Here is a 576,716-nt window from a genome sequence, read left to right as displayed (position 1 = left end):
TGAATACTTTATGACACTATGCGTGCAGCCAAATATTTCACTGGTGTTCAAGAGATGAAATCTGTCACTGAAAACTCTCTTTCTAGGAGCCGGGCAGTGAGTGTTTCATAATGCTGAGATTGATAAGAAAATACAAATCCATCATGACTGGAAAGGCACCACTCGACAGCAAGCTCTAGCAGTCTAACCAGTGATTAACTATCTCTGCACCACCAGAAAATCTCACCAGGAGGAGAGATAGCTGAGAAGCAGAAACCAGATGCAGAAGTTTGGAAACTAGCTAGCATTTTTCCAAAAGACTAGATTCTACGGTGATTCCGAATATACTTCATCATGTGATGAGGTTGTTGATAGTTTTTCTTGCATACAAAGGCTGAATAACTTTTTAAAACAAATTCCTCAAAATATCTATTTCCCAGGAAAGACACAGGTTAAGATATATGATAGCAAGCAGAATTGAGAATAATTCAGAGAAACTTATTTTATGCATGTGAAATGGTAAAAACAGCAATGAAACCATTTTACCCAAAATTCAGGTAAAAGGCAAAGTATGAGAAAAGGCCAGTGGGAATTAGGAGTTAGTAGGAACACAGAGTTCTGGAGGAAAAGGAAAAAAGTGACTCAGCAGAACCTAAGAAACATCTGGCAGGGTATAGTTAGTCATGGAAAAATTGGCAGTCATGATTATGCATTTTGTGAAAATAGCGATATACTAGTCCAACAGTTCATTTAGATAAAAATTAAATAGTTGAAAGTCAGTATGATAAAATCTATTATCCTGGTCATTCAAAATACTTCTATCAACTGTCCAGAATAGCTTACAGTAAGCTTTACTAAATGAGTTATCACATAGCACCAGTATTCTGAAAAATATAACTTTAGAGAAAAACTTTCCAATTCAAGTCTTAGACTGGGATTGGTATTTTCAGCAGACATCTATTTTTATAAACTGAAAGCTTATCAAACTTCCTGTCAACTTTTGTTTTGATGAACAGTAAATATTATTTTTATTATCTACATAGAATCGTGACAAAATAGATAAATCATAAATATGAATTGTATTTAGTAGCAAAAAGTCATTTAAAATGAAAACCCTTAACCTATGTTCTTATTAGTATAGTATTTATGTTACTTAAAATTGTGTATATGGTATCATTTACTTAGGCATCTCTTAATTCCTCATTTCTGTAACTCTTTATACCTGACAAATGCACTAAATTTGATGAACAGAAATTCATTCATTCAACAATTGCTTGAATGTCCACCAGATACTGGGTTCTTTGCTAGATTCTGGATGTATGGAGTAAAACAAAGAAGTCCCTTTCCTGTTAAACATATCCTCATTCCTACTTATGTCCAGATTTTATGTTTGTTTGTTTGCTTTTTGAGATGAAATTTCGCTCTTGTTGCCCAGGCTGGAGTGCAATGGTGCAATCTCGGCTCACTGCAACTCCACCTCCCGGGTTCAAGTGATTCTCTGGCCTCAGTCTCCCGAGTAGCTAGGATTACAGGCACGCACCACCATGCCTGGCTAATTTTGTATTTTTAGTCCAGACGGGTTTCTCCATGTTGGTCAGGCTGGTCTCAAATTCCCGACCTCAGGTGATCCGCCTGCCTATGCCTCCCAAAGTGCCGGGATTACAGGTGTGAACCACCACGCCCGGCAGATTTTATGGTTTGAATGATTTTCTGTCAGTATTTGAATTGGATATAAAAAATCTTAACAGTGTTGTTTATTTACAAATTTCATTCTGTCCTCCCCCCAAAAAGATGTGTCATGATCAGTTCATCAAATAGGTATCTTTAACTCAAAAAATGACTTACAGGTTTAAAATATACATTCTCTGTCAGTTTGAATATGTTGATGAACTCTCAAAGTTTTGAATATGGAAAAAACATGAAGCTCAACAAGAAAGACAACTTTATAAAAGGACAAGTCTAGCAGAAAAAGATAACCAACTAGGAGATTCCTCCGGTGAAGAAAAAAATACATAAAATAATCAGCTTAAAAGCATGTGTGCAAGGTATTTCATTGTTATTTTTATGTTTGTTTGTTGACATTTTATAGCCTAGTTAACAGATGCTCCAAATTTTGAGCCTGTAACCCTTCCAATCCCTTGCTGCCTTTGATGGTGATGTTCCATCCTATTATTCCAACTCCACATTCAAGCAGAGCTCTCAAGACACAGGTAATTCGTTAGTAAGCAAAGTTATTTTCACACTGGAAACATGTTTATAACGTTTGACTAGGTGTAATTGTCATCCTAAACCATCATTACTCTTTATGTTACAACATTTTAGCATCTCACAGTTCTAAATCAACTACTTCTATTCTCACGGTTATAAATCAAATACTTGTATTCCCTGCCATAAGGGGAATAACAGGTTGCTTTAGGCTCATTGTTTGTGTCCCCTCACACCCCCCCAAACAAATCCGTATGTTGAAATCCTAACCTCCAATGTGATGGTGTTAGGAGGTGGAGCCATAAGTAGGTGATTTGGTTGAGGATGGAGCCTTTGTGAATGGGGTTAGTGACTTTATAAAAGAGCTTCGTCTTCCTTTCCTCCGTGTGAGGACATAGCAAGAAGATGATTCAGGAAGCTGAACCAAATCTGCTGGAAACTTGATCTTGGACTTCTCAGCCTCCAGAACTGTGAGAAATAAATCTATGTTTGTTTAAGCCAGTTGGACTATGGTATTTTTTGTTATGGCAGCCTGAATGGACTAAGATACAAGACATATACTATGGAGACAGCTATTAAAATGATCAAATTAAAATGATTGATCTTAGACCTGAACCTTATTTTAAGAATAGTGTTTACTTTGCATCTCCAATCATAATGGATTTGTTAACCAAGATCTTGCCTTATATGGGTTAATCAATACTTATTGAGGGATTACTATGTACAGGACAGTGTATCAGGAACTATGAGTCCCTTTGGTAAAATGTCTTGCACCTAGTCGGGGAGAGGAGACAAATACATAAGCTTCCACAGGGGAAAGTGGTGTGAGTGATGTGGGATATAGTGCCACATCTCTTGCTAGTAGATTGGGAGCCCTGCGCTGGAAGAGAATGCTTTATCATTAGAGGTATCTACAGTGCTAGGAACAGTGCCTGGCACACAGTAGTTCCTCTGTATTCATAAAGCTTTGTTTAAAGATATAGAAGATGTTCAGGACCTCTACAGAGAGAGTTTGGTTCTCACTGGGGTGATGAGAGAAGGCTCCCTAGAGGAAAGTAGTATTTAAGCTGTGTCTTAGTCCATTTAGTCTGCTCTAACAAAATAGACTGGGTAATTTATAAGTAACAGAAATAACAGTTCTGGCAACTGGAAAGTCCAAGATGAAGGCACTGGAAGATTTGGTGTCTGGCAAGGGCTCACTCTTTGATTTATAGCTGGAAACTTGTTGTTGTATCCCCACGGTAGAAGGGACAAGGCAGCTCCCTTTAACTTCCTTTATAAGGGCACAAATCCCATGCATGAGAGCAGGGCCCCATGCATCACTGCATAAAAGGCCCCACCTCTTAATACGACCACATTGGGCATTAGGTTCCAACGTATGGATTTTAGGAGGAAACCAACATCAGACCATAGCAAACTGGACCACGAGGAACTACAGAGAGGAGGAGGAGAGATTTAGTAAGAAAGAGGAGGTCATGGCCACTAAGAGTGAGCAGAAAACCAGTTATAGGCAGACTCTGGAGATAATGAAGATTCAATTCCAGACCATGGCAATAAGCCAAGTATCACAAGAAAGCAACTCACACAAACTTTTTAGTTTCCTAGCACATGTAAAAGTTATGTTTATACTACAGCATAGTCTACAAAGTATATAATAGCATTATGTCTGAAAAAGTACAGACCTTAATTTAACAATACTTTATTGCTAAAAAAAAAAATACTAAGAATCACCTGAGCCTTCAGCGAGCTGTACTTTCTTTGGTGGTGAAGGGTCTTGTCTTGATGTCGTTATCTGCTGACTGATCAGGGTGGTGATTGCTGAAAATTAGGGTGGCCATGGCAATTTCTTAAAATAAGATGACATGAAGTTTGCCACATTGATTTTTCCTTTCACAAAAGTTTTCATCACCCTATACTGAGGTTACACACAATTTCTGTGTCTTCTGCTCTAGCCTATCATCATGCAGGCCGGAATGTGTCTGCCTTGGTTTTCCACCAAAGGCCAGTACCTCCACATGCTTAGATGCTACAATCAAGCACTTTCCCCCCCACCCCCCAAAAAATGGATGCTAACAAAGACATAGACCTGACATGGTTCTGACAGGTTATGTCATGGTTATGGTTATGACAAAACCTTTCTGAGAATTCAGAAAATCTGCAAAATGGCTTTGTTCTGTCTTTTATTTCTTCTTAGCTGATGTCATGATGTCAACGGAAAAGCAAATGATCATTTGGGAATATCCAGTGATCTCATTACCAGTCTATTACTTGCTGCCAGTGAAATGGCCAAAAAATATTGTTCTAGCATCTTAGCATCTTATAGGTATTAACTTACTTAATGCTCACAACAGCCTTATGAGAGGTAGGTAGAACTATACATTTTACAGATAGGCTACCTGAAGCCCAGAGAGGTTGAATAACTTGCCCAAAGTTGCACAGCTGGGAAATGGCTGAACTGGGATTTGAACACAAATAGTGGAGCTGCAAGGTGCACATCCACAACCTGTGACGCTATGTGGCCTCTCCTCAGTCATGACACTAACACATGCACACTTCCCATGAAAGTTCAGTGAAAACCACTGCACTGATTCAAGTCCCTTTTTCCTCTTTCCCCTGTATTCTCTACCTGGTGAAGTTGACCCTCTATGACGCACCTGGCTTCAAAATATGGGGACTTTCCGAAAGAAAACTAAGCCAAAACCTGGCCCAAGTCAAGAACAAAGGGATCTTTCTTTTGCTTTGTTTCCAACTCATTTCATTCACATCTAGATTGCTTTCCTCTCCAAAATAGGAAAAAGGAAGCTATCTCTGAAAATGGCTTATTTACCCTGACAACATGAGATAAATGCTCCTCAGCATCTTATTATTTATTAAGAAACATGGGTCATGATTACAACTCATAAATGTTAGGAAAGCCTTTTCTGACCTACTTCTTGCTTACGGCATCATTGAACTGATGAGTTAGATTAGTCCATAATCACTTTCGCTTATCTATCAGCCATTCCACGGCCCTTTGTTCGCCTATGAATTAATGTCGTATTTATCATCGTGATACAGACATCCAGGCTCAGGCTGGAATTTGTTGTGCAGTCACTTCTATTTCCCTGGACTATTTGTGCAGTGATTTCTCCCTACTTGAGAGTCCCATAGGGAGCCTCTGCAGATGAGCTCCCTCCTGTGGGATGTAGGGTGGTCTCCACTACGACCTGACTCCTCTGTGATCAGTCACTTCCCCAAATCTGATCTAGGTTGCCTGGTACCAGCTTCAGAGCCTGCCTCTGGGACGAGGTTAGGTGATACCAGTGCCTGGGTGTCACCTAGAAAAATGTTGGCGTCTGCAGAACCCACGACTGAGGCTGATCCCGGGAAAAATCACCTTGTCCCCTTTTCTTCCCTCCCATCAGAAACATCTTTATCATTTGGCAATCAGGTTATAATAATCATTACAAGCAGCCATTAAGGAAAATGGTAGCCATGGGCGCAATGGTAGCTGATTGAGACGGCGCTTGTGTGTGTGTGTGTGTGTGGTGTGTGTGTGTGTTAGGGAGCTGTTGGGGAAGGTGGAGATAATTTTATTTTTATAATGAAGAGGGTTTGGAATTGATTGTGTAGGCATGAACCACAAACACCCACCAGCTCTCTGCGAATATCCCACGAATGGTAAAGGAGAGCTTTGGACCCATATGTGAGAAAGTCATTTTGCCTCTGTCTTTATAGGGCAGAAAGGTCATGCTGTAACTGGAGATATTACCCCAGTGATAACAAGCAATACCAATAGATTCTGAGTCCCAGCTACTTTTTAGCTGAGTGGGGTAGGAATGGTTTCTCACAGTCTCATACAGGGATGAGTTACAATAACAATAGGTGTGCCAGAGCTGCTATCTCTGTGGTTCTGTTTCACAGAGAATTCCACCCACTCTAAATTACCAAAGAGAACTTCTTCCTTCATTGCAGTTTCAGCTCCAGCTGCTGCATTCTTTCTTGATAGTATCTGATGTCTGGCCCTGCTTTGGTCTCTGCCTTTTGTATGCTGTATCCAATGTGGGCCTCCTGAAAATCTGATCCCCAGATATCTGATCCAGGCCTTTTCTGTTGCTTGAGAAGTGTGCATGCTGGCTCTTGGCTTTCTTATGTGCTCGTGACCTGTTGGGCAGAGCACTAAATAAATATTCTCCAGTCAGCATTTCAAAGAGAAGATTAGGAACAAGTTAAGCCTTTAGTTAAATGGTTCAGTTAATCCAGGAGCAAAGCACACTGAGGTTTGGGGCCATGTGAAATAGCTGACGTCTTAAAATGAAATATAAGCATGGAAAAGTGGCACACACGCCTTCCACGAAGGGAAGGAAATGTGAATGCATGCTGCCCATATGTGTCTAGCCATTTGTTTTTCCTGGGGTTTAGCTGTACTATCTGTAAAAATGGGGCAATGGGCCTGTGGTCTGGATCTCATATTTTATGATTTGCTACTTAAAGACTTGAACATTTGGGCCAGAGTTGATTATCATAGCTGACCTATGCCAGTTATATTGAATAATTACTATTTCTAATTTTATTTTAAAGTTTTAATTGACATTTATCTGCTTCTAATAATTGTAGTTCATAGTTTCTGTGAACCTACTTTCCAAACTGACGTTGTTCAAAGCATCCAGTATTTCCAGATATAAACTGGTTGTGAGAGTTTAACACCAAAACCAGACTGATTGTTTCTTTTCACAGGAATTGACTCAGATATTAGAGGCCATTTGCTTGTGGGTCTGTTTGCTTTAGTTCAGCATTGACACATGCAGTAATTATGGTTACTGCAGTCTTAGCATTGTCCATCATTACTAAGACTCGGCCATACAGTCGGCACCCAGTGAATGCTCAGCTCTCAGGGGTGGATAATCTCACCAGGCACACGGGTAGGGCAATCACACACCCAGACAGGGTAGGTGATGCCCAAAGGAGATGACTGGGTGAAAATGGGTTGCATGACAGGCTCTGCACCTGCTATCAGCGTTCATCACTTTCCGTACTCAGCAGGGATGTGCTGTTCTGGGAAGGGCTTCGGGGAGGAGACAACTAAATAGGGACAGGTGAGAGAGTAAGGCACGAAGCAATTTTCTGGGATTCTTCTATCGCCTATAATATCCCCCCAGACAAACTCACTGAATTTTCCCCCAGACAAACTCACTGAATTTCCCCTTCAACTAATAGCTTCTGACCTCTCGATTCTTCAAAGCCTTCTTGATGATAATGGACAAGTATTGGTGGTTTCCCTCAGCACCCACTTTCTAATCCTCCCACCTTCCCTAAGCACCTGCCTCAATGAGTAGATTTCCCTTTGCCTGAACACTTCACAAAGAAACCATTGTTTTACCAGCATTGATGAGTATTCTACCTAGGGTATTATTGTTTAGTCACTGATAACATCCTGAATATTTTGAGTGCTTGTCATGCACTAGGCTTCTCTAATTTACTGCTCGTGAAAACCCTGGGAAGCAGACGCCATAACCTTCCCCATTTTACCCTTGAGAAAGCTGGGGCTAAAAGTGGCTAATGTAATTTGCTCAAGATCACACATTGGGGTGTGGTAGAGCTGGGGCCCAAAGCAGGTTGTTTGGCTCCAGAGTGTGTGCACTTGACGACGACCCAGCCGGTGAGCGCACCCTACCCAGCACTCACTCTACGTCGGCACAGAGTGAGATTCTGTGACGGCGTCAGAAGAACAAGCTGTTCCTCTTGCCCTAGAGGGGACCTATGGACGGGAAGGCAGAAATCCGCACTACAAAAGGACACAGTGCCAGGTCCATGACACAGGCAGAACAAGAGTGCTGCAGGGGCCTGAGAAAAGAGTCGACAATTCTGGGTTTGAATTATTTTCTCTTTCAATTCACCTGGTTAACATGAATTATTATATATTAAAACAATGACTCAGACTGAAAACTGGGGAAAAAGTGCCTTTTACACCCACACAAAATGGATGTATGGCTTCAAAGAAAATTTGAGAGTCGTTTTCTCATTTGCATTCCCCGAATATTTGGATGCCTCTCTGTTCACTTTTGTTTTTTCTCTTACTGTCAATTCTCTTCAAGGGTGAATTTAGCTTTTTTTAGCAGTTTACTTCATTCCTTCCCAAGGTGTTAATGTTGATGTAAAATCTTTTGATTAACTCTGAGGAGGAAGAACAGTCCCTTAAGTTGATCTGCCCCTCCCACACCTGTTAAACTGATCTAGCTTAATGAAACCAGTCAAATAATCAGGCAAACCCCACATCCACCCAGCCCTCAAGTTCACGCCCTGGACAGTTGTTTGATTGATGGGTAATGTTTTGACTTGGCTGCTCAAGCCAATGACAATAATGACAGTGTTTGATCTTGTAAACAAAGCCTAAAACTTCGCTGATGTCGTTAGGTGTTGAAAGGAATAAAAACTTCAGATTAGTGTAATGATCAAAATGCTACTGAAGATCAGATCCAGGTAGAATTTGTTTTTTCTGTGTAAATTCACTCAGAGTGAGGCAGCAGGAAACTCTGGGGTGCGGTGGGTGAGGAGGCTGGAATGAACAAGACCTGAGGTGGTGGAAGGGTGGCTGCCCAACAGCCCTGCTGAGCCCCAGGCTGCAAGCCCCGCTGGGGATGGAGGGTGGGAATGTCTCAGCAAGACTCCAGCAGACTTTGTCCTTTCTTGAAAACACAAACAGATAGAGAGCTCTGCACAAATTGCCACATGAGACCCAACATCCTGTGGCTGAGTAAACGGAGACACTTGGCTACCTAAGTCCTTGCTTATGTTTAAAAATTTAGTATTCCAGGAAGCAGAGATTTGACACCAAGGATGTCCAGGTTTGGACATGATTTTTTTCCTCTTATGAAACAGAAACATATCTGCACTCTTAAGATACAACAATATCATCCCAGGAATGCAATTCTGAGCGTATTGCCGGAAAGAAATGAATATCTTGAAAAACAAAGACAGTCTTCTTTTTCCTTATCAACCAGATAAACCCGTTTTTAAAGAAAAGTTTGCTATGCAAGAAATTTATTCAGATGTATTTTTTTCCTAAGTATTAATCAACCAGAAAGTAAGTTATACCATTGAATTAGTTTACTTACCTAGGCACTTTTTGAAAAGCATTAATCTAAGAGGAGAAAAATCAGACTTAGAAGTAAATAAAATATGTTTTTTCCACTCCCTGCCCCCTTCCAGATGGGGAGGGATGGATGGGCTGTGAAGCCCCCCGGCCAAGAAGCTGGAAGAACATTCTCCAATCCTGCAGAGCTGCTCAAGGGTCTGCCTTGTATCTGCCTGGCTGTTCGGGTAGGTTGGAGGATAAACTGTAAAGGCTTTCCATGGCTGAGCATCAGCCCTCAGAAGTACTGGCTGGAGGCTCCCAAGCTGGCTCGGATCAGCTTCACATTGTCCCGAACAGTATCATCACCGCTTTGCCCTGGTAGGGAAACTACTCTTCACCCTCTGTGTGAACCTATGAAGCATGCGGGTCCCTGAAACAATTTCTGAGTTTGAAGTTGCTTGGATTTACTGCTGCTGCTATGTGGAGGGCAATGCTTTTGAAGGGAATGCTTTTGAAGAAAATGTTCATCTCTGGTTCCAGTAATAGGCATGGAATTGACACATAATAGGTGCTTGTTGAATTGAGCTGAATAAATTAGAATCTGGGGCAAAATATAGTTGTTCTTTATAGTCTTATGTCTATTAATAAAGCAGATATGTCCTTATTACATGTTTTACTGCCATAAATGTGTCTACCAGAACTAGGAATAACGACAGAGGGAAGGGTTGAGGATCCTTTCTGATAATACCCTGCCAGGACACCCGCTTTCTCCCTCCTTCTCCGGATGGGGTGGACTACAGTGCTCTGGCTCACACCAGGGGCAGAGGAATTCCCATTATTTGTCTGTTTTGTTCTCTGCAGTGCTTAGTTAGAATACTGCCTGACACATTGCAGGGGTTCAATGACTTTCTGTGGAATGAATGAAGAGACAGATGATCACTTACCCCGGGGACATAAGGGCCTCACATAGCTGCAGCATGAGCAGTGCCCTCTGCAGTCCTGGACCCAGACGCATAGAGGCCGAGAGGTTCAGCCTTCCAGCCCATGGCCATCCCGGAGCCTGGGGCTGACTCTCTTCTGGTTTGGCTGCTTCTCTTCAGACAGTTGTCAAGCTCTGTCTTTTCTCAAATAGCTTTATTAAAATGAGTTATAACTACAAGAAGTTAGTTCTATAGTTATCTTTTATTTTGCAAATTGAACATGCATTCATTATTCTTTGATACTTCCTTGGAATTTACATTTCCTGGATTTTAGTCCATCTTTAGGGCCCTCTTTCTCACTTTCTTAAAAATGCTTTAATATATTTGATAATGTGTTGAGGAGAACATCCTTTTTGCCAGGGATGAGCAGAGAAAGTCCTTGCATATTACCTACTCATCCTTGATCAGTGGCCTCCGGCAATACCTCCAATCCTTCTTTCCCCGCCCCGCCCCACCTCTTGCCATATTTGCAACCGATTCTCCGCTACATTGTTGATTTCAGCATAGTGCCAGTTATTCACCTGTTCGCCCTTAGATTCATAACTGACCTCTTTCTGTCCAGCCCTATATGTCAGGGAAGTCCACTTCCCAGGCTCCTCTTCCCTCCAGCCTCAGGTAAGTTCAGTCATTGGGAGGAGCTGTCAGAAGCCTGGAGGGCAAGAGAAAGGGAGATGCCTGGGCATTTCTCCCCACTCTCAGGTCCTGTGCTAGTCAGCGTGTCCATTGCTGGCTGTGCCTCTTTCTTGGACCCAGCTGGGCAGCCCTCCACCTGGGATCTGGTAGCACCACCTCTTACGGTTGTCCCCTGTCCCTGGGGATGGTAGCAGGTGTCAGCTCTTGTTCTTCTTGAGACTGCCTCCTGTGCCCTTTCTGGTTTCTCAGCTCTTCCATGACTTTTGTAACCAATTCTGTGTAACAAATCCACTCTGTGTGAGAAACATGGAGTGGCTTCTGACATCAGATACGACTCTAATGGACACAGCGCAAAAATACCACTGCTGACTTCATGTGAGCCCCCCACTTTCCTTTTGACTGGAATGGGTGCCCTCACCAGATACCCTGATAATCAGTTCTCTATGGAAAATCTCTGAAATCCTTGAATGGCTAAAAGTAAGTACTTATTTCATTCATTAGCATTCATCCAAATATTCACTGCATGCTGAAAACAATTTTAATTTCTATTTCTTTTGGAGCAACCATTTGAAAGATTGCTGGTTGAAAAGAAAGAGCACTAACTCGGCAATGATTTTGCTTGCCTTCCAAGCCTGGAGACAGCTGGGGTACCTGACTTGTCACTCACTCAATGTCAGGCCACCTTTCACTTCTGCCAAAGCCATTTGTCCAGTGTGCTTTGGATGCCAGTGACAACCCAAAGCTAGATCCAGTGTAGCTGTCCCAAGGAAGCCGGCAGATGACTCAGGGCTGCAGGTCTGGGTTGGTGAGGTTCAGTGGGAAAGGAGTTGTCATCAGAGCCAGACACGCCTACTTTGGAGTCCCAGCTTTGGATCTCCCAAGCTGTGTAAGTTTGGGATAGTTTCTTAAATTATTTAAGTCTTTTTTTGTTTTTTAATATCATTCTTCAAATGAGGAGAAGAAAGCCTGTTTTGAAGGGTTGTGAGGATTGCAGATGGTGGGTGCTGGCACCTCAAAGGGCGCTCTGAAGATTACAACAGCAGTTATTAGTAACAGATGCCTGTCTAGGATAATCCTGTATATATGAAGTTGGTGGTCACTTCTCAGTTGTAGCAAGTGTGGCTTTGGCTGGCAGTTCTTAGCTCTCTGCTAAGTCACGAAGAAACCCAAGAAAACAGAGTTATGTTTGCTTTGTAAAACAAAGTGTTACTAGAACATTCTGCTCAACTATGTACTGGTAGCATTTATAAACAATTTATTCTAACTTTTTTCAAAATACCGTTGCAAAAAAGTCTTGTTTTTTTTTCCTCTTTGCACAGTCATTAAATTTCAGCAGTTCTAAATCAGAATCGCATCTAACAGAGTGCATATGAAATGTGTTTGCTATATTCGAATATTTTCTGGCATATTCATTAATTAGTACTCAATATTTTATTTATTTATTTATTTATTTATTTATTTATTTATTTATTGAGACAGAGTTTCGCTCTTGTTGCCCAGGTTGGAGTACAATGGTATGATCTCAGCTTACTACAACCTCCGCCTCCTGGGTTCAAGTGATTCTCATGTTTCTGCCTCCCGAGTAGGTGGGATTACAGGCACGCACCACCAAGCCCAGCTAATTTTTCTATTTTTAGTAGAGACGGGGTTTCACCATGTTGGCCAGGCTGGTCTTGAATTCCTGACCTCATGATCCACCCCGCTAGGCCTCCCAAAGTGCTGAGAATTACAAGCGTGAGCCGCCGCGCCCGGCCTAGGTATTTATTTATAACATCATGTTACTCTGTTCAATAACTAAAAGAAATTGGCAAATATGCATCTGTATCTTATTTTTTTTAGCAGAAGAATTCTGTCCTATATTGCTCTTTTCTTTTGGGTGTTGGTCAAATTTAAGTAACATATACGAAAGTGTTATGCTATCTGTTACTGGAAATAAAAGCTCTTTAATTAGTTAACTGAGATAGGTGAAATAGGATACTAATATACAAAGTTTTAATAGTCCCAAGATTGGCCCAATAGCTATATGGACCATTATACTGTGTATTTAAATTAATTTTAATTTTAAAAACAATAAATATATTATTATTATATAATCTTCAGTAAATAAAGAATATATAGAAAAAGTGAACCTCTCCCCCTCATCGTCCCCCAGTTCTACTCTTCTCTCCAAAAGACTGTTATGAATTTGACATCTATCTTTGAAGATCTCCTTCTGTGTACATATACACACATATATGGGGCCTCTGCAGATACTCTATTTTTGTTTATTCCATAAATGGGGTTATACAGAATGTATTCTGCAGGTGGGTTTTTGTTCTTTTTTACAATGTTTTGGAGGGCACTGTACATTGATTGCTATTCTTTTTTTTATTTTTATTTTTTTTCAAAGAAAGCCTCGAGGCCCCCTGCTATAGGTTCAGAGTGGCTCCTCCCAGGCAGTTAGACTCCCTGTCTATTGAGCTTGGGGAGGATGTGCCAGGCAACTCCCAAGGTTCAGAGGCACCTTAGGCTTTACCTTCAATGGGCTTTATATTAGGGTGTAGACACCAGGGCTTTCTACCTGGCTTTACATTAGGGTGGTTGCCTTAGAGACAAAGACCTGCCTCCTAGGAAGACCCAGTGAGCAGTAAGGCCACAGTCAGCAACTGTAACTCTAAGACTTGGTTTCTGAGAGCTGGTTCTGCTCCTTTACCATCGACACAGTATATAAGGTCAGCTCATGCCCCATACCTGAAGTCAGCTGCTATCTGTTTCCAGATATGCTCAGAGGTAACCCAGACCTAAGGCCTTTTAAAGAACTCAATACCTTTGTTTCTACTAAAAAATTGGCTTCCTTAGTTGATTTCTTTTCTGTGTTTATTAATCCTGCCTGTTTATTAAACACATGTTTGCTTAGTCTTTGTGAGCAGGATTAAAAAATGAAGAGATTCAGAATGTTTAACTTTGTATAGCCCTGGTAAATACTGGATGGTGTTGATAAACATGCAGGTCCTGAATATATGACCTTGTGGGGCCAGACAGGTGTCTTTCCTTATGAGACATCGGCTAAATGCTGGCTTCACCAAACTCTAAGCTGGAGGGCATGATACCAAGGTTTTGCTTTTGATTTGAGCTCCTTTGAAAGGGACTGATTGATGCTGTTCAGAAACTAGGTAAACTGCACGGTTAATTTTATTCAATAACTCTGTTGAATGTTTTGAGCCATTGCTTTTTTTTTACTCAAAAGGAAAAAGCCAGTGATAGCTTACATTATGATCTTTTAAGAAGTAAAAAATAAAACACCCAGGTAGATTGATAGGAGACGGGAAGAAGGAAGAACCTTGCACCCCAAACCATCCTATTAAATTCTGACTGGCACTGATTTCAAAAGCATGGGGTGAGAATAGTCTGCAGCATAGCTTTGTCAATGAGCACTCCAAGGTCCAAAGACTGAGATGTGCTGAGAGTAAGTGCCAGCACTTCAACCCTCATCAAACAGAGGGACTTTTGCTATGGAAGGTGATCAAGGGACTTGTTTGGAGGCTGAAGGGAGCCTTTCTCCCTTCCTGCCCTTTGAGAAGAGGAAGGGGAAAAGAGTGGGCGATAGGTTTGGGGAGCCTTGCTGGCTGGTCAGAATTGATAAACATGTCAGACTTAGTACTTCTGACTCTTAAACAACAGTTCAGGGCTGGATGTGGTGGCTCACACTTACAATCCTAGTGCTCTGGGAGGCCAAAGCAGGAGGATCCCTTGAGGCCAGAAATTTGAAACCAGCCTGGGCAACATAGTGAAACCCTATCTCTACAAATTTTTTAAAAGATATATAGCCAAGCATGGTGGCAGACACCTGTACTCTCAGCTACTCAGGAAACTGAGGCAGGAGGATCTCTTGAGCACAGGAATTAGAGGCTGCAATGAGCTACAATTTTGCCACTCTCTTCTAGCCTGGGCAATAGAGTGAGACATTGCCTCTAAAAAGCAAAATAAAAAAAAATTTTAAAAACACAGCAATTCAGTAAGCAGCACGTGGTGGGGTGGGATTTGCCTAAAGCGGCTCCTAAAGAGAACGTAATGAGGGCCCGGTGAAATGGTCCTTATTTAGAATAGATGTCATTAGCATACTTCTCTTTTCAGTTTTTCTCCCTGGTCTGTAGGTTTTTTATATTAGCCCTTAAAAAGCACGTGCAGTTACCTGTTTGCTTTCCTGTGCCTGTGCTGAAAGTGGAAATAAGCCAGACAGAGCCCACTGCAGCCTTTTAGTTCTGCAATCTGCTTGTCAAGCACCTCCAATTCTCTTTACTCAATTTTGTTTTTATTTTAAGTAACACTTACCTCTTACCAAAATGCTATATAGTAGTTTTTAAGAAAATCATGTTGATTTTCTCTTCCTTGCCTACCTCCCGGACTATAAATTCCTTGAGAGTAGATATCTTTGGGTATTTTATTCAGTTACATTTGTCCCCAGCACTTAGAACAGGGCTTAAAATATAGCAGATGTTCAATAAACATTTCTTGAATGCATGAATGAACAAACCACAATCCTGGTTTTATATTTTTATATGCCAAAAGGCTGATAATAGACATATTTTAAAAAAATTTTCAGAGCTGTCTTTGGGAAAGCAAAAATTCACCTCACCATCTTTCCTCCCTCCATATCTATAGTCTACACAGCTGTGCAAAGTATAGGGTTGCGGTCAGCTGACTGGACAGGCAGATTCCAAGCAGGGCATAGTAGCCAGACTGGAACATGACTCATTGTGCTCACTGCTGAAGACTTTACTGAAAGGCAGTGGGATTTAGTAACACAGGGGGGATTTCAAAAGAAGGGATACAGTGGCTCAACTTAGTGAATGTGCCACCTGAGTAAGTCTTGTGGACTTGGAAATGCAATTCATTCATGTGCTTCATTATGTGAATGAACTCCAGGCTTAAACAGTCATAAGAGACTGCTGTCTTCAACCAGAAATCCAATTAGTATGGCACAATGGAAAGATGTAACTCTTAGGCAGACTGGATTAAACTGAGCTCTCTAGTATAGTTTCTCCCATTGAAAAGCTGCACAGAAAACCCAGTTACCAGCTTAGTAATGCTGGAATTGGAACCAGGGAATATAGTTCTAGGACTTAGATGCTGGATAGCCCAGGCTCTGACAGCTGGATGTGTCCTCCACAGCTGGGATCCTTATGCTCATATTGGCCTCCAGAGGCTGCTCTGGGACACCTGCCTCCAGGCAGGACACCCCCTAGTCTCTTGGGATGGAGCAAATGGCCAAAATTTGTGTCTGAAACTCCCCCTTGTTTATGCTTCTGTGGGTGATGAATACAGTCCATGAAATATGTTAATACTTCAGTCAAGTCTTGCTCTGGCCTGGGAATCGTTTTGTCTACTGACTCTTAGATTAGAGATGCATCAAGGCAATAGATAGTTCTTGAGTATTCTCTCCAAGTTAACGAACACAAATGGCTCTTCTCTGACCCACTGGGTGACTTGACTTTATAGTGTAACTCTTCAGAAGGTGCCCATTTCTCTTTGAAATGTTTGGAATGCCCTTTGAAAACTGGTGCAAGACAAGGATGTCCTCTCTCACCACTCCTATTCAACATAGTTTTGGAAGTTCTTGCCAGGGCAATCAGGCAAGAGAAAGAAATAAAGGATAACCAATTAGGAAAAGAGGAAGTCAAATTGTCCCTGTTTGTAGATGACATTATTGTATATTTAGAAAACCCCATCGTCTCGGCCCAAAATCTCCTTAAGCTAATAAGCAACTTCAGCAGTCTCAGGATACAAAATCAATATGCAAAATCACAAGCATTCCTATACACCAATAACAGATAAACAGAGAGCCAAATCATGAGTGAACTCCCATTCACAATTGCTACAAAGAGAATAAAATACTTGGGAATCCAACTTACAAGGGATGTGAAGGACCTCTTTAAGGAGAACTACAAACCACTGCTCAAGGAAATAAAAGAGGACACAAACAAATGGAAGAACATTCCATGCTCATGGATAGGAAGAATCAATATTGTGAAAATGGCCATACTGCCTAAGGTAATTTATAGATTCAGTGCCATCCCCATCAAGCTACCAATGACTTTCTTCACAGAATTGGAAAAAACTACTTTAAAGTTCATATGGAACCAAAAAAGAGCCCTCATTGCCAAGACAATCCTAAGCCAAAAGAACAAAGCTGGAGGCATCACGCTACCTGACTTCAAACTACACCACAAGGCTACAGTAACCAAAACAGCATGGTACTGGTACCAAAATAGATATATAGACCAATAGAACAGAACAGAGGCTTCAGAAATAATACCACACATCTGCAACCATCTGATCTTTGACAAACCTGACAAAGACAAGAAATGGGGAAATGATTCCCTATTTAATAAATGGTGCTGGGAAAACTGCATATGTAGAAAGCTGAAACTGGATCCCTTCCTTATGCCTTATACAAAAATTAATTCAAGATGGATTAAAGACTTAAACATTAGACCTAAAACCATAAAAACCCTAGAAGAAAACCTAGGCAATACCATTCAGGACATAGGCATAGGAAAAACACTACATGACTAAAACACCAAAAGCAATGGCAACAAAAGCCAAAATTGAGAAATGGGATCTAATTAAACTAAAGAGTTTCTGCACAGCAAAAGAAACTACCATCGGATTGAACAGACAACCTACAGAATGGGAGAAAATTTTTGCAATCTACCCATCTGACAAAGGACTAATATCCAGAATCTACAAAGAACTTAAACAAATTTACAAGAAAAAAACAACCCCATCAAAAAGTGGGCAAAGCATATGAACAGACACTTCTTTAAAGAAGACATTTATGCAGCCAACAGACACATGAAAAAATGCTCATCATCACTGGTCATCAGAGAAATGCAAATCAAAACCACAATGAGATGCCATCTCATACCAGTTAGAATGGCGATCATTAAAAAGTCAGGAAACAACAGATGCTGGAGGGGATGTGGAGAAATAGGATCACTTTTACATTTTGGTGGGAGGGTAAATTAGTTCAACCATTGTGGAAGACAGTGTGGTCATTCCTCAAGGATCTGGAACTAGAAATACCATTTGACCCAGCCATCCCATTACTGGGTATATACCCAAAGGATTATAACTCATGCTACCATAAAGACACATGCACACATATGTTTATTGTGGCACTATTCATAATAGCAAAGACTTGGAATCAACCCAAATGTCCATCAATGATAGACTGGATTAAGAAAATGTGACACATCTACACCATGGGATACTATGCAGCCATATAAAAGATGAGTTCATGTCCTTTGTAGGGACATGGATAAAGCTGAAAACCATCATTCTGAGCAAACTATCGCAAGGACAGAAAACCAAACACCACATGTTGTCACTCATAGATGGGAATTGAACAACGAGAACACTTGGGCACAGGGCGGGGAACATCACACACTGGGGCCTGTCGTAGGGTGGGGGCTGGAGGAGGAATAGCATTAGGAGAAATATCTAATGTAAATGACGGGTTAATGGATGCAGCAAACCAACATGACACATGTATACCTATGTTATAAACCTGCATGTTGTGCACATGTACCCTAGAACTTAAAGTATAATAAAAAAAAAAAAAAGAAAAAAAGAAAAATCATGAGATGTTAAGGGGTTTTGGTGGCTACAGCCATTAAGAAGTTGCTGGTGGTCGAATTACTGAAAGGACCAACAATGCATTTTAAAGCGCTTTTTGAAGACATAGAAGTAGCCGACAAACATGAAAAAATGCTTAACATCACTGACCATCAAAGACATGAAAATCAAAATCACAATGAGGTATCACCTCACACCAGTCAAAATGGCTACTAAAAAGTCAAAAAAATAACAAGGGCAGCAAGGCCGTGAAGAAAAGGGAATGCTTATACACTGTTGGTGGGAATGTAAATTAGTTCAGCTACTGTGGAAAGCAGTATGGAGATTTCTCAAAGGACTTAGAACTACTATTAAGTCCAGTAAGCCCATGAATGAGTATATACTCAAAGGAAAATAAATCGTTATATCAAAAAGACACATGCACTCATATGTTCATCGAAGCACTATTCACAATAGCAGATACATGGAATCAACCTAGGTGTTCATCAATAGTGGATTGGATAAAGAAAATGAGGTACATATACACCATGAAATACTACACAGCCATAAAGGAGAATAAAATTGTTTCCTTCGCAACAGCATAGATGCAGCCGGAGGCCATTATCCCAGTTGAACAAATGCAGGAACAGAAAACCAAATACTGCATGTTCTCATTTATAAATGGGAGCTAAACATTGGGTAGACATGAACATAAAGATGGGAATCACAGACTGTGGGGAATATTAGAGCCAGGAGAGAGGGAGTGGATAAGGGTTGAAAAACTACCTATTGGGTACTATGCTTACTACCTGTGTGATGGGATCATTTGTACTCCAGACCTGTGTCACACAATATACTCATGTAAAAAAAACCTGCACATGTATCCCCTGAATCTAAAATAAAAGTTGAAATTATAAAAATATATTTAAAAAATGTTGCACATATACACCATGGAATACTATGCTGCCATAAAAAAGGATGAGTTCATGTCCTTTGCAGGGACATGGATGAAGCTGGAAACAATCATTCTAAGCAAACTATCACAGGGATAGAAAACCAAACACTGCATGTTCTCACTTATAGGTGGGTGAACAATGAGAACACTTGGACACAGGGTGGGGAACATCACACACTGGGGCCTATTGGGGGAGGGAGCTAGGGAAGGGATAGCATTAGGAGAAATACTTAATGTAAATGATGAGTTGATGGGTACAGCAAACCAACATGGCACATGTATACCTTTGTAACAAACCTGCACATTGTGCACATGTACCCTAGAACTTAAAGTATAATAAAAAAATTAAAAATAAATAATTATGCCTTTAAATGTCCACTTTAAATATGCCAATTATGTTTCAATAAAAATATTTTAAAGAAAAAAAGAGAAATGTTTGGAATACCATTCTATCTTCCCCATCCACCGCCTTTGCCTGTCAAGCAGTCTCCTTATGTGGATGGATTTGCTCTCCTAAGCAGCCTCTCCCACAGAGAGATGAGTGAAGTTGTTTTTTGATCCAAACGCTCCGATCTCTAGCAATTTGTTTCCTCCTCTAAATTAGTGAAATTAGTGAATTGCCTTTGGAATGTGTATGACCATCTTTAATGAACTTGAACCATTCAACTTGTCCCTCTACAGCTTGCTTATTGTGGGTAAGGAGAAGTGGGAAAGTCACTACGGGATTGAGAGAGATGCCACCTAAGATAGATTTACTCTGCATCTCTGTGAGGGCCCCTCAGGCCATTCCAAACACCACAGCTGCTCTTGTGTGAGGTCATTGACCTTTAGAGTCTCTTGGCCTCTTGTGCTCTCCACTCAGTAGCTTTCATTGCCCTGGCTGGGTTTGGGGCCCAACCCATGACATAGATACCTTTGGGAGGCGAAAAGCTGAATTAGATAGAGGCCAGACAGAATGACACAGGCAAGCCTGTCTTTATGGAAAGCCATTGTTCTCATGTTAACTCTCGAGAAATGTGTCTCTAAGATTTCAGCCAGGAAACTTACAAAGCCCATGCTCTGAACATGTGGGGCAGAAGATCCCAGGTCAGGGGCTCCTTCGAGGACAGGACCAGCATGGAAAAGCCACTGTTACTATCTTCAAGACAACGGGGCCACTGAGAAATGTTTAGAGCAAAGCTTTGGTGATGCAGAATCATTCACACTTCCAGCACATTAATAAAAGGAAACTCAATTACATTAGCTATGCTTTGTACCACTTTGTTTATTAAAACCCGGACATGAGCAATGTGTTTTAGAAAATTTTTCAGTAAGTCTTGAAATAACAAAGGATTTCTTTGTTTAACTCAGTTTGTAATACCAGTGCTATCCAACAGAAATATGTGAGCCACATATGTGACTTAAAGTTTTTAGTAGCCATGTTTTTAAAAATAGAAACAGGTAAAACGAGTTTTGAGCTTGTTTTACTGATCCCAGTATATCCCAAGCATTATCATTTCAACATGTAATCAGTATAAAAATTATTAATGAGCTATTTTGCATTCTGGTTTTTTTTTGTGGGGGGGGGATACTAAGTCAAAACTCAATGTATCTTTTTTTGTTTTTTCTTTTTTGAAATGGAGTCTTGCTCTGTCCCCCAGGCTGGAGTGCAGTGGCGTGATCTCGGCTCACTGCAAGCTCCACCTCCCGGGTTCATGCCATTCTCCTGCCTCAGCCTCCCGAGTAGCTGGGACTACAGGTGCCCGCCACCACACCCGACTAATTTTGTTTTTGTATTTTCAATAGAGACGGGGTTTCACTGTGTTAGCCGGGACGGTCTCAATCTCCTGACCTCGTGATCCACCCGCCTCGGCCGCCCAAAGTGCTGGGGTTACAGACGTGAGCCACCACGCCTGGCCCAGTGTATCATTTTTAAGGAGCATCTCAATTAGAACTAGCTGTGCTTCAAGTTCTCAGTAGCCACAGGTAGCAAGGGGGTGGCTACTATATTAGAAAGGAGTGTAGTCCTAAGACTTTTCTATACCATGGATTTTCTGCAGTTTTGAATTCTAATGCAAGGAACTCATCATTAACGCAACTTGACCTGAGGTTCTCAGTATGGATGGCAAAGTTCATGTTAATGTGCTAATAATCTGCCACCCTAGTCTCCTTCTGGGCTATTCCTGCTTCCACTGTGTTTTGTATACACAATTAGGATGATCCCTATAAAGTTGAAGTTAGATACCATCACTTCTCTGCTCAAAACTTTTCCGTGGCTTTATATCCCAGTCATTACCGTGGCTTACAAGGCTCCACAGTCTGATCCCTGCCTACAGCGTTGATCTCATTTCCTACAATTCTCTCCCTCATTTGCTCCACTTACTCATCTCAGCCACATGGTGCTGTTGCTGCTCCTTGACTGTGCCAAGCACACTCCTGCCCCATTCGTTTCTCCCCTTGTGCTAGAGCTCTTTCCCCAGCATCTTCCCACGGTTTACCTTGGACTTCCTGCACAATGTCACTTCTCAGAGAGGCGTCCCTGGAGCACTCTATATGAAATAGCCCTCAAAGAGTGCTTCTCTTAAGGCCCCTTCTCATGACCCTACAGTTTCACCGTCTTCTTACCTGCTTTATTGCTTTTCATAGCACTTGCTGGTTAGCTAGTTTATTTTCTACCTCCCTCAGCCCCACACCACAGAAGGTGAGCTCCATGAAAGGAGGGACTTCCTCTGTTTCATTTGGAGGCACTGGGGACCCAGCAATAGTATCTAGAACACAGTAGGTGCTCAACAAATATTGGTAAGTGAAAGAATAAAGGAATGAGCCGGGCGCGGTGGCTCAAGCCTGTAATCCCAGCACTTTGGGAGGCCGAGGCGGGCGGATCACAAGGTCAGGAGATCGAGACCACAGTGAAACCCCGTCTCTACTAAAAATACAAAAAATTAGCCGGGCGCGGTGGCGGGCGCCTGTAGTCCCAGCTACTCAGGAGGCTGAGGCAGGAGAATGGCGGGAACCCGGGAGGCGGAGCTGGCAGTGAGCCGAGATCGCGCCACTGCACTCCAGCCTGGGCAACAGCGTGAGACTCCGTCTCAAAAAAAAAAAAAAAAAAGAATAAAGGAATGAATCCAATTTTGGTGAGAGATGCTTCTGGGCATTATGGGTTCCCACAACAATAATAGATTTATGTCTAAGATCCTTATTTGAGCTTAGTTCTCAAGCCAAGCAACTGTTTCCCCAGTGGTAAATACTCCCCTGAGCAGAAACGCAATGGCTATATGCATTCATCCAGGTCATTCAGCCCTGCTTGGTGTCTTGCTTCCTGACCCCCCTTATTGCACTTCTTATTAGTGCAGCCATTATCTCACCTTTTGCAGGCTAGATTAGACATGCTTTCTTTTATTTGATGAATTGTAAATCGATAGTCATCTCACACAGCAGTTCCCAACCTTTTTGGCACCAGGGACTGGTTTCATGTAAGACAACTTTTCCACAGACTGGGGTTGGTGGGGCGATGTTTTCAGGATGATTCAAGTTCATTGGGTTTATTGTGCACTTTATTTCTATTATTATTACATTGTAATATATAATGAAATAATTATACAACTCACCATAATGTAGTATCAGTGGTACCCCAGTCCCATCTGGGGGTGATGGGAGACAGTGACAGATCATCAGGCGTTAGATTCTCATAAGGAGTGGACAACCTAGATCCTGTGCATGCACAGTTCACAACAAGGTTCGCGCTCCATGAGAATCTAATGTGGCAACTGATCTGACAGGAGGCGGCGCTCATGCAGTAATGCAAGTGATGGGAAGTGGCTGTAAACACAGAAGCTTTGCTCGCTCACCCACCACTCTCCTCCTGCTGTGTAGCCCAGTTCCTAACAGGCCATGGACTGGAATCAGTTCATGGTCCAGGGGTGGGGGACCCTGTTCTAACAATCCTACATGTGTTGCTTTGCTCATGGCTCCTGCTTACAACACCTTGAGTTGCTTAAGACTAGATCAATAATCTCTGTTAAAGAAGTCCAACCTCGTGACTCTCTGGTTGTCCTTCTCTTTAATAGTATGCACACATTCCCTTCAGAAACTCAGGGAGGATCCCTGGCATTTGTGTTTGGGCATTGGAATTCACACGAATTTCCCTGTCCAGGTTGGGTGCTTACAGCCTTGAGGAGTTGTTAAGTAAACATCTGCTCTCAGCAGAGCCCTCTGAGGTCAGCAGTGGCTGCATGCCTTTCATGCTTCTAAGTTACCTTTGACCTGCTTCTGAGATCAGTGGAGCCACTTCAGAATGAACCAATTAATACAATCGCTAGGTGCCCTCCTGTAGTACCTCTGTGAGGTTGTGAAGGACTTGCCCTGATGAACCTCCATGTCCCTGTAATTCCTTATAAGATCTGCAGCACAAAGCTGTGAAGGTGCTGGTCAGGGGTGGAATGCAACTGGTGCTGTCACCAGACTCTAATCCCAATATCTCCCAGATATTCCACAGATACCACATTCTAACCAGAATAATCTGCCTAATCTAAAGGGTTTATGATATGTGGCTGTGGGACTGGACCAATATGAGCCCACAGAAGCCTGCATACTTGGAACCACTCGGTGAGATCAATGTCATTAGGAGACACAACTATAAATGGTGTCATTCAACCCAGCTTGAATGAATAACAAAGAACATGCTCCAGGAGGATAAAGAACAGAGCATCTCCTTGGTAAGTATTCTAAATATAATGTACTATAAGTATCATGAATTCTGATTAGTTGTAAGATAAAGCTAAAAAGTCTTGTTTATATGAACATAGAAAAGTATAATGGTCGTTGTGAACTATCTGTCAGAATTACGCAAATTATTTAGTATTTATTAAAGGCTGTGTGACTTTTTTTTTTTTTTTTTTTGCATGGCAGAGTCTAGGCTTAAATGTCACTTCTTCAGAGAGGCTTTCCCTCACCATCCTAGACAAAGGTCTTCCCTGTTATTTTCTGTCCTGTACACCGTTTGTCTTTAATAGCATGTATTGTAAGCTATAACTATACATTTGTTTTCTGGTTTCTTACCTGTGTTCCTGACAAGATTAGAAACTCCACAGAGGCAACAGAACATTTTTATTTTATTCACCCTTATATACTCAGGAACAGGTTCTATACTTGGCCCATGAAGTACCTTAAAATATTAATTGAATGAATGATTTAGTGACAGTCTTTCAACAAACCTCCTTAAACAAAAACGACTAAATCAAGATAAAGTATCACCATTATCAACAGTGAAGTTGATATCACTGTTGTCAATATCAGTTTCAAAGTCTAAATTATTTTGAAAGAGGCAGTTGACTAGTGCAATCTAGGAGTTAAAATAGGTTAATTCTTGAAAGGTCAGTTATTTTAACTGGGCAAATAATAATTTGTGTTCTAGAATTTTACATTCATGTAATACTGATTTATTAAAGTTTGTAAACTTTGCCAAGTTTTACCCAGAGAGGACGAGAGCAGTGAGGATATTGGCTTAACTAGATCCAGGAGTGTGAGCTAATGTTAGATTAGAGGTCAATTAATGAATGACTCTACCTGCCAGATTAGGACACCAAGCTTCAATTCAGTTCCACAAAATTTTATCAGTGACTCCAGATGACATGAATTAAATAGGGTTCTATAGTCAGCAAACTCAGTCTATCAGAGAGAGACAAACTTGACAATTTTTATAATCACTCGAATAGAAGCATGGACACCGTGATTTTGTCACTCAGAAGAGAGGCAGCTTGCTTCCCTGATATGCTGAGGAAGACTTGCCAAATGATATGAATTCCACTTTAGGGCCTTGGCACCTGCTGTTCCCGCTCCTAAAACATATTTTGGCCCCAGATTTTCCAGATCACCTCATAACACTTCAGGTTACCTCCTCCATCACTATTTATCTATCTGGTTTCTTCTTGGCACTTACCATTATCTGCAATTATCTAGATATTTACCTGTTTACTTGTTTATTGTCTGTCTTATCCCTCAAGATCATAAGCTCTGTGAGAGCAGAGACCTGGTCTTTGTGCATTAGGGGCTTATGCATGGTGCCCAGAAATGTGACTGAGACATGGTAGGAAACGGAGATGCCTATAGAGTTACCAAGGGGCTCACAGCAATAGGGAGTCATTGGAACTTCTCGATTGCAAAATGATATGATAGAATTGCTTTGGAAAAATCATCCTGGCAATGAGGTTTGCCAGGATTGAATGGGGAGACAGCCAATGAATGGGGAGACACAGAACTGGGGTAAGAGAAACATTTAGAAGATACCTGTAGTAACTTAGATGTGAGTGATACAAGTAAGGATATGAGTTGCGGTAGGAAGCATGAAGAGGCAGGCTGAATTCAAGACGTAAGTTGAAAGAAGAAACTGCACTCACACTGGCCTTCTTATGAATCCTAAGGCAGGCCTAGCCCCGTCCTTCTCAGCTTTTATAGTTGTTCCTTCTTCCTGGACCCTTTTTCCCCAGATCTTTGCATTTATTTAAATATCTGCTCATGTGTCACCTTATTAAAAAGTTTTTTCCTGACCACCTTATGTTAAAAGCGTCCTCCCCCACCCATGCCCTGATTTTGCTTTTCTTCCTGGCACATTCACCTCCTGCCATTACATTGTTTACACTGCATTATATTATACATTACATGTAAGCTCCCTGAAGCCAGGAGGGCAAAAACTCATTCTATCTTGTTTACCACTCTATTTTCAATGAATGGGATATAACAGAAGCTCAACACATATTTGTTGAACTAAATAATACACAAATTAGATTAGACATAAATATGGTTAATAAGAGAAACTCTCAAGGGAGACCTCGGGTCATTAGGAAATTAAAGTAACAGAAATAGGGAGCTTGGTAGGAATTATAGGTCCATGAGAAAAGCTCTTCCTTAGGACAGATTCAGCTAAGCCTCTATTTTGCAGCATCAGTGTCTGAAACATAGCAGGCTCTCAATTAATCTAAAGTAAATAAAAGAATACCTTATTTGCCCTTCCAATTACTGTATGTTGGGAAATTAATAAAAATTACATCCTCAGTGAGTAATTTTCCTTCTTCGGATGTTTTACTAATGCATATTGGTTTTACTAGTGAGGCTTTGCTAGATTTAACTAAGCCATCTGTACCACAGATTCTTTTAAACTACTTCCTTTAGGGTTTCCTTGGGGAATACAATTAGCATCTTAACTTGTAACAATCTAGTTTGGATTAATAATGCCCTGATTTCAATAGTACATAAAAGCTTTGCTTCTCTGGAGTGTCATTCCCTCATTCTCTTTTGTGCTGTTATTGTCATGCAAATTACATCTTATATATTGTATGCCCATCACATAGATTTTAATTATTGTTTTTTGCAGTTGTCTTTTAAATCAGATAGGAGAAAAAGGAGTTACAACCATAAAATACTATCTTTCATATTTACTATGTGCTTATCTTTACCAGTGCACTCTATTTATGTAGATTTGAGTTACTGTCCAGCGTCCTTCCATTTCAGTCTGAAGGACTTCATTCAGGATTTATTTTCTGTATGACATATTTGCTAGTTTTCACTCGCGTCCATGTGAAGAGACCACCAAACAGGCTTTGTGTGAGCAACAAGGCTGTTTATTTCACCTGGGTGCAGGTGGGTTGAGTCCGAAAAGAGAGTCAGCAAAGGGAGATAGGGGTGGGGCTGTTTTATAGGATTTGGGTAGGTAAAGGAAAATTAGTCAAAGGGGGTTGTTCTTTGGTGGGCAGGGGTGGGGGTCACAAGGTGCTCAGTGGGGGGGCTTTTGAGCCAGGATGAGCCAGGAGAAGGAATTTCACAAGGTAATGTCATCAGTTAAGGCAGGAACAGGTCATTTTCACTTCTTTTGTGGATCTTCAGTTACTTCAGGCCATCTGGATGTATATGTGCAAGTCACAGGGGATATGATGGCTTAGCGTGGGCTCAGAGGCCTGACATTCCTGTCTTCTTATATTAATAAGAAAAATAAAATAAAATAGTGGTAAAGTGCTGGGGTGGCAAAAATTTTGGGGGAGTGGCATGGAGAGACAATGGGTGATGTTTCTCAGGGCTTCTTTGAATGGGATTAGGGGCGGCATGGGAACCTAGAGTGGGAGATGTCAAGGTGAAAGAGGATTTGTGGTAAGGGGTGATATTGTGGGGTTGTTAGAAGGAGCATTTGTCATATAGAATGATTGATGATGGCCTGGATATGGTTTTGGATGAATTGAGAAACTAAACAGAAGACACAAGGTCCGAATTAAAAGAAGGAGAAAAACAGGTATTAAAGGACTAAGAATTGGGAGGACCCAGGACATCCAGTTAGAGAGTGCCCAAGGGGGTTCAGCTTAATTACTTGCTTGGTTGGTGAGTTTTTGGGCCCTATCCAAGTTTTTGGGGTGCAGTTCAAGTTGGGCCAGTGTCTGGAATGAGACTGGGGCCTAATAAAGAGGAGTGTCCACACAGGAGCTCAAATGGGCTGTAACCTGTAGCATTCCGAGGACAGGTTCGAATTCTGAGAAGGGAAAGTGGTAAAAGTATTGTCCAGTCCTTTTTAAGTTGGTGGCTGAGCTTGGTGAGGTGTTTTTTAAAAAGACCATTAGTTCACTGAATACCAAGAGCCTGAGAAACTGTTTGGGTGATTTGACTAATAGAAGCTGGTCCATTATTGGACTGTATAGAGGTGGGAAGGCCAAACCAAGGAATTATGTCTGACAGAAGGGAAGAAATGACTACTGTGGCCTTCTCAGACCCTGTTGGAAAGACCTCTATCCATCCAGTGAAAGTGTCTACCTAGACCAAGAGGTATTTTAGTTTCCTGACCCAAGGCATGTGAGTAAAGCCAATTTGCCAGTCCTGGGTGGGGGCAAATCCCGAGCTTGATGTGTAGGAAAGGGAGGGGGGCCTGAGAAATTCCTGAGGAGTAATAGTATAGCAGCTGGAATACTAAGAAGTGATTTCCTTGAGGATAGATTTCCACAATGGAAAGGAAATGAGAGGTTCTAAGACCCAGGCTAGCGGCTTGTAACCCACAAGGAAGAGGTTATGAAATGATGACAGAATAGAATGGTCCTGTGAGGCTGGAAGGAGGTATTTTCCTTGGTCTAAGAACCATGTGTGTTGGGTGGGAAGAGATTGATAGGTGGAAGTTTTAGTGGGGGAGTAGGTGGGAGTGGCCAGATGAGAAGGAGAAAACGTGCCTTGAGGGATAGAAGTTTTGACGCTAGCTGCTCTTTTAGCTACCTTATTAGCATAAACATTGTCCTGAGCAGTGGGATCTGATGCCTTTTGATGGCTGCTTTTTTAGCTACCTTAAGAGCATAAGCGTCCTGTCCTGAGTGATGGATCTGATGCCTTTTGATGGCCTTTGCAGTGAATGACTCCAGCTTCCTTTGGAAGTAAAGCAGCTTTGAGAAGCGTTTTCATTAAAGAGGCATTAATGATGGAGGACCCTTACGTAGTGAGGAAACCTCTTTCAGCCCATATAACAGCATGGTGGTGCAGGATATGGAAGGTGTATCTAGAGTCAGTATAAATATTGATGTATAGTACCTTTGCAAGAGTGAGGGCCCAAGTTAAGGCAATGAGTTGAGCTTGCTGAGAGGTAGTGGAGGGAGGCAGAGTGGTAGCCTCAATGATAGATGTGGAAGATACTATAGCGTAGCCTGCCTTTGCTGGTGAGTGGCGATTAGGCCTGGTGGAACTGCCATCAATAAACCAAGTATGTTAAGGGTGAGGAACAGGAAAGAATATGGGGAAATGGAGTGAATGTCAGATGGATCAGAGAGATACAGTCATGGGGGTCAGGTGTGGTATCAGGAAAAATGTGGGAGGCAGGATTGAAGTCTGGGCCAGGAACAATGGTAATTGTGGGAGACTCAACAAAGAGTGAGTATAGCTGAAGGAGCCGGGGAACAGAAAGTATATGTGTCAAGTGGGAGGAAGAAAATAGATTTTGGAAGTTATGAGAACTGTAGAGAGTGAGTTGAGCACAGTTTGTGATTTTTAGGGCCTCTAAAAGTATTAAAGCAGCGGCAGCCACTGCACGCAGACATGAGACCTAGGCTAAAACAGTAAGGTCAAGTTGTTTGGACAGAAAGGCTACAGGACACAGTCCTGGCTCTTGTGTAAGAATTCTGACCCCACTAACCATGCCTAGGAAGGAAAGGAGTTGTTTTGTAGAAGGGATTGGGGTTTGGGAGATTAGCCAGACACAATCAGCAGGGAGAGCACGTGTGTTTTTATGAGAATTATGCCGAGATAGGTAACAGATGAGGAAGAAATTTAGGCTTGACTGAAGTAATGGGGGCTGTCTGTGAAGCCTTGCAGCAGTTCAGCCCAGGTAATTTGCTGAGCCTGATGGGTGTCAGGGTCAGTCCAGGTGAAAGTGAAGAGAGGCTGGGATGAAGGGTGCAAAGGAATAGTAAAGAAAGCGTGTTTGAGATCTAGAACAGAATAATGGGTTGTGGAGGGAGGTATTGAGGATATATATATATATACAGCTGCAAGGCTTCACAGAGAGCCCCCATTCAGTCAAGCCCAAATTTCTTCCTCATCTGTTACCTATCTCAGCATAATTCTCATAAAAACACACGTGCTCTCCCTGCTGATTGTGTCTGGCTAATCTCCCAAACCCCAATCCCTTCTACAAAACAACAACTCCTTTCCTTCCTAGGCATGGTTAGTGTGGTCAGAATTCTTACACAAGAGCCAGGACTGCGTCCTGTAGCCTTTCTGTCCAAACAACTTGACCTTACTGTTTTAGCCTAGCCCTCATGTCTACGTGCAGTGGCTGCCACTGCTTTAATACTTTTAGAGGCCCTAAAAATCACAAACTGTGCTCAACTCACTCTACAGTTTATAGGAGAGTTTATAGGCTTTAAAAGGCCATGCTGTAACAGGTGAGTGATAACAGGCTTTAATCCTTTTAAAGCATGCTGTGGGATGGGATATTGGCATTGAACAGGGTAAGGGTGATTAGGTTTTAATGGGATGGTAAGGGGTGCATCACCTGTTGCCAAGGAGGAGTAGAGGTGCCCTATACTTGTTGGTTAAGGTTGGGGGATACAAGAGGAGGATGCGAAGGAGGCTTTGGGTTAGGAAGAAGGGTCACAATGAGCTGTGGCTGTAGTTCAGGAATAATCAGGGAAGCAGATAATTTGGTTAAAAGGTCTTGGCTGAATCAGGGAACTGGGCAGGTGGGGATAAATAAAAAGGAGTACATAAAAGAATGTTGTCTAAGTTGGCACCAGAGTTGGGGAGTTTTAAGAGGTTTAGAAACCTGGCCATCAATACCCACAACAGTTATGGGGGCAAGGGAAACAGGCCCTTGAAAAGAAGGTAATGTGAAGTTGGTAGCCTCCATATTGATTAAGAAGGGGACGGACTTACCCTCCACTGTAAAAGTTACCCAAAGCATCTGTGATGGTCCTGTTGGCTTCCGAGGCCATTGGGCAGCGTCAGTCTTCAGCTGCAAAGCCGAGAAGATCTGGGAAAGAGTCAGTCAGAGAGCCTTGGGTCAGAGTTCCAAGGGCTCTGGGAGTGGTTGCCAGGTGAGTTGAACAGTCCGATTTTCAGTGGGGTCCCACACAAATGGGACATGGCTTAGGAGGAATCCCAGGCTGTGGACATTCCTTGGCCCAGGGACCAGAGTTCCAGCACTTGTAGAAACTTCTAGGGGAGGAGGTTCTGGAGGAACCTCTGGCAACTGCGGTTCAGGCGTTTGGAGTTCTTGTGTGCTGGAGATGTGGCTGGGGTTTGTCTCACAGTGGAGGCAAGGAATTGCAACTCAGAAATACGTTGCTACTCAGCTGCCTCTACTTTATTATTGTACACCTTGAAGGCGAGGTTAATTAAGTCCTGTTGTGGGGTTTGAGGGCTGGAATCTAATTTTTGGAGCTTTTTCTAATGTCAGGAGTGGGTTGGGTAATAAAATGCATGTTGAGAATAAGACAGCCTTCTGGTCCTTCTGGGTCTAGGGCGGTAAAGCATCTAAGGGTTGTTGCCAAATGGGCCATGGACTGGGCTGGGCTTTTATATTTGATGAAAAAGAGCCTAAACGCTATCTGATTTGGGAGAGGTCGGATAAAGAAAAAAAAGCATTAACCTTGACTATGCCTTCAGCTCCAGCCACCTTTTTTTTTTTTTTGAGACCGAGTCTCGCTCTGCCATTCTGGCTGAAGTGCAGTGGTACGATCTCGGCTCACTGCAAGCTCCACCTCCTGGGTTCACACCATTCTTCTGCCTCAGCCTCCTGAGTAGCTGGGACTACAGGCGCCTGCCACCACGCCTGGCTGTTTTTGTCTTTTTAGTAGAGATGGAGTTTCGCCATGTTAGTCAGGATGGTCTCGATCTCCTGACCTCGTGATCTGCTCGCCTTGGCCTTCCAAAGTGCTGGGATTACAGGTGTAATCACCAACAGTGTAAAAATGTTCCTTTTTCTCCACACGTTGCCAGCATCTGTTGCTTTTTGACTTTTTAATAATATCCATTCTGACTGGTGTGAGATGATTCTCACTGTGATTTTGATTTGCATTTCTCTAATGATCAATGATGTTGAGCTTTTTTTCATATGTTTGTTGGCTGCATGTATGCCTTCTTTTGAAAAGTGTTCATGTCCTTTGCACACTTTTTAATGGGGTTTTTTCTTGTAAATTTGTTTAAATTCTTTATAGATGCTGGATATGAGACCTTTGCCAGATAGACAGATTGCAGAATTTTTCTCCCACTCTGTATGTTACCTGTTTATTCTGTTGATAGTTTCTTTTGCTGTGCAGAAGCTTTTTAGTTTAAACAGATTCCGTTTGTCAATTTTTGCTTTTGTTGCAATTGCTTTTGGTGCCTTCATCATGAAATCTTTGTCTGTGCTTATGTCCTGAATGGTATTGCCTAGGTTTTCTTCTAGGGTTTTTATAGTTTTGGGTTTTATATTTAAGTCTTCAGTCTATCCTGCATGGATTTTTGTATATGGTCTAAGAGAGGTATCCAATTTCAATTTTCTGCAAATAGCCAACTAATTCTCCCAGCACCATTTATTAAATAGGGACTCCTTTCTCCATTGCTTGTTTTTGTCAGGCTTGTCAAAGATCAGATGATTGTAGGTGTGCAGTCTTATTTCTGTGTTCTCTATTCTGTTCCATTGGTCTATGCATCTGTTTTTGTACTGGTATCTGCTGCTTTGGTTACTGTAGCCTTGTAGTATAGTTTGAAGTCAGGTAACGTGATGCCTCCAGCTTTGTTCTTTTGCTTAGGATTGCCTTGGCTATTTGGGCTCATTTTTGTTTCCATATAAGTTTTTTAAATAGTTTTTTCTAATTCTGTGAGGAATGTGAAATGGTAGTTTAATGTGAATAGCATTGAATTTATAAATTGCTTTGGGCAGTGTGCTCATTTTCACGATATTGATTCTTCCTATCCATGGGCATGGAATGTTTTTCCATTTATTTGTGTCATCTCTGATTTCTTTGAGCAGTGATTTATAGTTCTCCTTGAAGAAGTCCTTCACTTCCCTTGTTGGCTGTATTCCTAGGTTTTTTATTCTTTTTGTGGCAATTGTGAATGGGAGTTCATTCGTGATTTGACTCTTGGCATATAGGAACGCTAGCAATTTTTGCACATTGATTTTGTATTCTGAGATTTTGCTGAAGTTGCTTATCAGCTTAAGAAGCTTGTGGGCTGAGATGAGGTGTTTTCTAGATATAAGATCATGCCATCTGCAAACAAAGATAGCTAGACTTCCTGTCTTCCTATATGAATACACTTTGTTTCTTTCTCTCACTTAATTGCCCTGGCCAGAACTTCCAATACTTTGTTGAATAGGAGTGGTGAGAGAGGGCAAACTTACCTTGTGCTGGTTTTCAAATGGACTGCTTCTGGCTTTTGTCCATTCAGCATGATATTGGCTGTGGGTTTGTCATATATAGCTCTTATTTTGATGTATGTTCCTTCAATACCTAATATGTTTTTAACATGAAGCGATGTTGAATTTTATTGAAAGTCTTTTCTGCATCTATGGAGATAATCATGTGGTTTTTGTCTTAGTTCTGTTTATGTGATGAGTTACATTTATTGATTTGTGTATGTTGAACCAGGCTTGCATCCCAGGCATGAAGCCTACTTCATTGTGGTGGATAAGCTTTTTGATGTGCTGTTGGATTCAGTTTGCCAGTATTTTGTTGAGGATTTTTGCATCGATGTTCCTCAAGGATATTAGTTGGAAGTTTTCTTTTTTTGTTGTTGTATCTCTGCTACATTTTGGTATCAGGATGATGCTGGCCTCAGCATGAGTTAGGGAGGAGTCCCTCCTTTTCAATTTTTTTGAATAGTTTCAGTAGGAATGGTATGAGCTCTTCTTTGTACCTCTGGTAGAATTCAGCTGTGAATCCATCTGGTCCTGGGCTTTCATTTGTTGGTAGGCTATTTATTACTGTTTCAATTTTGGAATTCATTATTGGTCTATTTAGGGATTTAATTTCTTCCTGGTTCAGTCTTGGGAGGGTGTATGTATCCAGGAATTTATCCATTTCTTCTTGATTTTCTAGTTTCTGTGCATAGAGGTTTTTATAGTACTGTCTGATGGTTGTTTGTATTTCTGTGGGGTCACTGCTAATATTCCCCTTATCATTTATGATTGTTTTTATTTGAATCTTCTCTCTTTTCTTCTTTATTAGTCTAGCTAGTAGTCTATTTTATTAATTTTTTCAAAAAACCAGCTCCTGGATTCACTGATTTTTTTTGAAGGGTTTTTTTGTCTCCATTTCCTTCAGTTTAGCTCTGATATTGGTTATTTCTTGTCTTCTGCTAGCTTTGGGGTTTGTTTGCTCTTTGTTCTCTAGCTTTTTAATTGTGATATTAGGTTGTTAATTTGAGATCTTTCTAGCTTTTTGATGTGGGCATTTAGTGCTATAAATTTCCCTCTTAATGCTGCTTTAGCTGTGTCCCAAAGATGCTGGTACATTGTATCTTTGTTCTCATTAGTTTCAAAAAAATTTCTGCCTTAATTTCATTATTTACCCAAATGTCCCTCAGGAGCAGGTTGTTCAATTTCCATGTAGTTGTACAGTTTTGAGTGAATTTCTTTTTTTTTCTTTCTTTTTTTTTTTTTTGAGTTGGAGTTTCGCTCTTGTTGCCCAGGCTGGAGTGCAATGGTGCAATCTTGGCTCACTGCAACCTCCGCCTCCCAGGTTCAAGTGTTTTGCCTGCCTCAGCCTCTCTAAGTAACTGGAATTACAGGCATGTGCCACCACGCCCATCTAATTTTGTATTTTTAGTAGAGACGGGATTTCTCCATGTTGGACAGGCTGGCCTTGAACTCCCAGCCTCAGGTGATCCACCCGCATTGGCCTCCCAAAGTGCTGGGATTACAGGCATGAGCCGCCATGCCCAGCCTGTGAATTTCATAATCTTGAGTTCTAATTTGATTGTGCTGTCATCTGAGAGACTGTTTGTTATGATTTCAGTACTTTTGCCTTAGCTGAGGAGTGTTTTACTTCTGATTATGTGATCAATTTTAGAGTAAGTGCCATGTGGCAATAAAGAGAATGTATATTCTGTTGGTTTTGGGTGGAGAGTTCTATAGATATCTATGAGGTCCACTTGATCTGGAGCTGAGTTCAGTTCCTGAATATCTTTGTCAGTTTTCTCTCCTGATGATCTGTCTAGTATTGTCAATGGGTTGTTGAATTCTCCCACTATTATTTTGTGAGAGTCTAAGTCTCTTTGAAGATCTCTAAGAACTTGCTTTATGAATCTGGGTGCTTCTATTGGAGATATATATATACACACCCCCCCCCACACACATATGTATATATATGTATATGTATATGTATATATGTGTATATTTATTAGCTCTTCTTGTTGAATTGAACTGTTTACCATATGTAATGCCCTTCTTTGTCTTTTTTGATCTTTGTTGTTTTAAAGTCTGTTTTATTAGAAACTAGAATTGCGATCCCTACTTTTTTTCTGTTTTCCATTTGCTTGGTAAATTTTCCTCCATCCTTTTATTTTGAGCCTATATGTGTCTTTGCATGTGGTATGGGTCTCTTGAAAATAGCATACCAGTGAATCTTGGTTCTTCATCCTGCTTGGCATTCTGTGTCTTTTAATTAGGATATTTAGTCCACTTACATTTAAGACTAGTATTGTTATGTGTGGCTTTAATCCTGACATCATAATGCTTTGTAGACTTGTTTATGTAATTGCTTCAGAGTGTCACTGGTCTGTGTACCTCAGTGTGTTTTTGTAGGGGCTGATAACGGTTTTTCCTTTCCATATTCAGTGCTTTCTTCAGGAGCTCTTGTAAGGCAGGTCTGTTGGTAACAAATTCCCACAGCATTTGCTTGTCTGAAAAATATCTTATTTCTCCTTCACTTATGAAGCTTAGTTTGGCTACATATGAAATTCTGTGTTGGAAATTCTTTATGTTAAGAATGTTGAATATTACCCCCCAATCTCTTCTGGCTTGTAGGGTTTCTGCTGAGAGGTCTACTGTTAGTCTGATGGTCTTCCCTTTGTAGGTGACCTGGCCCTTCTCTCTGGCTGCCCTTAACATTTTTTATTTCATTTCAACCTTGGAGAATTTGATGATTATGAGTCTTAGGGATGATCTTCTTGTGGAGAATTTTCCTGGGGTTCTCTGCATTTCCTGAACGTGAATTTTGGCCTGTCTTGCTCAGTTGGGGAAGTTCTCCTGGATGATATCCTGAAGTATGCTTTTCAAGTTGATTCCATTCTCCCTCTTTCAGGTACCCCAGTCAGTCGTAGATTAGGTCTCTTTACATAATCCATACTTCTCGGAGGTTTTCTCCTTTCATTCTTTTTTTTATCTATTCTTGTCTGCTTGTCTTATTTCAGAAAGATAGTCTTTAAGCTCTGAGATTCTTTCCTCCACTTAGTCTGTTATCTATTAATACTTGTGATTGCATTGTTAAGTTTTTATAGTGTGTTTTTCAACTCCATCCGGTCAGTTATGTTTCTCTATATACTGGATATTTTGGCTCCTGCCACTTCCTACAGGCACATTCAGGCTGGCAACAGGTCAGCTCCTGCATTGTTTTATCATGATTCTTAGCTCCTTTGCATTGAGTTACAACATGCTTCTTTAGCTCAGTGAGGTTCATTTTTATCTACATTCTAAAGCCTACTTCTGTCATTTCAGCCATACCAGCCTCAGCCCAGTTCTGACTCCTTGCTGAGGTGCTGCACTCATTTGGAGGAAAAGGGACACTCTGGCTTTTTGAGTTTTCAGCATTTTGGTGTTGATTCTTTCTTATCTTTGTGGGCTTATCTACTTTTGATCTTTGGAGTTGCTGACCTTTTGATGGGGTTTTCGTGGGCCTTTTTGCTTTTGTTGTTTGTTTGTTTGTTTGTTTCCCTTTCAACAATCTAGCCACTCTTTCATAGGCTGCTGCAGTTTTCTGGGGGTCCACTCCGGACCCTAGTCACCTTGGTTTTTCCCCTACCTGGAGGTATCACCAGTGAAGGCTGCAAAAAAGCAAAGATGGCAGCCTGCCCCTTCCCCTGGAAGCTCCTCCATCCCAGAGGATAGTGACCTGTTGTCAGCCCGAATGTACCTGTAGGAAGTGGCTGGAGATCCCGGTCTCTCAGTCAGGAGAAATGGCATCAGGGATCTGCTTAAAGTAGCAGTTTGGCTGCTTTTTGATACAGCAGATGTGCTGTGTTGGGGATCCCTTCAGCCCCCAGTTGGTTTGGGTTCTGTAATACCCTCAGGCTGGACCAGCTGAGATGTCAAACAGCCAAGGTGTTGGCCTGCCCCACCCCCCAGACGCTTCATCCCAGGGAGAAATTAGAACTCCGTCAGCCATAGAACATGGGCAGGAATGACCGAGACCCCTGCTGGGAGGACCAATGCCTTAGGAGAAGTGGATCAGGGTCCTGCTTGAAGAAGCCATGCCTCAACAGAACAGCCATGTTGTGCTGGGAAGCTGCCTCTGCCCCTGTAGACTTGGACTGTCCAAAGCCTGCAGGCTAGAATGACTGAGTCATCCAAGTAACCAAGGTAGTGGCCCACCCTTCCTCCTCAGGCACTCCATCCCTGGGAGAGATCAGGGTCCTGCTTAAAGAAGCATTCCAGCCAGGTTCTGGCAAAGGAGCTATGCTGGGGAGACCCCTCCTCATCTGGACTGTCTGTTCTCTCCAAAGCCCACAGTTTGGAATGGCCAAGTAGACCAAACAGCAAAGATGGCACCCGCCCTTCCCCCTAGGGGTCCAATCTTGTATCAGGCAGGCTCCACCCTGTTGCTGGTGGCTTGCTGGAATTCCAAGCCAGCAGGTTTTCTCTTGTGAGGTTCCGTGAAAGTGGGGCCCACAGACTGATGCTGCTCAGCCCCCTAGATTCAGCCCCCTTCCTTGGGGTATGCACAGACCTCCTGATTTGCCTCAGTTGCATACACCTTTATTAGAGATCCTGAGGCCAGAATATGCAAAGCTCCTGGGTCTCTGTGTCTGCCTGAGCAGGTGCTCTGCCAAGACTCCATACAGCTCTGTGTGTTGAACCTAAGGCTTTGATGGTGTGGGCTTGCAAAAGGATCCCCTAATCTGTGGGTTGCAAAGATCTGTGGGAAAAGCATGGTTTCCCAGGGTTGCACATTCACTCACCACTTCCCTTGGCTGGAGGTGGGGGCTCCCTTGACTCTGTATCGCTCCTAGGTGGGCTGTCACCCCGCCCTACTTTTCTTTATTCTCCATGGGTTGAGTTGTTTCCCTGATCAGTCCCAATGCGAGCACCTGGATATTTCAGTTAAAGGTGCTGTATTCACTCATCCCTTTCATTCCTCTCTGTGAATGCCACAGACTGCGGCTGCCTCTCATCAGCCATCTTGGCCCCTTTATTGTACTTTTCAACTCCAGACTTTCTATTTGTTTTCTTAAAAATAATTTTAATCTCTTTATCTGGTGAGACATTCTTATCATACTTTCCTTTAGTTTAGACATAGTTTTCTTTAGTTCTTTGAACATATTTAAAATAGCTGACATTGTCTAGTAGTACAGGATCTGGCTTTCCAGGGATAGTTTTTATTGGCTGCTTTTTCCCCCTGAGCATAGGCCATATATTCTTGTTTCTTTGCATGTTTCATAATTTTTACAGACATTTCTAAAAACTAGACTTTTAAAAATATAATATGGCAACTTTGGAAATCAGATTCCCATCCCCAGGATTTGTTGTTGCTGGTTTGTTTCTGAACTAATTCTGTAAAATTTGCATTCTTTTTCATATGCAGTTATTGATGTCTCTGCTCAGTTATCTTAGTGGTCAGGTAATGATTACACAGAAATTTATCAAATGTCTAGGACCAATAGGTGTCACAGTGTTTGGTCAGGGGGTCTGTGTGAATGTTTGAGAAACATCTTCAAAATTCAGCCAGACAGTTTCCAACTCCACCTTAGCCTTCACTTCCTGCTTGGGCAGAACCTCAATATCAATCAGAGGTGAGAGTGTAGGCCTTCTTACTTCTTTCCTGAGCATGAGCATAGGCCTGGGCATGCAGGTAATCTTCTAGATTACCAGGAATATATCAAAGCTTTCCAAAGCTCCCTATAGACATTTCACTTCCCTGATTTTCTTTTTAAGATTTTTGATTATCTTGTTGTTTGGCCCATCTGCTATCTACCACTTTGGGCAGCTGTATTGTTTTCAACCAATGCTTCTAGGAAACGACTCTCCACGGTAGGTAGGTACTTTCCAAGTCGGTTCAAATAAAGACATCCTTGCAAGTGGAGCCTCCCAGGAACCACCAGACAGATAAAATAATGACAGTTCTCTAGTAATGGGGCTTTGAAGCAGATCTAATCCCACTTAACCCCTCCAGTGTCTTCTGGATGCTGATTTTCACTGTACTTGGGGGCTGTTGGTTTTCGAGGCTATTGTTGAGTTGTGGAGGGGAAAATGGGGATAGAGGAAGTTAAAATGTCACAAATATTGCTACCCTTACTGAGACTGAGCCATTTTTCCTTGAATAAACTTTCCTTGTATTGCTGCAAGCCTTTGCTTAATTTCCAATGTTCTGAAAAAGTTGACTCTGACCATTTTTGTCAGTGTTCTCACTGCTTGTATAGAGATGATTTTCCACAATCCTCACTTATCCTTTTCACTGGTATCCCTCCACAGATTCTTTCAATGGCATTTATCTTTTCCTTGACATCAACTCTTATTTTTCCAAACATTGAAAAATCGAAAGCCCCAAATAGTTTATATGTGCTGTGTTTTCAAGAAGTGAGTTTTCTGAGGTAAATGTTTATTCTTATAAAAACCACCAGTAAAACAAGGCCATTAATGGATGTACAAACAGACAAGCCACAGAAAAAGATAAATTGTTTGTGACTGTCTTCAACTTTCATCATTTGTTAATGTCTTTTTTTCTTGTGTGTCTTAGTGCAGACCTGGTGAACCTGAAAATTCCTGGTTAGATTTTGACTGTGTGGGTTAGCTCCTCATCTGCCTGGGCCTGAGCAATCCTGGAAGAGAAAGAGACTGAGGTAGAGCTGGTCTTCAGCAGCCCCTTCGCTGTTGGCCGTCAGTGCTGTAATAGTCAGCTTGAGCTGCCATCACAGATTGCCACAGACAGGGTGGCTTAAACGACAGAAATTTATTTTCTCACGGTTCTGGAATTCTGAGATCAACTTGCTGGCAGGCTTGGTTTCTCCTGAGGCTCCCCTCTTTTGTTGTTGGTGGCTTCTTTCTTCCTGTTTCCTCACAAAACCTTTCTTCTGTGTGTGCATGCTCCTGGTGTCTCTTCCTCTTCTTATAAGGACAACAGTTCTATTGGATTATAGCCCCACCCTTATGAACTCATGTAAGTTTTTTTTGTTTGTTTTTTGAGACAGAGTCTCGCTCTGTTGCCAGGCTGGAGTGAAGTGGCACGTTCTCGGCTCACTGCAACCTTCTCCTCCCTGGTTCAAGTGATTCTCCTACCTCAACCTCCCTAGTAGCTGGGACTACAGGCGCACACCACCACGCCCAGCTAATTTTTGTATTTTTAGTAGAGACAGGGTTTCACGATGTTGGCCTCAATCTTTTGACCTCGTGATCCACCCACCTCAGTCCCCGAAAGTGCTGGGATTACAGGTGTGAGCTACCACGCCCGGCCTGAACTCATGTAATGTTAATTACCTCCTTAAAGGCCCAATTTCCAAATACAGTCACTTTGGGGGTTAGAGCTTCGACATATGAATTTGGGGGGAGGGACACAATTTAATTCATAAGAAATGTCTAATACATAGCGAGTAAGTTCTCCATAAACACTCATTGATCATATGCATCCTCTTTGGCTCCTTGACCTTTACATTTCTGCACCATCCTTTTTTCTTTTTTTTCTTTTTTCTTTTTTTTTTTGAGATAGAGGCTTGCTCTGTCACCCAGGCTGGCATGCAATGGCGTGATATCCACTCACTGCATCCTCTGCCTCCTGGGTTCAAGCAATTCTCCTGCTTCAGCCTCTTGAGTAGCTGGAATTACAGGTGCATGCCACCATGCCCAGCTAATTTTTGTATTTTTTTGTAGTAGATGGGGTTTCACCATGTTGATCACGCTGGTCTCGAACTCCCGACCTCAGGTGATCCACCCACCTCAGCCTCCCAACGTGCTGGGATTACAGGCGTGAGCCATCACACCCAGCCCATTTCTGCACCATCCTTATCCCGCTACAAGCACCTCCCAAACTAGGCACTATGGCTTCTGGTCTGCTGTGAGAGCAGCATTATGTAGAGTTGCCAGACTAGGAATCCTGACACGAGAGTTCAAATTCCCCCTCTGGTGTCAAAGAGCTGTATTGCCTTGGGCAAATCAGTTAATCCACCAATTTTCTCTAGTTTTTGCATTTTTGAGTGGTTTGGCCCAATTATCTCACTGCTCTCTATTCCCTAGGCTCTTGAGTTGTCACCAACCCCTACTACTAAAACATCCTTGCTTCATCCTCTGTGTAGCATATCTAGGGGTCAACTAGCAAAATATATCCTGATAATGCACTGACTAAATAGCTCTCCAGGGTAGTCTTCGTCTCTGCCCAGACGTATTTCTGGAAATACTGTCCCTGTTGCTGCTGCTCAGGTAAGAGTTGCATTAGCATTGCTGGGTAGTTAAGCTCAGGAAGGGAACATGCAGTGAGAGAAAGGGCTGGTACGGGAGGTAAGTAGGGGTAGAGTAGAAGCTGGGAACTCATTCAAGTATATTTGCTCTATCAACTTTTGCTAGGAATCTACTTTTTCCAAGCATTGTGCAAAGTGATGACCCACAGCTCACATCAGGGGCATCTCTGACCATAGGATTTGTACTTGGCATGAACTATAGTTGTAGAAAATGAAAAACGACCTGAGTTCAAGTTTCGAATTTGTTGTTTATTTCTCCGGGACAACAGGCAAGCCACTTATCTCTTCAAAGTTTTGGTTATTCCATTTTAAAAAGAAGGGATGGATCAAGTGTTTTTATGGTCAGTTCTACCACTTTGGCTCTCACCTCCTAGAATTCTGTTTCATTGGGAGTTGGGTGTGAATCCCGCCCAAAGAAAAATCTGTATTTTTGAGCTTGTTTTCTGCATAAGGCTGCTCTGCAAAGAAGATGGAAGGAGAGAAGTGTACAAGTGGCAAACGTTTGGAGGTGGTGGAATTAACCCCACAGTTCACTCAGAAAACTTGGAAAGGAACCCTTAAGGGAACCAAGCTCATTTTAGTAGTGTAGACCAAGAAGGTGTCCACTGTGGGTTATTAACCCTAAGGAGATTAGCCAGGTGTTAATAGTAAATGTAGACTTAAGGGACAAAACTATCATTTGCCCAGTGAAATAGACGCTTTAGTCACATGTTTATGTGTTTTGGTGCAAGGACCATGTTTTGTTAACTTCTCTGTTCCTCATACCTAGCAACACAGAGTAGAAACTAAATGGACATGTAGAAACTCAGTGGACATAATAGTCCTTGTTCTCCAAATGAAATTTTCTTCATGTCACCTGCTTAAAAAGAGAGACAAAACCAAAATCAAATTTCAATACTGACAGTGTTCCCTAAATTGTTGAAGAACTAGATTTCATTATTTTCAACAAATTCAATAGAAGTTGTCCATACCTTTGGAATTAGCAATTTAAGCCTTTGCCTCTCCAGGGCCCAGTGGTACCTCTATGTTCAGGCTAACTGGGTCTCAGTGTCAGCCTTCAAGGGCAGCTTGGATGATACAGGAAAGGTGGTAAATCACAGTGGGTAAGGCTTGGGCTTCAGGCCAGGGCTAGATTTGAGTTCTGACTCTGCCACTCACAACCTTGTAACTTTGGCAAGGTGCTAACCTCTCTAAGTCCAGTTTCCAAGTCTATGAAATGAGGATGATACTATTACCTACCTTATAGAGTCATTGTGAAGAATAATTTTCAAAATGCATTAAACTATACAGTGACTGGCATAAAATTTAAAGGCACAGAAAACGTGAGCTTTTTGAAGAACTGACAGTTTGAAGAACTCATAGTCATGGGGAGGAAGGAGAGCTTTCTATTTCTTTTATTTTTTTCGGGATCCATATAGCATAGCTATATTATTATTATTGTGATTATTGTACTCTAAACCTATATATTAACTTTATCAGGAGACTAGGACACATCTGAACCATAGCATGGGTACTTGCTCAACCTGAGATGTCATTAACTGGTTTTCCAGATGTCCTTTCAGAAAATTCCCATAAACCACTGTCCTGGGCTCACAAAGTTTAGAAGAAATCAGGTTAAAAAAAAATGCAGGCCAAGAGATGCAGCAAAAATAAAACAAAATTGAAAGTCATCTCATACATTTGTGTTTATAAATAGATATTCTCTATGAAATAATACTTAAAATCTTTGAGGATATACATGTAACTGCTTCAAAGCCACGACAAGAAATAAAACATACACAAATCCTCAATACTGATATAAATATTTTTAAAGTCTTTCCAAACTGATGAATCTAAACACTACACTTCCTCCTATTTTTCCCACCCTCCCTCCTTCAAATGAACTCTCTTGTTTTCTTTAGGTCTCAAAGGCACCTGAATTCATATACTGGTCATCAGAGACTAAAGTTTCAAGAGCTCTTCCTCCCAAGTACTTAGAAATATTTGAAATAATTGCACCCAGATAGACTGTCTGGAAGTTAGCTTTCCCTCGAGTAATTGGAAACAGTGAGTAGTTGGTATTTTAGAGTTTTTCGAAAGAGACCTTAATCAGGGCAATTGTTGTATTCTTAGAGAAGGAAAACATGAGCTGTGTGGTAGATAAATATTTTGGCCACAGTTATATCTAAAATAGGAAGATGACACTCCCAGGACTTGATGAAGCTTAATTGGATCAAATACGCAGCCCATGATCTCACTTTTTTCTTGAGGATTTGAGGTTGAGAAGTGGCTGGATATCCATATTTGTTGAGATACTAAAGATTGAAGTCACAATGATGAGAATGAATTAGGCATCTGGGGATAATGAGGCATCCCAGCTGCTCTGAGATATTTACAGGGATTTTTGAGAGACCAGAGAGCTTCTCTGAAGTTTCTATACCTGTTCAACTTCCTGTGTGTATTTCTTGAAGATCATTTATGCTCCAGATGCAAGACTCTCTTATTTTTCTGGAACTCTCGATCTCACCCTCCTTGTAACAGTTAGTGCTCCTGCAAGCATTACTCTAAAGTTTTCCTGAGGCTGGGGGATAAAAGCAAAACAGAATAAAGTTAGAGGCCTGAACAAATGAAATGGTCCTTCTATTTTCTTTCTCTATGTCAGCATAAAAATTCCCTGTGTGTCTCTTTCAAATATGTGACTTTTTAAAAAAGCTTCCAAATCCAGACAATAAATTTTGGTTCTCCGTACTTGGACCAAATGCCTAATAGAATGGGTAACTTGAGGGCATAATCACCACAGTGGAATACATTATAACAATTAGAATTAACAACCTGCTACGAATGCAGCAATACCAGTGACTCTCATAAGCAGAATGTTGAGTGAAAGAAGCCAGACACAAAGGGTGCACACTATGTGATTTATTTTATGTGAAATATAGAAACAGGAAAACTAATTGGGATAGGGATTGTCCTTTGTGGGAGGAGGTGTCAGTGTGTCTTCTGGGGTGTTTGTGACATTGTTTTTTGTGCTGAGTGCTGGTTACACAGCTGTGTTGTTTGCAAAAATTCCTTAGATTGTACACTCATCATATATAACCTTTCTGTATGTTTCACTTCATTAAAAAACTTTTTAAAAAATGATTTACGAAAGCAAGTGATCCTCAAGCCATTGGCCAAAACCTTTTCTGACTTCAGTCTGATATCCCTCACTTATCTTTTCGCCCTTTCTGCATTTTATAATTTACCTTGGAAGAAAATCCTTTAAGACTTTTCAAAATTTTCCATGATGGCATCCCTAGTAAACATAATCAAGCATTTATGATTTTGGGCGGCCTAATGATTTCCAGATTTCTCTATGAGGGATTTTGTACAGTGTTGTCTAACATGTTGTTATGAACTTCTCAGGTTGTTCTTGTTGGGGTCATATGAGCTGTCAACTAAACTATTCCTTTTGTTTGCAAAGATTTCAGGAAACTACATGTTCTTTTATGGCAAGATCACAGTGGTGATTACGAGCTGGCATGGGTTTGTGTATTTTATTGAGTGATTTCTCACAGTCACCTGATGATAGAGGGCAACTGGAATAACTCAGATGCAAGGATGATGGAACACAGCCTACAAAAAGACATTTTTTTTTCTGAGCGTTACTAATGTTTTCGATTTATTCATTAATAAAAAGTGCACAGTATAAACCTTTTATCCCAATCCAAGTACTCAGTAAAAGATTAACAATAAACCCTGGATGGCACAGACAGGATTTGTTTGGCATGATTTAAACATGAAAACAACAATTAACATTTAATATACCACATGACTACTTTTGCTTTTAACAAAGTAATCATCATACATGGTAACAAATACGTATGATTTTTCATTTAGAAATATTATAAGAAAACCACACTTAATATTGCAACGGCAAAAATTTAACCCATTACCTATAAACTCTCTTCAGTTTTCCTCCTTCAAGTTGCTGTTTTGTGTCTTAAACTGAGCTGGTCATACTTGAGCACATATTTATTTAGAGTGATAGACTCATTTAGAGTGACAGACTTCCAAGGTTCCCTTGAAAAGTGAAGATATTGTTAATTATATAAACACTATCACATCACATACCACAAAGACACTAAAAGTACCCATAAAATAGCTATATCCAGAATTATTTTGGAAAGTCGAAAGCTGTAAAATATGACTTACTGACTATGCGATAGTGCTTGGATAGATAACAAGAACTTTTAAGTTGAGAAATGCTAGCAGTTTTCAAAGTGTTCTATTTGTTCTTTATTTTTATATTGATTGGTTGATATTAGGGTTTTCCCAGATATTATTAATAAGCAAGAAAGGAAAGCAGTCAAATTAATTAATTCACCTTTATATTTAACAGAAGAACCAAAATTTGGTTTTAAAAAAGGTGTTTTATGCCAGTAAAGATGTGGAAATCTGCAGGTACCTTAAGCTCATCAGAAGGAATATCTTAAGATAATTTTTAAATGCTTGGGTCCTGAAAATAAATGTCAAATGTAGTGAGATCATAGCTCACTGCAGCCTTGAACTCTTGGGCTCAAGCAATCCTCCTGCCTCAGCCTCCTGAGCAACTAAGACTACAGGCATGTGCCACTACACTGGGATCATTACTTTTTAATTTTATTTTATTTTATAGAGATGGGGTCTCACTGTCTTGCTAAGCTGGTCTCGAACTCCTGGCCTCAAGTGATCCTCCTGCATAAGCCTCCCAAAGTGCTGGGATAACAGGCTTGAGTCACTGTGCCAGGCCCTGACTATTATTTTTTAAACACTGGGTTTAAAAGTTGTCACTGATTATTTAAAATAATGTAACAAAGAGGCTCAGCGCAGTGACTCATGCCTGTAATCCCAGCACCTTGGGAGACCGAGGTGGATGGATCACCTGAGGGGTCAGGAGTTCGCGACTAGCCTGGCCAACCTGGTGAACCCTGTCTCTACTGAAAATACAAAAACTAGCTGGGTGTGGTGGCTGGCACCTGTAATCCCAGCGATCCTCAGGTGGCTGAGGTAGGATAATTGCTTGAACCTGGAAGGCAGAGGTTGCAGTGAGCCGAGATCACACCACTGCACTCCAGCCTGGGTGACAGAGCGAGATTTCCATCACCAAAAAAAAAAAAAAAAAAAAAAAGTGACAAAGAATAATAAAATAGGTAGGAACTATTCCTAAATGGAAGGCCCTTCAGTTTCAAACGAGTTGCCTTTTCAAGGCATCTAGTTAATTAGTTTTCCCCAGCAAAGAATCACTTTCCTCTCTCAAGCAAGCTTGAACGTGACACCACTGCTTTCATCCCATGCAGGATGGTCACTGCAGTTTCTGGAACTCTCAGTCCCCCATCAGTGATGGCCTATTACAAAGATCTTTCTCTTCTCCTAGGAAACACAAAGATCCTCCTTCCTGGTTTGGGCTGAGGTTCTTGAGAGCATAACTGTTACAAGGAAGTGGAGACTTAAAGTGCCCAAATGTGATTTTTCTGCCAGAACAAACGATCGTAGTCAAACCTCCCTTTTTTCAGGAACAGATGAAATAATCTGAGGAAGGTGCATGGCCTGCATGAGTGGGAAGAGTGGTGAGGTGGAGGGGCCTCAAGCCCGTGTCTCAGCCAGTCCACAGCTCTCCAGCACAGCAGAGTGATGGAGACAGGGAGAAGTTCTCGTATAGTCAGACCCTTGGCTTTGACAAGGCTACAGTCCCTCTCCCTGGATCCTGACCCAGAGATCTTCTTAGTACCCTGAATTTCCTTGTATTTAAAGCAGACATAAAGAGTTCCACCCTGTAGGACCAGGACTTTTGGGTCAAAAGCTAAACACCCTGCTAAGCCTATTAATTTCTGTGTGATTTCACATACCCAGCACCTTGCTTAGATCTGGTCCTTCACAAACACCTGAAATTCACTGATTATTGAAAGTACTTCACAGTTCATCTATGTCTGTCACCTTGAGTATGAAACAGATTTCACGCAAAATATTAATAAAAGAGTTTCTCAGTAAGTCTGCCTCTCCAATAGAGATTGCCAAACACTGGGGCTGTCTCGGTCAGCCAGAGCCAAGGGGTGACCCTACACTAAACACCATACCTCAGGCACTTCTGCTGAAGGGTCCCCCTTTCAGCATCTCTGCTACATGGATCCTCTTTTCCGCCCTCCCTCCCTCCCCAGGGCCCTTCTCCAGCCATAAGAAATGACCTGGGATGTGCTGTTGACCTAGGGTGATATATAGGCCATCCAGTAACTTATGACATGACCTAGTTCAAAATGATAAACTTGTCTAGGAATGCAACTAAAAATATCAAGAGGATAAAATTACTAGGAACCAACTCAAAAGAGGGGACATTCAGAAGCAGATAAAGCTGGGACCATGCCAGGTCCATGTTCCTGGCATCAAAAGTTACAGGGAAGTGAAACCCTAAGCAAGCATCAGCGAAGAGGCACAAATAAGACTGAGCAGAGGGAAAGAACACGGCAAAAGGTAGAAGGGCAGAAAAAGAATAGCTGAGAACGTTTTCTGAATTTTAGTTTCTTTTCCTGGGTTTCTGTGCAGTCCTCATAATAAACCTCCATACTTTTTGAGTCACTGTGATCTGTGTGTTGCACCCAAAAGAGCAAAACCAGAACAGTTAGACGCATGCGGTCTTCCCTTGCTTCCACAGAGGGATTCAAGCCCGTGGAGGGAGAATCTCAGACGACTGGAGTTGTGGATGGTCCATGCTAATGGGGTTCCCTAACAGATCAATAATACTACAAACATAGCAGGCCTCAGGTCTCTAAACTACCGGACTGAAGTAATGACTCACTCTCCTCATTTCCGACTCTGGCCCACAGTTTGTAGAAGAGGGCTTTCCTTTCTTGCTGTGGGCTGTCGAGGTCATTGACACCTGGCAGCGATCTTATTTCTCCCTGACGCTGTTTTTCTCCCTGGCATTTGTAAGAATGGAGTAGAGGGGAATTCCTCAAGAAGGCATTTTAGATTTCTGGATAGTAGGAGAAGGAAACTAGAAAAGGCTCAACACTCCTACAAATTATTCTTTGATTTTTGCATGGCTAGCCATTGAGCATTTAACAACAACAACAACAACAACAACAACAACAAAGGGCTTACACAGCAGCTGTGACTTCAGGAGAGTTCACCTCACGTGGTACTGACCGATAGACTGGCTACCAGGGCTGAGTGTAAATTCTGTTCCTGTATGGGAGGAGGCAGAGGTGCCCGATCCAGGCTTGCTGGAGGGCAGCACTGTTGTGGCCAGAACCACCACCGGAACGTCTCCCAGTGCTCTTTCCATCTATCTTCAAAGCAGGATTTCACTGCACAATTGAATGCTTTTCACTCTGTTGCCCAGGCTGGAATGCAGTGATGCTATCTTGGTTCACTGCAATCTCTGGCTCCCAGGCTCAAACAATTTTCCTGTCTCAGCCTTCCGAGTAGCTGGGACTTCAGGCATGTGCCACCAAGCCTGGCTAAGTTTTGAATTTTTTGTAGAGGTGGGTTTCGCCATGTTGACCAGGCTGGTCTTGAACCCCTGGGCTCAAGCAATTCGCCTGCCTTGGTCTCCCCAAGTGCTGGGATTATAGGCGTGAACCACCCGCACCCGGTCTGAACAATTTATGGTTGTTGTTTTTTAATGAGTTCACGGAAAGTTGCTTTCTTCTGTTTGTCAATCTTAAAAAGAGTTCTCCTCTTACTGGAACCCTGTGCTGTGAGATGAATTTGAAAGGAGCAGACTCATGTGACTAGCTCTGCTTCTTTCATTGTTTTCCACCTTGAAAAGCATGTGAAGCTGCTTAGTGAGGAAATAATATTTTCTTGAAATGTCATAGCTCATGCCTTTCCATCTTTTAATGGAAAATCTGACCATCAGGGCCTCACTGCTCAGTGCTTTCCACCTGCAAAAGCAATTGGAATCTAGGTTGTAGGCTGAAGAAATAAGCAGTATGTCCCCTTCGGAGAGTGCGGGAGCCCATCCATCTTTGGGAGGCCAGAGCAGCCAGCTCACTGGGAACAGTCCAGAAATTCCGACCTCCCAGGGCACTGCAATGCCATTGTAATTTAGGGTGCTCTGACTCACCTCTTTCACCTTCAGTTCTGAGAGGCTCGGGAGCCTAGTTCCCATTATGGTGTCAGCACAATGGCTCGGGCTTAGAAAGACTTAAAAGGAGAAAAGAGGTCACAGCTCTCCCTGCCAAGCATAAAACAGAGGCCCCATTTGTGCAGCCCCTCTTTGGTCATCCTGCCTCTGTTCTGAATAATCAGCTTCATGAAAAGAGTGGGCAGGAGCCCCAGATTGTAGCTCCCATCCACCCCGCCCCCAGCCCCACGTCTCATAGCTCTTCTTTCATCTCGGCAAAAATTACCATCCGAGAAAGGTCTCCAATTTACCTCCTTTAGAATAAAATCCCTTTCAGGAAAAATGACCCAAATACTCTTCAGAAACAAGAGCTCTGATTGGCTTGGTAGCATTTCCTCCCTGATGGGAAGGGGCAGTCCTGGGCCTGTCCATCCCTCAGATGAATGAATACTGTCGCTAAGCAACCATCTCTAACCCCAGTCTAGAGCTAGCAAGAAGAGAAAGAATGAGGCCACTTATTTCCCAGTCTCCGCTCATTACTGGCTCATGGCTTTGTCTGGAAAGACTATGAGAACAGAAAAGTGTCCTCAGGCTCACACTGACTGTAATGATATATTTCAAGAAAGAGTGGCAGAGAGCAACAGTGACCTTAAAGCAGGTTGAAGTCATTTCCTACAGTTCTAGTGAGTTGCCCAAGGCAGCAAATTGGTAGCAGGGACCCAGTATATACAGTGGAGTTGTATATATGCTCTTTCATTTGAGTCTCACAAGCACCCTGGGAAGTGTCAGCTGTTTTACGTTTGAGAGACTGAAGTTTGAAGACAGCTGAAGTGACTGGGCCAAGATCACACAGAAAATGAGCAGCTGAGTCAGGCCTGGGTTCTGGGTCTGTTTAATTTAAAGCACTTGCCCTTTCCTCCACACGCACTGCAGCCTCCAGACTTCTGGGAAGGAAGTCAGGGAGCCAGACAGGCAGGTGCTGGTGTTTATTAACAACTAAATATTTGCCAATTTAAAACTCCTATTGAGTTGCTCACCAGCTGATCATAATTGGATTTATTTCTGGCCACATCAGTTGACTAAATGTTTATCCACACCGTTATGCTCATCGAGTATTTCGGGAACATGCCGAGGCTTCCTGGATTCAGGAAAGGGGATGGAGTCAAGTCTTCATGGTGGACACCGCTGTGTCTGCAGTGCAGCCAGTGTATGGCGGGGTGAGGAATGAATTGTGTTCTTTTACTTGCCCCTCAGGATGCCACTCTTCGCCCACCAGGCGACGGTAGTCCATATGCACCTTAGCTCAAATTTACTTCCCTCTTTTCCTGCCTGGAAAGCTCTTCTCATCCTCTAAGATGCTTCATGAGTCTTCGCAGCAGCTGATTGCTTCTCCTTCTCTAGGGCACTTCGCCTGGCAGGTGGGCCCTGCACTGCACCACCTGAATCCTCCTTCATTGCAGAACTTGTTGCCCCCGTTGCTAGAAGTGCTGTTGGTAGATGGCCTTTGGCTGTCAGCTCCTCAAGGATGCCCCCAGCTGCCCACGTCAGGCTCCTGTCTGGTGGCCCACATCCAGTGATGAATCAGTGTAGCATGCAAAGGCTATCTGTGTCTAACCCAGCACAATCCTGAAGGGACGGAGCTCCTGTGGGGTTGCCTTCATCAAGCCTGTATCACAGCTTAGCATTTCTACCCACCCTGCTTCCTCCTCCTTCCTTCCACAGATGTTGACCCCAAGGGCAGGCTGGATGCCCAATTCTGTCTCAGAGACAGTTTTCTGGGGAGCCCAGTGTGCTACATTCTCTTGCAGACCTTCTCTGTACACAACCGTCTGGCCCATTAGATTGTGAGCAACTCAGTGCAGGGGTCCGGTCCGTGGCCTGTTAGGAACTGGGACACACAGCAGGCAGTGAGTGGCAGGCAAGACAGCAAGCATTACCACCTGAGCTCCACCTCCTGTCAAATCAACAGTGACAGTAGATTCTCACAGGAGCAAACCCTACTGTGAACTGCGCATGCGGGGGATCTGGGTTGCCCGCTCCTTGTGAGAATCTAACTCACGCGTAATGATCTGAGGTGGAACAGTTTTCATCCCAAAACATCCCCCCATCCCACCTTGCTATCCGTGAAAAAATTTGGAAAATTATCTTTCACAAAACCCGTCCCTGGTGCCAAAAAGTTTGGGGACCACTGCCTTAGAGGCAAAAGCTGTGCCTTATTTATTTCCAGACCTACAGTGCCTAACCCAGCCTGGCCAGCAGGTGCTCGGTAGATGTCTGTTGAATGAATAAACGTAGTCACTTAAAATGATGAGACAGACTGAAAGACTGATACTTGTGGATGGACATCTCAGTTAGAGTCTTTTCTCTACTTTAAAAATACTGCCTTCCCAGAAGAGTATGCAAGCAACTCTATTATCTAAACTGGGAGGGGCGTGGACTCGTTCCTCCTTTCCCAAACTCTGTCCTGCTGGACTAAAAACTGGGCTTGGGGTGGGGTCCTTCAGGATTATTGAAATACAGCGAGGAGCCAGGTCCAGGAGCTGTGGCTGCAGTGCAGTCAATGTATGACCAGAGGCTGGTGATTGCCGCAAAACAGCCCTGTGCTCTGAAGCTCCTTCCGTGGGTAGATTGTTTTCTCCCAGTTTATTTCCATTTTATTTTAACCTAACATTTAGAAGATTCTCTGTTTCAGGTGAGCTAAATGTGTTGCTCACACCTGTCCAGATGCCCTGTCCAAATGAGTCCCAGGAGCCACCTGATGGTGGGAGTCATAGTGGCAGCCCAGATGGAAGTGTTTCATGTATAACAGAGACAACGAGACAGCTACAAGTCAAGGCATTTGGGAAGAACAGTGATTCCTTTTATGATCCTTCCCTGAATGCAATTCAGAGGCATAGGGTTCCTCTCTCCAAGGAAAGGATGGATTTATCCCCGACAGAGAAAGAAGGAATATGCAGTCCTCCAAGGGGGGAAACTCTGGTAAGCGCTACAGGAGGGACCTCAGTGAACACTTTGCAGTTCCCAGGTCATAACCTCGAATGCTCTCAGGACTATTATGTCAGTGACTTCAAGATTATTGGCCCAGGTCTGCTTCTTTTTTCTTTTTTTGAGACAGACTCTCGCTGTGTCGCCCAGGCTGGAGTGCAGTGGTGCAATCTCGGCTCACTGCAACCTCTGGATTCTGGGTTCAAGCGATTATCCTGCCTCAGCCTCCGAGTAGCTGGGATTACCGGTGAGTGCCACCTTGCCTGGCTAATGTTTTATGTTTTGGGTAGAGACGGGGTTTCACCATGTTGGCCAGGCTGGTCTCAAACTCCTGATCTCTACTGATCCACCCGCCTCTGCCTCCCAAAGTGCTGGGATTACAAGGTGTGAACCTCCGCCCCCAGGTCTGCTTCTGAAGGAGCCTGGGTATAGCCACCAGCAGCTACAGAGGCTCCTTGCCGGACCTCCTTGTGTCTTGGAACAAACTTGGCCCAAAGGAAAAATGGACAAAAGAGGATCCTCTCCCCTTACAGAGGATCTACCTCCTCTCCTGACTTGGGCAGGCACATTCCTCCTGTCATCTCAAACTCAAAGTGGCTCCCTCTGATGTGACACTGGAGGCTCTCCTGATTTACTGCCATGCTGCTGTGTTTGTGCAAGAATCCACATATAAACAAGAGTTGCTGGCATGTTGCACAAGCAGAGTCCTAAAGTCATCAACTCCTGTCTTTATTTGCAGTCTCCCACCGTGCCTTCATGTTCCTTAATGTCGTGTTTACTATTGGTGATCTCTCCCTGCTGTTGGATGAGAACTCCAAGCAGGCCCCAAGATGTTTTGCTTACTCTTAGGTAAGGGACAATTCCAGGGCTTTTTAAAGCAGCAAATACTGACTTAATTCAGCAATTAGAAAGTCCAGCCTAAGAGAGCAATCAAAACTCGGATCCCGATAAGATGTCAAACCCTGCAGAGGGCCTGCAGAGGGCTGGGAGCTGACTGTGGAGGACTGGGTGGTGGTCTGATTGGCTTCTCCCAAGTGGGGCTGGCCTGTGGGGAGGGAAGAGGGGAAAAGTCTCACTTCAACGGGGATTGTCATTAGCTGGCCTCACCTTTTACTGCCTCTGGTCCTCCATCTCTTGGGGCACTTTCATGAGCAATTCTCAGGTTCCCCACCAGGGGAACAGAACCGCCCTCAGCAGCGCTGTTGGACCCAAGTCAGGGCATCTCTGTTTTGAGGGGTTGCTGGCATTCCTTCTTTAGTCCCAAGCATTTACCTCCAACTTCTTGCTGTGGGGATCTCTCAGCCACTGCAGGAGGCCCTTAGGACAACATTTATGATGACCCAAGCCAGGGTATCTTTCCTTATAGTCCATCTTTACAACACTGCACAGCCCTCACCCCAACAAACCAGGGGTGCTGGCTGGCCCTGCCAAAACAGCAATCTGCTGACCCGGCTTCCAAAGCGGGAGGTCGGTCCAGCTCTCATCCTGTGGGATCCCAGGTGGGAGTCAGGCCTTTCTCCCCCATTATAGGGGTAGTATATGAAGCTCTTTGGGGGCCAAGGAAGCAGGCAATCTTCCGTGCCTCAGGGAATAGAGGGGATGGGCCCATAGCACAGCGTTCTCCAGATAAATCCTCTTCATGGAATCCTCTCTCCTTGCCACCCTCTTGGCCTTTTTTTTTTTTTTTTTTTTTTTTTTTTTTGAGACAGAGTCTCACTTCATCACGCAGGCTGGAGTGCAGTGGTGTGAGCTCAGCTCACTGCAACCTCTGCCTCCTGGGTTCAAGTGATTCTTGTGCCTCAGCCTCCCAAGTAGTTGGGATTACTGGCATATGCGACGATGCCCAGCTAATTTTTGTGTTTTTAGTAGAGCTAGGACTTTGCCATGTTGGCCCAGCTGGTCTCGAACTCCTGACCTCAAGTGATCCACCCACCCTGGCCACCCAAATTGCTGGGATTACAGGTCTGAGCCACCACACCTGGCGCTCTTGGCCCTTTTTTATTCTCTGAGTGGTGAGAAGATTGAACAGTTATGGAGCAGGTTCTCTGAATTTTCCTTTGAAGCAAACATGGAGATTTGACTCCTTAGTCTGGGATTATAAACATACTGTGTTTTGTGCCTCATCAAAGCTTCAATTTAATATCCTGTTACATAAACTTTCCAAATGCTGATTCTTTATTTTTTTCCAGTTTTTAAAAGGAAGATTTATTTAACAAGTTTCACTTAGTACAACGCATCTAAATGGAAATCACAATACAAGGAAAGATTTAAACCAAAGCCTCAGAATTTCATATAAACTACATGACAACACTTCTGAAGTATTGGTATTACATCTTAAAATTGTCCCGTATCCTTAAAAAAAAAAGAAAAAGAAAGTGTACACTCACGTGCCTTACAGGATATTAAACCAAAAAGCTAGAATTAACAAACATGCCAAATGTTTTCACTTTGAATCGTAGACACAGCTCCTATATTTGAGTTTTACAGAAAAGCATGTTTCTCAACATGCATCCGAAGTTTTCAGTGTATTTGGGGTATAACAGCAACATTTAATATAAGTGAAACTGCATTAACCTAAATATGCTTACTGCTTAGGTACACTCCTACAACATAACTAACTTGAGGAAAGCTAAACATTTTTTTTTTTTTTTTTGAGACGGAGTCTCGCTCTGTCGCCCAGGCTGGAGTGCAGTGGCCGGATCTCAGCTCAATGCAAGCTCCGCCTCCCGGGTTCACGCCATTCTCCTGCCTCAGCCTCCCGAGTAGCTGGGACTACAGGCGCCAGCCACCTCGCCCGGCTAGTTTTTTGTATTTTTTAGTAGAGACGGGGTTTCACCGTGTTAGCCAGGATGGTCTCGAACTCCTGACCTCGTGATCCGCCCGTCTCGGCCTCCCAAAGTGCTGGGATTACAGGCTTGAGCCACCGCGCCCGGCCGCTAAAAATTGTTTTAACAGTTATGGTCAATACTGAACTTTGTTATTATGTCCCAGATGAATGTTTCAGTGTTCAAAATTGCTGAGCTTGAAGTTTTACAATAATCTCAACTTCCACTTTACATTAAGCATGAATCATAAGCCTGTAATGCAAAACTGTTAAACTTAACTCTTGTTTTCTTAAAAAAGGAAAAAGATAAAGAAAGAGAAGCTGACCAAGAGTGATCAGAATCAATTATCTTTCCCATTTACCAATCATACTGGATATACTAGACATCCCTCCCATTCTATTCAACTCCCACAAATGTACAGCTTTTATATATGGAGTAGCTGTTTGGTGCTCCTTCTCTACCTAAGCAAGGTTTGACTGATAGTCACTGGAGTTTTCCTGCAGAACTTGGTCATTTCCACTCATACTGCTCTGACCACCATAACCACCTCCATAACCACCACTCAACTGCTGGCTAGCAGGACCTCCATAACTAGACTGGTTGGATAAGCGCATCCCTCCCATCATTTGGCTACCATAAGCTCTACCACTTGCCTCTGCTGTAGAATTTAAAACAAGTTCTACATAGCTGTGATCATAAGCACCCCCACTTGTTCCTGCAGTAGAATTTAAGAAGAGTTCCACATATCTATGTTGCATATTAGCTTTGTCTTTTGCCATAGCTGCCACAGCATCTTCATGAGTAGCAAATTCAACATCTGCCTCACCAGTAACTCTGCCATCGGGTCCAATTTCAATATGTACTCTCATGGGATGAAGAGGTGAGAAGAAATTATAAATATCATTCTCAGTGGCTCTGTAAGGTAACCCCCTCATGTGTACACAGTGCCCTGTGGTGCTCTGGAAACTGGACCCACCATCTCCATATCTATGATCAGACATTCCTCAAAAAAAAATTGAGGTCTCTTCCAAATCTATCAGACCCAAAGCCATATCCATAATTATAGCCACCATAGTCATCATAGCCTCCACGCCCTCCACCATAGGCACCACACCTCATCCTTTCAAAACCAGCTCCCCTGCCAATGCTATTATACCCTCTGCCAGCCCCCAGCCTATCATAGGGACCTGGCCGCTGCATAGCCATGAACTTTCGAGGGGGGATCATAGTGGGTTTGAACTTCAGCTCGGCTACTCTTGAAGATCTCAATGTACCTGTGCCCTATTCTTTCCTTGTGTTTCTTTAAGGCCTTCTCAGCTATCTCCTGCGAAGCAAACTGCACAAAGGCTTCCCCTGTGCTTCGCCCCTGAAAGTCCACTGGCAGTGTCATCCCATTTGGCACAATTTCCAACCCTGAAAAGAACTGAACAATCTCTTCGTTGCTACAGCCAAATGGGAGTCCTCTAAGCCGGACGAAGCCATTGTTGGCAATATCAGGGCTATTCAGACCTGTATGCTTTAACACCTAGTCCATTTCAACACTGTTAGACTTGAATACTTCAGCGTATCTGTGTCCCATGGTTTCTCTGTCCTTCTTCAAAGCCAAGTTCACTTCCTCTTCAGATTCAAGTTCAACAAATGCTTCACCACTCGGTCTGCCTCCTCTGGCGTAGATGAAACGAATACCTGATGTGCCATTTTGGATCTTGCGATCAGAGAAGAAGCGCATCACTTCATCGGCTGAGCAGGACCAGGGTAGGGCACTGACCTTCACCACGAACCCCTCCCTGCCTTCCGTGCTCAGCATCATGGTGACTGTTGGGCTCTTGGTGGCAAGTTTGACTCAATGCAAACTCACAGGTATGTTCACGCAGTGGCGCAAGTGGCATCAAAATCACTAGGAAAAGGACAAAGCCTCAGACTCAGCCACGAGTGAAAGCATTTTTCTGCAACACTTCTTACAAAATTCAAGGGCCTGAGGAGAGCAGATTCATGAACACACCTCTGCCCTCTGTGGAGAAAGGGGGAGAAGGAGGGGCTGGAAGAGGGTCCTGAGGTCAGTTTAGGTGATTGCGGAGGTGGAAGCGGGGTGAGCAGCAGGGAAATCTTCCTGCTTCCCCAAATCTTCTGCCCTTCAGCAGAGGCAGCCATGTGGTCAAAGGCATGGATTCCAGGGCTGACCAGACCTAGATTTGAATCCCAGCACCGCTGATGATGAGCTGTGTAACCTTGGGCAAGTATTTCACTCCCTGGAATCTCAGGTTCTGCTTCAGCAAAATGACGGTGTTGTTCACCTCACACTGCGCAGTCACAGTAACGAGGTAAGATCTTCCGTGTAAAGTGACTGTATGGTCCAGCGTGTGGCAAGCTCTCCGTGAGTAACAGCTGTTGCTATTTCAGCTCCACCAGATGCTGTGTCTTATAGTCAACCAGGAGAAGAATTTTGGAGAGAACATGCATGTTAAACCCCCCTGGAAAAAGTCACAGCAAAATCTCTCAAGCCTGAGCTGGAAAAGAAAAGAGTTAGATAAAAGATACTTACTGATCACATCCCAGGTGTCAAGCTGCAACTTTACAAGTCTTTCATTTATTTATTTATTTATTTATGTTTGCTTTTATTTTTTATTGAGACAAGTTCTCACTCTGTCACCCAGGCTGGAGTACAGTGGCAGTCTTGGCTCACTGCAGCCTCGAATTCCCAGGCTCCGGTGATCTTCCCACCTCAGCATCTTGAGAAGCTGGAACCACAGGTGTGTGCCACCATGCCTGGCTAATTATTGTATTTTTTGTATGGTTTTTCCACGTTGCCCAGGCTGGTCTCAAACTCCTAGGCTCAAGTGATTCACCCACTTTGCCCTCCCAAAGTGCTGGAATTACAGGCTTGAGCCACCATGCCTGTGTGTCAAGCTAAAATTTTAGGAGTCTGTTTAAAGAGCACTTTAAAAGAGATTTTTCATTTAACATTTGGAGTAACTCTATGACACTGGAAATTTCACAGGAAGAAATCAGAGCACAGGAATGTTTCCGTTTGGTTTAGGTTTGGATGCCTATGGCAGAAAAACCTAAGGTAATAATAACTAAAATAGGATAGAACTATATTTCTCTTTCATGTGAAAGAAGTTTATGAATAAACAATTCAGAGCTTACACAATTTTATGTAGTGGAAGGACCCGAGCCCTTTTTGCTTTGTCGATCTCAGCTTTAGCTTCTATCTTTTTTTTTTTTTTTTTTTTTTTTTTTGAGACTGAGTCGTGCTCTGTCACCAGGCTGGAGTGCAGTGGCATGATCTCGGCTCACTGCAACTTCTGCCTCTCAGGTTCAAGCGATTCTCCTGCCTCAGCCTCCTGAGTAGCTGGTACTACAGGCACATGCCACTACACCCAGCTAATTTTTTTGTAATTTTAGTAGAGATGGGATTTCACCATGTTGGCCAGGATGGTCTTGATCTCCTGACCTCGTGATCCGCCAGCCTCAGCCTCCCAAAGTGCTGGGATTACAAGCGTGAGCCACCATGCCCGGCCTTTAGCTTCTACTTTATGGTCCAATTTCTGCAATCCCCTCCACCTTCCAGCCAGCAGGCAAGAGGAAGGGGCAAAAAAGAGTGCACTCGCTTTTTTCAAGAACAATTCCTGAAAGTCACATACATTGCTTTCACTTATAACTCATCAGCTAAAACTTAGTCACATGGCTAGACCTAGTTGCAAGGGAGGTTGGAAAATGTAGTGTTTATTGTGGGAGGCCATTTACCCCACTAAAAATCAGGGCTTTTGATATCAAGGAAGTAAAGAATGGCTTTGGGACCAAACAACCAGCACTTTCTTTCTTTCTTTCTTTTTTTTTTTTTTTTTTTTTGAGACGGAGTCTCGCTCTGCCACCCAGGCTGGAGTGCAGTGGCCGGATCTCAGCTCACTGCAAGCTCCGCCTCCCAGGTTCACGCCATTCTCCTGCCTCAGCCTCCCAAGTAGCTGGGACTACAGGCGCCCGCCACCTCGCCCGGCTAGTTTTCTGTATTTTTTAGTAGAGACGGGGTTTCACCGTGTCTGCCAGGATGGTCTCAATCTCCTGACCTCGTGATCCGCCCATCTCGGCCTCCCAAAGTGCTGGGATTACAGGCTTGAGCCACCGCGCCCGGCCACAACCAGCACTTTCTGCTTTAGGGGTGAAATAGTGTGCCCAGAGTTTCTCAGTTGTGCCCTGTCTGCAGAAGGCACTGCCTACCCCCGAGGGAAGCAGTAAGCACAGGGTGGTGGGCCGGAAGGGTGGGATCTCAGAAGAACGTCCACTCTCAAATTTGGGAGGCGGCTCTAGGGTTCCCTGCTGGCTTTACCGCAATTCCAGTTACTTTGCCAGGAGCCTGGAGGACTCAGCTAACTGTCTGAATCTTCACTGCCACCTGGCTTTAGCCAGTGGTCACTGGTAGTGAAGCCTGTCGCAGTCTGCAAGCCAGAGCAGAGAGGAAGAATTTCAAAGTCAGTGTTGAAATCATCAGGAGGAGTAAAAAGTAGAGCCATTTTTGTTTCTTCCCGGGTCCCTGACCCCAGTTTCTCTTTGAGAATGGTGGACTTGTGGTTCAGCTATTTAGTGTGTATCTACTTCATGGAAGACCCCAGACAGGCCCGGGGGAATACAGACTTGAGTGGACAGGGTCCTACCTTTCCGCAGCACAGATGTGTACACAGATAACTCTAAGGCAAGGCCCTGGAAAAGGTAAACTGAGGTGGGCATTCAGCATAGGGGGTTGAGGGAACATTCAGGAAACAGAAGGCATTTGAGCTTGGCTTGGAGGAGCAGTTGGAACAGTGCTTAGAGTAACTTAGGGAAATGGTCAAAGGGTACCCCAAAGAAAGAAAAGAAGAGCAGAAAGGGCCTGAGAAAAAGTAATTAATGTAGAACCATTGGAGTTTCTGGAGGCTGTGTGGTGTGTGTGTGTGGTGTGTATGTGCATGTCTTTAGGATGGACGTGGGCATGGAGATGGAGTGGAATGAGATGAGAGAAAAAACTGGGAAAGTGGTTTGAAGTAGCTCGCAGCAGGCTTTACCTATTAGAATAAGAACCCCAGGCTTTATTATGTAGAAAGGAGAAAGTCATCAAAAAATTTTAGAAGGAGGTGACATAATAGGCTTCCCTTTCTGTCCCATATGTGTGTGTGTGTGTGTGTATATATATATATATATATATATATATATATATATAAAGCAGCAGGCATTCTCTAAGAGGGCCGAACACCAATACCAATACAAGTCACAATAGAGAGGGCTTACTATTAGCATTTTCAGTTTTCCATTTACAGACATTCTATAGTTAGATGATGACAAATTTCCATGGGAAAAGCTCAAAGTGTGGAATGAGCACAGTTCTGTTCCCGTCTGAATAGGTTGTCACCAGCCAAGGTCACTGGGGAGGAGTCTCTAGAGACTTGTCCAGATACAGCTTCTCTCTCTGTGGGTTAGACTTAGCCTGGCTCCCCAGGAGCAGGGCAGCCTCACCTGAATGGTAGCTGAGCAGGGCAGTGAGCAGGGAGGGACAAGAGCTTCCTTTGCCCAAGCCCAGGGCACTGGAAAGCCAGCCTCCTCTCCTGGAGGAAATGAGGAGGTTGAGAGGCGAGAGGGTGGCCCTGGGTGGCGGACAACTGCATCCCTCATGTTCTCTGCCATTTCCACCTACACTGTTCCAGTATCTGAGAAACTTACCAGAACAAGTTCTCCTGTCCATTAAATCACATTTAATCCTCTGAGGAGCCTTAAGAATTGGGAATATGCTACATTTTACTCTGGAAAATACGTTTAGTTTTTTGGTACTCACTGAAAACCTGGTGCATGGGAGACTGAAAAAAAGAAAGTGATGTTTTATGCACATGAAAGCAGCAAGTTATGTCAGTTATTTCGTCTGTTACCAAGGATTTAGGAATTTTAGAGGCTCACTGGGTAAAAGAAGACTTTATTTTCATTTTCCTAGACTGAAACAATGTAGGGTTGTGAGAAGTTTAACTATAAATTTTTTCCATTGTTTAAAGCTGGGACTTTAAACATTGTGCTGAAACTTAGATTTGAGAGATGAGCAGATCCATACAGTAGCATCCCATTTGTCAGGGATCATGAGGGCATGAGGCATTTCAGAGAAATAAAATATTCCAGTATTTAAATCATATCTCTTGAGGGTCTTAATGTTTGTGTCATACATTCTTTGATGTAAGAGTTTCCCAAATCTCCAGCTAACTCACTGCCTTGTGAAACAAGAATGCCGTATCAGATCCCATTCGCCCTGCTGATGTAAGAGCATTTTTATGAAAGCCAGTTATCAGATCATGCCGACGCACTGCCCTCTGAGGCTCCCAAAGCTTGTCGGGTGTTTACCCCTGTCCTCAGCGGACCCATTTGTCATCATCCTATAATTCTGTTAGCCGTAAGAACTCCGGTATATTTTCCTGGGCAAGAATGTTCTGTAAAGTGTGGTATTTCTGTCTGGTGTTGGCATTAGAGGGCCTCCATCCCACTGAGAGCTGGGTTTGCTTAGGCTTGCTTTCATGAGTCTTGCTTGCTTGTAATGTGAAGTCCAAAGATCAGAATTCAAGTTCCATTTCTTTCTCTTCTCCTTGTATGATCTTGGACAAGTTATCAGCCCCTCTGTACCTGGGTTTGCCCACTAACCAACATGGTCATAATAATGCCTAGCCCAGGGCTGAGGATGAAGCCGTACCATAAATACAATGTGTTATACAAATGGTAGTTCATTTCACTGCAAAATACCTGCTCGTGCCCAGCCTCACCTTAGGCATATAGTTGATCAGGAGTGAGTTGTGGAGAGCACTTCTAAGTTTTAAATGACACGGAGGGGGCTGTTTATGTGAAGGGATGACTGTGGCAGATGCAGCAGCCAGGCTCTAAGGGGAAAGGGTCTCCCCTAAATGTCCTATTATGAAACTTGGTGCCCAGGACACTGTGGCGGTTGAGAATCAGGGTTCAGCAGAATACGCAAATTGCCTTTCTCTTCATCAGGACACAAAGAAAGAAATGAGCCCCCAAAATATCTCTCAGAAGTGATAAACACAGGTTTATCATTTCCATTATCCTTGACATTTTTCAGGGGTTAAATGTCTCTGGCTGGGGCATGTTATTATTTGAGTATTACTAGCCCTTTAAGAGCCCCGACACCTCTGGAAAGCAGCCCATGGAGCTGCTTCAGCGCCGAGTAGGTCTGAGCTACAAGAGGGTGACCGCTAATCCTAATTCTAACCTCAACCTGAATTTATGAGGTCCTGCTGGCACGCAGAGGGAGGACCGGAGGGGCCAGTCAGGTTCGTCAGCTGGCCCAGTGGTATAAGGAGCCGTTGGATTGGGGTTTGTCGCATCGACTGGGACCCTGACCAAAGTCGAGACTTTGCAAGATTCCCCTGTTTTGCACCACCCTGTGGTAGTAGCCACATCCTTACTGTGTAAATTCAGGTTTAACCACAGAACAACCAGCGTATGCCTTGTTAGATGAGGAGGAGCTTAGACCACTGAAGAGTACTTTCTTTCAATAAGGAGAGACAACTTCAAAAAAATTGTTTTTCGGAGTCCCCAAAATTTCAGACGAGGACACTTTGAAGATTTTGAGTCTTGCAAGCTGTGTGATTAAAATGATCAAGTGATTAAAATGCTGTTTTAATGCTATTATAAAACGGTATTTTAGTTTGGACACATTCTTAGAAAAACTCAGACTCCTTCCGCAGAAAAACTGACACAGCAATTTGTAGAGGGCAGTCACAGGTGTTCCATGAACTGAATCACTACGTGGGGGATTTTTAAAAGCTGGATTGAGGGAACAGCGGATGGTAGAATGAATCCTTTATCTTGAAGATATAGCAAAAGTAAATACAAATTATATAGCCTGCAAGATTAATGCTTTTGAATCATAAAAAATAAACACAAAATTCTTGTGGCTTGAGTTGCATAAAGATAAGCAATTCAAAGTCCATATCTTTAATGATAGCCTTTTTTCTGTCATAAGTAGAGACTGTGTCAAGGAATTAATGCAAACACATTTCTGCCCACCATCCTTATATTTCCCCTTTCTTGCTAAAATTACCTACTTCACAGGATGTGAGAATTAAATGAGATATGTGTCACTGTGTCTAGCACCAAAGAAACACTAAATAAGTAGTGTCAAGTTAAAATCTGAATAATGCTTTTCTTCTTCTCCCTGTCTTCCTTATCCTTTCCCCATCGTTGCCTGCTTTCTTGGTGCTTACTGAGAACTGACTGTGTCCCCTGGACTGGCGCAGAGGTGGCCTGGCTCTCCAGGAGCTTTGCTTATTCACTTACTCAACCAGTATTTATTGAACTCCAACTTGTACCAGACTGTCTTCCAGCCTTGAAGACTCAGTGATGAGGATGAAAAACTCCCTGTTTACATCCAAGGGTTAATACACCAATACATTAATCAATCCATAGTGTAACTTTGAGTACTATTAAGTGCTTCAAAGAAAGACAAAGAAGCCTAAAGGGATGGAGAATGGTGGGAGTGAGTTGGAGGCTATTTCATATGGAAACATCAAGAAAGCCTCTCTGGAGAAGGTGGCATTTGGGCAGAGTCCTGTATGAGGTGAGGAGGAGGCCCACGGGAGGATTCAGGCAGAGGATGGGGCAGGAGCAGAGGAAACAGCATGTGCAAAGGCCCTGAGGTGAGCGCAAGCTTGACATGGTCTCAGGAAAACAAAAAGATCAGGAGGGTGTGGTCTCAGGAAAACAAAAAGATCAGGAGGGTATGGTCTCAGGAAAACAAAAAGATACTGAGCTGGGAGAAGGTTATCACACAGGAGCCTGGAGGCATGGGGTCGGGGAAGATCACATAGAGCCTCATGGGGCATGCTGTGAAATTTGTTCAGATTGTATTCTAGGATTGATGGGAAGCTATTGGAGGGTTTTGAGTCATTACATTGTTTATGTGCTTTGAAAGGATCACTTTAGCCACTGGAGAATACAGAAGGGCAAGAGCAGAGGCCCCAACCAGGAGGCTAGTATAGCGATGGAGAAGCAGTGTAACAGTGGGGAAGGCTCCAGGGCCAGACTGCCAGGGTTTGAAGCATGTCTCTGCCATTGATGAGCAGCATGAGCATGGACAAGTTAAATAACTCCCCTGCACTTTACTTCTCTCATCTATAAAATGGAGATGATAACAGGGTTACCACACTGTACAACTCCAGAATCTCCCCCTGCAGTCCAACGAGTACAGCATGAACAGTGCCACTCAGAGCTGTGCAATGCAGCGGTCTCCATCATGAGCCCTACCTTGTGTTACCGTGAAGATTAAGGCATAACACACATGTAAAGTGTTTAGAACAATGCCTGGTACCCAAGAATAGCTCAAAAATATTTGTTATTGTTTGTAGCTGAGGTGAGAGATGATGGTAAGTGGATTAAAATTGTTACAGTGGGGGTGGTGAAAACTGATAAAATTTGAAATGAAATTTGAAGAAGGAGCCTGTGCTGCATCCCAGGGCGCAACCACGAACTCAGGAACACATCCTTGCCAGGACTTCTAGGTGGGTTTCCTAGTATGATTCTATTTTGGAGCTGAATTTCTCAGAATCTTCCTTACCAGGATGTTTTCCACCTAAAACGATGAGTGGATGTATGTAGTACATATGTTATAGAGTGATTATGAGAGTTAAACAAGATCTTACATGTAAACACCCTACTTAGTGCCTAGGACGTCATAAGCTTCAGTGACAGTTAGCTATCATCATCATCATCATCTGAGCAGCTCAACATTTCTGCTTAATGCAGGCACATACCTACAACTCCACAGAAGAGAGATCGCAGCAGTTTCCCCTTGTGAGGAGAGCTAAAGAGAACAGAAGCATTTGGGAATGAAGGTCCTGAGGCCACAGTGTCCCTAAGGAGGCCCATTGTTGTGCCCTCAGACACCCTCCATGGCCCTCAAAAGGCTTGGATAAGAACGAGCCCAACCAGGAAGAGAAGCACGGGAACCTAAATGAAGGCATAAGATTTAAAAGGCATGATTCACCTTTATTTCATTGGGTTTACCACATATAGAGCCCAAGTCAACCATTTAAAGTTATGAAATTTATGTTCTGTTCCTTTTCCTTACTCGCTTGGCCCTAATGAACCTCAAACACGAGTACTGGAGGTGGTAAGGGGACCCTGGCAGGCCCAAGAGATGCAGACACCCAACTCCTCCCAGGCCTTCCTCAACACCACCCCTCTCTGCTCTGCCCCCCCGAAGCCATAGGTACTGGTCACATTGCTGTCTGACTACTCACAACACCACGAGGTAGCATCCCTGTTTTATTTGTTCTTGGATGTATGAGTCATATAATTCCTTCTTCAAAAGTCGTGAAGGTGAGACTCCAGCAAATAACTCCACATAAAAAGAGAGCGCCATTTTCTCAGCCTCAGGCTTGGTAATGATTCCTGCTGTGAACCAGTCATTATGGAAATGACTCAGTCTTTCTCTCCTATGTTAATAAGATTTTACTGTCTTTGGTCCTGACACAAACTGGCTGAGAGCAATAAAGTTGTACCAGAGTGTGTCACTATGTAACTTTTCTTAACTTACCCAAATACCATGTGGACAGGAGCCATTCCAGCCCATCGCCTTCCTTCCGAGTTGGCTGTATTCTTAGGCCGGTTCTCACAATGGATATCTGCTAATCTCTTTCCTTACCTGCCAGGAAGTTGAGGCCAAAGTTCTCTTTTCTCTCTAAAGGCTAATCAAGCTGTAAAGATGGTTAGTGGGCTGAGCTCAAAATAGGGCACCTGAGCTCGCTTTGCATCTCTAACATCCATATCACTAAGCTTCTTCCTGGGGGTCCCAGTGTGAGAGCTGACCCAGGCCCAGATGGCAAACAAAAGCTATTAGGGTGACTGTGGGAGCTTCTGTGTCTTTTTCTTGGTTGAAATTATCCTTCTGGAGTACATCTGGAGATCCTGGCCATTTAGAAGCCATGCAGGAGCTATTCATTTATTTGACAGACATTATTGATCGCCCACCTAGTGCTAAACAGCACTAGGTATTGAGGACAGAGAGACAAAAGGCACAGCTCCTAGTGTCAGTGACCTCAAGGTGTCGTGTAGGGGACTGATGAGAAAATGAACAATGTGAGTAGTTTGATTAGTGCTATAAAATATTTTGGGAGCTACAGAGGGATTCAAGGAGTACTGATCACACTGGTGGTCAAGAAAGATTTCCTAAAGGAAAACACACTTACATGACCCAAAGGATGCACCAGCACCCTCTAATCAGAGAAGGGCGAGGAAGGAAGCAGAGGGACATTTCTAAAGAAAGAAGGAACAGCACATGCAACAAAGCTGGCTAGCTGTTACCACTAACATCCATTTCCTCCTTCCTGGTCAAATAGCTAGATGATACCTCCCAACCTCCCTTTCAGTTGAGGATGCTACGAGACTGCGTTCTGGCCAATGGGAGGTGTGCAGAGATGCTGGGTGTTCTGGCCCACAGGATCCTCTCATGTGTTCTCCATGTGCTTCCCTACCTCAGGTAATTGGGAACAGATAGAAATCAGATCACAAAGGGCTTGTGTGCTGCCTGAAGGAACTCCATATTACAGTGCAGGTAAGAAGCAAACGAACATAGCAAAGTGACCATACTCAGTGTTTAGAAAAATGGAGGTGGCAGGATATTAGGGACAAGGCTAAGCTTTACCTGAGCTTAAGAAGTCCCCTACCTTTTTGTTTTCCAAAACACCCCCATCCTTTTTTGTTCCATGGCAAAATCGCAAAGGACCATCCTGCCCTCCAATATGTCAAGTAAGACCTGCCTCCATCCTTTCTAGAGATTCCTGTGAGACTCCCTGGTTTACCTGCCTGTATAAAGCCCCAGGGCCCCTTCATTTTCTTTGAGACATTCCCCTTTCATGAACATTCTCCCTATTGCAATACCCTGAACAAAACCATCTCCTTGATGGCCTGGTGCATTTTGTCTTTCACATGAGCACTGGATGAGGAGTCAAATCTTCTAAGTGAAGCTCTGCTTCTACTTGAGAGTAGACTTCCACCTTGCTTTATTTAGCTTTGTTCTTTTTGGGACAAGGTCTTGCTCTGTCACCCAGGCTGGAGTGCAGTTTCGTGATCATGACTCACTGAAGCCTCAGGCTCAGGTGATCCTCCCACCTCAGCCTCCTGAGTAGCTGGGACTACAGGCACGTACCACCATGCCTGGCTAATAATTTTTTTAAAAAAATTTTCATAGAGACAGGGTCTCGCTATGTTGCCCAGGCTGATCTTGAACTCTTGGGCTCAAGCAATTTGCCCGTCTTATCCTCCCAAAGTGCTGGGATTACAGGTGTGACCCCCAACATCCTTAGCCTCTGCTTTATTTTTCTTCAACATATCTTATTGCATATTAGTTATCATCAGTCCTCCATTAGAATATAAACTCCCTGAGAAACAGGCTTGTCTTCCTGACCACTGTATGTCCAGGGCCCAGCACAACTCCTGGCACGTAGCAGGTGGTCAATTATTAGGACAAATCATGGCTCGGTGACCTGATCCCAGACCATCTGAGCTTTCTACCACCCTCCCTCGACACCTCTGACCTTTCTTGCTCTCTACTGTTTCTCTCCCTCTTTCTCCATGCCCCTCTCTGTCTCTTTTGCTCTAATCTCTCTCTGTCTTCCTCTTTGTGGATCTCTTTCTTAATCCCTCCCTTCTTGCTTTCCCCTCTCTCCTCCTTGGGCGTTGGGCCTACTGTTCTCTCGTAGCCCTTCAGCTCCTACTTTTCAGCCAGATTGTTTATTGGGAGGATATGGACCCAGGTGACAGAGCACCAGCTGTGGAATTAGGAATGACCCAACCACGTCTGTGTTTGTGTCTGTTGAGTCATACAACTTTAGCAGCTTCGGACATTCGTCTGCTCACAGGCTCCTTGAAAGTTAAAGATTTACCCAGAACTGGCCAAGTCCATGTTTTGGTAACAATCAACAAAGTGATCTATAAGCCTTGCTCCAAGCAGATTGCTGAGTGCTGAGAAGGAAAACAGAACCCAGGTGAGGCCCCTGCCTTCCAGGAGCTTCCAGTCTAGTTAGCCAAGGATGTGAGGCCCACACACAGTCCTACAGGAAACAGAGAACAAAGACAGGTAGAATTCGGGGTGTAGGCTGTGTAAACCAATGAGGTCTGGAAAGGACTGGCCATTGCTAACTTTGGAACTTTGAGACAAGTGGTCTATGTGTGAATGATGAAGCAGGGATCAGGGGTTCGACCGCAGACAGGAAAGCAAGAAGTGAGGATCAGTGAGTTGCAGTGTCCTGTTGGTAACTCCTTCGGCCACTGTGCCCCAAGCTTGCCTCAGGGGGCTCCTCTCTTATCAAGGCCCCACACTGTGTCCTTCTCATCCCATCATCAGACTGAGTTAAGGTGCAGGACTCAGTGAATGGAGATTTCCTCAGAACACAGAGTTAGAGCTGATGAGCTGGGCAGCCAGGCGTGGCTGCACCGAGGGGCACCAGCAGTTGCGTCCTGCAGCGGCAGGCCTGCTCTGAGTTTCTTCACGTGGAGACTGCATCTCAGTGCACCTGGAGTGAACTCTCTAGTTTCTCAATAGCTATCCGCTGAATTGATTGAGATACTAGGAAACTGTCTGAAAATCGTGATGAATAAACCCTGCAGTATGGCTGATGCCTTGTCCTCTGCAGGCTCAGAAAGTTGCCCACAAGGAAGTACAGCTCTGAGACACACTGGGGGGTGGGCGGCCAAGTTGAGCTGAGAGCAGAAAACAGAGGGGAGTGACTTCGTGCTGGTTGTGGAAACTCCGGGCTGATGGCAATCCATCCAGTGTGAAACTTGTTTATACTGACACAGAGCTGAAGGGCACTTGGCATTCCTTTAGTTGCTGCTTTTATAAACAGAGGGGCCTGAAACTTCCTGGGAAAAGCTGGGAGCGTCGTATGGCCCTAAGGTGGCTCTTTGTGGTGCTATGACTCTGGGGAGGCAGAGAAGGGAATGCATATTTTCTTGAGCACTGGCTCATTTATAAATGTGGTGGGGGAGGTGGCAGTAATGAGTAAACTGAGTAAATGTTCTCCCCAGAGGATGATTCTTGGAGCGGAAAAAGGATTTGAGGGAGGAAGGAAGCGATTAGCAGAAAGGGGCGTGGGAGTGCGTACCGGGCATCTCCCAAGTTCCTTCAGGAGGCAAGCTCTCATCTTACAGTCTTGTTGACTCCTGTCTTTGCTCCCATCTAACCTGGCCCAAAATACACACCGAAAATCAAATCCCGCCAGGAAGGCCGATTCGTTTAGTCACCCCTTCCTTATCGCTGACGGTCTCCTTGCTCACATTTCACTCCCATTGCTGACTCACAGGTTTGTCTCAAAAACTGTAGTTTTTGCACCTTGGGAAGATAATTTTGTAACCCTCTACCTGCTGTCTAGGTCTGGCCTGTGTGCTGTTTGAATTGGTGTGTCTATGACAGAGATACCAACAACATTTGAAGCCAAAGTTCATGGCCCGGGTTAATGGATATTTAGGGCAAAGGCCCCAGTTCCATTTTCAGATCGCCCTCCCCCACCAATTAGGATATTTAGGAAATATTTAAATGGCAACACAGCAATGATTAACTCGATTTACTTCTGTTTCTTTATTTTAAAAAATAGTATTATCCAGGTTTCACATTTCAGTATTAAGATGCCTTAAGTTATTGAAATTTCAATGGTAATAAAGCAATAAAATAAGTCCTGGAGGCACGGGAGTGAGAAAGGGCTAATATCTCTAATGTTTGTTGACCATTCATCTGCGCTGCCGGGCCTCATGAGTGCTTTGCACATGACATCTTAATCCACCTAGAAATGGGGTGTCAAGAAAGTGTGATTTACTCACATTTCAGCTGAAGGAAATGCAGCTAAGTGGCATGTGCAAGTTCACACAGCCAATAAAAAAACGCAGTCAGGACCAGAAGCCACATTTGCAGGACTTCAAAGCCAAGGTTCTTCCCACCACAAAACCAGGATGCCTTCCTCTGCCACTGGAGTCCGCTGGACCAACCAGCAGCACAGGCAATGGCTATTGCTTTTGGTTATAGCATCAATGCAATATATCTAAGTCTGTTTGTTTGTTTGTTTGTTTGTTTGTTTTTGAGACAGAGTCTCACTCTGTTGCCCAGGCTGGAGTGCAGTGGTGCGATCTTGGCTCACTGCAACCTCCACCTCCCAGGTTCAAGAAATTTTCCTGCCTCAGCCTCTGCAGAAGCTGGGACTACAGTTGTGCGCCACCACATCCAGCTAATTTTTTTTTCTATTTTTTAGTGGAGACGAAGTTTCACCATGTTGACCAGGCTGGTGTCAAACTCCTGACCTCGTGATCTGCCCACCTCAGCCTCCCAAAGTGCTGGGATTACAGGTGTGAGCCACCATGCCTGGCCCAATCTATCTAAGTTTTTCTGTGGAAAAGTAGAATTATCTGCTTAACAATAAAATACCTTTTAGATAAAATTGCATTATGGTTTTCAAACTTCTTGAATCCATATTATTTATTTCTTACCACAATCCTACAGTGTAGGTATCATTATTAGGGATTACAGGGAGCATCTGCTATTTTTACCAGCCCAGCGTCCACTTCCTTTTCTTCTGGCACCAACAGATCTCCACCCTTAGAGGATCACTCTTCCTCCATCCTCAGTCCATGTGACTTGCCTAGGGCTGATCCCAGTGACTGGCTCTAGGAGTCTAGACCCAAACCTGGCCAGCGAGGGCACTGATCTCTGATTGGTTTAGGGGTGAGCATGGCCATGTTGACCAATCAGAGGAAATGAGCATCAGCCCCCAACCTTTTGCAGAAACAATAGGACATGGAGCTTTCCTCCTGGTGGTGGTGCAAAGCTGGCAGGAAGTGCTGGTCATTGTCTTTGCCTAACTTGGGGAGAGCCAGTCTGAGAATGGAGGTAATCCAGAGGAGAGCTGAGCTAAAGAGAGGGAGGAGACAGGTCCCCGATGACATTGTCTGGCACCCAAATCCAGCAGTGCTCCAAGTCCAGGCTCTCCTGGACTTCTTAGTTCATTAAACTAAGAAAATTTGCCTTTGTTTAAGCTGGTTAGAGTTGAATTTCTGTCACTTTGTTATATGCTATTCAAATTATTGCCCTCTACCGGCAAAGGAAATTTGGTTGAGATCACTGTTTTTCTTAACTAAAACATCACAAATGTATAAATTTGGAAAGGAGACTTTATTTCTTATAAAGGGTTACAGCCTGCAAAGTGGCCATCTGCAGGCTGGGAAGCGTAGCCTCTGGCAAAGACCAAAGACAGGCACTTTGAAGGAGGAGGGTCTGGGCAGGAATTTACGCTGAATGGGTTGGTCAAGTACACATATTCAACAGGTTGTAAGAGGAACTGTGAATATTCACGAAGGTGGTCCTGACACACGCATATTGAACAAACACGCATGTAACATACAACCTGTGTTCACCTAGGGGTGAAGACTTAACATTTAAATGTGTTACAATTAGGCCCTAAATGTCAAAAGGTCTTTTTAGAATGTGAAGGCACTCAAGTGTGCATCCTCTGTAAACTGGCCAGAGTCAGTCCATGGTTGGTGGTCTTCTTATCAGGAGAAAGTTACTGAAATCAGTCTCTTGTCCAATCAAAGCTGTAGTGATGGCTTGTGGAACGGGAGGTCAGTTAGTGCATGGCAATGGCTGCAAATTATTTTACTATTGTTTATCTCGAGGCCAGTGCTTGTTTAGCTGCTAGAGAAAAAGGTAAACCTTGTGGCAGAGAACACAGTTTATTCTTTAAGTGTAGAGGTGAGTGACTCAACCCTTGTCTGGCATGGCCCTAGGTCCTGTTTGTAATTTGATATTTTATTGCCATGAAGAGTCTGTTCTGTCAGTCTTATGAGCTCAATTTTAACATTAATGCTGCTCGATTCCTTCTAACCCATAAAAGGGAGGGGGCATAATGAGGCGTATCTGATCTCCTGTCAAGGCTCGGTTTTTAACATTTTCTGAGGCCTCCTTGGACAAGAGGGAGTCCATTCCATCAGCTGGGGAGCTTAGGATTTTATTTTTAGTTTATAGTTTCATCCTTCCCAACCTTCTTAGTCATATATGAATTGTGGATTCTGGGGATACAAGAAGCATCTAGCCCCAGAGATGTTTCTTATTTTGTCATAGAGTGGTGGAGTGGGTTGCTGATAACACAAGGTATTATGAGCTAAAGTTGAAATCCACTTTCACTTTCCCTGTCTTCTCAATTTTGCTTTCATTTGAAAGGGTGTGAGACAGCCGGAGAAACTGAAAGAATTAGGAAGAAGAGGGGAGAGGTGGTGTCTGGGGACACTGTTGGAAGGGAGACATAACCTGCATGTGAAATGCACATTAGGCAATATTAAATGTGACTCTAGGCATGTGTTGAGAGGTCAGAAATGAAAATGCAGTTTTAGACAACCTAGATAAAGGTGAGAGGTGAAAGGTCAAGTTTCAGGAGTCTACATGTCAGAGGCATGTGAACCAGAGCAACTCTATCTTAAATAGGAGCTGGGTAAAATGAGGCTGAAACCTACTGGATTGCATTCCCAGATGGTTAAGGCATTTTAAGTCACAGGATGAGATAGGAGGTCAGCGCAAAATAGAGGTCATAAAGACCTTGCTGTTAAAACAGGTCACGGTAAAGGAGCCGGCCAAAACCCATCAAAACCGAAATGGTGATGAGAGTGACCTCTGGTTGTCCTCACTGCTGTTCTCCCACCAGCACCATGACAGTTTGCAAATGCCATGGCAACATCAGGAGGGTATTCCTATATGGTCTAAAAAGGGGAGGTGTAAATAATCCACCCCTTGTTTAGCATATCATCAAAAAATAACCATAAAAATGGGCAACCAGCAGCCCTTGGGGCTGCTCTGTCTATGGAGTAGCCATTCTTTTATTCCTTTACTTTTGTAACAGACTTGCTTTCATTTTGCACTGCAGACTCACCCTGAATTATTTCTTGTGTGAGATCCAAGAACCCTCTCTTGGGGTCTGGATCGGGACCACTTTCCTGTAACATATGCAAGGAAAGGAATGCAGAGGAATGGAACTGAGCCATGGAACAGACATATGGGGTTGGGGAGGAGGAGTTAGCAGAGAGATCTGCGTAACTCTTATCCTACTTAGCACTAGTGCTGTTGAAGGTAGAACTCACAGCATAAGAATTCACTCTGGAACATAGAATAGGGTGTCTTTAGGTGTATATATATATACATCAATGTTCAGAAAACGCAGAATCTTGTTAAAATTATAAAATCTGCTATTCTTCCATAATTTATTCATTTCTTTTGCAGTTGAAGAAAATGTGTTTAGGGCGAGTTACCTTTGGCATGTTTGACCATAATAAATAGTTTGGGTTTTTAAAACAATTTCAGAATGTCTAAGAATTAAATTTTTTTTCTGTGTAATTTTGTACATGTGAAATTTAGAGTCAAAATGTCACAAAACGCCCTCCAAATGATAAGACCAAAATATTATTTTAGATCAGAGCCTTGTCAGCCTTTTGTGTACACTAGAGTCTTTTGATTATTTTGAGAAGTCTGTAGTCTTGAAAGCATATCATATGAGAAGATAGATACTGATATGGAACTGCTAATGGAAACTTGTATGTAAGAATTTTGTTTTTTCTGGCTTCATAGAGCAAATCCTTGTTCACACAGAATAAGAGAGAAGAAAGAGGCAAGGGGATACATTACCTTTCTAAGTTAAGTGCAAGCATCCTGGATATTGTAACAGACTGGGAGTTGTGTTAGAGTTCATTTGATTCTCAAAGCATTTTGCGGCCTTTTGTTAGGCAGCACCCTGCCTTCCACATCACAGGCTGTCACACACACTTGTTGAGGATGATGCTGGTGATGTCATCAGTCCTTTTTCAGCAAAGTCTCCTGAAAATAAAGCTCAGATTGACTGTGCAGAGCTCCGGACCTAGTCCAGAATCAAGCACCACTTTGAGGGCAGGGACCTGCCCAGGGGTGCTGCTGACGTTTGAGATGGAGTGGTTCTTCACAGCACAGAAGTGTTCTATCACTGCGGGACACTTAATATCCCTGCCCTCTTCACTAGATGTTTGCAACACTCCCCAATCATTGCGATAACCATGACACCATGGACACCCCTACATTACCAAATACCCTCTGAGAGATACTGCCCCCTCTTCTTAGTCGGTAACCGATAGAAGATTGCCCCTTTGGTTCTGAAGATGTTAGCTTTGGGAACCTCAAAGGCTTAGGAAACTGCCAACACCCAAGATCTACTAACTTAACCCACCATTAAGCCACCATCTATTTCTGCCATGACCATGCTACTTTCATCCTTTATAATTGCCAGGCAGAAATAACAAATACTTTGGGATATTGTTGTTCATGACCACTATCCACCCCAGACTTTCCTATTAAATCACATGCAAGTGCTTTCAACCTGCTGCATTAGAATTAAGGCTTTGAGTTATTCACCGGGAAGGAAAAGTTCCAGAGGTTCAGAAACTTAGGAAGCAGTGTGGAGCCCAAGAGACCCAGAGAGGAGCAGCTCCTCTTTAGAGCACATGCAGCTTCTGAAATTCTTCTTCTGGGTGTGCATGTTGAAGAAAAGATGATCCCTCGGCTTCTGCAACCGCCTTTGCACTTCCTCCTTCCTCTGAAGAGCTCACCAGGAAGTCTCTCCGGGCGCCTTCTCCACACTCCAGACTTCCCACACTCAGCAGCACCTCCACCCTGACCCTGTCTGCTTCCAACTAAGTCGTTTCACTTCCTGTTGTCTGGGGCAATCAACACATGTAAACTTTCAGAGCTGAGGTTTTTTTTTTTGGAGGGAAAATATTTTGAGGAATTTTTAGGGGGATTTCAGTAGAAGACCCGGGGATTCCCAGCACTGTTCTGCTATGCTAAGAATATTAAGCTGTAGTCCCCTAGATATTTGCAAAGTCACATTGTCCTTTCCCTTGTTTCTGAAAAGAACAAAACCGTGCAGCCAAGAGCTGATCATTCCATTTTCAAGTTCACCTAGGTCAGAAAACCACTGTGGGCAGTTGCTTCAAGGCAGCTTGTAACTGCTTCCATGGAAGTCATTGTTTATTTTTATTTTTTAAATTAATTAATTAATTAATTAATATATTTTTTTTTTGAGACAGAGCCTCACTGTCGCCCAGGCTGGAGTGCAGTGGTGCCATCTTGGCTCATTGCAACCTCCGCCTCCCAGGTTCCAGCAATTCTCCTGCCTTAGCCTCCCGAGTAGCTGGGACTACAGGTGCGCACCACCACACCCGGCTAATTTTTGCATTTTTTAGTAGAGACGGGGTTTCACTGTGTGAGCCAGGTTAACTCCTGACCTCGTGATCTGCCCACCTCAGCCTCCCAAAGTGCTGGGATTCCAGGTGTGAGCCACTGCGCCCGGCCGCAATTGTTTATTAAGAACAGCTACTTGGCCTTCGGGAATATAAATATTTAGACTACCAAAAAAAAAAAACCATGCAAAGAATTCATGAAGGTCTCTAGAAATTTGAAAAAAGTAGTGTAATGGTGAAGAAGAGAACAGTCGTTGGTGTTCTGGATTAAAGTCCTAACTCTACCCACCGACTACACTGGACAAATCACTCCACCTCTCTTAGCCTCAGGAGTCTCAGCTATAAAGTAGGAATAATAATATTACTTATGACAGGGGGTTTTGGAAAGGATTATGTAAAATAAAACAAGTGAAGAATGGAGCTAATTCCTGGCATATAGTAGTCACTTAACATATTGTAATTATGATGATGGTGGTTTTCCTACAGAAAGAACGGACACTGGAGAAAAGAAAGGTTTTTTCAGAGAGGGGAAGCAGAAAGGGAGGAAAAGTGAGGCTAAAGAAGTAAAAACAGTTTTTCCAATTACAAATTTATTAACCCCTAAAATAATGCTACAGTTTCAGAGAAAATTAGGAGCATAGAAAACAAACAAAAAAAAGCTAAAGACTGTGGTGACATATATGTAATTAACTGAACAAGAAGTAAGAATTTGAAAGCATTTGAATTAAGATCCTAGAATTCATAGCAGGTCTCCCTTCCCACCAAGAAGGCATGTTAATCTGGATTCTTTAGAGATAATAGAGATGTCTTAAATTCCTCTGGGTGCAGTAAAATGGCCCTAGCTTGCACCAGCCCCATTGAAGGGTAGAGATTAAATTGAAGATAACCAAGCACCTGTGATTCTTCCCACTGCCTTCTGGATCACCACAAAGAAATAAGGATTTGTCTTTTCAAAGAGGAGAGCAGTAGCTCATGAGGCAGTGTTGATTGACAGTTCATGCTTGAAGAAAGGTATGAGTGCTGTACTCAATTTTAACTTAAAAAAAATCTGAGACTTGTATTTCCTGTTAGAAAGCCCTGCAGAAGGGTGTGTCCAAGGATTCTGAAGAATTAATGACAGACATATGGGTAGCTTCTTAGCGACACAGGAGGAGATGAGGTGCACGTATGCCGTGTGTTGGGGGGGTAATGCGTGCTTGGATTGAAACTTGTCTGCTGTTTGCTGAGCCCCACTCCTCCTTCACAGTCCCTTTCAGGTCTCCATTTCTCCATGAAGCACTTTTAACACTGATCCACACTAAAAATAATGACAATAGCATATTAATAACAATAGTAATTACCATTTATTTAATGCCTACCAGTTGCTAGGCACTATGCTAGCAGTTTAGCATATAATATCTATTTCTTAACAACAATCCAATCCTAAAAACAATCCAACAAGCTTTATGCATATTACCTCTGATTTGTATAACGAGGAAGATAAGTTTTATTATCCTTGCTTCACAGACGAGGAAATAGGCTTAGAGAGGCTGTAGTGTGCTGAAGGCCTCATAGCCTGTTGCAGACACAGCTGGCATTTGGACACTTTCCTGAGGGCAAGGGTCTGGATGTGCACATCTTCTGTAGCCCTCACAGCACAGCCCTCAGTCCCCCTTGTTCTGCAAAAGGTCCTCAGCAAATGTTATTTGATTATGTGATTCTGTCAAAGGCATTCAAATGAGAGTGACTCCATCTTGAATAGGGGCTGGGTGAGATAAGGCTGAGACCTACTGGGCTGCATTCCCAGGTGGTTAGGCATTCTTAGTCACAGAATGAGATAGGAGGTCGGCACAAGATACAGGTCACAAAGACCTTGCTGATTAAGCAGGATGTGGTAAAGAAGCCGGCCAAAACCTGCCAAAACCAAGAGGGCGATGAAAGTGACCTCTGCTCATCTTCACTGCTCATTATACACTGATTATAATTCATTAGCATGCTAAAAGACGCTCCCACCAGTGCCAAGAAGTTTCAAATGACATGGCAACATCAGGAAGTTACCCTATTTGATCTAAAAGGGAGAGGAACCCTCAGTTTCAAGAATTGCCCACTTCTTTCCTGGAAAACTCATGAATAATCCACTCTTTGTTGCATATAATCAGGAAATAACCGTAAGTATACTCTGCGGAGCAGCCCGTGCCACTGCTCTGCCTATGGAGTAGCCATTCTTTATTCCTTTACTTTTCTAATAAACTTGCTTTCACTTTGTGGACATGCCCCAAATTCTTTCTTGCACAAGGTCCAGGTGCCCTCTCTTGGGGTCTCAATCAGGATCCCTTTCTGGTAACACTTCAAATGGATATTTGCCATCTACACATAGGGGTGGTACTATGGTGTGTGTACATCCTGGGGCTGGTATACAGGTAGAACCTGGATGTGATCTCTGAGAGAGCTCCAGGCACTGGCATCCACTAGCCACGTGCTGCCAGCAGCTGGGCTGCCTGCCTCTTGCTGAACTCATCCACATCCCAGAAAATGCCAGGATTTAGAGCCGGAACTGACCACTCACACCATCTGGACCATCCCCATCTATAAATCTACACATATAGGGTCTTTCTGAGTGAGACTCAGAGAGCATGAGTCAACCAAGTTCACATAGCTAAAAGTGGCAGGGCTGGGACATGAATGCAGGTCACTTCCTAAACCTTCATCCTGCCCTTTTCCATGATACAACAGCAAGCTTGCGTGAGGGAATGTCAGAGCAGAAGAGGGCCTCTCCTGGCTGAGCTGTCCATGGTGGCGGTCAGTCTGGCCATTGGGCTGGGGTGGAGTGACACACATCACAAGCCTGTCGGTCATGCCCCACCCAGAACCACTCTGCAACAGCCCCAGGTGCACATGCAGGGCAGGCACGGAACCAGCCTGTGGAGACCATTTTGTCTGCCTGGAGTTAAGCCTTGTCGGTGATTCACAATGTGGACCAAGGGAGGTCTATTTTCTGAAAGTTTCATTCTGCATACTCCCTTAAAAACCTATTGTAATGTTCATCCAAGCAAACTACATGTTTGTGGCAGATTTCTCTAGATTATATTTGGCTTATTTTACTTACTTCAGATTTTATCTGTTATACCGGTCTAAATATTCTAGAATAAACTACAGGTATCAAAATCTTGGTTAACTATTTAAAAATAGGGATACATGCAGTTGAAAATACTTTCATTTTACAAAGAGATTTTTTAAAAAAAATCCATACCAAGTTTCACAGATTCACTGTTTTGTTCTTTCCTGGAGGAAATTACCCTACACAATAAAACTATGTTCCCCTCGTGTTGCCCCTTCCCTCAGAGTAGAGCAGCAAACCCTTGGGCACATGTTATGTGAAAGGTTCTGTGGCAGGTAACAAAGAGCTATGAACACTCGTCTCTGTCCTCAAGGGGCTTACACTTCATTTGCAGAAAAACAACAACAGCTGGCAGGTATTGAATACCTTCCGTGTGCCAGGCACTATACCAGGCACTTTGCGTAGGCTATCGCATTGACTCCTCCTAACATGCTTAGCGAGATGCTACTAGTGGGTGAGAAACTGAGAGGCTCAGGGAGGTTTTGTGTTTTGCCCAAGATCACAGCTACTGTGAGTGGTCGGGCTGGTCTGTGTATGTGGCAGTCTGACTCCATGCACACCTACCTATTAAGTGCTACAGCCAGCAGGTGCCACCACTTAACAGTTGCTGCCGTGTATGGATTGGCTCCCCCACAAGGGTACAGACGCCTGGTAGATTCCCAATATCTTGCCTCTTTTGAATGCCCAACAGCCCCAGCAGTGCTGTGCTCCCAGTTGAGGTTGACTAAATGCTCTTTGACTGATGGCACAGGAGAGGGGAGACACGTTGTCTTGTGGTGCCCTAAGAATTGAGATGGACCTTATAAGGAATAAACTCTCTCAACAGTGAGGGTGAAATCAAGCCCAGGAACATTTCCTAGGACAGGCCTTGCCAAGCCTTGGCGAGGACCTGATCATCCAATGCTGCCAAGAAGCAATAGCTTAGACGTCATTATGTCCCATGCTCTCAAACAAGTTTACCTGTTGTACTGGAGAGTCGACTTTCAGTTCAGCGATCAGGAGCCCCCACATGCGGGTCCTTGCTTATGAACCTGGGGCAGCATTGAGGGGAGAGAAGCTCGGAGCCCAGCCTGCCCTCAAATGCTGAAGGTGGAGCTCTGAGCTGTAATAAGGCCTTGGTCCTGGCACCAGATAAAATGTATGTGTGTATGTATATTTATGCATCTATCTAGCCTTTATTCATTTATATAATTAAATTTTACATTTTGATGATGAAGCCGTAGACCCCACTGTACTTGTCTAGGAGCTGTGTTCTGAGCTCCACCTGCAGCTATCCCCATGTAGATGTTATGCTGCTCAGGGCTGAGGATGGGGAAAGGCAGGAATCAAAATAGAGGGGCCAAGTCCATTGGAGGCTGGATCCACCCTGGAATATGTCATCTGTGACATTTAAAGCCACTAAAGGCATTTTGCAAAAACCTTTAACATGCGGGTAGAGGGGCCTGGAAAAAAGTTATTGTGTTCCTTCCTTTAACCTCCCTTTCCACCTGGTGCTTCCTTTTCCAAGAGGAAAAAGGGTGCTACCTGTGTGAGTCGGCCAGGCCACTCTGCAGCCAAAGAATCCGGGGGCTGGTTCAGTGCCAGGCAGCACCACACCCAGGTCTGCTCTCCTGCACATTTATCTGCAGAGGCCCCGCACGCTGCTGGGGAGAAGAGGTGGGCTTTCTTGGCTGACTCATGCCGAGGAAGTGAAAAGCCCAGACACATTTGGTTCATCAGTTCCTCCCAGGTCGCAGCCTGTGCTTACTAACCCGGGCAGTGTGTTCTGACACCGAGAAACCAGGCGTCTCTGGGAATCAGCGATTTCAGATCTGTGGGTGACATACAGGACTTGATGATTTGATCTTCATTTCAAGTGCCAGCTGCTTTTTTCTCTTCTTTTACTTTGTTTTTCTTTAACTCATTAGGGAATTTTTCAGTAGGATTAAGTAAAATAGATTCCTCAAACTTGTTCCCAAATTCAGATCCAACGAGGAATTTTCAACATCCTCTTGCTTCCTTGCCACATACAATAAATAAATACTATGGTCAAATATTATTACATCATGAGATTAACGTCTAAGGTGAGCCTTGTAGAAACAGCATTGAAAGAAGCCCCAGATATCCTGGTCCTGGTTCTGGAGACAGGGAGGCCTTCAGTCCAGGACTGGACTTTCTGCCCTTAAGGCAGGCCCAGCTCCAGGCTTCTCCCGCCTGAATACTACACAGAGCTCCTAAGCCAGGAGCCCTATGTTGGCTCACGTACCCGGAACTTAAAGCAGACTTCTCCAGTGCTAGAGACAAATGGGAGGTAGCAATGCCTGAACAACTGACCCTTGATAGCTTTGGATGGACAGAGGTCTTCAACAAAGTCACTCTTTCTCATCTCAGTGGTCTTTGAAGAACCCCTTCCAGCTGAGCTACTGTGGAGTGAACTCAGCATGGTTGAGCATTTATCGGAGCCTACCAAGTGCTGTGAGGCGCCAGGCCCTGCCAGGCCCTGCAAAAGTAAGGAAAAATGTGCCCAGTTCCTGTCCTGCGTGGACTCAAAGGGTGGGCAAGCCTTGGGTTGACGATTTAGCCCAGGACAATGATCAGAGCACACTACTGATAAATGATTCACCAGAGCCCACTTTTCTCAGGGATGTAGACTTGACGAAATCCTAAAGAAGTTCCCTTATCTCTAGCATGTTCTCTTGCTTTCTGACATTTCCTACCCACTGTGGGGTTTAAGGGGGCTGATGAGGGAGGGACACAGATACACAGGTGTTGAATGAGCAGGATGTTACCTTGTGGACAACTGTGCTCGTCCTCCTAGGACCTGGGAAGGATGGTGTAGAACTTTCCTGGCACCGTCCCACCTGCAGGAGAGGAATCTGGGGGATGTGTCTTACCAGTTCCCTCCGCCACTGGCAGAGAGCCTTCGCTCCCCAGAAAGCCTGGCCTGACCTGCCTGTGGCCCCAGCACATTCCTGAGGACAAAGAAATCCAGAGAAATCGCTGAGGCAGAGAGTCACAGAGGCTAAGGCCTGCGGAAGGGTGAAGGCCAATGGACCTCGGCAAGGCATTGGCAGGAGGCGTCGTGCTCCCAGGCCTGGCGGAGCTGCCTGCACCTCAGAGACCAGCCCTCCTGAGGACGAGGGGAAACAGCAGGTCACGTGGGAATGGCAGCATGAATACCCCACCCGGGGCAGAGGAACTTGGACCAGTGATGTCAGCCTCTCCTCCCTACACCAGCAGGAGAAAGTGGGAGGGCAGGCAGAGGTGCTGTTTCCGGCAGCTCTCCTGACAGAACTTTCCTTATGAAAATATGTAAGCACTCGGGGAAATAGGTTTGAATTAACTTCACACACACACAGTGAGGTTTCCTCAGTCCAACATGGCCTCAGCACAGGCTCAGAGTATTGCCTGTACAATTCCTGCACTGATGGACACAGGTTTAGGCGGTAGCAGGGACAGGTGCTGGATGGGAAGCTCTCGGTTCCTGCTTTTCACCCCCACCTAAGTGTTCTCTGAGACCAGGCACTGATCCTGGCCCGCCTGGAGCCTGCTCCACACTCTGAGGATCTGGGAGAGTTTCCGTGTTCGTGCCTGTCTGGCAGGCGGAGGTTTCTGTGACCTAGAAGCTGTCTGGGAGCCTGTCTGGCTCTGGTGAGCCTGCTTCCTGGGAGCAGCCCCAGCCTCCCCGCGTGTCTCATGCCCCCGGACTCAACAGGGGCTTGGAAAATCCTGAGACTGCATCAGGGTCCTTGGCCCAAATTCACACTGGAAGTTATTCTGCCTGGCTCCTAGGTGCCAAGGAGCCTATTAACACTTATGAGCTGCTCATTAGCATTGGGAGAAACCAGCCCAAACTCTGGCGGGAAGGGAGGGTGTGTGTTGCTCTAAATAGTTTGGTGCTTGGTCAGCCATCCTCCTGTTTGTGAAATCTGTCAGGCCCCTCACCAACAGCCTGGGGCTGGAAGCAGGCCTCCAATCGAGCTGGCAGCAACCCCAGCCCCCTAGGTACTGGCCACAGTGAAGACAACACTCGGGTTCGAGCCCCCTTCATCCTCAGGCCAGGAGGAGATTGAAGTCTCTGACCTGTCTTTGCAACCCCCTCCATTTAATTGTTAATGAGGAGAGAGCAGAGGGAGGAAGGAAAGGTAAGTGTTTCCCTTCTTGTCAAAGCAATCACTCTGCAGCTCAGCCACAGTTCTCTGACCAGTGAGGAGCCCAGGTGGGTCCCATCGGCTCAGAAACGGTGAGCAGTTCTTTCCAGCGCTGGCCTCCTGAGCCCAGGAAGCCTTCTTGCTTTTCTTCTTCAGGTGAATGTAGCCCTTTCGAGTTGAGAAAAGAGGAGGAGATGGCCAGGCACAAAAAGCCATTCTCTAAAGATCTTGCCTAAGAAGAGAGAAATCAAAGCTAAACCCAGGCTCTGTATCAGATCAGGGACCACCTCTCATCTCAGCTGTCAACACTGCTGCGGTTCCAGGCCTCTTGGGTGAACTGGTTGGGCTGCCTGAGCAGTTTATTTCCAAAGGGTATAGGAGCCTCTGGGATAGAACTCACTCCAGAGGGAGAGCGAGGCATAGTGGGCCTCGCCAAGAGTGAAGCGTCAGGTGTCGGAGGCAAGTTGTGATCCTGACTTCTGTGTGGTTGCATCTGTTCTCCATCTGGTCCCTTGAAGACCTCATCTGGGTCACAGGAGAGAAAGGGCTGCCAGCAAAATACAGACACACACACACACACACACACACACACACACACACACACACACACACATATATATATATATGATAAAATATTATTTAAAAATCTCAGCTTCGTCCTGCCACCCACCAACTGTGTGACTGTGGGCAGGTTACCTCACCTTTCTGTGCCTCAGCCTCCTCATCATTAACTGGTGATGCCCGAAGTGCCTGAGAGGGCTGCTCTGAAGTCATCGGAGTTTGTGTTTGTAAACTGTTTAGAACGTTGTAAATGCTAAATGTTACATACACGAAACCCAAAGCACCTGTAAGACAGGGCACAAGAAGCTCTAGTTTGAGACCATTTGACAGCGCCCAAGGAGGCAAGTGAAGCAGGCCTCACGCCTCTCCGCAGACCCTGAGAGGCTCCAGCACATCAGAGAGTAGCACCAGCTCAGCTCCTGCAGCACCCAGGGGTTCCTCCGCCAGCAGGGAATGCTTTGGGGACGCCGAGACAGCTGGGGCTGGAGTGCACATTGGAGAAGGGCCTGTGTGGGTGGGTAAGAGGTAGCTGCAGGTGGGCCGCTACTGTGAATGTAGCCTCGTCCACACCTGCTGGCTATGAGGCCAAAGAGGCTGGGTCACAGATAGAAGCCCCAGCACAGCTCCATTCAGAGTCAAAGTCCATTTCCCTATAGCCCCTAGGTAGCTCAGAGAAAGGTGAGGGTGGTCTCCTGGGAGGGGCCTGAAGCGCAGCAGTTCTCCTCACCTCATCTGTTATTCTGTTAAATTTAGTAGCCGAGTCCACTTAGGCCACTATAACAAAATGCCACAAGCTGGGTGGCTTGTCAATAACAGAAATGTATTCCTCACAGTTCTGGAGGCTGAGAAATCCAAGATCGACGCACCGGCAGGTTTGACGTCCTGAGGGCCCACCTTCTGGTTCACAAACGGCACCTCGCTGTGTCCTCACACAGTGGGAGGGGCACGTGAGCTCCCGGCGCGTTTCCTAAGGGCCCTCATGACCTAATCACCTCCCCAGAGGCCCCACCTCCTAACACGATCACCTTGGTGGTTAGAATTTCACCATAAGAATTTGGGATGGACACAAATATTCAGACCATAGCATTTAGTAAAACTCCTCCGTTCTTTTGTGTTTCACTTCTGTGGGGCTGGGCTTCTTCCTGTTCATGAATACGAATCCCAATCCTTATGGACTGTGCTCACAGGAAACCTTCCTTCCAATCCTTTGGCTCACTTACGAGGATGGCTGTTACAACTGACAGGCGGAGTCTATGAAAAGTCAACACGGAAAGGTGGGCCCTTTGAAAAGCAGCTGGAACAGGTGGAACAGGAATGGGAGGCCAGGCTGCATTTGAAAGGAAGGGTGATAATTAGGAACCCCTCATTTTAAAGAGGGGCTAGACCCCTTGCTGAAGACTTAACAAGAGGCTTCAGAACTGGTCCTGCTGGCTCCCCCCAGCCTTCACCCCAGCTCCCCTCTGTAATATAAGCAGAAAGCTAGGGAAAGAAGGAGAAAGAGGACAAGTGTTAGTCAATGTGGCATTCACAGGGAAAGGTGACTTCCTCCCCAAGCTAGGTGGAGACTTGGACGTGCTCTGAGACTGGGGGTTCCCTCTGAGTAGAGCAGAACGTGGTGACACTGGGAGAGCTCTTGAAGAACCTGACTTGTGTGCTGGGAGTTTGGAGGCACCCGTGAACTTTGAGGCCAAAACCTGGAGATTTCTGAAGGCAGAAGGCCCGTGGGAGTGGCCTGGGCAGAGGAATGAGGTTACTGTCTGTCAGTTGCTTGGCAGTAAGCTAATTGGCCAAGTGAGGCAATGCCCTGCCCAGAGAGGAAGTTAAAGGCACAGGCCACAATGCTGGTCAAAGGGAGATATGGCTGCCCTGAGGGGGACTCAGAACAGGGGTATATCTGGATACAGCTTCCAAAAAACCTTGCCCATCATTTATGATAAGATCAGTGTACCATCAAAACTTCCAGGATCATATAGACCCTGACTGAGCCAGGGTGACACTGGAAACATCTCCCCACACAGACAGGTGGCTGGCCATGTTAGGTGGTCCCTGTCCCCCTCCAACCTAGAGACACTTAACCCATGAAAGGGAAAGTGAAGAATAAGAGGACTGACCACACATTCTACCTCCCTCAAATCCCTCGCTGAGGGCTGACTTTCCCAAGGAGAGGGAAGAAATGAGATTTAAATTAGATCCAAGGTTGGCATTTTGAACCAGACTGGACTGGACACCGAATGAATGTGATTGTTAGATTGTGGAATATACTTTAGACAGTCATTACAGGATGGGCAAAAGTGGTGACTGAAGAAAGAGAAAACCTTATCATACTTGTTTCCCACCTACTTGAGACTCCTCAAGCCATTTTTGCAGCCATGAACACTAGAAACTTTAAGAATATGTCTTTCTTTTGAAACACAAAATGTGGAGAAACTTAAAAATGGAGCAAGAGTGGCTGCCTTGTTTGGAGCAAAGATCTGAAAACTCTGAAACATTCTTCAAGCCTGGGGAGCTGCTTCTGAAGATTTGTTGATGCACGGTTTATACGTTTTCTAAGGCTGCTGTAACAAATCACCACACAGTGGCTGAAAACAACACGACTTTATCATCTTACAGCTCTATAGGTTAGAAGTCCAACATGGGACTCACTAAGCTACAATCAAGATCTTAGGCCTTTCTGGAGTCATAGAGGTGAATCTGTTTGCTCGCCATTTTCAGGTTCTAGAGGTAGCCAACATTCCCACCTTCCTCGGTCTGCGGCCCATTCTTCCATCTTCGAAATCAGCAATGGAAGGTTGAGACCTTCTCCCTGCACCACTCTGACTTCTCTTCTGCCTTCCACTTCCACTTTTAAGGACACTTGTGATTACATTGGGCCCACCCAGATAATCCAGGATAATCTTTAGATCTTCAAGTCAGTTGGTTGGCAACCTCAATTTCACCTGCAAGTGTAATTCCCCTTTTCCATGCAACCTCACATATTTGCAGGTTCTGGAGATTAGGATATGGACAATTTTGGGGAGCCATTATTCACCTACCACATGTGGCTTACATATTATTGAATTCAACTTAATTTAACACAAATGCATATGATCCTCACAATACACCAGCCAAGATTCAATCACAAGCCATCACCTTGCCTCACAGGAGTAAGGAGAAGCCCGGCTTACTGTGAACCATGAAATGAAGCAGCCAAAAGACTACTGGACACTGATCGTGTCCACAGGGCCAAATGAAAGCTATTCAATCCCACTTATGCCCCGAGCAGGAGAGCCCACAGGACACACGCCCTGCACTCACCTGCAGTGAGGATCTGAACTCCTGAGCTGCTGCCTGCCTCCACCCAAATGCTCTGCTGATACCAGCACTTACTCTTTCCACTGATAAACATCTTATCAGCATGGCAGGTATCTGGCTTTCGAAATCCTAGGTGGCTATGACCAGTTTGAGGTGCTACAAGATGCTGCTGACTTAGGGAATAAGAAAGGTAGAGCGCACTCTCATTAGGTTCCTGTGTGGTAAAGACAGCTGGAGCCACCAACCCTCCCATCTTCAGGGAGGCCCGGGGTGGAAGAGTGTGCTGGAGACAGGACTCAGTGCTCTTAGCTGTGCCTCCTGGCATGCGAGACGCAGGCGGGGATCCTGGCAACTCTTCTGTATTTTGTCAGACTGATGTCTCATCCTCACAGCACCTGGCTCAGGGTGCACTGACAGTTGCTGTCTGGACTCCAGATATGGAAATGGGATTCTAGCCATCACTCCCTGCCATGCTGGCCCAGCCGTGATGGGCCTTATGAGTGTCCTGGAGTGTTGAGGAGGTGTGAAGAGCAGAGCCCTTGTGGAGTGTCACCTCCTCACACCTTGCTGGGCCCTCTGGAGTCCAGGGAGTTCTCACCTCCATTAGGGCACCCTAGCAGGTTAGCTGGGCACTGGGGTAGGGGTGGCTCCTACCCCAGGGGTCCAGGGAGTTCCAGGGAGGGGTCCAGGGAGTTCTCACCTCCATTAGGGCACCCTAGTAGGTTAGCTTGGTCCTGGGGTAGGGGCAGGGACAGGGGCAGGGATTTGGTCCAGCATAACCCCTGGTCATAGGAATGCGTCCCCAGAGCGCTCCCTCCCTCAGTCCTGTCACTGGGGCACTTTGAGTTCAGCAAACTCACCGTTAGACCACTCTCAGCGATGGGCTCCTGGGCAGCTGAGACATCAGTGAGGGATTCCCTCCCCATGGCAGCACAGCCACCCCGCCCAACTGTTTTATACAAAAGCTCTCATTCTGTTTAAGAAGGCTCGCCAGCCTGCTGGCAAGGGTGAGACGGCCTGTTAAGCCAGAACCTCAACCTGTTGGGACTCGTTTACCCTTCTGAAGAGTGAGATGGGCCCATTGTGCCCTAGAATCACAATACCACCGTGACCTTGACTCAGAGAATGAGACGGGTCTACCCTTTCCTAGAAACATAATATGAGGCCTTGGCATCACCCTTCCGTGAGAACATTCATTCATTGAAGACAAGATCATCTTCCCCCTAAGAATGGACTGAAGGCCTTCCTTCCAAAGCACAAAAATCCACAAATCCACTCTAAGCACATTTTTTATAATGAGCACTATGACTTCATAATGGAAAAAAAAAATCATTTTTAAATGTTTGAACAGCAAGGCCATGTAGATTGCAGCCAGATGAGACCACATTCCCAATTAAAATAAGCGGTTTCCAGTGTTCAGACACTTTGGTGGAGTTGTAGCCTGACAATGATTTTGCCACGGTTGTTTTAGGGATGAGTACCCAGGGAAGTTTCCTACCTCCAAAAGAACCCCGGACTAAGTCAGAAGACCTGGCTGTCAACCCCAGCTTTTTCTCTTTGCTGATGTGACCTTGAGCCTTGGTTTCTCCCTCTGTCAGGCGGGAGAGGGATGTAGCCCGGCCTGCCTGCCAACTACGGTGTTGTGAAATTCTGATGAAATAAGGCGAGTGAAAGAGTGTCATCATCAGGTGGCCCTGGAGAGGAGAAGTGGCTGAGAATCCCCTGCAATGCTGGTGATTCTATCAGGCAACAGTAGCAGAGCATGTACCTGCCCATCACTCCCGCTGCCCTCAAGCCCGGCTTCCAAAGGATGCCCTCAGCCGGGACTAGGACTCCAATGGCAAGGTGGGATGAGACTGGAAGAGGGGCAATGACAGAGGGCGGCTGCGCCATGATTTCCTTCCTGGCTTCAGTGAGAGTTTCCACCCAGTCTGGCAGAGAGGTAGCGCCAGGATCTTCCTCAGGAGCACGTTTCCAGGTGAGGAGTCATTTAGGGAACCACACCGCAGCGATCTCCCACTCTCAGCTGGAGCTTTGGAACCAGACTTGCCGACAGCCATAGAAGTCGTCATGCGCTACTGCCCTAAGCCTGTATCCTCTAATACTGCTCCTTCCCAGCCACGCATGTTGATCCTGCTCAGCAAGAATCACAGAGAGCTCCGTATCTGGACCACGGACAGCTGACTTCCTAGAGAACTGCTTTCATGAAACTGTATTTTAGTGTGTAATGGAATATAGGCTTATGTTGAAGCTGAGAACAGAAACAGCATCTGTTTTCTGAGTCTACCAGGAAGATAGTCATTGCCTTGTCCTTGTCATAAAGACTTAGTTTCCCTTTTATCTTTGGTTTTCCTCTTTATCTAACTCATGGCATTCTGCTGCGTTTTGTGTATTCTCGTACACCATCCTCAGTCCTCTGTGGAAGGAGGAAGGGTATTGCAGCTGATGCTGTCAGTATCCCATGCTTATCCCTTGGACAAGTCCTGCCAACCAATTGCCTGAACCCGCACTTGCTCCTGAGGTTTATCCTCTCTCTTGACTGGAAACTGGGGAAGGCAGCATAGTCTAGATGCTGTGGAATGAACACATCTCCAGCAGGAGTTCTGCAATTCATCCTCGGGTGGAATAATTTCTCAGCATGTGTTTTGCATCTTTCCCCAGAGTTTCTAGGGTTAAGCTCTAGTGGCTTACTGTGGCAGCTGACTTTATAGGCTCCCTTTCCTTTTAGGGACCCCTTCCCCACTTCCTGGCAAGAACTACTTGCACTTCCCAAATACACTCTCTCTAGAAGTAGATCTTGAATCTTTGCTTGAAGATCCACTTCTAGGAGAATCTAAGCTAAAAGGGATATGAATAAACAGAAATGAATAGAAACCAGTAAAATGTCTTATATATTACAAATAATCAAATAAATGTTTGTTGCGTTAAGGAGATAACAATGCAGTGTATTCTCAACACTTAGCGCAGAGCTGAGCACAGAGGAGATGTTCAATAAATGCTTGAAAAGGAGGTAAAATGATCCTAGCTAAGCACAGGTTGGATGATCAGCCAGAGGATGTATCACAAATGGGCTTGAAGAATCATTGACTAAGTGGAGAAGCCAAGCTTTGAGGATCCATGTAGATTAGAGTTTTATGGGTATGACCTGCTACAATAGAGGTGGGAGCCTTGTGAATGCTAAGAATGGGGCTAGCTTGGGATTTTCCGTTAGTCTTATTTCTGTAGTGGATTTTCTTTGATTACACAAAATTTATTTCAAACACCTTTATTGAGATATAATTTATACACCATAATATTCACATTTTATAGTATAACAGTCACTGGTTTTTAGTATGTTTATAGATTGTATAACTAATTCCAGAATACTACCTCCCCCAAAGAAACCTGTACCCATTAGCCATCACTTCCCACTCAACTCCCCCAAGCCCCAGCCAAGCACTAATCTATTTTCTATTTCTACAGATTTTCCCTTCATAGACATTTCATATAAATGGAATCCTATAATATGGGATCTTTCATGACTGGGTTCTTTCATTTGGCATAATGTTTTCAAGGCTCATCTATGTTGTAGCATGAATCAGTACATCATCTTTTTCATTGCCAAATAATATTCTATTATATGAATACATCACATTATCTTTATATATTCATCAGTTGATGGACATTTGGACTCTTTCCACTTTCTGGCTATCATGAATAATGCTGCTATGAACATCCGTGTACAAGTTTTTATGTGGACCTATGTTTTCGTTTCTCTTGAGTATATACCTAGGAAGAATTGCTGGGGCATATGGTAACTCTATGTTGAACTTTTTGAGGAACTGCCAAATTGTTTTCCAAAGTAGCTGCACCATTTACATTCCCAGCAGCAATGGAGGAGGATTCTGATTTCTCCATATCCTCACTAATATTTGTTATAGTCTTTCTTTTCTAGTATATTCTCCTAGTGGGTATAAAGTGGCATCTTATTATAGTTTTGACTTTTCCGTAATGACTAATGATGTTGAGCATAATTTCATGTACTTATTGAACATTTGCATTCTTCTTCGGAGAAATGTCTATTCAGATCCTTTGCCCATTTTAAAATTGTGTTACTTGTGCTTTTATTGTTGAGTTGAAGAGTTCTTTATATATTCTGGACACTAGACCCTTATCAGATATACGATCTGCAAATATTTTCTCCCATTCTGTGGTTGTTTTTTCACTTTCTTCATAGTGTCTGTTGAAGCACAAGAGTTTTCCATTTTGATGAAATCCAACTTACCTATTTTTGTCTTTGGTTGTGTTTGCTTTTGGTGTCACATCCAGGAAACCATTGCCAAATCCAAGGTCATAAAGATTTACATCTAAAATTTCTTCTAAGAGTTTTTTAGTGTTAGCTCTTATATTTTGGTCTTTGATCCTTTTCAAGTTAATTTTTGTGCATGGTGTAAGGTGGGAATCCAACTTCATTCTTTTCCATGTGGATATACACTTATCACAGAACATTTTGTTAAAAAGACAATTCTTTCTCCTAGTTAATTATCATGGCACCCTTGTCAAAATTAATTGACCATAAATGCAAAGGTTTATTTCTATATTCTCCATTTGATTTCATTCATCTATATATCTATCCATATAGCAGTACCACACTGTTTTGATTATAGTAGGTTTGCAGTAAGTTTTGAAATTGGGAAGTGTGAGTCCTTTAACTTTGTTCTTCATTTTCAAGACTGCTTTGGCCATTCTAGGTCCCTTGGATTTCCATATGAATTTTAGTATCAGCTTGTCAATTTCTGAAACAAAGCCAGCTAGGATTTTGATAGGGATTTTGTTAGACTTGTATATCAATTTGGGGAGTGTGGCCATCTTAATATTAAGTTATCTGGTCCACAAACATCTTTTTGTGGAAAAGACAAATATGTCTTTTCATATATTTAGATCTTCTTTCTTTTTCTTCAACAGTATTTTGTAATTTTCAGTGTACAAGTCTTACACTTCTTTTATTAAATTTATTCCTAAGTATTTTATTCTTTTTGATGGTATTGTAAATGGAATTGTTTCTTAATTACATTTTTGATTGCTCATTGTTAGTGTATAGAAATACATTGATTTCTGTATGATCCCACAAAATTTCAAAATCTGTTTTTTTCCCCTACAAAGTCAAGAATCATTATTTCCAAGAAATGTTTTCTCCATCTTAAGGCAAGAGATTATTTGAAGCCTGCCATAGAGCACCCAAAGCTTGGGGTTGTCCTTGAGAGAAAACAAAAAAATTCCTGGTGCCGGGAACTGTAGCACATGGTTTGCTTAGTCTTTAAGATAAGGTAGGCTTACAGAAAGTCATGAAGTTTAAAATGTCTGAGAAGTCCTTGAGCACAGAACACAGATCTGGGAGTAGTACAAACCAGTTACAAAATGAAACATTAAGCTCAAAGAGCTGGCAGTATAATGACATGTGCAGAAGAAATGCATGTTAAAAAAAAATAAAAACAAGACAAATAAGTACTCTCTCAGGGAAAATGAGCATATGCATTCCACTACCAACTTTGGGCACTGGTTATGAAATTTAGAGCTTGGTTAGATTTTAGGGTCATCCAGCCTTCTCCTCTGAATATGCAGTTAAGAAAACTGAGTCTAGGCTGGGTGCGGTGACTCAAGCCTGTAATCCCAGCACTTTGGGAGGCCGAGGTGGGTGGATCACGAGGTCAGGAGTTTAAGACCAACCAGGCCAATGTGGTGAAACCCCATCTCTACTAAAAATACAAAAATTAGTCAGGTGTGGTGGCATGCACCTGAGTGCCAGCTACTCGGGAGGCTGAGGCAGAGAATTGCTTGATCCCAGAAGGCAGAGGTTGCAGTGAGCTGAGATCGCGCCACTGCACTCCAGCCTGGGCGACAGAATGAGACTCCGTCTCAAAAAAAAAAGAAACAAAGAAAGAAAAAAAAAAGAGAAAACTGAGTCTGGAAAGGTGAAGTGGCTCAGGGTCCTATACAGGAGAAAAAGCAGAGTTTGGAAACAAATTACCCAAGACATTACCACTATGAGACTTTGGGAAAGGTTGCTAAACTTCCATCAACGTTAGTTCTTCACCTGTAAAAAAGGGAAAAAAAGGATGTCTACCTTGCAGACTGGTTGTAGGAAATCAGTTATTCAGTCAATAGTCTTTCCTGGGCACCATGTGCCAGGCACTGCATTTGGTGCTGAGAATAGAGTGGAGAACAAAAGACATACAGCTCATGACCACAAGAGTAGTTTCAGGTTGAGAAGTAAATGAGATAGATAGGTAATAGGGTGTGAGGCTTAGCTTTTTTCCTCTGGCTCATTGTATTTGCTCAGTTATTTTTCCCAAATGTGGGGTCCTTATTGTACTCTTTTGTTTGTTTGTTTGTTTGTTTGTTTTTTGAGACAGAGTTTCACTTTTATCAGGCTGGAGGGCAATGGCACGATCCTGACTGACTGCAATCTCTGCCTCCTGGGTTCAAGCGATTCTCCTGCCTCAGCCTCTCAAGTAACTGGGATTACAGGTGCCCACTGCCACGCCCAGATAATTTTTGTATTTTTAGTAGAGACAGGGTTTCACCATGTTGGCCAGGCTGATCTCAAACTCCTGGCCTCAGGCGATCTGCCTGCCTCGGCCTCCCTTCCAAAGTGCTAAGATTACAGGTGTGAGCCACTGAGCCCAGTCTGTACTCATTTTTTGAATCCTGAGTGCCAAGCCCAGTGCTAGACACGTTGTAGACTCTCAGTAACTGTTGAACTCAACAAATCTTCTTCATTGTACCCCAAGTCAAAGGAGGACTTTAAACACATAAAGGAAGAACAGAGTTTGGCGTGGTGAGGACGTAGAGCATTTCAGGAGGAGGTGATGACCAGCATGAAAGCCTGGCATTAGGCCAGGTCCTGGTCCCAAGGAAAAGGTAATTATATCAGTTGAGCAAAGGTTTATTCTATTTTATTTTTTAAATAGAAGCTAATCTCTTGATAAAACAAAACAAAAAAACTTTCTGGTCCCTTTTTCCTTCTAGTCACATTCACATGTGATGGTCTTTTCCCACAGAATAAATCAGTTTAGCTAGGAAGACTAAGTTTTAAAATAGAAGTAAATGCACTTTATATCAACATCACTCTGAGAGAAAAATAAAAGCATACCATCACAAGTTCGAGCCTGTCCAAACTGGGATGATAAGAACGATGAAGGCAATAAAATTACAAGGAGAAAGGAATTCAGGCACAGGAACAGGAGTCCAGGCCCCCAGGGCATCACTGTGGATTTCTGTATGGGAAGGCCCCCTCATTCTTCCAGTTGGGGCTGCAACAGCTTGTGGTTTGCAGTCCCGCTGGGAGGGGGCAGAGAGCTCAGAAACCAGGCTGGGAGCAGGGAGCAGCTGGTTATCATGAACCATGTATCAGGCATTACACAGACAGCCAGGTCCCTAATCTCTCCTTGCCTCATAAAATCAGCCCTCTACAGACCTTATGAGAGAGCGAAAAAAGGAGTTGATGTTGAAAACAATACTCAAATGGAAAGCCAGAGGGCTGGATTTTAGATTCGACCCTGCTGCTCCTTGGTGGTACGATCTTGCTGGGCTTACCTCAACTCTGAATATCAGTTTCCTCATTTGTAAAATAAGAAGCTGGAATGAGACGAGGTGTGTTAAATCCCAAGAGGATTTTGTAATTTTTGTAATTTTCAGTGTACAAGTCTTGCACTTCTTTTGTTAAATTTATTCCTAAGTATTTTATTCTTTTTGATGCTATTGTAAATGGAATGCCCATTTAGGGAGTAAGAGGAGTAGAGGAGTGCCCCTTTACTGTATCTCATCCATGGCAGCATGACTAATCAATCGCCCCCCACTATCCTTCCAACAAGCTCCCTGAGCTCCTTCACAGACCCGTGTTGCACAGAACCAACACCAATCATTTGGAACTGGAGTGCAAAATACAACTTAGTTGCCATCCTCGAACAGATGTACAAGGCTTTCTTATGTGATTTTAAATCAGTTTCTGTAGATTTGTCTTGTCCAGGCTTCCCACTGCAGTTGCCATGCAGCAGAAACTGAATGATTCCAAAAAGTCAAGAAATAACCATGATGGCTCTTTGTAAGTGTAAGCCTGGTGAATACTAATATTTTGGTAGAGGACTCTCAACACTGCCGTCATGCAGTGAGGGCTTGCTGAAGGAAGGGAACCTCTTGCTGAGTTTGGTCAGGGATGGTCCAGATGGAGGTTGAGTAGCAGAAGAGACATGGAGAAAGAATTTTGAAATTCTTTCCCCCTGAAATATAAACTTGTGCTTCTGTGCTATGATTCATTTCATTCCATGCAATAATCATTAGAGCAGGGTTGCTAGGAAATTAGCAGCTGTTAGTCAGATGAGTTTGGACAGGAATGTGTCACTTATACAATGCTAACAGGGAAGGGCTTTAAAGTATACGAAACTGGTCTCCATCCAGTTCTACTCAAGGAAACACAGTGCAGGGCTTTTTAGACACAGCAAGGTGGAGACTCATTCTCAAGGTGATCTAATTTCCAGGGATGGGTGGCCTGGAATACTTCCCCTGGGTCTCATTCCATCTGCCTGGCTGTCCTTGCTTTCCCTTAGCTGCTGCCTGGCTTCTGACCCTGAGCCTGGCCACTGGGTGCCCGGGACCAGAGTGATTGCTGAGTGGGGAGGAAGATGACACTTCTTTAGAAGGAGTCCTGGAAAGCTAACTCATCCCCAAAGAATTCAGCTTCTGGAGCTGTGAATTGGAGTTTCTAGGAATAACCAGACCCATCTTTTGAGAGGCTAACCTCACCCCCACCATCCCTTCTCCTCCTTCCCTGCTTTGCTGCTGTCCACAGGACTCACTACTAGTCAGCATCCTATGTTTTAATGATTGATGTCTTCAGGGTCTCTCTCCACTTTCTGGCACAGAAGCTCCGTGAGGGCGTGGGCTTTTGTCTGTTTTGTTCACAGCCATTTCTTCAGTACTTCCAACAGTCTCTGAAACTTACTAGGCACCCAACAAATATCTGTTAAATGACTGAATCCATTCATCTATTCAATATTTTGTTGATCCAGATAAGAAAACCTTTATTGAATACCTGCTGAATGTCAGGAATTATTCCTCGGGTCTGGGATCGGGGTCTGGGAGGAGGTTTGAAAAGATAAGGAAAGTTCCACTGAGGATTGGAGGAAAGGGTAAAATGACAATACCCTTCTTTGTGGATCACTTCGTAGTTTACCAAGTGCTCTCATGTCCACTGTTTACTTGTGCTTCAAGTCAGCCTTTTGAGGTAAGTGTGCTTATCATTGTTTCTCAGAGGAAGAAATAGAGGTTCACAGAAATTAGGTAACTTATCCAAAATCACATAGCTACTAAGAAATAAAGCCTGGGCTTTCACTAAATATGTAAATGTTGCTTTCGGCATCTGGCCATGACCCTCCCTCTCTATCCCAAGTCTTTCTAGCAAGCTGCTTTCCAGAGAGGCAAAGCTGTTCAACAATCATGGTTTGACAGAAGTCCCTGATAGAACAGAATATCATATGAGTGGTGGCAAGTTTTTTTTTTTTTTTTTTAAATGCCTTGGCTTGAGATTAGAGTAGTAATAAGCTCTAAAAACAGTAAATTAGTCATGATTCTTGCCCACAGGATGAGAGAGCATGCATGGAAAAGAAACATTCCAGTTTGGAATCAGAGTTCCCATATAACTAAGGTTTTGGAATCGCCCAGAATACCCATACGCAGGATTCCCCCTAGATTAGTGATCTTATGTCCAGGGAATTCCTGGTTTGGATTATAAGTGAAAGTCAAATCTGTTTCTGATCAAGTTTTGGCTTTGATACCCTTAGTGATGTATTCCCTTTTCCCAGACCCCCAGGAATTTAGTGCCCTAGTCCTGAAACTGGTGACTGGAAACACTTGGAAATTCTTGTGATTGAGCAACTGAGGACTCCAAGTAAACCCCCAGCACTCAGGACACACCCTGTGTTTGAGTTAGTCCTGAGATCGCTGAAGGAAGTTTAAATTCTGGTTCCGAGAAAGTGCCTGTTTATCTTTGTGTGTTACAGGATCACTGGAGGTCCAGGGCAGTGTTCTTGGCCTGCCTCACGTAGGAGGATGAGGGGTGAGTGGGTTTCACTACAAATAAAGATCTTTCAGGTGAATATTTAAATAATGAAATTTCTTCCAATAAAATTTTTCTTATATCCTACTCATATTATTTTCTTCAACTACTTATTTAGCTTGTGAAAATAATAACTATTTTAGTTAATTTCCTTTACTAGGCCCTCAAACAAAAATCACATCTGTGATAGAAAGGGCCTAGATATTTGCTCATACTCTTGTAAACCACACTCCTTTTTTAGACTGGGAGATGGGAAAGGGGGCAGTCATGTCCCTGCATCTCAGTCTGCGGACCCAAATCCCTGCTGATGGGGAGAGCCAGAAAATGACAGTAGAAAGTAGGATGCTTCCAGAGGAGGCAGGGTGTGCAGTTCTCGGTGTCACAGCTTGAACTTAGAAAGCACAGACTCAAAAACAACAGAGGATCAACTGTGGTTTCAACACAAAACTCAGAATCTAAGTGCTTGGAATTACTATGGTCTTAGAGATAGACTGTTAGGTCTTGTTGCATACAAGGTTATTTAGGGTAAAATGACGAGTACATATACAAAGTAAAAGACAGCATCCTTTCCCTTGAAAAATATACTGATGGTCAGGGTATACAGAACATATAACACAAAACAATTGGAGAATGATAGACGAATGTCACAATGTGGAATAAATTAGACAGAAGGAGCAGAGGCGATATGACTATGGAAGGGGATCAGGTGCCCAGGCTGCATGTACATTTTCTCCCTACTCTGTCCCCATTGTTCTTTGAGGACATCAGCTCCATCCTAAAGCATCCTAAACCTAAAATCTTCATTTATTCTTTCTCATTTTCTTTTCCCTAATGAATATTGTCACAGGTTTCCAGCAAGGGCAGAGTATCATACGTTAATTAGAAGATAGAGAGAGATGCCCAGAAATAGCAAATAATAATATAATAGAGAAATAAATATAATATATTGATGATAAGAAAAACAATAGAAGATACAACATTATCAGGGGTAAAAGAGATTAAGAATCAACAGCATGTTTTATAAAGAGAATAACCAGCTGACCAATAAACATATGAAAAGGTGCTGAACTTCACTAGTCATCAGGGAACTTGCTATGATCTGAATGCTTGTATGCCCCCAAAATTTACATGTTGAAATCCTAACTCCCAAAGTGGTGGTATTAGGAGGTGGAGATTTAGGGAAGTTATTAGGTCATAGAGGCAGTGTCCTCATAACGCAATTAGTCTCCTTATAAAAAGGGCCCGGACGGGCATGGTGGCTCATGCCTGTAATCCCAGCAGTTTGGGAGGCTGAGGTGGGTGGATCACCTGAGGTCAAGAGTTCAAGACCAGCCTGGCCAACATGGTGAAATCCCATCTCTACTAAACACACACACACACATACACACACATTAGCCAGGTGTGCTGGTGCATGCCTGTAATCCCAGCTACTTGAGAGGCTGAGGCAGGAGAATCACTTGGACCTTGGAGGTGGAGGTTGCAGTGAGCCAATATCGTGCTGCTGCACTCAAGCTTGGGTGACAGAGCAAGACTCCATCTCAAGAAAAAATAAAAATAAAAATAAGGCCCGGGAGAGATCCCTTACCCCTTCCATCATGTGAGGGCACAGCAAAAAGGCACGATCTATGAGCTGGAAAGTGGGCCGTCACCAGATACTGACTGCTTTAATCTCAGACGCCCAGCTTCCAGGACTGAGAAACAATTTTTGTTGTTTATAAGCTGTCAGCTCAAATGGACTACAGCAGAACTGCAAATTAAATATCTCACTGTTACACTACCACACATCCAGTTGAATGGCAAAAAGGAAAAAGACAGGCAATACTAAGTTTTGGTAAGGATATGGAGTAACTAAAACTCTCACATATTTATGATGAGAATGTAAGTATCTCTACTAACAAAGTTGAATACATATATACCCTATGACCCAGCAATTCCACTCAACTGAAATGTTCATATATGTTCACCAAAAGACAAGCAAAAATGTACTTAGGAGCACTATTTATTATAGTCTCAACTAGAAACCACAAATGTCTGTCAACAGTGGTATGTATAAAGGAATTATGCTATATGTATATGATGGAACCCTATACAGCAATGAGAGTGAATGAATCCCAATTCCAACTATGTGAAACACCAAGATGAATCTCACTCACAGAATGAAGGTGAAAGAAAGAAACCAGGCACAAAACAGTAGATACTACAATTTTCTTTCTATAAAGTTAAAAAACAGACAAAACTCATCAGTTAGAAGTCAGAATAGTAGTTACCCTTGTTGGGGCCAGTGACTTAAAGAGGGCATGGGGGAGCCTTCGGGATTCTGTCACTGTCTGGTTCATCATCTGGGTACTGCTTATACAAGTGCGTTTTCTTTGTGAAAATTCAGTGAGCTGTACACATTTGATCTGTGCACTTTTCTGTTTGTATATCTTCATAAAATTATGAAGATAAAAATCAATGGTGCATACAAGAGTAAAGTTGGAGTCTTACCTCACACCATATAAAAAATTAACTCAAAATGGACCACAGACCTAAATATAAGAGCTGACAATATAAAACACTTAGAAGAAAACATAGGTATAAATCTTCATGAACTTGGGTTTGGCAATGGTTTCTTAGATATGATACCAAAAACACAAGCAACAAAGAAAAAAATAGATGCATCGGACTTCATCAAAATTGAAAACTTATGTGCTTCAAAAAGCACTATGAAGAAAGTGAAAATATAACCCACAAAATGGGAGAAAATATTTGCAGATCATATATCTGATAAGAATCTAGTATCTAGAACATATAAAGAACTCTTAAAAATCAACAATAAAAAGACAAATAATCATATTTTTAAATGGACAAAGGATTAAACAGACATTTCTTCAAAAAAGATATACAAATGTTCAATAAGCAAATGAAATGATGTTCAATGTCATTAATCATTAGGGAAATACAAATCAAGACCACAGAGATACCACTTCACACACAGTATCATGGCTAACATAAAAAGGACAGATCCAGACAATAACAAATGGTGGTGAGGATGTGGAAAAACTGGAACTCTCATACATTGTTGGTGGGAATATAAAATGGTGTAGCTGCTTTCGAAACCAGTAATGCAGTTCTTCAAAATGTTTGACATAGAGTTACTCTATACTCCATATACTCTACTCCTAGGTATGTACTCAACAGAAATGAAAACATATGTCTACACAAATAAGTGTACATAAATTTTATTGCAGCACTTTCAAAATAGCCAAAAAATGTGAAGAGAGCCCAAATGTCCATCAACTTATGAATGAATAAGCAAAATGTGGTATATCTATATAATTGAATATTGTTCAACCATAAGAGGAATGAAGTACTAATGTGTGCTGCAATATAGATGAATCTTGAAAGCATGTTAAGTGAAAGAATCTAGTCAAAAAGGCCATGTATCGTGTAATTCCATTTATATGATATGTCCAGAAGAGGAAAATCCATAGAAATAAAAAGCATATTAGTAGTTGCCAGAGGCTGTGGGAAGGAGAGAATAGGAAGTGATTATTAATAGGTACTTTTTTTTTCCCTGGGGAGGGGAGTGATAAAAAATATTCTGGAATTATACAGTAGTAATATTGCACAACTTTGTGAATATACTTTAAACCATTGAGTTGTACACTTTAAAAGGTTCCATTATACAATGTGTGAATTATATCTCAATTTTAAAAATCTGGCAGAGGGAGACAAAATAAATTAAGTAATTAGGTAATATGAAAAAAATCAACAGCACAGTTAAATTACTTTGTTTGGAGACCATCTTTGTATCCCTTGCAAGAGCCTGCTGGATTCCATTCTAAACCTACCACGCTGAAGAGTATGAAATTACGAAGCAGGGATGTGTACACTGTTATCTATCCCCACTTTTCTACCTGTAGTACCTCCCACCTTGCCTTGTTCCTAGATGTTCATTTTTGCCTTATAGACCAAGGTTTCTCCAAGTGTCACCTGAGTCCAATTGCATCCCAAATCTCTTCCAATGCTTGTGCAAAATTCTTGGGCCCCACTCCACATACACTGAAACAGAAACGCTGTGGGTATAACTCTGGACTTGACATTTTTAACAAGTTACCCACCTATAAAAAAAATATTATTATTAATAATAGTAGCTAATATTTATAAAATACTATTAATATGTGCAGGCACCATTCCAGGTGCTTTACATAATGACTTATTTAATCATCAGCACAATCTATGACTAGGTACTATTAGTGTCCCCATTTTACAAATGAGTAAACCGAGATACTGATAGATTAAGAAACTTTCCCAAAGGCATAGAACTAGTAAGTGTAGAGCTGAGAGTGAAATGCAGGCAGTCTAGCTTCAGATTGCAACCAGGCACAATACTTTCAACCAGGGTGCAATACTACCTCTTCTCCCCATTGATTCTTATGCTTCAGTATAAGACTCACTGCAATGATTATTATTTAATGCATCACTTGCACCTGCAAAAATAAAAATCTATATCTCTGCCTTTGATGTGGAAATTTGCAAAACCCAATCATCTTAAGGGGAATGTGCCAAGCTGGTGTGAGATAGTAAGTTTGGAAGCTGGGACAAGAAACTCATACACCTTTAGGAAGAGACCACGCCTGTTCCCCACCCCCAATTAATGAACTGTAATGATGCAAACCACCCAGAGAAGAGGCCTGTGTGCCACAGGAGAAACCTGGCCTGAGTTCCATTCCGAAGCCTGGACCAGCCTTCCCCCATTATGCTTCTGACTCACCAGGGCAAGGTGGGGGAGCCTTATTTGTGGGTGTCATTGTTCTTGTCACAGAACTTGGTCAGGCCTGTTAGGAAGTCCCAGTCAGCTTCAGGTTGTCTACTGATGGCCCAGGCCACTTTCAGGCTGGAATTGGGTCTCACAGCTTCTGTGTGACCAGAGTCACCATGGCCACAAAGGCCAGGGTTGGCTCCACATCACATGGCACCATCCAATGCAGCTCTCCCAGGTGACAGGAAGCACACTGACAAGAGCTTGGATTTGGATGGTGGAAAGTGCACTAGCCTGGGATGAGAAGACACAGGAAAAATTGCTGCATCTGCCCTTGTGGGTAGGTACAATGGGCAGTCATGCACTCTCTACAGCCTCAGACACCTCACTTGTAGAATAAGGAAAATATTTCCCAGCCAACGCCTCTGCAGGTGGCTAAGATGACTGATCAACATAACATCAGTGAAACTGCTTCCTCCAGCATTGGCGTCATTCTGAATTGCCAATCTATAACTCTATGTCCGGCCTTCCCCATCCCTAAAGGACTGGCAATCACTCACTCATTCAACAAATATTAACTGAGTGAATGTGTGACTTTCCATGTAGATAACATGGAGAGCTGCAAAGTGGCTAATAGGCATCTGAAGGCTGACGCAGTTGAAGTAGAACTCTTGTTTCTCCAGGAAACCTGCCCCTCTTCCAGCTTGCCCCATCTAGGAAACAGCATCCACATCCATCCACTTGCTGAAACTAAACCTCAGGAGTCAGCTTTAACTTCTCCCCTCCTTCTTTCAATCCCTGAGAAAAACCTTGAACATACACTTGAGCCTCTCTCCCACGTGCAACACCGCATTCCAGTCCAGTGCCACCATCTGGCTCTTCATCCATGGCCCCACCTCCATGTCAGTCTCTCTGCTTCTTTTCAGGGGCTCTATACTCAGCAGGCAGGACAAATCACATCACGTCCCTCCCCTGCTGGGAAATCTGCAGTGGCTTCCTGGTGCACTTTAACTAAAAGCCATGCTGTCAAGGCCCAACATGACCTGGCCCCTTCCCCTCCTACATGGCTCCCCTTTACTGTATTCCAGCCACTCCAGCCAGCCTACTTACTCATCCCAGCATGCCAAGCTCATTCCCATCCCAGACCTTTGTGCTGGTTGCTGCCCCCATCCTGGAATGCTCTTCTGCCAGAACATTGCGTGGCTCCTTCTCATCACCTAAGTTTCGGTTCAAGTATCATATCCTCAGTGAAGCCACCACTCCCTGTCCTGTGTTACTTCTACCCCTTTATCTGTTCTAGTTTCTGTTATGATCTGATATTGCACCTGTTAGGATCTGATGTTATCCTAATTATGTGTTTATCTACATGTCAAGTATCTGTCATTTCCCTCAAATATACTCTGTTTCACAAGAGAGGCACTTTGTCTGGTTATCCGCAGCTGTTGCAGGAAGTCAGAGACCCCGAACGGAGGAACCAGCTGGATCCATGGCAGAAGAACATAAATTGTGAAGATTTCATGGACATTTATTAGGTCCCCAAATTAATAATTTTATAATTTCTCACACCTGTCTTTACTGCAATCTCTGAACACAAATTGTGAAGATTTCATGGACACATATCACTTCCCCAATCAATACCCTTGTGATTTCCTATGCCTGTCTTTACTTTAGTCTCTTAATCCCATCATCTTCGTAAACTGAGGAGGATGTATGTTGCCTCAGGACCCTGAGATGATTGTGTTAACTGCACAAATTGTTTGTAGAGCATGTGTGTTTGAACAATACGAAATCTGGGCACCTTGAAAAAAGAACAGGATAACAGCAATGTTCAGGGAATAAGAGAGATAAGACCTCTGACTGCCGGTGAGCCAGACGGAACAGAGCCGTATTTCTCTTCTTTCAAAAGCAAATAGGAGAAATATCGCTGAATTCTTTTTCTCAGCAAGGAACATCCCTGAGAAAGAGAGTGCGCCCCTGAGGGTAGGCCTCTGAAATGGCCCCCTTTGGGGCGGCTGTCTTTTACGGTCGAAGCCAAAAGGATGAAATAAGCCCCGGTCTCCTGTAGTGCTCCCAGGCTTATTAGGATGAGGAAATGCCCGCCTAATAAATTTTGATCAGACAGGTTGTCTGCTCTCAAACCCTGTCTCTTGATAAGATGTTATCAATGACAATGTGTGCCCAAAACTTCATTAGCAATTTTAATTTCGCCCCACCCTGTGCTCCTGTGATCTCGCCCTGCCTCCATTTGCTTTGTGATATTTTAATACCTTGTGAAGCATGTGATCTCTGTGACCCACACCCTGTTCATACACTCCCTCCTATTTTGAAAATCGCTGATGAAAACTGGTTTTATGGCTCAGGGAGTGTCATGGAACCTGCCAACATGTGATGTCTCCCCTGGACACCCAGCTTTAAAATTTCTCTCTTTTGTACTCTTTCCCTTTATTTCTCAGATCAGCCGACGCTTTAGGGAAATAGAAAAGAACCCATGTTGAATAACGGGGGTGGGGTTTCCCCCAATATCCAGCTCCTAAGGCTTAACACATAACTGGCACTTAACAAATATTTCTCAAAGGGATGAATTGATACTATTACTGCACTGCTTTAAAATACATTTTTCTTGTTCTGGAAAGAATTTAAAAGGGTTATAGAACTGAATAAAATGGAATAAGATTTGTAAAATACCAGCCTAGGAAATCAGGTTTTTTAAGAAAGAGGGTAGGATACTTAGATGAACTCTTAGCCTCGTGTTGTCCCTGGGCTCAGCCCCGGAAGCACCTCTTGTCCACCCTCCCGCTACCTCACCTACCCTTTATTCCATCATCTGCTCTAGGCCATGGCTCCAAATACCAGTAACGTGTTTCTGTTCAGCCAGATGTCTACCTGAAACCCAAGCTCACTCATCTCAACTTGGGGTCTAACAGCTCCCTCACTCCTGGGGTGTTCAAATCTACTGTCCCAGATTCCCTTCACGGGAGAGCAGGTAGTTAAAGACACTCTATTCTTCCATTTTCTCAGGGTCATCCTTGGCCCCCTCCTGCCCTTCGTGCCCCACACTGTGTCTGTTAACAAATCCTATTATCCAGAATTTGACCTCTTCCCACCTACTACCATGCTGGCTCAGGACACCATCTTCTCTGAGTCCCTGCAGGGGGTCTCCTGAGTGGTCTCCCTGCTTCTGCTTCTGTCTCCGATGTCTGCTCTCAGCTCGTTAGCTAAAGGGACCTTTTGAAGTTATGCCACTCCTCTGTTCCAAACCCTCTAATGGCTTCTCATCTTATGCAGTGTAAAGGCCCAAGTACAGCAAAGGCCTCCAAGGCTCGACAGGAGCTTGCTTCCAGTTACTTCTCAGATCCTATCACTGCCTCACCCACTCCTCTCCAGCAACACCATCCTCCTTGCTGCTTCTTCAACATGCTGGGCACGCTCCTGCCTCAGGATTCTGAAATCCCTGAGTTCAGAATGCTTTTTTTCCCCGGGGAGCTAGACAGCACACACCTCTCCTTCAGGCTTTGCTCAGATGGCACCTTCTCAGTCAGTGCCTCTCAGACCTCTGCTCTATTTAAAATGTATTTTCAGAGAAGTATGTAGAACAGTGTTTGGTGGGTAGCAGGTACTCACTAACTACTTGTTGCTTAATGAGTGCAGATGAAGAAGAGTGAGGCAAAGGCATGAAGCACACACTTCAAGGTCTTTATATTGCTCAGTGTTAAACCACAAACTTGCCGCTCCACTTTCTAACAGTCAGCACACACCTGAAAGCAGATTCAGTTATGCGCATCACTATAAAATCCAATCAAACCATTTGTTCAGGAGAAACATAATAACTCTTCCTGATACCAAGATCAGAGAGAAAGTTCTCCCATTATCCTTTCTAAAGAGGTTGTAATATTGTGAGCAAAGTCCTCAGTTCAGAGCACTAGAAAGCTGCAGCAACAAGGAGCAGAGTACTTCTTATTACATTTTCCAGTGTGGTTGATGTCTTTTACCAGAGTACAATTAATGTAAAAGCAGGGCCAGAACAGTGTGGTGCTGAGATGCAGCTTTCTTTTGAATGGATCCAGGAACAGACCTAGAGTAGCAGGAACAGATCTATATTCCCAGAAAGAAACCTGGAGTACCCAGGATCAGGCATGCTTTATGGCTCTTGCCAGTGCCTCTCAATGAAGCTTGCATTTGCTGAGAAATTGACAGGTGGTTTATGAGAATGGGTCATTCTTGGAGTGTCATGGAGATTATACCAACATAGCTTTAGAAGCACCACCATGATCCATGTACATGCATTCCCTGGAGTAATGCAGTGCACAACCTGTACAACTGAATAAGGCATCCCCATTTATGAGGCTGGATAAGTGTAGAGACCTAGGCTTTAACCAGTAGCCAAAGCCGAAGGTGGCTTGCCACATATGTATAAAACATGCAGTGCCAAAAAAGGATACATAACATCTCACATACTGCAGAAATGGGCTAAAGGAACAGTAGTGGGCAGGGCCAAGATGCTTCATAGAGAGAACTTGGAGTTGGGCTATCAGAGAATGGCTACAAGAATACTAGGGTGAAGTGCTCAAAATAGTTGAAACAAAATATACCCCCCCCATGCCAACTATAAAATATCTCAGCAGAGCTCCCACTGACCCCACTCACTTAAGCTGTGTGACTTTTCTTCAGTGCACAGTTGTGAAATAAACATCAAGGTAGGGCCGGACACTGTGGCTCACGCCAGTAATTCCAAGACTTTGGGAGGCTGAGGCAAGCAGATCACGAGGTCAGGAGTTCAAGACCAGCCTGACAAACACAGTGAAACCCCCGTCTCTACTAAAAACACAAAAATTAGCCAGGTGTCGTGGCATGCATCTGTAATCCCAGCTACTCAGGAGGCCGAGGCAGGAGAATTGCTTGAACCCAAGAGGCAGAGGTTGCAGTGAGCCAAGATTGAGCCACTGCACTCCAGCCTGGGTGACAGAGCAAGACTCTGTCTAAAAAAAGAAAAGAAAAGAAAAAAAAAAAAGCCGGGCACAGTGGCTCACATCTGTAATCCCAGTACTTTGGGAGGCCAAGGCAGGTGGATCACGAGATCAGGAGATCGAGACCATCCTAGCTAACATGGTGAAAAATACAACAAAAAAAAATTAGCCAGGCATGGTGGAGGGCGCCTGTAGTCCCAGCTACTCAGGAGGCTAAGGCAGGAGAATGGTGTAAACCTGGGAGGCAGAGATTGCAGTGAGCTGAGATCGCGCCACAGTACTCCAGCCTGGGGGACAGAGTGAGACTCCATCTCAAACAACAACAACAACAACAACAACAACAAAAACATCGAGATAGATGGCTGAATTACATTGCTATTTGGGATTGCTAGCCGTAACCTATTAAATCAGGAGCAGTTACCAGACTGATGACTGCACTATGGTTTCCCACTAAGAAATTTGATTCTATAAAATTTACAGGAATACAAATACAAATATTCACTCCACTGGGGTTCACACTCAGTTCTTCTGTCCAAGGGCTCCTAATTTGCACATGACAGGAAGATCCATATTTCCCTGTGTCCATGTGTAAGAAGTACATTTCTTGAATTTTTGTGGTAAGTCAAGGACTTTCATGAGAATTAATTTTCACATGCATACATCCCCTAAAGATATATTTTGTCTTTCCTTTATTGGAAGATATGAAGAAATTACATGATAATTAAGCTGAAAAATATGCAATGTGGCGATGACTAAGCAAACACCTCAGCTTTCATGATCGTCATTATCACAGCTGACTGGAGTCCCCAGGAATGCATTCATTCAGAGTCAAACCCGCCTTGAGAGCCAACCATGTGCCAAGCCCCGTGCCAGACATTTTTCTGAGGATGGGTTGGGAGTGGGAAGCGGAGATAAAGATCAAGAAGACATGACCCTTGACCTTAAGGAGATCCCAATCTAGTGGAGGAATCATAACTTTCTCATCTGAAAATTCATCTAGCACTGCAAGGCAGTTCATGGTGAGTATGCATTTCAGAATGCACCTTGTATGATCTCTGTGGATGAGAGGGGTCCGGGGCCTCCAAGGGAGATGGGCCTTGAGCTGGTCTTGAAGAAGATTAGAATATGGAAAACTGGGTCTCATAGAGGGGAGTCGATCACCAACCTCCTTCCTCTGATTGCTAATCAGAGAGAAATTAAATTTGTAGGGCTTGGTGGTACAGACCTGTAATCCCAGCACTCTGGGTAGCTGAGACAAGAGCCTTCCTTCCTTTCCTTCCTTCTCCGGCTGTTTCTCTCTCTCTGTCTTCTTTCGAGACAGGGTTTCTTCTGTTGCCCAGGCTAGAATGCAATGGTGCAATCATGGCTAACTGCAGCCTTGACTTCCAGGACTCCAACAACCCTCCCACTTTAACCTCCCAAGAAGCTGGGACTACAGGCATGCACCACCACACCTGACTAACTTACATTTTTTTTTTTTTTGTAGAGACAAGGTCTCATTATGTTGCCTAACTGATATACCTCTGGAGCAGCTCCTGGGGTTCCCTACTCCTAACACGTACAGCCCAACATGACTTAGCCAGCAAGAAGGAAGGATAGGAGCCAATGACAAGAGCAGGCTTATGATGAGCCAGGTATTCTTCTAATCACATTACCCACAACTCTAACCTCCTCCTGACTCTGCCAGGCAGGAGCAATTGCAATCACTCACTTCTAGTAATCAAGGAGCAGAGGTGCAAAGATTTTCTAAGGTCATACACAGCAAATTATTGGGCAGCAAAGACCAACCACCCTGATAGGTCTGATGCTTTCTACTACTCACACACAACCAAGTGTGGACAAGGAGGGATTTGGAGAACTGGATCAGGTGTCCTCATGGGTCTCTCTTCGCTCCAGGAGGGTAAGAGAAAGAATCTCCAGTGTTCTATTGAATCCAAGCAGGAGCAGGTTATTTAGGGAAGCGTGGGGCGGCAGTCCTTTAGAACTGGAAAGAAACTCGAAAAATGTCCAGTTCAACCTTGTTTTACAGAAGAGGGAACTGAGGCCTAGAGAGGTAAAGTGATTTGTTCAAAGTTAAGCGATGCCTACCTAGTTTATGGCTCTTCTCCCCACAATGTACTGCAAACCTTACATCCATGACCTTCATGGACACCAGGCAAATTAGGGTATGCCCTTTCTTGCAGGTCTTCTTTGTGTCTGTCTGGGTTCAAGAAGCAGGAAATGATGGAAAGTGCTGCGTTGACAAGGGACTTGTCCATTCTGGGTCCTTTGCTGTCTTCCAGGTCACAACCTCCCTACCTCATGTTCTCCCCTTTCACTCCCGCTCTGCTTTCAGGAGAGGGTTGGACAGGTGACAGCTTGGTAGGAATTTAAATCATATCATTGGGCACTGTGTTCATTTAGGCTGCCTCTCCAATCATCAGTGAAAAACTTCATCCTCATCAAAGAGACTTCAGGCCCAGCCACAGATTGTTTTTTCGGAGGGGTGGGGTGGGGAGAGGGCAGGTGGTGACAGCGAGGCTAGGAGGGAGGGGGTCATGGGTGAGATCTGATATGCTTAATAGAGCAGCAGTCACTCCAATCAGCTTTGTACCCTGAGGATCCTATCCAAGTTGTCATCATGTTGGAGCTCAACACTGCCTTACAGAAGATGTTTTGGTGATGAAATAAGAGCTTTCGTATCTGTTTAGGCAGCTCGCGTATTCCCGCAAGCCTCCTGATTTGAGCAGGCTGAGTCAGGGACAGGCCTATTTGTTAGATAAACTCAGAGAGCTACAGGTTTCTCAAGACTTTGTAAACCCATCCCGTGTGGGAGTATTTCCCTTTCCTTAAATGGATTATTAGAAAAGCTTGGATGCAAATCAAGAATTCAATTTCTAACCAGGCAGATTTCCACCCACACAGAAAACTCATTTTAGTGTAGGCAACTTCTTGTAAATAAAAGATTTTCTTCAACTCCGAGACTGACTTCTCATTAAAATGTGGTGGGACTCTACAGGGGTCCTTTAAGGGTCCCTGTCTGGGTGCTGAAGTCCAACATGTCACAGTTTAAAAGCGCCATAGACACACCAAACGAACCTATGTACTCTCATTTGCTGCTCACACCTTCCCTGGGATGAAGGCTGCTGAGCAAGCTCTACGCTTGGCAAGGAAATGTGGAGCAGGTTGTACCCGAGAACGTCTGTAAGTCCCACCTCTGATCAGACAGGTGTGGCATCAAATCCTGGCCCTGACACAAAAGCTGTATGATTTTGGACAACATACTTAATCTCCCTGAGCCTGGGACTCTTCTAGGTCTTGAAAACAGGGGCACTGACACCCACCTCCCAGTGCTGCTATGAAGACCACACAGGATACCTGTGGAAAGCCCCTGGATACAGTAATCACTCTGTTTCTTGCTAGCAATTATTATGTAAGGAACTTTCCTAAACATTTTTTTTTTCTTTTAACATGAGGTTTTTTCCTGATCATGTGGAAAACTATGATGGTAGATGTTTTGGAAAACACAGAAAGCCATAAAAAAAGAAAATAAAAATTGTTTGTGTTCCCAATACTCAAAAAGAATCACTATTAACATTTTGATATACTTTAATTTCATAACATTCACACACACATGCACACATACTTCTATATAGTCACACACATATAATTTTGTGGTTGAGAATGTATACTGTGGTTTCTTTTTTCACCTAACATTATATTTTGAGCATTTTCTTATATCATTAAAAATTCTTAAAAACATCATGTTCAACAGTTTCAAAATAATAATAGTTTTTTTCTGTCTTAATTTCATTGTATACAATTCTTTGTGTTTCATATTTTTCTTTTTATTCCTAATTTTGCAGATGAATTGACTGATCAAAGCACTTGAACTTTTTAAAAAAGAGTATCTAATAAATTTACTCAAAGAAAGCTTAAATTATACAGAACTGAAAATATTAGAAATCTATAGCTAATTAAATGTGTATAAATTAGCCAACTCCGTAGACATTTCTAGTTAAGCATTCATAAAAATACTTATTAATTCTTTCCTTTTATGTAGAGATAACATATGCCTACATGACATGATGACCCTGGTCAAAAAAAAAATCAGATGCTAAAAATATTCTCAAGTTGTAAAAATGTTGTGAAAAACATTTCAGTGACAATATTCTTCATGAATGTAAACCTCTGATTTAATTCCTCTGATTTACCTTTGAACACGCAGAAGCATGGATGGTTTTAAATTTTTTTTTTTTTTAATGTGGTGGTCAGGATTATCATCAAACAAATGTTTTACAGATATTGGTATCATAACACATCAGCTTATTAACATTTAAGGCTTTTTGCATTCATAATATCTCATTGTGAGAAAAACAATTTTAATATTGGTTATTTGCCATAATTTTTTAAACTTTCAAAGCCTTTTCAACATAAGAGAATAGCTGCACACATTTGTTTTCTTATAAAACATAATCATTAAAAAATTAACTAAGATTGGTCTTTATGGTTCCTAGTAACAAGTCCTTGTCTTATTTTTTCATGTAGTTTAAATTATATGCTTATGTGATATGCAGGACTGCATTAAGACCCAGTAGTTCCTAAACAATGTTACCAAATAACCACATAAATCCCAAATGCTCCAAAGTTCAAGTATCTTCATAGTATACTTCCACCTAATTGAAGTTGAAGCTGCTCCTTTTGGGTATTTTTCTACTTCAGTATGAAGTATATTGTTAGAATTTCATTAGTGGGTTCATTATATGGCTTTTTAAAGACAAAAGTGGTTTTGATTTCACCCATAGTTCATAATTCTGATGAGGCATTTTCTTGGAAGTCATATAGTCAAGGGACGCTTTGAATAACCAAACACTCTTTAGTAGCTGTAATCTCTCAATGCCACTGTTACAAATAAGTGTTTATATCCTTGGCTCTGATAGCAGTATTTCCCAGATGGTTTACCTGTTCCCACAATACACTTCATTGTTTTAAAATCTGAATATTTCCATTATTAGAATTTGTTTCATTGTAATCCTGACCACCATATTTTAATGATTGATTGAATCCAGTTTAAACCAATTATTACATAGTCTTCAAATTTGCTTTTAAGTAGTGACTTTGCCAGTGGCACCAAATCTATACAGCAGCCATGTAAGGTGTATTGCTTTTCTTCCTGTAAAGCATTGGTGAGCACAAGAAGGCAATCCACCAAACTCCAAGATCTTCTATTCTCACCAAATAAGGTACAAATTCACTTACACATCTTCTTCTGCAAAAAGTTAAAGCTACTTTCAATCTCAAATTCATGTTCAACAGAACTTGTGCAACTGTTTTACGGTTCTTGGAAACCTTAGGGAAAGCCCGCCATATTTTGATAATAGGCTGTCTGTGAAAAATCAGAATCACTGGAGTTAACCAGATATATTTAACTATCATGGCGTAATTTTTCCGGCGGGTGGCCTGCACAAGCCAGTTCATTTTCTTTACTTGCCATGCCCACAGCCCCCACTTGAAGAGGAATGTTCCTTTCCATAGGAAAGATTTGAGATTTGGAAAAAAAAGATGAACTTTCTTTCTGCAATAGATGCCCTTACGTAGTCTATGTGGGCATTTCCTAGCTTGTCCAATTATTCTAGTTATGTAAGCAGCCAACTGTCTTGGAAATTTGTTAAGCTCCTTCGTGTTCTTATTAGTCAAAGTAGAGATCCTTTTTCTAAGACCATCAATGAAATGATTCTCGATAATATTAGAAAATTCCCATTTTTAACATTGGGGTTTCAGATGCTGTAGTCTCTAAACATCAGTGCCTCAGGTTACCGCAGCTGTTCAGCACAGTCCTGGCATCCACCGGGCAGCCCTCTCAGGCCCATGCAAGACCTGCTAGGAGAGCTCCCCTTGGGCAACGGGGGGCACTTTCCTGACTCCGCCCAACGCTGGTTCTGCCCTTCTCTGGTGGGTCGGTGGGTCGTGAAGGACCCGAGGAGGGGGCAAGAGCTACAGTCCATGAGCTATTAAGGCAGTAGTGGAAATTTGCTGTCCAGAAAATTTGTACCAACTTAACTTCCATCAGCAGGGGAGAAAAGTAAAGCTTTGGGAACCTTTGCAACTTTCCCATGCCTGTTCTTATTTGCTCCTATGGCAATTAACAATGAAACCAAACAAAACCAAACCAAACAAAACAAAACAAAACAAAAAAAAACAAGGAGGTCTGTGAAAGACGTCAGAGAACCAGAAAGGGGAGATTGGGAAATTGGTCCTTGTTCTCCAGGCTCTGGAAAGCAATAGCAGGAAATTGAATAGATGATAAAAGATTTACAAAGTCCCGAGGGATAGAAGCAAGAGGGATGTGGGAATGGCAAAGAGGTGCCTCTCGGTGTGTATTTTCACCCCAGATGACACAGAATGTCCTTGGTGCAAGGTGGCAGCTCTGTTCCTTTGCACTGAGTTCTAAGTGCAGTGCTGGGCACACTACGGAGCCCAGGAAGTACCGTGTAATGATGGGGTCCCATGAGCCTGGAGGAGGACATGGAAAGTGGGTTTTTTAAATGGTCATCTGCAAGAAAAATCCAGAGTGGAATTCTTGTGTCTGGTCAGCTCTGTGGACAATTAGGAGCTGGTGTTGGGTGGAAGAGACATAGGTGCCTTTAGACCAGCTCTCTACATCTGGCTCACTCTTTTGGTTTGGTTTCATTTGGTTGGTTTAATTTTTATTTTATTTATTTATTTATTTATTTATTTTTTTGAGACAGAGTCTTGCTCTGTCGCCCAGGCTGGGGTGCAGTGGCCGGATCTCAGCTCACTGCAAGCTCCGCCTCCCGGGTTTAGGCCATTCTCCTGCCTCAGCCTCCCGAGTAGCTGGGACTACAGGCGCCCGCCACCTTGCCCGGCTAGTTTTTTTTTGTATTTTTTAGTAGAGACGGGGTTTCACCGTGTTAGCCAGGATGGTCTCGATCTCCTGACCTCGTGATCCACCCGTCTCGGCCTCCCAAAGTGCTGGGATTACAGGCTTGAGCCACCGTGCCCGGCCTATTTTATTTATTTTTTAATTAACAAATAACAACTGTACATATTCACAGAGTATGTAGTGATACATATAATAAATGGTGACAGATCAGGGTAATCAGCATGTCCACATCTCAAACATTTATCATTTCTTTGTGTTGGGAACATTCAATATCCCCCTTCTAGCTATTTGAAGCTATATAATGTGTATTGTTAGCTAAGTCATCCTACAGCGGTATTGAACACCAAAACTTATTCCTCCTAGCTAGCTATAATTTTGTACCTTTTAACAAATGTCTCCCCATCCCTCCTGTCCCTCTACCCTTTCCAGCCTCTAGTATACGCTGTTCTACTTTTTACTTCTTTGACATCAACTGTATTTATTAAGCTTCCACATATGAATAAGAACATGTGGTGTTCGACTTTCTGGTCCTGGCTTACTTCACTTAATGCAATGTTCTGTAGCTCCATCCATGTTCCTGGGAATGACAGGATTTCATTCTTTTTTATGGTTGAATAGTATTCCATAGGGCTTGTTCTTAACAGACTATAGGAAGGAGGTGATCATCCAGGCTTTTTGGTCTTATATAACCTAATCCAGCTGGGCACAGTGGCTCATGCCTGTAATTCCAGCACTTTGGGAGGCCAAGGCGGGCGGATCACGAGGTCAGGAGAGCAAGACCATCCTGGCTAAGACGGTGAAACCCTGTCTCTACTAAAAATACAAAAAATTAGCCAGGTGTGGTGGCGGGCACCTGTAGTCCCAGCTACTCGGGAGGCTGAGGCAGGAGAATGGCGTGAACCCAAGAGGTGCAGCTTACAGTGAGCTGAGATAGTGCCACTGCACTCCAGCCTGGGTGACAGAGCAAGACTCCCCCTCAAAAAAAAAAAAAAAAAAAAAAAATTAGCTGGGCGTGGTGGCATGCGCCTGTAATCTCAGCTATTCAGGAGGCTAAGGCAGGGGAATTGCTTCAACCCAGGAGGTGGAGGTTGCAGTGAGCCGAGATTGCACCACTGCACTCTGGACTGGGCAACAGAGCAAGACTCTGTCTCAAAAAAAACAAAAACAAACCTAACCCACTTTCCATCAATCCATCGAGCAGCTTTCACCAAGCACCCCTTTAACGCTCTGCACTTTTGCACTTGGGCTGAGCCCTGCAGGGTCGCATATGAAGTGGAAGCTGCGGTACCTGTCTATGAGGAGCCTGTGGTCTCGGTGAGGAGGCCAGACCAGCACCCATGAAAGAATCACAAACCACAAAAGACCATAGAAAAGCAAGCATCAGACTGTGCGAACTGGTGCAGTGGGAGTCCCAAGGACAGGAGGTGGACAGGACAGGGGCTTCAGCGCAGAGGTGAGGCTTGAGCTTTAGAGATCCTAGGGGTGGCCTTGAGATCTACATGCTCCTTTGAGTGTAAAGGACTGATCCTTCTGAGAGAAGGAAAGGCATCACCCCTCCCTTTCTGGGTCCCTTGCTCCTTGCAGGACCCCCTGCACAACACCACAGTACTCAAGGGCTATCAGTGAAAGGAAAGGGAGGAAAGGAATGAATGGCCTGTGGCAGGGTAAAAACAACTCCAGCTCTTCCTACCAGGCCAACTTTTGTGGCTGGCTCCCAGGCTGCCTCGCCTCTGGGGTTCAAGCGAGGCTTGTCTTCTGAGAGTCAGTAGGATTAGACAAAATCCTCAGCTCTGTTCCAAGGGTCTGTCAATATCCTCATAATTGGGTATGTTAAGTGCTGGCATGTTTACCCTGTTTAATCATGGTTCCACCCCTCTGAGGAAAAAGCTGATAACAGCCACTTGAGGAGAGAGAAATAACAGTGACCTTCTGCAGAACCAGCGATAACTTATTCCTTATAAGGAATGGATAAACAAAATGCCCTGCACTCATCACTCAGGAATGTGCACCTCTTTGTGTGTCCTTCCTAACAGTACCTAGTAACTGCGCTCAACACCTCAGTGCAGCATTTCCTGTCATCGCTAGGACAGCAGAGTGGAGGTGACCTCCCTTCCCACTCATTGGAGAGAACAGTCCTGACCATCAAGTTTCTGAATCAGAGCTGCAATTGCATTGAATAGGAATAAAAGGCTATTGAAAGGAAGATTTCTGTTATCTGAGAAATCTCACTTTCTAGCAGCTAGAACACCTGTTCACAATGGGATTTTATTTAACCCCCATTAAAAGAAGAGTCAAAAGTTACAGGAATCAAAGCCAAAGTCCCTCCAGAAGCTGACATAGTAATAAAACCATCAGTAATTTTAATGATTGTTTACATATAATGCCTCCTCTAGGTCAGGCACTTTATTTATGATCTGTTAATTCCTGTGTTAACCTAGTAATTGTACCCAATTTTATAAGAGCGAATATTAAAGCTCAAGGAGAGATCATGTCATTTGCCGGAGTTCACACAGCTAACAAGTGGAAAAACAGAGATTTGAACCTGTTTTCCCGACTCCAAAGCCAGGAAAGTTCTTTCAACTGGAGCCAGAAATACCCTAATGCCTACGGTGACCAGGGTCCCTTCTGGGTCATGTGGTGTGGAGAATGAGTTTGACCACTCCGACTTGTCTTGTACCTCAAGAGGATTTCCCAGACCTTCAAGGAATAAAAGAATATTGTGTTTCCTCCTAAACTGGTTTTTATCCCAATCTTGTGTTGCTCAGAAACACATGGAGCCAGAAAGCCAAATTCCAGAGTCCTCTCTGCGCTCATCCCAGGAGGGGCCCAGGCAGCAGGGTTATCTGAGGCCTATTCATGAGATGCTCCAGGCTGTGCCTCCCTCTCCCCGGTTGGCCTGGCAGCCTGTTCACTGGCTGCTCTCATAAGCCACCTAGGCTGCGTCCCTCCAGCTCCCATTGCTAGTCAGCTGGGCCAGACCCCACCTCTGTATTCAGTGTGGTTGCCAGACATTCTACCCCACCATGGTCCCCATTCTTCATTCAACCAATATTATGTACCCATTATACATGCAAGGCACAGTCACAAGCTCTTGGGGGACAAGACAGAGATGAACCATGCCCTCTGGGAGTGGTCATTCAGGAATATGGAGTGAATACTCAACCAGTTACTCAACTAATTGCTTAAATACAATTGTATAAATCCTTCAGAAGTTGCCAAGTTGCTAAGCGAGTGTGCAACTGGGGTGGGGATGGGGGGCTTGACTAGGACTGAGGAATGAGGAAAAGCCTCTCCTAGTAAGAAGACAAGAGGGCTGAAGCACACAGAAAGAGGGGTCAGTGGTACAAAATGAGGCCAGAGAGGTCAGCAAGGTTCCATATTGAGGGCCTTTATAGGGCTGGACTTTATCTTAGGAACAAGGAGACTCCATTGAAGGGTTCAGGTTGTGAATGATACATGTGTATGGATCAGGGAAGAAAAGAATTATATGTATGCCAAAAAATTCTGAATTGTGCTGAGAATTAACAACTGTCTTTTTAGCCTTTGGTCTCCCTAAAATAGTAAGCTTCCAGTAACTCACAGGTTGACAATTAAAGGGATTGTAATAAATGTCCTTTTAAAAAAATTAGTTTTTATAGACAAGGTCTTGCCTGTTGCCCAGGCTGGAGTGCAGTGGCACAATCAAAGCTCTCTGCAGCCTCAAACTCCTGGGCTTAAGCAGTCCTCCTGCCTCAGCCTCCTGAGTGGCCTGGAGTAGAGGTGTGAACCATCACACCCAGCTAATTTTATTTTTTGTAGAGACTTGTTCTCCCTGTGTTGCCCAGGCTGGTCTCAAACTGCTAACCTCAAGCAATCCTCCTGTCTTAGCCTCCCAAAGTGCTGGGATTACAGGTGTGAGCCACCATGCCCAGCCCAGTAAGTGTTCATGATAATATGGATTTGTTCTTGACAATGAGGACTCAAGCCCAGGCAATCTTTTCCAAGTCATAGTATTCACCCACCCCTGCATCAGTCTGAATCTGGAATCCTCTTCTGGCACAGCCACGTTTCAGTGAGTAGGTCCACCCTGGCCCATTCAGAGGGGTGGATTTGAAAAAGCACTTGGGGCCAGTCTGGAGGAAGGAGGCAAGGCAAAGAGTAGGATGGTGCCGGAACCTCAAGGACTGATTCCTTTTATCAGCGTTGTCCACATGGGTTGCTCTTCTGGGCCCTGGGAAAGCATTAGAGACCCCCAGACATGATTCTCAGACTCTGCCCTGACATGTCACCCCAGAAGATTGAAGTCTTTGGTCCTTGAGCCCTTTACTTTGAACACAAGAAGTGTTTGCACCCAGGGACCTACCCAAGTCTTTTTTTTTTTTTTGGAGATGGAGTCTTGCTCTGTCACCCAGGCTGGAGTGCAATGGCACAATCTCAGCTCACTGCAAACTCTGCCTCCCCGTTCAAGTGATCGTCTTGCTTCAGCCTCCCAAGTAGCTGAGATTACAGACGCCTGCTACCAGGCCCAGCTAATTTTTGTATTTTTAGTAGAGATGGGGTTTCACCAGGTTGACCATGCTGGTCTTGAACTCCTGACCTCAGGTGATCCACCCCCTCTGGCCTTCAAAGTGCTGGGATTACAGGTGTGAGCCACCATGCCCAACCTCAAGTCTTTTCTGATCCTAACATTCTGGGACCTAATCACTTTAAAGGAGACACGCCATTTCCGGGTGAGGCCCCAGGAGGAAGGTTTTATGGTGGACAACTCTGAGGGCTGGCATGGAGCCTGGAGAGGGAATGGAAAGGAAGAAGGGAGCTGATGGGAGGTCTACAAGGACTTTTGTTGAATGGTGGGGAGGGGGCAAGGCAGAAAGCAACTTATGGCATGATTCTACCCAGAGACAGCCCAGCCTTTGAAAACTTGCCCTGCCCAGAGTGAAAAAGATTTAAACAACACACACACACACACACACACACACACACACACCCATCACACATATATTCCATGCATTTCTTAATTAAGGGAATGCTAACATTTCTTTAAAGTACAATTCTTAAAATGATACTTGGAGACTGTATTCTTTAACTTGTGAGAATATACCTCCAACATCTTAATAAAATTGTGATTAAAAAAAAACTTTCTCTAATTGTGACTAAATCTGATGTCATTTATTAAAATGTATGCCAATTTGCAACATTAATAACCTTGTTGCTATGCCTATTCTGCCAAAACCCTTTTCCTAGTATTTCTTAAGTCACCACACAGCTGAAAAAGTTTTCACTGGGCTTCTCCCCTCCAAAGAGTTCCTGGGGTGGCCTTGGGATCCACATGGTGGGATTGGCCCACAGGTGGGGGAGGGGGAGGTGCTTTTCACCTGTGTTGCATCAGCAGTGTGAGCTGCTGCTATCATGTGTTGAAAAGAATGTGAGACAAAAAGAGATAATGTTTGAAATGGAAAAAAGTGGTATTACTAAGCCAAGTGATCAAATATTGCCAATTTTGCTTGCCAGCTATCATGAACTGATAACAAATTAGCAAAAGGCCAGACTTGCATGCACGAAGTTGTCCTGAGCAGTGGCCAGATCCAGACATAATACATGTCTCTAGATATCATTCATGGCTTACAAGCTTTGTAGTCTTTGCCCTGTGATGAGGCTATCCTCCCAGCGGGGTAAGAGGAAATGATTCCTTGCACTCTAGCTGGATGTAGTGGCTTATACTCTGGCCAGGAGGTCAGAAAACTGTCACAGAACCAACTCTGCTCATTATTCACTGTGTGCTTTGGCCAAGTCTCCTAACTCATTGGAGTCTGTATTTCTTTATCTCTGAAATGACAGCAACACTCAACACACGTTGACTGAGGACAGACTGTATGCTAGTCTGAACTATGTGTGAGTGAACACATAGTCATCACTTCCATGAAAGTGGAATAGTGGATATAAGACTAAGTACCACATGTGAGTGACTCCAAATATTACAGCATCCTCATTTACTAAATGAACTCTTAAGAAAAGATTTTCACTTTTATATTTGTTGATATTAAAACATATCAGGATGCTAATGAAATGACAACTGTCTGTGCATAATAATGTGTTATTTTAATTACTTATAGGTAAAATCACATGCTATTCATTAATTTGTATATCTTGATTAAAATGTTGAGTTTAAATTATATATTTAAAAATCATGGCTGGGCGCAGTGGCTCACGCCTGTAATCCCAGGACTGTGGGAGGCCAAAGCAGGTGGGTCACCTGAGGTCAGCAGGTTGAGACCAGCCTGGCCAACATGGTGAAACCCCATCTCTACTAAAAATATATTTTTTTAAATTAGCCAGACGTGGTGGTGGGCACCTGTAATCCCAGTTACTCGGGAGGCTGGCGCAGAAGAATGCTTGAACCCAGGAGACGGAGGTTGCAGTGAGCTGACACGGTGCCACTGCACTCCAGTCTGGGTGACAGAGTGAGACTCCATCACACATTAAAAAAATCACATCATGTTAATAATGCAGAAATACTGCCTTTACCCACTCACAATGCAATACTTTTAATCAAATTCTTCCAGTGCACTTTTGACATCAGTGTTTTGACGTTCCCTAGGGCCAGTCTTCAAGTCCATTTTTCAGAGCACAATATCTTCATATTCATCCGGATTGCTTGAGATTCAGCACTTATTGAATCTAAATATGACGTTGTCATTGAAAATTGTACCTCATGCCATGATAGTTCTTTCCCTATTTGTGATCTCATAAGATAACTGTCAGGTCTCTGAGCCCAAGCTAAGCCATCATACCCCCTGTGACAGGCACATATACATCCAGATGGCCTGAAGCATCTGAAGATCCACAAAAGAAGTGAAAATAGCCTTAACTGATGACATTCCACCATTGTGATTTATTTCGGCCCCACCCTAACTGATCAATGTACTTTGTAATCTCCCCCACCCTTAAGAAGGTTCTTTATACTCTCCCCTACCCTTAAGAAGGTTATTTGTAATTCTCCTCATCCTTGAGAATGTACTTTGTAAGATCCACCCCCTGCTCCCAAAACATTGCTCTTAACTCCGCCGCCTATCCCAAAACCTATGAGAACTAATGATAATCTCACCACCCTTGCTGACTCTCTTTTCGGACTCAGCCCACCTGCACCCAGGTGCAATAAACAGCCATGTTGCTCACACAAAGCCTGTTTGGTGGTCTCTTCACCCGGATGTGTAAGACATTTGGTGCCAAAGACCCGGGTCGGCGGGATGCCTTCAGGACACCAGTCCCCTGTCCTCACCCTCACTCCATGAAGAGATCCACCTACAACCTCGGGTCCTCAGACCAACCAGCTCAAGGAACATCTCACCGATTTTAAATCCGGTAAATGGCCTCTTTTTACTCTCTTCTCCAACCTCTCTCAATATCCCTCAATCTCTTTCTCCTTTCAATCTTGGTGCCACCCTTCAATCTCTCCTTTCTCTTAATTTCAATTCTTTTCATTTTCTGGTAGAGACAAAGGAGACACATTTTATCCGTGCACCCAAAACTCCCGCGCTGGTCATGGACTCACGAAGGCAGTCTTCCCTTGGTGTTTAATCATTGCGGGGGCGCCTCTCTGATTATTCACCCACTTTCCACTGGTGTCTGATCTCTGACGGGATGCCTGCCTTGGTCATTCACCCACCCTCCCTTGGTGGCAAGTCAATTCCCTTGGTGGCTGCTCACCCACGTTGCAGCCCAGGGCTGCTCCCCACCCTGCTTCACCGTGTCTCTACCCTTCTCTTTAAACTTGCCTCCTTCACTATGGGCAACCTTCCACCCTCCATTTCTCCTTCTTCTCCCTTAGCCTGTGTTCTCAAGAACTTAAAACCTCTTCAACTCTCGCCTGACCTAAAGTCTTATTTTCTTCTGCAATACGGCTTGGCCCCAGTACAAACCCGACAATGGTTCTAAATGGCCAGAAAATGGCACTTTTGATTTCTCCATCCTACGAGACCTAGATAATTTTTGTCAAAAAATGGGCAAATGGTCTGAGGTGCCTTACGTCCAGGCACTTTTCACACTTCGTTCCCTCCCCAGTCTCTGTTCCCAATGCAACTGTCCCAAATCTTGCTTTTTTCCCTCCCGCCTGTCCCTTCAGTCCCAACCCCAAGCTCCCAGGGGCTCCTTCAAAACATCCTCATGGGCCTTGCTTCAGATGCCAAAAGCCTGACCACTGGGCCAAGGAATGCCCACAGCCCAGGATTCCTCCTAAGCGGTGCCCTGCCTGTGCAGGCCCCCACTGGAGGTCGGACTGTCCAACTCACATCGCTGCCACTCCTAACTCCCCTGGAGCCCAAACCCAACGTTCCTTGGCCGACTCCTTCCCAGATCTCCTTGGCTTAGCAGCTGAAGACTGATGCTGCCCAATTGCCTCAGAAGTCCCCTGGACCATCACGGACACTGAACTTTGGGTAACTCTTAGAGTGGAGGGTAAGTCTGTCCCCTATTTAATCGATACGAGAGCTACCCACTCCACATTACCTTCTTTTCAAGGGCCTATTTCCCTTGCCCCCATAACTGTTGTGGGTACTGATGTCCAAGCTTCAAAACCCCTTAAAACTCCCCCACTCCTGTGCCAACTTGGACAGCATTCTTTTATGCACTCTTTTTTAGTTATCCCCACTTGCCCAGTTCCCTTATTAGGCTGAGACATTTTAACCAAATTATCTGCTTCCCTGACTATTCCCGGACTATAGCCACATCTCATTGCCGCCCTTCTTCCCAATCCAAAGCCTCCTTTGCATCTTCCTCTGGTATCCCCCAACTTTTTTTTTTTTTTTTTCCACACTTTAAGTTCTAGGGTATATGTGCACAATGTGCAGGTTTGTTACATACGTATACATGTGCCATGTTGGTGTGCTGCACACATTAACTAGTCATTTACATTAGGTGTATCTCCTAATGCTATATCCCTTCCCCTTCCCCCCACCCCACAACAGGCCCCCAGTGTGTGATGTTCCCTTTCCTGTGTCCAAGTGTTCTCATTGTTCAATTCCCACCTATGAGTGAGAACATGAGGTGTTTGGTTTTCTGTCCTGGTGATAGTTTGCTGAGAATGATGGTTTCCAGCTTCATCCATGTCCCTACAAAGGACATGAACTCATCCTTTTTTATGGCTGCATAGTATTCCATGGTGTATATGTGTCACATTTTCTTAATCCAGTCTGTCACTGATGGGCATTTGGGTTGGTTTACAGTCTTTGCTATTGTGAATAGTGCCACAATAAACATATGTATGCATGTGTGTTTATAGCAGCATGATTTATAATCCTTTGGGTATATACCCAGTAATGGGATGGCTGGGTCAAATGGTATTTCTAGTTCTAGATCCTTGAGGAATTGCCACACTGTTTTTCACAATGGTTGAACCAGTTTACAGTCCCACCAATGGTGTAAAAGTGTTCCTATTTCTCCACATCCTCTCTAGCATCTGTTGTTTCCTGACATTTTAATGATCGCCATTCTAACCGGTGTGAGATGGTATCTCATTGTGGTTTTGATTTGCATTTCTCTGATGGCCAGTGATGATGAGCATTTTTTTCATGTGTCTGTTGGCTGCATAAAAGTCTTCTTTTGAGAAGTGTCTGTTCATATTCTATGCCCACTTTTCGATGGGCTTGTTTGATTTTTTCTTGTAAATTTGTTTAAGTTCTTTGTAGATTCTGGATATTAGCCCTTTGTCAGATGGGTAGATTGCAAAAATTTTCTCCCATTCTGTAGGTTGCCTGTTCACTCTGATGGTAGTTTCTTTTGCTGTGCAGAAGCTCTTCAGTTTGATTAGATCCCATTTGTCAATTTTGGTTTTTGTTGCCATTGCTTTTGGTGTTTTAGACATGAAGTCCTTGCCCATGTCTATGTCCTGAATGGTATTGTCTAGATTTTCTTCTAGGGTTTTTACGGTTTTAGGTCTAACATTTAAGTCTTTAACCCATCTTGAATTAATTTTTGTATACAATGTAAGGAAGGGATCCAGTTTCAGCTTTCTACATATGGCTAGCCAGTTTTTCCAGCACCATTTATTAAATAGGGACTCTTTTCCTCATTTCTTGTTTTTGTCAGGTTTGTCAAAGATCAGATGGTTGTAGATGTGTAGTATTATTTCTGAGGGCTCTGTTCTGTTCCATTGGTCTATATCTCCGTTTTGGTACCAGTACCATGCTATTTTGGTTACTGTAGCCTTGTAGTATAGTTTGAAGTCAGGTAGCATGATGCCTCCAGCTTCCTTTTTGCTTAGGATTGTCTTGGTAATGCAGACTCTTTTTTTGGTTCCATATGAAATTTAAAGCAGTTTTTTCCAATTCTGTGAAGAAAGTCAGTGGTAACTTGATGGGGATGGCATTGAATCTATAAATTACCTTGGGCAGTATGGCCATTTTCACGATATTGTTTCTTCCTATCCATGAGCCTGGAATGCTCTTCCATTTGTTTGTGTCCTCTTTTACTTTGTTGAGCAGTGGTTTGTAGTTCTCCTTGAAGAGATCCTTCACATTCCTTGTAAGTTGGATTCGTAGGTATTTTATTCTCTTTGAAGCAATTGTGAATGGGAGTTCACTCATGATTTGGCTCTCTGTTTGTCTCTTACTGGTGTATAGGAATGCTTGTGATTTTTGCACATTGATTTTGTATCCTGAGACTTTGCTGAAGTTGCTTATCAGCTTAAGGAGATTTTGGGCTGAGACGATGGGGTTTTCTAAATATACAATCATGTCATCTGCAAACAGGGACAATTTAACTTCCTCTTTTTCTAATTGAATACCCTTTATTTCTTTCTCCTGCCTGATTGCCCAGGCCAGAACTTCCAGCACTATGTTGAATAGGAGTGGTAAGAGAGGGCATTCCTGTCTTGTGCCAGTTTTCAAAGGGAATGCTTCCACTTTTTGCTCATTCAGTATGATATTGGCTATGGGTTTGTCATAAATAGCTCTTATTATTTTGAGACAGGTCCCATCAATACCTAATTTATTGAGAGTTTTTAGCATGAATGGCTATTGAATTTTGTCAAAGGCCTTTTCTGCATCTATTAAGATAATCATGTGGTTTTTGTCTTTGGTTCTGTTTATATGATGGATTACATTTATTGATTTCCATAAGTTGAACCAGCCTTGCATTCCAGGGTCGTATCCCCCAACCTTAAGCCACAAATATGGGACATCTCTACTCCCTCCCTGGCAACTGATCACATGCCCATTACCATCCCATTAAAACCTAATCACCCTTACCCCACTCAACACCAATATCCCATCCCACAGCATGCTTTAAGAGGATTAAAGCCTGTCATCACTTGCCTGTTACAGCATGGGCTTCTAAAACCTGTAAACTCTCATTACAATTCCCCATTTTACCTGTCCAAAAACCAGACAAGTCTCACAGGTTAGTTCAGGATCTGCCCCTTATCAACCAATTTGTTTTACCTATTCACCCTGTAGTGCCCAATCTGTACACTCTTTTGTCCTCAATACCTTCCTCCACAACTCACTCTTCCATTCTTGATCTTAAAGATGCTTTTTTCACTATTCCCCTGCACCCCTCATCCCAGCCTGTCTTTGCTTTTACCTGAACTGACCCTGACACCCATCAGTCCCAGCAGCTTACCTGGGCTGTGCTGCTGCAAGGCTTCAGGGACAGCCCTCATTACTTCAGCCAAGCTCTTTTCCATGATTTACTTTCTTTCCTCCCCTCCGCTTCTCACCTTATTCAATGTATTGATGACATTCTACTTTGTAGCCCCTCCTTTGAATCTTCTCAATAAGACACCCTCCTGCTCCTTCTACATTTATTCTCCAAAGTATATTGGGTATCCCCCTCCAAAGCTCAAATTTCTTCTCTATCCATTACCTACCTCAGCATAATTCTTCATTAAAAACACACGTGCTCTCCCTGCCGACTGATCTCTCAAACCCCAACATCTTCTATAAAACAACAACATTCCTTCCTAGGCATGGTTGGATACTTTCGTCTTTGGATACCTGGTTTTACTATCCTAACAAAACCATTACATAAACTCACAAAAGGAAACCTAGCTGACCCCATAGATCCTAAATGCTTTTCCCATTCCTCTTTCCATTCCTTGAAGACAGCTTTAGAGACTGCCCCCACACTAGCTCTCCCTGACTCATCCCAAACCTTTTCATTACACACAGCTGAAGTGCAGGGTTATGCAGCTGGAATTCTTACACAAGGACTGGGACTGTGTCCAGTAGCCTTTTTGTCCAAACAACTTGACCTTACTGTTTTAGGCTGGCTGTCATGTCTCCTTGCAGTGGCTGCCACCACCCTAATACTTTTAGAGGCCTTCAAAATCACAAACTATGCTCAACTCACTCTCTACAGCTCTCATAACTTCCAAAATCTATTTTCTTCCTCACACCTGATGCATATACTTACTGCTCCCTGGCTCCTTCAGCTATACTCACTCTTTGTTGTGTCTCCTACAATTACCATTGTTCCTGGCCTGGACTTCAATCCAGCCTCCCACATTATTCCAGATATCACACCTGACCCCCATGACTGTATCTCTCTGATCCACCTGACATTCACTCCATTTCCGCATATTTCCTTCTTTCCTGTTCCTCACCCTGATCACCTTTGGTTTATTGATGGCAGTTCCACTAGGTCTAATCGCCATTCACTAGCAAAGGCAGGCTATGCTATAGTTTCTTCCACATCTATCATTGAGGCTACTGCTCTGCCCCCCTCCACTACCTCTCAGCAAGCTGAACTCATTGCCTTAACTTGAGCCCTCACCCTTGCAAAGGGATAAGCATCAATATTTATACTGACTCTAAATACGCCTTCCATATTCTGCACCACCATGCTGTTATATGGGCTGAAAGAGGTTTCCTCACTACACAAGGGTCCTTCATCATTAATGTCTCTTTAATAAAAACTCTTCTCAAGGCCACTTTACTTCCAAAAGAAGCTGGAGTCATACACTAAAAGGGCCACCAAAAGGCATCAGATCCCATCGCTCAGGGCAATGCTTATCCTGATAAGGTAGCTAAAGAAGTAGCTAGAAATCCAACTTCTGTCCCTCATGGCCAGTTTTTCTCCTTCTCATCAGTCACTCCCACTACTCCCCCGCTGAAACTTCCACATATCAATCTCTTCCCACACAAGGCAAATGGTTCTTAGACTAAGGAAAATATCTCCTTCCAGCCTCACAGGCTCATTCTATTCTGTCATCATTTCATAACCTCTTCCATGTAGGTTACAAGCCACCAGCCTGTCTCTTAGAACCTCTCACTTCCTTTCCATCATGGAAATCTATCCTCAAGGAAATCACTACTCAGTGTTCCATCTGCTATTCTACTACCCCTCAGGGATTGTTCAGGCCCCCTCCCTTCCCTATGCATCAAACTCGGGGATTTGCCCCTGCCCAGGACTGCAAATTGACTTTACTTACATGCCCCAAGTCAGAAAACTGAAATACCTCTTGGTCTGGGTAGACACTTTCACTGGATGGGTAGAGGCCTTTCCCACAGGGTCTGAGAAGGCCACCACAGTCATTTCTTCCCTTCTGTCAGACATAATTCCTCAGTTTGGCCTTCCCACCTCTATACAGTCCGATAATGGACTGGCCTTTATTAGTCAAATTACCCAAGCAGTTTCTCAGGCTCTTGGTATTTAGTGGAACCTTCATACCCCTCCCGTCCTCAATCTTCAGGAAAGGTAGAATGGACTAATGGTCTTTTAAAGACACACCTCACCAAGCTCAGCCTCCAACTTAAAAAGGACTGGACAGTACTTTTACCTCTTGCCCTTCTCAGAATTAGAGCCTGTCCTCGAGATGCTACAGGGTACAGTCCATTTGAACTTTTATATGGATGCACTTTCTTACTCTGCCCCAACCTTATCCCAGACAGCAGCCCTGTAGGTGACTATCTTCCAGTCCTCCAGCAGGCTAGACAGGATATTCACCAGGCTGCTAATCTTCTCTTGCCTACCCCAGATTTCCAGCCATATGAAGACACCCTAGCTGGACGATCAGTTCTTGTTAAGAATCTGACCCCTTAAACTCTACAACCTCGATGGACCGGACCCTACTTAGTCATCTATAGTACTCCAATCACCGTCCGCCTTCGGGACCCTCCCCATTGGGTTCACCATTCCAGGATAAAGCTATGTCCATTGGACAGCCAGCCAGATATCTCCTCTTCCTCCTGGAAGTCACAAGTACTCTCCCCTACTTCCCTTAAAACTTACTTGCATTTCTGAAGAAATAATAATAACCCTTATGAGCCTAATACATCCCTTCATTCTATTAGGTCTATCCATCCTTACCCTACTCCTTGCAACAGGGCTTTACGCAGTCACCCCCACTACTTGGACTGTGCCCCAAAAACTTGTCATCCCTACTATATTCTGTCTAGTCACACTCCTATTCACCATTCTCAACTACTCATAAATGACCCGCTCTTGTTTGCACTGCCAGTTTACATTGTTTCTACGACATCACATTTGCTATCTCCTGGTGCTATCCCCAAACCGCCACTCTTGGCTCCCTCTTGGAGTGGGTAGATGATCTTTAGTGGCAGGGCACCCTCCAATACTTCCACCCTGATGAAGTTCTATTCTTCACTTTTATACTCACTCTTATTCTCATTCCCATTCTTATGCCACTCTCTTCGTCTCCTTAGTTACCTCCAGCATACTATCAATCTCACCCACTCTCTGCTCACTGCCTCCAATCCTTCTCTAGCAAAGAATTGTTGGCTATGTGTTTCCCTTTCTTCCCGCTTTTACACAGCCATCCCCACTCTGCAGTCCGACTGGGCTACCTCTCCCGTCTCCCTGCACCTCAGAACCTCCTTTAATAGCCCTCATCTTTACCCGCCTGAGGAACTTCTTTACTTTCCAGACAGATTTGGTGAGAACTCCCCAGACATCTCACACCAACAAGCTGCCACACTTCTCCACATCTACTTATGGCACCTTTCTCCTTATGCCAATTCCACCCCCGCTCCATATTTGGACCCCTAACCACACAAACAACTATCCCTGTTGCCGCTCCTTTATGCATCTCCTGACAACGGCCTACTGAAATCCCTTAAGGCAACTTTCCACTGTCCAGATGTTCCTTTACTCTTTATCTCCAGAACCCAGCCACACACATTACCAAACAGATGGGAGCATTCCAGCTTTGCATTACTGATAAGCCTTTATCATTACTGACAAACCAAAAATCATTGGCAGTCACTATTGTTTAGGAAGACACCTACCCTGCATCTCACTCCATCCTTGCCTACCCTCCCCCTGCTCATCTAAATCTCCTCCTAGACCCACCTCCTGCTTGCTTATAACTAGCCCCATGAATAGCAGTGAAAGGTCACTTGTAGACACTCTGAACTTTCTCATACAACATGAGAACCAAACCTCTCCCTCTATGCAGTTGCACCATCAATCCCCATTACAATCTCTAACGGCTGCTGCCCTTGCTGGAGCTCTAGGATTTTGGGTGCAGGATTCCTCTTTCAGTACACGCTCTCACCTTTTCACTTTACATTTCCAGTTCTGCCTGACAAAAGGTCTCTTCTTTTTATGTGGCCCTTCCACCTACATATGCCTACCTGCCAACTGGATGGGCACATGTACTCTAGTCTTCCTTACCCCCAAAATCCAGTTTGCAGATGGGAACAAATAACTGCCTGTCCACCTCATGACACCAACATGACAAAAAAAGACTCATCCCACTAATCCCTTTACTTCTGGGTCTAGGACTTTCTGCCTCCACTGTTGCACTTGGAACTGGAATAGCAGGCATCTCAACTGCTGCCACCACATTCCGCAGCCTCTCTAATGACTTCTCTGCCAGCACTACAGATATATCACAAACTTTATCTGTTCTCCAAGCCCAGGTTGACTCTAGCTGCAGTTGTCCTCCAGAACTGCTGAGGCCTCAATTTACTCACTGCTAAAAAAAGAAGGATTTTGTATATTTTTAAATGAAGAGGTTTTTTTTTTTACCTAAATCAATCTGGTCTGGTATATGACAACATTAAAAAAACTCAAGGATAGAGCCCAAAAACTCACCAGCCAAGCAAACAATAACATGAACCCCCTTGGACACTCTCTAATTGGATGTTCTGGGTACTCCCAATTCTTAGTCCTTTAATACCTATTTTTCTTCTTCTTTTATTCAGACCTTATGTCTTTCATTTAGTTTCTCAATTCATACAAAACTGCATCCAGGCCATCACCAATAATTCTATACGACAAATCCTCCTTCTAACAACCCCACAATATCACCCCTTACCCCAAAATCTTTCTTCAGTTGAATCTCTGCCACTGTAGGTTCCCATGCCACCCCAATCCCACTCAAAGCAACCCTCAGAAACATTGCCCATTATCTCTCCATACCACCCCCCAAAATTTTCGCCGCCCCAACACTTTACCACTATTTTGTTTTATTTTTCATATTAATATAAGAAGATGGAAACGTCAGGCCTCTGAGCCCAAGCTAAGCCAGCATATCCCCAGTGACCTGCACATATACATCCAGATGGCCTGAAGCAACTGAAGATCCACAAAAGAAGTGAAAATAGCCTTAACTGATGACATTCCACCATTATGATTTGTTTCTGCCCCAACCTAACTGATCAATGTACTTTGTAATCTCCCCTACCCTTAAGAAGATTCTTTATAATCTCCCCCACCCTTAAGAAGGTTCTTTGTAATTCTCCTCATCCTTGAGAATGTACTTTGTGAGATCCACCCCCTGCCCCCAAAACATTGCTCTTAACTCCACTGCCTATCCCAAAACCTATAAGAAATAATGATAATCCCACCACCCTTTGTTCTCTTTTTGGACTCAGCCCGCCTGCACCCAGGTGAAATAAACAGCCTTGTTGCTCACACAAAGCCTATTTGGTGGTCTCTTCACACAGACACATGAGACAATAACCACATATCCTTCAAGTATGGTATATTAGTAATGTTGACTTTTAACATTACTAATTACTTTTAACATGATCTTTGTGTGGTTTGTTTGCTGTGACCTCCAACACTCAACAATTGAGAGGTCAGATCCTCAGGAATAATTGCCAAACGTGTCAGATTTCTTTGCCAGTTTTTTTCCTGTATTGCCAGTAGTCCATGAGATCCCACATTAGCATTACTTTAGATGGCTTAAGACTAACATATGTTTATCAAAAAGAAGGTTGCATCTACAATAAAGTGATTGAATGCTTTGTGTTCTGTAAAGACTCTAAGATGACTCCAACAGATAATTTTGAGGAGAATAGGCAGGATTATATGTGATAATTATAATAAAGGCTAGAGGGCATTAACAGCTCCAAATGAAAAGTGTTTAGAGATAAGAGAGGTATAGACTAGCTATATGATTAATCGTTGAGTTGTTCATTTTTCTTAACCTCTTTGCCTAGAAAATAAGGCCAATCAACAATACCTCAAAATGTTGCTGTGAGGAGTAAATGAGGTTATAAATTGTAGCATAGTGCCTGACTTGAAGGCATCTTAGGGTGAGGGCCATCATTCCCTGAGTTCTTCCAGGTCTGCTCCCACCTGTGACTCTATGGGGAATGTTAAGGGAAAAGGAACAGGGGCAGGACAAGACAGGAACAAAGTATCTTTGCCCATTGTTCAGCTGAGACAGATTAGAGTTTTTCCAAAGGTGCCTTACCAAGAACCAAAGGAAAACTAAGAACTAAAGACACAAAGACTGTAGTTACAGAGCCCCTCCCCAGATCTCAGTGTCATTGTTCTTTTCTGCATCCTTCAGTTCTGTGGCATTTTCCTTGGCTAGTCTCGCTTGTACATGCAGCCACTATGGAATGCTGGGGCCACCTGAGAGAAGGGGATTTGCCCAACAGTAGAAAACCACTGGGATTTGGAGGAGGGCAAACTGAGTTTAAATCAGTCTCTACCTTTCACTGGCTTTAAGATTTTAGAAATGTCCATTTGCCTCTCCAAGTCTCAGTTTCTTCATCCTTATGTAAACAAAAAAGTATCTGAGACAGGTCTCAATCAATTTAGAAGTTTATTTTGTTAAGGTTAAGGACATTTGCAGAAGAAATAAAGACATAGTCACAGAAACAGGAGAAAGACCTGTGCCTTTCTCCATAGATGATTTTGAGGGCTTCAATATTTAAAGGGGAAAAGTGGGCTGGAGGTGAAAGAGGGAGGTTATGGTAATCCAAGGGAGGGTATGGTAATTCAAGAGAAAAGGAACAGGTAGGGGAATAGTCAATTATGTATTTGTTTTGTGCTCAGTAAATTGGCACTTTGCATAAGATAAGGCTAACATAGAGTAACTCTGTGGAGATATTTAACCTCTTATCTGTAGCTATCTGCTTAGGCACAAAAGGAAAGTCAGCTTCTTGCATGACTCAGCTTTCAGCTTAATTTTTTTCCTTTGGCATAGTGAATTGAGGTCTCGAATTTTTATTTTCCTTTCACATTTCTCCACCCTTTTCTTTTTAAAAGCTTTCAGAGAAAGCATTTTAGAAGAAACTGAGTCTCTGGTATTAGGTTTTGTCTGATGTCTCATGGCAAGGACAGTTTATTCCTAGACAGATAGGTCCCAAGTTGTTAGGCAAGCTCACTTTTAGTAAGTTGTGAAGTCTTACATCCCACAGAGGAAAAAAAAAAACATAGGAGAAGGAAGAGAGAAAGAAAACAACAAACGAAAAAGGAGAACAATCCTGGAAACCTGATATAGGCAATATTACCCTGAAGTCCATGTATCAGTAGGCAGGTACGAAAGTGGTTTATGTATATAAATAGGATGCTGTTATTTTCTTCCAAAATTTAAGTTGTCTAGCTTCAGTTTGTACGGCATTTTAAAAAGCACAGCTTAGTTTTTCATGATTTTCAAATCAGGAAAAATGGGGAAAAAAGGAAAAGAAGGAAAAAAATTGAAAACATTATTTTGGAGACTTGTAGCCAGGAAAATTTTTAGAATTCAGTCCAAATTGTAGAAAATAATAAAAATTAAAAAGCCTTAGGCAAGGTTAGAATCTAATAATGGGTGTACAGTTTATTTGGAAACATAACTTTTCTCTCTCCAATTCCCCAATTTTATTAAAGACAAAATTGTAGTAGGACCAATTTGCTTGTAAAATAAGTTTTAGTTCTATTATACTTGCCTTAATTATTTGCATAAATTGCAGCAAGAATAACCACTTGCCATATAGGCTGTCTCTCTCTCTTTTTTTAAAATTGGCTTTGCTGAAACCTTTTTCATAAGGAGTCTAAGATTAGACCTTCTTAAAAGCCCTGAGCCCAGCCTGCAGATACCTGTGTGAATTGGGTGAATTTCTCTCTTTTTGAGGTGCCAAGAAAACTTGGGGTTCCTAGGCCTGACAGAAAGTGATATTCTTCACTTACCACAGGTCAGGACCCTGTAAAGGACAAGGTATAAAGTCAGTTTTTCAGGGGGCTTTTATCAGCTCTGTAGGTCATCCTCCTTTTCTCAAGGCAATCTGAAAACGCCATTTCAGTCAAAGCCATGGTAAAACAACTAGTGTCTCCAATTATGCCCTCTTATAAAAGAAAACAGATCCTTATTGAACTTATGCAAATAATTATATTGTCACAAATCAACAATACTCACAAAATAGCTTCCAAATTTTGGAGAAATTAGGTTGAGAGAAAGGATATGTTTTAAATTTTGCTCATAAGAGCATACTTTACTCAATTGTTAAAAGCTATAAGTAGCTTAAAAGAAGAGAAAGTTTTCTTGACTTTGAAAAACAAAACAAGAAGAATCAGCAAATGTTTTAAACAAAAAGTCATAAAAGATTATTTCAATCTTCAGTTAGTTCAGTCCATTCAATTAACTCCTGTTCTGATCGTTATTGGATCAACAATCCTCATGAATATATCAGACCTCCCTGAGAGTCCTGGAAGTTTTTCTCTATTCCAATGGCACTATCTCTCAATTTACCAGAAACCTATATTTAAGAGTACTCCTCAAAGTTCTATAGCTGATTATAAACTGCCCTATAAAAGGATCAAAGTAAAACAGTCATGGATGACAAAAATCTTAGAATAGTCATGGTTAAAGACACAATTGACCAAAAAAAAAAAATTGTTTACTTCTGTGGCATACAAAAGTTTTACATAATCATCATAATTACTACTACTGAAAGCATATACTAAGACATATCAGAATCACAGGATTCTCATATAATTTTGGAACAAACACTAATATCACCTTTAAATAAATATAATCCATTAAATACCATTTATATAAATATAATCCATTAACTACCATTTTATATTTGACAATGCTTCCTTTATTATTTTATTGTACCAAATAAACCAAATATGTTTCTTTTAGACTTCATGAGACCTAATATCAAAACATTAATGAGGTCAAAAGGACTGAATTCAGAATATGATTTTGGAAAATTTGTCAAATATCTAAAGTTTAAAACACTTGATATCACAAAATAGGATCACAGGTCATTGTAAAATCAGTCATTCATTTAGCCAAAGTGATAACTCAAAGATTTCAAAAAAAGGCAAAAACCTTTATTCTTTGAGAGAGGAGACTTACTTCCCCAAACAATAAGCCCTGATAAAGACAGCATGGGGCCAATTACATGTCTCACAAATCTTTTTTTTTTTTTTTTTTGAGACGGAGTCTCGCTGTGTCTCCCAGGCTGGAGTGCAGTGGCGTGATCTCGGCTCACTGCAAGCTCCGCCTCCCGGGTTCACGCCATTCTCCCGCCTCAGCCTCCCAAGTAGCTGAGACTACAGGCGCCCGCCACCACGCCCGGCTAGTTTTTTTTGTATTTTTAGTAGAGACGGGGTTTCACCATGTTAGCCAGGATAGTCTCGATCTCCTGACCTCGTGATCCATCCGCCTCGGCCTCCCAAAGTGCTGGGATTACAGGCTTGAGCCACCGCGCCCGGCTGTCTCACAAATCTTATTAAAAAATCTATTAAATTTTAGTCACTTCACTATAACATATAATTTCTATAAACCTTTTTATAACATTTTACAATTTTTTAAATTAAAGAGTTAGTTAATACTCCAAGAAAATCTTGTTAGTCTGACACAGGGGCCCAGATGCTGGTCTTGCATCCATGTAACGTTGATATTAATGTTTAATTCATAGAGAAACTTTAAACTAATTTTATCTCTCAAAATCAGTCCTACAATCTCATGTGGCCTATCTCTTCTTGGTAGTCCTGGGGCCTAGAAGGGTTAAATAGTTTTAATTTCTGGCTCTGTGTCTCATGAATGGTTTATTTTGATACTCATCTTCTCCTGAGTTGGTAAATGAGGCTTTAACTACTGTCAGTGTTTAAGATTTAACAGGATTTGGAGTCCTTTCTAGATCCAAAAGTAAAAGCCCTGTAACTTAACAGCTCAGGATTTCAAAAGCAATACATAGATATAATAGATATACATAGATATAATAACCTTAATGTTTTTAAATCTCAGTTTTCCTAGGACTTACATTAGTTAGACATAGGAAGAGTATGTCCTGAGTCATAAGTGAAAGTTTTCAATTTCATAGAAGAATTTAAAGCCAAGAGCACACAATGTTATATTGGAAGAAAATATTTCCTTTAGACCATTTAGATAAAACATTTTTAGCATCAGGATACAATGGAAGTTAGAACCTGAGGAAAAAAATTAAAGGAGCTGACGAAAAAGTTGATGGAGAACATTATTATCTCAGCCCTTCTCAAAGGGGAGAGAAAACTGAAAGCAATGACATGCAATAAAAGTTGAACTTTTGGGTTAAAAAAGTTAAAATCTCTTATAATTTTATTAAGATTAAATCAATACCTTCAGATAAATTTGTTGTTCCAACCAACTCTTTAGTTTATTAGTGTATTGTTAAATACCAAAGCCTGACCTCTAGAAAGAATATTATAATTGCCTTTTAGTTATAGTCAATTTGATCACATAAAGTTTTTTTCATAAATTCTTTTACAACCCTTATTCGAACTTGCACAAACCATTTATGACATGCTTAGACTTCCTGTCTTATCCTAAATATCACTCTTTCTTAAATAACCAGTTATTTTATTTTAGGGCAAAAAATTTACCATACAAGATCCTTTCTCATATAAAATGATTTTCCTTTTAATCTTTCTTACCCCAAATATCTCTTTATACATATAACTTTCTTTACATCTCTCTTATTTACTGGTTCATTTTAGCTTGTTTTATAAACAACCTTTAAATAACCTTTGAATTAGACAAAAATTGTTTCCTAAAAAACACATTGTGTTCTAAAAAACACATTGGTTTTTAGAAAAATGATTTTCTATAATTTTTATTTAAACAATTGGAAATGACCCACATATTTAATGAATATATATTATGTAATTTAACTTTAGGTTCTAAATTATATGACAAGTTTATTTACAAGCATTTATTCTATTACATTTGCCTATTTAATTTTTTTAAATAGTTGATCTAGATTACATATGAAAACTGTGATGGTCATCATTTAGAGTTATTTCCCTGTTAACAATTTTTATAGCCTGTGAATTTCAGGTGTTTGCTTAAGTAAGAATATTAAGGTTAAATAAATGTTTTGGGTTTTTTTTTTTGTCAATAACTCAGGATTTAGCTATTTTCATTAAACCAACGATATTAATTGCTTTATCAAAAAGTTACACAAAGATAATTCTCTTTTGGGCTACATTTATAGCTTTACAACTCTCATGCCAAATCTTGACACCTTATCATATTTAAGAGAAAAAAATGTAAAACTGCTTGACCAATAAATCTAAACAATAATGTATGTTGGCGATTCTGAAGACACTTCTAATTTTATTTTACCAACAATTTTAAAGCCAATTTATTTATTAAAACTCTATTTAAGTCACTTTAACTTGAAAAGCAGTTGGGCTTATTTACTGAATTTGTGAGTTCACCTTTATTTTTAAGTCAGTTTGGTACCTTGTGGCCATAAACATAACAATACACATGTAGGTACACATAAACACACCTAAGCACACACACACTCATACAAATAAAGATCCTATAGCTTTTACTTCAGAACTCTAGCCATGAGATACTGATACAAACCTAAACAGTTTACCAAAAAACAGCTGGGTGTGAACACGGTTTTTCTCTCAACATCAGTAGAAAGGGCCTCTGAACGAGAAAAAAATTTACATTTTCTTAAGCAAAAACCACATCCTCATGTTTTTATAAACCTCACCCAAAACACATCATACTATCCTACTAATCTAACTTTTAGTAACTCTAATTCCCAGTAAAAAACCTAGGATTACTTAATTTAACTTAACATGACTTTAAGATTTTAAATTATTGTAGAGGATTTTGAGACTAAATTTACCAAATTAATCTCACTAAAGATTACTAAAGTCATGTGAACTGAAAAGCCTCTGAGCTAGCTTCTATTAGGCTGATGAACACTGACTTTTCTTTAAGCCAATTAATTAGAGCTCTTTCACATAATTGATAGTGAAATGTTATTTCCACATGAGACATAGGAACATACAGACATAATAGATACCCAGACAGACGCAGATCTTACAGATTTAAAAGTTCTCATTTGCCTGTTTTCAAAACTTTTCTCTTCTCTATTTTAGACTGTTAATGTCATGATTATCTGTTCTATGTCCTAAACAATTGTTGATGAGGCAATGTAAATTTGCATCCCAAAGACATGACTTAGGTGAAACAAGGTAGAAAATGTACATCTCAAAGCCATTTTGATCAATACTTAGATCTAAACAAAGGTGATGTCTGTTATGTGAACTTTAAGCCATTGTAGGGACCGAGAAGCTCTTACTAAGTGGAGATTTCCTGTAAAGATGTAAATTTCTTTTGCAAAGAATTTTATTAAAGTGACTCAGTTTGATAGGTGTTATTTTCAATTTAGCTTGATTATATTACTAGCTTTATGGTAGATCTCTTTAAGGAGTAGCGCCAAGAAAGCATATGCAATTTTCTTAATTTAAATGTGCAAAGAAATAAGTAGCCCCCTGTAGTAATGCTATTTCCTATAAACTGTCCTTAGCCATCCCTAAGATTGTGGTTCTCCACCACCATTACATAACACCAAGCCAAATTCTCTCACAGTACAAGGTAATCTCTGGTACCCCCACCAAAGACAAAGATGTCAGGTAATGGAATACAAGAAAGCAGAACTTTAGACCTGAGAAAAATCTGCCCATGACTTTTGAAACTCCACAAAGAAAGCAGGACACCCCCAAAAAGGGTGAGTGGCACCTTTATTCTGAGTTCTTTAAGGGGTCTGATTAGAAGCCTTCTCTGTTTTGTTTTGTTTCTTTTGTTGTTGTTTTTTTTGTTTTTGTTTTTGTTTTGAATTTGCTTCGTACCAAAGACGGCAAAAGGGGAAGGAGGAATAGAATGGAAGAAAAGTAAACAAAAGAACAATCTTTTAAGAAAGGAAGTGAACAGAGAAACTGTTTGAGTAGGTAGTTAGGCAGACATAAGCAGGGCAGGACAGTGCCCTACCCCTCAACCAGGACTGCCAGGAGACCGTCAGGTGATGGTCAGGCAGTTATTAAACTGTCTCTCTAAAACGATTGGTCACAGCCAGCACCAGGGAAATTCAGTCTCCCAATACATAGAAAACACCCGAAGCTGTTGATCAGCTGCTTTCCAGTAAGATCTCAGGAGCGGGAGAGTGGACTCAATCATGCACATGGTAAGAGGCAAAATGGCAGAGTTTAACTGGTATATGACCTTCATCTAGGAACACTTGACTGGTAAGGGAACAACACCTCAAGTGAGCATGTGCAAAACTTCAGTAAACACACTGTGCCTGCGGCCCCCTCCTAAGTGCCGGGAGGCCACTGCACATGTGGACAGCCTATCCCAAAGGAAGAATCAGGGCAGAAGAGACACAAGACCCCAGAAGCCTGCCAACACAAAAAAACCCAAGTTTACATTTGGATCTCTCAAGTTGTCCTCTTGGCCCTCTTCCAAGTGTACTTTACTTTCTTTCATTCCTGCTCTAATACTTTTTAATAAACTTTCACTCTTGCTCTATAACTTGCCATGGTCTCTCACTCTGCCTTATGCCCCTCAGACGAATTCTTTCCTCTGAGGAGGCAAGAATCAAGTTGCTGCATACTCATACAGATTTGCTGCTGCTAACAAAACCAAACGTATGATTTTTTTCTTCTTTTTTTGCAGCTGTGAGGAGTTTTACCCAATTCAAAAACATTGCTCCCATAATTTGAAATTCTCATTTAGATTTGACCAAGTCAGGTAGAGTTGGTCAAATCCAATGTGAGAAAGACTAAAATAAACAAACAAACAACAAAACCAGTGCGATTACTGAGCACTTTAGTGTTAAGAGGAAATTAAGATCAGCTGGTTGTTAATCTTAACTCTTAGTCATTAAGCAGGATTTTCAAGACAAAACTCCAATTCAGCTACTTACCTAGGAATAGCGCCCAGGCTCAATACTGCTCTCTACCATTTTAGAAGCAGTAAAAGACTCAAACTCACCTTCCCTGTTGGATGCAAGCTGAAACTCCAAAAAGGAGCTGCCTGCCATCCATTGTCATGGAAACAGGAAAACTCGCCATTTTTGTTGGAAGTGAGTAAAACTCCAGAAAAGGAGTTGTACTTCAAAATAAACCTTAGATCTCAACCAAATTTGGGGTGATCAGGGATTCTCTGGAGGGAGGAGCTCCCAGACCTCAGAAAATTGTCTTATCTTTGTTTGAGCAACAAAGATAACCTAAGCTGATTCCAAGCACTGGTAGGAGATTTGTCAAAGGTCGGGGCACCTCCTCTCAGAATCCCTTCCGTTGGCTGCCAATTTGTAAGCCAAAAAGTATCTGAGACAGGTCTCAATCAAGTTAGAAGTTTATTTTATCAAGGTTAAGGGCACGCCCAGAAGAAATAAAGACAGAGCCACAGAAACAGTCTGTGGTCTGTGCCTTTCGCCAAAGATTAGTTTGAGGACATCAATATTTAAAGGGAAAAAGTGGACTGGAGGGGAAAGAGGAAGGGTATGGTAATCCCTATGTTGCAAGAGAAAAGGAGCAGGTAGAGGAATAGTCAATTATGTATTCATCTTGTGCTCAGTAAATTGGCACTTTTCTTAAGATAAAGTGAACATAAACTAACTGCATGTGGAGATATTTAACCTCTTATCTGTAGCTATCTGCTTAGAAGCAAAAAGAAAGGCAGCTTCTTGCATGACTCATGCAAAGTCATTAAGCATGACTTTTAGCTTAATTTTTTTCCTTTGGCAGAGTGAATTGAGATCCTGAGTTTTTATTTTCCTTTCACACATATAATGGAGATAAATCTCTTGGAGAAATTTTGAAGATTCTCTCTGAAGATTAAATTGATCATATATCCAAAGTATTCAATACAGACCCTGTTTGGTCAGTAAACAACTGTTAAGTCCTTTCTATTCTTTTGTGTATTTCATAGAGTGGGCAATGAATGGAGGGGACAGGTGGTCCATTTCCCTTTTTCTAGGGTAGCTTAGCAAGACACTATTCATAGCAATAACTCTGAACCAATCCATTTCCTTTTCTTAGTGAAGGTTAAAGTTTTGTTTGAATTTTACTAAAAGAAATGCCTTTGTCAAGGATGACTTCCAGAACTAGGGTTGGCTGCTTTGATGAGCATCTGATCTGGAAAGAGTACCCACCTCAGTTCAAAGTCACTCCTTGCTCTTTGAAGAAGATAAAGTAAGCACATGATTTCCTCACCAGCACAAGGAAAACTTCTCCAGGTAGAGGAAGGATGAAGATCTGTCCTTCAATCTTTGCTTCTTGAACCACCTTCACAGATTTCACATGGGCTGAAAAAGTCTATCTCCTCCCAGGCCAGCAAAGAAAAGCAACATCCTTTCTCTTCTGTAGTCAACCTTCATTCAGTCTTAAGGGAGTGAAAAAAATTATAACCCTCTTCTCAGAGAGGACTGTCTTTATTGAAGAAAAGACCCTGATAAACATCTGGGGTTAGAAGGTGAGATCCTGAATCATGACTTAGCTGAAGACAAACTCATTAGAAGATAATTAAACTTTTCTAAATTAGAATTCAATGGAACTTGAACAGAAAAGATTTGTTGGGGGGTTGATGGAGAAAGAAGAAAGATGGCAAGCCACGTGGTTGAGAGGCCAAAAAACTGCTGGGAATAAGGAGGTCTGCTTCAGATTCCAAAGTCATTTGCTCTGTTCTGATGTACTTAACTCCACAGCTTCCTTACCCCTTCAGGACAGTCTGCTTTACAGGCATTCACATTGAGTAGGAGTGGCTTTTTTAGTGGCAGTCAAGTGAATAGGCCAAGTCCCACATGTGGGTCACTTTGATGTAAAACAAAGACAACATCTACAGACTGAAGAGCTGAGTCAGAAACTGAACTAATTCAGTGGAAGCAGGAACTCAAAAGCCAAGGCTGACCACAAGCAAGCCCTTTTAGAATTTGCGAATATTGTAGGGGTGATTTTTCTTGTCCGCGGGTCTTTGAATTGGTATTTGAGCCCATCTTTATGCATCTTATAGGATGAGGTAGGATTCTCTGGGTGCCATGCATGTGGCATCTCCTAGACAAACTCAGCTAGTTTATCCCAGCATCTTTGGGATCTGCCTTGCCTCAGGAGTATCTGCTCCTAAGGCAGTGAGGTTCTCTACTGTGTAAGTGTGAAAATAACCATTATCTTGTTACAGAACCAAACTGGGGTCCACTGGCTCAGCACAGTAACACCAGATACCCACACCAAGGTTTGTAGCAGGAAAAAGGAAGGTGTTTATTTGCAGGGTGCCAGGCAAGGAGGATCGAGCAGCTAATGCTTAAGTCCCAACCTTCCCCATATGGTTTGTAGGTGAAGGTTTTTAAAGGCAGGCATAAATTTCAGGAAAGCAGAAGTTACAGACAAAATCATAAATCAATACATGGAGGTTACTTATTGATTTTGGCCTAAAAGGGTGGGATATCTTGAATCGGGGGCTTACAGGTCATAGTTAGATTCAAAGATTTCTATAATTGGTTAAAGAAGAGAAGTTTTGTTTAAAAATTTGGGGTCAGCACAAAAGCATGTTACTCTGGTTGGGTATGACTTCCTCCAGGCCTCTCAGAAAGAAATGTAGAACAAAGAACAGTGCTGAGTTCAGTCCCCAGTTCCCCCTTATCTGAGGTCTATATGCAAGAAGATCCATTTGGTGGGGTGCCAGTTTCTGAGAAGCAACTCAGAGACATGATAAGATGTTATCTTTAGTTTTTGTAGGGGAACCAAACATTCTGTGATTCTAGCTTCCTTGACTATTGTTTTAAGCTACCGTTACCTTTTTGCTTATCAAGTTGCTTATTTACTTCTCAGAACTAGCTAGGTGCCTAGAATTTCCCTTGCAGGAACTCAGGATCTTCCTTTCTTTCCATGTTTGGGGGCAGGGATAGGGAAGAGGCCCTTAAGAGGAATTCTCTAATCCATCTCAATCTTCTCCCATAGCCTGTCTCTCTCCCAGTTCAGAGTTTAAGGGCCAGAAGGAGGAATTCTTCTCCAATTTCTCTGTCCTTCTTTCTAGGTCTCCAATCTTCCTCAGACTTTACACCACCACTAGAGATGAAGGTAGCTCACCCCAGGTGGTGGGTCTCACTGCTGTCCGCAGTGGGTGTTCAGAGACTTACCTTCCACCTTCAAGATATACAGAAAGAGTCCCAGAGATGTTTAATGGCAGATCCCACTGAGGTGGCCCCAGGGCCTTTGCTGCCCGTCTTTGATGGGACCCACTCACCTCCACCTGTTCTGCTCATGCTTCCCAGGCCCTCTCCCAAGATTGGAGAGATCCTCCTGTTATCCACAGCATTCTCCCTTAAACAAATCTCGACTCCCATGTTCCAGGGACCGGTTGGCCAAAAGAAGCCTGTGGGATGTCTATAGGGCAGTCACCACTCTCCCCTGCCAGGGACAGTATCATCTAGCCTGTCCATATCAGATCATATCTCCAGTCAGATTCCTGATTCCTGACTAGGGCCTCTATTTCTTCCAGACATTCCAGTGGGTTGGCAGAAGTCACTATATTGACTGCAGGAACTTCTGTCCTAGATCCAGCCTTTGTCTTTTCTGTGGCCACTCCTGACCTCCCTTTATTAGTTGCTTTCTTGGAGGAATATTTAGTAGAGAAGAGCCAGGGCCCCCCAGGCTCAGGGGCTCCATCTGCCTTGTCTCTCACAGCCTCAGCTACCTCTCTTGGCTGCCAGTTTGGCCCCTTGTCAGGATCCTGCAGGATTTCTGCCCCCAAGGTCTTCTGACCTCCCCCGCTCTATTTTTCTGGGGTGTCCCCCAACCCCTGACTTTCCTCATTGGGGCCTTTTGTTTGTTGGCTACACTATTGGTTTGAGCCATTGCTGGACTTATGGGAACAAGAAGACAACAGGTGAGAAAGCCCTAGGTTTTAACTTCCGCCAGCAATGTATTCCCTCCATGCCCAGCCACTGGGCATTTGCAAAGTACCCAGAGCCTGGTCATGGCCTCGAACGCATCTTTCTGTCCCATTTCCCATTCAGAAAAAAAAAAAAAAAAAAAAAATCTGCAGCTAGCTGCCTGCCAGCACTCATTTAATTTTACATAAACACGCTTCTTGAAACTGAAGCAAATCTGACTGATTTTTCAATGTGAAAACAAAATATAAAAACTGTTCTTGGAGTTATTTCTAAACAGAACTTGTCTCTAATCCTAATGTAACAGAAATGTATATGATGATCCATATTTAATTTTATTTTTCATGTGGTAAATTTCAAAGCATGGGACAAAGGCAGAACATCACATTCTGCACAAAAATATTGCTTTTCTCTCCGGACCTTCTTGCCATCTTTATCATTGTGTGCTCAGCAAACTTTGCAGCGACCAGTTGGATTCCGTTTCCCTGATACTGGTGGTACGCTCTTGGGGAAATGTCTTCCAGACAGGGAAGAAGTGTGACATCATCAGAGCACGGATGACCTTGAAGACGTTGCGGCCCTGGCCTGAGATGCTTTTCCAGCATTCTTTCGCTCAACGTCAGTCTGAAGTTTACATGGCTCATCGTGTGCTCAGGATTGTCCTTCCCAAACAGGATGTAGGAGCTCAGCACTGCAGTGTTTAGAGGGTGGCAAAGGAATTTCTTAGACCAGCTGGGCACGGTGGCTCACACCTGTAATCCCAGCACTTTGGGGGGTCTAGGCGGGTGGATCACCTTAGGTCAGGAGCGTGAGACCAGCCTGACCAACATGGTAAAACCTGTCTATACTGAAAATACAAAAATTGGCTGGGTCGCAGCTCTCTGGGAGGCTGAGGCAGGAGAATCACTTGAACCTGAGAGGCAGAGGTTGCAGTGAGCCAAGATTGCACCACTGCACTCCAGCCTAGGTGACAGAGCGAGACTCCATCTCAACCAAAAAAAACAAAAACAAAAACAAAAACAAAAAACAGAAAAGAAAAGCATACACATAATTAAGGCTGGGCATGGTGGCTCATGCCTGTAATACCAGCACTTTGGGAGGCCAAGGCAGGTGGATCACCTGAGGTCAGGAGTTAGAGACCAGCCTGACCAATGTGGAGAAACCCCATCTCTACTAAAAATACAAAAATTAGCTGGGCGTGGTGGCACGTGCCTGTAATTCTAGCTACTCGGGAGGCTGAGGCAGGAGAATCATTTAAACCCGAGAGGCGGAGGTTGCAGTGAGAAGATCGTGCCATTGCACTCCAGCCTGGGTGAGAGAGCGAGACTCTGTCTCTAAATAAATAAATAAATAAATAAGAATTTCTTAGACCAAACCTTGTGCCTTTTGTGCTCAGTTGGATAGATAGTGAGCATCTGATCAGCCAGTCCACTGCTCCCACATTCTTGTGATAATCCACAATGACACGTGGCTTCTTAGACTTCTTTCCATTTCTGTTGTTTACTTCAATCACAGTATCACTGTGGAATGTGAACAAAATTGTCACCTCCTTGTCACACCATTTCAGTGCCGTAAGTTCACCACAGAATTAACATCATGCGTGGGAATGCTACGTTTTCTAGGATTTGACATTTCCAGTGATCAGGAATGACTATTTTATAAATGGACAGAATGCTATAAATAGAATGATATATTTTGTTTCCAAAGTTGATATACTACAGCAATGCAAAAATAATAATAAAAGCAAAATATTCTGTGGCAAACTTTGGGGGTAAGGTTAGGACTGTAATCTGTGAGTTCTGTTGGGGTGAACTCTACAGCTGCAAGTGCTCCGGGGCAAATGGGAAATGGGTTAAGAAACCCCTTTCCCACTGCCTCTTTAGATTACATAATTCACTGTGTTTCTCTAGATGTCCTACTTTTAATAACACAAGCTAAAATTTACTGAGGACATCATATGTGCTAGGCACTGTGCTAAGCACTTAGGTTTCATTGAATCACTTAATTCCTACAAAGACCCTGTAAAGCAGGAACGACTGTTATTCCTTCACCTCAGAACTGAGGTGCTGAGAAGTGAAGTAACTTTCCTGCATAGCTAGAAAGTGACAGACTTATCATGAAGCCTGTGTTTTTTATCTCTATGCTCTACTGTATCTTACTGGGCCTTATTATGTCTGTCAGTCATTTCCTTTACCAAAGAGAACAGCTTACTTCCTGCCCACTCAGCAAGTAGATATGTTTGACCAGCTGTCCTTAGCTTGGCACATGTAATGGGTATCAAGTAGTATTTGGGGGATGGATGGAGAGGTAGATGAGTAGGGGAATAGGTAGGGGGGATGGGTGGGTAGATAATGGGCAGACAGTTGGATGAATAAGTTAATGTATGGGTGGATGAATGGATGGTGGGTGGATAGATGGGTGGATGAATAGATACATGGGTGAGTGGATCATGGGTGAAAAGATGAGTGGATGGATGATGGATGGATGGATGGATGAATGAATAATTGGATAAGTGGAGAGATGGGTGGATGAGTAGATGGGTGGATGAATGGATGATGAGTGAATAGATGGAAGGATGAGTGGATGGATAGATTGATGGGTGGATGGATGGGTAGATGGACTGCCACATGATCAAGGGTCTTTTGCGAAGAAAAACATTTAGGAACACAAGAAGCCCAACTAATCTAGAGCTACATACTCTCTGGCTGATTTGTTGCCTCTTTTCTCCAGATCCTATGATCTATTCTGTCTGCAAGAGGAGGGCTTCCTCTAGGTATCTAGCCCCCACAGAACAAATAGAGCAACTGTGTTCCCTCTAACAGCTGCTTCTGCCTATGTTTATTTTCATAGGTGCTTCACATTAACTTTGGAATTCAAAATGGACTTGCTCAGCGTGGCTTGGTTTTCAGTAAGGCTGGCTGTTCCTTGATTCTGGTGGGATCCTGTGGCCCAAACCTGACTCAGAAGCATTGGCCTGCGGGATGCATTGTTTATGTCTGGAGGTCTGAGGCACCCCTATTGTGCAGAAACAAGGAAATCCACATTTTCCAACACTTCGGCTACACAACAGAGGCTAGGACTGAATATAGTGTGCTCTTTTAACTCCGAAAAAGTTCATAAAAAAGCCAAGCTTGCAGGATAGGGACAAACTCCCTCATCAGGCCTTTCCCCTTCACTTCCAGATTCCCATCGACCCTCATCCTAACTCCCACACAACTCCCAGACCTCTCTTATTGTTCCCCTGATTCCAGATGACAAACTCACTCTTGCTAAGGTGTTAGTGATTTACTTCTTTTCTTTACCATTAGAAAAAAATTTCTTCAATAAAAGCCATATTAAACTCAAAGCCAGAGTCACTCAAATTGCCCAAGCAGGTCATATCCACTGGGTCTGTCATTCAGCCTATTAGTTTCATGTATTCTTTTTATTAATATTATATTTAAATCAAATTGATCAGAAAATAACTCAAGCCCAAGTTCATTTCCCATTGACTTTAGTGTTTCTAGAGAGGTTCTTCCTGTCCTCCTCAGACTGAAGGTTTGGGGCACAAACATGCTAACTGCTCTCACCAATCCCAGGACCCTCAGCCCATGTCTCACTGCAAGGTATGCAATTCACCAGAAGTGGCCTGCCGTGTCCCTTATATAAGGCCTATTTGCTCCTTCGGAGTGACAAGATGCTCCAGCCATGAGGCTGGGGCTGCAGTGCTTCTCTGGCAGTGCTCTATCATCGTCCTCAAGTACTAGGTTGGTGAAATGTAATTACAGTGCTTGCCTTTTTTTTTTTGAAGGCAAAAACTGCAATTACTTTTGCACCTACCTAATAGTTGTAGTACAGGAAGGTAGAGTTACCTCCACTGGAGAGTTTTCAAGATGTTGACTAAAGCATGCATTTTGACATGGGCATAAAAGAAAGAAAAAATTGCATTTGCCCTCCTTTGGTCTCCCTCTAAGCTTTTTGATAAGCTCTACATGTCCAACTCTAATCCTTTTGTCTGATTGTGAGCTAAGATTACAGGTAAACTCTGTGGACTTTCTGCATGAAAAGTTATATATACAAAAAAGTTCCTTCTCTTGTGCTCTAAATCCTGTTTGCCATTCAAATAACAGTGGGAAATTGTTGTCGTATCTGATCAGCCTATTTAATGTGAAAGCAGATTAAGTCTTTATGCGCCCTGAACCCTGAACAAACCTGCCCATGACAGGTGTGTCCCAGCCCCTGGCAATTGTTCATGTTGGGGCCCCAAGCTCCTTTTATTTCTTCAGATGGAGGGAAGGTGTGCTCTTGGCAGGGAGGAAGTAGTCAGTGTGAAACTGGAGAAAGGCATCCAGTCTTCCAAGTGGACACAGTGTCCCCACGCACGGTTAGCAAGCAGGGTGCAGGCTGATTTCAGCCCGCTCGGCCCCTCAGGGATAGTGCATACGGTGCCCCTGGCCCCTAGGGTTACCTGGCTTTGCTATGAGGATCTCTGGCTGCTCTGGAGACAGTTAAAAGTGTTTTAGCTTTTGGAATGCTTGCTACAGATTTGCCCATAACAGACCTAAAAACAGCAAGTGTGACAGCATTGGAGCGATGAGAGTATCTAGAGTTGGCAGGCTGGCCAGGGGCTGCATCACCCCTGCGAGTTCAGAGGCATTTCTCATCAATGCCCACTCAGCAAAAAGATGCTGAATCTCAACCCTGGAACATGGAAAATTTCTCTGAAATTCTCCAGCCCAAACAGCTCTTAGATGTGCAAAGCATAATTGACAGAAACTTGAAGCTAGAAGCATCCTTGAAAGGCCACCTATGCCAACCCCCAGGTTTTAGGCAAAAGCACCCTTCAGCTATTCTAGAAAATACTCCTGGCAGCTGATGGAAAGATTGCGGGCTTAAAATTTCCTTTTGAAAATATGACGGATGAACTCTGAGGGCGTCCTGCATCCTTGTCTTTTTATTTTTTAATTTTATTGTGTGATGAAAGAAAAATTCTCTAAAGTCAGATGTCAACAACCCATCCCCACCACTATTCTCCTCCTCCTCCTCTTTGATTGGTTCCCTGGGAGACAAGATAAATGAGCAGCAAGGTTTTTGAAGCCAATGCTCAGGAACAACAACTGTGGGAAAATAAAGGAAGTAGGACTGAGCTGCGGTACAACTGTCATACAATCGGGGCAGCCTCAGTTCAGCAACCTGCGCGGAAAGTACTTCTCTCTCCCTGCATCAAGGGATCAGTCTCAGGAAAGGACCAGGATTGGAGCAGATTGGGTCCCGTGCCCACTCCCTGGTCCAATCACTGTGGTCAGGGGATGAGTGATAATGATTGGCCAGGCCCAGGTCACATGGCCACAAATGCCAGGAGAACGGAAAATCTTGCTGGAGAGACAAAAACAAAAGGTATCACACACCTCTAAAACTACCTCTCAAAATTGTGAAAAGACTAGTGAAAGTATACATAACTGTTTGGGAGGCCTAGGCGGGCAGATCACCTGAGGTCAGGAGTTCAAGACCAGCCTGGGCAACGTGGTGAAACCCTGTCTCTACAAAATTACAAAAATTAGCCGGGCTTGATGGTGGGTCCCTGTAATCCCTGCTACTCAGGAGGCTGAGGCGGGAGAATCAAATTAAACCCGGGAGGCAGAGGTTGCAGTGAGCCAAGATCGCGCCACTGCACTCCAGTCTCGGCGACAGAGCAAGACTCTGTCTCAATTGTAAAAAAAAAAAGTATACATAACTGCCTAACAGAGGACATAATAGGACACACCCAATTAATGGTCATTGTTGTTTCCTCTAGCAGCACCATAAGAAGGAATGCAAACAATCTTTCTTCTACAGTCTTGGAGCAAATAGGTGCTGATAAAATCAACATTAGTTCAAGCCTCACTCCCAAAGTTGAACTGAGCCTGAACCTTTCTGAAGAATGAAGAATGTTTAGCAAACATTCCCCTCCAGTATGCCTAATCTGCATGTATCTTTGTACTTCCTCGGCCAGATGGGCCTGGACCACCAGAAACGTCATAAGATGTTTATCTCCTTGAAAACTTCGATGGTCCAAAAGTATTTCCAAAGAAAGACAGTCCCCAGTGTTTTTCTGACCTCTTCACAGAGCCAGAGCCAGGACATTTGGATGAAGTGGGGAAAATTCCTGTGTCTGAACTGAATATCAGCATCCTGCAATGTCTTATTGCCAAAAATGGGTCATGTATGTCCTTCCCCTCCTCAAAACTATAAACTCCAGAACCTCCTGAAGAATTAAGGACGGAGAGTTCTGGGCCCTCGGTGACAAGCCCACCACCCCTACTCCCCTGCTCCAATGCTATGCTGTGGCCAATTGGATGTCCCGAAATTCCCCAAACTCCAGAGTCACCTGCCCTCTGCCTCCTTATCATGCTCACTATTCCCTCTACAAGAACATGATCTTCCCATCTACAGCTCCCCTAACCCAACCCTCAAAATCCCACTAATTTTCAAGCCCCACCTCAAAGCCTTTCCTACCCTTTCAACAAACTATGGTCTCGACTACCTTTAGTCTCCTTATGGAATATATATTTTGCCTTATGCTATGTTAACTTGAATGATGATCTTCATAATTTATTTAAAGAACATTTATCAAGAACCTAATATGTATCTGTACTAGGCACTGGTGAGGAGATGCATGAGATAAAACTAACTAGCCAGTCTGGGGCTCTTAGCAACCCAGGTGCAGTGTATTTCAACTGATGAATTTCCAGCATTTTAAAATTCATTTGCTTGTACTACCTAGCTCATACATTAGATAATTCAGTCACTCACCTGCTCTGAGTTTTGGTGTCCCTCGATGACAAAATGAGAGCTTCAGGCTACATGATCACTAAAGATCTCTTCCCACGCAGCAGTAAATCTCTCATGTTCTGTCATTGCCTTGTCAGCACTTCGTCACTTTGTTCCTCTTTTATCATCCAGCAATACAAGGTATCCCTCTGAGCTTCAGAAAATTGGGAGCAGAAGTTTGGAATTAATACATAATAGCATATCTATGTTTGCTGAACATAAACAGTGTGGTGGTCAAGTTGGTGAAAAGCCATAACCTCTTATCTGGCCCACAATCTCTTCCTCTGTAAAACGGGACAGTGGGAGTAAAGGTCACCAAGGCCCCTTCCAGCTCTGATACTCCGTGATTCATAATCATCCCCTTTTCCTCCCACAAGAGCACATCATGTTCTGCAAGGAGATGGCAGCCAAACCACCTGGAAGAGGGAAGCAAACACTCATCCACCCCGAGCCTCACCCCAGGGAGACCAGCTGAGTTTGAAGAAAAGGCTGCAGTGGAATCCAGAAGGCTTGGGTTTTAGCTGCTGGCCCCCATTCTCTGCATAAATTTGCTGTGGCAACCATTTGAACAACTTTAATCTCTGGAAAGAGCAACAGCCAACATTACTTGATTAAATAACTCACGCTCCTTAACTCATCTCCCAGCTCCCTTTTCCCAGGTTTGGTGCCTGTGGAGTCCTGACCATAGTCCTATGGGCAGAATGAACTGCATGGTCTGCAGCACCATGTTGAAGACTCCAGCTTCAATCAAAGAACTTGTTGGCCAGTTACCTGTCACTCAAATAACTTGATGGAAGATGAAAACTGTAGTCAACTGACACTGTTCCGAGCAGAGAAGCAGCTTTTTAAATGGATCTCCTTTTAACCTACTATATTCTGTCTTTGTCCATTCTTGCAGCTGTAGCAAAATACCTTAGACTGTGTGATTTATAAATAATAGAAATTTATTTCCCATAGTCTGAAGGCTGGAAGCTCAAAACCATGGTGCCAGCAGATTTGGTGTTTGGTGAGATATTGTTCTCTGCTTCCAGGGTGGCTCCTTGTTGCTGTGTCTTCACATGGCACAGGGAGAAAAGGGGTGGACTCTCTCCCTCAAGCTCTTTTATAAGGGTTCTACTCCCACCTGTGAGCACTCTACCAAAGGTGCCACTTTGTAATACTATCTTAATTCGGGGGGCTAAGTTCTAACACATACATTTTGGAGGGACATATACATTGAAACCATAGTATTTTTCATCTTCCTGTAAAATGTGCTGGCCAGTGCCTCTCAGCATGAAGCCCACACCCTATGCTTTAGCTCCCACCAGCTGAGCTATATGAGCTATATGCTTACCAGGGGGCAGCTGCACTTGTCCCCAAGCCTGTTTATGGCAACAGTCCTTTAATTGTAACCATGTATTTTACTTGAGTATCAAATAAACCAATGAAATAGAAGTGCAAAAAGAGATCCGTTGGTTATATAAAAAGAAAACTAAATTAAGGGGCAAACAAAGGTAAATTTCTAAAAATATTTGCAGTCAGTTTTGATGTGTGAAGTGGTGGTGTTTGATGAAAAATAGTAAAAAATGTAGAAAGATTCTACACTCAGTCCTATAGTGTCTATATCTTATTTCCCTTTGAAGAAGCTAAAACTAAAAATTATAAATAAGACAGTGTAACTGTAGTTTATATAACAAAAACAAAACACAAATGCCAATCAGAAGGACCCATACTGAAAGAAAAAAAGTCTTAAGATCAAAATGTTGACTAATCTTTTTTCCTTTTTCTTGAGATGGAGTCTCACTCTGTCATCCAGGCTGGAGTGCAGTGGTGTGATCTCAGCTCACTGTAACCTCTGTCTACTGGGTTCAAGTGATTCTTCTGCCTCAGCCTCCCCAGTAGCTGGGATTATGGGCATGTACCACCGTGCCCAGCAAATTTTTTTGTATTTTTAGTAGAGACGTGGTTTCACCATGTTGGCCAGACTGGTCTCAAACTCCTGACCTCAAATGATCAGCCTGCCTTGGCCTCCCAAAGTGCTTCAGTTACAGGCATGAGCCACTGTGCCTGGCCCTGAACAATCTTTTAAGTTAAAATACAATATATAAGATATGTTTGAACCAGTTTCGTTACTTTTTAAGTACAAACCTAAAAATATTTTAGCTGAACGTAAATGAATGACATTCTGTAGTCTGGGACCCAGATATTTTATAATTTTTCAACTTACATTAATATTTTAGGATTGTCTCCATAGTTATCATTATTATTATGACAAATTTCAAGCATATATGAAATAGAGAGAAAAGTAGAGTGAACCTCCATATCCCATTGTTCAAACTGTACCATCTATGCTTCATCTTTTTCCTTTGCTGATGTAGTTTAAAACAAATTTCAGACATGTCATTTTATTCCTACTTCAGGGATATCAGTAGATATCTCTTAAAAATATGGAGATTTTCTTATATAATTGGAACACCATGATACCTAACATAATTAGCGACAGTTCTTTAGTGTCACCTAATACTTTTGCCTTTTCTTAGATTGCCCCCAAAATGTCTTTTCACTGTCAGTTTGCTCAAATCATGATATAACTACAATGTACACATTACATTAGGTTGTGTCTCTAATGCCTTTTTAAATTTAGAACAGTACCCTCTTTTTATGCTACTAATTTGTTGAAAAATCCCTTTTATAAATAGAGATGTGAAAATTTCAAAGAATTCAGAGAATTTCAAAGGATAGCAATTGACAAGGTTTTATTGCTGAGAAATCTCAAACAATGCCAAAACAGACTCCAGATTTCTCAGGGTACTTGGGGAGCTAATGTTGTCATGGCCCGGGGAAGAGTTTCCACCTCTTTCAGACTGACAAAATGAACAAAGAACTGGAGCCTGGGTTGAAAGATGAAAGGTTTAAAGTTCTGAAAAGCAAAGATTCAAGCTGTCAAGGAAATGCAAATTGAAAACCATGAGATACCACATCACACCCACTAGGATGACTGTAATCAGAAAAAGATAATAAACAAGCATTATTGAGGCTGTGAAGAAATTGGAACCCCCATACTTTGCTACTGGGAACATATTTTGAAAAACAGGCTGACAGTTCCTCAGAAATTAAACATAGGGTGAGAAATGACCCTGAAATTCCACTCCTAGATATACACTCAAGAGAAATGAAAACACATGTCCTCACAAAAATTTGTATGTGAATGTTCATAGAAAATTATTCATAATAGCCAAAAAGTCAACACAGTCCAAATGACCATGATGAATGGATAAATTGACTGGTAGAACCACACACTGGAATATTATTCAGTCATAAAAAGGAATGAAGAACTGCTATGTGCTACAATGTGGGTAAAGCTGGAAGATATTAGGCTAAGTAAAAGAAGCCAGCCTTCTGAAGGACACATATTGTATGATTCCACTTATGTGAAATATTCATAATTGATAACTGCAGAGACAGAAAGTAGATTAGTGATTGCCTAGGGCTGGGGAATTGGGAGGACTGGGGGAAGGATGACTAAGGAAATTCTTTTTGGAGTGATGAAAATATTTGGAATTAGTAGTGGTAGTTGCACAATTCTGTGAATATACTAAAAGCCATTGAATATACACTTTAAATGGGTGTATTATATGGCATATGAATTATATCTCCATAAAGCTGTTAAAGCACGCGCGTGCGCGCGCACACACACACACACACACATACACACACACCAGGTTTAGGGGTCCTTTATTAGCCAGTCTTGAGTGTAGAAGGGCCCTGCCCAGCAGGGGTTCATCTCCGAAGAGGATGGAAGGGAGCCTGCTTGGTAGCTGTTGGAAAGAGTGACTCAACGCCAGTGGGGGTCACCAAGGAAGAGCACGTGGTCACCCTCCCGGGTCCCTACAGTGTTCTGGAGTGGGTTGTTCTGGGTTCGAAACCAGATGGCCTCTTGACCCTGATTTCAGTAATGCCATGAAAGGAAACCCAAGGGGAACATGAAGGAGAACTGATTCTCATTTTCATTACTGACTGCCTCGCTTCTTCTCAGACCTGTGCTCACCCTTATTTTCCTGCCTGCCTTCCTGGAGGGCAGTGAGACGCAGGCCCAGATCCTTCACACAGGGGAGCAGGAAGAGAGGGAGGAAGAGGCTGCCCTTCAGCATTGCCACCATGGCAGCCTTCTGCCCCTGAGAAAGTGGAAATGCCCGGGTATGACATGAAAGCAGGTTTTCCCAGGCAGCCAGGGGAAGCTAAGATCCCACATCCCCGTGGCTTCAGGTGGGGTGTGCTGTGGTGGGTGGGTTGTCAGGCACCATCCAGGCCTGAGGTCACAGAAGAGGAACAGTGGGATGGCAGTGCACAAGTTTCCTTTCCTGATTTTGCAAGTCTTATTCAGGCCGTTCAAGCTGCTGGTCTTATCAGAAATGGGGTATCTGCCTGGCCCACACATTTCCAATTATCCCTCTGGCCACAGGATCCTGTGCCCATTTGGCAAAGGAATGGGTCTCAGAAGAAGCATGTGGTCTCATGGAAATTACAGAGCTCAACTGGATCTGCCGAAAGGGCTCTGGGCCAGCTGTTAAAATGAAAAGATTCCATTTGTGGAAGGGCAGCAGTGGGTGGGCCAAATTCCCATGAGGTTTGAAGATGCTCCTGGGCATCAGCCGGCCTTCCAGCCCCTCCCTTCTCATTCCCACTGCTTCCAGCTGCTGGTCCCACTCAGAGGAAAAGTGGCCACAGGCCACAGCCCTTCCTGGTAGCTCCAAGGGAATAGGTAAATAAACAGAAATAAGACAAACATAAATAAGAGTGTAACTTACAAAGCATCTGTTCCCAAGAAGAATCCAGAGAAAACACAAAAAGTTGTCTAGAAGCCCCAGCCTAGATGCTAAAGAAGTGCTGTCTTCAACACTGTAGAAACTGATACTCCACCCCCTTGTTCTTTCTGCTTGTAGTCCTGTGACCCCAGGAACCATTCTTTCCCTACTACTACAGCATCTCTCCTCTATCCCCTCCAACCTGCCCTCTTCCTGCTCCACCCAGCACACCTGCAAGCAGGAGTGAGAATCGTTGCTATGTGGAGTGGGCAAGTCTTTTGACCACTGTCCTTCCCATTTACGTCATGCCTGTCCTAGGAGTAATAAGAGTACTCACCTCACTGGGTGTGCTGCAGGTTAAATGAGAAAATGTATACACCCAGCACAGAAAGCATAATATGTTTTCTTTTCTCTCTCCTCCTCCTTTTTCATTCTTTCCCCAATCTTTCCTTCCTTCCCCAAAAGTTAAACTTTTCCAAGCTTAAAGCCCCATCTTGGCATCAACTGTAACCTGAGTATATGGCATTCACAGCTGATTTGCAGGGTGCTGTGCCACACAGTTCTGAACCCCAGTGAGGGATCAATCTACACTCAGTCCTCAGCTCTACCAGTCTCTGGAGCACTCTGCACTGCTCTCTCCAGCCCTACGTCATGCACAGGAGAGGGGGCTTGGCCAAGTTTAGCATGTCATCACTGGCAGCGACACTCTGACCTGCAGTAATTTCTGCGCTGGTTGACATTCACCACGTTGAACATAGAAACAAGAGGCTCCCTGTAGCTGCTGCATTTTGTGGGCTTTGCCATCATCCTCCTGAGCAGGTTGGTTCCTGTGAGGGACGCAGCTCTAACGTGCTTCCTTTTTGACTTCTGTGGGCCCTAGCTGCACCAACAGTGTGTGGATGTTCTGTGACTGCTACAGGGACCCATGTCAGGTCTCCCGGAAGCACCCCAAGCAAGCACGAAGGGACGGAAGGTGTTTTTTGGTCAATTCTACAACCCCGTAAATAAGACTCCAGCCTTTCACTTTGGGGCCCACACATCACAGTGAAACAGCCAGGCCCATCAGTTTGCTCCAGTGGAAAGCAGTGTCCCGGGGAGAGCATGATCATCCTCTTCAGATAACTAGAAACTGCCCAGGAAGCCTTGGCTCTGCAAAAGAACACTCACCAGCCAGGTTCCACGCACTGAGGCTGCTGTCCTTCGCCCTGAGGTCTCCTGACTACATGGCGATCCCTGGCTGGCTGGTGTGAGGTGACCACCCTGCCTTGGCCCCATTCCTGCAGCATGGACCTCAATGGGCGACGGAAGTCACCCTTTTCCTGAGCTTCTAGAGTGACTTTCCCCCAAAAGGGGGCTGTGTGGAGTCTTGCGCATGTGCTGCATAGTCTTGAGAAATACTCCACCAAAGAGAGACAGAGAGAGAGATAGAGAGAGAGAGAGAGAGAGAGAGACTATATGGGCAATATATTTAGAAACTATATTTATAATTAGAAAGTATAGTATTAATGTATTCTCTTCAATGGCTGTTCCCCCTGTCTTGGAGGCTCTTAAAGTGTACAAGCTGATGAAGAGAAGGGAGAGGTCTTGTAATCAAGATGTCTGGTTAACATCATAGGGCCCAGTAGCTCCCAGATCAATGGCACACAGCTTGGGAAATGTGGCTCCAAGAGAGTTTCAGAAACCTGTTTGGACATCCAAGCCACATTCAGAGCCTCTTAAATACCACTTCCCATGCTCTGACTCACATGGGGTCTGGAAATCTATATCCCTAAAAGCTCCCCACTCTCTCCTTTGCCCTGCACGTGGGTGGTGCTGGGAACCACTCTTCCAGGACTTGGGGGCAGGGAGGAGGTTGGGTGGAAGTCCCGGGTTGCTGCTTCCTTTAGCAGTTAGTTATCCCATTCACTTAGGGCTTTCCCGTGAAGGAGACTGCTGCCAATTAAACAGAACTCCCCTCTCCTTGGTAAGGGCAGCATTAGGAATGCCCCTTTCTGGAATCGGTCTCTGTTTTCATCCTAAGTAAATCTGAGAAGGCTCTTTGCTTACATTTGGCATCTGTTCTAGGCCACAAGGAAGCAGCAGGATTAAGAAGAATGAATAAATGGGCTGGGGCTGCACATCCAGGGTGTCATCGATGGTGGTGGGTCTAAGGCCTTGCCTGGCCCCCTAGGTCCTGTTGGGTCCTACAATCCTCTTTCTATCCCTTTGTATTAGTCTGTTTTCATGCTGCTGATAAAGACATACCCCAGACTGGGAAGAAAAGAGCTTTAATTGGATTTATAGTTCCACATGGCTGGGGAGGACTCAGAATCGTGGTGGGAGGCGAAAGGCAGTTCTTACATGGTGGCGGCAAGAGAAAAAAGGAATGAGAAAGAAGCAAAAGTGGAAACCCCTGATAAACCCATCAGATCTCATGAGACTAATTCACTATCACAAGAATAGCATCAGAAAGACTGGCGCCCATGATTCAATTGCTTCCCCCTGGGTCCCTCCCACAAGTGGGAATTCTGGGAGATACCATTCAAGTTGAGATTTGGGTGGGGACACAGAGCCAAACCATATCACCTGGGCACAAAACTGCATTTAATTGTCTCACACACTGCATTGCTTCACACCTCTGTGCTTTGCTGTCAGGATTCCCTCTGTTAATACTCATTTACACAACGCCTACTTTACTTGGATAAGTCTTTTACCAAAGATCGGCCCAGGTATCATTTTCTTCAGGAAATCTTCCCAAATATCAAGTCGGATCCAGTGCTCCTCCTCTGTCTTCCCAACATGCCAGGACAAAATCCCATTTTAACACTTAGTTCATAGGTGCTGAAAGGATGGGTTTGTGAGTCCACGTGTTACTGAACAATCAATGGACTCGGTGCCCGATGCACATAGAAGCCAATATTATGGCACAAGCTTTTGAGAAAAGAAAAGTTTTACTGCCCGTCAACTGGCAAGGAGGTATGATCTGCAATGGATCCTGCAATGAGGTGTTGCCAGGAGGCGTGATCTGCCTAGACCCTGCCATCGAGTGATGCCACAGCTTGATCTGATTGGAGCCTGAATTCTGCCATGCATCAGTCCCCTTCCTCAGTCCACTCCTCAGTTCCAGCCCTTAGGAGCCCCCTGTGATTGCATACTTGCTTTATTTAGGCATGCTCAGGTTATGTGACCTTCAACCTGGGGGTCCATGGCAATTGAAAAACAACTCACAACTTTGTTCCATAAAAGTTGAGCCAGATTGATCTGGCGCTGTTACACATACTTTCCCTGACCCCAGCTCCACCCACTTCTACTTTTAAACTCTGTGTGTGTATAAAATACGAGGTCTCATTTGTGAAAATTCTTGCTAAAATCTTGTGTCATTTTAAAATGCAAATTGCCCATCTATTCTTAATTCCTCAGTGGCCCTGGCGGAGCTTCTCCACATTCATGATTTTCAATTTATTGTCCTCTCCTCTCCCTTGTGAAGGGTTAGAACACCTCGACTGCACCTTAAATGTTTTAAGGTCAGAGAGTGTGTTTTATACATCTTTAAGTCCCTGAAGCCTAAATATGACCAGCTCATCTGTTGATAATCTCTTGGGAGACAGGTTTCATTTATGTGATTATTATCTTTTTGGTTTCACATCCAGAAATCTAAGCTAATGATTTTTTTTTTCTTTTGCTGGCTTCCACATTAAGGACTCAGAAATTTTTCTAACACTTTACAAGGGAAAGGAGTGAACAGCAAGTGGTTTGGAAATCACAAATTTGTAGGAGCTCAGCGAGTGCTACTTAGGTCTAAGCGACATAGGGCAGGTTTGGATTAAGAAATGACACCAGTTTGGGGCCGGGCACAGTGGCTCACGTCTGTAATCCCAGGACTTTGGGAGGCTGAGGTGGGCGGATCATGAGGTCAGGAGATGGAGACCATCCTGGCTAACATGGTGAAACCTCGTCTCTACTAAAAATACAAAAACAAAATTAGCCAGGCGTGGTGGCAGGCACCTGTACTCCCAGCTACTCTCAAGACTGAGGCAGGAGAATGGCATGAAGCAGGGAGGCAGAGGTTGCAGTGAGCCGACATCTCACCACTGCACTCCATCCTGGGTGACAGAGCAAGACTCCGTCTCAAAAAAAAAAAAAAAAAACCAAACCAAAACAAAAACAAAAACAAAAAAAAAAACAAAGAAAGAAAAAAAAAGAAATGACACCAGTTTTGGCCAAAAAGTTCTTAAAACAAGACCTCACATTTTACAGAAATAATAATAACTAAAGAAAAAAAAAACTCTTTCCCCTATAGATTAAATCTATTTTCTTTGCTTGTGCAACCCACTTATTTTCATGTGAACCTGGACATCTCAACTAGAAACAACAGCACCAGTCAGGGCTCAGTGGGAGACTAGTGGTACCTGTGACAGAAAACTGAGCTGAGGTCAAGAAAAGGACTATCTACAAAGATGCGTGGGATTAAGGGTAATTAGTAAGGGATGATGAGGTGCCCAGGAACTAGTAACAGTTGGAAGCCGTTACCTAGATTTCCTAGGTAACTCAGAATCTGGAAAGAATGTAACAGCAGGGGAGCATTGTTCAATAAGGGCTGTGCCTTCAGTAGAAGAATGGAGCCACAGCCACCCATAGCTCACAGGAAGCTGGGGGAAGAAAGTCCCAACCTCACTCTCCTCGCACCTCCAGTCTCCTCCCTTGGCCAAACCCAACCAGAGGTCAGAAATCAAAGGAGCCTATTGATGCAGATCCTCAACCTTCTGGGACACAGGATGGTGGAGAGGGAGGAATGGGGATCTAAAGGGACAAGTGTAGAATACCCAGTGCAGCAGCTTTTGATTAGAAAAGAAAGTCACATTCCCTTACTTAATGTCCAAATCACAGCAACTCTGGGCCCCTACCTCCCACAAATTAGTCTTTTCCCATCAATCCCTGAAGAGGGTGTTGCACCCAACTTCCCTTACTGGTAGAACACAAGCCCCAGACCTTCACCTGCCACTGGCTTTTGGCAGGATCTGTGACATTAAAATTACATCCGCTCTTTTCTAACCCAGCTAATACGGGCTAAGAGAGGATAGTCTTAGGATTTGGGGAACTTCCTGTCCAGCTGATTCATAAAAGTCACAGACCAGCTGTCTTCTAAAGTAAAACTACCTCCTGATCATGAGTGTAATATGCTAGATTTCTGGAGCCCTTTAGAAAAATGGGCTCCTGCCGGGCACGGTGGCTCACGCCTGTAATCCCAGCACTTTGGGAGGCCGAGACAGGCAGATCACAAGGTCAGGAGTTCAAGAACAGACAGTCCAATATGGCGAAACACTGTCTGTACTGAAAATACAAAAATTAGCTGAGCGTGGTAGCAGGTGCCTGTAATCCCAGCTATTCGAGAGGCTGAGGCAGGAGAATCGCTTGAATCTGGGAGGCAGAGGTTTCAGTGAACCAAGATCGTGCCACTGCACTCCAGCCTGGGCAACAGAGCAAGACTCTCCAAAAAAAAAAAAAAAGAAAAAAATGGGCTCCTTCTGGGTGCTCTTACTAAACACTGAATTAGAAAACATGTCTTTATCTTTATTTTGCAGTCAGGAGATGATGATGTATCAGATGTCTGCTCCATATGAATTAAATAAAAGGAGATGTGAAAGTAAACAAAAAAATTGACTCTAAGTCATGACAGAAATTTTTGCTTTCACAATTTCATGACCATTTTGGACAAAAGCATGGGTCATTTCTTACACAAAATGGCATTGTCTGTCCTTCAATGGCACTAGTTTTGTGATTTTCTGAGCTTCAGAGTCTCGTTATCCACTTACCATCTATTATTACTAATGTTGTCTTGAACTGAGACAACATGTTGTAATGAACTGGTTGTGAAATCTACTGGCAACTTCCAGGCATGCCCACCCATCTCAGAGTAGGATAAATAGGGGCCTGGAAATATTTTATGCTACAGCTTATCATTCTTAAAGGCTTACCACAAACATTTCAAGTTTAGAGCCCAGAAACATGATTTGAAGAATTCTGGCTAAATAGGCATTGGCAACAATTCTCAGAACCACTTTGGCTGACTTGGGAGCATGCATGACTCAACTTCCACCTCTTTTACCTCCAATCAGTTATGGTAAAATCCTGTTTAATTTGTATTCATAACCAGGATGCCTTTTAGAATGTTTCCCCTGAAGGAGGAGATACGCTGGATTCTAGTGCAGATCAGAAACTTTGAGTATGAAAACACTGGGGGATTGGTATTAGGATGTTCTTGGCTACAAGTAACTAAAAATCCAATAAAAAAACCCTGACATAATGGAGAAAAATTCTGATTTCACACAACAAAAAACACTACCCGGATGTGATAGGCTGGCTCCCAGGTTAGTGACATCATCAAAATCCCAACTTCTCTCCACTTTCTTGCTTGCCCATCCTCAGTGCAAATCTATTGGCCTGTCCTCAGGTTATTGAACTTGTGGTTATAAAATGGCATTCTCTGTTGTATCACATGAAAACACAAAAATGTCCAATTAAAAATAAGTTTCTGCTTTTCTTTTTAAGAGGGATGTAATCTTTTCTTAGAATCCCCTAGGAGACTCCTGTTCGTTCTTTCTTTCTTCTTTTTTTTTTTTTTGAGATGGAGTCTCACTCTGCTGTCACCCAGGCTGGAGTGCAATGGGGTGACCTCAGCTCACTGCAACCTCCACCTCCTGGGTTCAAGTGATTCTCGTGCCTCAGCCTCCTGAGTAGCTGGGACTACAGGTGCCTGCCACCATGCCCAGCTACTTTTTGTATTTTTAGTAGAGATGGGATTTTGCCATGTTGGCCAGGCAGGTCTTGATCTCCTGACCTCAGGTGATCCGCCTGCTTCAGCCTCCCAAAGTGCTGGGATTACAGGTGTGAGTCACCGTGCTCAGGCGACTCCTGTTATTTTTTATTGGGCTGAATTGTGTCACTGTTCAGGCTGAACTTGTTGCTAGCAATAACAACAAGGTCAGTCTGATTGACATGCTCTTTGATAGTCACTGACAGCCCCTTTTTAGCCCACTCTTGTGCCTTCTATCACCTGAGGGAGAACTACAAACCTTACATTGCTGTTTTAAGAGTGGGTTTGTACAATAGTTAGATACAGGTTAGTAATTTTCCAGAAACACAGGTTACTGAGACAAATGAGCAATTTCCCCAGCAAAACTTTGAGTCCCATCAGGAGTAAAGGGAACGTTTTCTCAGTCAAGGGGCAGTTGGCTGGCTTAAGAGGCCAGCAAGCAAATTCTATGTTTAAAAGATCAATAATGGGGCTCCTGGAGTCAGAGAAGAAATCTCACTATGAAACATCTTAGCTGCATCCAAGGTCACCAACAGGGGACATTATTGTTAATTGGAGGCCCATGTGATGGCATTTGTTAAATAAATGAATCTGTCCACCAGTAGCATACACCTTTTCACTGGTAGTGTAGCAGTCTTCCTGCTCCTTAGCTCAACTGGGTCCGAGTTCTTGTCTCACGACCAGGAAGAATGAAGTAAACAGACACTGGAGAGTGAGTGGAGTAGAATCTATTAAGTGAAAAAAAAAATTCTCAGGAGACAGGGGATATGGGGGTGGTTCCCTTCCCCAAAGGGAGGAAAGTCCCACGTGTGGCTGGTCCAGGGCCTTTTATGGACTCAGAACAGGGAGTGTGTGCTGATTGGTTTGTGAGTATGCAAAAAAGGTTAAAGTGAAAACACCACTCAAAGGTGGGCACAACAGTGTAGAAAACCAATTAGGAAAGGGTAGGTATATGTAAAATAGGTGAAGGGTGAGGAAAGCGCACCAAACAGGAAGGCAAGTTCTCAATTTAGTCCGAGGATTTAACTTGTAACTTGGCTTTCAGGCTTTAAATTATCTTCAGCTTGGAGGCGGGGTTTCACCAGGGACCCTCCCTTATCTGCCTAGGCATTTAGCTGCTTCCTGTCACTATCAGTAACATATGGCCCTTTGGGTTAAAGTCCTGCTCATGGACCTAACAGGTCCCACACTGCTACAATCATTTCTTCCCTACTCTCCCAGCTTACATCAATCTCCCCACCTATTTTCTATCCCTAAAATCCTGCAGTATGTATAGGTTTTATACTTTAATTTATTATAATAGTGATTTGTCTTAACCAGGGAGAGAGTGTCATATAAGAGTTCCTGTGTTCGAATCCTTGTTCTGCAAATTACCTGCCATGGGATCTTGGATAAGTTATTTAATGTCTCCATCCATGTGTCCTTATCTGCAAATCGTACAGTAAAGGTGTCTAGTTTATAAAAGTGTTATGATTGTTACAGCTAAAATAATTGGTATACAGCAAGTGCTCAATAACTGGTAGCTACTATTATTTTTAAAATATTTATGCCCTTTAGCCCAGAAATTCTGCTTCTAGAATAAAGAATAAGTAACATGAATTTTTATAAAAACTATATCTTCAGCCTTTTTTTATAATATCAAAAACTGGGTGTAGTCTTAGTATACAAGAATAGACGATTGATTAAATACATTATAGTATAACTATAAAATGGAACACTATTCAGTAATTAAATGTCAATATCTCTCTATATATGACATGAATGTTCAAAAAATATGGTTACATGAAAAAAAAAAAAACAAAAATAGAAAACAATATGGTAGCGAAGACCATACTCCTGAAAGGATGAGTCTCTCTGGAAGGAAATTATGCCAGGACACTTACCAAGATGTTAATGGTGATTAGGATTCTAGGCTATGTTTTTCTTATCTATACCTTCAATTTTTCTATAATCCATTTTTTAAAATAATTGTCTATAATTATAAGAAGTCCATGTAGAAATTCAGACTCTCAAACTGTCTTATACTATTTTTGTCCTGGCCTTGGCTGAATGTCTTTCACCAAGCTCCCTACTCTGGGAACTAGAGTGAAGCTGTTCTATGAGGGGGTACTTAGCCAAGGGCAGCCCACCTTGGGTGGGCTCAGAGACCCACAAGTTGTGAGGGGCTCTGCCCAGCAGGGGGATGGTGAGCACGAGGCTGAGCAGCTCCCTTTGGGGTCTAGACAAGAGCATGAGGGATGGAGTGGACATGCTGGTAGGTGATAAGAACAAACCAGGACTTGGGAGAAGGAAAGGAATAGAGATCCCACAAGACAGAGAAACTGTGTGAGTAAGAAAACAAATGAGGTTTCCAATGTTACTTCAAGTTCCCAAAGGCTTGCTGGTTTCTGGGCCAAATTTAGTCCACCAGTATCCTTAAAGTCAACCCCAATTTCTGAGAGTATTTTTGAATGAGTCTCTGTGTCTCACAATAAAAACAACAGAATCATCAGTTCTCTTAGCATTGTCTTCCCAAATGAATCTCTTTAGGGCATGCAGCATGCCTTTCACATCAAGCGCATGGGGTTCAAGGCTGTGCACATGTTAGCTGACCACTTAATGCTTCATTCATTCACTCATTTATTCACTCAACAACTATTGAATGTATGTTTAGGAGGTGCCATGTATATTTCTAAGCACTGGGGAAACAACAGTGAATAAGACAAACCAAAAAATCACTGCCTTCATGGGACAGGGAAACATGTAAAATACAATAAATAAAATATATAGTAAGTTAGGGCATGAAAAGTGCTAATGAGAAAATTCAAGAAAGGGAGTACTAAGAGTGAAAAGAGGGTGGACAGGAGTTGCGATTATAAATAGCATAGTCAGAGAGTCTTCCCTAAGAAAGAAATATTTGAGCAGAGTCCTAAAGGAGATGGGGGAGCATGCCATGCAGTTATCTGGGGAAAGAGCATTCCCAGCAGAGAGAAGAGCAAGTGTAAATGCCCCGAGGCAATGAGAGCTGGTGTGTTTGAGAAGGACAATGACACCAATGTGGCTAGAGTAGAGTGAACAAGGAGGAGAGGGCGGCCAATGGAAATGGGTCCATTACCTATAACTGATATAAGTTGTGTTGAACTTGACAAGACTGGAGGACAGGGAGGCCCAAGAAAGGCCAATGGTTGTCACAGAGAGGGACTTGTTGAGGTGAAACCTTGACTTCTAACCACCTAAGACTGGAAAGTGGAGACTGAGTCATTGTTTGGGGTCCTATCTTTAAGTAGGAGAGGAGGTCAGGGAGGGAAAAGAGGAGAGTCTGGATTGCATGTGGTCAGATCAGGGGAGCACAGAAGGACTGTGGCTTTTACTCTGCGTGATGTGGGGAGACACAGGAAGCTTTTGAACAGAGTCGAGACACAGCGTGACTTGGGTTGTCACAGATCACCGGGCTGCTGTGTGGAGAATACACTGCAGGAGAAAGGAACAGGCTTTTGCAGCTACCCAGGGGAGAGATGACGGTAGTTCAGATGAGGATGGTAGTAATAGAGGCTGTGAGAAGAGGCAAAGCCACACTCCACATGTGATTTGGAGGTGTAACACCACAGCAGACATGGTATCTTGAAGTGATATGACTCAAAACAAAGCCTCTGGCTTCACTTTCCAGTTTTAGATTGGAGGGTGGGGCCATCCCTCAACACATCCCTCCCGAAATCAACCTTCCACCTTTCTGGCACAGTATGACTCATGTCGCTTTTAGACAATAGGACATTTCCATGGCCCACTGCCTGGATGAATCTTCTTTCCTAAGCTACTCCCATATTTCCTTCTTTCTGGCTATTCATCACCAATTGTCTAAAATAATTGAATGAACCACATTGTCCTTTTTGAGATCTCCTTATCAAGTCTTTGGTGAGCTCAGACAAAATAGCCAGACTGCCCTCTAAAATTAATTCACACCCATCATAGTGAGTGGTGAAAAGCTGAAAGCTTTTCCTTGAGGATCAGGAAAAGACAAGGATGCCCACTTTCACCACTTCTGTCCAACATTGTGCTAGAAGTCCTAGCCAGATCAATTAGGCAAGAGAAAGAAATAGAAGGTATCTAAAGTGTAAAGAAGGAAGTCAAGTTGTCCCTGTTTGCAGATGACATGACTGCATACATAGAAAACCCCAAAGACTCTACCAAAAAAAAAAAAAGAAAAAAAGGACTAAAAACCAAATTCAGTAAAATCGCAGCATACAAAATCTACATATAAAAATCAATAGTGTTTCTACATGCTAATAATGAACTGTATGAAAAAGAAATCAGGAAAACAATTGCATTTACAATAGCTAGAAAAAATATATACCTAGGAATAAAGTCAGCCAAGGAGGTGAAAGATCTCTATGCTGAAAATTGTAAAGCACTGACGAAAGAAATGGAAAAGGACACAAATAAATGAAAAGATACTCTGTGTTCATGGATTGGAAGAATTAATATTGTTAAAATGGCCATACTGCTGAAAGCAACCTGTCAATCTGTGGATCTATTAAAAGTATGGAATCCCTATGAAAATACCATGACATTCTTCACAGAAATAGAAAAAAAAATCCTAAAATTCATATGGAACCACAAAAGATCCCCTAATAGCCAAAGCAATCCTAAGCAAAAAGAACAAAGCTGGAGGCATCACACCACTTGACTTCAAAACATATTACAATGCAATAGTAACCATAATAGTGTGGTACTGGCACAAAAAGAGCACATAGACAAATGGCACAGAATAAGAGCTCAGAAATAAATTCATCCACCCACAGCCAACTGATTTTCTACCAAGTTGTTAAGAACACACATTGGGGAAAAGACAGTCTTTTCAATAAATGGTGGAAAATTAGATATCTGCATGTAGAAGAATGAGACTAGATCCCTATCTCTCACCATATAAAAAAAATCAACACAAAATGGATTAAAGACCTAAATGTAAAACTTAACATATGAAACTACTAGAAGAAAACATGGGGGATATACTTCACAACATTGTACTGGGCAAAAATTTGTTTAAATAAGACCTCAAAAGCACAAGCAACAATAGCAAAAATAGACAAACAGGATTATATCAAACTAAAAATACTTTTGCACAGCAAAGGAAACTATTGACAGAATGAAGAGACATCCTACAGAATGTGAGAAAGTATTTGCAAACTATACATCTGACAAGGGGTTAATTTCCAGAATACATAAAGAATTTAAACAACTCAACAGAAAACAAAAACAAATAACCAGACTAAAAAAAATGGGCAAAATACCCTAATAGACATTTTTCAAAAGAAGACTACAAATGGCCAGCAGGCATATAAAAAAATACTCAACATCATAATCATCAGAGAAATACAATCAGCACCATAATGGGATACCACCTCATTCTAGTTAGAATGGCTATTAACAAAAAGACAAAAGAGGCCAGGCACAGTGGCTCACGCCTGTAATCCCAGCACTTTGGGAGGCCGAGGCAGGTGGATCACCTGAGGTCAGGAATTTGAGACCAGCCTGGCCAACATAGTGAAACCCCACTGCTACTAAAAATACAAAACTTAGCCAGACGCGGTGGTGGGTACCTATAATCCCAGCTAATCGATCGCTGGAACCCAGGAGGCAGAGGTTGCAGTGAGTCGAGATCGCGCCACTGCACTCCAGCTTGGGAGACAGAGCAAGACTCCAACAATGGATGAACAGATAAAGAAAATGAGGTATATATATACAATGGAATACTATGCAGCCATAAAAAATAAAATCCTGTCATTTGTGACAACATGGATGAGCCTGGAGGACATCATGTCAAGTGAAATAAGCCAAACACAAAAAGACAAAAAGAAAAAGACAAAACACATGGTTTTACACATAGGTGGAGTTTTTGATACTCCAGTTTTGGGTACAAAGTTACTATGAGATGGGAGGATTCAGTTCTGATGTTCTGTTGCACAGTAGGGTCACTATGATTAACAGTAAAGTACTGTATATTATGAAATAGCAAGAAGAGACGCTTTTTTTTTTTTTTTTTGACAGAGTCTTATTCTGTCACCCAAGCTAGACTGTGGTGGCATGATCTCGGCTCACTACAACCTCTGCCTCCCAAGTTCAAGCAATTCTCATGCCTCGGTCTCCCGAGTAGCTGGGACTGCAGGCGTTTGCCAACACACTCAGCTAATTTTTGTATTTTTAGTAGAGATGAGGCTTTGCCATGTTGGCCAGGCTGGTCTCGAACTCCTGGTCTCAAGTGATCCACTGCCTCAGCCTCCCAAAGTGCTGGAATTACAGGCGTGAGCCACTGCAACTGGCCGAGAGGCTTTTGAAGGTTCTCACCAAAAACAGACAATAAATGCATGAGATGATGAATGCACTAACTACCCTACTTGGATCATTATACAACATATATGTATGTGTGATATATACATGTGATATATATATGTGTGATATATATGTGATATATAAATATATATGTGTGATATATATGTGTGATATATAAATATATACGTGTGATATGTATAAATATATATGTATGGTAGATATGTGATATATAAATATGTATGTGTGATATATATGTGATATATAAATATTTATGTGTGATATATAAAAATATGTGTGTGATATAAGTGATATATAAATATGTGTGATATATATATGATATATATAAATATGTGTGATATATATGTGAGTATAAATATATAGGTGATATATATAAAAATATATGTGTGATATATAAAAAATATATGTGTGATTTTTTATATATATATATATATTTTTTTTTTAAATCAAATTGTAGAATGAGGTGGTATCCCATTAGGGTGTTGATTGTATTTCCCTGATGATTAGTGATGTTGAGTATTTTTTTGAGTGTTGTGTGAGGTATTGCTCCTCACACAAGGGCATTAGCTGTGGGGGTCTGCCCGCAGACCCTGACCCAAACGACGGATGAATAAAATGTACGCTGACACACAGATATTCTGCTTTGCCAGTCCAGCTGAGTGTCTGACCGCCTGCACACCAAGAGAGGTTTGTCACTGCGGCCGGCCCTGAGCAGCTCACACTCCAGGCATTTATTTAGTATACAATTAATAACAGAAGCTTTGAGTAAACACACTTGTGGATAATTAACATGGTTAAGAGAGTAGTTCTACAAATGATTAAAGCTCAGGTACAGAGGTCTAAAGTAAATGCCATTAGGGGGCAGTTTCCCTGTCGACCTCCCCGCCAGAGGGCCATCTGGCTCAAAGGTTAATTAAAGGAGGCAGGGTAAAAAGACTTAACTGCGGAAGCCTCTCTTGTTACTAGTATTTACCCTATGACTTAATGCTCTAAGGTAACAGGCTGCCTTCAGCCTGTTCAATTATTACAAGCTATATAACCTTTCAGCCGTCCAAAAGATTTGTGACTATTTCCTATAACTTTCCCTAATATTTCCCTTTAATATTTTTGCCATCATCCTGACTGAATCCCAACACCCCATTAATACGTACAATGATCATGTGTCAATAAATAAATCATCTACACATTTTCTTTGAAGATGAAAAAGAGTTTCTCCATAGTCTTGGGAAGGAGCAGGGAAGGGAGGGAAGAAAGAGAAACAGTAAGGAATGCTCAAGTCCAGTGCTCCTGGTGTAAAGCTGCCCCTAAGTTAAAAGTGGGAAGAACCTCAAAGAGTGATTAAGGTATCTTTCTGTGTCATGAGTCACCACTGAGAATCATCAAGTGGTGCCTTGAGACCTCCAAGACTTAACATGCTTCCATATATAGCTAATAAATTACTAGGGAAGAGACTTAGCCCCTTGATGAATGTCTTACTGAGACTGAACAACAGGATTTCTGTGAAATCAATAACCAGCCCTTCTTCCTCACCAATACCTTCCCCAGCTAGACATTGTTCATTAAAAGAGATGAAGCAGCTTTGAAACATACATTATCTCCCATCTTTTTAGCTATTGCCAAGAAATTTTGAGTATGAATTGATAACAGGGAAAAAAATTATACTTAAAAGCATGCCATAAATGGGGCTGTTGAATTTTTTAGTCAACCCGAACCAGGACTAATGTCTGCCAACATGCGTGGTTTAATTGCTCAAGGTCACTTTCAAGAAGCTGTGCTAAATGCTGACAGACTTTGTTGGAATTATCAGAATTTCTTCAGGCTCAGTCATCTTGGCCTACCTCAGGGAGAAGTCAGATAAAATGTCAGAGGTTTGACTGCTCAGACTGCAAGTTTTCTTCCTTGCCTGTGCTCACCAGCTTCTTCTAAAGTCCATTGGTTTTAGAGTCAAATGATCTGCTTTTGAAATCTAACTTCACCACTTACTAGAGGCTTAAAATCATTTAACAAATATTTATTGAATATCTGCTGTGTTACAGGCACTGTAAACATTGATGAGCATACAGCTCTTTGAGCCTTGGTTTCTTCACATATAGATGGCAATAATAACCCTCCCCTTGACAGTAAACTCAGTAGGGGGTAGGATTAGTGATAGGATTAAGTGACATGGTGGGGCACAGTGGCTCACACCTGTAATCCCAGTACTTTGAGAGTCTGAGGCAGGCAGATCACTTGAGGTCAGGAGTTCAAGACCAGCCTGGGCAACATAGCAAGATCCCGTCTCTCTCAAAAAAAAAAAAAAAAAAAAAAATTAGCCAGACGTGACAATGCACTCCTGTAGTCACAGCTGCTCAGGAGGCTGAGGCAGGGCGATCCCTTGAGCCCAAGAGTTCAAGGCTGCAACAGGTTGGATCACACTACTGCACTCCAAGCTGGGCAAGAGTGAGACCCAGTTTCAAAAAAAAACAAAAACAAAAGGATTAAGTGAGATGTTTGCTGAACAGCCAGCACATAGTAGGTACACAGTAAGTGGTAGCCATTATTGTAAGAAAATATTCAGATTTTAAAAGTGGGTAAGAAACATTTCCTCAGCATACCAACCCTTGAACTAGCAGGTAAGAAACTTGATCCTGAGGTAATCACAATTGGCCCCAGAACATTACACTCTTTTGAAATGGCCTCTTACTGTTCCATGCCTATGATTTCATGATGGTTAACTTATACATCAACTTGACTGGACCATGGGGGGCCCAGATATTTGGACAAATATCATTCGCGTATTTCTGTGAGGGTGATTTGGATGAGATAAGCATTTAAATTGGTGGACTATGTAAAGCAGATTTCCCTCTCTAATGTGGATGGGCCTCATCCAATCAGCTGAAATAGCAGATAGAACAAAAGGCTAACCCTTCTCCGAGTAGAAGGAAATTCTTTCTGCCTAATTGCCTTTGAACTGGAACACCAGCTTTTTTTCCTGCCTTCCGTCTTGGACTGAAACATCAGCTCTTCCTTGTTCTCAAGCCTGTTGGCTTTCAGATATGAAGAAACACCATCTGCTTTCCTGCTTCTCAGGCCTTTGGACACAGACTGGAACTAAACCATAGTCTTTCCTGGGTTTCTAGCTTGTAGACTCACCCTGCAGATCTTGGGACTTGCCCATCTCCATAATTGCATGAGCCAGTTTCGTCCTATTCCTTCTGGTTCTCTGGAGAACCCTAACACATTTCCAATCTCTTTTTCCACTCCCCATAACTTACTCTGTACTCTAGTTGGGCTGGACCCAGAATGCTGCTTGGCCTGCCATGCTCTTATGTGTCTTCCTGCTTTTGTACAAATGTTTCCTCTGCCCCCAAAGCCCTCCTCTACCCTAATCTTCAGGGCCAACTCCTGCTCACCTGTTAGAACTCAATTTTTGTAGCACTTAACTCAGGATCTTATCCTTTTGAGTTTGGGCCTTCTCCCATGTTAGCCAATGCTTACGTCATTTTCATATACTCTTTTGAAATCACCTCCTACCGGTCCTGAAAAGAATGACCATGATTAACTTTTACAAACGAAGGTTTATAAGCCCCAACCAAAAAAAAAAAGCAACTTCAGATCCACCATTGAACATGAGATTTCTTCCAGATTACATGCTTATTACTGTGGCCAGCTTGCCTTTAAAAGCTCTTTCACAATTAGAGATGAAAACTCCATCCTTCTGCAGAGACAGCCCCAGCTGCAGAGGGCTGCAGACATGGCCCAGGCAAAGGGTATCAAAGGTATGTGTCAATCAAACTTCCCACAGGCCCGTGCTCTTCGTCAAGAAATGCAAAGGGAGATGTTGGCAGATCCAGGTTATGTGGGATCCTCTGAGCTGAGATTCAGAGGGCAGCTACAGCTGCTTCTTACCTCAGAATCACTGCAAATGGCATCACAGACAAGGGAGCATTTCCTTTTGGTTCCTAGGATGGTTCAGGGAATATGAGAAACCAAAAAGAAAAAAGATAACAGAAGAAGATGCAAAGATAAAATTTGGGGCAGGGACTTCTGGGCATGGAGAAAAGAGTGCAGGAATGCTGGGCAGTTCAGGCCGACCTAAGGAAGAGCCCTGGATTAAGAGAAGACTGCCTTCTCCTCCTAGATATCTGGAGTCCCCGTACCTCATCCTGATATCTGGTGACTCATGGAGGTATTCCTGGAGAGAGCGGGGAGTATCTACTTGACATCCAAAGGTCAGTATTGGGGTGAACAGTGAAAGGGGGTTAGTGTGCTGTGGACACCAGTGAATGGAGACCTAGAAGGGATGGAAATCCATATGCAGTGTAGGAGATGAGGCTTGCACTCGATGAAGCTAAGGCACCGACTGCATTTTGCTTGAAAAGTCTCATACTGACAGGATCTGGATTTCAGATAAAACTCTCTTGGCTACACCCATCAGTGGAGTTACTTCTGAAGCTGTTAAAACAGTGTTTTTATAACACTGCTAGAATGATTATAAAGTTATGTATGGCGTGGGATAGACCAGAGAAACCATAGGATCTTATTACACCAATTAACTAAATTTTACCTTTAAGGTTTCCTCCAAGTTGCCATTTTCAAGATAGTCTTAGCTTTAAAAACAAACAAAAAAAAAGTATTTTCACCTCTTGCTTTACAGAAAGTAGATGAAAATATTATGCTAGATGAAATAAATGTCTCCACAGCCAAGGACGTGTCAGGGAGAATTGCATTCCCGTTGTTTTAGCTTCTTTAAACATATCTGCCTTTAACAAATGTGCTGAACACGTGTTGCATTGCGTATAATATAATGTTTCAGTATATTCCAGTCACAAATTGCCTAGCACCTTATCATAAAAAGTGCCCAGCACTTGTATCACTTTATCATAAAAGTAAATAGTAACTGTGATTTTTAAAACTCCCAGTAGTTTGGGTACATAAAGATTTAATTATACTGGATCCCTTCACTCACACAGCATTGCTTATACATCTCCATAGATGACTTGGGTCTACGCCTCTAGCCTTGGTTTGGTTTTTCTTTTTGAAATATATGGTATATTACTGTTCCTTCAGGTCCATGTATCTTGCTAGCTGAAAGACAACTAAATGAAACTGAAGGCATTATCCTCCCTCCAATTCTCACTCCCTGCTGTGTCCCTGGTGGTGTCAAGGACACAGTTCTCCTAGCATTTCCCAGTGTTGTTACCACTGGGAAGCAGGGCAGGTAAACCACACCTAAACCCACATCCTGCAGGACCGATTTCTCAGCTCAGAGGCAAAAGAAGCAGCGATGGCCCACACTCACCCACTAAAAACCCCTCGAAATGCTCCCCAACTTTCATAAGGCCTCATCCCATTCTTTCATCAGACCCAGGGGGGACAGTCCTTGTTCCCAGCCTACCTCAGGAGGACCTGACCTTGGCCAGTGCTGAAAAAGGAGTCGCTCATTGCTCTGGCTGGGCTTTGAGAAGGTCAGGCCTGAGGCCTGGGTGGCCCCTCACCTAAGGGAACAAACAGTACACACAGTCACCCTTCACTGACCCTTGCTCATGGAGGAGGCGTGATGTGAAAAGTCCCTGATCTTCCCTCCTTTGGTCTGGAATGTATTTTATTCTTTCCAGATGTTTCCCTAATAATAGTTGCTTGATCTAATGTAAGAGTGAGTCTATATTCCCCAAGTGCACAGTGGACAATGGGAAAATAATCCAGAAATGAGTGGGGAAACAGTATTTGTGGGTTAAATAATCTTTTTTTCCTGGATGGTCCTTAGAGTTGATAATTAACCCATAATGGTATAAAGTTTGAAAGGAAGAAATAAAACTGTTTATTTGCCAATGACATAATGCCCTATGTAGAAAATTCCAAAGAATCTAAAAAACAAAATCAAGCAAAGAAAACCCTCATAGAACTAGTAGTTGGGTTTACCACAGTTGCAGAATACAAGATTAATATACAAAAATCAATTGTATTTCTGTATACTATCAATGACCATGTGGAAACCAAAATTTAAAACACACTATTCATTTACAGTGCCACCCCCTCAGAATAAAAAGTATGTAAGTGTAACTCCAACAAACATGTATGGGACTGCTGAAAACTTCAAAATGATGATGAAAGAAATTAAAGAAGATGTAAATAAATGGAAAAATATACTGTGTTTATGGATTGGCAGATTCAATGTAGTAAAGATGCCAATTCTCCTGAAACTGATTTATTCGTTTAACACAACTCTCCTGAAATTGACTTATTAGTTTAACACGATTCTTATCAAAACTCCAGCAAGGTTTTTTTGAAGACTTAGACAAGATTATTATAAAATTTATGTGGAAGGCAATGGAATTAGAACAGTTAAAACAATTTCCTGAAAGAATTAAGTGGGAGGAATCACTCTATCTGATTAAGATTTACTTCATAGCAACAGACAATAGAGACAATGCATATTAGTGAAGGAACAGATAGATAAATGAAACAGAATAGAAAAGCCAGAAGTAAATTCACAAAAAGATAATCAACTGATCATCAACAAAGGAAGAATAGCCTTTTAAACAGATAGTGCTGAAAAGTTGGACATCCTTAGGCAAAAAGAAAGAAAAAAAAATGAACTTCAATCTATATCTCCTATCTTATACAAAAGTAACTCAAAATTCCTTATAGATTTAAATGTAAAATATAAAACTATAAAATGTTTAGAAAACATAAGAGAAAATCTTTAGGACCGAGGGCAAAGTGAAAAGTTCTTAGATATGACACTATAAGCACAATCCACAAAATAAAAAATCCATTAAGTTGTACTTCATTTAAATTTAAAAATTTTGCTCTGTGAAAGACTATAAAAGAGATGAAAATACATGCTATAGACTAGTAGAAAATATTTGCAAAACACACATATGACAAAGGACTCATATTTAAAATACATAAAGAACTCTGAACACTCAACAGTAGCCAGGGGCTAGGGAGTAGGGGATTGGGAGTGTGACTACTAAGGCATAGCACGAGAAGTAGCTCTGTAGTGCTAGAACAGTTCTGTGTCTTGATTATGGTGTTTGTTACATGAATTTACAAGTGATAAGAATGTATGAAATCATACGCAAAACTAGTGAAATTTAAGTAAGGTGTGTGTATTATACTAATGTCAACTTTCTGGCTGTGAGATTGGGAGAAATTGGGTGAAGAGTACACAGTCCCCCTCTAAACTACTTTTTGTACCTTCCTTTGAATCTATAATTACTTATTGCCTGGATAGTCATCAAGTTGTTAATCCACTCACAATAACTGAGACTTAACTCTATTCTCCCATTGCAGACAGCACATCTTTACAGGGACCGGGGCTTATATCTCTTTATGCCCTCCATATTCTGGCCACAGCTGAGTGCTCAGTATGTTTCTAAATGACAGCTGTCCTTGATCTCCTTTGGTGCTTGCCTCCAATTGGAATCTTTGCCCCTGTGTCTTTACCTAAAACTGCCTGATGTTTCCATCAGCCAGGCCCTGAGGAGCCCCACTTGTTCCAGATTCTTCAGATCCTCCTGGCAGCAACAGGCCAGTCCAAATGAACATTCCACTCTGTAATTTCCAAGAAAGTAGAAGCTCCTTGAGACTGAGTCTCCTTCTGTCATGTGCACCACTGTATCCCCGTCCCCTAGAGTAGTGTCCAATATATAGTAGGGACTCAGAAAGTATTTGTGGACTGACTGACTATCCATGAAAGAGAAAGAGAGAGAAAGAAAGAGAGAGAGAGAGAGAGAGAGAGAGGGAGAGAGAGAGAGAGAGAGAGAGAGAGAGAGAGAGAGAGAGAGAGAGAAGGTAATGAGCAAAACAATCTTGCATGCAATCTAGCATGCAAAAATTCATAGGTCAACAAGGCTCGCTCTTCCAATAAGAAGAAGGAAGCAATCTTTGTATGTGTATCTCTTACGGAAGGCCCATCTAAAAACACCTTCATGAGCCACCCTATGTGCAGTGCTTTTTCCTTCTTCAGAATTTCTACAAACACTTCAAAGAATTGTTACTGTGTGGTGCACTCAGCTGAGCTCTACTCAAGCACTCACTAAGCCTTACTGTGTGCTGGGCACTGTATCAGCAATGGGGGTTCAAAGATTAGTAAAGTCTGCTTCCTGTCCCAAAGCTCCCAGCACAATCGGGGGAGACAGACCAGCAGATCATTCCTATAGGTGTGCCTAGGGTGCTAGGATGGCACAGAAGGGAGGAATCCCAGTATAGTCTGGGAACACTGGGGTGGGCTCCCAAGTCATCAGACAGATGGGGAGACAGGCAGGCAGTTGACCACTACTGAGCTCTGTGCCAGACACCATGCTGAATACTATACACATCCTCTCACTGAGGCTTCTACAACTCCATAAGGCCAGTTGTATTCTTTCCAACTCACCTGACTCTGAGAGGACAAGTGGGATCAGGCAGGTAAGAGGAAGGGGGAAAGGTGCTCCCAGGTTCAGAGAACATCATGAACAGAAGCAGGGAAGTGCGCACACGGGTTGTCTGGGAACCCGCAAGCACAAGTCATTTGTATTACTGGGGCAAAAACTTGACTAAGATCACAATGGAAAAGGAACCAGAAGTAACTGAATGAGTCAACCCCAGAAGGTTTTGTTTGCCATGCCAAAAATGGCAACGGTCTTCAGACCAGGCTCCATGAAAGCCTGGCATTCACAGGGCTGGGCCATGAGTTACTGCACATGTTTGGTGCTAATTTCATTAAAATGTGTTTCAGATAATACTGTAGCAGATGCTGTTTGTACCCTGCCCATACTTCCTGCTCCTTGACATTGCATCACACACCTGCCCACTTCAAACCGCCAGCCCTTGCATTGCTTTGACTGACATTTTTCTTTGACGGACAGAGTCCACTATGCCTGACCACATGGCTGGTTGCCCACATCCCACAGCTCTCAGACAACGGAGTTGGTTACAAAATTCCAGCTCCGTTTCCCTTGGGAGAAATAACTCTGAGCCACAGGTCCTATGCTGGCTCTCAGAGCTCCCCAGTGGGGTTAGCTCTGGTTGTCCACTGTGGTAATTTACTTGATCAATTTTCCTCCATTCGCTACCTTCCCTTTCCCATCTTTTGTCCTCACCTTCCTACAAGATGTTTCCTGAGAGCACCTCTTAGATGAGCTGCTTGCATTTAAATCCTGTGTCAAAGTCTGTTTCTGGGGTAACCCAAGCTAAGACACACACACACACACAGAGGCATAGACTATCTCTGGCAGGATTCAAAGAAACTGATAAATGTGGTGTGGCTTCTGGGAACAAAAACATTTCTTGGGAACAGGGCTGAGGGAGGAGACTTATTTGTCACAAAATATGCTTTCTTGTTGTTGTTTTCACCTTTTGGCTTTTGCACCATTTCCATGAATTTTCTATTTAAAAAAATAAAACAACTTCCAAAGCTTGACCAGAGGCACTCAAAGAAAACCAATAAATCCTGTTCAAATTAAATGAATAAGTGCTTTTTAAAAAGCTACCCAAAATATATACTTTAAATCATTTTTAAAAAATCAACTGTGATTTTACAACAACATAGTCACATGTGCTTTGTATCAAAACATTGTAACGTATTGGAGACCACCAATGTATTAACTCATGCTGCCAGGAAAATTATCTTTGAGATAGTCTGAACAATTTATCTTTTCTGCTAGTTTGGTTCATAACTTTGAATGTTTAATAGAGGTGTCACTGATTAGTAAGATTGTAGCTCTATATAGGTGATTTCGTAAAATCCAGGTCCATGCATATCCTCTCAATTTGTACAAGCATACTACTATGGTAAACTGAGTCACACTCAACCAAATTCATGCAGGCAAAACCTAGGTGATCACAGTCCCTCCCACTGCATAATGGTGAGTTGTACAGTCACGATCATATCACACAAGCACCTGTCCTGAGGCTGGGCTGCTTTTGATTTGACTTTTACATTTAACACAGGGAGTAAAAGCACTTAGATATTGTTAATGATTCGACTTAGAATTAATTTTTCCTCCTGCTCCACATTTAAGGTATTGGGTCTGTTTAATTGAGGGCATCCTGAGATTTCAAGGCAAGCTGTTTAAAAATTAAAAATAAAGTAAAGCAAAACACTTTTATGACTTACTTCTGTGAATCAAACTTTCTCAACATTGGACAATAGAAACAAATGCAGAAATAAATCGAATACCAAGGCTGACATAAAACTGCAACTGTACCCCATGACCATGAATGTCAAATGTTTACACTTCTTAAAATAATCACATTGTTTGGAGTGACCGGCTTTATAACAATGTGTGCCTATAAAGTACATATCTACCAATAAGATAACTTTTCATCTGTTCCTTCTATTGCTGTTGAATATAATATTTATTTGAAAAACAAGTTACATTTCCAAATGTTTGGGACCTCTGACGTGGATGACGGTGACCAGGGCCAGCTCCTACGCAGGCGTGGGCCAGTGCTGTGACCAGATGCGTGTATTTGAGGCAGGCCACCCTGGCCGCTGTTGGAAAGGGAAGTGGAGACAGCCAGCCTCCAGTCTGGACAGACAACTGGAAGGCACTGGGAGTCAGGCTAGAGATACAGATTTGGCATTGCAAGCCTGGGGGGAGGTTGTTGATGTCTTGGGTTTTGAGGCTGGAGCCCAGGGAGAGTGTAAAGGAAGAGGAAGGGGTCAACATGAAAGCCCAAGAAGCCATCTTCAGCTGCTCTTTCCACGTGCATCAACATTAACCTCATGGCTAGAGGACACTCCTCGAGGAGTGAGACTTTGGAATCAACATTCTTGAACACCACACGAGACCTAAAATAAAACCCTGCATATAGCAGCTGCTCCGTAAATGTTTCTAGACTGACTGATTTCTTCCAGACAGCAAGGGATTGTATTATAATGAGAATCTCATTTAAACAAATTCATCAAAATTCCTGTATTATAGCCAAACTTGTTTAAATGTCTCTACCTAGGTGGAATTAGCAGCTGGCATCTTTTTTAAAAAAATTGTCACAATTTTTAAAAATGTGCATACTCTGCATTTCAAGTCAAGGCTAAATTTTAAAAAAGGAAAAAGAGAGTGTGCGCACACACTGGGCACTTTTGAATGGCATGTTTTCTCCCCAAAGAAGAAAAGAAGCAAGGAAGGAAGAGAGGAAGAGAGGGAAGGAAGGAAGGAAGGAAGGAAGGAAGGAAGGAAGGAAGGAAGGAAGGAAGGAAGGAAGGAAGGGAGGGAGGGAGGGAGGGAGGGAGGGAGGGAGGGAAGGAGGGGAAGGGGAAGGGGAAGGGGAAGGGGAAGGTGAATGGGAAGGGGAAGGGAAGGAGAGAGGGATGGAGGGAGGGAGGGATGGAGGGAGGGAGGGAGGGAGGGAGGAAAAAAATGCATGGTTTGTAGTTAACCAGGCCCTCAGCAGACATCCTATAGAGAAAGTACATGACGAAACATGTCTAGCCTGAGTTTCCTACCTACCCTGAGTTTCTTTCCCCTCTGCTGATATTTAATAACTGGGCTCAGAGGATAATTCATAGTATTTCCTCTCCCTGTCTGCTCCACTCCCCTCCCAACTACTTCTAGGTTTTTGAAACAGAGTCTGGGCCTCCCTGAGTGGAACTCACCCAGCCAGATGGAGAGAGTCTCACTGCTCATCTCCCTGGGGCCCCAGTGCCTTGAAGCTACTCCCTGAAGGACCATGTGGGGACCGGAGAGAGGATGCTGAACCCGCTTTCATGGTAAATGCGTGCCTTGCCCTCTTAGTTTCTTTCCCTGGGTGGGAACAGAACCACCAAGAAGGGAGAAATGTCCTCCGTGGAGGAGTGATTCCCGCCCTTCCCCTCCCAGGAGGAACTTCCCGGCCACCCTACTGTCCGCATTTTCCCTGAGGGCTGGAGGCTGATGAATGTGGGCCTGGGCTGGGCCTCACTGCGGTCCCTCAGCTCCTCTCTCTGTCCCCATGTTGCTCTGTGCAAACTCTGGTTGAGATGACTGTTACAGGAAGTCTGAAGGGAGGAAAGAAGTCACAGAAGGGCAACGTTAGGAGGGAGGGAAGGAGGCTCTGCGGTGAGTGGGACCCTCCCAGCACAGTCCTCAGGTCCAGGGCTCCACTAGAGGGAAGCGAAGGAACATACGTTTCAGGGACCCTCGCTTGCCTTTTCAAAGCCCTGTACCTAATTTCGTATTTGTAATTTTACATTCTTTTCTTAAAGAAAGTGCCCCCAAATTCTATAGGCTTCAAGGTCCACAAACCAAACTGAGATGGTACCACCAGCTGATTTTGAGCCCCTTTTCTCCTGCTGCCACCTCCCAGAACCGCCCTCTACACATTTCTACATCCCTGGTTCACTCAGCTGAAGCCACTGGCATGGGTCTCCTTGTTCTTTGGACATACCAGGCAGTGGCCACGGCATTAGGGCCTTGGCATTGGCTCTTCCCTCTGCCTGGAAGGCTCTTCCCCCAGGTGCTCACCTCCTTCATCCAAGTGGTGGTTTCTCAGTGGGGCCTGCCCTGAGCAACCTAGTCAAGGTGGAATCCCCGGCTTCTTCAACCCTGTGTTGCCTTCTACCTGCTAAGTTCCCACACCAGTTATCATCTGCTAACACAATTCATAATCTAGTTATTTATTGTTTTCTGTCCCCCTCCCACCACTAGAACGTAAGTTCCATGAAGGAAGGGAAACTCAAGTCTGTTTTGTTTACTGATGCATTCTGAGCACCTAGTACATAGCAGTCACTTGGTTCATATTTGTCTGATAAATGCATGAAATTGCAGATCCTAAGGCAAGGATACTGCCTGCTGCAGTTTGAGGACAGCTCTGGCCAATCAACATCCAAATGAGAGAAAGAAAAGTTGCTTCTCAGGGGCAACTGGCTTTGCAGGCTATCGTGGGCCAAGGCCATGGACACCAGTGCATCCTGTCCCTTGCCTGTCTGTCTGAGGGTGCATCATTTGGCTCTGGGACAGTGCTGCCATCTAAGAACTCGCCAGAACTGCTGAGGCTGGGCCAGGAGAGGGGCTGGAGCCTGCCCAGGCTGTGACTGTCTCACTGGTGCTGGGGATCGTGGGACTTGTCATGTGTAGTGTCTAGTCTTGGAAAAACGTAGCCAATTACTAACATAGCAAAGTGTTGAGTTAAAGAACAGAGATGTTTACTCAGAGCTGGTGCTAATTTCCTGCCTTTGCAGTGGCTGCTGGACTGGGAGGTGCATATCTGGCAGCACTTGCTGGCCTGACCCGAGGATACAGAGCTAGAGCTCCAGAGGGTGATCATCTTGTGTCATTTGAGCCCCACAGGGACACATCACTGATTGGTATTTTACCCTGGTGCCGGGAAGAGGGTGTGGAGGACATCAAGATGTCCATGGGGTTGGCGACCCAAAGTCGGCCAGCCAAGACCACCCCTGCAGACAATGCTGATGACATCATGACGATCCTGGGCTTTATATAGTAGTTCACGGTTGCCAAAGCTCTTTGTCATACCCTATTTCATTTTATGGTCATCCAAACCTGTAAGAAAGGCAGAGCAGGAATTGTCATCCCATTTTCCACAGGAAGAATGTGAGGTCTAAAGGTGAGGCTGTGTATCACAGAGCTAGCAAACGTCATGCAGGACTGGCTTCAGCACTAACAACTACACCCTGTCCCATGTGCTCAGAGACATGGGCCCTTGACACCCCTGGGTTCAACACTTGCAGCTTCAACTATATTCTAGAAACCTCAAAGGCCCCTGAGTGTAGTGACTTATCCCTGCGCTGTGGCTGAATTTGAATCCTCGCTCGATGAGGCCAGCTTGGGAGTCACATGGCTCACAGTGTACTTGGCTTGACATATTTTAATCACCATGTGGGCACCCTAACCCTCCTGTGACAATTTAAAAGCAAAACAAAAAAAAACATTGTTTTGTTTGCTTTTGAAAAATCGCCATCAGCTGCAAGTCAGCTAAAATCAAAGAGGCAATGGATGAGTGTGAATTTCATCATCAGGAGTGTGGTTGTCAATGAGATGTACTCACAGCTGCCTTCCGATAGGCACTTGCCAAGTGTCAGATGTTTTGTTAGGTGCTTTACAAATGTTGAGTCCGGGTTATCAAAGCCCATGCTTTGAAACTCTACATTGTACGCGTCTCCTTTGAGATCTAGCAGCCCGTGTAGAGGCCTATATTTCTGAGCTCCCATACCTTCAGACTCAGAAAGGTCTCAGAAAGCAGCTTGTCTCTTTGTCTGTCTCGCTCTCTCCTTTACCATTGTCCTTCCTCTCTTCCCCCAGTAATTTAATAGCCTTCTACTCCAACATTCTCTTTCTTGGGCTGACCTGGAAACTCCAAATTCTTCTGCCTTCATCTCACAGAATAATTCATTCATTCGACAAATGGTTTTCGGATGCCTATTTTATTCCAGGTCCTATGAGCCACTAGGGAAATGGCAGTGAACAAAACAGACGTGAATCCCTGCCTTGCTGAAGAGTCCATGCTAGTGGAGGACAAACAAACAAACACAAACAAGGTAAAGTCAGGCAGGATAAAGCCGTGAGGGAAATAAGACAAGAGGAAGGGGAATGGGGAGTGATGGGGGCTGCCATCTGAGATGTGAGATCAGGGAAGGCCTCCCTGAAGAAAAGGCATTTGGGCAGAGGCCAGAGTCGAGGGAAGAGAAAATCATGTCATTGTCAGAGAAGGAACATCCCTAGTGTGGGAATGAGCTCAGCCTAGACTTGCAGGGTTAACAAAGAGGAGGAGGAGGATGAGAAAGAAGAGGAGATGAACTAGAAAAGGGATTGGTTAGTATATGTCCCATTCAACATTTGGAACATACTTGTCTTAGTCTAACCATGTGTGCTGCTATAACACAAAACCACAGACTGGGTCATCTATAAAGAACAGAAATTAGCTGGGTTTGGTGTCCAGTGAGGGCCCAGTCTCTGCTTCCAAGATGGAACCTTGCTACTGAGTCCCCTGCAGGTGAGGAACAGTGTGTCTCACAGAACAGAAGAGCAAACCCACTCTCTCAAGCCCTTCTCTAAGGCCCCAGTCCCATCCATGAGGGCTCCACCCTCATTATTTAATCACCTAAAGCAGGGGTCCCAAGCCCTGGACCACCAACCGATACAGGTTGGTGTCCTGTTAGGAACCAGGCCACACAAGGGGGGCGAGCAAGCAAGCGAAGCTTCATCTGTATTTACAGCCACTCCCCATCCCTCGCATTAAGGCCTGAGCTCCACTCTGTCAGATCAGCAGCAGCATTAGATTCTCATAGGAGTGGGAACCCTATTGGAACTGCGCATGCGAGGGATCTAGGTTGTGCACTCCTTATGAGAATTTAACTAATGCCTGATGATCTAGCATGTAACAGTTTCATCCCCAAACCATCCCCACCCTTCCAACCTGTTGAAAAATTGTCTTCCACAAAACTGGTCCCTGGTGCTAAAAAGGCTGGGGACCACTGACCTAGAGGACTCACTCCTTAATGCTATTACATTAGAAATTAAGTTTCAACATGAATTCTGGAGGAGACACACATTCAACCGATTACAATACTTATACTAAAATAATTACGTGTTGTTTATCTGAAATTCAAATTTAACTTGGAATCCCGTATTTTATCTGGCAACCCTAGACTTTGGCTTAAGGAGTAGAAAGGAGACTGATGTGGCCAGAATGGAGGAAGCAAGGAGAAGATGGAAAGAGATGAGGCTGGGGAAAACTTGGAGAGGAGAGGGTGGCTGACATTTCAAACGCAGAGAAGCCATCTCAGTATGCTTCCGGCTCTTCCAGTGGAATTGTCTCCTGCCTGTCCAAGACAGAAACGCATGCTGAGGGCTGTGAAAGAGGAAATAGGCAAGAACATAGCACAGGAAACTCAATCTAGACTGAGTCCTAAAGTGGTTCGAGTCTGCAGCACTCCTTCTTCTAACAAGGTAAGATTCTTTGGAAACCATGGGCATCAACTAGGTCTTGGCTCCTTCATCCAGCAGAGCAGCTGAGTCCTGAGCAGACAAACTGAGGGAGGTGGAGTGGGGCCATGACCTAGGAGCCCAGAGGTTAGATTATCTCAAGACAGGTGAGGTGAGGGGATAGAGAGGGCAAATTCTCAGGGATCCAGAATATTTGGTGGCTGGCTGTGGGCATTCTGGGAGGGGACAGACCAGCCCAGGGAGTCAAGAATTTGCCATTGGCCAGGACAGTTTATTTGAGAATCTGAACTGGAAGCAAATCTTAGTGACTGATCTGAGCTGTAAGTATTAAGGTTGAAACAGAAAATACCCTTTGAGGTTAAGATGTCCATAACCCAATGGGCCTCATGCTGGCTGACTTTGGGATCTGAGGAAAAGCAAGATAAACCTAAGTAGACATTTCAGGGAAATTCTGCTTTAGCCCCTGACACCTACTTCATAGTAGGTGTTTAGTCCCTGAGGATTAAATGAGATGATTTATGTAAACCACGATGATTGGTACATTGGTAAGTATGACATTAAATGCTAAATGTCCCTTCTTCATTCTACTGCTGTTCCCAAGTCCAGGGCCTGAAGAGACCTTAAGACACCCCCTGCCCCCTTGGCCTACACACATACACACACACACATACACACAGACACACACACACATACACGAGAGAAACTGCATGGTTCGATCTGAGCACTACAATTGAATCTCTTCCCTTTCTTGTAGAGAGTGAGCTGGTGAGATTAAAATGCCTGGCACATAGCAGCTGCCCAATACATATTTCTATATGAGTAATAAGGAAATAAGTGGCCTTATTCTCTCTGTTCTCCTAGAGTTCAATTTTTTTACTTTCAACCCGACCAAAAAGGAAGTAGGGCTGCCCGAGTGGGGTTATGGAGAATCAGGAGCAAACTGCTCCCCGCCCTTCCCAGTTCAGGGGTGTTGCTTCATCGCCCGACTGACACGCAGGCCAGAGAAGCAGCTGACACCCTGCAGAGCGGCTGCCTTATAAGGACATTGGCCAGGCCTGCCAGGTGTGTCATCCCAAAGCCCCATGATGGCCCCAGTGAGTCAAGGCCAGGGTGGATTTAAAAAACTCAGAAAAGCCACATGGGCAGCAAGTGAGAGTTTTTTCACTTCCTTTCCTCCTCACATGTTTCCATATGTTTTTAATTATTATCCCATTTACCACTTACCTCTGCAATTGAGAAAATAGAGAATAAAATTTTTGATTTAGAAAAGATGTATTCATAACCTATATTACTTGGGTAGCAAAAGAAATTCTCTCTCTGCTTTTCTGGTGGGTTGCTGGCAGGGAGTGAGCTGATGAAATGGAGAAAATATAGCCTGCGGAGAGGTCCCCTTAAGAATGAATATGTGGTGGCCCCTCCAGGACAAGGCAGGATCCAGCAGCACAGAGAGCTGCCTCCATCCCAGGGCAGTGCAGGGAGACCCAGTCTCCCTCTGCTGAGACGTGACTGATGCTCCCAAAGGCAAGCCAGCAATGGGAGGGGGCCTGGAGAAAACCGGTCCTTTTGAAAGGTATGAAGGCCCAGGAAGGGGCAGTGGTACTGACCATAAGTAGCATAGAATCATGGCTAAGAAATTAGGCTTTGAAATCTTACAGACCTGGATTTCAGCCCCAACTGTGCCAACTTTAGCTAGGTGAACTAGAGCAAGTTAGTTTTTTTTTGTTTTTTGTTTTTTTTTTTTTTTTTGAGACAGAGTCTTGCTCTGTTGCCCAGGCTGGAATGATCACAGCTCACTGCAGCCTCGACCTCCTGAGTAGCCGGGACCATAGGCACACCCCACCATGCCCAGCTAATTCATTTTTATTTTTTGTAAAGATGAGGCCTTTCTATGTTGCCCAGGCTGATCTTGAACTCCTGGGCTCAAGCGATCCTCTCACACTGACTTTCCAAAGTGCTGAGATTACACCATGCCTGACTTTCATCTTTGTAAACCTCCATAGCCTGCTATGTGAAGTATTTGTTCATTTAGGAAATACCTACAGAGCATTTCAACGCCTTGCTCACTTTAACTCACCATAGCAAACCAATGAAGTAGATTCTATTATTATCCCCATTTTACAGGTGAGGAAAGTAAGTGACTTGACGAGGGCCACACAGCTAGTAGCTAGGAGAACTGAAATTTGACCGCAGGCAGTCAGGCTCCAGGGCCTGCAGTCCCAAGTCTCAACTATGCCAAGAGGTTATAATTGCCCTACTTTGCCTGATGGAATTCTGGAGGACTAAGTGGACCAGGGCATGTAAAAAGCTCTTATCACAGTGCCTGAAACATGGTCAAACTCAGTGAATGCCACCTATTATCATTTGTCTGTTATTTGTGAGGATTGCCCAGTAGTGGATCCTGAGAGGAAGGTTCCTATGCAAGTGACTTAGTAAAGACAAGCTCCCAAAGAAATGGGTCTGGTACGGGAATGGGGTAAGTAGGCAGGGGACTGAGAAGAAGCCAAGCAAAGGTGCAACTGCAGGCAGGTCTCACAAGGGAGCGTGTGAGATTTCTGAGTTTGTCCCCATGGAGACAAGGGAGCTGGGCTTTGTGGTGTTAAACTGTTGGTCTCTGGCTAAGGGATGCCCTAAACAGATGGAAACTTCCTGGCATGTTTGGGCTCTGCACCTGTGGGCAAAGCAGTGTAGAAACCAGATGGCAGTGTTCCAAAGAGAGTCACAGGTATGGGGCTGTTCGAAGCAAAAGCACCAAAAGGCACTGGTGGAGTTCACAGTAACAGCCAAAATAGATCCAAAGGCCTCTGAGGGAGCAGGAACTGAGCCCACCCAAGACCACCCCTTGCATCACTCAGACTAGCTCACATCTTCCGTTCTGTGAACTTCATCCTGCCATTGCGCCTTCAAGAGGGTGGACACTCACAGTTTCTCGGGGGAAACTAACAAGATAAGAGTTAGTGAGACAAGATACATCTCTTCGCACACAAGTTTATGTAAACCATTCACACAAGTTTATATAAAAGAATATTAATTGTGCCAGGCACAGTGGCTCACGCCTGTAATTCCAGCACTTTGGGAGGCCAAGGAAGGCAGATCACCTTAGGTCAGGAGTTCGAGACCAGCCTGGCCAAGGTAGTGAAACCCTGTCACTACTAAAAATATAAAAATTATCTGGGTGTGGTGGCATGCCCCTGTAATCCCAGCTACTCAGGAGGCTGAAGTGGGAGGATTGTTTGAATCTGGGAGGTGGAGGTTGCAGTGAGCCAAGATCACACCACTGCACTTCAGCCTGGGTGACAGAGCAAGACTCCATTTCAAAAAAAAAGAATATAAAGAATGTTAATTGTAACATTAATAATAGCTAAAATGCAAGTAAGTCAAACTTATTCAATTTCTAGGGATCAAACTTAGATCTCTAGGGATTTGCTTTTTTCTTTTAACAATTGCATAATATTCTATGGTATGGCTGCATACCATGATTTATTTAACTAAGTCACTGATTTATTAGTATTCATTTAACCAAGCCACTACTGATGAAAGTTTGACTTACTTGCATTTGAGCTATTATTAACAATGTCGCAATTAATCTTCTTTTACCTAAACTTGTAACACAAACCTTTGCAGTGGTACCTTGGCTGTGGCTGATATTCATCATCTCCCTGCTCTGCCACTCTTTCTAGATTCCCCCCACACCCAGCAAGTACTTCTGGTGGTGTAGGTGGCTTGCTTGATGAGGTCATGCAGACTTTTAGCCCTAAAGGGTTTATCTCCCACCCTCTGAAGAACATGAATCCTAACAGGTATCCAGAGTTGTTGCCCCTTCCATCTTAACAGGTTCAATCAACATAAAGTCATCAATATGGTAGACAAAGTACACTGTACTTTCAGTTTCCTAAGAAAGGAAAAAGATGAAATTCCATTAGCCATAGTCCAATGAGCACGCCATCAATACCAAGAAAAACCGTAAGCTTGTATTAATTAACCTGTTGTGATCTGGCTAAAAATAAACCATTGACCAATAGGAACCAGAGGGGGTTCTCTAAGAACACGTCAGGCCTAGGGCACATTGAGGATGAGTGAAAGAGAAATTGTAAATCAGTTTATTTTGGTCTTGGTAACAAGTGAAAAAGAATGGTTGAGAGAAATGTAGGTGGAAGAGATAAAAATGAATGGATAAAGTGTCTATTATTTGTAGATTTCATTTATGCAAACAATTCTTTTCCATTGATAGTTGAAAACTGAGCATAATTTTTTCCTGTTTGCTGGGTGGAAATAGATTGTGAAATGTTGTCTTGTGGTTTCTAAAGAGTAAGTAGAAAACTGGAGTAAAAATGCAGCACTAATCCATGCGATGTGACACCTGCCATCAGGAGCTAAACCACCAAGCCAAGGTCCCTCAGAAATTACCCCGTGTGGCAGCCAGTTTCTCACATGCTAGCAGAGGCAAGTCTCTCAAATTGCTCCTTTAATAAGCAAGAAGAAAAACTGTCTCTCAGATTGGCAGTATTTATTGGTTTTGCTGTTGCTACAAGTATAATATCTCCTTGTAAAATATCCAAAATATGAAGCAGAATGTGGAATTCAGAGCTTATAAGTCTAAATTGATCCAGTGATAATCTGGTGATAAAACTGTTAGTGGTCTGAGATATATATATATATATGTTTTCACCTCTTTTGTCAAATAAAAGAATAAAAGGAAGGATGGATGAGCAGATAGATAAAAGGCTTTACAATCTACCTCTTTCACTTAACATATTGTGGACATCATTCCTTGTAAAAACATAGATCTCTTGGGATTTGCTTTTTTTTCTTTTAACAATTGCATAATATTCTGTCATATGGCTGCACCAATACTGATGAAAGTTTGAATTATTTGCATTTTAACTATTATTGATAGTGTTGCTATATATATACACACACACATACATATATACATATATATACATACATACACACACACACACACACACACACACATATATATATATTTTTTTTTTGAGATGGACTTTTGCTCTTGTCCAGGCTGGAGTGAAATAGCACAATCTTGGCTCACCACAACCAACTCTGCCTCCCGGGTTCAAGCAATTATCCTGCCTCAGCCTCCCAAGTAGCTGGGATTACAGGCATCCACCACCATGCCTGGCTAATTTTGTTATTTTTCGTAGAGACGGCATTTCTCCAAGTTTGTCAGGCTGGTCTTGGACTCCCGCCCTCAGGTGATCCTCTCGCCTTGGCCTCCCAAAGTGCTGGCATGAGCCACCGTGCCCAACCTGCAATTAATATTCTTTTACATGAATGTGGTGTCTTTATCTGACTATTCCTGTAGGACAAATCTCTGCAAGTTCCAGGAATTGCTGGGTCAGAGATTAACCAAGTTCTAAATTTGGAATTATTATTGCTTAATGGCCCTCAAAAGGATCTACAAATTTACACTGTCACCAATGGTACATCAGAGTACCTGTTTCCCATAACCTGCAGCTTTTATTGTTTACATGGGAGACAAGGAAGAATCCAATGTCTTTGGTCAATTTTTTCTTAGGGAATTTGTCTTTTTCTTATTGGTTAATAAGAACAGATTGCTTATTAAGGACATTAAACCTTGGTAATATCGGGGAGTATTTTCAGAACAAGCCATTTTAATGAAATAAATGCTCCTAACTAATGGGAGAAAAGGTATAATATTGTGATGTAATAATTTCACATTCATATACAGAGAACCTCCTCAGCCCACCCTATGCATAGCAGATATGTGCTGTGTAGAAGACACATAGAAGATACAGACAGATGAACCAAATTGACGGTTGTTTAAAGAAAGAGATAAACTAATAAATACATGTCATATAGTGCAAAGTATTATAAGGGAGTTTCAGGCAAAGTTCACTGAGGGACTAACAGGGGAACAGTCAGCTCTGGCCAGGAAGGGCGGGAAAGGCTCTGTCTTTTTCCCTGGTGATCGTCCGTGGGTATCTTAGGTGGTTTGTCTTCTTGCTGATTTGTGAGACATTGTTCTGATGCACCAGCATGAGAAACAGCATGCTGAATTCTGCTGGGACGTTCTGAGTTTGAGAATATGGTAGAGGGAGATGGTGGGAGGGATGGGTAATTCCCATCAAACACCTTCACCTCTCCCATACCTTGATCTTGTCAGATAATACACATCCCTAGAGGGAGAGTTCCATGAAACCCACACGTAGAGCCCACTGGAGTGATAAGCAGGGTGCAACCTGAAAATGAGGAGTGTAGGCTAAATCCCCAAAGCAATTGGCAGTCTTCAAGCAGTTTTAAGTGGTGTTGGGGATGGGGGCTGCACTTCCTATTTGTTTCATAGAAGCCCTCTAGCTGCTTTTGTGAATGGGTTCTAGGAGAGCAACTCTGGAAGGAAGGCAGACCTATGTGAGGACTGCTGGAGGACAAAGATGCTTGGGCCAGAACCGAGGTACCACACAGACTGGAAAGACATAGGGGTGGGAGCTGCTGACTGTTTGGACACAGGGGATGGTGAGCATGAGTGATGGTGCCATTCCCTGAGTTAGGAGGTGTAGAAGGAGAAGCAGGTTTGGGGAGTTTAGTGGAGAAGTAGGTACCTGTGGGACTACTAGTGAAGATGCCCAGAAGGCAGCCACATACATGGATTCAGAGCTTATAAGTCAATTCTCAACTGGACCTTTGGAGGGAGAGTCAGCAGCCTGTTCTTGAACATTGGAACCTTGGAAATGGATGCTACTGCCCCTTGCAAGGTTAGAATGAGCAACAGGGCTGGCACAGAATCCTAGGAAATACCAACAGGGCAAGACAGAGGATGGCAGACCAAGACTACTGGGAGAAACACCAACTCTCTACAGGCTCTGAGATGCCACAAGAGTAAGGCAAAAACAACCTAAGACTCACTCTTTAGTTCATTTAGCAAACCCAAGCTGAAAATTTAAAGTACACTCTAGATTTCAATGCTGGTTTAAACTGGCTAGAGTATGGAGTCCAGCAGTTCTGTTCCCTGGTATCATAGCTGCAAACCCATCCAAACTGTGCTCTGCTCCCAACCACTTCTTTAGGATTGAAGGAATTCAGCCTCAGCATATGAGGCGTCTCCATCCTCTGATTCACAAAGTGATTTTTGCACAATCCCAACTAATTCTCTGTTTCCCTGAGCTCTGCTTCGTCAACATACATCTTCTTCTTTCCATGCAGCCCTGTGGAGAAAATGTTTCAACATAAAGAAGTGTATAATGTGGAGGAAAAAACCAACACGCCCTCCAAAGTTTCACGGTCTCATTGAAACGTGGCACATCCGCCAGCTTCCCAGGGCTCCCGGGCTGGGGGTTGGGGTGGACTGGGAGTCAGATGATGATGACGTGCTCAAGTGCATCTGGCTCTTGCCTAACAGAGAAGCAATTTTTAGCAAATGTTAAGGAGGATTTGCTCTCCCTTTAGGATGATCCATTTTTCCACTAGGCAAGACTCATTCAATTGCCTTTCCAGAACCCTTACACTCTAGTCTGAATCACGCATTGAGAAATTAATAATTCGCTGTATTGTGCCACCAATCATGTCCTCAAGTAGATTCTAAATTCCCTGAGGAGCCAGAGGCCATGATGTCACTTCTCCTGGATCTCCCAAGTGCCCACAACTGGGCTATGTACATGGGAGGCCCTCAATGAAGTGAAGTTGATCAGGGAATGCAGAGCACTCAGACCCACAGACCTTGGCCTTGGGAAGCATCTAGTGCAAACACTTACAAATACGGAAACTGAAAGCCACAGAGGTGCAGCGGCATGTGCAGTCACACAGCCTATTGATGAAGGAGTTGTTACACGAGGAAGTGAGGAGAAGCAGCAGGGTGACAGACCAAGAGTGTGGCCTTTGCCAGGCCTCCTTCACTTGCTGGCCATGTGAGCATGGGCTCCCTACCACGCCTCCTCCACTTCCCCTGTTATAAAGCAGAAATCATAAGTGAACCACAGGCTGGATGCAGTGGGTGGCCCATATCCGTAATCCCAGCACCTTAGGAAGCCGAGGCAGGCAGATTGCTTGAGCCCAGGAATTCAAGACCAGCATGGGCAACACAGCAAGACCCCATCTCTAACAAAAAAAAAATACAAATTTTAGCTGGGGGTGGTGGCATGCACCTATAGTCCCATCTGCTCAGGAGGCTGAAGGCGGGAGGACTATCGGAGCCCAGGGAGGTCAAGGCTGTAGAGGGCCATGATCACACCACTGCACTCTAGCGCCTGAGTGGCAGAATGAGACCCTGCCTCAAAAAAAAAAAAAAAAAAAAAAGGGTGGGGGGAACCTCAGCTGAGGGCTTTGTGAAGACCAAATGGGCAGAGACCCACAGAAAGCTCGTGGCACAAAGTCTAGAGTAGAATAAGTGTTCAATGAACATTAGCAGAAGGGAAATACATAACTCCAAAAGAAAAACATGTAACTTCATTGAAGTATTTGCTACCTCCAAGTATTTAATATGAATTTGTTAAATAACTTGACATTTTCAACTCAACTCTACTCATATAGAGAACACAGCTGGGAGTCGGGCGCTTTGCGTTTCCTAAGCGCAGGACTGTTGCTTTCCAAGCAAGAGGTCCACACAGCTCCGAACACGGTCTAGGCTGTACTCTAACATTATCGTCAGCACAACTGCCCACAGCAGTCAAGTCTAGCAGTCAGGGCTGGAAATACCCTGCTTAGATGAAGTAATACAACCAGGGGGCAGAAGGGAGAAGTGGTCCACACAGCACGGGGAAGGAAGCGGAGGGAGGGTTACAGGAAAAAGCTTTTCCTTTTCACAAACTGTCGCTTTAACTGAAATGCAGTCTCATCTCAGCCTGTTGTAGATGGTTAGTACACACTGTAAAATCATACTCACTGCTAGAATACACTGAAGCTGTATTCTAGCTCCCATCTTTCCTTTCATGGTTTGCCCTTCATCCTGCAAAGTGGGGATAACAGTAACTTATGGTTAACCCTTATTAATTATGGTATCAATTAAAAAAAATTCCTGTGAAAGATTTAGAACAGAGTGTCTAGCATATAATAAGCATTCTATAAATATTTGTTGTTGTTGTTTTTAAAATTGTCTATCCCATAGTTTGAATACAGCAGTAGAGTTATTATTTCAGGAGCAAAATCTGGATACCCTTTCCCCCTGGCTCAATTTAATCTGAATTCAATTAAAAATCAAAAAAGAATTGAATTTAGAGTTTCATTTATGAATAAAAAGGCTGGGAGGAAACACACCCCAACCGACACAATGGATGCGATAGGATAAGACTATGAGCAGATTTTGTTCTTCCTTTTCACCTTCTGTATTTTCCATCAATTATTTGTATGATTAAAATCAATCATTTCAGACAAGAGGGACATTGTGAGCTATCTGTGAGAAACGTCTTCTATCTGTTTCCAGATAGAAGGGGCTCCAGCTCGGTTTGGGGAAAGTCCCAATGCCATTCTCTTAACCAAGAGGTTTCCTACCTCATCTAACGTGGAGATTCTACTTACCCGGGAAGACTCCCCTCCTGTTACCTCAAGTCTGCAGCCGGCCTCCCAGACTTCTGCCTCCTCCTAACCACAGTCTGCCTGGTTGCAGGTCGGTGGGAAAGGAGGGCACAGGGGGCTGTACTCCGCAGAGGCCATTCCACTCCTTGACTCAGGCAGGGTTCTGTCAGTTGCACTCTTCTGCTGAGATGCCCATCTTCTCTTGGTGCCACCTCTGCATCCTTGCCTCACTGCCCTGTCCACCAGGACAGGCTTCTCTTTCCAGGACTTCAGCAGCTGGTGCATCCTTCTCTCCTTTCCATAGTCATGGCTGCTTTCAACACACAGGTGTTGTCTGTCTGTCTGTTTGCTTATTTGATTGTTTTATAGTATGATTCCTTTAATACAGAGTCCCAAAACTAGCACACTAGACCATATTTATTGTGAGATGTATACGTAGGTGCTTTACTATAAAGAGCAGCAATTGTATCTATGGCACTGTTCATAGCACTTCATATACATTCGCCATACTTAATCTTTTAAACAACCTTATCAGCTTACATCTTCTCATTTTCCTTATATCACAGATGAAGAAACAGCACAGAGGGATGAAGCAGTTTGCCCAAGGATATATAGCTGGTGAGTAGGGAACCAAGATGTGAATCAATGTCTTCTGGCTACAGATTCCGTGTCCTTCACCACTGTACCATGTTGCTTTGTAAAAAGCAGCATGGAAATAATTGTCCCAAAAGTCAGAATAGTAGGTTGCTTTAGGGGAGGCAAAGGATTGAAATCAGCAAAATATGTGGGAGAGATTCTGGGACGCTGGCCGTGGTCCCCATCACGACCTACGTGGTGTTTACATAGGAGTTCACTTTGTGATTATGTGTTGAACTGCATGTGTCTCTTATGTAATCTACAGACGCTCTTTGACTTATGTTGGGTTCATCCAAACATAGCTCATCATAAGCTGAGGAGCCAATGCACATGGCTTTAGCACCATTGCAAAGTTGATAAAGGAAAATCGTATGTCAAACCATCTTAAGTTGAGGACCGCCAGTATATTATTGATGGGGTTGTGGGGGTACTGAGCACTAAGCTCTGGAAAGCAAGTGGCTACTCTACAGGTATGACTTCTCAGGTCTACTTTGACCTGTTCATTCCAATAAAATACTGGAGGCTTCATGTTCAGGACACTGGCACCAGCAAAGCTTCTGAGAAGAAACAGCTTCTGGACACCAGAGCAACCAAAGTGCCTGAGGGGCTCGTGCCATTGAAATAACTGTCCAGGCCTTCCTTATCCTGGGGCCTGGAGCCAGGGTGGGGTAGGGGGCTTCTAAACTTTCTGTCCTGTGGCTGAGGCCCCTGGAAAGTCTTCCAGAAAAATCTTTCAGGAAGACCCAGGCAAGGCACAGCCCAGGGCAGCAAGGCCACAGCCATGCTGGAGCCAGTGGGGAAGGGCAAGGCCTCCTGTCTTCCATACTTGCATCCTGCCTGACCTGGGACCTCCCGGAACCCCGACCTCCATCTCTGCACCATCTGAGACCCGCACAGATGCGGCAGCCCTTGGACCTCTGCCTCCACAGAGCCCTAGCTTACTCCTCGCTAAAAGGTGGTGAGGAGCCTTTATCCACTGCTTCCCAGAATGAGGCTCTAGCTTCTTCACAAGGGGTTCTCAAGTAGTGAGGCCTGGGACTCCAGAGTCCAACCCTAATCCAGTCTGAGGCAGGCATGATCCTGTGACGTTATGTTCTTCTCATCGCATCTTGCACCTTGCAGGGGGCCCCACAGTGTTGCAGGAGTAATGACTTGTGGCTTTGGGGAGGTATTTGCTCTACTTCATGACTCTGGCACTGGAGGCCTGATTCATATGCTGATGATGACACCAGAATTCCCCTTCCACCCCCTAACCAGGCTTGAAAGTCCAGCTTGCTTCCCAGCTCCCCGTCACAGCTGCATCCCTGCAGGGTCGGCACAGTCCACACTTCTCGCTGCCCATTCTGCTTGCTCTCCCTGGGTCAGCTCAGCCTCTTTTAATCTTGCTCATTCCAAATCAGCAGCTCACAGCAGCCCCCTCTCCTGACTGCCAGATACCCCTCCTCATCCTCCTCCTCCTGCTAATACTCAGTGTCTTAGTTTGTTTTGTGTTGCTATAACAGAATACCACAGACTGGGTAATTTATTTATTTTATTTTATTTTACTTTTTTTGAGACAGAGTCTCACTCTCACCCAGGCTGGAGTGCAGTGGCGTGATCTCAGCTCACTGCAGCCTCCACCTCCTGGGTTCAAGGGATCTTCCTGCCTCAGCCTCCCAAGTAGTTGGGACTGCAAGCATGCACCACCACACCTGGCTAAATTTATAAATTAAAAAATTTATTTCTTATAGTTCTGGAGGCTGGGAAGTCTAAGGTCAAGGGGCTGTTGTCTGGTGAGGGCCTTTTTGCGCATCCTCCCATGATGAAAGAGGAAAGGGCAAGAGCACACACGAAAAGACTGAACTCATTTTTATAACACTTCCTCTCTTGCAATAACAAATGCATGAGATTTGTTATTGATGATGCGATTAATCATTCATGAGGACCCATTAATCTATCCATTAACAACATTAATTCATTCATTAATCACCTCTTAAAGGCCCCACCTGTCAACACTGTTGCATTGGGAATTACATTTTCAACATGTGAATTTCGTAAGCATTTACTGAGTGAATGTAAGCATTTACTGAGGGCTTACAATATACCAGACCCAGCACCAAAGTCTTATATACAATATCTCATTTAATCCCCATTAAGTACACCTCGTGGCGCTTGGTAGGGGTTCCAAATATATTGAATAAATGAATCTTAACAACAATCTTTTGTGGAAGTTACTATTAATCTCTTCACCTCATAGATGAGAAAATGAAAACTTGGAGATGTTAAATATTATCAGCCCACAGTCACAATGATGAGTGGCAGAGTTGGGATGTATGTTAATAGCAGGTCTGTTTCTAGGATCTATGTGCTTACCCACTGATATGCTGCTGTTCATCTGTTCATTTAACAAATATTAATCCAGTACCTACTATTAGACACAGGAGTTGCAATGGAAAATGAAAAAGACAAAATCTTTGATGCATAGAGCTTACATTCTAGTGACAGAGACAAACATTAAACATGATAAGTAACATGTATGATGAATAGTGGTGAGAGCTAATAAAAAGATAAAGAAGGGAAGGAAAGAGTAAGGGGTGTCATTTTAGATGAATGAACAGGGAGGCTTCACAAAGAAGGGACCGTTGGGTAAAGGCCTGAAGGGGGTGAGGGAGTCAACTTAATCTAAGGAAAGGGCTTTGGAGGCAGGGTACCAGATGCCAAGGCTCTGAGGCAGGAGGGTTCCTGACAAGTTCTAGGATTTGTGAGGAGACCAATGTCTTTGGAGCAGAGGCACTGAGTCTCTCTCAGTAATGGGAACTCAAAGAGTAGGAGAAGCCAGGTTGCATAGAGCCTTAGGTCTCTGTACAGAGTGGCATGAACCCTGAGTGTGATAGGATTCATCAGAAGATTGCAAGGGGGAGACATGCTGATGTGACTTTTGACAAGATTCCTCAGGCTGCCACACTGAGAGACATGGCAAATGCTTTAGCAAGGAGACCCGCAATCTGAACAACTGCTATGGCAATTCTTCAGATAAGAGATTATGGTGGCTGGGACTTGGGTGGTAGCCATAGAAATGGTAGGAAACGGCTGATTTGAAATATATTTTTAAGATGGAATCCATAGGCTTCCAGACTCCTGGGCTCAGCTGCCTGTTGGATGCCTGCATGTTCCCCTCACACCTCAGACTCACCATATTGGAAACTGAACTCATTACCTTTCCCCTGGAAATCTTCATCCCTCCTGTACTTTAATCCCTGTTATTACCACTCCTAGCTAGACAGTGGCCCAAGCCAGAAACCTGGGCACCATCCTCGATCTGTCTCTGTCCACTTTCCATTCTGCTTTCTCCTTCTTCATCCCCAGCTCTGCTGCCTTATATTCGGTCCCACATTCCTCTGGCCTGGACTCTCAACAGTTTTCCTCCTCTGGCCTGGTTCAGCAAACTCCACAAGGAACCAGGATGATCTTTACTGGAAGAAGACCACATCCATTTAAAACTCCTCTACGACTCTCTGTTGCCTTTTAAAGAAGTCCAAATTCTCCAGCCCAGAGATGTTCAAAAGAAATATAAGGCAATCCACATACATAATTTTAAGTTTTCTAGTAGTCACATTAAAAAAGTAAAACAAATTAAACAAATTAGATAAATTAATTGTAATAACATACAGGATTAACCCAATATATCCGAAATATTATTATCTTAACATGTAATTGTCAAAAGACAAAATAACAACAAATTCAGCTTAATGATCTTAGTTGGATTTTATTTGTGATTCTAGAATGAGGCAACATCTTATTTTATAAAACAGAATAAGTGTTCCAATGGGTTGAGCAGGTTTTATCGACAGAAAAGGGCTGAAGAAAGCAGAAACACAACGAAAAATCAGAGTGGTTGTTTCAAAGCTGCTTTCCTTGTGAAGGTAAAAGCAGAGGGCACTTTCCTCATCATGCTGGCTAAAGCTGGCTCTTTTGGGGATTAGGCTGTTATCTGTCTCTCTCCTGATTTCTTGGAAGGTCAGATAAACAATTTACTTTTGGCTTGATGGGGTGGAACTTCAGCATGCACATAACTCCACTTTGGTTTGGTCTGCTGGGCCTAGTGCTTCTGCTCAGTCCAAACCAATGACGTCTATAAATTTTATTAACATAACGAATATTAAAAAGCATTGATGATATATTTTGCATTCCTTTTTTCACAGTAAGTCTTCAAACTCTGGTGTCTACTTTACCCTCACAGCACATTGCACCTTGGACCAGTCACATTTCAAGCACTGAGTAGCAATGTGTGGCTACACATGGGACAGTACAGCTCCAGCCACTCAGCCACAGCTTTGCCCTTGGTCTTCTCTATCTCCTCTCCAGCTTCATCCCCACCCCCGCACATGGTCCCTCAGCTGCTTGTTCCCTGGGCTTCAGCAGAACTTATCCACACACCAGGTTATTCATAATTCTCTGCCCTTGCACGTCAATTTAGAGGTGTGCTGGAGCACAATCAAGTAAATCTCTTTCCAACTCCCCATTCAGTAATGCCACATAGCCTGAAGTCAGCCAAGCTAGAAGCACCTATACTACAGAAACTGCAAGCACTCTAAGACAGGGCTTTTTCTGTGGAAGAGGTGGGCCCATTGTGAAACTATTGCCAGCATATCACTGCATGTAATGGCCACCACCCTGCCCCATCACTGCCATGCTCTTCTCCCACCCCTCGTTCACTGCATAAACATGCCTGGCATGTAGTAGAGTTCCTTCCTCCTCCCATTTTTCTTTATTTTTCTGAACACTCTATTATAATTATCATTGTATATAAGAGACCAGAAAGAAACATGTTTAAAATATAATATGAATCCTGTCTCCTCTTCTTACTGGTGTCGTGGCCTCAGGCAAGGTACTTAACTGTAAGGAATATTTGTTTCCATATCTGAAAAGAGGTTTAAAAACATATTCACCGCAAAGCTGCTATGATGATTAAATCATCTAAATTGTTTAGTCCAGTACTGATTACATACCACAACCACTCAAAAAATGTTTAGGTGTTATTATTAAGTGTTTAAGTATCTATCGCTTGTATAAAGTAGTTTCTCAAAACCTTTTTGTTAAAATAAATGTTGAATGAAATTTTAGAAATTCTTCAAGTCCGATTCAGAGAGTATGAGTCAGAATTCCAGCTGTAGACAGATGGCACGTACACTCAAAGGGGTGACTAAGGGGAACTTATTAAAGGAGTATTTACAAAAGTCTAGGCAAGTTTAAGGGAACCCCAGGGTTGGCAACGGTCCACGACCACCTCCAGGCCTGAATGTGCAAGGGAAGGGAACATTTACCTGAATGCAGTGAGAACTGTAGCTACTGGAAAGGTTGATCAACAGGAGCTGCAACCCTCAAACAAACCCAGCAAGCCATCAGCAGAGAGGGTGGATAGATACCCTGCCTCACTTTCCTCCAGCTCTCCAGAGGATTGCCTGCCAGGGTTCCCAGTGGCACAACCCAGGGATCCCATGTGCAGACCCTGGAGGCCAGCCACTTGGACAGTGAGCCAGATGGAGAGGGCAGCAGATGGACTGGAGGCCCAAGTGGGGACTCACAAACACAGAGTCTTCAAGTGGGAGGAAACCTCCATCAGCCTACAGGTGTCCAGTTTTGCTTACATATCAAAGACAATAATCATCGATACTGGGCAGTGTTTCTTTGGTTTTAGCCTTGAAGGAAATAATCAGATGACAAGTATTTATGTGGCTATCTGGTTACTTTTTGTTTTTCCTTCTTTTTTTGAGACGGAGTTTCACTCTTGTCACCCAGGCCGGAGTGCAGTGGCGTGATCTTGGCTCACTGCAACCTCCACCTCCCGGGTTCAAGCGATTCTCCTGCCTCAGCCTCCCGAGTAGCTGGAATTACAGGTGCCTGCTACCACGCCTGGCTAATTTTTGTATTTTTCATAGAGAAGGGGTTTCACCATGTTGGTCAGGCTGGTCTCAAACTCCTGACCTCAGGTGATCCACCCACCTCAGCCTCCCAAAGTGCTGGGATTACAGGCATGAGCCACTGTGCCTGGCCAATTATCTAGTTACTTTATCTGCAAGTGTATTCCCTCAAATATAAGAAAGCTGATTTTACTCTATGACCTTCCATTTTGTTGGCATCTCAGCATTCTTAGAAAAAGTTCTTTTCCATGTCTAACTTAAACAATTCCCGCTACAACAGAAATATGTTGTATCTTAAACAGTTCTCCATAGAGCAGAAAAAGAATTGGTATAAATATATAACCTTGATTACATCACCACTATAGTATTTTTGCCATTACAGTTGATCATCACAGTACTTTTCATTTTTGTCCTGTGATCCCTTTCTAATCATCTATTCAGCTTCTAGCAATGGCCTGTCAGATATGCTACACATGTCAGAAGAGTGGTTAAAATGCTGGTTTGATTATCTTTGCTTCTTGTGGAAGCCTGGAAAAAGATTTATAGTTTTCTTGGAAAGGCCTGGAAGGAGGCTATAATCATTTCCTGGTTTTGTTCTGGAAGCTCTCCAGCTTCTTCACAAAGCCCTTATGCTAGAGAGGCCGGCCAGGAGATCAGTTTCACTTTCCTATCTATCCTAAAGTGTGGTCTTCTGAGTCTTTCCTTATCTCTGCTGGCAATTTCTAAACACAAGGGCTGACGCCCATTCCACAAGAAAGAGATAGGGAAGGAAGCGGGAAGGCAGCAAGAGTCTTGTCAACATTTTGATTCCTTTGGTCGGATGTAAGCTCCATGAAGGCAGGGACCACATCTACCCACTCACCTCATGTCCCCAGCGCCTAGCCTAGTGTCTGACACATTGAAGGTGCTCAACCCTTTTGTAGAATGAATACATGAATGAAGGCACACAATGTGCCAAACACTTTAAGATATTGGAGATCTTGCTTTTCAGATGGGAAAATGGAGAGCCCAATATGATTTAAAGTGTCAGCAACGGGCAAGGCTTCAACCCCCAGTCTTCTGGCTTTCACCATCCAATACATCCCAATGCTTCCCATCTAAAATGATGCCTTCCTTTGTCAAGTCATCTTGCTTTACCTTTGCTATTACCTCGCTCAAGTTCAACTTTTCAGTAACAAGCCTGAACCCAGGAGCCCTGCCACGATCAAGAGCCCCTCTCTCTAGAGGTAACCCATCTATGTTGCTGTCTCTCATTGACCTTGCCCCAGGGGTCTTCCCTCTTCTCATCTTAAGACCTGCAGCCTTTTGGGGGGCTTATAAGTGTATTTTAGAGGCTTCTTTTTTTTTTTTAAGACATAGTCTCACTCCGTCACCCAGACTGGAGTGCAGTGGCATGATCTCAGCTCACTGCAATCTCCACCTCCCGGATTCAAGCGATTCTTGTGCCTCAGCCTCCTGAGTAGCTGGGATTTCAGGCGTGCGCCACCACACCCAGCTACAGAGGCTTCTTTTTGAGTAAACTATATGTGGGATATTAGAAACTGTAACTTCCCCAGAGCCACCACCTACCTGTATTGATCTCCATGGCCCAGTGGCTTGCAGTTCCTGGTATGTCAATGGTCTGGGTGGATGCCTGCCCCACCTGAGGCTGCCCCAGGATATTAGCATCAGGCTGCAAACTGCTTCCAAAATGAGTTTCCCCTTCCTCCAAACCACCATGAGCTCCTGGACACCCCTGGCCTAAGAGTCCCAGAAAATGGTGAGGACAGTGCCTTGTTTGGGTAGCCCTCCCCCACCCACTCCCAAGATCCAGTGTTTCTCTGTCCAGGCTGTCTGCTTCCTGTATCCTGAACTGCCCAGTTATGGACCTCTGCTACCTCTCCTTGCCTTGGCTCCATTCTCTTTGGCAGAGACAGATGTGGAGCTAGCAGAGCCCTGGGTGAAAGGCATAGTTTTGCATTTGTGCAGGCCCTTCCTACCCATTTATAGGTGTAACTTTCACAAAGCCTGGATTCCTGTGTGTTGGCACTTGGACAGTGTTGTATTTAAGAAGCACAGGACAATATCCAAAATATAATTTAAAAGGAAATGCATTCTTTATTCATCCTCATGTAAGTCATAACAGAGAATAAACATAGATGGGAACTCTTTAACATTTACTAAATTCCCAATGTCTTTCTTTCTTTCTTTTCTTTCTTTCTCTTTCTTTCTTTCTTTCTTTCTTTCTTTCTTTCTTTCTTTCTTTCTTTCTTTCTCTTTCTTTCTTTCTTTTTTTTTTTTTAACAGGGTCTCACTCTGTCACCCAGGCTAGAGTGCAGCAGTATGATTATAGCTCACTGCAGCCTCAACCTCCTGGCTCAAGCAATCCTCCTGCCTCAGCCTCCCATGTACCTGGGACCACAAGTGCACATCACCATACTCAGCTAATACTTTTATTTTGTTGTAGAGACAGGGATCTCACTTTATTGCCCAGGCTGGTCTCGAACTCCTGGGCTCAAGTAATCCTCCTGCCTCATCCTCCCAAAGTGCTGGCATTACACGCATGAGCCACTGTGCCCAGCCTAAATTACCAGTTTCTTCTCTGTTCATAGTTCCTCCAATGAGACTTCTCATATCCCTGAAGAAAATTCCTCTACCCCTTGCTTCTGTGATTGTGTTTTTCCTCCAGCCCCATTCTCCTCCGATAGCTTGACTTAGTTTCTTTCCCAGCAATAAGGAATCTTTTCTCTTTGGAAGAGGACAGAAATCAGGGCTCTGTAATCAAAGATTCTCTTTAGAGAGATAGGGGAGAGGAAGAAGTGAATATCCACACAGAAATCAGCATTCCCATCACTTAGACATTTTTTAGAATAGGCATAGCTTCATTATTTTCTTATTAGTCATTAACCTCTAGAAACATATTTGCAGTTGTTCTTTGTGATGTTTAAAGTGGCACATCAACAGTTACCATCCCAGCTTGGAAACTGAGCCTGCTTGCTGGTAAAAAGCAACAACTCTATCCTTGGGACCAGCTCAGAAACAGGGCTGTGATAAGTCTAAGCTGGTAGATCTTACACGGCTGAAGCAGGGAAGGATGCAAATACATCATGTCTCTTCCTTGTGTGCAAGAGCCTGTTAATCCATTCATTCATTCAACCACTGAACCAAGCTTTTCTGTGCAACCATTATTCTTCTGCTAGATGCAGAAGAGACTGAGAAGAAATAAGACTCAAGCTTCATCTTCAAGGAACTTACCTTGAGATGGGGAAAAAAATCACATGATCACATCAACCATAACACAATTTGGTGCATTACAGCAGACATAGTAGCAGGGGACCATGGGGCCACTAGGATGGCATAACTAACCCTGATGTGGGATAAGCATGGATCAGCCTAAGAAGGCTTCCAAGAGGAGGTGTCATTTGATCTGGATCAAAAAAGGAAAGTAGAAGCTTTTCTGATGAAGAATGGAGTACAGGCACTTCAGAAAGAGGCATAGAATAGGTGATGCCATAGTTACTTGAAAAAGGATACTATTTTGGGGGAAGAATAGAAGTTCAGAATAGCTGGAGGGTATGTGGCACAGAGTGATGGGAGACGACACAAGCAAAAATGTGAAGGACCTTTGAAATTTTTGTACTGGGGGCCTGGCACGGTGGCCCACACCTGTAACCGCAGCACTTTGGGAGGCCGAGGTGGACGGATCACAAGGTCAAGAGATCGAGACCATCCTGGCCAACATGGTGAAACCCCATCTCTACTAAAAATACAAAACATTTAGCTGGGCATGGTGGTGCATGCCTGTAGTCCCAGCTACCCGGGAGGTTGAGGCAGGAGAATCACTTGAACCTGGGAGGTGGAGGTTGCAGTGAGCCGAGATCAGGCCACTGTACTCCAGCCTGGCGACAGAGTGAGACTCCGTCTCAAAAACAAAAAAAGTATTGGAAGAAAATGGAAAAAAAAAATTACCAACACCCCTCCTCATTTCTTACATCTTATATAAAGTAAGTTACAGTAGAAATCCCCTCTCTGCCCATGCAAAACCATTCGACCAAGGAAACCACTGCTAACAGTTTGATAGATATCCTTTCTTCTTCTTACATTTATGCAGGCATATTTAAATCATGTTTTAGAAACAAAAAATTAAGTATCCTATACCTACTGATCTGCAGCTGAATTTTTTTCAGTTAGTAAAATATTTTCACAGGTCAGTTTACACAAAACAATTTTGTTACTTTTAACAGGCAATGAGGAACCAGTAAAGGACTTTAAGTTTGGGAACAAGTGGATCAGATGTTTTCTATGGAGCCTGGATGGGAGAGAAGAGGACCCAGACAGAGTCCACTCAGGAAAGGCCATGGTGAGAACTCCATTGAAAAGGCCACAGGGATGAGATTTGAGATTTCTGAGGTAGAATCATCAGGATTGTGACAGGTGATGGATTGGCTATGAGAATGGCTTGGTGAAGGTTCTTTTGTTGTATGTAACAGAAGATACTCAAGGCAAGAAACATTTCGAAGCCAGGATTCAAAGGCAGGAACGAAATCGGGCCTGAGGATGGCCTGGAACCCAGAACTAGAGAGCTATCAGGAGTCAAGATCACTGTCTACTCTTTCTAGGGTGTAGATCTCTCATTCCAACTTCTCTCCGAAGGTCCACTTCATTGTCCTCTGCTTGACTACTTCCCCATGCACTGATGCTTCTCCCAGCTACAGAGCAACTGCTAACTTAGATCAATCCAACCCAGAACAACAAAACTGGAAACTGGGGGGACTCCTGGCCATCATCTGCGTGCACGTGTATGTGTGTATGTGCATGGTGCGTGTCGAGGACTAAGCTCTGATTTTTTTTTTACCACACCTGGCCATTGCATGTGAGTGTGTGTGTGTGTGTGTGTGTGTGTGTGTGTGTGTGTGGTGTGTTGAGGTCTAAACTCTAATTTTTTTTAATCTTGCCCAAATTCCTATCTAAGGAGTCTGGGGAATCATGCCCTACAAATCATAAATTCTCATCGATGGGTTTTATTTAACCTTATATATTGTGACTTACTTTCCAACCTGACTCTGGCATAACATTAAGAGGCAAAGTAGAAAATCAAAATATTTTACCCCAAAATGTGTTTCTTTGCCATATTTTGAAATGGCCCTGCAAAGCTGTTCTTTGTGGGGGAAAATTTGCATCTGTAAAGAAACTTTATTAACATAGCTAGATCTTTTTCTTCCTGACCTAAAGAGACTAACTAAGATCTGAATAGGAAACGTTTGTCATCTATTGTCTCAAAGTACAGCCACTATAAGATTCTGAAAGAATTTTGGTCTCCACAGTCTTTATCTGAACCTGAACATTCCCTTTCTATGAATCCCAGGTCTTTAGACATACTCAACCTATTGTCAACCAGAAAATGTTTAAATTTACGTATAGCCTGGAAGCCCCCCTTCCCCCCATCCCTCTCTCCACCTTTGAGTTGTCCCGCCTTTCTGGACTGAATCAATGTATTTAAATGTATTTGATTGATGTCTTACGCTTCTCTAAAATGTATAAAACCAAGCTGTGCCAGGACCACCTTGGGCACAGCTTCTCAGAACCTCCTGAGGGCTGTGCCAGGGGCCATGGTCACTCGTATTTGGCTCATAATAAATCTCCAAATATTTTAGAGTTTGACTCTTTTCATAGACAGTGTTTTCAGAATTCCTGGGCAATTTCAACAGAGCGAAGGTGAAGAATCTCCAGTTTGGCACGGCTCAGAGTCTTGGAGGCTCCATTTCCACGTTTGCAGGAGAGAGGATGTGATTGGCCCAGCCTGGGTCAGGTGTCCACGCTGGTCCAATCAACTGTGGTGGTGGACAGGGGCGCCGGGACAGGATGGGAATAAGCAGGGATTTATTTAGCTCAGCCTCACCTGCTAAGGAGTGGAATGGAAAGGAGGACTGGCCCAGATAACATCAAGGTTCTGTGGTTCCACATGGCACAGGCAAATCAGGTTTCGTGTTTACCTCTTGCTCCTTCTCCACAGGACAAAGCCCTGGCCTTAGTGGAAGATGAGTACTTTATGTCACTGGCACGGGTCCCATCACTCCCTCCCTGCCCAAAAGGACAAAGAGAGGGGCCTCATCCCTGGGCTGCAGTCCCCAGGCCTCCCGCCTCCACCAGGAGTCCGAGCTGCCTGAAGGTGCCTCTCTCAGAGCCATTTAACCAAGTCCCGCGGCAAATAGCGTGTCTACTGGGAAGGGGAAGCAAACAGCTGTGAAATGATAGGTCCTGGAATCAACTTCTTGTTTGTCATCAGAATGAGTGACGGGGAGTGAATTGTGGCTTCATATTTCCACCCAGATTTGGGGGAGGAAGGGAGGCAAGAAATTGCTGACCGGAGAAATTTGAATGCTAGAGAAGCTGGCCATTTATTGTGCTTTCCCTCATATTTACTTCAACTGTTGTTAGGCAGCTCCTCCCACTCACCTACAACCCGTCTCCCTAAATGGAGAATTCCTCACACCCCGCCTCAAGGCGAGGTGAAACCTGGGCTGCATTTGGAGGGACTTAGCCCAACCGCAAGAGATTCATGTTTCCTGTGCTTCCAACTCAAAAGTCAGATTGCTATGGGGGCGTGGATCTTAACATAACTATCCAAACCCAAGAACAGCCCGAGGGTGGGTTGGAAAGCTGGAAAGAGGCCTCTTTGTCTTCCTGTCTGCCAGGTCTTATCTTCTCTTGTCATATCCTGGTCTTGACCACCGCTTCCACAGTGTTTTTATACTTCGCCCACTTGGCAATTTATGCATGTGTTTTTGAGTGAATATTTTTCAGTTTTGTGTTTATTTCTCTGGGAAAGCTAAGAGGGTTATATTGTGCCAAGACAGAGGACTTACTCTAGATTCAGAAGACCCACATCTCAAGTCTCAGATCTTCCAATTGCTAGTTTTGTACCTTAGGCAAATGATTTCAGTTCCCCTACCCCATTCTCCTGTGGCTGTGTTTATACTTCTGTTCTTATAGCTATCCCATGTCTGTGTTTCCCAGGAAATTTTGAACATCTTAATATTAAATTTTTATTTATCTTGGTAACAAACTCAGTACCTAGTACATTGCCTGATACATAGATACACAAAAACAAAAACAATAACAAAAAAAAAAAACACTGAAATGTAAATTCTCACAGTCTATGAAATTGGGACAATTACATCAAATTGTAAATATTAAATAAGATAATTCATGTGATTTATAAACTATAAAAAATACTATAAAAGTTGTAATAATGTCACTATAAAATTTTGTAGAGTTTTTTGTTTTTTTTTTTTTTGATGGTTATCTTATTCTTACTGCATATTTGAAAAGTTTAGGGTAAGGAGTTTGTGAGGAAAACCTAGTATTTCTTATTTGCAAGATTTTATTAATTACATGACTTATTCTGTTTCTGGCATAAGCCTCTGTTCTCACTTATGGTGTTTTTTCATTTAACTAGTTACATTGTCTAATGGTTAATATTTGTGGTGTAAAGGATGATGGCTCTAAATGAGGGTTTGTCAACCTTTGCACTATTGACATTTTGGGCCAGATAATTCTTTGTTGATGGGGAGGGGTCTGTCCTGTTTAGCAGCATCCCTTGCACCCCACCCACTAGATGCCAGTAACCCTTCCCCCTAGTTGTAACAACCAACAGTATCTCCAGACATTATCAAATGTCCCCTGGAAGGGGGTGCAAAATCACCCCCTCTTCACTGTTGAGCACCATTGCTCTGAAGTTATGACTCATGCTTTTTTCTCTTGCATCTTCTGTTATGAACTTTCTCAATATTTTAAATGTATGTCTCTTAAGTGCTGCAAAATCAAACCACTCTGAAGTCCACTCAAAGCATTTTTCACTCACTTGGGTCTGAAGACATGCATGTCCTTCAATACATCTGATTACTCAGAGAAGATTTCCCTAGCTTGCCAGAGAAATTCCCTCTTTCTCCCTCATTCTTCCTCTGTACACAAGGTTGGCACAGATCAATCCTAAAATTCCATTCACCATGACTTCCAAAAGCAAGTAGGCTTCTTGCTTTTAAAGCCTGGGATGTACTACCTTCTCAGAGTTCCCTAGGTGAACACATAATCAAGGCCCCACTGTCAGCCTCCCTGCACTAGAGGGGCCCTTGATTTACTGCATATTTGGGTGTGGTCACTTTATATTATTATAAAGACAAGTCTCTCGTAAGTGAACAGACACCCATCTTTTCTTGTACAAGTGTACCTTTTTCCTTAGCCTCCCTCCCTTTCTCTGTGTTTGGTGTCTTTATGGACTTGTGCCAATTTACAGGCAATGACTTAATTTTTCCACCCCATGGATGGCTGAAGCCAGTGTTACAGTCCTCTTGCTGCAGACAAGATGCCTACTTTCCTCCCAGCTTCCTGTTTACCCTGCTTCGAGGAGCACTGAAGCCCAAGATTTTGTCTGAAATTCATTTTCTCCAAGATGCAAAAGCTGTTATTAATAACCTCCATTTGTTTGCCTGTGACCTTGGTAAGCACGAATGTACCAAGTACAAATGGTACCCAATCCTCTGAGCACTTGGAACTCACTTAACAAATCCCTGTCTCCCTAATAGAAAGGATGCTGTCTCATCAGCAAATTGCCCTACGTACTATGCACATAGCTCCCACTCCTTCTTAAGGAACTTCATTCCTGTGGACAAGAAAGAAGGGGGCTTGCTGTCCTCTGTTGGCTTATGCACATATTGAACGCCCAAGGTCTGACACATAACAACACTTTTTTCTCCTCAGCTTTTACTTTAGGTTCAGGGTGTATGTGCAGGTTTGTTACATGGGAAAATTGCATGTCACTGGGTTTTGGAGTACAAATGATTTCATCACCCATGTAGTGAGCCTGGTACTCGATAGCTAGTTTTTTAACCCTCACCAACTTCCCACCCTTCTCCCTCAATTAGTCCCCAGTGTCTATGGTTCCCATCTTTATGTCCATGTGTACTTAACATTTAGCTCCCATTTATAACTGCGAACATGCAGTTTTTGGTTTTCTAATCTTGCATAATGGCCTCCAGCTGCATCCATGCTCCCACAAAGGACATAATTTTAGTTTTTTTATTGCTGCATAGTATTCCGTGGTATATAGGTACCACATTTTCTTTGTCCAATTCACTGTTGGGCACCTAGGTTGATTCCATATCTTTGTTATTGTGATTAGTGCTATAATGAACATATGGGCACATGTGTATTTTTAGTAGAATGATTTCTATTCCTTTGGATATATACCCAGTATGGGATTGTTTAGTCGAATGGCAGTTCTAAGTTCTTTGAGAAATCCCCAAACTGCTTTCCACAGTAGTTGAACCTATTTACATTCTTTCCAGCAGTGTATAAGCATTCCCTTTTCTCCACAACCTCTCCAGCATCTGTGATTTTTTTTGACTTTTAAATAGCCATTCTGACCAGTGTGAGATGGTATCATTGTGATTTTGGTTTGCATTTCTGTAATGATTAGTAATGTTGAGCAGTTTTTATATGCTTGTTGGCCACCTGTATGTCTTCTTTTGAGAAGTGTTCCATGTCCTTTGCTTATTTTTTAATGGGGTTGTTTGTTCGTTTGCTACATAACATTTCTACAGTTGCTTTTGGCAAGAGTGATGGCTCAAGATTGCTATCTTTACAAAGTAGCTAACGTTTTAAATTAACATTCTGAAGATAAGCTGACATGTACAAAGACAGGCGAATAGTTTAATAGGAACCCATCTGATGAGGAAATTTGGATGGGCTGTTTAACGGATCCAACATGCTTCAAAATAATTCCCTTCCCATTGACAACCACCATCACTACCACCCCTTTGAACTCCTACTTAGTGCTTGATGTACATTATCTCATTTAAATCTTACAACAACCCTGATGAGGTTTTACTGGAAGTATTATTACTTCCATCTTACAGATGAGGAAACTAAAACTCAGAGATGTTGTGTGAACTTGACCAAGGACACACAGTTGTTAAGTAGCAAATTTAGGATTTGATCCAAAGCACAACAAAGTGAGATGCTGGACATAAGCAACCAGAACAGAGATTTCTCTGAAACTGAAGTGGAATAAAGAGGTTCCTATCTAATCCCAGCAACTATCACACTAAGAAAAAAAATCTTAAAAAACATATCTCAGAGTATATGAAAAATACAGGATTAGGAATCATAAGATCTGGGTCTTAATCCCTACTTTACTATTTTCAAGCTGAATGATCAGGGACAATTTATTGATCACCGCTGAACATCAGTTTTCTCATCTAACATGGAAATTACAGGGCTGTTGTGAGTAATTATGTTTTAGCTACATAATCTCTTTAGCTACATACTATTAATCTCTACAAAAATGTAGTTCGACCACAGGCATTTCCAAAGAGTCTCATCACCAAATCCTGGGAAGAACCTGGCTTCTCTACTCAAGTCAAGTTGGACAGCCATTGCTGAGTCTGTCCAAAAACAATGTTCTCTTTCTCATAACTTCAGCGATGACATAGGGAAAGTGAGCATGTCAGGCCATAGGGCTGCTTCTCTGATAGGCTGGCCACGTTTGGAACATAGGTCTGAGCCTCTTCTGGCCAGTAACCACAAGGACAGGACGAACAGACGCAAGGGCATGCCTCCAATTGGCTGGCCAGCACCCGGAGGCTTTGGAACACTGTGGTTAACCTCAGGCCCTGGCAGGAGGGAAAAGTCCAGGCTCTCAAGTTGGTCGCTTCCACAAAAGTAAACCAAAATGAGTCATGTGAAGATGGAGAAACCACCAGAGACAGCTTTCCATGTAAGGATCACAGTAAAGAATAAAAGCCAGCAATGGGTGAACCCTAAGCACTTGGATGGCTGATGTTTCCTTTTTAGTGAGTCGATATGTGAGATGTGTGGCCAGACACAAGCATGGACATGTGTGTGTGTGCAGTGAGGGAAATCTGTGTGTATTCTTCTGCCTCCTCTGTGGCTGGTTTGCCAGCTGCTGCTCAACATCATTCAAGTGGATTGGAAACTTATACAGTAGTATTATTAGAGGGTGACCCTGGTTCTTTTTGGTAATACAAAATTGCCCTTTAAAAAGCTTTTTTTTGCTTTGACTTTGAGAGGGGGCATGGAGTGGGGCCCATATATTCTACCTGTGCACATATGCATGTAAATATGAGTGGATAAGCAAGGACAGTCAGAGCTCTTGAAAGTAAATGTCTCAGTAGAAGGGCTGGAAGACAAAATTGAGGAAATAGTCCCAAATGTAATGCAGAAAGGATGGAAATTATGAGGGAAAAGTTGAAAGAATGTAGGATCAATTCACAAAGTCCAACATCCATCTAGCAGGATTCCAGGGGGAAAAAAAAAAGTGAAGATAAGGGGAAACATTATCAAAGGAAAGATAAGAATTTTGGACTGGAAGGACCCACCGAAGATTGAGCAAAAAGAGCAAAAAGGGACCCATATACATTGTGGTAAAATTTAGAAATATAAAAAGAATAATCTCAGTGATTTCAGAAAGCAGATACTGTAGAAAATAAGAATTAGCCCAAGCTTTGCCTTCTTGTCAGTAATTCTGGATGTCAGAAGAGTAACCTAGTGAAGCAATCGATGTCTTTGTAGTACCAAGGGAATTTGATTTTCCATTTAGAATCATCAGCCCTAATCAAACCATTCAAATGTCAGAGCAAATAATTTTTCAGAATCACACTACTTGATTCTTCAGTAAATAATATTTATACAGTGGCCGGGCGCGGTGGCTCAAGCCTGTAATCCTAGCACTTTGGGAGGCCGAGACGGGCGGATCACTAGGTCAGGAGATCGAGACCATCCTGGCGAACACGGTGAAACCCCGTCTCTACTAAAAAATACAAAAAACTAGCCGGGCGAGGTGGCGGGCGCCTGTAGTCCCAGCTACTCGGGAGGCTGAGGCAGGAGAATGGCGTAAACCCGGGGGGCGGAGCTTGCAGTGAGCTGAGATCCGGCCACTGCACTCCAGCCCGGGCGACAGAGCCAGACTCCGTCTCAAAAAAAAAAAAAAAAAAAAAATATTTATACAGTTACATTATACAAATTCATTATTAATTTTTGTTCTTCAGAATTAACCTATAGACAAAACAAAGACTCACCTGTTTATGCCCCTATTCTGAAAGATTACCTGTGTGCACACCCTAGTAAGATAAAAGAGGAATCCAAGAAAAAGCAAGTCATAGGATCCAAGGAATATAATTTAAGGATGTAATTAAAATTTTAGAAACATATGATGGTAACTGTGGTACATACCTAGAAGACGATGAGACAAAATTAGGTCATTCAAAATGGTATGCTTAAGAATCTGGATGATCTTCACAATATGGTAAAGAGGATGTATGTTTCTATTGTCAATTACTTTAGAAATGAAAAGCAAATAGAAGCCCCAGAATAAGACAAAAATCAGAATTAGAAGCAACCTAAATTGGGGCATAGTTTTGAAAAACTGATTAGGGTAGGAAAAGAGAATTCATTTTCTTTTGCATTGCCTGGGATTATTTATCTCTTACTTGATTCTTCAGTAAATAATGTTTATATATTCACAGGATTGACATTGGGGAAGAAACTGTATTGGTTTTCAATATTTGGAATCAATCTTTAAACAAAGCAGGGAAGAATTAACTTTGGTTTCAGAGTCGAATATAATTATTACAAACCCAATAAATACAAAAGAAAATCCAGGAAAGGCAGAAGTTAGAAGGTGAAGGAAGTAGGACGGGTGGAGGGGAAAATGGGGTAATGAGTTCCTCATTTTTCTTGTGAGGAATCAAGTGGAATACAGTCTAAAATTATGAAGATGGAAAGACACAGAGGCAGTGGAGAAAACACACACCCTCATGTGGCAGGAGTCAATAAATGTGTTGAAAGCTGATAAATAAAAAAAAGAGAGGTATATACATATTACTCAGTATTTTGTGGCAACCACCTAAAGAACTGAACAGAACTGGTTAAAGTTGATTGCCATTGGGAATGGGATGGAGTGAGGACAGGGAGAAGGAGACTTTTCATAGTATTCTGTCCTATTTGAGTGTAACTTCCATCACATGTGGGCATTACTTTTAAAATATAACTGGAAAGAATTATAAGATTACCAAGTGTTGACATTGGAGAAGAAACAGAAGTTCTTATACCCTGTTTGCAAGAGTGAAAACTGAATTGGTCCAAGCTTTTTTTAAAAAAGTCATGAAATGCTGAGAAAATTTGAAGTCATATGTATGCCTTTAGGAGTTCTATTTTGTCAGACATGTAAGTTTTAATACACTTACGCTGCAAACTGGGAAGTGCTAGGGAACCCACGTCCTCCCCATCAGCCTGGCTGAGTCATCTGGGACAGATATCTATTTGTGGCAGAAATCTTATACAGCAGGAGCTTGACAGTGATTCTGTCACTTACCTCATGGATGCACAAACTCCTGAGAAGAGGAGCAGGAGGGAGCAGCAGTGGCCTTTCCTGAAGAAATGAGGGGTGCCTTCTCTCAAAACTTCATGGCAGGCCACAATTTTGTCTTATACCATATTGTCACAGGAAGAAATGCTGCCTGTGGAGACTCAAGAATAGGACCCAAACAGGAAAATCTCAATGAGACCATAGATCCCTGGAGGGCATCCTCTTTTGCAACCCTCAAAGGCAAAGCACTTTGCAGGCAGTAGGCATTTATATTAGTGTGCTAGGGCTGCCATAACAGAATAGCATATACTGGGGGGCTTAAACAACAAATATTTATTATCCCAAGTTTGAGATTAAGGTGCACCAGGGTTGGTTTCTGGTGAGGCCTCCCTTCCTGGTTTGCAGACAGCCACCTTCTTGGTGTGTCATCACATGACTTTTTCTCTGTGTATACAAAGAGAGAGAAATCTCTAGTGTCTCTTTTTCATAAGGACACCAGTCCTATCAGATTAGGGTCCAATCCTTATGACCCCATTTAACCTTGATTACCTTCTTGAAGGCCTTATCTCCAAATACAGTCATATTGGTAGTTAGGGCTTCAACATAAGAATCTGGAGGTGACACAATTCAGTCCATAACAGTATGGAATAAGTACCTATGGTTATTGAATAATTAATGCTCTGACTGCTTTCCTGGATACATGGGGGCCCTAATTTTTATGCCACACAATGGAGGCTGTAAGGAGAAAGAAACTCTCCTTCCTGTTCACACCCATCTTTTCCGTCCTCAAGGTGGATGTCATTGCTAATATGATTGCACTGCCAAGGTCATCAAGAGAGCAGTTTTTACAGTGTCCCTATGAGGTGGCAGGGACTTGCTCATCCATCACTCAGCAAACATCCACATGTCCATGACTAGCGGCTGCCCCCATTCATACCTGCCCCCCACATTCGGATCTGGCTCATTCTCTCTGTCTCTCTAACTACCAGCTATGGTCTGAATTTTTGTGTCCCCCTTCCTCCACAGATTCGTATGTTGAATCCTAATTTCCAACTCGATAGTATTAGGAGATGGGACCTTTGAGAAGTGATTAGGTTATAAGGATGGAGCCCTCATTGATTGGATTAATGTCCTTAGAGAGAGAGAGAGAGAGAGAGAGAGAAAGAAAGAGAGAGAGAGAGAGAGAAAGAAAGAAGGGAGGGAGGGAAGAAAAGAAAAAAAGAAAAAGAAAGAAAGAGAGAGAAAGAAAGAAAGAAAGAAAGAAAGAAAGAAAGAAAGAAAGAAAGAAAGACAGACAGACAGACAGACAGGAGGGAGGGAGGGAAGAAAGAAAAGAAAAAGAAAGAAAGAAAGAAAGAAAGAAAGAAAGAAAGAAAGAAAGAAAGAAAGAAAGAAAGAAAGAGAAAGAAAGAAAGAAAGAAAGAAAGAAAGAGGAAGGAGGGAGGGAAGAAAGAAAAGAAAAGAAAAGAAAAGAAAAGAAAGAAAGAAAGAAAGAAAGAAAGAAAGAAAGAAAGAAAGAAAGAAAGAAAGAAAGAAAAGAGAGAGAGAGGGGGAGGGAGGGAGGAAGAAAGAAAGAAAAAAAGGCCCCAGAGAGCTGCCTTGCCCTTCTGCCATGTGAGGACACAGCAAGAAGGCATCATCTGTGATCCAGGAAGTGGGCCCTCACCAGACACCAAATCTGCTGGTGCTTTGGTCTTGAACTTACCAGTCTTCAGAACTGTGAGCAACAAATTTCTGTTGTTTAAAAGCCACCCAGTTTAAGATATGTTTGTTATAGTCGCCCAAACAGACCAAAATGCTCGCTCTCTCTCTAACCAAGGGGTAATGAGAGCCTGAGATCTGCATTCATTTTTAGGGGTAAATAATGGGAGACCCACTTCAGTTTCTAGCCTTAATTGTGTGCTCTCTGGAGGAGGAGAAAATGGGGATGGGCAGAGATGTAAAATAGGTATTGTGCGTACCCCACAAAAAAATAGCAGCCTTTGTTTTCCATTTGCTGTCTTCTCTCTGTTCTCAGAGAGAAGAGGCCTCACAGGCAAGAAGAACATGAGAATACAGATGCTCCCAGAGTCCCTGGGAAAATGCCATCAAAATCTAGTGTACATCTGTAATGAAGACAGTTTATTGTTCCAAGAGTCTGCATGTTTCACCTAATAAAGAGTCATATAAACATAAGGAAGCACTGGCCTCAAGCTACAAATGCATTTGCTCACTGAGTGCCTGATTGGAGGACAGACTGTGCTTCCTGAACAAACCAGAACCATATAAAAACAATCTTCCCTGAGACACAGGACCCAAAGTGATTTCTCAAGATGCTCATTTCCTTTCACAAGTAGTCCCAGGTAGTATGTCTTATGTTCAGAGTGGTCCTGGTTCTCTCCTGGCTTCCTAGGACACCACAGCTCAACATCCTTTCAGTTTCACTGTCCAGGGGCCTACCATGCTCATTTCCTCTGTAAATCCCTTGACTCTCAAAAATATCCCTAACACATTTACAGTTTACAAAGTATTTTCACATGTCAATTAATTCTCACAAGTACTCTGTGAGATGACAGAGACTCAGTCATTCATTTATTCAGCAAGCACTTATCAAAGGCTAGGTACCATGCCAGACCCTGGGGAGACAGAATGGGCTAAGATGAGCTGCCCACACATGAGGAGCTCACAGACCACCGAGGAAAACAGACAATGCCCAGGCCTAGGTGCCTTGGCAGGAGGGCACCGCAACTTAAGAGAGCACAGAGGGAGCCCATTCTGGCTCAGGAGAACCAGAGAGGTTTCCTGAGGAATATGGTCTCATTCCTGATGGGAGAGTCAGAGCTGAGCAGGCAAAGAAGGGGACCAAAGGAATGCCAGGCAAGCAGGAGGGCATTCAAGTTATAAAAGAGAAAGTGTGGCCCAAGTGTAGTGCTTTGAGCAGCTGAGTGTGGCTTGAAGTGGAGTGTGAAGTGTGATAGGGGAGGTGGACAGGAGATAAATCCAGAGAGGAACTCAGGGCCAGATCACAGGTGAGTATATTTCAGGATGTGTTAAGGAAATTGGATTTTTACCCTAGGGAAATAAATAGGTAATTGCTAAGGGTTTTAAGTAAGGCAGGTATATGGATGAGCTGTGCAGTCTAGAAAGAGTAGTCAGAATGGCTAGGTGCAGTGGCTCACTCCTCTAATCCCAGAACTTTGGGAGGCTGAGGCAGGCTAATCACTTGAGGTCAGGAGTTCAAGACCAGCCTGGCTAATATGGTGAAATCCCGTCTCTACTAGAAATACAAAAATTAGCCAGGCATGGTGGCACACACCTGTAATCCCAGCTATTCAGGAGGCTGAGGCTGGAGAATCACTTGAACCTGGGAGGTGGAGGTGGCTGTGAGCCAAGATTACATCGCTGCACTCCAGTCTGGGGGATAGAGCAAGACTCCATCTCAAAAAAAAAAAAAAAAAAAGAAAAAGAAAAAAGAGTAATCAGGCAGTGCAGATGCTGGACTGAGGGGATAAGCCAGGAAGATCCTGAGTGGTCCAGGAGAGAGAAGAGATTTTTATTCAGAGCAGTAGGAATGGGGATGGGTAGTAGGGATGATTCTGGATATATTTAAGAGGACATACAGGACTTGTGACTAGATGACTGTGAGAGGTGCAGAGGAAGCTGGGGCAAACATCTGGATTTCTGTTTGGGTCCATGAGTAGATGATGGTGCCATTCACCTAAGTAGGATGAGGCAGAGGAACAGGTTTGGGAAGAAAGTGAACAGATTGATTGGGCATGCTGAGTTCTAGGGACATGTAAATCCCAAACAGAGATGTTTGGGGAAGTTTGGGTTCAGGGCTTGGCAACTCAAGGGAGAGGTCTGGCTTGGTGATATGGATTTAGGGGACTCTGGCATAGTAGCTGAAGATGGTATCACAGAAGCATGTGAGATCACCCAAGGGGAGGATGCAGAAGCCTGATGTCATTAGACAGATGAAGGGACTGAGGCTGCCTCAAGATCTCATAGCTGGTCCATGGCAGACCTGGGCTGGAGTCAGGTCTTCTGACTCCAAGCCCAGTGCCCTATCTACCACACAAAATTCTAGCCAAGGACTCCTGGATATGAGCCTGGGCTGTATCTGGAAGCCAACAGGTTTTACCTCTCTTGTTTCCTTGTTTCATCTAATAGGAAGTAGCTCTTGAGCAGTGGCCAAGAAGCCCTTCATCTTGTTGCTCTTAGTAGGCTGCAAGGGTGAGTGGAGGAGTAGTCTAAATACCTACCAGGGAAATACCCTTGGGTGAGACAAGGCAGAAAATGCTCACACTTGCCACCATGTTCACCCTGTCATTCAATCCTTACATCTGCTCTTCCTGGGTCACTCACCTTCCTGCTTACTTCCCTAGACTCTGCTCACATCGGGTTCTTTGCTTCACCTCCCCTCTCCATCAAAATCTTCTTGTTTTAGTCCCATCCCACCTCCACTCTATAGTTCTCTGCTAGACCATGAGATAAAGCAAGTCCTGCTAAGATGGGTACTAATCAGTTAATGAGAAATTCATCCCATAGTACCCACTCTTTTTAACCAGAATTCTTGGAGACATGTAAGTAGCATTGCTAAAGGCAATAATTTGAAGTAACTTGGCCAATTATTGAGGAAAGGATAGGCATATAGGCAGGAGAGGAAGCAAGAGAGAAAGTTGGGGCCAGATCACCATCGATATGTTTCATATTACATTAACATGGTTCCATTTGAGTTCATTCAACATGGTGATGCAGTGGCCTACTGGTTCAGGCCCTCCTTGTCATGACAGTTGACATTCTATTTCAACACCTGGTAAACAATAGATGTGCCCTTCTGTACACACACACCTTAAGCATCTCTTGTCTCTTGATCTGCAATACAACAGAACAGAGACAGGGTGATTTTTCAAATCAAGGCAACAGTCCCAAATGTTTTTCTCAAATTCTGTGAGTGATCTCATTGGTGGAACCAGAGCCAGGCCAGGCTAGAAATCCAATCAGAAATAATGTTTACTAAGGGGTGAATTAAGAAGGAATCCCTGGGGCAAGGGAGGGTTTTTCTCCCTTGGCAAAATATGATTTGCTGTTTTCAAGTTAATGAAAAGAAGGGGAGAAGCAAAAAATAACAACTAAAAGATCTTTTAAAGGAAGTACAAACTTGGACAGACCAAGGAACACTTACGAAACAGCCTGCCCTGCTGTCTGGTTCCAGCCTTGCAAGACTTAAGCCACAGGGACCCCAGGGTCACGAAAAGAAGCAGCCCGCTGGGGTTAGGGTTTGAGGAGGAGGAATGTTGACCAGCACATGTGGTACAGGGCGGCAGGTTTATCTCAAGGGCTCAGGATTCTACAGTAAGCCCCAGGGCATGTTGACTGCCTGCCTGGGGAGACGTTGGGCCACCCAGTGCTCTGCTGTGACTCTGGATGATGGGTTGGCTGCCGACGGTGGGCGAGCCCAGCTGGCCTTGCAGCTACAGACGGGAAATGCCAGAGCACTGGGGATTGGGCATCATGGAGTTCATGAAATCACACGCCCTCCAGCTGTAAGGTTGTCCAGTCTCATTCCCACCAGTCGATGTCTGAATTCCCTTAGCAACATTCTTACCAAGTGGTCATTAAGCCAGTACTTGAATAGCCCCCATGACAGAAACTTTTATCCTTCAAGAAAGCCAGTTTTGCCTTTGGATAGTTCTGGCTGGAGGAGTAGGAGTTACTAAATCCCTCCATTACTTCAACTGCCTGGTGGGGGATGGTTCTCTGCACTCACACAGAAGACATTTCTGCCCATCCCAAGTGGCAGGAGTTGGTCTGAACACCTGGGTCTGCCAGAAGGCACATCAGACTAGTCACCCTACATCTCCACGCAGAGGTGACAGGGGCATTTGGAACTGCATGTCACAGGAAGAGGTCTGCTTTGTTTACCTCTGAATCTTCAGCAACTGCCCCATGATTAACACTAGAAACTACATAAATATTTCCAAAAAATGAATTTATGAACAAGCCTAAGGTTTTGCCATTTATCCCATCAAGAAACAGAATTTGGATTTACAAAAGTCAAATGTGATTTTAAAGAGCATTCAAAACTCAACAAAGTCATTCTAACCACTCCCTTAACCCAGTGCACGCCACCTAGGGTAACTGCCAAATTTTGTGCTGTGCTTTTGCAATGGGTCTCTACTTGAAGAGATATACTAGCTCCTTTATCATATTGTAAATTCTTCTAGCAAGTTTCACCAGAAAGTTATTCTGGCTTATTGTATAACTTCCAAAGTTATACAGTGCTTGGCAGACATTGAGTAGTAAAAATATTCCATATTTGGTCTATACTAAGTACCCACAAATATTTATTGAATGAATGAATGAATGAATGGCAGAGGGAAAGACTTTGTTGTTGTTTTGTAAAAGTACAGAAGTCAGATTATCCAAACTTTACTTCTTACAAACATAAACATGCATATATGCACACATACATTCCTTTCCTTCTCTTAACTTTGAATAATTCTTGGAGTGTTTTGACTATTCCCAAACTTATTTTTCAAAAATAAATATTTCCACTATTTCACTTAAATTCACCTACAGTATTTTTGGCCACTAATCATAGACCCTGGGTTTAATTTGTAGATAATAGTAAAAATTAATAATTAAGAATGTACATACTATAAATTGTAAAATAAGAACTAAAGTCACACAGTAAAGAATTATGGATAATAAATATTATTATCCATAAATATTATCCATAATTCTTTACTGTGTGACTTAAGTTCTTATTTTACAGTTTATAGTATAAACAGTAGAGGAGATAAATAGAATACTTTTTAAAAATACTGAATTAGTTCAAAAGAAGGTGGAAAAAGAAGAAAAATAGAACAAAAAACAAATGGGACATTGAAAACAAATACCAAGATGCTAGATTTAAACTGAACCATCTCAACAATTATATCAAATGTAAATGGTCTAAACATCCCAATTAAAAGAAAGAGATGTCCAGATTTGATTTAAAATAAGCAAAAAGCAAGACCCAAATAAATACTACCAATAAGAAACCCACTTTAAGTAAAAAGATACAAATAAGTGAAAAGCAAAAGGATATAAAGAGTAATCTTAAGAAAGCTGGAGTGGCTGTATTAATATCAGAAAAAGCAGATTTCAGAGCAAAAAATATATATCCAGTGATCAAGCTGTTTCCCATTTAGTAAAAATAAAGGTGCTAAATTATCAAGAAGACATAGGATAGGAATCAAAAGTGTTTATATTTGTAACAACTAACCTTCAAAAGACATGAAACAAAATATGGAAAAATTGCAAGGATAAATTAACAGATACATGATTATAATAAAATATTTTAACACTTCCCTCTCAGTAGTTAATAGACACAGAAAGAAAATAAGTACAGTTAACAACTTGAATGACACTATCAACCAACTTGATCTAATTGACATTCAGAGAACATTCCACCAAAAAAAACAAACAAAAAGTTCAACATAATACAAATTCTTTTCAAGTGCATATAAAACATTTTCAAAGACAGACCATATTCTGGGCTATTAAGCAAGTCTGAATACATTTAAAAGGACTTGAGTCATACAAAGTATATTCTCTGACCAAAATGAAATTAAAATAGAAATCAGTAACAGAAATATATCTGAAAAAACTGCAAATATTTGGAAACTAAATTTCACACCTATAATCTATAGGTCAAAAAAGAAATCTCAAGGGAAAGAAAATAGAGTATATTTTAGAATACATAAAAATGAAAATACAACATATCAAAATTTGTGGGATGCAGCCCAAGCAGTAAATAGAGGTAAATTTATAGCACTAAATGCTCATATTAGAAAAGAAGAGTCAGGCATGATGGCTCATGCCTATAACCCCAGCACTTCGGGAGGCTGAGGAGGGAGGATAACTTAAGGCCAGGAGTTTGAGCCTAGCCTGGTCAACATAGCAAGACCCTCTCTCTATAAAAACTGCAAAGCAAACGAACAAACAAACAAAGAAAATTAGTCAGGTACAGTGGCATGCACCTATAGTCCCAGCTACTTGAGAGGTGAAGCAGGAGGGCCCAGGAGTTCGAGACTGCAGTGAGATATGATCATGCCATTGCACTTCAGCCTGGGTAGCACAGCTACACATGGGCTATCCATGCTCATGGATAGGAAGAATCAATATTGGGAAAATGGCCATACTGCCCAAGATAATTTATAGATTTAATGCCATCCCCGTCAAGCTACCAATGACTTTCTTCACAGAATTGGAAAAAACTACTTTAAAGTTCATATGGAACCAAAAAAGAGCCCACGTTGCCAAGACAGCCGTAAGCAAAAAGAACAAAGTTGGAGGCATCACACTACCTGACCTCAAACCATAGTACAAGTCTACAGTAACCAAAACAGCATGGTACTGGTAACAAAACAGAGATATAGACCAATGGAACAGAACAGAGGCCTCAGAAATAACACCACACATCTAAAATCATCTGATCTTTGACAAACCTGACAAAAACAAGAAATGGGGAAAGGATTCCCTATTTAATAAATGGTGCTGGGAAAACTGGCTAGCCATATATAGAAAGCTGAAATGGATCCCTTCCTTACACCTTATACAAAAATTAATTCAAGATGGATTAAAGACTTAAATATTGGACCTAAAACCATAAAAACACTAGAAGAAAACCTAGGCAATACCATTCAGGATATAGGCACGGGCAAGGACTTCATGACTAAAACACCAAAAGCAATGGCAACAGAAGTCAAAAATACACAAATGGGATCTAATCAAACTAAAGAGCTTCTGCACAGCAAAAGAAACTACGATCAGAGTGAACAGGAAACCTACAGAATGGGAGAAGATTTTTACAATCTACCCATCTGACAAAGGGCTAATATCCAGAATCTATGAAGAACTTAAACAAATTTACAGGAAAAAATCAAACAACCCCATCAAGAAGTAGGCAAAGGATATGAACAGACACTTCTCAAAAGAAGACATTTATGCAGTCAACAGACACATGAAGAAATGCTCATCATCACTGGCCATCAGAGAAATGCAAATCAAAATCACAATGAGATACCATCTCACACCAGTTGGAATGGCAATCATTAAAAAGTCAGGAAACAACAGGTGCTGGAGAGGATGTGGAGAAATAGGAACACTTTTACACCGTTGGTGGCACTGTAAAGTAGTTCAACCATTGTGGAAGACAGTGTGGTGATTCCTCAAGGATCTAGAACTAGAAATACCATTTGACCCAGTCATCCCATTACTGGGTATATACCCAAAGGATTATAAATCATGCTGCTCTAAAGACACATGCACACGTATGTTTATTGCAGCACTATTCACAATAGCAAAGACTTGGAACCAACCCAAATGTCCATCAATGATAGACTGGATTAAGAAAATGTGGCATATATATACCATGAAATACTATGCAGCATAAAAAAGGATGAATTCATGCCGTTTGTAGAGACATGGATGAAGCTGGAAACCATCATTCTGAGCAAACTATTGCAAGGACAGAATACCAAACACCGCATGTTCTCACTAATAGTTGGGAATTGAACAATGAGAATACTTGGACACAGGGCGGGGAACATCACATACCGGGGCCTGTTGTGGGGTGGGGACTGGGGGGAAGGATAGCATTAGGAGATATACCTAAGGTAAATGACGCGTTAATGGGTGCAGTACACCAGCATGGCACATGTATACCTATGTAACAAGCCACACGTTGTGAACATGTACCCTAGAACTTAAAGTACAATAATAAAAAAGGAAAACAAAACAAAACAAAATAAATACAATTTTTTAAAAAAGTTTAAAAAAAGAAAAAGAGCCACAGAAAAGACCCTTGCAGTGATGGAATGGTTCTGTGTCTTAACTGTATTAATGATAACATCCTAGTTTTGATATTGTTATAGTTTTGCAACATGTTACCATTGGGGAAAACTGGATCTCTCTGTATTATTTCTTTCAACTACATGTGACTCTACAATTATCTCAGAAAGAAAAGTTTTATTTTAAAAAATGTACTGTATTTATTTACAATAAGCAAATTGATATTAAAATTTGAAAACAATATCATTTACAATAACATCAAAAATGTTAAACATTTTGAGATAGATCTGACAAAAGCTGGGTAAGACTTGAAAACCAAAATCTACAATCGTTGCTTAGAAAATTTTAGAAAGACCTAAATAGAGAGATAAACCATATTTGTAGATTAGAAGACTCGATAGTGTTAAGATATCAATATTCCCCAAATCAATCTATAGATTCAATGCAATTCCAGCCCAAATTCCAGTGGGCACTTTTTAGAAATTGACATACTGATTATAAAATTCATTTGGAATGTGAAGGACCTCCACAAACTAAAACAAAATTCAAATCTGAAAAGGAAAATCAAGGCTGGAGAACTTACACTGTCTGACTTCCAGATTTATGACAAAACTGCAGTAACCAAGACAGTGTGGTATTTGTGTAAAGTTAAACAAATAGAATAAAGGAATAAAGTAGAAAACACGGCATTAATCAAATGATTTTCAAAAGGTGTTGGCAATGAGGTAGAAGAACTGGAACTCTCATACGTTCCTGATGGGAATGTAAAATGGTGTAACCACACTGGAAACCAGTTTAGAAGTTTCTCTTAAACACATTTCTATCATATTGTCCAGTTATTTCCTTCCAAGGCATTTACCCAAGAAAAATGAAAGCATCTGTCCATAAAAGACTTGTACACAAACATACATAACAGCTTTATTTGTGATAGCCAAAACTCAGAAATAATCCAAATGACCACCAACAGGTGAATGGATAAACATGTTGTGATGTGTCCATACAATGAATGCTACTCAGCAATATAAATGAATGAACTGTTGATAACAGCAACAACATGGATGAATCTCAAAATCATATATTCAGTGATAGAAACTAGACAAAATGATCTAGAACAAGTATAAAATTCTGGGAAATGCCACTGATCTACAATAACTGAAAGCAGATCTGTGGTTGCCTGAGGATGGAGGGGAGGGAAGGGAAGGACAGGATGGTGGGATTACAAAGTGATGTCAGGAAAAATTGAGTTGGTGAATATGTTCTTTATCTCGTCTTTGGTGATAGTGTCACACAGGCATATATGTATGTTAAAAGTTATCAAATTGTGCACGTTAACTACATTAGCTTGTCATTTGTCAATTATACTTCAATAAAGCTTTTAAAATTATATACAGACTCCCAGTGCTCAGAATCAAAATATTTAGGGGTAAGATCCAAGAATCAATGTACAACCTGGATTTGAAACCACTGAGGTTGGCCATCAGTAGATAAGCAAAAAGCATCAGAGGGAATGGGGTAGGATGGAGTACAGAGATATGATGATCTGGACCTTAAAGTTCTTACTACAAAGTTCTATGACCTGCAATTCAAATACACGTAATTCCTGAGAAGGGAAATGTAATGACATAATCAAAACAGAGCTGTTGCAGCTTTATGCTTGAAGAACCATAGAAGTGGCAATTCTTGTGTGTTCTCAGAACAGTGATGACTGCTTGAGTCTTCCTGAGTTTCAGGATGCCAAAGGCTGGTCAATGTTTTATTTGCTGACCGCCTCAATAGATAAGTTAATTGTATGATATGATTCTACAGTTCAGGATGCTGACTTTCCTTTTTCTTTTTCTTTTTCTTTTTTTTTTTTTTTTTTTTTTTTGAGACAGAGTCTTGCTCTGTCGCCCAGGCTGGAGTGCAGCGGTATGATCTCAGCTCACTGCAACCTTCGCCTCCTGGGTTCAAGCGACTCTCCTGCCTCAGCCTCCCAAGCAGCTAGGACTACAGGCACATGCCACCACACCCGGCTAATTTTTTGTATTTTTAGTAGAGACGGGGTTTCATGGTGTTAGCTAGGATGGTCTCGATCTCCTGACCTTGTGATCCACCCGCCTCAGCCTCCCAGACTGCTGAGACTACAGGCGTGAGCCACAGCACCTGGCCAGGATGGTGACTTTTCTAAATGATTTTGTGCTAGACGTTCTTTATGCTCTACATTTCAAATATTCTGCCATATACTTAGAACAGATGGAGAGCTTTGGTCCAATCAAGCATGCTGACTGACAGACAGGACACAGTGAACCTGCACACAGTGCTCTGCTTCCATTTGCCCTCTGCTGACTTTCATTATTCTACTTCTCTTCCAAAGCCTGGCTCTATGTTCCTTCCTTTGTGATTCTCCCCTCTCAGAATATATCACTTTGTGCTTCCTTGGTCACATAGTGTATATTTCTTTTAAGAGTTAATTGAATTTTTTAAGGTCAGACATGCAATCCTTAAATATGGGCCTATCCTATTCACTAGAAAACAAGCTCTTAGTGGACAAAGTCTGTCAATTTTTAAAGAGACTGCAGTAAGTGCCTTTAGGAAGCGACTGCCCAGCTCATAATACCCTCCTCTGAAAACTGCCTGCTCTGTCCACAGCAGCATGCACCTTTCAGTACCTATGCTTGAGCTATATGATCTTTTTCTCTGAGCTGGGCCAGAGTCTCTTCCCCAGGAATTTGGAATTGGGGTAGAGCCATGATCTGGCTGGCTCTTGGCCCCTTGCCCTGCACACAGGCCATGCAGGCACTGTCGGGTGGCTGACCTGGTGAAGGTCAGCATGCAGGGAGAGAGGACAGCCAACTCAGAGAGAAGCAGCGCAGGAAACAAATGTCACTCTCAGGACTCCGGGCACATCTCAGTCTCCCTCTATCTTGGGTGGCCTGAGATTCCCCTAATCCCTTCCAAACATCCTTTCTTTCCTGCCAAAGCTGTTTGCAAGTGGCATTCTGTTACGAGCCACCTCGAGAGATTTAATTTTAATAGCTACATGACCACAAACCAACGTATACCTGCTATTTTCAGTATGCTTATTTTATATTTATGCTTATTTTAATTATTCAGAATGTCTTTGTGAATTTAGTACAGCCATTTCCAATGGCGAATCCACATCAACTGCTTCTGTTTTTCCTTAAAGTAACAGCAATGCTGTCTTTTCTTGTCAGAGCAGAAACCACTGACGGAGGATGAGCTGAGCTGGATTTCCAGTAAGAGGGAGGGAAGGAGGCATCTCTTCCTATCTTGAGACATTGAGGTGAAGATTTACACTTGGAAACAAAACCCATCAGGAAGATAAAATGTCTCAAAATTTCCCCATTTGGAAATTTTTTCTTATATTTTATCTAAACTCTACAGACCTTAACTCTAGTTTTTTTTTCCTCAGGAAATCAGAAAACAGTTGTTATTGGTCCCTCACATACATACAAGCTATCATTAAGGTGCTGTTTAACCCTTTGTTTCCTAGGCTAAATAACCCCATTTCTTGGCCTTCACCCCTCATCGTCCTTTTGGCTTGACCCAGACTGGAATCCAGTTTGCTCTTCCATTCCTTGCTGCTTGCATCCTGCTTGATTCCCACATTAAAACAGGATGTTGATAAATCTCTTTCCTGCTCCCAAATGTCTTTATTCACTTCTCTGCCCTCCCTTCCGTTCTCTCTGTCACTTCCAAACTTCAAGCGCTCATGAACTCTTGCTTGTGTTTTCTAACTAACACCTCTGCTCTCTCCTGTCTTCCTGCATACTCCATAGGACTGCTGACAAAGATGCCCTCCTTCATCAATTCATTTTTCTAATGCCTAGTCATGATTATAACATTCCCTTGCTCAAAACCGTTCCCTCTTGCATATAAAATAAAGTCTGAGCTCTGTAGTCTTGCATTCACCCCACCTTCTGCATCAACTGGTCCAATTAATCTCCCACTACTCTACCTTTGTGCTTCCTATGGTCCAATCAAGCATGCTGATTGACGGACAGGACACAGTGAACCTGCACACGGTGCTCTGTTTCCATTTGCCCTCTGCTGACTTTCATTATTCTACTTCTCTTCCAAAGCCTGGCTCTATGTTTCTTCCTTTGTGATTCTCCCCTCTCAGAATGAATCACTCTGTACTTCCTTGGTCACACAGTGTATACTTCTTTTAAGAGTTAAGCGAATTTTTGGCTGGGCATGGTGGCTCACGCCTGTAATCCCAGCACTTTGGAAGGCTGAGGCAGGTGGATCACGAGGTCAGGAGTTTGAGACCAGCCTGACCAACATGGTGAAACTCTGTCTCTTCTAAAAATACAAAAATTAGCCAGGCATAGTAGCATGCACCTGTAATCCCAGCTCCTCAGGAGGCTGAGGCAGGAGAATCACTTGAACCTGGGAGGTGGAGGTTGCAGTGAGTCAAGATTGTGCCATTGCACTCCAGCCTGGGCGACACAGTAAGACTGTGTCTCAAAAAAGAGTTAATCGAATTTTTTAAGGTCGGACATGTAGTCCTTAGATATGGGCCTGTCCTCTTCACTAGAAAGCAAGCTCTTTGTGGACAAAGCTGGGCCCTATACCTCCCAGCAAGCTGCAGGTCCCTAATGTAATGTATGGCAGGCAGTGCGTGATCTGTGAATGCTGGTTGAATCAAGTTTGAAAAAACATACGTATCTGCAGGCAAGCTGTGGGTCTACACGGTTTCCTCTGGTCATGTGACTACTATTTCAGAAGATCCATGAGGTCAAATGACTCAGCAAAACTTTGCAGGCCAAATAACAGGAAATCAGAACTTCAAAAGTACACTCCATTACCACTGATCTAAAACACATGTGCCTGGAGGCCCAGTGCTGGAGCTGGGGAGATTTTCTACAGCACACACCAACCAACCGACTGCAGCCTGATACTGGGTCTCTAGGCGAGGCTGATAAACCTGGGTCTCTAGGAGAGGCTGATAAACCACAGGCTCTCCGGGTGTCTGGTGCCCCAGTAAGGGCACTTGGAAAGCCTGCAGATCCCTGAGCATGTATACAGAGCTGTGCCTCCCTTTTCCAAGAATTCTGTCTGCCTAGACTTTCCAGATCATCAAAACTTGACCCTATATCACTTTTCCAAGAATTCTGTCTGCCCAGATTTTCTAGATCATCGAGACTTGCCCCTACAGACACCCAAATTTTTAAAAGTAAAATCTATTTTGATAAAATAGATTCCAAAAGGAATACAATCCCACAATTCCTCACCTTCTTAAGACCTCTTCTTGATAGATCCAGGCTGACATCAGATATATTAATTGTTGTCTTTCGTACAGGATTGCCCATCCCACTATTGGAGAGGTAAAAATCATTGTGCCCTCAAATAAAAATTACCACAATAATAATAGCCAACATTTATGAGCACTTTCTATGTACCCAGAACACTAAGAGTTACTCTACATATATTGTTTCATTTTTGCTTCACAATATCCCCAAAAGGTAGGTATTATTTTCCCCACCAGTTTCCAGATGAGAAAACCGAAAAGCAGCGAGGTTAAGTTACTTGCCCAAGGTTGCAAATTAAATAATGGAGACAGGCCCTAACCCAGGCCGTTGGGCCCCAAGCCCACACAGGTAAGCCCTCCACTCTGCTGCCTCCCTATGTACAATTAGCCTGAGATACAATGACCAGATGGTGCCAGGACTTCCCAGGCGTTAGCACTATGAAACATGAGGAAAAGCTGAGAGTTGATCATCCTCACTTGAAAGCTGGAAAGCACTCGGCTAGAACCCTTGGCTTTTATAGATCCTATGTTCCTCTCCAATGGTCCATTCCTATCCGTTAGGGATGGGGAAGGAGGCCCTTTCCCAAGCAAGTCAAACTGGTTAAGTCCAGGCCTCTCTCTGCAAGGCCAGAGACACAGGGGCTCTCTAAGACAATTAATAATGCAGCTCTTCTTTAAGGCATATTTGTTCAACACTAGCGGGGGTGAAAAACTTCTATGAGTAAAAATCATGTTTTTTCTTTATATTCAAAACAAGAGAATAGTTGCATACACTTATTATGGGCAATTTTCTAAGCCATTCTATGTTTATTAAAGCTTGTTAAAGAGCTTATTATTTAATAATAAAAGGGAAAGGAAACCCCTCCTTCCCAGGAAGCAGCACGGCACCATGAGTTATTCGGTGTCACCTGTCAGCAGACCACAATGTGACTCTAGTCTCTGGTGTGGATGCAGGTCTCGGGGCTGATGCTCTGCCTGCAGTTGTGCCCCATTATTTGTTTGGAAGTGTCACAAATAGGAATGCTTCCATGAGAACCCTGACACCAGGAAAGTTTACAGTGAGGAACTGCTTACTTGCACAGGAACAGCTCTAGACAGAAACCTGAGTTAACTGACATTGCATTTCCAGTTTATTCCACTGTGGTTTGAATGCTCCTTCAAAACTAGTATCCCAAGCAGTGTCCATAAGCCCCAGAGACTCCCTCTTTAATTTGCCTGGGTCTGCTGGCCTGAGAAAAGTAACTGGGCTTTGTCACCAGTCTTTTCCTCAAAGACCTTTTCTGAAATCATCTGTGGTTGGGGAGGCTGAGGTTAATGGCAGTCTGGTCCCCAGAAAAGTGGGGCTGCTGTCTTTGGAGAGTGTTGCTTCCATATGACATTAAGTGCTCCTTTGAGAATTCAAGGTTAACTTCCAGACAAAACAAACAAGGCTTTTTGCCTTGTTTGCATCTGCACAAGCCGGGACATTGTCTTGGCAGGAAAACTCAACAGTTTAGGGAAGGAGACTAGGCAGAGGAAAACTGATCAGCCTAATGGTAAGATTGGCCCTGCTCTGTCTGCCGGTGGCTCTCTGTTTATCTTGGACTCACTTAGCAATGTCCACCAGGCTGGACGGAGCCATTCCCTGGGGGGCTCCTTGAGCCTATGCATCTCACAAGCCTCCCCCAGAGGCATTTCCCAGTTCCAAGAAGGGCAATGGTGTTTGAGGGGGCAGCTGGTTACTATTCAATGAACTACATGACTCCTTTAGAAACTACAGACCAAATAGTATGAGGCTGCCCAAAAAGATGAGTAATAAACAACAGCAAAAATATGTTCCATGGAAAATTATAAAGGCATTTTTAAACGACCCTGGGGCTCACATTTCTGTTCATTTTATTTTATAAACTTTTTTTCTTAAATTTAACTATTTAGGAAATTGTTTTTTAAAACCAAAAGGTCAAGATATTTTCCTCCTTCAAAACCAAAACCAAACCTAGTCTGTTTTCTTTCACAGGAAGCTCATAGCATCTCCATGGAGAGAAGTGGTCACCTTGCACTGGCATCTCAGTGCTACTTTGTCTCAATCTCCATAAACAAAACAAAAGAGAAAAACCTGCTCAGAGAATCTAATTTATAGGAATATAAAAAGAAGATGCCGACCAAACAGGATAGCCTCAGAAATGTTAAGCTGTTTTCAAAGTAATAAAATCTCATTTCAAACTAATAAGATCAAAACCAACCACGACTTCACAGTTCACTTGTGTAAAGGATTTAGATCCAAAGCATTGATGACATCTTTAAAGTTATAATATACCCAGCTGCATGCAGTGGCTCACGCCTGTAATCCCAGCACTTTGGGAGGCTGGAGCTGGCAGATCACTTGAGCTCAGGAGTTCAAGACCAGCCTGGGCAACATGGAAAAACCCCGTCTCTACTAAAAATACAAAAGTTAGCCAGGCATGCACACCTGTAGTCCCAGGAAGCTGAGGAAGCTGAGGCACAAGGATCACTTGAATCCAGGAGGCAGAGGTTGCAATGAGTCAAGATCATGCCACTACACTCCAGCCTAGGCTACTAGAGTAAGACTGTCTCAAAAAATAAATAAAATAAAAATAAAGTTAAAATATATAGAAATGATGGTCCCTTACACATGGATGTACAGAGAAAAAGCTCTAAAACTCTTGTTCTTTGGCCCTTTGCATTCAGTTTAAAGCAAATTAGATACAGTAGAGACTCATTATTTACATATTGTTTACGTATTGCAAACTTTCCTACTCTCTAAAATTTATTTGCAGTCCCAATATCAATACTTGTGGTCCTTTCAAGGTCATTAGCAGACACACACCAAGAAGCAAAAAATTTGAGTTACCCAATGCACTCCTTCCTAGTTGATCTTAAGACAATTCTCTGTCTTCTTGTTTCAGCTGTAATATTGTAAACTGGGATCCTTTTCACAGTCTATTTAGTGCAAGTTTTTTCATGTTTCTGTGCTTTTTCTTGGTGATTTTGCTGTTTAAAAGTGTCTCCAAAAAAAGGAAAAAAAAGCCTAATTCATAGCAACGGAGAATAAAATGGTAATTGCCAGGGGTGGGGGACAGGGAGCAGGGCAAATGAGAAGACACTGGTCAAACAGCACAGATTTTTGGTTATAAGATGAACAAGTAAGTTCGGTGGATTCAATGTACAGCATAGGTAATGAGGGATGTGTTAATTTTATTTTGGTAATCGTTACATAATTATACATATGCCATATCTTTACATTATACACTTTGAATTTATTCTATTTTTATTTGTCAATTAAATATTTTTAAATAAAAAATAACATAAAATAAAATGGTCCTCAAGTGTAGTACTAAAGTGCTATCTAATGTTCCTAAGCACAGGAAGGTTGAGATGTGCCTTATGGAGAAAATATGTGTTATGTAAGCTTCATTCAGGTACAAGTTAGTGCCGCTGGCTGAGTTCAATGTTACGGAATCAACACTATGTAATAAATAAGGTGTCTTTAAACAGGAACATATACAAGGTCATGTAGTGATAAGTTAACAAAAATGTGACCAGAGGCTGGCAGGAATCTAACTCTGTATTTCCCCAAGAGGAATAGTTCAGTATCCATTAACTCAATATTCACAGCAACTTTCTAGAAGGTAACTACCAGGAATAACAAGAATTGACCATTTCCTCAAACTTATAGCTGCCCTTTTAAGGGCATTTTATTTACATAGTATCTCTTTGTTGCTAATTTTTATTTATCCTCATTTATTGAGTACATATTTTGTGAGGGGTACCAAGATAGTACCTTAGCAGGTCCAGAAGTGACCAAAGCTAACAGCTCTGCCCTGCCCATCAAGAGATGGAGTCTAGTTCCTTCTCCTTGAATTTTGGCAGAAATTTATAACTGCCTTGATGAATAGAATGTGGCTGAACTAAAGAAGGCTTTCAAGGCTGGGTTGTAAACATTGACACAGCTTCTGTCCGGCTCCCTGTCTTTCTGGGGCCACTCACCCTTGGAATCTTGGACCCCTGGATCGCAATCTCTGTGTTGTGAAGAAGCCAGGCAGCCCCAGAAAGGTCATAGCTAGTAGGTGCTCCCAGTAGGGGCTGACTGACACCTCATACAGGCGGGTGCCCCTCTGGGACAAAGCTTCCAGAGGAAGGATCAGGCAGCAATATTTGCTGTGCTGCAATACTTGCTGTTCTGCAGCCTCCACTGGTGATACCCAGGCAAACAGGGTCTGGAGTGGACCTCCAGCAAACTCCTCAAACCTGCAGCTGAGGGACCTGACTCTTAGAAGGAAAACTAACGAACAGAAAGGAATAGTATCAACATCAACAAAAAGGACATCCACACCAAAAAGTCACCAGCATCAAAGACCAAAGGTAGATAAAACTACAAAGGTGGGGAGAAACCAGAGCAGAAAAGCTGAAAATTCTAAACATCAGGGTGCCTCTTCTCCTCCAAAGGATCGCAGCTCCTCGCCAGCAACAGAACAAAGCTGGATGGAGAATGACTTTGACGAGCTGGCAGAAGTAGGCTTCGGACGATCAGTAATAACAAACTTCTCTGAGCTAAAGGAGGATGTTTGAACCCATCGCAAGGAAGTTAAACGTTGAAAAAAGACTAGACAAATGAGTAACTAGAATAAACAGTGTAGAGAAGACCTTAAATGACCTGATGGAGCTGAAAACCATGGCACAAGAACTATGTTACACATGCAGAAGCTTCAGTAGCCAATTTGATCACGTGGAAGAAAGGGTATCAGTGATTGAAGATCAAGTTAATGAAATAAAGTGAGAGGATAAATTTAGAGAAAAAAGAGTAAAAACAAGCAAACAAAGCCTCCAAGAAATATGGGACTATGTGAAAAGACAAAATCTAAGTTTGATTGGTGTACCTGAAAGTGATGGGGAGAATGAAACCAAGTTGGAAAACACTCTTCAGGATATTATCCAGGAGAACTTCCCCAACCTGGCAAGGCAGGCCAATATTCAAATTCAGGAAATACAGAGAATGCCGCAAAGATACTCCTCAAGAAGAGCTACTGCAAGACACATAATTGTCAGATTCACCAAAGTTAAAATGAAAGAAAAAATGATAAGGGCAGCCAGAGAGAAAGATCGGGTTACCCACAAAGGGGAGCCCATCAGACTAACAGCAGATCTCTTGGCAGAAACTCTATAAGCCAGAAGAGAGTGGGGGCCAATATTCAACATTTTAAAAGAAAAGAATTTTCAACCCAGAATTATATATCCAGCCAAACTAAGCTTCATAAGTGAAGGAGAAATAAAATCCTTTACAGACAAGCAAATGCTAAGAGATTTTGTCACCACCAGGCCTGCCTTACAAGAGCTCCTGAAGGAAGTACTAAACATGGAAAGGAACAACCGGTACCAGCCACTGCAAAAACATGCCTAACTGTAAAGACCATCGATACTAGGAAGCAACTGCATCAACTAATGGGCAAAATAACCAGCTAACATCATAATGACAGGATCAAATTCACAAATAACAATATTAACCTTAAATGTAAATGGACTAAATGCTCCAATCAAAAGACACAGACTGGCAAATTGGATAAAGAGTCCAGACCCATCAGTGTGCTGTATTCAGGAGACCCACATCATGTGCAGAGACACACATAGGCTCAAAATAAAGCGATGGAGGAAGATCTACCAGGCAAATGGAAAACAAACAACAAAAAAGCAGGGGTTGCAATCCTAGTCTCTGATAAAACAGACTTTAAACCAACAAAGATCAAAAGAGACAAGGAAGGCCATTATATAACGGTAAAGGGATCAATTCAACAAGAAGAGCTAGTTATCCTAAATATATATGCACCCAATACGGGATCACCCAGATTCATAAAGCAAGTCCTTAGAGACCTACAAAGAGACTTAGACTCCCACATCATAATAATGGGAGACTTTAAGACCCCACTGTCAATATTAGACAGATCAATGAGACAGAAAATTGACAAGGATATCCAATACTTGAACTCAGCTCTGCACCAAGTGGACCTAATAGACATCTACAGAACCCTCCACCCCAAGTCAACAAAATATACATTCTTCTCAGCATCACATTGTGCTTATTCCAAAACTGACCACATAGTTGGAAGTAAAGCACTCCTCAGCCAATGTAAAAGAACAGAATCACAACAAACTATCTCTGAGACAACAGTGCAATCAAATTAGAACTCAGGATTAAGAAACTCACTCAAAACTGCTCAACTACATGGAAACTGAACAACCTGCTCCTGAATGAATACTGGGTAAATAACAAAATGAAGGCAGAAATAAAGATGTTCTTCAAAACCATTGAGAACAAAGACACAACATACCAGAAATTCTGGTACACATTAAAGGAATGTGTAGAGGGAAATTTATAGCACTAAATGCCCACAAGAGAAAGCAGGCAAGATCTAAAATTGACACCCTAACATCACAACTAAAGGAACTAGAAAAGTTACAGCAAACACATTCAAAAGCTAGCAGAAGGCAAGAAATAACTAAGATCAAAGCAGAACTGAAGGAGACAGAAACACAAAAAACCCTTCAAAAAAATCAATGAATCCAGGAGCTGGTTTTTTGAAAGGATCAACAAAATTGATAGACTGCTAGCAGGACTACTGAAGAAGAAAAGAGAGAAGAATCAAATGGATGAAATAAAAAATGATAAAGGGGATATCACCACCAATCCCACAGAAATACAAACTGCCATCAGAGAATACTATAAACACCTTTAGGTGAATAAACTAGAAAATCTAAAGAAATGGATAAATTCCTGGACACATATACCCTCCCAAGATTAAATCAGGAAGTTGAATCTCTGAATAGACCAATAACAGGCTCTGAAATTGAGGCAATAATTAATAGTCTATCAACCAAAAAAAGTCCAGAACCAGACAGATTTACAGCCAAATTCTACCAGAGGTACAAAGAAGAGCTGGTACCATTCCTTTTGAAACTATTCCAATCAATAGAAAAAGAGGGAATCCTCCCTAACTTGTTTTATGAGGCCAGCATCATCCTGGCAGGGACACAACAAAAAAAGAGGATTTTAGACCAATATCCCTGATGAATATCGATGCGAAAATCCTCAGTAAAATATTGGCAAATCAATTCCAGCACATCAAAAAGCTTATCCACCACGATCAAGTTGGCTTCATCCCTGGGATGCAAGGCTAGTTCAACATATGCAAATCAATAAACGTAATCCATCATATAAACGGAACCAATGACAAAAACCACATGATAATCTCCATAGATGCAGAAAAGACCTTCTACAAAATTCATCAGTACTTCATGCTAAAAACTCTCAATAAACTCGGTATTGATGGAATGTATCTCAAAATCATAAGAGCTATTTATGACAAACCCACAGCCAATATCATACTGATTGGGCAAAAACTGGAAGCATTCCCTTTGAAAACTGGCACAAGACAGGAATGCCCTCTCTCACCACTCCTATTCAACATAGTGTTGGAAGTTCTGGCCAGGGGAATCAGGCAGGAGAAAGAAATAAAGGGTATTCAATTAGGAAAGAAGAAGTCAAACTGTCCATGTTTGCAGATGACATGATTGTATATTTAGAAAACCCCATCGTCTCAGCCCAAAATCTCCTTAAGCTGATAAGCAACTTCAGCAAAGTCTCGGAATACAAAATCAATGTGCAAAAATCACAAGCATTCCTATACATCAATAATAGACAGAGAGCCAAATCATGAGTGAACTTCCATTCACAATTGCTACAAAGAGAATGAAATACCTAGGAATCCAACTTACAAGGGATGTGAAGGACCTCTTCAAGGAGAACTACAAACCACTGCTCAACAAAATAAAAGAGGACACAAGCAAATGGAAGAATATTCCATGCTCATGGATAGGAAGAATCAATATCAGGAAAATGGCCATACTGCCCAAGATAATTTATAGATTCAATGCCATCCCCATCAAGCTACCAAGGACTTTCTTCACAGAATTGGAAAAAACTACTTTAAAGTTCATATGGAACCAAAAAATAGCCTGCATTGCCAAGACAACCCTAAGCAAAAAGAACAAAGCTGGAGACATCACGCTACCTGACTTCAAACTACACTACAAGGCTACAGTAACCAAAACAGCATGGTACTGGTACCAAAACAGAGATACAGACCAATGGAACAGAATAGAGCCCTCAGAAATAACACCACACATCTAAAATCATCTGATCTTTGACAAACCTGACAAAAACAAGAAATGGGGAAAGGATTCCCTATTTAATAAATGCTGGGAAAACTGGCTAGCCATATGTAGAGAGCTGAAACTGGATTCCTTCCTTACACTTTATACAAAAATTAATTCAAGATGGATTAAAGACTTAAATGTTAGATCTAAAACCATAAAAACCCTAGAAGAAAACCTAAGCAATACCATTCAGGACATAGGCACGGGCAAGGACTTCATGACTAAAACACCAAAAACAAAGGCAACAAAAGCCAAAATAGACAAATGGGATCTAATCAAACTAAAGAGTTTCTGCACAGCAAAAGAAATTACCATCAGAGTGAACAGGAAACCTACAGAATGGGAGAAAATTTTTACAATCTACCCATCTGACAAAGGGCTAATTTCCAGAATCTACAAAGAACTTAAACAAATTTACAAGAAAAAGCCCCATCAAAATTGGGCAAAGGATATGAACAGACACTTCTCAAAAGAAGACATTTTTGCAGCCAACAGACACATGAAGAAATGCTCATCATCACTGGTCATCAGAGATATGCAAATCAAAACCACAATGAGATACCATTCCACACGAGTTAGAACGGCGATCATTAAAAAGTCAGGAAACAACAGATGCTAGAGAGGATGTGGAGAAATAGGAACGCTTTTACACTATTGGTGGGAGTGTAAACTAGTTCAACCATTGTGGAAGACAGTGTGGCAATTCCTCAAGGATCTAGAACTAGAAATACCATTTGACCCAGTGATCCCACTACTTTGTATATACCCAAAGGACCATAAATCATGCTACTCTAAAGACACATGCACACGTATGCTTTTTGTTTCACTATTCACAATAGCAAAAACTTGGAACCAACCCAGATGTCCATCAGTGATAGACTGGATAAAGAAAATGTGGCACATATACACCATAGAATACTATGCAGCCATAGAAAAGGATAAGTTCATGTCCTTTGCAGGGACATGGATGAAGCTGGAAACCATCATTCTGAGCAAACTATCACAAGGACAGAAAACCAAACACCACATGTTCTCACTCATAGGTGGGAATTGAACAATGAGATCACTTGGACACTGGTGGGGAACATCAGACACCAGGGTCTGTCATGGGGTGGAGGGTAGGGGGAGGGATAGCGTTAGGAGAAGTACCTAATGTAAATGACGAGTTAATGGGTGCAGCAAACCAACATGGCACATGTATACATATGTAACAAACCTGCACATTGTGCACATGTACCCTAGAACTTAAAGTATAACTAAAAAAAAGAAAAAAAAAGTAAGTCAGATTATATAATCCTCTAATCAAAAGCTCAACAGCTTCCCATTTCACTATACAATTTGCTCCCACCCCCAAAACCTCTGTCCTCACTTCCTACTATCCTCTCTCTTAGGTCCCACTGGAAGTGTTCCTAATACACACTGGGTCTCCTTTAAGTCCTTACTCAAATGTCACCTTGTGCATGAGGACCTCCCTAATCACACTGTCACCCTTTCCTGCTTTACCTTCCTCCATAGCACTCCTCACCACTCAATGTCATCTTAATTATTTATCTGGTTTGTTTCTTGCCACTCCATACCACCACCTCCCTCACACACAGACAGTCCCACAGAACACATAGTCGATTGTTAGCTCCATGAGGATAGGGATCTCTGCCGGTTTTAATCACTGTTGCATTCTTACTGTCTTAAGCAGTACCTGGTTGGCACACAGTTCATTTATAAAGATTTGTTGAATACATGAATGGTGATAAATGCTTTCATTGAAGTCATATCATCTAGGGAGCCATGGGAGAATTTGAATCCAGGTCTTTGCTCTAGCTTTTCTACCAAGTAATATCCATTAAAATAGTTTCAGCTACAATAATAGAATACCCAAATAAAACAATGAAGATAAAGTACTATCTCACAAAACAAGATATTCTGAGGTAGGTGTTTTCATGGTTGATTATTTCAGTAGCCCAGTGATGGTATCAAGGCCCTAGGTGGGTTTTGTTTTTGTTTTTGTTTTCTTACCTTTTCTCACTGCCATCCTTACTTACTGTAGCATCTTGTATTTCTCAAAAATTGCCACATCTAAATATTTATCTCATAGCACATACTCTTCACAAAATGTGACTGACAACTGACACTCCTCCCATTAAGGGAAGGGTCTGCGTTCTCTCTTCTCAAATCTAGGCAGGGGATTGTGACTGTCATAATCAATGGAGTGGGGCAGAAGTGATGCTATGTAACTTTTGAGGGTAGATCACAGAAAGGATACAGCTTCTACCTGGCTCTCTGTTTTCAGATGCCTGCCTCTGGAACTCAACCACCATGTTGTGAGGAAATCCAGGACACATGAAGGAGTCAACATAGAGAAAAACTAAGGCCTCCCTCCAGCAGGGAGCATCGGCTTGTCAACCATGGAGTGAGCTATCTTGGAAGTGAGTCCTTCAGCCCCAGTCAAGCCTTCAGATAGTTACAGCTCCAGCCAACATGTAATTGTAACTTCATGAGAAATCTCCAAGCCAGAACTGCTCTCAAATTCCCGACTCACAGAAACCATGGGAGATTATTATTATTGTTGTTTTAAGCCACTACATTTTGGAGTAATTTGTCAGAGAGCGTTGGATAAATAACATACTTTGTGTGTTGTCCTTGGGTTTATCCCTTCACAGTTAAAGCATGGCTTTTTTAGCTCCTGATAGCACATTATCATTTCAGGTAAATACGACAATATTTTGGATACAGAATTCAGTTAATCTGCAGAGTTGGCATCAAGACACTAGTATCTTCTGAATCCAAATCTTGATCCAGGATTGCATCACTAAGAGCTACAGGACTGGCTAGATGTTTATACTATTTTTAAGCAAGAGCAGGAAGCTGCTCTAAAATATTGTAGACAATTCACTTATCTTTACCACTAGTAAGTTCATGAATGAAATTCTGTTTGGAGCATCCATTATGCTAAGAAGCCATGGATTTCATCAATGGAAACCTATTTCTAACATTAAATATGCCAGCTAGCAAAGCATCTACTGTTGATCATAGATAAAGGTCATGGGAGCTCTTGTAGTAGCTGCTTCTGGACTACAGGCTTCCTAATTAGAATGCTGGCTCTCCACCCTAGGGTGCAAATTCCCAATTTGGGCAAATGACTGTACCTAGGGTATAATGTAACCCATAATACACACATGAGATCATTATGCTTGTGATTAAGTGTATTTAATTACAGACAGTATTATACCCAACCTGGCTTTCTTACATTTAGTTCATTCTCACCTCCCCTTTCAAGCACTCTGTCAATCTCACTATTAATTTTCTCTCACTTCTGAGGAGCCCCATCCAGTCAAACACAGGAATGGGTTTCCTTTCTGATATTCCTGTCAGTATGAGTTCCAGAGACCCTGTTTTGGCTCCTATGTCAGCTCAGTTCTTGCCTATTTCCCAAGGAAGGTAGTAATCCTCGTAGACAGTTCAGTTCAATCCTATATTAAAGAAGGTTCAAGCCTATATTAAAGAAGGACATAAACTGTATTTATTTAACTGTCTCATAATTTGCAATTAGAGTCAGTAACTCTCATAATGGCTGAGGCTGCTTGGAGCCTGCTGGATTAAGACCAGGATCATACTGTTTTTTAATGGCTGCCTTTTGGGTTTTACAAGAAAGATAGTGAAAAGATAATGAATACATTACATTCCCATCAAATATCCATGTTTTCCTCAGTCTCCATCTGGGGATACATAGGAAATGCCCTATTCTCTCAGTGGCAGACAGATCAACCAAGGTTTATCAAGCCATATGTATACATGGGCATTTACTAAGGAAGGTGGAGATGCCAATAAAGCAGGGGCTATGAAGGGTAACCCAGGAGAAAGCCTGGATTCCAGGCCACTGCTGCCAATGCTGTGATCCTAAACATGCTCCTTAATCTTTCTTGACCCCTACATTTCCTTGTCTATAAAACAAAAGGTCATGAGATCCTTTCTAGCTGGAGAGGCTGTTTCTGGTTACCCAGAGCTGTCACTTCTAGGCAAACCTGGTATTGCTGCCCTCTTTGTTTTTTCCATTTTTTATTTCCCTCCTCCCTCCTTTTTTTCCACATAGAGTACCTACTATGATCTCAGAACAGTCCCTGCCCTCAAGCACTTCCCCACCTAGTAGAGGACATAGCAATGATAATTATTATAATCATTATTATTTTAATGAGGATGAACACTAAAATGCTAGCTGCCAATATTTACTGGGCTCCCACTATATGCCAGGTATTATGCTAAGTGCTTTTCATACATCAGCTCATTTAATTCTTGTAATGTCCCTAAGAGGGATGAACTGTTATTCTCCCAGTTTGTGTTACAGAGAAGTCAAGTGATGCGCCTCAAAGCCCGTAGCTCTTGCCTGACGATTTTTGAACAATAAAAAATCACAGTGCAACATGACAAGTGCTACCATACTGGTATGCACAAAAAGCAGTGAGCAGCTACCAAGAAGGAGAAAAAAAGATCCCTGCCTACATGAATCTGGAAAGACTCTTTGAAGAGGTATCATTGAAGAATAAGAGGAACTTTACCTGATGAAGAATCTGATTGCAAGATTAAATTAACCCGTAACTTAGAAAGTGATGAAGAAATAATAAGTGTCACTGTTATCTAATAATATTACGATAAAGGAAATGACTTGGGTTTTCATCTGGCTATATGTTAATGTAGATGATGCACTTTTTTTCGCCACATGCACACATACAAAGATACCCACTTCATGGTTTCAATTATTGCTCCATTTCCTCCTTCACGCTAAGTGATTCTGCCTATTTGTTGAAAGGGTACAAGAGTTCTCTCTTAGTCTTCCTCCTGCCCTTCCCCAATTTTCCAGTCTGTGTGTTTGTTAATCATGTGATGATTTTCCAGGACAAGAACTTGAGCATACTTTACTTAAGATATGTCATAGAACAAATCAGGGAAAACCCCTTCACTTTCCAGGAACATTAGCAGCTACATGAAGGCCTTAGAGAACCATTCCCTCATTTAATTTCTGGCTTTGACTTATACCCAGTCACATATTTCAGAGTTTAAAAGTGTGGAAATGTGGTGTTTTTCTGCTGAATATTCATGTCTTCTTTAGATAATAGGAACTCAGTTTTTCTTGGGGAACCACATTTCCCCCAGTCTCAGTCCAAGGGCTTGAGAGTAGTTACCCACCCCAGACCTGGCCAATCAAGGTAATAGCCATGATCCATTCTGGGCTGCAAAGCATCAGCCTTGGAACTTTCCTTGGTCCTCTTTCATAGCAAATCTAGTGAGATATGAGCTTGGTACTACAGGTGCCCATCATTGCCACAGTTGAGTAGAGCCTACTGAAAATGAGGCTCACACCAGCAGCCTCGGGTGTGGGCAGAGAGAAAGCAATGAAAGGCATTAACAAGCCTGAGCAGAAACATGCTGTATTAGCCTCGTTCACTGCCAGAGGGGCCCCTGATGCAGACACAGTGACACAGAGTCTACTGATACTGCCCTTATTCAAGAGGTCAGTGCTGTCCTTCACCCCTACCTCATTCCCCACACCCTGGCTAGAATCTCTTAACTCCTCCAACAACTTAAAATCACTCTCCCACCTTTGTGTTAGATTTCTGTTTCCAACTCTGTCCCTGTCCCCTCCCAAGACCCACCAGCCTCACGGCAGAGACACCTCTTCATGCCCCACCAAGTACATCTGTGTGGTCAGTCAGGAACCCTCTCAAGACCAATAGCAGCCCTTCCATCACCAGGTGACCCTATCTTATGACCAGAGAGGCTTAGACTTTCCACCTTCCCTTGAGGCCCCATGGTCTTCATGCCAATGAATAAGGTGCCAGGCTACTTCCTGGATATCCATGGCCTCGACACCGATGCTATCTGAGACTGCTGGCTGCTTACACCAACCCCAATCTGCAGAAAAGCAGGTTGGGATGTCTGAATGAGTCTACATGGAGGATATTCCTTCAAATGTGCATCAGCGTGCGTGAGGCTGTTTGTTCTGTAAGATAGCCCAGCCATATCCCAGAGCTGATTAAACAACAATTATACCACAAATATTATGCCCAACATTATGATCTTCTGGGGTAATACCCTGATTGTCTCTGAACCTCACTGAACATCATGGTTGCTGGTGACCCACTGTGATGTTTCTGGGCCACATTCTATGTAGCTAAATTGTTTGAGATATTAAAATACCTGGAAGGACCTTTCCCCAGTCCATTAAAAATCCTCTAGTCTTTTTAGGCCACTTAAGGAAAGGTCATAGCTAGCATGGTATGGTCCACAGACTTCAAGTCTACATTCCTGACACAACACCACCCTTCCTGGTAGGAACCAGCCACAAGAACAAAGGCCACTCAGGTTTCCTAGCAATGTCTTATTTTGGACACATTCCAAGACAGCCACAGTCAAACCAAAGTTTCAGGCAGGTCTCAACTAAGACTGGTTTGTATTTTCAAAGTCACTTATAGGCCAAGTCCTGGGACCCAGAATGTATTTTCCCATGGAAACAGTGACATAGACTGTAACAAAGGCATCAGGCCAAGCCACAAGTGCCTACAGCAGTCATGGTGCCAAGAGCATTATTTCAATAACTCCCAATCACTTTATATAACATTGCTTCCATAGGAAAGCTCCAATTGAGTTTCAAGCTCCAATGCAGGATTCTAGGAACACATTTCTCAGACCCCACATTCATCTTGGCAGCATGAGAGAATTACCTCTTTTGATCAAACATTCATTCATTCCCACAAACACTTATGGAAACTCTATTTTGCATGAGTCACTGCTCTAGGTGCTGGGGATACAGCAGTGAACAAAAGCCACCCACAAAGTTCTGAAGTGGAAACACAAAGTGATCTGATACCATATTGGCCAGGACAATGAAGGGAGGGTCATCTTACTGTTTCTTCCACAATGGCCAGTGAGTTCCACAGGTGAATTCCCATTTTCACCCTAGAATACAGAAATGCAGACTCTTGGTTTCCTAGCTTAACAATGATAAATCTAGTCTTCACTTTGCATTCTATTTTTCAAATTTAGCTGTTGACACTCAAATTGATTAGAAGAAAATCATCAAGATAAGACATATTCTCTCTTCTTCCATGTGGCAAAAAGGACCCTGGGGGACACAATGAGTCTTAATTGAGCTTGCTTCCTTGGAAATTCTGAAGGGTTTGGGGGAAGGAGGGTGATGCCCCCATGCCAATGGAACCACTAGACCAGGGGATTTCCAGTCAATACAGATGGCAAGAAAGGAGCTGCATTCTTCTGCTTCCCAGCTGCTTTTGGAGACTCTTCTAGGTAAGTTAATCTGGAATCTGTTTGCCTCTCTAACATTTGCTTACTTCCTTGACACACTGAGAATTCTGCTGCCAGATTGACTGTAAAAAGGAGTTTGCACATTTCACTCTTTACTACCTCTCATGTATTCACCCTGAGCACTTAAAGAGTTCCCAAATTTAAAGGAATGTTTGCTAATTTTCAAGTACTTATTGTCCCTTATAAAGTGATCTTCTACCATGATTTTTCCCCGCTTCTTGGACCATGTTTAATGGTTTTTTGTGATTGAAGCAATGGGGAACAACTCTTCCTTACAGAGAAGAAATCAAACTCCAAGAGTAGTAAATCTTCATGCCACTTATTCCTTCTCCTTTTCCTTCTTAATAGGTTTATTTATCTGGATTAAAACTCACATTAAGCTTTTTTTGGAGGGTATTTGCAAAAGGCCCACAACAATAACCGGTGACTTTCCAATGGCATCATTAGATTATGAGTTTCCTTGGAACAGGGAGTATCTTCAGTTCTGCTGAGGAGTGCAGGATGAAAGTTAGACAAAAAATAATGATAATACACCTAACAGTTATGCAGATATTGCTCAAAAACTGGCTTTTACCAGCAGGGTGGTACATTTCTCTATTGACCTAATATCAGAAAAAGCAAAGCAGTCCTTTAAAGACACAGACAAAATGTTTCTGGAATACATCTGTTTAAGATCATGGGAGAGGATAATTATATTTGTTGTATTTGGAAATAATAAATTCGACCTATGTATATATAGAGTATTTAAAAATTCTTTCTTGATAACTTTTATTCCCATGGAGAGTGATTTTCTCAAATCCACTGAAATAAGTTCAGATACTCAATGTTTGTAAATAGCGTTCCTCTGATCTCCTACAGAGCAAGTGGCACTGTATTCCAACTCCAGGGCCAGAAACTTGAGACCACGTGCCAGTCCATGGCACCAGAGTCTGGTCTGTCCCCATCTCTGTGGCCGCTGGTGCAAACATCAAGAGGAGAAGTGGAGGTGGATGGGCCTCCTCTGCTTTTTTACCCTCTCATGGGGATAGGATGTAAAATGGGACCAGAAGAAGACAGAAATTAACAAATGTTCTCTTTAGGAGTCTGAACATGGAGAACAGAGGCCCAGCACCTGCCAGAAGACAGCAGTTTCTGGCAGACATCTAGGAAAGCCCTCTTGTTGTGTCTTCAAAGGCAAAGTGTCACCTTTTCTGGTCTGCAGGACTCATAGTCAATTTGACTCCACACTTTGCCACTTTTTAGCTGTGCGACTTTGGAAAAGCAACTGAGCCCCACTCTTTTCATTTATAAAATTCAGAATAATATACATTTTACCAGTTAGGGCCAAGGATTGAATGAATTAACATTTGTACAGCATAATAGAGGCACCACCTATGTGGCACATAGTAAACATGCCAGAAAGAATAGCTAGTATTGGGTTTTCCTTACATGAAATTACAAAGCCTATACTTTATTCCCTAGGTTGGAGAAGATGCCTTTCCATTAAAGACTAAGAGATGCAGAAATTCAGCAAGTTATTGGCTATGCTTTGTACATAGCGTGATGGTTAGCAAGAGAATTCTAGCCTCTATTCAAAGTGGTGTGCTAGACTCTGAAAACAAGCTTGGCTAGTTCTTTCTGTTCAAGAATGAATGACGTCACTACATCAGTCCTTGAAAACCAAATGAGAGAGTCATGGAGGGTGCTAAGCAGAGTTTCCCTACACATTCCTAGTGCATTTCCCGCAAGCTGACATTGCAACCCCAAGCAAATAAAAAGTTAGGCAACACTTTCCTCAAGTACCTTCTACGGAAAGAACACTGTGCTCTAGTTACAAAGCCATGAATGGTTGGGAAAACGGATGCAGTAAATCATCCAAGGCCAGGCCGGGCACAGTGGCTCATGCCTGTAAGAGCAGCACTTTGTGAGGCCAACATGGGTTGATCACCTGAGGTCAGGAGTATGAGAGCAGGCTGGCCAACATGGCAAAACCCTGTCTCTACTAAAAGTACAAAAATTAGCCAGGTGTGGTGGTGCATATCTGTAGGCCCAGCTATTCAGGAGGCTGAGGCAGGAGAATTGCTTGAACCCTGGAGGCAGAGGTTGCAGTGAGTTGAGATTGCACCATTGCACTCCAGCCTGGGAGACAGAGCGAGACTCGAAAAACATAAAAAATAAATTCTAAAAAAAAAGAACACCCAGGGCTAGATGTAAAGATGGAGCCAGTGTGGATTGAGCCCTGAGCTGGGCATCAGAGAGCCTGGGTCCTTGGCTCATCCCCTCCCCTTAATAGCTGCATGATCTCAAGTATGGCAATCAATGTCCCTAGGCCTGTGTGCTCAAGCATATAATGCAGGGAGTGAATCTGAAGGTTCTTTCTAATTTGTGGTCTCGGTTAAGAAGAAAAAAGGAAACGTGAAAAGATGAGATAAAATAACAGAGTAATACTCACTGCATCATAAATCCTGAGGTGGCCAGGCTGGACCAAAGTGGTCATCAGGTAGAAAGTTTAAGTGTCTACATTTCCCAATTAGGTTTGTTTAAATGATTTAAATCCTTGAACTACACACTTTCCTAAGCTGATAGGAAGGAACTAGTACTGAGTACATTCGTTCACTGGGGCATAAATCTGAGCTGCTGGTGAAGGTTGGAAACTCTGGCATGTGAACCTATCAGAAGCCTTTGTAAGGAAATAGCCACCAATGAGTTCGTTGTGACAAAGGGCTGCAAAACCCTGAGACAGCCTGAGTTAGGAAGGAGGCTTTACCTCCCAGGAGAAAGCAAAATGATCTCATGGAAACCCAGGACTTACTGATAATCACCTGTAAATGAAGCTCTGCCTACACATCACTTTGCAAGGAGAATCAATGTCAACATAAGCAGACCTGCCTTGAGGGAAAACAAGGCAGGCTGCTGTACTGAGGAACAGGCTAAACTGGGGTGTGCCTCTCCATGCCTGCTGCCCAGTAGTCCACCCTAAGGATAAACCAGCCCCAACTCGCTAAGACCTTATTCCTCCACAGCCAGCTGGGGGCAAATGTGCACCCAACCAGACTTTTCTATGGAGGTTTCAGACACCAATATCTGTAGGAGGCCGGCAACCTGCTCATTTCAACCCCTTTCAATTAGAGATTCTGGGTGACCCCAAAGTTCAGCCTATTTACCTCTCCCAGATCATGGGCACCCACGCCTGTTCCCACCTCTGTTGGCAGGGCCTTGGCGAGAGGTCTTTCCATTTCCAAAAAATGGAAAGACCCTGAAGTGAATCATAAGTCACAGTGCTCTCTTGGGATCCCTGTTACAGGAAGTAGCGGGAAACAGGATGCCTTCTCATCCCCACACTGGTGTCAGCTGTCAGGAGTGTGGTTTCTCAGAAACATACTGGGTGACAGCCTTTGCAGATACTCTAAGGTGAGAAAGCTCCCAAATGGGCACAGAAAGCCCATTCCCACCTGAAACAGAAGTCACCTAACCATTGCTCTGATTAGGAAGAAATAGTAATCATTAAACCATACACACCGTGAGAAAACATGCAGAGATGGATCCTACACATGCTGGGAGTTCTCACGCCCTACAGGCTTTCATCATCCTGACCTTTCCAACGAGAACGTCGTCTTTTGCTGGCTAATTTGTGACTGCCCTTCAAGATTCACTGGAGATCGGATGGCGTCTCCCTGAGCACCTGGACTGCCTCCCATGGCCCATGCACCCCCTGCTCTTGTTACCACACAGAGCAGTGTCTGAGTGGGCCCCAAGTGCCTGATTCAGTGTGTGGCAACAAAACAGCTCAACAAAGTATTTCAGACAAATCATCAATAATCAAACGAACAATTTCATTGGATATTGTCCAAAGTAACATCCTGCTTCTAATTCATGGAAAAGAGCACAAATTGGCCATGGCATGAGAGAGCACCTTGAAGAGTGCTCCCAGTCCACAGCAGTTTGAAGCCTCTACGGGAAGAACCGCATTTTCTGAGCAATGGCGTTTCCCAACTTAGAGAGAACTGGTCCTTGAGAGAGGATAGATTGTTATTCCCATTAGATTCATTAGGTAATGGAGGCAGCAAAGTTCATGGCCAAGTGTCATGATGGTGCAGAATTGCTATGATAGGGCCAGCTTTTCATTCCCCAAACTTGCACTTGTTTGGCAGGTGCCTCCAGTCTGCCAGGCACTTTGCTAGGCATGCAGGTGGTGAACAAGACCGACTCAATCCCTGCTGTCATATAGTGGGTGTGCCAGGGACTGACATGAGATGATTAATAAATATATTATTAGAGGTTGTCATTAATATTACAAAGTAAAAGTACAGGACACCTACACATGGTTACATAAATGTGAAGGGCCTGGTTGGCTGGCATTTATGAAGAACACACTGTATATCAGGGACTGTGCTATGCTCAGACCTGAGGCAGTTTACCACGGCCCTCACATTGAGCAGGGAGCAGAGGATTGAGGTGTTCCCATGGGGAGGTCCTATGGCTTTCATGCAGCCCCTGTCTCCTCCTTATCAAAAGTGGAGTAACACTTTGCCTACTTGCTTCTAATCTTAATCTGAAGATCAACGATCAACCACTTTCTCTTTTCAAAATACCGGGTAAAATTAACATTGAAAGCTTTTTTTTTTTCCTGTAAAAAGCTTTTACAGAAATGAGCAGAGTTGATTTGAATTAAGCTGGACCTAATGCTGTCTCCATACATATCTTAAGTTTGGCCTAACGGTTTCTCCATACATAGTGAGCTGTAACCTAACTTGATGTGTAATCAGACTGTAACTTACTCTTGTAACAAGTGGCCCAATCTCAGCCAATCACAGCAGCTGAACCTAGGTCAACCACAGACAACCCACGTTCAAACCAAGTTCAAATAAGCCAAACTCCAGCTTTAACCATAGGGCTAGCACTGTCCCTCACTTTCCCCTTCTTCCACTTTCTATATTTGACTTCCCTTTTTCTGTCTGTAAATGTCCAGCTGTGTGGCAGCCCCTGGAGCCTCACTACATCTGTCCTGGTTCTACGGATGTCCAATTCATGAATTCTTCTTTGCTCAATTAGACTCTGCTGAATTTTATTTGTTTAAAGTTCTTTTAATAGTGGTTATTTCCTTGAGTTCAGATTTATATTCAACAATCAGAACTCATTTCTCAACAATCCCAACTCTCATTTGTCATTATATATATACACAGACACACACTATATATATACATACACGCACATACACACACACACACACATATATATGTATGCCATTTTTTCAAAGACAGTAGCCCAGCTAAAGGGTAAAACTAATGGACTGCGATGCATGCTTTCTTTGGGAACACAGCATAGGAAGGTCACCTCTCCTTTCTCCCTCCCTCTTCCCTGAGGTCAGAGAGTTTCCTTCTCAGAGACCCGACCATGAGGTGCTGTGAGAATTACAAGGAGAATGTGATCCACATTGGGGATGCCCCAAATGTAGGCCTGGTTTTGATGCACTCACCTCCAGGTCAGGGAAAGAGTTTCCTTGTCCTCAAGCTCATGTGACAAAGATGTGGCCTAGAAGAAGGCCCTGCTGGATAGGACAGAGCCTCTCAGTCCTCTGAGGGCCCTTCCCAGGAGGTTTGTGCTCCCAAGGGCCAGGACAAGCTGGCACTGGGGTGCAGCTCTGTGGTGCACCCTGGAGCTGTGGAGCACCAGGAGGGCTGGCCTAGGGGAGCTTTTGCCAATAAAGGAGAGTTTGGTTCATGCCTTGCCTCTTTCCCCAGGTCTGACTTCTCTCCTGCACAGCCTCCCTCCTACCTGGGAATGCTCGGGACTCAGCACCAGGCTCTGCCTTCACAGGAGAGGACAATGAAGATGCAACTAATGTCTGTGTGGCACCTGATACAAGAAGCTTGAAGGGCTTTCCTCTAAAAAGGAAGCTGCACAGAAGGGGCCATCTGCAGAGCAGCAGGTGTGTGCATGGCTGTCAGGTCTGAAAAACTCACCCCTTCCCTGGAAAGGGGTAGAGCATGTAGTCATGTGATTCACAGGACCCTTTCATGTCTAGAGCAGCATTTGTTCTGCATCACCTTCCAGGAAGGTAAGGAGCCTGAGGCTCAGAGTTGGCCAAGCTGCCTGTCATGGCACAGCTAGGTGGTGACAGACTCAAGCCAATTGGGCATGTTTCTGCTACATTGCTGCCTTCCCATGACCCAGGGCCTCCTACTGTAGAAAAGGGAGAAACCAATTACTTGAGAGTGTCCTTTCCATAGCCATATGGCCTGCTTTCTCTCCCTCCCCTCCTAAATCTGAGAAACTAGTTCACTCTAAGTTGTTAATGACTGGAAAGCCCACCCTGAAGCATATTTGCAATTTACAAAAACAATGCCCTAATAAAAGGACCAGTTTTTACAGTTCTAGGGCTGTAAATGCTGGGCAAGAGATCTGCAGAAGAGGTATTTGAAGACCTCAGTGGAAGGTCTCACTCCTTCCCCACCCAGAGAGCGAGCTTTTCCATCCAGAGCAGCGTCATCACTGCTTTACCCTGTGTCTTTGGTGCAAGGCACAGTGCTTACTACATGGCAAATATTCCCTAAGATATCTGATGATAGATGAATGAAGAAGTGGATGGATGGATAGATGGATGGATGGATGGATGGATGGATGGATGGATGGATGGATGGATGGTTGGGTAGGTGGATGGGTGGGTGGATAGATGGATGGATAGATAGATGAACTATCCCCAAACCACCTTTCCCAGTAAATGAGTCATTCATTCACTTACTGCAGTTATGTCTACTAAGAACCAAGCCTGCAGCAGGCAATAAACCATGCACTAGAGATATTGCTGTGAACTAGGCAGTGTTTAGAGTCTAACAGGGTAGTTGGTCATTAAACAAATAGTGGCCAAATAGTTATTTAGTGATAGTAGGAACTAGGTGTGCTAATAAGGCTAATGGCCACAACCGTATGTTCAGCTCAAAATAGTTCCCACAGCAGTATCACAATGATATAAAAATTACATGCATAGAAACACTAAAAGGAAATCACAAAAACATGAACAGTAGGTATTTATTAAATGATATAATTACGGGTATTCTTTTTACTATTACCATTTTTTAAGTTTTTTATTTAATGGATGACTATTACTTTGTAATAAAATCAATTTTTTAAAAGACTGTTTAAATGTGTGATAGATGATCTCATTTACCTTTTAGAATTATTCATATTGCAAAATCTACAGTATATTACACTTAGTGGATTTTCACTATGGCTTTCTTTTATCTCCCCACTATGTATTTCTTGAATGAAGGAATAAATGAATGAATTTTGAATTCTAATAAGACCAACATACGGAAATTTTTGTCTTAAAGTGTTGTGCTCAGATTTTCCAAACAGTGATCAAAATTGAGACCTTTGGGCTTCCTCAGAAAAGACCTATCAAAAGCTTGTTTTAGTTGTCTTAATCAGTTCTTAGTTATTTTTGCTTGTGAATATGAGTTTTGAATATAATAAATGGATTGAATTAAAGAAAATATGTTTAAGCACATTCTGAAATGTATTACTTCTCTAATTTCTACTATTTAAAAAATTATGTCTCCTATTGAGAGCAACATCCTGCAGGCTTCTCAAGAAATCTCATTTGTTATCAACAAATATTTGGATCCCATCAGAACATTTGTTTTTCATTTGTAATTTTATTTCCTTTGGGGTCCTCCTGTGATCTGTTTGGTTATGACTAATAAGTTAGGAACAATTAGCTCAAATTCGTTCAATCACAGGAATTTACATTTGGAGGGGTCATTAATGGTCATTTAGTCCAGCATTTCTCCCAAGCAAGAATCCCTTCTACAGCCTTGGTCGGTAGTCTTTGTTGTCTGCTTGAACACCTCAGATGCCAGGAATCTCACTGACTCCCATGGAAGCTGAGTTTGTTTTTTTTAAATGCTTATCTTTATGCCCATCAAAGATGAAAGTTTTATTTTGTTTACATGTACACTTCTAATCCCCAGCACAGAACTCAGCACATCAAAAATCTTCAGTAAATGTTCATGGCCTGAACAAGTGGAGGTTTGAATCCATTCATTCATTCAGTGTATTTATTGAATATCTACTATGTGGTGGGTATTTATCTGAAGCACTGGGGGTACAGCAGTGGACAGGAAAGACATGGTTCCTGACCCGGGAGGCGTTTTCACTCTAGCTGGAAAGACTACTCTACCCATATTTCCCTTTCCTACTTAAACCTTAGACATATTGTCAGTGGGCAGATGGGAACAGCCACTATTAGGACAGGCTGAGGAATAAGTAGCAGTTTCTTACACGTTCTTAGAGATTACTTGAGACCCTCCAGGGAAGACTAGACTTCCTGTCAGGCTGAACTGGTGGATGTTCAAAGTCAGTATTATTTGAATATTAAAGAAATGTAACCTTATTGTACCCTATAGCTGATGAAGCAGAACATTCAATACAAAGAGAAGATGAATCTATATTAACACATACACATATTTTCTACTCATTGATACATTATATATATATATATATACACACACACACACACATTTATTCTTATTCAAACACATACACACTCACATAAAAACGGAAAGATATTCACCGAATTTTTTAAATGATTATCTCCAAGTAGTGGGATTATAGATTTATTCTTTTAGTTTTTCTCTATTTGACACATTTTATTCAACACATATTACTTAAATAAGCAAAACAATTGTATTAAACACACACACACACACACACACACAGAGCAGGTTCGGCTAACTGGTCACGCTGCTGATGCTCTGCTTCTGTGAATGCCTTCTCCCTCCTCTCTCCCTTTCGTCACCTTCCTTGCCCTGTAAATAATTTCAGCTCAAGCATCATCTCCACCAGAAAGCTTTCCTGATGTCCACCTTCACCAGGGACCCTATACGCCCCTTTCTTTGTTCACTCGTTGAACTAGATAGAGACATTTATGATGGTGACTTACAGCTATACATGGCCTGCTCACCTGATTGCCAGTGCCTGCAGGCCTGGCTCTGTGCTGCTCATGCTCATCTCGAAACCCCAGCCCAGCATGGTGCCTCACCCTCAGTAGGGAATTGGGAGATAAGGGATGAATCCCTGAGCCTCTCCTAGGTCACTGATATGGCTGCTCATTGGTTTCTCCTCTGTAGCTGAGCTCACATTGCCCTCCGTACAAACCACTGATGGCTCCTTACTGTCTACTGAAAAAAAATGCAACACCTTAGGGAATCCAAGAGCCTCCACAATATGATACCAGCTCACCTTTTCAGCCTCATTTCTCTCCTTGTATCCCCTCCCGGGACTACTCATCCAGCCCTAAACAGGCCATGCCTCCCCACCTTTGCCACTGCTATTCTTTTAAACTAAAATTATTTTCCCATCTCTGCCTAAGGAGTGTCTAAAAATAATTTCTACTCATCCTTACACTAGCTTGGAAGCAACTGATGCTCTGACGTGCTCATCAAAATCTCTGTTGGGAGTATCTGCAATCTCATATGCCCTGGGGTTCCTGTCTGTCCCTACAGCCATGTAAAGTAAGCACCATGAAGGCAGGGGTCATGCCTTAATCTTAAGTTAGGAGGCACTCACTGAGGAGCTGTTGATTTAAAATGATTTGAAAAAGAAAAAGTCCATGTTCTCTTCCAAATGAGGGGCTATACAAGTTACTGTGAATGGTTTTAATACAGAAAATGAGAGAAAAGAGATTTAAAAAAATAGAGTGAAATAGGATAGGTTACCAGTCAAGCAAAGAATGAAACCATATAAGTAGAATTTGCTTTAAGATAAACATTTAGGTATTGAATATCTGAGATTTCTGTTTAATTGTTTTATGAGCACAGGATTGTAGGAGAGTCAGCGAGCACCCCCAACACCCTTAAGCAATGTGGTATCTTTGGCTAGAACTAGAAACCAAATGGACACCAGGCAGATTAACAAGATAAAAACATACTAATTGTATTAGTTTTAATGAAAGTAGGTGTCATGCCAGACCCCTATTGACTCCAACAGGAATGGCACCATGTTTGAGAGACCAAACAAGAGATCCAGAGCCAACAAACAAGACACGGGGTTTTATTAGGGAGAAATTACATATAGGAATAATCCAGTGGTGGAAGACTGAACAGGAAACTGTAACTGCTTGAAAAAAGCATGTAGTTTATATAGCACCTTCACTTAGCACCCTCCCTGCAAAAACCTCCATGTGGCAACCTTCATTTCTTAAGTCATTGCTGGCAGGTACACCTGCCGTATAGGGTCATTCTCAGGGTATGATTAAGTCAGTGCCGTCAGATGCAACTATTGTGCACATGGGATCTTCACAAGAGAGTGAAATCCAAAGAAGTGCCCAAAGCAAGATGTCTTTATACTTTTTAGACAAAGAACAATGAATTTGAGAAGAAATGACAAGGTAAAGGGGATCTGGCTAGGGGCAGTAAATTTTAAGGGAGTCATAGAAGCCATATGAGGGGACATAAAACTAGTGGATGATAGGGGTTACTTTGGTAAATATTTATTTAGGTCCACTGCAACCTTAACTTCCCAGTCTCTGGTAATAAGGACTATTTTCTTGCCCTAGTACAGGGAGGTCCCCCTCCAAGAGGAAGTTTTATGGCTTGCTGCATGCAGGGGAAGACAGGACAACTGGCCCTTTCTGAAACTACAATTTCTTCAATGTTTGTAACTCAAAATAATCAATATACCAATTTGGCATATTTTGAGATTGCACATTCTTCACTCCTTTAGAATTCAAAGTCACAGGTGTTGGCTTTGTGCTTGACATTGCCTCTGATAAGTCTGGTAATCTTCACCAAGTCATCAAACCCTTCTGAGCTTTAATATCCTCCTCCTTAACATGTATACAAGAATCAGTAGAAACAATAGCTACCACAGAGCTGTAAAGAGTTCATAAGGTGCTACAGAAATGTAAGGCATTTGTGAATGTGGTGTAATTTTTTTCAACATATAAATATTAATTGAGCATCAGTCATATGCCAGGTGCTAGGAGAAACCAGACAAATACCATTAGTGGCAACTACTTGCTTACTTCCTTGCAGGCATATACTTTTGCAATTTGTCTCTGTCCTTCAGTGACATCAATGCATAATGCCAGTTGCCCTCCCTTGTCTGTGATAGGGAAAGAGAGAAAGGAGCACACATAGCTCCCCACACATTCCCTGTCCCCAACCCTTCCAAGCCCTACACTGTATAAACACAGAGGGAAGGCAGAGGAAGGAGAGATTATGGGCTGTTAATGCTCTGGGGAAAATGCAAACCAGCCTGTTCATACCACCAGTCACAGAGTTTGATGATAGACCATGAGCTGTGACCATGAATGGGATGCTGGCTTGACATTGGGATCAGTACATTTATAAGCAGATCAGGAGCATCTCCCATCATTAGAGCCTTTTGATCTCCTTGCCCACCAAAAGGAAAGGCAAGACACCATCAAGTGAGGAGCCTGGGCCAAAGGTACCATGATGCAGTCCAGTGCCTGAGGAATAAAATAGCCCCCGCCCTAGATGTAGCACTCAGATGGGAATCGAGGGAGTACTTGGGCACCTCTAGAATCATTCATTCATTCATGCATTCAAAAACCACCTATTAAAACAGTGATAGGTATCAAAACCTATCAAAAAACCTATCAAAACCTAACCAAAAAAAGTTAAAACACTGACCTTTTTGCTGCACAAACCTGGGTTCAAAACTTAGCTCCACCCTTTAAAAGATACGGGACTTTAAGCAAGTTGCAGAACCTCCCTAAACCCGCCACTTCATCCAAAAACTAGGATAACAGTAATAGCTACCCTTAGAATTGTGGTGGAGATTAAATGTTATGGAGCTCTTAGCACTGTGCCTTGTGACTGCTAAGCATATAATGAATAATAATTGTTATTATGATCATCATTATCATGGATATGTGTCAGGCACCATCCTAGATCCTAGGGCCAAAGAGTTAGAGAAAAAAAAAAAAAAGTTATTGCACTCAGGCAGGCAGACAACTCACTAGAATACAATATGGTAAGTATTACAACAGAGCTAGGAACAAAAAGCTGTGGGAGAAAAGGGTTTGAGGGAGAGGGAGTGGCTTCCCAGAAGAGACAGTGTTTTCATTGAGCCTTAGAGGATAAGTAGGGATTTCACCAGGAGAAAGACAGAGAATAAGGTAAGGCATTCCAGGCAGAGAAAATGTTCAAAGCAAAGGTACGGAGGAAGAAAGGAGCAAGGTGAGTTGAGATAGCTGCATGCAGTGCATCCTGGTCCTTCCTTTTCTCTAGTACATTGCAGAGAATCACCTTGTTCTGCTCAGAAAACACAACCTGGAGTGTGCTGGGCTGATAGAGAGATTCCAGAGAAGGAAGTGCCCTGGACTCTTGCACTCTTTTTGCTGCCTGGAATTCACCGTTCAGCCATTCCAGATGCCTATTGCCAGGGGGAAGAGCAGAGTTGCCAAGGTCCTAGCTGAGGGAGATGAGAGGGCAGAGCCTCCCCAGAGCTGGGAGGCCCTTTCAGCAGAGCCCTGGGGAAGCCGCAGTCAGCTCCAGGGCAGCAACCACTGTAGGAGCAGCCAAGGAGCTGAAGTGCAGCCAGCCAGGCCGTCCCACCAGCCTCCACCACAACAGTCGCTATTTACTTTGGATGCCAGCCGTTCCCACAATTCACACACAAGATTTATCACCAGAAAGTAAGTCATACAGGCTGCAGTAATAACAAACTTCCTAAACACAAGCCTTCAGGCTAGGGCAGGAGGATAGGACGGGAGGAATATCATCCAGTTATGGGGAACATCTATCATGCCTTATATGTTTAGAGAACATTTAAGTTCCCTAGAAATGTTAGGAAGTCTTTCTCCATGTCTTCAACAACTTTGGTATATGATGACTACAACAGGGTAACAGGCTGGCTTTTTTTCCTTTTTTTCTTTTTTTTCTGAGACGGAGTCTCGCTCTGTCGCCCAGGCTGGAGTGCAGTGGAGTGATCTCTGCTCACTGCAAGCTCCGCCTCCCGGGTTCACGCCATTCTCCTGCCTCAGCCTCCCGAGTAGCTGGGACTACAGGCGCCGGCCACCACACCTGGCTAATTTTTTTGTTTGTTTGTTTGTTTTGTTTTTCCAGTAGAGACAGGGTTTCACCGTGTTAGCCAAGATGGTCTCAATCTCCTGACCTTGTGATCTGCCCGCCTTGCCCTCCCAAAGTGCTGGGATTACAGGCGTGAGCCACCGCGCCCGGCCTAGGCTGGAATTTTCAACTGTGTGAATGCTCCCTGTCTTTTCCCTGACCTCTTATTTCAATCAGGAAACAAAGTTTTGTGATTTCTTGTAAGGGGATTCTGATAAAGTGGAAAACAGACAGCAGACATCAATTCTAGAGCAACGGAAGTCGGGGGCCAAGGCAGGAGGAATGTCTTTAAGGAGCAGCAAGGTAGGAAATGGAGATTCCTAGAAACTGGAAAGAAGGTGGCAAGGTTTTAGAGAGGAGCTGCTAAGTGGTTACAGATTCCTGGAGCTGAGCTTGGCCCCGAGGGGAAGAGAGAGAATTACCACCCAGCCACCTGTGCCAACAGATAGTTCCTGTCAATTGGAGACAACGTAGGGCGGGAGGGACCTCCCTACTGCCTTAGTACCTAAAACCCTGGGACAAGACAGAGTCCTCAAAACCACTGGGTTGGAATTTCCTGCTAGGCAAGGAAAATGGGCACTCAAAAAAAGTATTATTTGTCAGTATATACAGCCCTTCCACCCCATCTAAGGAGATTAACCCTGTATTGCCTGAGGAAACTCTGAGGTGGTTGGCTTGCAAGACAACACTGATTCTCAGGACCTATCCCCTGCCACTCCTCTTGGCTCCTAAACCTACAAGACTCAAGTCCCAGCAGGCTCCAAAAGATGAAGTACAAAGTGTGCCCCATGATGAGAAGGAAGTACGTGATTTTTCCAATTTACACAGACAGTGGTCTGGAGAATGTGTGTGTTAATGAACAGTAAGCATGTGTGATAATGGTGAAAGAAACACAAAGTTGAATCAGGTCAAATTTATTGATGTGTTCCACTAAGCAGGAGATCTGGATTTAATGTTGTAACTTGAGGGGCTAGAAAGGGGCCTAACTGCTGGTTTGTTTGGCTGAAATATAGACCAAATAGTGGTCTATACCAAAGGAAGATGAAATGTTAGAACTCTCTGGGAATACTGCAGTAGAAGGTATCCACAGCCTTACAGAGATTGAAATGTTAGAGTAAATTTGTCACTTAAGACCTGCTCACACACCCTAGAAACATCCAGAGGATGATGCATCTTTCACCCTGACTATACGGAATCAACTTGATGGGTCTGTGGTTGCTCTTCTCTATAGATCAGGAATTACCATGGTAACTGCTACCAGTAAACTGCAATCATTAAATACAGTGGGGATAATTAAGTCCCAGGGTGGCAGGGACCAAGTAGTGGCACTTAATCACCAAAGATGTGGGTGTGGCTACCACAGTGGACAACAGAGTCAAAGCAGTTACCAAAATCATATGACTCATAGAGATCTACGGCATTGGCTAGTTGACCAGGGTATCCCTAAAAGTGAAATAGTCAGTCTACTACATTCTGGGTTTTTTTAGAGACAAGGTCTCGCTCTGTTGTCCACACTGGAGTGCAGTGGCATGATCACAGCTCACTGTAGCCTCAGAGTCCTGGACTCAAGGGATACCCCACCTCAGCCTCCTGAGTAGCTAGGAACACAGGCATGCACTCCCACACCTGGCTAATTTTTTTTAGAGAGATGGGGTCTTGGTATGTTGCCCAGGCTGGTCTTGAACTTTTGGCCTCAAGCAATCTTCCTGCCTCAACATCCCAAAACACTAGGATTACAGGTGTGAGCACTGGGCTGGCCTGGTAATATAGTTTGGATGAACCCAAATCTCATGTCAAAATATAATCCCCAATGTTCGAGGTGGGTCTTGGTAGGAGGTGACTGGATCATGGCGGGAGGATTTTTCATGAATGGTTTAGTGTCATCTCCTTGGTATTGTCCTCGCAATAGTAAGTTCTTGTGAGATCTGGTCATTTAAAAGTGTGTGTCACCTCCTCATATCTCTTGCTCCTGCTTTCGCCATGTTAAGTGCCTGCTCCCACTTTGCCTTCTGCCATATGAGTAAAAGCTCCCTGAGGCCTCCCCAGAAGCAGATGCTGCCATGCTTCCTGTACAGCCTGCAGAACTGTGAGTCTATTAAACCTCTTTTCTTATAAATTACTCAGTCTCAGGTATTCCTTTATAGCAATGCAAGAAGAGGCTAACACACCCGGTCTACTACATTCTTATTTGCACTATTTAAGCCAAAGAGTTCTAGGCAATATGAACTTACTCTAATTTGAATCATAAAAACAAACAGTCATAGTTTCTGCAATCAATTCCTAGATTTGAGCCAGTTTACAGATCCCAAATGCCTTGAAAGAAGGGGAGGTTTGAGCTCCTTGAAGAAGTACCCCATTACACTGCCATAAGTTTATACTGTTAATCTTTCTGTCAGCCTTCCCCAAAGGACCTATGGCCTTTTGCCATGGTGACTGTGCATTAGGGAAAATAAAATAATCAGACTTGGGTCGGGCGCGGTGGCTCATGCCTATAATCCCAGCACTTTGGGAGGCCGAGGTGGGTGGATTACGAAGTCAGGAGATCGAGATCATCTGACTAACATGGTGAAACCCCATCCCTACCAAAAATACAAAAAATTAGCCGGGCATGGTGGCAGACGCCTGTAGTCCCAGCTACTTGGGAGGCTGAGGCGGGAGAATGGCGTGAACCCAGGAGGCGGAGCTTGCAGTGAGCCAAGATGGTGCCACTGCACTCCAGCCTGGGTGACACAGCAAGACTCCATCTCAATAATAATAATAATAATAATAATCAGACTTTTAGGTGATTATTGGACACTGACTTACTGGATTACTGACACTAATCTTAGGAGACCCAAACCATCACTGTAGTCTATCAGTCAGAATATAAACTTTATTTATTTATTTATTTAGAGACATAGTCTTACTCTGATTGCCCAGGCTGGAGTGCAGTGGTGTGATTTCAGCTCACTGCCGCCTCGACGTCCCCTGGCAGAGGTAATTTTCCTACTTCAGCCTCCCGAGTAGCTGGGACTACAGGCTCATGCCACCACACTCAGCTAATTTTTTTGTATTTTTAGTAGAGACCAGGTTTCACCATGTTGCCCAAGCTGGTCTTGAACTCCTGGGCTCGAGAAATTAACCCCCTTCACCCTCCCAAAGTGCTGGGATTACAGGCATGAGCCAACATGCCTGGCCTAGAGTCAGAACTTATGAAACTCAGGTAATTAGTGAAGTTTTAGCTCAAGTCATAGTGGGTCCAATGGGTCTCCAAACCCATTCAGAGGTCATTTCTCCGGTTTCAGAGTAAATAACTAGAATAGACATATTCAGCAACTGGCAGGATCCCCATGCTTGTTCTCTGACTTGTGGAGTGAGGGTCATTATAATAGGAAAGACCAAGTGTAAGCCACTAGAACAGTCTCTACCCAGGAAAATAGTAAACTAAAAGCAATACTGCATTCATGGAGGGATTCTAGAGAATGGTGCCACTATCAAGGATTGGAGGATGCCCGGGTGGTGATTCCCTCCACATCCTCATTCGACTTGCCTATTTGGCATGTACAGAAGACAGATGGGTATTGGAGAATGACAGTGAATTATAAGCTTAATCAGGTGGTGACTTGAATTTCAGCTGGTCTTTCAGATAAGGCTTCATTGCTTCAGCAAATTAACACATGCCCTATTACTGGTATGCAGCTACTGGTCTGACAAATGCCTTTTTCTCAATACCTATTAATTAATATCATCAGAATTGATTTGCCTTCAGTTGGCAAAGCCAGCAATACACCTTAACTGCCTTACCTTGGGGTATATCAACCCTTCAGACTTATATGTTATATTACAGTCTGCAGGGACTTGATCATCTTTCCTTTCCATAAGACCACTGGATCATTACATTGATGAATGATGATTACACCTAGTGAGCAAAAAGTAGCAATTATACTAGACTTATTGGTAAGACATTTGTGTGTCACATGGTAGGAAATAAATCTAACAAAAATTTAAGGACCTTCCAACACTCCTTCATGATTAAAAAAACACTCAGCAAACTAGAAATAGAGGGAAACTTCCTCAAGTTGATAAAGCATATATACAAAAAAATCTACAATATATTACCCAATGGTGAGAAACTACAAGCTTTTCCACTAAGATCAGGTACAAGGCAAGAATGTCTCCTCTCACCACTCCTTTTCAACATTGCACTGGAAGTCCTTACTAATGTAACATGATTTTTTAAAGAAATAAAATGCATAAAGACTGAGAAGGAATAAATAAATCTATCCTTGTTCACAGATAACCATGATTGCCTATGTAGAAAATCCAAAACAATCAACAAAAATACCCTGGAATTAATCAGCCATTATAGCAAGTTTGCAGTATACAAGGTCAGCATATAAAAGTCAATTGCTTTTCTATGTACCAGCAATGGATAAGTAAAATTTGAACTTTAAAACACAATATTATCTACATTAGCATCTCCAAAAATGAAATACTTAGTTATCAGTTTTGTTTTAAATGTGCAATATCTATATGAAGGAAACTACAAAATTCTGGTGAAATAAATCAAAGAAGAACTAAATAAATAGATATTTCATGTATATTGATAGAAAGACTCAATATTGTGAAGATGTCAGCTCTTCCCAGCTTGACCTATAGATTAAATGTAATACAAATCAAAATCCCAGCAAGTTATGAATATCAACAAATTAATTGTAAAGTTTATATGGAGAGGCAAAAGACCCAGAATAACCAACAAAATATTGAAGGAGAAGAAAAAGACAGAGGACTAATACTACCTGACTTCAATACTTACTATAAAGCTATCGTAGTCAAGATAATGTGGCATAGTGAAGGAATAGACAGATAAATGGAATAGAATACAAAGACCAGAAATAAACCCACATTAATATAGTCAACTGATTTTTTACAAAGGTGCAAAGGCAATAAACTGGAAAAAAGATTATTTTTTCAACAATGGTGCTGGAATGAATGGACATCCATGTGAAAAATATAAAAATCTAAACACAAAAATTAACTCAAAACAGTTCATAAACCTGAATTTAAAGCATGAAACTATAAAACTCCTAGAAAATAACATAGGAGAAAATCTAGATAACCTTGGGTTTGGCAATTAGTTTTTAGATATGACAGCAAAGTCATAATCCATGAAAACAAATTAATAGGCTGGACTTCATCAAAATTAAAAACTCAAAAGACCCTTTAGGAGAATTAAAACACAAGCCACAGACTTGGAGAAAATATTTGCAAAAGATGTATCTGATAAAAGACTATTACCCAAAATATGCAAAGAATTCATCAAAATCAGTAATAACAAAATGAAGAACCTGATTTTAAAATGGGCAAAAGACCTAAACAGATACCTCACCAAAGAAGATACACAGATGGTAAATAAGCATATGAAAAGATATTCCACATCATATGTCATTAAAGAATTGCTAACTAAAATAATGAGGTACAATTACACATACATCAGAATGGACAAAGTCCGAAACAGTGACATCACCAAATACTGGTAAAGATGTGGAGCAACAGGAACTCTCATTCACTTCTGTTAAGAATGCAAAATAGTATAACCACTTTGGAAGTCAGTTTGACAGTTTCTTACCAAACTAAACATACTCTTTTCATATATATGATCCAGAGATCCTGCTTCTGTAGAAATTAACAAACTGATTGTAAAATGTATGCAAAAATTCAAAGGACTGAGAACAACCAAAAAAAAAAAAAAAAAAAAAAAAAAAAAAAAAAAAAACTGAACAAGAAGAACAAAGTTGGAGGACTTAAACAAAATTTACTATAAATCTACAGTAATCAAGACAGTATACTCTTTGTGTATAGACAGACATACTGATCAAACAGACAGAATAGAGTCCAGAAATAAATCCTCATACTTATAGTCAATTGATTTTGACAAAGGTGACAAAGCAATTCAATGAGGGAAAAGACAGTCTTTTCAATAAATGGTGCTGTTACAGTTATATATTCATATGTAAAAAAATAAAAAATAAAAAAAATTGACCCTCATCTAATACTATACATAACTCAAAATGGGTCATAGGTTAAAATGTAAGTCCTAAGTCTATAAAACTTCTAGAAAAAAAAAAAAAAACAGAGAGTCTTTGTGATCTTGGGTTAAGCAAACATTTGTTAGATATGACACAAAGCAAGATCCATAAAAGAAAAAAATATTACACTGGAATTTATCAAAATTAAGTGTTTACTTTTCAAACGACATCACTAAGCAAATTAAAAGAGAAGCTGCCATCTAGAAGAAAATATTTGCAAATCGCATTTCTGATAAAAGACTTGTATGCAGAACTCTTACAACTTAATAATATAAGACAAACATGAAGAATGAAATTAGACTCCTATCTCTCCTATATACAAAAATAAAGTCAAAAGGGATTAAAGATTTAAGTCTGAGACCTGAAACTATGAAACTACTAGAAGAAAACATTGGGGAAATGCTTCAGGTTATCGGTCTGGGCAGATTATTTTGTGTAAGACCTCAAAAGCACAGGCAACAAAAGCAAAAATAGACAAATGGGATTACATCAAGCTAAAAAGCTTTTTGCACAGCAAAAGAAACAATCAACAGAGTGTAAAGACAACCCATGAATAGGACAAAATACTTGCAAACTATCCATCTGATAAAGGGTGAATAACTAGAATACATAAGGAATTCAATGCAATTGTTTTTTAAAAATCTAATTTTGAGACATTTCTCAAAAGACAGCATACAAGTGGCAAACAGGTAAATGAAAAAAAATGCTCACCATCACTAATTATCAGAGAAATGCAAATCAAAACTACAATGAGATACCATCTCATCCCAGTTAAAATGGCTTTTATCAAAAAGACGCTGGTGAGGATGTAGAGAAAGGGGAACCCTCATAGACTGTTGGTGGGAATGTAAATTAGTGCAGCTACTACGGAAAACAGTATGGAGGTGCCTCAAAAAACTAAAAATAGAACTACCATGTGATCCAGAAATCCCACTACTCAGTACATATCCAAAAGAAAGGAAATCAATGTGTCAAAGAGATATCTGCACCCCTGTGTTTACTGCAGCACTATTCAAAACAGCCAAGATACGGACTCAACCTAAGTGCCCATCAATAGGTCTATGGATCAAATGTGGTGTATATACACAATGGAATATTATTTGGCCATTAAAAAAGAATGAAATCCTGTCATTTGCAGCAACATGGATGGAATTGGAGATCATTATGTTAAGTGAAATAAGCCATGCATAGAAAGGCAAACATCACATATTCTCACTCATATGTGGTAGCTAAAAAGGTGGCTCTCACAAAGACAAAGAGTAGACTGGTGGTTACCAGAGTCTAGGAAGGATAGAGGGGAGGGAGGATTGAAGAGAGCTTGGTTAATGGTTGCAAATACAGAGTTAGATAGAAGAAACAAGACTTAATGTTCAATAGAACAGTGGAGTGAATATAGTTAGCAATAATCTATTGTACATTTCAAAACAGCTGGAAGAGAATAAATTGAATGTTCCTAGCCGTCAAGAAAAGATAAATGGTAATGGTAAGGGATATCCCAATTACCCTGATTTGATCTTTACACAGTATATGTAATATCTGAGATATTCAAATATCCCATATACCCCCAAAATAGATACATCTATTTATCAATTTAAAAAGACAGCTCTGGTCAGGCACAGTGGCTCACGCCTGTAATCTCAGCATTTTAGGAGGCCGAGGTGGGTGGATCACCTGAGGTCAGGAGTTTAAGACCAACCTGGCCAATATGGTGGAACCTTGTCTCTACTAAAAATACAAAAATTAGCCGGGCGTGGTGGCAGGCGCCTGTAGTGCCAGCTACTTAGGAGGCTGAAACATAAGAATTGCTTTAACCTGGGAGGTGGAGATTGCAGTGAGCCGAAATTGCCCCGCCACTACACTCCAGCCTGGGCAACAGAGCAAGACTCTGTCTCAAAAAAAGAAAAAAAAAAAAAAAGACAACTCAATTTTTAAAATGGGCAATAATGTAAATAGATATTTTATCAAAAAAGGAAACACACATGACTAATAAGCACACAAAAGGATTCCCAACATTAGTAGTCATTAGGGAAATGCAAATTAATACCACATCCACTAGAATGACTATAATAGAAAAGACTGACCTTACTAAGTCAGAGATTGTTGGTGGGAAAATAAAATGGTACAGCAACATTGGGAAACATTTTTGCAATTTCTCAACATGTTAAACATACACTTACTACATGACCCAGCAATTTCGCTTCTAGGTGTCCAGTCATGAGAAATGAAAACCTATGTTCACAGAAAAACTCATATGCACATGTTCATAGCAGCAGGATTCACAATAACCCAAAACTAGAAACAATTTAAATGTCCATCAATGAATGAATGAATAAGCATATTGTTGCTTATCCATAATGGAAAACTACTAAGCAATGGGAAGGAACAAACTACTAATATGTGCAACAGCATGGGTAAAACTCAAAATATTATTAAGTGAAAGATGCCAGACGCAAAATATAATATATTACTTGACTCCAGTTACACGAAACTTCTAGAAAAGGCAAAACCATGAAGACAGGAAACAGATCAGTGGTTGCCTGAGGCTGAGGGTGGGCAGCAGGACTGACTGCAAACAGACACAGAGAAACCTTTCAGAGGTAATAGAAGGGGTCTAAAACTGGATTGCAGTTATGGTAGCAAATCTGGAAATTTACTAAAAATCAACTATGTGGTTACAATGGATGAGTTTTACAGAATATATATATATATATGGCCATTACTTTTAAAGACAAAACTGCAATTACTTTTGCAACAACCTAATAAATTAAACCCCAATACAATTATTTTTTAAAACAAAGCTAATTCTTGCATACTTGAGTTTGTAGACTTAAATTCATACTGATTTCATGAGATTTAATTTTCCCTAGGCATAAATCATCCTTGCTAATATGAAAATCAATTTGGACAAAAGCTTTCCACTTGCCTTCCTCAACTTGTAGTTTATTTTGAAAGCACAGAAGTTTCTGTTGCATGCCTCTCCTTTAAAACCTTTGCTGTCTTCTGATTATCTCACCTGGGGAGGGCTCAGTCATTGAGTCAGAATAAAAGAATACACAGTCATCATGAGGTGGTGCAGGTACTATTCCATCTTCTATGTACCATCTTCCAAATCTATAGCAATGATTACTTGGAGCCAAGATCACTGAATTTTAAAGACAGAGAAATTCATCACAAGACTTCTAATTTCTAATTAACTCTTACTTTTATTAATTCAGAGATGAAATTAAATTTATTGCAAAGCTACTGTCTGGAGCCTGTTCTGTGACCCTTCCAGATCCAGAGCCACCCAATGACTGAGTTCGAGAATCTCAAAATCCTAGGTAAAACTAACTGGCGCATTTGGCCACACTGAACATCTTTCTTTCTTCATACTTGGAAAGTTCTGTGGGTGGTTTAAAAGATATTTTAAAATTTTCACAAAACATATAACCCAAATCAAATCATGCTTATGATCTCTTTCTAAATCTATAAATTTCAACTTATTTGAATCACTGGTGAAATTATCACTCCAAATAGTACAACTGGATGAAATCTGAACCAAACTATACCCACCAGTTTGTGCAACGAAATTCGGAGCAAAACACACGCACAATTCTGGCAAGTGTTCGTTGCCCACATCTACTAGCAGCAGATCCATGACTCTATTTACAAATGGTGGGTTATACATGAAATGTAACTTTTATATCAAGATAATTATCTCTCTAAAGGAAATAATGACAGTTACATCTTTCAAACTTGCTTTCCTTTTCTTTTCGTTTGAGGCCACTCAGTTCTTCCCAGCTACTGTTGGCACTGATTCCCTACAAAGGAGAGTATCTGACACGGGGCTTTTATTGAGAAACTATTTTGGTTAAAGCCTCTCTGAGATGCTGAATGGCAGAAAAATTGTCTCCCAGAAGAAACTTACCAGATCTAGCAGAGTAAAAGTCATCGAATGACAGAATCTCAGAGTTGAAGACCACCCACCTAACCCAGGAATCATCTCTACGACATCTCTCGCATTCATCTATATAATTCTAGGAAACCATGACTCTCTGAGTCCAGAATTCTATAGGTTAGTCACTTTTTCTATTGTGTTTAGCCATTTGAATACTTCAGAGAGTAGGGAATCAATTCTGGCTTTTTAAAGCTAGATGGCTAAACTTCTGAATCTGGGGAAAAGTATGCCAAAAATTTTTTTAAAATGTCACTAATTTAAGCGCTGAGAGAAAACAGCCCATTCCCTCTCCCGAGGATCATCCCATTGACCATTCAGCAGTCATTTCATTTTGTGGCCTTCACATAATGTGCACGCAGGCCACTTCCCACCTACAGGAGGACTGATGAGCATGCAGCAATCTGCAGTGTCTGTTCCTGGTTCACAGTTTTTATTTTCATAAGACCATAATAGGCGCTTCCTCCACCCAATGTGGTATATTTAAATTGTGAATCATTATACAGGAAGTAAAAGGAATTCCCAAAGCTCGAGACATATATCCTTTGGGGATTTTTTAATTAAATGAGGTTTCATTTATCAAAAAATAACACATACAAATTGTGTAATAAAAACAATTCATAAGGCTCTCAAAGAAGGACTTAGAGTGATTATCTATTGTAAGTATCATCGTGCCAAACAGTTATTACTCACAGGGCTGAGGGTGGCTTGCATTCTTTCTAAAAATAGATCTTTCCATGAAAACACATAATATGTTGTTGCTGCTGTTCGAGGTAAAAACTACAAAAGAGGATATTTTTATCCTCTAGGCAGTTAACTTTCATTCCAAATAGAACCAACCAAATCATTTACAAAAGGAAAAAAAAGGAACCCAGACATCTGGAAATTCGCTGTGTTTCAGTTCCTGCAGTTTACATTTCTGAAATGCCTTTCCTTATTATGTAAAACTATATTCTCTAACCAGTAATGTCCAATAATGAATGTCCCTAGTTTGTAGGCGGTGACAGTAAATTCAAGCTTCAAAAACAAAAGAAAAACAAACAAAAAGAGAGAGACAGAGATCATTCAAAGAATAAACAGTCCACTCTAACACATCTTTTTCTGTCATTTCTCTCCCAGGCTCCACATTGAAAGGCAGTGCAGTGTTGCAAAAGAGTCTGATCTGTAATTAGAAAGGGCTAACTGCAAAGATCTGTGTGAGAACACTGGCTCCATCCCTTACTACCGATGTGACCTTGAGCAAGATTCTTAACTAGCGGTTCCATTTGCTCATCTGTAAAGTGTGGATGATGGTATCTCTCTCGTGGCATAGTAGGACTAAATGAGATACATGAGTAAAGTGTTTAGCACCCTGCCCAGCACACAGCAGTTAGCAAGCAGGATCCTTGCTCTTAGACTTGCACAGGATTTTGAGGAAGGAATGGCTGAAAACTGAGGGAAAAAAGAAAAGAAAGAAGTGAATGACGTAAACAACTGAAGGAGGCAGTTCTGTCTGGTGGCCTACCCAGATATTGGAACACTTTGTCAGGATTGATGCATTTGATACCACATCTTTGCATCTTGGTGGCCCCAAAATCACACACCAATTATTTTTCCACCTAACATATTTGTAAGGTAGCGATTTGTAAGCTCCCATTTTTTAGAGGTCAAGCTGAAATACTAAATGTTGAAGGCCCCAAAGGCAAAGCCAGGCAGGAAAGCCACTGCTTACTGTCGTCGTTCTACTGCTCGATCCATCAGCACCAACAATAGGTCTAATTGTTATTTTCTCTTTTTTTTTTTTTTGAGATGGAGCCTCACTCTGTCTCCCAGGCTAGAGTGCAGTGGCATGATCTCGGCTCACTGCAACCTCTGCCTCCTGGGTTCAAGTGATTCTCCTGTCTCAGCCTCCCAAGTAGCTGGGATTACAGGCATGCACCACCATGCCTGGCTAATTTTTTGTATTTTTAGTAGAGATGGGGTTTCACCATTTTGGCCAGACTGGTCTCGAACTCCTGACCTCAGGTAATCTGCCTGCCTCGGCCTCCCAGAGTGCTGGGATTACAGGCATGAGCCACCGCACCCAGTCCATTTTCTTTTCTTTTCTTTTCTTTTTTTTTTAATCTCTGATACATAAATTTAGGTGAAAATTTAAAATATTCATGATAATACTCTAAATAGGTTTTTAAAAAGTCCATATCACAAGAACTAGCAGGTGACATGCACAAATGAAAACACAATTTTATTTTGGGATAAAAATTATGCATCATATTTGTGCTGGATTTTAATAATTTAAAATTTTTAGAATAAAAGTCCTACTCCCCATGTGTAGATCTTAGCAGTCAATATTATTCTTTTCTATCTCCTTTTCTAAGTAGTAACATCTCAAATTGCTGAATGACAGGCAAAGACTTTAGCAGACCTACCTACCTACAAGGTTCCCTCCCATCCAGTCCCATGAGTCCCATGAGAGACAATTTCCTAGTGACTGTGGCCCATTCCTAGCACAATTACTTATCATGAATGAAAAGAAAGCCAAGAAGAAAGCCAGCAGGCCATTGAGAACAAATTGCAAAGTACATGGTTTTTAAACCTTAAAGACAGGTTATTGGGATCAATAATCCGAAAGTTTGAGAACCACCACCCTGAATGCTTGACATATCTTAGAAGCACTGCAGAACTGAATTAGTAGAAAGTCCAGAACTGGAGGGGGTTTCTCATAGAACTTCCTGAAGGATGCTTTTATCAACCTAAAACCCAAGAGATGGCACTTTCTCCTTAATCCCAATCCCATAAAAAGCAGCCTGGGAGCCCTTATGCAGCCGTTATCTTTCCCGAAACACACAGAAGAGAAGGGGAGAGAAGAAGAAAGGGAAAACGAATGAGAGCAGTGGAGGTGAAGGGGAAGGGTCGGAAGGGACTTCTGCCATCCTGAGTCTAAAAAGCTGAATGAAGGAAAGACACGTACGTTTCAGGCAAGGAGGGTTGTGTGCCTGCAATTCCACACCAGCCTGATGCCTCTCAGGCAATGTACTATAGGGTGTCCATGGCTGGGATAGTCCATTCCTTCCCTTTGAGAGAGGCGACAACCTTCCCGTTTCCAGGCAACACTCACAATCTCATACTCACTAGGAGTGTAACTGAGAAATTCCCAACATTGCATTCCTATTCCTGGGGGAAACACTCAGTGCCTTTGTGATCAGTTTTCAGATGGCAAATAGGATATTTTTCTTTCTTAAATTGGCATGGTTTTAGGCCCAGCATAGTCAGATAATAAAGACTTGGCTTTTAGCCAATTTTATTTGACAAGAAACTTGAGAACTTCCAAAAGCGTAATTATGGGCATTGATTCACAGTGTCTTTAAAAACTGTACACCAAAACACACGTGCACATCTAGCGTGCAAATGCCTCGTAAGCGTCATGTTTTTCTACCCGTCTTGTTCTGCTGCCCTGCTTCCTGTCATCGTGAACAGGATGTGACCCAACAGGATGTAGTGCTCTCTTGTTTTCTGTTTTCCAGCTCTAAATAACTGATGTCTGGGTTGGATGACTTGATCATTGACCTCTAGTGACCATGGATAACCAGAGGAAAATCCACACTCCCGTCATCTGAGACTCAAAGCCTGGAAGATGGCTGGACTTTCTATTCTTTCTCTAGGTTGCTGGTAGTCTTCTCTTTCTAAGTAGGTAAGCTTGGGTGAATAGCAGGTAGAAGCCGAACAGCTGATCCATCATCTGACTGGATCCATAACTGTTCTCCTGCGTCTCTGCAGAGCTGTGCTGCTCTAGTGGGGAGCACTTGACACTGCAGGAGAAGATGACAGGGACCATGGGCTGACTCACAGCCCACCCACCACCCCACTACTCTCCAGTCCCCCTGCTGGGCACTTCGCTTGACCATCTGAGATCTCGGGCACTTGCCTAGTTGGATGCATGTAGAGGGTCTGATCCTGACCATCGCAGCTGGCTTCTTCTAAAGGACTGTCGTTTATTAAGTCCCAGCAAGGGCCTGGCCCTGTGCTGGGACTTCACAGATCCAACAGTGTATTATTACTCCATTTTATAGATGAAACAGAAAGGTTAGATAACTTGCTCAAGGTTAAAGCTTTTTCTACTCTGGCACTCTTCTAAAGGAGCAGTAACAGAAACCTGGAGACTTGGGAATTGCCAGTATGACCAATAGCACACCAAGGACAAATGCTGTGGAAAGACCAGAATGGCCCCCTTTGACTCAACCCCAGCTCCTCTTAGTCACCTGCCATGCATCAATTTGTCCAGCCCTTTGGGAAGTCATTTAAATCTCTCACCTCTGCCAGTTATCCAGATAACATCTGCTATAGACTCACTACTCTGCTGTCTTTATGTCCCCACTGCAGTCCTGTGTACCAGAGGCTGGTTCTCTAAGAACCACCTGTGAGTGTCCGTTCTATCCTGCGGTCCTCTCCATGCACAACAGAGAAACAAAAAAACAAGAAGAGGGCTGGGCACAGTGGCTCATGCCTATAATCCTAGCACTACGTGAGGCTGAGGCAGGAGAACCACTTGAGGCCAGGGTCTTTACAGAAACAAAAAAAAATAGCTAGGTGTGGTGGCATGCACCTGTAGTCCCAGGCTGAGGCAGGAGGATCACTGAACCCCAGGAGTTTGAGGCTGCAGTGAGCTATAATTATGCCACTTTACGCCAGCCTGGGCAACAGAGCAAGATTCTGTATGAAAAGAAAAGAAAGAAAATAGGAAGAAGGAGGGAGGGCTGTCCCAGACGGGCATTCTTAAGCTTTCAGAGCTGAAATCCCAGTGGTCAGGGCTCAGGCCAACAGACCACTGCCTCACCCCCATCTGCATTACTGCAGGCTGGTTTGGGCCACCAAATGGTACGTTTCCGGTATCCACAATGTAAAGAAACCTCTGTCTTATTGCAAAGCATATTATTGTCCATTGGGCCATAAACAGAGGAAGGAAGATGGGTTTGGGAAGAGGTAGGAGGGAGCTAAGAACTCTATTGGCAAGACACATTAAATTTGGGGTTTCAGAGGACCATCTAGGTAGAATTTCCAGTAGGCAACTGGAACTCTCTATCTGATGGAACTCTGAAATACTAAATAGCACCTTGGTTCTCCCACGGTATAATTATATTCATGAGAATCGAAACTGTCTCCCATAATGTGAATCTCTTCACTATAATTTACCACTGAATAAGACCCAAATATGCACTGGATTTTAAAAACTGTGATTTGTGCAGCTAACAGTTCATAAGTCAAAATTAGAATTCTTCCCTAACTCCATACTTAACCCTGAATTAACCTTCAGATGACTATGATGTTTTTAAAATATGTGGTGTTTAAAGGGCAAAAACAGAGTCTATTTGAACAGTTAAAAGAATTTTAGTAATCTGTGGCATGTGTTCTCAGCCTTAGCCACAAATTTTGATACCTGAGCCAAATAATCTAGAGATTATTTGGTCCAGAAATTAATTAAAGGATTCCTTTTAAAAATGCTAATATGCACTGAAGGTTGAGAAACAATGAACTCTAGTTTACTCTCTCCAAAAATACAATTTTCCAAAATACTCAGCCTCTCTCGTGATTAAAGAGTAAGATAATAACTTGCCATTATCTCATATTGTCAAATAGGCAAATACTAAAAAGAATCCTACTATCCAAGCATTAACATAGTGTTTTTTCAAACCATGAGTTACTACCCATTCATGGATCATGAAGTTAACCCCACCATATCTGGTATTTAAAAAAAAAAGTTTTTGAAAATAAAAGGAAGAGGGGAAAAGGGAGAAAGTTTATTGCGACTAGTCAGGAAAATAGTAAAATTTATTTCAATTATACTTGTGTGTGTGTGTATGTGTGTGTGTAAATGGGTCACTAGACAAAACGTATGTCTTCCAGTGAGTCAAAAGATTTGAAAAACACTCTAGAATGTTGAGAAAAGCACACTCTCCTTGGCTGCTAGTGGGAATGTAATTGGCACAATTTTTCTTGCGGGCCCTTTGGCAACAGCCTTGAAAAGCTTCACTTTGACCTGGGTGTTTACTCTTCTGAGAATTTATTCTTTTGAAATAACCTTTCAAATGCACATTTGCATGTAAAGATGTACATTTCATTGCTGTCTTTAACAGTGAAAACATCAAAATATCCAACCATATGAATTATAGTTAAATACATTATCCATGAAACAAAATACAATGCAGCCATTAAGAATAATGAAATTGATTGATATCTATTGATTTGGAATGATGTTCAAATACATCAAAAGAAAAAGCAGGTTACAGTACAAAACATTAGGCACAGCATAATCTCATTTTGGGAAATATGTACTGTATTTATAATAAATCGAAGCCATGGGAAAGAGAAGTTAGGCGTACAGGCAAAGCGTGACCTCCTGGGTCCCCACATCCTGGCTCTGCAACTTCCCAGTTACACCAGCTTGGTCAAAAAACTGAACTTCACAAGATTATCCTTGTACCTACCTCAGAAGATTGTTGTGAGAATGAACTGAGTTAATACAGGTAACACTCTCCGAGCAGTGTCAAGTATTTGGTAAGCACAAAAGAAATATTAGTTCTATCTATACCAGAGAGAGAATGAGAGATTTCATATCAGAAAATCTTAACAGTGGCCATTCTTCGGGTGCTCGGATTACGAGCAAATTTCATTTCCTTCTTTATACATTTCGTATATTTAAATTTTATAATCAGAAAAAGACAAGATAGCATAAAAATTAAAAGTATATAATTTTCTCTTAGGGTTCTAAAGTGTCTCTATTTTGATAATTTTAGGTTAAAAAAACAATACTTAGACAGAATGACAGTAACAACACGTTTTATTTGGATTGCGCTTACTTCTTTCAAGAAATTCGGTTTGAGGGACTTTTGCCCAATCAGGCAATGAACTCTGCTCTGAAATTTCGTTTCTCTGATTTTGGAATTCTTTCTGTAACTTCAGAGACTGGTACAAAGATTTTGCTTTCCAATCTCCTTCTGTAAAAGGTTTTCTGCTTTCTCTCACTCTATCAGTCTAGAATCCACTAGCAAAAATCTGTATTAAATTGTCCCATTATACAGGCCTGAAAGCGACTCTCTGTCTCAGTATCATACCTTAGATTATTGTATTTCTCATGAAATGATGATGACATCATGTCCAAAGAACACTTCAAACTGAGTTGTCCTTTGTGTTTATCCATGAGTTAAAAACAGGGACCTTAAATGGCATTGTGTGTGGGTGGGGAGACTCATTATTAAAGAAAATGGGGAATTACAGAAATGCACGGAAAAAAGGATTTAGAAATCATCTATTGTTTCTCAAAGTACATTATTAACACACTAACTTATTTCCTTTCAGTCTTTTTCTTTGTAGCGTTATCTTAGATTGCTTCAGACAATTTATAGACACAATTAAGTAAATCACTTTTTTTCACTTGGTATGATACGAAAAGCACGCACCATGCTATCATACAATTTTCAAAAACATTTTAATAACTGTGTAAAGTGTTCTTGAGTGAATAATTTAATTATTTCTCTTTTAAGGAACATTCTGATTATTTTAGCTATTATAAACAGAACTATATATAAATTTTGTACAAATTTTGTTTGAAAACTTTAATCTTTTTATGTATGTAAGATTTTTTTTAACATGTGTAGAATCCAAAAAATGGAATTACTCTATCAAAAGTCATGAGCTTTTTAAGTCTCAGGATAGTTGTTACTGTATTACAACTGATGTGTTATCAAACTGCTCTTTATTACAACTGACCCTGTTATCTAATTCCATTGGAATTGGCATCATAAATTGGTATAATTCTTTAAGAAAGCACTGGTAATATGGTTTAATTTATGTGCAGCCAAGTTCCAAAAAGGATTTGAAGCAGTTTACAAAAGCAAACACAGTTAAATAATTTGGTTAAGTGGAAAAATCAAGGTAAAAGGGTAAAATAAGAAAAGAAACAGCTAGCATTTATTGAATACTTATTGCATATTAGCACTGTGTTAAATTCATCCTACATAATTTCATTTAATTCCTGCAGCAAAGAGGTAAATATTATTTTGCCCATTTTATAGATAAGGATATGGAGAACTAGGCCAGGTGTGGTGGCTCATGCCAGTAATCCCAGCACTTTGGGAGGCCAAGGCAGGCAGATCACCTGAGGTCAGGAGTTCAAGACCAGCCTGGCCAACATGGTGAAACCCCGTCTCTACTAAAAGTACAAAAATTAGCTGGGCGTGGTGGCGGGTGCCTGTAATCCAGCTACTTGGGAAACTGAGGCAGGAGAATCGCTTGAATCAGGGAGGTGGAGGTTGCAGTGAGCCAAGATCACGCCACTGTACTCCAGCCTAGGTGATACAGCGAGACTCTCTCAAAAAAAAAAAAAGAAAAAGAAAATGGAGGCCTAGAAAGTTAGTAACTTGCTAAAATTCACAAAACCAGTAAGAGACAAATCGGATACTCAAAGTCTGGAATTTGAGCTCTCAGCCATTGTACTATACTTCATATGGCGACATACAGAAGTACATTTATTAGGGCTAAGCCAAAATAAGAGTCCACTTTCCAGTGGTCTATGCAGTGCGAGAGGAAAATGTAAAGATTTGTGGTATTCATATGTTAAACACAAATCAATTTCTTCTGGGTGTGAGCTAGCTATTTCATTGCACTCTCTCCAACATTTGGATCATTTTATTTTTAATATGTATATGGTACTTAAGACATTTAAGTCAGTGAATATCACTGTTGTTTTCATTTTAATAGCAGGAGTTGTACATTTTTCATATGCTAATTTATGCATGTCTTCCTTTGTAAATTGGCCAACATTTTTGCCCATTTTGCTGTTGTTTTCCCCTAAAATTTTTTTTAGGGGAAAAATTTGCCCATTTTGCTGTTGTTTTCCCCTAAAATTTTTTATGGTCCTAACTTAGAATAAAGATACAAGGTTTTTAGAAACTATTTGCAGTAGATACAACAATCCCTAGTTTTGAATTCCTGTCATTTTACATTCATTTATGTCTGTATTCAAGTGTTTTCCAATATGATTTTCTATGACTTGAAAACTTGGTCCTTCATCTTCTAGAAACTTGACAAATAGTAAAATTTACATCTGTGAAGTTTTTCTATGATACAATGTCTGTTTAATTCTCATTCATCAGGAATGTATTTCAAGCCATGATGTGAATTGAGAACCTATACACTTTCTTTTTATTATTACTGCTTATTATTTTATTCATTTATTTATGCGTAGCTTTGTTCCAACAAGAATTAATTTATTCATTATTATTTATGTAGTCTTTCTCTCTGTAACACGTAGTGAATTCTTGCACAGTGTATGTAATATGCAGTATGTTTGGGCCACTGAGTGTGCTCCACAGAAGTCATCCTTCCGTCACTGTAACCCTATCACGTGTGCTGAAAACACAAGTACTCCCATAATGACCCAGTCTCCTTTTGAATTTGATAAATTGCCTGAATATACACTTAGGTACATTTTAAGAATACTTTGCCAAGCCTTCTACCCCACGAAATAATCCCAGTGGATTTAGTTTGAAATAGCATTAAGTGTAAAAATTAACTTTGAAACAAGTCCCATCTTCACAATGTTTTCCTTTCTTGACATGATGGGCCTTCTGTTTATTCCAGCCTTCTTTTGCATTGCTCATTAAAATTTGTGCCTTTATTTCTATCTGTTACATTTGTTTCCCATTCTGCTCCCACTTTAGTTTCACTTTGTATCTTCCCATTTCCTTACAGAATGAACAGCCACACATAATGCAATAGGACTTTTATTTAGGGTAGATGAGAAATCCTAGATCAGTTTTCATTTTACTAAACAATTAGTTAACAGAAGCATTGCCTAAGAGACCCGTGCCCTACCTAGAAGGGCAGAGTTCTCCAAGTCATTTGTTTTATCTGGTTAATAACCACTTGAGAGCCCTGTGCTCTCTTTCAAGTTACTTGGCTCCATCTTCTGGTTTGAATTTTGAGTACTTGGAGTAAGGGCATTTGAAAGTTGCCAGAGCAGGGCTGAGACTGGGGTGAGGTGAGTTGGGCATCTAGGGTCCAGAGGTAAGGAAGCGTCTGCTCTCAGGTCCCCTGATGCCTTGTCCATCTTACCTGGTCCCAGCCTGCCCCAGGGAACCGGCTGCTGTGAGCCAGCTAGCATCTGGCAAGCGGTTGGGAGAGGGAGCCACCGTTTCCCCCAGAGCTCTGCCCTGGGGCTGCACAATGGGAGTTGCTGTCACCATCCACTTGGCCCAGCCTGGCTAATGGGCCCCACTCTTGCTTCCTAGGTCATTTTTGTGTGTTGGTAGCAAGAGGCATCTACAGGCTAGAACAGATTGACAGCCTGACACCATCTAAATGCTCTTACGGAATCCATGAAGCCAAACCATTTCCATTTGAGAAGCGCTTTGTCTGAACTGTGTTATTGGTCCATGGGTCATGACCTCCCTCTGGCCTATGCCACCCTAACTGCCCTTAACTGTCCAGAACAATCACCACCCCTGCCCTTGAAGCCTGCTCTGAAACGCTTCAAGCATAAGAGCTTGTTTTTTAAAAATCCAAGAAGAGCTGAATATGAGCAGATGAAAGCAGCTATAATAAAATGCATTATTGTAAAACCTATATGGGAGGGGGGTTTAGATAGATGTGATGGTTGATTCTACAGTCTTTCCATACTGTTCAAATGCAGAGAGTAAAATATTTTTGGTTTCATGCTATTTACACTTAGTAGTGTTCCAATATCTTTGATTTGTGAGTATTAAAAACATTGTTTAGTTTTATTTTTTTGAAATGACTACTCAGTAAATCTTCCAAAGATGTAGAGGAGGGTTGGGTAAGAGAAATTTATTTAACTGTCTTAGTTAACAAAATGAGGGATATTCTCATTAGTTAGAAATGGCTCTAAAAACAGAGAATCTAAGATAAAATTTAGAATGAGAGATAAAAGGAAAAAGAAAAGAAAAGCAAGGTTGAGGAGCAAATAAGAGGGAAGAGAACATCGGAAAGCAGAAATGTGGCAGGAGCAGTGAGAGGCCCACACACAGTGAGACCCTGGGACAGATTTGAGGCAGCAGGCAGGGCTGGGACATTCGGTGTGGGGCAAACGGGCCTGCCCACCACCACCCCACATAAACTGCTCACAATAACCCTCAAAATTAGCACTTCGTACAATCATTTTTGTTACTAATAATGACTGTATGCCCTTGAGAAAGTTGAGGCACACACAGTCCCCCCACTTAAAGCAGCCATACCGATCTATTTCACTATAATGTTATTTGTCTCTGAAATCATATGTTGTAAAAGTAAATAGATGTATCAACCCATAAAAGACACGGTGGTTTACATTCTTCATGCTCCGAGTGCCGCTGTAAGCCCTGTGACAACAGCTGCACTTCTTGGCAGTGAGCATGAACTCACATCTGTCAGTGCTGTCAGCCATGGAGCCCTCTCCTGTCCCGTCCTGAGATGATATCCAGCACTCTCGGTGGTTTACCCCACCATGGCCTTGTTGCCTGTCATTTAATTTGTGTCCTAGAAAACAACTGTGCCTGGATCAGCCCTCTACACATACAAGCTTTCTATGAAGGGAGCGCCCACGGTCATCCAGTCAAATTGGATTAGGGCCCAACCTAACCACTCCATTTTAACTTAGTTACCTCTTTACAGGCCCTGTTTCCTTTTCTGCTTTCCCTCACTCGGAACAGAAAAAGACAGCATTGTTGTGAGACAGAGTAGGGATGGGACTTGACCTCCCTCCCCCATGCCCCACCAAGGACCTTTACCGCAAGCTGATCTGTCTGTGGGGATCCCAATCAGACCCTCCAGACCTTGCATCATAAATCTGAGGTACTAGGGGTTAGGACTTCAACATGTGAATTTGGGGGGACACAATTCAGCCCATAACAAATGTGAACTTTTAAAAAATTAACCTCAGTTATCTAGCACTCTTGCTCACTAATCTAGAATCTCATTTTCGGACAGCCTCACACAATGGAGCTGGCACTTCTTCCCTGGCATCGTTGTCATGCCAGACCCGTTCATGACTGTGGTAGAAGCTCCTGCAGGTGCAACAACTTGTGAAAGATGCACAACACGGGGTGGGCAGGGAGCAGAAAGGACAGAGCCAGAGCTGCCTGTTTTGTTTTCCCACTATCCAATAAGCAAATTAATATTACCATATCTGCAGCACTAGTCTATAGGAATTCATATTCCAGGTCAGAGTTACTGCTTTTTTGTGTTCCTATAAATGATATATACAACTTATTTCAGACAGATTCTGTGCCCTGCCTTTAGAGATCTTAATCTAGTCTGGCTGGGCCTAGGATCTGCCTGTTTCAGAAACGCCCCAGGAGATTCTGCCTTGGGATCCACACTGCTAGCAGTGATAAAGCAGTGCCATCTGGGCTGTGCACCAAACAAGGGCCCAAGACCCACAGCTCCCAAGTCAATCAGCTGAGGGACTTTGAGTCAAATCAGCTGATTCATTGAGTTGCACAAGCACATTCTCCTAATTTGCTACAAATTAAACAGTTCTGTTTCCTATTTCATCGTTAACCTAGGCTTTTAAAATTTATGTAACACTAGCTATGGGTTTTTGAACCTATAACCAAACCAGCGGTGGCTCCCGCCTATAATCCCAGCACTTTGGGAGGCCAAGGCAGGCGGATCACTTGAGGTCAGGAGTTCGAGACCAGCATGGCCAACATGGTAAAACCCTGTCTCTACCAAAAATACAAAAATTAGCTAAGCATGGTGGCACATGCCTGTAATCCCAGCTACTTGGGAGGCTGAGGCAGGAGAATCGTTTGAACCCAGGAGGCGGGGGTTGCAGTGAGCCGAGATTGTGCCACTGCACTTCAGCCTCAGTGACAGAGCAAGAGTCTGTCTCAAAAAAATAATAATAATAACCAAACCAATAAGTTGGTTTGGGGCCAAGTTATAGGGTAGGAAAACAATAACAATTTTCCAAATTAGCCATTGTTATCACCATTTTAAAGATGAGGAAACAGAGGCTTACAGAGAATAAGTAATTTTCCCAAGGTCACACAGTTGGCAACTGTCTGAACCTAGTTTCAAACCCTGAGTCAGCCCAACTCAAAAGGTCCAGTGATTTCCAGACAACTAAATAATGCACCATTTAAAATTCTTCAGTAAGAACTTGTAGTCAGTGCTTTTAGTCTATACAGGATATCAATTTGTTCAAGGCAGTGCTAAGATGCATAACAATATTCAATGTCCTTCATTTTAAGACAATTGTAAGATTTAATGAGGACATCAATTTAATAATAGCTTTGGGAGAGCATAAAACACCACAATAAATATATATGTTCAATATAAATGCCTCACTATTTGGAAATATTAAATGCAAAAAATAAAACATAAAGATGGTTGGCTGGGTACAGTGGCTCACACCTGTAATCCCAGAGCTTTGGGAGGCCAAGGCAGGAGGATTGCTTGAGCCCAAGAGTTCAAGAACAGCCTGGGCAACATAGCAAGACCACTTCTCTACAAAAAATAAAATTAAAAAATTAGCTGACCATGGTGGTGCACACCTGTAGTCCTAGATACTCAGGCGGTTGAGGCAGGAGGTTTACTTGAGCCAGGAGTTCAAAGGTACAGTGAGCTATGATCACACCACTGCACTCTAGCCTAGGCAACAGAGCAAGTCCCTGTCTCAAAAAAATAATAATTAATTAAAATAAAGATGAGAGAAAATACCTTAGAATCAATGAAGAAAAGCACACAATTTGTCTTGTTTGACAACACAGCCACTGGCCTGCAGTGCCATCTGCTGTAACGAAGTGGCAACTACAGTAGCCCTCAATGCCAGGGTTTTACCCGGGCAGGAGGGCTAATAACCTCTTCATTACCCAGGTGTCTCAGAGTGCCAGTGTCCAAGTCATGGATATGGAATAAAGGGAGAGATACAAATAAAAGTAAAAGATAAGAGGAAGAAAAATAAAGAAGATATAAGAGAAAAATAAAAATAAAATAGGGAGGTGGTGTCATCATCCGTGTCATTAGGAGACTACCTCTTATTACCTACCAGGTATTTTGCACATTTTATCTGCAACCTATTTTGTCGACCTGTCTTACCAGGGGCTTGCCTTTTTTATTTTTCCAGTCTTTTCAAAGAATAAGCTTTTATTTTTATGGATCATCTGTACTGTGTTTTTGTTTTCTATTTCACTCATTTCTGCTAGCGTTTCTTCCCTCTACTTACTTTGGATGATTAGTTTCTATGCATATGCCATGTGATTTTAAATCCTAGAATTTCAGAGCTGGAAGGAGATCGAGAAAAACCTGGCTCTCTCCTCTCCTTTTACAAAGAGGCCCAGAGAGAGAGGAAATTTGCCATATGTCCTACAGCTGGCGCCTCAGTTTCCACACAGATGAGTAATTGCTCCTCTTCCATTCATACTATGTTCCCCTCCTCCCTCTTCTTTCCCTCCATCCTTTCCTTTTCTGCTTTTCCTCACTCGAAGAGAAAAAGATAGCATTGTTGTGAGATAGTGTAGGGATGGGACTGGGCCTCCCTGCCCCGTGCCCCACCAAGGACCTTTACTGCAAGCTGGTGGGGACCCCAATCAGATCATTCAGACTTTGCACCATAAATCTTGCTCAAGGCACCATACCCACTGATTAGGGGACCTTGAAGAAGCTAAAATAAGCAGCTCCCACCATGAGTCCTACTCAAGGGAGTTAACGCCATCTCCCGCATGCCCACAAGGCCAGAAGAATGGAGTAATCCTTAACCTTAGCTTCATTATGATACGAAAAATCACACCCGGGGTGAAGATTGAACATGCTAATGAGACACGCGAAGAAGCATGTTATGAACCGCACAGGGGCTAAAAGTTCCCCACCTCTACATGCCTAAACATCACTTTCCCACATGGTCCCTTTAAAACTGCCTCTCTAACTCCTCCCGGGCCAGCCAGACTTCTCTCTCTCTCAAGCCTTGTTTAGGAAAACTCTTTTGGCCTCAGGTCAATTTCTACTGCATTAAAAGCCCAAGAACCCATGGTTGGTAACAGTTGGACTGATAAAACTCAGGATAAATAGGCAAACTTCCCCCTTAAAAGATCTAAATTTAAAATCATAGTGCATCAAATTTTGTACATTTGTGCTAGAGGTTAGTGGTTTTCCTGTTTTTACAACACTACACATGTACTCCAAATAGACAGGTTACCAAATGCAAACAAATTTTAGAAAACAAAATTCAACCTGCTTTTTAGAAGCTTATACTTGTATCTATTAAAAATGCTGATATTCGGCTGGGGGCGGTGGCTCACACCTGTAATCCCAGCACTTTGGGAGGCCGAGGCAGGCAGATCACGAGGTCAGGAGATTGAGACCATCCTGGCCAACGTGGTGAAACCCTGTCTCTACTAAAATACAAAAAAATTAGCCAGGCATGGTGGTGCACGCCGGTAGTCCCAGCTACTCGGGAGGCTGAGGCAGGGGAATCGCTTGAACCCGGGAGGCAGAGATTGCAGTGAGTCAAGATTGTGCCACTGCACTCCAACCTGGGGACAGAGCAAGACTCCGTCTCAAAAAAAAAAAAATTGTTGATATTTATTTCAGATATTTGGCAAAAAACAAAAATAGATGGTATCTTGGCAATCAAAATGTAAACGTAGTCCAGGTGTGGTGGCTCACGCCTATAATCCCAGCACCTTGGGAGGCTGAGGTGGGTGGATCACAAGGTCAGGAGTTCAAGATCAGCTTGGCCAACGTGGTGATACCATCTCTACTAAAAATACAAAATTAGCCAGACATGCTGGTGGGCACCTGTAATCCCAGCTACTCAGGAGACTGAGGCAGGAGAATCGCTTGAACCCGGGAGGTGGAGGTTGCAGTGAGCCAAGATCGTGCCACTGCACTCCAGCCTGGGCAACAGAGCGAGACTCCGTCTCAAAAAAAGAAAAAAAATGCAAACATAGTTTTACATTTCCAGTTAAACAAATGAGCATTGCAGGTCATAAATTTTACTGAATGTTGCAGTAAACTGGCTCCGGAAAGGTTAAAAAGAGGCTGCAGTTTGACCTGTGGACCCCTGCCCTGCCTTTCATGACACTGCTCTCACTGCTCTCAGGCTTCAAAAGCCCTGGTGGCCTTGCAGTGTAGCTCTCTTCCTCTAAAAACCTGTGATAAGAAAAGAATCTGGCATTAGTCATTTATATCTTATTATGAATTTATTATTCAAATGCCCTCTCCCAGGGCTATTTGTATTTTAATTTTTTCTTCAATGTGTGTTAACAAGTTGTCCTCTCTAAGACAGCATTTTAGGTACATTAATCAGGTAGGGTAGGCATGATAGAGGAGGGCTTTTCAAGTGCCTTGACAATCATTCCACCCACTCTACCCTAAGACCCTGCCTATTTCAAAACAAATTAAGTTGCCCATGTCCTCAAAAAATGTAGTCTTTAACAGCACTACCCAAAACTGCTGTTTGTTTTGTTTTGTTTTTTGTTTTGCCAGTGTTAATACTTGGTACACACATACACATACACACACACACGGGTACTTTGGTCAAATCTCTAGTATACTGATGAACACTGCAATAAATGGGACACGGAACAATATTTCTAAACCATATCTAACCACAGGATATTTTCTTCAAGTAGCGCCTCCAGGTCTAACGTTCCTCAGAACACACAAGAGAGACCAGGTCATAATCTCCCTTCCGTTCAGTCTCCAACACCATAAAAGAATAATTCTAAATGCCTTCCTGCTAGAACTCTTATTACTCATTAAAAGATGTAGAAAGAAGAAAATGGTCTCTCAAGACTGGTACTCAGAGTGTCTCAGAGTGCCAGCAAGTGCTTCAGCAAGAGGCATCCCAGACACAGGTAGAAATACTTAGTGAAGGTAAGTAGGAAATTTCTTGAGATTGTTCATAGGAGGGATCTGCCCTGCACAAATGCAGAAATGTAGGAGACGATAGATGTGATTGACATACAAACACCACTAATATCCAACTAAATGGAAATGGTGAAACAAAAGAAAGACAACAAATTAGACCAACCAGTCCCCAGCAGTTCATACATCTTATCTTCAATAGAATTCAAGGACTTAGCAGTCTGACTGTTCTGTCCTTCTATACTATGGTCAGAAAGTCTATGGTTAGATTGTTTGGTTTAGTCTATAAAGAACTAACCTCAATTTTATTTTATTTTATTTTTTAAAACTTAAAGAGAGACAGAGAGAGAGAGGGTCTTGCTATGCTGCCCAGGCTGGTCTTGCATTCCTGGCCTCAAGCAATCCTCCCTCTCAGCCTCCCACAAGGCTGGTATTACAGGCATTAGCCACTGAACCCGGCCTTTTTTTAAAAACTTTTATTTTAGATTGAGGGGGCACATGTGCAGGTTTGTCACCTGGGTATATTGCATGATGCTGAGGTTTGAGGTACAAATGACCCCATTACTCAGGTAATAAACATAATAAACAAAGTTTTCTAATCCTTGCTCTCCTCATTCACTCCCCCAGTAGTCCCCAGTTTCTATTGTTTCTTTATGTCCATAAGTTCCAAATGTTTAGCCAACCTCAACTTTAAAACCACACATGAAAAAACACTGTAGAGTTAAAAAGTTCCAAATGACTCCCTACCATACACCATCATTTTTTGTAATATGCCCTAAAAAACAAACTCAATTATGTTATTTAAGGAGTGAAATAATCTAAAATAATAAGTATGTTTAAGCAGGCCGGGTGCGGTGGCTCACGCCTGTAATCCCAGCACTTTGGGAGGCCAAGGCGGGCAGATCACCTGAGGTCAGGAGTTTGAAACCAGCCTGGCCAACACAGCAAAACTCCATCTCTACTAAAAATACAAAAATCAGTTGGGCATAGTGGTGCGTGCCTGTAATCCCAGCTACTCAGGAGGCTGAGGCAGGAGAATCGCTTGAACCTGGGAGGCAGAGGTTGCAGTGAGCTGAGATCGCACCACTGCACTCCAGCCTGGCTGACAGAGTGAGACTCCATCTCAAAAAAAAAAATAAAAAATAAAAAGGATGTTTAAGCAAGGGGATAAACAAAACTCAGAGCAGCGGTTACCTCTGAGATTGAAAAGCATACCTCTGAGATTGAAACATACAGTTTTATTATGCAATGCTTGATATATGCAAAAGAATATACTAACATAAATAATGTAATGTGACATATATAATCTTCTGTAACTAAAAAAAAAATTTTAACCAAACTGAAAGTCACCTCAGGGCTAAAGGAGAGACTGTGTTCCAAGGAATACATTTAAGAAGGGAGGCTGGTGGCTATACTGTTCCCTCACCTCACCTCCCCATAAGAATTTTCCTGCTGGGGCTGGGCATGGTGGCTCACACCTGTAATCCCAGCACTTTGGGAGACCAAGGTGGGTGGATCATCTGAGGTCAGGAGTTTGAGACCAGCCTGGCCAACATAACAAACCCCATCTCTACTAAAAATACAAAAATTAGCCAGATGTGGTGGTGCACGCTGGTAAATCCCAGCTACTTAGGAGCAAAACTCCATCTCAAAAATAATAATAATAATAATAATTTTCCTGTTGGATTCTTGCTGCCCCCACCAAGCCTACCCAATAATTTTCCTGTTGGAATCTTGCTGCCCCCACCAAGCCTACCCTTGCTCCCTGCTCTTCAGAGGTACAAGGGGGAACACAAGCCCCTCTCATTCTAGTCCTCTGAGTACAACCAAGACAGGGCAGCATTTTCTAAAAACTGTTCTACAAAGTGAGGGCAAATGAGAAAGATACAATCATAGAAAGGCAAACGGCTTCTTAGTGTGGCATGCTGGGCCCTAACGGCTGCCCTCCTTCTCCCCCTCATGTTCATCCTCCAGTGATACTACATGGCTGGGGGTGCCCTGCTGCTCCATGCACCTAGCCTTTTAGCCATGCTGTTTCTTCTGCCTGGGAGGCCCTTCCCACCTTTCTCTGTCTTGCCATTTCTTGTTCATCTTGCACCATTCAACTCAGGCCTCCTCTCCCAGGTAGGCTTCCTGGAACCATGGGACTGGGCAAAGAACCTGCATCAGCCTGCCTCATTATTAACCCTCAGATAAGCTTGACCTCGCTGGAGTGGGCAAATATTCCTTCTTGGTGTTTGTGTCCCTTGAGTTGGCCCAAGTCCTGGCACAAAGCAAGTGCTGAGTCAATCCCTGTCAAATGAAGATAGGCTAAAATTAATCAAGGTTCCCCCAGAGACTAGATTTCTAATCCAAAGATTTCAAGGAGAAAAGAAGGACTTCTGAGGCTGAAAATTCCTCATCCTGAAATGACCAGGATCCAGATTTAAAGAGCTGGGAGTCCTTCGCACACACACCTTGCTTGGTTTCCTTCCCCACACCTCCCTCCCTATCTCTTAGTCAAATGCTCAAATGCTCCCCAATACCTCCTTATCTATCCAGTACATCTTGGGCCATTTCTGGACCAACTACAATGACCCAAGACCTCTTGCATCCTTCATCTCATCTCTGGCTTCCGGTCTGAGGGATGAACCCCATGGCTGACAGGAAAGGCAAGATGGGGAAGGATCTGGTCCTTATGAGGCAGTGATCCTGCCCCCACTGGAGCCTCTGATAACTGACTCTTGTAAGGTGAGCCCCTTCTTAGTCTGGGAAGAGAAACTGCTCTATCAGAGTCTAACATCATGGTATTTTATCCAGAGGGCATCAGGCCCAAAGCATGCTGGGAACTCAGCCACAGGAGCTAATGAGGGGAAGGAAGCCTGGGAAAAGTGGGATGAAGGGTGGGAAGTCTGGCCTTTCTTAGGTGCTGGCTCCAAAGTAGTGTCAATAAGATACACAGGCTGAAGCTTAGGTCAAGCTTCAGTCTGCATCTGGGAAACCTGCCCCAAAGAGGTAATGGTCATACACTTGAAACCAAAGCAGGCAACCTAAGTGGCCCTAACTACATCTTTGTGTGACCAGATTGGGACAGAAGCAAGATCCCAGCATCTTCAGAGAGCATCTAGAAGTTTAAAAAAGAGGTGCCAAAGGCCTTTGGAAGAGATGCAGATTAGAATATAAGACAAACATGAAAATCATGAGAAAGTTAGGAACAGATGGGCAGGAGGGGAATGTGAGGTATGGAATGAAGAAACACACAGAGAAGAGGAAAAACTGTTAAGGCCAAAGTGCTACAGAAGCTCCAGGGGCCTGCATGGGGTTGGAGTGAAGAGACTGAGGGTGGGAAACTGTGCGAGCTTGGCACCTTAGCTGGGCCAATAGATCTGGAGATACAATGATCCTAAGGCTAAGCAATGATGTTGCCTCAGTGAGGAATAGAGAGGGTCAGGCATGAGTGCCCAAGTTGTGGGGGGCAGAGGGGAGTAAAAAAAGGCAGAAACAAAAGAAACAAGGTAGGTATGTTCAAGAGCAGGTGCATCCATACATAAGTGTTAAGCATGTCTACTTCCCAAGTGGAGGCTCAGGAGGTGGCATGCATTGTCGTCATCTGTGGGAGTTCAGTCAGGGTGGTGGGAAAAATTGTAGAGGAAAACTTACAAAGAGAGTTATAGAAAATAAATACAAACCTTCTTGGAAGGCTGGGGGGGTTACTGGGGGGCTTCAGTAACAGATTTGGCTGAAGGCAGCCTAATCCTCTTTACCTTCAGTTGATAGCAAAAAAGCAAATAACAAGGGAATACGGGGAGTTTATCTAAATAGCTTGTTTACTCATGTGGTCCTAAGACCAAATTTTGATCAACCTCAGTTGCATAATTGCTCTCTGCTTGGGGGCTCGGCAATGTTAATTACCCTCTAGTGGTGTTTACTCAAGACCTTTGTCATTTAATCTGTACTAAATAAATGTGAATTTTGCCAGCTTGTGGGGCAATGCTGCAGACTCACAACAGAACCCCTCAGCTGGACTGACAGGCAAAATATCTGTGTTAGTGTATGTCTCTCATCCGTCCGTCGCTGGGTCAGGGTCTGCAGGTCGGTTCCTACAGTCATCGTGTGTGTGGGTGTGTAAACTTTGAAAAATAACAAAAGTAGAGAAAATAGTTTAATGAATCCCCAGCAATTTAATGAAGTTTAAGGAACTTCAGCAATTATCAGTGGATAGTCAATCTTGTTTCCCCATACCTCCAACCATTCTCCTTTGCCCTGGATTTTTTAAAAAGCAAATCCCAGAGAGCACATCATTCTTGGTACATAAATCTAAAAGATAAAGACTCCCTTTTTTTAGAGTTAGCCCCAGTGCCATCATCAGACTCCCAAATTCTTTAATATAAATTAGTTAATATCATCAAATATCCAATCAGTGCTTACATTTCCCACAGTGTCCTCTAAATGATCTTTCATTTCTTCACTTGGTTTAATCTGGATCTAAACAATGTCCACACATTGTAATTAGTTAAAATATTTGTTTCTTTTAATCTATAGGTTTTTCACATCCTCTTTTCTTTCTTGTTATCTTTTTGCTGTTGTGGTGGAGGTTGCTGTCAAAACATAATGTCAATATCATCTTTCCCATTCTTGATTTTGCCAGTGGCATCCCTGGGATGTCATTTGACTTGTTCCTCTATTTCCTATATTTGTTGTTAAGTTGGTAGTCAGATTCCACTGGATTTTTCTGGCATGAAAATTTCACAGGCAGCAATATGTTCTTCCCTGGGAGGAGGCTGATGGCTGCCTGCCCCTCTTTTACGATGTTTGGAAAACTGTGATATCTTAATTCTTTTATTCCTTCTGCTTCTATAAGCCACAATATGTCTATTAAGAGAAACCTCCCTCATCAATTATTTGATTACCCTTAAGTTCATATAAGAGAGGCAGAATATGTGTTTGATTCTTTCCCTTTAAGTTTTTGAAATGAGTTGGTCCCTAGAATTTTCTAGAGGCAATCATTAAGAATTTATTTTCATTTAGTATTATTGAGAACTTATGAACATAGACATAGTCAATGTATTTCAAGGATGGGATATTTATAAGGGTTTTAGGGTCTGGCATAAGATGGGTTTTTCAAGGCAGGGATGCTGATTCAATTGGCCAGTTTGTTATATAATAAGTTGAGAAGTGGTGGGCACAATGAAGGGTAGGGAGTTGAAGTGATTTTTGAAGGGCACAGTTGTGTGGTAACCCAGTTGAGTGATCTACATGTTATCCTGATGACAGCTATTATCCAGTTGTCAGCCTATTGCTCTAATAGATTTTTAGGGAATTCCTAAAACTGGATCTTTTTAAAGCAAATAATAAATTTATTTGAAATGACATCTTAGTTCACAAGTGTAATAATAGTACTTTCTTCCTTTTGTTTTTCTCCAGTACAATCTTTATTTGGTTTTGGTATCAGGTTGATGCTGGCCTCATAAAATGACCTGAGCAACTTTTGCTCTATTTCTATTTCTGGAGCAACTTGTGTATTATAGAAATTAACTGTTTCTTAAAAGTCCCTTAAAAGCCTCTAGATCTGAGTTGGGGTTGGGGGAGTTTAGGAGAGATATTTAACTGCCATTTCAATTTACTAAACACTTAGTGGTTTATTCAAATTCTCTATTTCTTCTTATATCAATTGCTGCATTTTATATTTTTAGGAACATATCCATTTTATCTAGGTTTACATATATTAGGGTTCATAACACTTTTAATTTAAATGTTTTAATATCTTTTGTTATTTCCTTCATTATTCTGTCTTATTTTGAGTCTTTTCTCTTTTTTCCTGATCAGTCTTGCCAAAGTTTGGTCTTCTTAATCTTTTCCATGGGACTGACTTCTGTTTTGTTCATCTTCTCTACTTTTCTCTGTGTCACTGATTTCTGCCCGTATTGCCTTTCTTCTTGTTTCACCGTGTATGCCGTTGCTTCTTGTGTTGAATGCTTAGCTACTTTATTTTTAACCTTTTGTTTCCTGATAGATATAACCATACATTTCCATCTAACTGGCACTTTAGCTGTGTCCCAATTTGACATGTAGAATTTTTATTAACCTTCAATTTTAAATATTTCTTAATTTCCTTTATGACTCAAGGATGTTGTCTAGTAAGATGTTATTTAGTTTCCAAATGAAGTTGGGGGTATTTTTTTGGTTTCTGTTTGTTTGTGGGTTTTTGTTTGTTTTTTGCTGTTCTGCTGATATGGTTTGGGTCTGTGTCTCCACCCAAATTTCATGTCAAATTATAATCCCCAGTATTGAAAGCTGGGCTTGGTGGGAGGTGATTGGATCATAAGGGCTGAGTTCTCATGAATGGGTTAGCACCATCCCCTCAGTGCTGTTCTCATAATAGTGAGTTATTGTGGGATCAGGTTGTTTAAAACTGCGTTGCACCTCCCCCATGTCTCTCTCCTGCTCCAGTCATGTGAGACATGCCTGCTTCCTCTTTGCCTTCCACCATGATTGTAAGTTTCCTGAGGCCTCCCCAGAAGCAGAAGCCACTAAACTTCCTGTATAGTGTGCAGAACCATGAGCCAATTAAAACTCTTTTCTTTATAAATTACCCAGTCTCGGGTATTTCTTTATAGTAATGCAAGAATGAACTAATACATCTGCTGTATTATTTGTTATACATGAAAAATTGCCACATATGTAGTGACTTAAAACAACACACATTTATTATCTTATAGTTTCTGTTGGTAAGGAGTCTGGGCACAATCTAACTGGGTTCTCTTTCTTTTTTAACGTCATGTAATCATGGGAAGGACTTTCCATCACATTTACCATATTTTTTGGTGTATTAGGGGTCTCCAGAGAAGCAGAACCAATAGGATGGATGGATGGATGGATGATAGATAGATAGATAGATAGATAGATAGATAGATAGATAGATAGACAGATAGATAGACAGACAGACAGACAAATAGATATTATAAAGAGATTTATTAAAGTGAATTGACTCTCATGGGATTATGGAGGCTGGCAAGTCCAAAATCTCCAAAACCAGTGTTCCAATTTAAGTCCAAAGGCTGGAAGCTGTTGCAGAACCAGGAAATGTCAATGTTCCAGTTCAAGTCCAAAGACCAGTAGGATGCTGTAGACAGACAGCCAATATCTCAGTTCCAAGGCCATCAGGCAGAAGAATCCTCTTACAAGGGGGATGGAGTCAGCCCTTTGTTCTATTCAGGCCTTCAACTGATTGGATGAGGCACACACATTGGGGAGGGAAAGCTGCTTTACTCAGTCCACCAATTTAAATGCTAATCTCATCCAGAAACACACTCACAGAAATACCCAGAATAATGTTTGACCAAATATCTGGATACCCTATGACTCACCTATTCAAAATGATACATAAAATTAACCATCGTAATTGGTTGGAAGGTACAGATCCCATCCATAGCCAAAGAAGGGAACTACATAAGGGTGTAAACACCAGGAGGTGGAAATCATAGGGGCCTTAAAATCTATCCACCACACATATCGTTATTCATTACTTCTAATTTTACTGCACTGTGAAATTTATTGAGCCTTCCTTTAAGATCTAATACATGATTTGTTTTTACTTTACTGTTTCACATGAACCTGAAAAGAGAAAGAACATGTATTCACTGTTTGATGGAAACGTATATGAGTTGTAAATATCCAATGGCTCAAGTTTATTAAATTGTCCAGACCTTGCATGTTTGTTTTCTGTGTGTACGTGTGTTGGGAGAGGAGAGAGAAAGTATCTACTATCTACTTGATCTATTGGCTACTGAGAGGAGCTAGTTAGAAATCTCCAACTACAATGCTGATTTATCTGTTTCTGCCTAAACTTCTGTTAGCTGCTGCTTAATAAATATTAAAGCTGTATTGTTGGGCACATTTATGACCTCCCTTATGAACTTCCTGTCTTAACTTTTATTTTGTCAGGTTTTAAAATTACTACATGAGCTTTCTTTGGTTCATGTTTGCGCTGTATCCTTTTCAAGCCTTTTAACCTTTTAGTGTCTATTTGTTTTAAACAAGTTTCTTGTAGAAAACATATTGCTGAATCCCTTGTTTTCATTCAATTTGAAAGACTGTTTTTTTAATTGGTTAGTTTAAGCCACTTACATTAATTGTAATTGCTGCTCTATTTAGAAGGCAGCATGGAATAGCTCTAAGTACGGTTCTAAGTATGGGTTCTAGATCCAGACCACCTGGGTTCAGGCCTTGGTTCTGCCACTTTCTAGCAAGTTAATTAATCTCAGTTTTGTCATCTATAAAATGAGAATGCTGAAAGTAATAGTACTTTCCTCACAAGGTTATTATGAGGATCAAATAAGAAACACCCAGAAAAGTATCTGGAATATATTAGGTGCTCTGAAAGTAAAAGTTATTATTAGTAATTTTATTTCTGCTATCAAATTTCATATATTCTAATTATTGCACTTTCTTTTAATTCCTTTTTCCTCTGCTCTCTTGCCTTTCATTCGATAATATTTTCTTCCACTGCTTTAAAATTTATATGTTTTATTCTTTTTTAATGGTAGTTACCCTTAAGACCTACATTCACAAATATTTATCCTTATTGATTTATTAAAGTTAACAGTTTTTTTCATCTTCCTCCCATATGGTAGTAATCTAACCCAGTACTACTCTAAGTACTCTAAGTAGTACTGGGTTACTTATCCATTCCAGGATGAGATTTGAGACTGAATGTAAATCAACACACAGCTTCCTTCATTGAGAAAGTTTTGCTATGAAAGTGTCAGCTGAATCAAAGAGTTTGCTTATAACATAGCTGATATGCATTCTGGTACAAGCTCCTTATCTCTTTGAGAACCATTAATTTTTTGTGAACCACCCTTTGAATGGCATTATTTTAGATCCACTATCCTGTCATTTTGGCCTCTCATTCCTGAGCCCCACACCCCTCAAAATGTTGATATTGTCTATAATTTTAGGTTTGAGAAATTATACATATATTGTTCTTTGTTTCTAGACTTTTGAAAAGAGTTTTTATAAGTCAGGTTTAATGAAATATAGTTTGCAGACAATAAAATTCACCTTTTCTAGTGTACAGTTCTACAGATTTTGACAAATAGATACCATTGGGTCATCAGTACCATTCTCAAGATAATGGAATATTTCTATCACTTCAAAAAGTTTCTTCAGATTCCCTTCACCCCCAGCACCTGACAACCATTGATCTATTTTCTGCCTTTTCCAGAATGTCACATAAATGGAATCATAGAGTAGCTTATTATATCTGGCTTTTTTTCACTTAACATGCATTTGAGATCATCCATGTTTTTGTATATGTCAGAAGTTTGTTCCTTCTTAATGCTTAGTTGTATTTCATTGTATGGATGCATCACAGTTATGCATAGTCACCCACCAGTTTCTGGACACTTGGGTGGTTCCTGGCCTTTTTTCTAACACAACAATAAATTCAGCCTAAATATTTGGCCACTCTCATGCTATATCTATTGTATCATCTCCTTAATTTGTTTCTCTTCTTGTTTGATTACTTCCTCCAAGAATGTCATTCAAATGAATCTTCCATAAGAATATTTGTATATACATTCTCACATTCTAATGACAATATGGCTTAATAGAAAGTTCAAAGTTATGCTTTTAAATACTTACACATAGAAATATTTCGCTTGAGATAAACCTTTTCAATCTGAAGGTTTTTTCTACCTTGAAATTTATCTCCATTATATCTTCAAATATTTCCTCCTCTCCGTTTTTATATTTCTTCCTTTCTATTCTAGTTTTACCTCAGTATAAGCTAGAAAATTTACAAATAAGCTAACTTGTTTTTTAAAACTTTTTCTACTGCCTCTGGAGGGTTGCTGAAAGTGCTGTTCCAATTACTAATTTATCGTCAGCTGCATCTTTTAGACTATTGCACATTACTAATAGGTAGCATCAATATTCATTCTAATTATTATTTTTATGCATAATATCTCTGTTTTAGTTTCATATTTTTTCCTGATTCATATTGCTAATATCATAACTCATTTTAAATAAATTTATCATGCTTATTTAAAAATCTTGGTCCATCTGCTCTACTGATCGGTTTCAGATGTTATTCAACTGTGGTCTTTTAACAGTAGTTGCACTCCTCCAGTGTCGAATTCTTTGTCCTGTGAATTCATGTTCCCCTGGGGTTTCACCAACTCTGTCTGATAAACAAGGAAGGCCCAGTGAGTTTGGAGTGGGAGAGTGGTGTGAGCCCAGAAGGAAATCGCTGGCACCAGAGAACCACTGTTTGTCACTCCCAGTTTCTGCCACTTTCCCAGATCTTTCCTCCAGTCAGGTTTCTACCCTTAGGGAGAAGCAGCACCTAAAGGAAGCAATTAACCTAGCAACCCTGAGGGTGGCAGGGGGAAGGGTAGAGGCTCGATTGGGAGGAGGTGGGGGGAGGTCGGTCTGCAGTTTTTTTGTTTTTCTTTTTTTAAATTCCTCACCCCAACAGTGCTTTTGTGCTGGTCTGATATTACCTTGAAAACTACCCCACCAGTCGCTTCGGTTGGACACTACCATTTCAATTGTGAAGTCAGGCAATGATTGTCCTAAGGCAAGGTGGGAGAGAAGTCTGAGTAAACCACCTCAAGAGCGCCGGTCTCCCGGAGTGTCTGGATTCGACTCCTGCCTACACAGCTTAGTGTGTCTCCTCGAACAAGTTGCATCACCGCTGGCCGTGCCTCAGTTTCCCTCCTCCGTAGATTAGGAATAACAATAGCAGTGAGAACAGAATCCAGCACACAGTAAATGCTGCTTACCTGTTTGCTATGTAGAATACACTGTTGCTCGGCCCTCAGGAAGGGTCTGCTGAGACTTTCTACTTCCTGCTCAGAGCAGAGGCCGACCACCCGCCCAAGGTCGTGGCGGCGCAGGCTCAGCTTCAGTCGTCAAAGTGCACATCCTGGAAGCAGCTGCCGCGAGGTGGTTGAAGCAACAGGGCAGAGAAGCGTCTCAGCCTTTTCCTCCCACCAGAGCAGGACCCCAGCTGACAGCGGGTGAGCTGGGCAGAAACCCATGCCGGGAAGAGGCGGACCCAGTGGACCACGGCGCCCGCAGTCGCCGGACCAGGCGCAGAGGCGAACGGGAGGCGGCGCTGCGCCCTGCCCGCCCCTCCCCGGCCCGGCCCCGGCCTCAGCCCCAGCCCCGGCTCGCGGGCGCTGAGTCTCCGCGTACCGGAGGCGGCGGAGGCTCCCAGGCACCGGCCCCCGCCTGCCAGCGCAAGATGCACTGCCTGGGCGCCGAGTACCTGGTAAGCGCCCACAGGGTCGGCCCTCGGGGGAGGAGCCCCGGGGAAGGGTCGGGTCCCCCTCCTGCACTCACCTGCCCCGCCGGACGCTTCCGCCTTTCCCGCGCCTCGGGGATCCCGCCCCCGCTTAGTACCTTGGGGCCACCTGGCGGGGAGGACCCTGGACCCTGATCCAGTGCTGGGGCGGAGGTGGGGGAGACGCGGGCCGCGGGGCGCAAACTTGGGGCCGCCCTCAGGTGCACCTCCAGGTAAGCACTTGTCGGCAGGGGGCTGAACATCCGCTCCGCACAGGGCAGGTGTTTCAAAGGCTGCGTGAAAGAGCTTCAGGTGGCCACGTAAATAATAATAATAATAATTTTTAAAATTTAGAAAAAGATTGGTTACTTTGACCACTCTTCGAGTAGATTTGGGTTCGGTTTCCAGGTTGAGTCCACTTGTTTATCTTCTTTTTCTCAACTCTCCCTTTTTCTGGAAGGTTTCTGCAGAAAGAGCCCCTAGGCAAAGGGAGTGGCGACCCCAGATTTATAGGAAATGCACAGATACGGCATGGTTATTCCTGTTCTTTCTCTTTTGGACTGGTTTGGTAAGTGTGGGTGCTTGGGAGGAAAGAGGCCAGAGTGTGTGTGGCGCGTCTGGAAATAACTCTGTCCCAAATGTAAATCGTAGTTGGTGCTGCAGTGAGAGACTTCTGCCATTAACCCACAATAAACAGCAGTTAGTACTCGGGAGAATTCTTGTCCTAGACTCTCTAGAAAGGCCGTCTTTTTGCTACAGGCCATTTTCTAAGGGGTGACTCCATTAGGAAATGGGAATTAACAGTTTACAACGTGATTGCTATTTAGTAAGGCCAATGTGTCTCCTCTTACTATCCGTACTTACTAAAGAGAAGTTCTTTTACCACCTGCCACACCCCCAAATCAAATATTCTTCAAGCTTTTGGTGCACCTTTAACAAAATAAAAGCCAGGGTAAGCCTAGCAATAAATTGCATTTCCTTTAGCTGAACATCACACACGCACGCGCGCGCGCGCACACACACACACACACACACACACACACACACACACACACAAGATACGTTGTGTTTAGCAGCCAATACTTGTTAACCATAGCTAGCAAGGAATGATTTTTCCTACTCTAGTTTCCAGGTGTGTATGATTGCTGGTAAACCCAATCAGGCTGTGCAGTTATAATCCTGAGTCTGTTGGAAGCTGAATCTTGCTGCTTTTGTACTTATTTTAGAGTTGTAGGTAACAGCAGAAAACGTCTCACCTGACGTTTTCAAAGGCCACTTTCACGAAATCATCCATGCCAGGCTAAGGCATGCTATTTGCTGCATGGTAAATGATTAATTTATAGAGCAGGGTAATAACTACCAGATAGTAACTACCTTTGTTGAAAAGAATTCCATCTGAATAGGCCCTAAAATGTCATGTTGGTTCTTCTTTCCAAGTAAGAAAGGCATTTGTTCACTTGTTGACTTCAGGCATTTGTTCACCTGTGATCCGTTTCACATAGACAGGTTTGGTTACAGGCACAGTGGAAGGTTAGGTCTGAAACACATAATCAGACTTTTTGCTGCTTATGTTGGAACTCTCCTCTAGGAGCTGGGAGAGACAGTGCACCTACAATACCTTCTGCTTAACTTCACAGATGGTTGGTGTTTTTATCTGAGACTGCTGTTGTATCAATGCAGGCAGCGACTGGCCTGCCTTGTGCCTGGCAGCTTTGACCTCAAGCTGTTATTGTGATTTAATGATCTGCCTTAGCCCCTCCACAGCTTCAACCTAGGACCTCACCCCCAAACTCTCAGCCCAGCAGCTGAGATTCCTGGAGAAAGGCTTTGTAGATGACCTATCACAGCCTGAAGAATTGTGAACCAGCTGAGGTGGCATGGAGCTGGAAACTGCGTTAAAGTTACATTTCATTTGCAAAATAAGTCTGAAGTTTTTAATATGTCCAAGTTCTCATTACGGCTTTCTGTTTTAAGAGTCAGAGTCCTTTCTTAGCTCACTGGCTTTTAGTATCTTTTGCAACATTTTTTAGTTGAAAGTATTTAAAACAGAGCAAGGAGTGTTTTGTTTTGGGGTTTTGTTTTGTTTTGTTTTGTTTTGTTTTTTTCCTGTCTCCATTGCTCAACTTTCAGGTCTTGTGACAGATGTCATGACTGGTGATATGCCCAACAGGATTATTATTGATGGTGCTGCCCTGAGTTAGGACTGGACAAAGGCTTGGGGGAAGGGGCCAAAATTATAAGCAGAGATGGTTCTTGCAAATGCAGCACCAGCCTGTGTTTATATTTGCATTAAACACAAGGAACAAAGTCTCAAAGTCTGGACTGTCCCTGCCTCTACTTACCCCTCCAGTATCCTCTCCCACCCTGCCTTTTCCTATTCAACCCTTAGGATTCCATTTTCCTGATTTTTCAGGCACGGTTGACAGTGACCACCTTGGTGGCCCCACTAGACCAGTGTAGACACCTCCTATATCACCTCTCATATAGAATCGCAATTGCATGTTTGAAATTAGGACAGTGAAGGTTTATAGTAGTAGTTTTTTGGAAGGCTGAGGCAGGAAGATCCCTTGAAGCCAAGGGATCCCTTGAAGTTCAACACCAGCCTGGGCAATAAAGCGAGACCCTGTCTCTACAAAACATAAAAATAAAAAATAATAATCATAAAGTTGTAGTTTTGTTAGCAGGGACTCAGGAATACTCAAAAACCGCTCCCACCTCTCCTACCCAGAAAAACTTTCCATTCTTCAACACAGGTTTCCAAAGGAAAGAATGATGGTAAATGGAAAACATCACTTTGTTATTAGATTACTGGTGAGCTGGGCAGAAGCACATGACCCCTTTCCTCCCTCTAAGTCCAGACACAGTCAAGACCTTACTACACTCCAACTCGAAAGGACGGGACAAGCATGTCAAGGTGCAGTCAGCTTGCCATGCCAGCCACATTGGCAAACAGAGTCACACCTATTCCACAGCCTTTAGGTAAAGGGTGAGTGACACACACTGCTAGCAAAGGTGACCCATTCATTCTAGAATCTGACCAGTTAGACTTAGGAGGATCTTGGAGAGTGGGGAAGGACAGGGAGCCTCCTTCCCCAGGAGGTCTGCAGCCCGTAAGTCCTGCTTGCCTTCTAGGCTGGGTTCCTGGAGGGCAAGGAGTAGGTTCTGGTCATTCCTGTGTCTCCCAGTAACGAAGTCTCAAGCACACACTGGGCACTTGAAGAATGTTTGTTATTTTGATTTCTAAATTAGTAATAAGTGCAGAATATCTAGAAGGTATTTGAATTTAGCACAATGTACCTTTGCAGCATAAGGTATCAATACTATATATTAATGAATGATGTATTATATCTGCTCTCCTGGGATGAACTTGTCAATATAGAGTATTAAATGGTATCCTATATATTGTATACAGTAGTGGGAAACTTACTAAGTTTGCATTATGGGAAGATACATATTCAATCTTGGCAGAGAGCCTGTCAGTTTAATGGCACAGTTGTTTGAACTGAAATTTCAAATATTCCACATTCACTATGAGACTGGATAGAAATGATGATAGAGTGCAAGATGTTCTCATCCAACAGAATTCCTGTGGTTCTTTATTTTGTACATCTTAAGCAGTTATTCCAAAACACTATTTGCAGATTTGTGAACAGTATTTTGATACATATCAACTGTGTTGCTTCTGCAGAATCCCCTAAAAGTAAGAAGAGAAAAAACCAAAAATTAGTGGGGGGGAAAAAAAAAACTCAGGGAAAGAATTAGCATAGCCCTGAAGCACTTAAATACAGCAAGAACCTCAAGGGAAGAAAAATTGAGTTGTACCAGTAAAGTTCGGCCAAAAAGAAAAATGATAAGACTCTTAAGGAAAAGGATAAAAAGCACAAAGAGGTAAGAAAATAGAGAGAAATCTGTTTCAGTGGATTAGATTCTCTCTCTACCTAAATTCACAAATAGCAGAAAAGCAGGATGCTGATAGATTGGAGTTGTTGACCCTTGCTGACAGAGTGAAGGGCTGTGATGCTGGAGAGCTTCACGTTCCACCAGGCTCCATTTTATATCAGCATCTGCAGGGGTGTGGGGTACTGTGTGCTCAGCCCTTTGGCCAGGCTCTCATATGCCCCCGGTTTTATGTCCCCGGTTTTGCCAGGTGTTTATTATGGGCTACTCAGTGGTGGCTGGAGCTGCAGGGAGACTCCTCTTCGGCTATGACAGCTTTGGCAACGTGTGTGGCAAGAAGAACTCCCCCGTGGAAGGGGCCCCTCTTTCAGGGCAGGACATGACCCTAAAAAAGTAAGTATCTAAGTAAGTCCCCAGTCTGTAAGGAGCTGAACCTCAAAACTTTGTGTAAATTTATCACTTAGAGCCTGGAAACTGTTCCCATTCAAAACTCTGTCAGCCTATTTCATAAAAAGGAAGGCTGTGTGTATAGTACAAGTAAGAGTACAAGTTTTAGAATCAGCAGTGCTAAGTTCAAATTCAGCCCATGCTACTTTTCAGCTGTGTGATCTTGGGCAAAATACTTAACCTCTCAAAGCCTAGTTTTCATCTCTCTAAACTAGTTATTATACCTGCCTCACAAGGTTGTTTTAAGGATCCATGAGACACTACATGAGCTAAGGTGTAATAAACGTTAATTGCTGCTATTCTCCATAAGGAATTAGAATCGTGTTACCAATCGTATATGTTTGAACCCTACATCATCCACACATTGTTTCTATGTGGAAACACCTGAATGCCACCTGGAACGCTGGGGACCTGTGTCCTACCCCCGCCCCAGCTATGGCACTGCGGTATTGCATTCTTCCCCGCACCCTGCTACCCCAGCTCCCACAGGGAAACAGAAAGGGGAGAGAAGAGATGGGAATCCCCTGGAGGGGAGAGAAATCCCCGACCATGACCTTCTAAGATGGAGACTGCCTTGTAAGAATTTTTAAGATTTTAGCTCTTGCTTCACATGACGGAACAAAAAAATGATTTTTTATTTATTTTTACTTTTTATTTTTTTGAGACAGAGTCTGTCGCCTAGGTTGGAGTTCAGTGGTGTGATCTCGGCTCACTGCAACCTCTGCTTCCCGGGTTCAAGCGATTCTCTTGCCTCAGCCTCCCAAGTAACTGGGACTACAGGCGCCCGCCACCATGCCTGGCTAATTTTTGTATTTTTAGTAGAGATGGAGTTTAGCCAGGATGGTCTCCATCCCCTGACCTTGTGATCTTCCCACCTCGGCCTCCCAAAGTGCTGGGATTACAGCCGTGAGCCACCACACCCAGCCAAAAAAAGGATTTTTAAGACTCAATAATAAAAGTCGCTCCTAGAAGAGAAATCCTAAGGATCTAAATAAATCCTGAATATAAGTTTGGAGTCACCAAATACAAATCTCAGACTAGGCCTCTTATCCTCTTATCCTCCTGTGTGTTCCTCCTAAGGGGGCTCTTGCTATTTCTGGACATGGACTGATGAGGGGGCATTTCTCCTGCATTTGTAGAGCCACTTACAAAGAAGACAGGAGGAGGAAGGGCAACTTAGATGCCCATGTGCTCCTGTTTCACATTGTGTTCATAATGCAGTGTCAAGAAACAGTCATTCCTGGTTGAAGTGAGTATACATTCCATTATTCTCAAAAGCCAAAAGGTAGAAGCAACTCAAGTGTCCATCAATGGTTGAATGGATAATCAAAATGTGATATGTACATTACCATGAATTATTAAAAAGGAAATTCTGACACATACTACAACACGGATGAACCTTGAGGATGTCATGCCAAGTGAAATAAACCAGTCACAAAAATACAAACATTGTATGATTCCACTTATAGGAGATATGTAAAGTAGTCAGATTCCTAGAAATGGAAAGTAAAATGGCGATTGCAAAGGGCTGGAAGAAAGGAGGGTGGGAACCTTTTGTTTAATAGGTACAGATTTCAGTTTGGGAAGATGAGTTCTGCGAATGGATGGTGGTGACGATAGCCCAAAAGATTCAGATGGGGCCAGGTGCGGTGGCTCACGCCTGTAATCCCAACACTTTGGAACGCCAAGGTGGACGGATCACAAGGTCAGGAGTTCAAGACCAACCTGGCCAATATGATGAAACCCCGTCTCTACTAGAAATACAAAAATTAGCCAGGCGTGGTGGGTGGGTACCTGTAGTCCCAGCTACTCAGAGGCTGAGACAGGAGAATCACTTGAACCTGGGAGGCGGAGCTTACAGTGAGCCAAGATTGGGCCATTGCACTCCAGCCTGGGCGACAGAGCGAGACTCTGTCTCAAAAAAAAAAAAAAAAAAAAAAAAAAAAAAAAAAAAGTGATTCAGATGGTAAATTTTATGTATATTTTAACACAATTTTTAAACTTTTTCAAAAATATATATATCACACACCCAGGAAATCTGTTCCTCATCTCCTCTTGCACCCACCTTCTCCCATCCCCAACAGGAGGGAAAAAAACCTTCTGGGACCACTTCTCAAGGTCTCTCCCATAGAGGACAGCCTATGGGGTCTTCCTCTGCCATTCCTGGGGTCTCGGAGCCTGGATAAGTGGTGCACAAAGGTCTGGAAGCTGTGGCTGCTAGCGCATAACCTGCTGATGGCAACACCAGTTTCGTTCTTGTGCCTGCTCTACCCTGCCCCTGGGGAGCTGCAGGAGGGATCTCCTGAGTGTCCTGGCTCTCAACCTGTGAGAAAGGGGGAAAGACAAGCCTTTAGTTCCCAGCGTTGGCCCCTCCTTTCCACTTCTCACTTCCCTGTGTTCACTTATTCTCGGAAGCATATTTGAACACTCTTAGGTACAAATGTGTTATCCATGGAGTCCATTGAATAGTTTGTGCATTGGCCTGATCTAGTGATCAACGGACAGTTTAATCAATTGCTTCTTTTCCTCAGATTTTCTCAGATAACTCCTAGTGTTATCTCCCAGAAAACACTAAATCTGGAGAAACAAAGTTTTGTTTACATTTTTGGATCATTTCCAAGCTGCACAGCCTCACGGATGACCACCAGTAGGCATAATAAGTGTTCAATTATGCTGAAACAATTGTGAACGTGTGCCTGGGTGATCCCTGCATTTGATAGCATGTAGATATTTTTTAAGGCCCACAATTAAGCCCAGTGAAGAGGCAATGCTCTAACACATTCTTCTGTTTCATCTCTTTCCTAGACACGTGTTCTTTATGAATTCCTGCAACCAAGTCAAAGGTATGCGGCTCGACCGCACGGCCCTCTGTGTATCCAGCTGCCCTGAAGAGCAGCTTGACTCCCTGGAAGAGGTCCAGCTGTTTGCAAACACCAGTGGTAGGTACTGAGGCCTGATTCATTCTTTTCCCCATGGTGGGGTAAGCTATGGGAACTTAGATGAGATCATTTATCCTGACCCTGCTTTCTCTGGAAAGCTGAAAGGTTTACTTCCTTGTGGGTACCTCCTCTTGTGTGGAAAAGGCCGTAAGCACGTTCTCTTGAGCTTGTTCAGGTTATTTTTGTTCTGTATGGATTTATCTGAAGCCCTAGCTGTTCCATGTATGCTCCCTGCCACTGCGGGGGAATGGTTGTCCATAGAGAGAGAGAGGACACAGCCCACATTTGGGACCAAAGGCAGGGTCAGAAGGAAGTCAGAGAGCTCCATGCACATGGGCACTTCCAATCCTAGAGATGTACGGGCAGGGTGCGGGTTGAATTGCCGACAAATAGGTCTTTTCATGAGATTGTCGGGGCTAAAAGATACTTCCACTGAGCAGTGAGATATCACAAGTTGTACCAAAAGCATTTGTATAACTGAAATACCTTGTACTGGGTCCGCTGTTTAGAATTTTATCTGCCTGAAAAATGGTTTGCCAGATTTTTAGAAATTATTTGCAAAGCCAGGTTTAAACTATCAAGCTTCTACAAGAAATTGTTTTCAAATACGCTTCAGATTATTTTAGGACCAATCATATAACTTTTAGTTTTGAATTTGGGGTTTTGAAGAGAAAGTAAGGAAGAGAGGCCCTCACTAGACCTCAGATTGTATGACTATTCTTTTTGTGTTTCTGTCACCCATAGACCTTGTAGCTGATTCTTTCTCCTTTCTGATTTGGTAACATGACTGTGGTTTCCTTACTGACTCACCTGGGAAGATGGTATAATGTCTATGTGTTCTGCTTCCAGGGTCTTTCCTGTGTGTTTATAGTTTGAATTCCTCCAACTATACCCACAGTCCAAAAGCAGACTCACTGTGCCCCAGGCTACCAGTTCCTCCAAGGTAAAAGCTTCCATACTTTTTCCTTAACCCTCAACAAAAGTTACTGGGTACTTGGTGTGCATCTGTTACTCTTACAGGCATTGTGAGAAGGAGATATCAGAAGAGCCCCTGCCTGCAGGGAGCTTACAATCTATGGAAGCCAGGGATAAAAACATGGCAGGACTATTTGCAGTATGCCTGTGGACAGTGGATTAGAAATCAGGCTAAATAAGGAGAAAATTCAGCAAACAGTAAAAATATACATAGTCTTCAAAGAACACTAGTACTAGCAAGAAGTAACATATGAACTATTACTAACAGGGTAATTTTATAAATTAGTGTGTATTTTTTTCTACTCCAACTATTTATTGCAAAGTAGAAATCATTTACTTTGGCTGAGCATGGTGGCTCATGCCTGTAATCCCAGCACTTTGGGAGACGGAGGCAGGCAGATCATGAGGTCAGAAGATGGAGACCATCCTGGCCAACATGGTGAATCCCCATCTTTACTAAAAATACAAAAATTAGCTGGGCGTGGTGGCGCGTGCCTGTAGTCCCAGCTACTTGGGAGGCTGAGGCAGAAGAATCGCTTGAACTCGGGAAGTGGAGGTTGCAGTGAGCCGAGATCACGCCACTACACTCCAGCTTGGTGACAGAGCAAGACTCTGTCTCAAAGAAAAAGAAAGAAATCATTTACTTTTGGCTTTTTATCACAATCAGACTTTGTTAGTTTTTATTGCTCTAGATATCTTCATAAGAAACAGACCAGATAGACAGGGCCAAGTGAGCACCACACCTTTCTTCTCAATGAAAACAGAAAGCACAGGTCCTTGTCAAGAGTACATTTGGTGGGCTCCTTGCAAGGTCTTATTCACCCCTATAAATTAGTGTACTACCTGGCACATGGTAGGCCCCTTACAAATATTTGTAGAATAAAGTTGTAATGATGGAGCAGTGTTTACGTTGCCATGGCGAATGGCACATGTTTACACCTTTGAGAAGGCTAAGGGGAAAGACACAATGAGTATTTATTGCCACCATCATGATGCTGAGATGTACTAAAGGAAAACTTGTATTGATTCTGAATTGTCATTCTTTTGAAAGATGTGAGTATGTTTACAATGTAGGAGACGAGACCTCTCTGAAAAATCCCTGAGAAATAATGATGATTTAATTAAAACAAAGCATTATTCCAATCCTCTAGGATGGTGTTTATTGAACTCTTGTTTGGGACTTACAGTAAGAAATTTATTACATCCCAACTCCTGTATGCACATACCTTCATATGTCCTTATATATATAAAACAATACTAGAAATCTCACAAAGCAACCTTTACCCTTATTACATATGATTCACACCCTTAGTTACTATTCTGTTGCCTTTTTAAAAATAATGTATTTCATAGTCTTCTGACTGGTTGCAAGTGAAGCTTGAAAAATGCTCATCTAGCAGGTGCTCACACAAACACAGAAAGACTTGAGTAGGTTTTAATCACATCGAAGGCAGAAAATAGCCATTTGGTGATATTCTTTTCTAAAATAAATACTCCATGTTGTAAGTAATTGAAGGAGGAGAGAACTATTTGCTGAGGAGAATACCCATTTCATTTTTCTATAATTTTTTTTTTTTTTTTTTTTTGAGACAGAGTCTTGCTCTTGTCTCCCAGGCTGGAGTGCAATGGTGCGATCTCAGCTCACTGCAACCTCCATCTCCCAGGTTCAAGTGATTCTCCTGCCTCAGTCTCCCAAGTAGCTGGGACTACAGGCACATGCCACCACGCCCAGCTAATTTTTGTATTTTTAGTAGAGATGGGGTTTCTCCATGTTGGCCAGGCTGGTCTTGATCTCTTGACCTCATGATATGCCTGCCTCAGCCTCTCAAAGTGCTGGGATTACAGGCATGAGCCACCACGCCTGGCCTATAATATCTTATTTTAAAATTCTGGTAATTGTAAATGTGTTTATGATACTTTACATTCTGGTAAAATATAAGTATCATAAACACATCTTAATGAAACATACTGTACCCAATTAAAAAAAAAAAACTAGAATGTTTTAGTAATAGGTGGAAGGAAAATTCTCTAGCACTTGGAGAGGAGGACTTTTTTAAGAACACAATTTGTAACTGTAGATGTAACTACAGATGTAATTGAAAGAGAATGGAATTTTTAAGGTTGTAATTTAACCGGAGTTGGATAAACTCTCCTCTTACTATAAATGGGATGGCAACCATAATTCCACAGGAAGCTTCTATCTTGATACTTATGATGATAATAACAAACACTTATTGAGCTTTTGATACTTTTCTAAATCCTTAACATAATTTGGGCCCCAGAAAACATCTACATTGTAGGTATTGTTTTCATCCGTATCTCACAACTGAGAAAACTGATGCAGAGAGGTTTGAGGTCATACACCCAGCAAATGGAAAAGCTGGCATTCAAACCCAAGTAGCGTCTTATGTTTGAGTCAAGACTTGGTTTTATTTTGACTGGTGAGTGGCCTTCCTAGACTCACATCAAGCTGGGAGAAAGAGTCCCCGTACCCTGTGTCATAATAGCACCATTTCTTCTCACTCTCAAGCCAGCCCTAGTCCTTTTCACCCTAAATGCAAGTGTTTCCAATACTAACTTTTCAAGTAAAGACAAAACCCTTGACTGAGTGGCCTTTTTTAGACAGAATGAGAGAGAGAGAGAAATAGCCTCAAGGGCTCCATTCCCCTTTCCTGCACAAGCAAGTGTTTGTTTAAGGTGAAAATGATCATATTTATCATGGAATAGCAGTGCCAAGACTGAAAAGCTGGAAAACATGAGAAGGGTGGCTACAGGGCCAAAGAATATTTTCTAAATACCTCTTTTTGACTGAACTGATTGTTTCTTCCTCCTGTGTTGATCATGTGAGGTATAACATACCCTTTTAGAGTAATGGCTAAATATCAAGAAGTTTATGGACCTAGGTATGAGCTTTTAAGAGCAGTGAAAAAGCACTGCAGAAGATAACAAGCAAATAGATCTTTTTTCACTTTGGTGTTCAACATGGTAATGTATTTTTAGTCCCCCATGTATTCAAAATCTAAAAGGCATGGATATTTTCCCCCCAGTAAATTCTAGTTCTCCCCTCCCACGTAGGTGCCCACGCATGTCACTGCATGGTTTGCTCAGCTGAATTCCATATACATGGTGATCTAAATATACAGGCAGCTTGCCCAATGACTTCCTGCAAGTTTGAGTGGCTTTGCTAATGGGAAGAAGAAAAGCAGAAGTGGTGAAGAAACCTCAGGCCATGGCCTAAAGATGCATCCCTGTGAGCCGGACATGGTGGCTCACATCTGTAATCCCAGCACTTTGGGAAGGCACGGCGGGCAGATCACCTGAGGTCAGGACCAGCTTGGCCAACAATGGTGAAACCCTGTCTCTACTAACAATACAAAAATTCGCTGGGCGTGGTGGTGGGCACCTGTAATCCCAACTCCTCGGGAGGTTGAGGCAAGAGAATCTCTTGAACCCGGGAGGCGGAGGTTGCAGTGAGCAGAGATTGCGCCATGGCACTCCAGCCTGGGTGACAAGAGCGAAACTCCATCTAAAAAAAAAGATGCATCCCTAGCCCAGCTAATGAAATATTCTAAATCTCGAAAGGAGTGGTAGTTGCATAGATGTATATGTTTATCAAAGTCTCTAATTTTATGTTTAAGATCAGTGCATTTCATTGTATATAAATTTTGCCTCAGTAAAAATAAGAGGAATTCCTTATGTTCTGAAGTGTATTGTTAAAAAAAAAAAAAAAGCAAATAATAGAACAGTGTGCAGTATACTGTCTTTTGCATAAAAAGTGGAAAATATAAGTATATATAAACATATAAATATATACATATAGGTATATATTTGCTTGTATAACCATTACATCAAGCATGACTTACAGGATGTAGTCAGAAAGCAATTTAATTTTTGTCTTTCTCTGTCTCTTTAAATTTATTCAGCGGGACTAGTTTTTTCTGCCCCTGAATAAAAACACAGGCAATTTCCAAGGCTTCTCTGGTAACTTTTAGGTAATATATACTGAGTCACTTTAAGTTGTAACAGACACTTTCAATTCAATAATTAAAATGTTCAGCCCAGACCAGGCACAGTGGCTCATGCCTGCAATCCCAACATTTTGAGAGGCCAAGGCTGTAGGATTGCTTGAGGCCAGGAGTTCAAGACCAGCCTGGACAACATAATGAGACCTTGTCTCTACAAAAAATTTAAAAATTAGATTGGCATAGTAGAACATGACTGTGGTCCTAGCTGAAGCTGAGGTGGGAGGATCTCTTGAGCCCAGGAGTTTGAGGTTGTAGTGAGCTGTGACCATGCCACTGCACTCCAGCCTTGGTGACAGAGCAAGACCCTTTCTCAAAATTTTTTTTAAAAATTAAAAAATATTCAGCCTGATGTGATAAAGTTCTCACTTGATTGGAGATTCAAACTTCTGCCCCCTGCACGCTTGGCCATGGAGCAAGTGGGAAGGCCACAGTCCAGGAAGGAGGTTGTAGTCAGCTGCTCTTCTCCTCTGTTTATTCCTCCCCTCCTCTCCCAGCTTGCTAAAACAGGTTTTGCCTAAGGGGCTGGTGCAGCAAAAGTGAAGATAAGAAAAGAGTAGCAGGAACACATTTACTTGTCTGACACTAGCACCAGCATTCTCTGGGCTTGGTAGATGTCCTGGCCAGCTCTTTCCCTCATGAGCGTGTTTTGGGTTCTTCGGGGCTCCTTCAGCTGCAATGCCTTTCATGTAGTCCAGGACATCTGTGCTCTGGCTGGTCATGTGAGAGCCTTCCTCAGAGGGCTGTCTTAGCCCCGTAGAAGTCCCGTCACTGGGACTTGTGCACATGCAGCCCACAACTTGACCCCAAGAAGCCCTCTGCACCCTTTGCCCTGACAAATGCCCTGGGGCTCTTAACTCCCCAGCTGTAGCTCTCTGCTCTGTTATTAAAGCTGCTCACCCTCCAGATTTTTTTGGGTGGCTCAGACCTTAAGCCAGGGGATTCCCTAAGCTCTGTGAGTTTTCCATGAAACCCTTCTCATCTGACTTAGGAGTAGTACCCTTCACCCTCTTCCCCTTGGGAATGGGGATGGAGTCACATGACAAGTCTAGTAAAAAAAAAAAATTTCAACTCTTCAAAATTACTCTTCTAATGATTCTCTGCACTTGTCATCACCTGTGCAGAGTGGATTTTACTATATGCAGATAAAAATTAAAATCAAGATGTCTGGAGATCTTAGGATAAGAGTGTAGAGGGTGACAAATTACAAAGAAGGAGCTGATGTGAGTAACTTTGGAAAACAGCTTTGTAACTAGATACTGTAAGCTAAAAACAAAAGGAACTGTACATAAACATTGTACGTCAGATAGTACACTTGTTTATCACATAGCTACTGGTTAACAATTGTTTTCATTTTTTTCATTTTTTTTTAAATTCCCTAAACAGTAGAGTATAATGGTTAGCAATTCTGAAACTACATACGAGAATCGATTATAAGACCTAGAATCAGTAATATCCCACCATACCCAATACCCAGATCATGGTTTCTAATCATCAGTCTTCAATGGTTCTTTGGAGAAATGTCAGGCTCTGGGACCTGGATAAGGAAAACACCAGCTACGCCTGGTATCATCCTCTAGCATCAGAAAGTAAGGAAGTGCTCAAGAAAGAAAAAGAATGGGTCTTGTCAAAAGGACACAGATGCCTCGTAGTGGCCAAAACTGGAATAGATTGAATAACACAATTACGGATTATAACCCAAAGAAAAGAATAAATGTCCATGAGGCCATACTGATATAAATAAATAATTGAATAAATAAATAAATGGGGGAAAGGGATAAATCTTTTTTTTTTTTTTTTTTTTTTTTGAAACAGAGTCTCGCTCTGTTTTCCAGGCTGGAGTGCAGTGGTGTGATCTCGGCTCACTGCAACCTCCACCTCCCGGGTTCAAGCGATTCTCCTGCCTCAGCCTCCTGAGTAGCTGGGATTACGGGTGCCCGCTACCATGCCCAGCTAATTTTTGTATTTTTATTAGCGACGGGATTTCACCATATTGGCCAGGCTTGTCTCAAAATCCTGACCTCAAATGATCCACTCGCCTTGGCCTCCCAAAGTGCTAGGATTACAGGTGTGAGCCACTGCGCCCGGTGAAAGGGATAAATCTTTACTTCTTCCTCCCAGAGGTGGAATTTCCCTCCCTTTGAGAGTGGGCTAGGCTTAGTGACTCATTTCCAAGAAATAGAGAGGGAAAAGAGAAAAATAACAACTGTACATGGAGAAACCTGGCAGGTACCACCTTAACCAGGTGATCAAGATCAACTTCACCAGTGTAGTCATGTTCCCTGATAGGATGAGAAAGGCACTTCACCTCTGTGGCAGTCTCCCAAAAACCTGTTGACTGTAGTCTAATCATGAGAAAACATGAGAGAAATTCTACAAATTTAGGGACATTTTACAAAATACCTGACTATGAATCTTCAGAAATGTCAAGGTCACGAGAAACAAGGAAAAACTAAGAAACTTGGCACAGTCCAGGCATAGTGGTTCACACCTGTAATCCTAACACTTTGGGAGCAGAGGTGGGAGGATGGCTTGAACTCAGGAGTTCAAGACTGGTTTGGGCAACATGGCAAGACTCTGTCTCTACAAAATATATAAACTGTCATGACCAAAGAGGAGACATGACAATTAAATGCCATGTGCTATCCTGAATTGGATCCTGGAATGGAAAAAGGATGTTATGGTAAAATCCAAATAAAGGTTGTAGTTTAGTTAGTAGTTTAGTGCCAATGTTAAATCTTAATTTTCACAACTATACTGTGGTTAGGTAAGACATTCACGTTAGGGGAAGGTGAGTGAAGGATACACAGAGGAACCCTCTACTATTGTTGCAATTCTTTTGTAACTCTAAAATTATTCAGAAATTAAAAGTTTATTTTAAAAAATGCTCTTCTTATCAACTTCCAACTCTTTTATGCTCTCAGAATGGATGTGGGTTTGAGAATAATCTAACCACTTTTCTCCCACCTCTTTTTTGGCACACCCTGAATGGTGGAGTCTGGCATCTCATTTTGGAGTATAATTTTTATTATATTTGAGCTCAGCTGCAAATTCCATTTAAATTTCCTGTGATACTTACATATGCTAATAAAAGTCTCCAGAATGGTTTGCAGGACACCAAAAACAATGGGTGCCTGTGAGGAAATGTACTTCAGTAGCTCAGGGACAAGGAAAGGCAATTTCTTGCTGTTTGGTCTTTTGTACCTTTTGGAATTTAAGCCATGTGAATGTATTACCCCTTCAAAAATGTAATTTACAAAAATACCCTTTGTGTTACTTTTCTCTTGACCCAGTATCCAGTGACTCAGGAACTGTTTCTGTAATATTGAGACTTCTGGAGAAAGATTTTTCCATGTGTTCTAGGTTGTGCTTCATTAGAGATTTGGAAAGTCATTTCTTTTCTTCAGGGCAATGAAATCTTGTTAACATTTGGGTTCTCCTTTGTTTCATTCTTATACATTGCACAAAATGATTGGTGATTGGGTTTTGAGCAGCTTTTTAGATAATTTGACACTTCTTTGGTTGGGATTATTTCCACCATTTGGGGTTCATGGAAAGAAAGAAGAACAGGACCCGGCGAAGGTATCAGTGGCCTTATGAAGATTCATTAGAATGCATATTCCTCGGCTATTTTACATTTCAGGAAGGGGCTAAAAAAAGGCCAACTTTCTCATCTACCCAAGGCAGTTAACTGCAGCATCAATCATACATTTACTATTCATTTATTGAGCACCCACTGTTCATAGCAAGGCCCTCAAGTCTCATATGCCTTCCTAAACAGGACGGAATTAAGCTAATAGTGTCATTAACATGGCTTCTGTCTCATCCAGTTCACATCCCTAATAGTTCCTTACAGAAATAAAGTTCTTTTGTTGGAGTTGGTAGTTTGTTTCTAAGAAGGGCTAAGACAGGAGAGTAAAAAATGTGGTTCCCGCTGGGCACAGTGGCTCATGCCTGTAATCCCAACACTTTGGGACGTCAAGGTGGGTGGATCATTTGAGCTCATGTTGCCCCCAGCCTGGGCAACAACTTGGTGAAACTCTGTCTCTACAAAAAACAAAAATTAGCTGGGTGTGGTGGCACATGCCTGTAGCAGGAAGCTGAGGTGGGAGAATAGCGTGGGCCCTGGAGGCGGAGGTTGCACTGGCCGGTGATCGAGCCACTGTACTCCAGCGCAGGTGACAGAGCCAGACCCTGTCTCAAAAAAAAAAAGAAAAGAAAGAAAGAAAAAAAAGTGGTTACCCATAAATAAAATGTAGTACATGTACACATACCACAGAGTAGTATTTAGCCTTAAAAAAGAAGAAATCCTGCTATTTGCAACAATATGGATGAACCAGAGGATATTATGTTAAATGAAATAAATCAGGTACATAAGGGCAAATCTCATGCATGATCCTAGTTTTATGTGGAATCTAATAAAGTCAAATTCATGGAAACAGAATAGAATGCTGGTTATCAGGGATGCGGGCAGGGGAAATGAAAGATGTTGATCAAAGGATATAAGTTTCTGTTACGTAGGGTGAATAAATTCTAGATACATGAAGTAGAGCATGGTGACTATAGTTCATAATACGGTATTGTATATTTGAAATTTGATACAACAGATCTTCAGTGTTCTCAAAATACGATAACTATGGGAATTGATGGATATGTTCATTAGCTTAACTGTAGCAATCATTGCACAAAGTTTATATATATCAAAACATCACCTTGTATACCTTAAATATATGCAATTTTTATTTTTAAAAATGTTGCTCCCCAAGTTTAGGTTTTTGGTTTCTGTGAGTCCCCATAATCAACTTCCTATTCAGAACACAACTAATGATGCAGCAGAGCACACCGGCCTGGCTTTCTAAGGTGTGCTCTGCAAATGGCATGCTGGGCCCTGCTCTATTGCTATAGTTCTTAAGCATTTTTGGTTATTGAGAATGTTAAATAAACATCTTTTAAAGATAAATATTAAATAAACATTTTTGCCATGTTTTCTATTTCTATTTTTAGCAAGTCATTTCCCTTATTTAACCGATGCATCCCTCAAACACCTGAGTGCTACTCCCTGTTTGCATCTGTTTGGATAAATGATGGTGACACCCTCCACCGAATTCTAAGTGGAATCATGTCGGGAAGAGATACAATCCTTGGCCTGTGTATCCTCACATTAGGTAATTCTCAGTTAAGTTAATTTTAGTAATTGTTTACGGAATGCCAAAGTTCCTAGCACTTTTATACGTTGTACAATGAAAATTAGCCTCTTGATTTAAATTTAAAACTTTGTATTTTTTTATAGATATTTTCGGTGTTTCAGATTTAAGGGGGATGGGGCAATAAGAATAGAGGAACAGCTGGCCCTCTGGCAGTAAGCCTCAGTGGGTGGGGTTGCCTTGATATACTGACCATGCCCTAGTGTCTGCTCCTCACTGGGGATGGGTATATAAAGCAGATTGCTAATTTGTGGATGGGACATGAAAAATACAACTGTCAGAGTGACCAGAAACCATGTCTTCTGGCCAAACATGCCTCCACCTGTAGGTGAACCAGATCAGAAGGCTGCTTGGTGAGCAGGGCAAGGACATGTGTGCATCCATGTTAAATGGAGTCAGACTGCAAGGGCCTGCTGTATCCTGCTCCTCTAAGAGACATACCTGCTTTGGGTTGTAGACAGGTCAAGTCCTCAAGCCTTCTCTGGGCATTTCTGGAAGCAGCTACCCACTCTTGACCGTTTGAGTTCCCATTTTCTATGTTTCAGTTGGCTGAAATCAAGAGCCAACTTTCTCTTTGAACAGGTTAATACACTCTGCTCCTTTAGACAGTGGTAAGAGCCTGTTGTCTCCTTGCTTTCCAGTGGCAGCCCCCCAACCTGTTGGATGAGAGAAACTCTTTGGTCAGACATTAACATATTTCTAACAGTTAACAAATTGAGTTTTCCACAGTTTCTTTACTAAAAGGTTCCTAATTCCTAAATGCTTGGGGATATTTAACTAGTCACCATTATGACTTTCAGACTTCTTATTGAGGCTGAAAATGACTTCAGTTGACTCAAACAAGATGCTTTGACTACCAGATACTGGCTTGGTTACAATATATAACAAAAAATCCTCAGGTTATTCCTGATATCTTATAGAATGACCTAATGTCCCTGCAAGGACATAGTCATGTACTTATTAGATTCATAATGGTATTAACAGCTGTCGTTTACTGTGCCAGGCATTGTACTTATTCTTCACTCATTAAAACCTCAGAATCCCAGTACCACTCGTAAGAGAGGAAACTGAGGCTTAGAGAGGTTTAGAACTTGGCCAGTATTGCACACCTAGGAGAAGAGGTGGCAGAACTAAGACTCAAACCCAGATCTGTGTGATCCCAAAACCCACCTTACTAAACATAACTCCGATCTAGATGCAATCCTAATTTCCTATGTCAAAAAAGGTACATACAGCTTATTTCATGGTTAGGATCTTAAATTCTTCATTTTAAAGACATTAATCTTTCATATTTAATAAGAGTACCTTAGAACATGTAAAGTCAGAACTTTACATAAGCCCAGTAAAGTCAAAAGATTTAAGTGTGATAAGAATTTATATATATATATATTTTAAGTTCTAGGGTACATGTGCACAATGTGCAGGTTTGTTACATATGTATACATGTGCCATGTTGGTGTGCTGCACCCATGTGATAAGAACTTTAAATGGTTCATTTGAACTTGTAGGAAAAAAAGATTTGGGCATTTGAGAATAATATTGCTATAAATTTTTTTTTCTTTTTTTTTTTTTTTACTGAGACAGAGTCTTGCTCTGTTGCCCAGGCTGGAGTGCAGTGGCGCCATCTTGGCTCACTGTAAGCTCCGCCTCCCAAGTTCAAGCAATTGTCCTGCCTCAGCCTCCTGAGTAGCTGGGATTACAGGTGCCTGCCACCAAGCCCGGCTAATTTTTTGTATTTTTGGTAGAGACAGGGTTTCGCCATGTTGGCCAGGCTGTTCTCAAATTCCTGACCTCAGGTGATCCACCCGCCTTAGCCTCCGAAAGTGCTGGGATTATAGGCATGAGCCACCACGCCCAGCCAAAATTTTTTTATTTTTAAGAAGAATACTAGGACTTCCAGAGACTGGCTTACCACACTTGATTGAATGGTGCGTCAGAGACTGCCCCGCATATACCTTGTTGTTTTTATTTAGTGTTTAGTAGATATCCCAAGATATTTAGGGTTTGAATGAAATCCTCAGCCATCACTGTTCTATTCTGGAGGGTTTTGTCATTGCAGTGCTACCATCATCTCCCCTACCCTTTGTTGCTATTGAGGTTTATGTGTTTTGCTTAATTTTTCAGCCTTGTCTTTGGCCATGATGTTTACCTTCAGATTCATCACCACCCTTCTGGTTAACATTTTCATTTCATTGGTTATTTTGGGATTGTTGTGTAAGTATTTCTCTACTTGACTGATTTCTTTTTGATTAAATGAAAAGCCTTTCCATTAAGTATAGAACTTAAACATTGGCATTTGTAAGCTACATGAAGTCTTAAAGAGTATCTAGCCCTGTCACTTTACAAATGAGAAATCTCGGCCCCAGGGAGGACAACGGGAGTTGCTATGTCTCACAGACAGTGCAAAGTTAATGACCAATCTTTTTTCTTTTCTTTTTTTTTTTTTTTTGTCTTTCTGTCTTTCTCTCTTTATTTCTGTCTTTCTGTCTTTCTCTTTCTTTCTCTTTCTCTCTTTCTCTCCTTCCTTCCTTCCTTTCTCTTTCTTTCTTTCTTTCTTTCTTTCTTTTTCTTTCTTTCTTTCTTTCCCTTCCTCCCTCCCTCCCTGCCTGCCTGCCTGCCTGCCTGCCTTCTTTCCTTCCTTCCTTCCTTCCTTCCTTCCTTCCTTCCTTCCTTTTCCTGGCAGGCTCTCACTTTGTTGCCCAGGCTGGAATGCCGTGGCATGAACGCGGCTCACTGTAGCCTCAACCTCCTGGGCTCAAGTAATCCCCCTGTCTCAGCCCCCCAAGTAGCTGGGACTGCAGGCACATGCCACTACACCCAGCTAATTTTTGTATTTTTTGTAGAGATGGGGTTTTGCCATGTTGCCCAGGCTGGTCTCCAACTCCTGAGCTCAAGCGATCTGCCCACCTTGGCCTCCCAAAGTGCTGGGATTACAGGCGTGAGTCACCACATCCAGCCAAATCCGTTGTTTTTTCTGCTATGTTATGCTGCCCCTGAGATGAACTTTCCAATAGTGTGAGCTGGTATCCATAACATTAAAAGAGAATCCCAGTACCCATTGGGAGTATTTTAAAGGATTTCTTCTGAATGTGCACCTCACCCATTGGCACATGGGTGCCCATAGTTGTCATGCAAAGGCTCTGACCAGCCAGAAGACACACAGGCCTGCGTGGAAGCAGAGTCCTGGAGACCCTGTACTGTGCCCATATTTCCCTCCCGATTGCTGGATCGTGGATCTCACCAGCAGTTGTTGGGAAAGAGGTCTGAGGGACAAGGGCACACAGGAGGCTCAAGGCAGCAGCCATTTACCAACTGGTGTGGCATACAGTAAGGTGTCACTTAATGATGGGGAGGGATGTGTTCTGAGAAATGCATCACTCAGCAATTTCCTCATTGTGTGAACATCATAGAGTGCACTTACACAAACCTAGATGGTAGAGCCTACTACACACCCGGGCACACAGTATAACCTATTACTCCTAGGCTACCAACCTGCACAGCGTGCTAAACTGTACAGAATACTGTTGGCCGCTGTAACAGAATGGTCAGTATTTGTGTATCTAAACACATGTAAACACAGAAAAGTACAGCATTATTAATCTCATGAACCACCATCATATATACAGTCCATTGTTGATCCAAATATCATCATGCAGTGATGACTATATTTTAATTTTTAAAAACTGACGTGATTGTCATGTTCCATTACCCTGAGTCATCAGCTCTGCCCTCAGCAACATGGAGCCCTGTAGCCCTGCGTTGGAGGACAGGCACAATGACTTCTGAGGGAGGTTTCTTCCTGTCCACTCCAACCTTCCTATAGTTACTGTGGATATGGCATAAGGTGGTATTTCTTACCTAAATGTGGAGTACTTGCAACATCAGGGCATCTTCCAAATGAGCTTCTGACTTCCGTGATTCCCACAGGCCATGTAAATTCGCCCGGTTTTGTGGGTGAGCAGCCAACATCCAGGCTCCCACAGGAGATATCACCAGCAGAGCTTGCATAAAACATTTAGACAGTGAGCTCTAGCCTTGTCCCTCTCACCATCCTGTCCATGGGGTTTTCCTCCTGCTCGTGTCCAGACCCAACCTGTGGGTTAGGCGCCTGTGTTCTGGGGTCACCATCCTCGGTCTCCCAAAACAAGCATCATCCCAGAACTTGTGGGTCCTCTATGGGTTGCCCTGGCTCTGCCCAGCTTCTTCAGAGGGCAGCAGTTGCCTGTTGGGTCTGAGTATTTGGGACCCAGTGCCAGAGCAGCGCCACACAGCCAGTGGGCAGTGGCTGGACTTCCCTGAATGATTCTGTGTGCTGGGGAAAGGTTATCTCATGGCGCTTGCCCTGAGCTCTGCTACTGTTCTCTTTTCTAGTTGTCTGCGGTGTCTTATGGTGGCTGTATTATGACTATACCAATGACCTCAGCATAGAATTGGACACAGAAAGGGAAAATATGAAGTGTGTGCTGGGGTTTGCTATCGTATCTACAGGCATCACGGTAAGAAATGCTCTTCCAGCAGTAGGTCAGGTAGCCAGCCAGAACTCTGAAATCCAAATCATTGAATTCTAGCCAAAAACAACTAGAATTTGTTTTTCTTTTGATTCAGAATGTGCCTTCTTTGGATTTGAGATAACTGTGTAGGAATAAATCAAAACCCTCCAAAAATAAGAAAAAAAAGGTTTTAGTTCTTCTTCCCAAGTCATTTCTGCCACCTCCCAGAGACTGCTGTGTTATCCCTGTTGTTGCACTGTTCTCAGTCCTGAGGGGCTACAAGGTGGGCATGGTGGATGGGCGGAGGCAGGCTTACAGCGGTTCCCATTCCCTGTTTGTGAGGAGCAGTTTCCTTTTGCCAGTGTATGCTCAGCTCCCACTGCCCTCTAGCACACAGAGCCCTTTGTTTCCAAACCCACTGGCCACTGGGTTATTTTGGTGTTCAAAGAAACTGCTGCCTCCTCAGTGAACTCTCTAGTTGAAAACAGGCCAACTTAGAATATTGAGGGAGCAGGTATTAGTTATTGGCGGTGAGTGGTTGGCAACCAGATGTCATTCAGGACCCTCTCCAGGGGCCATTAGGAAGGCTACAATCACAAGGCCCTGGGGCAGGCCCTGCACTGGCTTCAGGTCACCCAGAGTTGTTCTTGCTGGTGTGTTGGTTACTGACTGTTCTGTGGAACAGCTGCAGAGCCAGGGGTTTCCACAAGCCCATTGAATCTTGCAGCAAATGCAGATTCTCACACCAACAAAATTCTCTCATAGGAAATCCTTCTGTTCCCATATTTGGTAGTTTTCACATTTTCTCCTTTCCACGGTGAGGTTTTGGGTTTGTGATCTTCACATAAAATGTGCCAAGGAGCAAGGGTATAATAAAGTAAAGCACTTGGTTGCTCTTGCCTCAGGCGGGGACCAGGCTGGACACTCAACAGAGTCTGCAAAGGAGGCTAGAGATGAAAGGGCTTCCGCATTCCCCAGGCTGGGCGTGGGGGAAGAGGAGCTGGCCTGGGAGCTGGGAAGGGTCCGGTTCCTCCGTCTATCCTCCACAGGGCTCCCTTTGGGTTTACACACTGCACCATTTATGCCACCCAGCTCTCAGGGCCAGGGCAAGGTTAGGGAGAGGGGAGGCCGTGTGAGCAGAGAGGCTGTTTTCACCTGTGTCCATGAGTTCTGCACAGGGGCTGCTCCAGAAGGCAGAATTGAGTCCCAGCTTACCTCCTGTTCATTTGTCATGAGTTCTTACCAATTCCCGGTTGCTGGATGAGCTAGTTCACTCATCCTCAGAAAAGCCCAGATGGGAGTTCCTCCTCAGCCTTTACAACTGAAGGGTCTCCTCTAGGTGTCTTGTGGGGCCTCTCCTGACACCCCTCCCTGTGTGGTCAGGAGGCTGTGCTCCCAGATCCTGGAGCAGCTTCTGCACAGTTTATCCCACTGTCATCTGACTGTCTTTCCTCCACTTGACTGTTGAGGGCAGAAATGCTCCAGCACAGCTGGAAGAGAAAGAGCATCTCAGGCCAAGGGCACAGCATACATGAGGACACATGGGCAGGGGAGTGACTTGCAGGAAGTTCCCTTGATGGAAGCCTGAGATGCAGGTGCAGGGAGGGTCATGTCAGGAAGGTCCTGATCTGCGATGATGATAGATTTGTTCTTTCTCCAGAGGCAATGGGGTGCCGTGGATGGATTTTGAGCCGGGAAATACCGTCTTTTGTCTTTGCACTTTCCAAAGGTCTCCTTCGCTGTGGAGTGGAGGAGGGATTGAGTTGGGGGGCGGGCGGGGTCAGGGAGGTTAAATGCAGAAAGCTAATGAGGTTATTGGGGTCTAGAAGAAAGAGGCTGAGACTCAAGCTGTGGCCTCAGCAGTGAAAATAGAGAGGAAAGGATGGCATGAGAGGTATTGAGGAAACTGAACCAGAGGTAATTGGGATTGTGCTGGGTACTTTGCCAGTCCTTGACAATAAGAAAGGCCCTGCTCTCTAGAAGCCTAATCTAATGGGAGATTCAGATGAGAAAACATTTATAGAATATGTTAAATAGTAAATAGGGTAAGTGTGGAATAAAGTGGGAGCACACAAGAGGGGAACCTAACTTACTCTTGGAGAGTCCAGAAAAATTAGGGCCAGTGGAGATAAAGAATACAGGGGGAAGAGGAGGTTCTAGTGTGAAGATAATGAATTTGATTCAGGATAAACTGAGTTTGACATACTGTAGGACATCCATGGCCTTGTCAATAACTGATGTGCTTATTCTTCCAGCACCTAGAGAAAAGTGAGGCTGGAGGTTTTTATTTGGAGGTTGTCAGCATCTAGGAAGGATGCTAAAAGCACAGAGGAATAGGAGATACCCCTAGAAGATCTCAAGAAGCAGCAATTAAAGACGTAGGAGAGCTAAAGGAAAGATCATGGAAGCCAAGGGAGGAAAACGTTTTGAGAAAAGAGGAGTGGACAAGGGATCTGATGCCATGCTGAAGTCAAGCAAGACCTGGAATGTTTCTATGGCATTTAACACTCAGGAGGTCACATGAAGTGACTTCAGGGAGAGCCATTTCAAAAGTATGTTGGGGTCTGGATGTTTGCGAGTGGTTGAAGAATGAGTTGGAGTGTGGAAGTACAGATGATGGGTGTAGACAAGCCAAGAAGCTCGGCCATGAAAGGAGTAAGAGATGGCAGTGGCTGGATGGGGTTGGAGGAGTGCAGAATGGTTTGTTTCATTAATATGAGATTTGTAAATGTTTATATGCAGGGAGGGAACGCTAGAAGAAGGCACAGAAGGTGGCTTTGAGTCTTTTTGCCTCATACTCATATTCGCTTGTCTTTTGCAATATCTTGGGTTCTGTGGGATGTGGAGGGGAGGATATAAGACAGTTCCTTGACATTAGAAGACCTTATTCTCATTTTATATTTTTCTCTGACCAGACTACAAGGCCTTTTATGGAGGGACTGTGTCTTGTTCACTATTATATCTATTAAGATCTATTCCAGGGGCCAGCACTTACTAGATGCTCAATTAGTGTTTGCGAATGCACCTGTAAAATTATAACAAAGTAGTGAGTAACTATCTTAAAAGAGCTGTTTGCTGAGATGTCATAATAATAATAGGGCTTGCTTTAAGCTCTACCCAGTTCTCCATTATTTGAAAGTAATTTACTCAAACCCCTTTCTCACCAGGCAGTCCTGCTCGTCTTGATTTTTGTTCTCAGAAAGAGAATAAAATTGACAGTTGAGCTTTTCCAAATCACAAATAAAGCCATCAGCAGTGCTCCCTTCCTGCTGTTCCAGCCACTGTGGACATTTGCCATCCTCATTTTCTTCTGGGTCCTCTGGGTGGCTGTGCTGCTGAGCCTGGGAACTGCAGGTAAGGGACAGTGGATGTGGGTTCCATCACCTTGGAGTCACACACAGAAGACCATTTTGGAACCATTAGCCTGTTTCTGTAGGCACCAAACCCCTCCTTCAGCCAGAGGTGTCTGATGACAGCAGTGATGGTGTTAGGGGCTCTGTCATGGGGGAAAGTGGGAAGTTCTTTTACCTCTTTTGTATTGGTTTTAAAGAAGCTGGGTTTGTGTTTCACGAGAGAATAAATTCAGTAAGGACTGAAAGCTCTAGGAAAAACTGCAATATGAACAAAAGCCAATAGTAAGAATGTTACCAGATGTCTCCAGGTATAAATTTTATCCAAGGTAATTTGCCAACCCCTATCAAACCAGTAGGTGATAAAGAAGAACCCAGGAAAGACTCTATTAAAAATGTGTTATGCGGCCGGGCGCTGTGGCTCATGCCTGTAATCCCAGCACTTTGGTAGGCTGAGGTGGGTAGATCATGAGGTCAGGAGTTCGAGACCAGCCTGACCAACATGGTGAAACCCTCTCTCTACTAAAAATACAAAAATTAGCTGGGCATGGTGGCATGCATCTGTAGTCTCAGCTGCTCGGGAGGCTGAGGCAGGATAATTGCTTGAACCTGGGAGGTGGAAGTTGCAGTGAGCCAAGATCATGCCACTGCCCTCTAGCCTGGGTGACAGAGCAAGACTCCGTCTCAAAAAAAAAAAAAAATGTGTTATGCCCCACAGAGCCAGTGTACATTTAAAGCAAACTCATAGTTCACATGCCTTGGTCCTGAAAAGACAAGATTCTCTCCTCCATCCTTTTTTCATATCCACATAGTCGTTCTTCAGCTGGGCTATTCCTCAGAATCGGCTTTGGTGCTTTATTAAAATGCAGTTATCTGGGCCCCAGCCTCAGAGATTCTGATTCACGTGGTTTGGGGTGGGACCTAGTATATGTTTTTGTAAAGCTCCATAACAGGGCAACCATATTCTAAAGCAGCACTATTCAGAGTGCAGTCTGAAGCCAGACAAGGAGCTTAGCTAGAATGGACATCAATCCATTGCTTCCTTCATTGAGAAAGTCTTGCTGTGGAAAAAACAATGTCAGCTGAGAAACAGTGTGCTTAGTGATGCGGTTGATCTACATTCTGGCACAAGCTGTTTATCTCACTAACAATGTGAGGTCAGACAGCTTGTCTGTGGACCACACTTTGAGCGGCACTGTCTAGATCTCTTCTAACTCCTCTTTGATTTTCTTAAGACCCAAATTCAGTACACATGGATGCAAGTACAAAAGAGTAAGTGGCTTCCTGAGACTGTCACCAGACAGATAAGGACCACAGCTGATGTCAAAGCAGCAAGGCTGATGCAGTTCCTTAACGTTTTCTGAAGTTTATCTTGTCCTTTACCGGCTCCAGTTATATAAGTAAGAACAGCTGCTATGTAATAGATTCTTAGTAACTCAGTCCCCTTCCTTCTCCTCTGGACCTAACTGAGGCCACAGTGCCAAGATGGTCAGCAGGCTCCCTGGAAGATGCAGCCCTTGGAGGCCTATGTTTCCACCTTCAGAGGTGCATAGGGGCATTCTGCTGGGGGCTCCCTGGAAGCTTGCTGAAGGCCTGCAGTGAACTTCTGATAATTACCCAGGGAGGAACATTGGTCAGAGGAGTGTAATCCATCAGAATGAGGTTTGTCTGGGAGTGAAAGAAAACTCAAAACAACAGTGGCTAAAGAAGGATGTAAGGTAATTTCTCTGTCACACAGATGAAGTCCACACGGAGAGGATCCATCCCAGCCTAGTTCCCTAGAGCTCAAGGACTCAGGCACCCACTTTCTTCTTCTGCAGCCTCTGCCCTTGCTTCCACCTCATAGTGAACGGCCGCTCAGGCTCCCACTGCCATGCCTTATTCCGACCTTGAGGGTGGCAGGGAGGAAAGCGAGCATGCCCCTCCCAGAAGTCACAGGTGGCGCTTCCATCCACACCTCACCAGCCAGGTCCCAGTTACATAGCAGCACTTGTCTGCAAGCAACACCAGGAAATGTAGTTTTATTTTCGGCAGCCACGCACCATTTAAAAATCAGAGGTTCCATTACCAAGAAAAGAGGGGAGAATAGATACCATGAGACAGGTGAAGTCTCAGCATTGGATGGTCTTCCTCAAGAGAGCTTGAAGGGGGCTCAGCCCTGGTCAGAAGGGAAGGGCAGTGGCCCCGGTGCATGAAGTGAAACAAACCTTTGTTGAAAATGTCCTAGATTCTAATCTCTGTATGGATGCTTTCTTATGTTCTGTCCCCCAGGCATCACAGTCCCCATGTGACGTGGGCATTGTTATGCTCAAGTTACAGGCAGGAAAATTGAGGTTCTGAGGAAGTCATGTGTCTGAGGTCATACAGCTGGGAGGCATGACGTGCTGTGACTCCAGGCTTTGGAACAGAGCCTGTGCTCTTTCCACTACCTCACACCTCCCTTGCATCTGAGATTGAAAGCTAGGAAATAAAAATAGGCCTCTTCAAATTTGCTCAGGATGAAGCTGAGCTTCACTGGGGACCATAGCAGTTGGCTGGTGGATGTGGGCTGTGCCCATAATGTGTCTGGGGCTCGAGGTTGACAGCCAGAGCGAGCTGGGGATGAGGTGTGATGGAGGTGGTGGCAGTGGCCCTGGGCAGCGGCACTGTAGGGCTTGTACCCTCGCCTCTAGAGAATCACCAGAGAAACAGTGAGGTCTTAGGAAATACGGCTCAGGACCAGTGAAGGACCCTCCTCTTCCTGCCTCCTTCAGTGCAGCCAGTCCAGCCAGGGGGCTCCTGTTGGCTGTGAATCTGGGTAAAAGGAACTGTGTCTATGGCTAGACCCCATGATGTTTTGGAGCAGGGATGGTTTTAATTTAATTGAGAAGTATTTGGTGGGCACTGTGGGGATGAGGTGCTGAGCACGGCACTAGTGGGAGGTAGGAAACAAGATTGAGGTCGTCTCTCTGCCCTCAGTACTTACAGTCGAGCAGGATGGTCCAACAATGAAACGTGTGATTGCAGCGAAGCTTGATGGATATGATGATTAGAGGAATCTGGGGAGCTACGGGAGCAGCAGAACAAGGCTGTAACCCGTGCTGCGAGTCAGGAAGGGCTTCTCAGAAGGCAGGCTGGAAATTGCCAGGTCGAAAAATACAGAAGGAGACAAAGGGGGATGCAGTGGGGGTCAAGACAGCACAACGAGAGGACCTGGCCACAGGGGTCAAGGGAAGAGCCCAGGCCAGTGAAATCAGAGAGGAACAAGCCCTAAGGCCGGCTTGGGCGTGAACTGTCAGCCTGTGCCCCTTAACTGCCAGCCTGTGCCCCTGCGTAGGCCTAGGTTGGGCCGAGGGCTTAGTGGCCTCCACTGCAGAGAGACCTGGAGGTTATTTTTCAGGGCTGAAGGTAGTGTGTCATTCTGCAGCCACCTCTCAGGATCACGCAGTGAAGTGTGACAATTCGCTGTCAGTGCAAGCAGCAAACAGCGAGAACAGTCGAGGGGCCGGAAAGGAAACTGGGTGTCCCGGACCTATGGGAGGCATCTATGAGCAGGTCGATTTCAGGCTTTTCAGGAGAGAAGGTGCCACGCAGAGCGACCACCACCCCCTCACCCCGCTGGGGTCAGGCATCATAGAAACCAAATCACCTGTCCCCTCCTTCCACCTGCCTGTGGCCGACCCAGGTACACAGGGTCCCCTTTGTTCTCAGAGGCCTTTTCACCAGTGCCAGAGAGCCTGGTTCTGCGGCTGGGCAGATCAGCAGCTGCATCACTTTTTGATCTTCAGAAGATGCCCCAGCTAACACTTGAGAGGGACTCTGAGCCGCTTTCACCTGTTGTGAAGAGGCGCCAGGTGGTCGGGTGGCGAGCCCGCCACACAGTGCCCGATTGTCTCATTCCACCTCCCACAGGCAGCTTCAGGGGAACAGACACACTCTTCAGTTAGCGCCCGGTTTTGTGTGTGGGCGTCCTCAGTGTGGAAATGGTCGTTTTTGTTGGTTTTGTTTGTTTGTTTTTCTTGAGACAGGGCCTCAATCTGTTGCTCAGGCTCAAGTGTAGCATCAACCTCCAGGCTCAAGTGATCCTCCCACCTCAGCTTCCCCAGTAGCTGGGGCTGCACGTGCCACTGTGCCTAGCTAATTTTTGTGCTTTTTTTGTAGAGACAGGATTTTGCCATATTACCCAGGCTGGTCTAGAAATCCTGGGCTCAAGCAGTCCACTCCACCTGCTTTGGCCTCCCAAGGTGTTGGGATTATGGGTGTGAGCCACACAAATAGTTGTTTAAGTTGTGTCAGATGGCTGAATGAATACTGTTTTGGGCTGCATTAGAAGAAAAAAAAAGAGAGATAGGAGCGAACTTGGGTTGATCATTTTTGCCCAGATGTACTATTTTTCTAATGACCGTTAATCATTCTCTTAACTAGTTGACAAATTCCGACTTGTTTGGGGATTTTTTTGTTCAGCAGATCTTATCAAACCCCCATTCTCCACCACCCAACAATGACATTTATTAGTCCATTGGGATTTGTCTGTTACCAGCAATATGACAGGAACTACTAAAATCCAATAGGAAAAAGTGAAAACTGTGGTAACCTTGGTAATCTGGTGGGTTGGAAGGAGCTCAGATGACCTGGTCACCTCCGGTGGTCATTAAGATGGTCTGGAAGCTCCAGAGTCTGTACAATGGAAGAGACCTCTATTGGATTTTTGCAGGGGTGGGGGCTGCCCTCCCGGTCTGTGCTGCAGTTAGAAGATTTAATCACAGGGCTGCACACAGCATACACCATGTACTTGGGGTACACAAAGGAGTGGGCTTGGAAAGGAGGCAGCAGGCTCAGACAGAGAGCTTTCCATAGGTTTCCCATCCAATGACCCGGAACCCAGGCTGGCTCTGCCTTTGTGCTTCCTTTTTGCCATTTTTGTAATGGGAAACTGATGTAAGGTTGCCTCACAAGGATGTTAGGAGGCTGAGATGAGACAAGAGCTTCGCTTTACAAATAATGAACCATGTGTATTTTTTGTATTAGGAATTAATGTTGACCAAGAAACATCTAGTACCTTCAGTTCTGTGGTTTATTCTTTGCTTTCTCTGGCACATTCAATAACACAATTTAAAAGAAAATTGTCTGTTTTTTTAAGTTATTAGAGATCTAGAAGATAATTGAAGTTATTTTGCAAAAGCCTGCTAGTGGCCCAGTCTTGTTCCAGGAAAAGAGTAAAGGGAGGGTGCACAGGAGAGAGCTGTAACAGCTCCTGCATTTCAGAAGTTCCTGGTCCCTTTGGCAAGGTGCAAAGGAAAGCAGTCTTCACGTACGTCCCCATACCTTTGCTCCTGTTGGGATCTTCCTCTAGAATCCCCTCCCCTGCCCAACTCTCACCCCAACTCTCCCCCTAAACTGCTTCCTCAAACCAGTCATTCTTCAAGATTGGTTTTGAGTATTATTCTTCTTGGAAAATCTCCTATAAATTTATCAGCCGTACTTAGATCTATTTCTCCTCCATTTTTTTCCTTGCGTGTTTTATATTCTTCATTCTTTCAACAACGATTTATCTCATGCCTGCCCCGTCAGCCCTGGAGTCACACTACATGCCCTGGGTACTTGAGATACAGCAGTGAACAAGACAGCGGTTCTGCTCTTCAGGCCTGACATTCTAGTGGGTGGGCAGAGAGGCAGTGAATAAGGAAATATGCATTCCTTAGTGATAAGTGCGATGAACAATAAAGCAAGATGTATTGTTCTCCCACAAGAGGAAGAGCATGTGAGGGCCAGGACCATGCCTTTTTCTTTCTGTGTCTCTTAGCTCAGTTCCATACCTGAATGGATTCAGTTAGGGGTGCTGACCCAGGGAGTAACATCACATCAGTGTCATGGGTGTGAAATGAGATGGACACATGAAGAGCTCATATATTGCAGGCTGCCTGTCAATGAGACTTTCCTCTCTTTTTTCCTAATCCTCAGCTGCTGCCAGAGCAGAAGCTGAAGCTAGTGCGAGACACAGGCAGGATGAGTGTCAGCAGACTGGGGCTGGCAGGACCCTTGGGTCAGTGTGCTGGACAAGGCCAAGTGCACAGAATGTGCTAGAAAGTAGAACCCCTCCAAATTAGGCCTGCTTCCTTTGGGGAATTATCCCAACCAGCTGGACTGCCTTTCTTAAGGAACTGCCATCTGCAATAATCATTATATCACCTTAGTCTTTTGAAATGCTTTAAAGCTTGCTAATAATATCCAGACCTACAGCTAACTGCATTATGAATATCTTTCAGATTATTTTGATGCTCTCAAGGAAGATCTCTAGAAAATTGTCTCCAAATCTCTTTAATAGATATATTACTTGAGGAAGATATATCCATTCATTCATTCAATCAACAAATATTTATTAAGTATTTACTGTGTACAGACCCTGTTAAAAATGCTGGAGATACAGCTTTTCTTCCAGTTTGGAGGGTAGAAGGAGACAGGCCTTAAATAAAATAAGTCAGTCAATGTTATAGTACTTTAAAAGTTGATAAGTGGCATGGAGAAAAATTAAGCAGAAAGGACAAATAGGAAATGCATGAGGGGGCAGGGTGTCATTTAAAATTTAGTGATTGGGGATGCCTCACTGAGAAGGTGATGATGAGGAAAGATTTGAAGTAGGTGAGTGCAGAGCCATAAGAACATCTAAAGCAAGGGGAAACAGCCCAGGCACAGGGGCTGGCAAGAGGCCGGAGTTCTAGGGCACAGCAAGGGAAGCCTATTCAGCCAGAGTGGAGTGAGCGAGGGAGAGCTTGGTTCAGGGGGGAGTCAGGGTGCACACAGTCAGATCCTGGGGCCTTTCTGGCCTTTGTAGGAACTTTGGCTTCTAACCTGAATTGGGAAGTTTTTACAGGATTTTAAGCAGAATAAAAACTTGACCTGACTACATTTTAATAGCAGTGATTCAGTAAGAAGAGGATGGTGGCTTGGAATAGGTCATAATGGTGGAAGTGGTGTGACATATTGAATTCTGCATATATTTTGAAGGTAGAGCAAATTGGATTTTCTGGTTACATGAAAGAAAGAGGAGTCGGAGAGGACTCTGAGGGATTTTGGCCTGAGCAACTGGAAAATAACTTTGCCATAAGCTGATATATGGGGCAAGAATTTGAGTATAGCATTTTAGGGGTAGATCAGAAATTAATTTTTAGTTGCTTTAATTGACATGTCTTTTAGACCACCAGATGGAGATGTTAAGTAGGCAGTTAGCTATCTGAGTCTGAAGTTAGTGGAGGAGGTCCTGGCTAGGATTTACATTTAGGAACTTGGGAACATATTAATAGTATTTAAAACCATGAGATTAGAATGAATGTAGATAGATAAGGGAAGAAATCCAAGGACTGTGCTTTGAGGCACTTCAGGATGCCCAGGAGATGAGGGAGAACAAAGAAGGCTGACAGGGAGTGACCGGGGGCAGAAGGAGAAAGGGTGGAGTGTGGGGCCCTGGAATGCGAGTGAAGGGTTTCACAGAGATGTGCGTGGTCCAGTGTGGCAAGTGCTGCCGCTAAAGGAAGAACTGAGGATTGACCACTGAATGATCATGATTGGAGCAGGTGAAGAGAAAATGGGAAGAAAATAATTGTAAGAGCAAGTATAAACAATCTTGAGGAATTTCGCTGTTAAAAGGAACAGAAATGGGGAGGAAGCTGGAAGAGGAAAGAGTCCACAGTAGATTTTTCTTAAAGATGAGAGATAGTTGAGAATGATTCAGTGGAAAGATTTTGATGAAGAGGGTGAAAATTATTGAAAAGTTATGTTCACACAATTGAGAAAGAGTGGGATCTGGTGAAGTGTGGCCGTAGGATCATGGACCATTTATTAATATGATGTTCTGGGAGAGGGCTCAGATTATGGACCTGTGTTGATAGCAGCTTAGGTGTGAGGTGGTCGGCACTAGTGGAGGTTTTCTGATTGCATCAGTTTGCTCAGTGAAACAGGAGGTAAGATCATTGGCTGAGAGTCAGGATGGGAAGGAAGCTCTTGAAGGTTGAAGGGGGATTTATAAAACAGTTGTGCAGAAGAAGGGGAAATGAATGGACCGATATGGGAGCATGTAAGTTTCTGATAGTAACTCAGATGGTATCCTCTCTCTGATTTTTTTTTTTTTGCCTCATTTATTGTTCCCCCAATAGCTGAGGTCCAGCATAATACCAGCATGCAGTAGATGCTCAATAAATGTGTAAGTTAATTTCAGAATTGAAATTCTATCTACCTATATCTCATTTATAGCTAACCCTGTGTGGCACTCACTGTAGCTGACCCTACTGCACTTAATATTCTAACAGCCTTACCTGTTTATTATACTTAACTCATAACAGCTATGTGTATTGCACTAAAAGCCACAAGACAGGACGAGATCACCAAGGGTGTGAGAAGTAGGTATTACTATCCTCTGATTTCAAGTGATGAGGCAGATTTCAAAAAAAGTCCCACTATTTGCCCGAGGTTGCTCAGGGCACAGTGCAGAGATGTGACTCTCAGCCTGTGTGACTCTCAAGCCCAAGCCAGTAATCACTGTCCCAAGTTCATCTTGTCTACTCTCATCTTCACCATCAGAGAGCTGTGGCCCACTTTGCTTGTCACACATTTCAAAGCTGAGCTTGGAACCAAGCCTTCTCCCAATTCAGTGCTCTTGCCACCACTATCCCCTGAGATCCGTCATATATTGGGATCTACCCATAGTCTACTTCCCTTTAACACCCGTTAGCTACCCATGATAGTAGCTGTAGTGCCCAGTCCATAGAGACAAAGTAACTGTCATGTGATGAGGGGATCTTGCCTGCATTGACACAGCCATCCAGGAGAGGGCAGTCATGTGTGCCTAAGCACGTCTGCCCCACCCACAGGCTCTGCAACCGCAGGCTCGGAACTGCATCCAACTTGTTTCCCTGCTTTTGCCCTGAAGCCAGAGCGCCCCTGAACGTTTGTCTAAAGCAGTGGTTCTCAAGTGCCCCCTACCAGGTGACTTTTTGCCCCTGATGTGGCATTTGGCAATGTGTGGACACATTTTTGGGTTGTCGTGGCTGCGGGAGGGGAGGGAGAGCGTCCTGGCATCTGTAGAGAGGAGAGGCATGTTGCTAACGCCCTTCAGTGCGCAGGACAGTCCCAGCCCCAGCGAAGATCTGATCCACAACGTCGGTGACAAACCCTGCCCTAAAGGAAAGTCCTAAACAGCCCCAGGAACAAATAGAAGATGGCTTTGATAAGGACGTTCAGAAACAATAGTGATCACTTAAAAATAACTTGCGGGTTCAGCTTCTTTGGGGAATGCCAAATGCCATTCTTTGGGGGAATGCCAAATAATGTCTAAGCGGATCTTGACTCATCACTTCAGCTGCTCCCACCGCTGACTGTGCCAGGTTGGGAGGTGTGTGCATATGTGCCCTTGACAGCACAGGGCAGCTGAGAGTCTGGCCCCCATTAGTGTCCAGGTCCTGTAGGACATACTTACCTTTGTCTGTCTGAAGAAATCATCCTTCCTGTTCTGTGGAAATGTTCTCTGCCCTCAGACTATTCGTGATATTGTAAACCTAGTTTTGCAAAAGCATAATCTGTCGCTGATACTGCTGGGCCTTGTAGGAGGAGCAGGTACTTCTTCCCTGGCTCAGAGCACTTCTGAAATTCCAGAGTGGTTCTCAAAGTCCCCTGACCTCATCTACCTAACAGGCACTCTGCTTGGGAGGGGCCACCTCCTCTGGAATTGGGAATGTTTCCTGAAGTGTGCCCTGAATCACCCCATTTTAGAAAAGCATAGGCATTTATCCATGCCTTACCTAAAACAGAGATTGCCTCCAAGCCAAAGTGAGCCCAGCATTCATAAAATATTAACCTCTCTGTATATCAAGCTGCTCCACTGTTTCTTACAATGTAACTCTTGTTCAGCAGAACATAGAGCTTGGGAATTAAGATCAGCCTTAGTCAGTGGAATCAGTTTTTGATCTACAGCACGGATATCCTCCCCTTTCCTTCACACAGACCCTACTATGAATTTCTAAGGACTCCTGAATGATGAACCTAAAGTCAATTCATAGCTATGACAGGAAATATGAAACAATCTCTAAATGTTCTTCAAGCTATAGCTTTCACCAAAGACCAGAGCACGCATCTTCTTCCCAGTAGTAGTAGTTTTAAAATCCATAGTGGGAAAAGATCTGGAAATCAAATGCAGCCATGAAGCTGGGATTTGGATTTACCAGTGAATTTACCAGTGGATTTACCAGCAGAGTAAATTTGGGTTTACCAGTGGATTTACCAGCAGAGCTAATTAAAGGACTTCTTTAGAGGAGAGAAAAGAAAGCAGGGTATAGCCACGTGAATGGCAAAAAGTTGTTAAGGCAACCTTGCTGGCCTCAGTTGAATGTAGCACTGTGCTCCTGAAATTTAATGATAGTAATAAACCATGATCACTTATGGTGCGTTCTGTCTATGGTCTGGACACAATGCAAGTGTTTTCCAAGTAATCTCACTCCATGCTCAGAATACCACCAGGAAACAGGTATTCTAGATAAGGAATCCAAAACTCCTCCAGCTATTCCAGATAAGGAATCTAAAAGTCCTCTAGCTATTCCAGATAAGGTATCTAAAACTCCAGGAAGCCAAATAACTTGTCCAGGGTTACCCACAAAGGGGTCAAGCTGGGATCTGAACCTGGGAAGGTTAACACTGAGGCCCAGTAGAGGTTTTAAATGTGCTAAGAGTTTGCTCTTGAAATGAAATCTGAAATAGATCCCTTTTGAGATAACAAAGACCCTTGTCTCTTTTACAAAGTTTAAGTTTTTGGTGAAGTAAGATTCTATAACGTGATACTAATAGCTTTGTGTGGTTTCATCAATGTGCCGAGTTTGGTTTGCATCACAAAGTCGTGTGGTAGGGAAATCTACAGATTTTTAGAGTCCCATGTGTTCAGGTTTATATTCTCCTTCTACTAATTCTGAGCTCTGAGACTTTACAAAAGTTACTTGCCTCTTCTTCTTCTTCTTTTTTTTTTTTTTTTTTTTTCTGGAGAGTGGAGTCTTCCCCTGTCACCCACGCTGGAGTGCAGTGGCGTGATCTTGGCTCACTGCAACCCCAGCCTTCCAGGTTCAGGTGATTCTCCTGCCTCAGCCTTCCGAGTAGCTGAACTTACAGGTGCCTGCCACCACATTCGGCTAATTTTTGTTTTCTTAGTAGAGGCGGACTTTCACCATGTTGATCAGGCTGGTCTTGAACCCCTGACCTCAGGTGATCCGCCCACCTCAGCCTCCCAACGTGCTGGGATTATAGGCATGAGCCACCATACCCAGCCTCCTTGCCTCTTTTAAACCTCAGTTTTCACATCCACGAAGTGGGATGAGTATTATAGTATATGTCAGGTGTCTTGGAAATTGCCCACCAATGGTCACTGTCATTATCACCGTTGGTATTATTTACAAGTTAAATGTGTGGTTTTGATTTTGATCTTTTGCTCTGTATATTTTAAATTATGGTGGGTACTTGACTTTGGCATTTGTTTTATGTAATGCCAAAGGCCAAGCCTAAAGAAACGTGGCTTGTTGAACCATGGTTCATGCTTAGGACAACATTGGTATAAAGCATGTTTGTGTTTGAAACTTTAGGAGCTGCCCAGGTTATGGAAGGCGGCCAAGTGGAATATAAGCCCCTTTCGGGCATTCGGTATATGTGGTCCTACCATTTAATTGGCCTCATCTGGACTAGTGAATTCATCCTTGCGTGCCAGCAAATGACTATAGCAGGGGCAGTGGTTACTTGCTATTTCAACAGGTAGGTCCAGTGGTTTTTTTTCTATTGATTTGTCTGTGTGGTTTATCTATGTGCTTCATGTTGATATCTCAAAAGATATTTGGGAATGCTGACCTAGCCCCTTAAAAGGAGTTGGCAAGAATAAAAGACTAAGCTAAAAATTGAGCTGTATGCTCATTTGGTGGTGGGAAGAAATATTATACCCTGAATCTATCACATTTCCAACTTTTTTACTTTAAGCCAGAAAAGTTAGAAACAAGCCAAACAGGGAAGAGATCATATTGCTTAGACTTGAAAGATAAAAAGGGGTCTCACTCTGTCATCCAGGCTGGAGTGCAGTGGCGCGGTCTTGGCTCACTGCAAGCTCCACTTCCCGGGTTCAAGCGATTCTCCTGCCCCAGTCTCCCAAGTAGCTGGGACTACAGGCGCCTGCCACCACGCCTGGCTAATTTTTGTATTTTTAGTAGAGACGGGGTTTCACCATGTTGGCCAGGATGGTCTCGATCTCTTGACCTCGTGATCCACCTGCCTCGGCCTCCCAAAGTGCTGGGATTACAGGTGTGAGCCACCGCACCCGGCTGCCATTGTTTTAATATTAAAAAAAGGGAGAGTCGAACTCCCCTATGAATATCCATCCTAATTGACTTCAGACAGAAAAATTACTGGTCTATTTTGAATATACTTCAGTAAATTCTGTGAGCCTCACTTTGTCCTCTGCAAAATCAGATAACGTTTGCTTGGGGAAAAAAAATTAATCCTAAAGGAATTGTATGTAATTACAAAATGTAATTTATATTATAGTTAGGAACCAGTGAATTAGTTACATGCTTCTCTGCTTATATTCCTATCACATCCTGAAAGAAATTGAGGACACACGCAAACACACACACCCCCGAATGCTTTACCTCTTCTGTGTGTGTGACTCACCCCAGGGCAGTGAGAGCCCACAGGACAGAGGAACTCAGCCAGAGCAATGGCAGGACTGGGCTCAGAAACAGAAGTTTACTTTTCATAGGGCTGATCCTCCTCCAGCCTCTCAGACCAAATGATAGAGAAACATGAGCTTCATGGGGAGAGAGTCCGCCAGGGGTGATTCCTGCCATTGAGCAGTTTCCTCCTGATGATAAGGAGCACTGCGGGGTGTTTGTTTGTTTGTTTGTTTGCTTGCTTGTTTGTTGAGACGAGTCTCGCTCTGTCACCCAGGCTGGAGTGCAGTGGCACGATCTTGGCTCACTGCAAGCTCCACCTCCTGGGTTCAAGTGATTCTCCTGCCTCAGCCTCCTGAGTAGCTGAGACTTCAGGTGCCCACCACCACGCCTGGCTAATTTTTGTGTTTTTAGTAGAGACAGGGTTTCACCATGTTGGCCAGGATGGTCTCGATCTCTTGACCTTGTGATCCACCCACCTCGGCCTCCCAAAGTGCTGGGATTACAGGCGTGAGCCGCTGCGCCGGCCAGCACTGTGGGTTTTTAATGTAGCGCTGCAGTTCCGGAGCCTCCATCATTAGAGACTCCAGAGGACTCACAGAGGGGCTGTTGCCCTTGGCACTGAGAACCTCCAGGCAACCGGAGGTGGGTTGTGTGTATTGCTTCCTCCCAGGGAGGGGGGCAAAGAGAGTATTCTAACCAAATTTGCCGTAGGTAATATTTGCCTAACAGTAATTTTGTGTTATCTTAGAATAACAAACCAAAGCATTTTCAATGAGGACTTCTAATTTGGACTTCCAGTGAAGTATATGTGTTTATCTCCTAATCTCTTCCCTTTCTCCGGCCACTCAAAAAATCATGAAAGATTGAAACAGGCACAAACACACCAGGACAGTGAGAAACAGAGAGGCAATGACAGCAGATAAGAAACACCAACCAAATGGTGGGAGCCAAAGAGAGGGAGGTGGAGCGGTGCCCCAAGCCCGCTGGAGAAAGCAGAAGCAGCCTGTCCATGTGTGTTGGCTGCATGAGGAGGTACAAATAAGATGCACCCTGAAGTGAGCCCCAGAGTCCCAGAGAGGCTCAGGAGTTCAAGTATAAAAAGTGTTTCCGAAGATGAGCTGAAAGCCTTCCTAAGGAGTAGTTAGACCCCCAAATTCCACACCAGCTGAAGACAGGGAAGTTTATTCTCCAGAGAGAGAAAGCAGAGAGGACCAGACTTGGGGTTTCAGGTTTAGCTGAGGCTGGGGGCAAGTCTCTGTACTGAAAGCAGGGTGAGTAAGTGAAAGCCTAAACTCTGAAGTGAGGCCCCACACACACACACACACCAGCACCCCCCATTCCACAGTTCAGCTCCCAGAACATTGGCAGCTCGTTTGATATTCCCTAGGAAGAGGTTAGAGGATGCTTTTATGGAGAAACTGCCTAACCCAAAGTAAAGACCTACAGATAGTGCCATATGGGGCCCCCCAATGAAATGGATTCCCTGACTGCTAGCAAAACAGTGAAGTTCATCAGACAACAAGCAACATTCCTCACACAGAGCTTCCAGGTCATTCTGGAGAGCCTCACTCTTCAATTTGAACTGTTTACCAGTGATTATTAAACATGATGAATGCCTCTAAGTGAAAGAAGAAGATCAAAATGTACAAATAAAATGAGCTTAGAGAAAACACAGACAATGCAGGCTGCAAAATGAAATGACAAAACAAACTATAATATTATCAGAGAGAACAAAGATATATTGCCAGAATCCCCTCCCACCAACAGAAGAAGGGCATAGTGAGAAAACAAGACCCTTGAGTAATTAAAAGTATGATTACAAAAGTGAACATTTTCTGTTGAAGGATTAAAATATAAAGTGGAAGCACTCTTTCAGAAGGTAGAATGAAAAGACAAAGAGAAACAAAATAAGAGAGAAAGGATTAAAAGAGGATAAATTTGGGAGACCCACTAGCTGACTAACATGAGTTCCAGAAATACAGAACAAAGAAAAGAAGAGAGGGAATTGACAAAGAAAATTTCCCAGGGCTGGAGGACACAAGTAAAGAGAAGATCCCAGAAGCTTCCCGAGGGAAAAAAGATCACAGGCAAAGGATCGAGGACCCAGAGTAGGATCTGACTTTCAACAGCAACTCTGAACCAGAAAAACAATGGAGGAAGGCTATAGGAGTCTAGTGAAAGATTATTTCCAACCTAGAATTGTATAGCCAGTCTATACCTAGTTTAGTGTTCTATGCCTATTCCTACTACCCGTCAAGGGTAAAGAAGAATAAAGTCATGCACAGGCAGTCCCAAGACTTCCCTGCCCACATCCTTTCTAGGAGGGATGTTCCCCGCTGAAACTAATGTTTAAGCCAGAGAGGAAAACATGAGTTTCAGAAAACAGGCTTGAGCAGAGCAGAGCAGAGCAAGGAATTCCCAGGAGGGTAGCTGTGCAGCAGGCGTGGAAAGCATCCAGTCCAAGGTAGACAATGGACTCCAGGAGAGATGTCACTGTGAAAAGAAAATGGAACTGAGGGAATACCAGGTGTATTCAAACATGTTAAGAAAAGCATTACACATTGGTGAAGCATTCGGTGAGGCCCATGGAAATCCAAGCTAATAAAAAAATGTGAAACAATTAACTTCAGAAAAAAAGAAGTTGTACAGGAAGGGAATCTAATTGGAATATGCTACTTGGATCAGTTGTGAATATTATTTACAGCACATATTATCTATGTATGAATAACAAACACTAAGCATTAACTAAAAACTTTGATGTAATTACGTTGGAAGAATGGGAAAATGAGTGTGAGGGGATTGGGGGAGTTAGGCTGTGTAAGAAAATAAAACCAGAATCTTTCACAGTAGAAAAGTCAGTGGACAATATCTGAAGCGGAAAAAATCAAGAAATAGCAGTAAGAACATGTAATTTTGAGGTGTGGAGGTGAGTTCTCTAATAACAACGAAAATATTATCTCTAGGGAGACAGAATTGTGAATGGGGGAAGAAAAACTGCTGTTTTGCCTATTAAGTCTAGCAGTGCTTTTTGGCTTTGTAAGATACTTTACATATTACTTTGATTAAAAAAATAATTTATAATATAACACACAATGATTTACTTTTAGCACAACTATTCCATTTATTAAAGAGCTCTACTTCCTTTTTGATTTTCTGCCTAATTTTGAAACCTCAAGATTTTTCCTTATCGTCAAAGTTCACAATTCTTCATGTCCTTTTCTGGCCTGCACTCACAGTGAGGATTAAATATAGCCAGGGTGCATTCATCTTTGTCGTTCATGTAAGCACTATGAGGGCTGAAGCATTCATACAAAGACCATCAGGTACCAGGATATGGTCAGTCTGTAGAATTTACTTTTTGTAACCATTGGCTTGAAGAGGGATCAACTGAGAGAGCCATAAAGGTGGTGTTAGGGATGTGATGGGAAGGAACTAGAACCCTTCAAGGTGGTGAAGGGACACTTGAGGTGTGACTTCATCATTGTTTTCAAATATACAAAGAATGGTTTCCAGCAGCTTTGGATCTGCTGAGGGAGAAGAGGAAATGGATTCGTAGCAGAGCCTAAGGAATTTAGGTAGAGACAGATGAATTTCCTAACCTAGCAAGAGTTACCCAGGCCAGTTAAATAATCCTGTTATTTCTAATAAAGAAGATTTCCATTTTCTGTCGAATAGGAAAGAAACATACAACATTCTCAGCCTTCCAAGCCTCATCTTGCAGTTATTTTGTTGTAAGAAATACGGGAAGGGATCTTTGCTGGGACCAGCTTTACGTTGGAGGCCGTTTGTCCCAGGCAGCCCACACCTAGTCCGGGAGCCTCAGCACAAAATTAATTTTCCATAATATGAGAAGAGTTTTTAGTGAGCACGAGGCTGGATCTAACTAGAGCTAAAGCTTGTCTCTAGGACCATGATGTGGCTTGCCTGGCTGTATGCACTCTGTTGTCTGATGGGACTAGAAATTACAAAACAGTACTTTGTACCATGACCCAGAGCTGTCAGGGGACTTGAATGGATGGGACCATTAAACCCTTTGCCCCACAGCTTAGGTTGATGTGGTATTTTGGGAACCTGGCCTCGTTGTTCCGGGAGCCAGGCAGCATTAGCGCTCAAAGCAGCCACACATCCAAAGGAAGGGAGAAGCTGGGCTTCATCAGGCATACGCTAGAGTTTCCTTACCCTCTAACACTGCCTGTGTCTTCCTTATTGCCACTGCCCACAGAATTGGGGTGCCTGTGGCCCAGTGGGAAGATCTAGAGAGAGGTGAGGAAGGCTGACTGGAGGCCCAGTCCTCACCAGCCTCCTAATACACTCATTGCTGGGTTGCCCCATATGCTCAACACTGCAATGTTGTCCCCCAGGTCAATTCTTAAAATATGAATAAGTCCAGAGGTAAGTATTATGTTTAGCATCCCTGGGTGCGTCAGATCCTCTTCCTGCAGGCAGGTTTGGCTGGTTGTGAGGGAGATAGAGCTGGAGGCACTAGCTCCACACACAGCAGGGGAGAGGTGACAGGATGACGTTACCTTTGAACATGGAAATGAGTCTGAGAGGAGGTGGAGGCCTCAGAGACACACCACTTCATTAGCCATTTTTTTCTGTAGGACTGTTTCTAGTTTTGAGGGCAGGTATTCAGTGACTCCTGGCTCGGTGGGCTGGCTTGGGTTGAAAGGGCCCTCTTTTTAAGTTCCCTCTCTCATCACGTGATAACCCAGCTTCCGGAACCTCTGCATCTTCTTCCAGCCAAGCCCGGCAGAGCCTCGAGCCATTACCAGGATGTGTTACAGACTAGGGAAGCTGAGGCAGTGCAGGCACTCCTCTGCCTGAAGTGGTTAACTCCATCACAGTGAAACCTCAGAAAGCTGATGCCTAACCCCAAACTTTAATACCTGGAGGGCTAACCCCAAGGCCCCCATTCACAGTGGCCTATGAATCATGTGTTTCCCTGCCAGATGGAAAGCAGGTGTTGTCCTCTTCTCCCTGCCTCCCCTCTTGAGCACCATAATAAGTTCTAAAGCACATAAATCTCCTCAATGGAAAAGTAAACATTCTTCCTTAAAAAAAAAAAAAAAAAAAATGAGGGAAGGGGGAAAAAAAATGTGTCAGATTTTCCTGGCCTACACTACTCTTCTAGTTTATCAGATCTAAATGAATTCCTATTAGCAATAGCTTCTGTGGTTTTTCCTATTTTAAATGATACTGGGCTGAAACACACATCCCTCTTTTTGTGGGACAACTGGGTTGCAGTTTTTCAGCTCCCAATATTACTTTCATGTTCTCTTTTTCTTCCTGGCTGATTTGAGTAACAGCAAAATGCAGCCATTGCCAACTCTTGAAACATTTCTGGCTGCCTTCCTTTTCCTCTCTCAAATCCTAGGCCGCTGTCAAAACCTTAATTCATAGTGACTTATTAGCAACCAGAGCAAGTTGTAGAATAATCCATTATAAAGAAACCAAGCTTCACTTGGAATCTGTGAAGTTGCTTCTCAGAAAGGCCTTATTTTCTAGAACTGGCTTCAGCGGGAATTCAGAGGGTCACCCGTGGGGTGGCATCAGCCCCCACTCCTTTGTTTTATCTTTCTGGTTTGGGGGAGACTGATGGCTGTGCCCATTCTGTTCTTTCTCACTTTTTTTCCCTGCCTGTGAAACTGACTTGTACACATTCTTGGGAGCTGCGTCATGACAAGTCCCGTAAATGATTCACACTGAAGTGGCCTTTAAAGAGCAGAGTAGAAACCAGCAGGATTTGGGGAGCCTAGAGCTGTGCAGGAGCCAAGCACCCAGGGCTCTCTGTCCCCTTCCTGTAAGCGGGAGCTCACTGTTACCTCTCTGGCCGCAGAGCCTGGTCACATGATTTGGTGATGATGTTTAATCACCAGGTGAATGCCGGCAATATTTATGTATAGTCCTGTGTCATTTAAACCTTGAAGACTGTGATACAATTAAACTTCTGAAAGTGAAAATGAGATGAATAGACACCCTAAAGGGTTGGTGGTTGGGCTAGGCATTATAAAGAGGGAAACTTTTTTTAACTCATCAGTTTTTTTTAAAGTTTTTCTGTTTTATTTTGTTTGTAGCATTAAGTGGCACCAAAACGAATTAAATTAATACAAGAAACAATTTAACCGAAGCTACCAAGGAGTAGAAAAAGTTTGCCAAATGCTTATTGCGTCACCACTTTCTAAGTTGTTAGTGCCACAGATGATTGGAACCAGAGAGTTTTTGCTGCTTTATAAAAAGTGTTTTTAAAATGCTGTCCCTTTCCCTATTTGCAGAAGTAAAAATGACCCTCCTGATCGTCCCATCCTTTCGTCTCTCTCCATTCTCTTCTTCTACCATCAAGGAACCGTTGTGAAAGGGTCATTTTTAATCCCTGTGGTGAGGCTTCCAAGAATCATTGTCATGTACATGCAAAACGCGCTGAAAGAACAGGTAAGGCTACCTCCTGATACACAGCACGTTCCGTGTTTGGGTTGCCAGAAACTTAATTACTGGAAAACTACAGCAGGTCCCAGGACAGAAATGTGACCTGTGACAGCAGCCGTGCGGAAAGCTCCTGCACTCCTCGGCTCCCATCCCCCGCCTCTCCCAGCAAACCTTTTATTTTCCCAGAGTCTCTGTTTCGTTTATGGTTTTGTTTATTGGGTTTTCTCCAACTCAGTGGAGATGGTGTGGGGAGGGAGTAGTTCTGAGTTAGCTGATTTTCCTTCTTATGTAAATGGCGAACAGACAGGATGAACCCTTAAGGTGAAATTTAAACAAGGTTTTTGTGAACATTTATCATGCCTTTTTAAGTGAAAAAATGCACCGTAAGATAGGAATAATATGTGTTCATTTCTGTTTTAATGCTGAAATACTGCCTGCCTTTTGTGTTTCCCAGAGCTGTCATGGGAAATTCCCGGTGTGTGTGAGGAGTGAGGAGGAAGAAAAGGAGAGGGTTTGAATGAGTGTGTGTGTGTGTGTGTGTGTGTGTGTGTACACATGCGTGTGCACACATGCGCTTGAGAGTGAGAAATGGACAAGCTGACCTACATCTAAGCTCAAAGGACAGAAAACTGTAGGGCTTTTGTGCCCGGGGGATTTCTCCTCCCTAGTTTTTATTTCCATGCACATTTGCTTATGAATGCCAGTGGAAACCAGAACACCAGGAAAACAGCTGTTCTCATGGTATTTCTGGCCTGCCAAACAAGGGGAGACAGGACTTTTCCCAACTCTTCTGTTCTCACACAATGTTAATCTCTCCCCCGTCACCACCTCAGAGTTGGTGACTTGGTCAGTTTCACAAACTTACCTGATTCCAACCTTTTGGGTATAGCTATGTGTCCTTAGTAAATTCAGGAAATTTTACCAATAGGTTTACATTATATTTTAGAGTTGTTTTCATTTGCTTTTTAAAAAGATATCTGAATTGTTGATATTTTAAAATCTATAATCAAGGTTTAAAGTTAGTTTATCAATTAGAAGCAATTGATTGGCTAACACATAAAATTATCTGGCTTCCTTATCTGGAAATGCATGCTAAGCAGTTGCCCCTGATTGTAGAACATTTTCTTGTATTTCTATTAATATTTTGCTTGGCCACATTTTGGTGACTTGAAGAGGCATTTCCATATCCAGGACAAAACTAACTACTTTTGGCTCCTGCATTTTGAAGTCAATCCTTCAATCTTAGGAAACTTGCAGGATTTCTTGAAGAACAGGACAGCATTTTATTTTAAGTCTATTTGTGATATGTTTGTGCGTGTATTAGTAATAATCACAAATTAATGAGCAGTGAGGAGCTTGCTGTCCCTCCTAAAGCTAGGCATCTTAAACTCTCTGGGGATACAGCCTTTCATAAATCTAAAAGAGAAGTCAGTGGAAGGCCCAAGGTCTCTCTGACTGTGGTCTAAAAGGTTATTTATCACTTCCCAGATTCCACAAGGACCAAGGGCCAGAATTGCTTTTAGTGATGTCACTATTGGGAAAATGTGTCCTTTCTTAGGTTAAAAAACAATTTCTTCCTCAGCAGCCTTACTGGCCAGCACTGTGTCTACAATTTAAATGTTTCACACAGCCACCGTGTGATTTTCCCTAGTTCAATAGGCTCATTCACCAACACAGCCAGGCTGAAAAGTGTCCAGATCAAGTTTCATCCAATTGAATTCACATTGGGATGAGAAAATGGCCATATAAGGCTGAGTTATTCCTGGGGTCCTCATCCTAGGCTATTTCAGGATTGTTTCCAGGGATGTGTTCACTCTGGGGAGTGGGTAGGGTGCCGCCAAGCACCCCTCCCCCAAGAGGTTCATGAAAGTATTCATTCTTGAGCTATGCACAAGTTCAAGTTATATTTCAAAGGAGTAATTTATCCCTCGAACTTTAGTCCCCCCAAAAAACTCTCACTACAGCATTTATGTCCTCCAAAGTTAAACTTGATTCTTTATTTATGTGGGCACATAACTAGTATCTACAGTGTATTATTTGTTTTTTTGTTTCTGGGATGTGAATTTTTCATGAATATAAACTTTGGTTTGAAAAAGCCAAGTGTACCATTTCAGACACTTAAGGGCAGATGAAGGGGGAAGAGAGGTTTTTTTTAACTGGAACCAGAAGACCTGCTTTTCTTTTGCTGTTCAGTATGGACTAACCTCCCTAATAGCACCGCTAACATATAAGTCCACAAGACAGAAACGTTTCTCCTCAATAATACTAGAACCATAATTAGTAGTAGTAGTAGTAGTAGTAGTATGCACAAAATAAGAACTTTTCCCACGCCACCAGTGTTTCCCTAGGTGCATAAGTGAAAACTGTGTTTCCTCAGAAACTGCCTCCTTGTCTTCTTTCCTGTGTTGTTTTTGACTCTGTTCCTTTGGTCTCAACCTGATCCAGCAGCATGGTGCATTGTCGAGGTACCTGTTCCGATGCTGCTACAGCTGTTTCTGGTGTCTTGACAAATACCTGCTCCATCTCAACCAGGTACGTCTCCTACCTCTTGCCTCAGGAACACACAGAAGGGTCCAAAGGTGGCCTCCATCTCTTAGGTCAAGGTTTGGCAAATTCTTCTCTAAGGGGCCAAAGTGTGTAAACATTTTAGGCTTTCAGACCAGTCTCTCTGTCACAACCACTCAATTCTGCCATCATGGCAGGAAAGCAGCCATAGGTAAAATGTCAATGAATGGGTATGGCTATGTTCTAGTAAACCTTAACTTATCAACAGTGACATTTGAATTTCATATGATTTTTACATGTCAAGAAATATTCTTTTTTTGATTTTGATTTTTTCCCAACCATTGTAAAATTGTAAAAATTGTTCTTAGCTCCTGTAGAGGAAAGCGGGCAGTGTGATGGAGCTGGCTCCTGGGCTGTAGTTTGCAGACCCTACCCTAGAACCATAGGCCATTAAAACCACGCTTCAAATTTTAAAAGAAAGTTTTTCTCTTTTCAGAAATAAAGAGGAGAGGGAGTATTTAGAAACCCTAGCATAATGAATGTATATCAACTAAGAGCTGATTTTCAGTGCCTTCTCTAAGAACTATAATTTTCCTGAACTAGGAAAAGAATTGCCTCCCTAATTTTCATAGATTTCACCAGTCTTCCCTTTTCAAGCTATAAATATGCCTTTAAACTTATAAAAATTATATCTTGCAATTGTTTGGATTTTGGATTTTTTTCCTCTCCTGAATTTTTCAAATTAATGGAAATTTAAATACGTTGTGTTTCTCTTTAGAGCATTTAGGAGATTTTAATAGTCCTTAGTCAAATTTACACAAAGCAGTATTTTTGTAAGTTAGCAGGCTGTTTTATAATTTGAACATTCACAGAAATCTCACTTAGAAAAGTACTTCTTATAATTGCCCCCTCCCTAAGAAATTTACCTTTAGAAGTAAAGGGACTAATTAGACCATCTATGTTTAATGTCTTACAAGTGGTATTTATAATACTTTTCATTATTCAGGGAAAAATGTAGCCTTCTTATAGTAAGGTCTATTTTAGGCTCTTAATAATCTTGGAGAACATTTTAGAGTATATTTAGTTTTCATTTGGATTACTATAAACCAGCATGTGTAAAACACAATCAAATACCATAGGACCTTTCGGAATGGGGGGTATATGTAACAAGTGAGTCCAAACCCTTTGAATACATTTGTCATGGTGTTAGATGTTATAGCTGTTGTATATGTATCCAGACACCAACTTCATAAATATTTTGAGATGCATTGCAAAAATGTATTAACTATGATAAAATATATATGCATGAAAAATAAAGGTTAAGAAACATATAAATAGACTAGAAAGATAAAAGCAATGAATGAGACCATTGATATACAAATATGTTGGCCATATGGCCATACGAGGCCCCGGGGTTGACCTGTCATTCCCTCTCACTGTATTACGGGAATTCAGGTACTTTCTGCATCCCTCTTTCACTCATGGTTTTCATCCTGGCCCCTGGAAGCCTAGAGGCTCCTGTGGACACTGTGGGGACCACCACGTTAGGAGGGCAGAGAAATGGGTAAGGTGGAGGAAGGGTGGACCCTGGCCCCATACCATGCCTATACTGCCCGGCCTTGCAGTCAGAGCAACTCCGCTTTATGTGGTTAGGGGTGGGAGTGTGGGAGTGTACTGAAGGTTTCATTTGAGGACAGGTCTCTGCTGCTAAAACACATTTGAAAACCTCTGGTCCCATTTTCACATTTGTTTTCTCTGCCCTGTTATCCTGAGGTACGTATTTTCCTCCCTTCTGAAATTTCACCACCTTAATTAATCCAGGACCATTTCCCTTGGTAATTCAAATGTTTCCAAACTCATAAGTGACACTAATGTTAACCAAACCATAATGACCATCCTAAAGGTGATGACTCCATATAACAGATGTGTCGATGGGAATAATGATCCCCGATTCACAGAAAAACTAAGCCAGCCTTGATCCAGCTTGTGTAGTGAGTCAGTGGTGCAAACAGGGATAGGTCTTCCAGATTCTAATCATGGTGCCTGTGCAGTAGGCTGTGGCTAAACCAGCTTCATAGTGTCTTTTCCTTGCGGTGACTCCTGTAGAACTGGGTGGTGCCAGTTGATGTGGGTGATGCTCAGAGGCCTAAGGTTCAGGAGATTGGGAAGAGGAGGAAGAATGAAAAAACAAGAACTGGTGTGAATATTAATGGAGAAGGAAGGGTCACCTCTGGTCTACGTCGACTACTGGAAAGCAGAGTGAAATAAAAATGTTTAAGAATAAAGATGATTGTAAATGGTAATCAGAGCAACTGTCAGCCTCATTTGGCAGTGGACAAAGGAAAGTGAGCATAAAGTGAGAAAAGGAATTTAGATTCACCTTTTCAGAAATTTCCTTGCATTGGAATGACTTACTAGGGGACATTGTGGCATCTCTGTCTCTGGAAATCAGATTTTAAAAGGCTGAACCCTATTTTATGTTCCTCATTTTGTGGAATAGGAGCTGGGAAATACTAAAAGAGAATGAGATCCATTTGTTACCATCAAAACTCAGATGCTCGTCTTTATTTAACATCAAGGAGCTGGTTGGGTTTTCCCACTGCTTCTTAAAAGCCTAATCCATCTTCACTAAATCCTAGTAGGGAGACAGGTGGCAGTTGCTGCATTTTGCAAACACCCAGCCTAAGGCTGCACAGGCATTCACTTGCAAGGTGGGGAATGAAACTCTCAATCTCATAATTTCTCATTTACTTTTCTCCCTACATCATAAATACTGAGTGTGTACATACTGAAAAAAATTACATGTTCACCTCACACATGTGTTCATCCAGCAACCATGTGTTTATCCTGTATGCAGACTATTTCTACCTGGGTATAATGAGGACAAGGACCATGGCGATATAGAGGTGATACAGAGTCATTACTGTATGGTGCAAAAGCCAGGCCTCCAAGAAATTGACAAGCTAGCTGTCGGGCGACAGGGGCCAGTAAGGGGCATATGCATGAGACATATGACTGTACAGAAAAGCGCATGTTTAAGCATTGGGATAGGGCTGTGGAAGTTCAGAAAAGGAAAATCTTGGTCTTTGGGAGAGGTCATTTGACTCTGTAATTAGGGGAAATTTCCTAGGAGAAGTGGACCTGAGTATAGAGTACCCACTGGAGATCACCAGCTACTAACGACAGCAGTAACAGCTGTGGGTATTGGCAATCAACTGTTTTGCCAGTGGTATGCTGAGCACTTTTCCTGCATTATATCAGTTGTTAGGTTTTTTGTTTTTGTTTTGTTTTTTTTGAGATGGATTTTTGCTCCTATCGCCCAGGCTGGAGTGCAGTGGCACAATCTTGGCTCACTGCACCCTCTGCCTCCCGGGTTCAAGTGATTCTCCTGCCTTATCCTCTGGAGTAGCTGGGACCACATGACACCACGTGCTAAGTTTTTGCATTTTTAGTAGAAACGGGGTTTCACCATGTTGGCCAGGCTGGTCTCGAACTCCTGACCTCAGGCGATTTACCTGCCTCGGCCTCCCAAACTGCTGGGATTACAGGCATGAGCCACCATTTGTGGCCAGTTGTTAGTTTCTGAGATAGTGTCTTCAATTTACAGATAGGGAGATTGAGGCTTAGAGAAGGCACATAGTGGCAGATCTAGGATTTGAATCCAAGTCTGTTTTGCCTCCAGGCCCAAGCCCTTAACCACTGTGCATTTTTAAAATAGCCGGAGGAGGACTCATGACCACCACCTGGGGATGTTCTTTTCTGCTCCTTGCAAAGCCAGAGTCCGTACAAGTAGAGCTGGCAAAGCGCGTCTTGTTACACAGCAGACTTTTGTGGAGGAAGACAGGAAAGGTGAAGGAGCAATGAAGATGATGAACTCACCATAACTGTAATCAAGCAGTTATCCATCCAGAAAAGGCTGGTCAGGGTGGCCTGGCCCCTCCTCCTTTCGTCAGGCAAGTTAGTGGTCAAAGCGTCTGGGAGTTTTGGCTGGCTGTTCTCAGAGACTTTCAGGCAAAAGGGCCTTACAGCCTCCCCTCTCCCTCCCAGCACTGTCCAGGGGCCTGGCTAAGAACCCCGCTGTGAGACTACAGGCTAAGCCCTCAGCAAGAATGGCGTACTTACTGTTTCTTATGGGGTCTGCACACAGTTCCTCATGAAAATGTCTCCCTAAGTGCACATCTCTTGTCCATTGTGGACACAGGCATCTGTCCCAGCCATGATGTTGGCTTTAGGTCAATGTTCCTCTAAGTATGAAACCCAGCGGTGAGCCCCAGGACTCTTCCTGATGGTTCCAAACTGATCTGAACATTCTAGAAAATCCTTTTTTCAATTTTTATAGGCAAATAGCAGAATTCCATAGATTTTTCATTTTTGCATACAACAGGGAGTTGTTTGCCCGTCAATAAAGTAGAGCATGTGTTATTAAAGTTTACTAAAATGTGTTCTTTATGAACCCAAATTGGTGTCTTAACGTAGTTTCTTAAGGACTCAGACTCATTCTTTTCAGACATCTAGCCGCTGAGGCAATGCCTGGTGACCCTGCAAAATTTGTGAATGTACGCACGCAGACAGTGGGATTTGCAAATTGGGAAAAGAACACTTTGCTACCACTAGTGTTGCCTTGAGTTGACCATGTTGTTCAGTTGCAGTCATTCTTGTCTTGACATTTTACTTCTCTTGATTATTCAGTTCTTGGTTGGTTGGTTGGTTATTTATTTATTTATTTATTTATTTATTTATTTATTTATTTATTTTTGAGACAGAGTTTCGCTCTTGTTGCCCAGTCTGTAGTGCAATGGCGTGAGCTCGGCTCACTGCAACCTCTGCCTCCCGGGTTTAAGTGATTCTCCTGCCTCAGCCTCCCAAGTAGCTGGGATTACAGGCATGCCCCACCATGCCTGGCTAATTTTGTATTTTTAGTAGAGTCAGGGTTTCTCCATGTTGGCTACGTTGGTCTTGAACTCCTGACCTCAGGTGATCCACCTGCCTCGGCCTCCCAAAGTGCTGAGATTACAGGTATAAGCCCGGCCTTTTGTTTATCCATTCTATTTTTTAAAAATCACTTTAAGCATTGCATTCCTCTTCAATGCTTTGTTCTTCTTCCAGCAGAAGTGGGAATGGGTATAGGCAGTGAGCTGTGGGCTAGTGTCAGAAGTCTGAGAACCACCGTATCTGTACCAGTCTCCTGGGAGAAGCTTCCAGGTAAAAATGACTTCAGTCAGGTAGAGCAGCAGTTTGCCTCTGCCTCTTCATTATTTGAGTAACTTGGGTGAGTCCCTTAACCTTGCTGAGCTTCTGCAATATGAAAGGGTTAGGTTCAGTGACCCCCAAGGTTCTTGTGTGGCATTTTGACCCTTGTCATGGCATCCAGCCCAGAGCTGGGGGCATGCAGAATGCCACCCCGCTGCACCAAAACCATGAGATGCTTTGTGTGGGAAATGGGGGTAGAATGGAAAACAGTATGAGCTGTTTGTTTTCCTGTGGTGCTCCAAAATGACAGGCTCATTTCTCTTCATGATATACCTTGTATCCATGGTAAGGACTTATCCTAGAACCACAAAACTCAGTGATGTTTCATGTTGCCTCAGTTTTTAGGCACCAGAATCTGGTAGAGTTGTCTGAGAATGTGAATGAACAAAGAGGAGCCATCTATCTGTATCTGCTTACAGCAATCCTGCCGGTAGTGCTGCTGTAATATATAGTGATAAATAAATAAAATAAAATAACTGGTAATGAGATGCTGGTCAAATGCCAGGCACCTCGATCATTCTCAACAGTGGGAGTGTACTGTAATGTCTAATGCCTTTCACAGCCCTTTTCTGCCTTGGGCTATTGTGCAAGATAGCTGGGAGCCTGATGGATCTGTGCTGCATCCCCTTGAGGAGGGGACCAAGTGACCCCAATGCACTTTGATGCAGTGTGTAAAGCGTGCAGCCTACTTTCCTTTGTCATCCCTCTAGATAAGATTTAGTAAGTACATGTACAGATTGTTGCCTGTTGCTATTTGATCAGAAATGCCAGCAGCTTCCTGTCTTTCTGACTAACGAATATACTGGTTAGAAAGGTCCCAGACAATCTTCTGAAGATCAGGGCAGAGAAAAACCTGCTGCTTCTGGGGAAATATACACCTCTCTCCCCTTCTTACCTCATAGTGTCTCTCCCCAACCTGCTCTGCCTGCCAAGACTGTTTTTAGTGAACATAATGTTGGTCTCTGTCTTCTAAACCTTTGCGGCTGACTCAACTTTGTAGTATCTCCAAACGTTCTCTTCCCCCACCTCTTTCCTTGCAGTTAGCTCTGTTTCAATGACTCTCTTTCTCATAGTCCATCAATAGCTAAAGCACTCAATGACTTTTCCACATCAGGTTTGGTCGGTTCATCCCAAGCCAGTTGGCAGATCTCCAGTGACTCCTCTTTTCTCCTCTCCCAGAGCAGCATGCACATCTCAGAAAAAAAGTAAAAATATTGTGCAGTTTATCTCACTAGATTAGGAAAATGATGTAAAGGTTCTTAAGAAGAAACAGTTCTTTCAGAAGCTGGCATTGCCATAATAGGTAGTCTCATCACAGAGCATCCAGACAGCCATTCTTTCAGCGACAGCAGTGGTTCTGAATCCTCCACCCCCGCTGACTGGTTTAGAGCTATTCTGGGCAGCCAGCTGATGGTGAGAGCTCTGGAGAGATGCCTCATGTGTGCATGCTTCAGAACGAAGCTCACATGTGTGTCAATATGATAGTTTGCATTAAGGCCCATTTATAGACAATGGTAATCTCCACACCCAGCTGTTGCATGGCAAATGCTACTACCCTGGCTTTAGATAGAAAGGAATTAAGACACCTATTTGTCAGAGGCCCCAGGCTGTCTGGGAGAAAACAAACTGAATCCTCATGTTTCCCGGTGCTTGATTCAGAAGCTGCTAGGCATATGGCTATGGCTTAGTGTGGCTTTCCTGGGAGCAGCCTCTCTGGAGCCTAGCTCCCACCTGCTCTGGGCATGTTACACGACTCAGGGCTCAGGAGGGTAAGGCTCAAAGCCGTCTTCTCCAAGTGGGCCTTAGTGCTCAATCCTTTGAGGTAAGGCCCGGTGAGCAGCTGCCATGTTAAATTGGACTCTGAAGTGCTTCCTGACATGAAATTTCAGTGCCTTCTGGGAGAGGCAAGTAATGTTTGTTGAATGAATTATTGCATGAGAAAGGGAGGGAAAGTTATATGAGGGCACTCAGGCAATTAGGAGCTCCTGCGAGGCAATCGAGTGCTCAGTGCCAATGACTTTGACTTCCTCCTGAGTGTGCAGCTCCTGAAGACAAGAATACCAGCCACTCACTAGCGCTTACTAGATACCGGGTACTGTGCTACTTTATGTGTTTTAAAACTACCCATAGCCTCACAAAGTAGCCTGTGTAGTATTTTTTAAATAGATGATACTACTTTGGTTCAGAGAGCTTAAGTAGTAACCTGACCTAGGTTAGACAGAAGGAAAGTAACAGAGCTGACTCTTGAGGTTTTGAAGTCCCAATAAGTCATTTCCTCTTCCTTGTCCAAGTTCTGAATAATTGTGAGATGCAAGAGTCAAACAGATGAAGATTAAAAATATCACCTTGAATACAAAATCATCTGATTGGAAAATTACCACAGGAACAGCTGCAGGCAAGTCAGTTGTTAATGTTTTACCCCTGTATCAGAATGACCAACCCACCCTTCACCAGGCCCATCCAACAAGGTGAACCTCTCTGTGGATCTGAGAAAGTAGGTTCCTGGTGACAGGTGGTTCCCGAAAGACAGTGAGGGAGGGCCTGAGCCCGCCTGCACTCTGCTGCTCCCTCCAAATTTGCCCAGTCCCTTAAGTTCACCTCCTTCCCTGAAACAAATGAGAGGCATTAACCTAAAGGAAGTCCCTGACCACAGAAACACAAAGCCAGGGAAATCAAGACTAGCACCACACTGGGATTTAAACCCAGGTTTTCACCAGTCCACTAGGGCACTCCTTCCACAGGGTAGGGACTCAGAACCCCAGAACTTTAGAGATCATGGAACAGCCTCCTCTCATAATTCAGAATCTGGGGTCCAGAGGGCTTGAATGCCTCAACCAGGTTACACGGTGGACAGAGCTCATTCTGATTCCCTTCCCTATTCTGCATCTTCTCTTCCCTTGCCCTTCTGAGCCTCCTGGAGGACAGACAGGTGTGTCACTTTACACAGTATGTCTACATGAGCTGCCCTGGGGTACCTTTTGGCGGAACTCTATGTAGATCTCCCCCGTCTCTTGGGCAGCATGGAAGACAGGCCCATGCTCATGGCGGCAGAAGGGTGAGGAACATTTGCATCCTGGAAAGTTTGGGGTCTCACCCTTTATTAATGGTAGCAAAGGCAACTGGGACTGTTTCCAACAACACTAGTTTAAAAGGTCAGCTGATCCAAGGAGTCACCATTTCTGTAAATCTGAGCCTTCTTTCACAAGTCTGAACCCCATGTGGAACATGAAGCAACCCCTTTATGTTCTTTGTGCCTTCCTGTCATGACATGTTCTAGGTACACTGGAAATAGGCTGAGGGAGACCGCCCAGGTTTTTAACTTTAAGAAATCCACCTTTGAATCAGCACATCCAGTTTCCTCATAAAGGAGGAAGCAGGTGACATGTGAATACACTGTGTTCTGACGAGCAGTGTTCGGATGTGGGGATCTGGCAGCTCAGGCTGACTCCTCCTATGCCCTCCCACTCACAGGTTAGTGTGTGCGGTGGACACCACGCTGCCTGGGCTAGGCCGGGCCAGGCCGTCATCTGTGATCACAGCTAGGCAAGGGCTAGGTGGGGAGGTGCCTCAGAGTGGAAAAGGGAACTTTCCAACCTAAGTTGTCAACATTACCCCCAGTGCTCAAGAACTGTGAAGAGGATAGACTAGCTTCAACGTTTCCCAAATTCACTTAGTGTGGAAAATGAAATGAAACCATTAAGTAGCTCCTACCCCCAATGTCCTCTTCCCTTAGGATGGAGAGCAGGATTCTTTGGGGCATTTCTCTTTGTCTGGAACAGTTGTTGTCCGAGGGGTCTAACTGCCCACTTTGAAGTCCACGCTCTTCTAAGCAAGGCAGTGACTGTGGGCACATTCCTCAGCTGTCATTCTTATTTGTCCTAAGGCATTGAGACTTGTTGGAGGAAGGAAGTGATGATTGGCCAGAGACTAGAGAATGCATTCATAAAAAGAAAAAAGCATATGAAAGGAGACGTGAGTCACTGTGGCTGAAGAAATACATGCCACTTTGATTTAACACTCACTAAGTCATGTCCTACTACAAGCAGGACTCCCATGATACCCCAGACCACGACCACCTGAGTCTCATCTTTGAATGACTTCCACGTGCTATGAAGAGCAGCCACAGATTCAGATGTGCAGATGATATTGTATCATGTCTCTCAACCTAATTTCTAACTTTGAGCTCTCATTCCACTGGACGGGTGGAAAACTTAATTTGTTATTCTTGAGCTATCCCCTCCTTGGGGATATATGAGGTTTCAGGTGTCCCCAGACATTAGTAGATATAGGTTGCCCTTGAGACATCATCTTCCCATCTTTATGGCTCCTCAGGCCCAGCTTGGGAAGTAGGAATGTTTTACCTATGGTCACCCATGGTCCTATCTGCCTTGATATGCTAGCACTAGGTGACCAACTGTCCTGGTCACCTAGAAGCCCCATGTCTCTGGTACCCCCTCACTCCCAGGCAAACCAGGAACCTGGGAGTGGTCATAGAAGAGCCTTGCCAGTTCTCCAAGCTGTGTTTAAAAAAAAGGTGAGGGGCAGACCTGGACAAGACCCATAGACCTTTGTTTCCTCCTCCCCTAGCCCAGGAGAGTGTCATTTTCTAATGTGAGGCTTCTAATGTGAGGCTGGAGGAAACCTGCACACTCGCCTGCTACTCCAAGGTGTTTGGTCTGTATTGGGAAACCTCCTTCTTCACCTTTTCCCCTGGCAGGTAAGGGCTTAAAGAGCCTAAATTTTGGAAAACAAAAGCCAGTGAGAATTGAAGACTGGATGTCTTCTTGCCTCCACTCCCCACCTGGACCCCTAACCTTAACTGGGGGAATGAGCACAGAGCCTGAGTCCTGCTTGAATGGGGAATGTGGAGAGAAGAGAAAGGAGAAAATACACAAGGGGGAGAAACAGAAGCAAAGAGAGCGAAGCCAACCATCATACATGTCTTAGGGGTGGCTGGACATTCCTCCTTCTGTTGAGAGTCCCATCTCTACAGACATTTGAGACACAAGTTTGTGAAAAGTAGAAGAGGAAGTGGCTAAGCGAATTTTGCTTCAAATAGCTTTCTTACCTAGGTGGGGTGAAAAAGTTCCCAAAAGTTTTGGCAAGTGGATCCAGGTTTGACAGTGTTTCAAGTGGTTTCCTCTTCCCTCTCTTGCCTTCTATGGAATGCCTCAGTTGGCGTGGGTGGGGTAGAGAGAGCATTTGCTAGACTTGCATTCATCCCAGGAACGAGACAGCTGAGGTTGAATGACTTCATCAGGATGCACCCCAGTGCGGGTGGAGAGGGGCGCTCTGGGTGTGTGCCATGCCCACGTCTCGCTTCCATCAAAGCAACAACAGAGAAACTTGGTTAGGCCTCAAAGAACGCGAGGCTCCTGACCTCACTTAGTGCCCTGTCCCCAGTCCCCAGCCTGGAGCGTGGCCAAAGCAGACCTTCCACGTGTGTCCGTGGATTGAAGAATGAGTATGAGGACCCAAACAGCCTCAGTATCAGCCCTGGGTTCATGCTGCCTTCACACAGCTTTTTAACATATACCAAAAGGAGCAGGGAGGTAATAAAGGAAAAAGAAATACTCGCTCAAAGGAGCTGCCCTTTCTCGTTGGACCTGCTCTAACCACACTTAGAACTGACTGCAAGGGAAACTACTTCCTGAGCAGAAGATCCAGTGAAGAGAGGAGGCTAAAATGGGAGGGACAAATAGTCTTTGAGGTTCAGAAAGAAAACATCTGTCATGCTACAAAGCCACAGTAATGAAAATGGTGTGGTGCTGGCATAAACATAGATACACTGTGCTACATAGATCTATAGACCACGAACAGAATAGGAAGCACAGAAATAATGCCTTGCATATATGGCCAAATGATTTTTGACGAAGATGCCAAGACCACACAATGGGGAAAGGACAGTCTCGTCAACAAATGATCTTGGGAAAACTGGATATCCATAAGTAAAAGAATGAAGTGGGACCCTTACCTTATATGGGAAAATTAAAATGAAGTAAAGACCTAAAAGACCTAAAACTATACAACTTTTAGAATAAAATACAGGAGAAAAGTGTCAGAACGTTGGATTTGGCAGTGATTGCTTGGATATGACACCAAAAGCACAGGCAACACAATAAAAAGTAGACAAATGGGACCACATCAAACTTAAAAACTTCTACACATCCAAGAAAAGAGAATGAAAATCATCCTACAGAATAGGAGAAAATAACTAAACTATATATGCTAAGAAGTTACTGTCCAAAATACATAAGGAACTTCTACAATTTAACAACAACAACAAAAATAACCCGATTTAAAAATGGGCAAAGGACGGCCGGGCGTGGTGGCTCACACCTGTAATCCCAGCACTTTGGGAGGCTGAAGCAGGCAGATCATGAGGTCAGGAGTTCGAAACCAGCCTGACCAACATGGTGAAACCCCATCTCTACTAAAAATACAAAAATTAGCCAGGCGTGGTGTTGCATGCCTGTAATCCCAGCTACTTGGGAGGCTGAGACAGGAGAACAGCTTGAACCTGGGAGGCAGAGGTTGTGGTGAGCCAAGATCATGCTATTGCTCTCCAGCTAGGGTGACAGAGTAAGACTCCATCTCAAAAAAAAAAAAGGGTGGGTGCCGTGGTTCACGCCTGTAATCCCAGGACTTTGGAAGGCTGAGGTGGGCAGATCATGAGGTCAGGAGATCAAGACAATCCTGGCTAACACGGTGAAACCCCATCTCTACTAAAAATACAAAAAATTAGTCAGGCATGGTGGCGGGCGCCTGTAGTCCCAGCTACTTGGGAGGCTGAGGCAGGAAAATGGCGTGAACCTGGGAGGTGGAGCTTGCAGTAAGTTGAGATTGCGCCACTTGTACTCCAGCCTGGGCGACAGAGCGACTCCATCTCAAAAAAAAAAAAAAAAAAAAAAAGGCAAAGGACTTGAAGAGACATTTCTTTAGAGAAGCTATACTAATAGCCAATATGAAAAGACACTCAGCATCACTAATCATTAGGAAAATGTAAATCAAAACTGCCATATATTACCTCACACCCATCAGGATGACCACTATCAAAAGAACAGAAAATAAGTGTTGGTGAGGATATGGAAAAGTTGGAACCCTGTGCACTGCTGGTGGAAATGTAAAATGTTGTAACTGTTATGGAAAACAGTATGGAGTTTCCTCAAAAACTTAAAAATGGGTCTGTAATACTATATGATCCAACAGTTCTGTTTCTGAGTGTATAGTCAAAAGAATTCGAAGCAGGATCTCAGAGTTATTTGCACACCCGTGTTCATCACAGCATCCTCTCAACGGTCAAGACGTGGAAGCACCCCAAGTGCCCTCAGCAGATGAATGGATAAATAAAATGTGATATAGCCATACAGTAGAATATTATGTAGCCAAGTGTATTTCTTCTTTTCCTTAAAAAAAGAAGAAAATCCTGTCATATGCTACAACATAGATGAACCCCAAGAACATTATGCTAAGGTAAATAAGCCAGTCACAAAGGACAAATACTGTATGATTCCATTCAGTATTTCCAATCATCCATACAGTAAGATTTCTCTCTCAGCCTCAATACTGATTCCATTCATACAGTTTGTCTACTTTTACTGTATTTGTCAAAGACAGTACTTTGACTACTTTAGATACTTCAAATGCTGAATGTAGTAGTCAAAATACTGTCTTTGACAAATACAGTAAAAGTAGACATACTGTATGAATAAAATCACGCAGTATTTGAAGTATCTAAAGTAGTCAAAAATCATGGAAACACAATGTTTAAAGGGCACTGGGGCTAGGGAGAGGGGAAATTAGTGTTTAGTGGTTATCGAGTTTCAATGTTGCAAGATGAGAAAGTTCTAGAGATCTGTTGCAACAATGTGAATATACTTAACACTACTGGACTCTACAGTTAAAAATGGCTAAGATGGCAAATTGAATGTTCTGCTTTTTTTTTTTTAATGACCAAAAAAAAAAACAAAAAACAAAAAAAAAACTGGTGTGGTGGCATACACCTATAGTCAGTTACTTGGTAGGCCAACGCGAGAGAATTGCTGGAGCACAGGAGTTCAACGCCAGCCTGGGTAATGTTACATGACCCCATCTCAAGAGAAAGAAAAGATATATTACTACAGTGAATGTCTCTGAAGCAAATGCCTTTAAATTATAAACGTTTTTCTCTGCAAGGTGGACCAAGCTGTGTTACCAAACAATAGTTATTCCCAGCAGCCAGTGACTTTGGATTTCTGGCCAGGCTCTCTGTCACTAGGCCTTCCCCAAGCAGCCTGGCAGGGCGGCTCTGGCTTCCCCACCCCTAGGCTCCCCAACAGTGTGCTTGTGGAGACGCATGCACCTGACTTGAAATGATCTCCCCAAAACATGGAACACATGAAAAACACGAATGTTCCAGTTTCTGCTCTCCATCTCTCTCCCACCATTTCCTCAGTTCAAGGCCTCAAATCAGAGAAGGCTGACATTCTCTTAAGAACTAATCGGCCAGACGCGGTAGCTCATGCCTGGAATCCCAGCACTTTGGGAGGCCGAGGCGGGCAGATCATGAGGTCAGGAGATCAAGACCATCCTGGCTAGCACGGTGAAACCCCATCTCTACTAAAAATACAAAAAACTAGCCGGGCGTGATGCCGGGCACCTGTAGTCCCAGCTACTCGGGAGACTGAGGCAGGAGAATGGTGTGAACCCAGGAGGCGGAGCTTGCAGCGAGCCGAGATCGCGCCACTGCACTCCAGCCTGGACGACAGAGCAAGACTTCGTCTCAAAAAAAAAAGAAAAAAAAAATCTTTGGGCGTAGTAGCTCAGGCCTGTAATCCCAGCACTTTCAGAGTCCGAGGCGGGCAGATCACAAGGTCAGGAGATCGAGACCATCCTGGCCAACATGGTTAAACCCCATATCTACTAAAAAAAAAAAAAAAAAAAAAAAATTAGCTGGGCATGGTGGCACGCACCTGTACTCCCAGCTACTCAGGAGGCTGAGGCAGAAGAATCGCTTGAACCCAGGAGGCGGAGGTTGCAGTGAGCCGAGATCACACCACTGCATTCTAGCCTGGGTGAGAGAGTGAGACTCCAAATAAAAAAAAAAAAAAAAAAAAGGAACCAACCTTCTAAAGTCTGTAAGTCCCATAGACATCCACTTTGGCCCAGTATGCCGGGCAGCATGGTAAACATTTGGCTTACACAGTCTCCGTTTATCTTCTCTAGGACTCTGTGTATTAGGTAGGTATTATCCCCATTGTACAAATGAGGAAACTGAGCCCCAGAGGATGAAGAGCATGTCCAGGGTGACAGCACTACTATGTGGTCATCCTCGTGACTCCAAAAGCTGTGGCCCACTGGCTTTGCTGTGCTGCCTGGAGTTCCTTGCCAAGGCTAAGGGTAAGGAGGAGGAAACCAGGGAGTGGCGCTCACTAATAGCGACAAACCCATCTATGTCATCTTCCTTCTGAGAAAGCCTGAAGTCAGTAACAGCCCAAGCATTCCCCATCCTCTGTGTTTCCCATGTCACAGGTCCACTGTTTAATTTTGCCTTCCAGAAAACCAGGCCTTGCTTCTGATTTGCTCCCTTCCACCACTGATTATGCACAGGTCAAATGGGAATAAAGGATGTAGCAGCACTCCAACTGGGGAAGAGCTTGGGGGATGAAGGTGACACTTCCACACGGTCCTCTAACTTGGACCTGTCTCTTCATTAGGAATCATCGTTCTGGTGGGCTTTCTCCGCAGAGTGCAGAGCTTTGCTGGCAGATCAATGAAGGATCAAGTCCAGCAAGATGCTGTTGCCTAATGTGGCCTTTCCTGAATTTGTGGGAGGACAAGGCTTATCTAACACAAAGAGCACTGGCTGTGAGCACCTGATTCCTGTTCCATCTTTGTCACTTCCTCTACCTGGTCAAGATTGCCAATTCCTCATTGGTGAAATGAGAGCATTTTTCTAGGTGATATCTAGGATGCCTTTTAATCCACACATTCTGCTGAAAGAACAAAGGGATCAATCCATTGAATTTGGGTTTCATAGGAAGAAATATTATTCAGAAGATATTCTTGGTTTACCAGAGCATCTTTCTTTATCTATTCAACAAATATTAGCCCTGCAGAGAGGCCAGGGATCAGAAGGCATTTCAGCAGAGAGAACCACATCTGGGAGTGGAGGAACCACTGGGGCCTTCCAGGATGGTGTGAATGCAGTGGTCCACAGCAGGTGTGTGAAGGGGCAGGCACGGTGGCAGTGCTGCATACACCTCATTAAGAAACAAAGACTAGGCCGGGTGCAGTGACTCATGCCTATAATGCCAGCACTTTGGGAGGTCAAGTTAGGCAGACAGCTTGAGCTCAGGAATTCGAGACCAGCCTGGGCAATATGGCGAGAACCCATCTGTACAAAAACTACACAAAATTTGGCAGGTGTGGTGGCGCATGCCTGCATTCCCAGCTACTCGGGAGGCTGAACTGGGAGAATCACCTGAGCCTGGGAGGAGGTTGAGGCTGTAGTGAGCCATGATCGAGCCACTATACTCCAGCCTGGGTGTCAGAATAAGACCCTGTCTCAAACAAAGCAAACAAAAACAACTTAGACGTAGAGACTTTCATCATCAGAGAGCCTATAAATGTTCAAAACCCTGGCAAAGTCAGAATAATGAAACTCACTAAAATCAGGATGCAGGAGAAAGCGTGAGAGGACTCATCTTTCTTATCTACACTGCCTAAACTTAAAACCCTATGTTAAAAAAACAGTAAGTACTCTAACTTCCTAATGTTTCAGAAAACTTTTTTAAAACCTACGTCTTGTGTGTGAAGGTGCAATTTGCCTGAAATTTGGGTATTCCTTCAGCGTCAGTTTAGTTTCATTTTCTTTTGTTGAAGTCAAATGAACATTTGTCCTTTTATTTAAAGTACCGCGGAGAGAGTGAGTTCATTACTGTAGCGCATGCTCAGTGTATCCGGCCTGCCTTTCTTCCTCTGTGTATATTCACAGAGGGGTGCTGGGGTGAGGGCCAGGCGATGTTAGCAGTGGTTATTTCTAAGGGGTGGGATCACAGTGACTTTCTTGCTTCTTTGTCTCTGTGTTATTTGATTTTTTTATGATAAGCATAGAAATAATAAAGCCATTCTAAAAATTAAGCAAAAAGAAAAGTTTTAAAAGAGCAAACAAAACAGCACAGCCCTGTTCCTGGCTTCATAGGCAGCTCTCATATTTGTCCTTCCTTCTTCCACCCCACCTCCCACCTGGCGGCAGCCCCAGGGGACTGGCTGGTTTCCCTCCTCACCATCTCATTGGATGTTTGTTTGCATCCTGGTGACCGGTGCATTCCTGAAGGGATCTGAACGGTGAATGCAGGGCCCTGGAAGGCCCAGAGGCTGTGCACTGCCTCACTCCACATATGTTTGTGATAAAAACAGGGCTCAAGATGAAACTGGTCTAGGACGGTTCCTGCCAGTTTTACTGTAGGTCCAAGGAAGGCCCCTGGATGTATGGGGATGTATCTGGACTCAGATTTCACTGTAATTTTTTTAGTTCTGAGGAAAGTATGAATGCCAGTGTTATTTATTCACTGTCCAGTTTCTCAAGTTTGTTTTAGTAGTTCTTGCTTTGAGAATAAATATCAGAATTCTGTGAAGAAGGCGTTCCAGAAATAAAGCTGGCTATTCATGGCATGGTTTTCGGCAAATACCTTCCCTCCACTACGGAGGGAAACTCTGTTTACCTTTTTGAAGAGTCGGCAGAAACCCAGATTCACAGTTCTGCCACCAAAAGAAGAAAACAGTTGAGTTCAGTCAGAGGACAGACTCAGCTGATGATGGACAAAGGGCTGAGCTGTGCTGGCTAAGCATTTGATTTCAGGAGTTAAAAAAACGCTCTTTCTATGTTAAAGCTACAATTAACATTCTTGGATAGCTCTCAAAGTAACTTAAAGAGGTAATCTAGATTTTCTCTTACCTAAAAGGACACTTAAATCTCATTTTCTTCAATAATTAGAATTTTCTATAAAATAAGGATAATACCAGCCAGGCGCAGTGGCTCATGCCTATAATCCCAACACTTTGGGAGGTCGAGGCGGGCGGATCACATGAGGTCAGGAGTTTGAGACCAGCCTGGCCAACGTGGTGAAACCCTGTCTCTACTAAAAATACAAAAATTAGCCAGGTGTGGTGGTGGGTGCCTGTTGTCCCAATTACTCAGGAGGCTGAGGCAGGAGAATCAGTTGAACACTGGAGTACATTTGCGCCATTGCACTTCAGCCTGGGCGACAGAGTGAGACTCCCTCTCTCACACACACACACGCGCGCGCGCACACACACACACACAAAGGCGGCAGGGAATAATACCACCCACGGTGATTATTTCACTGAGTTGTGGTGAAAACAGATGAGATCTAATGAGATGATGATCTGAGGGTGGCTGGCCACGAAGCACAAACATAAAGCATCATGGAACGTTGGAGTTGGTGGATGTCTTTTCCAAGCAGCAAAGTGAGAGCCTTTGAGAAATGATGTGATTTGGTGGAAGCCGTTCTGCAAGTCTTTGGAGGCAACATGGCTGGAATCCAGCCTCTTTCCACTGAGCCGTCCTGCCACATCCTCAGCTGTTTTCAATGGTGCATCTCACGAGAACACCACTTTGTTATTTTGACCTTTCTGGGAGAAAAAGCGCAAAGTACAGCTCAAAGTAAATGTTTTCCAGCATATGGGCCTGAACGAGTTAGAGGTCTACTTCATGGAAGACGGACGCAACATCTATGACCTGCGTGGGACCGGGGGTACACTACCTCTCTGTGCTTTAGTTTCCTTAACTACCTCATCGGGTTGGAGTTAAGAGGACTAAATGAGTGAATGTGTTCGGGGAGAGGTAGAATAGAGCCTGGCACATAGTATGTGATAGATTAATGCCATTATTATTTATTATTTACACACAAAAGTTGCACACCTGCCTAATGACTGCAAAAGAAAAAGGCCACAGATGGAAATTAGAAAGTTGTAGCTACCGTTAGGTCTGTGCCAAGGCATTTGGGATATATCACTAAGGCATCCACTGAGGTAGGGGTGGAGGGGAGCCAGAGTGCCTGGGAGGAGTTACTATTCCTAACGCTCCTATTTTCTCCCGAGAACTCACGGTCTTTGGGCCTAGCCCCTGGCTTATGACTGCTGGCAGGTTGGTGTGCTCAATGGCTGCATGGCCACACAGCATTTCTACCCAACTCCAGCAGAGCCCCGCAGGCATTGTGAAGGTGCTTGGGGAGTCTCCTAGGCTTGAATAGGAATGAGCCTTGGAAGGTGCAGAGCTTCGTGGCTCAGCGGAAGATGGTCATGAGGGAGATCTGACCTGAACTTCCCCAGGGCAGCCTGGGAGAGCTTCCAGAGGCACAGGCTGAAAATCATGAGTCCTCCTGAAACTTCCTTTCACTGCCTTGCTCCACACTGTGTCAGCCCCACCCACCGAGGGCTGACCCCCGACTCTTCCAGACCTGTTTCCCATTTCTCCTCTGCTCAGGCCCCCCAGTGCCTGCTGGTACGCTCACGTCTGTGGCTTACATTGCTGGCTCCTGCTGCTGCCTCCTACCCTGCTGGAGACAGGCAACTTTGGGGCCAGCTCACATGCCACTTCCATGAAGCCTTCCCTGATCTCTCCTGCTGAGCCTTCTCTTCCCCTCTCCCTCCAGCTTGTGGTTCTGCTCTTCGTGGCCCTCACATGTGCACTTGTGCTATGTATTTCATTGTTTTGAAGCCCTCACAGCCACACAGGGCCATCCTCATTGTGTTCTTCCCCCAGTGCTTCTCAGCCACTTGGGACAGTCCCAGGTGACCAGTCCGTTAAAGTCTGAAAACTAATCCACCTGTACCTGGAGGGAGTCTTCAATCCCAAGCAAGGGAATGAGAATTGGGATCTAATATTGAGGTACTACCACCGCCAACTTGGCAATGCTTCCTCGTATCTATCTTGTGTGTTTATAGCTTCAATTTCAAGACAGAAATATCCACCCATCTGTTTTGTGACGCTAAAGAAGTATGCACACTGAATTTTGGGGATAAATCAAAAGCCGAATGCCACTACCTCCTGCTTACTTGTTTAAAGGTTAGCCTTTAGGATCTCTTAACTTCCACAACCAATAAAACGTGTTTCCTAATCCTTATTAGGGCCAATCATTTCCACATATTGTTAGAGTCTGCAGATTACCTTGGCACGTTAATCCTGAGTTCTGTCTTCCCAGGCAAATACAAATGCTCAGAACAAGGACTTAACGATGAAAATGTTAGTGCAATCCATCTTCCAGCTGCCTGACAAGTAGCTTCTGTTCAGAATAAGTATAAATTAGCTAATGCTGAAGCAGCAGAAATGTTTAATCCCTATCCTGTGTCTTGAGTGATTCCTCCCTCCTCCCCCTATTCATTCAGAAGTTAATTCTAGATCTCTCTGTTGCACTCAGGGTTGAATCTGGTAAATGCTAGTGGCGTGGTACCTGCAGGAAGGCATATATAGTTTCTCTATCAGAGTGGTTTTAATGCCCTCTTTCCGTGGGCCTGATACGTAAGAAAAGATAAATGCTTACAGGCCCCAAAACTCTTTGGAGTCAACACATGCATGAGAAAGTATAATATCTTTTTAACTTTTAATCATTTTAGCCAAAGAGCGAAATCTCTTTTTATTGCTTATGAGAGATGGTGCTAAATTAAATACGAGGCAGTGATCTGCAGAAAAAGAAGTCCCCACAAAAACAGTGCTTCCCTGTGGGAAGCAAGAAGCACTTTAGAAAGTTTAGAGCCGGGAAGTGATGGGGTGGTGGGCTGGAGACAGCCTGAATGAAGAGAGGAGGCAGAGACAGAGGCTGAGCGGCACATGGTGGAGTTGCCGTAACAAAGTAAGATGATGCTGGGGACTGGCATGTGGTCTGAAAAGCCCTTTCCTGGACCCCTGTGGGTGTGAGGGATTAAAGCCTACAGATAAAGCAACCACAGGCCCCTGCCACACCTCCTCAGGTGCTTAAAGAGTTGCTTCTGTGTTCCCAGTTGTAAATGAGATCATCTTTGGTGATGTCTGGATGATAATAACCACTCTTTATTACACATTTTCTGTGTGCTTTACAGGGAGTATGTTCTTTAATCCTCCCAACATCCCTTTGCGGTAGGTGCTGTAAGTCATTTTATAGATGAGGAAATTGAGGTCTTAGAGAGGTTAGATCGTTTGTCCAAGACCAACAGCCAGGCAGTGGTAGAACTGGGTTTTGAGCACAGAGACAGTCTGGCTACAGAGCCTGTGCTTACCGTAACCACCATGCTTTTAAATAGCAATTTTTCCTAATGAAAATTGATAGTGTAATGTCCAGAAGGTTAGAATTAAAAAAATAAAAATAAAAAGGTCTCTGTCTCATGGATTCACCAGGGGACCTGGGGGAAATGCCCTTGATCTTGGTTTCCAGTCTGTAAAGGAACAATTATGCCATTCTTCACCCACCCTTCCTACAGATGTGCTTTGAGGATGAATGAATAGATTGGTCATCAGGGCTTTGAAAACCCAAGATGATTGAAGATGCCTAGTTAAATAATATAAGTAAATGAGTTTCCACATCCCTGCACAAGGCTCAGGCCCCCAAACTGGAGCAGCTTTCCAGCAAGAGCTGGTTTGAGATTTTCAAAGCAAATTTCACGCACATTCTGTGTAAGTCCAAAACCAAAAGTTCCTTGTGGAATACTATTAAGGCATTTTTGCAGGAAATTCATCTGATGTCTGACTGAAAATCTCTAAGGCAAGCATGGTGCCCTTATGGGATATGGTTTCCAGCCTTTTGTCTTTTTTTTTTTTGACATGGAGTCTTGCTCTGTCGCCCAGGCTGGAGTGCAGTGGCGCGATCTCGGCTCACTGCAACCTCTGCTTCCTGGATTCAAGTGTTTCTCCTGCCTTCCCAGTAGCTGGGATTATAGGCGTGTGCCACCATGCCCAACTATTTCTTTCTGTATTTTTAATAGAGACAGGGTTTTACCATGTTGGTCAGGCTGGTCTTGAACTCCTGACCTCATGATCTGCCCCAACCCCAACCTCCCAAAGTGCTGGGATTACAGGCATGAGCCACCGCACCTGGCTCAGCCTTTTGTCTTTAAGAACTAAACATTCTTCTCTTGTTGGCCTTGAAGTGGGAGTTTGGTAAACTGGGTCAGTTAATTCCGCTCTCTTAATCCTATACTTGTTAGTGGTCTTCATCTCTTCCACTTACTCTATTAGGCCCCGCACCATGGCAGGCTGATTACTGCAGTAGACTCCACACTGATTACCTTGTGATGTGTTTGAAGGGGTGTACAAAAGGGTTAATTTGTATATCATGAAACAAAAAACTTTCATCCTTTATCCAAACCAAAAGGAATGACAACAACCCAAGTAGGTAGTATTCTCGTGTATTTTCCCAGGAAAGTTTTAAATTCTTGTTGTAATCTGCAATGCAAGTAGCATTTTTAAAGATTTCAAGAGGCATAAATGGTCTTGAAATGTAGTCATAAAGGGAAGGTACTTTGGAAAAAATGACCTGAGAAATCATCTCATGTGAACATAAATCACACACACACACACATTTGTAGTCTTTGATATAGTAATCTTGTTTCTGAGAATTTATGCTTAAGAAATTATCCAAAATCAGGAAATCAAGAGTTCATCGCATGGTTGTTTATAAGAGCAAAACATTTGAAACAGTCAACATGTCCCAGCTACACACATGCACGTACACATGCACATATGTGCATCCCAGAATATGCATTAAAATTAAAATTATAAAAGCCATGTGGTAACATAGAAATGCTTATTATACAAAGAAAAAATATATATAATCATGACACCATACCAGTTACACTGTATATTTTTTATTTCTAGCTTTGTTTTTATTTTGAGACAGAGTTTCGCTCTTGTTGCCCAGGCTGGAGTGCAATGGCGCAATCTTGGCTCACCGCAAACTCCGCCTCCCGGGTTCAAGCAATTCTCCTGCCTCAGCCTCCCGAGTACCTGGGATTACAGGCATGCACCACCACGCCTGGCTAATTTTGTATTTTTAGTAGAAATGGGGTTTCTCCATGTTGCTCAGGCTGGTCTTGAACTCCTGACCTCAGGTGATCCGCCCGCCTTGGCCTCCCAAAGGGTTGGGATTACAGGCCTAAACCACGGCGCCTGGCCTATTTCTAGGATTTCTATTCAGTTTGTTGTCTACTCTGCCTCTTCGTTTTTCATACTGTTCTGTTTATTCCTTATGGTTACTGTTTCTTTCACTATTTTCTTAGTACCTTAAACATAGCTCCCTAAATACTTTTTTTCCAGGTTGTTCTCAGGGTACAGATTCTGTTTGTTGTGCTGTTCATTTCCATGGGTCCTCTGTAAAATTTTCCTGTGAGCTCCTCATCTTCTCCAGTGGTTGTTACCTGTAGGACTCCACTATTCCCTGGCCTGGGAGGTGGCGATGTTGCTTTGCCTTTGCAAAACCCTAGGATTTTAACAGTCCCAGGCACGTAGTGGATTTCTGTACCATCTTCCTGGAATGGCTGACTGAGGTTGAACTGAGTATGAATCCTGAATTTGTTGAAAGAGTTCGCTTCCCTAGCAAGGGCCTAATTGCATGCCTGTTGCACCTTTGGGTTCAGCTCTCACAAACCATTAGATCCTGCTTGCTTTCTGGGACCTAAACTTCCTGCCCTCAAACTCTGTTGTGCATTAAAAAATAATTTATTGCCAGGCATGGTGGCTTTCGCCTGTAATCCCAGCTACTCAGGAGGCCGAGGCACAAGAATCGCTTGAGCGCAGGAGGCAGAGGTTGCAGTGAGCCGAGATGGCACCACTGCACTCTAGCCTGGGCAACAGTGTGAGACTGTCTCAAAACAAACAAGCAAACAAAACCCTTATGCTTTACCCATCATTTCCACATGTTTGTAGTGGGATATTCATATTAACCATAAGTACCTATTTATCTTTCCTATCTGCTGCCACTATATGAAAATATATATGGGTATAATCAGACTGGAAAGGAATTTGAAAATGGTATTTTTTTATGGGTAGAGAGAGTAGGTTTATTGTAACTCTAGTTTGCAAACACTCTGTATTAATATATTGCCTTAAAAATATAATTATAAGAATTACCTTTTAAACAATTCTCTTCTGTTTCAGAATGCATATACTACAACTGCTATTAATGGGACAGATTTCTGTACGTCAGCAAAAGATGCATTCAAAATCTTGTCCAAGAATTCAAGTCATTTTACATCTATTAACTGCTTTGGAGACTTCATAATTTTTCTAGGAAAGGTGAGATATCTTGACTAAATACATAAAGGAGCCTGGGATTCTGAAAATTAAGCCACACAACAATTGGTTTGAAAGGGAACTATATTTCTTGAGTACTTACTCTGTAGTGGACTCTGTGCTTCCTTATCTCATTTAATCCTCAATCCCATGAGGTATCCCTATTTTGCAGAAGAGAAAACGAAGGTTTAATAACCTTTCCAGGGTTCTACAATAGGTAGAGCCAGAATTTTAATTCTACTCTTACTCTCTTACCTGTGATCAGTTCTACCATTCTGATTCATTCTTTTTCAGGTCTAAAATGAACATACTACTAACCTCAGAAAATGAATGTTTGTGGGTTTCTCAATAAGAATATATGGAAAGAGTATTGAAACCTGGACTGGGCAAGGTGGCTCACATGTGTAATCCCAGTATTTTGGGAGGCTGAGGCGGGAAGATCACTTGAGGTCAGGAGTTTGAGATTAGCCTGGCCAACATAGCAAAACCCCATCCTTACTAAAAATACAAAAATTAGCCGGGCGTGGTGGCAGGTGCCTGTAATCCCAGCTACTCGGGAGGCTGAGGCAGGAGAATCACTTGAACCTGGGAGGCAGAGGTTGCAGTGAACTGAGATCGTGCCACTGCACTCCAGCCTGGTGACAGAGCAAGACTCTGTCTCAAAAGAAAGGGGGGTTTTCTAAAAAAGTTTTAAAGTGAATAAGCTTATTTTGGTGTTAAGTGAAAAAACAGAATAAAAAGTTTGTGAGATATTATTACATTTATATGAATACAAAAGCTAGGCACAGATAAAATAACATATAACCTTCCTACCCACCATTAACTGGGTTTCCTTTTGATACAGCTTTTCATTTTTTCCTCTATTTCATTCTGCCAAAATTTCTGACAAGCATTCTTTACAATAGTGCACACACACGTTGCACACATGAACGTATATTAAAGCATTACTTGTAACTGACAAAAACATCTAAGCAACTGATTCATAAAGATTTTCAACAAACTCTTCTTTTGCACAGGTGTTAGTGGTGTGTTTCACTGTTTTTGGAGGACTCATGGCTTTTAACTACAATCGGGCATTCCAGGTGTGGGCAGTCCCTCTGTTATTGGTAGCTTTTTTTGCCTACTTAGTAGCCCATAGTTTTTTATCTGTGTTTGAAACTGTGCTGGATGCACTTTTCCTGTGTTTTGCTGTTGATCTGGAAACAAATGATGGATCGTCAGAAAAGCCCTACTTTATGGACCAAGAATTTCTGGTAAGCAAACATTTCATTTCCAGTTGCAATATCCACGCTCGCAATCTCAGTTTTGTAAAGCTGCACACAAAAGAGGCTCATACCCAGCCTGTGTCTTCTAGAGGGCTCTGAGGCTTCTACTACCCCAGAGCCTGAAAGTGGGATTTGGGCTGAACTCTCCAAGGCTGAACCCACTTCCCTTTCTGAGAACCTTCTCCCTGGAGAAGTGAAGCTGAACAAGAATGCTGATCAGAAGCAGCAGCACTTCTTACCCTGGGCAGAAGATGTCCTGAACACAGTAGTTCAGGTCCCTTTGGTGCTCGTGGCATGATCTAGCCTTGTGGGTGGTCTAGAAGTTTAACAGTTGATCTTTTTCTAAAGCATTTTTGCATCTCCAAGCATGATGTTCATACCCACTCTATTAGAGAGAGCACACTTATGTGTGCCAGTATTGACAGATCTGCAATTCTCGGGCCCTTTATTAGCCCAGGCACACCAGTGTGAGAAAAGCCACACCCTCAGCGGAGTGCCCATACTGTTTGTATCTGGAAGTAGCAGGCAGCTGTTTGCAACAGCCTTTGCAACACAGTTGTTGCCTATTTGCCTTATCCTGGGTAGACAGGGATATTTTAACAGCTGAATCATGTCTCATCTCTTTTCCTTGTCTGAGTTATAGATTTTCATACTTTTCTTTCATTCTGTTGCCATTAAAATTAGGTGTTCAAGCCCTTTTAGCTTGAAACAGAGCATTGAATGCACTCTTTAGTTCAGCAGCCACTCAATTTTTTAAGAACCACTTCCACAGTTTATAATTAATGTATCCTCATCCTTCTCCATATAAAACATAAAAATACAATTTTTACTTTTTTTTTTTATGGAGACAGTTTTGCTCTTGTTGCCCAAGAGTGCTGGGCAAGAGTGCCCAAGAGTGCCCAAGAGCACTTCCCAAAGTGCTGGGATTACAGTTGTGAGCCACCACACCCAGCCAAAATACAATTTTTACTTTTTACTTGTTTATTGACTTATTTGTATGTACTCTAAGGAAAGTGTTTATGATGGTGGTATGAAGCTAGCCAGGTCCCCATCCCCTGATTTACTTTTCCAGTTAAAAATCCACCTTGAAGTCCCGGCACGGTGGCTCACTCCTGTAATCCCAGCACTTTGGGAAGCCGAGGCAGGTGGATCACATGAGGTCAGGAATTTGAGACCAGCCTGGCCAACATGGTGAAACCCTGTCTCTACTAAAAATACAAAAATTAGCCAGGCGCAGTGGCAGGCGCCTGTAATCTCAGCCACTTGGGAGGCTGAGACAGGAGAATCGCTTGAACCCGGGAGGTGGAGGTTGCAGTAAGTTGAGATGGTGCCATTGCACTCCAGCCTGGGCGACAGAGGGCGATTCCGTCTCCCTAACCCCCCCCCGCAAAAAAAAAATCCACCTTAAAATTTACCCCCTAAAATAGTTGTTTCAACAGGAGAAACTTTCTTAAGGATCCATTTATCTGAAATTTAAGGCCAAGAACTGGTAAATGGTTATCATTGGGACTCAGAAACCGACACTCCAGAATATGGCACTTTGACTCTGACCTTCTCCCGAAGTGCAGGATGAAGCTGTCATCTGAATGAAATTCCCTTATCTGCCTAAAGTCCAGACTCACCAAAGAAAAAAACAGCCTCTGGCCCCTTCCCTGAGTTTTCCATTAACTGGACTTATATAGCAGAAACAAAAACTAACTTCAGTCAACACACCTGGACAGAATTTTGTCACAAACCACTGTCTGCTCTGCGGGCCCAACAGACTTTGTCCCCAGCCATTAAGTATCCTTCAAGCTCATTAAACTCCCCTAAAAGTAATTTACCACCCCCCTAAAAATCATCCACACTTCCCCATCCCCATTTCATAGTTAGACAATCACTCTGTGATTCTCCGCTGTGCTTGCTAATTTATATGCCATTTCGCCTGTTAATCTGCCTTTTGTAAGTTAATTCTTCAGCAAACCTTCAGAGGGCAAAGGAGAAGTTTTCCCTTGGCCCCTACATTATCAACAGTGCAGACACATTAATACTCATCTAACTTGTTCTTTTGTTTCAGAGTTTTGTAAAAAGGAGCAACAAATTAAACAATGCAAGGGCACGGCAGGACGAGCACTCATTAAGGAATGACGAGGGAACAGAACTCCAGGCCATTGCGAGATAGATACCCATTTAGGGACTTGTACCTGGAAAACGTTTCTTTCTAAAGAACCATTTACAGAATAGAAGACAAGACCACTCGAGAAAAGTTAGTGGAATTTTTTCTTTTTTAAAGAAGACCTAATAAACTATTCTTTCTCATTGTCTGTGTCATTATTGTTTGACCAGGTAACAATACTGGAACCATATTAGTTTACCACCTTTTTTTTTGTACAAATTAGGACAGAAAAACTCTCTTAAAACCATGTTTATATGCATCAGTTTAAAAAGTACACTATATAAGAACTGAGGCAAGTCTGTAAGTGCATAACTAATAAATAAACCTTTTTAAGGATTTTGTTAGCGGAAATCTCTGGAATTTTTTTTTTTTAAAGGGACAGTGTCTCAGTATGTTCCCAAGGTTGTAGTATAGTGGCGACACACAGGTGCCATCATAGCTCACTGCAGCCTCCAACTCTTAGGCTCAAGTGATCCTCCTGCCTCAGCCTCCCAAGCAGCTGGGACTACAGGCGTGCCACCATGTCCAGCGTGGAACGTTGCTCTAATACAGAGTAGGACACTTCCCTATTCATCCAATCCTGGAAATATGCTGAGTGGATTCACTTTTCAAAGTACAGTTCTTAGATTTGGTGACAATAAAAGCCCAAAGTGTACACTCTGACATTAACTACCACCTGAACTGGGCATGTACAGGACAGGCAGGAGTGTAACCAATGATTTAGTCGGTGCACATGCTCTTCCTTTCTTCTGAATACTCTTCCTCCTCTTTGCTAATGGCAAACTCCTACTTATTCTTCAAAACCCAGCTCTGATAGCATCATGCTTCTGCAATGCCTCTGAGCATTACTTGCCCTCTCTTCTGTCCTTTTCCTCCATGCTCTGATATGACTGTGAATCCACTTTCTTTTTGTTATGTCTCTCCACCAGATCACATTCCATGATGGCACACACAATTTATCTCAGAAATCCTGACACACAAGCACTCTTACGGCAGACATTCTGGAAGAAGTGGTTTTCAACCACAGCCCCACCTGAGAAATTACCTGGAGACAGATTTTTAAAAATACTTCTGCCCGGACCTCAGAGATTTATGTAGACGGGAGTGAGGGGAAGAGCTTTTCCTTTTTAAACCTCTAACCAAATAGAAACATTTTAACATGTTGATTGGCAGCCTCATGAGAATCAATCTGACTTAAATGGCAGGGGAGGTAGTGTGATATAAGGCTTCCGTCCCCTAAACTTTGAAGAGTCAAAGATGACAAGGACAGCCTGAGAACTCAGGTCTATTTTAAATGCAGTGACTTTTTTCTTAAATGCCACCATTGAATTAGCTTGACTCCAATAGTTTCCTTTACAAGCAGTTTCCCAGAAGCATTAAACCTAGTCATTGTGACATGATGAGCTAATAGGCTTCACCTTTGTGGGCTCGTCAAACCATGTGTATATACTCCTCATCTCTCACAAAAAATGGACAGTTTTCGCCCCCAAACCTGATAGAGCCAATCCTATCAGAAGACATGGCTTGGCTGAGACAATGTCGGAAAGTGAGAGTTACTAAGTTTCTTTTAGTGACTGCATTTTTGTCACTATGACACCTAGTTATTGTTTGTGCTTCCCTCTGTCAGGACTGAAGGTTTATGTTTCACCATAAACCGTAGCTTATTATCAAGCAGCACATCCTGTGGCTGACCTAGCATATTTCTTATTCATATTTACCCTAAGATAGGAAAATTCCCCACTGCTCATATCAATATTCCTAAAAATTATTTTAAGATTATTCCAAGTTGAATTTAAGATGAATCTGGGCCAGCTAAGTCACAGTGAAATAGGGTCAGAAAATGATTTGAATCCTGTCATTTACTATGTGTAATGGTTTCCTAAGCCTCAATCCCCTTAAGCATAGAGTGCAGTGTTGTGTGGAGTAAATAAAATGTTAATGTCCCTTGTAACAGTACCTAGGAAAAAGGTACTTAAAAAAAATCTGACCCTACCTATCTAGAAGCTAGCCAGAAAATAATCAGCCTGTGGTTCATATGAATGTTCAAAACAAAATATTTATTTATAAAAAATACAATGGGATAAGTTTATGCTGAGAAATGCAGCAATAAATACAGTTGAAGAAAACAGAGCAACTCTACATTGATACATTGGCACAAACAGGAAGAGCAAATGCATCACCCAGGCCTAAATGTCCACAGGCCACTTTTGTACATGCTCCTTTAGAAACACCACTCTGAAAAGATCTTGTCCGCTAGGTAAGAGAATGAGTACACATATAATCACAAATGCACACTGATCATGACTTTATTTAAAAATTAGCAAACAATACTGTAGAAACATTGATATGTAAATTTCTAAAATGCTGCATCTTAAATTTAGTTGGCAAAGACCACATTTAGCAATAAGCATGAGTTTAGTCTTCCATGTAGAAACCAGATACACTAAACTGTAAAAAAAAAAAAAAAAAATAGTTTCTATTATTTGAAAATACCAGTTTAATATAAGATTGTAAAAATGCATAGATCTTTGCATACAAGAACTGGCTGTACAAGAGTACTCCCCTTTCACAGTATTCCTTTTTACTTCATATGCGAGTTACTGATTATGCTGTAGGATTTAACTATTACAGCACTAAAAGGCAACTATTGAGGGAAGAGGCAGAAAAAGGAAAAAGGAATGTATGTAAGGCAATTTTTCTTAAAAGTACAATAAGCTTAATAGTGTTTTAGGAAGACAAGATAAAAATTACTCAAGGCTAGCTTGGTTCTCACTGAATAAAAACAATGGACTAAATACTGCGCTCCTTCTGTGTGGATCTAATAATCAATGCCTTGGTCGCTATATTGGTAATCTCTGGGGTAGTCATCCTGGTACTCGCCATGATACTCATCGGGGTATTCTGCCTGATAATCACTATCACTGATTTCCGAACCATTTGTTCCTGTTCCTTGGCTTCCGTTGTGAATGACAGGTTCTGTAGGAGCAGCACAGTATTTGGGATCATATACTTGCCGCCCAAGCCCATACACACTCATTCCTTTCTGGGAAGCAACTTTGTTGGTACCCATCTGTAGGGAAATTGTCGAGTTGTCCACCGGCTGTAATGTTAGCTTCTGATCATAGATGTCTCTTCTGGTACCTGGTGCTAACATCCCTGCCTGGTATTAGAACATAGTATAAAAGTTAAAGCGGCAGCTGGAATCTACTCTTGTGAATAATTTACAGATTATAGAATTCACACTGAATATGAACAGCAGTACGTGAACTTTCATTTGGTTCAGGGGTAAAGCTAGCTTAACCAAAATATCCTGATACCGAATCACTTCCAGGAAGCAATATTCATTGGCTTTTGAGCTAGGTGAGACCTTTCTTCAAGATCCTTGCTCTGCTGTAAAATTACTATGTGGCCTCAAACAAGTAAATTTAGCTTTAGCTTTCTCAAATTGCAAAATGGAGACATTACTACTTACTCTGGATTTAAGTGAGGATGAGACATAAAGAACGTGAAATCATAATGCTTCCACACCACAAAGTTCCATGTGAATGCCCATGAGGACCACATACATTATCCGGGTTACCAATTTCACAAGTTTATAATATATTCAACAAAAACTATGTTGAGCAGATCTTAAGGACTTGAGTCTTTTCAAAAGGCTGAGATGCAGAAGAGCCAGCCACTTCACAGCCACTCCCCTCTTTTTCAGAGTACAGTAACTCATACTTCATCTCTACTTACATCAGGCACACACTTCCAGGTTGAGAGTGGGTAGAAAAGTACACGTGAGTGGCAGCTATGAGAGACATAATGCCACACCTGGCAGGATGTGTTCCATAAGGGCAAAGTGATCAATCTCCCTTGGACTCTCTAAGAAAATGTTTTCCAAACCATATCCCAGCTGATGTTGGATGTGAGACCTGTCTGTTCTCAAATGTTGTTGGAACTTCCTTCTGAGGTGCTGGTGATCTATTTTTAAGAAGGAAATATTTCTATCTTGGATGTGGTGTACTGGTATTTTCATCACGTTGCATTTCCATCTCCTTATATTGACACATCTAATAGGAATGCTAGTTAAATCCTTCTTAGTGGGACACCAGATAATTTTACCTATTAATTAAGGGTTCTTTAAAAAAAAAAAAAGTCAGCATTTAAATGAGCAATATTTTACTTGGATTTTGGAGCAAGAACACTGAAATAAACATATCTTTTTTTCTGCTGGCTAGGTAGAAAGGCGGCCAGCTGTTCTAACTGCCAACAAAAACCACGAGACACATCGTGCTTTTGCTGCTATCGAAAAGGTCTTTTGATTCTTTTGCTTTCCCAGCAAAGTCCACATTCCTGAAGGAATATACTCTTAAATAAACTATACAAAAAATACCTACTTTAAACTTCTAGTTAATAAGAATAAGGTAAGTGTACTCTTGTACAAGTAGAAAAAGGTATTGCTTACCTGGCTGGCTCCTTTATTGGTGCCCATCTGCAGACTAATTGTGGTCTGGTCAAAAGGTTTGTCAGTTTGCATTTTGGGGTCATAAAGGTGCCTCCTAGTCCCATAAGCTGTCATACCTGCCTGGCTGGCACATTTGTTGGTTCCCATCTTTTAAGTTAAAAGTAAAATTGCACAAATTATCAGATGTCAACAATATACACAACACAAACAAAACTTTCCATGCTACTAAAAAGACAGAAGGGGCACAACTGACAAGTTACTGAGCTGAGGCTCCAGCCAACTCTTCCATGTGTTTACAAACAAATTTCAAGTGCTAACTTTAAAAAGAAAATTTTAAAGAAATTCACTATAGATAAAACCTCATACATAGCAGAATTAAACACACTTTAACAGGTGGACTGACACACTAAAAGTCATTACAGTGGCAGAATAATTTCCTCTGCTACTGTTTCCCCAGATAACCAAATTAAGAGGTACCAGCTTTGGTTATTTAAACAGAAGCAATCCTAGGCCAAGCAATATGCTGTTCTACTCCAGGAATGTTTTACATAAAATGTGAAAGCAAATGCCAGCTGTTTTCTCTGGGAGCTTGACAAGGACTTCTTTCAGTTTCAAAATCACCAACATTTTCACCAGAAAGGAACCACATTTTATTCCTGCAACTCCCGTGTCCTTGGACAGAGCTGGAGAAAGGTGGAATGAGGAATCTGAACTCAGCAAAGTTCAGGGAAACAGTAATTAACTTTTCTTCCCCACTGAGAACAGTATGGCTTCAGGACCAACCACTACACCCTGTTCCACTGGTTAGGGACACTTTTCTGATGTTGGATCTTTTTTCTTTAAAAATAAGATGAAAGAAAACCTTTATTACTAAATATAAAATCTGTTCATTGAAGACAATTCAGAAAACATACGTAAGCAAAAAGGAGAGGGAAAAAATCATTGTGATCCCACCATCCATTCACTGTCAACATTTGTGACTATCCTTTTAGCTTTTTAACCTATGTGTCTATGTATATATCTATAGATGCACATACACATACACAAATACATACGAAAACATGTGCAGTTTTCATTTTAAAACTCCATGCTGACCACAGTATTTGATGATCTGATTTTTTTCCCCATAACCTATCTTTTCAAACTCTAGTGTAAAATTTTACATTACACTTTGCTTTTATGGAGTTGTAATTCAACCAACTGACTATTATTCTGAAATGTAGGTTTCCAGTTTCTCGCCACTGATACAATTTTGTACTGTGCAAAAACAAATCTAACTTGCACAGACTCAGTCCAGAAAGGGGCACTGTGTCCAGCACGTATGGTGGCTTTTGGAGAGTAAAGCCAACAGCATTTAGGGCGTTAGCAATGGCGTTTCCATGACACTCTCCAGGGGAACAATGAAGAGAAGGAAAACATCTGAACTACGTATTTCAGAAGAATTTAAACTGACAAATTCTAACAGGGCTTGGCTGCTATATCATGATTTGGTATTGTAAATAAGTGACTTTGGCACTAAGGTTGGGTAAAATTGCCTCATTTGGTCAATAACATTAAGGAATTTATAAAGTACATTTCTGGCTGGGTGTGGTAGCTCACACCTGTAATCTCAGCACTTTGGGAGGCCAAGGCGGGCCGATCACCTGAGGTCAGGAGTTCAAGACCAGCCTGGCCAACATCGTGAAACCCTATCTCTACCAAAAATACAAAACTTAGCCAGGCATAATGGCTCATGCCTATAATCCCAGCTACTTGGGAGGCTGAGGCAGGAGAATTGTTCAAACCCAGGAGGTGGAGGTTGCAGTGAGCCGAGATTGCGCCATTGCACTCCAGCCTGGGCGACAGAGCGAGACTCTGTCTCAACAACAACAAAAAAAGCTAAAATAAAAAATTTAAAAGTGCATTTTTCTTTAAAAAAATAGACAATATGATTCAATTAAAAATTTTCATTTCCTGGGAAAATAACTGTCAAGTCAGGCGGTATACCTGAGGTTTCCTCTAAAAATTATCATTGTCTTATGGGCTTTAAATAGATATAAATTGTATAAACTATACCCACCCCCCAAGTACTATAGCACTTCCATCTATTCTTCACTTAGGAGAGGCTTAATATTTTGCATGGTGAGAATTAATCATATTGAATAAGTAACTGAATAAGCAACACCACATTACTTACCTGCAGACCAATTACACTTTGGCCAGCTTTTAATTTTCCTTCATCAAAACGTCTTGTTTGTTTTTCTGCATACTTAACTCCAATGTCAATGGTTGTATGGAATCCTTTTGTTTTAGCCTAGACAGAAACATGCACACTAACTGAAAAGGCCAACAAAGTTTCACAGAAGGAACAACAAAGAAATGATATGGTCATAGACGAAGGGGCCCAAACTAGAGATAAAAAATATTTCAGGCTGTTCAGTGATATACTGCATCATTTGAAATGTGACTGTTCTAAGTAAGCTATCTAGTACGAGGCAGCTGATGTCAGCAGCCTTTCCACAAAGCTAATAATTACAGAAGAGACAGGCCCCGCCCCACCTGGTCTGAACCCCCATGAAACAGCAATGATGCAATTCATCACCAACATGGTGGGAATCTGTTAACCAGCCATTAAAGACATGTACGTACCAGACCTGCTAGAGCCACCAGAGTAGTCTGAACCTGGGTCATGTTTCCATTCTCAAAAAGATCATTTGCTTCGAATATGTCATGTGGCTTCATACCATAAGCCTGAATAGCTTTAATAAAGTTGCCAATATTCTCCAACTATAAAGAAGAAGAGTTTGATAACTTCTGGAGCTAAATATTGACATTCATAATTTGTAAGAATTCTAAGTCTTCATAACTAGTTACAAGATGCCGCCCAGAAAGCTGTCTGACAAGGATTCAACCAAATACATGCTAAGCACGGCTCTCTCTGGAACAGGAAAGAGCAAGAAGAGAGCGTCTCTCTCACTGTGGGGCACATCATGGTCTTCATATTTTTAAGCAGTTACGTGTTTTCGGTTTTTGCGGGCAACAGCTTCCTTATATATTTTAAAAGGATTCTGTATCAGAGCTATCCAGGCCTGGAATTTTATTTGTCAAAAGGTATATAATTACTCATATTAATAAATAACTCATTATGTGTTTTCATTTTAATTTCAGAATAAATTTGTGGTTACCAAATACTCATTCTCTCATATCTCAAAACACATGTTCAAGACCAGTAAGTATCCCATTTTCCTTACTCATACACATTCGTGAACTAAGGTTATGTCTGATACACTGTTCTGCAGTCCACTGTTAGTTATGTAGAATGCCTTGTTTTTTCCCTTATCCTTAAGGTCTGGGTTGCATTTCTCTGTGTAAGCTGTGTCAAGTCCTTCTGAATGTACACAGACCAAATACAGGAAAACTTCTAAGCTAAACATAATAATTACAGAACTAGTTCAATAAGTAATATGGAACCATTAAAAAAGGGCAAAAAATTAAATATGCACAAATTTCTGCTACATCTATATAAAAACTGTAATCAAAAAGTTTAAAAAAAACACACAAAACCAAAAAACCAAACCTGAAATCAAGTTTCCACTACATAAAATGCAACCAACTAGAACCAGAGGTGGTTGGTTTGGCAGTTACCTGAGGCCAGTTCAGTGAGGACTCGTTGACTTTCTTCACCGAGCCTGGCTGTAGCTTGTTTATAAGTCTGAAAAGAAAAATATGAGAGACATCTTATTTACTAGTCACACAAAAACAAGGATTGAAATATCAAGTTGCTCCTTTAACATCAGTAAGGGAAAGCATTAAATATATCTGTAGAATATCAAGGTCTGACACCCTGGGCTGAGAAGGAGAGTAAGAGAGAAGGCCGTGGAAAGAACTGGAAGAGCGGAAACTGACTCTGGAGGGCTGTAACTCACTCGCAGAGGATGATGCCATCCTTTAAGCCCAGCTGGAAGTTGGTGCCAATGCTCATGCCTGTCACCTCTTCTATCCAATTGCGAAGATCTTCTTCTGCTTGATGATCATACTTGGAAGCAATCTGAAATACAAGTTAACTCACTTTAGAATAATTTCACGAAAGCACCAGAAACTGCCGACTCACAACGTGCTCTGCTTTCACTATCCATTAAGACCACAGCTGTGAAGTGCAGTAAATGACACTCAACAGAGCTCAATGGCAAACTTAACCGTTACAACTTCAGTAACTAATAACAAATTTTTGGTGAAGACGGTGTCATACGAAATTTTGAACAGCACACGGAGAGGCTGGGACTGACAAGGAGAGAACATCCATCAAGAGACATCAGATTTCCCTTCATGATCCACAGGAAGTGACAAGGGTTTATGGTATGTTACAATATGGCACTCCAACTTTAAGGTTTAAGTCATTAATCACCGTATTCCAATAAAAGGGGAGAGGATTCTGACACATGCAGTTATTTTACAGAGTATCTCACACCTCGCCAATACGTAACATTCCAATAGTTTTGTTGACTGGAAAGTTCTGGTATTTGCCTTCTGTTCCGCCAAATACACACTACATACTAAACACACACACACACACACACATACACACACTTAGTACTAATTATTGTACAATATTTAAATTCTGTTTCTGTAGTCTCTATTCTATTAGACTTCTTACAAGAAGGAAAAGCATCTAGTTCAGATTCTTAGTATCTAGAATTGAACCTGACACCCAAACATCTGATAAAACGAAAAGAAAGTTTAACTTTTTACTTGCAGAATTCAAAAATAAAGGCCAACTTACCAACACAAATGCTACGCTATTATACATGATAAAACTACTAAACATAAGTTTTGAAAGATCCCTTTTTAGTCAGACCACAGACCTCAATTTAAAATAATTGAAAAAATAAAATTTAAGCAAAATATTGTGAAAAAAATCACATGCCCAAGTTCTTAAGCTATCGGTGTCCTGGAGTCCCCTTAAAGGGGCTGGTCAATCAGGGTTATGGAGAACACAGCTCAGGCAGGCGCAGTGGCTCACGCCTGTAATCTCGGCATTTGGGGACTGAGCTGGGTGGATCTCTGGAGCTCAGGAGTTCAAGACTAGCCTGAGCACCATTGACAGACATCGTCTCTACTAAAAATAAAAAATTCAGCTGGGCTTGATGGTGCATGCCTGTCATCCCAGTGACTTGGAAGGCCAAGGTAGGAAGATCACTTGAGCCCATGAGATCGAGCCTACAGTGAGCCATGATCACGCCACTGCACTCCAGCCTGGGCAACACAGTGAGACCCTGTCTCCCGCCCCACCGCCAAAAAATTAACCCACAGCTGGGAAGAAGGAAAGATCCAGTGTCATTCGTCTTCTCATTGAGCACAGGTGAAAATGCCAAGTATACATAGGAAATGCCCAGGAGATAGAGATCATGAGCTTGGGAATCAATTACGTTGTTGGAAATGGGAATGAAGGTAGAAATGTCTGCTGTGTCCATAAGACATAGGGAGAGTTAATCACGGCAAGAAGTGAAATGACATCTTCACATTTTAGTCACAAAGAGGTCCCGCAAGTTCCAGTCTACACCAGTCATGGAGGAACCAAGCACAACTGTGGGAAACGCCCCAGGGTCCTAGTGCCAGAGCATACAGGCCTGTGGGCTGCATTCAGGTCCTTTCCAAGAGAGAGAGCCTGACCACCAGGATCAGGACAGACATTTACGAACCTGGCCAGCTTACCTGTAAGTCACCCAACAGTGAAAACCAACGCTGAGTCTTAAAAAATACAGACTTAAAGTGTCACACTTGATCACAGTTCCTTTTTGTGTCTATCAAAAGCCACAACAGCCTTTAACTTCTCAAGGTAGGAAAAATATCCCGTTTCCCAGGTCAAGTAAGTGGAAAGGTCTACATTCCAGGTCCCCCTCTTGAAGGCTCACTGTGCACCTGAGCCTGAGGGATCCCCTGGCACATAATCAGACTACTCCTGGGCTGTTTTCAGGGACTCTCTTCCCCTCCCCACCATGCCAAAGCATGAAGCTTCTGCTTTGACTGAGAGAGGGCAAATGATTCCACTAAATTACGGTGGCATTAGGGAGATGGCAGTTCTTGATCCTTTGCACCCTTTACCCAAGTTGGAGAAATGGCTCTACAGCTTTGACAGAATAATGGATAACTGATTTAAACTGCAGATTTATTTACCCAGAATTACAAATGAAAATCCAGTAAGTTTATATTTTCATATTAAGACGACTGTGCAATGTTCCATGGATCAAGTATGGCCTGGAGGTTAGTTTATAAAAGACAGTCTTAAATACAATTTGTTCCCAGGCTAGTCTCAAACTCTTGGTCTCACGTGATCCTCCCGCATCAGCCTCCCAAAGTGCTGAGATTACAGGGGTGAGCCACCACCCCCAGCCTCCATTACTCCTATTATACCTTAGATAAATATTCTAGGATAATATATCTCCTCCAACACATCAAATAAACCCATGTTTTATGGCACTTTTAAAAAATAAAAGCAAATATTAAATTGGTAGACACATTTTTATTTTATTTTTTTTGAGATGGAGTCTTGCTCTGTCGCCCAGGCTAGAGTGCAGTGGCGTGAACTCGGTGTACTGCAACCTCCACCTCCTGGGTTCAAGCAATTCTCCTACCTCAGCCTCCCGAGTAGCTGGGATTACAGGCACACACCACCATGCCTGGCTAATTTTCGTATTTTTAGTAGAGATGGGGTTTCACCATGTTGGTCAGGCTGGTCTCGAACTCCTTACCTCAGGTGATCCGCCTGCCTCGACCTCCCAAAGTGCTGAGATTAAAGGCGTGAGCCACTGTGTCCAGCCGGTAGACACATTTTTTAAAGTCTTGACTATATTTTCACACTGGGGTCTTATTCTGGGTGGCTAGAAAAATAAATCCTCGCTATATAAATTGGAGGTGGTGGTATGAAAGGGGATAGGCAAAGAAGAAAAGGAGAAAAGAGTACTCCTCAAGCATTAACTATGGAAAGCACATTCTAATTGTAAGGTGACTTTTTTTTCCCAAAAGTGAAGGCGTTCTCAACTAGGAGATATATTTTGATCAATCTGAAGAAAAACATAATATACTAGGGTGAGAGGAGTTCTGTCTTGGCACCACGCCTGGCTCCATCTATCTTTGCTATTGGCCCTGGGTTAGTTTCTCTAACTTCTCTTGATCCAAGAGGAAGTCTGAACTGGATGACTGCACTAGGTCCTTTCCTACTCTCAGCTGTCTACACAACTTTGTCAAATAATAAAAAACTGAAGAAGTATTTTCTCTTGTTTCTTCAAATGTAGAGAAAAATTATGTTAGAGTAGTTTAGGGTATTTCACAGGATGGTGATGGTGATGGTAATTTTCATACTAAATGACACCAATTATTATTTAAACAGAAAAACATTAAAAGCATATTTATGTGTCCATTGTTAAAAATGTGTCCAACAGATTTGGTGCCATGCCCCAAACCACGAAGTGATTACAGACCTAACTTGAAATAGCCTAGTAGATCCCAGTAAGAAGTTTTCATCTTCTCTGCTGACAGTTCTGGTCAAGGAAGTGATGAGATAGAAAAATCAAGCACTGGAGTCAGATGGACCTCAGTTCAAATCCTGGCTCTGCCAATGAGTGGTTGTAGGGGGGGAGCTCTAGACAGGTGATGCTGTCCTTGAGACTTACCATATGACCATGTGCACAAAAGAAATTCGTAAGTACATGTATGCAAAACTCAAAGCCCCATATGATCCATTAAAAATTAAAACTAGGAATGCAGCCACATCAAATAACTGTTGGTTTGGGCTCAGGGTTTCCTTTCAGTAAAGGAGCAATGGGATTCTTCTATCCAAATACTGCGAATATGTTTCTAGTAAGTGAGCTTTATGCAGTCAGGCCAGCTAAACAGCATTATCTTTTAAAATCAAGGAACTGAGAGCAATTTTTAAAAGTAATCTTTGGCCATAAAAATGATTTACTATTTTCATCTAAAAAGCTTCAATTTCTGAACATCTGGCAGAAAACCACTTACATTTTCTTTCTCTCAACAAAAGAAAGTTAGCTTAAAATAATTGCTTAAACTTACCTTATTAATACTTCATGGAAATTTCACTCTAATTTACTTAAAAATTACTCTTCCTGGCCGGGCGCGGTAGCTCACGCCTGTAATCCCAGCATTTTGGGAGGGCGACAGGGGGGATCATGAGGTCAGGAGATCGAGAAGACCATCCTGGCTAACATGGTGAAACCCCGTCTCTACTAAAAATACAAAAAATTAGCCGGGCGTGGTGGCAGGCACCAGTAGTCCCAGATTCTCGGGAAGTTGAGGCAGGAGAATGGCGTGAACCCTGGAGGCGGAGCTTGCAGTGAGCTGAGATCGCGCCACTGCACTCCAGCCTGGGCAATAGAGCAAGACTCCATCTCAAAAATAAAAAATAAATAAATAAATAAAAATTACTCTTCCAAGTTGTTGATAAATATCAAGATTTATTTTCTTGGCCTTCCCAAGCTGCTTTCACAGACTTTCTGCCTGGCTCTTTCAAATCCACAGCAGCCCCTCTCTTTATATGCCCGCCCTTCCTTTCTTAAACACGCACAAATTCTCCAAGCAGTACCTGGCAGCCTTCTTTGCATCAAGGCGCACATGCAAATGATCCAGGGGCCGATGAGAATCCTGTCTGGGCACACCTGCTGAAGGCTCCTCCCCGAAGCTCTCCAACATCACTCTTGCCAGATACAATCAACATGTGAAGAAAATGAAGACCAAGAAAAAAGCCTCCTGGGACATTGGGTACAGCTGATCCTCCTCCCTGCATTCAGCGCTCGACCTGCTCTGCTCTGGCTCCTCCAACAACTTCACGTGCTCTTCTTCATCTTTCTGTGCCTGAGGTCCAAGGCTCATCCCGTGGTGGTGGTGGTGGCGGCTTTAGCCCTTAGAGCTTCCCTCGGCTCTATCTTCAGGACAGCTAAGAGCACCAGTGTGGAGTCACCCTTCAGTTCAAATGCAGGTCAGTCCTTTCTTTTTTCATGACCTTTCTTTAGCCCTCACTTTCTTTTATAATTCTAAAATACTAATTGGTTTGCCGTTGTTGTTTGTTTTTTTGAGAAACGGGTCTCTCGCTCTGTCACCCAGGCTGAAGTGCCATGGCGCGATCTCGGCTCACTGCAACCTCTGCTTCCCGGGTTCAAGAGATTCTCCTGCCTCAACCTCCCGAGGAGTTGGGATTACAGGTGCCCACCACCACGCCCAGCTAATTTTTGTATTTTTAGTAGAGACAGGGTTTCACCATGTTGGTCAGGCTGGTCTTGAACTCCTGACTTCAGGTGATCTGTCCACCTCAGCCTCCCAAAGTGCTGGGATTATAGGCATGAGCCACCCTGCCCAGCCAATTCTAAAATAATAATCATTTTGTTTTAAGTTAGGCCAGGCTAGGCATTGTGGCTCACAACTGTAATCCTGGCACTTTGGGAGGCTAAGGCAGGAGGAACCCTTGAGTCCAGGAGTTTGAGACCAGCCAGGGCAATATAGGGAGACCCTGTCTCTATTTAAAAAAAAAAAAAAAAAAATAGGCCAGGTGGGTGGCTCATGCCTGTAATCCCAGCACTTTGGGAGGAGGCCAAGGCAGGAGGACTGCTTGAAGTCAGGAGTTCAGGATGCAGTAACTGATGATCATGTCACTGCACTACAGCCTGGGTGGCAGAGTGAGACTCTGTCTTTAAAAAAATAAATAAATGATATGCAAGTATGTAGCACATGCATTCTCCACAGGGGTGGCAGGGTCCCAAAGGGGTGAAAAGTGCTTCTTGTGGTAGATGATGAAAAAAATCTTAGACAATACAAACACTTAGGACTCTCCAAAGCTCAACCCTACCCAACAAAATCTTACTCCTTTGTACTAAATCTGGCAGGGGATAGGAGGTAACTAGGAACAGTGTCTAAAACAACTCTTGGAGAAAGTGATCATGAAAACAAGGTTAAGAAACACTGAGATACACTAAAATGTACGAGTCTCTCTCCCCCAAATCACACTCCATTCCCAGAAGGAAGGGCCTATACTTCAGCCAATTTTTCTTCCAGCCCACATGCACACATATCACATATCACTATTAATCATATATCCAAGAGCTCTGGACTAAGACCGCCTTCAGAAACACAACCCCGAGGGCCTATGCGTGCTAACAGTGAAGGGAGACACTAGAGCAGATACAAGCCTACCAGCTGCTGGGAAACAGCCATGCCCCTCCCTGGCTCTGAGATTTGAGAAGCTTCCCCCTCAGAACCCTCAGAAAGGGAGACAGAGTAAAGGGAGACCTAGCTCCAAAAAGCACCTCCACAGCTGATCCAAAAGCTCGATTCCTGCGCTGTTGAATGGTACTTCTCGGTGTACACCGAGAATGTTCAGCTCAAGTGCAATTTGGAAAAAAGGTGGGGGCGCACCTGCCATGAGGTAGAGTGACGATATTCACGTACAAGAACAGTCCGATGCCCCCCTTACACCCAGGACATTCCAGAATCTACTGAAGAGTGAAGACTGCTTGTTTCTCACATGGATTCCTTCTCATGATGTATTATCATCACAGAGCTTGTTCAAACCTGGAAGCAGACAATTCCAGGTTATTGTCCCTGGTGATTACAACAATCTCCCTAATTTCAGCTGTGTCTGACTTCTCACTAGGCTCCCTGTTTTGAGCCACTAGAATAATACTGCATTACTCCAAACTCTCTAAGTAAATTTGTATTCAACATTAGCTTCTGTTTTTCAAGTGTTCCCTGTGTTCCTTAGATTCTTCTTTCGTCTTCTTTCTCCATGAATCCTTCTTTCTGTCCTTCATCTAAATGGCTAGTTCATACCAGGCACAGTTCAAAGGCAAAGTCCCTGTCCTAAAAGCTTACATTCTAGCAGAAAGAGACAAATATTAAATAAGGTGTGTTAAAGAGTTCACAAAAATATATACAAAATGGGGCGTTTAAAATACAGAGAGAGAACAATGGGGGCTACCTTGGTCCTAAAATAGGAACAAAATAGATTTCCATCTCAAATATCAAGATTCCTCCTCTCCTTCCTTCTCACTATCACTTGCCATTCTTGGTATCCATGCAAGGACAATGAACAGGCTTCAACATTTTTTATCTGCCCTAAGTCTCTCCGCAATGAATCCTAGAAACATGTACTGCAGATCACAGACTTTCAAGTCAAACTACAAAACCCTGTGTTCCCAATTCCAGTGTGACCTCGGTAAGTAAATGAACCCAGGTCACCCCATTTCTTGTGGGTAGACTCTTTCCTTCCAGGGCCACTGTGAGGATGAAGCCTGTTTAATAGGAACGGAACCCACTGCAATACCTGACACACATCAGCATGTACGCCCTCCAATTTTATCAGCTCGAGGTACAGGGCGTTCTATTAACCAAACCCCAATGCAACTTGTTCAGTCCATTGTTCTCAATAGCAAAGAAAATCCCACTGCAGACAGGCTCACCTGGGGTGCCAGCCTTCACCACTGTCCACTCCCTCTACCACTCTTCCTGAGGCTAGTTCCTGCCTCTCTGTCTTTGCTAAAGCTCTTCTCTCTGCTTAGAATGTGTTTGCATCCCAAATTCTCATTCTTTTTCAGATTGTTGCTGACAGAAAAGATAAAGGAACTATTTTACAAAATCAGGCACGTATCTTATGGGGGATAGGAGTTGGATTTCTAGATAAAAACATTTTACATTTGGGACAGTGATGTCAAGATAGAATGCATGCTTTTCTTGAGGTCACCACAGAATCTAAGACTCATTCCATGGTATGAACGTGCTCCAGATTTGATGTGGAAGAAGTAGACATTTGAAAGCTGTGGAAAATCATGCTCGCCCCAGGTAAACAGTATCACCCCAACCAAAATTTTTAATGCAGGTGTAGTAGTTTAAGGGTCCGTGGGTTTATATGGTTTTTGATTGCATTAATAAATTAAAGCTCCATAGGGTCTTCTCGTCTTATTATTTTATGTCCGTCTCTTCACGGACAGGTCAATTTCACTGGTTAAAAGTAAGAGACAGTTAAACCCTCGTGATGCCATTCATGCGAGTCCCTATTTAAAGAACAAGTGATTATGCTACCTTTGCACGGTCAGGGTACCGCGGCCGTTAAACGTGTGTCACTGGGCAGGCAGTGCCTCTAATACTAGTAATGCTAGAGGTGATGTTTTTGGTAAACAGGCGGGGTTTGAGTTTGCCAAGTTCCTTTTACTTTTTTTAACCTTTCCCTAAAGCATGCCTGTGTTGGGTTAACAGTGAAGGTGGCATGGACTTGTTTGTGCTTGCTATGCCGGGCTGTTAAGTATCGGTGAGGCTTTCGGTCTGATTTAAGCTTATGCAGTGGAGAAAATATTCATGTTACTTATACTAGCATTATTGCTTCTATAGAGTGATAGATTAATCCAATGTGGTGTGAGGAGTTCAGTTATGTGTTTGGTATTTTTGGGGTAGTTGATGTTGAGCTTGAACGCTTTCTTAATTAATGGCTGCTTTTAGGCCAACTATGGTAATTGGGGTTTTTACTCTCTCTGTAAGGTTTTTTCCTAGTGTCTAAAGAGCTGTCCCTCTTTAGACTAGCAATTAAGCTTACAGGGGGATTAGGTGGTTCTGTAGGTAAGCTTAAGGTCGAACTAAGATTCTGTCTTGGATAACCAGCTATCACCAGGCTCGATAGGCTTTTCACCTCTACCCAGAAATCTTCCCACTATTTTGCCACATAGATGGGTGCGCTCTTTTAGCTGTTTTTGGGTAGCTCGTCTGGTTTCGGGGAATTTGGCTTGTAGTTCTCTTTGTGAAATTGTTTCTAGCTAATCCATTATGCGAAAGGTACAGGAGTTAATCCTTGCTATTTTGTGCTTGGGTGATTTTTTATCTTTCCCTTACGGTACTGTATCTATAGCGCCAGATTAAAATTTCTATCGCCTATACTTTGTGTAGGTGAATGATTTAGTGTATGTTGGTTTGGTATTAGTGTTGGTTATGCTTAGGGCTAGTATTGGCTCAAGGCAATCAAATAATATTGAGATTTTCTGGGTGTAAGCCAGGTGCTTTATATTAAGCTATGCCTTGATTTATCCAAGTGCACCTTCCAGTACACTTACCGTGTTACGACTTCTCCCCTCTATATAAATATTAGGGCGTTTAGTTAAGATGTTCCTTAAGTATATTTGAGGGGAGTGACGGGCGGTGTGTGCGTGCTTTATGGCCTGGTTCAATTAAGCACTCTATTCTTAATTTACTGCTAAATCCTCCTTGGACTCTTAGATTTCATAAGAGTTTTCGTGGAGTTTTCTGAGATAGAAAATGTAGCCCATTTTTTACCGTCTCATGGGCTACACCTTGACCTAACGTTTTTGCGGTGGAGGGCATTTGCGCTCACTTTGTAACCTTCATCAGGGTTTGCTGAAGATGGCGGTATATAGGCTAAGCAAGAGAGGGTGGGGTGGATCGGGGTTTATCGATTATGGAACAGGCTCCTCTAGGGGGGTGTAAAGCACCGTCAAGTCCTTTGAGTTTCAAGCTGTTGCTTGTAGTATTCTGGCGAGTAGTTTTGTTATTTAACTATTGAGGTTTAGGGCCAAGCATAGTGGGGTGTCTAATCCCAGTTTGAGTCCTGGCTATTGTGTGTTCAGAAGTTTTAAAGCCACTTTCGTAGTTTATTTTACATCAGCTAGGGTTTTACAGTTTAGATGGAGTTTAGCTTTATTATGTCAGATCTTAAACACCCTCTACGCCGATCTCTATTAGCTAGGGTTAATCGTGTGACCGCGGTGGCTGGCACGAAATTAACCAACCCTTAATATAGCATAGCTTAGTTAAACTTTCGTTTATTGCTAAATATTTGTCACTGTTGTCTCCCGTGGGGGTGTGGCTAGGCAAAGCGTTTTGAGCTGCGTGTGCGTGCTTGATGCTTGCTCCTCTTGGTCATGATGATTTGTAGGGCGTCTTCACTGGGATGGGGATGCTTGCATGTGTAATCTTGCTAAGAGCCAATAGAAAGGCCAGGACCAAGCCTATTTGTTTATGGGGTATGCAAACCCATCTAGGCATTTTCAGTGTCTTGCTTTAAGTGGGTTTAAGCTACATAAACGGAGGTGTGAGCGTAGTTGCGGGGTGGTTTCTTTCGGGTTGTGGGGAAGAAAGCCTGTTGTGGGTTGGTGTTAAGAGTGCTTAGTGAAGTAAATATTTATTAGTTGAGGGGGTGGCAGTTAAGAGTTGTGCACACCTAAAAGATGAAAATACAAGCTCTGGTCGGACATATTAAGACTTTTGTTTTTGGGGTTTGGCAAAAGTGGGTTTTGGATGAAGGTCGGAGATGGGGGTGGGGGGGTTTGGTGAAATTTTATTGTGGTTTTGTGGTATGGTAGGAGTGGTGTCGCGGAATTGGTTATTGGTATGTCCTACAAGCATGAATTAAATAACACCTTGTTGGAACTTGTGTGGAGCTAGGATATTGAACGTAGGTGCGATCAACAACTGCATGTACTAGGAATCAAAGACAGGCGCATACAGGACGGGATGTGGTGGGAGTCAGCATTCTGCGATGGGGTTGCGTGCGGACCAGAGATAAAAGATACCAAATGCATGGAGAGCCCCCGTGACTGGTTAATAGGGTGATAGACCCGTGATCCATCGAGATGTCTTATTTAAGGGGAACGTGTGGGCGATCTTGATTATTATGGCCCTGAGGTAAGAACCAGATGCCGGATACAGCTCAAGTATAGCTACCCCCACGAGTTATGGGCCCGGAGCGAGGAGAGTAGCACTCTTGTGCGGGATATTGATTTCACGGAGGATGGTGAACAAGGGACCCCTAAGTGAGGGGGGGCATCCGTGGTGAGAAGGATTATTTAATGAATATGTGCTATGTCCGATGAACGATTTAATGTACTATGGACGGCTGACATTAGCTGGTTCGGTTGGTATTCGTGGTGAGGAGGATTTAGACTTGGAGAAGCCATGTTATGTGTCATTGTTGAAGTGTTCATTAGAGTTCTTGCTTGTAAGCATGTTTTTCAAGAATATTAAGTTGATATGTAATAGCATGTGCTATGTACAGTCAAGCATATATAGTACTATATATTATACATGTTGGCTAGCAGTAATGCAAGAATTACATAGTAGCATTATAAGTAGGTTAGTGTTAGAGTTACATTGTAAGGCCCATACAACATAAGAATACAGAAAGTAGTTTAAGTCAGAATGCCAGCTTTGGGTGCTGGTGGTAGAGTTAGGTACTTTCTTTCTGACTGCCCTAGGAAGGATGTTTCATTTCTGGTTTACAAGGCCAGCGTATTAATTTATACTACGAGGGCAAGTTCACTTGAGTAGGTTGTTTTCGATTATGGAGACCAGTGGTATTAGGATTAGAATTGTAATAAAGTATATTATGGATGCTATTTGGCCAATAATGATGAGGGGTTGGGTTATTGGTTCGCTTCCAATTCAAGTGAGAGTTAATAGGATTGTGATTAGGAGTCAGAATAGGAACTGGCTGAGTGGGCGGAATATTATGCTTTGTTGTTTGGATTTGTGGAGTATGGGGATGACTGCTAGGATGAGGATTGATAGGAAGAGTGCTAATACGCCTCCTAGTTTGTTGGGGACAGATCGTAGGATTGCGTATGCGAATAGGAAATATCACTCTGGCTTAATATGTGGAGGGGTGTTTAGTGGGTCGGCTGGAATATAGTTGTCTGGGTTGTTTAGAAGATTAGGTGAGAATAGTACTAGTATTGCTAGGATGAAGAGAAGGAGAACTAGGCCTAGGATGTCTTTAATTGTGTAGTAGGGGTGAAAGGTGATTTTGTCTGAGTTGGAGGAGATTCCGCAGGGGTTGTTTGATCCTGTTTCGTGTAGAAATAGTAAGTGTACGGTTGTGAGGGCGACGATGATGAAGGGTAGGATAAAGTGTAAGGTGAAGAATCGTGTGAGAGTGGGGCTATCAATGGCATATCCACCTCAGATTCACTGAACGAGATTGGTTCCGATATATGGGATTGCAGATAGTAAATTTGTGATTACCGTTGCTCCCCAGAATGATATTTGGCCTCATGGGAGGACGTAGCCTATGAAAGCTGTTGTTATGGTTATAAGAAGGAGTACAACACCAATGTTTCAGGTTTCTAGGAGGAGATATGAGCCATAGTAGAGGCCTCGACCCATGTGTAGGAAAAGACAGATGAAGAGCATGGAGGCACCATTAGCGTGGAGGTAGCGGATGGTTCAGCCGTACCTAAACCTCATGTCTCAGGATATTCTTCAATAGCCATCACTGTAGTATAACCAAAAACAACTATTATACCCCCCAGATAAACCAAAAACATTATCAAGCCCATATAAGCCCCCCCACAATTTAAAATAATCACACAACCAACCACACCACTAACAATTAACGCTAAACCCCCGTAAATAGGAGAAGGCTTAGAAGAAAAACCCACAAATCCCATAACTAACAATACACTCAATGTAAATAAAATATATGCCATTGCTTCCATATGGACTCCAACCATAACCAATGATATGAAAAACCATCGTTGTACTTCAACTATAAAAGCACTAATGATTCCAATACGCAAATCCAACCCAATCATAAAAATAATCAACCGTTCCCTCATTGATTTACCCACCCCATCTAACCTTTCCATATGATGAAACTTCGGCTCACTTCTTGCAGTCTGCCTAATTCTACAAATCATCACAGGTCTATTCTTAGCAATACACTACTCACCAGACACCTCCTCCGCTTTCTCCTCAATCGCACATATCACCCGAGATGTAAACTACGGCTGAGTTAAGTCCAGGAGCATTTTAAAGCCAGGTCCTCCTCTCAGAGGTCCAACTGTATCTTCAGATCAAGGTATCAGCATATGGCACCAACTAGCACAAATTTTTTCCCTCCAAATGTCTATAATCAGGTACATACAAAAACATTATGACTCAATATACAAATACTGTGAGACTGACAAGAAATTAAAGCTTTAAAAATAACTAGGATGGGTGCAGTGGCTCACACCAGCAATTTGGGAGGCCAACACTGGAGGATCACTTGAGTCCAGGAGTTTGAGGCTAGCCTGGGCAACATAGTGAGACCCTGTCTCACTATGGCAGACACCCGTGGTCCCAGCAACTTGGGAGGCTGAGGTGGGAGGATAACTTGAGCCTGGGAAGTCAAGGCTGCAGTGAGCTGAGATCATGCTACTATCAGTCCAGCCTGAGCAATAGATGGAGACCCTGTCTCAAAAAAATATAAATAAGCCAGGCGCAGTGGCTCACGCCTGTAATCCCAGCACTTTGGGAGGCCAAGGCAGACGGATCACCTGAGGTCAGGACTTCGAGATCAGCCTGGCTAACATGGTGAAACCCCGTTTCTACTAACAATACAAAAAATTAGCTGGGCGTGGTGGCACACGCCCGTAGCGCCTGTAATCTCAGCTACTGAGGCAGGAGAATCGCTTGTGCGCAGGAGGCGGAGGTTTTTGCAGTGAGCCGAGATCACGCCACTGCACTCCAGCTTGGGCAACAAGAGTGAAACTCCGTCTCAAAAAAAAAATTTTATATACATATATACATAAAATTAAAGAGGAGCTGGTCCAGTGCCTAAAGCAAAGAGTATAGAAAGATGCAGAGCAAACAGAATGTCAATTTTGTCTTCTCTGTCTAGAAAATGACCTTTAGACCATAAAGCTTAGAACACACATAGTTTAAAGTGGATTTTTGAAAGTTCAAATCTAAACAAGGAGGGAACAAGTATAGACACTGGATTCTCAGAAGAATCTAGACTCAGAAACAACAAGTAACAAAGAAGTGCATATCAAGCAGCTCACTATGAGAGAAGCTTTGGCAAACAGTAGTAACAGGAACCTAGAGAGAGGCCTGCTCCCGCCCCATCCCCACCCAGAGGGCAAGGATCTATTACTGGCTGAAGAGCCTGGCAGGTGCCCTTCCTAGAGTGGACTCCTGGGGAGAGAGTGTGCAAGCACTCAGGGGGAAGGGCAGCCATCACCAGGGCTGCACGGACACACAGGCATGTCCAAGAACACCTGCCCATGTCCCCTCCTGGAGGGGAGGACAGGCTCTTGTTCATTTTAGTACCCCTCATGCCCATGCCTGATACATAGTAGGCACTCAATCCATGATTTTTCACCCACTGACAGGATTACCAGCCTAGGGAAATGCCTAAGATTTAAATATCTATCTTGTTTCGGAAAGGCATCTGCATTTGAATGTCACTGCCTTTTATGGGCGTCACATCTCCTCAATCTGCCAATCTGGTATTAGATGGCCCACTAGGGATATAACTGCATTACTTTCTGATAAAAGTTCCTTATGTCTAGGGCACTCCTGAAGTCCAGTTTAGTAACCCTTGAAGTAGGGTACAGTCAGAAGGAACACCATGCCCACTGTGCTGATTATGTCATGGCAGAAGAAACTCATGGTGATGTGTACCTCAATGTTTGGATTTAGATGTGTCCTCTTCTGTTCTGGTCATTAATGATTTGGAAACTACTGGGCATACTTATTAAGGAAACTGGGAATCAGAAGGCTCTTTCTTACACTAATACACAGTTTATTCAAAATCTATGTAAACTCCTGCCCCAAAGTTTTAGAACTAGTAATGCTTACTCAGTGACTTGAGTGAGTTAAAAAGCCAACACTATCTTGATCTGCATAGTTATACAATTCTTTATAAAATAGTATTGGTTATTTGTTTAAATCAAAACAGCCCCATGAGGTAACCAAGGAAAGCATTATTTATAAGAAACGGTGCGCATGGGAGTTCATGTGAGCCATAAACCTCCCAGAGTGATCACCACCATACTTTATAGACAGGAAAAGTTCATTTGACGAAGCAAGGATTAGAATCTTTCTTCTACACAGAGTTACCTTGTCTACCTCACCAAGTGATTCTGTTGGTTAAAACAGAAGGAGCTAAAGCTTTGTAATCAAAGGAAGTCAGTTAACAATCCCAGTGTACTCTGGTAGGTTAAACCATATCTGTAGCAATACTATGATCAATTCTGAGTGATGCATTCTGAAAGGTGACAATGATAAGCTGACATCAGTTACTAGAAGGAGTAAACTAGGTGGTGAAAGGATTAGAAAAACCAAATACAGCCTATTATGAGAAACTGGCTAGCCAGGAGTGGCTACATCTGACCTGGAAGTTCAGGAGAGGCAGGTTAGCTCCCATCTAAATATTTAGATGGAAGTTATATGGAAGAGGGAGTTGATTTATTCTGAATGACACACAGAGGACAGACCAGGAAAATATACATAGAAGTTCCCGAGAGATGGACAAGAAGCAAACAGGCATGGAAAAATACCATGTTTTGAGTGCCAGTGAAGCACAGGCAGGAAGAGATGACCTCCAAGAAAGCTTGTTGGAGAACATTCTCTCACTGGGAAGGAGGCCAGCCGGGTCTTGAATTTTAGAGATCTGTAGAGATTTTGCTGAAAGGGGATCTTAGCTGAAGCCCCACAGGTCAAAGAGGTGAAAATAGAGATGTTCCTCAAGTGTTTGTTTTCTTTGTCTCACCACTAGAATATGTAAGAGTCTAACAAACTCATTCCCGCATTTGTAGGTATCGGCTCTTTGCCACTCTCCAGATTATCAAGCACTGTCTCTTCAGCAGGACCTCTAGGTGCCTCCAAAATAACCCTTGAGTCAGGAGCATGGGTAACACTGAAGAGCTGTCATTTGTCTTTCCATAACGACAAGGCACATGACATGTTTGCAACTTTTCTGTAGTTTCAGAATGTACACTCACTCCTCGTCAACTCTTCAGCAAGCCTGCTCCACAGGACGAGCCTCACAGTCTACTGTGACTCCAGGAAGGCAAGAAATCCACCTCAACGTCATTGTCCCAAAAGTTCGCTGTATTGTTCTGAGAAGGAACTGGTCTCAACCAGCCTGGGGATCATCTCACAGATCACTGATCACACTCATCTCCATGCTCCCATCTGCCAACCCCAAAACTGAGTCAAAACACCACGCAGCTCCTTTACTGAGGGTTATTGTTGGCACAAGGCATGAAAGCGGGCCGAGGAGAAAAGGGATCTCAGCCCTTTGGGTCAGCCTTAGTAAATCTGGAACTCCTCCTGGAGTCTAGATCCAGGTCTAGATCTCAGATTGCAAATGCTGTTTTGCTTACTACAGTGGAGTCTGTCCATTTGAGAAAGGTGGCTTTACACAACCAGCTATGAACAGAGAGGAAACATCTAATTTTAAACATGGGATAAATGCTGATAGAATCTTACAGATACGTTAACTGTGCAAAAGAGCACCATTTTTTCCCCAATGAAAATGAGAAAATATGACATTTCCGTTAAAAACTAGGATAGAATTTCCCATTTTCTTTTTTTTTTTTCTTTTTTTTTCTTTTTTTGAGACAGTCTTGCTCTGTCACCCAGGCTGGAGTGCAGTGGCATGATCATAGCTCACTGAAGCCTCAACCTCCCAGGCTCAAGCAATCCTTCCGCCTCAGCCTCCCAGGTAGCTAGGACTACAGGCATGTGCCACCACAGCTACTTTTTAAAAAATGTTTTGTAGAGATGGGGTCTCCCTATGTTGCCCAGGCTGGTCCCATATCCTTCTTTTAAAAATATTCATACTGTGCCTTATGAAATAGCATACAAAGATATTTTGTACTTTTTGAGACCCTAAGTAAAAAGCCATTAGGTTCATTTTGCTTTTAATGAGGATGTGTGAAAAAAAGATGAAGTCAGAGGGAAGGCTCACACACCTGCATGCCACCAAGTCCTACACAGGTAACACCCAAAGATAGGTTGGATGCAAACTGAAGTCCAAGCATTTTAAACACCAAGACAAAGAGGGACATAATCAACTACAAGATTCAGAGTTCCTCTAAAAGGAAGTCAGTCTGAACATGGTTTCCCCTTTCCAGTCCTGAAGTCTGCAAGGATCTTATGATGAGGTCACAGGGGACCCTTTACATCGACAGTAAAGGTAAACTCCATATTTTACATAATTGTAATGCAATCTGAGAGCATGGATGAGGGAATGTAAGTTCCCCTGAAAGCATTACATCTTCCATCAGAGTGCTATGCCCCAACACAAAGGTCTCTTGGAGATTATACAGTAAAGGCTTGCTACAGACAACCAGGCTCTACAAAATAAACCCAACTTCCCATCCCTTCCAGATCAAGGGCCAATGGAAAGAGGAGAGTGAGCCAGCGCCCAGGCTCCAAAGGGACAGCCCAATCAGCAGTGCACTCACAGGCAGGGCTCAGCCTGGGCCATCTCTTCCTATTCCTGCTCCCTTCCCCATCAGACATCAGTGGCCCCAGCATAATAAGGTCAGGAGCAAAGTGACACCCCTACTTCAGATGAAAAGATGACTTCTCCACATCAGTGCTGCATTTTCATGGTCCTCTTCCCTTCCCCTTCCCAGCTGGGCCCCTTCTCTTCCTGCTGACCCTCCTGCCCTTCTGCTTTGCCCCTACCCACCATCTGTTTTGGGCTATTGCCTTTACTTGGTTCATCAATGGGCACAGGCTACCCTGTCTTCCCTGAAATGGCAAATCTTTGATTGAACCTGCTGCCAGCCTCATACAATGTCCTGTTTCTCATTTATTTCATGCCAAGCCTACCCATTTCCTCACTTAGTACTCTCTCCTAACCCCTGGAAATTTGCTGTACCAACGATCTCTCGAAAGATCACCAGTGCAGCCTGGGCAACACAGTAAAACCCTGTCTTTACAAAAAATTAGCCAGGCATGGTAGTGCACGCCTGTAGTCCCAGCTACTTGGGAGGCTGAGGCAGGAGGATTGCCTGAGCCCAGGAGGTCAGGGCTGCAGTGAGCCAAGATCACGCCACTGCACTCCAACCTGGGGGGAAACGGGGGAGGGGGGTTGCAGGGAGTGGGGAACAGAGGAAGATCCTGTCTCAAAAAAAAAAAAGAAAAAGATCATCAGTGACTTCTCAGTAGCCAAATCCAGTCATCTGGATGTCTGGATGTCTGGAGATGACTGTCTCCAGTCATCCTCTGGGCCTCTCTGTAGCACCTAGTATTTTCCAGGCGGGCCCTCTAATCTCTCCTCCTCCAGCTTCTTGTTAAAGGACTTTATACTGGGACTTCTTGTTCTGGTCTGCCCTCTCCCGGCTCAGTACCCTCTCTTCTTGAAAGATGTCAATTCTCCCTGAGCTCTGGCCTCAGATTAAAATGGTTAGGAGCAAGGACTCTAGAAGCAGAATGCTTGGATTAGAAGCCCATTTCCACCATGCACCAAGTTTCCTCTGCTTCAGTTTTCTTCCCTGCCAACCAGAGATCATTAACAGCACTTACATCAGAAGGTTACTGGGAAAAATCAATGAGTTAATTCACATAAGTTGTAAGAACTCAATAAATGTCAACACTTATCCTTCCATCTATGCTTTGCTGGCCATTCTAATCAAGATACTGGAAAGATCTCCTCCTTTGAATTCAATATATCATTAAAAACCACTTGCTTGACATGATTTGATAGCCATTTTGATATCATTTTAATGCTACCTAAAGCTTCCTGGGTTTTTTGTTTGTTTTTGAGATGGAATTTCGCTCTTGTTGCACAGGCTGGATTGCAATGGCGCAATCTCGGCTCACTGCAACCTCTGCCTCCCAGGTTCAAGCGATTCTCCTGCCTCAGCCTCCTGAGCAGCTGAGATTACAGGCATGCGCCACCATGCCCGGATAATTTTGTATTTTTAGAAGAGATTTCTCTACGTTGGTCAGGCTGGTCTCGAACTCCTGACCTCAGGTGATCCACCCACCTCAGCCTCCCAAAGTGTTAGAGTTACAGGCGTGAGTCACAATGCCTGGCCAAGCTTCCTGTTTAAAAAGCTATTATCAAATAATTTGTGAAAAGAGATGCCCTCATCCCATCCCACTGCCAACTCCCACCTGAGTCTGCTGGGGATGAGGGATGGAGTAGGGATTACAGATGTCAGTGACTCATGACTTGGTAATAAAGAAACTAAAACAAGTTACTTTTTTCTTAACATCAAAAGATCCTCCTCCTCTGTCTTACCATTGGTAGGAACTAATTTTTTTGGAGAGCAATTTGGTAATACCTGAATACATTTAAATGTTAGGTCAAAAGTTACACACTTTTCTACACAAGTACTTTTAAAGGAAATATCTACCAGTAGGGAAGCAGTGAATAATCAGTGGAAACCCATACCACAGACTATAATTCAGTTTTCAAAATGGTTGAACAATATTCAAAGCAGTACAAGCAGTTAGGGTAGGGGTAAGGCATACAGGATACTTTCACTTATTTACTCTTCTATTTTGGAACTGTTTGCATAAAGAGAAGTGGTTCTCATAAGAAAGGAAGATGGCACCCTGAGGTAGATGTACTGTCTTCATGCAGAGATGACTTGTCCAAAGGTTGTGGGCTCAGCAGGGATTCGGACCCAGATCTGGCTCCAAGTCTAAGTCTTTTCCATCACTGGATGCTCCCCCATCCCTACTCCACAACCAAGCTGAAACACAGGAACTCTCTGTACTATACACAGCCTTAGCACAGAAACTATGCAATCTGCCTGAAGATGCTTAGACTCTGGCTTAACATAAAGTCCTTTTAACTCATGAAGATGTGACAATATATCCACATGTACCCACCACCCATATCATCGTATCAGACTAATGCACATGAATATATTGCCCAGCTGTAGAAAGGACTAATTGGGCCGGGCACAGTGGCTCATGCCTGTAATCCCAGCACTTTGGGAGGCCGAGGCAGGCAGATCACCTGAGGTCAGGAGTTCAAATGCAGCCTGGCCAACATAGTGAAACCCCGTCTGTACCAAAAATACAAAAAATTAGCCAGGCAGGGTGGCACAGGCCTGTAGTCCCAACTATCCAGGAGGCTGAGGCAGGAGAATCACCTGAACCCGAGAGGCAGAGGTTACAATGAACCGAGATCACACCACAGTACTCCAGCCTGGGTGACAAAGTGAGACTGTCACAAAAAAAAAAAAAGAAAAGAAAAAAGTCAGCAGCGGGTGGGAGGAATTGATTTAAACAAGCCCATAGGAATCCTTAGTTCCAAAGGGCGTTGCCAGCACAGTTCAAAAGTTCATAATAAGGCCAGGCGCTGTGGCTCACACCTGTAATCCCAACACTTTGGGAGGCTGAGATGGGTGGATCACTTAAGGTCAGGAGTTTGAGACGCACTTGGGCAACATGGTGAAACCCCATCTCTACTAAAAATACAAAAATTAGCCGGGCATGGTGGCGTGCACCTGTAATCCCAGCTACTCAGGAGGCTGAGGCAGGAGAATTGCGTGAACCCAGGAGGTAGAGGTTGCAGTGAGCCAAGATCGCACCACTGTACTCCAGCCCAGGTGACAGAGCAAGACTGTCAAGCAAAAAAAAATTCGTAAGATATTTAGCAGAGCTATTTTAGACTAAAAACACTTTTACTCTCCCACTGGCCCATATGAAGACTAACCTTCTGCCACAGGCATGTTTTTGAAGGTGATGTAAGACCGACTGAAGGAAAGGGTATCACTAAAGAAGAAAAAGAAGCAGGGGAAAGCCCAGAGAGGAAGAAACCTTGAAATGAAAATCTGGCTGGCAAAGAATGCGTGTTTGTGTGTGTAAGCGGGGACAGGTGGGGATGGGGTTTTTTAAAAATACAATATCCAAGTCTTTGAAGAAAGATAAGGAAAATCCAGAAAAAAATGCACCCCAGTATTCAGAGTAGAGAATGGGACCATTCAGGGGAAGGCATCTAGCCATAGGTGACTCCCAAGAGCAGCCCTAGGATTCCAGCTCAGCTGCTAAGGGCCAAGGACCACAGCAAGCTCACAAGATGATGCCTAATGTACGTATAATTTCTATACTCGATTAGAAGCATAATATGATTGCTGTTGCTATTTTTGCATTCAAAGTGGAATCACATGTTTGAATTAACCAACAGCATGACAGAGACTTGCTACACATGGTATTGATTGTTTTCTCCCCTATTTCCTCCCACAAGAAACAAAAGGAGACAGGGAAGTGTGCACTAATGAAGCACACACTATCCATTCGTAGAGCCTGGGTAACATTAAGGGTGAGAAGCTGCAGATAATGGAGAAAGATCAGTGTCCAAACATTTGGCAGTGGAGGCGGGAAGAAGCAATGATGAAGCCATAGCCCGCCCAGTGTGGCCACTCCACAGCTAGAGTTCCCTGGAAAATTCTCCAGGAGAGGGGAAATAACCATAAATGCTTAGGTTACAACTCACCCAGAAGAGTCCTTCGAAGCACAAAAGGCCTCCTCTTTTCTCTGCATTCATGCCTCCAATTCCGTGGCCTTCCCACTGCAGACACAGCACCCAACAGTCACGCCCACACCCTGAACTTTCCTGGTCCCTCCCTACCTTGTGGGGGAAAACTAGGAATTAGTCTTCTCCACTCAAGGACTTGCTTCACACAGGTCTAGGTAGAGACTTCATAAGAACACATAAACTCAAAGCCTCCAGATTCAAGCAAGCCACATTCAAACACTTGAAGGAAAATATGTTAACCAGCCAGTTGTGGAGGAATACAAGCCCTGTCTGAAACCAAGAAAGGAAAGATGTATCTTATTTAAAAGGAATCAACCTCTTAGAAAAAGCAGAATACAACCACGCCCAGTAAGCAAGACCTCCAGCTCTACAGAGAAGTCCTCAGCCCCAAGGGCAACGTGGACAGAATGGTGCAGATCTACAGACCTGGTGCTTTCACGGTGGAAACGCCTCACAGGCTGCCTGGGGGTGGAGTCCTGGATAAGGACTCTGGGGCAGATCACATTCCTGACACAGAAATGAAACACAGTAGTATTGCTTGGTGTCATGGTCCCTTACCCACCAGAAATCTCAGGCAGATAGAAACAGATTCATGAATGAATATTAAAGTTCTAGAAATAATATCAACATCCAGAAGGGAAAAGCAGCTCAGAACACAAGACTGAGCCTAATTAGCAGAGAACCAGTCTCCAAATGAAAAACCATGGCTAAAATTTACATAATGTGGGCTTTTGATTCCAGGCATTATTCTAAACACTTTACATGGATTATCTATCTTATTTCTCCCAACAACCCTATAAAGATGAGCATCATGATAGCCTCATTTTACAGACAAGACAGGCAGGTTAAGTCACTTGCCAAAGTTCACAGTAAGATGCAGAACCAGGAATCCAACCCAGTTCCCACAGTCCATGTTCTTAACCACTAAGCTCTACTTTCCCTCTGACAAGAACCTTGTATGACAGGTATGGGGAAGTCTTCAAGTTCAAAAGGGTTCACATGGCTATAGGTTTTTGTAAAACTTAAAAGATATTTATATATTTTCCATAATGAGGACCCCAAAATTATATAAACTTGGTCCCCACAAACAACCTGGATCTACCTATGAGTTCCAAGAATCCTTAACAAAAATCTGAGGGTACAAGTCCACATGAATAACAGTTAAAAGCCCATTTGGGCTATAAAATAAGTTCAGAGTTAAAGAGAGCGAATGCACAAGGTATATGCTACAGGAGGGTAATGCCTAGATTTAAATGGAACTTGCCAACAAATTCTAAGGACAAGCTTTCTCCACCTACCACCTAGTTTCACTGAGAAAGAAAATGCAGGGCTGGGCACAGTTGCTCACACCTGTAATCCCAGCTCTTTGGGAGACCAAGGCAGGTGTATCTCTTGAGGTCAGGAGTTTGAGACCAGCCTGGCCAACATGGTGAAACCCCAACTCTACTAAGAATACAAAAATTAGTCAGATGTGGTGGCAGGTGCCTGTAATTCCAGCTACTCGGGAAGCTAAGCCAGGAGAATTGCTTGAACCTGGGAGGTGGAGGTTGCAGTGAGCTGAGATCGCACGACTGCACTCCAGCCTGGGCAGCAGAGAGAGACTCCATCTCAAAAAAATTAAAAAGAGAGCGAATAAAATGCATTTCCTCACTCTCCTGAATACAATGGTAATGACAGGTGAAAAACCAAAACCATCCAATTGTGCTTACTTTTTTTATGCTGCAGATCAGATTCTTTATGGCTTTAAGAACACACTGTTGAAGAGGGAAAGGAGGCAGGAAACACTAACCCTCATGTCCCAACCTGGAAGGGAAACAGGCATAGGGAAAAAAAAAAAGCCTATACCTCTGTTGATGGTAGTATTAGCAATGTCATCATTGTCAAGATTGTTTCTGAAATCTAAAAGAGTGGCTAGAGACAGAACAATTTCCACAAATGTTAGACTGTAAAAAATCAGTGAGCCTGATAATAATCCTCGTTAAAACTCCAGAGTAAATAAGGCTGAGCATTTTAAAGAGGAAGCATAGTACCTCTTGTCGCTTCAGCAAAGTGTATCTTATTTATCTGTTTTGGTCAAGACAGGAAAACAAAAACTAAAGCAGACCAACGGCAATGGCTGGTTCGTACCAGGAGCAGAGTCCTTGGCCTGGCTGAATGGCCCCTTCTCCAGCAGTATTCAGGAAAATGCAGGCACTGGGCAAATCCTTGCAGAGGACACCTCTACCATTCCTAACTTGGAAGTCTAAGAGCCCAGTCAAAATATCTATCTTAAGAGATAATCCCAAAATCAGCAGCAAAGATGAAAAATTTCAATGTAATATTAACTATTTAACTACTTAAGAAAAACAGGGTTAGGAATGTTGGCTCACACCTGTAATCCCAGTGCTTTAACAGGCCAAGGCAGTAGGATCACTTGAGGCCAGGAGTTCAAGAACCAACCTGGGCAACATAGTGAGATAAAAAAATAAAATAGTTTTTAGAATATTTTATTTTTAACCACATCCTTCAAAATCATCACACTGTACTACAGAATTATCTTAGACTACAGAGTTAATTTCTAACTTCTTATGTCTAGAGGTAGCAAAATCTCTTCCTGATGAATACATTCATTAAATCAACAAATATTCAAATATTCATTGAGCACAAGCTATGTGCCAAACTATATTCTAAAATATCGATCTTGAGACACACCCGTGAATAAGACAGCTTTATCTCTGGTGGGAAGAGACAGATAATAAGCAAACAAAAAAATATTTTAATTAAAAACCAATTTCTGAACTTTCAAGATTAAAAAGAAAAAAGCTAAGCCCACCAACACATTTTTACCAAGATTCTGGTGCTCTACCAGCAAGACAAGGCAACCCACCTTCGGGTATAATTCACAGCTGGGTCACCCTGGGTTACTCTTACCAGAAGTACCCTCAGAGCAGCTGTGTGTCTGAAGCGCAGCCGGCAAACAGGCTGGGAGGACTCCGCGGACACTGGTCCTGTCCAATTATTACTATATGATTAACTTCAACAACCAAAGATTTTGGTAATAAGCCTTTCAAGATGGTTTTTAGGTGTTGAGAAATACCATTTTGTAACCAAGAAGATCCCGTGGGAAGCTGCTTTGCTCAAATCAGACATTCCAGGGGGGCAGAAGACTGGAAGAATGTGCATTCCAATTCCATGCTTCTTAATATTTCAGTTAGCCTCCTCCCAAAAAAACATACCGAGGTAAGATTATTTCAGCTCCCCATTCGTCAATTTATTTTTTCCACTTTCCCTGAGACCTGCAAGAAAGGTTCCTGCGGCATTTACTCCAAGTCTGATGAAGACATGCTTCACTGCGTCCTCTTTTCCCGTCCAAATTTACGGGAAACTACCCCCACTCCAACATTTTGCCAGGAAATGCTGTGCTTCCCTTGAGTACCTGTTATATTTTTTCATGGTTTATGAGGCACAGAATTGTTTCACTTTTCATTTTGGTTCCCAAGATGCATTCAAGGGCCTGGCTCAACCTGTAGAATACCTGTAGGGCCCATTACTTTACGAGTGTTTCCATCCTCCATCGAACCATCCATACACCAGTGTCTGCATTTTCCCTGGCCCTTTTACTCTCTGATAGTTTTTGTAAACTACAAGTTATTGATCATTTGGTGTCATTTTTTTCTTTGTTATTAAAGAAACGTTGTTCGTATTCCACGCTGAAAGACTGGAATTCTTAGGGTTTTTCTTTTTTTTAGGCTGTTTTCACACATCTTCTTGCCTATTAAAGAAAGTAAGTTTGTGTGTTCTGCCATGTATTATCATCTTATCAATCAAATGTCTTAAAGATTTTTCCCTGAAATTTTACTGATTAAAGTATTTAAAATCAGAGACATCCTCAATTCACTGATGAACTGCTTTTACAGCTAGAATATTATATAACAAGACCAAAAGGTATTAATACAAACCAACTACTTAAAGAGGCAGGGACATAAATATCTTAGAAATATAATACCAATAACTAATTTTCTGTTACTAAGAGCTAATAGCACAATACAGTCACTGAGTACTGAATATAAGCCAGACACATTTCCACAACATGGTGTTTAGGGGTGGTAACTATTGTTTTCCCCCATTCTACAGATGACAAACTAGGAGAGAGATGTCAGGTAGCTTGCCCAGCATCACAGAAGGCAGGAAGTGGCGGAACGGGGACTAGAACTCACATATGCTAGACTCCCAGGTCCCCTCCACATTGTCTCCCCAGGATGTTTCTATACTTCTTTGTTAAGTGAGATTTAGGGGTGGATGGGGGAAATCTAGCATTCAAGCAATGTATCAATTACGCAATAAAGAAAAAGCAGGAAGGAATCAAAAAGTGTCAAACCACGCAATGTCACTTTTGCATATACCCACCTTTCACCCGGGAGTCCTGAGGCCTCCGTCAGGAGGACGGAGAATGTAGCATCTCATACAAAGGCCTAGCAAACACGGCTAATTTGATTCCCAGGTCCAGAACAGATCAGAAACAGTATCACATAAATAATCACAATGTCAAGAAGTGACAGGTGGGTAGCAAAAATGGGGGGAAGGGCTTGGCGCCGTGGCTCACACCTGTTATCCCAGCATGTGGGGAGGCTAAGGCAGAAGGAAATCACCTGAGGTGAGGAGTTGGAGACCAGCCTGGCCAACGTGGCAAAACCCTGTCTCTACTAAAAAATACAAAAATTAGCCGCGTGTGGTGGCAGGTGCCTGTAATCCCAGCTACTTGGGAGGCTGAGGCAGGAGAATCGCTTGAACCCGGGAGGCGAAAGTTGCAGTGAGCTGAAATCCTGCCACTGCACTCCAGCCTGGGCGACAGAGCAAGACTCCGTCTCAACAAAAAAAAAAAAAAAAAAAAAAAAAAAAAAAAAAGGTGGGGGGGAAGGCGACAGACAGCAGAGTCTTCTGTAGAACATCCCTAAGTACTTCACTCAACTAAGACATCGCTTTTAGAGTTAAAATTCTTAGAACAGTCCAACTTCTGTGACCTTGAGCAAATCTTTCTGAGCTTCAGTGTACTGATCTGTAAATGATGTTGGATAATCCCAGCAATCCGCCTCACCTTACAGGACTGCTCTGCTGTTAAGATGAAAAGAATTCCTATGAAAGAATACTGTCTGAAAGGACTACAAAAATGAAACGGGCTATTAAAAAATGGGTTTGGTGCTTAAAGGGATAAATCCACAGCTTTCCTAACTAACTTTCCAAATGTTCTAAAAACTGAGGTTTTACTGTTTTTAAACATTTATAATAATTACAGTGATCTGGCCTGTGCATGCATTTCCTTGAGTCTGCTCAGTATTAAGCAGGAAAACGGCAGAAGCTGCTACATTAGTCAGCAAAAAAGAAATTAGCATGAATATTATTAACATCCAAGAAAAGTAAGTCACTTGAAGAGCTGCCAACGTTATCAGTACCTCATTTACAATGCAAAAGGTAGTAAAGAGACTCAACTGCTGCCAACCAAGAATCACTGGGGGGAATTACAATGAATGTGCACAACCAGGCCAAAAAGTCTCACAACACGTCCAACGTTTTGGACATGCCCGTTCCTCTGAAAAGTTTCCTAAAGTTCGGTTTGTAAACCCTGGAAGGAAGGGAACAATTAACTTGTTACAAACTTTTCAGTTGGTGAGGTTTGCATTCAATCATACACCACTCACCTTTCTGCTCTTAAAAAAACTGTTTAGCAAACTGTTGTCCAACACGGGCAAGACGTTTGAAAAAGTAAAGGACCTAAACATTTCAACTTTAGATACATAGACTAAAATCAACCCTTTGCTTCAAAGACGGTATGATGTGCAGACTAACAGCGGGAGACAAGAGCCACAACTCTCCCTTGGGGTTTGACAACGGTGCGCTTCATTACCTCAACATAATTCGCTTCACACCGCCTACCCCCGCAGCCCCGGGATGTTCCAGCTCTGACAATGCCAGTGCCTTCCACCAGCGGTCGGACGGTGCGGTGGCAATCCTGACATGCTTGGGCTCCCGGGAGGTTAATGGGAATTAAACCACAGCAGCCCTCCTTTGTGGCGCTTTGGCCAGAACAGCAGAAAAGAGACAATGAGCGTTCTGTGCGCAGTTCCGCGCCGATTGGCTGGTCTCTCCCCCTAGAAACCCCTGATGTCATGGGCTTGGAATGCAGGGAGGGAGGAAGGAAGGAGAGGATTTGGGGAGGGGGACGCCTCTCATCTCTTTCCCAGGCCAAAAGTCCCAAAGATAAACCTAACGCATTCTTGGGCTCAGTAGCAAAGCTGAGCGTCACCAAATCCCAATCGCTCCAAACTATAAGCCGCCTCGGCAAACAAGCCCTAAACAAAAGCAACCCACAAAAATACTCCTTTATGTCGTGAAAGTCTAATGTACTACAAACTTCTCAGTGTTTTATAAAAAGTCTCAAGCCTAAGCAGACATCGCTCGCACAGTGGCGCGCTCAGGCTTTGTCTCCATTTCCCGCAAGAGCAACAGCAGCAGCAGCGGCAGCGGCAGCAGCAGCAGCAGCAGCAGCAGCAATCGGCCTCCAAATGCCTCCCAGGCACCGAGATCGGAGACTACGATGGGTCCTGGACCGGCTCCCGTTCCTCGGGGGGCCCTGGGGTCGGCGGGACAGTGGGCGGTCTCTCTCCCCGTGGGGAGGTGCGGGGTCCGCCAGCACCCGGGGCCCGGGTAGATGGCGGGGGCTGCGGCAGCGGCTCGCCGGGTCCCTGGCCGCGCGGACGGGCTCCGCCTAAGGGCGAGTGGCCACGCAGGAGCGCCCCCTTCCCGGAGGGCGCGTCCTGCAACCACCAAACGGCCCCAGAGACCCTCGCAGCCGGAAAGGCCGGCTCCGCGGGACTCCAGGCGCCCGGGAACCCACCGCCAGCCACTAGTCCCGTCCCATGGCGCGGGAACAAAGCCAGGCGGGTGCCCGGGAGCCGGCCCCGCGAGCCCGGGGACGGGACGCAACCGGGACAGGCAGCGACGCTCGCGCCGCCTCGACGTCCCCTCTCCAGGAAAGAGGGGTGAACCACAGCGCGAGGGGCGAACGAAGTACGGCCCAGCGCCAGGCTAGCCCAAGGGAGCCCGGGCGCGCTTTGCACCCCTCGCCCCGGGGGTCCCCGCGCCCGCCCGAGCCAGGCGTACCTTGTTCTTGACCTCGGCCGAGAGCCCGTAGGAAGGGCCCTTGTTGAAGTGGGTCATGGTGGTTAGGGCGGCGGGAAGAGGCTGCGCTGGGGTCCGGGGTCTCTCGCACTTCGCTTCCCCGCTCCTGGCCCCGAGGAGTGGCCGCCGCGGGGGATGCTCGGAACTCCCTCCTCTGGGCGGCGCAGGAGACGGTCGCGGCCGCGGGGCGCGGGCGGTGCCTGGGCGACTGGGTCCGACTGTGTGCCGCAGAGCCTCGAGGTCCGCTCCAAAGCTCCTGGCTGCCTAGCTCGCCGCCCGCCTTGCTCCCCGCCCGCACCGCGGTTCCCCACCGGCCGCCCCCGCCTCCTCCTGGGCCCTCGGGGATTGGCCGCCGGGCCCGACCAATGGAGGGCCGCCTCCTCCCGCCTCTGCGCCGAGGGGCGGTGCGGCCAATTGAAGGGCCGCGGGGGCCGCTCTCCCTCCCGCTTTCTCTCCGCGCGGTACCCGGCCCCCGCCCCAGCCCCAGCCCTCACGCCACCGGGGTCGGCAGCAAGGCGGCCCCGCCCCCGGGCTAGGCAGGGCGCCTGGGGGCTTCCTAGCCACAGGCAGTTCACGTCAACCTCCAGGCATCCTCCGCGGCGGGCCGGGCTGGGCCGGGCCGGGCTGGCGGAGGGGAGCGGAAGCCCACCCGGTCTGACCCGCCGCCTCCGTCTGCCTGCTCCCGGGCTCCAGGCCCAGCGCGCCCAGATGCCGGGCGGGACCCCTCCACCCGTTGCTGGAACACCAACAGCAGCCTTGGAGCCTCTGGGCGGGAGGAACTGGGGCCTCCACCGACACCTGCTTCTTCCCTCACCTAGCAGCCTCCCACATCTGTTGGTCTGACCTCTGCCCCGCCGCCGCCACCGAGTAACCTAAGGCTTTTGGCCTGATTCGAGCTCACTGTGTCTAAACCTCTAAATGCGGTGCGAAAAAATCCTGGGGAATGTGCCATGGCAAAGCCTGGGCATTTCAAGTGCTTTTCTGGATTCTCATCAATTCCTCTTTACAGGAATCTTTATCCGGAATTCAGCTAGTCCCAAACCCCACGTAGTGTTGCTCTGCTTGTGTTTTTGAATCCAGGGGCCTCTTTGAATCAGAAGCCCTTTGTATAGAGATAAGTATCCTTCAGGCCAGAAGCAGCCTCCACTTTTTTCGCAGTCCCATTTCCTACCCAACGCTTTCTTCTGAGTTTTAAAGGCATTCGATAGAGAAGGGGTTGGAAACAGAACCTTCGTCCCCCACCTGAGCGCCTCGGAGACTAGATATCTTCCAAACATTATCTCATTTACTTCCCTGAAGTTACTACTAGGTAGATTTCATGTCTGTTGAGAGGTGAGAAAGCTGAAACTTTGAGACTTAAGAATCCTGGCAGAGGTCACCCTCCTCCGAAGCTTCATCTCTTGCCACCACTTTCTGGTGCACACCTAGGACAGATTTCAATCCCTGAGATCCCAGGATGAAAACTATGTTCGCCAAATACCAGCTACTGTGCCAGAAGAGATCATGGAACAAGGTGTGGCAACCTGCTTGAGAAGAGGAGCCAAAACATCATAGTTGAACCGTCCTGCAATAGAAGTGAGTAAGGTGAACCAGGTGTGGTGGCTCATGCCTGTAATCCCAGCACTTTGGGAGACCGGGGTGAGAGGATTGCTTGAGGCCTGGAGTTCAAGAACAGCCAGGGCCACATAGCAAGAGCCTGTCTCTATAAAAAAAATCCAAAGTTTTTTTACATTAAAAAAAAAGAAGTAAGGCAACTTGAGCCGGAAGTGCACAAAACTGCTATCAACTTTGCAAGGCTTTTCCCAATGACTTTGAGGGATGGAACCTGAAGGAAGGGAGAGGAGGCAAATAGGGAGGAAAGTGAAATGATTTATAAATGACTTGCTAATTTCATCCAAAGGGAGTAATGATAATTAGGGCATTCTTCCCACACGAAGATGACACAATTGACCCACTATCACTGAGGCAAGCAGTTTGGGCTGTTTTTCCAGTAGTATGACAGTGATGGTGTGTCAACCACAGGACCTCACCCACATTTCTATGGGACCTAGGAGTGTGGGAAATAACAGCCAGATTTGAGGTACAAATCCTGGTGCCCAGCCTGCAGAGCCTTTTTGCAGCAATCTAAGCCTGACTGCTCCTGTTGTATGGTCAAAGTCATTTTAATCTACTTTAGCTTATTCCTTGTAAAATGTTCAAGAATTGTATTTTGTCTTGAAAACTATGAATTTTATTGTTTATGGGGCGTTATTTTTTAAGGATTACAGGATTTCAGTTTTGGATGATGAAAAAGTTTTGAAGATGGGTAGTGACAATGGTCACACAACATTGTAAATGTATAATGCCATCGTACACTTACATGGCTTTAAAGTAAACATGAAATTTTCTACATTTGTTTGTTTGGTCAACTGTTATCCTCCCTAAGGTACTTGAAGTTCTTTCTGACATTGCCACTGGCACTTACTATTTAAATATTGTTGGTCCTCTTGGATTCCATCAGTACTCCAGAGGCTTCCTTCATTTCGAATTTAACTGGTCGTGTAGGAATACGTAATGCTGTTGTTAGCACTAGGGAACGTATCTGAGTCGCATTCACCAAAGTGTGTTAGCAGCAGCAAAGCTGTATGGGTCTGCAGCAACCTCAATTCTTGCCTCCTCCAAAGAAAGAATTCTACCAAGAGGCTTAAGGCAGAGGGAGAGACCAAGGCAAGTTTTAGAGCAGGAGTGAAAGTTTATAAAAAGTTTTAGAGCAAGAATGAAATGAAGTAATGTACACTCGGAAGAGGGCCAAGCGGGCAACTTGATAGATTCAAGTGTGCTGCTTGACCTTTGACTTTATACATTGTTTTATACATTGGCATGCTTCCAGGGGGTTGTGTCCCTTTTCCCCTGATTCTTCCCTTGGGGTGGGCTGTCTGCATGTGCAGTGGCCTGCCAGCACTTGGGAGGGACGACATGCTCAGTGTGTTAACTGAAGTTGCACGCATGCTCACTTGAGGCATTCTACCCTTACTAGTCGAGTGTTCCTAGAGGAAGGTCATATATGAGTACTAGTTAAATGCCACTATTTGGCTCTTGGTGCACACCTGTGAGCCCACTCGCCTGACTCCTAAGATCTTATCCAGAAGCTACTGATCGCCAGTTTTAGGTATTTTCTGTCCATTGGGAGACTGCCTTTCCCTGGTGCCGGCTGTGACCAATTATTATTTTAGAGAGACAGTTTAACAACTGCCTGACCACCTGATGGTTGCCTGACATTCCTTGTGGGAGCGAGGAGCCCTCTCCTGCTCTGCTCACGTCTGACTACCTACTGTGACACTATGGAATAAAATGAGAAAAACTTAAAATTTGGGACAATTTTAACAGCTTTATTGAAGTATAATTGATATAACAAAGTATATTTAAAGTGTTCAGTTTGATACACACATATACACATAGATACACCTATTTAAAAACCCATCACCACAACAGACAAAGGACATATTCATCACACCCAAAAGTTTCCTCATGTAACCCCTCCCTCCCAGCCTTCCTTACCTCTCCACCCCACGAGGCAACCCCTGATATGCTTTATGTAACTATACATTAATTTGTATTTCCTAGAATTTTATATAATTGGAATCACACATTGTATACTCTGTTTTATCTGACTTCTTTCACTCAGCAAAATTATTATGAGATTCACTGATGTTGTAGCATGTATCATTAGTTCATTCCTTTTATTACTGAGTAGTATTCAACTGTAGGGATACACCAGTGATTTTGCCCATTCCCTTATTAATGAACATTTTGGTTGTTTCCAGATTTTGGCTATTGCAAATAAAGTTGCTATGAACATTCATGTACAAGTCTTTGTATGGACATATGCTTTCATTTCTCTCCCATAAATACCTATAAATGGAATGGCTAGATCATGTGAAAGATGTATATTTCACTTTTTAAGAAACTACAAACTTTTTCCAAACTAATTATACCATTTTACATTCCCACCAGTGTGTATGAGAGTTCCAGTTCCTCTGCTTCCTTACCAACAGTTGGTAGGCCAGTCCTTTTAAATTTAGTCATTCTTATACATGTGGAGTATGGTATCTCATTATGGTTTTAATTTGAATTCCCTTAATTTGATGCCCTTAATACGTAATGATGTTGAGCATCTTTTCATGTATTTATTTGCCATCTGTGTATCTTTTTCATGAAATGTTTGTTCAGATCTTTTGCCTACTTTTTATTGAATTGTGTGTTTTCTTATTATGGTATTTAACTTGTCACTGTTAGGATACATTTCAAAAATCCTGACCAAGTTCTAACACTAGAATGTGTCAGCAAATGCTCAGTTTAAGTAAAATGTCACATTACAAACTAACTACCAGGGTGTGGCCCAGCAATCTTAAGTACTTTCCCTGGAACCTTCTGTAATATGCAGAACACTTTGAATTGAAATAAATGCTGTTACGGAGGTCAACTCAACCTTTCCAAATTTTTATTAATTAAAAGCAGTTGGAGAGTTGTAGAAAAGTATTTTTCATAGAGGCAAATTTGTGGGTCATGTTGCCATACATCTTGCCACGAAAATAATAATATAAAGTGTTTTGGAGAATACACCCTGAAAGTCTGTCAGAGGCCTGTGAACCAAAGCAACTCCATCTTGAATAGGGACTAGGTGAAATGAGGCTGAGACCTGCTGGCCTGCATTCCCAGACAGTTAAGGCATTCTAAGTCACAGAATGAGCTGGGAGTTCGGCACAAGATACAGGTCATAAAGACTTTGCTGATAAAACAGGTTGCAGTAAAGAAGTGGGCCAAAACCCACCAAAACCAAAATGGCGACAAGAATGACCTCTGGTCATCCTCACTGCTACACTCCCACCAGCGCCAGGACAGTTTGCAAATGCCATGGCAACATCAGGAAGTTGCCCTATATGATCTGAAAAAAGGAGGCATGAATAATCCACCCTTTGTTTAGCGTATCATCAAGAAATAACTATAAACATGGACAACCGGCAGCCCAAGGGGCTGCTGAGTCTGGAGTAGCCATTTTTTTATTCCTCCTAACAAACTTGCTTTCACTTTATAGACTCACCCTGAATTCTTTCTTGTGTGAAATCCAAGAACCCTCTTTTGGGGTCTAGATCAGGACCCTGTTCCTGTAACAAGTCCACAATGCCAGAGAATTTAAGAGAACCACAAAGGCGTGGATAAGTTACGGTAAAGGCAGAAGGGACCCTAAAAGGCTCAGAGGCTAAGAGACTTTTAAGCACCTGCTATGTGCTGAGCACTATTAGAGGCACATAACAGGCAGTGAAATCAAAATTCACCCAAATAGGGGCATTTTGAGAGTGAAAGGGCACTATTAATATTTTTTTGTTTCAGGCAGTCCTGATAAAGCCCCTTCATAGTGTGCTCATTTCACCCTCAAAAGTGTCCCATTGAGATGCTAAATCACAGTCACCTCACTTACAGGCATCACTCGCAATAACCCTGTAATAATCCATATTATCTATTCCTACTTTATAATCAAAAACTAAGGTTTAGTAGGGTATACAACTCGGTCAATGTCAAACAGTTAATAGAGAGCAGAGTTGGGATTTGAAACCAGGCCTGGTTTAGAATGATTGCTCAACAAACCAGCTTCCCAGACCCCTGAAGAATCTGAAGTCACCCTTTTTTGAGAGGGCAAGGGGGGATGCTTTATGGAATTTATTATAAACATGCCCCTGGCCTGGCACAGTTGGCTCACGCCTGTAATCCCAGCTCTTTGGGAGGCAGGTGGATTGCTTGAGGCCAGGACTTCGAGACCAGCCTGGGCAACATGGTGAAACCCCGTCTCTACTAAAAATACAAAAAGCTAGCATGGTGGCACACACTTGTAAGTCCCAGCTACTCAGGAGGCTGAGGGGAGAGAATCGCTTGAACCCAGGAGGTAGAGATTGCAGTGAGCTGAGATTGCACCACTGCACTCCAGACTGGGAGACTGCACTCCAGGAGAGTGAGGCTGTGTCTTAAAAAAAAGCTCCTATCCTTTACATCTTTTTCTTTATAACAACAACTTTGTATTGGATTTGACAGTGATCCTTTGTTGTTGCCCATCTTCATCTGAAATCAGTTTTTCCAAAAGACATGTGAGCAGCCGAATAGAAGAGATGCATAGGGTGAGGTATGGGAGAAGGGGAGTAGAACTGCCATGGCCTCTCTGTCACGCCTCACTTCAGGAACCTCCATGGGTTCAGCTGTCTGGAAGCTCCCTGAAATTGCTCTTGTAAGGCACATCTGCTCCTTTTCCCCCTCCCATTCGAGAGTGCTCACCAATTATTCCAGGTAATACTATTAGTACATCAATCGTGTGCCACCTTTTCCACCAGAGGCAAGCATGTGGCGGACTTTTCAAAGGGATTACCTTATCCCCCGCTAGGCCCAGTACTGGGCCCAAGGAGGCACATGACCCAAACAGGACCCACCACAGTTCTTTATGGTAAACAGATATGGAAGCTGAAAACAAAGGCAAACTGACTTAGACAAAAAGGGGACTTTAGTGGTTCATGTGACATAAAAGTCAAGGAGATGTAGCATTGGGCGTGGCTAGATTCAAGGACTCAGTCAAAGGCTTGACAAACCAGTATGTCTCCACATACCTCTTCTCTTCTGCTAACTCCCTCAGCCCTACCCACCGGGGGTGAAATTGACCACTGGAAGGTCCAGGCTTACATCCTAACCTTCTAAGTGAAAAACTTCCCAACAGTTCTAACAAAAGTCGCAAAATTGAGTCTCATCGGCTTGGGGTCACCTGCCTATTTCCATGCTAATCACTGCGGCTACCGGGAGGAAGGCCCTGCTGGCAGGTCAGAGTATGTGCCTGAGGCAGGCGTGGAGGTAAGTTAGCAGCTCGGCCAGCACCACGGGAGCTGAGAGAGGGAAGATGCACAACCCCAAAGGAAAACAAGGGAAAAGATGCTGGCGGGACAAATAAAGATGATGCCCACTGCACAAGCTCTTCTCTCTCCAGTGTGTATTGCAAGGCCGCTCACTTCCACGGGCCTTTTTAGAGTCCTGCACTTGATTTTTTTATCTGTTAGTTTTTATTTTTATTTTTCTCAAGGAGGGTTTCTAAACTTGTATAAGCTTTAGGCCCCTCAAAATCTGAAGCTATCCTACAAGAGAGTCACTCAGAATATCTACCTCCCTCTTATCAATTTAGGAACCAAGTCTTGTCAATTGCTCAACTACACTGCCTTTCGTCCACTCCTAACAGCTTGAAACTGAGGTTCTTATTGCCAGAAAATGGCATCCTGCCCTAGCCTTTTCCTTCTGATTCATCTCCAAAGCCTTACAGCAGGGCAGTTCCTTAAAAAATGAAAACACTATTATCATACACCTCTAGGAATATACCCAACCTAATTGAAAGCAGGGTCTGAAAGAAATGCTTGTATACCTTTGCTCACAGCAGCAGAGTTCACAGTAGCCAAGAGGTAGAAGCAACCTGTGTCCATCAGTGGGTGAAAAAGAAAACTAGAAGTAGTATATACATGCAACTGAATATTATTTCCCTAAAAAGGAAAAAAGTCTGACATATACTGTAACAGAGATGAACACCGAGAACATTATGCTAGTTGAAATAAACTAGTCATAGCAGGATAAATATGGTGTGATTCCATCCTACTATACTATGTAGTATTCCAAATACTGCACGATTCAGCTAGGGGATGAAGAGTCCAGGTAGTGGGGAGTTACTGTTTAATAGCTACAGAGCTTCAGTTTTGCAAGATGGAAAGGGTTCTATGGATGGATGGGTGGTGATGGTAGCACAACAGTGTGAATATACTTAATGCCACTGAACTGTTCACTGAAAAATGGTTAAGATAATAATTTTTATGTATATTTCACCACAATTTTTAAAAATCTGATGCTTTAATAGCTTTTCTAAATATGCATGGGATCATAACTACCTTACTTAAAAGTCTAGTGGCTCTTCATTTGGCCACATGCCAAGCCCAAGCTCTTTGACTTACAGAGTTGCTATAATGATGATTTTTAAAAATCATATATGCAAAGTACTTAATTATGCCACAGTGCCTGACACAGGGTAATTTCTCAATAATTGGGTGTTAGTAGCTTGATTATTACTAAGACTATTATCTGGCCTCTCCCTACCTCTCCAATCTTGTCTTCCGTCACTTCCAACCTTGTGCTTTAATTCTAGAAACAGCCCCGAATTGGCCATGCTGTTTTACACTGAGGTATGTTTGAATATGTTGTTTTCTCTGCTTCTATGTGTTAACATTTATTCTTCAAAATTGAATTCAGATATCACCTTTCCCAGAAGGCTTCCTTGTCTCACAAACCTCCATGAGATTTATTCGGCCCCTTTTCTGTGTGTCCCTTCTATTTTGTAAATGTTCCTATTGTTGCTGCTGACACAGTGTCGTGTAATTTATTTGTTTACATGCCCCTCTCTAGTCTGTGAGCAGATTTAGGGCAGAAAACGATGCCTTCTTCACTGCATCATTCCCTGGGATCTTATATTGAATCTGGCATGAAGTTGATGTTCAACAAATGCTTGTCTGATGAATAATATGATGAGCACTTAGTCATTTTTACAAATCTTACCCCATTTAATCTTCAAAATTACAATTAGAAGGAAATATTATTGTCCTCATTTTTTTTTTAGAGGAAGAAACCAAGGCTCAGAGAGGTTAGTGACTTAAGGTCACACAGCACTAAGATCAGAATTAGAGTTTAGGGTTTTTTTCTGCTTCTGAAACCTATGTTTTTCTTGGCACATGATGTCATTATATATCTGTATTTCCTCAGACAGGAAGTGTAAAGAACACAGAAAAGCAAGAGTTAGATTCTGGGGTGGCTCAGAGATTTGGAGAAAAAGAAAAAGAGAGTGAGTAAAACCACAAACAAGTACAAATAATACTAAAATGAACTCAGCAAACAAGGAAGACGAAAGTTTTTAAGGAAAAAGGTGAACAAACATACAAGCTAAGTGCAGAAAGGAAAAGAGCCTTTTATTTTTCAATATGGTCCTTCTCATGGAGAAGCCTCAAGGCCACAGCTCCAGTAGAAATCACATTTTGGGGTAAGGAAGGGAAGAGTCGGTGAAGACATGGAGGGAGCAGATTTAGAAAACCATCTATAAGGCCGGGTGGCGGTGGCTCATGTCTGTAATCCCAGCACTTTGGGAAGCCAAGGCAGGTGGATCACTTGAGCCCAGGAGTTTGAGACCCACTTGGGCAACATGGCGAAACCCCATCTCTACTAAAAATACAAAAATTAGCCAGGCATGGTGGTGTGTGCCTGTAGTCCCGACGATTACTTGAGCCAAAGATGTCAAGGCTGCAGTGAGTAGTGATCCTGCCACTCCACTCCAACCTGGGCGATGGAGCGAGATCCTGTCTCAAAAAAACCAGAAAGAAAGAAAAACCATCTACAGTGGAGGGAAGCTGAGAAGGGGGCAGTCCTTAACAAGTAGATAGCTGGGTTGAGAGAAGCAAAGGCGAATTTATAGAGTTACTAAAGGCAGGGGCCAGGAGAGCTGAAGAGATGAGAGTTCTGGGAGTGGAAGGGGCTAGCAGGAGCTGAGGGAGTGAACTGCTCGTTCTGGACATGGGGAAGGAAGACAGACCACCTCTCCCTTTAAAACTCCTCCTGCCACTTTCTCTTTCTCATGATAGCTGTCCTTTCTCTCCTCATTCGCATATTCATTTATTCTCATGATAGCTGTCCTTTCTCTCCTCATTCCCATATTCATTTATTCTCACTCTCTCTCTTTCTCTGTGTGTGTGTGTGTTGTTTCTTCTCTCTCCTTGCCTTATTCCTGCTTGAAACAATTGGGAATACCTCACTGATTTTATCTATTGTCATTCAGGTTCAAAGACATTGCTGATTCTCTAAATTTGTTGTTAACAATAAAACACAGTGTTTTGACAGCAGCCACAGGACTTGGCAGTCCCAAAAGGGAATTCTGGAAGAGAGGAGAGGGCCCAGTCAGGGCTGTCTTTTCTGGAGCTCATAACCTTCACAAGACTTTTATGCAATTATTTTTGTGTGTGTATGTACTCACCTACATTTTTGGGGGGGACAGGATTCTACATTTATTTATTATCAAAGGGAAAGAGGATCAAAAAGTTCCAGGCCCCACTGCCTTTTATAATACCTCTGTCAAATACAGGTACTCAGTTTTAGCTTCTTTATAATAATTTGTGTTCTTGACTTCGGTAAGGATACAGCTTAAAAGCTTTTATTTGTAAGAAGTAGGGTTAACATCAAAAATCTCAACTCAGCAATCTTTTGAAATGCAGAATGACTCACATTCCAGTGTCACATTCCAGTCTTTGTTGCTTATCGAAAACCTTAGATAATTTAAGATGGTATCAAAATACTAATGCAGTTTAATTCCTTTGTAAACAGTGTTCACTCTGAAATGACCCTATTGAAATGCAATTCCTTTTCACTACTTGAGGCAGTGGGAATAAAGTTTATTAACGGTCTAAATTTCATCACGTAGCACTGTTCTGACAAAGGAAAGTATTTCCAGATTATGCTGAAAGTTGCTTAGCACCTGTTTCTTAAAATAAATGTGTTTACTTTTTGGTAATGAAGACGCCTGGAAAATAGACATTTATTTCCATAGTATTAAAAGCATTGGCCAAGTGCAATGGTTCCCAGGCGGGAGGATCACTTGTGGTCAGGAGTTCAACACCAATCTGGGCAACATAGCAAGACCCCATCTCTACAAAAAAATTTAAAAATTAGCCATACAGTTACAATGAGCTATGATCATGCCATTTTACTCCAGCCTGGGCAATAGAGCAAGATTCTGTCTCTAAAAATAAGTAAGTAAATAAATAAATAAATACACTAATATAGTAACAGAAAACTCAAGTAACATAATTTTTTTTTAAGTTCCCATTAGATGATTCACTTCAGGAGGGCAGGAACCATTCTGTTCAACATTGTATCCCCCACACTTTATACATAGTAATCATTCAATAAATGTTTATCTTGTTAAAATAATTAATTGAGAAGCAGTCCGCTGAGACAGCACCAGTGCCTCAGCAAACTAAAACCCAACTCAATGTAAGCACTAAAATGAAACAAACTTGACCGATTAGAAATCACCAACTAACTTCTAGATAAGGCCAAAGGGGCTTTTCACTTTAACCTGTCTAATTTTTTTTTTTTTTTTGGCCTTGCTTTTACAAACACCTTATAAATGTTTCACCTCATGCTCCCTGGGTGGAATGCTGAACCCCTTGCCAATCTGTACTGCCCAGTTCGTGAACTGCTGTCTCCCCAGATAAACTCTGTAACATTTTAATGTGCCTAAGTGTATCTTTTAACAATCTACTAAATGAATATCAAATAAGTTGATAACAATATCATATCATGCTCTAAAGCATCTTTAGAGGCATATCATTTGGTGAACTTTATTTCATGAAATTGACTTATTCACTGTTGAGAGCCAGCCCTGCACGGGGCTCTTCCAGGCCCTGGGAATACAACGGTAAGTGAGAGGGTTAAGATCCTTCCCGGCCGGGTGTGGTGGCTCACACCTGTAATCCCAGCACTTTGGGAGGCCGAGGTGGGCAGATCACCTGAGGTCAGGTGTTCGAGATCAGCCTGACCAACATGAAGAAACCCCGTCTCTACTAAAAATACAAAAAATTAGCTGGGTGTGGTGGTTCATGTCTGTAATTCCAGCTACTCGGGAGGCTGAGGCAGGAGAATCACTTGAACCTGGAAGGTGGAGGTTGCTGTGAGCCGAGATCATGCCATTGCACTCCAGCCTGGACAACAAGAGCGAAACTCCATCTCAAAAAAAAAAAAAAAAAATCCTTCCTTAGGAGCTTTTGGTCTAGTAAGGGGTGGGTTACAGGCCATAGTCAAGCAATAGCATAAGGAAGACTATTTCGGGGAGTCAAGAGCACTGTGAAGATAGTGAATGGATACTATGCTGGGGAGTGTGTGTGCTGCTTGAGAGAGGGTGTCTGGGGAGGAGGTGATGTTCAAGCAGAGATGTGAATGTTGAGAGGATAAGGGAGAAATGCACTGCTGGCAGAGGGCGTCATCAGGGCAAATGTATTGAGAGAATGAGGTTGAAACAGAGAAAGAAACAGAAGTGGCTGGGGGCATTGAGCAAGTAGGAGAAGGATGAAGTGGGAAGGGTAGGCAGAGACCAGATGAAGCGGGGTTTTGAGGGCTCTGAGGATTTTGGCCTGAAAGGAGGAACAATGAGGATCTGTGATCCTGAAAACCCCATCTGTCTTTATTTTCTGAATTAAAGGTTAAAAGAAGACCAGATTAGTTCAGTATTGAGGTGATTTAGAAATAGAAATTCTTGAATGGTGCATCTAATAACTCACCTGAAAAATAAAATTACGTAGGTGGGCACATTTTCTAACCATTTTAGATAAATAAACACTGATTATAATACTTGTTCAACTGAGAGCTTTATGATTCAGAGAAGGAATGTGGTCAACATAATAGGAAAGAATTTTTCCATTCTTTTTTGTGTATTTAGAATTGGCCACTATACTAGTTTCCATTTCTTTCTCCAACTTTGTATTTTAAATAGTTTGGATCATGATCACAAATTTAAAAATATATCTATTTTAGCCTCACCTAAAAGTCTTTTTTTCTTTCCAAAAGATTTTTAGAGAAACTTCTTTGTAAACTGATTTGAGCAATTTTTGCTTTCAGTTCTCAGCTTGAAGAGGATATGGGTGTGATTTATAGGCATTATTCCAAATGCCAAAAAAAAAAAAAAAATCAGTTTCAGCTGTTAAAATTTTCCTTTGAATTGCCTGGTTTTACTGTTGTCTTAGCAGAAATTCTGTGGTCTGAATGTGTCCTCCAAAATTCATGTTGAAACTTAATCTCCAATGCAATAGTATTAAGAGGTGGGGGTCTTTTTTTTTTTTTTTTTTTTTTTTGAGACAGAGTCTTGCTCTGTCGCCCAGGCTGGAGTGCAGTGGCTGGATCTCAGCTCACTGCCAGCTCCGCCTCCCGGGTTTATGCCATTCTCCTGCCTCAGCCTCCCGAGTAGCTGGGACTACAGGCGCCCGCCACCATGCCCGGCTAGTTTTTTGTATTTTTTAATAGAGACGGGGTTTCACCGGGTTAGCCAGGATGGTCTCGATCTCCTGACCTCGTGATCCGCGAGGTGGGGGTCTTTAGGAGGTGATTAGGTCATGAAGGCTTCTCTCTCATGAACAGGATTAAGGTCCTTACAAAAGTGGCTTCACACAGAGTTCGGCCCCTTTTGCTCTTCTGCTTTTCTGTCATGTGAGAATACAGCAACAAGCTGCCCTCTTGGAAGCAGAGAACAGACTTCACCAGATAGATACTGAGCCCACTGGCAACTTGATTTTGGAGTCCCAGCCTCCAGAACTGTGAGAAATAAATTCCTGTTGTTTATAAATTACCCAGTCTCAGATATTTTGTTATTGTAGCATAAATGGACTAAGACAAGGAAAAAAAGAAACAGGAAAAAAAAAAAAAAAAAAAACTTCAAGAAACCTAGCTACTTAATTATTTTCAGAAAGTATAATGGTTTTATATATAGTTGATTCTTGAACAACATGGATTTTTTTAACTGCATGCATCCACTTACACATGTGGATTTTCTTCTGCCTCTGCCACTCCTGAGACAGTAACACCAACTCCCCTTCTTCCACCTTCCCAACCTACTCAATGTGAAGATGATGAAGACCTTTGTCATGATCCACTCCCACTTAATAAATGGTAAATATATTTTCTCCTCCTTATAATGTTCTTAATGACAGTTTCTGTTATTTAGCTTACTTTATTGTAAGAATATAGTATATAATGTACATCACATACAGAATGTATGTTAATTGACTACATTATTGGTAAGAACTTCAGGTCAACACTAGGCTATTAGTAGTTAAGGTTTTGGGGAGTCCAAAGTGATGCATGGATTTTCAACTGCATAGGGGGTTCACACTCCAAATCCCCATGTTGTTCATGGGCCAGTTGTACATATGATTTGTTTCCCTCTGACATCACGTCCTCTGGAACATATTCTTAATGAAAGTTTTGAAATAAAGTAGGCAGTACAGGGTAGGAGTTAAGAAAACAGCCTTGAGTTTGTCTGCTGTGGACCTCAGGTAGATTATTTATATGATCTTTGTAAGCTTCAGCTGTTTCATTTGTAAAATAAGGTTGTGTGGGATTTCAATGATAATATGTTATTATTTCTAAATATATGTTCCCAAGGTGAAATTAAACTTACTTTAAAAAAAACTGTGAGCTAACTAAACGTATTTTCTTCATAATTTATCCAGTCTGTGGTATTCTGTTATAGCAACAGAAAGATGAAGTTTACCACCGGGCACAGTGGCTCATGCCTGTAATCCCAGGACTTTGGGAGGGCGAGGCAGGCAGATCACTTGAGATCAGGAGTTCGAGATCAGTCTGGCCAACAGAGTGAAACCCTGTCTCCATTAACAATACAAAAATAAGTAGCCAGGTGTGGTGGCACACACCTGGAATCCCAGCTACTCGGGAGGCTGAGGCACAAGAATCACTTGAACCCAGAAGGCAGAGGTTGCGATGAGGTGAGATCACGCCACTGCACTCTCCAGCCTGGGTGATGAAGTGAGACACTGTCTCCAAAAAAAGAGAAAGACTAACTTTAGTTAGCTCATGGTTCTAGAGGCTGAGAAGTCCAAGAGCATGGTGCTGGCATCTGGTGAGAATCTTTTTGCTGTGTCATAACATGGCAGAGGGCATCACATGGCAAGAGAGCAAGAATATGCATGTCGGCTCACATCTCTCTTCCTCTTCTTATAAAACCACTAGTCCCATCATAGAGGCCACACCCTGATAACTTTAATCCAAACTACCTCCCAAAGGCCCCTACCTTCATCAACATATACATTTGGGAATTAAATTTCCAACATGAAATTTGGGGGATACATTCAGACCGTAGCACTAACTCTAACTCTCAGTTATTTATCTTATATCCCAGTTATTTGTGTATTCTTATCTTGGCACGTATGAGTTAAACCACCATTAGTTATTATCACATGATTAACTTTGGTAATGACCACTCTTTTTTCATGGGTGCTATTCCCATCTTTACATCTTCTTTTCTTTTTTTTTTGAAATGTGGTCTCACTCTGTCACTCAAGTTGGAGTGCTTTGGCACAATCTCAGCTCACTACAACCTCTGCCTCCCAGGCTCAAGTGATTCTACCACCTCAGCCTCCCAAGTAGCTGGGATCACAGGTGTGTGCCACCACACCTGGCTAATTTTTTGTATTTTTGGTAGAGATGAGGTTTCACTATGTTGCCCAGGCTGGTCTCAAACTCCTGAGCTCAGGCAATCCACTTGCCTTGGTCTCCCAATGTGCTGGGATTACAGGCATGAGCCACTGCATCTGGCCTTACACCTTTTTTTTTCTTCTTCTTTTTCAGAGACAGGGTCTTGCTCTGTTACTCAGGCTGGGGTGTAGTGACTCAATCAGAGCTCACTGTAACCAAACTTCTGGGCTCTAGCAATCCTCCTTTCTCAGCCTCTCAAGTAACTGGGACTACAGGCATGTACCACCATGCCCAGCTAATTTCTTTTTTTTTCTTTTTTGTTTCATGTTTTTTTTGTTTTTTGTTTGTTTGTTTGTTTGTTTTTTGAGACAGAGTCTTGCTGTCACCCAGGCTGGAGAGCAGTGGTGCAATCTCAGCTCACTGCAACCTCCACCTGCCAAGTTCAAGCGATTCTCCTGCCTCAGCCTCCTGAGTAGCTGGGACTACAGGTGCATGCACCATGCCTGACTAATTTTTGTATTTTTAGTAGAGAAGGGGTTTTATTATGTTGGCCAAGCTGGTCTCAAACTCCTGACCTTATGATCTTCCCACCTCAGCCTCCCAAAGTGGTGGGATTACAGGCGTGAGCCACTGTGCTTGACAATTTTTTTTTTTTTAATAAAGATGAGGTCTCTATATTTTTGTAGAGGCAGGGTCTCATGATATTACTAACTCCTGGTCCCAAGTGATCATTTTGCCTCGGCCTCCCAAAGTGCTGGGTTTACAGGTATGAGTCACCACACCTGGTTGCATAGTATCTTAAATCCATGGGATAGGGATTATATTTTATATCTGTTCCTTACTGGTGCCTAGCTGAGTTCTGAATACAAAGCAGGTGTCCACTTATTTATAAGTTAAGGTTACAATGTTACCTCCTGAGGACTGCTGAGTCATTTATACAACCATCCAAAAGACTGGTTAATATATAACTTAATAACTTGTTGGCTCCTTCAGGTGTAAGCCAAAAATACAGTTCTAGTCCGCATCAGCCCATGAAGGATGAACAAAGTTTGCCAAGTGCTGCTCTTAAAATGCACACATCTTTTTATCCAATTTAGTCATTCAGCAAATATCTACTGAGTGTCTACTCTGTGCCAGGTTCTTTTCTAGACTCTGAGGAGACAGCAGCGAGACAGACAAAGATCATGCCTTGAAAGTCATGGTTTTCTCTGCTTGAGTTTTATTATCTGAACTAATTCAGAAAAAGTCAAAATGATTGTTCTTAGGTCTTTTTTACTTAACCAGAACCACATGCAGAACCACATGCGCCCAAGGACAGCTGCACAACCAGCCTTGCCTTTCTATTACGGAACACACCTGTGCTTCCAGAATAAACTCCAAATATCTAAGTGTACAAAGTCCTCTTCACATAGAGTGTCTCACTGACAACTAGGTTGGAAAAAAGGGCTCTCATATTCTGTGTTCTAGTCAGTGGCCTGCTTTTAGCAATTCAGTAAAGCAGCTGTATCCAGAAAACCATTTTTTCTATGGTCCTCTTCTGTCTTATCTGTCTGTCTCTCACTGAGCTCATCAGTCATGTTCTCCAAGAAACCTTCTTTGTCCTCCTACTCCATCTGGGTAAATACATACTTCTGGGTTCCCATGACTTTTAGTTTTTAATCTATATAATAGAATGTAATGCGCTGTATTACAATTGACTGTATATGCTTCTTAGATTTAAGGACTAATTCTTTTATTACTGTGATGACTGTAATAAAAGAAGAAAAGTAAGAAGAAAGGGAGGGTGTGTGGTGACATTGATAAGAATTCTCTTGGGAGGCCGAGACGGGCGGATCACGAGGTCAGGAGATCGAGACCATCCTGGGTAACACAGTGAAACCCCGTCTCTACTAAAAATACAAAAACTTAGCCGGGCGAGGTGGCGGGCGCCTGTAGTCCCAGCTACTCGGGAGGCTGAGGCAGGAGAATGGCGTGAACCCGGGAGGCGGAGCTTGCAGTGAGCTGAGATCCGGCCACTGCACTCCAGCCTGGGTGACAGAGCGAGACTCCGTCTCAAAAAAAAAAAAAAAAAAAAAAAAAGAATTCTCGGGCTGGGCGCGGTGGCTCAAGCCTGTAATCCCAGCACTTTGGGAGGCCGAGACGGGCGGATCACGAGGTCAGGAGATCGAGACCATCCTGGTTAACACGGTGAAACCCCGTCCCTACTGAAAAAATACAAAAAACTAGCCGGCCGAGGTGGCGGACGCCTGTAGTCCCAGCTACTCGGGAGGCTGAGGCAGGAGAATGGCGTGAACCCGGGAGGCGGAGCTTGCAGTGAGCTGAGATCCGGCCACTGCACTCCAGCCTGGGTGACAGCGCGAGACTCCGTCTCAAAAAAAAAAAAAAAAAAAAAAAAAAAAAAGAATTCTCCCCAGAGCCCATTTTTTAGAGTCAGACCCATTTGTGTCAAACCCAGCAACACCAATTATTAGTAGTGAAGCTTTGAGCATGTTACTTAACTCAGTTGGGTCTCTTGTCCCTGGCACTAAACATTTGCTTAATGAAAGAATAGTAATCATTATTAGAGGCTTAATTAATTATGATAGCATGACTCTGTGCAGGCACTGTTTTCAGCACTTTTTACAAATTTCCCTATAAGCTAACATAACCCTGTGAGGTGAGTAATGTTATATCCCTTCTATAGATGAAAATAGAGGTCGCCCAGGTCGCCCAGAGAGCGTGACCTGCCCAGGTTACTCAGAGGGGCTCCAGGGTCCATTCACTTAACTATTACACTCTAGTGCTTATTGCTGGCTGCAAGGGAGAATAGAGGAAGAGAGACAAGGATGAACTCAAAGAACCCCCTGCTCCCATCAAGAAAAGCATCCTTCACCACTCTTATTTCATTTACTGGGAATTATCCCACCAATACCCCGGAAGTGCCTGTCTTCAGTCTAACATTCCTTCTGTTATGGTCTGAATGTTTATGTCCCCTCAAAATTCTCATTGAAATTTAATACTGAAGGTGACAGTATTGGGAAGTGGGGTCTTTGGGGCGTGATTAGGTCATGCAGATGGTGCCCTGTGAATGGGATTAGTGCCTTATAAGAAGAGGTAAAAGAGCAAGCCCGCCCTCGTTACTCCGTAAGAGGATACAACAAGAAGTTGGCAGTCTGCAACGAGGAAAAAAAACCCTTCATCAGACACTGGATCTGCCAGTCTTTGATCTTGGACTGCCCAGCCTCCAGAACTATGAGAACTAAATGTTTGTTGTATGAGCTTCTCAGTCTGTAGTAATGTGTTAGTGATGTCCATGCTAACTGAGACAGAAATTGGTACTGAGAAGTAGAGTGCTCCTGTAACAAATACCTAAAAATGTCAAAGCAGCTTTGGAATTAGAAATTTCAAAGTGCATGCTAGAAGAAGCTAAGATTGTCATGACGGGATGTTTAAAGTCAATTCTGGTGAAGGCTCAAAATAGTAAGAGAAGAGCTCTCGAGGAAGCTTTTGTCTTCTTCGAGAATATATAAGTAATCATGGACAGAATGTTGGTAGAAATAAGAATGATAAGGGCCATTTTGATGAGGTTTCAGATAGAAATGAGGAACATATTATCAGACAATGGCAAAAAGATGATCCTTATTATAAAATGGCAAAGAATTTGGCTGAATTGTTTTCATGTTCTAGTGTTTTGTGGAAGACCGAATTTGTGAGTGATAAAATGGATATTTCACTGAAGAGACATCTAAGCAAAATGTTGAAGAAGTGGCTTGGTTCCTCCTAACTGCTCACAGTAAAATGTGAGAAGAGAGAAATGACTTAAAGATGGAATTTTTAAGCAAAAGGAACTAGAACATAATTATCTGAAAAATTCTCAAACTATCTGTATTGCAAAAAAATATGAAAAGCACGCTTGGAAGGGGACACTCAGGGTGGGCGGCCAAGAAACCATTCAATAAGGAGATTAGGTGTGAACCATGAATTTAATCAGCTCCTCAGAGATAAACTGACAGTTTAACTTGAAGGGGAAGGAGAGGGAAGGAATGAAGGAAGGATGTCAGAAGTCTTGGATTTTACAGGACAGTACCTTAAAGCTATTTAGCTGCAAATGTGCACTCTTCTCCAAGACAAGGGAAGAATGACCATGAAAGCGATTCACAGATCATCAGGGCTGCCTCCTTAGTTTTGAAATGAGGTTGTTACCTTGTTTTCAACGGGTCAGAGGATCCTCACTCAAAGCTGTGCAGGCTTGACTCCAACCCAGCAAGACCCTGGGGGCAGGACCCTGCCTGTCAGAGCCACAGGATAGGCACTGTAACCTCAGGCGGTGTGGAAGGTGAGACTGCCACACAGGGTCCCAAAGGCAGGACTGTTTCTCCAGCAGGCCTGGAGGGCAGAGTGCAGAGATAGGAGACTTAAGAACCCATGGAGTTTGCCTTGCTAGATTTGGGATTATTTGGGACCCGTCAGCCTTTCCTTCTTCCCTATTTGTCTCTTTTGGAATAAGAATATCTACCCCATGATTGTTCCACCATTGTATTTTGGAAGTGCATAACTTGTTTGGTTTTATAAGTTCACAGCTGGAGAGGAAATTTGCCTCAGGATGAATTGTATGTGGAGTCTTACCCATATCTGATTTAGATAATACTTCAACGAGACTTCAGACTTTAGACTTTGGAGTTGATGCCAGAATGAGTTAAAAATTGGTGGTGGGGCTTGGGGGCTGTTGAAATGGAATGACCAACAGTATTTTACATTTGAGAAGGACATGAGTTTTCAGGACCATGGGCAGAATGTGACAGACTAAATTTGTGTGTCCTCCCGAAATTCTTATGTTGAAATCTAATCCCCAGTATGGTGGTATTTGGAGGTGGGACCTTATTAGGTCATGAGGATGGAACCCTCATTAATGAATGGGATTAGTGCCCTTATAAGAAGAGGCCAGAGAGCTAGCTTGCTTTCTCTACACCTTGTGCGGATACAAAAAGAAGTCATCAGTCTGAGAGCCAGGAAGAAGGTCCTCACCAGAACCCAACCATCCTAAGCTTGAATTTTCAGCCTCTAGAACTGTGAGAAATAAATTTCTGTTGTTGATAAGCACCCAGTCTATGTTATTTTGTTAAAGCAGGAAGGTGACTAAGATACCTTCCTTTTATCTCAAATGCTCTCTTAGCTACTAAACAGATCTCATATAAACACACTAATTATGTCTGTTTTGAGGATCTAGCGGGAAAACACAGCTCCGAACACTAAAGAGCCTTTCTTTATTTGTGACTGCCATCTTCTTTGACAGAGCAAGCAGCTTTGGAAGATCTGTGAGGGAGAACAAGATCACCACCTAGCCAGCCAGTCTACCTTCACACTCACAGGAGACTTTATTAATTGACAGAGAGATGTCAGTTTCCCTTCCAATTTCTGAAATTTCCTTTTCACTCACTATTCCATTTAATGCATAGGCTTGGCTTTTACACATCAAGCATAATTTCTTTCTAAAATAATTTCTTCTATATTGAAACCCAATATAGAAGCATGGTCAATAAAGTAGATGACCTTCTGCTGAAAATGACCCCCCAACTTTACCCCCACCCACAGCAGCCCCTGTAGCTAGGCTTGTATTCTTTTACCCTCCCCTCTAAGTTTAGCTGATTAGAAGTCTGAAGTTGTCACAGTCGATCCTCCTACATGGGCATTTGAAGTTGGATTTCTTGTTTGGTCACTTCAACTGAGGTCTTACAAATTTAGAAGAAAGAGGATGGTCCTTTGCCATCTTATATGTAGAAAAACAGAGAAAGCAGATTTATAAGTTAGGTTGCAGATTCTGGCTTCCTCAATAAAAACCCAATATAATACTAGCTCATTGGAGATCCATGTTTCCCTTTTATATAAGAGTCTGAGGCTAAGCAGTTGGGTCAGGGCTAACGATCACATTAGCTCCATGGAGTTGGGGACCTAGGCTCCTTTCACCTGTTGCTCTGCCATTCTCCACTTGTAATTCTATTCCTAGGTTAAAGACAATGACTTCAACTCCTGTCATCTTATTCACACCCAGGCAGCAAGGAGGGAAAAAGAGGAAAGGAGGCGCCCATTCCTTTCTATTTAAGAGTGTAACCTGGAAGTTGTACATACCATTTCTGCCCATATCGCATTGGCTAGAGCCTAGTAAATGCCTACAATTACCGGCAAGGGAAGCTTGGAAGTGCATCTGTCAGCTGAGTGACCGAGTGTTCAGCTAATACTCTCTTTTCAGAGAAAAAGTGGAAGAGTGACATCACAGGTACAACAAGCAGCCTCTGCTCATCTCCACAGATAAAACTGATCTCCAGGAAGTGAGCACGAAGTTGAGGCTCAGAATAAAAGCAGCTGTGAGAGACTTGGGGCCTCCAAGAGACAAGGAGAGCAACACTGGTTCCTGTTGGCATCCAGTTCTTGGGTTCTATCCCTCATTAAGACACAGAAGCTTTCCTTTCCTTGTGTATAATAAATTCCTGGCTTTGCATAAGCCAGCCCAAGTGGCCTTCTGTTCCCTAATACCAAAATGTCTTGTCTAATAAAAACTCATTATATGCTCCTGGAGGGCGAGGGTCACATTTTACTTTTTTATTACTGACCCAGGGTTTAGGTAGCACCAATGCTCAGTAAATAAATACTGATTTGACTTAAGATATTGCTTCCTTTTGCAGCTGGATGCATTTGCTATCTGTCTCCATCATTTTTTTTGCCAGTTATAGAATGTAGGCTTCCAAATTCCCTCAAAGAACAGAGAAGGTGGAGTCATGAGGAGATCAAGGAATGTCTTAATTTGAGAACTGAAGAGGAAAATACTAATAGTTTGGGCACAGCTCTTCCCTGAAATCTGTCAGCGCTGAGGGAAGGGCCAGCGGCAGTAATACAACAGCAATCTTCATGGCACTGTCAGGCAAATCAGGAGGGCTACAAGGGCCTGCTGCTCTCCTCTGTAGACAAATGCTTGTGGCTGTGAGTTAAATACCAGTGCAATCAGCTCACTCTCAAATGAAACTGCTCTAGCCCAGACTTGGAGAACAGTCTTGCATGAAACTTTTTTTTCCCCAGTGTTTTAAATTTAACCAGCTGGAAAGAAGTATCATTTTATTAAATCTTTTTGGCTGGGCGTGGTGGCTTATGCCTGTAATCCCAGCACTTTGAGAGGCCAAGGCAGGTGGATCACCTGAACTCAGGAGTTCAAGACCAGCCTGACCAACATGGCAAAACCCCATCTCTACTAAAAATACAAAAATTACCAGGCATGGTGGTGCACGCCTGTAATCCCAGCTACTCAGGAGACTGAGGCAGGGAGAATTTCTTGAACCCGGGAGGCGGGGGTTGCAGTGAGCCAAGATTGTGCCACTGTGCCTGGATGACAGAGCAAGAACTCTGTCTCAAAAAAAAAAAAAAAACCAACTTTTTAAAATGAAAGATTTGCTTTTTTAGTGGGAAATCTGCATTCTATCAAGGGGATAAAAGATAATGCTCGACTAGTTCATTTGATACAAAGGCCAGCACAACACTACCCAAACACACGCTTTTGTTGATCATTTTTGACAGAAAATAAAGCACAGGGTTTTGAGAGGTTTGCCTAACAAGGGCTTTTAAGCTGCATTCTGTGGTATCATAATAAAAACTGCAGGGTTCATGTTAAACCAAATAATTTTACATGTCAGCCTGGCATGTAGAAGGTATTCAGTTAGTTCTTGCTGAATGAGTATATTTCAAACTGATGCTGAAAGAATAGTCTGGAAACATCTATATGTGATACATTTACATTTGACTCTCAAACCCTACAGAATTTGTTACTGAATGCCAAAATTAGCTCCACAGACACCGGGGAAGGAAATCAAGACTACTGGGGAGGGAATGGGGTAGAAAGGGAGGTGTGTGGAGTAGGAGGGGGAGCCAGGGAGCTTTGACTGTACAATGACCTAAAAATTGTAAATTATCACATTGCTGCCTTCTGCTTTACACCAAGCTTGTCCAACCCGCAGCCTGTGGGCTGTATGCAGCCTAGGATGGCTTTGAATGTGGCCCCACACACATTTGTAAACTTTCATAAAACATTATGAGATTTATGCTTGGGCCTTTTTTTTTTCAGCTCATCTTCTGTCATTAGTGTTAGTGTATTTTATGTGTGGCCCAAGACAATTCTTCTTCCAGTGTGGCCCAGGGAAGCCAAAAGACTGGACACCCCTGCTCTATACATCTATACATTACAGTGTATAATTTTATTATTATTATTATTATTTTTGAGATGGATTTCACTCTTGTTGTCTAGGCTGGAGTGCAATGGTGCAATCTCAGCTCCCTGCAACATCTGCCTCCCAGGTTCAAGCGATTCTCCTGCCTCAGCCTCCCAAGTAGCTGGGATTACAGGTGCCACCACGCCCGGCTAATTTTGTATTTTTAGTAGAGACGGGGTTTCTCCATGTTGGTCAGGCTGGTCTCGAACTCCCAACCTCAGGTGATCCGCCCGCCTTGGCCTCCCAAAGTGCTGGGATTACAGGTGTGAGCCACTGTGCCCCGCCTACGGTGTATAATTTTTACAGTGTTGAAGATTCTTAACATTTTTATGATTTTAGAGAAGGGTCACTGAGGATACAATGCTGCTTGGAGCGTTTTTATCCTTTACTCATTTAAGAACATGTTTTCAGATCCTATGTTTCTGAGTCAGTTTTTGAAAATGATATGTTTGTTTACCTACATTAAATTAGATGATGCTGTGATACCACTCTTTCCCAAACAAATATATTTCCTTCAGAGATAACTAGTTCAGCCGATCCCCAGGTTCAACGAGTCACTAAGAGGACTTACGGGACTCAGCCTACTATCATGTAACGCTCATGGCTATGATTTATTCCAGCAAAAAGATAACAAGCACAATCAGCAAAGAGAAAAGGCATCTGGGGTGAAGTCTGGGGAAAACCAGGCACAAGCTTCTAAGGCTCCTCTGTCAGTAAAATCACAAAGGATAAATTAACCCCCCAGCGCGAGTTCTGTACGTGAAAACAAGTGTGAAATGTTGCCAACCAAGGGAGCTCGTTAGACAGGGTTTCTAACGGAGCCTGGTCGTGTAGGCAGCCCCAAGCCAGCACATATGGAAATTCTGGCTTCCCATTAGAAAGCAGGTGTTCAGCACAAACCACATTGTTTGCACAAACAGTCTGGCACAATGAACCACTCTTATCAGTTAATGGTGGGAACCCTCACAAAATCTCAATTCTCTCCCAGACACCAGCCAAGGGCCAACCTTGCAAGCCGGCCTTTTCACGGGCAGTAGTTGGGGCCTGCTAGGTTAATTATTTTCTGCACAACATCATCAACAGAGTGTCAATAATCATGATAGTGACATTTACAAGTTTGATGGGGTTCTTTTCCCCCAAAACTGATGTCTACTCCCTTTCTTTATCATGAAATTAACATTTATGGAGCCCTTATCACATGCCAGGCACATGGTTTAAAACTTTTAATATTTACAGTAAATGGGTCCTGTTTTTGTCACAGTTTTACAGATGAGAACATTTAGATCCAGGTGAATGAGTTAAGTAACTTGCCCAAAATCTCACAACTAATAATTTGTAGTGCTGGGATTACCACGAGGGCCTAACTCTAGAATAGGCACTGAGGAAGTCCTCAACAGTTTCACCATACACCTTCCCGTTCTTTTCTTTTCTTTATTTTCTTTCTTTTTTAAAAAAATATGGTCATAGGCCGGGCGCGGTGGCTCAAGCCTGTAATCCCAGCACTTTGGGAGGCCGAGGCGGGCGGATCACAAGGTCAGGAGATCGAGACCACAGTGAAACCCCGTCTCTACTAAAAAAATACAAAAAAAATTAGCCGGGCGTGGTGGCGGGCGCCTGTAGTCCCAGCTACTCAGGAGGCTGAGGCAGGAGAATGGCGGGAACCCGGGAGGCGGAGCTTGCAGTGAGCCGAGATGGCGCCACTGCACTCCAGCCTGGGCAACAGCGTGAGACTCCGTCTCAAAAAAAAAAAAAAAAAAAATATGGTCATCAAAAACAATTACACATTCTCACACACACACACACACACACACACACACACACACCCCCCATATCTCCCCATTTTGTATGGACAGAACACAAATATAACCAGGTATATAACCTGGTGCAGACTGGCCTTCCAGTATGTGTTGAGATGAATGAGTAATGAAGCACAACATCTGAATGTCTATCATTTAAGTACTGCATCCTGAAAATATCAACATCATGTCAACTCCTGAAACTCAGTAGAAGGACCCTAATGTAAGAAAACCTAGGCAAGCCTCACCGATAAGTGCTTTAGTTACCTGTCCATTTGGACCTGTTTTGTTGTTGTTGTTGTTGTGGTTGTTTTGTTTGTTTGTTTTAGTATCTTTTGAAATTGAGAAAACTGAACGTCGTATTTGAAATAATGCACATATTCATCACCAACAATTTTTTTGAGTCCTTACAATGTGCAGAGCACAGAATTACTGCTCTATTTTCAGAGATGTGTCATCAGCAGCTCTGTTGGAACTACCCTAGAAAATTTGGCCAAGGTTCTTGCTCTTGCTGTGTCTGGTCAAACCAGCAGGTTTGATCTGGGAATATAACCTCAATATGTGCCACCCGTGTTTCCATCAGAATGGAAGGGATATAGCCTTCATCAAGCTGGACTAAATGATCTTCCCTGAATGGATTATCCAAGACAGCTGCTCAACAAAAGAAACCACTGCTAGCTCTCTGCACATAAAATAAATTTTTTTAAACTTCGAAAACATTAAAATAAAATAAAGCCAAGAGCCATGAACAATTGAAAGCATCTGATGCCTGCCTGGTGTTCCCGGTTCCTGCTGGAGCTCAGCTTCAGCCCAGGTGAGGCCAGACGCTGTTGTCATACAACAGGCTTAGCCAAACATGTGGATTTGATTTGTCAGAAAGTCAAATTGGGGACTCCAGTGCCCTTTGAAAGATGTAATCTGCTCCAGAGACCTTGCAAAGGGCATGGCTGACCTTGCATCTGTTGTGAAAGTGGTAATACCCTCAAGGCAGGGAGGAAAGCAAGTTTTGACACAGCAGAATTGAGAAGCACGAAGCTGCCAGGAAACCAGAGGCAGAAATTTCTTCTTTGCAATTGATTCTTTCAGGACGCTATCCCAAGGTAATAGTAAGACCTAATGTATACGATGCTTTACTGTTTTTTTTCAAAGTACTCTCATATGTATGATCTCACATCCTCTTCAAAGCAGCCTGGAAAGGAGGCCAGATCTGCATTATTATGCCCATTTTACAGATGTGACATAGGCATAAGGATAATGTGACTTTTCCAATATCTTGGAACTAGTGACTTGTCTTTCAGTCTTGGTCAGTGCTGCTCAATCTTTAATGTGCAGACAAACCACTTGGGGATCAGTAGGTTCAGTAGGCCTTCGGGGGAGCTCAAGAGTCTTCATTTCTAACAAGCTCCCAGCTCATACAATAAGAAATCAGAATGCAGAATGCATTACTTTTAAATTGGTTATTTTTTCTTATTGTGAAATAAAGCCTATAGTCACAAAGAGCATAAAATTGCACAGATGCTTAAAAATATTATTATAGTCCAAATAGCATGTGACCTACTACCTGGGTAAGTATTAGAACATGACCTGAAGGCTTCTCCCTCATGGCACCTCACCCCCATTAGCCCTCTCTCTCCTCCCAGGAGAAAACACTGTCTTGGCTTTTGTAATAATTATTTTCTAGCTTTTCTCCAGGAAATGGATTTTTTGAAGAGTTTTTGTTGCTGTTGCCCTGGTCCCTGATACTTTGAAATCAACAGTATTTCACACATGAGAAAGGTGCACAGGCCAAAGAGGCAGATCTGATTTTTGAAATCTTTAGTAGGAAAATCCCCTAGAGGAGTCCAACTGGGGCTTGCTCTGAAAAAGTGTTCAGAAAGAGAGGGTATTACCTGCACAAAATACTCACTTTAGGAATGGGGTGTCGTGGGAAAAAAATGGACTCTGGCTCCTTGCTACTATGTCAAGTCAATATTTAACAAATCAGTTAGAGACATTTGGAGTCTAATTCTGATGGCGGGACAGATAAGAAATGTCAGTATCCAGACGAGATACTGAAACAGACGAGGAGGACATTACTAAATGTTCTGTCTGCCTTAGGTAGTCTCGCTTGCAGCGTTTCCTATTCCTTTCATGTGATGAAATCATCAAGCCTAATTTTCAAGAAACAAAATTTCCTAAAACAACTGCCTGTAAATATGATCTTTCCTTTGTTCAGCCCCTAGTCTGATTAAAAGTTGGACTGGCAGCACATTCAAAGGGGCAAGAGCATAAGAACTGCCAGTGGTTGTGCTTAGTACCAGGCGTCTAGAAAGTCTTGATGTAACAAACAGAAGGATGGAAATTTCTCAGATAGCTTGTGACTAGGTCTGGGAGCTTAACAGGGAAGAAGGCCAAAAAAGACTCCTGCTTCTCTAGAAACCGACTCTCCCTCAGGCAATCTGTACTATGTGTGTATCAGTTAACCATTGCTATGTAACAAATCATCCCAAAATGTAGTAGTTTAAAACAACAACCACCATTTCTCATGATTCTTTGATTTGGCTGGGAGATTGTGGTGCTGGTCTTCCCTGGGCATACTTTGGCTGAGGGCCAGCTGGGCTGGAAGGACCAACATGGTTTCACACACAGAGTTGACAGTTGGTGCTGGCTGTTGTCTTGTTGTCTTGGGTACCTCAGATTTCCTTTTTTTTTTTTTTTTTTGAGACGGAATCTTGCTCTGTCACCCAGGGTAAAGTGCAGCGATGCAATCTCAGCTCACTGCAAGCTCCGCCTCCCGGGTTTACACCATTCTCATGCCTCAGCCTCCCAAGGGGCTGGGACTACAGGCACCTGCCACCAGGCACGGCTAATTTTTTTGTATTTTTAGTAGATATGGGGTTTCACTGTTAGCCAGGATGGTCTCGATCTCCTGACCTCGTGATCTGACAGCCTTGACTTACCAAAGTGCTGGGATTAAAGGCGTGAGCCACCATGCCTGGCCGGATTTCCTCATTCTTAAATGTTAGACCCAGGAATGCTAAATATTCAAGATTTTAATGAGCCTCAGTTATTAAACCACTGGTAGCTTGAAATCAGCCACGGTGGGAATACTTTTGCCACAAAAACAAGCAAATGCTTTAAATCAAGTCCCTTTCTGTGGAGTGCTGGTTTACCGGAACACTACTGCCTACATCTGTGTGTGCCTTGTAGAGCCTTGCACCACGTGGCTGCTAGGTATGTCTGTTAAATTGAATCCTCAGTTAAGAGACAGAGAGTTGTAAACAATGCTGCAGTCTTAGTGTCAAAAAGTCTCCAAAAACTTATACAATTAGGGGACTAGATCCAAGATAGCTGAGTTTCTTTTGGGGATATGCAATGATCACCTCTCTCTCCCCCCCTCTCTCTTTCTCTTTCTTTCTCCCTGCATAATGTAAACAGCATCAACAGCTCTGTTAATTTAAACTGTTACGGTTTTTGGATGGGGAGTTTCTGACTCTGGCATAAGTGTGTAATTATACACTTATATCCTGAAATCCAAATGTAATCATCTAGCTTCCCACAGTACAGGAGTCCATAAAGCTACACTGATGTGTCTGAGAGAGATATGGAGGTGAAGAAGAGATAGGACAGTCAAGAGGCACGCCTCGCCGTGTATCTTTATTTCTGTCCTCACTGTGTTGTCTGTGCTCTGGTATATTTTGACTTGCGCCTTTCTTTGGCTGCCTCTGCACATATCTCTGTCTCTTCTGCTATTGACTAGAGTGGCTAGTTTGTCTAGTTTGCTCTGAATTTGTTTGGGTCCCCCTCAGCTCTCTATCCTGGTGAAAGAGGAGTATGCATAGCAAGGTTGGTTAGTTGCCTTTTCTGCATAGTTTGCTGTGTTTCTTGGCTAAGGATTCCCCAGGGCCTTGGAAAGCACCGGCCCGCTGCATTTGCAGGACTTGTTTGCATCCAAAAAATGACTAATTAGGTCCTTGGGACTTCCTTACATTACTATCCCAGCTATCTTCTTTGCTTCTTCCACTGCTTTTTGTTTCCTTTTTTGACTGGCCCGAGAAAAGTAAAGAACAAAAGTAAAGCTCGTAAACATAGTCTGTCCACTTTTAGTTGTGTTGCAAAACAGCCTCCTGTGCTGCTGGCTTTCCTTCCTTTGCCCAGTCTTAAATGTTAGCGCTCCCCAAGGTTTTGTCTTCTGACCTTTGACTTCTGCCCCCTCTCACTTACTGGGTGGTCCTGGGTGATTTAATCCACTCCCAATTACTGAAACTGATGGCTCAAGTCAGACAGCCCCAGATCCATGTATTCACTTACCTACTGGATATCTCTACTGGCATATCCCATATGTTCTTAATGCTTACATTCTGATTGAAAATCAATGCCTATTTCCTTAAACCTCAGTTTATAGGAGTCATTCTAGACATCTCCTCCCTCACCTTCATACCTATCCTATCGAGTCTACCTGTTTCAGTTCTCCATTGCTGTATAAAAAACTACCCTAGGCCAGGTGTGGTGGCTCACGCCTGTAATCCCAGCACTTTAGGAGGCCGAGGTGGGTGGATCATTTGAGGTCAGGAGTTCGAAACCAGCCTGGCCAACATGGTGAAACCCCATCTCTCCCAAAAATACAAAAATTAGCTGGGCGGTAGTGGCGCACGCCTGTAATCCTAGCTACTCAGGAGGCTGAGGCAGGAGAATCGCTTTAGCCTGGGAGGTGGAGGTTGCAGTGAGCCGAGATCATGCCACTGCACTCCAGCCTGGGCAACAGAGTGAGACCCTGTCTCAAATAAATAAATAAATAAATACAAATAAAAATAAAAAACTACCCTAAAACTTAGGCTTAGAACAACGATTTATTATTTCTCATGATGCCATGGGTTGCCTGGGTATTCCTCCGTTGGTTTCCCCCAGACTCCTTCATGTGCCTGCATAAGTTAGTGACAGCTGGGCTGGAAGGCCTAAGAGGGCCTCCCTCCCTCACACGTCTGACAGTTGATGGGGAATGGTTGCTGGCTAGAGAGCCTCAGTTCTTCTCCACGTGGCTTCTCCTCTTCCACTAGGCCAGACTGCCTTCCTTGCATTGGAGTCTCAGGGCAGCTTTCCAAATGAACAAAGGCAGAAGCTGCCAGGCTTGTTATGCCTAAGCTTCAGGACGCTTAGGTCATGTCTGCTGCATTGTATTTGTCAAAACAAGTCACAGGTCCAGCCCAGATCCAAGGGGGTGGAAAAACGAACTCCACTCCTCCAAGGGAGAAACAGCAAGGTCACACTGCAAAGGAGCATACAAACTGGGATGGGAGGAATTTATGAGCATAAAACAAACTAGCACGCTAGCATGTGAAGGCCTATGGAATTTGTTCTCTGTCAAGGTCTGTCCCAATCTGACCTGTGTTTTAGGATGATAACTCTGGTGATTTGTGAATATGAGTTAAAAAGGTCAGAGATTAGAAATAGGAAGCCCAGTAGGGAGTACGTTTCAGTAGCCTAGGCTAGAAGGAAGAGGGCATTGTTCATAGGCTAGGGATGGGGAATGCATATGGAGAAATGGACATGAGATATTTCTAAAGTAGAATTAGAGAGAGTCCAGTGGTTACTATATGCTCTGTACCAGCGTAAGTGATATAGGGAGATGTGAGTAAGATATTAGTAAGAGATAATCTAACCAACAAATAGATACTCAAATATTTGTCTGGTTAATGAGGAACTTAAAATCTTTTTTGGAAAAAGGGAAAACCTAGAACACACACACACACAAAATGAAGATTCTAGTGAACTGCACACCTTTACTTCATCTGATTACAGAACCTCTCTTTCTTGTTTTTTTTTTTTTTTTTTTTTGAGGAGTCTCACTTTGTTGCCCAGGCTGGAGTGTAGTGATGCGATCTCAGCTTACTGCAACCTCTGCCTCCTGGGTTCAAGTGATTCTCATGCCGCAGCCTCCTGAGTAGCTGGGACTACAGGCGTGCACAACCATGCTTGGCTAATTTTTGTATTTTTAGTAGAGACAGGGTTTCAACATGTTGGCCAGGCTGGTCTTGAACTCCTGACCTCAAGTGATCTGCCCACCTTGGCTTCCCAAAGTGCTGGGATTACAGGCGTGAGCCATGGTGCCCGGCCACTTTCCCTCTTCTGAACACACATTGTACTTACCATCTGTCCTGTTTTCTGCACATGTAATAATAAACTGCCTTCTATTGTTTTGTTTTGTTTTTTGAGACAGAGTCTCTGTTGCCCAGGCTGGAGTGCAGTGGCACAACCTTGACTCACTGCAGCCTCAACCTCCTGGCTCAAGCCATCCTCTTGTCTCAGCCACCTGAATAGCTGGGGTTCCAGATATGCACCACCACACCTGGCTAATGTTTTGTAGAGACAGGGTCTCACTTTGTTGCCCAGTCTGGTCTTGAACTCCTGAGCTCAAGCAATCCTCCCACTTTGGCCTCCTAAATTGCTGTGAGTAGAGACTTGAGCCACTGTGCTGGCCTTCTATTATTATTTAACCTTTTTATTTTTGTTAACCTTATTTTCCTTGCTAGATTTTAAATCTGTGAAAGGTCTAATGATGTGAGGCCAGTCACTCAGGAAATTCACAGAATATGCTCTGTGCCATGTTAGAAGGAAACAAATTGGAGGGGGACTCTTGTCAGAGAAAACACAAACGAGATAAGAGTTGCGGTGGAATAATTCTTAAAAACACACATAAGACAGCGAGTGTTCACCAAGAAGACTGGTGGCTACCAAATGCTTGCTCCCTTTTCCGCAGTAGAAAGCTGCTGTTGGGAAATGGCTCCGCAGTCAAGGGCCGTTTTCCCCAGCCCCACCACTCCTCTCCATGGAGTCATGTGATTCATTCTCAGCAAAGGAAAGCGAGTGGGAATGGTGGAGGCCATATCCAGGCCACCATGGTTAAGACACAGATTTGCCTTCTCTATTCTTACTTTCCTTTCTGCTGGCTGGACATAGAGGATGCAGAGGGCCTGGAGGATAATGAATCATGAGTGCAAGAAGCTGGGGTGTCTGAATTACTGCATGGTGGAAAAACTCCCCCCGAACAGGGAAGTCTGGCTTTGGGCTGCTCTTTGAGAGAGACATAAATTCTTTGTGTTCAGCCACTGAAATGTGGAGGATTATTTGTTACAGCAGTGTATTAGTCAGGGTTTTCCAGACAGATAGGACCAATAGGTTATGTATATGTATGGAAAGAGATTCATTGAGATTTATTGTAAGGGATTGGCTCATACAATTATGAAGGCTGGCAAGTTCAAAATCTGCAAGGTAGTCAGCCAGGCATGGTGACATGCGCCTGTAATCCCAGCTACTCGAGAGGCTGAGGCAGGAGGATCACTTGATCCTAGGAGGTCAAGGCAGCCATAATCATGCCACTGGACTTTAGCCTGGATGACGGAGTGAGACTCTGTCTCAACAATCAAACAAACAAACAAAAATCTGCAAGGTAGGTCAGCAGGCTGAAGACCCAGGAAAAGCTGATGTACAGTTCAAGTCCAAAGACCATGTGCTAGTAGAGTTTCCTCTTGCTAAGGCGAGGTGAGACCTTTGTTCTATTCACCCCTTCCACTGATTAGATGAGACCGACCCACACCATGGAGGGCAATCTGCTTTACTCAAAGTTGATGGATTTAAATACTAATCTAATTCAAAAGCACCCTCACAAAAACATCCAGACTAATGTTTCACCGCTCTCTGGGCACTGTGGCCCAGCCAATTAATCATCCCAAGCAGCTAACACTTCCTTTATTTACACCAAGATGTATTGAGACTGATAGCCAACCCATGCAGAAATGTCATTTTTCTCACTCCTTTGTCTTCACTCAGAGGCTGTTCCTACCCTGGTAAAGACATTATTTTCAAGGTATATTGAATACCTCAAACTTTCTACCAAAATATAATGACTTGTTTGCAAAAGTCCTGGAGAACAGAGGATAATCATGACATTGTGTAATCTATTATGTCTGCATAGGAAAGGATATGGTCACCTGGGTTTTATTAAACTATTTCTGTCTCTGCCTAGAATCAGAATCAGGCAGTGAAGATTACCACCAAGGAGCCTGCCCCACGTTTCCATTTTCAACAGAAATAAATGATGGGTTATTCTTGTAGCAAGTGCCCTTTAGAGAGAGGTTGTCTGACTCCTGTTGTGTTCACTGTTGTGCCTCTCATGTCTTGATTCTTATGATGAAGTTTATAAGCAGGGTAGAACAATAGGACTGAAAAGAGGACGGCTATAAACCAGTACCTTAGGGAACAACTAGTAAAATTGACTTTCTTACCTTTGGCAGCAAAAAGGGGCACTCAAAAGCTACATCTCCCCTGCCCCTTGACATGTTTTATAAGAAGTGGAGGGGAATTAGTATTATTTCTTGGCTCTAACAATAAAACTAAAAAGTTTGCTACAACCAGCACTCTGGTCAATGCCCTGTAATAATCTAGGTAGCTTTCTACCCTCTTTATGAAGCCCACCCTTACCGCTCTAGAACTCTTTATTTCTTTTCTTTTCTTTTCTTTTTTTTTTTTTTTGAGATGGAGTCTTGCTCTGCTGCCCAGGCTAGAGTGCAAGGGGGCAATTTCAGCTCACTGCAACCTCTGCCTCCCAGGTTCAAGTGATTCTCCTGCCTCAGCCTCCCGAGTAGTTGGAATTACAAGCGCCCACTACCACACCTGGCTAATTTTTGTATTTTTAATACAAACAGGGTTTCACCATGTTGGTCAGGCTGGTCTCAAACTCCTTACCTTGGATGATCCAGCCTCCTCAGTCTCCCAAAGTGCTGGGATTACACCTGGCCAGGACTATTTATTTCACAGGCATTTATTCACAAATATCAATCGAGCATCTACTGTATAGTGCTGTATAGCACTACATCAGGAATTGTAAAGAACTCAAAAAAGCACAAGTTGTGGTCTCATACATCTCAATAAACTCAAGATATAATATCCACGTACACTAACTTTGTGTGTGTGAGAGTGTATATGCTTAAAGAATAATGCTATTGGCCGGGCGCGGTGGCTCAAGCCTGTAATCCCAGCACTTTGGGAGGCCGAGACGGGCGAATCACAAGGTTAGGAGATCGAGACCATCCTGGCTAACACGGTGAAACCCCGTCTCTACTAAAAAATACAAAAAAAAAACTAGCCGGGCGAGGTGGTGGGCGCCTGTAGTCCCAGCTACTCGGGAGGCTGAGGCAGGAGAATGGCGTAAAACCCGGGAGGCGGAGCTTGCAGGGAGCTGAGATCCGGCCACTGCACTCCAGCCTGGGCGACAGAGCGAGACTCTGTCAAAAAAAAAAAAAAAAAAAAAAAAGAATAATGCTATTCTGCTTTTATTTATTTTTTTTATTTTTTGAGTCACTGTGTTGCCCAGGCTGGAGTGCAGTGGTGCAGTCACCGCCTACTGCAGCCTGGACTTCCTGGGCTAGGCGATCCTCCTGCCTCTGCCTGCTGAGTAGCTGGGACCACAGGCACACACCACCACATCCTGCTAATTTTAAAAATTATTTGTACCCATTGGGTCTCTCTATGTTGTTCAGGCTGGTCTCAAACTCCTAGGCTCAAGCAATCCTCCCACCTCAGTGCTGGGATTACAGGCGTGAGCCACTGCACCTGCCCAAGGCCAGGAGGAATTTTAACCCTCTGTGTTCCTCCTGGACTTTCTTTGTCTAGGATATCTGAACACTGTCTATGGCTGGTAGAAGGGGCTGGTTTTATAGATCCCTTACCTTGAAGGCCAATCTGTCTCTCCGATTTCTTTTTAAAAATCCCTTTTTCCTCTGAATTGTAATGGAATTACATAATCACTACGGAGGGGACCTGGGACAGGGACAAGAGGAGACAGGGAGATCTTCTCATTTGTTGGGGAGAGTAGGAGTGGCCGGCAGCCCAGGGGACTGTGGGCCCGGTCTACTTCCTGAGAGTCCCTCCCTGATTCTAGAAGGAGGCCAGGGCAGACATGGCATGAGGAGGAAGCCTGTTGACTAGTTAACTTGCAAAACATCTTAGCAAGGTGCCGGCGCGAATGCACCCTGAGACTTCCTACTTTCACTATACAGTGCAGCTCTTGGTTTATTTATCAGATTGAAACGTTTGTTTGTTTATTTATTTATTTTAGACAGAGTCTCACTCTGTCACCCAGGCTGGAGTGCAGTGGCGCCATCTTGGCTCACTGCAACCTCCGCCTCCCGGGCTCAAGCAATTCTCCTACCTCAGCCTCCAGGGTAACTGGGATCACAGGCATGCACCACCACGCCCGGCTAATTTTTGCTTTTTTTTTTTTTTTTTTTTTTTTTAGTAGAGACAGGATTTCACCATGTTGGCCATGGTGGTCTCAAACTCCTGGGCTCAAGTGATCTGCCTGCCTTGGCCTCCCAAAGTGCTGGGATTACAGGAGTGAGCCACCGTGCCTGGCCTGGATTGAAAAGTTTAGAATGAGGTTTAGGTGCTTTTGTTGCGTTCGACCTTCAGTAATTCCTCTAGGCTAGGCTTCAATCCCAGTAACCAAACTCACCAGTCCTTGCTCCCAAATATAACTGCTAATTTTCTCTTCTTTTTTCAAGCCGAACCTCAAAAAGTTAGCCTGGCAAGGCTGGAGAAGGGTGAGATTTCCCCTCTTGTCACATAAACAAGGAAGTAAAGGAGGCCCTTGTGCTCTCAGAACTCCAAGCATGAAACAATGTGCGTTAAGCATTTAAATCACTTGCCTGGGATGAAGCATAAAAAGCTTGATTTTTTTTTTTTAAACCAATTAGGTTTGAGCCTTCATGATACATTTTGGGACCTGTGGTTATCACTGCAATTACACTTCAATTCATGCGTTGGATGCTTTGAAAAGGTTTAATAAACAACAATAAGATTATCAGCTGCCATTTATATCTATGCTCCTGGCACTGTCCCAGGGGCTTTAATATGGTACCTATAACCCTTCCAATTATTCTCATTTTAGAGTGGAGATAACTAAGACACAGAGAGGTAAAAAACAAGCAAACCAAAAACCTGCCCAAGGACACGCGATAGGTCAGAGGTGGTCATGGTGGCGCATGCCTGTGATCCCATTTAATCTGGAGGCTGAGGCAGGGTTCACACTCCGGGCTCTTGGCTTACCGAAGTTCTCTTCGTTTATTCCACTATCTCATAAGAAAAATGAAGCAAATCAAGTCACACTTCAAATCGATTGAGGAGATTTTGCTGTAGAAAGGAATCTGGTAAATCCCTTCATCAAGTAAATAATACTTTGTGTGTAAATCTGGACTTATATAAAGTATATGTTTTTTTGGCATGGTTAAGGTGAGCTACCATGTTCCTTTCCAGAAAGTAAAGATGGTTTAAGGCATATGAAGGAGGCCTTTGTTCATTGCTTTGATGGATATTTATTCAGTGCTCCTCTGTGGGAATGCTAAGATGAGAAAAGCAGACGGTCCCTGTCCTCAGGGAGCATATCGTTTTTCACTACCCCTTATTATTGGGTTGCTAAAAAAGAGAATGTCTATTTTATTTAAGTGAGTAGTTTTAAAAACTTCTATTTTCTGCTTATCACAGTAATGCATCGCATTAAAAACTGTAAAAAAACCAAACATTATAAGAATGTATAATACAAAAAGTTAGTTTTCAGTATTGCCAGCCCCAAAGAAACAACCACGGTTACAGATGAAAATTTTAACCATTAAAACTCTTCCTCCAGAGGAGAAACACAGAATACCAGCTAGTAATTTCCCTGTCCTGGCTCCTGCAGCCCTTCAGGACTTGGAGAATTTTTTTTTTTTTTTTTTTTTTTTAACTGGGCGGCTCCTGACCTTGGGGCAAGCAGAAACAGCTGAAAGTAAATATGAAACAAAACTCTGGCCATGGGGCCTGAGAAAGGCTTTTTTCCACTGCCTTTTAAATGTATTTTCATGAAAAGACACCAAAGACATTTAAAGTTAGGATTGTTCTAGAAAATCCTGGATAGATGGCCACCAGATGTCTATGGGGAATCAGGGCACACCACAGTAAACACTCAATAGATATTTGCTGAAGGGAGGAATGAAGATTGTACTTATATTTAGAAAATTAAAACAACCCTGAAATACATGCTGGACTTCATAGGTTTTCGATTTATCTCCTCCTTTTTTTTCCCCCATGCAGAGCAAAGGGAAAAATAACTAAGTGTTTCCTGGCTGAATTTTATTTTGCTTTCAGTTTCTGCCACTTCAGTTCCTGTTATCATGCTTCGAGGTGCACTGAACTGCAGCAAACCCAGGGGATCCAAGGCCATGTTGAAAAGCCTTTGACCGCAGTGCAGGGAGCAGAAGACATTAATGACGTGATGTCGACACAGCCCGCACTCAGGATCCTCCAGGAGAAGAACACAGAGATAACCCCGGATCAATGGTACTTTTTGAAAATGCTTTACTGCGGAAGAGTGGCTAGGGTTTTACAAGGGCTATGAAGAAACATATTTAGGTTAATAAAGCTTTTTATTGAGTGTTTACTGAGTGTTACTATGTGCTTTACATCTATTAACTCACTTCATCTTCAAAACAACCCTATAAAGATGTTACAACTATAATCCTCACCTTACAAATGAAACAACTGAGGCACAGTAAAGTGCAGTGGCCTGCCCAGGTGAGAAGCAAGACAGAATTTGAACCCAGGCAGCCTGACCCCAGGGTACAGGTATTAAGCCACTCTGCTATAGTGCCTTTCAGATGACAGAGAAACTTGATGAATTACTGGGTTACTGAATTTTAGTTTGCATAGGTTGTTTTTTTCCCCTTAAGAGTAGAACAAAACATACCTGAAGTATTGAAAATAACATTTATTTTATTTATTTATTTGCTTGAGATGGAGTCTCGCTCCGTTGCCCAGGCTGGAGTGCAGTGGCGCAATCTAGGCTCACTGCAACCTCTGCCTCCCCGGTTCAAGCGATTCTCCTGCCTCAGCCTCTGAAGTAGCTGTGATTACAGGCATGTGCCACCACGCGCAGCTAATTTTTGTATTTTTAGTAGAGACGGGGTTTCGCCATGTTGGCCAAGCTGGTCTCGAACTCCTGACCTCAGGTATCCACCTGCCTCGGCCTCCCAAAGTGCTGGGATTATAGGTGTGAGCCACCGCGGCCAGCCAAAAATAACATTTAAAAAAGTTTTTTGGCTGGGTGCGGTGGCTCACGCCTGTAATCCTAGCACTTTGAGAGGCCGAGGTAGGGGGGATCACCTGAGGTCAGGAGTTCGAGAACAGAGTGGCCAACCTGGTGAAACCCCCATCTCTACTAAAAATACAAAAATTAGCTGGGTGTGGTGGTGCATGCCTGTAATCCCAGCTACTTCAGAGGCTGAGGCAGGAGAATCACTTGAACCTGGGAGGCAGAGGCTGCAGTGAGCCAAGATTGCACCACTGTACTCCAGCCTGGGTGACAGAGTGAGACTCCATCTCAAAAAATAAAAATAAAAAATAAAAAAGCATTTATGCTTTGTTCTTATTAGATCTATGATTTGTTCATTTTTTGCAAAATCATTTATTGAGTACCTACTATTTGTATAGCAATGTGCTATACAAATACCTGTCAGGAAAATAAAGGCAAGTAAAATATAATTCTATCCAGTAGTGTTTCCAGTGAGTTTTGGAATCTCACATATGTAGGTTTGAATCTCAGTCCCACCACCTACCAGCTGTGTGACTTCGTGCAGATTTCGTAACCTCTCTGAGTTCAGTTTTCTCTGATAGTAAATAGGGACAAAGGCAGCTCTCTTACAGGACTGTCCCTACAGAGTAAATGTGCTAATGTTGTGTAGAGTGTCCTGAAACATGGTAGGCACACAGTAACTATTAGCCAGGATCTATGAGGGAGATGAGACACAGACAGAACAAATGATGGCCGGGCACAGTGGCTCACACCTGTAATCCCAGCCCTTTGAGAGGCCAACATGGGGGTGGATCACTTCAGCCCAGGAGTTCAAGACCAGCCTGGGCAACATAGCAAAACCTCTCCTCCACGATAAACACAAAGATTAGCCAGGTGTGGAGGTGTGCACCTGTGGTCCCAGACACTCAGGAAGCTGAGGTGGGAGAATTGCTTAAGCCCTGGAGGCAGAGGCTGCAGTGAGCCGTGATCACGCCTAGGCACTCCAGCCTAGGCAACAGAGCAAGACTGTCTCATAACAAATGACTTCTCTATGGGACAGTCCAATGGGAGCTATAGAAAACCAATGGGAAGTAAAATTGGATGACTTATGCCCTTGACTGCAGGAATGCAATCACCATGGGTGATGGGAGGATACATGGGAGAATGGAGGCGGGGATTGAAGCCCTGCCATCCTTGTTTACTAGCTGCAATTAACCCTGGGAGTTTTTTAACCTCCAGCAGTCGGCTTCCCTCTGAGTTGTGGGTTGGCCCCAAAGATGCCAACATTTATTCCAGTTATAAGTTCTATTTTAACCAAATTTCTGGTCTCCATCTTTCCTTGGAGAATCACACAAGAAAGGAAATAAGACTGAATTTCTCCACAAATAAAATGATGTCATTTTTCTTTTCTTTTGAATTCCATTGATAGGCTAAGCATAGAAAATAGTCAACTGCTAGTGTCAAACTGGTAGATGAGAAGCACAGCACATCAACCCAAAACCTCAAGGTGTAGGAGTCTTTTTTTTTTAATCAAAATTATGCAAATAACAGATGAGGCTGCGCACGGTGACTCACACCTGTAATCCCAGCACTTTGGGAGGCCGAGGCAGGCAGATCATGGGGTCAGGAGTTCGAGACCAGCCTGACCAACATGGTGAAACCCCGTCTCTACCAAAAATACAAAAATTAGCCAGGTGTGGTGATGCACGCCTGTAATCCCAGCTACTTGGGAGGCTGTGGCAGGAGAATCACTTGAACCTGGGAGGCAGAGTTGCAGTGAGCTGAGACCGTACCATTGCACTCCAGCCTGGGCAACAGAAGGAGACTCTGTCTCAAAAAAAAAAAAAAAAAGAAAAAATAACAGATGATTACCTGATCAGGGAGAAAATTCAAATATACAGAAACCCATGTTCAAAAAAATTAGAGTTCTTCATTTCCTTAATTTTATCTCCTCCACGGGGTATGTATAAATTTAAGTGAATAAAATGATTTTAATAAAGTCAATTTTAAAAATTAGCTTCTGCTCTAAAAGCCAGAATGACAAAATTTAGCCTTAGTTTGTGTTCTTGTTATCATTTATTCATTGATAGGCAGTATCTCTTTAGCTCTCATAGTAGTCAAGCTGTTATCTGAGTTCCAGGTACTATAAATTGTGTATTTTTTTTTTTTTTTGAGACAGGGTCTCATTCTATTGCCCAGGCTGGAGTGCAGTGGCATGATCATGGCTCACTGCAGCCTTGAACTCCTGGGCTCAAGCTATCTTCCTGCCTTAGACTCCAGAGTAGGTGGGACTACAGGTGCACACCACCACTCTTGGCCATTTTTAAAAATTTTTTGTAGCAATAGGGTCTCACTATGTTGTCCAGGGTGGTTTTGAATTCCTGGCCTCAAGTGATCCTCACACTTCAGCCTCTCAAAGTGCTGGGCTTCAGATGCTACCATGCTCACTCTGTGTAATCTTTAATAGCTTTGCACAATAACTCAAAGTCAGTTGTTCTCTCTTCAATGCTTTGGGTAAGATGCTGTGGAAAGTCGGCCTAAGAATTAGAATACCTTAGTTTTAGTTAGGGCATTTGTGACCAGCCACCTGTGGCTTGGAGTATCTTTGGTCCTGTGTCCTCACCTGCTAAAAATACAAGTAAGGGTGTCCACTTATAGACCTTCTATCTCTAAATTCTGTGTTTTCACATCTCAGTTTTGTTTTTCTGTTGTTGTTGTTTTTTGAGATGGCCTGGCCTGTTGCCTAGGCTGAAGTGCAGTGGCATGATCTCAACTCACTGCAACCTCTGCCTCCTGTGTTCAAGAGATTCTCCTGCCTCAGCCTCCCAAGTAGCTGGGATCACAGGCACGCACCACCACGCCTGGCTAATTTTTGTATTTTTAGTAGAGATGGGGTTCCGCTGTGTTGGCTAGGCTGGTTTTGAACTCCTGACCTCAGGTGATCTGCCCGCCTCGGCCTCCCAAAGTGCTGGGATTACAGGTGTGAGCCACCGCACCTAGCCTTACATCTGAGTTATTAACTTCTCTTGATGGTACGCAAAGAAGAAGAAAAATATCCAATTTAAATTATTTTTCTTTTGCTGACTGAAAGCAGAATTAGCTTATTTGTGCTTTTGCAAACTCCTACTCCTATGGTTCTGTCTTTTGTTTCAACCCCATAATGGCTATTTTGTATCTCAAACTTATATTCACATGATTACATCTGATTTATTTTGCATGTCAGTCTAACCACTAAGCATATGTCATCACATTACTTAATTTATAACAGAACATAAATTTGCTGTGTTGGCTCCTTTAGTTAAAATAGAATCTAGTAATTTATAGTCACCCACAAAGTAATTCACAGTGAAGAATACTAAATAACAATTAACAATGGCCAAGAGGCTCAGGAGAGAAAAAAATTCAAGGCAGATTTCTGTTAAAAAAAAAAAAAAATCATTTTCTTAAAAAAAAAAAAAAGGTACTATTCCTGTTTTCTATCTTTTTTTCTGGTATTCTGCTGTCCTCAGAGACAGATTTTTGTTTTGTTTGTTTTTGTTTTTTATTTTTGAGACAGAGTCTCGCTCTGTCGCCCACGCTGGAGTGCAGTGGCGCCATCTCAGCTCCCTGCAACCTCTGCCTCCCGGGTTCAAGCGCTTCTCCTGCCTCAGCCTCCTGAGTAGCTGGGACTACAGGCATGTGCCACCACGCCTGGCTAATTTTTTATTTTTATTTTTATTTTTTTAGTAGAGACAGGGTTTCACTGTTAGCCAGGATGGTCTCAATTTCCTGACCTCGTGATCCGCCTGCCTCGGCCTCCCAAAGTGCTGGGATTACAGGCGTGAGCCACCGTGCCCGGCCACCAGAAACAGTTTTATACTCTTCATTTTTGGAAGAGTCCCTCTCTAAAAAGCCTCAGAATCTTTTAGCATCTTTTTGCAGGGGGAGAGGGGAAGGTATCCAGAGAATCTAATGAAATCTATAGCTTGTCTTCCAGAAAATGCATAGATACACACAAATCTCCAAAATCATAGCCATTTCCGTGGACTCCAGTTTAAGAATCTCTGGCTTAAAAAAGTTGGGAAAAACAAGATCCAAAAATGTTGGATATATGATTACTGACTATATTATACAGCAAACAATGGTATAAGCCAGATCCTTAGTGTTCCAAAATATTTAACATATAATTTGGGTAGGGAGTAAATTAACTCCTATTTACAATCCAGTAAATTTATGAAAAAAATGTTAACAGGTTTGGTTAACCAAGTCTGGGTTTGAGACCACTGTGCCCCTCTCCAGAACAGTAGAGAAAAAAGTAAGGAAATCCTTCCATTGTAACTGACTTGTTTCCTTTTCAGAACAGGAATATACCTTTTAACATGCATTGCCTTATACTTAAATCTATACATTCAGCATTCTTACCTAAGTCAGGACTCTTTCTTTCTTTCCTTCTTTTTTTGTTTGCAATAGAAAGTCCCTAACAAAACCAGGACTCATGTGGTAGCCCTTGGATACTTTAATTATGTGACTAGACAATAGAGGAAACAAATTCATAAAAACCCTGACCTTCTAAATCGCAGTTGTCAAGATTGATACTAAGTTAGAGCCTCCACAAAAATCACTGATGCTTGTAAGAATTCAATGACTTCTGTTGCTCAAATCAGATGACTCTAGCCAATGCTGATATGAAGAATGTATGGGCAGCTCCCCAAAGACATGTTGCCACTTACTCCACTGTTTTTAGGACAGAAATAGAAAACTTTTCCTGGTTCTTTATAAATCCCTCTAGGAGTTCTCACTGGTTTATAGACAAAGGCAGTCTTTTAAGAAGACTTTGTTTAAAAAAAATTATAACCGACAGGAGGCTGTAGTAACAATTTGAAACATGAAATACATACATGAAATACATAAAAAGAAAACTAAAGCAAAAGAAAGGAGACTCCAATTAGGAGTCTGGAGTGGCTTTGTTAAGCCCACGACTTTAAAGCATGTTGAGAGGCACACAAGTGACTTCTCCAAGCATAATGAATGGAGCTTTTTCCATTAAAGAAAGGCCATACTATTACTCTACATGTCCAGCAAAAAATAAACAGCTTCATTTCAGAATTAATTATTTTAAATAGTAGAAATTACATTTTTTCTACCTTCCTCTTGGCTCTTTCCTTATTCCTTTCTTGGGTTTTAGGCTACGCGTTTCACCAAATGGCCAGCTCCTGTTTACTCTGTTTGCTCTGATGAAAAGATCATTTGCTGCCATGTGAGTGGGAATCTCCCACCTTTACCGTTTTGTCTACTGGGCCTCTCTCCTGTGCCTGCCACCATTACTGGGGTTGACTCTAGGAAACGCTTACAGGAAACTGGTACCAGCGGTGGTGTGGGGATGACAAGGAAGTCAAACAAGAACTGCAGGGGAGCTAGAAGGCCTACACTGGGGGCTAACTTCAGAAGGCTTCTGTGGAGTAGTGAAGGTCGGGTCTTCTGCATTGCAGGGTGCCAACCACTGGGCAAGTGTATGCTTCTTCACATTATCTTTTGGTTCATGTATCCATATCCTCAACTAAATTGAAAGTTCTTTGATGGCAGAGACCAGGTGGTAGATGACTGCATCTATCCATTTGGCTTCTCCCACCCACTTTCCTATTCTTCTCTTTTGGGTTCTTTGGGTAACTTCTCCCCTACCCCATATGGCATTAATGGGGCTATCAATCATAGTCTCAGCCCTCCCTGGTCATAACGATTGGTTCATGGGACTCGGGCAGAGCTAATCAAAGACTTCCCTGGTATTGATAAATGAGTATTGAGAGAGGCATTCATTCTCTGTCCTTCGGGGTTGCTGAGTTGGGAGATGTGAACCTGAGGCTTTTGGTGATTGTTTCGCTTGCCAACTAGAGAATGCCTGCATACAGAATGAAGACAGGAAGAGAAGAGCAGGGCCAGGAAAAAAGAGGAGGCCAAAATAGGGCCCTGACATTTATTATTTGAGCTCTTAAATCCATCAGGCTTTGAAATTGGGTTGAGACCTAGCCTTTGTTTATCTGAATCAAAATTATTTTTAAATTTAAGTTGGGTTTCTATTATCTCAACCTTAAAAACTGTAAATAGTTAATTTCTTTTTCTTTTCTTTCTTTTTTGGGGACAGAATCTCGCTCTGTCACCCAAGCTGGAGTGCAGTGATGCAGTCATAGCTCACTGTAACCTCAACCTTCTGGGCTCAAGGTATCCTCCTATCTCAGCCTGCCCTGTGTAGTTGGGACTATATGCGCATCCCACTACACTCAGTTAATTTTTAAAAATTTTCTTGTAGAGATGGGGTCTTGCTATGCTGCCCAGGCTGGTCTTGAACTCCTGGCCTCAAGTGATCCTCTGCCTCAGACTCCCAAAGTGCTGAGATTACAGGCATGAGGCCACAGTCCCCGGCCACAGATAATTTCTTAAGGTTCATAATGAATCAACAACATTGTTACAGTGCCAGGTGCACCATAGATGTTGGTTGGTGGAAATATGATTTGTTCAAAAACAGATTCCAATTGACTTCAGCAGAGGGCAAAAATCTTCAGAAGATATGGCAAAAATGGTACAGGAAAATCGATTCTAATACTTTAATATTCCCAGCCCAGCGATGCAACACTTTTGGGTAAGGGCTGACAGGAGGGTCGGGGTGGTGCAGTGAGCACAGGGGCTAAAAAGCACAGCATCCAAAGTCAGGCAGGACTGGGTCTCAATGTTGTGGCAGCTGTTTGACTTGAGGCAAGTCACAGAGCATCTCTAAATGCCAGTTTTATAGAGAAAAAGAAAATAGTACCTATAGGATTGTGAGGATTAAATGTAAGGCAATTAATATAATGCTAAGAGCCACTGTGAGTACCCAATAAATGCTTATTATAATGATTATCAGTGTCTTGGAAGCAGACATTGCTATGAATTAAACTTTATAAAATCATACAATCATTTTTAAAAATAGAACTGAGAGGCCCTTTGAGAGCAAAAAAGTACTCATCTCTGTATTTACAACACTAAAAAAACATTATTAGTAATTTAAATCCCCTGCATTTCCCCCACAGCCTGCCTTTGGCTGCATGCAAATTTAAAACATCAGACAAAGTTTGATTACTCTATGTAAGAAAGGGATGGATTGTAAAGTCCATTGATTGTTGTATCCACCAGCACCAGGAATATTCCTGGGAAATGGTAGATGCATTAAAAATATTTGGTTTTTTAAAATTAATTTTTTATCTTTTTAAATTAAAAAAAAATTTTTTGTAGAGATAGGCTATGTTGCCTAGGCTGGTCTCAAACTTCTGGATTCAAGTGATCCTCCAGCCTTGGCTTCCCAGAGTGTTGAGATTACAGGTGTGAGCTACCACTGCCATGCCCCGGTCAAAATTATTTGTTGAATGAAGCCAGGTGCATTGAATATATATATTCAAATATATATATATATGTAAATATATAAATATTTTTGACAGGGTCTCCTGTCACCCAGGCTAGATAACAAATATATATATACATACACACACACACACACACACAGACACAGACACACACACATACACACGTTAACATATTATATATACATATGTACATATATATTTGTTGAATGAAAATAGACTTGGAATAGGGAGAAATGTTGAGTGTGACTGGAGAATGGAACGGGAAAAAATACCTTTGTAAAGAGGAAAGGAAGAGAGAAAGAGAATTTGGGCAGCTGGTAGAGGAAAAGGGAATTTGGGGGGAAAAGTATTTCAAGAAATCTTTAAGGATGTTTTGCTGGTGATATATGGTGCAACCCAACCTCCCCCACACCCTCCGAATCTTCAGCAAAAATCAACACTGCTATTCAAAGCCTTTGGAATCATACTTAGGGGATTTTGGCATGTGACAATGCAGGCAACTGACCTCCAGGGCAGACATGGGGCCCAGGAAGCCTGATTACATCTGTGTTGTATCCAGAGAAACAAACAGGGTCCAGAGAGGTTGCCATTAAAAGTATGGCAAAACCCACAATTAATTTTGCACCAACCTAATATAACTACTCTCTAGGGCTGCTGTGAGGGTTTAGTGAGTTAATACATGTAAAAGACCCAGCACTGTGCCTGGCGCAAAAGCACTCACTACTGTTAGCTACTATTATTACTATTAGCTTTAGATATTTGCGGTTAGTATCCAAAACATATCAAAAAGTGACCACTTGGTATTAAGTACGTCAAATTATGCCTTCTAAAAATATTGTAATATTTTAACAGTTTTTTCCATAAATTCGCTTTTTCAAATCACCTGTAATGTGATGGGTGTTTCCTTATGAATAGTAATTGAAAATATGTTTGGCTAGATTTTATTTCTTTGCCTCAGGATGTCCTTGGAGGGAAGACAGGGGTCTTAACATATCAAAAGTAATTTCCTGGCTTTAGAGTTTAAAGGAAATAAACAAAGACCTACTTATTTGATTGGCCAAATGCTGGCTCCACAGGGTTAAAATCTAGTTAAAGTACCTTTTAGATGTTCCGTGGCTGGACTAGCAGCTGTAGGTCAGAAGTTCAGAACAAAAAGTGAAATCCTAGGATTAACTGTCATACTCTTGTATCAAATATTTTTCTGTTGAATCAACTTCCCATGGTAATTTTTTTCTGGATGAGGCTTTGCCACCACTTCTGTCTGCCACCTTCTGAGCTGGCACCAGTAATGTAGTACGGAGTAGAAAAGCAACTTAACTGATGTAAGACAGCTTTACAGGACTGTCTCTGTGTCTCATGAGAGCCTTGGGTACCTGCAGATTCTGTGGATTTTGTTGTGTGGAGCATGAAAGGGAAGAGCCATGAAATCACAAGAATGACAGGCTAAGCCCCGGCTCTGCCACTAGCCAGCTGTGCAACCCTGAGCAAATTACTCAAGCTTTCTCAGTTTTATTTTCTCCAAAAAGGTGGTCATGATAATACTTACCTCATTAGGTCCACCCCTAACATTTCCAGGACCCCTGGCAAGAGTATACACAAAAACCTCTGCCATAACCCTCTCCCTTCTCTTTCCATCTGGCTCCATCCTGCCCTGCACACCTCAGCTTGCGGGTCCTAACTCCTGCCACACCATTCCCCACTGAAAACCACCTGTGCCATCTCTCAGCCCTGGGGCACAGTTCACTTGCATTCCGTGGGGCAGGAGGCCCATGCAAACCCTAGAAGCAGGCTTGGGCCACTGAGGCAGGGAATTTTGGGGGCCTGGGTAGCCAGAGTTTGGTCTAGAAAAGTGTGGCCCTTCCATCCCCACAGGGAGGAAAGTGGCAAGTGTATGTTTTTAAACTGTGGGCCTCAGGTGCCTAGGTCTGAGGATTAAATGAGTCAGTGCACACACAGCGCTTTTGACACGGAGTGGGTAGTGCACCCTTGGAGAAAGGGATCCTTCAATAGGAGTCAGCCTCCTTAAGTCTCCTGTAAAGATTTTGTCAAATTGATGTTGGAACACCTCAAATATTTACCAAACAATGAGGAGCACAGCTCTTAGGTGGATAAAGATTACGGTGACATTTCAAACTCGGTAACAGTGCATTGAAAGGCCCAACATAGATTATTTCAAGTCAGAGAAACCTATTCAGGTTCAGATTTGCAGACTGACCCTTTTCTTTTCTTTTCTTTTTTTGAGACAGAGTCTTGCTCTGTCGCCAGTCTGGAGTGTAGTGGCACAATCTCGGCTCACTTCAACCTCCGCCTCCCAGGTTCAAGCGATTCTCCTATCTCCACCTCCCAAGTAACTGGGACTACAGGCGCGTGCCACCACGCCCGTCTAACTTTTGTATTTTTAGTAGAGATGGGGTTTCACCTTGTTGGCCAGGATGGTCTTGATCTCTTGACCTCCTGATCCACCCCCCTCAGCCTCCCAAAGTGCTGGGATTACAGGCGTAAGCCACCATGCCCGGCCCACTTTTTTTAATTTTTTCATGAGTTAAGCATGAAATAAAAGTAATTTTTTAAGTGTCCTTTCTTGTTCTCATTTAAAAACCTAGTTTGTTTCACTTATCTATAATCAATACATTCTTTGTCTTTTTAGCAACTGAAAATTTCTTACATGATATATATGTCTAGAGCTTTTAATTATGGAAATGCTGAAACATATATGAAATAGAGGGAATATAATGGGCTTATTTACGAACCCCATGTACCCACTGCCCAGTGAGCTTCCACACGCGTGGCTAATCCTGTTTTATCTATAAACTCTCCTTCCTGCCCACTCTGGCAATGGATTTTCCATCAAATCTCAGGCCTCTTATCATTTCATCCGCAAATACTTTGTTTTTTGTAAGATTGTGATGAAAACATTTTAAGCTTTTTCCATCTGGCTGCTTTAGACTCCGCTTGTTCAATTGGGCTGTCAATGGACCAAACCACGAGTCTTTTTAGATGCCTTGCATGGTTTTAGGTCCAGATAATTCAGGGCAAATCAGTTTGAAAATTGAACCTCTTTTAATTTGTCTGCCAGACTGGAACTGAATAAGGGAACATTTTGGATACTTTTTATTCCTTGCTGAATTTTTACCAACTCTGTATATGGTATTTCCATAAAAATCTTGTTTTTCTCCCTTTTCTTTGAAGAATGAAACTTCTTTTCCCTTTTTTTTTGAGAGGCAGGAAGAGACTGTCCCCAGATGCCATCCCTCCTGCGGCTGCTTGGCTTTTCTCGGGCTGTATTCCCTCCCTACTCTCAGTGTGTACGTTCTGGGGACTGGCAGTCCAGTGGGGACCCAGACGTGGAGAGGGTGGGCCTTGATGTCATTCAAAGATTACTGCACTTCAATCACTGGAGCTCAACTGAAAACTTAAAAAAGTTCTCTTGGGCTGGGTGCAGTGGCTCATGCCTGTAATCCCAGAACTTTGGGAGGCTGAGGTGGGTGGATCACGAGGTCAGGAGTTCGAGACCAGCCTGGCCAACATGGCGAAATCCTGTATCTACTAAAAATATAAAAATTAGCCAGGCGTAGTGGTGCACGCCTGTAATCCCAGCCACTTGGGAGGCTGAGGCAGGAGAATCACTTGAACCCGGGATGCAGACGTTGCAGTGAGCCGAGATCACGCCACTGCACTCTAGTCTGGGTGACAGAGCAAGACTCCATCTCAAAAAAGAAAAAAAAAAGTTCTCTTTACAGTCATTGAATTTTAAATCATTATCCTAAAAAGATTGAGAAAAAAATGATTCCAAATTGGACAGAATTTTATTTTATTTTATTTTTACATTTCCTTGCCAGAAACATTGTTCTTATTTTCAGTTGAATGGCTTGGGTATTAATTAAGGCTTTGAGCTCAGCCGCTATCTCCTTTTCTACATTCTTGCTGCTAATCGTCATATATGTGACACATGACTTCTGTTTAAATGTTCAAGTTTATTAGAGTAGAAAAAAAATCTCAGTTATACAGGAAAGGAAAAGAGATTAGGAATCAAGTCCAACCATTTGCTTATTCATCTGCATATGATTAAAGATTTAAAAGAATCCACTGGTTTCTTTTTCACTGCTGCATGCTGGCCAAGGAGAAAGGAGAAAAAAAATCCTTTTTCTATCCACGGTGTAGAAATACATCTTCTGCCTTTTGCCTGGGGGTCAAGAAATTTCTTCCTCTTTTAATATTAAGCTAAAGTACCCAAGCTTTGGAGAAACTGGCTCCTTCTGAAAGGTTATTTTTCTTTTTTTTTTTTTTTTGAGACGGAGTCTCGCTCTGTCGCCCAGGCTGGAGTGCAGTGGCCAGATCTCAGCTCACTGCAAGCTCCGCCTCCCGGGTTCACGCCATTCTCCTGCCTCAGCCTCCCCAGTAGCTGGGACTACAGGCACCCGCCACCTCGCCCGGCTAGTTTTTTGTATTTTTTTAGTAGAGACGGGGTTTCACCGTGTCAGCCAGGATGGTCTCGATCTCCTGACCTCATGATCCGCCCGCCTCGGCCTCCCAAAGTGCTGGGATTACAGGCTTGAGCCACCGCACCCGGCCTGAAAGGTTATTTTTCTAATTACCTGTTTCTTTGTGACAAATTGCTCCAAAACTTCGTGGTGGAAAACCACTACCATTTAATCATGCCTATGAACTCTGTGGATCAGCAAACCACAGGGCACAGAAGGAGAGCTTTTCTTTCTTCCACGATGTCTGAGCCTCAGCTGGGAAGACCAGAAAGGCTGGAGTGACTCAAGTGGCAAGGCTGGAATAATCTGGAGACTTCTCCTCTTGCATGTCTAGTGCCTCGAGTGAGATAACTCAAAGTCTATACTAAGATATGATCGTCAACTGGAATGTCTACAGATACCATAAAATTCACCCAGTATACTATTCAGTGGCTTTTAGTATATTCACAGAGATGTACAACCATCACCACTGTTGAATTCCAGAACATTTTCATCACCTCCAAAAGAAGCCTCATATCCATTAGGGGTTGCCCTCCATTTCCCCTTCCCACTGCCCCTGGAAACCACTAAGCTACTTTCTGTCTGTGGATTTGCCTACTCTGGACATTTCATATGAACAGAATCATGCATTTGTTGTCTCTGGTGGCTGGCTTCTTTAACTTAGCATACTGTTTACAAGGTTCATCCACACTGTAGCACGTATGAGTACTTCTTCATTCCTTTGTGTGACCGAGTAATATTCCACTGTATGGATATACCACATTTTGGTGAGCTTTTGGGTTATTATGAATAACGCTGCTGAGAACATATAAGTTTGGTGTAAACATATGTTTTTAATTCTCCAAGGTATAGACCTATGGGAAGAATTGCGGGGTCATATGATAACTTTATGTTTGATTTTTGTGAAACAGTTCAGTTTTCCACAGCTGCTGCACCATTCTACATTCCTACCAGTAATGTAGGAGGGCTCCAATTTCTCCAAATCCTTGGCAGCATGTATTTTCTGGGTTTTCATGGACTATAGCCATCCTAGGGGGTTGCTGTGCTTAGTTTAAGAAGAGCCTCCTTAACACACCAAGGGAGCTACCACTGATAGAGACAAATGTGACTGAGGGCTTGCTATTTAGCAGGCTCTGTGCTAAACACAGTACATGCATCATCTACTTTAGTGCTCACTACAACTCTAACGTTGGTACATTATGCTTATTTTACAGAAAGGTCAAGTAACTTGCTAGAAAAGGGATAGAGTTTGGGAGATGTGGATTTCCCATATTAAAAAAAAAAAATTAGAGAACTTGGATACTAAGTTAGGAGTTTGGTGGCCCAAGTGAAAGGTTATTATTATTATTATTTTTCAAAACAAAACAAAAAACATCTGGCTGATTGTGGTTGGCAGAAGTCTCAGATGGTCCCCAGACTGGGCGTGGTGACTCAAGCCTGTAATTCCAGCACTTTGGGAAGCTGAGGTAGGCGGATCACTTGAGCCCAGGAGTTGGAAACCAGCCTGGCCAACATGGTGAAACCCCATCTCTGCTAAAAATAAAAAAGTTAGCCAGGCTGGTGGCGCACTCCTGTAATCCCAGCTACTCAGGAGGCTGAGGCACGAGAATCGCTTGAACCAGGGAGGCGGAGGTTGCAGTGAGCTGAGATTGCACCACAGCACTCCAGCCTGGGTGACAGAGTGAGACTCCGTCTTAAAGAAGAAAAAAAAAAAAAAGATGTCCCCTAATATTCCAGCCCCTGATTTCATGCCCTGGATAATCTACTATCTGTAAGTACGGGTGGAATCTATGACTATCATGACATGTCATTCCTCTGATTACATCACATTAACATGGCACAAGGGACGTAATTATGGTCCTAATCAGTTGACCTTGAATTAATCAAAAGGGAGATTATACTGACCCAGTCATGTGAGTCCTTGAAGGACAGGAAGCAGGTCACCACAAATCCTACAACTGCAAGGAACTGAATTCTGCCATTCTGCCAACAACCATCTGAATGTATCTGAAAGAGGATTCAGAGTTGCAGATCAGAACTCAGCCCTGGACATCATCTTGATTTCAGCCTTTTGAGATCTTGAGTAGAGAACCTTCTTTGCCTGGATTTCTAACCTACAGAACTATGAGATAATGTATTGTTTTAAGCAAATACATGTGTGACAATTTTTTACACAGCAATAAAACTAATACACAGATCACTGACTGACTAAAAGGGGATAGGCCGGGCGCAGTGCCGTATGCCTGTGATTCCAGCACTTTGGAAGGCCAAGACAGGAGGATTCCTTGAGACCAGTCTGGACAACATAGTGAAACCCTGTCTCTATTTTAAAAAAAAAGAGGAGATGAATTCATTAATGTGACATTATGTAAAGCAGCAGTTCTGAAAATGTGGTCCAAGGTCCCGGGAAGTCTTCAAGATGTTTTTAGGGGTTTATGAGGTCAAAACTATTTTCATAGTAATATTAAGATGTTATTTGCCTTTTCCTTGTCATTCTCATGATGGTATAGTTTTCCAGATGCTAAAAGATGTGCGATGATATTGTTCTGACAGCCAATGGAATACGTCCTTTTATATTCCTGTGTTTAAAATTTTTCTCTAATTTCTACAATGGTAAATATTGACAAATATTGCTCACACAAACAAAAGCTCATTGGGATTTTTTTTTTTTTTTTTTTTTTTTGGAGACAGGGTCTCACTCTGTCACCCAGGCTGGCGTGCAGGGCCATGATCTGCAACCTCCGCCTCCCAGGCTCAAGTGATCCTATCACCTCAGCCTTCCAAGTAGCTGGAACTATAGGTGTGCACCACGATGCCTGGTTAATTTTTGTATTTTTTTGTAGAGATGGGGTTTCACCGTGTTGCTCAGGTTGATCTCAAACTCCTGGGCTCAAGTAATCCATCCGCCTTGGCCTCCCAAAGTGCTGGGATTACAAGTGTGAAACACTGTGCCCAGCTGGTTTTCAATAATTTTTTAGTATAAGAGGGTCCTGAGACCAAAAAGTTTCTGAAGCACTGGTCTAGAAAAAAATATAACTGAAGTGAGCCTAGACAAGTCTGAAGCTATAATAATAATAGTAATAATTATTATTGTTTTTTAGATGGAGTCTCGCTGTCGCCCAGGCTGGAGTGCATTGGTGCCATCTCAGTTCACTGCAACCTCCGCCTCCCTGGTTCAGGCAATTCGCTGCCTCAGCCTCCCAAGCAGCTGGAATTACAGGTGCCCACCACCACGCCGGCAAATTTTTTGTATTTTTAGTAGAGATGGGGTTTTACCATCTTGGCTAGGCTGGTCTTGAACTCCTGATACCATGATACAACTGCCTTGGCTTCCCAAAGTGCTGGGATTACAGGTGTAAGCCACCGCACCCGGCCAAATAATTTATGTATTTAATTAATGCCTACATTTGTACAGAGCTGTGGTGTAAATACAATCGAAAGTGGAACAAGGATACAAAACTAGCATGAGGTCCAGTCCCTGAAGACAAACATAAATAAGAAGCAATATCATTCATTGTTCCTTCCATAGGTGCTTCTAAGTACAAGGACTGCAATTCAATGGTATGTAACTCAGAACTAACCTTTGGTATGGGTGGCTATGTCACAGAGTTATTTAGATAATTTGCTCAAACTAGGCTGAAGACAAAGACTTTGTGAGTGAGGCAAAATCTAAGTTGGAAGTGAAGTAGAAGGAGGATAAATATTTAAGGCATTATCCTTTGGATAAATACCACTTTCTTAAAGGCCTTTCCTGATTTCCCTATCTAGAACCACTTTCTTTTTTTTTTTTTTTTTTTTTTTTTTTTGAGACGGAGTCTTGCTCTGCCGCCCAGGCTGGGGTGCAGTGGCCGGATCTCAGCTCACTGCAAGCTCCGCCTCCCAGGTTTACGCCATTCTCCTGCCTCAGCCTCCCGAGTAGCTGGGACTACAGGCGCCCGCCACCTCACCCGGCTACTTTTTTTTGTATTTTTTAGTAGAGACGGGGTTTCACCGTGTTAGCCAGGATGGTCTCGATCTCCTGACCTCGTGATCCGCCCGTCTCGGCCTCCCAAAGTGCTGGGATTACAGGCTTGAGCCACCGCGCCCGGCCTAGAACCACTTTCTTAAAGGCCTTTCCTGATTTCCCTATCTAGAACACCAACTACCTTCTACTCCATCATAGTGCCCTGTTACCCCATTTATTTCCTTTCTAGGAACTTTTTCTTTTTAAACAAAAAAATAAAGACAAAAACAAAAACAAAAAACAAAAAAACACCTAACATAGCTATTAAGGTAAGCCTGGCTGGAGCTAGAATGCCCTGGTTCAAATCCCAGCTTTGCCACTTTCTAGTTCTATAATCTTTAATAAATTACTTAACCTCTCTGTGGTGTAAATATTATAAAAAGTGGAACAAGGGCCGGGTATGGTGGCTTACACCTGTAATCCCAGCACTCTGGGAGGCCAAGGTGGGTGGATCACTTGAGGTTGGGAGTTCAAGACCAGCCTGGCCAACATGGTAAAATCCCGTCTCTACTAAAAATACAAAAATTAGCCAGGTGTGGTGGCACACGCCTGTAATCCCAGCTACTCGGGAGGCTGAGGCAAGAGAATCACTTGAAGCCAGGAGGCAGAGGTTGCAGTGAGCCAGTGAGATGAGATCACACCACTGCACTACAGCCTAGACGATGGAGAAAGACTGTGTCTCAAAAAAAAAAAAAAAGAAAAATAAAAAGAAAAAGGTGGAACAAGGATACAAAACTAGTATGAGGTGCAGTCTCTGAAGACAAACATAAATAATTAACAAAATCATTCATTTGTTCCTTCCACAGGTGTTTCCTCAGTTCCTCAATAAAATGTGCTCATCAAGCAAGAAATTTTTTGTTGAAGAACTGGCTTAGGTTGTAACCATGGGACTGAAAAGGAAAGGGTACATATGAACTAAGTCAAAGGCAGAATCAATAGGTGATGACAAAGGAGAGGAACAGTAAAAGTAATTTCAAGGAGAGAAGAGGAAGACAAGAGAAACTTCTGGGGATAATGAAATAAGAAAGGCAACCTATTATAAGTGGGCAAGGAAAGAGTGAAAAAGCAAAAATGATTCCAAAGTTTGTTGCTTGAGGGACATGATATAAGCCAGTGGGCTAGCATTAGTTAACTACTCCAGTGGGAAAAGGAGGAGCTATGTCAAATTCATGTTTAAAATGAGTTGGCAGCAAGAACACAGTTGTAGATGATTTGTTTTTAGAGTGCTAGAGTGATGGGCCCTAACAAAAGAATGTCCAGGGCGGACAAGATTTGGGTGTCTGCTCATTGTGCGCCAGGGCTGAAATCATGGGAAGAAACCCCGTGAGGCTCAAACGCTGACCTGTATGGAGAAGGACAATTTTCTTTAACACTTATGATGATGTTCTTATCATTGGTAAAAGGTGCTTAATACATTGCTATCAAATGCCTTTTGGGGGATGGGGCTTTGCAGAAAAAATAAAGCACTCATTCAACCCAAGGAACTGCATAGGAAAGGGGTATGTTTCTCAATTTTAACTTACCATGTATCTTTGAAAGGTAAAATAATGTGTTCCAAGTTGCTTTTATGAGGGGAAGTTTGGGTCATCTCCTTCCTAGCAAGGACGTCTTGCTATTCAACTCACAATTGCACACCACTCCTCTTGTTGACACGGTTTCATAGCACTCTTCGTTCCAGGCTAAAGTTTCCTGTCATGATTTTTGGGCATCGTTTTTGAAACAGTTAGACCTTCTGACCTGGCAAGCTGCTGAGACCTTTTAGGATAGCTGAACTGCAGACAGAAATCTTCCAGGGAAGTAGGTGTGGGCAGGATGTGTGGTTTCCCTGCCTCTCATTTGAAGACTGATTCAATTAATTTCTCATGCACAGTCTCCTACAGTAAAAGTTGCATTCAGAGTGTTCTAAGAGAAATTGGAAGGGACAAGGACAAGCTAGCTACTCATCTTCTTCAGTTTGAGTTGAGGCTAGAGCACTATCTTTCTGAATGTCACAGAAATGCACAGCAGAGAAATTGTGCCACCAGCCCCCTCTGCTAATGGGACCTTGAGGACTCAAATTAGCCATAACAGCAGAGCATGCACTTGTTTACCAAGTAATCTGAATGATCAGGAAGATGCAATAACACATGCCTCAGCTTGGCTCTGAATGAGTACACAGCAGCCTGAACCTATGAAAGATATAAGATTTCTAAACTTTTGGTGATATAACACATACACATTCTTTCTCTGACATTCCAGGCTAACCACTGTCTTAAGTTAAGGCTCTGCAAAACATCTGGACATATGTTTCTGGAAAAAATTACAGCATCTTTTCTACAACTCTCTCTGGTCTGATCTTTGTAAGTTCTGACCTGATGGAAGCCTCTGCAGCAGGATGAACCTGCGGGGGCCCGGGGAAGCTGCCCCACAGCACAGAGAGGCATTCACTAAATGCAGTTCTTTTCCTTACCATTCATTTACCTAGTGCCACTTAGGAACAAAGTACAGAGCAGAGAAAGACTTAAACAGGAATGAAATGCAGATGCTGTTGTCCCTGAAAAAATCACTTTCTCTCTAGAAAAGTCAAGGCTTATTTCACCTCAGCCCCTGGTTGAACGATACGAATATGCTCTCTGATACTCCAGGTCTACAGGTCAGTGGAAGCAACCAGTGCCTGAGATTTGAGGATGAAAATCAAAGCAGAATGAACTATCATTTGGCTGCCCCAGGCCCACTAAATCCAGACGGCAAAGTGTTCTCACCATTCTGAGACATCTTCAGCCACACATTTCTCCAGCCAAAAACCTAGGAAGATGTCCGGCTGACAGATGCGCCTGTTACATGATTCAGAGAAGGAGGTACTTTGTTTTTTTGTTTTTTTTTAAAAAAAAGAAGAAGAAAAAAGGCTAGATCAGCCTCAGGATTTTAATTTTACATGATTGTGGATAATCATGTCTCTTTTCACTAAAATTCAATCACTTCATTAATCACTATTTCTTTATTAGATTTATATCATACTTATAAAGCAAAAGATTTAAGAGGAAAAAAACCTATATATAAACTGAAATACTACAGGAGAGGATCTTCTCTTTTCTGTTTCTTCTTCTTTTTGTTTTGTTTTTTTGGTTGCTTTGTTAAAGAAGCAGAGCTTAGAGGGAAGGAAATGGAATTCCTGTTTTTGAGGAGCTCCCTGGGCCAGGCACTGCACTAACTTGTACTTCTATTGTAGTAGACATGGCACCATTAGAAACACAATCTCAAGCAGGAACAGCGACAGAATTTAGAGGGTCTAAAATATAAGTTCCTTGTTTAAAAAATTATTCAGAAGTTCAAGACAGTGACAGCAGAACATTAAACCAAGTGTGGGGCCCTGTTAAGTGCAGAACTCTATGTGACTGCACAGGCTACACACACGTGAAACTGGCCCCACTATGAAGTCAGGCTTAACGGAACTTGAATTGTGGCTTTGCTACTTAATAGTCATGTGATCTTGGACAAGTCATCTGTAAAATGGGAATAATAACAATCCCTAAATCATTGAGTTTTGTTTGTTTGTTTGTTTTGTTTTGTTTTGAGACAAAGTTTCGCTCTGGTCACCCAGGCTGGAGTGCAATGGTGCAATCTCGGCTCACTGCAGCCTCCGCCTCCCAGGTTCAAGCGATTCTCCTGCCTCAGCCTCCCAAGTAGCTGAAATTACAGGCATGTGCCAACACACCTGACTAATTTTTGCATTTTTAGTAGAGACAAGGTTTCACCATGTTGGTCAGGCTGGTGTCAAACTCCTGGCCTCCAGTGATCTGGCCGCCTCGGCCTCCCAGGGTGCTGGGATTACAGGTGTGAGCATCATGCCCGGCCTAAACAAGAGATTTGGCCGGGCGCGGTGGCTCAAGCCTGTAATCCCAGCACTTCGGGAGGCCGAGGCGGGTGGATCACGAGGTCAGGAGATCGAGACTATCCTGGCTAACATGGTGAAACCCCGTCTCTACTAAAAATACAAAAAACTAGCCGGGCGTGGTGGCGGGCGCCTGTAGTCTCAGCTACTTGGGAGGCTGAGGTGGGAGAATGGCGTGAACCCGGGAGGCGGAGCTTGCAGTGAGCCGAGATCACGCCACTGCACTCCAGCCTGGGAGACACAGCGAGACTCCGTCTCAAAAAAAAAAAAAAAAAAAACAAGAGATTTTAAAAGATACTCTGTATTAAGGCCAACTACTCAAAAAGCAAGACTGAAGTACAAAAAATAATACTGGTTTATGCTCAAGGTTCTGGAGGCTTGTGGAGTGCAAATTGTCATGAAGCCAATTTAATATAACTGCTTCCTTTATGCTGAAAGGATTCACTGGGGACATCACTGTTTCCACACAGGAAATAAAGCCTTTTGTATCTGAACAAAAACTCAGAAATACCTTTTTTTTTCTCTTCTTTTACAATGCAGAATACTTTACAAAAAAAAAAAAAAGCTTTAGGACAGGAAATGTTACTAATCATACAAACTCTATATTTAGTTCTGTAAAAAAATACTACTAAAACAGCCAGAAGAAAATTTGCAGGTAGTGATACATATTTTTATCTAGAAAAGAGATTTGGTTTACAGAGGCATAAATATTTAGTCGTTACTGTTTATCAGTGTTTGTTTCATAAGAGAAGTCTCAGTTTCTTCCCTGAGTCATCTGTACATTTTTTATTCCTTACCATCAATAATTCTCAGGACTGTCAGACGCCTTTACAATAAAATGTAGGGTTTTTTCCCCCCAATTTGAGTACATACTATTGTTAACTGCAAAATTCTAAAGAAGTCAGTTGCCATTTGTCAAACAATTCGCCCGAGGTACACAGATTGGGGATACTTTTCTTTCAGAGCTGGCCACTGAACAATGAAGTAATCTGAGAGATGAAACAGAATCTTTCCGGACAGGGATAACGTTTCTACACGGCAGATGCTTTCAACGTAGACAATGATCACTTTCTTTATTCCTAGTATCCCAAGGAGAAGGGCAGATACACAGATAGGAACACATGTTCCTGGTCCGTTACACAACACCTGAAAGAAAAAGTTGAAGTTCAAATGAAAACACAGAATCATCATCTAAGGGAGGCATTTTGCATTAAGAACAGTCTGATCTCAGAGGGGATTTGCTTATTATTCTAATAAGTCCTTCTCTGTCAAGAACCAGGATGCAGCAAACAGTGCATGTTCAAGCCCATGCACTTGGAAGCCAGGCAGAGCTGTGTTGTCTTGGTTCTCTTGCTTACCAACTGTGTGACTCAGGGCAAATCACTTAACTTCTAACTTCTAGCATGGTGCCTGGTGCTCAGTCAGCCCTCATCAGATAGGCATGTGTTGCTCTTCTCTGACTGCTCTGTGGACCTTGAATGTCACCAAAAATATAGAAAACAAAATCAACTGAGATTCACTGTTTTCTTTTATGTACCAACTTATTCTTGATTTGGGAGAAAATGTCTTTAATTGACTATGAAGTTTTCTTTTTTTTTTGAGACAGAGTCTCGCTCTGTGGTCCAGGCTGGAGTGCAGTGGCGTGATTTCGGCCTGGGTTCAAGCGATTCTTCTGCCTCTGCCTCCTGAGTAGCTGGGACTACAGGCGCCCACCACCAGGCCCGGTTAATTTTTTTTTTTTTGTATTTTTAGTAGAGATGGTGTTTCACCATGTTAGCTAGGATGGTCTTGATCTCCTGACCTCGTGATCTGCCCACCTCGACCTCCCAAAGTGCTGGGATTACAGGCATGAGCCATGGCGCCTGGCCGAATTTTTATAAGCCATTTAAGAAAATAAGAGAAAATCTATTTCAGAGAATTGTTGGTAAGATATTCCTGTTTTCAGAGGAAAAAGCATTTTACACAACATCTTAATCATATGCTCATGTTGACTGAATTAGTAAAATCTAATAAAGCATTTTATTCCACAAACCATAAAACAAGAGGTTTGTGATTGTCTATGCATATCTACTAGGCATGCTCTATGTCACATGATCTTACCAGCCTAAGGTCCACAAAACTTAGCACCAGAGAATCTCAGAGTTGGAAAGGTTCCCATATGTACTGTCTATATTGTTTATACCACCCCAGCATTTCAAGGACTCTCCCCGACAGAAAGAGGGCCATCTTGCCTCCATGTGAACATAGTCAAGGCTGGAGGGTTTGAAAAAGGTCACCTGGTCTAGGCTCCACCAGGAGGCGTGACCACCTGGAATACCATCCACAGAGCTTTGGGAAAAGAGTCTGTTTTAGATGAGACCAATCTTCCTTATGTCTTCCTCGAAGCTCTCTACCTACCATCTACAAACCCCCTTTCTGTCTTTTACGGAGAATTTGTGTTCACTTTCCCTTGAATTACCAGCTACTAAGCTGCTGTCCAGACTGGTCTTTAATCTCCATTAAGTTGCCCTTATAACCTTTCTTCATAGTCCCTCAAGGCAATGTAATAGAAAATGGAACTGAGAGTCAGAAGAACAGGGTGAAACCAATTGCAAACTGGCTCTGTGATTCTGGGCAACAGCATAAATAACAATCACTACCTCGCCCCTCACCACTGTTATTTATTAACAACACACTACGGCCAAGTACTGTAGTAAACGTTTTACGTGTATTACGTTTTAAGTAGTCGTCACAGCAATCATAATTTGAGACAAGTTCTTTTTTTTTAAAATAACTCTGTATCGTTCCAATTTTAGTATATGTGCTGCCAAAGTGAGCATAAGCAAGTTGTATCATCCCTTTTTGCAGAGGAGAAAAGGGAGGCACGCAGAAGTTCAGCAAGTTGCTTGATCACATGTTTAGGAGGTGAAGGAGTTATGTTGCTTCGGTCACTTTTTTCTTATGTGACTCAGTTACCTTACTAGAAAATGGGTAGACTGGACTAAATGTCTTTTCCTCTCAGCTCCAGGGTTCTATAACTCTATAATTTTCCTCTATCTTTGTCTTAAACCTAAATTACAAACTTGCTCTGAATCTTTTCAATGTTCAGAATTCCAAAAATCCAATTAATGCCAGGCACTATTAATATTTTGGACCGGATATTTTAGTTATGGGGGCCTGTCTTGTGCATCTGACTTGCCAAGCTTCGCAGCATCCCTGGCCTCTACCCACAAGATTCCAATAATCAAGGCAACCAAGAATGACTCCCATCACTGCCAAATGTCTCCAGTTGACAGCCGCTATATTAATGTACTCCCTAATCCTCGGATTATTTGTGCTGCTTTTCTTAGTCTTTGTTTCAATAATACAGAACAAAACAAAAACTACAGCTAAAAAATAATGTAAAGATTGCTGGATCTTGAACATCACGGAAATAATTTCACATTTGTTCCTTTTTAAAAAAAGGTACAACTCCACATGTGTTCATTTCAACTTCTAGTCAACTCTCTATATACAAACTATGTATACACAGATAGAGATATCTGTATATGGAAAGGGAAATGACTGGCATTGGTGGGAGATGCATTAACAACCTGCCACAGGTCAGAAGAAGAGACTGTTAGGGTAAAAGTATAAATTAAAGGTATTTTGTTTATCTCTCTTGCATCTGTATATTTGGAAGCACCTTACTACAAAAGTCCCTGGTATAGTAAAACCACAAACCCATAAATCAAGGACTGAAAAAAAAAAGCAAACTAATCTCAAAGGAAAGCTACTTTTAATTACACAAAGGTTTTACCTCTTTTTGAGGCAGCTTAGGCAGAAAAATAAAAGTGGATTATGGAGTCTTCATTATTCAAAGAAGCATACCAGACAGACTTATTCCAAGCATCGAACAAAGCAGAACTCACTGAGATAGTCTAAGATGTTAAATGATATAATGATTGAAGTTGTGTTTTTAATTTAAAAAAACACAGAAGTACTCTTCATACTTCCATTTCTCAAAATATAAGTTATCAGTGAATGTGTCTCACACCATCACCCTGGCCATCTCTCTTCCTCACTACTCTGTAAGCTCCTCATGGGCAGAGTCCACTTCTAGGACAGCGTATACTCTGCACCTAGAACAAAGTAGCCATTCACTACATTTTGCTGAAAGGAAGAAAGAAAGGAAGAAGCAAGGGAGTATAGAAGGAGTGGGTCTTTGCTTACCCTGTATTGATTCAAATGGTCCCTTTGCCAAACTTGACCATGTGTAATTCTAACTATACACTTACGTGGTTAACTGACATTTTTTTTTTTTCTGTTTTTGAGAAAGAGTCTTGCTCTGTCACCAGGCTGTAGTGCAGTGGCACAATCTTGGCTCACCGCAACCTCTGACTCCCTGGTTCAAGCGATTCTCCTGCCTCAGCCTCCTAAGTAGCTGGGATTTCAGGCACACGCCACCACACCCAGCTAATTTTGTATTTTTAGTAGAGACAGGGTTTCACCATGTTGGCCAGGATGGTCTTGATCTCTTGACCTCGTGATCCTCCTGCCTTGGCCTCCCAAAGTGCTGGGATTACAGGCCTGAGTCACTGCACCTGGCTTTTTTTTTTTTTTTTTTTTTTTAACCATTCCACATCCATCACCTTTTCCTCAGGGGAACGAACCACTGTATCCCTCGCTCTCAATTTAAGTGCTTGTGTAGACCTGACTCCACACCCAGCGATAAGGAGAGGATGTATGACTCCAGTCTGACCAATCAGAGCATCGAATTCCCCTGGTGAAAGTCACTGGTTCAGGGAAGAGCACAGTCCAATTAGAAACCACAAGACTTAGCAGAACACTTGCTGGGGCTGAGAAAGCCGCACGTTTTCTGCTGTTCTGGAACTGAGGAGGATGTGGCCTTGGTGCTACTGACATCCATTTTGCCACCATGTAGAGAGCTTGAGAATGAAGGTATCACAAAGCAGAGTAGAGCCGAGAGATGAAGACAGGCCAGGTCCGAAAGGCAGCATTATGATCCATGAATCCAGTTGTGCCTGAAGGAAACCAGATCTGACTGTGGACTTGCCAGGTAGGTGAGGGAATACATTCTATTTCTGCTTAAATAATTTGAATCAAGATTTCTGTCACTGGCAATAAGAAGCATACTACCTGACACAGCCCTTTGTTTTGTCCAGCTCCCTGACTGGCCTCTGATCATCTGCAGCACCAACCAGTAGGGGTTCAATATGTGTCTGCTGGATGATTAACAAATCAATAAACAAACTTCTCTAAGAGCAGGAAGTCTAAGAGATATACTAAAAATAATACGCTATGGGTCTAGAAAACGGAAAGAGGACAGGACAACTATAAATACAAGGTCATGAGCGTAGATGAGCCACATCAAGGATCAAGAGCAGTTTCAACAGGATTGTTGTTCTGTAGATTTGGGTCACCACAGGTCAAGTCCCACTGGCTGAAACATAACATTCTGCATGTATGAAAAGACACATTTTCAGGAAACTCATGGATCAGAAAAATAAATAAATAAATAAATAGAAAAGACATACTTAACTTGAATAGTCCGAATTTAACTCCTGACCCAGTAAAACACCCCCACCAAATATGGGCTAAGAACTTTGGCATCCTGGGTTGGTTTGTAGGTCAGAGATCATGGAGTTGAGGGTGACCCGAGAGAGCATGTGAAGGTGAAACTGAAAGGCAGTTGAAGAGTTCAATTAAGGCTTCAATTTTAAGAGACTGGACAGAGAAGCAGAGTCCAACTCTAAGGCACTGGCCCAAACCCAGACCTTCTGATAGCCTCTTGCTGACTGAGGCGAAGGCTGGAGGGAGGTCATGAACTGTAGGAACACAGCTGCAGGGAAAGCTTTATTGAGCTCCTGGGGCCATGGATGAAGGTAGAGAACTGGAGCCCACGGTCAAAGCTGGGCTGGCTTGGGTAGGTAGCCTATACGGAGGTCAAGGGTTCTGTCAAAATCAATGCTTCTGTTTATAGGGTATTGGCTCCATTAGGTAGACAGGTAAATGGGAAAATGAGGAAGGGAGAAAACACTGACATGTAGGAATAGTCAATAGATAAAGAGAAGAAGCTTGGTTGTAAAGCTGAACAGGAAGCAAAGTCAGGAAAACGCTTTAAGAATGGTTAGACAAATAAGAAGAAAACCAAAAGGTCCCTTGCCTATCCCCAAAAGTGTATCAAAGATGATGAAATGATCAGTACCATTTCTTTCAGGTAGCAGAGCTACAAAGATAGAGACAGAGAAAAGATCTTCAGATCTGGTCAAGAGTAATAGAAACCTCAGAGATGGCTATTTCAGTGAGTCATTGGACCAAAATACAGGGCAGGGGAAAAGTAAGCATGCTGCGGGAGAGGGGAGCTCAGGTGTCAGCTGGATGGGCCAAGCAGGGCTGGGGAAAGGGTTTACAGAATAGAATGAATGATCTACATGTAAACATAAAGATCAGTGAGAACAAACTGATAGTGAAGGAGGAAATGATCATATAGAAAAGGGTGAGTTCTTTCAATACCAGGAGAAGAGTAAGTATTCAGAGTATCTGGTTCATGAGGTTGATTTGGGAAAAGTTGTACTTTTTGAGAATATGATAAAAGATAAAAATAGTGGCAAGGAAAGTTTGCCCTCTTTTAAATATTAATTTTTCATCTTACTGTGAAAAATATAGATAAACACAAAAAGGAACACAATCCTTTTAATCTCACCAATCTTGACATTTTGGTGTATTCTCTTCTAACTTCTGTGTTTGTATATATTTATATTCTAATATAAAATATGTTCACATATGCACATTTGCAATTGTGAGAGCTTATACATAATATTAGTAAAGTTGCTTTTAGTTATATTCGTTTTTAAAATACTTTTTAAAAACCCATGGTTTTTAATGACTGCATATATTTAATCCTATGGATATCTCATAACTCATTTAACCATTCTCTTGTTAATGGAAATGGTTACTGTTGGAAATTTAGGCTGACTCCTTTTTTGATATTCTAAATCATACTGTTATGAACATCTTTGTGTATAAATCTGTGATCCCTAGAGTTTTAGTTTTGCATTAAACTATATTCCAGAGTTCTTGCTGAGTGAGAGGTTAGAAGAAGCAGCTTTCAGGAATTAAGGAAGTTGTAGAAAGTTTAATACAACAATTATTATGGATCGGGAATGGACCATGTGGTCTTTTTGTTTGTTTGTTTTGCTCCTGTCTAGAATTTGTTTAAGCAATTTCCCAGTGTATGAGCTGTGGTTGCAGGCAGAGCCCCTTTCTCACAGCAGAAGTGAGATACTCCTTTCTAGGCCTCCTTACAGCTAACAGATGGGCCAGTGACTTGCCCAGCTATTTCTGCCTAGATCTGACCAGGAGCTACTGGTACAGAGGGGCAGGGCTGGAGGAGACTCTGTCCTGGTAGCAAAGGTGCTACTGGCAGGGGTCCAGCATCCAGTGCCACTGGTGCCAGCTGCAGTGCCCACTGTCCAGCAATAGTAGCAGCAGCATCTCCTGAAACCAGCTCTCTGGCTATAGAATTTCAGTCATGGTTCTGGCTGCTCAGCTCCCACTTTGTCCCTGTATATTTTCTAAGCCTGCTTAATTGACATTCCTGGTAATTCCAAGAGGTCTCAATAGCCTTCACTAAATCCTTTTTCTGTTTCAATCAGCCAGAGTAGAAGTCTATAGTTTGCTATCAAGAATCCTAACTAGATGGGAGGAACAAAGATTTGAGAGCAGCAAGTGTAGAGACAGAGAGGGGCCAGATCACATCAGAGCAGTCACAGGATTTCCTCAGGCAGGGCTAAAGGTGCTGGACCATAGGCATTAGGAGTCAGACAGGGCAAAACATGGATGATGACTACACAGCAAAAAGAAGCTGGGAGAGTGCTCCAGGGTCTGGAAAGGATAAGCAAAAGGCCTTATCTAAGATACAAGGGCAAAAGCAGTGGGACAAAAGCCTCAGGCAACTAGACAGAGAAGAATCTGAGAGTAATCAAGGGAGTAAAGAAGAAAATGCAGTTGGAGTCAGGTGGTGTATAACATGCAGAGGTTACAGTCAGGGGACAGGAAGGCTGGGCTGAAGCCTGGGAAAGGCTGTGCTGAACATCAGCAATCAGTGGAGGTGGACAGCAGGAAGGAAAAGGATGTGCAGCAGATGGGGATGACGTATTTGCTTGGCTCACATGATGGTACACAGTATTTCTTTTTTATGTTTATTTAATCATCTGAGGAGTAACAGTTAAACAGAAACATCTAAATATCAAGACTAACATTAAATCACCAAATAAATTCTAAACCCTCGAATCACTGACTATTTATGAACCTCAGGTCTCTTACAATTCTATTGGTGACAGAATTTTCAGAGATGTCATCATTGTGTATACAGCATTTTGGGGTCTACTTTTCCACGTATACAGCTACATCCATTCTGTGTTTCTCCACTGCGTGAACGTATCGCAGTCATCTAGCCACTTGCTGATTTCTCTTTATCCAGCATAGCTTTCATCTTCTTTTAAGCCATACCAAAAAGGTAAGCAAGTTATAAATTGTTTTCATTTAGGCAAATGCACCAATGTTTTAAGGATACTGAATTTATTGGCTCATCCTCAAATATTAGTTACTTGCATTTTGCTTGGTGAGAACTCAAAAAAACTTTCCAATTTAATCAAATAAATAACTGGGAAGAACAGTAAACGTTGGTTCTGTAGGCTCTTGCCCAATTGATAAGTTCCCTCTAACGCGCTCTATCGTTATTTGGTCTGGTCAGAATATTCCTGCTCGTTGTGCATTCACATAATCCATCAAGAGGCTGAATAACATGGTGCTTATGCACCAAGGCTTTGCAATCATGCAGACCATGGTTGGCTGCTTAACAGCAATGTGACCTGGGACAGTTTACTTACCCATGCTATGTCTCAGTTTCCCCTGTCATGAATTCATTCATTCAACAAATATTTTATTGAGCAAAGATAATATGACAGGTACTGTTCTGAGCATTAGGGATTTATTAGTGAACAAAAGTCCTAGCCCTTGTAAGGTTTACATTACCGTGGGTAGACAGAAAATAATAGATATATAGTCATGTGTTGCTTAACAATGGGGATACTTTCTGCGAAATGCATTATTAGGTGATTTCGCTGTGTGTGCACATCACGGGGTGTACTTACAAAAATCTGGATGTTACACCTACGCTAAATTGTATAGCCTACTACTTCTCCTAGATCACAAACCTGCATAGCATGCTACTATACTGAATACTGTAGGCAACTGTAACACATGGTTAAATATTTGTATATCTAAACACTTCTAAACATAGAGAAAGCACAGTAAAAATACTGTATGAAAGACAGAAAATGGCACACCTGTATAGGGGACTTACCATGAATGGAGGTTGTAGGCATGGAAGTTGCTCTAGGTGAGTCAGTGAGTGGTGAGTAAGTGTGAAGGCCCAGGACATTCCTGTACACTACTGTAGAACTTATGAACACTGTACACTTAGGCTATACTAAGTTTATTAAAAAATATTTGTTCTTTCTTCAATAATAAATTAACTTTAGCTTACTATAACTTTTTTTACTTTATAAACTTTTAAATTTTTGAAAAAACTTTGACTTTTGTAGAAATATTTAGTTTAAAACACACATTGTACAGTTGAACAAAAAGATTTTTTATATCTTTTTTTTTTTTTAAAGTTTTAAGCCTTTTTGTTAAAAACTAAGACATAGACACACACATTACCCTAGGCCTACATAGCATCAGATCATCAACATCACTGTCATCCACCTCCACATCTTGTCCCACTGAAAGGTCTTCAGGGCCACTAACACGCATAGAGCTGTCATCTCCTATGAGAACAATGCCTTCTTCTGGAATACCTCCTGAAGGACCTGCCTGAAGCTGTTTTACAGTTAATGTATTTTTTTTTTTTTTTACTAAGTAGAAAGAGTACACTCTGAAATAGTGATAAAAAGCATAGTATAGTAAATAAACCAGTAACATAGTAATTTATTATCAAGTATTATACACTGTACATAATTATATGTGCTATACTTTTACATGACTGGCAGTGTAGTAGGCTTGTTTACCAGTGTTACATTAGGACAACTATGATGTCACCAGGTGATCGGAATTTTTCAGCTCCATTATAATCTTACAGGACCACTATTGTTTGTCTGTTGTTGACTGAAAAGCAGGATAAGGGAATGGGGTGATATAGAAGACAAAGACTTTCCTGAGGAGGTGACTTACTCATAAGCAAGTATCTGATGAAGTAGTAGGGTATTCTGGGCAGAATCAGATACTGATTAGAGCAAGAGGCAGTAAAGAGGATGATGAATGAAGATTTTGTGGACTGACTCTAAGTTACTGAAGGCCAATGGAAGGGTTTGGGGGCTGAAGAGGAGGGGGAGCTTGAGACAGATTATAGCTAAATAGAAATATTATGCCAGGGTGAAACTGTATCTCAGGGTTCTGAACTTCTTGTAGTGAATAACCCAAACAGAGATGCAGGGCAAGACAGAACTGGCCCTGCCAGTTCTTAGTGGGAGGTGGAGAGTCAGTTCTAACATATTCTCTTCTTGGGAATTGGTAGTGGTAAAGTGGAGAATGTTAGGGATGGGGAATGCTAACCAAACCAGAAGCAAATGTAGCACAGGGGAAACGGTATCTGCTGGGGAGATTAAATAAGATAACACATGTAAAGCATTTAACACAGTGCTTGCTCCATGGTAATGCGTCAATAAATGGTAGCTATTATTATCCATCAAAGAGCAAAGTAATATACTTGTGGCATTTTTCAAACTTTAAGAGTACTGTGTGGAAGAATGGCCTGAGCCTTATGAAACGCATAGATGATGTGGGCTGTGCTAATCTTGTCCTCAAGTCCTGTTACTCTGTCACAGGCATAGCATTGACCTGGCATGACTCAGCCTACCCTTCAGGGGATACTGGATAATAGTAACCCAGCCATCCAATTTGGTCTCTTTGTCTTCCAGTCATATATATCACTTGCAGTAGATTGGGCAGGGCAAAAATTGAGGAAGGGTCCCAGAAAATACTGCTCTTGGTAATCAGGCTTCTTCTTTTTATATAAATATATATATTATAATATATTTAAATATTTATATATATCAGGCTCCTTCTATCTTTACATAAATATATAAATATCTTTTAAATATATTTATATATATAAAGATATGTAAATATATAAAAATATTAAATATAAATATGTATAGATATTTCTATATCTTTATATATTTATATACATTTATATATGTTTATTTATAATTTATATATATTTATACATGTGTAAAGATAGAAGAAGCCTGATTACCAAGGGCAGTATTTTCTGGACTTCCACCAACAGTGGATGCCTAAAGGATTCTTGAGCTTCCCCTACTTGGGATCTGCAGTGACCTTGTAGTACACTTCTTAGCCCGTGGCCAAATGGCCTTGAAGGTCTGTAGCCGTAACATAGTGAACAAGTCTGATGACATGATAAATAAGGCTGAGCTTGCCATTTCAAAACAAGAGTTGTCAATTTTGCCCTTGTATGGGAAACTAGACTTCCCAGCCTACTTGTGATCATCCTGATTTTTGGGGTTTGGTCTGAGCTATAAGTAGTGCAGACATTCAGGCATCAGGCTCCAACATCCCCTCTACAACTTAGGGATGCCCAGCTTTGGTTTCAGTGCATATCAGTAGCATCCTACAGACCCAAGGGGCTATACAGTCTGCATGCTCCATGCATGTTGATGACTGCTTGCCTGACTGTAACTGCAGGGAAGGCAAAAGAGCTCAGAGGTTGTCAATGCCACACTGGGTTGGTATTTCATTTCCTTGCCCTGATGTTCCATCACGAAAAACAAATACATAAATAAAGACCTAAACATTTTTTTGGTTGGAATGGTCAGGCCATGCCTGCTTAGCATCATCACTACAGATTGTTATCAGGTTAACCAAACATTGTTTTCCCAACCTTCCTGGCGGCTCCTACTTTCAGTTGAGGAAACCGAATCTTTTAGTTTTCCTGTTCTCTGGACCAAGGTGATGATTTCCTGGCTTCTTGATCTTTTTTTGTTTTCATTGTATTTTCAACTCTCTGAAATGTTTTCACAGAGGGCTTTAAACTCTACTAACCCAGTATTTTTTCCTTTTGTTTTCTCCACACCCTGAAGTAAGTGGCTTCTCAAAAGCACAGACAGCTAGAGCTAGAATAATTTAGGGAATAATTTAGGTCAATCCCTTTCCTTCGGCTTGAGGAGTAAGGGAAACACATTGACAATACCACTTGCTAGGAATAGAGTCTACATGTGGCATTTTGCAAAATTACCTAATTTAAACCTTAGAATAGCTCTGAGAGGTAGATGTTCTATCCTCCTGTTTTAGACAAGGAAGCTATGGTACAGAGAAATTAACTGGTCTATGTGAGATCATACAGTTAGCTAGTAACATAGCTGAGACTCAAACCCACGCTTTTTGAAGATTAGGCCAGGGTTCTCCTCTCAACTATACTGGCCTGGCTGAGGCCTGCCAACTAGGTCTAGCTTTTGCTGGAAGTGGACTTAAGGCAAGAGGGCTCTAAGAAAGGTTCTGACACAGGGAATTTAATTAAAGGTTAAATTCTGGCAATTGTTATTAACATTTTATATAGCTTTAGCAGAGATATCAGTAGCAGACTATAACATGCTATTGTCACAGTAAGATGGATTAGGAAAGGTTTTCAGCAGAGAAAATGGTGAAATGGTTAATGTTTTCACAAGAAAATGGAGTGTCCGTCCTAAACAGGAAGAACTGGCTTGAATTCAAAATGATTATATAATTCCTGACTTCAGTCATGGCACTCTCTTAAGTAGGTAAGTGATATTTTTCCTGTGATACTTCCTCAATTTTTGTACACATACCTACGTATTAAATTTCTATCTTGCTGAACTGAAAACTGGTCAATAGTGTTCCTTATTTTATGTGCATACTATTTTTGCAGTATAAAAATAAGCTTAAGAATTTTTATAGAAGATGATCTGATTCATTAACTCTGAGTCAAAGGATATGTAAGAACACTTCTCCATGAGATTCTGCGCATGTGTGTGTGTTTATGTGTGTGAGAGAAAGATACAGATATACAGAAAGAGAGACATTCATATATTCAAAGACAATGAAACAGAGGCAAGGAGGTAGAATATGACAAGTTGAGATCCTACAGTTTCTGTGCTCTTAGTGTGCTTAAAGAACGTGGTATTTTGGGCCAGGTGCTCATGCTTGTAATCCCAGCACTTTGGGAGGCCAAGGCAGGCAGATCACTTGAGGTCAGGGGTTCGAGAATAGCCTGGCCAACATGGTGAAACCCCGTCTCTACTAAAAATACAAAAATTAGCTGAGCACAGTGGCACGTGCCTGTAATCCCAGCTACTCAGGAGGCTGAGGCAGGACAACTGCTTGAACCCGGCGGGGCAGAGGATGCAGTGAGCTGAGATTGCGCCATTGCACTCCAGCCTGGGCGACAGAATGAGACTCTGTCTCAAAAAATGTATATATTTTGGAGCCAAGTTTGGATTCCACACATTGAATAAGCAGTCAAGGTCCTCCAACGAAAATGTCCTTCACTGTCAGTGCTTTCAGGCTTTCAAAGATTGTTTCCTTTATTTGTCCATCACATATTTCCCAAAATCATAGCAGTGATGCACCTCACCCATCAGTAACTTACAGAAGCAGAATGACACTGCTTTGTTGAAATCAGGAGGTTTTTGGAAGGTTTTAAAAACTGACTTCAAGTTCAGCTGAGTTACATTAAGACTGCTTGGCTGCACTAATGACTGTTTCCTATTGCACATGCAAAAGACAAGAACATTGTAGGACTTCAGGAAAGCAGTGAGTTTATCGCAGCTCTATTCCGAGAGGATCCCACTGAAAGCAAGTAGAGGAGTGACTCTATGCTAGTGTTTCTCAGACTTTCACATCACATTCATCCAGGGGTACTTAACAGAAATGGAGATTCTTTCTAAATCAGAATCCCTGGGTCTAGGCACCAGGAATACACATTTCAAACAAGCTTCCAGGTGATTCTGGTGCACACTGGAGATTGGGGACGTCTGCTCTACACTATAGGAACAGGGTTGGCTATGTTCAGGCATGGTATCCCTACCTTCATGCAACCTGGCAGACGGGGTGTGTGTGTGTTAAAGAGGAAAAGCAGTGGGAAGAAGGAGATGTGGGCACTGGTGATCCATCAAAGGCCGTTCTCTCTCATCCTGCTCAATACCACTTTACGGGCCAGCAGCCCTGCTGAACCCATCTGGGAGGGGCTTTTCAGTGAGCCTGAGGTTTCCAACAGCAGAGAGAACTGCCAGATATTGGAGAACTCAGCCAGAATGCCCCTCCATGTGTTGGTTAGGCTTCTGGAGTCATCTCTTAGAAGGCAGGTATCCCTGAGTGGAGTTCAATCGAAAGGACTAGAAGTTAGTTCCCTAATTATCTGTTAACACTTTATTTTTATTTTTTTGAGATGGAGTTTTTTACTCTTGTCACCCAGGCTGGAATGCAGTGGCACAATCTTGGCTCACCGCAACCTCCGCCTCCCGCATTCAAGTGCTTCTCCTGCCTCAGCCTCCCAAGTAGCTGGGATTATAGGCGCCCACTACCATGCCCAGTTCATTTTTGTGTTTTTAGTAGAGACAGGGTTTTACCATATTGGCCAGGCTGGTCTCAAACTCCTGACCTCAGGTGATCCACCCGCCTCGGCCTCCCAAAGTGCTGGGATTACAGGTGTGCGCCACCGTGTCCAGCTGTTAACACTTTAAAAAAGCGTAGTTTAGAGTATCCAGAGAATATGCACAGGATATAAGGAAGACACCCAAAAGTGGAAAGACAAAGACATTAATATTAATAGGGAGGTGGCAGGTGGCAAGGCACCATATCCCCTGCCACTTAAAGTCATCTTGCCTGCCAAGGTGTCCCATTCCATCCCTGCTAAAGGGCATGTGAGAAATGGCTTGCTGCAGGTGCTTCGCATTACAACCTGGGCCTTTGGGGGAGGTGAGGGTGCAATAAGTAGGGCCTCATTGGTGGGGTTCAGTCTGTCAGTAGCACAGAGTGGACCCTCTCCCAGAGTAGTCTTAAGGGCAGGGGCAGCAAGTTTTAATCCAGCAGTTGATCTGGAGACATTTTGCCTGACTAAAAGCCGAGTCTTGTTAAGGAAGAGATTCTCAAACACCATGGTGAGAATATTAAACCTCTGAGTTTTCTAAATCAAATATGAAGCCCCCTGTTGATTGAAACAGTTTCTGCCTAATTACAAACAAGATGGGGTATTTGAGGCATTGACGGTCCAGGGAAGGGATAGCTGTGAAAGCATGGGCTCCAGAGCCTGACTGCCTGGGATTGCATCCTGGCTCTACCATTTCCTGCCTGTGTTATCCTGGGGGAATCCTTTCACCTCTCTGTACTTCAGTTGCCTCATCTGTAAAACGGGGATTTGAGTAGTGCTTCCCTTATGGGGTTATAGGGAGGATTAAGTGAAGTAAGATCGGCAAAGCAATTAGATCATAGCACGTCTTACATTTGCGGCTTAGTTTTATTTTTAGTTTCTCTGTACAGGACTGCCTCACAATAAATACCAAAAGATGTGTCTTGGAACTGAAGCAGGGAGGAGAATCTTTATGGCATCTGTATGGTTGATGTTCTTTCAAGATCGACAGTGGCTCTTTTGACTGAATTACAGTCTTCTCTCCTCCCCCAAATCCCACTGAGGGCATGGCTGGGCCACAGTCCAGGCATCTTCTGTTGGGGCAGCAGGTTCTCAGGTTCTCTTTGAAGAGTCTTTTAAGGGGAAAAGAGGTGGCGGTGGCAGAATAAACTCCTATTTTGTGCAGTTCAGCTAACAGGGAAGATAATGCACACCAAGTTATTTACTGGTAGGGCTTCTCAGGGTAAGATTTAAAATAAAATTCTGTTGGAGAATATAGACAGTCCATTCTAGGGTATAAAATGGAATTATCTTAACCAGGATTAAACCACATTTCCTGAGTCTGACGGAGCGTTTCCAGGGAGAGTAAGCGCCATGCAGCCTTCTATGCCAGTTGTCCATTGTTGTTCCTGACTCCCACCTCCACTGGCTGTCTAACCCCATTCAGTTTTCCCTGCCAGCCCACCATGGTGTAAATCTTTGAAACAGAGAGCTGGGTCTGAAAACAAAACCAGGCTCCCTTTGATTGGGGGAAGTGCTGGCAATGGGAAGGTATGAAAGAAAACTGGATGGAGGGACACTAACTTTAAATGTGCTGTTAATTATAAGCAAGTGTGCTAAAATCCATGTTAAAATTCTAATAACTACCACCAGCTTATCACTCTGTGTTGTCTCATCTATATGACTTTATTAAAAAATATATTTATGAATTAAATAGTCATGACCTGAGCAGAAGGGCAGCATAGTATAACAATAAAGTATAGATGCTGTAGTCTCAGGCTATCTGGGTTTGAATCCTGTCTGCCACTTGGCCTTCAGACTTTGGGTAAGCCAATTTTCTTTCTAATGCCTCAGTTTTCTTATTCACAAAATGAGGACAGACATGGTAGGTAACTAACTCATAGGGTTACTGTGAGGATTAAATACATATAAGGTATTATAGTGGTACTGGCATTTTACCTGGCTTGGGGCTTGGGAAGATGAGTAAGCCATCAGAGAGCTTACAATTGAGAAATGGTATTGTATTCAGCCCCTATCACATGCTCTGCACAAAGCAGGTACACACAAAAAAATCTCATGGGAAGACTGAAGAAATTACTCATACATTGTTAGGTGTCTAGAGGTGCTGGCCAGTTTAACATCACAAAATATCCCAGAACAAACATAGGTTTTATGCAATACCTGTACAAATATGAACAAAAACTTCTGAAACATGTCATTAGTTAAAAACTCCATGCTCCAGTCCTGAGTCTTTAAAAGCTATGAAACATCCTTATAAAAAGCAGACTACAAAGAGAGAGCCTGTCCCAGGGGTCAAATTCCCTACATTCAGGCAATTTGAGGCAAAAGAAAAATGTAATTTAAATCCCCCCACTCCCACCAAAAAAGACATAGTCCACAACGTTAAAACAAAACAAAACAAAACAAAACAAAAAAACCCTCTAGCTAAGCATCCCATTATAAACTTTCATTAGACCAATTTTTTTTGGAAAACCTGAAATGAGGCTTCAAGTGCTTATCTGAATGATTAGACATAATTATGAGGCAGGAGTATCTATAACATCCTGGCATTCTTGAAAGCATGCAGCCCTCAAATGTCCCCAAACACACCAACTTTACTCCTTTTCCACTCTTCCTTTCCCCTCCTCTCTCTCTCTCTCTTCAGTCAGTGAAAGGCAAATCTCTGTGTTATCCCATTCCCTGCAGTTTTAACCTGCCAGGGGATTCCCTCTCCAGCTCCCTCCTGAGGGACTGGTCCAGCTTCTCTTACTGGCCAAGTTCATCTCTCCTTTGGCTCCAGCTGTCTTTCCCACACTAGATTCCTCATGGAAACCCTCTCATCCTGCTGGGAAAGGACCTCTGGCAGCACTGCCATTTATAATCTTATTAACTTTAGGAAACAGCTCTCCTACTATGATACACTTCTCTTGCCTTTTTTCCTTCTCTTGCCCAAATCCTGTTAATTTTACTCAGAAAGCCTCTCAAATCTGGGCCTTGCTCTTGATCTCCACCATCCCTGACTGGTGCAGGCCATCTCTCCTCCCACGTGGTTCCCCCAACCCTCCCACCCACATTCCCAGCCCTATCTCCTCCTGCTCCATTTCACTCTTTACAGTGCTGCTACATGACTTTTTCCTAAAACGCAAATCTAGTCATGTCATCACTTACCTTCGATGGCTTCTTCCTGCCTTCAAAATAAAGTCCAAATATCCTGGATTTAAAGTTCCTTCCTAAAACTCACTACCTATACTTTTATTCTTCATTATTGCGGTTTGAAGACTCGCCTGAATTATTTTCTATGGTAATAGAGAAGCTGCATAAGTATTGTTCCAGTTACTAAAACAACAATAAATGTGAGGAATCAAGAAATATATTTCTGGCCAGGCCTGGTGGCTCATGCTTGTAATCCCGGCACTTTGGGAGGCCAAGGTGGGAAGATCACTTGAGCCCAGGAGTTCAAGATCAGCCTGGGCAACAGGGTGAGACCCTGTCTCTCTAAAAAAAAAAAAAAATCAGCTGGGTGGCATGCACCTGTGGTCTCAGCTAGCCTCAGGAGGCTGAGGCAGGAGGATTACTTGGGCCTGAGAGGCAGAAGTTGCAGTGAGCTATGTTCATGGCACTATACTCCAGGCTGGGTAAGAGCAAGATCCTGTCCTAAAAAAAAAAGAAATATATTTCCTGTTGGTAGCCATGTATTTGGTGATCATTTAGGTACAACCAGTTGTGCAATTCTAAAGCAGACCTAATTGTTCCAAATGCTTTCTTTGTTCAAATTAATGAGTTCTGTAATACATAAACCAGGATTAGCAAAGATTTGGCCAGTATGAGTTAATTCAACCTATACTTACTGGAAATCAAAAGCTTTAAGACCAACATGCCACATTAAAAAAAAAAAAAAGAAAGAAAGAAAAACAGGAATGAGGAGGGAGAAAAATCACTAAATTGAAGGTTCAGAAAGAGAAGAAGAGAAGGCAACAAAGACATATCCTACCTACCAAATGACCAATTCTGCCCCAGGCTGCGCCTGATCAAAAAATGGCAGTTAACACACACTCAAATTCTTTGTAAATAATTTGTAATTTCATTTTAGTCTCCACAGCCACAATAGGTGGTAGCTATGATTATCCATATTTTAAGGTGAGAAAATAGGCTTGCAATATTTATTTTGCTTACCATGGTAATCACTGGTTAAATACAATGCTTAAAGTTAGGGGGTAATACTCAACCCTCCTGTTTCCCTAGAGGGAAGAGAATTTCCAAGTTCCAGGTGGGAAGAGTAGAGTCTCTTCTTTTCAGTCTTCTCACTCTATCCTTCTCTAAGGAGAAAGAGCAGCTTGCCCGATCAGTGAGTTTAGGAGGACAGACTGAGGATGCTCAGCCAGCCCCCATGGGCTTTTTCACTTTTTAAATTCTTTTCAGCTTGTCTATTGTCAACATGTGACCATGCTCTACACCCAGACGGGTGTGCTGGATAGGGAAGAACAGAGGCAGGCCTGCTGTCTAATTTAGGAGAGAAGTATTAGTAAACCTAGGGTGGCTGCATATATAAGCAGCATCTTCCAACATGGCTTTTATTGTTGATAAAGTGAATAATTTGATTTCTATGCCTTCTTTTTTTTTAATTTTTAATTTTAAAGACAGAGTCTCACTCTGTAGCCCAGGCTGGAGTGCAGTGGTGCCATCTCCGCTCACTGCAAGCTCTGCCTCCCAGGCTCAAGCAATGCTCGTGTCTCAGCCTCCCGAGTAGCTGGGATTTCAGGTGTGCACCACCACGTCTGGCTAATTTTTGTATTTTTAGTAGAGATGGGGTTTCACCATGTTGGCCTGGCTGGTCTCGAACTCAAACTCCTCAAGTGATCCACCAACCTTGGCCTCCCAAAGCGCTGTGATTATAGGTGTGAGCCACCAAACCCAGCCATTTCTATGCCTTATTTCTCAGCTGGTTATGAATGTAAGTGGAGAAGACGGGGGGCTATCAACTGGCTTCCTAAAAGCCAAATACAAGGCATAAATATAGGCATTCAATTAAATGAATGAATGAATTTGTCCAAGGCCACATAGCTAATAAGCTATAGAGTAGAGACCTGGATCTGTGTCTGACAGAAAGGCATGATTTTCTAAACTTCCACTTTGATGCTTCTCATACGATGTACTATTTCCAGGAGTAAATTCATGCTTCCAGATGGCTGCCAGGAAACTGGAAACACTGGTTGTTGCAGGCACAAAGTACCTTAAAGACACAGGTATGCCTAAGAATGTTGCTGATAATCTATTTTTCTACAACAGTGATGAGGGATGAGTTCAGTAATGACTGCTTGTTGTCAGTTACCTCATGGGCCAATATCGATTAAGCCCTGTAGGTACTGAGGGGGAACCTGCAAGGTGGGGAGAAGTAGCGTAAGCAGCCCCAGCAGCAGCATGGAACAGATCCGGAAGGAGAAAGGCAGGCAGCCTAGCCTGAAGTTGGATGAGCACAAGAGGGGTGGGGCAAGGGACTGAGGACCAGGGGAAGGAGGCTGAGTGGGGTGGGGATGAGGGGAAGGCAGGGGAAAGAGGATGAACATAAAAACGCCAGGACAGCAAAAGACTGAAGAGAAAAGTATGTCCAAACAAAAAATATAAAGGGGAGACAGATAAAAGAACAAGAGTAAATCACACGCTATGAAAATAGCCACAAACGGATTTTCCATTTCATGTCAAAATGATGAAAAGTGAGAGCTGGCCTGTGTGCCAGTAGCCTTCAGAAACTCAGAAATAAAATATCCCATTTGAAAATAGTTTGGGGAGCCAGTAGATGACAAGATTCCTCCTGCAGGCAAAAGTGAATTAAAGCAACGATAGTTATCTACTGCTCCTTCCCCACTCCCACTGTTTGGCTGGCAAGCACATATGAGCTCAGCAGGACTCTGTAATTGCTTTCTAAGAGTATCTGGTAGAACTGAAGATTGTGTGTTCACAAACACCATATAAAAACAGGGTCATCTTTGCCTTCCACGAAGTGTTTTTCACTCTGTTTCAAGGCCCAGCTTAGTCTTTTTTCCCCTTACTAAAGCGGCAAACAAAGAATTCTCTGACACACTGCACCCACTGCAGATGAAAGCGCTTAAGTGTGAGTGAAAGCAACAATGTTTAGAGTGACATTTACTAGCTGAAAACAGTGAAATCAGAACGTTCCAGTTCACGGAGATTAAATGTCAGGCTTTAAACATTTAGTAGAGTATTAACTATGGAAGTTTTAAAATTTAGGATTCAGTTTTATATTGCAAACAGCACTTAAAACTTTTTAAAGCAAGGAAACAAGTGGTCCATAGGCTGAATAAACATATTTATTTTCAACTGAAAGTGAATGAACTGCAGGACAGTTACTGAGCTTAGCGCAACAATACCAGAGGTGCTCACTGTCCTTCACCATCCCAGATTAATAAGAGAAGGGTGACATTCTTCACACTTCATGTTTTGGAAGACACAAGTCAAAGTCCAAAACACAGGAGTTTGCGGGCACATAATTTTCCACAGTGGTTGTGGACTTTAAAAGTTCAAGAGTTTTTATATTATTGTTCTAGAATGAATGCCCTCGGTCTTTTTTTTTTTTTTTTTTTTTTTTTTTTTTTTTTTTGAGACAGGGTCTTGCTTTATTGCCCAGGCTGGAGTACAGTGGCACCATAATGACTCACTGCAGCTTTGACCTCCTGGGGTCAAGTGAGCCTCCTGCCTCCACCTCCTGAGTAGCTGGGACTACAGTGTGTGTCATGCCTGGCTAATTTTTAAAAATTTTAAAATATTTTGTAGAGATGGGGTCTTACTATGTTGCCCAGGGTGGTCTTGAACTCTTGGCCTCAAACAATCCTCCTGCCTCGGCCTCCCAAAGTGTTGGGATTATAGGAATGAGCCACCATGCCCAACCTGAATGCCTTTTAATGGACCAAAAAAGTAAGAGGGGAAAATATAGCATTTTTGTTTTAATATTATTTTCCATAGATAAATTTATTTATGACAAAATTAGCTATAATTTCTAAATATAACATCCATTTTTGATTCAATCACAAAACCTCAGAATTTGATATCAGTAGTCCTTTCATTCAAAGTCAGCTAGTTAAGTATCTTCTCTATTATGCTTACTATGAGGTGTTGGATAGATACAAAGCCAGTGATAATGGATATTTCAAACTTTGTTTTAAATATCTTGTATGCATTGTATTCAATTCCCAATATCTTTATGAGGTGGCCACAATTATCCTCATTTTACAGATAAGAAACCTGGGGCTTTGAAAGATTAAGGACTTTGCCCAAGACCAGAGGACTACTAAATTATGTAGAACCCAAACTCCAGCACTGACTCCAAAGCCTGGGAAATTAACTTCCTTTTTTTTTTTGAGACAGCATGTCGCTCTGTCCCCCAAGATGGAGTGCAGTGGCACGATCTTGGCTCACTGCAACCTCTGCCTCCTGGCTTCAAGCAATTCTTATGACTCAGCCTCCCCACTAGCTGGGATTACAGGTGCCTGCCACTGTGCCTGGCTAATTTTTGTATTTTTAGCAGAGACAAAGTTTTGCCATGTTGGCCAGGATAGTCTCAAACTCCTGACCTCAGGTGATCTGCCTGCCTTGGTCTTCTAAAATGCTGGGATTACAGGTGTGAGCCACAGTGCCTGGCCCTGGGTAATTAACTTTTTTTTTTTTTTTTTTTTTGAGACAGAGTCTCGCTCTGTTGCCCAGGCTGGAGTGAAGTGGCACAATCTCGGCTCACTGAAAGCTCTGCCTTCTGGGTTCACGTCATTCTCCCGCCTCAGCCTCCCGACTAGCCGGGACTACAGGCGCCCGCCACCACATCCAGTTAATTTTTTTTTGTATTTTTAGTAGAGACAGGGTTTCACCACATTAGCCAGGATGGTCTCGATCTCCTGACCTCGTGATCCACCAGCCTCGGCCTCCCAAAGTGCTAGGATTACAGGAGTGAGCCACCTTGCCCACCTCCCCCACCTTTTTTTCTTGAGACACAGTCTCGCTCTGTTGCCCAGGCTGGAGTGCAGTGGCATGATCTCGACTCACTGCAACCTTCGCCTTCCGCATTCAAGCAATTCTCCTGCCTCAGCCTCAGGAGTAGCTGGGATTACAGGTGTGTGCCACCATGCCTGGCTAACTTTTGTATTTTTAGTGGAGATGGGGTTTCACCATGTTGGCAGGAACTCTCCATCTAGCAGTGACCACAGAGATGTGAACAAATACAGTTTAACTCAAGCAATGCCACAACAAGAATATGAAGAGAGAGATACACAGAGTAATTCCGATCTTAGAAGACCTCACAGAGGAAAAGACATTGAAGCCAGGTCTTGATGCATGAGGATAAGTCTTTCAGACGAAAAAAGCAATGATTACTCTAGAAATAAGGAAATGCATGTACCAAAATTTAGAGGGCTTGACACGTCCATGGAATGTTCAGAGTGCAGTGTGTATTTGAAGGTGGGGTGCCTGGAAGCAGAGACACAGGCAGTTACAACAGCCAGGTGAACATGAAAAGGGAGGCAGAAGCAAGGTAATGGAGGAGGCCAGAGTCAGGACATGTTTCTAAGCCAGAAACAAAATGGTCTATGACCTACTGGTCACAGGCAGTGAGAGAGAAGAATCCATAGTTGCTGGATTTGTATACTGTTACATCATTTAGGTCTCAAAATTAAAGAGGTAAGACAGATTAAGAGTGGGGACAGGGATCAGAAAGATGGTATCTTAGTTCAATTTGGAAAAACTGAGTTTGAAATACTTGAGAAGCAGTTAAGCATCCTCTTTACTGCATTCTTCACTTGAATAAACATTGAGTTTCTCTTGTATCAAGTAAAAAGAAAATTAAAAGAGGAATGAAACTGGATCCCATCCTCCTAGAGTTCACTGTATAGTCTGGTTCTTCATGGAGCAGTAGGTAAGGGGAACTTATAGGGGGATTTCTGTTTGTTATGGTGACTAAGGGGTGCTATTTGCACTTATTGGACAGGTGCCAGGGATATAGACATTCTGCAGTACTTGGGATTGTCTTACATCCCCCTCTTTACTTTCAATGTCCCATTGGACATCTACATAGTGAAAAATCTGTTTAGCGCTATTTGAACCTAAAACCTAATTCTGTTTTACATAGAAAGACAAATTTTTTTTTTTTACAGGTTGTATACTGAATTGTCCTAAATAGAACCTCCATGGAAACTGAGGGAAGACTATACTTGGTTTGTTTGGAACTTTACAAAAGCTGTTCACTATTTTACAAAATTACATCATGGGCAGCAAAGCTGCTCACAGGTTTTGAGTTATCAATACAATGAACCCGGATCGGTCTGAATTGTAGCTGTCCCACTCATAGTAATTCTATATTCAGAATCTATGCACTTGATTATGCCTTCTGGTTGGTCATGCCTGGGTATGTACATATTAGAAAACATGTAATTTGACTATAAATTCCTTTCATTTTTCCTTTTTATTAAAATTATTTTATTGCACTTTTGGAATTATATATAGGTAGGTTCCATTAACTATGACTTTCATTTCAGGATAGGAAAGGACATGATATAAAAAGGATTACAATAGGTTTGAGAATGACTAGTGAGAGATGGAGATATATAAATTGAATTGATTACAAAGGAATCCATGAAAGCACTTCAGAGAGGTAAAAAGTAAAGGGGAGAACCAGGAAGAGAGATTATTGGCCATGAGAGATCTGGGAAAGCTCATGGAGGAGAGATTATTGACCATGGGAGATCTGGGAAGACTCACGGAGGAAGAATGAAATGAGCGGGTGCTGATTGATATCCTTCATTAGAATAACTCCAGAAATGTGGGGCTTAGTACCCACCTTGGAACCTGTCTCCAGTGAGGCCCAGTCATTCTGGCACGGCTTTGTTATCAATTTCTTTTCCATGCTCTTCCTGTATCTTCCCGACAAAGGCCTTTGTTCTGGGAGGCTCCAATGGGCAGAGTATGATGAATCCGATGAATCCCTAACCTCTGTGGTGTCTCTTCTGGAATCTGAAAACTGTGGTCTCTGTAATACTTTCTGGTTAATCTTCTCTTCTTTAGGCTAAACCTCTCTACTTCCTCCAACTGTTTCTCATATAATTCGGTTTCATATTTCCTCACCATCTGGATCATTTTCCTCTGAACATGCTGCAATTTGTCAATGGCCCTTTAAAAGTGTGATGCCTAGAACCCAATGTGGCTTCCAGAGTTGAAACATGTAACTGTATTTCCTAATATTTCCAAAAGGCAAAAATGTTATCCCTTTGCACAGGCAGTGAGATCAGGACAGAGGAGGGGGGTGGGGACGGTCTGTCTTAATAATCCCTGTATTGCCAGTATTGAAAAATTTCGTTTTTTGTTTGAGCAAGTTCTATATGATTTTTTAATACTTGCAAGTAGACTTCTGATCTCAAAGAGGGTTTTTCCCCCTTTGTTCATTTTTGTTGTGAGGATTAAATGAAAAAATGTAGGTCTGCCTAACAAATACTAACAATTACTTTTATTTGCTGATAGCATCCATCTACTAGCATCCTATGGTCATTTCCCATCTGAAGACATTTTTCTTTTAACAGACTGTGCCCTGCCCATGTCCCAAGTGATCTAACCAAGACTGGCGGGAACACCACCCTTTCTAGGGGCTTGGTCTATAAAATGGAATTAGTATTTCTGCCTTAAGCTTGAATCTGGTATGTATCTGGAAAACCTCTGCATTCCTGCGTGTCTAGTAAACCTCAGCTTTAGCCCCAAAATGCAAAATTCCATCAAGGCTCCTGATTTTTCATCCCATTTTGGTCTGAGACCGAAATCCTGCAGCAACTTGACTGGCTATTGTGAACATGTTGTCTACACAGGCTAAAACAGTACCAGTTTATCTCATTCTAGATGCTAGGGGCCCCCAAAACCACAGCAATACCACCCACTGGTTTGAACTTAATGGAAACTATAGCAGACCTCTGCATAAGGAAGTCACTCTGACATGAATACTAGCTTGCTATCCTCCTTGAATGCAATGACTTCAAGAAGTGGGAGACAGGTTAGCCATGGAAGTCTAAGTACTTTATGTTATACTTGCCAGCTGCCCAAGTTTCAACGTGCCTTTACAGCTGAACAGACCAGTTCCAAGGTAAACTAAATGACAGCAGGCATATTTGTCTGTTTTGTTAGCTGATGTATCCCTCACCCTTAGAATAGTGCCAAACACATAAGAGGTGCTCAACAAACATTAGTGGAATTAACTAATAAAATGATCTGGTATGCTAGACATCTGTTTTTGTTTTTCTCAGTATTCCTTTCATCTGAGAATCGCTTCTTTCCCATTCCATGTTATTCTGGTGGAGCTGTCAGTCATGAAACAGAACAAGCTAACAAATGGTGCCATGAGTCTAGGGGCTCATGGAGATACAAGTCCCTAATTTCTAGATTCCCTACAGTAAGCATGTATCTGTAGTGCTTCCTACTTCTAGAGAATTTGAGGCATACAATCAGGAGCGTTGATGAATGTGGGTGGTACATGCTGCAGGTAGATTTATTCAGAGGCTCAACTTTATGTGAACATTTATCACAAAATCCAAGCCAACAGGATAAAATATACCTCTAGTGAGAATAAGCTTATGTTTCTATTACTGACTTTCATAACTAATCAAATACAAGTATCAGAAATTAAATTATTCAAATAAATGTAAGATGAAACTTTTTCAAATTTCTATTAGGTGAAATACAAGTTTTATAAGGTTAGCTTTAGTATGATAATACTATTTAGAAAAATAGGTTTTTCAGAAAAAATTTAATCTGTAGAATAAAAAGACCCTATATATTGGATTTAAATGATCCAGTAAGTGGGTGACAGGAGAGCTATGGTTGTATAAGGATTTTTTAAAAATTGTGGTAAAGTATATATAAAATTTACCCTCTTTAACCACTTTCTACATGTACGATTCCGTGATGGTAAGCACATTTACAAGGTTGTGTAAATATCACCACTATCCATTTCCAGAACATTTTTATGATTACAAACAGATACCATGTATCCCTTAACCAATAATTTCCCATTTCCCCCCTTCTTCAGCCCCTAGTAACGTCTATTCTGCTTTCCATCTCTGCGAATCTGTCTATTCTGGCTACCTCAAATAAGTGGACTCAGACAATATTTGTCCTTTTGTGCTGGCTTATTTCATTTACCATGATGTTTTCAGGGTTCATCCATGTTGTGGCATGTATCAGAATTGCATTTTTTATGGCTAATATTCCATTGTGTATATATACTGCATTTTGTTTCTCCACATCTGTTGATGGACACTTGTTTCTACCTTTTGACTGTTGTGAATAATGCTGCTATAAATACTGGTGTACAAGTATCTGTTTGAGTCTCTGCTTTCAGTTCTTTTGAGTATATGCCTAGGAGTAAAACTGCTGGGTCATATGGTAATTTTTTAATTTTTATATTTATAAAATATTATATATTTTATGTATAATCATGTTGTATTTAAAATGACTTCTAAGACAAAAAATTATTAATTTAGGAACTATATATTGTGAAAATTTTTACTCTTTACTCTCTATTTCACTTATCATTATTAAAGATGGAGCGATTACTATAGTAAGTAGAGCAGAGAATATATCATTTCCTTGTAGTGAAGGAAGGAGGAATTTCCAAGCAACACAAAGAAGTCACAATAATTGTGCTGTGCTGAAATGGATTTTGACCAGTCACCAGGGTTTTGACAAACACAAAATACAGTCTTTAGAAAACTCAAAGTTCCATTCAGAAATAGAGTAAGAATAAATCCCATTATTTGATCATACAGTTGTAGTCTCTGTATGCAAAATAATTGATTAGTATTCATCAAAAGTGTAACAGTCATGAAAGATAAGGCAAGACTGAGGAATTGTCACAAGTTGGAGGAGACTAAGGAGATCTGACAACTAAATATAATGTGGATTCTGGATTGCATGTGGAACAGAAAATGAACGATAGTGGAAAGACTGGTAAAACCTGAATATAGCCTGTAATTTAGTTAATAGTATTATACTAGCATTAATATCTTGGCTTTGATAACTGCACCTATGATTGTATAATATGTTAACATTAGTGGGAGCTGAGTAAAAAGCACACAAGAATTCTCTACTATTTTTGCAACTTTTGTGTAAGTTTAACATGATTTCAAAATAAAAAGCTAAAAGGAATTATAGTTTCTAGACTTTAATAGGCTTTTGAAATTTTTAACCCAAATAATTAGAGACAGCAATGATAAATTTGGGGTTTTAAGTATGATCCATGAATGAGCCTCCAACATTCACAGAGGAAAAAATATTAGACTTTTTATAGTTAGTGCCTCTAATAAACAATTCTCTCATGTCCCCTCATTGTCATACTGGTCCTGTGTTTCTTTCTCCTAGATTCATCCTCCCAAACCTTTCAACTTTATCTTATGGAACAAACTTTACGTAAGAAAGCTCCTCCTAACATTTATAGCTTCTCAAATAATTTTCCTCTTCAACTATTGCCAAATCAATGTTTACAGCCCAGATTGCTCTCTGAGTTCTGACAGTACATCCAGTGGACATCCCTACTTCCAAACGTAGCTGAAGTTTGATTCATTTGCCCAAGTCAGAAACATAGGACTCAGCCTAGACTTGTCCTCGACCACCTCCACTCTCTGCTCCCAAGTATCTTAGTCTGTATTGTAGTAAAAAATCCAGTATATTCCACTCACTAAAGTATAAAGCTGAAATTCAGCCATCTTTATCATTGATATAGACACAATGAAGTTGTCTATCAATGATAAAGATAAAACCTCACTTTGGCCTAAATGGCAAAAGAGATTGTAGAAATTGATTACAGGCGAATTCAGGAAATTTTTGATGGTGGTGAAAATGCCCTTTATATTTTGTATTAAAAGAGAAAGAAGCTATAAGCTATTGTATACTGATATTTCTATCAGCCATGTGCCTACTCATTTGTGTATTCTGGATTTAGAAAACACCACAAAAATGAACTAGTTCCTTTTGCCATTCCTAAATTCTACAAAGAAAAGATAGTTCTTGACTGGAAGAGGAAAAAAAAAAAGCCAGAATATCATTCTATACTTAGTAAAAGGTTCTAAAGATTTGGAAGATAAAATTCCAATTCTAACAGAGCATAGCAGAAATAAGAACAAGCAAAGTTCTTCATTATATAAATAAAGATATTGAATAAAGTCAGAAGAAATCATCCTGACCATATATTGAGAATACTGTGTGCTGACCTGGCCTTGCTATAATCAGAAAGTCAACTCAAAAAAAGAATGATATATAGGAAGGCATCTAGATTAGCCTAGAAACTTGAAGATCCCAATTACTTCCTGCTATGTCTGTGACCTCCCAAAATTCATAGTTGAAATCCTAACCTCCAAGGTGATGATATTAGGAGATGGGCTTTTGGGAGATGATTAGGTCATAAGGGTGAGACCCTCATGGAACAGGATTAGTGTCTTATAAAAGAGACCCTAGAATGTTCCCCCATCCCTTCTATCATGTAAGAGTACAGTGAGAAGACCACTGTCTATGAACCAGAGAATGGACTCTCACCAGATACCAAATGGGATGACTCCTTAACCTTGGACTTCCCAGCCTCCAGGACTGTGAGAAATAAATTTCTATTGTTAGTAAGCACTCAGTTTATGGTACTGTGTTATAGCAGCCTACAGAGACTTCCATATAGAACAGGATTAAGATTCATTATTCTTTATTACTGGAATCTAAAAACTATATGTGACTAAGTGTTTTAATCTGTATTTTTAATGACTTACAGTGATGAAAAGTTGATATGGTTTGGCTGTGTCCCCACCCAAATCTCATCTTGGAATTGTAGCTCCCATAATTCCCATGTGTTGTGGGAGGGACCCAGTGGGAGATAACTGAATCAAGGGGGTGGTTTCCCCCATACTGTTCTTGCAGTTAAGTCTCATGAGATCTGATGATTTTATAAGGGGTTTCCCTTTGGCTTGACTCTCTTTCTCTCTTGTCTGCTGCCATATAAAACGTGCCTTTTGCCTTCTACCATGATTGAGAGGCCTCCCCAGCTGCATGCAACTGTGAGTCCATTAAACCTCTTTTTCTTTATAAATTACCCAGTCTCAGGTATGTCTGTATTGGCAGCGTGAAAACGGACTAATACAAAAGTAAAACTCAAAACATTTAACCAAATTTAGTTTAATTCTCACTTTGTCATATGAACTTCTACTGAATATGATTTGGATCTTTTGGTGGATGTCACAGTAACCTGAAATCCCTAGGTTAGGGAAATAATACTATCCAACTAGGTCAGAAGTAGACTCGGAACTAAACTCACACAAACTATTTTACAGTTGTTTTGTCTTATTAGGGTGAGCTACTGTGCTACTGTAGTGGAGTCCAGTAAGATTTTGCTGCTCATTAAGTAATAACTCATTCTCCACATCTGCTACTGAGAAACACAAATGCCAGATTTGGTAGTCACGAAAGCTGTGTATCTCAAATCAGGCAGTTTAGTCATATACCCTATCACCATATGTGGGTTTCTTCTTGAGAACATCTTTGCTCCATGGTCAACGGGGCCTGTTCCAGGAGCCCTGCTTTGATAGAATTTCCTAGTATGTCATGTTAGAATCAGTGAATCAGAGACTCTTGAAGCTAGAAAGAAACTGTAAGTTCAAAACCGATATCACAGGAAAAGTATAATCTGATGAGATACTATTCAAGTCTTTCTTGTATTTGTCCTGTTGAAACAATGAAAATCAGGCTAGGCACGGTGGCTCATGCCTGTAATCCCAGAACTTTGGGAGGCCGACAAGGGTGAATCACCTGAGGTTGGGAGTTCGAGACCAGCCTAGCCAACATGGTGAAACACCTTTTCTATTAATAATACAAAAAAACTTATCTGGGTATGGTGGCAGGCACCTATAATCCCAGCTACTCAGGAGGCTGAGGCAGGAGAATTGCTTGAACCTGTCGGGTGGAGGTTGCAGTGAGCCGAGATTGTGCCACAGTGAGACTCTCTCAATTAAAAAGAAAGAAAGAAAGAAAGAAAAAGAAAGAAAGAAAGTAAGAAAGAAAGAAAGAAAGAAAGAAAAGAAAGAAAAACAATCCAGAAGAATCTTTCCCTCTCATCACAAATGTTAGAGTTGCTATATATAATTAAATATAGAATTGTCTCATTTTTCTAGTGCAGGGTAACAAGCTGTATTTGAAATTAACCATAAGCTATTGTTTATTCACGTATCCTAGACCTCCATCTCTTTTGATGGAAATAAGTTTCCTGCTCTTGTTTTTATTTTTATTTGTTTTTGAGACAGAGTCTTGCTCTGTCTCCCAGGCTGGCATGCAGTGGCGCAATCTTGGCTCACTGCAACCTCCGCCTCCTGGGTTCAAGCAATTCTCCCGCCTTAGCCTCCCGAGTAGCTGGGACTACAGGCGCCCACCACCATGCCCGGCTAATTTTTTTTGTATTTTTAGTAGAGATGGGGTTTCACCATATTGGCCAGGCTGGTCTCAAACCCCTGACCTTGTGATCCATCTGCCTGGGCCTCCTGAAGTGTTGGGATTACAGGTGTGAGCCAACGTGCCTGGCCAGTTTCCTGCTCTTTATAATAAAAATACAGCAACCAGGATATGGATATCTACAATGTTTTGACAACAACTAAAACAAAAAGCACCCCAAATCTGTACTGACTCTGCAGACAAAAGAGGTCAATTACTTCAGAGTCTCAAAATTAATTTATAGGCCTAGTGAGAAAACTAGACTAGTCTAGTAGACTAGACTCCAGCTTGGATATTTTACTGTTCTCAGGTCGCAGTGAGATCAAATGCTTCAGCATATATTTTTAGTCATGGGTTATTTTTATTTTATTAGCATTGCCTTTAAATCACTTTTTTCTTAAAAAAACAAAAAAAACACCCTTCTAGCATGTCCAAATTTATGATTCCCCACTTGAATTATGCAATTCCATTATGAAGCAATGGTCTATACTTTACCCTTTACCCAACTTTTATCATTTTGTATTTAGAATCATTCTCAGAAGTACAAATTAGCTGATTACTGAACAAGTTCTAATTACTCCCCAGAGACTGTGGGAACTTAGGGTTTCAGTACAGCATTGTTCACTGTTCGGCTGTGAAACAGACTTCCTCCTCTGGTGACTGATCTGTTATTGATTTAAGAACTGACCTAAAGGGCTATTTGTTCTGGGCCCTTTGAAGAGCGTTTGCTTTCCCTGACTTCCAGAATGATTCTGTCAGACATCCTGAAGCCTCATGCCATATTCTTTACTATGTACTTTGTGCAGCCTGGAATAATGGGATAGTGGCTAATTAACCTGTTCTTACCTCCAAAAGAGGGACTGTGATTTAAAACACCTCTGAAAAATCACATTGATGCTTCAGTCTGGAACCCTGAGGCAGGTCAATTCTGTTCCCAGTCCAGATCATCCTTCCTTCTTAGCGTCAGACTTGGGGCCATGGCTGGATTCTAGATTACAAACTCTTCTGAGCACAAACAGACCTCTCCATTTCCCATGGTGCCTACCTCTAGTCTCAGCTCACAGCAGTTACTCAATGCAAAATAAAAACAAATTTGTCAATAATTTTTTTAGAATTATCTTCAAAAAATTAAATTATGTGTAAACTTATAATTACAATTATTCACAAATTGATTTATAAATAATTTTTATTTGTCAATAAAAAGCTTATAAAATAACAAAATTATGGCTAAATAACTTCAAAGGATAGCTTTGACATGTAGGTTTTATGATCCCAGAGCAATGACGTCAGAAAGGCATTCTATATTAATAGTTTCTGGCTATCTTACAAAATAAAAAATTTAAAAAATTTTAAACATTCAATGAATAGCATTTTCTTTAAGAATTAAGTGTGCACGTTGATGGAATGGCAGCAGAAAAAGACCCGAGTTCCTAAGCCTTCGTTATGATTCCTAAACCTCTGCAATCTGAAGAGAGCTACATACAGTTTTAAACTTGCCACAGCACTCAGAAGAGGGGAGGCCTAAGTCCCCAGTCTTTGATAACAAAGAGGGCAGAACACACCTGACAGTAGGCTGGGAGCAAGTCAGGGTAATAAAGGTGAGCCAGGAAGCAGTTCAAGGGGCTTGTGAACGCCATTCACCTCTCAGTGGGATCCAGGAGGGATCAGAGGGTGTTAGCTGAGGAGGAGATATTTAACCGAGAGAGATGGAGATCTGGAGGGAGCTGGGACTGGGTGCTGCTAATTTCCATCTGGTAGAGCTAGTGTGTTCCAGTTCCTTACTATTCACTTATTAATCAAAGATCTCTCCAAGCACCTGACACACTGCTAAGCTCCACAGGGATAATAATAACCCAGAAAGCTTGGTTTTTGGCTCTTAAAGTACTCACGATCTAATCTGGGGAGGGAGAAAATTCAGCAGAAGTTAAATGACTAGAGAACAATTAAATGCTAAACTCTAAGTTCAAGAAGAGTTCACAGGAGGGCAAGATCTGGATGGAGTAATGGCGCAAGACAAAAAGCCTCAGAAGAAGCCTCAAGAAAATGAAGAACCAAACTGGGGAACTAAGGTTGTTTGTGAATCAGGTGCATGTGGATGAGCCCTTCTTGAGAGGGGCAGGTTTGGAAGGATGTCCTTGAATGGTGGTCCAGCAGGACGGAGCTGAAATTCATTAGTAAATCCTCACACACCATTTTTGGAAGCGATGGAGTCTGTGATGAAAACATCAGAGGGCCAGAAAACAAAGAAGAGAGAAGCAAATAATCTTTGGTTGTTTTCATGTCTGAAGAGGCTCACTGTGGCATGAAAATCAACACAAAAACAGTCAGAATACCATAGCATCCAAACTGGGCATTGTGTAGACATTCCGTGGTCTAAGTTTTAAAACATTTATTAACTCCTTATTAGCCTCTTGATTTCTGGAAGATAATATTTAACTTAATGACAAAAGAGGAGAAGGATCCAGGAACTTACCATGGAGGCTTCTTATGCATGAATGTTCACACAAGACTATGAAGTAGATATTGTGGTCCCTGTTCTACAGATGAGGAAAAGGAAGTTTATGGAGAATAAACAGCTCACCTAAATTTATCCAAATAGTAGAATGGCAGACCTAGATTTTAAACCCGGGTATGCATGTTGCTCAAGCCCATTTTCTCTATTCCATGTAGGCATATTCCACCTAATACCTTTCAAGAGGAGAAAAGTCTATGATGTCTCATTTGTGGTGTGGTCAGAGAGCTGAACCTGGAGCTGGGAGTGAAAGAACTGGTTTTTTATCCACGCTTTGCTATTAGTTCTAAGACTTTGGACAAGGCACTCCCTTCTTTTGGTTCTATTACCTAAACTTTAAAAAGTGGGTATAGAATTAAATTGTTGGTGAGGTATCATCTGTATAAGTTTGTAATGCTAAGTGTACAAAAGGCTTCTCCATCAGAGAATGTCCATTGAATAATATGACTGCTCTAATAAAAAGAGGAAGGGGAATATGCGGACACATGCTGATTTTTATATTTGGAAACCCACCAAGATATAAATATAAATTCAGAAATCTGCCAAGATCTAAATCTGATAAATACGAACTATTCTGCCACAACAGCAATGGAAGCTCCAGGACTTTAAAGAAGAAGGTTCAGTGACAGCAGGTTTATCTCACAACTGTGTGCAGTAAGCCCACTGCCTTCATTTACATGGCATGCATTTAGTCCCCAAGAACACCTATTGGTCCTCCAAGCCACCTCTCAGCACTGCTACTGCCCACTCAGATCCTCAGAAGAAGGCTTGAAGGATGGACACAAAGACAGTCCAGTCAGGGAACCTACAAAAAATGAAACCACCAGAGGTAAGAGCCCACAGAGAGGACAGCCCAGGCAGGTAGTCACTACTTAGGGCTGCTTAATGTCCATCCTGCAGTCACCAGCCCTTGCAATTTTGCAAAAGGTTGTGTGTGTGTGTGTGTGTGTGTGTGTGTGTGTGTGTGTGCGTGTGTGGTGTGAAATACCTTGACCAAATATGTGGTCCAAATACTGACCAACTACATGAATCGGACAAGATGTGTGTGTCTGCTATGGCCCAAGGATCATCAGTTTGCTTCAGAACTGGCTGACAAAAAAGAGAAGGCAGGAGGCCCTGATGAGTGCTGGTCTTAGAAATAAAAAGGAGCTAATTGAAGCAGACAAACGGCATTGAGAAAGACCTTGTCCAATTCACATCTGAATAAAGTCCATCAATAACCCCTTAGTTCCTACACATCTAACTCCTGCAATGCTTAACTGTTTTTAACACCTATCTGCTTCCTACAGTCAACTGCAGGAAAAGCCCTTAAAATGAAGAGTCACTGCGCTAGGAAAAAAAAAATACCAAAACTGGTGAAAATTGAAGTTCATTTCCCAGTAGACCTAAGGGAGACCTAGGGGAAGAATTCCTGCAGTATAATCTGATTGGGGCAGTCAGAAAGGAGTGTGGGTAAACAGGCCAACCTCTAGGGTCTTTGTGACAAAAACAGGTGGGAGAGAATGTCAAGGATAAGATGAAACAGGGGCTTCAACATGATCCCAATGGAGGGCAGATGTGTAGGTGAGAGGAAGAAAGAGAAAGAACAGTTAAAGCAAGGAAGGAGACAGAAGAGAGAGGAGAGCCACGAGCATGTATCAGGCAGGGCTATAGAAGGGCAACCACCTTCTCGAAGCCCCTTGGGATGTGTATGGGTGATAGGTGCTCCTGAAGGAAACCCTGGGGAACCCCAGAATGACTCTAACAGCCACATCGACATCATAATTCAAGTAAATATATATATTTTTGAGATCTACGATATCTAAAATCCAATGAGGCACCGGAGCTCCAAGGATCATATGTCCTGGCAGGAGGTGAGCAGCAGTAAGTGGTTTTGAATCTCAGGGAATCACTTTCCCAGCAGAGGGAGTGGCTTGGTTAAAAGCAAGTGGATCTGCCAGCTGTGATTCTTCTATTGGAGCTTCTCATTATTCCTATTTGATAGGAAGGAGAAGTTAACTCAGAGAAGCTAACTGATTAGCTTTGAGTTGCCACACCTAACTACTGACAAAGCTGAGAGTAAAGTCAAAACCTCCTGATTCGTAGGATGGTATTTTTTCTTGTGTATCACAACTGAGGTAAAATGGATGCAAAGCAGAGAAAAAAGTAGCTTGGAAATTATAGGAAATCAAATGTGAACCAAATATTCAGGATGAATTCTTAATCAAACCAATAAAGAAAATATGAGGTGGCCAGGCATGGTAGCTCAGGCCTGTAATCTCAGCACTTTGGGAGGCTGAGGCGGGCAGATCACTTGAGGTCAGGAGTTTGAGACCAGCCTGGCCAACATGGTGAAACCCCACCTCTACTGAAAATAAAAAAATTAGCTGGGTGTAATCCTGGCTACTCAGGAGGCTGAGGCAGGAGAGAATAGCTTGAACCTGGGAGGCGGAAGTTGCAGCAAGCCGAGCTCATGCCAATGTACTCCAGCCTGGGTGACAGAGCAAGATTCTGTCTCAATTAGTAGAAAAAAAGAAAAAAGGGAAGGAAGGGAGGGAGGGAGGGAGGGAGGGTCAATATGGGGATTTCTTTTATGACCTTAAGAATGAAAGTTTGCCTTACATAAGCTGTACCTGGTTTCCACAGAGAGCAGGAAATTCACCCCCACCTTCTCCCAACCTCCAGCCCCTCCTAATTCTGTTTTTTCATAGAAGTGACCAGTGGGGAATTTTTCTCTCCTTGTGTGACTTCAGAGATGAATCATGTCTCCTTGAAAAACTGAAACAGGCAAATTGGCTTAGGAATAATTAAACAGCAACAGACCAAGTTCCCTGAATCCAGGCACTGCCTCCACTAACAAGGCTTATCTACAAAATACTGTACTGTGTAAGCAAATTATGTGAAAAATAACATCTGGAGCTTTAAGATGTGGACACAACTGATTTAAGCATGTGACACCTATCTTTAGAGAAAAGTGATTATTTAGCCCACAAAAGCAAACCTGTTTTCACAAACTGTCAGCCATAAACATATTTTTAAAATTGCTTATGTGAAAGATTTGTATAAGTGGCTTAAATGTGAATTCAGAAAGACCAAGAATGTAAAATGGTATTTTGCTAACAAATGGAATTTGCTGCCCTTTGCAATTCGACAGCTGATTCCACTGCAGGATTTCATTTTTATGGCAGAATATGGAAGTTCTGACACTGTAAACATGTGAAACTTATAAATCTGGTATGCACATTTCTTAAAAAAATTATCAGTCACAATATATTTTTTCCATAATTTGAAGGTCTTATCAGCAGGGACCTTCTTGTTATTTTTAAGCATGTATAATACCAGTTCAAGCTCTCTAACCTGTTTCTGACTGGATCTTTTACATTCCTCACCCAATAATGCTAACATAGCTTTTGCAGTAAGCCGTAATCGTATTTGAAATGTGTAAGGTGTTTACTCATTCTACTTATCCTCATTCTTGATTGTAAGGTCCTTTTGAAGAACATTTTAATAATTAATTGCCCATGTATCTTAGGGAAAATCAGTTAACCCTTTTGACTATGTGGAAAAGGCCCCACTGAAGGTGAGAAGCAGATTGGCTTACATCTGCTTTAAAATGCTGTCCTGGTATGAGTGGAATTTCAAATTGCAGGCTAACAGGTAAAAAAGCGATAACCTGGACAGGCGTGGTGGCTCACGCCTGTAATCCCAACACTTTGGGAAGCCGAGGCAGGTGGATCACCTGATGTTAGGAGTTCAAGACCAGCCTGACCAACATGGAGAAACCCTGTCTCTACTAAAAATACAAAATTAGCTGGGCATAGTGGTACATGCCTGTAATCCCAGCAATAAGCTTTCTACAGCTGATTTAACTTCGTATATGTTTTACAGTGGAAAAAGAAATCCATGATCCACGGCCGGGTGCGGTGGTTCATGCCTGTAATCCCAGCACTTTGGGAGACTGAGGTGGGTGGATCACCTGAGGTCAGGAGTTCAAGACCAGCCTGGCCAACATGGTGAAACCCCGTCTATACCAAAAATACAAAAATTAGCTGGGTGTGGTGGTGGGTCCCTATAGTCCTAGCTACTCAGGGAGCTGAGGCAGGAGAATCACTTGAACCCAGGAAGTGGAGGTTGCAGTGAGCCGAGATTGAGATTGCGCCACTGCACTCCAGCCTGGGCAACAGAACAAGACTCTATCTTGGAAGGAAAAAAAAAAAAAGAAAGGAAAGAAAGAAAGGAAGAAGAAATCCATTGCCAGCAGGCTTCAATGTATTCATGCTTTAAAAGATAAAAAATTGGCTGGGTGTGATGGCTCATGCCTGTAATCCCAGCACTTTGGGAGGCTGAGGCGGGCAGATGACGAGGTCATGAGTTCAAGACCAGTCTGGCCAACATGGTGAAACCCCGTCTCTACTAAAAATACAAAAGTTAGCTGGGCGTGGTGTCACACCTCTGTAATCCCAGCTACTTGGGAGGCTGAGGCAGGAGAATCGCTTGAACTTGGGAGGCGGAGGTTGCAGTGAGCCGAGATCACAACACTGCACTCCAGCCTGGGTGACAGAGCGAGACTCAGTTACAAAAAAAGAAAAAAGAAAAGAAACAAATTATACAAGGAGAAAAAGAAGTCACCAAATTGCAAAGTATCAAAGAGGAAATGCTAACTGAAAAGACACATTTACTCAATGACTTCTGGGCAGGGTAAACAAGGAATTATAAAGAAAGACCATGAAGGAGACGGCCTTTGATCTTTAGAGGCTATTAGAAGACACTGTCTGGGTTTTAATCTTTTTGTTTGTTTTTTCTCCCCCAAATGAAGTAAAAAACCCTAAGTGGTGGCCGGGCGCAGTGACTCACTCCTGTAATCCCAGCACTTTTCTATGAGCAACATGGAGAAACCCCGTCTCTACTAAAAATACAAAATTAGCTGGGTATGGTGGTGCATACCTATAATCCCAGCTACTGGAGAGGCTGAGGCAGGAGAATTGCTTGAACCCGGGATGCAGAGGTCGCGATGAGCCAAGATCGCACCATTGCGCTCCAGCCCGGGCAACAAGTGCGAAACTTCGTCTCAAGAAAAAAAAACAAAAAACAAAAAACCCACAAAACTCTAAGCGGTTCTACCACACCAAGAAATTAAAGTAAAGCAACTGCTGACGAAAATGTTTTGGAACTCGATGCTGTATAGGTATGTGGTGGTTGCACAGCATGGTGAATGTACTAAATGCCACCGAGTTGTACATTGTAAAATGGCTAATTTCATGTTACGCAAATTTCACTTCAATTAAAGAAATAAAGCAAATGTACTCTGGTTAAGGTGAATGAGAAACTTTCGCCGTTTTCTTATGGTGCTTTGATAAAGAGAATATTTAACACTTCAGAAACATGTTATCAAAAAAAAATCCTTAGACAAATTCAGCGGTTAATTCAGAGGGAGCAAAAGTTAACCAAGGGGCAATTATGCAATGTTTTTTCCTATTCTATTTTTTCCAGCCCACCTAAAAGCTGTAAATGGTCATCGTCAGGTTTTAATAGCTTCTCTGACTTCTCCTTTCCTAATCTCTCTCCTACCCAGATTTACTCTTTCAAAATTTATTGAACTCCTACATGCCCCATGCTCTAGAATAGGTGCTAGCACTGCCAAGATGAGTAATATACCTCACCGTTCCTCAAGGAGTTCACAGTCTGTATTCAAATTTTTAAAACTTCCTATGACGCTTCCCTACTGACTCTAGTGACACAAACTCTAAAACTTTAATGATCCCACTTAACTTGGAGGGCAGTAGCCCTTCCGAGGCTCTCCCATTACATATTCAATTATCGGTGCTGTCTGTGCCCCCTTCTTTTATTTTTTCTGCAGGTCAAAGAGAAATTTTAAAGATTCTAAACAGAAACATCACTTTCTTGATTTTCAAGTGCTATACAAATAGAGCTCCTGCTTCACATGATCCTTTAAAATAAGCACTGGAAGTCTGTGAAGCTGGGACTGGTTCTAGGAATTACTCATGCATCTAAGGTCATTTCAAAGGCTTCCCTTCTCTTCACCCCACCCTCTGTTCTTACCTCGCCACCAGCACCTCCCATTACCCTCGTCTATAAGGCCATGTCTCTGGAGCTCACTGCCCATGACCACATTAGTCCCTTCTTCAAGAACAGTTTTGTTTTCCTTCTTCTTATCCTCTCACAGCTGAATTCGTTTCCATTCAACTTTCATTTTTGTTTTAACTGTGACCTCACAGCTACCCTTGGGAAAACACACTGGCTTTCACCTTGAATGGAAGAGTCCCCACCAGCCTCAGATTCAAAATGAGCCTGTGATGGGCTGGAACAGTGACAGCTCACGAGTGATGCAGGCAAAGCAAAACAAGGGAGCAAAAATCGCAGGCAAAGCCACGCTGGCTTCTGCAGACAGGAAAAACGTAATGTTTGCCAAGTGGAAAAATCATCAACATAGAAAGAAAAATCATTTTCAAGCTGCTGAGAGTCCCCCAAAATGGAGACGAATAAAAACAACTCAAAGCAATCTAACTGCTAATATGCAGCCTAATTTTGACACAGATGTTGTTCTGAACTTACTCAATGTGAAACAGAAGCTGTAACATTTAAACTAAATACCTCATTTATGGATGGAAGCAGCTACAGGTTGTCACTCAGCCAGTGTGTCAGTGGCACAGCTGGTAATTTCACCATGCAGCTGGGAAAAGCAGTTTGTCAGTCACAAGAAACCAGATATTTGGGAGGATTTTCACATCAAACCACTTCTCGCAGTGGACTCTGACCATCATCAGACTTGCTAAATGCACGTACAGTGCAGGGCCAGTCCTTCTGTATCTTTAAGGAGGCCGCCAAATTTACAGTGCGTATATGGAGAGGAGACACACAGTGGGAAGGAGTGACACTGGCATTATTTTAACGCATTATAGAGGGACTGGGCACCAGAGGAGCAGGAACTGAGGAAACCTAAACAAATGGCTCCCAGTTATGATTTCATTAATCTTGGAAAACATGAAGCAGTAGACAAGTGTGGTCTAATTGTTTCTCATTTGACTTGGCTTGGAAAACCTTCCTCTCACTTAATTCCATTGATAGATAAGCATCTTGGGACAGCTGACCTTTTCTTTGTCTAGCCAAGTTTCCTTTGAACATGTTATGAAGTTTTTTGATCACTACCAAATATAATACCAGATGAAGGTCATTATACAAAGAGAATCAAATTAACAACAGTTAAGGAGAAAAAGTTCCCGTAAGGGTTCTGGCATGTCAACAAGAAGTTAATTGCCTCTTCTTAATATTTCAAACACATGTTAATTAGTAGGCCAATAAAAATTTTATATACTATACAAACAGTGATAATCTTGGTGCCACCTAGTTTGTGGCTCACCACAGAAAACACCTAATTAAAAAAAAAAAAAATCACAGTATCCTACTTATGGATAATAACCCACCATCCATGTCATCAACTTTTTTTTTTTTGAGATGGAGTCTTACACTATGCCCCAAGCTGGGGTACAGTGATCTCAGCTCACTATAACCTCTACCTCCCGGGTTCAAGTGATTCTCCTGCCTCAGCCTCCTGAGTAGCTGGGATTACAGGTGCCCACCATCAAGCTCGGCTAATTTTTGTATTTTTAGTAGCGACAGGGTTTCACCCATGTTGGCCAGCCTGGTCTCGAACTCCTGACTTCAAGTGATCTGCCCGCTTTGGCCTCCCAAAGTGCTGGAATTACAGGCATGAGCCTCCGCACCCAGCCATCAACTTTCTACTGCTATGAACTTAGACATTTCACAGCTCAAACTGGGTATGGAACATGGAAAAAAATGACTAAATAAAATAATGGCCTTCTTTCATACAACGCGTGAGTGAGTGTAGATGTAATAAGTACATCTAAATTTGTCATGGTGAATTAAACCAGCTTCAGGCAAAGAGGCAGAGTATTAGGCTGAAATGGTCCATTTCCTTTCAATTTGTTAATACAGAGAATCTGAAATTTATTTTTTACTTGATTAAAAATTAAATTAGGTTTCATTTTTGTATGCAGAGCTCTTTCCTTGAGTATTTCATCTGGTAATGGCCAGGGTGGAATGAAGCCAGTAATCAAACACTGCAGACTTTGGAAACCCTCCTGGTTTTTCAGACTCTTAATAAAGCCTGAGAAGAGCACCAGTGTAGGGAGTGGGTGTCTTTGTTTTTGTGATGACTCATTTTATCCAGTATTCATTCATTTATTTTTAAGTCATTCCTCAAATATGTGGAAGCTTTTCTAGAGAGGACCATGGAAAATGCAAAAATACTTGGCCTTTACCCTCAAGAACTTTATAGATTTTTTTCCCCCAACATAAGCAGTCCTCTTACTTTAATCATCAGCAATCTCACAAATTAACTTTTCTCTTCTTCTCATTGAAACAAACTAACTCCTCTTTAGGAGTATATTTTCAAGAGGATATGAGATCAGCCTAGTCATTGAAGATTCACACAGAGACTTCTACTTTTAGGAAAAAATGAAAGACACAACAGTGAAAAAATCTTTAGGCTTCAAGATACAAAAGAGTATCCATCTCGCCCATGGAATATTTAAAATTCATTTTAATGTGGGATCAGTGTGTACTTTAGCAGAAGGACACAGAAGAGATTACGAAGGGTTGAGATCAATAGGACTATTTAAACATGGTTTTAGAAGGGTTAACAAAGTGTCCCGTCACTCTTTTAGCAATCAACAACAGAACTATTAGAAAATCAGCAGAGACACAGAAGAACTCAACGGCATCATCCATCAACAGAATCTCATAGACAATTATATACATATTCTTTTCAAATGCCCATGGAATATTCACCAAGACAAACCACATCCAGGATCAAAAAACCTCAATATATTTTAAAATAGAGTATGTTCTCTGGCCATAGGGAAATTGAACTAGAAATCAATAACAGAAAGATAATAGGAAAAATTTCCCAACACTTGCAAATTAAACAAAACACTGTAAATAATCCATGGGTCAAAGATGAAGACTTGAAGGACATAAAAAATACTTAGAAGTGAATGAAAATACAACATATCAACATTTGTAGGATGAAACTACAGCAGTTGTGAGAGGAAAATGTATAGCATTAAATGCTTGTATTAGAAAAGAAGAAATATCTTAATCAATAACCTAAGTTGCTATCCTAAGAAACTAGTTGGGCACGGTGGCTCACACCTGTAATCCCAGCATTTTGGGAGGCTGAGGCTGGGGGATGGTTTGAGCCCAGGAGTTTGAGACCAGCCTGGGCGATGTGGAGAGACCCCATCTTTAAATTTTTTTTTAATAAAATAAAGAGAATCCTGAATACTAGAACAAGCTAAAAGTACTTTAATGTAGGCTGCAGAGAGGAAGAACTATTTCTGATTTAAATAGGGTCTCTATTTTCAACTGAATTAATCTGTATTTCGAGTCTACCTGTTGTTTCTTTACTCCATTTTCCCTGAAGCTAAAGTATAAGCTTCCTGAGGAGCTGTTTTATTCATCCCTTTTAGTACCTGCTGCATCAAAGATATTTTTTAAAATACTAGATAACTTTTTAATTGAGCAAGTTAGCTAATATTGGCAGAATCTAATACATGTCTAAAGAAAATTGGAGTTACAGAACATCTTGGTTACTTAGGTCTCTCTGGCATGGGCAATTTCGTGGATGTTCTTAAAGTGAACATGAAGACTTGAACTTCTTGATCTGCATGACTTTCCTGGAATTTTTCTAGGTCAAGTGAATAGCAAGCCATTTTCACAGATCACCTTAGGCCACTTACGGATAGAGCTGTGTTTACTCTTAAACCTCGAGTGCACGGTATAAATCCAGTCACAGGGCAGGGTCCTAGTCAGGTTTCATCATTAGGTTTTAGGAATTCAGTCACATCTTCAGGCTCTACTTCTAATTCTAGCTCTGTTGCTACTTCCATCACCTCTGCAATTAATTCTTCCACTTGAGTCTTGAACCTCTCAAAGCCATGCAGGAGGGCTGGAATATACTTCTCCCAAACTCCTGTTTATGGACATCTTCCCATAAATCAAGAATGTTCTTAATGGCATCTAGAATGGTGAATCTTTTCCAGAAGGTTTTCAATTGACTTTGTCCAGATCCATCCGAGGAATAACTATCTATGGCAGCTATGGCCTTACAAATGTTTTCTTAAATAATAAAACTTGCAAGTTAAAATTATGCCTTGATTTCTGGGCTGCAGAATAGATGCTGTGTTAGCAGGCATAAAGATATTAATCTCCTTGTATATCTCCATCAGAGCTCTTGGGTAATTAGGCACACTGTCAATGAGCAGCATATTTTGTATTTTTTAAAAATAAAAACATCCAGCCCAATATATCAAGACCAGTAATATTTTGGAAGGAAGCTTTGTCTCTTGAGTAGCAGGTCTCAACAGTGCGTTTAAAATATTCAGCAAACCATGCTGTAAACAGATGTGCTGTCACCTAGGCTTTGTTGTTGCACTTATAGAGCACAGGCAGAATAGATTTAGCATAATTCTTAAGGGCCTGAGAATTTTCAGAATGGTAAATGAGCACTGGCTTCAACTTAAAGTCAACAGCTACATGAGCCCCTAACAAGAGAGTCAGCTTGTCCCTTGAAGCTTTGAAGCCAGGTATTGACTTCTCCTCTCTAGCCATGAGAGTCCTGAATGACATTGTCGAATATAAGGCAGTTCTGTCTATATGGAAAATATGTTGATTAGTGTAGTCACCTTAATCAGTTATCTTAACTAGATCTTCTGTATAAATTGCTGCAGCTTCTACATCAGTACCTGCTGCTTCACCTTGCACTTTCATGCTATGGAGATGGCTTCTCTCCTTAAGCCTCAACCAACCTTTGCTACCTTCAAACTTTTCTTCTGCAGCTTCCTCACCTCTCTCAGTCTTTACAGAATTAAAGAAAATTAGGACTTTGTCCTGAATTAGGTTTTGGCTTAAGGGAATATGGCTGGTTTGATATTCTATCCAGAGTGCTCAAACTTTCTCCATATCAGCAATGAGGCTATGTCATGTACTTATCATAAAACCAGTGTGTTCAGTGCCATAGCACTTATTTTTTTTTTTTTTTGGAAACGGAGTCTCACTCTATCGTCCAGGCTGGAGTGCAGTGGCGACATCTCCGCTCACTACAAGTGCTGCCTCCTGGGTTCATGCCATTCTCCTGCCTCAGGCTCCCGAGTAGCTGGGACTACAGGTGCCCACCACCACGCCCAGCTAATTTTTTGTATTTTTAGTAGAGACGGGGTTTCACCATGTTAGCCAGGATGGTCTCGATCTCCCGACCTCGTGATCCCTCTGCCTCGGCCTCACAAAGTGCTGGGATTACAGGCATGCACCTGGTCTGGAGTAGCACTTTTAATTTCCTTCAAGAACTTTTCCTTTGCATTCACAACTTGGCTAAGTGCCTGTTGCAAATGCCTTCCTCACTAAGCTTAATCATTTCTAGCTTGTGATTTCAAATGTGAAACATGAGAAATACTACCTTTCACTTGAACACTGAGAGGCCATTGCAGGGTTATTAATTGGCCTAATTTCAATATTGTTGTGTCTCATAGACAGGGAAGCTCAAGGAATGCATGTGTGTGTGTGTGTGTGTGTGTGTGTGTGTGTGTGAGAGAGAGAGAGAGACAGACAGAGAGAGAGAGAACAGCAGGCTGTTGGAGCAGTCAGAACACACACATTTATTAAGTTCACTGTCTTATGTAAGCACGATTCACAGTGTCCCCAAACAATTACAACAGTAACATCAAAGATTACTGGTCACAGGCCAGGCACAGTGGCTCATGCCTGCAATCCCAGCACACCGGGAAGCCGACACGGGCAGATTACTTGAGGTCAGGAGTTCAAGACCAGCCTGGAAAACATGGTGAAACCCCATCTCTCTTAAAAATACAAAAATTAGCAAGGCATGGTGGCACGCACTTGTAGTCCCAGCCACTCAGGAGGCTGAGGCAGGAGAAAGAGTGCTTTGTGATAAAAGTCACAAAAAATCCAAGGATGATATCTTACTCTATTTCAGGTGCTATAATGAGATACCATGAACTGGGTGGCTTATAAAGAACTGATATTTATTTCTTACAGTTCTGGAGCCTGGGAAGTCCAAGATCAAGGCACCAGCCAGTTCAGGGTCTTGTATACGACCTGGCACAGTGATAAATGGTAGCTGTTTAAGAAAACAGTATGTCCTGTTACTAATGAAAGATCTACAGGGAGTTACTTTCCCTATCCTTAGTGATGGTCTTACTTACCAAATCTGGCTTCACCTGGTGAATGAGGGGAAAGGAGAGCCACATGGAGTGCAAGGTGGTGAAAACGGTGGAGGGCCAGGACTGCCGAACCTCCCGGCTTCTTGGAATTCGGTGAATGTAGTATTTGGTATACTAGAAGGAAACAGAAGGAATCCAAATCAACTGATTCACTGATACCAAAGTTAAACATGGTAACAGTTAACAGCTGTAGAAATAGAAATGCTTTCTTGTTTATTTTAAATTTTCATTCTAACCACTTTTAAATTAGAGTTGTAATGCCTATCTCATGCTTTATATAACACATCAGATGGGATCACATGTGACAAAAAAGTTCCTATGATTCAAAAACTGTTAAAATCAGTTTGAACAATAAGTTGGGGGAAGTTTGTATAAACTACATTTCAGGCAAAGAATTTAACCTGCTGATATACAAAGAGTTCTTACCAGTCAATATATAAGACAAGTAACCTAGTATTAAGACAGGTAAAGATGGACAGATAACTCAAAACAGAAGAAATACAAATAATGATAAACATGTAAAAAGATGGCCAACAAGCTGGGGACAACAGAAAACTAGTCATTTTCACTTACCTGATTGGCAATGACAGTGGATAACCAGTGTTGTTGAGAATATAGGGAAATAGACATTTACATTCCCTGGTTAAATACCTGGGTACAACTTTTTGGGAGGGCAATCTGGAAATATCTATCAGAACTTGAAATGTGCCTCCCTTTGATCCAGCATTTCTGCTTCTGGAAATATATGCCACAGATTACCCCACCGTATCATTGTTTGTATCTGTGGAAACTGAAACTAGACCAAATATTCTCCAGTAGGAAATGGAGAAGTGCATACAGTAAAATATATGGAGATATGTTAACAAATGACATACAACTATATGAATTCATATGGAAGATATCCCAAGACACATTAAGTGAATCATGCAAGTTGGAAGACAGCAGGTTTAATATAATCCAGCATCAATTAACAAAATACTCACGTGCATACATACACACATTAGTATTTGTTAGTTTGTTTTTCTTGAGACAAGGTCTCACTCTGTTGCTCAGGCTGGAGTGCTTGGTGCAATCACAGCTCACTGCAGCCTTGACCTCCCTGGGCTCAGGGTGATCCTCCCATCTCAGACTCCCAAGTAGCTATAACCACAGGCATATGCCACCACACCCAGATCTTCCCATCTCAGCCTCCAGTAGCTGTGACCACAGGTGTGGGCCACCATGTCCAGCTAATTTTTTTGTATAGACAGGTTCTCGCCATGTTGCCCAGTCTGGTCTTGAACTTCTGGGCTCAGGTAATCTACCCACCTTGGCCTCCCAAAGTGCTAGGATTACAGGGTTGAGTCACCATACCCGGCCTGTGCATTAGTATTTGCATTTAAAAAAAATCTGGAACTGGGCTGGGCACAGTGGCTCACACCTGTAATGCGAGCACTCTGGGAGACCCAGGCAGGTGGATCATCTGAGGTCAGGAGTTCGAGACCAGCCTGGCCAACATGGTGAAATCCATTTTCTACAAAAAATACAAAAATTAGTCGGGTGCCTGTAGTCTCAGCTATTTGGGAGGCTGAGGTAGGAGAATCGCTTGAACCTTGGAGGCGGAGTTTACAATGAGCAGAGATCATGCCACTGCACCCCAGCCTGGGCGACAGAGCAATAGTCTGCCTCAAAAAAAAGAAGAAGGAAAAAAATCTGGAACAGGAACTACATGCCACAAATTATAGAGAGGATGATATTATAGGATATTTTCATTTTTCAGGTCAGAATATCTTTGAATATGTTTGAAATTTGCAACATGAAAGTGATATTTTCTTTTCTTTTTTTTTTGAGACAGAGTCTCGCTCTGTCACCCAGGCTGGAGTGCAGTGGCCGGATCTCAGCTCACTGCAAGCTCTGCCTCCCGGATTTACGCCATTCTCCTGTCTCAGCCTCCCGAGTAGCTGGGACTACAGGCGCCCGCCACCTCGCCCGGCCAGTTTTTCGTATTTTTTTTTTAGTAGAGACGGGGTTTCACCGTGTTAGCCAGGATGGTCTCGACCTCCTGACCTCGTGATCCGCCCATCTCGGCCTCCCAAAGTGCTGGGATTACAGGCTTGAGCCACCGCGCCTGGCCGTGATATTTTCATAATTAAGAGAAACTAACATATTTTCCTTAAATCAAAGTTCCAGGTATATTGGTTACCTATTTCTGTGTAACAGATTACCTCCAAACTTAGCAGCTTAAAACAACAAGTATATTCTATTTCTCACAGTTTCTGTGGGTCAGGAACCCAAGAGTGGCTTAGTTGGGTTATTCTGGCTTGCAGTGACTCATGAACTTGAAATCAAGTGGGTGGCTGGAGTTGCAGTCATCTGAAGGCTTGACTGGGGCAGGAGAATCCACTTCCAAGGTGGCTCACTCATATGGCTGGCCATTTAGTGCTGATTGTTGGGTGGCGTCCTTAGTCCTTTGCCAAATGGATCTTTCCATAGGGCTCCTTAATTAAGTCTTCTCATTACACAATAGCTAGCCTCTTAAAAGTAAGTGCTCCAAGAGAAGGCAAGGCAGAAATTGTAATGTCTTTTATGACCTGACCTCAGAAGTCACATTTTGATATTTCTGATATTTCTGACATTTTGATATTAGTTATACAGGTCAACTCTATTTGATATGGAGGGGGCTATACTGGAATGTGAAAACCAGGAAGTGAGACTCATCAAGGGCTTTCTTGGAGCCTGGCTACCACACAGTTCAGTCAGAAAGTAAAGAACAGAATATTTAATACATTCTTCCTCTCCCTTTGACCTTGAGAAACAATATGTTCCTTGAGAAAAGAATAGAAAAGTCTTTTTCTAAACCAGTAAGAGCATATAACTACTTTCTTGCACTCAGAAAAAAGTGTGAAATTGTGTTTGGAGGCTTCTATTATGTTTCAATAGAACACCAGTGCAGTTCTTACGGACTCAGCACAAAGTGAAAATGGAAATGTGTGACCACTCTGCTTCTTCATATGATGGCAAAGAATATTTTCTCATCTCTCCATGGTATACCAGTGTAGAATGGGAGATCTGGGCTCAATATGTATCCACTATTTTTATTTATTTATCAATCTTTTATCAAATCAATGTTTTGTTTTCCTTCCAAAAGCTAAGGTACTAAATATTGAACTAGAAACTAATACTGAGTAGTTCCCAAACTATAAACCACTCAGAAGCAATAGGAAATTAAGGTTTATGCTCATCTAATTTATGGAGATTATTAATTGAAAAACAAGTAATAGGCCAAGGCAGTATTGTAGAGTCAAAATCCCTTCTCAGACAACTTTTGGGTCAGAAGTGTTTGGATAGTTAATATGGTTTATATACCACATATTATAGAATAGCCTCTTTTGAAGTTTGGGAAAGAAAGAAAACATTAGTATTTCTGCAACAATACCTGAATATTCACACTAAATAGGATAAATAAAGACTATAAGCTTCATGCTGATTCAAATCAGGTTTTGCCGTTAAATAAGCTTGTGAAAAACTGGATTTTTTTTCCCCCAGTTATCAGAGCTCTTTAGGATTTCAGACTAAGAGACTGTGGACCTATACTACAAACTACATTTGAATCCAGTAAGATGCCACGTCATTGTTATTATTGTGATAAAAATAATTCAGTAGAATTCCATCATAGAAGTTTTTTTTGGCTGTTACTTCCACCAAATTGTGTGGCCTAATCTCAATATCTATAATATTTTATTTAAAAAAGCATGGGTGCTTATCATGTTCCTTTAATTTTTTTAAGGCTATGAGCATACAACTTTACAAAGCAGCAGCAATGAACAGCATTTCTGGATTATATCCAGACAGTGTCACCGGGACCGGAAGGGTGATCAGTTTGATTCTGGCTCCCCTGATTACATCTTGGCTCCAAGGATGTAAACATCCAGGCCTGGTAGAGCCTCTGCAAGAGCGTCTGGGGCTGGAGATAGCTTTCCTAGACCTGGACACGAAAGAAAGTCTACATCTCATCCCTGGCAGCAGCCTGAAGCAGCTAAGAAAATGGGTCTCAGTTCATTTTCAGAAGAATAGAAACTAGTACAAGCATGTTCTGGGATGGGAACTAAAGGACCTCCAAGATATAAAATAGAAAATCAGGCCTGAGGGTAAGGCAACAAGACCAATAACTAAAGTTTGATGACCTCTCTTTTGACTTGTAGACGTACCATACAAGGAACCAACCTCTTAGTCTCCAGACAGAAGTTTAGCTGGGAGGGGAGTCTTGGTTCCATTTGTGTGCTGGAGCTAGCTCAGCCAATGACCACATGCCTACAGTGACCAATCATCTAGATTGCAAAGGATTACACCTGTTATCTCAGCATAATTAGTGATAGTGCCCCATCTGCTCTCAGAAGTATCCATTTAAATGACATGGTTATCCACAGGGTAGGGCAATGAGGAGCCTCTTCCAAGTCAGAGAACACGATCCTTGTTCAGTACAGCCTGAAGAGTCAATATGATGGGAGAATCTGCATCAAAGTCAAGGATGAAAGTTGAAGTGGTAGTAGCTGGAAAGAAAGACAAGTTGGAAGTCTTAACCGTGACATTAACATGACTGGCACGGGACAGGAGAGTCCATCTGGTGCCACTCTCTGGCTTATAGCGATAAACTAGAGAAGCCTCCACTTCCAAATCCCATCCAATCTTTCTCACATTATTTTTTGACAGCAAATCCATGTAACTGAAAATCCTACTAAAAAGAGATTGCTCTCTAAATCCAAGTCTTCACCTACACATCCCCCGACCATTGTGGCATATCAGTTCTCCTCAGAAATATCTTTCCTGACTAGCCTTTCTAAAATATCCCCATCCTCCTCTCCCCATGCCCCCATGTACACATATTCTTCCCTCCCCCATCATCAAGCTTTCTGTGTGCTTTAAAATAGCATCTACTATACTGGCATATTATATACTTATTTATTTATGTATTGCTGTCTCCTCGATTAGAACATAACTTACAAAAGGAGGCCAGGAACGTATTTTTTAGATGGAGTTTAGCTCTTGTCACCTACGCTGGAGTGCAGTGGCGTGATCTCAGCTCACTGCAACCTCCACCTTCTGGGTTCAAGAGACTCTCCTGCCTCAGCCTCCCAAGTAGCTGGGACTACAGGTGTGCACCACCACACCTGGCTAATTTTTGTATTTTTAGTAGAGATGGGGTTTCACCATGTTGGTCAGGCTGGTCTTCAACTCTGGACTTCAGGTGATCTGCCAGCCTCGGCCTCCCAAAGTGCTGGTATTATAGGTGTGAGCCACTGCGCCTGGCCCTAGGCCAGGAACTTTAATCTCTGCAATCTCAGTGCTTGTAAGAGTAGTTGGTTATAGTTTGCAGTAAAAAAAAGAAAAGTATTTATTGAATAAATAATTCAATATATCATTACACAGTAATATAAATCAATTCCATCTTCCTATCACCTGGCTGAGATTTATTTAGAATATAGAAAGAACAAGAGGCGGGTAATTTGAGAGTGCATACTTAAAGCCTTATTTGCAAGGGCCACTCCTTAAATGGGTTGAACTGAATGGAATTCATGAAGCTAGAGGAGAAAGGCTGGGGTAGTGCAGGGAACTGGGGATTTATAAACAGCCAAAGCTAGGAGGCACCAAGCCCCAAGGGTTGGGGAAACAGGAAGGAGGGAGACAAAGGAACCAAAGACAAATGCCTCCCTTCCCTAACATGTTCTAGGTGAAAAGCCTCTGTGGGTCCTCTTTCCAGAAAATAGGACCATGAGAGAGGAGTGTGCTGAGGCTTTGAGGTACGCACACAAAGGGGAAAGGAGCCTGCCAATCAGAGCAGCAGGGCAACCCCTTCTGCATCTAATACTGCTTCAAAAACTCTCTGCCCCACTGTTTTCCTATGATACCTGCTATGCTGCCATGCAGTCAAGTAGATGGGAACCTGGGCCATCCTGACAGGGACAGTGCCCTCAGATTACCTATGCTTGACACAGAAATTGGGTGCTGGTTACTTGATGTCCTATGTCACTTAAAGGAGACACTGAGAGCCAGGCTGTGGCAAAACCTTAAGAGAGTTTTTATTATTTTACATAGTTTTAGAAAATAATCAACTATATAAGGAAGTCAATGAAAAATAATCAATACAAGGCTTATATTCTAGTCTTAAAAGTCCCTTTGAAGACGAGAATGAGACAGAGGTTCAGACAGCTACAATTCAGGCCTGCTATGACCTTTGGCCAGGAATTACCTAGGGGTTCTGGCATCTGGAGAAATCCAAATGAAGGCATCGTTATAGACGTTGTTTTTGTTAGTCTGTACCTTTGCCCTAAGGGAACTGTTCCTGACCCAGCTTCATGTCCTGTAATGGGATGCAAGACATAAAAGGTGCCTGCTCCATCATTTTACCACCCCTACCTCCTACTCCCAGAACTACCATTTGGTTCAGGAGTGGCCACATGACCCTAGCAGGGCCAGTCTTCTCCTGGATTCCTATAGACCAAGGGAAAGTAGTTCTTCCTTTGATGGACACTGTAGGCTACTAATCTGGATCTCAATCCATTCTACTGGGGCTGAGATATATATATATATATATATATATATATATATATATATATATATTTGTATTCCTCTATCCACTAGGCCTTTCTACAGTGACTTAAAACTGAACTATCATATTTGCTACCACAACAGGCTACTCCTTCTGTATTCCCAAGGTAGAAATCAAGAAATCAAAAGTGAAATCTATCGTAGATTTCCTTCTAGATATGAAGATCTATGAGGTTGGCAGGGACAGAAAGGAGAGAGGAGGCCGGCCCCATGTTTCCTTCTTCCAAAACTTCTACACACATTCCATAGCTACCCACTTGTTCCACATGTCCCGGCTACTCCCACGATTCAAGTCATTACCCTCTCTCACCTTGACTACTGCAACAGCCTCTTAACTAGTCTCTTTGCGTCTCCTCTTGCTCCCCTACAATCTATTCTTTATAGAATTGCCAGACCCATCTGTTTATAATGTAAAGAAGATCCTTTCATTCTCTTGCTTAAAAACCCACAAAGGCTTTCCACTGCACCAAGTCCAAATGCCTTACAGTTGCTCCCAAGGTCCCATGTAATCCGGTGCTGGCTCACCTCTCTAATTCCTCCTTGTTCATTCATTTGAGCCACACTGGTCTTCTGTCTGTTTTTTTTTTAAAATGTATCAGACTCACTCCTTCCTGAGGGCCTTGTCTGCTCATTCTAACCAGTTTGATTTGCCCCAGACTGTCTCACAACTAGCTCCTTCCTGCACATCAGGTCTCATCTAAACATTACCCACTCAGACAGGAGACAGTTCTTCCCCAAACATGTGGTCTCTCTCCACCACACTGTCTTGTTTTACCATCTGCATAGCAATCACCACTACCTCCAATTAACTTGTTCATTTATGTGTATATGTGATTGCATGTAGTCTGTCCCTCTTCCTGGGATGCAAGCTCCATGAGAGAAAAGGATTTTATCTTGCTCACTGCTATAATCCCCTGCCTGATGTTTTGCACATCATGGGTACTCAGTAAATAACTTGCTGAACAGACAAATGACTATCATTATAACTTCTAGAAGTCTAGTCCATGGGCTATGCTGGATGGTGATGGGGAACATGATGGCTCTTAACCTCATGACATCTCAGGGTTTTAAGAGACATACTATTCCAACTTTCTCACGTCACAGATGAGGAATCTGGACTTTCCCAAGGTGACAGCACCAGGACCTGAACCCGTCTTCCACATGTACTGAAATATGTTGCTGACTCACCTCCTTCTCTAGACCTTGCTTGGATCTCTGTGCCTCACTGCTGAGGAGCTGCCTTCCCTAACATATAAGGAGCTGAACCACAAAGTTTACTTCCTGCCTCCTGATGCTCTTATGCATAGCCAACTACCCATCCTGATCCATTTCCTTTTTCTTACTCGATTTTCAAATCACCCACTCTCAAACCCATAGAGTTTGTTGTCTCTTTCCCTGCCTTTATGGGAACTAAGCTCCCTGCCTCCTCCTCTCTCTTTGCCCTTTGTGCCCTGTTTTGCACCGTAGGCTTGGCTTACCAAACCCACCTATCACTGTTACCAATGACCACCCCCCAACCCCTACACATTCCCTAAGCCTTTTAGGGGAAAAATCAGAATAAAAACACAACATAACCTCAGAAAATTTCAGACTTTTCTGTTGAACTTTGGGCCTCAAGGCCCTTATGGCAAGTTCTGCTGTCTTGCTATTGCTCCTACCTGGCAGTCAACTGGGTTATATGTTCCTAGAAAGGATGTTTTAGTTTTCTTTTCTTTTCTCTCTCTCTCTTTCTTCTCTCTCTGTCTCTTTCTCTCTACTTTCTTTGCAGTTCAATGTGTATATCCTGCAAAATTTACCTGTCTTCAACATAATCCGGTCTCTTTCACACAACTGGCCAAAGAAGTAAGACTCTTTCTTATTCTCGATCATATAGAAAAAGACATATTTTAGTGAAACAGTGAAACAACCTTTCCATCTCAGTTTCATAATTCCTGTACAGCAGGGCCATGTCCCACAGTACTCTGTATGCCCACAGGGCCTCCCAACGCTCCCTGTATAAACTTGACTGATGTATAATCAAATGTATGGTGGCAAGACAGACAAAAAAGTAGGATGCTGAAGAGTGAAAAAACAGAGAAATGGATTTTGTTCAGGCTTCTAGTGTCTGATAGTATATGAAACACTGAGTTAAATACTAACAGTATATGACAACTTGTAACTTTCAAAGTATGTTCCAGAATTACATCACTGTTTAAAAACCACAAACATATCTGGCTTTAGATTTGTGAAAACTAAATAGGAGTTTATAGTGATTTAGATGGAAATAATTCCACCAAAGAACCCAGATGGCATCATAAACCACAACAGAGGAGATCAAGTGGTTGATGAAGTCATTCTTTGCTGTTACCACACACTGAAACATACAATACATTTATTATTTAGTGAATGCCACACGACTGAAAAATCCTGGAAACAAGACAAAGCTAAAATGGTAAAATTTCATTCAACCAAAAATGTTTTCAGCTTTCTTTCATAACTATTTAAAAATAATGCAATGTATATTTTTAAATGTATTTTGGATGGTTCAACTAATCATTACGAAGTCAAGATGACCATAATTTACCACAAAATTTTTTTTAAATGTCCTTCAAGTACTTGGTACTTACTTTACGGTGCTGATGAAGTGCCATGAAGTGTTATATGAGTGACGGTGCTGTGGGCCGTGATAAAGTTTGGCTGTGTCCCCACCCAAGACTCATCTTGAATTGTAGTTCCCATAACCCCCATGTGTCGTGGGAGGGACCAGGTGGAGATAATTGAGTCATGAGGGCGGTTCCCCTGTGATAGTGAGTTAGTTCTCATGAGTTCTGATGGTTTTAAAAGGAGTTTCCCCCTTTGCTGGGCACTCATTCTCTCTCCTGTCGCCCTGTGAAGAGGTGCCTTCCGCCATGATTATACGTTTCCTGAGGCCTCCCCAGCCATGCAGAACTGTGAGTCAAATTAAACCTCTTTTTTTTTTTTTGTGATGGAGTCTCACTCTGTCACCCAGGTTGGAGTGCAGTGGCATGATCTCGGCTCACTGCAACCACCAGAACCCTGGTTCAAGCAATTCTCCGGTCTCGGCCTCTTGAGTAGTTGGGATTACAGGCATGTGCCACCACACTCGGCTACTTTTTGTATTTTTAGTAGAGACGGGGTTTTGCCATGTTTGACCTCCAAAAGTGCTGGGATTACAGGCATGAGCCACCACGCCCAGCCCAAACCTCTTTTCTCTATGAATTACCCAGTCTCAGGCAGTTCTTTATAGCAGCATGAGAACAGCCTAATACAGTCCCAGGATGGGTCCTGCTGATAACCAGTCACTTTGCGTGAATCAAGCTCTCTGGACCTCAGTGTCCCACTGTGAAGCAACGAGGGCTGGCTGAGATCAGGGATCCTTAACTAGCCACCATGATCCCACACCTGGCTCAAGACTGGCTTGTCAAAGAGAAATGAGGCTGCCACTCCAGCTCCGCTCCAGGGCCTGAAACCACTCCTCACTTTACCTCCAGAAGCCTCTCCTTGCCTGGTGGTCTCAGACTTCAGGGAAAAACAAAAGTAGTTTGTTTTGAAATAATTATGAGATTCCAGCTCAGAAGATTTTTAAAGCCTTTATAAATGCACATTTGTTCTCTTCTCAGCTTTTATTGACTCCTTCTTTTGACAGTACTGCAATTTTCCTTTGGGTAACTCATTCCTCTCATATTCTCAGCCAGATGGTTTGGTGGTATTTGCCGCCTGTCTCCTTCACCCCTAACCCTACCTCTAAGAGTAGGCCTAGAATGGCTGAAGCAACATGGAAGAATCACTCCTGGTTACAATGATTAGCTGAAAGATGGGAGTATAACCCAACTGGAGTACCGTGAGGCAGGAGATGTTTGCTGGGGCTCTCTCTCCCACATGCTATAAGAGATCCTCTTCTTTCTCATGAAGAGGAAGAGACATGAAGCCAGGAAATGCTACAGGTTTTTGTTACCCTAAGGAGAGAGCTTGGAGCTGCTGGAGGCAGCACTGTGGGGAGCCCAGTGGAGCTGCCACTGCAGAAGACAGAGCAGAGAGACAACTCTTGCTAGTGATATCCCTGGGCAGCTGGACCAAGTCTCGCCAGAAATAAGACTGAATTTTTCCTGTTTTGTAAGCTGACAAATTCCCTTTATTGTTCAAGCCAATTTTAAGTATGGGTTTGTGTCACTTGAAGTTGAAGCACCCTTCCTCTGTCCTTAAAATGGTATGAAAACTGCATTCCTTTTCTTAAAATAAAATATATATATATTAAAATAATGTATGAAACGATTGTTTATGACATTGAATTTCAGAGCTGTACTCTTTATTATAAGCATGGATTCATTCACTAGTTCATTCATTCAACTTTCAACAAGCACCTGCCAGGTGACAGGAACTGGGCTAGGGACACAAAGGTGAATAAGACATTCACAAGGAACTCACTACAGTCTATCAGGACAGCACAGGAAAACTGATAATTGCAATAAAAGAAATAAACACAATATAAAACAATTATCAAATATAATGTTAGCACTAAGTAAAAAGTGATTAAACTGGGCCAGGAGCAGTGGCTCATGCCTGTAACCCCAGCACTTTGGGAGGCTGAGGTGGGCGGATCACCTGAAGGTCAGGAGTTCGAAACCAGCTTGGCCAACATGGTGAAACCCCATCTCTACTAAAAATACAAAGAATTGGCTGGGCTTGGTGGTTCATGCCTGTAACGCCTGTAATCCCACACTTTGGGAGGCTGAGATGGGTGGATCACCTGAGGTAAGGAGTTTGAGACCATCCCGGCCAACATGGCGAAACCCCGTTTCTACTGAAAATAGAAAAATTAGCTAGGCATGGTGGCACGCACCTGTAGTCCCACCTACTTAGGAGGTTGAGGCAGAGAATCGCTTGAACCTGGGAGGTGGAGGTTGCGGTGAGCCAAGATCGTGCCACTGCACTCCAGCCTGGTGACAGAGCAAGACTCTGTCTCAAAAAAACAAAACAAAACACACACACACACAAATTAGCCAGGCATGGTGGTGGGCACTTGTAATCCCAGCTACTTGCCAAGATCGCACCATTGTACTCTAGCTAGGCAACAAGAGCGCAACTTCGTCTCGAAAAAAAAAGTGATAAAGGTTTTTTGTTTGTTTGTTTTGTTTTTTTTGAGACAGGATCTCGCTCTCTTGCCAAGACTGGAGAGCAGTGGCATGACCATGACTCACTGCATCCTTGATTTCCTGGGCTCAAGCGATTCTCCCACCTTGGCCTTCTGGGTAGCCAGGACTAGAGGCATGCCCCATCACATCTTGCTAATTTTTAAAAAACTTTTTCTAGAGACAGGGTCTTCCTATGTTGCCCGGGCTGGTCTGAAATTCCTGGGTTCAAATGATCTTCCCACCATGGCCTCCCAAATTGCTGGGATTACAGGCGTGAACCACCATGCTCAGCCAATACGCTATTCTTTGATGAGGTAAATCGGGCTTCATGAAGAGATACCTGATCTAACTTGTGCAGGATATGAAACTTTCTAAGTACAGTAGTGGGGGTATGTGAAGGGTCTTCCAGCCAGATGAAGCAGCGTGTTCGGAGCTGAGAGGCATGAAATAGCATGCAATATTTGGGGAACTGTATTTTGGTACGTAAGATGCAACATAAAGAACAACAGAAAATGGAGTTGGAGAGGAATAATGGGACCTGAGATGCATTCAAGAAATACTGGTCTAGCAATTATGAAGAGAATGGACAGAAGGGGAGAGGGCATGACCAGAGAAGGGCAATAATTGGGGAGATCACTGAAATACATCAGGAGAATGGTGCTGAAGGCCTGACGGCCAGCGGCAGCACTAAGGTGGAGGAATGGAGAGGACAAGCACTGAGAAGGGGGATTTAAGAGGCTGAAAAGTTTGGGATAACTCTCAGGTTTTTAGCTGGGGTGAATGGTACTGTCATGACCTAGGGAGAGAATAGCAAGAGGGGAAACAGGCTGAGAGCACATCATGATTCACTGTGGTCTTGTTTGGAGCATAATTTTGAGTCGGTAAAATACTCTTTAAGTACAAAATATATCAATAGTAGAAAACATACACAGGTATTTTAGGTTGAAATGGGACAGACAGGAGTTTGTACTATAACTGAAGCAATGGGTAGACCTAGCAGACAAGCGGATGGAGGAAGACAACTGGGAATCTAGAAAGATAGTATTCAGGAATCTGGATGCTGGACTGATGCTGACAGGCCCTGGAGAAGCACGGCCTGCAGCAGAAGCCTCACTTGACTTTGACAAGTCAGACTTGAGAGCCAGGTGTGAGATCTCTGTCAGGTGCAGTGACTCACACCTGTAATCTCAGCACTTTGGGAGGCTGAGGCAGGCGGATCACTTGAGCTCAGGAGTTCAAGACCAGGCTGGGCAACATGGCAAAACCCTGCCTCTACAAAAAATACAAAATTAGCCAGGTGTGGTGGCTTGCGCCTGTGGTCCCAACTACTGAGGAGGATGAGGTGGGTGGATCGCTTAAGCCTGGGAGGCAGAGGTTGTAGTGAGCCGAGTTTGCACCACTGCACTCCAGCCTGGGTGACAGAGAGACCCCGTTTCAAAATAAATAAATAAATAAGATTCCTAATCTCAGCCAGGCCTCCTTATTTCACAGTGGAAGACTAAGGCCCAGAGGGGTTGATTCGCGCAAGGTGACAGAGAGCTGGTTATTAGCAGAACCCACAGCTCCCTCACTCGTATGCTGCTTCATGACACTTCATAAGCACCATAAAGTGAGCATCTACCAGGTACTTGAAGGACAAGGGAGCGTCCCTTGGCACCCACTCTTTCCCTTTTACTTGCTTGCCCTGCTCACCTGCTTGGTCAATCCTGACTAAAACCTTAAGTACATCTCTAGTCACAGCCTGGCCACACGCAGAGCTTAGAATTATGCTGTCTGTGGTGTGACTGCAACTACCAGAGTCATCTCCTTGGGCCTAAAGGTTGCAACGGATCTAACAGCCTCCATTTGTGCAAAAGGAAGGACACAGGGAATTCCAAAACAGGCCACATCCTGATTTTATAACAGCACAAAAGAAATTGTATGTTTGCACTCAATAGTATAGATTTTTTTTAAAAATTGGGCTATTTATGTTTTTAAACCCAAACATTGGTGATTAGAATGCCATAAATTTGCTTTGAAATGGAGAAACAACAGTACTATATTATAAAATATCACTGTTCTCCATGTTGTAAGAATCCCATACAATACAAATTTAACTGGCATAGGGAAATTGGTTAAATTACCACAAGGTTGAAATAACTGCACTATGTCATTCACAGTTATTTTAATTTCATCCATTCAGAACATGATTTAAAGAAAGTTTAACCTGACTGGCCTTAGGTCTAGAGATAGAGGAAGGAATTATCGAGATTTGGGGAGGCATTTAAGAGATTAAGCTGTTTAAAATACTTTAAAAGCATGTATACATCTACCTGATATACTATTTCAAAAATAAGAATCTATTCACTGAAAATGGCCACATCAGAATCTCTATTTGCAGTAAATTACAAATATTTTCTTCTTCAAATATTTCACTCATTTAGACTGGCCTTCTTTCAAATTAGAGATATTCTTTACCGTTACCTATAATTCAGTAAGTTAAGGTCCATATGAATGAGGAAAAGTGCACATACACATTATACACACTCAAAACGGTAACTATGTTAAACCAGGAGGTGTAATATACATTATAGTTTACAAACTGAAACAAAACCCCACAGTTGAAACTATACAGTTTACAAACATTTCTTTCAGAACTGATTGGGAGGCCAGGGCCGAAGGAGACTAGCATAGGCAACACAGCAACACCCCATCTTTACAAAAACAAAAATTAAAAAATTAACTGAGTGTGATGGGCCTTACTTGTAGTCCCAGGGCAGTTACTTGGGAGGATGAGGCAGAAGGACTGCTTGAGTCCAGGAATTTAAAGCTGCAGCGAGCTATGATTGCGCCACTGCACCCCAGCCTGGGCAGACAGTGAGACCCTGCCTCTTTAAAAAAAAAAAAAAAAGAAAAAGAAAAAAAAGAACGGAAAAAAAGAACTGCTTAGGAACTGTGGAAAGTAACAACAAATACAATCAATGTAGACATCTCAGCAAGCTGTACACAGTCTCAGTCCACTGTGTGAAGTTAGCACCCCACCTTGTGGAAAACAGTAGGTGGTGTTCAGTGGAAGAATGTCATGTTCATTTTAGAAGAGCTGGTTGATAAATCCTGCAGCCACCAAACTGCTGCTGATTCCAATATAAACCAAAAATGCAAAATCCAAAAAAAAGAATGCAAACCAAAAGAATCCCTATTTATTAAACTAGCAGCAAAACTTTTGTACTTCCAAAATAAAAAGATATGAGCCTCAAAATATTGGTGCCTATGGTATGTGTTTGGATTATTTCTGTAGAAAATAAATATTTATTTAGATATTTATAAAAAATTAAATATTCCATATTAATAGGTTTTTATGCCCACTGGAGCTTGTATCTCTTCTTAGTTTTGTTTCTTAAAAAAATAGCTATTTTCTAATTGTAACTTTAGAAAATACAGAAAAATATTCAAAGACAAAACCAAAAATCAACCAATAACTCCCTACTCTTTTGAAGAAGCCCCCACCCCACCTAACACTCTAGCTCACAGAGATCCCTCCCACCTCTGCATTCAAAGCACTCATTGTCCTCTGTTTATCTTTGATTTAAACACACACACACACACACACACACACACACACACATACACGCACACGTATATGGTTTTAAAGTTCTTCTGGTCTTCTCAGTTTGGTCAAACTCTTTGGGTTATTTATCATTCCCATTACTTTCTTGGCACCATCTCTTCTGGAGTTCTCTGCCACTTTGCTCTGTTCCCAACTGGTTGCTCTCTAGGACCACCTATGAAGTCTTCACATTGTAACTCCCTTCACTGCTGTCCTGAAAATTCCCTTCGCTTCTCCCCTGGACTGAGGCCCAGATCCCTGGAACCGAGTCTCCCTTTTGGATGCCCCTTGTTTTGGTGGGGCACACCCTCTGTAGGAGGGTACATGTGGAATCCATTTGAGACATTGCTCCACTGTACTTCTGAATACCATTTGGACCTCAAATGTGACTCCTTTTCTTGTTCTTTCTGGAAGTTTTTGGTATCTTCTCTTCATCGTTAGTTCTGAAACTGTAGATGACGTATCTTGTGACTACAGTTTCATTGGACTCAGCATAGTCCTTTTATTTTAAAAGTCAGGTTCTTCTATTTTGGAAATGTCCCTGGGTCATAATTTTATTGCATTTTGAACTTTTCCCATTTTCTTTTCTTTCTGGATAATGGACCTCCAACATCAAGTTTGGTTGTCTAATTTTCCTGCCTTTCTCTATTGTTTTTTATGTTTTCCTTATCCTTTTAATCTTTTTCTTGAGTTCTTCAATGTGATCTTCCAATCTTTCATTGAATTTCTATTGCTGCAATCAAAATTTTGATAGCTAAGGGTTTTCTGTGTTCTTAGTTTTTTAAAAAATAGGTCTCATTCTTGTTTTAAGGAAATAATGCCCTCTCATTTCTTCGAACATAATTGTTTTCATTTAAACTCCCCACTGCCGCTGGTTCCTTTCACTGATGGTTAGTTTTCTCGTTTTAGAGGCTTTCCTCAAATGTCTGATAGTCTGTGGATGTTGATTCAACCACTGATTCTCAAGGGCGATGGGAGAGGAGGCCCCCCATACACACTTTACGAGGTGTGGAGACATTCTGGGTTGTCATAACTGTGATGGGGGTTGGGGAAGCACTCTTGGCATCTGATGGATAAAGGCCAGGGCTACTGCTAACATCCTGTAACACACAGGACATTCCCCTACCATGAAGATTTATCTGTCCCAAAATGTCAATAGTGACGAGGATGAGAAGCCCTACTTCATATTAAAGAAAAAGGCATTAAAAGGCCGACTGCAGGCTCTGTTCAGCTCTCTATCGCCTCTACTGAGAACTAGTGCAGGTCAGCAGCTAAATGATCAGCAGTGCACTGCCACCTGGTGGCAGGATGAGGGGGTGACATTGCAGAGGAAAGAAAACATAAGTTCTTCAACACTTGGAGGGGCCCCCCTGGTCCATTTCTGAAGCTTCAAGGACCTTTTGGGGGAGGGAGAGGAAGGAGGAAGGTAGAGAGGAGGAGGAAGAGAAGTAGAAGGAAAGGAGAAGGAGCGAGGAGGGGAAGAGAGGGGAGAGAAAGAGAGGGTTGAAGAGAGGAGAGGAAGGAGAGAAAGAGAAGGAGAGAGAGAGAAGGAGGGGAGAGGGAGAGGGGAATGAGGGAGGAAGGGAAACAGGGAAGCAGGCAGAGAGAGTGCACAAGTGTGTAGAATTTAGGAAATGGTTTTGAATCTGTGCAAAGTGGTTCTGGGAAGTCCCTTTGAATCCCAGGGAGTTTCCAGGTTCCTCTAGGCAAGGGAGGCTGTTGGGTGGCATGAAACACTTTAAAGACCTTTGGATATCGGGATGCTCTGCTTTCAGACATCCCAGGGTTGGTGATGGCAATCCCATTCTTATAATTGCTCAGAACAGCTTTGAAGTCATACTTGATTCCTCTGTTTTCTGCCATGAAATTCTGTTAACTCCACTTTCAAAACCATCCAGAATCCAACTATTTTCCCTTACTCCTGGCCCTCCTCATGCAAGCCACATTATCTCTTGCTTGGATTTCTGCAACAACCTCCGAACTGGTTTCCTGGGTTTCGCTTTTGGTGTATTTGTAACACAGCCACACGAGTGACCTGTGTGAAACAGTATGATTGTGTCACTCCTCTAAGCAAAACTTGCCAACAGGTCTCTATTTTCCTCAGATCAAGACAGGAAGTTTTCACAAGGGCTTACAAGGCCCTATATCATCTGGTCTTTGCCCGCTCCTGCCATCTCCTCTTCAGTGTCTCTCCTTCCACTCACTCTCCTCCAGGTACCAGGATGACCTGCTGTTGCACCAGCATCCAGGAATGTTCCTCCCTATGGCTCTTCCAGAGACTTTTCCCTCTGCTTGAAACACTCTTCTCTCAGGAGTCCCCGTCCTCTTCAAGGCCCTAAGATCAATCACAACTTTTCCACCCCATCAGAATTCCCAGTTCCCCATCCCTGTGCAATCTGCCCCCATAGCGCTGATCACCTTTGAAAAGGCTCTACGATTTTCTTCTTCACTATGTCTGGTATTACTGTCTTCTCATCCAGGTCAAGTGGAGTGAGCTCCATGAGGGCAGACTTTTTTGTGTGTTTTTTGTTCACTTGTGTATCCCAACTATCTATAATACTGCCTGGCAAATGGAAAGTAAATATTTATTATTGAATAAACAAAGTTTTTTTTTAAAAAAAAAGCATTAGGATTCTGACACTGTATTATAAATTTTGGAAAACTGAAAATCTTTAAGTTTTAAACATCAGGAACATGCTTCTGTATTTATTTTTGCCACATTTAATGTCTCAATAAGATTTCACTATTGGGCCCATATTAATCATTTCCTTTTATTAAAGCTCCTTTCCCAGTGTTTAATATTTTAGGTCTCTTCCTTCATTATTTTTCTAATAGTTAAAGCTAGTATATAAGGAAGTAATTGAGTTTTGCGTATTTGGCTTGAATCTGATACTTTTCTGAACTTGTATTACTTGATAGTCTTTTGGTGATTTTGTTCCTAGATATAATTATTTATAGAATATATTACTTTATTTCTTCTTTTTCAATATTTATACCTCTTATTTCATCTGAGGTGGAGGGCCAAAACAAAACACAGTATGACTAATGGCAGATACTCTTCTTTTGGTTCTGATTTTAGAGAGAAAGAATGTAATGGACATTGGCTTTTGGCTCCAAGTGCACTGTTTCATATTAAGGAAACCATTGACAATGTTAGAATAATGGGTTATTTATGCAAAGCAGTGCTTTAGGAAGCTAAATATGGACAGCCAGGGATATGAATGTGATTTAAAGAAGACTAGAGTCCAACTCAGCAGCATGTGTAGAGTTTGCATATACATTGCAAATGTACTGCAACGTATACATTGTATTAGTATACTAATTATATAGTATTAGCATACTGTATTAGTATATTAATAGAATTAGTATAATAGAATTAGTATACTAATAGAATAGTATACTATTAGTATTATATTATTATACTAATTAGTATTATGTTATAATACTACTTCTATTAGTATATACTCAGTATACCCAGTATTGCTGGCTTGAGTAAATTATTGAAAAATATGAATAGAGGGCATAGTGGCCACAACAAAAATAGTTTGGAATATCTATTACATTGGTTTCTACACCATATATGTACACTCCTAACTTCTAGGTGTACTTCAAAATAGGAATTCAATCAACAATCTAGCACAGGAGTCTCCAACCACCAGGCTGTGAACCAGTACCAGTTTGTGGCCTGTTAGGAACCGGGCTGCACGGCAGCAGGTGAGTGGCAGGTGAGCCAGCATTACCACCTGAGCTCTGCCTCCTATCAGATCAGCAGCAGCATCAGATTCTCATACAAGTGCGAACCCTATTGTGAACTGCGCATGCGAGAGATCTAGGCTGTGCACTCCTTATGAGAATCTAACTAACGCCTGATGATCTGAGGTGAAGCAGTTTCATCCCGAAACCATCCTCCACCATCTGTAGAAAAACTGTCTTCCACGAATGCGGTCCCTGGTGCCAAAAAGGTTGAGGACTGCTGAAGTAGCACAATGCTACAGTGGGCAAGGGTTGACAAGCCCTTTAATGTCAGCAAGTTATTTAATTTGGGCTTATTGCCCATATTTATTGTAGTAAATTTGGAAAATTATAAAAATACTTGCAGAATATGTATAAAATGTACTTTTTAAAATAACTTACAGAATAAAATAATACTATGGTATTTAGTGAAAAACTGAAAATGACAGGAAATGGTACATCAATACTACAGTTTACAATCATTTTTAAAGTAAAAAGTAGTCTAGGCGCAGTGGCTTACGCCTGTAATCTCAGCACTTTGGGAGGCTGAGGTGGGTGGATAGCTTGAGCCCAGAAGTTTGAGACCAGCCTGGGTGACAGAGTGAGACCCTGTCTCAAAAAATAACACAACACAATACAACACAACACAACACAACATAACATAACATAACACAACATACCTGTCTGAACCAACATGGAAAGTTATCAAGGTACAGAATTAAATTTTTTTAAAAAGTTACAGACAATATACAGGATGTGATTTACAAACTAGCCATACCCTGCTCCTTCCAAAAAACACCCAGCACTGTCTCTAGGGTTATATGTATGTGTGTATATATAATTCATAATACTTTGTTATATGTATACATGTAACAGAAGGGGAAAAAAGCACTGGCAGGATATAACTCAAACTGGTACAGTGGTTACTTCTAGAGAGTGGAACTGGGATAGTGACAGGAAACTTTCACTTTTTACTTTGTATATTTCTTTTTTTTTCTTTTTTTAGATGGAGTTTCGCTCTTGTCACCCAGGTTGGAGTGCAGTGGCGTGATCTCAGCTAACTGCAACCTCTGCCTCCTGGTTCAAGTGATTCTCCTGGCCTCATTCTCCCAAGTAGCTGGGATTACAGGCGCCCATCACCAAGCCCAGCTAATTTTTGTATTTTTGGTAGAGACGGGGGTTTCACCATGTTGGCCAGGCTGATCTCGAACTCCGGACCTCAGGTGATCTGCCCGCCTTGGCCTCCCAAGGTGCTGGGATTACAGGTGTGAGCCACAGTGCCTGGCCTACTTTGCATATTTCTGTATTGTCCAAAATTTTAAAATTAAGAAAACAACAGGCCAGGCATGGTGATTCACGCGTATAATCCCAGAGCTTTGGGAAGCTCAGGTAGGAGAATTGCTTGAGACCAGGAGTTCAAGACCAGTCTAGGCAACATAGCAAGACCCCATCTCTACAAAAAATAGAAAAGTTAGCCAGGTGTGGTGGTGCATTACCATAGTCCTAGCTACTTGGGAGGCTGAGGCAGGAGAATCACTTGAGCCCAGGAGTTTCAGGTTGCAGTGAGCTATGATTGTACCACTATATTCCTGCCTGGGCAACAGAGCAAGATCCTGATGCTTTAAGAGAAAACATAAACAATAAATAAAATTTGGAATGTAGAAAAGAGCAAAGCAACAGAAAAATAACCACTCACAGTCCTCCCACAGTTAATTATGGGGCATATTCAATAAAGATTTGCTGAAATTTTCACTAAACACAGTGTCTTGTACAGAATCAGCACTCGTTTTGTATTTTTTGATTGAATTAGCAAATAAATAACGTTTATTGGGAAAACATAGCCTAATTACAGAGTAGTGGGAGATCTAATTAAGTGACCTGAAAGTGAGGCAAGTTGGCTCCGATTTTTAACCCTTCGAAATCAGTTTTCAGCAACTTCTATTGTTGTTTTATATATGAAAAATTCTATATTTTTTAAAACACAGGTTAAAAAATGTTTTATTCATATGTCACTGAGCTTTTTTCTTCAGTAATGTGAAAAGGGGCCAAGTCATGTTGTAACAGAAGTTACAAGGAATAGTAGTTGGTTGTCAAGGGAGGCAGTTAAGAAACAAGGCTCAGATTCAGAAGCAAATAAAAGAATGAACCAAAATCCATACTGCAATGCCCTGAGTCTCATTTCCTTCCACGCCTTGGAGGCGTGGATGTCCCTGCTGAAACATGGCCTAACAAGGAGACTATTGCTCTCCAGGAAGAACGTTCTGGTTTGAGTTTTCATTTACCTTCATAGGGCTCTGGTTATTGGCTCTATTTGGAAAGGTTACTCTCCAATTTTTGCTGGAAGATATTACTTTACTACTCTTTACTTTAGAACTAATCCCAGTGGAAATTACTTTTTCTTTAGTACGTTTTTCAAGGTTTTTTTTTTCATATAAGTAATTTCACAGTCAAATATCCTTTTTTTTTTCTTAGCTTTCCACTCTTTGCCTTTCTAATTTCAGTTGTTAGTCAAGGGAAGCCTGTTTCTCCTTAAAAAGCTACTTAAACTACCCAAAGAAACAGAGGCTGAAGAGTAGAGTTAAAAAGTTATTAAACCAGGATTATTATTTATCTTTACTCTTGTGTAATCATAAATAAGGTGAATTATGCACCTAAAATATTATATACCATTAAAAAATACACTGATTCAGAAGAATCAGAAGAAATTTGAATGAAGAATTTGTGCAAGAAATGTAGGCCACCTCTAACATTCAATTAATAAAATTATATTAATTTAAAATTTAGCTTAAAATCTGCTGTATATGAATATCTAGCATAAATAGGTAAATACCAACATTAATTTTTTTCTTGCGTGAAGGCTGTGAAAGGTTATAGTTACAAAAAGATAAATAAATGAACATTAAAAAAATATGGGGGCAACCACAGTGGCTCACACCTGTAATCCCAGCACGTTGAGAGGTAAAAATGGGCAGATTGCTTGAGTTCAGGAGTTCGCGACCAGTCTGGGCAACACGGCAAAACCCTGTCTCTACCAAAAATACAAGAAATTAGCCTGGTGTGGGTGGTGTGCACCTGTAGTCCCAGTTACTCAGGAAGTTGAGGTGGGAGGATTGCTTGAGCTTAGGAGGCAGAGGTTGCAGTGAGTCAAGATCACGCCACTGCACTCCAATCTGGGTGACAGAGTGAGATCCTGCCTCAAAAGAAAATTATTAAAAAATAAAAAATAAGGGCCAGGCACTGTGGCTCATGCCTGTAATCCCAGCACTTTTTGGAGGCTGAAGTGGGCAGATCACTTGAGCTCAAGAGTTCGAGACCAGCCTGGGCAACATAATGAGACCCTGTCACTATAAAATATCAAAAATTAGCCCAGTGTGGTGGTGCACATCTATAGTGCCAGCTACTTGGGGGGTTGAGGCAGGAGGATCACTTGAACCCAGGAGGTGGAGGCTGCAGCGAGCCATGATTAAGCCACTGTACTCCAGTCTGGGTGACAAAGAGAGACCCTGTTCCAAAAAATAGAATAAAATAAAAATAATTTTTTTTCTATAAATTAGCAAAAACATTTAGAAATTTATTGGGTAATTCCATATCAGAAAAAGTTATTAACCAAATGACAGAAATTTCCTGTTACTTATATAAGTGATTAATATTTCTAATTTGTATCTTCTGATTTCTGGGAAGCTCTTTGTGTTTTTGGAAGAGCAAGCCTGTGTTGAAAATGTGGATTTTGGCTTCTCACCAGAACCAAGTGTGAATCGATGCCCTTTTATTCCTGAAGCGTTCCAAGTAATATGGATGAGACCTTCTGCCAAAGCACAAAGTGCAATTACTATTAATGCTTTAAAATGATCCAGATTTTCTGGTTCACTTAAGAAGGCTGAAAACAATTAAATTATAGAGAGATAGTTCAAGGCCTATAACCACAGGAGTGTTTTCTATAGCCAGGAAATTGCAACTGCCACAATTATAATACATGATTTTAAAAGTGAGGAAAATTGGGGGGGGTGCTATTTACATAAATGGTGCAGAATAGGCATCCACACCAAGGGGACTTCAAAACTCTGACTTTCATTAGAAAATGAATTTGACTTTGGTTCTGAAATAGAATAGCAATATAAACTAGCTTTATAACCCTCCTTCTATAACAGTTTTAAACGCTGTCAGAAATATAACAAAAATACGATTTTATCTGAACCAGAAAGAAGGAAACAGAAGTCCCTAATTGCCACAAACAAGAAGAAAATGAAAAGCGAGCAGACAGCCTGTGACATGAAGGTTTGACGAGGATGACATGATTATTCCAGACACCTAAGGGCTGGGATTTCAGGGCCTCTAAAGGATGGGGAGGAGAAAAGCCTACAAAGGAACAAATTGATAGCTGATATTTCCAAGACAATAACAGCTCCCCTGTACCTGAAATTTATTAATAGAAGGCCCTAAGGACCAGTTCTTAATCTTCTTATATTTTCTATCAATCCCTGGGTAATTTTTTTTTTTTTTTTTTTTTTTGAGACGGGGTCTCGCTCTGTCACCCAGGCCTGAAGTGCAGTGGCATGATCTCCGCTTCCTGCAACCTCCGCTTCCCAGGTTCAAGCAATTCTCCTGCCTCGGCCTCCTGAGTTGTTGGGATTACAGGCATGAGCCACTGTGCCCTGCCTAATCCCTGGGTAATCTTACCTAGTTTCTTGTTTTACATACCATCACCTATACACAGAAGACTCCAAAATCTATATTATGGACCAGACTTGCCTTCTGAACCTCAGACTCATAGATCCCATTGTATTATCTACATCTTCTCTTGTATGTTTACAGATAACCCACAATTACCCCTGCTGATGACCCCTCTAACCTTCCCTGTGTAAGTGGCAGCTGCATTCTTCCAGTGGCTCAGGCCAAAAACCCGGGTGCCATCTTCCACTCCTCCTCATTCTCTCACACCCTACATCTTATATGCCAGGAAATCCTATCAGCTCTGACTTCAAAATATATTGAGACTCTGACTTCTTTCTTCCATATCCCCTGTTGCCATTCCTGGTCTAAGCCATGCTGATCTCTCATTTGGAGTACTGCAGTAGCCTCTAAACCCCTCTCCCTGCTTTTGCCTTTCTCCCCTTCAGTTTACTCAGCACCCAAAGTGATCCTATCAGATCATGTCCCTCCTCTACCCAAAGCCTCCCAATGGCTCCCCACTTCACTCACTGGGAAAAACCGTCCAAGCCAAAAAATGAACAACAAGGTCTTAAAAGACCCAAGCCTAACATCTTTGCCTTTACCTCTATGACCCCAGATCCTACTCCCGTGCTTCCTTTATTTTGGCTACACGGACCCTCTCACTATTTTACAAACATGCCGGGCGTGGCCTCACCTCAGGGCCTTCTTTGCAGTTACTGCTTCCTCTCCCAGAATTCTCTTTCCCCAGATGGCTTAACATCTCACCTCCGTCACGCCTTCGTCTAAACACCACCTTTTCTGGTCACCACCTAAAATTATAACCCCCCTTTAACCCTCTGAATCTTCCTATTCCCTTGCCTTGCTTTATTCCTCTCCTTAACAAGTTTTCACTAACACATTATAAATTTTACCTAATTATCTGGTTTATTATCCTGCCACTAGAATGTAGGTTCCATAAGGGCAGAGATTTTTCTGTTTTATTCACTACTGTATTCCTAACACTTAGTAGGTATTCAACAAATATTTATTAAATAAGTTTGCGAATGCTAAACTTGGTCATGAAGGAGAACTAGGATTCTAATCAAAGGAAGGACAAAACCAAGACATACTTTCAGGTAAACAAACAAAAACACGAAAACTCATCACTTACAGAACTTCCATGAAGGAACTAATGAAATACACAGTTCTGAAAGAAAGAAGTCGAATCCAAAAAAACAAGTAAGATACAAGAAGCAAGGGTAAGAAAGAAAATGCTATATAAATACACATCTGAATAAGCACAATCGTATAAAGCAATAATAATGATAACTAATTTAGGTGTTATAAAAACAAATTAGAACCAAAATACTACACAATAATATGTAAGAGGAGAAGGAGTGCTCACAGTGAAAACATTCTAAAAGCCTTAAGATGACAGCAAGAATGAGAAAAAAATAAAAATAAAAGCTTTGTTTTTCAGGAGGAGGATGGAGATATTATATTTTTTTCCTTTAGTTACCCACGTTAACAATTTAAGAATAATGTGTAAGGAGCCAGGCGCAGTGGCTCACACCTGTAATCCCAGCACTTTGGGAGGCCAAAGCAGGTGGATCATTTGAGGTCAGGAGTTCGAGACCAGCCTGGGCAACATGATGAGACCCTGTCTCTACTAAATATACAAAAATGACTCAGGTGTGGTGGCACGTGCCTGTAATCTCAGCTACTCAGAGGCTGAAGCAGGAGAATCAGTTGAACCCGGGAGACACAGGTTGTACAGAGCCAAGATTGCACCACTGCACTCCCGCTTGGGCACCAGAGCAAGACTGCATCTCAAAAAAAAAAAAAAAAGAATAATGTCTAAGAGAATAGAATAATTTCCATTTCCAAATGAAAGGAAAAGGGGGGAATAAAGACATCTTCATTAATACAAACAGAAGGCAGCCCAAGGAGGAAAAACAAAAAGATTCAAAGAAAAAGGTCTAAGTAAAAAGGACAAAATAAAATAGGAGAAAGAAATCTAATGCATTATGTATATGTACCAAACATGCTAGTTAGAAGAGAATTCTCAGTTTTGAATTTTTAAAATTCTACTATATGTCATTTATAAAAGACACATAAAAAATGCAATAACACACAAAAAAGTGAAAATAAAGAGGTGGGAAAATATATACCATGCAAACACTAACCAAAAGGAAGCTGGTATTTCTACGTTAATGTTAGATAAAATAGATTTTTTTAAAAAAAAAGCATTATTAGGGATAAAATGGGTCACTTCATAATGATTAAAAATAATTCACTACGTAGAATCAAATTTGAACTAGAATGCAAAAATATGTACAGAAAGCTGAAAAATACAAAGAAAAAAGACCAATTCACAATCACAATTTTTACATACCTGTCTCTTTCTGATTTTTGGGATTTTTGTTTTTGTTTGTTTGTTTTTAGAGATGGAGTCTCACTCTGTCACCCAGGCTTGAGTGCAGTGGCATGATCATAGCTCACTGTAACCTAGAACTTCTGGGTTCAAGCAATCCTCCTGCCTTGGCCTCCCACTGTGTTGGGATTACAGGTATGAGCCACAGCACCCAGCCCATGCCTCTCTCCTACTGAATAGATCAAGAAGTCAAAACAATTTATAAAGATACAGAAGATGACTTGAACAATGCAGTAAACATTATGGACATACACAGAACTCTGCAACAAACAATATGGAATATAATTTCTTTTTAAGCACACAAAATGTACTCAAACTCAAACATACTAGGCTACAAAGTAAGTCTTAACAAATACCAAGGAACTTCTTTTACAAGAACACATTCTCTGCCCACAATGTCAGATTAGAGTTTCACAAAAAGTCCAGCTACATGTTAGTTACAGACAACACATCCAAAAAATAAAAGCACATAGGCTGGACATGGTGGCTCACGCCTGTAATCCCAGCACTCTGGGAGACCGAGGCAGGCAGATCACGAGGTCAGGAGATCGAGACCATCCTGGCTAACACGGTGAAACCCTGTCTCTACTAAAAATACAAAAAAAATTAGCCAGGCATGGTGGCGGGTGCTTGTAGTCCCAGTTACTCCGGAGGCTGAGGCAGGAGAATGGTGCGAACCTGGGAGGCAGAGCTTGCAGTGAGCCGAGATAGTGCCACTGTACTCCATCCAGCCTGGGTGACAGAGCAAGACTCTGTCTCAAATAAATAAATAAAACAAAAGCACATAAAGGTACCAAGTATAAGAACAAAAAGTTAAGTTAGATACATTGACATCAGAAAAAATATATACTTTAAGAAAAAGCATTTTAAGGATAAAATAAGTCATTAAATACTGTAATAACAAAAAGTTCAATAGGCCAGTAGCCTGTAACAATTTTAAACTTAAATGCATGTAATAAAATAGTCTCAAGATACACAAAACAAAATTGACACAACTACAAGAAGAAACTAAATCTACCATCACAGAGGGAAATTTCATCATATCTCTTTTAGTAACAGCTAAGTCAAACATACAAAAGTGTTGTCAAGATCACAGTAGATTTGAACAATACAATTAAAGAGCTTCATTGAATTGTCATTATGTAACAGACCATTAGAGAATACACATTTTTTTCACTGACACATGTAACAACTGACCACGTGCAAGAACATTAAGTTTCAAGGCCATGAAAAAAATCTCAATAATTAAAAAAAACTGGGTCCTTTACAGGCCAATTTTCTGACTACACCAGAACAAAATAATAAATCAGTTTAAAAAATTATATTTAGAGTTTTTAAAAATTTGAAATAATTAAAAGGTCAAAGAAAAATTCATAATGAGAATGTTGTGGTACCAGAAATTAACAATAATAAAAATGTTACATATCAAAATTTTGAGACGCTGTAAGATGTTACCTAATGACCAATTTATAGTCATACTTGTATTTGAATAAGCGCTGAAAATTAATGAGATAAAGATACAACCTAAAACATTGGAAAGAGAACAACAGTATAAACATAAAATCAGAAGCAATAACGTTATACAAATAGAAGGAGAAATTAAATAGAAAACAAGATACAACAGAGAAATCAAAAAGCTAAACATAGAAAAGAATATTGAAATTCCAGCCTGGGCAATATGGTGAAACCCTATCTCTTCCAAAAATACAAAAGTTAACCAGGCATGGGGCATGTGCCTGTGGTCCCAGCTACTTGGGAGGCTGAGGTGGGAAGATCACTGGAGCTCCGGAAGTCAAGGCTGCAGTGAGCTGTGCCTGCACCATGGCACTCCAGCCTGGGTGACAGAGCGAGACCTTGTCTCGAACAACAAAAAAATGAAAATTAAAATTGACAAATGTCTGGCTTCACACAAGCAAAATTAGGAATGGAAAAGGGCACAAACTACAGCCACAGCGCGAATGACAAAAATAACAAGAGAATATTATCGATAGGGTTTAGATCTGCATCCCTACCAAATCTCATGTCCAATTGTAATCCTCAGCATTGAAGGAGGGGCCTGTTGCGAGGTGCCGGGATCATGGGGGTAGAGTTCTCACGAATGGCTGGTCATGATCCTCTTGGTACAGTATAGTGAGTGAGTTGTCACGGGATCTGTTTGTTTAAAAGTGCGTAGCACTTCCCTCCACCCCTTCCTCCTGCTCTGCCCCTGTGAAGTGCTGGCTCTCCTTTTGCCTTCTGCCATGACTGTAAGCTTCCTGAGGCCTCCCCAGAGGCAAAAGCTGCTATGCTTCTTGTATAGCCTGCAGAACTGTGAGCCAATTAAATCTCTTTTCTTTTTAAATTATCCTGTCTTGGGTATTTCTTTATAGCAATGCAAGAATGACTAATACAATTATGAAAATATTTATGTCAATACATTTGCAAATTTACATAAAATGGACACATTCCTAGAAAAATGTCTTCACAACACGCATTTAAAAAGAAACACAAAGCCTGAAGAGTCCTATAACCATTACAGAAAGAACACATCAGGCCCAGGTGGTTTTGTCTTAGACGAGTTCTGTAAAACTTAAAAATAATCAATTCCATGCTTACACAAATTCCTCCTGAGAATAAAAAGTTGTCTATACTCCACAGCTCACTTGATAAGAGTACTGTAACCCTGATACCAATACCAAAGAAAAGCATGAGAAAGGAAAAGTACAGGGCAATCTCACTCATGAACATATATTTAAACATCCAAAACAATATGCTTGCAAACCAAATCTAGCAATGTATTAAAATATAACACACCATAAACAAACCGAGTTTACTCCAGGAATTCAAGAATAGTTCACACCACGTACTTGGCCATGTAAACAAATACAATCGGAACAACCATATTATCTCACATGCAGAAAATACGTTTGATAAAAATCAACAAGCAAGTATGATTTAAGGTAAAACTCTTGGCACATTTTTAAAATCAGAAAGAATACAAGGATGTCCACTACATTATTCTCTATTTGTTACTGTTCTGGAAGTTCTAACAAAATAAAATGAGAAAAATAAAAGGTGTAAGGATTAGAAAGAATTAGAACTACCACTATTTGTAGATGATGAGACTATCTTCACAGATAACAAAGAGTCATAACAAATCATCAGCTTTAATCAGAATGTAGCAAGCAGTTCTTATGAGATTACTATACAAAAATCAAATATATCTCTACATACCACCAACACAGAAAATGTCACTAAAAGATATATTACTTCCAAAAGTAAAAAAACAATACAAGATACTCAGAAACAAACACACCAAAGATACGCAAGACTCTTACAAAGACAATTAGAAATGTTACTGAAAAGCATTAAGGAGATCTAAACATTGAAGAGAGAGAGATGAAGTTTCTGGATAGGAAGACATCATCATATAGATATAAGTTCTCCCCAAACTGATATATTCAATCTAATGCAAATAAAAATACCAACAAGGTTCTTTTGTGAACTTGTCAAAGCTAATTTAAAAACCTATGTAACAAAGAAAGGAAAATGAAAACACTTCTGAAGGATAAAGCTAAGGGAGTTTGGTACTGGGTGAGGGACAGACAAACCAGTTAATAGAATAGACAGCTAGGCTGAATAACTGTATAATAGAAGCAGAAAAAAAAAAATAGAGAGCTAAGATACAGATCTATACATACACAAAAACTTGACATATCAGTGGTGGCACGGCAGAAATGGACTGTTGAATAAACGGTGGTGGGCTGGGCCCGTTTTGCCATATGGAAATTAGATCTCTTTCAAACATTATACAGAAAAAATCAATTCCAGATGAATTAAAGACAAATGTGAAAAGCAAAATGTGCCAGGCACAGTGGCTCATGTTTATAATCCTAGCACTTTGGGAGGCCAAGGTGAGCAGACTGCTTGAGTCCAGGAGTTCGAGACCAGCCTGGGCAACATGGAGAAATTCTGTCTCTACAAAAAATACAAAAATTAGCTAGGTGTGGTGGTGCACTCCCATAGTCCCAGCGACTTGGAAGGCTGAGGTGGGAGGATTGCCTCAGTTGGGAAAATCAAGGCTGCAGTGAGCTGTGATCATGCCACCACACTCCAGCCTGGGTGACAGAGTGAGACTTTGTCTAGAAAAAAGAAAAGAAAAATTTTAGAACTTCTAGAAAATAACACTTGAGTATAACTCTATGACGTTTAAGTCCTAAGGGAAAATATACATTTGGATTCCTAAAGGAAAATATAAACATTAAAATCTAAAACTTCTGGCTGGGCGTGGTGGCTCACGCCTGTAATCCCAGCACTTTGGGAGGCCGAGGCGGGCGGACCAGCCTGGCGAACATAGTGAAACCCTGTCTCTACTAAAAATACAAAAATTAGTTGAGCATGGTGGCACATGCCTGTAGTCCCAGCTACTCGGGAGGCTGAGGCTGGAGAATTGCTTGAACCCAGGATGTGGAGGTTGTGGTGAGCCAAGATCAGGCCACTGCACTCCAGCCTGGGCAACAGAGCGAGACTCTGTCTCAAAAAAAAAAAAAAAAATCGTAATACTTCTCTTCATATAAAACGGTGAATGAATAAGCAGGAAGAAAATGAATACAGTTTTTTGTATATATAAATAAACAAATATAAATATAAATATATATACACACACACACATACACACACACACAAGTCTGTTTATGGATATGGAAATATATTGTCCATGTAACCATCCTATAAATATATATATGCACACGCACACACAGTTAGTCCTCCGGATCTACAGGTTCTGCATCCGTGGATTCAATCAACCATGGATAGAAAATATTTGGGAAAAAAATGGATAACTGTATCTGTACTGGACATGTACAGGCTTTTTTCCCCTTGTCATTATTTCCTAAATAATACAGTATAACAACTATTTACACAGTATTTACACTGTATTAGGTATTATAAATAATCTGGAGGTATTTGAGGTAAATGGGAGGATGAGCAATGTGCAAATACTACATCATCTTATAAAAGGGACTTGAGCATCTGTGGAGTTTGGCATCCGTGCAAGGTCTTGAAAATACATGCACACACGCACACACACACAGATGGTCATTTCTCCTTAGATGACCATCTGTGTGTGTGTGTGTGTGTGTAGATATATACATATGACCTATATATAATATGAAAAAGGATTAGTTTACAGAATAGACAAGTAGAAAAAAGAGAAGAAAATCGTCCTAAATTGAAGAAAGATCATTAAAGTCCACTGAATTCGAGAAAGAATTAATAAGAAAACAGACATGTAGACATGGCCTGATTAAATTTCAGAATTCTAAGGAAAGAGAATCAAACTAGGATCAAACATCTTTTCTGGAACTCTGACTGCTGGAAGAGAATGGAAGAGTATTTACACACTCTGAGAGGAAAAAGTTGTGGCATTACAATTAGTATTGTACATCAAGCCAAACGACTATAGGGATATTGTCACAACAAAGGTATTTTCAGGCCGGGCACGGTGTGGGGTCACCCCTGCAATCCCAGCACTTTGGGGGGCCGAGGTGGGCGGATCATGAGGTCAGGAGATCGAGACCATCCTGACCAACATGGTGAAACCCCTTCTCTACTAAAAATACAAAACTTAGCTGGGCGTGGTGGCACATGCCTGTAATCCCAGCTACTTGGGAGGCTGAGGCAGAAGAATCGGTTGAACCAGGGAGTCGGAGGTTGCTGTGAGCCAAGATCGCACCACTGCACTCCAGCCTGGCAACAGAGTGAGACTCTGTCTTATAAAAAAAGAAGATTTTTTTTCAGAGACGATATAGCTGGGCGTAGTGGCTCACGCCTGTAATCCCAGCATTCTGGGAGACTGAGGCAGAAGGATCACTTGAGGTCAGGAGTTTGAGACCAGCCTGGCCAACACGGCAAAACCCCATCTCTACTAATAATACCAAAAAAATTAGCTGGGCGTCATGGCACACGCCTGTAATACCGACCACTCGGGAGGCTGAGTCAGGAGAATCACTTGAACCCAGGAAGTGGAGGTTGTGGTGAGCCGAGATAGCGCCACTGCACTCCAGCCTGGACAACAGAGTGAGATTCAGTCTAAAAAAAAAAAAAAAAGATACCTTCAGAGCTGAAAAGATTCTGGAAATATATAACCTTTCTCAACAAAACAAAACAAAAACTGAAGGAAACACTTAAGCCAAATAGAAAACAAAATGAAATCAGAAGAAGACATGGTATACAAGAAACAGTGGTGAGTTAAGACTATATAACTGTTGATGATATGTTGAGATTTAGTTAAAAAGTGATACTTGAGCTAGGAGAAAGCTAATGAAAATCTATTCTAGAGTTTTTAAAATTTTCTTTCCTCTCATTCCTGACATTTCATGATTCTTTTCCCTCATATTTGCCTTATTGCCTGGAGAATTCCTTTAGCCTGACTTTCAATTCACGAATAAGGTTTTAGTCTATATTTAGCCCTATAATTACTGACTCAGAACTTTTAATTTTGATAAGCATTTTGTTTTAATTTCCAAGGAATCTTTCTTGTTTTAAGACTGCTTCCTTTATAAAACAGATTATTCTTGGCCGGGCGCACTGGCTCACGCCTGTAATCCTAGCACTTTGAAAGGCTGGGGGGGGCGGGGGCAGATCACAAGGTCAGGAGTTCGAGACCAGCCTGGCCAACATGGTGAAACCCCGCCTCTACTAAAAATACAAAAATTAACTGGGCATGGTGGCGGGCGCCTGTGATCCAAGCTACTAGGGGGGCTGAGGCAGGAGAATCATTTGAACCCGGGCAACAGAGGTTGCAGTGAGCTGAGATCACACCATTGCACTCTAGCCTGGGAGACAGGGCAAGATTCTGTCTCAAAACAAAACAAAACAAACAAAAACCCAAACAGATTATTCTTGTTTATTTGGAATATCTCCTAGATTTTCAATGATAATATGAAATTTAAAAAGTTATTTTCTTTTTTTCTTCCCCTTTTTAAGTTTCTTGTGGTCACCCAGGAGCTAAAAAGTTATTTTGTTTCTGTATTAACTTTTGGGAGGGGATTTTTGTTTTGAACTTGTTAATTATCTTCACAATATCTAATCATATTTCATTTTCAGTTTATTATAAAGGAAAGTCTAGATCAGTGTCATCTGATAGAACTTTCTGCAATGATAAAAATTTTCTATTCTATATGATCCATAATGGTAGCCACTAGCCACATGTGGCTATTGAACATTAGAAATGAGGCTAGTGCAACCCAGGGACCAAATTGTAAATTTTACTTAGTTTTACCTAATTTAAATTGAAATATACGTAGCCACATATGGCTGGTGGCTACTATACTGGACACTGCAGGTCTAGATTGTTAAATATACTTGGCTAATATGGGCTCTTCCAGCAAATGTATTGATCACTATCGATTTCTTCAGCAAGACCCCACTTTTTCCTAGTCTGGTGAGCTCCATGCAAGGTACAAAAGATGGCTGAGCTGAAGTGTAGAAAAAGACCAGTAGGGAACCCCTGCTACCTTGGTAAGGCTTGGCAGGAAGGTGTCTACCTCTGCCTCTTTGTCTTGCTGTCCCTCACCACGTCCTGTCAACACCCTCCTACACACACACACACATGCACACAGACAGACAGACAGACAGACACACACACACACACACACACACACACACACACACACACAATGTGGTACCCAGTGGCGGCCAGCAGAAATGTTCATGCTATCTCTGTCAGCAGCTCATTTGCATCTCTGCAGAGCTCTTCCCAGCTTCAGATTCATGAATAGAGGCTCTTTTAGGAATGGAGCAGAATTTTCTCTCTAACAGTGGCTGCACTGCCCCAGTAGGAAAGTGTGAGTAAAAGGAAGTCGATCAGAGATGCTCAGTCCTACATCGCACTTTGAAAATACAAAATAATGGCACTATAAAAATCCAAAATCTGGCTTGGCATGGTGGCTCATGCCTGTAATCACAGCACTTTGGGAGGTTGAGGCGGGCAGATCATGAGGTCAGGAGATCGAGACCATCCTGGCCAACATGGTGAAATCCCGTCTCTACTAAAAAAAAAAAAAAAAAAAAAAAAAAAAATTAGCCAGGCACAATGGCAGGTGCCTGTACCCCCAGCTACTCAGGAGGCTGAGGCAGGAGAATTGCTTGAATCCGGAAGGCAGAGGCTGCAGTGAGCCGAGATCATGCCACTGCACTCCACCCTGGGAGACAAAGCAAGATTCTGTTTCAAAAAAAAAAAAAACCACACACAAATAAATAAAAATAAAAATCCAAAATATTTGGCTTCTTATCAATGTGAAGCAAACCCAACTTACTTGGTTCTAAGTGTTGTGATGCACAGTATATAACAATCTTCCAAATGTTTCACTAAACCATGAAATCATTCAGTAAATAAACAATACATATGGTGACAGACCAAGAGGGAAATATTTAATACATATGCTAAATTAAAAATAGAGCCTCCAAATTAGATGCAACTTCAGAAGCAACTTGCACACTAGCAGTTGGGTCAAACCAAAGATACCTGGCTCCTTATGGTGAAAAACACAGTAACAATTTTGTGATTATTTTGCTCTTTGAACATTTTTAAGTGCTCTATACCACTGGTAAACTAGACTTTTCACATTATATGAAAAATCATCATCATTTTCTCCAAATTCTCTACCATTTCTCAACTACACCCTAACATAAGAGACTAAATCACATTTTTAATCTCTGATGCCTTAGATGAGAATTTCCAGGGTATTCTTCTCATACTAAGTCTTTCGAATTGGAAAATAATACACAAAAGCAGCAGGGTCGTTATGTAGGAGAAGCAAAGGCTTTGGAGGAAACATCTAGGTATGTGACACATATTTGGCAGGACTCTGGTTATTTACACCTTTGAGCCTCGATTTTTCTCATTTGTAAAATGAGAATACTATTATCTGTCTCACAATAATGAAAGGAACACTTACTAATATACTCAATATTCTCTATTTTCTCCTTTTACACTCACAAAAAAATCACCTGCTATTTCTAGACTTTCACAATTTCTAAAAGGGCAAGGTTGTTGTTTTGCATTGTATGTCAAAGAGACTTTCCTGGCTAGGTGCAGTGGCTCGCGCCTAGAATCTCAGCAGTTGGGAGGCCGAGGCAGGCAGATCACTTGAGATCAGGATTTCCAGACCAGGTTGGCCAACATGGTGAAACCCCAACTCTACTAAAATACAAAAATTAGCCAGGTGTGGTGGCACATGCCTGTAGTCCCAGCTACTCTTCAGAGGGTGAGGCAGGAGAATCACTTGAACCTGGGAGGCGGAGGTTGCAGTGAGCCAAGAATGTGATGATGCACTCCAGGCTGGGTAAAAGAGCTAGACTCCATCTCAAAAAAAAAAAAAAAAAAAAGAGACTTTCCTAAAATAGTTCAATATAAATATTTACATTCAGTGAACTACTGTCCCCCTAAAATTCATGTCCACCTGGAATCTATGAATGTGACCTTATTTAGAAATAAGATCACTGCAGATATGATCAAGTTAAAATGAGGTCCTTCTGAATTAGAGTGGGCCTTAAATCCAACCGGTATCCTCATAAAAAAGGCATGTGAAGACAGAGATACAGAAAAGGTCATAGGATGGTGGAAGCCGAGATTAGAGTGACGTAGCTGCAAGCTAAGGAAGGCCAAGCATTGCTGGCGACCACTAGAAGCCAGCAGGAAGCAAGGAGGATTCTTCTTCAGAACCTCCAGAGGGAGTACGGCTCCATGACACCTTGATTTCAGACTTCTACCCTTCAGAACTATGAGAAAATACATTTCTATTGTTTTAAGCCACCCAGTTTATGGTATTTTGTTACAGCAACCCTAAGAAACGAATACAGTATTGATTCCTAAAACAAAAACAAAATCATTTTGGCTTATTTTCCACAGAGGAAAAAAGTACCAAACATTTTGCTATAGCTGAATGATAGCAAGCAGATTTATATCCTGATCTTGTTTGACATGGATTTTTTGAGAATATATTTTAGTAGTATATTAGTTGGGGATAATGTTTACAAGTGACCAAAAGTTAACTCAAACAGGCGTAAGAGTGTGTGTGTGTGTGTGTGTGTGTGTGTCGCAAAGGTGGGAACAAAGGGAGTGGGGTAGGGTTCTAGGAGTGGATCCTGACTTCCCAAGAAAAGAACCACCAACCCAGGACCAACACAGCTATAGCAGGGCCTCTTGAGCCACTGAATGCAGCACCAGACACTGGCTTCTCCTCTCTTCCTGTTCATTATCTTCATTCTTCTATCTATAGACTACCTTTATCTTCTAAGTGAAAACATGACTGTCAGCAGCTTTCAAGCTTTATCATTTACAGAGCTTGCTTGAAGACAGACTGATTCCATTCTCTAGGTCTCCAAGCCCAAAAAGCTCAGAGAAAGACTTCAATTGGTCTGAGTGAGGCCAGCTGTCCACCCCTGAACTATCCAAAGCAGCCCTGCAGCTGGGCCATTCCCAGAGAGAGGGATGGATAAAGGCACTGACTCTACACAAGGAACAGCTCTAGTTTCCTTCCTTAATAAAGAAACCGTTTCATTTTTTAAAAAATCTCTAAACACTGACTAAAATGCTAAAATGAAGTGAGCAACCAGGGGAAAGAAGTATTAATAATTTCAAGGGCAGACACAAACATGATTTGGAGAAGAAACAGCAGTCATAGACAAATCAAATTATCCGTAAATGTAACACACTGATAGAGAGTTTTAATGAAGAGCCAATAAGCACATGAACTGGATGCTTCATGTATGTAAGTATAAATAAAATAATTTTCACTATTGGAATTCAATGAAAAACCACTTTCTCTATTTAAAAGAATAAAAAATATGCAGAAAATTAAGCAACAATTTTTTTCTCTTCAACTTTTAAGTTCCAGGGTATGTGTGCAGGATGTGCAGGTTTGTTACATAGGTAAATGTGTGCCATGGTGGTTTGCTGCACAAATTAATCCATCACCTAGGTATTAAGCCCAGCATCCATTAGCTATTCTTCCTGATGCTCTACCTCCCCCAACCCCTCCCTTCAACAGGCCCCAGTGTGTGTTGTTCCCCGATATGTATCCATGTATTCTCATAGTTCAGCTCCTACTTATAAGTGAAAATGTGTAGTATTTAGTTTTCTGTTCCCACGTTAGTTTGCTGAGGATAACGGCTTCCGGCTCCATCCATGTCCCTGCAGAGGACATGATCTTGTTCCTCTTTATTGCTGCATAGTATTCCATAGTGTATATGCACCACATTTTCTTTATCCATTCTATCATTGAGGGCATTTGGGTTGATTCCATGTCTTTGCTATTGTGAACAGTGCTGCAGTGAACATATGTGTGCATGTATCTTTAAAATAGAATGATTTATATTCATTTGAGTAAAAACCCAGTAATGGGATTGCTAGGTCAAGTGGTATTTCTGCCTCTAGATTTCTGAGGAATCGCCATACTATCTTCCACAACGGTTGAACTAATGTAGATTGTCACCAATAGTGTAAAAGCATTCCTTTTTCTCCACAACCTCACCAACACCTCTTGTTTCTGGACTTTTTAATAATCACCATTCTGAGTGGTGTGAGATGGTATCTCATTGTCGTTTTGATTTGCATTTCTCTAATGATCAGTGATGTTGAGCTTTCTTTCATATGTTTGTCAGCTGCATGAATGTCTTCTTTTGAGAAGGGTTTGTTCATGTCCTTTGCCCACTTCTTAAGGAGACTGCTTTTTTCTTGTAAATTTGTTTAAGTTCCTTGTAGACTCTGTATATTAGACCTTTGTCAGATGGACATATTGCAAAAATTTTCTCCAATCCTGTAGGTTGTCTGTTCACTCTGATGAGTTTCTTTTGCTGTGTACTTTTGCTGCAATTGCTTTTGGCATTTTCGTCATAAAATCTTTGCCCATGCCTATGTCCTGAATACTACTGCTTAGATTTTCTTCTAGGGTTTTTTATAATTTTGGATTTTACACTTATGTCTTTAATCTACCCTAATTTTTGTATAAAGTGTAGGGAAGGAATCCAGTTTCAATTTTCTGCATATGGCTAGCCAGTTCAACTCCTTGCAAAACAGAAAATCCTTTCCCCATTGCTCGTTTTTGTCAGGTTTGTAGATCAGATGGTTGTAAGCATGTGGTCTTATTTCTGAGTTCTCTACTCTATTCCATTGGCCTGTGTCTGTTTTTGTACAAGTATCATGGTGTTTTGGTTACTGCAGCCTTGTAGTATAGTTTGAAGTCAGGTAGCATGATGCCTCCAGCTTTGTTCTTTTTGCTTAGGACTCTCTTGGCTATTCGGACTCCTTTTTGGTTCCACATGATTTTTTAAATAGTTTCTTATAATTCTGTTAAGAATGTAAATGGTGGTTTAATGGGAATAGCATTGAATCTATAAATTACTTCGGGCAGTATAGCCATTTTCATGACATTGATTGTTCCTAACCATAAGCATGGAATGTATTTCCATTTGTTTGTGTCCTCTCTGATTTCACTGAGCAGTTTTTTGTAGTTCTCCTTGAAGAGGTCCTTCACTTCCCTTGTTAGCTGTATTCCTAGGTATTTTATTCTTTTTGCAGTGACTGTGAATGGGAGTTCATTCATGATTTGGTTCTCAGCTTGCCTGTTGTTGGTGTATAGGAATGCTGCTAGTGATTTTGCACATTGATTTTGTATCCTGAGACTTGGCTAAAGTTGCCTATCAGCTTAAGAAGCTTTTGGGCTGAGACAATGGGATTTTCTAGATATAAGATCATGTCATCTGCAAACGAGGATAATTTTACTTCCTCTCTCCCTACCTGAATACACTTCATTTCTTTCTCTTTCCTGATTGCCCTGGCCAGAAATTCCAATACTATGTTGAATAGGAGTGGTGAGATTATTTCTAAAGATGATTAAACTCAATGTACAACTTGTAATTTTCTTAGAAATAGAAATTGTCACTTACCATGTTACTAGGGTCTCTATCAGCTCGATCTAGTTCAAAAGAATTTATTTTATTGGCACTCATTTCATCAGTGTCAGCAATGACATAATGTCTAGGTGAGTAGGCATTGGACAAGCTCCCAAGCAGCCTCAGGATCTCGGTGGTATGCCCACCTGGAAAAAATATCAGAAGTCCTAAGATTAATAAACCCACAATGGACATATCCATTTGACCATGTTATACCAATGTCATCGTTTCAGGTGGGGGGGCACTGTAATTGTATATTTCTCAGAAGACACAAGAACATTTGAAAACAATAAATCTATGCACTTGTATAAATACAACTTTTACATCAAAAGCACTAGCAGTAGGTACTAAGGAAGGCACAAAACAGTATAAGACATAGCTCTTGCTATCAAGAAGACTGGTGAGAAAGGGGCAAGACACATATATGAAGACAAAGAAGATCCAAGACAGCAAGAAAAACTAAAACGTGGAGGGTAAGCAAATGGTTATGAAAAATCAATGCCTTAAGAATAACGAAGATCCCTGTGATGGCGGGCGCCTGTAGTCCCAGCTACTCAGGAGGCCGAGGCAGGAGAATGGCATGAACCCGGGAGGCAGAGCTTGCAGTGAGCCGAGATCATGCCACTGCACTCCAGCCTGGGTAACAGAGCAAGACTCCATCTCAAAAAAAAAAAAAGAATAAGGAAGATCCCTGAAAAAGGCTGAGATGACTTGAAAGGTGAAGATAATGGAGAGATAGGAGTAGGGAGGCCACTGGGTGGAGATGGGGATTGTTAGGGCATGAGATGACAAGATCTGAAACATGTGTTCAAAGTGTGGTAGGAATACTGTGAAGAAGGGTACGGGTGAAATAAGGTCACGAAAGCAGGATGGGAAAAGGGAAGCCAGTCACTGAAAGTTCTATGTAGAGAAATAAGGTGAAGGGGGCATGAGCACAGACTAGCAGGGCTTGGGCCTTCCTAAGAAACATTTTTTGTCCACCACTGTAACCCCAGCTCCTATCAGAGGTCTCAGCACACTGCAGGTCCTCAAATATTTATCAGCTTCACCAAATGAGTAATGTTCAGTTTCTGAAGTCATATAATCTTCAAAATTTTAATACATTAATTACAAAAGCATAAATTTAAAAATCAACTATGTTCATTGAGATTTCCTTCATGAAAACAACAATAGAATACCTACCTATCTATAAACTATTTAAGCAAAACAGTCAAACTCCTTATCAAGGAGCCCTATCATACCTATTTCAGTCTCATCTCACAAGCTCTGTGCCTCAGTCAGGTTGATGTCTTTAACATTCTCTGCATTCATCTTATTTGTTACTCACTCCTTGCCTCTGGTCATGCTGCTCCCCATACCTAGAAGGCTTCCCCCACCCCACCTCCCTTATTGTTGTAAGAAAGAGTATATAGTGATACAAGAACACAAACAAAGATAAATTAAACATGAGTTTCCCCCAACACAAATTCCCTCCACCACCACCCCACCCCCAGATGGAGTTTCACGCTTGTTGCCCGGGCCGGAATACAATGGTGCAATCTTGGCTCACTGCAACCTCCACTTCCCAGGTTCAGGCGATTCTCCTGCCTCAGCCTGCCTCAGCCTCCCGAGTAGCTGCAATTACAGGCATGCACCACCACACCCGGCTAATTTTTGCATTTTTAGTAGAGACAGGGTTTCACCATGTTGGTCAGACTGGTCTTGAACTCCTGACCTCAGGTGATCCACCCACCCGGCCTCCCAAAGTGCTGGGATTACAGACATGAGCCACCACGTCGGGCCCACATTTTTTTTTAATAGTAGAAAGGAAAGGATTTCATTCTAGATTCCAGGAGGAATTATATATAGAAACAAATTTGGCATAGATTTAGCGTGAATTTCAGGAATTAAAATCATATGTTAGCTTTATAACCTGTCACCCATCTTCTTGACTGGGGCATATAGTTTACACATCTGGTATATACTCTTTTTAGTATTTTTGGTTTTAGCCTCGAAAAAAACAAAAAAGTCAGGCCGGACATGGTGGCTCATGCCTGTAATCTCAGCTACTCCGGAGGCTGAGGCAGGAGAATTGCTTGAGACTGCACTCCAGCCTGGGCAACAGAGCGAGACTCTGTCTCAAAAAAGAAAAAAAAAAAGTGGTGGTACTCCAAGTAGGTACTTGTTTTCACAGCTGTAATAATTAAGGATAAAACCTAATATCCACAGCATCTTCCACTACAATTAAAACTTCATTATACCTGCTTTAATACTCTTTTTTTTCCTCTTTTTTTTTTTCTTTTTTAAGGAAACCCTCATTGAATGCTGTGAAAGTTGTCAGGATAAAAATAGAGTCACTGTGACAAAAATGGAGCTGGGAAAGGCCATGAAGGAAGGGTTCTTAATGCTCAATCGCCTGAACACAAGAACTACCACAAAAGACTATACCAAAACCACAACCTTGTACAAAGGCCATTGCAACCTTATGCAAAAAAATACTCCTGCAAGGACATCTGCCCAGCCACTGCCTGCCTAACCTTGGACTGATGCCACCCTTATTATTGATCCCTGTAAGCAAGGATAATTGTTTCAAAACAACTTATATAACGCTCTCCATTTTAGCTTTAAAAATCGCTGTCTTCCCTTGCCTCTTTGTGCCCATAGTTTATTCAGCATGGTATTCCACACTACAATGCTTACTCTTGAATATATTTCCTATCTTTGGAGAATCTCTCTGTTATTTAGGTTGACAGTATATTCACTGAAAATTTAACCTTGTTACTGAATAAAGTCATTAAAATGATGGACTTTGTCTTCCATTTTACTCTTTTATTAAGATACATTTTTTTGAGAATAAGATCCTCTAAGTTCTACCTTAAAATATATCCAGCATCCAATCACTTCTCACCATTTCTTTTGTTACCCCCCTGCTCCAGGCCACTATCACCTCTCACATGGATTATGAACACAGCTTACTGATCTGCTCCCTGACCCTCTTCCCCTTCAGTCTATCGCAACGTAACATCCAGTGTGACCCTATTCGAGTTGATCAAATTATTTACTTCTCCTCAAAATCCTCCAGTAGCTTCATGTCTCATGTGGAATAAAAGGCTTCTTATACTCTGACCTCAACTATGTTCCCTCTTGGAGCTCATCTCCTGTTCCTCCCTGCTTACTAAGTCTACTCTAATCACTCTAGCCTCCTTGCTGTTGGCTGTCATTTCCCCAAGGAGGCTTTCCCTGACAATCTTCATAAAAAGCAATGCCCGGCCAGGCACGGTGGCTCATGCCTGTAATCCCAGCACTTTGGGAGGCTGAGACGTGCGGATCACGAGGTTAGGAGATCGAGACCATCCTGGCTAACACGGTGAAACCCCGTCTCTACTAAAAATGCAAAAAAATTACCCGGGCGTGGTGGCGGGTACCTGTAGTCCCAACTTCTCGGGAGGCGAGGCAGGAGAATGGTGTGAACCCGGGAGACGGAGCTTGCAGTGAGCGGAGATTGCGCCACTGCACTCCAGCCTGGGCGACAGAATGAGACTCCGTCTCAAGAAAAAAAATAAATAAATAAAAGCAATGCCCCCTTCCCCAAATCACAGTGTTTATCACTGCATAACTTACTGTGTAGTCTATTTATTTGTTTTGCTTTTTATCTCCCTCTATCCACGCCTCACTAGAAGGCAAGCACCGTACTATGAGGGCAGGGATTTATTTGTTTTGTTACTGCTGTACCTCCTATTCCTAGAAAGAGCAGGCCGTCCTATTGAAGGAAAGATTGAATGAAAGTTTGATATTAAATCTAACATTTGCCTAAGAAGGCTGTATTGTGTTTCAAAGAAAAGTAGTTTTGGCAATTGTTCTCTGAACAGAAGTGGTCTACTAATAATTTTTTTTTTTTTTTTTTTTTTTTTGGGACAGAGTCTTGCTCTGTTGCCCAGGCTGGAGTGCAGTGGCGCGATCTCAGCTCACTGCAACCTCCACCTCCTGGGTTCAAGTGATTCTCCTGCCTCAGCCTCCTGAGTAGCTGGGATTACAGGCATCTGTCACCACGCCCACCTAATTTTTTTGTATTTCTTAGTAGAGATGGGGTTTTGCCATGTTGGCCAGGCTGGTCTTGAACTCCTGACCTCAGGTGATTCACCTGCTTCAGCCTCCCAAATTGCTGGGATTACAAGCGTGAGCCACTGTGCCTGGCCTCCTAATAATATTTTACAATATCTAAAGAGTAAATGTTGCTTCATCTTCAAGGTAAATATTGAAAATGTCTTCTTCCTCCTCCAAAATTTTGGGCATGAACTATTAAACTGCTTATCTGATTACAAGTCTTTCTTTAACTGGCATGGTTCTTTCAGGCCCTTGATACCTTCCTACCCTCAATAATTTGAATGAAGGCACCATTTGCCAGATGAATTATCACCCTTAATTTTGGTTTCTAGTCCACCAAATGTAACACTATCAAGTCATTGGTCCTAACATCTTGTTCAAGTCAGAAACCTGGAAATCACCCTTCAGTCCTTCCCTCCCACATCCTCTAGTTTCAATCCACAGTTGTGGATTTAACCCCTAAAATCTTCCAATCTCATCCGAATGCGATTGCTTCTCTCCAGCCCCACACTTATCACTCCAGTCAGGCCATCTTTATCTGTTATCAGAAATATTCAAAAGGCTCCTATTTGTTTCTCTATTTCAGTCTTTGTCAAGACATTCTTTTGACAATGCAGGCTGAATAATCTTTGTGAACGCTCAGATGGAAGTGGGTGACTCTCCACTGAGAAAGATAAGCCAGGTGCGGTGGCACGTGCCTGTGGTCCCAGCTACTCGGGAGTCTGTCTCAGAATCACTTGATTCCAGGATTTACAGGCAAGCCTGGGTATATAACAAGACTCTGTCTTAAAAACAAAAACCAAAACAAAACTTCAAAAGCTCCTTTTGCCACCAAGACTAATATAGTAACCATTTATTAACTGCTTACGTAAAAAGAAAAGAAAATGTCAAGATCTTCCAAATTTATTATGCTAAGGGGAAAAGCTAAGCCCTGGAAACTGACTCATGTAACATGGCTTTTTCTCTTTAGTTTATGACTGCTGCTTCCTGACCTTTGTGTTGAGATGTTATACATTAACCAGACTCCCTAGTCTTTATTCAAACCTAGATTAAATGACATTGGAGATAGAGGCCTTTGTGATTGTTACCTCCTTATACCAGAATGTTAAACAAATCCCTTAATGTGTAATCAATAGTAGTGTTGGGACTTAGAAAATAATATCCCAAAATGAAGGCCTCAGAAGTAAAATTTTTTCTCTGGTCTTCTCCTGTCCTCTGTCTCTCAGTCCCATACTCCCCTGAGGCTTGCCATAGAAACTAGAATCTCTCTCCCCAGAGCGGGTCACAGAAACCAAGAACTCCTTCTCCCCAAAACTAGTCATAAAACCTAAAAATACTGCTCTAATTTTACTCCAACTTTCTGTGTAAAAACTGGCGATAAAGTAATTATCCGAGCTGGGTGAGGTGCCTACACCTTTAATCCCAGCACCTTGGAAGGCAGGAGGATTGCTTGAGGCCAGAAATTCAAGACCAGTCTGGTACACATAGCAAGACACCATCTCTATTTTAAAAATTAATTAAATTTAAAAAAATAAATTATCTGACCTACCTTGTTTGATGGTAGGTCATAAGACCCCCATTCCAGAGAGGGTCCTACCCCATATCCAGAAGGAAAGAATGCATACTCAGAGAGACCAAGAAAAATCTAGATAGGCCTTGCTGGGCTTCCCTACTGTCTATTAGCATTAAATTAGACCCTTTTGTCCAGTCATAATTCTACATGGCTGTCCATACTTTGTTGAACCTAAGCATAAAAGCAGACCATTTCCCTCGTATCTTTGGGTCTTCATTCAGAACGCTTTCATATATGCTTCATAAACGTATGTGTCTTTTCTCCTATTATTTCTGCCTCGTCAGTGATTTTCAGTGAAACTTCAGAGGGCAAAAGAGAAGTTTCTCCTTGGCCCTTACAGTAGCCAACCAAATCTTATATCTGTATGTTAGCTTTCTACGGAAAATGTTGTAATTTTGTTCAGCATCTCTGTTCTGGTCTATCTAAACTATCTTCATTCTTCCCCACATGGGGAGCACTGATCACCATTCTTTGATATAGGTTTGCTCCCCAGACAGCCACTCTCACGCTTTGTGCTTCAATAAACTCTTCTAACTGGATATTGAGCCCTTCAATTATTTTAGGTTGACACTATATGTCAAGCACTTTAATAAACACTGATTTTTTAATTTAAGCTTTTGATTATATCATTTTATTTTATTTCATTGTGAGACAGGGTCTCACCCTGTCAACCAGGCTGGAATGCAGTGGCGCAGTCTCAGCTCACTGCAACCTCCATCTCCCAGGCTCAACTGATCCTCCTAGCTCAGCCCCCCAAATAGCTAGGACTATAGGTGCATGCCACCACATCCAGCTAATTTATTTATTTTAGTGTTGAGATAGGATTTCACAATGTTGCCCAGGCTGGTCTCCAACTCCTGAGCTCAAGCAATCCACCTGTTTCAGCCTCTCCAATTGCTGAGATTACAGGTGTGAACCACCACGCCCAGCCTAAACACTTTAAATATGATCATATTTAATCTCTCCTGTCCTCTCTCAAGCCATGTAGAAACAGAAGGTTCAGTGAGGTTAACTAATTGCCTAAGATCACCAAAGTAGTAAGTGGCAGAGATGTGATTCATGTGTGGTGTTATGACAACCTAGAGTCCTGTGGTCTTAACCCCTAGACGACATGGAACAGTGGAGTAGCAGCAATTGCTTTATAAAGCAGGATTTTAGGCCGGGGTGGTGGTTCACACCTGTAATCCCAGCACTTTGGGAGGCTGAGGCAAGAGGATTACTTGAGGTCGGGAGTTCAAGACCAGCCTGGCCAACATGGTGAAACACTGTCTCTACTAAAAATACAAAAATTAGCTGAGTGTGGTGGTGCACCTGTAATCCCAGCTATTCGGGAGGCTGAGGCAGAATGGCTTGAACCTGGGAGGTGGAGTTGCAGTGAGCTGAGACTGTGCCACTGCCCTCCAGCCTGGGCAACAGTGTGAGACTCTGTATAGAAAAGAAAAAAAGCAAGATTTTAAATACCCTTTATAATCTGGACTCAGTTTACCTCCCCATATTGAACTCTACACGACAGTGTCCTCTCAACTCCGGCCATTCAAAGTGCTATTATCTTCTTTTCACATCGTCCCACCCCTCAAAACCCTGGCTCTCCCTCATCTGACTAATTCTTGGTCATCTTTCAAGTCTTGGTTTAGCATTATTTCTTCCAGGAAGCTGCCTGTTTTTTAAGACCTGATAAAGTAGTGCCCTTCCTGAAGACTGCCATAGCAATTTGTCCTTCTTACACAATCATTACAAGATTATAGCATTTACCTCATTGTGGCAAATACTCATTTTGATTTATTTTGTTAGGTTTTTTTTTTTTTTTTTTTTTTTTGTATTCTCTATTTCATTCACTGCTGTATCTTTGCATCTCTCACAGGACTTAGCACGGAGTCAGCACTCCGTAGCAAGCAATGTTAGTCAGTTTTGTTATTTCCAGAGGTTAGTTTAGTGTTTGGCTTCTCTAACAGCTCAAAACAGATTAAGTGAATAAAGTAATGTATTATACTCGAACATAAACTTAGTACATTTGCTCATACTATACATGTTCTATCTGGATGCAATCTCCTGCCATCCCCAAATGTTTACATTGTGTGTGTGTGTGTGTGTCTGTCCCTGTCATATATGTCTACTTAAAATTGTAAGCACCTACACAATTGGTGTATTTAGATTGTATTACCTGACAGGTCAGTGGGTTGCTCACACTTTGCCACCCGGTGTGTATTGCTCTATAGTCCGTAGATCATTGTTTTTATCCTCTTGGACTTTGTATATTTATAAATGTGACAATTCATTTTGCCTCATTTGTCATGTAGCATTCGTGTTTCCTAAACTAAATACGCAATACCTAGATTAATAATGCACAACAGCCATACGGGGAAACTGCATGTTAGCATCAAAAGGCTTCTACGTTCTCTCTGTTCACTAATTATTTGTTTGCAAAATATGCGCTACAGAGAGTCTTAATTACAGACAAGTGTAAATTACTTGTCATAAAAAGACCTCTGGGCCGCGTCAGCAAACTAGCCCTTACCCAGGCTAGACTGACCAGTTCCGGCAAGGCAGAGAAACTACAAATCTCTGCATGCAACACTCCAAGAAGTGCTAAGGGTACCAGGGAAGAAGGTCGCGGTGCACTCTGGGGTTTGTAGTGACCAACCCAAGTCCGACAGTCGCTTCCTCGATACTTACCGGACCCAGCTACCACCAAGATACTGAGAGACTCCCGGGGCGTAAAGTCCCTGGAACGAAGCACTACCCATATTCGCAGGATTAGGAAAGCCGCCACAGCTCCTGCAGCAGCAGCTAAAATAAGAACACACACCATGCAGAGAAATGGCGCATGCGTCCAACTTCCGGGGACCGGCCGCTGTCAAAGTTCACAACTACGGGTGCCGAAGCAACTCAAACGCGGAGGGACGCACCTCCTGGTGGGCTGGACTTGCCTGAGCCGGGAGGAGTGGCGGGTCGAGGGAGTAGCAGGGGTCCCGCTGACAATTCATTTTACCTCATTTATCATGAGCATTCGTGTTTCCTAAACTAAATACGCAATACCTAGATTAATAATGCATAACAACCATGCAGAGAAACTGCCTGTTAGCGTTAAAAGGCTTCTACGTTCTCTACGTTCACGTTTGTCGGCGGAACCCTTGCTTCTGCGCGGATTCTGGGCAGCTGCAGCCAAGCGTAAGCTGAAAATCGGAAAGTTAAGCGCTGGGAAAGCTTAATATACGCCCACGACCAGGTCAGGCCGTCTGTGTGCCCGAAAGGCCCCGAAACTCCCGAGTTAGGAGATGTTCTGGCTCTACCCACTTCGTGAATGCCACCTGAAGCTAACGAAATACATCCTTTCTTCTTTTATTTTTTTAATGCCAAGAGAAATGTTTCTGTTGCATGCACAGACATTACTGAAAGTGTTCGCCAGTAAGAACCATAGGCTTCAACATCGAATTTAGGTCCCTCATCCAAATCCCCTCTCCCTCAACACGTATGTTTTTAACTTTTCTCGGCGTTTTCACAGTCTCAGTGTGACCAGAGTAGTTGAGGGTGACCACCGCAAGGTAAGCCACAGTCCTGAGAGGACTGCAAAGCTCAGTGGCTCTAGGTAGCAGGATAGACAACGCACAGTCCTACAATTAATATTCAGTTAATTTTACCACAAAGCATTCCCGGTGTGTTTCTCATGTCCTCAGCCAAAATGATGATCTGCCAACAACCTCTTCAATCCCAATTTTGCTTATTATTATGTCTAATTAATCCACATTACAACATAAGATCAGGAGCCCCTTCATCCCAAATATAATTTGCCTTCGGTCCATCATAGACCTACCTGTAGGTTATACTGAACAGGTATACAGATGAGTAAACAGGTTCAGAAAGGTGCAACTGCTTGCCCAAGTGGAATAGTATCAGATCTAGAATCAGAAACCAGAAATCTGAGTCCTGCTGGACAGGAGTACAGCATCCTGTATTCCTTTGCTAAATTGAAACTTGCCTGATCACCACACTTACCTGGAGCCTAGAATGTGTTTTTAAAAGTGCAGACTCCCAGGGTCCATTGGGAAGCACTGAATCAGAATTTCCAGGGATAGGGCACCTGGGATTAGCTTATGTAACCAGTGTGTCCATTCCTATCAGCAGGCAAGTTTGGGAGACTTTGTGAGTAGAGTTTGTGGACCTTACAACACTTTCAAATTGTCTTCCATCAAATCTTCTTCTCTTTTTTTTTTTTTTTTTTTTTTTTTTTTTTGAGATAGTCTCGCTCTGTGGCTCCGGCTGGAGTGCAGTGGCACAATCTCGGCTCACTGCAACCTCTGCCTCCCAGGTTCAAGCGATTCTCCCGCCTCAGCCTCCCAAGTAGCTGGGACTACAGGCATGCACCAACATGCCCGGATAATTTTTATTTATTTATTTATTTATTTTTAGTAGAGATGGGGGTTTCACCATGTTGGCCAGGCTGGTCTCGAACTCCTAACCTCGGGTGATCTGCCCGCCTCTGCCTCTCAAAGTGCTGGGATTACAGGCATGAGCCACCGCACTCAGCTCCATCAAATCTTCTTAACCATACATTCTCACAATAAGAGCTTAAAGTGGATATTATTTCCCTTTTTACAAATAAAGAAGTAGATTCCATAAAAGTTAAATAATTTGCCTAAGGCTACTTAGCTAGAAAGGGTGGAGAAAGTTCATAGTTGTGGACTTATAAGTCAGTATCTCGGCCGGGCGCGGTGGCTCAAGCCTGTAATCCCAGCACTTTGGGAGGCCGAGACGGTGGATCACGAGGTCTGGAGATGGAGACCATCCTGGCGAACACGGTGAAACCCCCGTCTCTACTAAAAAATACAAAAAACTAGCCGGGCGAGGTGGCAGGCGCCTGTAGTCCCAGCCATTCGGGAGCCTGAGGCAGGAGAATGGTGTGAACCCGGGAGGCGGAGCTTGCAGTGAGCTGAGATGTGACCACTGCACTCCAGCCTGGGCGACAGAGCGGGACTCCTTCTCAAAAAAAGAAGTCAGTATCCCTCAAATTTTAATGGAATCAGAACCCTCTGGGCTTACAAATGCGTAGTTGAAAGTCCAGAAGTAGGGGCTTTGGTGTAGTATGAAAAACAGCTCGAGGATAATACAAAGAATATCATTTACTTTTATATGCCCGCTCTGCCATTCCTAATAATGTCTTCAACCTGAAACAGTCTTACCTCTTTCTTAAGACATTAGTGGTACCAGAATGGGATGTGTGGATGGTCACATCCAACATGGCAATCTCCGTAGCCAAAAAAGGTTATCTTGTCATTGGGTGTTGTTTTGCTCCTCCCGCCCCCGGTCTTGCTCTGTCACACAAGCTGAAGTGCAGTGGCCGGATCTCAGCTCACTGCAATCTCCGCCTCCCGGATTCAAGCGATTCTCCTGCCTCAGCCTCCCGAGTAGCTGGGAATACAGGCATGCGCCACCACGCCCAGCTAATTTTTGTATTTTTAGTAGAGACAGTGTTTCACCACGTTGGTCAGGCTGACCTCATGATCCGCCCGCCTCAGCCTCCCAAAGTGCTGGGATTACAGGGGTGAGCCATGGTGCCCAGCCTGCTTTATTTATTTATTTTTTGGCAAGGAAACTTATTCTAGAACCCCTCACAGCAGACTTTCTTTCACTCCTTTTGGCCATACTTATATCACTTTCCCAGGCATAAAAGGAAAGCAATCTCAAAGCTGCTGGAGGTGGGAGGAGGATGACCTACAACTCACCTGTAGTATATGACTGTTGGATGGAGGGTGGGTACTGAACAAAATAGGCATTCTCTCAGTAAGGAGGAAGCTGCAGGGAGGGTTGTTGGGTAGGCAAACAATAGCATCTAGATTGCTGTGATGATGATGTGTCTGAAAAAGCTTTGTAAACTGACACATGCAATGAAAATGTCAGGCATATGATAATTACTTAGCTCCAGGCCCCAAGCTCTATATTAAGGTAGATTTAATACTTAAAGGACACCCTTGCATTTCCCATTACTTCATCCCCTCACTATTGTAATTACCTATATCTGTAGGAAATATCAGTTTGACCACACTTGGCATATAGCTGGAATGAATGGAGGCAATCAAACATTGGGGGCTTGCAGAAAATGCAGAGAATCAAAGAGGGTGGGGTAGCAACATTGTTTGGACTTACTGGTTGAGTTATTCTGAATTAAGGTGATCATAAAACTCTTCAGTTTTCCTGTCAAGGAAGTTGAGAACTGCAGGGAGCAGCTAGGTAGCAGGCAGGGACAGGAACATAGTTGAGAAGTCCTGATAAAAATGCCACCTGGGTAAGCAAAGTCCTGGGCTGTGACAGACACAGAATGTGTAGATAATCAAGAAGTCAAGAAGCTGTAGTGGGCCAGGCACAATGGCTTGTGCCTGTAATCTCAGCAATCTAGGAGGCCAAGGCAGGAGGATCACTTGAACCTCAGAGTTTGAGACCAGCCAAGGCAACAGAGTGAGACCCTATCGCTATAAAAAATTAAAAAATTAGCCAGGCATGATGGTGGTGTGTGCCTGTAGTCCCAGCTACTCAGGAGGCTGCGGTGGGAGGATTGCTTAAACCCAAGAGATCAAGGCTACAGTGAGCCATATTTGCACGACTGTACTCCAGCCTGGATGACAGAGACCCTGTCTCAAAAAAAAAAAAAAAAAAAAAAGGCCGGGCGCGGTGGCTCATGCCTGTAATCCCAGCACTTTGGGAGGCTGAGGCTGGCGGATCACCTGATATCGGGAATTTGAGACCAGTCTGACCAACATGGAGAAACCCTGTCTCTACTAAAAATACAAAATTAGCCGGGCGTGGTGGTGGGCGCCTGTAATCCCAGCTGCTCAGGAGGCTGAGGCAGGAGAATCGCTTGAACCCAGGAGGCGGAGGTTGCGGTGAGCTGAGATTGTGCCATTGCACTCCATCCTGGGCAACAAGAGCAAAACTCTGTCTCAAAAAAAAAAAGCTATAGTGGATTAATCAGGAAAGTTAAGACGGAGTGAGAAGAAGCAACAATTAAAATTTCTCTTGGGAAGGTGAGTTGTGCTGACAATGTGTTTAACAGATTCATGGAAGTAAATTATAGTGCTGCAAAAAGCATGAAAACTGTGTTAATAGTTGACAAAATGAATAATGATATGTGGTCTATAACCAATCATAAGTAAAGTATGTCTGGGAGGTGATTTTTTTTTTTTTTTTTTTGAGACAGGGTCTCACTCTGTCACCCAGGCTGGCATGCAGTGGTGCACTCTCAGCTCACTGCAGCCTCAACCTCCCTGGGCTCAGAAGATGCTCTCACCTCAGCGTCCCGAGTAACTGGGACTACAGGTGTGTGCCACCATGCGTGGCTAATTTTTGTATTTTTCATAGGGTCAGGGTTTTACCACATTGCCCAGGCTGGTCTCAAACTCCTGAACTCAGGCAATCCACCCACCTCAGCTTCCCAAAGTGCTGGGATTGCAGGTGTGAGCCACCTTGCTCAGCCTGGGAGGTGATTTTTATTCTCTTCTTCTTCTTCTTCTTCTTTTTTTTTTTTGAGATGGAGTCTCGCTCTATCGCCCAGGCTGGAGTGCAATGGTGCGATCTCAGCTCACTGCAACCTCCGCCTCCTGGGTTCAAGCCATTCTCCTGGCTTAGCCTCCCTAGTAGCTGGGATTTCAGGCAGCCGCCACCATGCCCAGCTAATTTTTTGTATTTTTAGTAGAGATGGTGTTTCACTATGTTGGCCAGACTAGGCTCGAACTCCTGACCTCATGATCCGCCCGCCTCTGCCTCCCAAAGTTCTGGGATTATAGGCGTAACCCACCACGCCTGGCCGATATTTATTCTCTTCTTAAATCTATTTCCCAAAGTTTCTGCAGCAAATATTACTCATGCATATTTTTAAAGTTATTTTAGAGGTTCAGATAATTTTGTACTTTTCTGTAGGATTGTACATGTTAATTTATTCAACATATTTAATAAGCATCTGCTGTGTGCCAGACACTGTTTTAGGTGCAGGGGATGTTGTATAAATAAGACAGTGGTCCAGGCAAAAACTTTGGATTAGGGAGATAACAGTGGAGGTAGAAGAGGTCAGATTTGATATACATTTTATGGGAACAGTCAATAAAATTTGTTAAGGGATTAGATATTGGGGATTAAAAAACAAAGAGGAATCCAGATGACTCCAATATATTTTTATTCAAAACTGGTTAGGTGGTATTACATGCTAAGAATAGACAGACTGAAGGAGAAACAAGCTTTTGTGGGTAGGGGAAGGGGAGGAGAGGATGAAAATGAAGTGGTCTGTTTTTGACTTTAGTTTGAATAACCTGCTAGACATCCAAGTGGTTATGCCAGATAGGAAGTTTTATGTACAGACCTGAAGCTTGGGTCAGGTCTAGTGGTATAAATTTAGAATTCATTGGCATATAGATGGTATTTAAAGCTATAGGATTGGGTGAGATCACCAAAGGAGAGTTGAGGTCAGTCCTCTCAAAGAGAACTTTTCTTTTCTTTTCTTTTTTCTTTTTTTTTTTTTTTTTGAGACAAAGTTTCGCTCTTGTTGCCCAGGCTGGAGCGCAATGGCGCGATCTCGGCTCACTGCAACATCCGCCTCCCGGGTTCAAGCAATTCTCCTGCCTTAGCCTCCCAAGTAGCTGGGATTACAGGTGCCCACCACCATGCCTGGCTAATTTTTTTGTATATTTAGTAGAGATGGGGTTTCACCATGTTGACCAGGCTGGTCTTGAACTTCTGACCTCAGGTGATCCACCTGCCCTGGCCTCCCAAAGTGCTGGGATTACAGGTGTGAGCCACCGTGCCTGGCCAGAACTTTCTACAATGATAAAAATGTTTTGTATCCATGTTGTATACTATCTACATATACCTTTTAAGCAATTGAAATATGGCTAGTGTGATTGAGGAAATGAGTTTTATTTCATTTACATTATTTTAAATTTAAATAGACACATGTGGCTAGTGGCTACTGTATTGGACAATGCAGGATAGAGAAGAGTCTGGAGTCACTAACATTCAGAGGTCTAGTAGAGGAAATTGAGCCAGCAAAGAAGACGGAAAAGAAAAGGGGTGATAAGAGGAAAATTAGCAAAGAATGGTGTCCCAAAAAACCAAGAAAGGAAAATAATCAAAGAATGAGAGTGTAGTCAGCTATGTCACATGCTGTTGACAGGTGGGATCAGATATCTTGGGAACAGGTTAGTCACTGGAGATCTAAATAAGGTAGTGACGGAAGGCAGATGGAAATGAGAAGAGAGAATGGGACAAGAAAAAGAAAAAAACAGTCTCCAGTTATTGCAAGTTTTTCTTTGAGGTGAATGGATAAATTGGGTGGGAGATGGAGGAGAATTTGGAATCGAGGAACCTTATTTTTTTAAGACAGGAGTTAATTGACATATTGATGTTAAAAAAGAGCTGGTAGAGGAAAATTGGTGCAGAAGGGAAAAAGAATGAGCACAGGAACAAGTATCTTCAAAAGATGGAATGGTTTGGAACCTGGAGCACAAGTGGAGAGGTTGGACTTTGATAGGAGGAACAACCCTCTTTCCATCATAACAGAATGGAGAACAGGGATGAATGCAGATACAGGGATGTTTGTAGAATTTGTGGTGAGTCAATGAGAGTGTGGACAGTGTACAGTGTGGGAAGCTTGAAGAAGGAGAAGGTATGAAATAATCATCTTAAAGAGTAATTGGCACACTCACCAGGACCAGTGTAGGGTTTCTGGGCAGATTATAATGCCCATTTGAGGCTGGTGATAGCAGATATAATGAGAAACCAGTCAGCATAATTTTATGTATTTTCCTCCCAGTGGAAAAGGCAGATAGTTGTTGCGTTATGGTTTGACTGTGTCCTCCAAAAAGCATGTGTTTGAAATTTAACCTCCAGTGGAACTTTGTTGAATGGTGAGGCTTAATGGGAGGTGTTTAGTTCACGAGGGCTCCCCCTGATGAATGGAATAGTGCCATTATGAAAGGACTTGATGCTGCAAGTTCCATCTCTTGCTCTCTTCATGTTCTTTTGCCCTTCTACCTTCTGCCATGGAATGATTCAGTAAAAAGGCCCTCACCAACTGCCATCCTTGGATTTTGTACTTCCCAGCCTTCAGAACCATGAGGAATAAATTTCTGTTCATTATAAATTACCCAGTTTCAGGTATTCTGTTATACTAGCACAAAACATACCATGACAGTTGACTAGAGTTGGAGTATTGATGGATGAATACAAAGGAGAGAGGAGACGCTCTTCAAGGGAGTGAGGTCTGTGGAATTTCATGTAATCCTAGTGGAAAATGAAGACAGGAGGGTGGGGGTGGGGGAGTGGATGAATAGTAGCATGGTAGTAAGATCTGTGGATTGGAGGCCCCCAGAAGATTGAAAAATTGCAATGAAAGAACTAGAGTAAGTGAACTATAGACATAGGAAATGGTGGTCAGAGAGTGGAATGCTTGAAGTGAATGTTGTGTTATCACCGGTAGTGGTATTTAGAGTATCACTGGGAATGGATGAAAAATATCACTGGATCCTGAAATCACTTAGCTAGGAGCTCATGTGTTCAAAGAGTAAAAAATTGGAGAGTGGTAGCAATTAAAAAGATCATTGGGTATGAGCTGGATATCTTCCATCTGTCTCTCCAGATTCATTCTCCATGCTTTCCCACTTCACTCAGTTCCATGTTAGCTGAGACTTAGGGACTAAATCAACAGGTTTCCTTGCCCTCTGATTCTGGTTGAATTTGGCCAGTGATGATCTTCAGCAGAAGATCTGATGGAGGGAAGGCTGTGTCCCTGAACTGAAGATTTCTGCTATTTTTGGTATGGCCTTTTCTATACATATATTTTCTTCTGGGTCTCCACATTTCCTTTCTTTGTTCCTTCAGATCTAGGGGGTGGTACCAGCTCCACTGTTACTAGCCCTAGGTTACTGCACAATCCCTTATGCTTTCCCTACCACATTCACAGCTTTGTAAATAACCCCTTTATAACTCATCCTCAAATTGACCTAATACAAGTATGCCATCTGTATGCTATTGGGGATACAGATACTGACTGATACAAGATGATACAACTACATGGCAAGAACTTCAAAGGAACTGGAGTTTTGAAAGAAGGAGGAGAGTGGTGTGGAAGCAGCAACAGACAGAAAGAGGGATGCCCTCCCCACCACCTGTGGGAGTGAGAAACAAAAGGCTTCTATTTGAGAGACATACTGGGGAAGTGTGAGAGAGCAAGCCTTCAGCTTAAGAAGGGAAGTGAAGAAGACATTCAAAGAGAAGCTTAAGATAGAGGGAAAATTTGCAGGTTATATGTCAAGAGGCCCAAAAGGTGCTGTGAAAGGCTTCGAAGGGTGGTGTGGAGCAGAGGTTGGGTCAGATTGGGGGAACTATAGAGATAGGAATTAGGATGATAATGGATGATCTGAGAGGCTTCTGAGGATTTAAGTAAATAGGAATGTAGGCAGGCTTTCAATTCATTTTAGTTCAGTTCATATCTATTATATGCTGCACACTAAGCTAGGCACTGGGGGTACAGTGGTAAGGTAATAACAGTTAACACCCAAGCAGTGACTTAACAATGAGCCTGACTCTGTAAACTGTATGCCTCTTGACAGAGCCTCCTGGAGAAAAGTCATTCAACCTGTTTTTTTATGGGCTGCCTGGGAATGTGGGCTGCTAAGGATCCTGGCAGCTAGGCCCCTTCCCACCAGAGTTCAACCATCATCAATCTTAATAAGGGCAGAAAAGTATAGATAAAAAAGAATGCTTTTATGCAACAACCAGGGACACCACTTTGGTCAGCATCATGCCTGTCCATGACAAGGTAGGATAAAACTGGAAGGAATTTCTTAGTCTGGGTCAGAGACAGAACTGGGACCATGTGACCACCAGGAGTGATGGTTATACACTTTACTGTTAAAGATCATCTGGAAGACTGGGCAGGATGGGTGATAAAAATTGTCCCAGTACAACCCAAATAATCTTAGTATAGATTTTTTTTTCCTTTTTAAATATACTAATATATATTTGAGTCACAACCTTTTCCTGGATGAAGCCACTACCTAGGACTCTTTAAATGCTAGCCCTTGAAGGCTAAGCAACTATTTAATACTTACCATAATGGGCATTCATTGTGTATTTATTATATGCCAGGTACTCCAAACATGGATTAACTAATTAGACACTTCTGATACCCATTTGACAAATGAGGACATTGAGGTACAAAGAGATGATATCATTTGCTCTGGGTTACAAAGCCAGGAATTGGTAGAGTCGGGATTTAATCATAGTCAACCTGACTCTATAGCCCACACTTGTATCTTCTACATTATCATTAAAACTATTTATTGTAGGCTGGGTGCAGTGGCTCATGTCTGTAATCCCAGCACTTTGTGAGGCTGAGGCGGGCATCACTTGAGGCCAGGAGTTCAAGACCAGCTGGCCAACATAGTGAAACCCTGTCTCTACTAAAAATGCCAAAAATTAGCGGGACATGGTACTGCATGCCTGTAGTCCCAGCTACTAGGGTGGCTGAGGCATGAGAATCACTTGAACCCGGGAGGCGGAGGTTGCAGTGATCAGAGATGGTGCCACTCTCCTCCAGCCTGGGTGACAGAGCAAGACTCTGTCTTAAAAACAAAAAACAAAAACAGCTGGGCTTGGTGGCTTACGCCTGTAATCCCAGCACTTTGGGAGGCCGAGGCGGGCGGATGACGAGGTCAGAAGACCATCCTGGCTAACACAGTGAAACCCCGTCTCCACTAAAAATACAAAAAAATTAGCTGGGCGTGGTGGCAGGTGCCTGTAGTCCCAGCTATTTAGGAGGCTGAGGCAGGAGAATGGTGTGAATCTGGGAGGCGGAGGTTGCAGTGAGCCTAGATCGCGCCACTGCACTCCAGTCTGGGCCACAGAGCGAGACTCCGTCTCAAAATAAACAAATTAATAAATAAAATAATAAAAGAAAAAATTATATATTTATACCAGCTACTGTGCTATATATTAAATAAAACCAGATAGAAATATTATTTACTATGTCTGATTTTTCATTTATAAAACTAAATAGGAGGAAAATGATTTTTTAAGTGGATTTTTTATTTCAGTCAAGGATTGCTTTTCCGAAATTTTTCTTGCTTTTTCTCCAAGTACATTCAAAAAGGATTCTCTTGATAGATAGATCGATAGATTGACTCAAGCCTTGTTTAAGATGAATTTAGTGAAATTACTAGGACACCACAATTTTATTCTTTCTCTTTTTCACTTTATGTTGATTTATCGCAGATATGTCTTTTCAGACATGTTTATAAATCCGTTGCCCTAGCCTTGTACACCCCAAATGCCTCATCAGTTCCAAGTTTAACAAAACATGAAAATATCATTCCCAGACTATCATGGGAAGCATCATTCATACCACATTATAATGTTTATTAATGACAACCACAATAATAGCAGCTTCTTTAATTTTCAAATGACCGTTTTTTCAGTTTTTGACCTATAAGTAAAGTAAAGGCAATTATGTTTCTGCACTAAACATTGCTTTGAAATCTACTCAATTAATTTTCTCCTCAGTTGAGTCCTCCCTCCCCAAAAAGCCTGTGTCTGGCATCCTCATTAAGTTTTTATTTTCCCCTTCATTGTGTACATTGCCGTTTTTTCTCAAATTCTTTTCTGCTGCCACAGAGCTTTTTGTTTTTGATAGAAACACACAAATTGTGTCTCTTCATTTTTTATGTATTCATTATTCCTTAACTTTATATGAAGAAAAAGCATGACAAACCTACTGTGAAAATCATATGCATAAGAACACGTGCTGCCTACCATTTAGTAAGCATGTACGTACTTTCTCAACCACCTCTCACAGCCATCCTATGGTCTTAAGTACTATTATTATCCCCTTTTGTAGGTGAGGAAATGGAGGTTTTACCGTGTTAAATGAACACTGCTGGTGCTTTGACTTAACTTCCTGTGGATGTACCATGGCCATCTAGTGACTTCAGGAATACAGTGATGTTGTTTAGGGGAATGTATTTAACAAAACACATTTCACAGTAAGAAGGAGGAGACAGCACAATGAAAATTACGGATATGCTACTTAAAGGTTAATATTATTTTCTCTTGGAAGTTTTGTGCAAATAACCAATAACACTTTACAACAGTGGAGAAAGAGCTCTAGCTATGCCTCTTAACCTGGTTTCTTTTCAGCATTTCCATATCCTGTTCATCTTTCATCAACATTAGGCTGATGAAAAGGGTTGACTTTGTGAATCTTCATGAATACCTTCTCAATTTGCTAACAAAACAGGTTTGTTAATTTACTGACAGACTTTTTTGATATAAATCTCAAGTGACTCAGCTATTTTGCAAACTTAAGATTCCCGACTCCTCTAAGCCATCACTCCAGTGAGTTCTTTACTGATTATATTTGTTTGGGGTAAGTTGAAAGATAACCTAAATGAACCTGAGGAAGTCTTCACACTTTGTAATACTGGATTAATATTTGCATATGGAACTGTGGAATAACTGTGTCTTAACTTAGAAATGTAGAAGAATCTCTAATTTCCCTTTTGAAAAGATGCTAATAATCTAAACAAACCCTTTTATGGTCAGTTTCCTACATCAATTATCCTTTCCTGAATCTTGAACCACTGACTCTGTCTCACTGTGTCTTTACCCTTAACCTGTAAAACAAGCTCAAGTCTTTCCCATTAAAAAATAAAAGCAAAATCCATAAAACCCCTCCTCAATCAGTCTGGCTCAGCAAAGCTCCTTTAAACTGTCAGACAGCCCAGCCACATTAAAATGGCACTCCAGTCTTTAACCACACCTTTTACCTCTTCGCCAGAGTGCCTTTCCACTACCATTCTATTTTTATGTAGTTGGACTATGTCCTGGAACTGAAGCCTTCTACTGAGCGCAGAGCAAAGTTATATTTCAGATGTTGAGAGGTGATCATTCTGAACATGTAGCCAGGCAGCCTTTTCTTGGTGAATTATATGGATGTTCCTGTCAGCATATGGAGGAAGCATGGCCCTCCCAATGACTCAGAAGTCACATATTGACACAGACTTGCCCTAGAATGACACTCTCCTGTGCATACTGGATACCTCTATAATATACTGACCCAAAGAGAGTCTGAGAGCTTGGTTGAAAACTAACAGGAACAGATCCTTTCTCTGATAAAGCTTGCAAATAAATAGGGCATATTAGGTTTGTCCTACCTTGGCCAACTTTCCCTGTCAGCTACCACTAGGTGGCTCTCCACTGATCTTTCTAAAAGGGTTGAGGAACCACTCGACAGGGGGATCTTCCAGACTTAGGCCTCACAAGAACATTCTCTTTACTCCCCTGATGCCTTCTCTCATCCTTGCATTTCTTTCTTCCAAACCTCAGTCTGGTGGCCTTGTCTACCTCCTTCAGAAATATTCAAGCACTTCCCACCAAAAGACGTTTCATCCCTTGGTTTATTCTTCTGTATCACAATGCCTAAGATTTCATCTGAGTGAGTACATCAGTAACTGGGGGGCTGTGAGCTCAAGCCTCATGAATAAGGTTGATGGTGAATCTGCCAATGGTGGTTGAATTCTCCTACCAATGTGAGAAGTCAGCTATGTCACTTAGAATGTAAGCATTTGTTGTAATAAAAAGCATTCAATTTCCTCAGAGACAACAAAATCTAATCCTTTCTCTGTGAAATAATATTTTTTCTTAAAGGAATTTTGGCTTGATTATATAAGAACAAGAGATTCCTGCTTTCTCTACCACTTTGAAGAAATAGAGCCAACTTTAGAATTTGTTGACTCTGAGTCTCTTCTTATGTAAGTTTGGAATGGAAGGTGGGGGAAGGGAGAGTTGAATATTCCAGTTTAGTCTGCCAAACAAAGGTGCCTGAAGTTTATAAGATTTACTATTGCTGATTCATATGCTTCTCCAGATGTATTGGTTTATTGACCCCTTCCACCTCAGTTGATGTTCTGAAAGGGTAGGGCTTTGCCCAAACTCCAGCTGTGGCTAAGGTGTTTTCTGGTCCTTCTTCATCTCTACACCCAGTTTGGATCCTGACTCTCCAGAGAACAAGCTATCTATCTCATGCAGAAGTGGCAGTTACTGACTGTGAGAGTGGAGATAGAGGCCCCAAGATCTCATTATTCTGAGGCCCCAAGATCTCATTATTCTAAGTTTTAACCAACACATTCAAGAGAAGTTCCGAACTTTGGGGAAACATTTCCAACCTAAGATACAGAGCACTCTTGTTTTTCCAGCTGTTCAAGATGCATTTCTTTTCTTTTCTGAGGCGGTTCTTCTTCTCTCTCACCCAGGCTGGAGTGCAGTAGCATGATTATAGCTCACTGCAGCCTTAAACTCCTGGGCTCAAGTGATCCTCCCACCTCAGCCCTCTGAGTAGCTGTGACTACATGTGCATGCCACCATGCTTCGCTAATATTTTATTTTATTTTATTTTATTCTTTTGTAGAGACATGGTCTCACCATGTTGCCCAGCCTGGCTAATCTTTTAACAAATTTTTTTTTGTAGAGACAGGGTCTCACCACGTTGCCCAGGCTGGTCTCAAACTCCTGGCCTCAAGGGATCCTCCCACCTCGGCCTCCCAAAGGTCTGGATTACAGGTATGAGCCACTGTACCCAGCCAAGATGTGCACGATATGTATGCTGGGCAGTAGAAGACCTGTGGACAACCTTAGTCTTTTGGACTCTGTTGGGGCTTAGAAAACAATGCCCGGAAATGTGGTACTTTGGCATGCCCAGTCCTTTGAATTAAGGAAAATTGAAAGGCTTTGGAAATGAGACTCAGAACCAAGGTCTCTCTCTGACCTTTCCCTGCCCTTTGTCTCTGGGATCCTCTTTCTTTCTGAAGCACAGGGAGGGATTCTATCTCTGGAATTTCCTTATCTGACTAGCGAAGTTTCTTTACAAAAGAAATGCAATAGTCTTAAGACCCCCTCCCCAGGAATTTTATCAAATAACCAGGAAAGAGGCTGGGCTCCATGGCTCACGCCTGTAATCCCAGCACTTTGGGAGGCCAAGGCGGACGGATTATCTGAGGTCGAGAGTTCGAGACCAGCCTGACCAACACGGAGAAACCCCGTCTCCATTAAAAATACAAAATTAGCCAGTCATGGTGGCACATGCCTGTAATCCAAGGTACTTGGGAGGCTGAGGCAGGAGAACCACTTGAACCCAGGAGGTGGAGGTGTTGGTGAGCCAAGATGGGGCCAATGCACTCCAGCCTGGGCAACAAAGAGTAAAACTCCGTCTCAAAGAAAAAAAAAAATTTTTTTTAAATAACCAGGAAAGATTACCACTAGATTAAAAAAAGAGACTGGGCATCTTTGCCATGCCCAGACAGACTTTTCATTTATCCTTCTGAGGGCAGCTCCAAGAGGTTTTCTGGCAGAATTTATCTGTACAATAAGACAACCTTTGTTCACAATGAAGTTCTGCCCCTTACCTTCTGGCCACCTCTCCCAGAGTTCAGAGGAACTTTATTCCAGGCCATTATTTTTTGACCTCATTCATTTCCACTACACGCCCACTCCCCATCTCCTCCTCCCCTAGAAAGAAGGGTATATAAGCATCTGGACTTCACTGAGTTATTGGGTAACCACACTCCTGTGATTTCCCCCACCTCCATTCCCCAGCTGGTTAAATAAACTGTGTATGCCTTTTTCTCCTATTAATCTGCCTGTTGTCAGTTCAGTTTTCAGCAAACCTTCAGAGGGCAGAGAGGAAGAGTTCCTTCTTTGACCTTACAACCTACTACTGCTACCCCAGCTCAGGCCCCTGAGAGTGGTACTCATACAAATGGAATTAGTCATTGCTAGTTGTCATCTTAACTGTCTGTTTCTTTCTGTTCTTAAGTCAGTGTTCTGAAAAAAGACCAGGCTACACTTGCTGTCTCATTTTTCCGTGTTCTTTCATTTCCCAATTAACTGAAATGTAACTTCTACCATAATTATTCTCTAATAACATCTGTATTTTCAAGTCCAAAGAATATTGCCTTTTAAAAAAAATTATTTTATTATTTTTTTCTTTCCACAATAAGACATCTGAAAGCAAGAATATTTCCTTTTCTTATCTTTCTTGTCTTTTCTTAGCCAACTGAACAAAACTTTCTTTTTTTGACCTGTTTTTGTTCTGTTGACTTTTTTCTTTTCTTTTAGACAAGCATGTTGACATTGACATAGTATACCATTTTCTCTGATTCTCCTCATACCACTATTGTTCTATCTTGATAGTCTTCTTAGGTCTTTTTTTTCCTATCTACTTTTCTAAAAATTATAAAAACAAAACAAAACTGTTGACTGAACACAGTAGCTCACACCTGTAATCCCAATACTTTGGGGGGCACAGAGGCAGAAGGATTGCTTAAGGCCAGGAGTTCAAGACCAGCCTGGGCAACATAGTGAGATCCCATCTCTACAATACAATTTTAAAAAATTATATCTAGGTGCCGGTGTGGTGGCTCACGCCTGTAATCCCAGCACTTTGGGAGGCCGAAGCAGGTGGATCACCTGAGGTCGGGAGTTCAAGACCAGCCTGACCAACATGGAGAAACCTCGTCTCTACTAAAAATACAAAATTAGCCGGGGTGGTGGCGCATGCCTATAATCCCAGCTATTCGGGAGGTAAGGCAGGAGAATCTCTTGAACCCGGGAGGCGGAGGTTGCGGTAAGCCGAGATCGTGCCATTGCACTCCAGCCTGGGCAAAAAGAGCGAAACTGTCTCAAAAAAAAAAAAATTATATCTAGGCATGGTGGCACATCCCTGTAGTCCCAGCTACTCAGGAGGCTGAGGTGGGAGAATCACTTGAGCCCAGGAGTTCGAGGCTGCAGTGAACTATGGTAGTTCCACTGTACTCTAGCTTGGGTGACAGAGTGAGATCCTGTCTCTTAAAAAATAAACAAATAAAACTTTTATTTATAAAATACATTCAGAAAAGTACTTGAAATCATAAAATGGAAACTTGGGTACCCACCAGCTAGATTTTGCCATATGTTTTTTTTCAGGCTCTCACTTTCTTTTCTTCTAATAAACTTATTTATCCTCTTTTGGTCTTTGCATTTCTAAGGATTCTTAGCCATGAGTATCTTTCCTTTTTACTTTTTGTGGCAGATTAATAGTTGTCCCCTGAAAACTGTTCTCCCCTTCTTGCTGGTCATGTGTTCACTAAGCTGGCAACTACATTTCTTATCCTTCTCTGCAGTGAGGAGTGGTTTTGTGAGTAAGTGCTTGCCAATGAAATATAACTAGGAGCAATGAATACAACTTTTGCCTTACTTTGTTAAAGGAAGATGGCTTGCCTTGGACTGCTTTCTTTCTCCTTCATGGACATGTCTGTGACCAGCTATGATGATGAAGATGAGGAAGACATCCTCGAAGAGGGTGGAACAACAAGATGGAAGGAACCTGGATCCTCTATGACCTGAACTTTGGAAAGGCAAACCTAGAACAGAACTGCTCTTCTAGTCTAGGCCAGGCTGTTAGGTGAGAGGAAGAGAAACATCTATTTTTTTATGTCACTGGATTCTGGGATCTCTTAGCCTTTACTCTAACTAATACAGAAATTGATACTTGGAAATGGAAAAGTTCTAAAATCCAAAAACAGTACTGCCTAAACAGTCAGAAAATTGGCAGTGAGGAAACAGACCTCTCAGGCTGGGAAACTGTTGATCCTTGTTATGCTGTGATAAAACATTTGGTAAAAATTTTACCTATTTAACTTGGAAGGCTGATCATGTTCTTCTGTAGTGGAATTCTAGGGGAGGCATTTGGAAAGGACTGGAATATAGATGTATAATGGTTTCTCTTTGCTGCATTTAGCAAGGTTTTTCAAGAAAGTAATGAGCTCACATAAGAAATAATGGGTTTGCAAGCAGGATGGAAGAAAGTAAAGAATGTACACCCTATGGCCACACCACCCAGAATGTGCCCGATCTTGTCTGGTTTTGGAAGAATTTATAGAATATTGGGGTCTCACAGTATTAGAAAGTTCAATTATTTCTATAGTCCAAACAGGATATTGGAATGTTGTTCAGAGACTTTCTTCAATTTCTCTCATTAAGATTCTTCAGCCAAAGATCTAGCCTTGCAGGAAAGATCAGATTAAGGGAGTTGCCCTCACTTATTTTTAAGATTGTTTTAAAATAGCCACCATTAAAACAATGAAAAGATGAATGGGTAGATGATAGGAACTAGAGAATGAGCAAATTTAAGAGGTAGATTGAAAAATAACTTGGATTGTAGTTCCTGGTGAAGCAGGAAATTTTCCCTGACTGCTTCGTGGGTAGGACCTGGAGTGTGGGCACTGGGGCTAGCCAGCCACTTCTCCACTAGCAGGGGTAAACTCCACTCACTTGAACCCATTATGCTCAGCCCCTCATGAGAGGGAGCATGCAGGTGAGCAGGTGTAGGAGCTGGGGTGAGTGCTTTTGGGTGCTGGCAGGAGCAAAACTCTGTGCAGGCCCCGTGGCAGTGTCTAGTGGGGAGTATCTGAAACCCCAGAGGGTGTGTGTTACAGTGCTCTTTTAGCTGTGCTGTCTGAGGACGGCTTAAGTGTTAAACAGCTTAGTGGGCCCTCTGCCTTTTTTCATGAGGTGGTTGCTCTCCACCAGCAAGGGCAGAGGGTCAATGTGACAGCCTTTAGGGTCCGTACCTTTGGCACCCAAGCTCTTGTTTCACATCCAGGAAAAATCAGGTTGCATGAACGAATTGAAGGGTGGTGAATGCGGAGAATTTTATTGCCAATGAAAGTGGCTCTCAGAGGGAAGGGGAGCTGGAAAAGGGATGGAATGGAAAGGTGATCTTCCCCTGGAGTCCAGCCATTCCCTGTCAGACTCCTCTCCAAAGTCATACCATCAAGCTGTCCCTTTGAAGTCAAGCTGCTTCTCTCTGATGTCCAGCTGCTTCTTCTTTTCTCTTCTCTCTGCTGGTGGAGCCTGGGGTTTTTATGGGTATGGGATGGGGGTGGGGCAGGCCATGGGTAGTTTTTGAAAAGGCAGCATTTGAGTTGGAAAACAGGAGTGCACATTCCCTCTTTGGGCCATGGTTCCAGGCTTGGGGGTAGGAACCTCACCAGGGACCTGCTCTCTTCTGCCCAGAATTTCCCTGCCTCCTGTCCCTATCACTGGCACATGTAATGGATGAGTGACAAATGGCAGAGAAGCCTACAAGTCCCCCCATGGTTTCATTTTTCATGATTTCCAAAAATATTAAATGAAAAGTTACAGAAATAGACAATTCATAAGTTTTTAATTGTACACCCTTGTAAGTAGCATGATGAAATATTATGCTATCACAGCCATCCCTCCTGGAAGGTGAATCCTGCCTTCGTACAGCATGTCCATGCTGTATATGCTACCCACCTATTTGTCATTTAGTAGCTCTCCCAGTTATGATCCACTGTTTTGGTATGGCAGTGCTTGTGTTCATTATTTTACTTAATAATAGCCCCAAAGCACAAGATTAGTGATGCTGGCTATTCAGATATCACAGAGAAGCCATAAAGTGCTTCCTTTTAATAAAAAGGCAAAAGTTCTCAATTTAATAAAGAAAGAAAAAAATTGTATGCTGAGACTATTAAGAAAGATCTACAGTAAGAATGCATCTTCTGTCCATGAAATTGTGAAGAAGGAAAAAAATTCATGTTAGTTTTGTTGTGGCATCTCAACTTGCAAAAGTTACAGCCACAGTGTGTGATTAGTGTCTTGTTATAATGAAAAAGGCATTAAATTTGTGGGTAACAGACATGAACATCTAAACATGTTCTGATTGATGGCAATGGGGTTCAGTACCATTGTGGTTTCAGGCATCCACTGAGTGTCTTGGGACAGACATATCCTAGGCCAATAAGTGGGGACTACTGTACTGCATTTTTGTTTGTTTGTTTTTGAGATGGAGTCTTGCTCTGTCGCCCAGGTTAGAGTGCAGTGGCGCTACCTTGGCTCACTGCAATTTCTATCTCCTGGGTTCAAGCGAGTCTTGTGCCTCAGACTCCCGAGTAGCTGGGATTCCAGGTGAGTGCCACCATGCCCAGCTACTTTTTGTATTTTTAGTAGAGACAGGGTTTCCCCATGTTGGACAGGCTGATCTTGAACTCCTGACCTCAGGTGATCTGCCCACTTCGGCCTCCCAAAGTGCTGGGATTACAGGCGTGAGGCACCACACCCAGCCTTGTACTAAGTTTTTGAAGAAATTCTATTGCTAAAGAAACCACAAATCTGACTTGGAAATGCCAGTCATTGTTCATATCCTAAGGCAGTCTCTAGGAAAACATATTCTCCAACATCCACTTCAATTTTTAACCTGAAGAATAACGCACAAGGAAGAACCTCCCAGAGGGGTAAACCCAGGGGCCCAGATGAGGTTAATCAAGGAATTTATGTCATGGCCAGTGGAGAGATTTCTCCTTGGAAAGAAAACAAACAAACAAACAAACCAACAGGCAATTAAGGACTACTGATTGTTTCAGGTTGCCATTCTTTTATTTTTCAAATGGAAGTTTTTATTGTGGTTAATTCTGTTTCTGTTCTAACCTTGCATATTGGGTTGAAAGTGGGGATTGAGTATCTTTCTTTTATGTTATAGGTCATCAGACTGTAAGTAGCCATATCTGGATGTATCAGAGCAGGCTGTACTTCCCCCAGAAGTACTGACCTTGAGCTGGCTGCAGAAAGTGGATAGGACCACAGGCAGAGAGGGAGATTGAGCTGTATGTAAATAAGAGTCCACTCAGATATTTGGGTGTCCCAAGGGATTGACTCTATCTCTTTGTTAGCCTTCACCTTAATGTAATGCAGTGTTATTGGGAGTACCGATCTGTTTATTCAGAAA

General features: G+C 42.5%; 3 protein-coding genes, 1 long non-coding RNA gene, 1 other non-coding gene and 1 pseudogene across 18 annotated transcripts; 1 reads left to right on the top strand and 5 right to left on the bottom strand.

Annotated features, from left to right (window-relative positions):
• Positions 1-54,703: 54,703 nt before the first annotated feature.
• On the bottom strand, positions 54,704-58,525 carry LOC709373 (heterogeneous nuclear ribonucleoprotein H2-like; annotated as a pseudogene). The gene has a single exon (XR_012850.5). The product of XR_012850.5 is annotated as a heterogeneous nuclear ribonucleoprotein H2-like (transcript).
• An 84,512-nt stretch (positions 58,526-143,037) lies between these two features.
• LOC100426608 (uncharacterized) lies at positions 143,038-294,237 on the bottom strand. Its single transcript, XR_003721530.2, has 4 exons — positions 293,929-294,237; positions 149,493-149,664; positions 144,098-144,241; positions 143,038-143,412 (listed from the first exon to the last, which is right to left on the bottom strand). It is a non-coding gene; the product is annotated as an uncharacterized LOC100426608 (long non-coding RNA).
• SLC44A3 (solute carrier family 44 member 3) lies at positions 294,059-368,429 on the top strand. 6 transcript variants are annotated; one of them, XM_015145453.3, is made up of 15 exons: positions 294,059-294,419; positions 294,892-294,999; positions 298,579-298,721; positions 301,581-301,714; positions 302,564-302,657; positions 311,716-311,876; positions 314,040-314,129; positions 316,287-316,411; positions 319,573-319,759; positions 331,347-331,512; positions 338,696-338,852; positions 341,295-341,378; positions 364,732-364,869; positions 365,883-366,119; positions 368,188-368,429. In XM_015145453.3, exons 1-15 carry the CDS (start codon positions 294,393-294,395, stop codon positions 368,290-368,292), a joined length of 1,956 nt encoding a protein of 651 aa, XP_015000939.1. In that variant the 5' UTR covers positions 294,059-294,392; the 3' UTR covers positions 368,293-368,429. The 6 variants fall into 6 exon arrangements, with proteins under 6 accessions (XP_015000939.1, XP_015000957.1, XP_015000941.1 ...); XM_015145471.3 differs by having other exon boundaries at positions 341,292-341,378; XM_015145463.3 differs by lacking the exon at positions 294,059-294,419 and adding an exon at positions 294,433-294,664 and having other exon boundaries at positions 341,292-341,378.
• A 1,893-nt stretch (positions 368,430-370,322) lies between these two features.
• CNN3 (calponin 3) lies at positions 370,323-405,414 on the bottom strand. 4 transcript variants are annotated; one of them, XM_077990150.1, is made up of 8 exons: positions 400,864-401,690; positions 381,315-381,665; positions 376,642-376,763; positions 376,361-376,427; positions 375,365-375,502; positions 374,913-375,029; positions 372,737-372,883; positions 370,323-371,446 (listed from the first exon to the last, which is right to left on the bottom strand). In XM_077990150.1, exons 3-8 carry the CDS (start codon positions 376,695-376,697, stop codon positions 371,105-371,107), a joined length of 867 nt encoding a protein of 288 aa, XP_077846276.1. In that variant the 5' UTR covers positions 376,698-376,763; positions 381,315-381,665; positions 400,864-401,690; the 3' UTR covers positions 370,323-371,104.
• Positions 385,786-386,735, bottom strand: LOC144338777 (18S ribosomal RNA). Its single transcript, XR_013413160.1, has one exon. It is a non-coding gene; the product is annotated as an 18S ribosomal RNA (ribosomal RNA).
• A 58,439-nt stretch (positions 405,415-463,853) lies between the features above and the next one.
• On the bottom strand, positions 463,854-556,729 carry ALG14 (ALG14 UDP-N-acetylglucosaminyltransferase subunit). 5 transcript variants are annotated; one of them, XM_077952723.1, is made up of 5 exons: positions 556,571-556,729; positions 548,236-548,387; positions 509,169-509,300; positions 509,000-509,083; positions 463,854-464,419 (listed from the first exon to the last, which is right to left on the bottom strand). In XM_077952723.1, the coding sequence occupies exons 1-5, from the start codon at positions 556,704-556,706 to the stop codon at positions 464,189-464,191; spliced, it is 735 nt and encodes a 244-aa protein (XP_077808849.1). In that variant the 5' UTR covers positions 556,707-556,729; the 3' UTR covers positions 463,854-464,188. The 5 variants fall into 5 exon arrangements, with proteins under 5 accessions (XP_077808849.1, XP_001103820.1, XP_028687208.1 ...); XM_001103820.5 differs by lacking the exon at positions 509,000-509,083; XM_028831375.2 differs by lacking the exons at positions 463,854-464,419; positions 509,000-509,083 and adding an exon at positions 466,680-468,276.
• Positions 556,730-576,716: the final 19,987 nt, after the last annotated feature.

Source organism: Macaca mulatta, chromosome 1 (assembly GCF_049350105.2).
Source record: "Macaca mulatta isolate MMU2019108-1 chromosome 1, T2T-MMU8v2.0, whole genome shotgun sequence".
NCBI classification, from domain to species: domain Eukaryota; kingdom Metazoa; phylum Chordata; class Mammalia; order Primates; family Cercopithecidae; genus Macaca; species Macaca mulatta.
The sequence above is the reverse complement of the archived record's forward strand: the minus strand, read 5'-3'. Positions and strand labels throughout refer to the sequence as shown.

Excerpts from the sequence above, each read along its gene's own strand:
- CNN3 (XM_015145070.3), bottom strand. The coding sequence starts at position 376,697 with ATGAGCATTGGCACCAACTTCCAGCTGGGCTTAAAGGATGGCATCATC. Across the intron at positions 376,428-376,641 it reads GATGGCATCATCCTCTGCGA|ACTTATAAACAAGCTACAGC; the intron begins GTGAGTTACAGC and ends TTTTCTTTTCAG. Across the intron at positions 375,030-375,364 it reads TGGTGGCTCTAGCAGGTCTG|GCTAAAACAAAAGGATTCCA; the intron begins GTACGTACATGT and ends GTTTCTGTCTAG.
- SLC44A3 (XM_015145471.3), top strand. The coding sequence starts at position 294,393 with ATGCACTGCCTGGGCGCCGAGTACCTG. Across the intron at positions 295,000-298,578 it reads TTCTCTTTTGGACTGGTTTG|GTGTTTATTATGGGCTACTC; the intron begins GTAAGTGTGGGT and ends CGGTTTTGCCAG. Across the intron at positions 302,658-311,715 it reads AGGCTACCAGTTCCTCCAAG|CAAGTCATTTCCCTTATTTA; the intron begins GTAAAAGCTTCC and ends TTCTATTTTTAG.
- ALG14 (XM_077952723.1), bottom strand. The coding sequence starts at position 556,706 with ATGGTGTGTGTTCTTATTTTAGCTGCTGCTGCAGGAGCTGTGGCGGCT. Across the intron at positions 509,301-548,235 it reads ATAGAGACCCTAGTAACATG|TATACCAAATACTACATTCA; the intron begins GTAAGTGACAAT and ends GTTTCCTTCTAG. Across the intron at positions 464,420-508,999 it reads ACTTCCCAGGCTCCAGAACT|GTGTTGTGTAACGGACCAGG; the intron begins GTAAGAAATAAA and ends TTTTTCTTTCAG.